This window comes from Myotis myotis, unplaced genomic scaffold (assembly GCF_014108235.1).
Source record: "Myotis myotis isolate mMyoMyo1 unplaced genomic scaffold, mMyoMyo1.p scaffold_m19_p_3, whole genome shotgun sequence".
NCBI lineage: Eukaryota > Metazoa > Chordata > Mammalia > Chiroptera > Vespertilionidae > Myotis > Myotis myotis.
In genome coordinates, this window is record NW_023416335.1 from 163,250,604 (window position 1) to 163,729,032 (window position 478,429).

Genomic DNA, 478,429 nt, shown 5'->3' on the forward strand with positions numbered 1-478,429 from the left:
TTCTTTTTTTTCTTTGTTTTAGGTAGGCCTGTAGTGCTATGACCTTCCCTCTCAGGACTGCTTCTGCTGTGTCCCAGAGATTTTTGGTTGTTGTATGTTCATTTTCATTTGTTTCTAGGAAGTCATTTATTTCTTTCTTGACCTCATTGGTAACCCATTCATTGTTTAATAACATGCTATGCAGCCTCCACTTATTTGAATGTTTTTGAGTGTTTTTACTGTCGTTTATTTGTAATTTCATTCCATTGTGATCTGAGAAGATGCTTGATATTATTTCAATCTTCTTGAACATATAGAGACTTGTTTTGTGTCCTAACATATGGTCTGTTTTTGAGAATGACCCATGTGCACTTGAGAAGAATGTATATTCTGCAGCTTTGTGTAGGACTGTTCTATAAAATGTCAATTAAATCCATCTGATCCAGTGTGTCATTTAGTTACTGGTTAATTTTTTTATCTGGAAGATCTATCCAGTGAATTCAGTGGGATGTTAAAGTCCTGTACTATGACTGTATTACTGTTGATCTCTCCCTTAAAGTCCTCTAGATGTTTTTTTGTTAAAATTTATTTAGGCGATCCTATATTAGGTGCATATATGCTTACCAGGGTTATATCCTCTTTTTGATTGGTCCCTTTAGTATTATGTAGTGATCTTTGTTGTCTCTTGTGATGTCTTTCATTTTGAAATTTATTTTGTCAGGAGTATTGCTACCCAAGCTTTTTTGTTTGTTTGTTTCCATTGACGTAGAAAATATTTTTCCATCCCTTCATTCTCGTCCTGTGTGAGTCTTTTTATTCTGAGGTGGGTCTCGTGTAGACAGCATATAATTGGATCATATTTTTGTATCCATTTAGCTATCCTATGTCTTTTTGATTGAAGCATTTAATCCATTACATTTATTATTATTGATAGGTACTCATTTTTTTAATTTTTCTTTTGGTACTTATTTATTGCCATTTTAATTCTGTATGCCTATGTTTCTCTCTATATTTCTTCTCATTACAGCAGTCCTTTTAGCATTTCTTGCAGTGCTGATTTGGTGATGACAAACTCTATTAGCCTTCTTTTTTTGTCTGCAAAGCTCGCTATTGTATCATCTATTTTTTAAAATATATTTTTATTGATTTCAGAGAGGAAGGGAGAGGGAGAGATGGAAACATCAATGATGAGAGAGAATCATTGGCTGCCTCCCACATGCCCCCTACTGGGAACCGTGCCTGCAAACCAGACATGTGCCCTTGACTGGAATCAAACCCAGGACTTTTCAGTCCACAAGCCGAAGCTCTATCCACTGAGCCAAACCAGCTAGGGCTGTATCATCTATTTTGAATGATAGCCTTGCTGGATATAGTAATCTTGGTTTCAGATCCTTGCTTTTCATTACCTTGAATATTTCATGCCATTTCCTTCTGGCCTGTAAAGTTTCTGATGAGAAATCAGCTGACAGCCTTATGGGAGCTCCTTTGTATATAACAAATTGCTTTTTTCTTGCTGCCTTTAAGATTCTCTCTTTGTCTTTCTGACATTTTAATTATGATGTATCTGATCGTGGGCCTGCTTGAATCTCTGGGCCTCCTGAACTTGTGTGACTTTTTCCTTCACCAGGTTAGGGAAGTTTTCTGCCAGTATTACTTAAAACATGTTCTCTATCCCTTGCTCACTTTCATCTCCTTCTCAGACTCCTATTGTGCAAATACTGTTACACTTTATGTTGTCCCACAGCTCCATTAAGCTGTCTTCCTGTTTTTTTAATTGTTTTTTCTTCTTGGTTCTCTGAGTGATTTTTTTCTACCCTGTCTTCTAATTCACTGATCTGATTCTTGGCTTACCCTAATCTGCTGTGTATTCTTTCCAATGTGTTTTTTATTAGTGCTGTGCCATTCTTTATTTCTGACTGGTCTTTTTTTCATAATTACTATATTTTTTTCTCATGCTTTGAGCATCTTTGCCGTGATTATTCTGAACTCTATATCAGATAAATTTATCTCCATTTTGTTTAGCTCTTCTTCTGGTTCTTCTTTGGATTGTTCATTTGGGGTTTGTTTTTTTGTCTCCCCATTTTGGCTGCCTCTTTGGGTTTGTGTTTATGTATTAGGTAGTTCTGCTATGACTCCCAATGTCTAGTGCAGGACAATGTCAGTTGCTGTTTCTGATTGGCCCTGAGTACCCTGCTTGGAGCTATCAGCAATCCACAGCTTGTGGCTCCCTGTGCTGGGGCTGGGTGTCTTTGGAAAGGACCAAGATGTATACCAGGGTCTTCTTTTCCTAACCCCGGGCCCAGAAGGAGATCAGGTAAAGATTCAAAGCCTCCAAAGATCTACCTCTGCCTGCAGTCTGATTGTATTCAGGCTTGATTAGCCTCAGGGTATCGACCACAGGGTGGGGCCAAAGGTCTTCCAATAGGGTGGGGCAACTGCCTTCCCCTCAGGCTAAAACTGCTTGGATAGCAAAGGTCTGTGGAGAAAGATGTCGTCCGTAGATGAGGAAATGATTCAGCACAGGTAAATGGGTGGCTGCCCTCTAAGCTCCAACCCAACTCTCCTCACACAGCTCCAGTCTACTCTGCCCTCCCTTTGCCAGAGCCCAAGATGAGTGGCTGCACACAAAATCTTGTGCATTGGTCCTTTAAGAGAGTGCCTGCATTTCCAGCCATCTCTGGCTAGCACACAGCAACTCTGCTGCTTTTCACAGCCAGATGTTATGTGGGTACCTTTCTCAGTTCTGGTTCTCTGGAATGGGGAGCCCAACTTGGGGTTTAGACCCCAGAGTTCTCAGTGGGAATCCCCCATAGTTAAGATATCCCTCTGGACCTTGAGCTGCTATCTATGGGAGCCTGGCCAGCCCTTTTAGATTTCTGCATGTCCTACCAGTTTCGATGTGGTCTCCACTTTCCGTCCTCGGTTATCAGTGTTCTCTCCAGTCTACAGTCGGTTTTTCTGTATTTTAGTTGTATTTCCAGTTTGGTACTGGGAGAGTATCAGTGTAGCTTCTACTTACTCTGCTGCCATTATTTCCTCCCTGCCTTTAGATTTTTGATTGGGCACATTACCCAGCCTCTCTAAGCTTGTCTCCTCCTTATCAAAGTTGGGGAAAAAAATGCTCAGCCCATGTCCCAGCGTTATTTAAAGAAAATATCATATATCATAGGGAAGCAAAGTACCCTATAAAGGTAAGGCGTGGGGAAGAGGTTCTCAGACATCAACCTTTCCAGATTAACAAAATCCATTGGAGCCTGGCTGGTGTGGCTCAGAGGTTGAGCATTGGGAGGTCACTGGTTCCATTCCCAGTCAGGGCACATGCCCAGGTTGCGGGCTCCATCCCCAGTAGGGGTGTGCAGGAGGGCAGCCGATCAATGATGTTCCTTTCTTATCAATGTTTCTCTCTATGCTCCCTTACTCTTCTCTAAAACAAAAACGTCCACTCTAGCTCATTTGGCTCAGTGGATAGAGCGTGGGTCCGCAGACTGAAGGGTCCCACGTTCAATTCTGGTCAAGGGCACGTACCTTGGTTACAGGTTCGATCCCCGGTCCTGGTTGGGGCAAGTGCAGGAGGCAACCAATTGATGTCTCTCTCTCTTTCTCCCACTTTCTCTAAAAATCAATGGAAAAATAACCTTGGGTGAGGATTAACAACAACAACAAAGTCCAGTGGAATCCAGAACATTAGTGGCTGGAAGGCTGGTTCTGTTTACTGCTCTTTTGTGTGTGTTTGTTTCTTCCTTGGAACACAGAATACTTAACAAATGTTAATCAGGAAAAGAATGGGGAATTGAAAAGTGTTACCATCAAAATAAACTAAGTTTTACTGAAACCTTCAATCTGCATGGGAAAGAAACAAAAAACAAAAACAAAATGTGTGGCCCTCCGACAACTCAGAGTCCAGGAGCCATGGACGCACAAGCCAGCGGTTCAGGTAGAGCCACCTGGGTCGTGGCGGGTTCCCCACCAGGCAGGTGCCTTCCAGCTTTGTGCCTCACTTTCCTCACCTGTAAAGTGGGGATGCAGGAGCCCCTGCTCACCAGGGTCTGGTGATGGTAGGCTGTGCTGGCTGATACACAGCGTCCCATCATGGTAACAACTGTGACTGAATTTGCTGGGCGCGCAGAGGAGGACGAGCCATCCACTGGGGTTGGGAGGGATTCAGGAGGGCTTCCTGGAGGAGGAGGTGCGCAGCTGAAAAGCTGATGAGCAGATCTGGGCAGGTGGTTGGAGTTGCTGAGGCCCAATGGGTGGGCACTGGGCGGGTTCAAACCCTAGGAGACTGGGAGAGGGGTCCCTGCCACCTCAGGAGGGTCCTCAGGAGGCAGCGTCGGGATTTTTCCTCGACTCTGATGAAGCCGCTGTGTAAACCAAGTCCTGGAAGCACTGTGTTGGGGTGTCACTGTGGCGGCCACCAGCCTCTGATTCTGGGGGGAAGAGGGGGGCTGTGGCAGAGGCGGATTCTCGTTTCTAAAGAACAAAGACCGCAGATGCACGAGTGAATGCAGCCCTTCAAAGGCGGCCCCTGGGGAGGCTCTGCCTGCGTTCCTGGGACGCAGCTGCTGCTTCAGTCCTGCCTGGACACCTGCGGGCCTTGCCCAAACCCCAGCTCTGCCTCTCCCAGGATGCGTGACCTCAGAGAAGTCACAATCCTCTGAGCCTCAGTTTCCCTCTCTATACACCATTAGCGACCCCTTTGTTGCCCTGCAGGGATGCAGGCGGCACACAGTAGGTCTAACCAACATCTCCTCCCTCCCCTTCAGAACCAGCTGCCAAGCGGAGTCCGCCCTGCCTTGTTTTTGTCTGAAAATGGCCCCCCTGGGTTTGGCTCCCTGTCACGCTTCCCAGGCTTGGCAGCCAGCGCCTGGCGCACACCACTCCGCTGCCACTTACCAAGCGCGAGGCACCGCCAAGCCTCCGCGGGCATCACCCCAGCGACCTTCAAGGTCTGAAATACCCCAACTGCTCTGGGCAGAGGCAGATCGGTCAAGGGCAGGTGGGGGTGTTGTCACGGCCATGGTCAGGCTCCCAGACTTCCCGGAGCATGTGCAGGTGCATCTGGGGGACACAGGGGCCCCTGATGTCACAGCAGGTTCCCTGGGCCACAGCCTCCGGGACAAGGAGGACTGGCCGCAGCCCTGGGGGCTCAGGCTGGGGCCCGGCAGCACCGCTGGGGCGGCCAGGAGCAGCTCATCTCTCCCCGAGCTGATCCCACTGAAAAAAAAAAACAAAACAAAACAAAAAAAAAATGTGCATTGGTTGCTCCCTCTGTAGCTCCTCTTCCATCTGTAAAATGTCTGAATCCTATTTTATATGGTACAACACTGCCACTCACAGATATTCCTACAGTCCTTGTTTCTTTCTCATGGAAGTGTCACAAGCTGTACCTACCACTCTTCTGAAACTCGAAGATCAACTGTAAATGGGGAAAAAAAGTCGATTGTGATGCACACTGTTCTATCTGAACAGTGACAGTTTTATAAACCAGATAGACAGGTTTTTAACTTCAGAAGTGAGGAAATAAAGAGAAGCAAATCCAACTTTCAAGAGCCAAAGGCAATTGTTTTCAAACGAACTGGTCAAGCCAGTGGTGGCACCTCTCTGACTTTCTATTAAGGAGAGAGAAACGTTATTAATGAAATTATATATATACCTATCCCAGAGTTCTGTGGATTGAATGAGTTTAACACATGTAAGTTAGAACCATGCCTGGTAGACTAAGCACTAAATAAATGTGTATCTTTGTGAACTGAGAGTGGAGATTCAGAGAAGTGAATGAGGTCATTAGCTGGGCCTCTACCAACTACCTACTATTAGCATCTTGCCTCTACATAGTTTTATTTGACAAAACGTGCTTCCTTTCTTCAAAGACTAATCCTTCCACCTGTTCTCTGGATCCTTACCCCTTCTGCTTCCCCAGTGACCTTGCTTTGTCAATTACCACTTATTGCTATATTTGGAAACTCTACTGGCTTTTTCCCCAACACAGGAATATTTTTTAAAAATATATTTTTATTGATTTCAGAGAGGGAGGGAGAGGGAGAGGCAGAAACATCAATGATGAGAATCATTCATCAGCTGCCTCCTGCACACCCCCTACTGGGGATTGAGCCCGCAACCTGAGCAGGCATGTGCCCTTGACCAGAATCAAACCCGGGACCCTTCAGTCCGAAGGCTGACACTCTTATCCACTGAGCCAAACCAGGTAGGGCAGGAGTATTTTATTTCTTCCATTTTTTAATAACCTCTCTCAATTTTACAACCCACTTTTAACTATGATGCCGTTTGTTTCCTTCCTATGTGCAGATAAAGCTTCCGGAAAAAGTAGCCTCCATTTAGTCACACCTCCCATCACTCCTCGCCCAAACCAGTTTTCTGTCTTCTCCCTTAACTGCAACTGAAATCACTCTGACCAAGGTAACCAGTGTCTAGATGCCAGATGCTTGTCTAGTCCCCATTTTACTCAGCTTCATTGTAGCCTTTGGCATCATTGATCCCTCGCCTCCTCTTTAAAACACCTCCTATAATTTCTATGCCCGTGCTTATTTTTTTGCTCCTCTCTCTCCAGTTATTCCTTCTTCCTTTTGTGGACTCTTTCCCTACCAACCTTTAAATACTGGTGGTGTTCCCCATGACTCCCATTAGTGATCCTTTTTTCACTTTACATGATTTTCCTTGGTACTATCTTTCACTTTCATGGCTTCAACTACCACTTTTACAGGGAAGTCTCCCTAATATCTAGTTGTTGACTCGAGTTCTCCTAAGGCAGAAATCTAAATATTTAGCTAACTGTTGGACCTCTTTTCACTTGTATGTTTCATAGCACCTCAAATAAACATGACCAAAATGGAACACAGCATCTTCTTTCCCAAATCTATTCCTCTTTTGTTCCTCTTGGTAAACGGTCCTACATCTACCTAATTCCCCAAATCAAAGCCTAGGAGTTATTTTGAATTCCTCCTTCCTTACCATGAATACTCAGTAGTTGAAATCTTACAGTCCCTTAAATTTGCAAGCATTGTCTCTCGTCTCCATCCTGTCACTACCTTGGTTGAAGTGCAGTGCTTTACCAATGCAGTTATTGCAAAGGCCTTCGATTTTAACTTCTTTTCCCTACCCACACTATTTATTATATGACTGTCAGGATAATCTGAGCGTCTATTCCCTTGCTATAAATTCCTCATTGGCTCTTTTTGGCCTACTGCATAACGGTCCAAAATCCTTAGTGTGATATATAATACCGTTAGTGATCTATTTTTAGCTTAAGCCTCTGACTATCATTTACTTTTCTCCCTTCAAACCCTATAACCCAATAACAAACTGCAGTCACCAGAACATGCAACTTCCCCTTCCCCCTTGTTGTCTTGATCTTATCTGGCAGTTTCATGCTTCAAAACTCAGTTCAGATGTTACCTTCTCCAGCATATATTCCTCACTGTTCTCCCTCATCGTTGGATCAGGTGCCTATCCTACCTGTTTGGACAGTCCACCACACAGTACTATAGTTTGAATTTGACATTGTAGCCCTTAATTATATTATACTAGAGGCCCGGTGCACAAAAATTTGTGAACCTGGGGGGGGTGGTCCCTCAGCCCGGCTTGTGACCTCTTGCAGTCTGGGACCCATCGGGAGATAACGACCTGCTGGCTTAGGCCTGCTCCCGGGTGGCAGAGGGCAAGCCCAATCCCTAGGTGCAGCCCCTGGTTGGGCTCAGAGCAGGGCCGATTGGGGAGTTGGGGCACCGCCCTGTCATGCACAGAGCAGGGCAGATTGGGAGGTTGTGATGCCACCCTCAGTCATGCTCAGGGTAGGGCCGATTGGGGGGTTGGGGCACCACCCCCTGTCACACTCAAGGCAGGGTCCATGGGGAGGTTGCGGCGCCACCCCGTCACGCACAGAGCAGGGCCAATCAGGGGGTTGGGGCGCTGCCCCTGTCACACACAGAGCAGGGCCCATCAGGGGGTTGGGGCACCGCCCTCTATCACCCACAGAGCAGGGCCGATCAAGGGGTTGGGGCGCCGCCACTCTCACAGTTAGGGCAGGGCCGATGGGGAGGTTATGGCTCTACCCTGTCACAGAGCAGGGCCCGTGGGGGGGGTGGGGTGGGGAGCTCCCCCCTATCAGGCACAGAGCAGGGCTGCTCAAGGGGTTGGGGCCCCACCCCCTGTCACACACAGAGCTGCAGGGCGATCAGGGGGTTTGGGCGCTGCCCCCTGTCACGCTGATCCCAGTGCTGGGAGGCCTCGTGGCTCCGCTGATCCCGGTGCCGGGAGGCCTCGTGGCTCCGCTGATCCTGGTGCTGGGAGGCATATTACCCTTTTACTATATAGGGTAGAGGCCTGGTGCATGGGTGGGGCCGGCTGGTTTGCCCTGAAGGGTGTCCTGGATCAGGGTGGGAGTCCCCACTGGGGTGCCTGGCCAGTCTGGGTGAGGGGCTGAGGGCTGTTTTCAGGCTGGGAGTGACTGAAGTTCCCAACCGCTCTTTTTTTTTTTTTTTTTTTTTTTATTCTGGGCCAGCTTTACCTTGAGGCTTGGCTCCAGCTCTTAGGCCTCCCCGGCTCAAAGTAGGTTTCTGGCCTTTGCTTACAATGTTGCGAATCTGCTGGCTGAAGTCCGGCGGTATTTGTTACGTTTCTTAAACTGCCCGCTCAGAGGCCTGCAGCCGCAGGCGGGGAACGTTGGAGTCCTCCATCACTGAGGCAAGCAAGCCTCATGTTAGTTTCAAGCTGCCTGGCTGCCGACCGCCATCTTGGCTGACAGTTAATTTGCATATCTCGCTGATTAGCCAATGAAAAGGGTAGCAGTCGTACGCCAATTACCATGTTTCTCTTTTATTAGTGTAGACTAGAGCAGTGGTTCTCAACCTTGGCTGCACATTAGAATCACCTGGGAAACTTTTAAATCCTGATTTCTGGGCCTCATCCTCTGGAAATTTTGTTTCTTTGTTACTAATGTTGTGGCCCCACCCCATAACAAAGAAAGAATTTCTGGAGGATGAGGCCCAGAAATCAGGATTTTAAAAGGATTCCCAGGTGATTCTAATGTGCAGCCAAGGTTGAGAACCACTGTACTAGAGGCCTGGTGCACAAAATTCGTGCAGTGTGGGTGTGTGTGTGTGGGGGGCAGTCCCTAAGCCCAGCCTGCCCCTTCTCAACAGTCCGGAAGCCCTCAGGGGATGTTCTACTGATGGCTTAGGCCCGCTTCCCTGAGGGCTTCTGGACTGTGAGAAGGGGCAGGCTGGGTGGAGCCCCAGGCCAGCCCTGGGCAAGCAGCAGTGGCCATCGGGAGTGCTCACAGCCACCACCATCATGTGGGGAGTATAGGCCACCCTCCATCAGGCCCCGCCTCCCCCGCCCGTCACTGCTGCCACCATCGTGTCCCCAACACTGCCAAGTCCCTGCCCACCTGCTGCACACACAGCCTGCTGATCGGTCATTACTGTGACGGCGTCCTGACCAATTTGCATATTACCCTATTATTAGATAGTTTTCCTGTATTTCCTTGAGGGCAGTGACTTGATATTTTTCTTTCTAGCTTCAGCTCTTATTACAGTGCCTTGTGCCTAGTGAATAGGCACTCTAATAAACATGTGTTAAATGAAAAAATGTTCTCAGCTGCCTAAATAACTTGGACCATAATTCAAAGACCGGTTTTAGTGTCTGAGAACATGCAAAATTTGATGGGCTCCCATCAAGTTTCTTGAAACCAAGAAATGGAAGAACAAATTAAGTATTACTTTAAGGAAAGATGAAGTCCAGCCCAATTACACATTAGAAAAATATTAAAACTGAAAATCATAAGTTTAAAACTATCAAATGCCACATGAGTAGGAGGAAAACTAAGCTATAATTGTTACTAACAAAGGGCTTTTTAGTTTTCAAAATGACTCTACTGTTTCTTTATCTGGCCTCCTTTTATAGCACTAATGTGTTATGATCTCTGTGTTCACTTTCTTAGATCACTCTATCTTTGGGTATTACCACCTGATGTTAGATTTAAAATTTATAAATTATAATTTATCAATTCTCCCAATGTGTGAAGCATTAAACACAATCAGGCATCAATATTTATTAACACAAGACAAAGAAAACACATTCAATGAGTTAATAGAACACTGTCCAGCCAGATGTTAAATTTAAAAATGTATATCTAGTCTAATTTCAAATAAATAAAAAAACTTTATACATAATTACACAGTACTATAGTTTGAATTTGACACTGGTAAATATTTTGACAGAAAGTAAACAAAATGGCATTTAGGACTAAAAAAAGTATTCTTATATCTTTACACTCCCTTCCTCTGGACAAATAGCATGGCCATCTACATATACCTAAACCAGAAATGTATGAATGATAATGAAAAAGCCTATTGTGTATTTGGAGTACTGCAGCCTCGTGTTCCAAATACTCTTGCTTTTACATCAAAGCAGACAACAAAAACAACACTAAGGCATAGATCATGTTGGAGTTTGAGGGTGAGGTGGTAACTCCTCATTAGCTTTAGTCTAAAAGATTCCTGGATATTTAAGAAAGTAATTTATTTGGCCAAGATATTGAGCACCATGCCTGGGGCAGAGACCTTAATAAAAAACCTAAGGCCTCAGGCCCTTTGTTGATTCAACAAAAGCATTAAGCAAGCATTGCCCAGGGACTAAAGGAAACACACTCACAGGACCTATAAGTAGGCAATGGTCCCTACACAGCCTGAGGCAGCACAGCTTCCTAAGGAAAGGACTTGGTACTGGGGTAGGTGGGGCCCTTTATGAGGAGAGAGTGCAGACTGGATTCACTGGTGCCCATGAGCATGCTGGTCTTCCCCAGGGCCTCACTGATGCAGGAGATGGCACATGTATAGCTCTAAGAAGCCGGAGGGCCTAGGATTTTTCCTGAGGCAGCCCCTTTCCTGCTCTACCTCAGTTACTTCTGCTGAGAGGCAGAAACGGGGTCCAAAAACTTTCACATGAGTAGATTTCTCTTAGATGAAAGGGGGGCTTGCTATTAATTTAGTTTTCTTTTTCACAGCATAAAAACCTAGACAATGTATTCCAGAGTTTTGGCAAGACTCTTTCTATCAATAATGGCCTTCTGGGTCTGTCTTAAGAGTCAGTTTTACCACAAAGGTGCTGCTTACTGTGGAAAGAGCAAGAGCACCGTGTCAGCAAGAGAAAGTTTTCTTACCCAAGTCTGCACAGACTGAGCACAAGCCTCTCTAAGCTAACGACTGGACTCTCTTCCCCTTCCAGAGGTACTTTACCAGAGCTACTGATGAAGCTCCCAAAGACACGTCTCAGCTTTCTTTCCTCATCAGGCATATTCTGGCTTTTGAGGGATATGCAAAAGATCAATACAGCAGCCACAAGGCAGAAAGCAAAAACTAAAGATGAATCAGAAGCCTTAGGAACTATAAAACTAGCTAATTGGCCCCTAAATAACTGGGAATCGGCCACATTTTGAGATTAATAGATTATCTTTTCTGAAGGAATGAGTATAGATCTGCACTGTCCAACATCATAGCCATTCCCCACGTGGCTACTGAAAACTTGAAATATGGTTAGTCTGAACAGAGATGTGCTTAACAATATTGAATTTGAAAGAGTTAATAGGAGAAAAAAGTAAAACATCTCAGTACTTTTTTGATTTCACATTGCATGGTAATATTTTTTTTATATATTGGGTTAAATAAAACATATTAAGACAATTTCACATGTTTCTTTTTTAGTTCTTAAAATGTGATTACTAGAAAATTTAAAATGACAGATGTGGCTCACATGATACTTCTAGCAGACACCCTAACTTGTGCAGTAAAGAATAATCCAACCCACAGAATAGACTCTGTCTATATTTTTTTCTTAGAACTTACTATTTACTTCTCAGGGTCCCTTGTTTTTGTTTAGTGAATCAGTAAGAACTGTTTTCAGAAAATTACTTTCCAAAAGAGCAGGCTGTTTTCTCTGCCAAACAAACTGTTGCTAGTCGCTGGGATTTCTTGCCCAATGTAAGTGCTTTGTTTCTGTACATCCTAGAACCTCTCTCATCATGTATAAATTAATTTCATCCAAAATGTTGGAAAAGAGATCTGGAACTGGTAAATGTCTTGAGGTCTGCCCTCGTGGAGAATGGGTTGGGAGAAAAGGAGGATTATGTAAAAGGGATTCATAAAGTGGCTTTGAGTCACAGACTGTAAGGGCAGCCTCTAAGAATGCTGCCACAGCGAAGGGTCTGGCCTTTGCATTACAAACCTTATTTTCAGGGTAATTACAAGTCTTAAAAATTGTTTAAAAACGTATTTAGTTTACATGATGTTACAGTGGGGTAAATAACATGTATTATTAAAATAGTCTAAATAAATATTTACACAATAGACCAGAGTGGGTCAAAGAGAACCATTCTGATTTAACATGTTAACTCTGTTCACTTTGATTTTTTTTTAATTTTTAAAAATATTTCTGTAAGAAAAAAATAAATTCAACTATATTCAAATACATGAATTATCAGACCAAAGAAAGAAACTGAGCCGGAGGCCACACTCAGTCCCAAGCTCAGTCTGCTTGGCCTGGGCACCACAGTTATTTCAAAAGAGTTCCTTGCATACATCAAACTTCCCCTATCTCAGCATAAGCCTGGCTATTTTGGCAAGTCAAACTGGTCAGTTTTGAGATGTATAGTTATGTGGCCTTACGGTTTCATGTGACTTTGGTCCCACTGTCTTCCCAGCCTATCATGCTTGTTCTCAAAATCCTGGCCCTCATGAACTGGAAGAACAGAGGACACTTCAGCTTTCAGAAAAGAGAAGCTATATGTATAAACTGTAGACACAGTTTACACTGAACCTGGAAAAGAGGAAATTCTAAATTCTTATGTAGTCACTCTTAATTTGAAACACAGTTTCAACTACTGGGGGCCAAAGTGAGTTATTGTGGTTCCTTAAAATAGGGTGGGATCGAATGAATCTGAGCTTTTTCATAACATTTTGATTTTTAAACTGAGCTTTTTCAGCTTGTAGAAACAGGTTGAATTCTTAAAAGCTTAAAGCTGATTCTGGGAATGCAAATTTTAAAAACAAACATAGGCAGCTTTAGTTTATAAAATACACCAGCCAATAGAGACATAGTACAATGTGCAGCGAAATCTGCAAACAATCTGCATTTTTTAGTTACTATTCAGCTACACTGCATTAAGAGCATGTCTGAAATTCTCTCAAAGTAGAAATGTTTCTACTCTGGTGGCTGTAACTATACAAGCCGGTCTTCACTTTTTAAAGCTAAATTATGTGTATTCTTACTTACATGTTCAAAACAATGGTCAAAATGTTTTACAGTCAAGGATTATATATATAATTTTCATATTCAGTGAGTTATCCAATTTGCTTATGAGGCGACTGAAGTAAGATGAGTAGTTCCATGTTAACAAAACCCCCAGAATGTCTAGCTATGGCAAAAGGCAAAATACAGTACAGAGCGGGGAACTGGGTACCTCAGACTACCCCCTTATGTGAATTCATTAAACTCCCTTACAAAATTCTAAAATGGCATTAGATAAAAATACAAGTATATACAACAGATGAAAAATATGCAACATGCATGTAACTGCTTTAGTAACGTGCTGCTCACGCTATGTCAAAGCTCATGACTGTTAACATTTTTTTCATTTGCCATCACAGAATTCCCCTTTTCTGTGTGTTGTGTGATTGCAGAATCCCACAGGATGAGATGAAGGATACAATGTAGCCATCTCAGCTTATTTTACATCATTTGAAAGCTTGCTCCTGTCACCGGGCTTTGGTCCTTGTGGTTTCCCTGGAGGCCCCGGTAATCTCCGCAAGGCCGGTTACATGTTATAAGCCACGTAGATGGGGTCCAACTGGTCAGCGAGGAAGCTGTCGCGGAGGTGCATCCTTTGCTTCTCTCCTCTGGAGTTGATGGGGATGACACCTGGGTCCACCACAACCACGACGCCAACGATGAGGTAATGCTCCTCCAGAACCACATTTGTCACTAAAGGAACCAGATCTAGAGCTTCCTGTTCAGAGCCACACAGTTCCACAACCACCACAAGCAGGTTGGTCCACGTGAAGACAGCACTGAAATTTCAATGACATTCATTTTAGATGTCAGTACATTTATTTACCAGTCATCTTGTACAGGCACCTACCCAAGACTTAGCCCCGTTTCCCTGAGAACTGCCTTCTCTCTTAGCAGCCACGTCTGTAATATATAGCCGTCCTCTATGATTACAGCTGATTAGCTGAGCCATCCAAAATCTCTTGGGAGTTTGGAACTGGGATTGAAAGTTGTAAGCTTGTCACCTGAACTGGGGACACGTGGACTTGAAAGTTCTGGGGTAGCCACACGTGCAGAGAATCACAGAAAATGGCTCTTCAGGGAGAAGAGAGAGAATGAAGTGGATGTCCACATGGCTCTAGCAAGTAAGAGGACAGTGGTTCCCAATGGCCTTGTCTCTACCTTTCCTGAGAACCAGAGTTAGTTAGAAATGTTTAGGAACCTCTGAGATAGGCAGCTATTCTTTCCATTAACTTTCTCTCTTGCTTAAGTTTTTGTTTTAATTTTTGAAAAGTTCCTGTTATTTGCAGTGTAAGAACTCTGACTAAGATAATATTCTTATACCCAACAGGAAGGGAGTTGACTTGGCTTCCTCTGAGCTTAGTGCCCCACACAAGTGTGTCTCCTCTGAGGCCATAAAAGTGCCATGAGGTAGAAAGTTGCTTTTCATTGAGTGGGATTGCTGGGTTAGAGGTTATGACCTGACTTGTGATATGCAATGTTAAACTGCTTTAATACACAGAGTCCAATCATTAAAGAAAAATGTTCACAATATCTGACTGCATTAAAAGTAGAATGTCAACCAGGCTGGGTAGCTCAAGTGGTTAGAGCATATGCCAAGGTTTTGGGTTTTATCCCCCATCATAGCACATACAAGAAGCAACCAATGGTCCAGCTGACGTGTCTCAGTGGTTGAGCACTGACCTATGAAGCCGGAGGTCACGGTTCGATTTCCGGTTGGGAAATATGACCAGGTTGTGGGCTTGATCCCCAGCAGGGAACATACAGGAGGCAGCTGATCAGTGATTCTCTTTCATCATTGATGTTTCTATCTCTTTTCCCCTCTCCCCTCCTCTCTGAAGTCAATAAAAATATATTTTAAAAAAAGAAGCAACCAATGAATACATAAATAAGTGGAACAACAAATCGATGTTTCTCTTTCACTCTCCCCACTCTTTCCTCTCTCTCAAATCAATTAAATTTTTTTTATAGTCAATTGTCTAAAATTAGAGGGTTAACATGGCACCCAGCTTCTCTGCATTTTCTTACACCTCATGGACATTATTCAGGTCTGGGGAGAGACTCTGACCAAAGTGAGAACATTTTGTGACACAGAAGCATCTGGAAAGCATGAGCAGCTTTTAAAAGCATTGTGGCCTTTTAGCAAGGGGAAAAAAGAAAAAAAACAAAAAACAAGTGAGGACACATTGATAAATATGTAGAGAAAAGAAATTGGGTGGATTCTGTATTGTTAATCCAGAATAAAAGCCAATATGAAAAAAACTACAAGGTTTTTTTTTTTTTTTTATATTTTATTGATTTTTTACAGAGAGGAAGGGAGAGAGATAGAGAGTTAGAAACATCGATGAGAGAGAAACATCGATCAGCTGCCTCCTGCACACTCCCCACTGGGGATGTGCCCGCAACCCAGGTACATGCCCTTGACCGGAATCGAACCCGGGACCCTTGAGTCCGCAGGCCGACGCTCTATCCACTGAGCCAAACCGGTTTCGGCTACAAGGTTTTAATTTTAAGAAATTGTAAGTCAATGTGAGGTTGGATGATCCCTTATCTGGGATAATGTAGAGGGATTTCCTACACTGAGAGGGAAATTAGACCATATAAAAGTAATGATCCTTTCATCTGCTTACCATTTAACAATTTAAAAGCACATTCTCATTGGATCCTCCCAATAATCAGGAAGTGACAGAGAAAGTATCTTACAGATGGGGGAAGCAGCCTAAGTGGGAGAGCAAGGCCTTTAAGCTCTTGGTCCTGTCCACCATTCTACTCTGACTCTAGAGCAGCGGTTCTCAACCTGTGGGTCGCGACCCCTTTGGGGGTCGAATGACCCTTTCACAGGGGTCACCTAAGACCATTGGAAAACACATATATAATTACATGTTGTTTTTGTGATTAATCACTATGCTTTATGTTCAATTTGTAACAATGAAATTGGGGGTCACCACCACATGAGGAACTGTATTAAAGGGTCGCGGCATGAGGAAGGTTGAGAACCACTGCTCTAGAGGCAGGAAGTCTGTCATCAAAGAGGACTCGACTTTGATGGTCCTTAGAGCCGGTCTCAGGTCCCCATGGCCTCATCTGCCAGAGCAGATGGCACACAAGACAGAATCGGCCTGCTCATTCTCGTAGGCCCCCTGAGTGCTATGTCTGTAGGTGGTATGTGGTGCACTCAGCTGACTACTTAGTTTTCCTCCATACGACAGCGGAGGTGGGAAGCCTGTTCGGGGGCGGGGCTTACCACTCGGCAATGCTCCTGTGGATCCGAGACACTGAGGTCTCAATATCGATGGGGTGGTATCGTAGTCCTCTCAGCTCCAGCGTTTCATCCAGAGCTCCTACCACATATAACGCATCATGACGCTCTGACAAAGAAAGAGAGAAATTTGGTTTATCAGACACATTTTGAATACAACACAATATTAGAGTTAAGAGCAGAGTTGAGACTGCCTGCCCTGTCAGGTGGCTACATCACTCGCTGTGTAACTTTGGGCAAATTAGTCAAGCCTCGGGGACCTGCTTCACCCTCTGTGAGACAAGATAAAAACATGGCTGTGAAAAAAAAAACAACAAAAAAAACATGGCTGTGGAGACCAACCAAAGGACTTGTATGCATGCATATAAGCCTAATCAGTGGACACAGACACCAGGGGGCTGAGGGCATGAGTGGGGGGGAGGGGGGAGGGCAATGGGGGGGGGTAAGGACACATATGTAATACCTTAATCAATAAAGAAAATAAATTAAAAAAACAAAACATGTCTGTGCCCTGGCCGGTGTAGCTCTTTTGGTTTGAGTGTCAACCCGTGCACCTAAGGGTCGTGGATTCGATCTCTGGTCAGGGCACATACGGGAGGCAACTGATTAATGCTTCTCTCTCATTGATGTTTCTCTCTCTCTACTGCCCTTCCTCTCTCTCTAAAAAATCATTAAAAACATATAAAAATAAAATCAATGAAAACAAATCCTTGGGCGAGGATTATCAAAACAAAACATGGCTGTTATTAGGATTAAATGAGATAATCCATGCAAGGTAGTTTATATGATGCCTGGTACATTGTAAGTGCTAAAAAATTAGCTATTATTACTACTACTACTACCACCTGTACCAGGAATTGTACCAAATGCTGGGGAGACAAAGATGACAAAACAATCCCTGCTTTGGATACTATCTACTGGAGAAATAGACACACAAACGGGCGTTCCATTGTAACGCAGTGAGCCCAGTGACAGGAGTGTGCACAAGGCATAGGGAACAGAGGATACACCTAAGCTCTGCTCATAGGTTCAAGGAAAACCTAGAAGAGCCGAAGCCGGGCTGAGCTGTTAAGGATAAGTAGGAATTGACGGATGATGGCTGAGGGAGGGGAGAATGGAGGGAAGTGAGGATTGGAGATGAAGAAGAAATGAACATGTGTCATTGTGTCTAGACATCTTCAAGGAGTCCAAGTGTAAGGAGTAGGATTAGAGAATGTGGAGAGACTAGTTCTGGTTATTGATAGGGTTGTAATCTGTATATTACTAGTGAGTGCATTCTGCGTGCCAGGCACTGCTCTGGGCACCTAAATGCATCAATCCCCTGACTGGGGATTGAACCACGACCTCCTGGTTCATGGGTTGACTCTCAACCACTGAGCCTTGCCAGCCGGGCTAGAGTTGGGTTATTTTAAAATGCCTATTCATGCCACCAGGAACATAGGTTGAAGGCAGCAGTGAAGCCATGACAATGGACTGGGCAGAGGATGGCTGGGGGACTGCTTACACCAGAGTCTTGCCAAGCATTCTTCAGTCCAACATGCGACACTAAAGGGACAGAGGAGCACTGCTGCAGATGGCTCCTCTGCACTGATTCCCTGTCAGGGATTAGGGCTGGTACACGAGAACAGAAGACCTAAAAGGTGAAATACCTGCCCCAAGGGCTTAGGGTCTGTGTTCTGCCTTTCATTGCTCATCAGGCACACCTCCAGGACTGAGGCTGTGCTGACCCACAGTTCAGAGGTGCTGAGGTGGTACCCTGGGTGCTTACCTCCCAGGTGCTTTTCAGGGGCAAAGTCTTTCTTTATATGCAGATGGATTCACACATGGATTAAAGAGTTGTAGGAGGGAATAGTTAAATACACACACACAATGCAGAGGCTGGCTGAGGAAGGCCAGCCAGTGCTCCTGGCTGAAATGCAAAGCAGGACGAAGGGGAAGAGTTGGCGTGGGAGATGCATACCTCCAGTGGCCGCTGTGAGCTCAGTTCGGCGGACAAAACCAAGGTATCCTGTCCGAGCCCACAGTGTCTGAGCAGCATCCCCAAAGCTGAGGCGAGTGTTGAAATGATCAGCTTGAAGAGTCTCACTATCGTAGATGGTGTAATAGCCACTGGCCGTATGGGGACTGTTTACCCAAATCTACAAGAAAAGGGCACTGGTCACATTTCCCAAGAACACATATTGTGACTAGTTTTTTAATCTCATTTTTATATTAATAGCAACAACACAACTGCAATAAAGACAGCTGACATTTCAAGTATTCAGTGAGGTAAGTACTTTATATGCTTTATCTCATTCATTCCTGCCACATGACATGACAATTTAGTTCACACTATTGTTATTCCCATTTTACAAATGAAAAAGCAAGGGGTTAAGTAACTTGCCTAAAATGTGGAAACTAGGAGACTCACACCCAAGTCTGAGTGGCAGAGGCCATGCTCTTAACCACGACACTACACTGCCTCCCTGGCTCATTTCTCAGCCTCTTCCAGAGTCTCACAAAGGTGTCATTCCTGCGCTTCTGAAATAAGGTATAAAGCCCTCAAGGAAACAATCCAGGGTCTCTGAATTTACCACATGAACAACCAATAACTAAAAATGGTTGGTAACACTAAACAGGCGCCATTCTATGTGCATTACAGATACAGGTATTAATGCATGTAACTGTCCCACAATTCTACTACATAGGTGCAAATATTATCGATGGGTGAGGAGACTGAGGCCCAGAGAGATTAAGTAACTTGCCCAATATTGAGAAGCTGCTAAGTGGTAGAGCCCAGGTCACCTGGCTCCTGTACCTACAACACTCCTCCCAGTATGCTATGGGATGAAACGGTGTCCCTCAAAGATTTGGGGGAAGAAAAATTAAGACTTTAAAAACATTTTAATACTAATACAAAAATTAACACATTTTGGGATAGAATATAAAATTTGCATGAATTTTTGAAATTTCATCTTTATGGCTCCTTCAATAGGTGGAGGAAGTAGGATTTGCCCATTTTCCTTTTCAACTGAGGGATTATCAGTGGACAAATCTGGAACGAGTTCTAGTTTGAGTGCCTAAATCTTCTCTCCATCCTGGTCTCAATCTTCCTCTTCTGTCCATTTCAGTCTTGTGTTTTACTGAGGAAGATTAAGACTCTTTTAAAAGATGAAAATTCCCAATGGGGGAAAAGCACATCCACACTTTCTCTGACTTTGAAATATGAACCCTAAAGTTGTTCTCTGCTGACTTTCAGAGTAAAGGTGAAAGGTACACCTACCTCTCCAAGGTGAGAGTCTCCAACAGGCCCTTTGGTCTCGGGATTAACAATAACCACTTTCACTCCAGGTAAAATCTAAGAATCAAAGGGAATACACAAAGACTCAGTTAAAATCTAATGACCTGCTCTCCCTTCCTCTAGTGAGGTGAGGAGTGCACAAAGGCAGGAGCTAACTGAGATGGTGCTCACAGAATCGTCCTCAGTGGAGACCAGAGGTACAATAAGGTTCATCCTCAAAAAGAAACCAAAGAACCAACCAGTCTACTTCCTTCAAAGGGATGAGGAACTGCAGATCAGAATGATGTTAGGAATTTATAGACGGCCCTGGCCTGTGTTGCTCAGTGGTTAGAGTGTCCTCCTGCGAGCACGAAGGGTTGAGAGGTCATTCCCCATCAAGGCACAAACCTGGGCTGCAGGTTCAATCCCCACCCTAGTCAGGGGGCGTGCGGGAAGGAGCCAATCGATATGTCTCTCTCACATCAATGTTTCTATCTCCCTTGCTCCTACCCTCCTCTAGAAGTCAATGGGAAAAATATCCTCAAGTGAGGATTAGCAACAACAATAAAACGAAACAAAACAAAAAGAATTTGTAGACTAAACCTGTAACTGTCCTTTCCCACATCTATCTTGTTCACTGGATGGTGGCACTAAACCCCTTAAAGCAGGAAGGGCAGCAGTGAGGGGCTGCCTGTGAGACCGCACTCCGGTCCACAGTGAGTGCTAGAGTTGAGGGGCCCGGAGAGAGACAGAGGAAGGGAGCAGTTTCGCAGGAGACTAGAAAGACACTCGAGTGCCCAGGACCTCCCTCAACAGGGAGGAGGAAGCAGCAGGTGCTGGCCGAGAGGATGGCTCAGGGCCTCTCTGGTCACCTGCATTCTGTCTCTTAAGCCTCCGTTTTCATCTTGGGTTTCTGGATAATGCAGTTACCTGAGAAGCCCTACAATGATTATCTGGGCTCGTACATCTAAAACCTCCAGGAAGGAAGAGACAGGGCCAGGCACCGTGATACAGCTCCTGAGGCACCCACTGCTAGCTGAGGCAGATGAAGATTTGACAAGGTGATAGGACCAACCTCAGCCCACTTTGAAGAGTTTAAACAGAAGAGGGAAACTGGAGGTAGTTCTCCGTGGGGTTGCTCTACCACTGGATAGGCTGGACAGGTTCCCTCTTTCCCCCAATTTTCTCCTCTGCCTTCCAGAATTCTTAGAAGGGGTTCTGGGGCATCATCACATCTCTTCAAAGGGAGAAGAAACTTGAAAGCTTATGCTGATGTTTCATCACCCTCAGTGAGTTGTTTAAAACCGATATAGACTGCTTGGGTGGTAAACACACAATACAATACACAGATGATGTATTGTAAAACTGTATATCTGAAACCTATATAATTTTATTAACCAATGTCACCCTAATAAATTCAATTAAAAAAATAAAACTATAGCCCTCGTCAGTTTGGTTCAGTGGATAGAGTGTCGGCCCGTGCACCGAACTGTCCCGGGTTTGATTCTGGTCAAGGGCACGGACCTCGGTTGCAGGCTCCTCCTGGGCTCGGGCCCTGGTCAGGGCTCATGCAGGAGGCAACAAATCGATGAGTTTCTCTCACATCAATATTCTCCCTGTCTTTCCCTCTCTCGTCAACCTCACTAAAATCAATGGAAAAATATCCTTGGGTGAGGATTAAAAAAAAAAACCACTATAAAAAAACCTGCTATAGATTGAATGTTCCCAGTGAGGACTGGAAATCCTAATCCCCACTGTGATGGTATTAGGAGGTGACTTTGAGCGATGACTAAGTCAGGAGGGCAGAACCCTCATGGAGGGGATTAGTGAACTTATAAAAGAGACCCAGAGATTTCCCTCGCCTCTTCTGCCAGGTGAGGACGCAGTGACAAGACGGCCATCTATGAGCCAGAAATCCCTTGCCAGAATCTGCTGGTGCCTTGATCTTGGATTTCACAGCCTCTACAACCATGAGAAGTAAGTTTCTGTTGTTGATAAGCCACCCAGTCTCTGGTATTGTTACAGCAGCCTAAATGAACCAAGATAATAATGAAATCTCTCCTTGAACATTTTAAAGCCTCATTCTAATCTAAATCTTATCCCCATAGATAATCACTCCAATATTTTTAATCTCTTCCCCATTTTGGTGTCTCTTTGAACTACAAAAATAAATACATATATCTCCCCTAATCTTAAGCCACACCCCTCCCCTATCTGCCATCTAGTCCTCTCCTTGTAACACTTACAAAGCGAGCACTGGCTCTTGTTCATCTCTCTACCTTGAATAAGTGAACATTAGATTTTGCTGGTTTGTCAAATAAGAACTAACATGTCAGATTTTTAAAAATCTATGGAAATTAAGAAAATTGAAACGGAGTACTCTTCTTATGTATCCATATGAATTTAAAAGTATTGGCTCAATTGAAATTGTTGAGTTATCTCCAGACTTCAGTTAAGTTTTGCCCTGGGTATTAATATGTTAAATGGCTTCAGGTTTCTTTAAAAATGAACCACTTCTCCAGAGACCACCTTCCCAATGGTTAACAAAACAAATTACCTTTCCAGACTCTGAGAGGAGCAAACTCTGGGGGGCACCCCGTTCCACAAGACGAACCCTGTAGAAGAACGATATTTACTATACATAAGCCTTTTCACAAGTGATTGCACCATGTCAACTATAGCTATATAGTGCCTTCCCAAGACTAATTTGTCTCTCCTTCTTATGCTAGAGCAGGTTCTCAAACTTAGCATTATTGACATTTTGGGTCCGATAATGTTTTGTTACAATTTTTTGTGAGGGGCTATCCTGTGCTTTGTAGAATGGTTAGCAACATCCCAGTCCTCTACCCACTAGATGTCAGCAGCAGCCCACTTGTTGTGACAACCAAAAATATCTCGACACTGTTAAAAGTCCTCTGGAGGGCGAATCCCCCAGGCTGAGAAACACGGAACTCGTGAAATGTGCTACCTGTGCAGGCGGGGCCAGTGCCACGGGCACCCCGGTGAACACAGCTGATGTCAGTGGGACTTGGGAAAGGGTCACAGAGCCCGGGGCCAGGCTCACCTTGGGATACAGTTAAAATTCCTTTCTAAGTTGATGAGGGGAAAAGCTTTTACTCCTGGGGCTCAGATAAAGTATTGTTTCAAAAACCCTACTCCGCCTCATTTATCTTGTCTGTCCCATCTTTTATTTTTAAACTTTCAGAGGGAAGTGTCTACCCATTTTGGTTTAATTTATATCAAAATACTTTTACACAGGCAGGAACTAAGTATTACATCTTAATATTAAAGAATAGTGCAGAAACTGTGAGAATTAAACTTTTCTTCTTATAAATGTAAAAATTTTTCAGGTATTAATAATGAAAATTATTTCCCTCTTTCCATGCCCCCTGGAAGATACAAACAAAGGATGAGGAAGGGGCTGGCTTTCTTGAGGCTCAGAACTTTTTATGTTTAGGAACTCTAATAAGAAATGATCAAAATAAATCTACTGTACCTGTCATGTCTTAATGATTTCAGATCTACATACACAGTAGTTGGATCGGGCCCTGAGGTTCCCTAAAGAAAAATAAATCAATGCATGGTTTATTTAAAATTTAAATTACTATGTTTCCACATTTCATATATTTAAATAAAGAAAGAAGTAAGTTAGACATATACATAAAAATGCAAACTCTATTTTGAAAGCTCACCCTCTTCAACCAGATGCGGCAGGGTGCAGTCAGTGCCTAGAAGAGGCGCCTGGCCTGGCTTTGTCCTCATGTTTCTCTTCTCCTCCCTCGGGAGAGTGGGCCAGGGGCCTTCTCACAGAGGCAAGAGAAGCACTAAAAAGTTACCAGGCGAAGGCCGGTCCTCGTCCCTGGACTTTAAAGCAGGGACGACTGCCTGGCCTGTGTGGCTCAGTGGTTGAGCATCGACCTATGAACCAGGAGGTCACAGTTTGATTCCTGATCAGGGCACATGCCTGGGTTGCAGTCTTGATCCCCAGTAGAGGGCCTGCAGGAGGCAGCCAATCAATGATTCTCTCTCATCACTGATGTTTCCATCTCTCTCCCTCTCCCTTCCTCTCTGAAATCAATAAAAATATATTTAAAAAAAATAAAGCAGGGACGACACAGGTCAGCACCCATGGGGATTTTCAAAATTAACACTGGCCCAGCCTGAAAACAAAGGGCCCACAATTGGGCTCCACAGTTAAAGCTACGATGCTATTTAAAAGTCACCTGACCATGGTCATAGAAGACCTGAAAGTATCTACCCACGTATGCCACCTTCGTTTACTCTCACTCTGGTCCACGCCTATGTTTTCCTTATTAGTCTCCAAGCTACATACAATCAGACTCAGTTCTTTTCTGTTATGTACCCAGGAATAACATGGCAAAGTTGCCATCTGGTTGGAGAAAAGAATACAGGCTTATTTGTACTTCCTTTGCAAAAAAGTTATAAAATATGGAGGAGACAGGAAAACAGAAGGGAAGACATAAACAAAATTCTAATAGGACTCAGAGTCTTCTTTAGTCATTGCTGTGGACCATAAAACTACCACTAAGAGTAAACAGTTAGCACATGGGTGCTCAAAGGCCAGAAAAAGCTCCACGTGTGTAGCATCTAGCACAGCCGTGGGCAAACTACAGCCCGTGGGCCGGACCCGGCCCGTTTGAAATGAATAAAACTAAAAAAAAAAAAAAAAAAAAGACCGTACCCTTTTATGTAATGATGTTTACTTTGAATTTATATTAGTTCACACAAACACTCCATCCATGCTTTTGTTCCGGCCCTCCGGTCCAGTTTAAGAACCCATTGTGGCCCTCGAGTCAAAAAGTTTGCCCACCCCTGCTCTAGCAACTTAAGAGATTCTACAGGACGACTCTGTGAAGACAATACTCTCCTCTTCACCTTACAGATGAGCAAAATGAGGCACAGTGAAGTCAAAATGAAAAGGCCACGGCCCCAGAGCAGGTAAGAGGAACGGGGGCTCACGCCAGGCAGGCTGTTGGAGGCCTCTGCTCCAGAGCACCACACAGCCCCCTTGCTTTTTTCCAAGCACGATTTCATGAAAGTCACCTGTAAACATATTGCTACATTGACTCTTGATCCGAAAGTGGTGCTGACAGCTCGAGGGGACAGGCCGATGTCTTTAAAGAGCTTGGAGAAGGACTGCTGGAGGGCAATACGGGGTCGCTCCTCGGCCACTACCACACACGTCCGGATGCAGGAGAGGTTGATCCCTCTGGTCTGTAAGACACCAGGCACACGCTGAGGTTAGCAAGACCATCAGAGAGCTGAATACCTAGGACCGGTGCTATCTCTTTGGTCAGGAAAAGCCAAGGAACTGTGTATTCTCACCTCAGATAACCAGAGAAAAGACAGAAGTTTCCAGAAATGCCAAGGCTTCCATTGAAGTCAGTACCTCCTGGTAAATGTGCTCATTCTCTATTTCTTTTCTCTTTCCTCTAAAAATCTTGGGTTCCTCAGCAATCCATTTTCATCCCACCCCGTTTCTGTGCCTTGCATTTCTCCCTACTGCCAATTGGAGGAATGGGACTATGAGGAAGGGAACCTAGAACCCTGGAGATCAAATCTCTTGTCTTTTTTTCCTTCTTAAGGTCACATTTCTCTATTTAAAAAAATCTGGTGTCTTCTGACTCTCCCACATGCAGTCAGACATATGATCACTGGCTACACACATGAATGAGCTACCCCTTTGTCTCTGGGGCCCTCCCCAGTCTCTGATGTTCTGAGGTTGCAAATTCTATTGGGAAAAATCCTACTGGAGGTTAACAGTTCTTTTCATCTTTCTATAAAGTCATTTCCACTCAGCCTCCCAACCAGTTTCACCTTCTTCGCCACAAATTACGACTCACATTAAACTCTGAAAGAGTGCATTAAAGTAGAAAGTGGAAGAGATAAACTTCCGGAGGTTTACAAAAACACCTGTTTGACTGCCTAGAGAAAACCAAGCAGGCATGTCTGCCAACCCCTCCTCAGCGTCCCACCTGTCCCATTTCTTTAAAACCCCCAGGACTGCTGTTTGTTGCAGCTGCTTCTTACCTTCAGCACCTCCACTTGGTTTCCAAGCCCCTTGGTGCAGAGCTCCATTACTGAATAGGAGCAGAATGTATCCCTTATTTTGTACTGGTTGACAGTGGCAAGCCAGAGGAAAAGGTTGTTTTCTAACTCCATAGGAGGAATTAAGATGGACTGGTGACCTGAATAGACACTGCAATACAGGAAGGCAAGAGCTGACATTAGCAAATCATCCTAGATATCTTGATGTTTTAAAACATCATCAATTCAACTGAGCAGGAAGGACAGTGTAGGGCCATATTAGATATAAAGGTCTAAGAATCAGCCTTGTTCATATGCAACTCACAACACAGTGTAACTATAAAATAGAGCAGACTGTGATACATGTAGTAACTGAGATGTGAAGAAAGGACATCAACAAGATCACAGAATAAAGGGCAAGTCATCCAAACTGGGAAAGCTGGGGCTGGCGGGGGGGGCGGGGGGGGGCGCGGGCGGCAGGAGTTCAATGTGCAGGTGACAGTTGTGCTGGTGCTTGAAAAACGAGCAGGAATTTGACAGTGGCTGGAGGAAGTGAGGATGGTGATGAGAGTATTCCAGGCAGAGGAACAGCATATGCAAATGCAGAGGTATAAAATTACATGGTGTTTAAGGTTGACAGAAATAGTACCCCAGTGTGAAATACTAGAGCACAGGATGCATGGGGGAGTGATGAGACATAAGGCCAGAAGGGCTGGGATCAAGCTGTGAAAGGGCTTAATTATCATATGAGGGATTTAGACTTTACCCAGTAGGCAGTCACTGCAGCTTTAAGTTGGGGCAAAACTAGCAACATGGAGGAGGGATTGGAGATACGAGACACTGAAGGCTGAGAGACAGATAGCAGAGACTGCAATAGTCCAGCTGAGAGATGATGAGGGCTTGAACCCCGACAGTGCAGCGGGATAAAAAGGAAGGAATAGTAGAGTCACATATCATATGTATAATCTGCAGTCATGAATCCTCAACTTCCTAAACCTGGGTATAGATCAGAATTACCAGGAGCCCAAGATTCCTGCATTTGAAAAGTACTGGAATTGGGGTCTCCACCGTCAGAGATCTAAGGATGTATGGGGAAGGCCTATTAATTTTTTTTAGACCCCTAGGTGATTCCTATGTACAGACAGGTTTAGGAACAACTGAGCCAAAGGACATGACATTTAAATGGATGTGAGACATAAAGACAGAGAAGTTTGAGATAATGCCCAAGTTCCTAGTTTGGGCCCCAAGGTGAAGGACCCATCCTAACAAAGATGGAGACACGGAAGGGGCTGTTGAGTTGCACGCAGCTGGGAAGGACCCATGGAGATGCCCACTAGGAGGTGACAATGCAGGTATGAGGCGAGGGTCCCTGGGCGGGTAGTGGGAGGAGGGGCAATGCTGTTCCATAAGGAACAGTCTGGCCGGGACGAACGCGCTACTTTCCAGCCACATGCTATTATCCCACTTCATTATATTCCTTCCTGCCAAGCCAGGGGGTGCATCCTGGCTATCACAGCTGACATATGTCACCCAAGTATCATCCTTCTACTTGGCTCTACTTCTAAAGAGAGGATTACAGGACAGAGCAGAGAGCAGGTAATAAGATCACTAACCTTTTGCATGAGGCATAAAACTACAGAAAAGGAAAAGGGAATATAAACAAAACTAAATCAACATCAGAGATATATTAGAAGTAGAAATTCTGGAAAGATTGGCATCTTATTGAAACTCTCCCAGATTAAGGGGGCAAAGGGAGGCTGAGATGGTGTGGCCTCCAGACACGCCCACACGTTCTGTGTCTTTGCTTCTCCATTCCTACCTGCAGAGACACCAGAGTGCAAAGCCAAGTCCACAGTAAGGGTCAAGGCAGATGGCGATCTGCCGAGAAGAATACAATTCACACTGGAGCTTGATGGCTCTGCAGAGAGCATTGACGGCCGAGTGGGACATCTGGAAAGCAAGGAACATGGCACAGGATGGGACAGGCATCCCACAGGCAGCCTCGAGTCCCCCAAACTCCTCAAATGATGTATATGTTTCATTGGTTCTAAAAGCTTAAACTCTCCCTTCAGGTAACAAATTTCTGTTCATTACTCAACTCTGAGTTTTATGAAATATGAGTCTGTAATTTCACACTGTCTTTAACTGTAACTCTTATTATCTGTTAGCGTCTATGCTAGGTTCAGAACATGGCATAACACAAATTCCTTGGGATAACTTATTCCGGAAGAGCCGATGCTCTTATTTAAATATAGCAGGGACCCTTGATCCTCCGCCTACCCTCTCTGGTACAACCAGCTGGCCTCTACAGCTGGAGTCCCTGGAGCAGTGGTCATCTCTATTTTCTCCAGGCCTGGCATTTGACCAGCATCCAGTGAGTGAGTGAATATACACAGACTACTCTACCTTCACTCCTGTAAGCATGCCTGTTGTAGAGACACTAAAATCAAGATACGCCAACATCTCAGGAGTGGGTGGTTTATACAACTGGGGCAACTTCTTCCTGGGTAAATCATCTGCAAGGAAAAGAAAAAATCTGATGTCAATCACAGATGTTGGAACATGAAAACCGTTGCCCTTTTACTGGTTTTCTGCGGCCTTGCGATGGCCACATTTAGCTTCTGGGATTTGGGAAGCTTAGGCTTCTCGTATTTAACCAAGCAGCTTATGTGTGCCACTCCGAGACGTGGGCTGGAGTTAAGGGCACCGATAGGCAGTATAAACAAGCAAATCTGTATCAGGCAAATGTATTTACTAGAAGGTAAGTGAGGGGCATAATAACATAGTACTGTAGTTGAAAACTAAGAAAGCGTACTGCTGGCATTCAAATTCCAGCTCTGTAATTTTTCAGTGATTTGACCTTGAAGTTATTTAACATCTTTGTGTCTGTTACCTCATCTCTAAAATGTATTAATACCTACCCTTGCCCTAACCGGTTTGGCTCAGTGGATAGGGCATCGGCCTGCGGACTCAAGGGTCCCGGGTTCGATTCCGGTCAAGGGCATGTACCTTGGTTGCGGGCACATCCCCAGTTGGGAGTGTGCAGGAGGCAGCTGATCGATGTTTCTCTCTCATCGATGTTTCTAACTCTCTGTCCCTCTCCTGTCCTCTCTGTAAAAAAATCAATTAAAAAAAAAAAAACCTACCCTCATAGAATTGTTGGGAAGTTAATTCACACAAAGCAATTTGAAAATAACTGACTAAAATGTTCAAATAACTTCTTATTATCATGCTGGTTTCAAGTTAAAGTTCATTACTTACAGTTTAAGTACATGTTATATTAGTCATGGACTGCTTTAAAAGTTATTCTTCTGCAAATTAACTTGGCAGGTTTTTAAAAATTATAATCTAGAATTAGGAATTGAGTTCCTTTCTCATTTATTTATATACTCATCCCTTTCCCCCCAAATTTGCTTTATAAATATGTCAAAACCAAGGCTACCAAGTATATCTCTGGCCCAACGATGTCTCTTCAATGGCTCCTTTGGTGTTCTGGATCAAGAAACAATTCTGACTCTGACTTAAAAAAAAAAAAAAATATATATATATATATTTTTTTTTTTTTTAAATTTTTTTTATTGATTTTCAGAAAGAAGGAGGAAGAGAGAGAGAGACATCAATGAGGGAGAATCATCAATCGGCTGCCTCTTGCACTACCCCTACTGGGGATCGAGCCTGCCACTCAGACATGTGCCCTAACCAGGAATCAAACAGTGAACTCCTAGTTCATGGATTGATACTCACACACCAGCTGGGCTTGACTCTGACTTTTAAATCTCTTTATTACTGGGTGCTCATCTCTGGTCAAACCAAAGACCTTCTCTATCACCTTCAACCCACCTTTGTGTATGAGAGGGGCATTTATGTGCCTAAAGAAACTTTCCTAGAAAAAGAAAGAAAGAACCCTTTGTGACCCAGCCAGTGTTGCTCAGTGGTTGAGTGTTGACTCATGAACCAATAGGTCACAGGTTCGATTCCTGGTCAGGTCACATGTCCAGGCTGCAGGCTCGATCCCTAGTAGGGGGCGTATAGGAGCAGCCAATGAATGATTCTCTCTCATCATTGATATTTCTATCTCCTTCTCTCTCTCGGAAATCAATAAAAAATATATCTATTCTCACGGCTGAATCACAGTCCATATTTCAGGTCTTCCTGAAATGTGAATGAGTCCAATAACCATAGTACATCTATCTGCATCATTAACACCAACACATTTATTACATACTTGAGGTCCAGTGCACAGATTCATGCACCAGTGGGGTCCCTTGGCCTGGCCTGCGGGGATCGGCTGAAACTGGCTCTCTGACATGGCCCGAGGGGTCCTGGATTGTGAGAGGGCACAGGCCAGGCCGAGGGACCCCATCGGTGCACGATCAGGGCCAGGGAGGGACTGCGAGAGGGCTCCAGGGCATGTCTGGCCCATCTCGCCCAGTCCCAATTGGCCGGACCCCAGCAGCAAGCTAACCTACCAATTGGACACTTAGCATATTAGGCTATTATACTGGATGACTGTGCTTATGTCCTTAAGTTACAAATGCAAAAAAAATCTAGTTTAGCATCTGGCACACAATAACCACAAACACATGTCATCCCCGCATTTAAACCCATATAAATGTTCCTGAAGTGGATACCATGTGGTACTTCCTGAAAGCCGGGTAGGGAGGAAATTAATGGTTAAGAGGCTGGAAATGGAGCCAAACTGACTGGGTATGTCAGTGCTACCACGTAACCTCCCTGTGCCTCAGGTTTCATATTTGTAAGATGAGGATACAAACTGCATCACTTTACTAGGGTTGGTACAAGGATAAAATTAGGTTTTACATGTTAGATGTCTGACACATAGTTAGGGCTCAACTAAAGATGTTATGATTATGTGTGAAGTGCTTTACATTATGTCAGTTTAATCTTTAAAACACCACAAAGTAGTTATTAGAACCCCCATCGTATAGACAGTTTTGCCCAAGTTACTGGTGATACGCAGAGAGGAACAGAGTATTAGGATTTAAACCCTGTCTGCCAGGCTCCATAACTCACACTCTCCCCTATCCCACCATTCTCCAGGTGGCCATGCGTCTTATTCCCTTCTTTAGTAGAAATGCCGATTAACATTCATGCAAACTTTATGGTTTTCAAAGAACTTTCATATCATATTGCATTCGATATTCTCACTAAGTATGTGAATCAGGCAAGGGCAGGTAGTATTTTAGAAAAGGGTAATCTCAGACAAGATTATATAGAGAACTAGAAGCCCAGTACACGAAATTTGTGCACTTGGCGGGGGGGGGTGTCCCTCAGCCTGGCCTGCACCCTCTCGCAGTCCAGGAGCCCTTGGGAGATATCCGACTGACAGCTTAGGCCCGCTCCCATCAGTTGGACATCATTAGCGCTCCCGCCACTGCCACTGTGCTTGCCAGCCATGAGCCCAGCTTCTGGCTGAGTGGTGCTCCCCCTGTGGGAGCGCACTGACCTCAGGGGACAGCTCCTGCATTGTGTGTCATAGCGACAGGTTATTCCACTGTTCGGTCGATTTGTGTATTAGCCTTTTATTATATAGGATAATACTAAAGCTTCAACTACAACCAGGTCTTCTGACTCCTAGTCCAGTGCTATATCACATCTAGATCAAGACTGTATCAGATCTGTGTTTTACATGGCCCTACATGTACATGGTTATATCCAGCATAAAAACCTAACCAACATTTGATGATGCCTAGAGTAACAGCAACATACTGTCTTGGGGGGCCTTAGCATGTTGTGATGTGCTTCTCTGGGTCTGGCTGTTGCAGAATCCAGCCTTTTGGTAAGGCAAGCTGACTGGGTATTAAGTTCTGTCTCTGTCTTATCAGAGGGAATGTGTTGTGATGTAAGAGCTACGTAAACATCTTTGGCTAAGAATCTAGGAACTTCCAGGGAGTAAATGCTCTTGTTCCTTCAACTCTGGAGGAATCTCCCCTTCACCTGTGTCAATGATGGTTGGCCAGGTTTTCACATCCACAGTTGCAGCTGCCTCTCGCGACTTCAGTAACCTCATTAGCATCTGCGTGGTGAGAATGCAGGCGGCTTTGCTGACCTAGAAAACAAATAAACAGAAATAAGCACCAGGAGGCTGAGCTCACATGTAGCACCAGAGACGCTGGCTGCTGCTACGAGCAACTCGCACACCACACTGGACAGGGCACATCAGTGTTTTAAACACACACACACAGGACAGTGGAGGTCAGTGCTTCCCCTTACATCTGTCCTCTGGTGATGTGTAACTCAGAGTGATGGACTTGTTCACGCACAAGTTTTTGTTGTTTGTTTGTTTGTTTGTTTAAGTACCCACTACCACAAATCATGCAGTCGCGTTTCCCACATCTGGGGAAACCGCACATCTGGGTGCAAGGGATAAGCCTTGCCCTGGGAAAACCACCTTCGTGATCATGGCATCTCCCCTGCAGGTAAGTATACAGTGTTGTTTACAGTAGTGATTCTCAGGGGGTGTTCCATAGTTACAATCTCAGTATGGATCCTGCACTCTTTGAGTTTCATGAAGACCAAAATAAAATAAAAACATGGAATTGTAGTGCTCAGGGAAGGAGTTGGTGTTTGTGACAGTTTGGTGAATGGTTGGTAAAACTAACTAGACCTAGAACATATGCTGAATTTGAGGGACTCTGTGCTCTCACAGAAACACAAAACAACTGGCCTCCCCATAAACCGTGTCAATGGGGGGAAACTTCCCTCCCTGCTGCTCTGGCCTGCCTTGCAGAATATGACAAGGGCATTTTGTTGAACTGAACTTTGTAATAAAATCATCTGTGGTGAACACAGGTTTTATGCTGCAAGCTCCAACTGCTGACAGAGCAGCAGTTCTTAAACAAATGTTACATAAATTGGAATTTTGTAACTCTTTGCTTTAAAGGACATTAGGACATGATGCAATAAAGATTTATCTTATTTTCTTCAATTCTCATATTCTGCAGAAGCTTCTGTCACTTCCAGAGCGAGCTCTGGACACTTTTTTAAAACTATGCTGGATACATACTGAATTTATAAAATTAACCAAAATAAAAGTGATCTAACACTGGGGAGAATTCAGTTTGGCAAATAAAATTACCTTGGTTATTGTACAGAAAAAAAACCAGAAAATTTTTTTAAAAGAAGGGATCAACCAATGAATGCATAAATAAGTAGAACAACAAATTGATGTTTCTCTCTCTCCCTCAAATCAATCAATCAATAAAAATAAAAAAGGGGAAAAACATGTTTTATAGAGAGTTACCATGATAGCTTTGTCTCTTTAATGTTCATGATAATGCACATAATTCTGTACCTCACCAATAACCACTTTCCCATACTCTTCCACTAAATAACACTGGTCAATTTGGTCCGATTAAGAAAAAATAAGCTGTTTTTAGGAGAAAGATTTGACTTTCTGACTCAGGAGAACTGGAGAATTAGTAAGAATCCTTAGTTGTCTAAATTGGGATTTTATGAGATGAGGACAAGGTATACTTGGTACTCACATCAACAATCATGCGGACGGTGGGCAATGTGGCGGTAAGGTTCTGAGCATGAGGAGGCCGGACAGTCACAGGAACGCACCCCGCATACAGGCAGCCATAGAATGCAGCGATTAACTCGATGCCTGCAAGACAGTCAGTTGCGTAGCTGCCTAGCATCACTGTGAAACTAAAGGCACACCTTTATTAAATCATGTGTCAAATGGGTTATTCAGACTATAACATAACAGAGACACTAGCAGAAGGAATTTTTAAAACTGAGAAGGAATAGAAGGGGAAGGAGAAAGCACATAAAACAACTTAAAAAAAAGAGAGAGAGAAGACAAGAATCAATAAGAAGAAAGGAAGTCAGAAGTAAAGAAAACTCTTGAAAGATACCCCAAGAAGGTGTTTTGGTTTCATTACTTGATGTCACTTAAGAGAATTAACTGCAGAAATTAGGGATGTTGAACTTGGTAAATAAAAGAAAGGGAAAAGGAGAGATGAGGAACACACGAGTTTTCTCTAAATCTGTAGAAGGCCACCCCAGGTGAAGAGCAATTTAATTTCTAACACGTGGCTCCATCAGTGGGTACAAGTTTTAGGGAGGTCATATGAGGAAGACTCTACAATATCAGGACTTAGCAGGTGGCCTCCTCAGAAAGTGTTCTGCTCCATCACCATGTCATAATAAACTGGTCGATGGAAGACAGTAAGACAGGAACACCATAGGAAGGATTCCTTTACCACCTGACCTTTTAAGAAATCTTACTATCAATGTAAATAAAATGGCATAGTAATCACAAAGCAAAATGAAATAAAAGACCAAAGAAGGCTGGATATATGAGTGGGTTAGGTGGAAGAAGAATAAAGAAAGAGACAACTCAAATATTTCACCTAAAATTTTGAATATTTACATCTGTCATCAAATAATTCAGAGTCCCTCTGTGAGGAGAAGGTTGTTGAATTAGAGTATGGAAGATGAAAACAGCAATAAAAGAGGAATACTACACATCAATTATGATATGAACAACTTAAAGTCAAAAGGGTTCATGGACAACTTTCTTTTAGAAACTGGGTAAAATGGTCCCATTTCTCAACATTCCTACAAACAAAGCATCTCAAAAGTCAGAAAGTCTTCATTCATTCAATAGTTACCACAGTGCCAGGCACTATGCTAGAGAATGAAAATAGAGAGTAAATACAAAAGACCCAGTCCCAGAAGAGCCATTATGCTGCCTCACTACATTAACTCGCATCTTAGCCCGTGTGCAAGGGTCTTCGGAAGTCGGGAGGTGCACAGCCTACATGGTCATGCAGGTGGCCCTGAGTTCCTGTCCTCTTAGCCTATAGCCTAATAATGGATCTTAGGTGCAGTCTCCCAACTCAACACTTACCAGGTGGATAGAGCAACACCACATTGTCGCCTGCATTTAGATGTCCCTTATCACCGAGAACTGACGCAATCCTCTCTGCTCGCTTGTGAAGCTGGAGGCAGCTGGCTGTGCACACGGTTGTGCCCTTTAAACAGGAGGAAATATAGATCATTAAGAAAATAAAACAGTAACAAGTATAGCCAATTTGATTTTATACCTAAAAGACTGTGCCATGGAAGATTGTTTTTAGCTATTTATCAATTCTAGTGAAAATCCCTCTGGTGCCAAAGGACATTCTTTTTCAATGTCTAAAGGTACTTAGGGAATATCAATATTAACTTAAATCAAACATATGTACTTACAGTCTTTCTTGCTTAAAATAGCTTTAGAAATACACAGGAATATTTTCATTTAAACGAGGAAATAAGAGTAAAGGGAAAATAAAGGGACTGCTAGTAGGATGAGGGCAGGACAATCAATGCTGACCATGTGTCATGTGCATTTGCTGGGCATTAAGCACATATCTGATTGAGTTTCTAACAGCAAAGATGTAAACAAAACAGAAACAATCAGTGTTACTAGCTATAATGACGATTAGCAGATCAGAAGATGGCCAACTATTACTGATCCTGAGAATAATTTCCCCTGTGGGTCTTCATAAATATCCTTATTATCAACTAGAGGCCTGGTGCACAAAACTTGTGCATGGGGGGTGGTGGGGTGGGGAACAGAGGGCTGTCCCTCAGCCCTGCCTGCACCCTTTCACAATCCAGGACCCCTCGGGTAGGGTCCCTAGGCCTGGCCTGCAATCAGGGCCTATTGGGGCTTTCCTTCCCCCGGCTGCTGGAAGCTGGCCCCACCCCCGCCACTGCCACTGCTTGCCATCTGTGCTCTGCTGCTTCCCCCTCCCCAGCCACCAGTCACCTCCCTCTGCAGGCGACAGGAGTGGGGTGCGATCGCTTGACAGGTGTGGGGTGCGATTGCTTGGCTGGCCTGGGTATACCTCTGCGGGGCAATCGCTGGCCGGCCCCACACACCTGCTACAGTGTCGCTGGCTGGTGGCCTGGGCCTCCCTCAGTGGGGCGGGGCGATGGATCGCAGGGCCCCCAGATCGATCATCCTGCAGAGGGAGGTCCTGCCCACCTGCTGCAGCGCTGCCGGCTGGATAGCCTGGGCCTCCCTCCTTGAGGCGATCAACTGTGGGGCTCTGCTATCGATCCTCCAGCAGAAGGAGGGCCCGCCCCCCCCGCCCCTGATCGATTGTCCCATCGGCTGGTAGCCTGGGCCTCCCTCTGCAGGGTGATTGTGGGGCGATGGCGGGCCCCCCCACCGACCAATCGCATCACAACCCCCTTGGCTGGCCTGGTGCCAGTGCGTGTCACAGTGTGGTCATCCAGAAGGTCATTCAGCTGTTCAGTTATTTGGTCAATTTGCATATTACGCTTTTATTATTATACATTCAAGTTTCACTAGCCTGGGCTTTTTAAACTCCTTTCCCTTGTAAAAATTTCCCACAAATGGGAAAGTGCATAAAATATAAAGCAGCCCGGCTACTGTGGCTAAGTGGTTGAGCATCGACCTATGAACCAGGATGAGAGAGTCATTGATCGGCTGCCTCCCACTGGGGATCAAGCCCGAAACCCGGCATGTGCCCTTTACCAGATTTGAACCCGGGACCCTTCAGTCCGCAGGCTGACACTCCATCCACTGAACCAAACCAGTTAGGGCTTAACAGTTTCTTTTAAAAATAACATTTTTAAAAAAATTTCAGTAATATAAAATAGGGACATGTTCCATATAGAAAATTTGGAAAATATAGAGAAATACAAGATGTAACCACTATTATATAAATTCACAAGAAACATTTTAAAAAAGGTATCATATCTGCCCTGGCTGGGGTGGCCCGGATGGTTAGAGTGTCGTCCTGTGCACAGAAGGGTTGTGGGTTCAATCCCAGTCAGGGCACATGCCCAGTTGCAGGCTAATCCCCAGTTGGGATGCGTATGGGAGGCAACCTACTGATGTTTCTCTCTCTCTCCCCCTCCCCCTCTCTCTCTCTAAAACAAATGAAAACATATCCTCGGTGAAACTTGACTCAGTTATTGAAACACTTTTAAGTATGTTTGGAATAACTTGGGCATTAATCTACTTTTTCAACTACCAATTGTAGGATATGTAAATATAGACCAAATATTTCTGGTGCAAATTTAGCATTTGAATGAAAAAGTACTCTAACTTTAAAAATACACATAGACTTAGATTTCACATATACATGTTAAATATATAATTAATAATTTTTATATTGACATGTTGAGTTGATAATATTTGGGAGATATTTGGTTAAATAAACATTAATTTTAACTGCTTAAAAAACACATCTTCGGGTGAGGACTAACAAATACATACATAAATAACTGTTTTACAAAGGCATCGTATCATACTATCTCGCAGAGGCTGTCTAAGTGAAGAATGAGGGCTCTGTCCAGCTGGTGTGGCTCAGTGGGCTAAGCATAGTCCTATGCACAAAGAGGTCACCAGTTTGATTCCTAGTCAGGGCATAAGCCCGGGTTTCAGGCTTGATCCCCAGTAGGGGGCGTGCAGGAGGCAATCAATCAATGTTTCTCTCTCACTGATGTTTCTATCTCTCTTCCCCTCTCCCGTCCTCTGAAACAATATTCTGGTGAACCATCATTAGAAAGCAGTAGTTAAATGCATTCAAATAATTTTCAATTTGCTTTTTATCTGTCAGCAATAAATTACTTAAGTATGTACCAAAAATAACTGTTTTAAAAATGCTGATCTAAAGTCACTTTCTTCCTGGCAGAAATCAAAGAATTAAAAGTCAAACTGGGTAAAAAAATTACGTGACATAATGCATTCCATATATCTGTAGATATATGTAATTGCATTGTTGGCCCCACCATTCCTCACAGAACTGAAAAAAGATGACTTGATTGTAACACAAGAAAAGACACTATTAAATAACACTGCAGGAGGTCCCATTTCAACCTTGAATGATTGCACAACTTATCCTCATATGTCAAAAAAGGAGAAAGCAGTAACTCTTTCCTCAGAGTTGGCAACAGACATTTTCTGATGAAAGAGATCAAAAGTGCCTAAGATACTCCTACAACATTCACCTGATTTGATATAAAAATGAAGTTTTCATACCTTTGCATTTAACAGCATGAAGAGTACATGGTCAGGAGTTGCCTGGGCTCGCCACTGTAATATCTCTGCCAGAAATTGGTGCTAAAGTCACAAAGCAGAAAAAAGAATCAGATTCAGCAACCTTTGAAAAGTTGGATAACACACCTCCCATCTGCTACCTTGAAGTTCAAGTTTGGTCCCTGCCCTGTTTGCAAAAATCAGCACTTTTGGAAACTTACCTTCCTCACTAAATCATTCTCTTCAATTTGCCCGAGATCCCTTCCTGCAGCTTGTGCTATGCGTTTTCCAGCAACCAGATTCCCAACCATCACAGAAGCAGGGCCTACACCTGTAAGTAAAGGCAAAATTCAGCCAAGGAGATGGTAATTCAAGTTACATGTCCCAATATACTTTACCAGGGGTGGGCAAACTTTTTGACTCGAGGGCCACAATGGGTTCTTAAACTGGACCGGAGGGCGGGAACAAAAGCATGGATGGAGTGTTTGTGTGAACTAATATAAATTCAAAGTAAACATCATTACATAAAAGGGTACGGTCTTTTTTTTTTTTTTTTTTTTTTAGTTTTATTCATTTCAAACTGGCCGGATCCGGCCTGAGGGCAGTAGTTTGCCCACGGCTGCTTTAGACCGACCAAAACTGGTTCAAATAATGGAGCATTCTCCTAGGCACTGGGAACACAGGGCAAACAAGACGAAGAGCTTGAATTCTAGTGGGGAAAGGCAACTACTAAGCACATACACAAATAAGTACAGAACAAAATAGGCCCATGGGAATTGGGGAATTGGGGGGACGGAGGAGAGCAGGTGGGTATAGGGAAGATTTTACTCTGAGGAGGTGACAGTTGGTTGCAAATGCTCCAAACACAACACAACCCTAAAAGTGAGTTTATCAGTAATGAATATCTGATCTGGAAAGAAATCTGCTTTCTACAAGAACTGAGAGTGCGTTAGTTCATCAGGAATATCAGAAGTGCTTTACTGAGAGTGAATAACAGCTAGGTTATGGGATATTCTATAGGACAGCTAGCCTGGACTCCTCAAAAACATCCATGTCTTGAAGACAAAATATGGCTGGGAACTTCCAAATTAAAGAACATGTCACCCAAAGGCAATTCGTGACCTTCGCGGGATACTGGATCTTAAAAAAATCAGCTATAACAAGCAAGTGAAGAAATCTGAATATGGACTGTGTACTATTAGATGAAAGCATTATATTAAGGTTAAATTTCTTAATAGGATAATGGTTGATTAGGAAAATTTTGGGAGAATGTTTTTGTTCTTTGGCGATACACTGCTGAAATACTTAGGGGTGAAGGGCCATGATGTCTGCGATCCACTTTCAAAGAGTTCACTAAAAAAATGGTAACAATTGGTTAATCTAGAAGATGGTAATCGGGTGACCATTATACTATTCTTTCAACTTTTCCACAGGTTTGACACTTCAAAGTAAAAAGGGAGCCCGGCAGGTGTGGCTCAGTGGTTAAGTGTCAACCCATGAACCAAGAGGTCATCAGCTCCATTTCCAGTCAGGGCACATGCCCGGGTTGCAAGCTTGATGCCCATAGGGGGCATGTAGAAGGCAGCCATCGATTATGTTCCTCTCTCATCAATGTTTCTATCTATCACTCTCCCTCTCTCTCTAAAAATTAATTTAAAATTCTTAAAAAATTATTAAAAAGGGAGAACTCCCCCCCCCCCCCCCCATTTTAAGAAAAAGGTGCTAGTGTTCTTTATGCCTTTCTTGGTGGGTTGGTCACTTAAAGATTAAGACTCCACTGAGTCAAACTAAGAAAATGGCTAAAAGATAACAAAATGTATCGTCAGTTGAGTTTTGATTAATGGTGATGCTATGCTTAGATTAATATTAAATATCTTTTATTGCCAAAATCTGTTGCACTTGAATATATTGAAGCAGCTGGAAAAAAATCACTTAAATCATAGAATCACTTTAAAATATTTGGAAAAGCTGGGTAAAGGATACAGGGAATTCTTTGCATTATTTGGCAATTTTTGTGTGAAATTATTTCCAATAAAACATTTAAAAATTTAAATTGAATAAAAAATTCAAAAAGTGTAAAGTACCCCAACACTCTGAGTGCTGAACACTTTCTCTTTTAAATCTTTATTGTTGAAAGTATTACATAGGCCCGTTTCCCCCATTGACCCCCTCCAGCCCCCCTGCCCCTGCCCCTGCCCCTGCCCCTCCCGCAGGCCCTCACCACCCCACTGTCTGCGTCTATGGAGTGCTGAACACTTTGTTTACAAAAGTGCCTTACTGCAATTTTAAGTATAATGTGCAAAATTCCTTCCTAAGAAACTGCATAATAAGTTACAGATATCATGCTGGAGAGGTTTTTATATAGGCAGGGCTCTGCAAATTTGACTGTGTTAGTTGCCCAATCCTGTATTCACATGTAATATAATAAAAGTGTGACATTTTTAAAAAGTAAAATTTTCAGAGTTAACTTAAAACAAAAATAATTCAGCAGCAATTTCTTCAGATCCTACTATGTACATTTCTTGAGCCCATGGGTCACAGAAAGTAAAAAGTAACTGAAAGCAGGAGCATCTAGGAGGCTAATTGCTGACATTTGCTGTAGCTGTAAATATGCCTTATTTTGCCCACAAAACTCTGTACATTTCCTGTGGCAAAGACCACTAGTCATCAACCCCAATGTCTACTCTCCTCCTTTGCCTTAAAAACAGAACCGCCAGTTTGTCGCCTGGAATAAAGACTATATGCTATAGTACTGGATAATAATATATCAGAGGAAATGATATATGCAATTTCTACAAAATATGCTTGACGGGGGCGGGTATTCCCTCCTTTGCCTTTTTCTCCCACCTGCTGGCTAGAACGCAGGAAGGACGGCTGGAGGTCAGGAAGCCTAGGGATGGTGTGGCAGGCTGGTACTTTCTTGCAGCCCTTCCTGTCCGTGCTGTGACTCATGGGAGGAGTCTACCGCTCTGTTCCACTGACTCTGGGTTGGTCTGACTTGTTTGGGACAATGAAATGTTAGAAGACAGGACATAAACACAAGTTTTAAAGATGCTTGTGTGATGTGACTTGCCTTCTTGCTTTTGCCATTTGCTTTGACAAAAATATGGCCCAGGTAGTTGCTGGTCCCATGATGAGGAGACACATGGAATGACTCTAACCCAACTTACAGCCTGAAGCCAAGGCCAGCCAGCTGATCCCAGCCCACAGCTCCACATCCCATGAGTGAAAAACAAGTGCTTCTTATTTAAGCTGCTGAGCGTTAGGGTTATGCAGCACAGCTATAGTAATAGTTGACTGATGTAATACAAGAGCAGAGAGGTGGAAAATTGGAATCCTAACGACTGAGGAGCTGCCATCCGAGTCCTGGACTGCCTAGCTCTGCCTTTCCTTTACCTTAGAAAGAGATAAACCTGTCTCCTGTTTAAGTTGCTGTTACGTTTTTCTGAAACTTGCAGCCCAAATCAGCCCTAACACATTCCCATTCTTTAGACAATAGCTCCAGCAGATAGGTATCTCAATGAGATTCCCGCCCCCGCCCCCGACTGCCTTAACACTTTTTCCATCTTCCTTTCCTCTCTTTTTACCCATCTCAACTCTGTATTCTTCTTAAACCCCAACCTGTCATGCGATCCCCACATCATCTCCAACCCATCTATCCCATGATTTCCAAACTGCTTTGATCTGACCCATTATATCCCACTTAGATCTTAGCAGGTAATCACAACAGACAGCAAAAAACAGAGCCAAACCTAATGCTTTCTTCCAGAAGACAGGTGGATGTTACGCCCATGTGGGCTTAGGAATAAATTTCTGAAATAGGTTTTATCATTTAATAAAATTAGGTGAAATCTGGCTAGCAAAAGCAATGTTTTTAGGCAGCTCCTATGTCCCTAAGTAGCACATTTTAAGCATCTATTATGACACAAATGTTTTGTTAAAGGAATTCTAGATTAAATGCAATTTAAATAGAATTTTATTCACATGAAAAATGACTGTAGGACTTCAGTGTAACAGGATTTGAGATGGAGAATGATTGTGTATTTTATACATCTGTCAGATACTTAGGCAGGTAATAAATGTATACTTTTTATACATTTCTTAATTACTAACATACAAACTTCTTGGTTTTAATTGTCCCTTTAGAATATTAGCCTCCTTAAACTCTTATTTCTACTAGCAGAAACTAATAAATGTCATATATACTTTAGCTCTACACACACTGTTACTAAGATAAGGTTAGTTGGTGAGCTGACAATAACATCTAGATAAACAACTGTGATAGATGATCTTAGCCACAAGAACCCCGATGTAATAACTACTGCAGAGCATATTAACATTTTAATATCGTGATAAAAATACCTAGAGTCAGAGGCGTACTTGTATTTTGTTACTGAGCATTCATGTTTACTTTTCAGTAAAAGCGGTCTTACAGACATATAATTAAATGCTACGCTTCCCTTTCCTTTCCTATCTTCCCACTGCTACCTTCTCTCCCCAGCACAGATGGAGACTGATGTGCTGGTGTACATCGTGCGTGTGGCGGCAGCAGGATCCGTAAAGGCTAGTTTTGGGCTCTCATGTTTTAAGGCCTACAGGAAACCAGGAGCCTCTCACTGACTTCTCAATGAAATGAAAAAGCATCAATAAAACTTAATGATTTCATGTTGGATTGAACCGACAGTTTAACATGACTGACCATCAATCAATTACTCCTGCCTTTAGCCTCCTAACTCAGCGCTATAACCTACGTCTGCTCAGAAATTAGGCAAAAGGGGGAAATTGACTGTTTTGTTTTTCTTTTCCATATGGCAATTCATATACTCTTATTTGCGTCTTGAAGTCATAGGAATATGGCAAATGCCAAACATGCTATTTACCTGTGCTTACAATTCAGAAAATTTCAGAATTAAACACTTTTCCCCTCAGAGCTGTTACAGGCCCAGACACCGAAAGCTAAAAGGAATGAGGGGTGACTCTAGGTAAGAGAGTCCCAACCGAAAGGCAGTGTGATTTAGCAATTCAGAGCATGGATTTTAGAGTCAATTAGTGTGACGCTCACCTCTGCCACTATCTATCTGACTTTGGGCACAATTCTTAACTTTCCTGAACTTTACTTTCCATAGCTGAGCATAGAGCTTTAGGATCACATTTGTAAAACATAAAAATTAGCTAATATTTGGTTTTTAGTAGGCACTCAATAAATACTAGCTATCTTATTAAAACCTTCCTGTAGGACTTGCTTTATTCTGCTTCCCAAGTGGGATTCTGAGTGTCTTGACTCCGTGCCTCACATCCCGGGGAAAGGAGGAACACTACTAAGAATTACTTAGGAGAGGGAGCCAACAGGGAGCAAGAGAAGCCGTCCTGCAGGGTCTCAGTCCTCCCTGCTTTCAGTCTGATGATAACTATTCTCGTTGCTAACTTTTGTAAAGTCTGATTTTAGAGAAAGAATCACGGGGGGGAAACTCAGCTTCTTGAATTTACAATCTCACCATTACATCTTCAAAGCCAGCACATTACCTGGTTGCTTTTGCCGGGGTTTTGGCAAATTGGTCACGCATGTATGTGGGCACATGAGGATATTGCATGGATGTAGAGATCCTTCTAGAAAGAGCTGTTTCGTTTGAGATATGTGGATTCCTCCTAGTGGAGTTTTTGGCAATGTATTGGCAGGCACCAGAGCAAGACAATAAACCCCCACTTGATGAATGCTATCGATTGCCTGGAAAAAGAGAAATATTCTGTGAGATTAATTTTACACAATTCATTATTCTATTCTAGAATTTTCTTTCTCTATACATTCTATTCTAGCTCTGGAATCTGGAAGATTATTAAGATCCCATATATCTAAAGTTACCTAATCCGTTCAATGATGGTAGAAGTCAACAGAAGGGTAAGATACTATCTAAAAGGGCAGAGGTAAACACTGACTTGCAAGCCTCAATATGTTGAGTGATAATGTGAAAAACCTAGTAATGTGTTTTGGTTGTTTTAAACAACTTAAAAGGGCAAAAGAATAAACGTAAAAATCAATACTCCTCCAACTACCCTCCTTATCAACAGCAACAAGTGGAAAGTCTGGCAGAGTTCCTAAGTCTCCGGTATCTCAGAGTTACAGAAAGTTAACAAATGTATTACTGCATGTAGCCTTGATTTCCTACTGAATACACCTTTTGGTAAGGTGTCTACTGACCACCTTTCTTAGTTAGGTATTTACTTTATTACACATAGACCTGGAATTAACCACCACTGGGCTCTACCTACCAGGACGTATGGTACCCTTACTGTTCTACTATGAATCCAAGTGCTCCAAGCTGCGAAGCTACAGAGACTGCAAAAATAATGCCCTTTTATTTCATGCGCAAATCAGACCCCAAATGACTTTTACAAGAATTTGAATTAGCATAGCATTTAATTCCTATAGTTGCTTTCCAAAAGAGTAACAAATATCTTGGGGAATTTCAGTTTCCTGTGACAGGAAAAAACATAATTCACTACAAGATTCAACCATTATGCCCCAAAGTTCATTGTGAAGAAAATAAGCAGTTCATGTGTTTGAAAATAGGAACAGTATAAGAAATACTCTCTTTGCAAGTCTGGTTCTTATCCACCTTTCAGAGATCAGCCCAGGCCCACCTTCTTCAGAGTCTTTTCTGTCTAGTGTATCTTCAGTAGATATCCTTTCTTTCCCTGATTTCCACTACAAATAGCCTATGTTATGCCAGCTGATAATTCAGAATCACAGACCCCGAGGATAGGAAGAAATCTTAAAAGTCACCTAGCCCTATCATTCATACCAGGATTGCATCATTTCTACAACATTACAACTACACTGGCAATTAATAAATCCAAACGGCCCAAGCTGACCAGTTATGGATGTTGGGAACACTCCCAATGACATATAAGTCGCTATGGCCAGGACAGGTCATGTTTTCTTTAGACCTTTCATTACCCAACCAACACTTACTAAGCCTACTATGATGATGTGCTGGCATAGCTAACAGGTTCTGGGGACTGAGCAGGGAACAGAAGAGATAAAGTCTTGGCCTTCATGGGGCTTATAATATAGTGGATGTAGAAAACAATAAATATAAACATACTTATCCTATCCTAGATGCGAGACGGGCCAGAGCCCCGGAGCCCTCCCTGGCCCTGATCATGCACCAGTGGGGTCCCTCGGCCTGGCCTGTGCCCTATCATAATCCGGGACCCTCGGGGGATGCCAGAGAGCCGGTTTTGGTCTGATCCCGCAGGCCGGGCCGAGGGACCCCACTGGTGCACGAATTCGTGCATTGGGCCTCTAGTATGGTGATGAATACTAAGTAGAAAAATGAAGACAAGTGAGGGGACAGAGAGTAACAGGAAATGTTATTTAGTCATCATTTACTAAATGCTTCAATTAATTATCTAATTACTATCAATTAATCCTCCTAATAGCTCTGTAATATAAATAATTTTATGCCCACTCTATAGATTAGGAAATAGGCTCCCTGAGGTTAAGTAACTTGCCTAAAGGCATATATGTGGTGGGGAGTGGAGCTGGCATTCAAATGAAGACAAGTAAGCACCTTTCATCACTCTAGCCTGCCCCCTCTAGAAAGATATCCCTTATACTGAAACCAAATCTTTCCCTTTCCCTAGTGGTTTATGTCACCCAGATCTCTAACTTCACAATAAAGCCCTTTCAAAGTAAGAACAACACCCTATATTTATTTGGATCCCTTGCACTCTACGCACCACTTTTAACATGTAGTAAGACTGTAGCTGTTGACAAGTGGATTGATTACTGCCGAAGATGTGTTCCACATATGGACAGTTAAAATTTTTATGGGTTGTAAACACTTCGGAACAAAAAAGTGAAAGAATTTGCTGAGGCAAGTTAATTCAATTCTTTTTGGCAACCTGAGCAGAAAAATACTATGTGGTCCACAAGGAGAAAAGGTATTAACTATCTAGTTTTGTTAATAGCACCCAGCATATTTAAGTAGTGATTGGCAAGAAAAAAATACGGTAGTATAACTAGTCCACCGAAGAAAATGGCAAGCGCTGGTTGCTGCCACCTTTGACAACGAAGCTCACCTGCAGCACCCGGCTCATCCACTGGAAACTGTCTTCCTCGGAAGCATCAGGTCTTTGTTCCGCAACCACCACAATGCGCTCATCATAAAATACAGACACAGAAAACACAGCAATTCTAAGAGAGACAGATCAAACACATCAGGACTCCCTTCAAAACCAGCCCTGTTTACTTTGCTCAGTTGGAATACAGAGAAGGGACATCCCCACCACACTAGCCAAGAATGAGTAGTTTAGCAAGAAAAAGTACAATCATTACTATCAAAACGAGGACTCAAAAAACATGTATTAAGCACCACTGTTGTGAATGTTGGGACACAGTGATAAATAAGACAAAGGCCCTGTCTTCATGGAGTTTGCATATCAGAGAGACAGAACAAACAAATATAATGTCATGTTGTAATATACACTAGGAGAAAACTGAGGCAGGGTGAGGGGGTGGAGTGGTGTGCTATGAAGGCAGGTGGTTGGGGTGTGCTTTCCTGAGGAGTGGACACTGGAGCAGAGACCTGAATGAAGTGAGGACGCGAGCCACGCGGAGATCTGGAGGAAGAGGTTTCCTGGCAGAAGGAACGGAAAGCGAAAAGGTTCTGAGGTAGGAACGAGCTTGGCAGGTTTGAAGAACAGCAAGAAGGCCAGTGTGCCTGAAGCAGAGTGGTGAAGCAGAGAGCAGTGGGGAGAGGTCAGAGCCAGGCCAGGTGGTCACAGAGGACCTGGTAGGCCAAGGGGAGGGGTGTTTTAAGAGGGGTCTCCGCTCAAACGTCCCTTACTAATAAGGCATTCCCAGACCACCTAATAGGAACTGGCAATCACACCCCCACCCTATGTTTTTTTCTGCATTTGTCATCATCTCATACGTTATCTATTTCCCTATGTGGTTACTGTCCGTTTCCCCCAATGAGAATGTGGCTTCACAAGGCCTGTTTTGTTCAACACCACACCGTGAACATCAAGAACAGTGGCATACAGTGGGCACCCAATAAACAGTTGTAGAATGAATGCATGAAATAATGGGAAGTCATTGGAGAACTGAATATACCCACACACCTGACCGTTTCCCTTCCTTCCTTTCATCCACACATATTTATTGAACACCTACTGTGTGCCAGGTGCTCTGCTGAGTGTTATGGGTATAGCTGTGACCAAAGTCAGGTCTAGTGCCCCACAGAGTTTACATCTCATAGGAAGCTATACCATGACAAAAACTACACATTTCAAGAATTGGTTCTGTATTGGTTTAATTCCTTTTTCCTCTTCAAATACTAAAGGGACACCAAGATTGCTTTAAAACATATATCCATGATTGTAAACTATCGAACAGGACATGCATTATTCAAATATGTATCAAAAATCTTTTCTTCAAATAATAAGCAAAGGAAAAAAGGTATCTAATTGACTTCACCCATGGAATTTGAAATTGGTACTTAAGTGCTATGCCAATCTCTGTGTTAAAATGATATAATAAATTAGAGATGAGTAAGAGAAACAATTCTTAGATGTAAAACTCCCAGCATTTTTCTCAATTAGACTGAATGGGACTACTTCTGTATTGAAGGAATGTAGGAAGTTCAACATTTTAGAATCCTCCTCAGTCCTCAACAAATAGTGACAATTAAAAACTGAAACACAGGGATATCATTATGTCTTATTTCTCTCAATTACAGCCAAAGAACCAGACATTTTAAGACAAATATTCAAAGCTTGGTTTCTGCTAGGCGTAACCCAAAATAACCCAATCACTTGAAAGAGAATCTACAGAATATCATCAAATCACCTGATATATTTAGATTCTACTAAAAATGTTAACATTTGAACTTTGCACTACTCACCTTCCTCTATAAACAGTCTTTATTGATTCCACAGCCAATCCGGTAGCAACAATGTCATCAGCATTATGTCTTCGACCACTAACCATGAGTAACCCGTCCATTTTTCCAACCACAAACACCAAGCTGCCCTGAAAGATAACAGTGATTTACCTTGATTTCCATAATTTAAATAGTAAAACAAACATTTTACTTCTGCCTTGAAATAAATCTCATGAAAAATGTAAGAAACAATACCAAACTTTACTGATTCTGAGAAAATATTTCACATCACAGCATCTTGGAAATCAGTGGGAAAAAACCTGTGGTATCTTACAATTAATGGGGTCTTAAGGGAATCTACTCATATTTATTCTTATAAGAAAGCAACTAGGATGGCATATAAGCATAGTTTATTTTCCCAGTCATGATTATGTATTAATTTATTTTCTGTAACTATTCATGGGATGGATGCAGAGGAGAAAAATGTTGTCAATTAATACTGGAATTAGGAAGAAATAAAAATAGTTTTGATGTTAGAATGACTGTTTCAAGTTTATAAGGGTGATGCTTTTTCCATCTGGCAAGATCACAAACAGGCTAATAAAGAAAGGTCAAAGGAAGACTGCAGGAGTTTGTCCTCTGCAGTAAGATGACAGAGCTGCAGGAAAGGATGCTGTTAATGCCCTAAAAGCACCACTGCTTAATAATTTTATTTGTTATTTAATATTATCAATAATTCCCCAGACCCACTTGCAATAAATTAACTTTTTCCATTCACTACAGATTTCCTAAATTTCTTGTAAAACTGACATATATTCACTATCTAGTTGTCATCTCCATGTGAACATCACTCACTGGCTGACTGGGCATAATGCAGTGCCATACACTGACCGGATATGTAAGTATGACATAACCTCCAGTCTCAAGAAGTCACTGGTCTGTCTCAGAAAACAGAAGAGAACCATGCATTTCCAATATAGTGTGAAAATGCTGAGGTGGAAATAAAGAAAATGAGAGAGGCACTGGTCTCCTACATCCGTTTCTTCATTCTTTCACACTATCAGAATTTTTATCTGGGCAGGGCTGATCAAAGTAAGGATGGCACTTCACCCTCCCTGGCAGCTAGGTGGGCCACTTGGCTAGGTCAGAACAACGGGATATAAGTGGAAGTGTTGTCAGCAGCTTCAGGGAATCTTCCTTACAGGAGAACAGGACTGCACCCTTTCCTCTGTCCTGCTTCCTGGAATGCAGATGTGATGGCTGCAGTGGTAAGCTACAAGGAGCTAGGTCCTTGAGAACTTCTTGGTGCTGCCCTGGCTGGTTTGGCTCAGTGGGTGGAGCGTCGGCCTACAGACTGAAGGGTCCCAGGTTTGATTCCTGCCAAGGGCATATGCCTGGGTTGTGGGATCGATCCCCAGTAGGGGATGTGCAGGAGGCAGCCAATCAATGATTCTCTCTCATCATTGATGTTTCTAACTCTTTTCCTCTCCCTTCCTCTCTGAAATCAATAAAGATATATTAAAAAAAAAAAAAAAAAAAGAACTTCTTGGTGCTGAGTGAGGAAGTCAAGACAATAGGTGTAGACTTCTCTTTCTAGAAGAATGATTCTCTTAGAGGTATTCCCTTCCCTCCACCATTCCCCATGAATATTGGGAAAGAACTATAATAAAATTGTATCTTTGCCCTGACCGGTTTGGCTCAGTGGATAGAGCGTCGGCCTGCGAACTGAGAGGTCCCAGGTTCGATTCTGGTCAAGGGCATGTACCTTGGTTGCAGGCACATCCCCAGTGGGAGATGTGCAGGAGGCAGCTGATCAATGTTTCTCTCCCATCGATGTTTCTAACTCTCCATCCCTCTCCCTTCCTCTCTGTAAAAAATCAATAAAATATATTTTTAAAAAATTATATCTTTTCTTATAGAACTTAAACCATAAAGAAGAGAAGCGAGAGTAAGGAGGTAATTAGAGACAGAAGGAGGTATATGGGCCTAACTATGATAAGGAATAACTATTACTTATAAAGTAAAATCCATACTTCCCATTATGTCATGCAAAGCCTTCCTTGCTGGCTCATGAAACTAGCTATAAGCTCTTTGAAAACAAGTTTCGGGTCCTAATTGTCTCTACAAACCCAGTGACTCTAAATACCATGTGCTGGAAAACAAATTGCTTTCATTCAAAGAATTTACTATTATACAAGTGGTATTGCTGATAATCTGTATGAAAATGCTTTGTACACTATTTATTATGGTTTCCCTTTGCTATTAAATAAAACAGCACTTATAACTTATTGACGCATATTAACACATTAAGCCCCATGCCAGTCACCGGTGACTGACACTATACTTTCCGTCTGGAAGACAAACCAGGCTGGGCGTTTACCCTTCTTTAATGAAAGAAGGATAGCAAGAGTAAGTAAAAAGAGTTTTGAAAATAAAAAAATAAAGTCTCAATTTGGAGGAGTCAATGAACTTGGGTAACAGAAACAATAAACTTTTAACGCATTTATTACATTCTTATAGAAAATGCTTTAAATATAAGTAAGTGGCCCTATAACACTCTTGGATTAATCAGAATTTGTTCTGTTCTGTGGATCAAAGTCCAAATATCTGAATAAGATGCATCAAAACAAACATGAAAACATCACTTACGGGCCCTACAAACCCCAGCAATCCTGATCGGATGAATGGCACATCCCCAACAGGAGAGCCTGCAGAATTCACTGGAATTACCTAAAACACAGAAAAAAAAAATAAAGTGACAATCTGAGATTTTAATTTAAAAATGTATTTAAGAACCTCTCATGCATGTGGGATCTCTGCCTTTCATGTATGCAGGGTTCCCATACTTGTGCATATATTAAGTTTGGTATTTTCTCTTGCAAAAAATATGTATTTGTTTTAATTGGTTTGTGAGAGAAAGAGGGGAAGAGAAAGAAGGAGGGAGGGAAGGAGGAAAACAGAGAATAGGAGGGGAAAGGAGGGGAGAAGAGACACATATGCATTCATTGGTTGCTTCTTGTATGTGAAGATACACTAACTAACAGAACTACTTGAGTTACCTGGCTAGGCTGTTTTGGTTTTTCAAGTCTTTAAGTGTTGTTTTTGTTTGTTTGTTTTTTGTTTTTTTCTTTTTCTTTTTTTTTTTAGTTACATACAACAAGTAATACATACTAATATTATGTAAATAGTGAATACAGGAATACTACCCCCCTTAAGAGATAACAATCATTTACAATTTATTGTTCATCTCTCTGTATTTTTTTATTAAGAAATTTTTTTTAAAGGGATCATATGACATATACTGCTTTGCAACTTGCCTTTTCACATAACATATCTTGGATACCTTTAGAAGTTGGTAATAGTCTATATGGCTCCCTTTGTACAATAGTTCTGTAATATACCATTGCACAGAGGACAGCGGGCATAGCCGTTGGAGTCAAATGTAAGTCAATACCTGGCTCTGCCACTTACTAATGTGGATCTTGGGCAAGTTCCTGGACGTTCCTAAACCTCTGTTTCTTTTGCCATAAAATGAAATTCCCAATGCCTCTCACGCACAAGCTTACAGTAAAGATTAAGGGAATGTAAACAGATTTGCAGACATCAGCACAGTGGCTGGTCCAGAGTGAGTACTCAGGAAACTATTAGAATTAGCAGTTATCAGAAAGTAACCAGTCTGCATAGCTGTGTACATCAACTAATTTTTCACTATTCCAAGCAGTGCTATACTGAATACTCCTATATACATTTTTGTGCATTGGAATAAGAAGCACAAATCTTTTCAATTTTAACAGACTATCTTTACAAAACTGTTATATCAGTTACATTCCCCCAATAATATATGAGAATGTCTGTTTTTCCTGTACTCTAACTCATACTATACCTTATCAATTTTTCCAAACTTTGCCAATCTGGTAGGCAAAAACAAACAAACAAACAAACAAAGACAAAGATATCCCACTGATATTTAAACTGTATTTCTTTATTAGTAATATGGATGGATTTTCTTTCCTTAGTTCATTGATCATTTGTATTTTACAAATAGCTTGTTCCTGTCTCCTGTTTATTTGCTCTTTTTGACTGGTGTTTTTCTCTTTAATTTTTAAGATTTTTTTTTAATATATAGAGAACAATTATAACAATAGCTAACATTTATTATGCTTATTATTGTGCCAGCCACAGGACGAGCTGTTTTATAGTTAATCCTCAAGGCAATCTTATGAAACGGGATTATTATTTCCATTTTACAGATGGGAATATAAGACACAGAAAGTTTCATTTGCCTCAAATCAAACAGCTAATAAGTGGGGACAATGGAAAATTAGCTCTTTGCTTATCATAGGTGCTAAAAAGTTTTCAGGAGCTTATTTTTGAAATACAGTTTTATTTTCTGACGAGTCATTATTACTAGGTCTTTCGTCCTAGTAAAATGTTACCCACGTTGAAAAATTCTTCAGGGTTTATATATAAGGTTCCAGTGAGAAAAATATTAGAAATGTTAACTTGCAAATCCAGGCAACAGTTGTCTCCTTTTTTATTTAGGATTTTTATTCTACTTCACTATCATTAAATTTATACTGCAGATTTCAAAATTTCTTCATTACTACGGACCTAGCAGTTTGGTATTAAGTCTAAGAATTTTGATCAGGCAGTTGTCCTTGTAGGAAAGGCAATATAACCAAATATCATCAGTATCTTCTAACACTGCTTGAGAATCTTGTTTATATAAGGCAAATGCAACAGAAAAATTCAGGTATTCAAAATATATGTAGCCCTGGCCAGTGTTTCTCAGCGGTTGGAGCATTGGCCCATGCACCAAAGGGTCACGGGTTCGATTCCCCACCAAGAACACATACCTGGGTTGCAAGTCCAATCCCCAGCCATGTTCCCAGGTATGTTCGGGGGGCAACCAATTGATGTGTCTCTCTCACATCAATGTCTCTCTCTTTTCCCCTCCCTCCCTCTATCCTTCCTTCCACTCTCTCTAAATATCAATGGAAAAAAATATCCTCGGGTGAGGATTAACAACAAAAAAAGAGAAATATATGTAGTACAAACACTTTTAAAATAAAAGAAATAAGGTAAGATTTGAATTAGTGACATGTATATACACTCAGCAGAGGTAATCAGTCACCTGAAGAGTTTATGAGAGTCTACTCCTGTTAAGGTGCCTTGGTCTTAACGTTTGACGGTAGGGCAAGAATATAGCAGTGACAATGATGACGACGATAATAACTGACAGACATTTAATAATTTATGTTATACCATTTTAGGCCGTGTAAATATAAATGATAGTGAGCCCAGGAATTCTAAATTTTTTTCAAATACCACACCATTTACATAGATAACACTCTCCCATCAGCTACATCTAACACTACTTAATTATATGCACTGATTTTCAAATGGGATGGTAGATAGATGGGCCCTGCCATATTGAGAACCAGTAGTCTAAATTATAAAAAAAAGGAAACTTGAAGAACTGAAACTGGTTGTGGTCATATAAGCCCTGTCTAGTATGAAAGGGACATGGCTGTTCTCTGTTCCCTAAAAGGTACCCTAAGGTAGGTTAATACCAATTATAAAATATAGACAATTAATTATGCCTGTTATGATTTCCAGGCTCACCAGGCAAATTTTCATTACAATTTTGATTTCACATGCAGAACTGCCTGCAGGAAAGTAATATGGTTGTTACACTGGAATATGAGCTGTCTGAGGAGCTCTGTTTGTTTATTCTCTTGATGTACTCCAAACCTCTAGAATGGTGCCAGACACATAGAAGGTGCTCAATAAATACTTGTCTCACTGAAAGTTTGAATGATAGGAGCAATCTGCCCGTGACAGAACAGTTCTTCATTTTTTCTTAGAGACCTGACATTCTGGTTTACATCCGTCTTTGTGAGCTCAGTTCACTTGAGTCTACACTTAAGAGATGGATTCTCACTATATTCTGTTAAAATTAAATATTTGGGCTTATAAAGTTCAAACCATGGCATAATCACCAAAGGAATTTTTGTAAGGCCTCTTATTTATTAACTTATTAATTTAACAGTAGCACTTCCTGTGTGCCAGGTGCTGCTCTAAGCACTTTATAAACATTAACTCACTTAGTTCTCAAAACAATCCTATGATGTAGTTACTATGGTTACTCATTTTAAATATAAAGAAATTGGGGCACAAAGAGGTTAAGCAACTCACCTAAAATCAGCGAGTGAGTGGCAGAGTTAGGATTTGAACTAGGGCAGCCCAGCTCTGGAGCATATACCTTCAACCCACTATATTATGCTATTTCCCATGAACCAAGTCATCTGCCCTAGTGACACCCTCACCAAACATTTTCCTGGCAACATTTTAATTTCATGTACCTCAAAGGTATTTTTGGTCACACCAGCAAGCCCAAAGTACATCATGCCCCCTGTTCTGGAGCTGACACAGATCTCTCCAATTTCGTCAGTTCTGCAGAGCTGGGGAGGTCCATCAGGTCTCACGATGCACATCATCCCTAGTGCACAGAAAACACAGTCAAGAAGCAGAGACCCTGGAAAACCTATGCTTCATCCTTGTGAAGCCAGGAAAGTTTTGTATTTAGTGAGTGGCACTGAGTAAGAATAACCAAAGAAAAATGTTAAAAATAGACCTGGAACTACATAGGTTTATTTGAAATTTCCATCTTTAAATACCATCTACTCTGATGATAGACAAATACTTTTTTTTTTTTAAATTCAGCAAAACAACAACAGCAACAAAACATATAACAGATGCAGACTGAAGCTTTTAAAGACAGTGACATTAAAAATGACTGCAAAGTCCAAAGAAAGGTGAATTAATTTCCCCAAGGCAGATCAAACTCAAAACACTCATGGAAGCAGTGTGTTCTTCCTGCCAGTCCCAATGGCGTGGCAATTACGGCAAAAACCAACTGGAATATCACTCAGACTTCGCTTTCCATGGGAAAGCGAACAGCTGTAATTAGCATCCACAATTAAATCACATGACACTGCTGGAAGGTAAGTATAATCAGATTTACTTAACTGTTAGAAAGGCTTTGAGAAACTAAGTGACTAAATTTTGAGTTCCTGGTTTTGGATCCCGTATTTTATCAGTCTCTACTATCTCTAATGAAAAATCTTTGTGGAAAAGCAAATGATATTCCTGAGAACTCACCACCAGGCATGACATGTCCCACATCCTGGACTGTTAGTGCTGAATTTTTATCTTCAGTATTGACCCGTATTACCCCATAGCTCAATCCATTCATTGAGAGAATAGCCCTTCCCGGCAAAGGGGCCCCTGGAACTCCAGGCCTGAAAACAAATACACTCATCAAATTTGGCAAATGAAATAATGGAGAAAAATATGAGTATGTAGGAAAGCAAATTTCCTCCAGCTAACACACACACACACACACACACACTTTTTCAAAGCATGGTCAATTTTCATTCAGGTGGAAAAAGTACATTTAATCAGATGTTAAGAATATACTGATCTTGGGTATACTACAAATGTACTTTGCAAACGCAAGCCACAATCAAGAATAGCCTATTTCTAGTCTAAGATACTGAGGATTCTGAAGAGCAAAACAACACAGAAAAAGAACTAATTCAAAAAAATGAGATGAGAATAATTAAATTTTCAGTTTACCAGTTATACTTAGTGCAGGAGTGGGAAGAATAAATGAGATGCTTCAGACTGCTTTACAAAGTCATTTTCACTTTTAGACTTACGAAGCAGAAAATTAGTTAATGCCCCTTGTCACTGCCTGGTAAATTTTGCACATTTGATTGAAGTTGTACATTAAGAGCACTGGTGTCCTGAATGATACCTGCGGATCGCGACAGTCATGGCTTCAGCAGAAGTAGCGCACGGACAGATGGCCTCAGGTTTCAGTCCGTGGCTCTGGAACAGACTCAGGAAGGCATCGCAGGATGACACAGACCCTATAAGGAGATGGAACAGGTCAACTTGAAAGCTGCTGACATCGTGGTTTTCATTACTGTAGGAAACGTAAAGAGTGGAGCCAATACATTTTTTTCTCAGAAGAACTCTTACTGTATACCACTAATTCCATCCAAACACTTTACTGTGCCGGTGAAATGACTGATACATATCAAGGACACTACTTAAAACTACAACTTGTAATAAAGCTGCTCCTAACGAGCTTCCCAATCAAAACAGAAATGCAGAGATGCACTGTGGCCAGCCTGGAACGGAGCAACGCATCCTGAGTAACTATGTTAGCCAGCGCAGTACGAACACTGGCTTAGTGCCACCCTCTTCTACGTGATCCTCTCTGACTTGTTTCTTATTAAGGTCAATCCCATGTCTGTGTTTTATTATACAGGATGATTAATGTGACTACTGACAAAAATCCAGTATGACAAAGAACATAGTACCTAACATTTTACCTGGTTCTACTGTGTGGAAGCTCAGGATGTTTGTGTTTGTGGGGGAAAGCAGGTGCCATGGGGGATCTCTAAAGGCTTTTGCAAACTTGATTTGCTGCTAGGGGGAATTTACATAAAGTGCAGGCACTTGGTTACATCAAGTCACTTTCTTATCATTCCTTTTAGTTACATGATAGAAAAAGGATATAAATGAGTGAGCAAGGAGTGGATTTAAAAGCATATGGATCCGCCTAGTCAAGTGGCTCAGTGGTTGAGCATCAACCCATGAACCAGGGGGTCACAGTTTAATTCCCAGTCAGGGTACATGCCTGGGGTTGCCAGCTCGATCCTTAGTAGGGAGTGTGCAGGAGGTAGCTGATCAATGATTCTCTTTCATCATTAATGTTTCTCTCTCTCCCTCTCTGAAATTAATAAAAAACATATTTAAAAAAATATTTTTACCCATCCATCAAATGATGAACAGGTAAAATGTGGTATATCTATACAATGGAATTATTATATGGCAATAAAAAGAAATGGAGTCTGAACACATACAATGTGGATGAACCTTGAAAACATGGTAAGTGAAAGAAACCTGTCACACAAGAGCAATATAGTATAATTGCCTTTATATAAAATGTCAGAATAGGGAACTCTACAGAGACAGAAAGTAGAAGTTGCTGAGTAGTAGGGGACAGTGGAGGAGAAATGAGGAGTGACTACTAATGGGTATGAAGTATCTTTTGGGGGTGATGACGGTCTAAACTTAGATCATGGTGATGGCTGCATATTTTGTGAACACACTGAAACTATTAAACTGCACACTTTAAATGGGTGAGTTTTATGGCATATGAATTATATCAAATTACAAACATTAAGGAAAGAATAGTCCCCGATCTACACTCTAGAAGTACTCACAGGGATTTGCTCCATCAGTCACAATTAACATCCGGAGGGAACTCAAGCTCACATCTCTTTGGTCTCGATGTGCCATCATAGCCCAGTGCAAGTCTCGACATTTTACTAAAGCTACCTTGGCTACAAATTCAAAAGGGATAAAGTTAACACACACATACATGCTAAATTAGGTAGATATTTAAGATACTATAATAAAAACTTTTAGTCATTTTAGGGGTCATGATTTTCACTTAGAGAAAATAAAGAAGGTTTCAAAGAACGTGCGCCTGGTGCTCTGAGGCAGCAGGGATTAGCCGGACACACACTGTTTGCTCACTGTGACCTGTAGGCAGGCCACACATCTTTGCCAAGGAAGCTCTGAACACCAAAGTACTCAATAAATCTGATTCAGGGCTCAAATTCAGGCAAATTCATCTCAATTCTTAAGAAAGGACGTCAGAGATGAAAATGACAACACACCTAAGTTTAGTAACTGAATTCTAACATTTGTCAAGCCACCAAAGCATAGGACTATGTCTCTAGAAGGGTGACTTGATAATCCATGAAATCTTAGTTCAAACAGTCACATAGTTAAAGCTCAGATGTTGTGTGTAGCTACCTTTGTGGGCATGTACTCTCTGGACCCAAGAGAGAGGGCAAGTCTTCATAACAGAGTAGGGTACACTAACTGTATGCATCTTATTCATTACATTCTGAAAAGCAAAGAAAGACAAAAAGTAATCAATACTAAATACACATATAGCATTTTAAAACAACTGATATCTTGTTAACAATTTTAATCACATGTAATATATACTCAAATACACGCTCTTTGAAAAAAATATGAAATATTAACTTTAAGGTTGAAGCCTGATTTGCTCTCTACCCTTAACCCTGGTTCCCTCTCCTCCTCAGAGATAATCACTATTATGAATCTGGCACGTATCCTCCCAGTTCTTTTTCTATGTATTTACATACATAGATGTCCCCATGGAAACAGAAAGTATTGTTAACATAAAAGGCATCATGCTATACATATATCTGCAATGTACTTTTTTCCACTTTTTCATTGTTTCAGAGCTAAATTTATGCACATCAGTATGAGATCTACACAATTCTTTTCGAACTGTTGCATAGTATTCCATAGTATGACTACACCACAATTTATTTAGGCATTTCCCTATTATTAGTAATTGTTTTGCTGTTACAAACAAGGTTTCAAGGAACATATTTATACTTCCCTGAGTATATGTACACGTGTTTCTCTAGGGTAGGTACAGAAAAGCGGTGCTGCTGGGCCACAGGGTATCTGCTTTTAAAATTTAACAGATGCTGCCAAGCCGCCCTCCACCCCACTGAGTGCTTTCGTCATGCTGGCGCTTGCCACGTACCACAAAGGGTTGGGTTACAAAACAATATCAAAGTTTCCCTGTTACTTAGAGGAGGTCCTGCCCACACCTGTTGGGTATTTGAGTAGATAAAGCTGAGTGAGCTGAGAGGGTCATGCAATTTGGTGTCTTCTGTCACCCAAACGAATGAATACACCCAGGACCACCTGTCCCAAAAGACCCAGCCCAGCAGAATTACTAAGTCTTGGTATCTAGGCTGGCCATTTTTCTCACCACCTAAGTGGCCCAAAGAAACCAAGATACCATTGTTAACTTCTTTTTCCTCCCTCCCCAAAGTTTCTAGGTATGGTGACAAACTTTTGGATTTCAGAGAAAGAATGGTGTTTATAGCTAATTCTTCATACTTTGTCCCTCTAACTCAGCGGTTCTCAACCTGTGGGTCGCGACCCCTTTGTGGGTCGAACGACCCTTTCACAGGAGTCGCCTAAAACCATTGGAAAATACATATATAATTACATACTGTTTTTGTGATTAATCACTATGCTTTAATTATGTTCAATTTGTAACAATGAAAATACATCCTGCATATCAGATATTTACATTACGATTCATAACAGTAGCAAAATTACAGTTATAAAGTAGCAACAAAAATAATTTTATGGTTGGGGGTCACCACAACATGAGGAACTGTATCAAAGGGCCGCGGCATTAGGAAGGTTGAGAACCACTGCTCTAACTCCTCACAAGGGTTTCTTAACCTCTGATAAAAAACAAAATAGCACCCCGGCCGGGTAGCTCAGTTAGTTAGAGCATCGTCCCAATACACCAAGTTTGTGGGTCTGATCTCTCGTCAGGGCACAAAGAAGCAGCGAACAGTGAATGCATAAATAAGTGGAACAACAAATTGGTGTTTCTCTCTCTCTCTCTCAAATCAATAAATTAAAAACAATGGGAAGGGCTTTGGGAGCTAGGAAGTATGTACACTCAAGGAATAGGCTCTTACTAATTTGAGGGGTCCTGAGTGAAAAGGGACCCGCTCCTCTTCCCGATGCTTCATTTTCTACTCTTTCTCAGACTCCTGCAGTATGTAAGGAAGTTGAACAAGATACTCGCAGAGTTCCTTTTCAACTCTAAGATCTTGTACCTCTTCTCTCTCCCTTCCTAAGCACCACGCTACATGTGGTAGCTTTTTCCACTTGAAATGTCCCCTCTCTCTACCTCCACCACAAAAATATCTCTATGCGGCTAAATCTTAGCCATTTTTCAAGCCCGACTCAACTGCTACCTCTTCCATAAATATGGCCTTTGTGCCAGAGCTGAGAGGAATTCACCTTTCTCCCACTCCCACAGCACATTACCTGTCCTCTCTTATGGAAAGCAGCCCACTCTATTCTTTAATTGTAGCATGCAGTCATTCAGTACATTTTGTCCAACGGGAAAGTTAGTTATTACCAACAGTTGCCAAGTTCTAAATATACTTATGTAATCTCAAACATACTTTTAAAATCATAAAATACATAGTCATTTTTAGAATCTTTTAGGCTTTGAGCCATCATAGCAGATGTCTTAAAAATTATAGATCCCAAATTCTCCCATTAACTATTATGTGAGGAGTATGCCCAACCACACAATGAAGAAAAAACAGACAAGAATTATATTCTCCTTTTTAAAACAATTGCCTTTTGTACTGTAAAATAAAATCCCTCTGGAAAGTATTATTGATCTTTTGGGGGCTAAAATTTCAAACAAGCACTGAAAGATGCTCTGGTTACACAGCATGCATACTGATCTGAATCATAAGATTTACACTAAAGGCATTAATTCTGAGTAGCTTACCGCAAACATGCCATGCCACAGCCCAGCATCCTTCTTAAAGTCTAAAACATTTACTACTGTTTCTCCTGAAATAGAAAAAAAGGTGGGCGGGGGGAGGGGGGGGGGGAGAAGCAAGGAAGTCATCTTTAGTGTTAAGTAGCAAAATCATGTTACTTGCCTCTATTGAACCCCTGGTTTGGTATTTCTATAGAGATCACTAAAAGCTCTGAGTCTTTTGGTTACTGGAGGATCTCCTCAAATTGGCTGGGGGACTGATCCTAGAGTGACATGGCCATGGAAGAGACAATGAGTTCCAAACTCCTTATGACTTAGATACTATCTTCTGAGAGGGAATCCTTTTTTCCTAATCATATAAGGAACTTTGAAAGTTTCACACACATATAAAAATTAGAATTCCTAGAGAGAAAATTTGATACATATATATCTATATATTATATCTATACACACACACATATACTTCTAAGCATCCTACAGAATACACTTTTGTGTTCTGATTTGTGCTTTTTGGTAACTGACTTTCTTTGACTCCAAATGTACTGCTGATAGCAACTTTATACACTTGGGAAGATGGAGATACCTGACATTCTGCAGCTAATAATAAACAGGTGGTTTTAATTAGTTTTCTATTTCTGTGCTCTAGAAATCATAGTTCACATACTTGGTTTGCCCAGAATTTTAGTTCCTTTAAATTGCAGCATATTTGTGAAAAAGAAGAAAGCCAAAGCAAGCCAAGAATGTGTCTTAAAACATTTCACTCTGAACTTGGTCATTAACTGGAATCCAATCACTGAGCACCCTGCTCCTAGTCACATCACATGTATCTGAAGCTCACAATGAGGGCAGTCATGGGATGAAGTCTGACCTTCAGAATAATTGCAGGCCTGGGACAGAGCTTGGCAGTGAGACAACATTGCAAGGCGGGACACCGTAACTCCCATTACACTCCCTTCTTTGCTTGTTTTATACTAGAAAACAAAAACACAAAGAAACAAAAATATAAGAAACACAATAAAATGGGTCATTTCAAATGACAGAACTGGAATCCTAAAACAAAAGGATAAAGCCAGGATAATGGGCTGAATTTAACATGCTTCATATGAACATTTGAGGCTGTGCCCTTGGGCCTCAAATTCTAATCACACAAAGATAGGATTGGAAATGGCAAAGCTCAAGAAAAGTATGTGTGAACAATCCTTCAAAGTTTAATTAGTCACAAGTGTGAAGTGGCTGTTAAAGAAGCTAAAACAAACAAGCGACTTGAGCTGCATTGAAGGAGCACAGTATCAAGCCCAGGGCAAGCACAGCACTGCAGAGCTAAAGTGCACAAGAAGCTCTGCTTGGGAGGGAGACCTACAAATGGCCTGTTCACTCCTACAAATCAATTAACTATAATTTTGCTTTTACCTCAATGCTCCAGCTATGTCCCCTCCTCATTTCTCCAGTCTCTTGCACCTGAGCCCCACTCCCTCCCAGCAACACAAAAATACCTCTGCGTTTCTTTGTCAGGAAATCATTTCTTAAAACTCTGTACTTCTCCAAGTCTTTTGTAACTTTCTTACATGGCAGGGATCAATTTCTTTGCTGTGTATTTACATTAAATGTGTATTTACGTTAAAAATAATTAGAATAGAAAGCCACTATAAGACATTTTACAAGCCAAAAGATGGAAATCTAACAAAGTAGGAGGATCTCCTAATATTAAAACTGCAAAAAAGTTAGTTTAAGTTTGTAAGATAGCATCTGAAGCCAAAGAAAAAGCCAGAATGTATGTTCCAATCTCAGGACTTACCTCGATGTACGCTGGCTCACTGCCAGCAGGTGAGATGTGGGGCTGCCAGTCTTTAGGAGGCTTTGAAAGGTACTTGGAATCTGTTACAACCCATTTGAGCCGGGGCCAACCTAAATCAAACCCCAAATAAAAATTGAATTGCCTAAGCCATACGGGAAGGAATTCACATTGAACTGGTCGTTTTAAACATCAAGAGACCAAATCAAGGTCATTTTATAATCAGTACAATATGTTAGTTTTTAGTGACACATCAGTAGACATTTATACCTTCTTTCAAAAGTACAATTGTTCCACATGCTCATTCCAGGCCTTGACATTACCTCAACAACTGGGAGGTCCATTTGGCAGTGGAAGTCCACTGAGGTTAGTGGTCTATCCTCTGTCTCTACATGTAGCATTTAACTTTAATGAACAGAGTGGTAGCTTTTTCCAACCATCAGCATAAAGGTTAAGGGTGTGGGCTGTGGAATCAGATTTGGGTTCAAATCGCTGCTCTGCCATTTATTAGCTGTGACTTTGGGCAAGTTACTTAACCTCTCTGTGTCTCAGTTTCCTCACCTGTAAAATGGGGATAATAATGGTACCTACTTCATAAGATTGTGAGAATAAGAAAATATATTTTAAGTACTTAGCTATTATTAAATTAAAACACTAATTAAAGCACTCAGCTTTAACTTTTAACAGATAATTCAGATACAAATATTACTAACCTTTAAACTGTACAATCTCTCCATTCTGTGTTTTTGGCAGCCCCTTTAGACAAACTTCACTGGTGAGAGCTAAGGCAATACCACAGCTTCCTAGCAAGAAGCCAATCTGCTGCCCTCCAGCATCCTGTGGAGAAGAGATTGTGAGCACACTCATACCCAAAGCCTAACACTTAGCAATGCTCTGGCACTTGTGTGATAACATTCATGGAACCCCACTGATATCTGGCAACTCAAAAATCTAGTGACAATATGTTCTTCCAAATAGTTTGAAACATACAATGATTTCCTGAAGGCAAATAAAATATCTTGTGAATCTGACATTGCTAATGAATTCTACCAGCCAAATGTGACCATTTTATTCAAAGGTCAACAATGCTCCTCTTTTAGATTAAAGTCAAGCAATTAAATAAATGCTAACACGGTTAAGTTGTCTTGACCTAGCCACACCCCAAATCCAAAAGCAAAGCAAGTCAGGTTAGAACAAAATAAATAATGTATATGAACATCAAACGTCCAAATTTACAATGAAAGTGAATGAATAGCTATACCCAAATACATATACTTATTATATTTTAAAAGAGGTAGATATAGTCTAAAAATTTTCATTAAAATGTTATCTTAAAAGTATCATTATGAAATCACACAAACACTGTCAACTTAGTATAAGAACAACCCTATGACTTCCTGAACAATCTAAATATACTATATCCATCAACCAGAGTTTTAGAGATGTTACCAATTTGTTTTTTTATTCCTTTAAGAAAATAATCTTTTTCTTGTAAATTCACACTCTCCACCATATTTGTCTTTATCATCAACTCTCAATAATAAACATGAGAAAATTAAGGTTCAACAGCTCGTGGAAAAATCATTTTGTTAACCTTGGAAATTTGCCACATATGCTTCATTTTAGTTGGGTTGATTTGTTATTAATGTAAAATCCTATGCCATAGAGTAGCAACATGCCATCACTGCACCACCCTTCAACTTCATGGAAATCCTAGGTCATATGATACAATTAAACCAAATCCTTTTACAAAAGGTCTTACCTATTGTAACTGGATAAATGTAGATTATAGTCTCTGAAGCAAGGGTGGTAATTGTTGAAAAGTCAAGTATGTCCCCTTGATTTTTAAGTGATATACAATACTATATAATACTATAAATACTCTATCTTGGTTAAAGACATGTTATTTGCATGAAAGTTACAAATATTAATAATTTTTATATAACTTTCATGTTTTTAAAAAGTGAAATTTAGTACTTAAGAAAGCAGATGTTTCTAATGTCATGACCAAGTCAATGGATCCAAGAACCCAATGACCACCATGTCACACAGACTACTAGTTCATTCTTTTTTTAAATTTAGCAATGTTACCTTTCTGGTAAGAGGTACCTCTATAGGCACTGGAATTACTTCCGCCAGGAGACATCCATAAAAAGCCACCATAAACATGACTGGATCATTGTTGGGGTAAACCAGGGCTACCTAAAATGCATAATGACATTCAATAACAGAGGAATAAAAACAGACTAAGGCTTTCAATGTCACTCTGTAAGATATACATTTAAATATAAAACATCTATCATGCACACAACAAAACTAATTAATAGCCTAAGGAAATTAAGTTATTGAGAAGGATGCACAAATCTAAAAAGACCTCTGTCATTCCTATGATTATACTAGACACATTTTGGGAACTATATTGCAATTCATCATCATCCTAAGATTTTTCACTTAATTCTATTGGTGATTTAGCAGTAAACACTCACCTTAAGTAGTAAGTTAATTACTTATGAAACCTAAGCCAATTTACTTAAGTGCAAAGCTAAAGCAATAAAATAAATGTAACAATTTAGAGACCAGCATATTAAAGCATAAGCCTTACATCTCTCACAGAGAGCTATAAGCATCGAGGCTCTTACTCTTTGACAAATTCATTGCATTAATTCTTACTCACTGAGCCAACAATGCAAGTATTCTAGCATGAAAGGCATTTGGTAATAGGTATAAGCAACACTGGCAGAAACTATTATGGATATAAAGTTCATTCATTTACAAAAGATAAACAGTAAAACTTCTATAATGTGTTCCAACCTGTGATCTCACCTGTAATATGTCACAGGGATAACCAACTCTTCCTAATACTCAAGAAATGAAAAAACACAGACGTCACTACCATTTTGGAGTTTTGTTACTTGGCTCAGATATTTATAAATTAACATCTGAAGCTTAATTATGTCACTGGACTCTTGTTTTTCCTTCTTTTGCTTTCAAATTATCTAAACTCACTCTCAAGGTAAGTTCAATTCTTTCTTTCCTTTTTTTAATTAAAAAAAATTTTAATAAATTTCAATTCAAACCTTCAAGAGTTCTAAAAAAATACAAACTCCACAAGACATGTAAGTAACGCATTTTCTTCCTGCACACAAATGCTTAGGCCAGTGGTCGGCAAACCGTGGCTCGCGAGCCACATGCGGCTCTTTGGCCCCTTGAGTGTGGCTCTTCCACAAAATACCACGTGCGGGGTGCACGTACAGTGCGATTGAAACTTCGTGGCCCAGGCGCAGAAGTCGGTTTTCGGTCTGAGTGAGTCTATTTTGAAGAAATGGCGTTAGGAGAAGTGGGGGGTGTCGGTAGGGCATCTCTAGGGCGACAGGCGGGCTGGGGGATAGGAGCGCGGGGGAGGCGCGCCCGATTCATGCACGAGCTGAGGACGGGAGAGTCGGAAGGGGTCGACCTCAGCGAACGTACCTCAATCAGATTGAGGGCGTTTTTAGCAAAGGCCAGCTTAGGAGTACCCTAATTAAGTTAATAACAATGTACCTACCTATATAGTTTAAGTTTAAAAAATTTGGCTCTCAAAAGAAATTTCAATCGTTGTACTGTTGATATTTGGCTCTGTTGACTAATGAGTTTGCCGACCACTGGCCTAGGCTGTCAGGAGAGACAGAAGTACCTTCTTAGGGCTCAGTGAGGACTAGGAAACACTCATATGCCATATTTGTAAGTAGAAGCCATCCTTTAGGTGTTCTTTGCCACAATGCAAAAATATTTTCAAAGGCTAGTTTAGGAGATTCTATAATCATGAGTCTCCTAAAAGCAAGTCTGTTGAATAGCTAGTGTTTCATTCTACAAATTCTAACTGAAAAGTAATGTTTGGTTTTAAAAAGTAATCATATTTACAAATTTATTAATAGGAAAAAACCTTCAAAAATTAAAAAAGATTAATGTCACCTCTAATTAAAGAAGAAATTAAATGATGCCAATTTGCTTCTTCTTAGAAGTAGCAATGAGTCTCCCTTCCTTTCTACATAAAACCACAGAAAATTGCTTTAAAAATTTTATGGGACTTTTTTTTATAATCCTCACCCAAGGATATGTTTGTTTGTTTTTTATTGATTTTTAGAGAAATAGAAACATCAATGAGAAACATCGATTGGTTGCCTCCCATATGTGCCCCAACTCAGGACTGAACTGTAACCTAGATATGTACCCTGACTGGGAACAGAACCCACAACCTTTTTTTTTTTTTTTGTGGATGGGTTGATGCTCCAACCAACTGACCCACCCGGTCAGGGCGATGGGACATTTTTGAAAGAAAAAAAAAAAATCAAAGTAAACTTTATTGCTATCTTTGTTATCTGAACATTGAAATATTTACTTCCAGAAAGACTCAGGTGTCCCAACCTTTATTAGCTCCTGAAGAGTTTGCTGATTATGCAGCTACAGAAAGGGACATGTGAATTTCCTTCAATTGATGAAGGTAAGAAATATTGCCTGGCATTGGACCAACCTGGGTTGGCAACAAGCCATTTTCATTTCCTAAGAATAAAAGTTACATAAATTATGCTGTTGTATATTAAAAATCCAGAATGTGTATGTTCAAAAGCAATAAAACACCACCTCCCTAAAACCAAAAAACAAACTGAAATTACCCTGTCTGCAGGTTTTAATACAGGTTCATTTTTGGTCCCCAGTTTATTAAGCAGTGTATAGGCCAACTTTAAACTTCTGCTCCACAACTTTCCTGGAAAAAGAAAAGAAAACAGTCATAGAGAAAACCACAGGCACACCCCCTGCCACCACCCCTACCCCTAGCACACCCACACCTTTCTTCCCTCTCAGAGAAACATCCCCTAAACTCTCAGGGTCTCCACGAGACTTGCAACCAGGGGAGCAATAGGTGGTGGCAGCTCATCCCGGGCTAACCGCCCGAACCTCTCTCCAAGGCCCCCTTTTCTCCGACTTTCCAGTGAGCCGACAGTAGCCCCACCCTTCGTTCTCTTCTGTCAAGCTCTCTTCTGTCAATGTGACTCTTACTTGTCAGTGAGTCCACACAGCCCCGCAGGGCTCACTTTCCTATAACAGTTCTAGAAAGCCAAAGCAGCCCCATTTGCTCTCTCCAGGTGCTTCTTCTACCCTAAGCACTTCCTTGTTTCACTGTCCCCAGCTTTAAAAAAATTCTCTCTCTCTCTCTCTCTCTTTCAAAAAAAAAAAAAAAGAAAGAAAAAAAAAAGAGAGACAAAGAGAGAGAAAAAACCACAGGCCTACCTCATCAAGAGGGCATTCAGTTCCTAAGCACATATAATAAGACAATGGCCCCTTCCAAATGACACATCAGACAAGCATGGCCTCCAACAGAGAGCTCCTCCCCCCCAACAAATGTTTTGTTATTCACACTCGTTTATGAAAAGCAAGTCCTGCCTCCAAACAGCAACAACAAAATACAGCACTGGAAGCTCATTCAGGTTTAGATCATTTTTGAAATTATTATTTTTTTAATATGTTTGTATTGATTTCAGAGAGAGGAAGGGAGAAGGAGAGAGAAATAGAAACATCATTGATGAGAGAGAATGATTGATCAGCTGCCTCCTCACAACCCCTACTGGGGATCTAGCCCGAAACTTGGGCACGGTCTCTGACTAGAAATCAAACTGTGACCTCCTGGTTCATGGGTCGATACTCAATTTTCTGAAGTAATCTGACTATCTTTAAAAACAGTCTGATGAGAGCTGATCACACTTCAAGGCAAGGAAATAATTGCTTATCACAAGACTGAAAATCAGAAGACTATACCATTCTAAGCTTTTTCTGAAGAACCATTTACAAACATGGCATTAGATACTTGAAGTAATTGCAAAGCAAAAATGTGACTCATAATTTAGCACTTCATATTACTGTATTTCAGTGAAAACAGATAGTAAAATGAAAAAAACTATGTGAAACATCGATATACTCAAAGATATGAAATAAACATGAAGAGATTTAGCCAGCTAACTGCTTTCTTTAAGGGTTATATGGATGAAATTAATATACAGCTTCTGAAATGAATGCTAAAATCTGTTTGGGAGTGGAAAACCTATTCTCCCTTCTTCATGCTTCCTTCCTTCAACCATCCTTAGAAATTCTTACTTATATTATGGAACAAGTAAAAGACAAATCGTATTATTTCAACAGATATGTTAGTTTTATTTTACATCCAACACATTCAGAGGGGCATCTAAGGTTGAAACTCATATCAATTTCCACAATTCTTTAAATAAAAACAAATTTAGGTCTATGGACAAATGTGCTCTGATTGTGAAGGGAAAAAGGAATCTGTCTGAATAAACTAGTGCAAAATCTCACAGTCCAGGTTAAACCTACTCTTCTTGTTATTTTTTCCCCCCACTCTTCTTGTTATTAAAAAAAGTTCTTTTTAAAGAATTTATAAAAGAAAAATAACTTACTTTAAAAAGGTATTTACAAAAGAAATAGAAAACTTTAGCTAGGATGCAAAACTAAATGGAAAAGTACTGCTTCTTTGTTTCTTATAGAATTCTGTGCCTAATATAAGCAAGAGGCAGGATGAAGTAAATGACAAAGATCTAAAGAGTAATCAATTTCAACTTCTGGCTAAAACTATATGGTTTTTACCATACACCATTAATCCTGCCCAAATGTCTTCCTAAAATCCTCTCAATGTCAGAAAACATCAGTGGATGCACAAAGTCTCTTCTTTTTTGCTCTACTATTTATTTATTATTTTTTTAAACAGTGCTACCCTTCTTTTTTTAATATATTTTTATTTATTTCAGAGAGGAAGGGAAATGAAGAGAGAGAGAGAAACATCAATGATGACAGAGAATCATTGATTGGCTGCCTCCTGCATTGAGGGATTGAGCCCGCAACCCAGGCTTGTGCCCTTGACTGGAATCGAACCCGGGACCCTTCAGTCCTCAGGCTGACACTCTATTCACTGAGCAAAAACCAGCTAGGGCTCTTTTAAAAATAAGCTGCCTTGAAAATGTCAGGTTAGCAAATTAAAATATTTGGTAATAGCTGTACTTAGAACTTAGGATCCTATGAAAATAAAAGATCTACTGAAACACAACGACCAGCAACTGCGAAATACCAAGATAAAAACCCCAGCCATGATCATCTGGAGAATTACTAGGAGAAAAGGAAGGAGCTGGAACCTTGAAAACTCACCGTACGTGAGAGTGTAAACTGGCTTCCCTGTCACATCCAGTGCGGTCAGACAGGGGCACTTTGCTTGCGTGGTGCCCCAGCGCTGCAGGGCAGATTCCAGAGCAGGAGGCCAGTTACAGATGACTCCTAGGGGCTCCCCCTTCACAGGGGTCATCTGCCGTCCCTCCGGCTTGGGCTGGTTAGGGTCTGGCTGAGGTACTGAAACAACAGAAATGAGATCTGCTGTAAGTACACATACCAACCAACACAACTTAGGTCACTAATCCCAAATACATTTCCCCTTTCCTTTCATCTTTATCTAGTTTGAACTCACTCTGAGAAAAGAAAGGACACTGTTAGAAGTGGTAATCCATAAACTGGGCCTTAATTCGCTTTCCCACATAATTGTAAAATCATATTTAATTTAATTTAATTTTATGCAACAAGCAAATTCTGAGCCTGACAAAGCAAATCACTGAACACACAGAAAAGCATAAAGAATAAATTTCCTTTTAGTAATTTCATAATTTTTAGTGAACTTGTTTTTAAATCTTTCATTTGTGTCCAGTGTCAGAGAGCCAAGTTCCATTTTACCAGGTAACATTCAATGAAAAGGGACTAATGGTGAGTCAGGAAAACCAAGTTGACACTCACTTTTTACTAGTGTGACCTTAGGCAAACTGAGTTACCTGAGTCTTGTTTTTCCTCATCTGTAAAATGGGGACAGTAACAATTATACCACAGGGTCAGTATCAGACTCAAACCAATAATGGGCATGCATGCTTCTTCCATGGCCAATCCCTTTGCCTCATGGTGAACTTGTACTCATCCCTCTTAAGATGCAGCTAAACTAGTGCATTTCCTGGGAAACCATCTCCCGCCATTTCTTCCTCAGTGCTCCCACACCATGTGGTAGTCCACCCTTACTAAAGCACTGAGGCTCCTCAAGGGCTTCTGATACTGAACACGTTTTTTCTTACTTCTCATAGTGCCTACTATAAAATGCTCAATCAATTTTAATTAACTTGAACTGAATCAGCGGTTCTCAACCTGTGGGTCGCGACCCCTTTGGCGGTCGAACGACCCTTTCACAGGGGTCGCCTAAGACCATCTTGTATATCAGATATTTACATTACGATTCATAACAGTAGCAACGAAAATAATTTTATGGTTGGGTCACAACATGAGAAACTGTATTTAAAGGGCCAGAAGGTTGAGAATCACTGCTCTAGATTATTAACATAAACATTCCAGAAACTGGCAGTGAAATATATTTCATATTCTTTCATATAAATAAAACGAAAGTCTTCAATTTTTCTGCAATAAACAAGTATTATTCAAATAATAAAAAGCAAAAAAAATCCTATATATTCACAACAGGAAAGATAATTTATACATGGAATAAAAAATTAAGTATTTACTGAGTACCAATTATATAAACAGGATGTGATAAACAGTGAGAAAGTAAATACTGCATCTGTTATTCTTTGACAAACATTTATTTTTCCTAATGCTATGTGTAAGGAATACAGAGTCTATGCCCTCCAGGAGTATCTAGAACACAATGCGGACACACACACACACACAGAGCTAAGTCAACATGAGCAGTGTATGACAGGTATGTATAGAGATGGCAGGCGGGAGAGGGCCACATTGCCCAGCTTAGGGGGTGGGATCCCTCACCTGTAGGAGGTAATGCCTGGGCTGAGTCTTAAAGGAAGGTTAGGAGTTAGCTAGGTGAATGGGAGGTAAGAGAAGCAGCACACAAGGGACAATGAACAGAATGGGCAACAGGTATTAGATGGGCAATTGGAATATGAAATAAATTATATTTTATAGCTCAACTTAATGACAGATTTGAGAAGCTCACTAAATCACTGTCCTTCTACTCTGTATATTTCCAGACCCTAAACTGTCAGATTAAGTAAAAAGAAGAATGTGGATGAAGCTAAGTAAATGGTTTTGGTTTTGCAAACCGACTACATTTGGCAGGCAGTCGTCTGGTGATAAAAGTCTGTACACTGTTGCCGTCCACTAGGCCTCAATGCAGACCTCAGGGCACACTCTTTCAGACTGCCAAAAACATAGGGGTATCTCTTTTCCAAAGGTATTCCCTTTTTTTTTTTTTTTTTTTACAGAGGAAGGAAGAGGGATAGAGAATTAGAAACATCGATCACCTGCCTCCTGCACCCCCCCCCCCCCCCCCACCGGGGATGTGCCCGCAACCAAGGTACATGCCCTTGACCGGAATCGAACCTGGGACCCTTCAGTCTGCAGGCTGACGCTCTATCAACTGAGCCAAACTGGTCAGGGCTCCAAAGGTATTCTTATTCAAATAAACAACTGTTGCCTATTTATAACTAGTGACAAGCTGTTGGTTCTATTCTGACAATGAAAATTGTTTCAGTATGATTTCTATTAAACCTTGACCTTCATTTGCCTGGTCAATACACAAAGCTAAAATGACTGGTGAGGTTATTATTGGCATGAGCACCTTGGACATCAGTGCACTGAGAAAGATCCCCTTAGCTCAATGAGTTCACTGACCCTTACAGAAACAAAAGTTCATCTTAACCTCATGTGCCAGGTTGCTTGTTGCTTCCTGCTGCATAAAATGGGTGCAGACCAGATCTAGGCTACTCATGCGCCGATTTCCAGTAACAGGTCTGATGTGGTCAAAGCCTACTATTAGTCTCAGGATGTAGAAATGGAGTACAAAGCTACCAGGGCTTAGTTCTTTTGACAAAAGCTTTTGTTAGGTAGATCTATTTGTCACCTACTTCAGTAATTATCAAATGGTCACTCCTGGTTCATCTATGCCCCCAAGGTGTTCCCCTCCCAATCCTTCCTACACATCATATGATTTCATCCACAATTTTTTTAAATTACTGAATGAATAAATCACTGACTATCACCACTTCCTCTATGAAGCTTCCCCTAACCATATGGATGCAACTGATTTCTTTCCTTCTCAAACTACCTGTATTAGTTGATACATATTTAATGGCTAAACTCAGTTCTCACATGTATGTATTTCCAACAGGTCTAAATTGTAAACAACATAATGAAAGAAGGAAGTTGACTGTATTTGGATTACCTTTTTCACCATCTACCACATTATCTTTTTTTTTGTATAATATATTTTTTATTGATTTTAAAGAAAGGAAGGGAGAGGGAGAGAGAGAATCATTGGTCGGCTGCCTCCTGCACGCCCTCTACTGAGAATCAAGTCTGCAACCTGTCATGTGCCCTAACCAGGAATTGAACCATCACCTCTTGGTTCACGGGTTGATGCTCAACCACTGAGCCACACCAGCTGGCTTAACACGTTCTTTTTTTATTTTTACTCTTTTATATTTTTCTCCTTTATTGATTAAGGTATTACATATGTGTCCTTATCCCTCCTCCCCACCTCCTACCCATGCCCTCACCACCCTGGTGTCTGTGTCCATTGGTTAGGCTTATATGCATGCCCACGTTATCTTAAAGAAAGCAGACATATATATGTGTTGACTGGCTGATTTAACAAAAAGGTCTGTTGTATCAAAAAGACTGGGCAAACTTTTGAGTCTGACATTAGTATTCTAGGATAATGCCAAATATAAATAATTTTTCAAATAATGTATTTGGGAAAGTTCCAAATTTCAAAGAGCATATTTTCAAGGATAGTTCAATGCTCCATAGTTATCTCTTTGCTTTTCTCTCCCTGCCCTCCCTTCCTATTTTTCATCTGAGATCTAAAATATAAATTATCCTTAGGGGAAAAGAGCAGAAAACTATAAACTCGTTCAACCCAAAATGATGCCTTGCTTATCCTTAAATCCTATAGTACCTGACATGTAGTAATTGCTTAAGAAATGTTTGTTTATGGTACTAGTACTACTACCTTCCACAATTTCTTCAGAGTCATCCACAAAAAATTCTTTTAAGGGAGGCCTTTTGGGTCGTTTCAGAGTGTTGAGAAGCTGTTGGATTTTTGTGGATACTCTGCTACTGACCGGAACACCTATAAGGGAAAAAGCAGTAAGTTAAAATTAATTGATTTCAGGGATATTTTAGTTCATCAATTCTCTCAGGAGTTTTTATTTCTAATGATTTTTGGCCTTTTCCCACAGTCTCATCCTATTTCAACTGGGACAAATAAATAGAAATATGTCCATGACAAGTTTTGACAAATTGAAGAATAAATATGGTGCTATTATTAATATATTGCTTAAAGATTTCACCTACTCTCCCTTTTCTCTTATGGCATTCTTTTCTTTTTACATATTAAATTTTTTGTCCAAAGTATCTTTTGAGAGTACAGACTAAGTCTGAACAAGTGTCAGTGTGGCCACAGTGCAGGCTGCTGAACAGAGTGTGCTCAGGATGACTTGTGTTACTGCAGTTCTACTCCATAAAAACTCCCTACCATCAGCTGTATCCATAAGGCTGGACCTGTTGGATCCTTTGTGCATGCCTTTAACTATCCCGGAGGGGGGCAGATCAATATTTGCTGGGCGTATTGAGGAGGATGATGATGAAGAGGTAGTTGTAGTGACGTCAGGGGGAGCAGAAAAATTCTCTAAGAGGGGAGAAAACAAAATTTAGAATTATATTACATTCGCAGTAAAATAAAGAATTTTTAAATCTTTTTGTTTGTTTTGTTTTGCTTTGTTTTTAGCAAGGAAGAAAACTATGGGAATGAGCTCTTGCAAAACAACCTGTGAAATCAAATTCTACCAGCAAGATATAATGAGAGCGCAACAGGTTAAACCAGGGCTTATGAGCTTTCCCAAATTATTAAAAAAAAACTCGAGAAGTCTTAGTAAGATCAAATCCTCTAACAAATATTACTCAAAAACATGCTTTTCTATGTAGAAAGACTAGTAGGGAACCAATATTACATAAAAATAATCCTAAATAAGATAAAAATTATAAATGACTTCAAAATGAAACCAAGTGAGTATGATTATAGAGCTACTAATATTCTAGTCTGTTGAGCATTTCTTCATATTTATGTTGGTTTATCTGTAATATTTCTTCTTCCATTGAAGACAGAAATAGTATCTTGAGAATGGGTCAGATCACTCGAGTTTCCAGATGAAGAAAAACAGATAGGTCTACTTTTAATTTTTATTAATCGACCCATAGGTAACTTGAATCTATTAGTTACAGACCAGGTTCTTCCCTTGCTGTAAGCATGGTTAGTGTTACTGTACTCTGCTTCATGTATGGTTTCTAAATATAAAGGAACTGAATGACATAAATTGGAAGAGAGTCATTCAACAGGGATGTGTTACAAAAAAGTAGAAGAAGAAAACATCTGGAGAAGTAAAAAAATGAAATTAGAAAAAGTAAAATATACAATTCACAAGAATAGTAAAAAGCCACTCAAAACTATAAACAGGGAAAAAATAATAATACAAATAATTTCTAAAATCAATTCGAAAGTAAGGTCTCTATGTCCCAAACGTCTATAATTACTAGTTTAATAGTTTTCAAAGTTTTAAATATAGTACTAACTATAAATAAATAAATAATAAATATAGTACTAGCACAAGTATATTGCAGTAAATCTCTTCTGTAGGATAGTGTGGTAACACGTGTTAAAAACCTGCATTTTTATTATAGAAATACATCCTAAAGACATAATCAGACAACTGCACAAAGTTCTGTGTTCATGAATGTTCACCCCAACACTTTTTATATTAGCAAAAAAATGTATAATACTTAAATGTCCAAGATTGGGGAACGGCTAAATAAACCAGGACATAGCCATACAGTGGCATATTTTGAAACCATAAAAAATAATAGTATAATTCTATATTAATGATATAATAGATGTTTGTGATAAGAAAAGCTGATTATGAATGTTGTTTAGTGCAATTTCATTTTAGTAAAAATAAAACCTACATATTTGTATGCAAATAAAGTCTAGAAGGATATATGATAAAGTAATAACACTAAAGTGTTATCCATGGAAAAGTAGGTTTCTAAATTATTTTATTTTTCTTTTATCAGTATTTTCACATTTTTCTATCGAAACGTTAATTATTTCTTTTAAAGCAAACATGCAAAAGGTAATAATGTTAGATAAAATTGTTCTCTTTTAGACCAATGTGAAAATAAAACCTGACCCATCAGGACTGTTGCTGCCTCTTCCAAATAGAAGAGGCGGTGAGACGCTCACCTGTAGCTGCTTTGGGAGGTCCCGTGAGTTACAGGGCAGGGTTAAGAGTGCAGGACAAATCAGTGCTATTGGCACTTGGCTTTTAAATGTAGTCAATCATACCCTCAAGTAGCTATTGTCGTTAAAAATTATTGGTTCGAATTAAAATTTTTCCAAGTTTTTCTTTTTATTTAATAAAATAATACAGGTGTAATCTCCCTCCTGGGAGAATACCCACACCTTCCCGCTCCCCTTTACTTTTCTCTCTCTTAAGCTCCAAGGACCCTTTTCTTTTGCCCTGTAACTTTCTAAATAAGTTTCCTCTTATACATTGAAAAAATAAAATAACAATATATATATAAGGTGATAAAAAGGTCACTGGTAAGAAAATTAAGACACTGATTGTCTAGAAAAAAGAGAAAAGTATAACACATAATATGATGTTCATATACTTCACTTAGTGTGTGTACCAACCAATTAAGCAAAAGCAGAGAACTGAGCTGTATCTTTGTTTGCAGATGTCACAAACTCTTTAGAAACACACACAAAAGAACATAAAGCAGAGCCAAGCAAAAGCTACATACACACCATACAGGTGCATAGGCAACACGTAGCAGCTCACAGAGTCCCATCCTCGGGCTGCACACTTCAGTTGTAGCAATAACACAGCAGCAAGGACCATAAATCCAGTCTTCACGCTAAAGACAAAGGGCCTGACTGAAACTCAGGTTCAGTGGTTTTTGTCTGAGAGAATGTAGATAATAATCCTGGGAAAAATCTAAGATGTTAATATTTTAACACCTTCGATCAAATGGAATATTCTTCAATAGGGATAAACCCTTGCTAAGACTGGTGTTATATCTTGCAGCTTGAGTATTGCTTATGGAAATAGCTATGGCTTCAGGTGGGCAATACTATGCACAAAAATGCAGACAAATGTATTGCTGGTGTTCCCTTCTTTGCTTCATTAACTGCCATGTTCTTTCTGATTCTACTTTTTAGGCCACTCTGAAAAACCTAATACAGATCATGAACTCTTTTCTGAATACTGGGAGCCAAATGGTATATGATTTGGGCTTCTTGGGTAGACCCAGCTCCTACCTATTCGAGTATTGGCAAATACATCAGCTAGAGACCCACTGGTTCCTTTGACCTCTCCATGGGACAGCGTAGAAGATGCGGATGAAGAAGTGGACGATCCCTGAATTGAGCGGTTGATCCAGGACTCCGCATTCTGTAAGCTCTGTTGTAAGGCAGCAGAGAGCGCAGCTTGGCGTCTCAGAGAGCCCTCATCCTCAGAGGCCGAAGACGTGTCTGTGTGGAATTAGAAAAAAAGTTGTTCTCGATCCTGCCTAGAACAGAGACCTTTCACTTTTTGCTCATTGATCATACATTCAATTTTGACACCAGCAAAACATTCGCATTCTTAAGGTAAACTAATATGGCAAGCTTCTCCAGAATCACAAGGAAAGGTCTATGGACCAAAGCCTGTAAAAATAAAAGTCTAAATCTATAGGTAACTTTAAGTTATTTTCTAAAAACCCATTTAGAACATTTAAACTTCACTATTTTTCTGATCTGCGTTTAATCAATATCTATGTTCTTTGGCTTATCTTACTTATGTTCAAATAATTCTGAAGTGCTCAATCTCTTAATGATAGAGCCCTATGATCAGATGCTACACTGATTTCAACAAGTACTTTTTTTTTAAATGAATGTTTACTGAGTTATGTTCATCTCAGTGGGTTATATGTTTTATTTATTTATTTTTAAATATTTATTTTATTGACTTTTTACAGAGAGGAAAGGTGAGGGACAGAGAGTTAGAAACATCGACCAGCTGCCTCCTGCACACCTCCTACTGGGGATGTGCCCGCAACCAAGGTACATGCCCTTGACCAGAATCGAACCTGGTAGCTTTCAGTCCACAGGCCGATGCTCTATCCACTGAGCCAAACCGGTTAGGGCTCAACAAGTACTTATTAATTAATGTTTACTTAAAAGGAAATAATCTTGATAGGGAGATATAAAAACTTATTTTAATTAACAACAACTTAAGTGTCAGTGAGAGGCTGGGGAACTGATGTGGAATAAGAAACAATGCTTAGCCTCAAGGCATTCGTGGTTTCAGCAGAAAAAGACAGCTGGTCACTTGGCACAGGTAAGCGTTCCAAACATGACAGGAGGGGCATTGATCTGTGTTTCTCTCCTTAATTCTCAGAGGAGAACTGTGAGAAATTCACTGATATCTGTATTTAGCCTGGCCCTGACTTGAGAAAAATAAGGCCTAAATTAGAAAAGCATGTTGAAAAGAAAAAAAAAAAATCAACCAAATATAGGATAGCCAAGGGCAGCAGAAGTCAGGGATTTGTTCCAGGGCTCCAAGCTGATGAGGCACACAAATTGAGGGGCATTTGGTCTGATGTGAGACAAACCCTTTAAATGATTTTAGAGGTTATAATTTATGGCCTGTGGATTGAATTTCATTCATTTTTTAAAAAATTAAATGTTATGTGATTAGTCCTGTTGAGTTCTTTCCTATAATTCAGGTGAAACTGTAGGTCCATGTTCTACTTTGGCTCAAAGAAGTAAAGAGATAACATTGCAAGTACCGACAATGGAAATATGAACCACAAAAGACTAATTTAATCTAGAAGTCAAATTCTGCAAGTCCAGAGCAAGAGAGAAAGTTTATCCTTGCTTTCTGCTCTGGACTACCTCCAAATTATTACCTCATATTGAAGGAGATATGAGGCCCAAGACTGTTTTGTTTTGTGGTGTGTGTTTTTTACAATGTACTACATAGTCACTATACATGCCAGGAACTATATCAGGTTCGGGGGACCTTGAGATGTACGAGTTCTTATGAGACAGGAAGGGCCCTGAAAAGGCTTACAGTCTAGCACATGAGAGACACACAGCCCCAGACTGTTCCACAGGAATACAACAGATGCTAAGAAATGGGGTAAGCAAAGGGTTTCACTCCAGGGGCACCAATCCAGTTGGGATTTCAAGGACTTCTATGTAAATGAAGCAAAGACTTTGAGGAGATAAGGGGCAACAGGTGAGGCTGGAGAGGTAGACAGTGACCAGACCTCAAAGTGATAAACAACGAGGTTCTTTAAAGGGCAAAGAGATCTATAATGCAAAAGGAGGATTAAAGGAAAATATAAAGAAACGTAATAGCATCTGTCATGTTTTAAGGAAAGCATTTTGCATAACTTCCAGAAATTATTCTAACATTTCAGCTGTACCTTGGGAGACAGATTTCTATCTTTGCAAATATGCTAAAGAAAAGGGGGGAGGGGGGCTGGGACAGGTGAACCTGACCCTTAGAATAAAGTATTTTTAGGGTACAGATAATAGATCTCTAGATCCCATAAACTCCACTAGATACTGAGGCTATCTTCATTGAATCATTTATTTTAATCTGTATAAGTCTAAAATCAGAATAACCCAATTTTCAAAAGATAGTAAAGGCAGTATTTTCATGATTAAGTTTATGGAAAACTGGCTTATGTTTCTATATTGAATTAATTATGTAATTAGGTATATTGTTTCAATTCAATTTCCTCATTGGCCTGCAGTCCTCCTCAGAGTGTTTAGTGACCACAACTGTAGGCGGCTTGGCATAGTTTAGTGGGGAAAACATGGCTCTGGTGTCGGTCTTCCATGTGATCTCTGGGGTCCACCCTTACTAGCTTTGTGACATGTGGGTAAAATTACCCATCCGAGAAGCCTGGCTGTTCAGCCATCCAATAAATACTACTAAGCACTTCACTAGTTTGATCGATATAAAAAGATGAGCAATTAGTTATGAGAAGCAAAAAGTTGGGGAGAAAGAAGCGCCGGGTAGAGGGAAAGCTGGGAAGGGACAGAAACAATCTTTGAAGATCTGAAAGAAATTAGACCTGCTGCAGCACAGGATGCAAAATCGGTAGTGAAGAAAGATGAGGGTGGACAGTGAACAGCACTCGGTTGCTAAGGGCAGTGTAAGACGTGCTAAGATAACTGGCTTTTACGCGAACTGCAGTGGTAGGCCAATGAAATGAGTCCATATCCAGAAAGCAGCCCCAGCAGTGACAGCACAATAGCAGGTGGAAAATACACATTAGGTCTCCTTTTCCTCCCAGAATAACCCACCCTATGTTACCTCACACGAAATGTAAGCACTTCTCTGAGACTGTATCTTTTTAAAAATAAAAACGAGCTCCCTTAAATATTTATGTTTCCCTGGCTGGTGTTGCTCAGTTGGTTGAGCATCGTCCTTGCACCAAAAGCTTGTTGGTTTGATTCCTGGTCAAGGTACATGCTCAAGGTTTGGGGCTTAATCCCCAGTAGGGGGCATGCAGGAGGCAGCTGATTGATGTTCTCTCTCCCTCTCCCTCACCCTCCCACTCTCTCTAAAAGTCAATTAAAATATATTTATACTAGAGGCCTGGTGCATGAAATTCATGCACTCGGGAGCGGGGGGGGGGAGAGGCCCTCAGCCCGGCCTGCACCCTCTTGCAGCCCAAGAGCCCTTGGGGAATGTCTGACTGATGGCTTAGGGGAGCAGGCCTAAGCTGGCAGTCAGACATCCTTAGCACTGCCGCGGAGGCGGGAGAGGCTGCGCTCGCCAGCTATGAACCGGGTTTCTAGCTGAGCAGCACTCCCCCTGTGGGAGCACACTGACCACCAGGGGGCAGCTCCTACGTTGAGCATCTGCCCCTTGGTGGTCAGTGTGTGTCATAGTGACCGGTCATTCCACTGTTCGGTTGATCAACAATCCTGTCACCCAGAAAATTGCAATGAATTAATAGAAATTCAGGGAAGATTAAATGAATATTAATAGAAATAAAGCTATCATTTCCCCATTGATTCTGCTCTGGTTGAACATGAACTCACAAATGTTTATCTGTTATAACTAAAGTCCCTTATCTAAGCTCTTGTATATGATGAGTACATCTACACAACACAAGACAATTTTGAAAACATAGTTTGCCCTTCAGTTTATAACTGATATGATTTTAACACAGCATCATTTTTTAAAAAATATATATTTTATTGATTTTTTTTAAAGAGAGGAAGGGAGAGGGATAGAGAGTTAGAAACATCGATGAGAGAAACATCGATCAGCTGCCTCCTGCACACCCCCTACCGGGGATGAGCCCGCAACCCAGGTACATGCACTTGACTGGAATTGAACCCAGGACCCTTCAGTCCGCAGACCGATGCTCTATCCACTGAGCCAAACTGGTTAGGGCTTAACACAGCATCATTTAATACTGATCACCAGAAGTCTAACCTCCATTTATAACCAATTAGGAAACGAACATTCTAAGGAAAGAAAAGCCCTGAGTTTACTAACTGTTCTTAACTACTGTAGCACTTTCAGTCTTTAGCCATGTGTGGAAATGACTTCCCTCTTCTTGGTGGAAAATATATTTATTATATCTAAAAGTGTTTATTAATTAATAAATTGAATTTATAAATTGAATTTAAACACCCACCATATCCACTCCACTCCTGAGAGATGAAAGCAAACCTATACAAGGACTTGTACATAGATGTTCATAGGAATTTTATTTGTAACTAGAGGCCCGGTGCACAAAAATTTGTGCACTCGGGGGGGGGGGGGTCCCTCGGCCCGGCCTATGCCCTCTTGCAGTCTGGGACCCCTAGGAGGATGTCCACCTGCTGGCTTAGGCCCGCTCCCTGGGGGATCGGGCCCAAGCTGGCAGTCAGACATCCCTCTGGCAGCCTGGCAGCCCTCAGGGGATGTCCACTTACCAGTAGGGAGCAGACCTAAGCTGCAGTTGGACATCCTTAGTGTTGCTAAGGAGGCAGGAGAGGCTCCCGCCACCACCACTGTGCTGGCAGCCATCAGCCTGGCTTATGGCCGAGCAGAGCTCCCCCTGTGGGAGCACACTGATCACCAGGGGGCAGCTCCTGCATTGAGCATCTGCCCCCTGGTGGTCAGTGTGTGTCATAGTGACCAGTCATTCCCAGTCATTCTGCTATTAGGGTCAATTTGCATATTACCCTTTTATTATATAGGATAGAGGCCTGGTGCACGGGTGGAGGCCAGCTGGTTTGCCCTAAAGGGTGTCCCGGATAGGGTGGGGGTCCCCACTGGGGTGCCTGGCCAGCCTGGGTGAGGGGCTGAGGGCTGTTTGCAGGCTGGTCAAGCCCCTTTTAGGGTGGGGGGTCCCCACTGGGGTCCCTGGCCAGTCTGGGTGAGGGGCTGAGGGCTGTTTTCAGGCTGGCCAAGCCCCCCCCCCCCCCCAGGGCATCAGAAGCTCCCAGCCTCTCCTTTTTTTCTTTTCTTTTTTTATTCTGGGATTTATTTACCTTTTATAATTGAAACTTTGTAGCCTTGAGAGGAGCTCAGAGCCGGCCAGGGCGGGCAGGAGGGAAGCTTGGCTTCCTCTATTGCCAGGGGCAACCCAAGCCTCCTGTTTGCTCCAGCTCCATGGCCACGGCCTGCTGAAAGCAGGTATCTGGGGTTTATTTACCTTCTATAATTGAAACTTTGTTGCTCTGAGTGGAGCTCAGAGCTGGGCTGTGGCAGGCGGGAAGCTTGGCTTCCTCCATCATTGGGGCAACCAAGCCTCCTGCTTGCTCCAGCTCCGTGGCTGCCAGCCGCCATCTTGGTTGGGTTAATTTGCATATAGTCGCTCTGATTGGCTGGTGGGCATGGCTTAAGGTGCAGTGAAGGTACGGTCAATTTGCATGTTTGTCTTTTATTAGTGTAGATAACTAAAAATAGGAAACAGTCCAGCTGGCATGGCTCAGTGGTTGAGCATTGACCTGTGAACCAGGAGGTCACAGTTCGATTCTTAGTCAGGAAATGTCCCCAGGTTGTGCATTCAATGCCCCGTGTGGGGCATGCAGGCAGCAGCCAATCAATGATTTTTCTCTCATCATTGATGTTTCTCTCTCTCTCGCTCTCTCTCTCTCCCTATCCCTTCTTCTCTGAAATCAATAAAAAAAATTTTAAAAAATGGAAACAACCCAAATATCCATCAACAACTGAATGAGTAAATTGTGGTGTATGTATATGATGGGATACTAATCAACAGCAAAAAGGAATAAACTACAGTACTGATACACACAAAGTGAATGAATCTCAAAATAATTACACTGAGTAAAAGAAGCCAAACCTTCCCCCCAAATCCCCATAAAGAAGTACAACTGTATGATTCTATTTATATAAAATTCTAGAAAATACAGACTAATGTAGTGATAGAACACAGATCAGCGGTTACCTCACAAGGATGGGTAGAGGGGGTTACAAAGGGATCATGAAGAAACTTGGGGGGCTTGTTTATCTTAATCGTGGTGATGACTTCATGTGTTTCTGGGCCAGAAATATTCTTTAACTATGTGCTGTTTACATCTATTATAATTTAGTAAAGCTATAAAAACTAATTTTTTTTTTTAATATATTTTATTGATTTTTTACAGAGAGGAAGAGAGAGAGATAGAGAGTTAGAAACATCGATGGGAGAGAAACATCGATCAGCTGCCTCCTGCACATCCCCTACTGGGGATGTGCCCGCAACCCAGGTACATGCCCTTGACCGGAATCGAACCTGGGACCCTCCAGTCCGCAGGCCGACGCTCTATCCACTGAGCCAAACCGGTTTTGGCCTATAAAAACTAATTTTAAAAATTGTGAAACTGACACCTTGGTGAGAGAATGGCAATCTGGAAGTCAGTCTACACAACCTGAGGCAAAGAAAGTTTCTCTGTAGGCAAGGAAAAAGTTTAAAGTTTAGGGAAAAATTTTTAGAAACCCAAGAGGAGACAGCCTAGGAGTAAAAATATATATGGAAGAGAAAATGAAAAGGTTAATTCTGGAAGCAGGCCAATCTGAAACTACCATGGGCAACAATCCTGAGCAACTTAATTGAGCGCCAAACCCAAAGTGGGTGCATGCTGATTCACCAGACAAGTGTTAGGGAGACTTTCAGAACTACCGAAGGGATTTTCACATCCCACAATAATCTGTCTCTGCACAGAGAGCTGGCTGGGACTGAAAATCACTACCAAGAGCCTAATTAATTAGCAAGAGGTCCATGAGGTGCCTGACCATTAAAATCCAAACTGGGATACTTCTGAGAAAAGGTGCACTTGCTATAAATAATTACTCCAGGGTCATTTTTCTAGATATTTCTCCATATCTATGAAAAAAAGTTTATAAAACTAATCAATATTACAAATAATAGTAGGTGACAGATCCCCCCCCCACTTACTGCCTATTTGAAAGTTAGACCAAAACATGCAATTGTTAGAGCTCCAAAATTACCAGAAAATATTTACTGACAATATGGTAGAATGAGAGGCAATATACCAAGTGGTTTAGAAAATGGGCTTTAAAAGTCTGACTGATCTGGACTTCAATCTCAGCTCTGCCACTAAGAGCTGTTCTTAGGGGTCTTTTTTTTTTTTTGTCCCAGACCTGCTGGAGTAGAAGGAGCCTCACATCTGGGCTCAGGGGAAGTGGAGGAGGAGGCCATGGGCTTTTAGAACTCAACAATACCAGTAATTAGCATAATCTAATCACTTTGCGCTTTGTGTCTCTTAAAGTTGTCTTTGCTGTGTATACAAATTACCCCCCAACTCAGAGGCTTAAAAACCGTTTTCAGTCATTTATTGCTCAGTTTTGCTCTGGTGGGTATGGTTAATCTGTTTCCTGTGCTAAATTGCTAGGGTGCTGAGTGGCTGCTGGAGTACACAGGACAGCCTCCCCTATCTGGGGCCTTGGTGCTGGCTGCAGGCTGGGGTGCTTTGGTTCACCTCCATATGGCCTCTCCCTGAGGCAGGAGAGAAGAAACCAGGAAAATTCCTTGGCAAGTGGAATGGGGATCCTGAGACAGATAGCTGAACAAACTGACCTAGCAATTTACAGCCAGATACAGAAGATCACCAGGGCAGAAAGCCCCAGGTGCTTAGCAACGGGCAAAACTGGCACAGCCCCGGCCTGCAGGGTGGCCTTTCCTCCCCTAATCATGCGGTGGAGACCCTCTGACCTTTCCTCCTTAGAGATAATATCTAGGCCTTAATTTTATTTCAGCTCCAGGCCCAGAAAAGCAGCAAAACCTGATGGATGGGGATGCCAGGACCGGCAATGACTAACTGTTACAACTGGCCCTGAGGAGGGCCAGCCACACTGTGTAGGTTCTTGACTTCGTGCAGGAAAAAGTTCACAACATGAGTCCAGGTAAATTTTAAAGGACGTTCATTATAGCTGAGGACAGTGAAACAAGGAAGAGCTGGAACAATGAGCCTAGGCTGGGCTGCTTTGGCTCACTAAGGAGTCAGAGAAAAGGGGCCCTTGGGGACAGGTTCAGGGGTTTGCCCGGATGAACTGCTACCATTCATTGCTGACCTGATTACAAACCTTATGAGGTCCCTTAGAGTTTAGGGGATGCATGCCTGTGGGGGAAGAAGGGGGTGGGGGAGGCGTGGGTGTGCTCTGTTCTTAGGGGTCTTAATTCTTCTGTTTGTTGTTCTTCTATGAATTCTCTCTCACGGTGAGTGTTTCTATTTTTGGATGGTTTGCTCACATTCAGTGGGTCTATAGCTGTGGGAATCCCAAGCTCCTAAGCCGAGGTTGCGTGTGTGCCAGAGGGTTATGACCAGCCTTTATGTTAGTTCTCAGCAGATCAGATACAACGGTGAAACTTAAATCCTGTACCCACTGACCACAAGTACTTAGGGAAGGTGCCTGCCTCTATCATCCCAAGGCCAGGTACAAGTCAAGCTTTCATGACAACATCTTCTTTTGCTGGCAGTTTAACTTTTTCAAACTCATTCTTCTGGTGGAGATATAAGCTTCCAACCTTATATAGGTCCAAGGTTTTATCTTTTCTACCCCTTATGGTAACTAAAACTTAGATCCCTACTTTACTGCCTCCCTTCTCCCGGGGGAGCCAAGTGTTCCCCATCTCACCCTTCTGATTTTCGGTATCTTTCTCTCTCTTGCTCCTGTATGTTATTTAAAATGAAGCTGGTTTTATTTTATCTAGCACTTCTAAAGGTATGTTTTCTTCCCCCAATTTCTAGGAGTTTTCAGGTTATCTAATTGATTACACAGCTAGAAACAGAAGTTAGGCAATTTATAGAACCTCTGAACCTGTTTTCTCATCTGTAAAATGGGATAGAGGATCATCGAGAGAACTGAAAATGGAAAAAAAAAAAGTTAAGTACTTTAGCCCTTTCACTAGTATACAAAGGGTACATAATAAATGGTAACTATGAAATTACTTTTATTGGCAAAACTTAAATTTTACAATTAGCTATTGAAATCAATGAATTCAATCTGTTCGAGTGGGTTTTTATTGTGCTTTGGGTTAAAGAATATTGAGTTTTACTAGCTTCCCAAGTAATTGTGAACTGTTGCTGGTAACCCTTACTAATAATGAAAGTATGCTATTAAAATGATCCAAATTTATTAGAGCATATTTACAGAGGTCTGATTTGCCTGCTCTGTTTATCATGTGGTTTTGAACAAATTAAAATATTTAGAAAAAAGCTCCCCAAGTTGGTAATTCTGACCGGTTATCTCTTTTAAGTTCAAATTAATTGACTGATGTGTATTTTGGGCTATCTGTTCTCATAAGGCAATAGTTATTCAATTTGTTTAGAATAATCCCCATCCCAGTACCATGCACACATTAATATCTATTAAGTAAAGAAAGATTTCCCAAGCATGAGGCATTAGTAGAGTGAAAAACAAAGTCAAGAACTAGGTTCACACTGGAGTACATTCAAAACAAAGTCTGAGGCTTAATTGCTATTTGACCTGAGGTAAGTGACTGAACCTGCTTCTTTCCTTGTCTCTAAAGAAATCTGCCCTTCCTGCCTCATAGATGCTCATGAGGAGCGAAGGGCAGGACAGCCACAGGTACATGGAAGTCTTTTATGCACCATAACATACTGTAATTCCATAAAGCACTGTCAAAGCATGTTAAAAGTATAACAATATTCCAGTCTGTCCACCCGTCAGAGAAGCATAGCGGTAAAATTCTCCTTGTCTGAATCACTGCTATAGTCACTTTCAAGCAGGGCCCTATGTGAGACTAGACCTCTAAATTGAAGCTTAGTTTCTACCCAAGCCAGTCGAAATAGCTTACTGTGTTTTGGGGTCATGTTGTGATTTATTTGACCATCCTGGTACCCTCAATGCAGTGTAGGGTAAGTCCACCTGGGTGCAGAAAAAGCTTAGAGGGGAAAAACATATGCTGCGGTTTTTATATTGTGTTTATTCGTATGAATGAGTAATAGTTTTACACAAAGAACCTCCACAAAGAAAGAGCTGAGGTAATTGTCTCATGACATTGGTAAATGATTTCAGCACATAAAGGGAACTGGATGGCAGTGATTCAAGCAGTTTAAAAGGACACAGACACTAAAAGTACCATGGGGTGCTACCAACTTGGAGAATTTAAATGTTTCAGTCCACAAGATAGAATTCAGTGTACGTATCAATCAGTAAATTTTAGGTTGACTGACACTTTACTATTTGAGAATGATTTATAAATGAAAGGCAAATTATTTTCCATTCCAACTATTTACCATATTTTCTCCTTAAATCCTTTTTATTAAATCCCTCTCCCAACTAGCTCTAAATTGTCATCAAGTCGGTAATTCTAATTTTATGTGCTGAGAGGCCCCTCAAACAAGCTGACTGGCTAATGCACTCAAGCAGGTATCCCACAACTAGGTTCACACTGGACAGCACATCAGAGTGAGGGCCCTGACCGCTCAAACATTCTTGACCTGAGTGATGTGTAGTGTGACCTCTCAATGCAAAAAGAAAAATGCGACTAAAATACGATGAAATTTGAGATTAATTTTCCCCTTCAGGAGTGGCACAATTTTTCTAGAAACAAAGTCAAAGCAAGTTCATTTTTTATAGCTGCCCAGAACCTGTGTTTTTTTAATATAGCCTTTAACCAGCAATATTTAATGTCAATTCTCTTCTTCCTCCCCGTCCTTGTGTGAAGACTCGATATTCTTCTAACTACCATTGTTTCAAGGGATACCAGAGTAGATATGCAAGATAAAATCTATCTGCCATCCCTGGGTTAGTCTGGAAGACAGTGATAGAGCTTTAAACTGCAACAGGAATAGGAGACAGCTAAGTCTCTAACTGGCTCTCAGAAGCTTGGAGAGAATGGATTCTGAACCCTAACTTGGGAACAGCAAATTCCATCCTCTAAACTGAAAGGTGCTAACAGACGCCTTATGACACAGGTCTTCCCACGTTCCCTCACAGTATTTGTGCTAGGCATGTGTGTAATTGTAAACTGAGAGCATCAAGATCTAGCTCCATGTGGGAACTGTGAGAAATCACTATGGAGGGGAGAATTCATCTTCTATTTGAAAACATTGATGTTGAAACCAAGGGTCCTTATGATTTTGATTAAATTTAGTTTTAAATTCTAGCTCTGGAAATTCATTCATATTCCCTCCCCTCCCCTCCCCTTTCTTTTCTCCTCCTCTTCCTCCTCCTCTTCTTTTTTTTCTCTTTCTCTCTCATAGACCTAGCCTTTCCCTCTAATCAGCAACCTCACCACCACCACCACTCAAGGTATCAGGAGACAGTAGCTGGACCATGGTCACATGGTCTGGACCTCTGCTAGGCTAAAGATAACATCTCAACCCAAGTTATGTTTTAGTTCCTGAGCCTTAATATAGAAAGACCCCTGGTTACTTTCCCATGACACCGAAACCTCGGAACTCTCCTCAAGACCTGAAGAAATGATTCATTACCCTTGCCTCACCTCTGACCAATCAGCTCCCCAACCCCTAAATCCATGGTGTTTTGTGATTTTGCCCTATATAATCTGTAAACTACACGCCATCAGATCTTTAGCATTAGCTCTCCATATCTGGACTGGTCAATTAAATATTAAACTATTTTTATTTCGCCTGCCCAGCTTGGCTCAGTGGTTGAGTGTCAACCTATGAACCAGGAGGTCATGGTTTGATTCCAGGTCAGGGCACATGCCTGGGTTTCAGGCTCGATCCCCAGCGTGGGGCGTGCAGGAGGCAGCCGATCAATGATTCTCTCTCATCATTGATGTTTCTCTCTCTCTCTCTCTCTCTTTCTATTTTTCGTTCTGTACTGAAAGCTTCTGCTCATGCATTTTTTTGGGCCAATGCTTGCAGGCAGGTGGACTCAAGGAGAAACATTGGGGTTCCCGTAACAATGCCCCTAAGAGCACATAAAGAGTTTGCATATGCTATTTTCAGCCATCCCCAGAAGAGGAAATAAATGAATAGGAAACCATTTAAAGGTCTTAGGAGAGAGGACTGAATCTTTACAATCATGCAATTATTAAAACATGTAAGGTGAATTGACAGTTTCCTGAAATATGTTTTTGTTCCAATTAGGACTGATTCATTAGGCAGGAATAAACTCCATGTAATTTTTTCATGGAAAAATGTATAGGGTACTATCCTTTTTAATGTTAAAAAGCATGAAGTAACATTTTATGAATGTTTAGTGCAGCATATGATACTGTGTTGTAATGATTACCTGCTAGAGATTACTTGAGTACATAGGATCAACTAAATTCCAGGTGCAGGAACTTTAAATACAAAAACAAAAACATGTAAGGTGATCAAGAACATAAAGCACATCTTTAAGGCTGTAGACAGAGTGGAACATTCGGGTTTAGAAATACATGAATTCCAAAGGACTATGGTCTCATTCAGCCACAAACAGCCGAGATTTGTTTCTAGGGTTGGTAAATTCCCCTCAGGCAGTGACTTTTGTAAAAGGGGATAAAAAAGGTTTCCATTTCTTCTGAGCATTCGCAAGATCCTCTGCTGCACTCTCACATTTAACCCAAGGCCATGAGAGCAGACTATTTACTCTGAAACTGCATTTCTTTAATACAGTTCTGGGGAGAGGATTGTTTCTAAGAACTAAGAGTCACATTGCTCTCTACCCTTTGCCATTTACTACTACTGAACCCTCAGCTGCGCTGTAGCACAATCTGCCAACAAGGAACAGTCACAACTGAGAGCCCCCTTTGTCCCTGAGAACCCAACTGCCGTATGAATGCGGGAGGGAAACCATCCAAGATTTCGAAGGAGTGGGTTGGAAGTATGCACCACTATAGACACAAAACGTCTTATTGTGATGCTCGGCTAGAGGTATCCTGAATTTCGTTTTGAGAAACACTTGAAGCCACAAAGCTATTTCTCTTTCAAACATATTGACACCACAGATGTAAAGAAAAAAAAAAGCACACACAATTAATGAGCCCACAGCATACCCAAATGCTCTGAGAAGTTAGCCAAAACCTAGGAGAAAACTTATTAATATGAACATGGACCAGAGATTAGGATCAAGTGTGAACAGCTCAACTTGACAGCTGTGAATCAAAATCAACCACAACAAAGCAACCTTCCTGGGAATCTCCCCAAGAGACACAGTAAGTAGTTTAGATTAAAACAAAACTGGGAAATCTTTTACCTAAAGATTTCAGGGACACAGACACTAACTACATTGAGGTTCTAAAATAGATTTACTGGCTGGCCAGTGTGGCTCAGTGGTTGAGTGCTGACCTATGAACCAGGAGATCACAGTTTGATTCCTCGTCAGGGCACATGCCCAGGTTGCCACCTTGATGCAGGAGGCAGCCAGTCAATGATTCTCTCTCATCACTTATGTTTCTATATCTCCCTCCCTCTCCGAAATTAATTAAAAAATAAAATAATAATAATAAAGAAAAGGATAAAAATAAAATAGATTTACTATCTGTAGCCTCAGAGGCCTATACAGAGATTTTGGTGGGGACATCTAAAAAAAGTTTTTTAAGTTTTTATTTATTTATTTATTTTAATATATTTTATTGATTTTTTACAGAGAGGAAGGGAGAGGGATAGAGAGTCAGAAACATCGATGAGAGAGAAACATCGACCAGCTGCCTCCTGCACACCCCCTACTGGGGATGTACCAGCAACCAAGATACATGCCCTTGACTGGAATTGAACCTGGGACCCTTCAGTCCACAGGCCGACGCTCTATCCACTGAGCCAAACTGGTTAGGGCGTTTCTTAAGTTTTTAAAAACTTAAAGATTCTGAATAGACAAGACAACTTCAAGTTGTTCCAGCTGCGCCTCCAATATGAAAGTGTAATTCTTACATTTACTTTAGGGGGAGTAAGAGTTGTCTGGGAAATAGGAAAGGGATGAAGACACTTGGTTCCCACTGATCTCATGACCCTATTATAGAAAGTGATTCTTAAAAATATGTAAATGTATACACAATATATTCACACACACACACTCACACTCACACACATGTTTTCAGACCTATTACAACTTTACCTGACTGCTCTCCTATCATCTTTAATGACACACATGTTGCCCCAAGTCTACTTATTCCTATGACTGTAACAGAGACGAAGTACCTGAATCAGGAGTATAAATTTGTTAAAGAAATACAGGACTATTGGTCATATTTTGAATGTCCATGAAAATAGCTATTTAAGCACAGAAGAGCTGTGTTAGCCTGTATATATTTATGACATGATTTTGGGGGTATAGCAATAATATGCCAGAAATTCCGAAGGAGAAAAAAATTTTTTTTAATAGCTTTACTCTTAAGGCCTCTTATTGTGTGCTGTTTACAATGCAACAACCAAAACAAGCCCCCATCAGTGTGTACTCTCATATACCTCTGATCTCCAGTGTGTACCCTCATACACCTCTGATGAGGAGGGGAGAGTTCTGGCTCCTACCTCAGAAAGAAAGACTAGAACTTATTTCAGGAACATCAAAGTAGCAACTGTCAGAGGGAAAGATTCTGACAAACTTACCAGGAGGCGTGCAGGCATCCGCAGGAGACTGGACAAATGTGGACCGCCTTTTGGTTGGCATGGGCAAAGCCATTTTTTGTTCTTTATGCTTTGCCAGTGCGGCCTGAACGGCTTCTGTGTGAATATCTGAAAGAGTAAACATTTGCATTTATCAGCTCCTGGCTCTTAAAGTATTTTACTTCTGTGGGCTGACCTATCACTGCCTCAACGGTAGGAAAGGGGATGTTTAGGTGATTTTTATTTATCATTTGTGTTAAAATATAAAGGCTGATGTTACTTGTTCGTCACTTTGGCCACAAAAGAATTCAGCTCTCCACCTGAATGTCTAATTGGAATCTTAAAATTAACATAACTAGACAGAACTTTTGATTCTCTACTCCTACTCCGAAACTCACTTTACATTTCTACAAAATCAGACCATACTGTACACAGTATTTTGGATTCTGCTTTGACTTTTTTTTCTCTTACACAATCCCACTGAGGTAGGTAACAAATGAAGTGACTCCCTAGTTCTCCTCGAGCAATGGGCCCAATCCCCATGCAAACCATCCTTAAAGGCCTGTCTGTAATATATAAATGCACCCCTTATAAGGCTGGAACAAGCAGATCCTTTGGGGCATGGGGTAAACTCTGCATCAAAAAACTGCAGGTCCTAGAGTTGAGTCACTTACTGACACTGCCTTCGAAAGGAGAAAACTCCTTGAAGTTCAGGGTTGAGCTCCCTAGAGCTCTCTCTCCCTTTCTACAGATTTCTCATTTGTTCCTTTGTTTCTATGATCTACCCTAGATATTTAAGGCAGCCTGAGTTGTCCTGTTTCATTCAACAACAACAACAAAAAGTCTCACTAATTTAACTAGAAACATCTTTCTGGGTAAATATAGACCTACAATAATTTTAAGGGCTGCATGGTATTTCACTGTATGATGTTCCATAATTTAAGCAACCTTATTTCCAATTTTTGCTACTATTCATAGCAACTATTCACTGCAAGAATAAGTTAGTATTTTCACTTTATCACCCATGTTCAATCCTATTTCCTTAAGATTAATTCCAACAATTGCTGAGGTATACAGGATTTTTCTCTTACATAGATACAGTACATTGATTAAAATCCAGAAATTAAAAATTTATACAAACTATTATCTAAACCACAACCTATATTCCAAGTTAGCCAATTGTCCCAATAATGTCCTCTATAGTTTTTTTGCCTTTTTCCCTGATCTGGGACCCAATACAGTATCACACATTTAGTTGTCATGTCTCTTTATAACCGGGAATAGTTTCTCAGCCTTTATTTCTCATTACCTTGACATTTTTGTACAGATTGGTTATATTGCAGAATGTTCCTTAATTTTGTTTCTGTTAATACTTCTTCGTAATTATTCAGACTGTGTACTTTGGCAGGAAGACCACAGAAGTAAGGTGTCTTCTTGAAACATGATGTTAGGATGCATCTGCCTTACTACTGGTGATAGTAACTTTGGTCACTTGATTAAGATGGTGTCTGCTAAGTTAATTCACTATAAAGCCACTATTTTTCCCTTTAACTAATTTGTGGCTGAATACTTTTGAGACTATATAAGTGTTATATACTTCATTAAACTTTCACCCACTAGTTTTAGTATCCACTGATGATTCTTGGATGAATCAATTATTTCTATAATAATTATAAAATGGTGGTTTTAGAACTCCATCATCCCTTCTGTATTTATTAGTTGGTATTCTAAGAAATATTATAATGGAGATGAAAAATTCCTGTTGCCTAGCATTGTAGCGCAGCACATTACTCACGTTTGTGGTGATGCTGGTGTAAACAAACCTACTGCCCTACCAACTGAATAAAAGTATAGCACATACAATCATGTATAATACATAATATCGGATAATGGAAATAACTATGTTACTATTAATATGTATTTAGTATATTGTTATTTTAGATTGTACTCTTTCTTATAAAAAAAGTTTGTTGTAAATAATATGCTGTGCTACCCAGGCACAGCCTCATACATTTTGTGTTCACTGTGTGTCTTGATTGTATTGTTTTCTCTTGTGCTTTGATTTAATCTCATGTTGTTCTGTACAGTAGCATGCTGTTCAGGCTTGTAGCCTAGGAGCGAGAGGATATAACATACAGCCTAGGTGTGCAGGAGGCTATACCATCTAGGTTTGTGTAACTGTACTCTGATGTTTGTACGATGATAAAATTGCCTAACAATGTTTCTCAGAACATATCCCTGCCGTTAAGCAGTGCATGACTGTATATCAATATGGACCTATTGATCCTCATTTTATTCCATGGCTATTCTGTTACTATTGCTACTTATTTTGATGTTGTGCTCATATTATCCCAGATTTGCCCAACAGGAGCCCCTTCAAACCAACTCTTATGTCCTTTTGACATATCCCTACCATTTTGAACAATTCTTTATTTTCTGGTACAAGATGCTTCAGGCTCATGGTCCGTTCCCTGCTCCAGCACTAAAATTACACATTTCTCCAAGGAGCCTTGGCTCTTCTTAGTGGAGAATGGTACTTAGAACCAAGATCTTACTATTGGAAGTGCTCTGTGCTATTGGGGTATCTTTCTTCTAAGCCAGGGGTGGGCAAACTTTTTGACTCGAGGGCCACAATGGGTTCTTAAACTGGACCGGAGGGCCGGAACAAAAGCATGGATGGAGTGTTTGTGTGAACTAATATAAATTCAAAGTAAACATCATTACATAAAAGGGTACGGTCTTCTTTTTTTTTTTTTTTAGTTTTATTCATTTCAAACGGGCCGGATCCGGCCCGTGGGCTGTAGTTTGCACACGGCTGTTCTAAGCCCTTCCAAAAATAAAGTAACATAAATATAAACATAAATATTCACACATATATCTACATCTACTTCATCTATATTAAAAACCATGAGTTCATATTAATACCTCCAATTCCAATTTAACACCACAGAATTCATTCTAATCTTCCTCCATCCCATTTGTAACTCCATTCTCTAACACAGTGGTTCTCAACCTTCTGGCCCTTTAAATATGGTTGGGTCATGTTGTGACCTAACCATAAAATTATTTTCGTTGCTACTTCATAACTGTTGCTACTGTTATGAATCGTAATGTAAATATCTGATATGCAGGATGGTCTTAGGTGACCCCTGTGAAAGGGTCGTTCGACCGCCAAAGGGGTCATGACCCACAGGTTGAGAACCACTGCTCTAACAGTAAGAAACCTGGTTCACAATATCCTCTATATATTTCACTTGTTCACTCAGTCCTACAATATACAAAAAGTAGCTTTGAAACTGCTATCCTATCTATCTATATAAAAGGCTAATATGCTAAGTGTCTTTCCCTTCGTCAGGGGAATGACATCAAGTAGCAACGCCCGGCTTCCTCTCCCTAGTGATGACTAGCCTCCTTGCAGTTTCGTCAGCCCAGGAACATGACTTGCTTTATAGTCAGGTGCAAACACTTTACACTGTAACCAAATGTCTGTGAAGCGTTTTCCCGTGCCTCGTCTCATTTGATCCTCACAGAAGTCCTGGAGTAGGTAGATAGGAGACTCAGTGGAATCCTATTTTCTTTTCATTAGCCAGAAAACGAAGATGTAGAAAGCTTAGAAACTTGACCTGACTGAAAGGAAGTAAGAAATGGTGGACCTTGAAAATGACTTCAGGTTTTCTTACTGCACAGAATATAGTCAAACACTGCTGCAGTTAAATATTTTACCCTTTGCTCTCCCTGTGTGACCCACAACAATAATCTGCTTTGTGTTGATATTTACTGCTGTGTTGCTGACAATTACCTGAAAAAGAAGTTGCGGTGCTTCACTGGGTTGGAAAAAGTTTAGCTAAATCAGAAAGCAGGTCTAGTTAAGCAAGTTTATTCTATATCTATAAAAGGCTAAGTTGACTCGCACATGCGAGATACATATAAAGCTCTCGCTGGCACTAATCGTACGTGTGTGTTTTGATATCATTGTTGATCGTGAATTTGGTTGACACTTCTATTATAGAGAAAGGGCGAATAGCGTTAAAATATTTCTTCTAGTTAATTTCCTTCCAATGTGCACGAATTTGTGCACTAGGCCACTAGTATTACCATAAAAATAATTTTTTTAACTAGAATTCAGTATTTGCAGTTCTTTTTGTCTTTAGTCTGAGTTAAAATACTGTGTTCAAAGTCTATTTGAGTTATTTCTTACCCTTTCCCTCATTGGTGTGGTTATATTATTCTACTGAATAATACAGTTAGGATCATTTGCTTTTATACATATTCCATAGGTACTTCCCAATGTTGTAGTTAAACAATATAAGAACTATACATCCCTCTCCTCTGAAAAAGAAAAACACGTCTGGTCTCTTCTCTAGTTCCTGACACTAAGCTCCTAAAACCCTTGTAATTTTGTGAGTGATAGGAGTGTCTTCAGGATGGGGGCAGTTCACCAGAAAGATCAAGCCATAATTAGAAGGTGGGGCCAACCAGTGTGGTTCAGTGGTTGAGCATCAACCCAGGAACCAAGAGGTCACGGTTCAAAGCCTGATCAGGGCACATGCCCAGGTTGTGGCCTTGATCCCCAGTAGGAGGCAGCTGATTGATGATGTTTCTTTCTCATCAGTATTTCTTTTTTTTTTTTAAATTAAATCTTTATTGTTCAGATTATTACATTTGTTCCTCTTTTTTCCCCCATAACTCCCCTCCTCCCAGTTCCCGCCCCACCCTCTGCCCTCACTCCCCACCCACTGTCCTCATCCATAGGTGCATGATTTTTGTCCAGTCTCTTCCCGCATCTCCCACACCCCTTTCCCCCCAAGAATAGTCAGTCCATTCCCTTTCTATGTCCCTGATTCTATTATGATCACCAGATTATTTGATCACTTGATTCTTAGATTCACTTGTTGATAGATGCATGCTTGTTGTTCATAATTTGTATCTTTACCTTTTTCTTCTTCTTCCTCTTCTTAAAGGATACCTTTCAGCATTTCATATAATACTGGTTTGGTGGTGATGAACTCCTTTAGCTTTTCCTTATCTGTGAAGCTCTTTATCTGACCTTCAGTTCTGAGTGATAGCTTTGCTGGATAAAGTAATCTTGGTTGTAGGTTCTTGGTATTCATCACTTTGAATATTTCTTGCCACTCCCTTCTGGCCTGCAAAGTTTCTGTTGAGAAATCAGCTGACAGTCGTATGGGTATTCCCTTGTAGGTAACTGAGTTTCTTTCTCTTGCTGCTTTTAGGATTTTCTCTTTGTCTTTTGCTCTTGGCATTTTAATTATGATGTGTCTTGGTGTGGTCCTCTTTGGATTCCTTTTGTTTGGGGTTCTCTGCGCTTCCTGGACCTGTAAGTCTATTTATTTCACCAGGTGGGGGAAGTTTTCTGTCATTATTTCTTCAAATAGGTTTTCAATATCTTGCTCTCTCTCATCTTCTGGCACCCCTATAATTCTGATGTTGGTACGCTTGAAGCTGTCCCAGAGGCTCCTTACACTGTCTTTGTATTTTCGGATTCTTTTTTCATTTTGCTTTGCTGGTTGGGTGTTTTTGCTTCTTCGAATTTCAAATCTTTGACTTGATTCTTGCGCTCCTCTGGTCTGCTGTTGGGTGTCTGTACAATATTCTTTATTTCAGTCAGTGTATGCTTAATTTCTAGTTGGTTCTTTATCACAATATCGAGGGTCTCATTAGATTTCTTGAGGATCTCACTACACTTATCAGCGGTCTCACCAGTCTTTTCGAGGGCCTTACTAAGTTTATCGGCAGCTTCTAGACAGTTCTTGAGAGACCTTAAAAGTGTGGTTTTGAGCTCTATATCTTCCATTTCTGACATTTGCGTCCTGTTTCTTTGTCTCCGCATTTTTTTATCTTTTCTTGGTGCACCCCCTAGTGGTCTTTGTGCGCAGTCTTGTTGTAGTTAAGCCTTGATTGTTGTCGGCAATACCAGGGGTGATTTGACCTCCAGGCTAACTGGCTATGAGAGTCAGCTGTGTCTGCAGTGGGAGAGCTTCTGTGCTGGATCTCTAGGGCAGTGCTAATCTAGCATTTGCCTGAGGCTATCCGGCAAATGGCTCTGCGCAGGGCTTGGGCGGGGCGGGTCCCCAGGGATCTACAGGGGGGGCCGGAGCGAGCAGTTATGGCTGCTCTCAGTTCCGTCCCTAGGGGCTCTGCCTCACAGAGTCCCAGCAACCGCTGCAAACCTCGGAGAGAAAGCTGCCTTCGAGTTCCAACCGAAGCCAGACAGTCCCGCTTCTCCCGTTTGAGTCTGGGTCCCTAGAGACTTGCCTGGATCTGGAGCTCAGAGTCTGAAACTCCCTCCCAATTGAAAACAACAACTGCGCCCTCCACCGCCAGCCCGCTCCACGCGCACTCTGAACTTGAGTATTTCACTTCAGCACTGCGCCTCCTCTGAGTCTGGGCATGATATTCTCTTTCCTCCTAGTTGTAGAATTTCCACTCAGCCAGCCTTCCTGTGGTTCTGGATGATGTCCGTTCCGTCTTTTAGGTGTACCCTTGAATTGGTTGTTCGAGGCAGCAATCTCCGGCGTTAACCTATGCCACCATCTTGGTTTCCTCCCCGAATTAGTAATCTGCAGTCCTCATCAGTATTTCTATCTCTCTATCCTACTCCCTTCCTCTTTCTCTAAAAATCAATAACAACATATTTTTTTAAAAAGAAGCTGGGAACCTTCAACCTTATCCTCCATCCTCCCGGGATGGGATAAGGGCTAGGGATTAAATGATTAATCATTTAATAAGTATGCCCATGTAATGGAACATCCACAAAAACCCTAAACAAGAGGGTCTGGAGAGCTTCCTGGTTAGTGAACACATCCACAGGACAACAGGATGGTGCATCCCAAACACCAAAGGGACATAAACTCCCTGGTTTGGGACCCTTTGGACCTCACCCTAGTTACCTTTTCTATATGGCTGATCATTTGTAGCCTTCATAATGAACAGATCACAGTATTTCCCTGGGTTCTTTCTGTAAGCCGAAATAGCAAATTATAAAACCTGAGGAGGGGCTCATGAAAACCCCAATTCATAGCCAGAGATGTGAATACATGGAAACCCACTACTTGTGACTGATATCAGGGGGAGCGGGTCTAAGCTGTCAATCGGACACCCCCTGAGGGCTCCTGGACTGCGAGAGGGTTGTAGGCTGGGCTGAGGGACCCTCGCTCTCCCCCCGTCCCCCCCGAGTGCACAAATTTCATGCATTGGGCCTCTAGTTATAAATAATGATGCAACAAAGAGCCTCATGCAATTATATTTTTATACTGATGAGAGTATATCTTCGTGGTAAATTCCTACAAGTGAGACTCCTAAATCAAAAAGTGAATATATTTTTAATTTTGTTACATCTTGCCAAATTCCCCTCCAGAAGAGTTTTATCATAGTGCCTTACTACCAGTAATGTATAGGAGTGTCTGTTTATCCATAGCCTCACTTTCAGAATGTGTTGTCTAGCTTTTCTGTTGTTGCCAATTTGGTAGTTGAGAAATGGTATCTCAGTATACTTTCAATTTGTACTTCTTTTATCATTAGTGACATTAAATATCTTTACAGAGTACTTAAGGGCTATTTAATGTTTGTTTTTATTTGTCTGTAAGTGAAATGAATGCTCATGTCATATGACCATTTTTCCACTGGGTTTCTAAGTTTATTTTTCCTTAATTTTTAAGAGTTCTTAATATGTAAGGTACAGTACCTCTTTATCTCTGATGTATGTTAGAAATATTTTCTTTTAGTTTGTCATTTGACTTCTGACATTGTTTTTATAGTGCTTTGTTTTTTATTTTAAGATCTCAAGTCAACAATCTAACTTTATACCTGAACTAAAAAAAAAAGAACAAACTCAAACCAAAGTAAGCCAAATGAGGAAATAACAAGGATTAGAGCAGAAATAAACAAAATAGAGAATTTTAAAAGTAGGGGGGAAAAATCAATGAAAATAAAAGTTGTGGGGTTTTTTGTTGTTGTTTGTTTTTTTAAAGAGCAACAAAACTGACAAACCTTAAACTAGATTTATAGGGGGGAAAAAGAGAAAATACTCAAATAACTAAAACCAGAAATGAAAGAGAAAAAATAAACAACCAAAGGGAAAAAAAGAGAAAGAAAAACAAACAAACAAAAACAACCAATGCCACAGAAATAAAAGAGATTACCATGAATAATTATATGCCTGATTGGATAACCTAAAAGAAATTGATAGCCAGCTGGTGTGACTCAGTGGATCCAAGAGGTCCAGGGTGTGCCAGAGGCAGCCAATCAATGTGTCTCTCTCATAGATGTTTCTATTTCTCTCTCCCTCTCCCTTCCTATCAAAAATCAATAAAAACATTAAAAAAAGAGAAAGTGATAAATTCCTACAAACATACCACCTATAAAAATTGAATCATGAAAAAATAGAAAATCTGAACAGACCATTATAACTAGTAAGGAAATTGAATGTTACTATCCTTAAGTTAAAAAAAAAGGCTCTTGCAAATAAATTAGAAAAAATAAACCCCAATTTAAAAAAAAAAAACAGGCTTAGGGAATGAACAGGTAGTTTATAGAAGAAGCACAAATGGATAACAAACATATCCCCACACGCCTAATGTCATTATTGATAAATAACACTCTACCAACAGGGTAGGAGGGTGTCCATTTTCTCACATCTATAGATAGCGGCAGACCATTTCTTCATCTTTCTTAAAAAGGTAAGTGGAAAATGTTATTTTACAGTTTTATAGTAGCTGCTTCTATTATTGGCTTGTTTTTATGACGTGTTTAAGACATGGTACATAAGTGGCACAGCTGGGCTGTAAGGGCCAAGGGCAGAACAGACACCAAGAACTCTTACCTGTTAGGATATTATTTGACTCATTTTTTTCCACTTTTTTCTTTTTTTTAATATATTTTATTGATTTTTTACAGAGAGGAAGGGAGAGAGATAGAGAGGTAGAAACATCGATGAGAGAGAAACATCGATCAGCCGCCTCCTGCACATCTCCCACTGGGGATGTGCCTGCAACCCAGGTACATGCCCTTGATGGGAATTGAATCTGGGACCCTTCAGTCTGCAGGCCAACGCTCTATCCACTGAGCCAAATCGGTTTCGGCTTCCACTTTTTTCTTTTTCTTTATTTTTTCTAGGACATTATTTTAGATAGACAAACAGATATATATATATAGACTAGAGGCCCGGTGCACAAAAATTTGTGCACTCGGGGGGGGGGGGGGGTCCCTCAGCCCGGCCTGTGCCCTCTCGCAGTCTGGGACCCCTCGGGAGATAACGACCTGCTGGCTTAGGCCTGCTCCCGGGTGGCAGAGGGCAGGCCCAATCCCTAGGTGCAGCCCCTGGTCGGGCTCAGAGCAGGGCCGATTGGGGAGTTGGGGCGCCGCCCCGTCATGCACAGAACAGGGTGGATCGGGAGGTTGCAATGCCACCCTCAGTCATGCTCAGGGTAGGGCCGATTGGGGGGTTGGGGCACCGCCCCCTGTCACACTCAAGGCAGGGTCCATGGGGAGGTTGCGGCGCCACCCCCAGTCACGCATAGAGCAGGGCCCATCAGGGGGTTGGGGAGCTCCCCCCTGTCACACACAGAGCAGGACGGATCAGGGGGTTGGGGCGCCGCCCTCTATCACCCACAGAGCAGGGCCGATCAGGTGGTTGGGGCACCACCACTGTCACAATCAGGGCAGGGACGATGGGGAGGTTATGGCTATACCCTGTCACACACAGAGCAGGGCCCGTGGGGGGGGGGGGCGCCGCATCCTGTCACACACAGAGCAGGGCCAATCAGGGGGTTGGGGCGCTGCACCCTGTCACACACAGAGCAGCAGGGCGATCAGGGGGTTTGGGAGCTCCCCCCTATCAGGCACAGAGCAGGGCTGATCAGGGGGTTGGGGCGCCTTCCCCTGTCACGAACAGAGCAGGGCGGATAGGGAGGTTGTGGCCCCGCCCCCTGTCACACACAGAGCCGCAGGGCGATCAGGGGGTTTGGGTGCTGCCCCCTGTCACACTGATCCCGGTGCCGGGAGGCCTCTCAGCTCTGCTGATCCCGGTGCTGTGAGGCATATTACCTTTTTACTATATAGAATAGAGACCTGGTGCATGGGTGGGGGCCAGCTGGTTTGCCCTGCAGGGTGTCCTGGATCAGGGTGGGGGTCCCCACTGGGGTGCCTGGCCAGTCTGGGTGAGGGGCTGAGGGCTGTTTTCAGGCTGGGACTGAAGCTCCCAACTGCTCCTTTTTTTCTTTTTTTTTTCTTTTTTTTTAATTCTGGGCCAGCTTTAGCTCTGAGGCTTGGCTCCAGCTCTGAGGCCTCAGCTGCTGAAAACAGGTATCTGGTTTATTTCGGTTCTATAATTGAAACTCTGTATCAACTCCAGCTCTGAGATCCCAGCTCTCTGAAAGCTGGTTTCCGGGGTTTTTTTAGCTTCTATATCTGTTACAATGTTTTTTAAACTGCAAGCTCAGAGGCCGGCAAGGCAGGCGGGGAACGTTGCAGTCCTCCGTCACTGAAGCAAGCAAGCCTCATGTTCAGTTTAAGCTGCCTGGCTGCCGGCCGCCATCTTGGCTGGCAGTTAATTTGCATATCGCCCTGATTAGCCAATGGGAAGGGTAGCGGTCGTACGCCAATTACCATGTTTCTCTTTTATTAGATAGGATATATAGATATAGATATAGATATATAGATACACACACACACACACACACACACACACACACACACACACATACATACACTAAAAGGTAGATGTGTGGGTAGGTTAGGTCAGTAAGTAGAAAAGTTCACTTCAACAAAGTCCTGCCATTTTTACCAAGTTCTGAGGTACCAACCACTTTAACATTAAGACGGAGGACCACTATTAAGCTCTGTAACATTAGGATACCACGTTAATTTTGGCACAACTCAGTGTTGATAGGGGAGCGTAGTGAAATGTTAATTTTGCATTTCACATTCCCCCATTTTTATAAATTGTGGTTTTGTTTTTTTTAGCCTGTGATATCTATATAGCAAATGGCTATTCATCCTTCAAAATGGCTTAGACTTCACCCTTGACGTACCCAGTGCCCAGGTTCCTTCCCTGGTCATACCCTCTTTCATGCTGCCTCTGTAGCTTATAAAAGGATTGCTGTGTTTTCATCTGTGTTTCTCTAGCATCTAAACCAGGGGTGGGCAAACTTTTTGACTCGAGGGCCACAATGGGTTCTTAAACTGGACCGGAGGGCCGGAACAAAAGCATGGATAAAGTGTTTGTGTGAACTAATATAAATTCAAAGTAAACATCATTACATAAAAGGGTACGGTCTTTTTTTTTTTTTAGTTTTATTCATTTCAAACGGGCCGTAGTTTGCCCATGGCTGATCTAAACTGTGCTCAACTCATAGGAAGTCTATAATAAATACTTGCTGAACTGAATACAATTACCTTCCTTAGTATGAGAAAGTATGTTAAAATAGAAATAAAATGGTCTCGGTGTACCAGTGGCAGCCACCATAGTAAATGTCACCAGGTCAGAGACCAGATTTGGACAGAGATAAGCAAAAGTTCTCAATTAGGATGACAGAGGGAGTTACTATTGCATTTAACTCCCAGCAATAAATCATAAGACTCTACACTTAGAGTAAGAATCAATAAGAACAATAATTGATTTAAGGTTTTAAATCATTTATCCATGGCTATCACTTTAAAAATATCTTTTGCCATTTTTTGTTTAAAATTAATATATATACATTTTATGTTACATGTATTTTGTATTTTACCACAATAAGAAAACTGGAAAAATATACATATTGAAAAAAGATCTAAATACATATAATGCTGAAGTGAAAAATTTCCCTAGAACCACCACTTCCTAGAAATAAGAGCACCTCGCCCTAACCGGTTTGGCTCAGTGGATAGAGCGTCGGCCTGCGGACTGAAGGGTCCCAGGTTCGATTCCAGTCAAGGACATGTACCTTGGTTGTGGGTGCATCCCCGGTAGGGGGTGTGCAGGAGGCAGGTGATCGATGTTTCTCTCTCATCGATGTTTCTCTCTCATCGATGTTTCTAACTCTCTATCCCTCTCCCTTCCTCTCTGTAAAAAATCAATAAAATATATTTTAAAAAAAGAAATAATAGCACCTCAATAGTTTGGGGTACATATTTTTCCAAGTTTCTGTGTCTTTGTACATACTAATATATGAAAGTATTATTATTACTATTCACAAAATTGCGTCATATTATACATAATATCTTGCATTTGTTACTTTAAAATATATTTTGTACATCTCTCCATATCTACCTCATTTTTTGGTGAGCCTTCACAGAATTTTAAAATCAGCTTTCATAGAATTCCATTGTATATGAGTACTATAATTTATTTAATCATTATATTACTACAAGCAAAACTACAACACACATACATACATAAATACACATTTTTATCTTTGTGCACATATGTGTATGTTTAAAATAAATTCCTAGAAGTGCAATTTCTGGGTCAAAGTGTATGAAGATTGAAAGTGTAAAAGATATTTCCAAACTGTTGCACTATCACTTTAAGACTACAATATTAACTAATTCTTAGCTCTGAAGTGAAATATTTTCTACTGTATTTATATTTATTATACTGTTTCAGTGTCCCTGAGGTTTACTTAGTTGAACCAAGATTGCCATATTTAATTGAATCTATGATGTCATTTTATATAAAACACAACCTGATTTTAGTTATGTTGAAATATATAAAGCATCCTTTTTATATTAGATGAAATATGTTTCTCTTAGCTGTCTTGGAAAATAAATGATTAACTGCTTATACTCAGAAAAAGCACTTTTCAATAAGAGAACAACAGCAAATCAAATATTCACACTAAACAATTAAATAAACTTTTCCAAAAGTTTATTTTTGCATAAGATATGAAACATGTGCTAGCAAACTTGCTAAAACTAGGGAATTATTCACATTAAACAAGCTTTTAAAGGCCCACTTGAATAATCTTTCTCTGCCACAAGGATTCATAGCTTCAGACCACAGAACAAATAAAAACACCCAACTATTTTCTAACATGATAAACCCAGGCTCATAAATGCATGTGAAAAGGAGATGTTCACAGTTACTGTATCAGCAAAGCCTCTTTTTGATAAGAACAGACTGCTCCCTGTTAACTGGATTTGACTCATTCACCAGCACACAATTCATCTTGATCTTTGATAAAGAAATCACTTCCGAAGTTCAGTCCCCAGACACAGTTACCTTTTGGACGTCTCCGCCAGAAGCACATTAGAGCTAGGTATCATTTTCCAGTGCTAATGTTTGAGCTGAATAAGGTGATACTAATACTCCTTTAAAGTCCTTTTGGCTTTTGTTTTGTTTGAGGTGGCTAACTGCCCAAAAGATTAACATTAAAGGACTTAACATAATGGCAATTAGGCCCTGGCTGGATAGCTCAGTTGGTTAGAGTGTCCTCTGGATACCCCAAGGTTGTGGGTTTGATCTCCAGTAAGGGCACATATAAGAAGTAACCAAACTATCTATCTCTCTATATAAAAGTCCAATATGCAAATTGTTCCTGCGGAAGTTCGACCAGGAGATCGATCCCTCGCTATGACGTGCACTGGCCACCAGGGGGCGGCACAGAACAAAGGAAGGCCCCAGCAGGCAGCCGGAAGGCCCTGATCGGCCCTGATCACAGGCCAGGCCTAGGGAACCTACCCATGCATGAATTTCATGCACTGGGCCTCTAGTGAATATAAACAAGTGGAACAACAAACAGATGTTTCTTTCTTTCTCTCTCCCCCCTCTCTCCCTTTCTCTCTAAAAATCAATTAAATAAAAAAAAAAAAGAAAAGAATGACAATCAGCCGAAACCGGTTTGGCTCAGTGGATAGAGCGTCGGCCTGCGGACTGAAGGGTCCCAGGTTCGATTCCGGTCAAGGGCATGTACCTGGGTTGCGGGCACATCCCCAGTGGGGGATGTGCAGGAGGCGGCTGATCGATGTTTCTCTCTCATCGATGTTTCTGACTCTCTATCTCTCTCCCTTCCTCTCTGTAAAAAATCAATAAAAAATATTAAAAAAAAAAAAAAAGAATGACAATCAGATCACTTTCCATTAATTGTGTATTTTTCTACACTTGTAACCGAAACGTGTGTAGAAAGGTGCATCATGCCCTGATTTGCAGGAAAAAGAGGTACTGAATAAGTATATTTGAAATGTCACACAGACGTTGGCTAAGCACAGAAAGAAGAATCAGATTAGATGATCTAAACTCTGCATAAATATAAGCTCTTTACACCAAGTCTGAAACATGAAACACTGTCTATTTCATGATTGGTTGAAATGTCATAATAAAACCACCACCAAACAAGAGAGAATTTTTCAGTCCCTCTTTCGTCCCTCAGGTATGTATCCTTCTTTTGCTATAACCTGTTTCCTGAGCCCATTTCTTCTATGGCTCTCTTCTACAACCTCTGTGACTTTCTAAATAAACTTTCTCTTATAATGAAAGAAAGAGAGAGAGAGAGAGAGAGAGAGAGAGAGAGAGAGAGAGAGAGAGAGAGAGTGTTTTCCTGTTGAACTTACTGACATCAATATTAAATCCTTTTTGTGTACCCATCACTTTACTCTGTATTCTTGTGATTATCACTACACATATTTTATGTTCTTAAGCTATTTTTGCATGTGACTTGTAAATGTAACCCTTCACATGAAAAGGGTGGCAAAGAGTTGAAGCTGAAGTCCCATCAAATTCTGTAACTTAATTTGCTCTACTTGTGCTATTACTGTTGGTTTCTTATTATTCATGGAAGCCACAATTCTCAGAATGTACTGAGCTTTCCTTTGCTACTTAGTTGAACAATTTCTAATATACTGAAAAAATATGTGATTTTCACCAAAATCCATGCTTGCATACTTCCTCTTTTCTGTTCCCTTCATGACAGCATTGCAACTGCAGTTCTCTCACAGCTTTCAATATCTTCAGGGTTTTTAAATAACCCTTTCTTCCCTACTTTACCTCCTCTTGGTCTACATTTCACATCTACCCTAAAAAAGAAGTCCAGTGAGATAATTATTCAAAACCTATTAAATCCTCTTCAATATCCCTGTACCTAACCAAGACACTGAACAGTCTGCTAACTAGCATCTGATTCGCAAACTACACTTTTTGATATTTGGGGTAAGTGTGGAAAAAAAAAGGTATAAAAGAATGGGGGTTGGGGGAGGAGGTAAATGGTGATAGAAAAAATAAAATAAAAAGAATAAATTAAAAATAAAGAACAGGGGCTAGAGATCACAGTTGGGTTTTGCTGGGTGAAGGTCAAATGTTTACACTACGGAATGAGTTCACTAAAGCCTTTACCATATGTCCTCAGCTTGGACATTGGATGTAGAGAATCATCTTCTGGTTCTTTACTAACCCTTTTATTATATCCTGTAAAAACAAACAATAAAACAAAGACAAAACACTCCTAGAGAAGGCCAGGGTGAGAGTTGCAAAGGCTAAAACCCTCTTGACACGGCTACTGAACCTGGTCCCAGCCTCAAAAGGCAACACTGGGTTCCTGGGAAATCAAACTTATGTCTTGGCTACAAATAGGAACTTCTGATATACTTCTCTTTTTTTTTTAATCCTCACCCAAGGATGTACTTTCTATTGATTTTTGGAGAGTGGAAGGAAGGGGGGTAGGGGGAGACAGACAGACAGACATCTATGTGAGAATGACACATCAATTGATTGCCTCCTGCAGGCACCCCATCTGGGGCCCCAGGGATAGAACCTGCAATCCTTTGGTGTGCAGGCCGACACTTAATCACTGAAGATACCAGTTAGGATATAATACTCTTCTACATCTAGCATTACCTCCCACAAATCCATTCTTAACTAATAACTACCTTCATTCCTTCCTTTCTCTAAGTTACCCTTTTAACTCATATATGTTAGGCACTGTGCCAGGCACTGGGACACAGTAGTGGCAGAGCATACTGTCTACAGCTGGAACGAGCTACTAGAACAAATACAACTCTGATTATGTACTGCCCTGCTGAAAATCCTTCAACGCTGTTCAAGATTCCTTCAGGTTTGGTCCCTGGTAATCTTTCTAGCCTCATCTCCCACCTCCTTCTGGGGCCTTGCATTCTAAGTTGCAGCCATAAAGAATTGTTTTCAGGTACTTTCTCATGCTCTTTCCCTTTTACCTGGGCAACTCTTGTCTTTCTGCCATGACTCAGTTAGATGCCTTGTGCTCTGAGAAAGCCTCCCCTGTCCGCTTTCGGCAGGTTAGGTACAAAGGAAAATTCTGGTGTGGCATGCAGCCTCTGTTTTTTTTAATTGAATACGTCTCCACCCTTCCTTCCAGCGTGTGAAAATATATTTCTAATAAAATCAGCTCACAAAATGGCTGACGCAGCTCTGCATCCACATCCTTTACCTCATTTTCTCTGAAGCAGTTTCTGAGAGGAGGCAACGAACACCCTGTTTTTCAATTTAAAAAAAGGTTAAGGTAACTTTGGCTGGCACAAGTGAGTCAAAAATCTAGGGAAAGTAAATTTGTATTCCAGCTCGTCTCCTGGCACAATAAATGTGCTGCAGAGACTATAATGGGCAGCAAGCAGAAGGGGATGGGACGGGCTCGCTGCACCCACATCCCCATGAGGACCTCTGATGTGTTTCTCTGCTCATCAGTCCCGGACATGGGATGGCAGAAGCATGTCCCCTTTTCCCTTCCAGTGGGTACTTTTTAGGTCAGAAGAAATAAAATTTAAGAGTTTACTAATTTGAAATTGCATTGTGAGTTTTTGTTCCAGGTCCATCAGTTAATTAACAGCTTTGGCAAATGCAGAAGGACCTGCCTCTTCCAAAAGAGTCCACTGAGCTCTCCCTCCATACCGCCCTGTGTGACTCTGGCGCTCTTCTTTCTTAGTTATTTATCCGCATTGCCTTTGTACTTGTCTGGCTCCCCGTCTGCCTGGAGCACAGAAACATGTTATTTGCTGCTGTATCCCCAGTAAATATTGAGTATCTACAATACCTGGCACATAATAGGCACTCAATAAATGACTGATAAATGAATCAATATAGACCTGTTGGTACTTCAAGGAAAGAGAACAAACGTTAGAAGCTCTCAGGATACACAGTTCCTACTAAGTCAGTAAAAACTATGTCACTGATAACTTCCAGTTCCTTCTCACCTGATCGATATCGTTCATCCCTGGCTCCCCCAGATCGAGATCGGTGGTACTTGGAAGGAGCGGAAGTTTGAGCTGCAGATGGAGCAGGTGTCTGGTTTCTATGTTCTTTCTGTGCTGCTGAATCAGTTTCTAAAAAAGGAAGTTTGGAAGATGGTTATCCGATAAAATAATAGCTGACATTTTCTTAGCACTTCACATTCTTCCTACAACACTCTGAGGTAGGTATTATTACCCCATCTACAGTAAAGGGTGAGAGAGCTATAATACTCATACCGAAAAATGATAGACATCCAGGTGAAAAAATAATCATCTTAGAGCCATAATTGTGAACAGGTGATAGGAAAGAAATAGCAAAATCTATACAAAATGAGTAAGACATCCCAGAGACTGCAAGAACTGGTGGAGCAGGTATAAGATCCCTAATCCTACATATAGTACAAAGAACAGCTTGCAGAGCCTTAACCTCCCCAAACGTAAGTTACTCCAAATAAACAGATCATTTAAGCAAAAGCAGGGTGCTTATTATGCAAACATAGATTCAAGTCATACTTAGTAGGCCCTCTTCCACTGGAGTCACCCCTGAAGTGGTCCTTTCCAGTCCCTGGTCTGTTCCCTTATTCTGCCCTCTCAACACAACATTTACTGTCTCATCAAGAATATGGGGAAGAGCTCTAGCAGTTTGGCTCTGAAGGTTTGCTGGTTTGATTCCAGTCAAGGGCACAAACCTTGGTTGCAGGCTCGATCCCTGGTCCCGGTTGGGGTGCATGGGGGAGGCAATCAACCAATGTTTCTCTCTCTAAAAATCAATGGAGCCCTAGCTGGTTTGGCTCAGTGGATAGAGTGTTGGCCTGTAGACTGAAGGGTCCCGAGTTCAATTCCAGTCAAGGGCACATGCCTGGGTTGTGGGCTAGATCCCCAGTAGGGGGAGTGCAGGAGGCAGCCAATCAATGATTCTCTCTCATCATTGATGTTTCTAGCTCTCTCTCCCTCTCCCTTCCTCTCTGAAATCAATAAATATATATTAAAAAAATAAAAATCAATGGAAAAAATATCCTCAAGTGAGGATTAACAAAAACAAAAAACAAGTGAATATGGGGAAGGGAGAAAAAAGCAGGTAAAATAAGCAGAAGAAAAACACCTTAAGTTCTCTTTTTAGTGCCTTTTTAAAAAATGGTATAACTCCAAAGTCATAATCTACCCCACGATAGCCCCGCAGAGGGAGGCCCAGACCACCTGGCCAGCGTCCACAGGTGGAGGCCTAGGCTACCCGGCTGGTGATGCTGCGGCAGTGGGCGGGCCTCCCTCTACAGGGCGATCAATATGGGAGCCCCGTGATCATCACCCACAGAGGGAGGCCCAGGCCACTGGCCAGCGATGCTGTGCGGGTGTGCAGGGTCAGCCAGTGATCACCCTGCAGAAGGAGGTCCAGGCCAGCCAAGCGATCGCACCCCACACCTGTCGCCTGCAGAAGGAAGCGACCAGTGGCCAAGTGGGGGGTGGGGGGGGTAGCGCCGCACAGATGGCAAGCAGTAGTGGGGCCTGCTGCTGGCAGCCGGGGAAAGGAAAGACCTGATAGGCACTGATCGCTGGCCAGACTTAGGGACCCTACCTGAGGGGTCCCGGATTGGGAGAGGGTGAAGGCCGGGCTGAAAGACCCACCCCTCATGCACGAATTTCATGCACCAGGCCTCTAGTTTTTTAAATAAAGTAAGAACATTTAACATGAAATCTCCCCTTTTAATAGTTTTTCTTTTGTTGTTAATCCTCACCCTGAGGATAATTTTTCGATTGCTTTTTAGAGACTGGAAGGGAGGGAAGATGTGTGTGTGTTGGGGGGGGAGACAGACAGACAGACAGGCATCTATGTGAGAATGACACATCAATTGGTTGCCTCCTGCAGGCACCCCAACCAGGGCCCCCAAGGATCGAACCTGCAACCAAGGTATGGGCCCTTGACCAGGAATCAAACCCAAGACCCTTCTGTGTGTGGGCCAATGCTCTAACCACTGAGTACATGGTCAGAGCTACCTTTTTAATAATTTTTAAGTGCACAATACATTATTGTTAACTATATGCACAATGTTGCATAGCAGTTCTCTAGAACATTCATCTTATATAACTAAAACTTTTGACCATTACAGTAATAACTCACCGTTTCTCCCTCTTCCCCAGCCCCTGGCAATCAACATTCTACTCTCTGCTTCTATCAGTATGACTACTGTAGATTCCTCATATAAGTGGAATCATACAGTATTTGTCCTTCTGTGACTGGCTTTTCTACTCAGCACCATATCCTCCAGGTTCAGCCATCTGGTCACACACTGCAGGTTTTCCTTCTTTTATATGGCATATTTTAAGTTTCTTTAATAGCACTTAGTTGTGCCCAGCAAGGCAGCTTACACATAGCAAATTAGGTGTCCACTACAATAAGATGTCACCAATCCAGAAATTGCATTGCTCCAGACTACAGCTGAGAACCTGCTTGCACAGTGGTCCAGGGCGTACAACAGCCTCACAGACCTTAGTGAAGGCTGAGGGTACTATGGTACTAGGGGAACTGGGACTCATAATGTCATACCACTATCGGCTGCCTCCTGCCCGCCACCTCCTGGGGATAGAGTCCGCAACCCGGGCATGTGCCCTGACAGGGAACTGAACCATGACCTCCTGGTTCATAGGCTGACGCTCAACCACTGAGCCATGCCGGCTAGGCATGTCATATCATTAAAAAAAAAAATTATTAGCACGCTTGAGAGGCCGTGTGTAAGGTCTAGCTGACAGTTTCAGCTGAGCCCAGCCTTCCAACTGCCCCCGCCAAGGCACCAGATGTGAGTGAAGCCATCTTGGACCTTCCAGACCAACCTGTGCACACCAGGTGAAAGCACTTCGTGACCCAAACTGGCACCATGTGGAGCACAAAAATCACCAACTGAGGCCTGACCAAAATCAGAAGATATAATGCAAAGGTCATTTTTTTTTTTTAAGTTTGATTATTTTTTTATACATGGTTTTTAAGAAGGCAAAAGAGTATATTTTAGGAAGTTCTCCACAAAAGTGCTGTTATGAATCTAGAAATGTTTTATTTTTTATGGTTCCTGGTAGCTGAGATTTTTATTATAAAATACGTTAACCAAGCAGAACATGTTTTAACACTGAGATTTTGAAAGGCACTGTCTGAGGTTGCAAACTGAAGTTTTAAATCAGTCTAAATTCTCTTGAAAATCTACTTCACAGGAGAGTTATACTGAATTCTTAATACTTTCATGTCTTATTTCATTTGTTAGTTTTATTCCTCTAGAATAGAAGTCAGCAAACTATAGCCCATGTCTATTTTTATAAATAGTTTTATCAGAACACAGCTACGCTCATCTGTTTACACACTGCCTATGGATGCTTTGACACTGTAAAGGCAGAGTTGGTTAGCTGTGGCAGAGACCACATGGCCCTCAAAACCTAAAATATTTACTATCTGCCTCATTACAGAAAAAGCTTGCCACTCCCAGGTTATAACAATAAAAGCTAACATTTAAGTGTTTGCTTTGTGCTAGGCACTGTGCATATAGAAGCACATATAAAAAGTTTTCACATTTTGTCTTCTTCCTCACAACAATCCTACAAAGTCAGCACTATCAACTTACTATAGAAAAAGAAGCAGAGACATGTATCATTTTATCCAAAGTCATAGAGCCAGAGAATGACAGAGCCAAGATTTAAAACCAGGTCTGTCTCACTCCACTGGTCTCCATCAGAAAAGGTTACAAAAAGGTTGTGATGCTAGCCGGTCTGGCTCAGTGGATAGAGTGTCGGCCTGAGTTTGATTCCGGGCAAGGGCACATGCTGGGGTTGTGGGCTTGATCTCCAGTGGGGAGCGTGCAGGAGGCAACCAATCAATGATTCTCTCTCATCATTGATGTTTCTATCTCTCCCTCTCCCTTCCTCTCTGAAATCAATAAAAAAATATTTTTAAAAAAGGTTGTGAAAATTCTCCCAAGGCTTTAGAGGAAAGCAATGAGAATTAATAATTTAGTCTGCAAGTATCTAAATGCTTCAGGATTTACAGTCAGCAGCTAGACAAGAATTTGTGTTTTTTAATCACCTGCCTTCATGTGAAAGATTCTGCAAAAAGCCCCTCTAAAAACTTTCGGCCATTCATTAGAGAAATTATTTAAAACATATTCCAATTGGAGTTGAGGAACTTAGAAGAGGATATGGGGGGGATGAATGGTAATAGGAGACTTGACTTGGGGTAGTGAACACACAATGCAATATGCAGGTATCGTATTATAGAATTGTACACCTGAAGCCTATATAATTTTATTAACAAACTAGAGGCCCGGTGCACAAAAATTTGTGCACTGGGGGGGGGGGGGGGGGCAGCAGCCCAGCCTGTGCCCTCTCGCAGTCTGGGACCCCTCGGGAGATAACGACCTGCTGGCTTAGGCCTGCTCCCGGGTGGCAGAGGGCAGGCCCAATCCCTAGGTGCAGCCCCTGGTTGGGCTCAGAGCAGGGCCGACTGGGGAGTGGGGGCGCCGCCCCGTCATGCACAGAGCAGGGCGGATTGGGAGGTTGCGATGCCACCCTCAGTCACGCTCAGGGTAGGGCCGATTGGGGGGTTGGGGCACCGCCCCCTGTCACACACAGAGCAGGGCCGATCAGGGGGTTGGGGCGCCGCACCCTGTCACACACAGAGCCGCAGTGCGATCAGGGGGTTGGGGAGCTCCCCCCGTATCAGGCACAGAGCAGGGCTGATCAGGAGGTTGGGGCCCCTTCCCCTGTCATGAACAGAGCAGGGCGGGGATAGGGAGGTTGTGGCCCCACCCCCTGTCACACACAGAGCCACAGGACGATCAGGGGGTTTGGGCGCTGCCCCCTGTCACTCTCGGCTCCGCTGATCCCGGTGCTAGGAGGCATATTACCCTTTTACTATATAGGATAGAGGCCTGGTGCATGGGTGGGGCTGGCTGGTTTGCCCTGAAGGGTGTCCTGGATCAGGGTGGGGGTCCCCACTGGGGTGCCTGGCCAGCCTGGATGAGGGGATGATGGCTGTTTGCAGCTGGTCACACACCCTTCAGGTTGGGGGTCCCCACTGGGGTGCCTGGCCAGTCTGGGTGAGGGACTGAGGGCTGTTTTCAGGCTGGCGGGTGACTGAAGCTCCCAACTGCTCCTTTTTTTCTTTTTTCTTTTTTTTATTCTGGGCCAGCTTTAGCTCTGGCTCCAGCTCTGAGGCCTCTGCTGCTGAAAACAGGTATCTGGTTTGTTTGGTTTCTATAATCGAAACAATGTATAACTCCAGCTCTGAGATCCTGGCTGCCTGAAAGCAAGTTTCTGGGGTTTTGTTTAGCTTCTATATTTGTTACAATGTTTCAAACTGCAAGCTCAGAGGCCGGCAAGGCAGGCGGGGAACGTTGGAGTCCTCCGTCACTGAAGCAAGCAAGCCTCATGTTAGCTTCCAGCTGCCTGGCTGCTGGCCGCCATCTTGGCTGGCAGTTAATTTGCATATCGCCCTGATTAGCCAATCGGAAGGGTAGTGGTCGTACGCTAATTATCATGTTTCTCTTTTATTAGATAGGATGGCATCCCAATAAATTTAATAATAAAGTTAAAAAACATATTCCAATTAACTTTAAATAGAGGACAAGGAATAGGGAGGGGCTATTTTTATCTACATGGTCAGATGACACAGGAAGGAAATCACATTAGCACACATGAGATACCTTGCTTACAAATATGCACAGAGAAAATGGTTTGACTTAAACAGAGCATCAGGTTTAAAAGACTAGCTTTGTATTACTTTTTGGGGGCCATACTGAATATATAGCTAAAGTACTTATCGCTGATAATTTTTTAAATTAAATAAGCAGATTTGCTAGGATTGATCAAACCACCCTGCTAAGAAATATGGTACTTCCAAATCAGGCATTAGTAATCCAGAGTATGACAGGGATAAATATGGATTTGCATTTCACAGAAGATGGACAAAAACGGTTCATGTATTTTTACCATAGCACTCTCACGTAGGCTTTTACTTAGTATTTTGCAATGCAATCAATTAGGATAAAGAAGATAATGTCAGCTAAAGAATAAAAATTGAAACAAAGAAATGATGGGGGGGGGGGTAACAGGGGAACTGGGAGTTAATACTTTTGTTTGAGGAAGAATTAGAGAGAATGAACATCTCCACTCAGATTATCTAGAGATTGTCATAGACCAAACCACAAGGAAATATAACACAAACACAGACATCTAATGAGAACTGAGAATCACAGTCAGATGATACTTAGCTAAGAGATCTACTGAACTGGCACCAAAAAAAAAAAAAAAAAAAAAAGCCTCACAACACAACAAGCTCTTCACCAAGCAACATCAGAACGATGCTCTGCAATGCTCATCTCGGCTCCCTCAGGGATTTCGTCATCCAAGCAGACCAGGTTTCTTTTTGGTCTAAAATCATGACAAACATTTCCTGTAGCTTGCCAGAAATAAAACAAAAAAGTTGATTTGCAGTTTCAATAAGTGGCTGACAAATTTGTTCAGTGACCATTCCTCAGGTGCCCAAATCATATTTTCAAAAAAACATGGATTCCTGACACAATAATCTTGATTAAAATGTGTGATACATCTACTTCAAAAGAGCCTATCTAAAAGAGAAGTGAAAGGAGAAAAGGGTAAAATGAATTCCTAGTAATTGAGTTACTTTAAGTATAACAGAGACGCTTAATAATAAAACTCTGTTAATCTTTTTTGAATGTTAATAATTACTCTCCAATTAATATATGAATTCTATAAACTTTTATTCCCATGTATTTGAGTTTACTTTTTAGAATATGAGTTATAAATATATTTTATTATGCAATGAAAAAACTGGAAGCAAATATAGGAAAATGTTAATAGCAATGATTTTGGATGGTATATATTTTTCCATAGGCTTTATTGAATTTCTACAACTTAGAAAAGTTCTCTATTTGGATTATAAAAATAACACACGCTCTCTTTAGAACATCAAAATAATAGTTAAGGCCGAAACCGGTTTGGCTCAGTGGATAGAGCGTCGGCCTGCGGACTGAAAGGTCCCGGGTTCGATTCCGGTCAAGGGCATGTACCAGGGTTGCAGGCACATCCCCAGTAGGAGATGCGCAGGAGGCGGCTGATCGATGTTTCTCTCTCATCGATGTTTCTAACTCTCTATCTCTCTCCCTTCCTCTCTGTAAAAAATCAATAAAATATATTTTAAAAAAAAAATTAAAAAAAAAATAATAATAGTTAAGAATAAAGAAGAAAATAAAAAATGATATTGGTTTTTCTTAATTTGAAGGTCACACCACATTTACCATAAATTAAAGTAATATTCGGTCTTCAGCTTCCTAAATAAATTATGACACTATGAGCAGGATATCCTTTTCCTATCATCTAAAATCAATTGTCTCCTTTTTCTTTCCCCAAAAGCATTGGCAAATCAATGCATATTCGGAGTCGGAGGGGGGAAATTACGTTGTGGCTGGATTAAAATAATTTTGGAAGGCTTATTCCCACCTTAGCTTACTTGCCAGGACAACAGTTTGTTATGGAAGGGGGCAGAGAACAATGCAGCTGGGGTCTCACCAAAGAGAGGAGTGAGGGGTCTGGAAACACAGGAGCACAGCAGGGTGTTATTTAACAGCATGTCCAGCGTCAGCTGGGCAGGCAAGATGCTGCTTAAAGATGAATCATTCCCTGTCCAGGGTTTCACACTCCAACCAGACCTCAGGAATTACCTGGGCCCCAGAAATAGGGATTTCTCTAGTTAGAATAAGGTATGTACAGTTTCACTACCACAGTAAGATGACAAAAGCAAAGATAGAGTTAACAATATATCAACATAACGAGACAGTATATACCATTAAAAATATGTTGACTATGAAGAGTCATGAAAAGGTCTAAATGAAACATCCTATATAAGAAAACCCTAATATGAATTGTCCCCTCGGGTGGTTGTTTGACTGGGAGTCCAGGAGTTCGACCGCTCGCTATGACGTGCACTGACCACCAGGGAGCAGCGCGGAACATGGCGGGCATCTTTGACATGCTGCGGACCTCTCGCAGGCTACCTGGGGGCAGGGGTGATGGGGACGGAGGTGCGGTGAGAATGTGGGGTGTCCCCCCAAGCTTGCTCTCACTCCCCCTGCCACCCTCCCCCTGGGACGCCAGGGCTCGTGTGCCAGGGAAGCCCATGAGAAGCCCACCCTGCACCCGTGCGGCCTCTTTCAGGTGAGCTGGGCCGCAGCTGCCGGGACCGCAGCGGCTGGTTGGGCTCCCAGTGGTTCGCGCAGGAACCAGTCTGTGAGGTCGGTGGGGAGAGAGCGTGGTGCCCGCCTGGCTTCTGTACAGCACCACTGCATCTCCCTGTGGGGACTCGGGTGCTGTGACTCAAGCAGAGTGGGGCATGATGGGTCTGGGGGCCCGGGTGCTGTCCAGGGCCCAGAGGTCAGCTGGGACCTGCCCTTCCACGACAGATGCTCGCGCTTTGATGGCCAGCCAGGCCTGGGGACTGCACCTGTGCATAAATTTCATACACCCAGCCTCTAGTCAAGCCATAAAAGAATACAAAATATGTACATAATATGATTACAACTGTGTATGTTAAAACTCCAGGTGGGTGGGGGGGCAAAAGTAGGTTTATTTGTCTGGAAAATAACATAATTAATAAATAATTAAACAAGAATAAACTTTTGTGTACTCATAACTGTAAACCTACTTTTGCCAACCCCTGTATTCATATACAATTGTAACGATCAGATAGGACAAAAAGTTCCTAAGTAGGAATTAGGTTATGGTGAGCACTCACATTTTTTTTAGTGTTTTATTGTTTTGTTTAAAGTTACATATAAAAGTCAAAGTAATTTTAAAAGGCGCCAAGTACAGTTAAATGCTAGAATGACAGCTGCAAACTTAAATCAAGCATTCTTCAAAACTGTTAAATTCTAGTGTGAAACATACTTGAGATCCAAAGAAAAAGATTACTTACTAATTTTCATACAGTGACAGCTTTAGTTTGGGGGTTCCTGATCTTTCAGTCCGTTATGCAGAATATCCACTAGGGGTCACCATTTTGTTTAAATAGTGATGCCGTTACGAGGTTTAACAGTAAGTTTAAGAAAACCCGCAAATTTTAACTTCTTTTACAACACAAAGCCTTCTTTCTCCATGATCAACATGTACATAATTTATGTGGAAAGAGACATCAGACTCTTCTGTGATTCTATTGTTTGAATACAGTAACAATGATAACCTAAAAAAAGAAGCTGCTATTTAGTAGTATAAAACTATGCAAAACTTTCCATTCAGGAAGATGGAAGAAAGCAAGCCTCAGCTTTTCATCTTTCACCTCTGCTGATGATTTTTCACAGATATTCTCACCTGTGAGAGTAATACAGTCAAGCAGGATGTGCTTTGAGAATCAAGGGAAAAAAACATTCAACTTTTTAGGAGTGAACAGAGCAGACACACTCACTGGTCTTGGTGCTAGTGTCCAGAGAAGAAACATATTAATAACTGATCACCAATTCACACACATCTTTTATATGTGATATATGCAGAAAAGGAAAAAGAACAAGGCTTTCTGGGGCCACGTAATGGGGAATTTAATTTGTATTACAGCTTCAGAGAAGATCTATTAAAAAGAGACACTGATGTAGGCTTTAGCTAGGCAGAGACAGGTAAAAGCCACCTCATACAAAAGCATGGTATCTAGCATTTGTAAAAGTCCAGTGAGGAAGAAAAATCTTGACAAGTCTAAGAAAGACTGCCCTGAAAGATGTAAAATGATACAGAATGAGGCTGGAGAAGAAAAGGGAGGTCAGGTCACTGGTCCTAAGCCAAAGGCGCGGCCTTTGAAGGGACTTAAACAGGAAATGACAGACTAACAAAGATAATACATTTCTATGGCTCTTTTAACTTTCATGACACCATCTCCTTTTATCTTCACAATAACACCATCTAATAGATACCAGTAAGGAAGCAGGACACCCACCACAGATTAATCTGTTTTTCTCTAGTGAGAATGTGTTAATAATCACCCTGAATCATTAGAACGAGAGTCTCCAGTCCACTCCATCCCAAAAAGGGTGGATGAGGATACCTTGAATCACTCAGGGAATCTCCCCTGGGAGCTAAAGCACCTCTGAGTCACTGAGAGCATTCCTCAGAAGGAAGGGAGATTAACCTCACTCATTGCCTGCAGGAGAGAATGACTGTGTTTGCATTTTGAATCTGGAAAAAGGGCCATCAGCCTGATTCCTAGGGGTGGATTCTGGGGGAGAGGGATGCTGGGAGTTCTGGGTCTGTGAAATGGCCAGCATCTGAACAGATCCTGATCCACAGCTTCCTGTGCCATTTAGTAACAGGAAAAAGCTGTGCCTGGGGCTAAAGGAGCACCATACCAAGAGCTCTGCCCTGAGAATACAAGATGGTACCTTGGCCCAGCCGAGCACAGAGGGCTCCTCCACCAGAATGGCTAACGCAGGAAGCAGGCTTAGCAGCAGGTCAGCATTACTATTCACAAGTCAGGAGCAGTTTTCACTGCACCCCATGAGGCACCGGCACGCAGCAGCAGACTATGAGGCTCTTCCCTTCTGGGTGTGGCAACTGCCCACCATTCCTTTTGTACTACCTATATCCCAAGCCGTTCTTGGACAACTCAGGAGGAAAGAGAAGCCCCAAGAGGAAGATTGCAGACTTCCTTCTGAAGGCATATGGGGACAGATCTGATTACAATGTATGTTCCACTTCACAGTGACTATGACACTATCGAAACCTAGCAAATGAAGAGCAGAGCTGGAATAAAGAATTCCATATTCTTTCCATTATGATCCTCACTTGGGAAGGAACTTTTAAATCAAAATGAGATAAAAGACAATACATCCCACCCTCCACTCCTCCACACACAAAGAGGCCTACTAAATATTTATGTAGTTGGAAATGTTCTATAGCATTCCAAAATGCTGTTCCAGATTTCAGTAGCTGGTTTTAGGTTCATGTTCCTTTGAATTTCCACTGTACTTTGTTTAGAACTGTCTTAAGTACTTATTTGACTTTATCTTTTATAGTCTCGATTTGTATACCTTGTGCTATCTCTCCTACTATAGTATAAATAACTTGAGGTCAGAGGCTGGTCTTAACTCATCTTGTATCTCTGGCAGTAATTGGCTCTGGCTAGGTCTTATGCATTGCCTGCACCCAGTATTTTGGTTAAAAAAAGTAATTAAGATCTTGTCTGTCTCCTCATTTCCACCAATGATAGTGGGTAACTAGAAAAAAACAAAGACAAAAATGAAGAGATAACGATTTAAAGGGTATGGTGAATGTAAAGCTGAAAGGCTGCTTAGTTGGGTATCTCTGCCATACAAGCTTTATGCAAAAAATGTGCCTCTCAAAGATTTCATACAATTAGATGAAGTCATCAAGAGGCCTCTATCCTTGAGATGAGTTACCAGAGACTTTAGAGAGAGAGGATAAAACATGGGGTTTTCTTTTGTTTCATTTTAAGTTGGTCATATACCACTTGCACAATCTCAAAGGTAGGACTGAACATAGAAGAATATGATGAAAGGGGTGTGGAACAACTAACAAAAGCAGCATACGTGCATATATACGAGAATACTGGTGAGCAAGTCCCCTCCAGCAAAATAAGCAGCAATCACAATAGTAATCCCAGTGTGGGAAAAACCTTTGGGTCACCAAAACTTCTTACCAGGACAAGCTAGAGAATGTTAATACATAACCACATTCTGAATGTGGTATGTCTTATCCCTAAAAGGGCAATAGGTAAAGGTCTGGGGTTAAAATAATGTGGAAACCTGGGCCAAGGAGCCAGTAACAGGTGTGATCCTATTTTGAAGCAGGAGACACATACAACTAAATGAAGTGAAAGACAGCAGAACAAAGTCAAAGGAAGAAAATCAAACACACAAAGGTCACAATCTCAAATACACAACAACAGAATGGAATGTTTAGAACAATGTCATCAAAACCAGAAGCTGCAGTACTGTCCTAAAGCAAAAGGTGTGGAGTCCTTCAGGAGATGCCACTGCTGAACCTCAAGAGCAATTTAAACAGCAGGGGAGTTGCAAAACAGAGCTGAGGCAGAGCTCTGCTCAGACCCATCCAGAGGAGGGAGGCCTCCCAGTTTTAACACCTTCATCAGCTGTTGTGGAGACAATATGATCAGCTTCTGGTGAACAGCCAAATGAGCTACTAAGATCTTTGAGATTTTTTTTCTTTATAATTAATTTTTATTATGTTTACATTTATATTTGAAATATGAATATATGTCAAGATAGTTAATGTATAGATATAACTATAGATATTCCTTATAACAAGTACAACTTGTAAGAAAATAAATGTAAATTAACCAATGTAGGACTTTAATTTCTATTTCTCCATTATAAAATTGGAAAAACGTATATTCAATTTTATCTTCATATTTGAAAAAATGTTCATGTGGCTGATCTATGCTAATTATTCTTAATTACTCAGTTGTGAGAAATTACAATGATTTCATTCATACTAATCATGTAAATGAGTAGAACTATGCTTAAAAATATTAAAGGATTTGAATTTTGTTCTCTATTTGAACCAAACAAAAGAATGAAAATGTATAAATTTTAATCTGCTGTGATACAATTCATAAGAAAATTGCATAAAATCTGAAAATTTAAAAATATCTTTATTGATTTTTAGAGAGAAAGAGAGAAAGAAACATCAATGAGAGAGCAACCTCCTGCATGCCCCCTACTGGGAACTGAACCTGTAACCTGGGTATGTGCCTTGAGTGGGAATCAAACCAGCAACCTTTGGGTGCATGGGAGGATGCCCAACCAACTGAGCCACACTGGCCAGGGCAGATCTGAATTTTTAACAATTACAATGCCTGTTGTCCAAAATCAGTTTCTGAAACCCCTTCCATAAAGAAAACTTCAGGGAGCATATTTATGTATGTACACTACAGTGATCTTTTAGACTGATAGAAATTATCTTTGCACCGATTCTTTAAATAGAAATCTATATACATAAAAGGCTAATATGCTAAGTGTCCAACTGTCTGATTGATCACTATGACACACACTGACCACCAGGGGGCAGATGTCCAACACAGGAGCTGCCATGACATGAATTGGCCATTTACAGAAAGAAGCCCCCAAAGAACACTCGGTTTCCCCCAAGTGGGACACAGACCCTGCCACCACCCCGAGTGACAGCCCACCAAATTGCAGCCGACACCCCATGGCACAAAATGCAGCCCATAGCCCAGCCCAGCCAGGAAATGGTGGCTGTGGGTGCCGAGTAATAACGTCATGTAGCAATGCCTGGCTTCTGCTCCTTAGCTACAGGCCATCTATCTATATAAAAGGCTAATATGCCAAGTGTCCGTCTGGGTAATGATGTCAGGTAGTCACTAGTCTTCCTAGTGACTAGTCTCCTTGCAGTTTCTTCAGCCCAGGAACACAGCTTGCTTTATAGCCAGGTGCAAACATTTTACACTTTAACCAAATGTCTATGAAGTGTTTTCCCCTGCCTCATCTCATTTGATCCTCAAAGAAGTCCTGGAGTAAGTAGATAGGACACTCAGTAGAATTCTATTTTCTTTTCATTAGTCGGAAAATGCAGATTTAGAAAGCTTAGAAACTTGACCCAACTAAAAAGAAGTAAGAAATGGTGGACCTTGAAAATGACTTCAGGTTTTCTCACTGCGTAGAATATAGTGAAAACACTGCTGCAGCCCTAGCCGGTTTGGCTCAGTGGATAGAACCTTGGCCTGTGGACTGAAGGGTCCCGGGTTCACTTCTGGCCAAGGGCACATGCCTGGGATGCAGGCTCGATCCCCTGTAGGGGGTGTGCAGGAGGCAGCTGATCAATGATTCTCATCATTGATGTTTCTATCTCTCTCTCCTTCTCCCTTCCTCTCTGAAATCAATAAAAATATATTTAAAAAAACAAAACACTGCTGCAGTTAAATATTTTACCCTTTATTCTCCCTGTGTGATCCACAGCAATAATCTGCTTTGTGTTGATATTTACTGCTGTGTTGCTGACAGTTACCTGAAAGAGAAGTTGTGGTGCTTCACTGGGCTGGAAAAAGTTTAGCTAAATCAGAAAGCAGGTCTAATTAAGCAAGTTTATGCTACATCTATAAAAGGCTAAGTTGACTCACACATACACCATACATATAAATCTCTCACTGGCACCAATCGCATGTGTGTGTTTCAATTTGTCATTGTCGATCGTGAATTTGGTTGACACTTCTATTATAGAGAAAGGGCGAAGAGCGATATTAAAATATTTCTTTTAATTAATTTCCTTTCAATGTGCATGAATTTGTGCACCAGGGTACTAGAGTTAGGATAAAGAGTTCTGATTAAAAATGAGCACTTCTATCTGTCCTCACTCCTTCCCAAAATGCCACTAGAATGATAATGAAGGCCTGCAGCAAGACAAGAAAACAATCAGTTCAGATAAATACAGGGAGAGACAGCACCAAGCATTGTCTCTACAAAAATAATAATGAAACTGATAGATTAATTGTGCAAGAAAGGAAATGTAATCCTAGTAAACCAAGTGACTTAGCTGTGAACAATCTTTACATAATCATAATATCCTATCTAATAAAAGAGAAACATGGTAATTGGCATACGACCACTACCCTTCCCATTGCTAATCAGGGTGATATGCAAATTAGCTGCCAGCCAAGATGGCGGTCGGCAGCCAGGCAGCTGGAAGTGAACATGAGGCTTGCTTGCTTCAGTGACGTAGGACTCCAACGTTCCCCGCCTGCGCTGCCGGCCTCTGAGCCTGCAGTTTAAGAAACACTGTAACAAATATAAAAGCTAAACAAAACCCCAGAAACCTGCTTTCAGCGAGCTGGGATCTCAGAGCTGGAGTTATACATTGTTTCGACTATAGAACCGAAACAAACCAAATACCTGCTTTCAGCAGTGGAGGCCTCAGAGCTGGAGCCTCAGAGCTAAAGCTGGCCAAGAATAAAAAAGAAAAAAAGGAGCGGTTGGGAGCTTCCGTCACCCGCCAGCCTGAAAAGAGCCCTCAGCCCCTCACCCAGACTGGCCAGGCACCCCAGTGGGGACCCCCACCCTGAAGGGTGTGTGACCAGCTGCAAACAGCCATCATCCCCTCATCCAGGCTGGCTAGTCACTCCAGTGGGGACCCCCCACCCTGATCCTGGACACCCTTCAGGGCAAACCAGCCAGCCCCACCCATGCACGAGGCCTCTATCCTATATAGTAAAAGGGTAACATGCCTCCCAGTACCAGGATCAGCGGAGCCGCGAGGCCTCCCAGCACCAGGATCAGCGTGACAGGGGGCAGTGCCCAAACCCCCTGATCGCCCTGCGGCTCTGTGTGTGACAGGGGAAGGCGCCCCAACCCCCTGATCCGCCCTGTTCTGTGTGTGACGGGGGCGGTGCCCCAACTCCCCTATGGGCCCTACTCTGTGAGTGACAGGGGGGAGCTCCTCAACCCCCTGATGGGCCCTGCTCTGTGCGTGACAGGGGGGAGCTCCCCAACCCCCTGATGGGCCCTGCTCTGTGCGTGACAGGGTACGGAGCCCCAACCCCCTGATCGACCCTGCTCTGTGCGTGACAGGGTAAGGAGCCCCAACCACCCTGATGGGCCCTGCTCTGTGCGTGACGGGGGCAACGCCCCAACCCCCTGATCAGCCCTGCTCTGTGCGTGACAGGGGGTGGCGCCGCAACCTCCCCATGGACCCTGCCTTGAGTGTGACAGGGGGCGGTGCCCCAACCCCCCAATCGGCCCTACCCTGAGCGTGACTGAGGGTGGCATCGCAACCTCCCAATCCGCCCTGCTCTGTGCATGACAGGGGGTGGCGCCCCAACTCCCCAATCGGCCCTGCTCTGAGCCCGACCAGGGGCTGCACCTAGGGATTAGGCCTGCCCTCTGCCACCCGGGAGCAGGCCTAAGCCAGCAGGGCGTTATCTCCCGAGGGGTCCCAGACTGCGAGAGGGCACAGGCCGGGCTGAGGGACTGCCCCTTTCCCCCCCCCCGAGTGCACAAATTTTTGTGTACCGGGCCTCTAGTATTATAATAATCATAATAATAAACACTGAATGTTGATTTAGCAACAAAAAAGCAATATATTGAACATACAGCCCAGAACGAGTACAATAAGATGTGAAGGACAGGGGAAAAGGAAAAAGGGAGTGTGTGGTGTCTGTGTGGCTGAGGAAGGAATATGTAAGATTGAAAAATTCTAATTTTTTTAAAATAAGAAATTAATAAATCCTGCCTCAAATTGAAAAAAGTCAAGAGAGATGGTAAAATGTTACTTAGAAACACAGAGTAAATGCCAGAAGAAACAGAAGACCTGAAAGAAGGAATCTCTGGGGAAAAAGAGGACACTGCTTATTTTTGTTGTTACAAACCTCCTATTACCATTTGATTATTTAAAATAAATGCATTAATTTGATTTAAAAATAAAAATTAAATAAAGAGAAATGTTAAATCTCAGATGAGAATCAACATACTGTGCACAGTCTTGAAGTTTAGTAGATCTAAATTGAAAGGTTAATTGAGTATGGAAACAAGCTGCCAATCTGTAATCTGCTTCTTTCATTACCTGACACTTTCATCTTCTAAAAGAGATGTTTATTAAAGGAGATACTGGAAATTCTAAATGTTCTTCCTGTTCAGTTCCACAAACATTTATAGAACATTTACTATATGCCAGGTATCAATTCTAGAAACTGGGAACATGAAGAATAAAAATAATGATAATAAAAATAATCTTTAAAAATATTCCTGACTTTAAAGATCTTAAGATTCTATTAAAGCTAGTTAGTTACTTGTATTCAAAGTAGTATCTTAAAGATTAGACCACAGAATCAGCCCAAGAGAGTTGCTCCCTATCACAAAACTTTCCATTTTCTTGAAAGTCCAAGAGTGACTAATTTACAGAGGATTTAAGTATTTGTGGTTTGAAAATGCAATTCTTTAAGGCATGCCAAAAGAGAGTTAATTTCTGGCTTCTTTCCCTACGAGTATGCTAATTCGGACATGGGGGAAGCTTTATATCGAGGCCCTAGAGCTTCCAACTACTGAAAGATGTTCTATGGGCTCTTCTTTTCAAAGAACACATGGCTCAGAATGAAGAGATGTGAACCTACCATACTTTCATTTCTCCCAGGGCTCTCACAGTGACAGCATCTTGAGGCCCTGATAATGATTTTAACCTTTATCAAGATATGAATTTTTCATATCCCTTACAGATAAAGTTTGGGTTTTGTTTAAAGAAACAACAATCAGTTCCAAAGTTGGGAGATTTAAGTGATTTTCAAGGATAATTTTGACATCATATTTTTGTCATACAGTGACTTTAGAATCTAATCCCTGTGACACTAGTGAATTAATTACATTATGCTCATTATTAACCAAAATTGTCCTCACTTGACTTCCACTAATTTCTAAGTATTTTCTTCAAATCTTGTGTTCTCTTCCATATTTTCCCATTCTCCCTGTTACATTCTTAATTATTTTCTGAAGTCTTAAAGATTTATGTAACATTTGAGAAATCTAAAATATATGTAAATATGCAACCCAAGATAACTCAACTCCAAATCAATTTCATAAAGAAAATTATTCACTAAATTTTTAGATAAGCATGTACATAATTGTTCTAATAATACAGAGCAGCAGGCAGTATTAATTTTTTGTTTCAAAAGAGATTAGTGGAGAATGTTACTTTTATACAATACACTCAAGTAGCCACGCTCACAATGAAGCATCTTGCAACTGGAGTGGATGAAATCTAGCAAGGTAATGGAAAGAGTTTTTGAGGGTCTGAATCCCTCTATAAGTAAGGAGTAGAAAACTCCTACCAATAGCAGTAAAATGAGTTTCATTTAATTCTATCTCAGATATTAATATAATTCAGTAAGTTTAAATTTTTCATTCCAATGCCATTAAAAAAAAAATCAAGCTAAATACTTTCTTCAAAGTCTACAAAGATATACGGGATAAATAAGCCAAGGAGTAATCTATTTTTTTACTAGGAAACCTATGGAATATAGATTATCCACCAGCCCACAACCAACCCTTTGGGGAAAGACATGAATAGGTTCAAGAAGAAAAGTGGGCAAAGAAAATAATAAGCATGAATTGAGAGAATTTACCACTAAGAAAGAGTCATTTAGGAAAAAGGAAATTGAACTGAGAGGAAGAAGTGATATACAAATGAACAATGAATAAAGAAACAATATTAACTACCGTTAACAACATAAAACAACAATAATAACTGATAACTGAGGAAGCATATAAACAATGTGGCACTAAAATGAAAGATGGGCAGTGATGGTAGTCAACATAAAAGCATTTTAAAGCCCTTATGTTCCTTGGGAGAAGAATTAAGATGTCTAATAACTCTAGACAGTTTAGATTTTTTTTAAAAAAAAGCCTTAAAACAGAAACATTACAGGGACAAAGACAGCTACTCATGATCAAAGTAATAATACACAAAAAAGACATAATTCTTAATTTGTGTGTACCTAGTAACATAGTTTTAAAACCTATAAAGCAAAACGTCACAGAGCTATAGGGAAAACTAACAAACCCAGTCATGGTGCAGATTTTCAACACGCTTCTATTAGAACTGATAGAGCAAACAATCAAAAAGTTAGTAAGAATAGAAAAGATCAGAACCACATGATTAAATAGTTTGAATTAATGGACCAAAACCATCCACTCAACAAATAAAACACAAATAGATGAGTTATAGAAATTTACCAAATACTAGGCCTGTCTTAACAAATAACGAAGACTTGATCTCTTACCACAGTGAAATTAAGAAACAGTTATCTGCCCTGCACAGTTTTCTAAGTGATTAGAGCATCAGCCCTTGGACCAAAAGGTCTTAGGTTCGATTCCCAGTAAAGGGCACATACCTCGATTGCAGGTTCCCCAGCCCTGGCAGGGGCGTGTGCCGGAGGCAACCAAACGATGTGTCTCTCTCATGTCGATGTTTCTCTCTCTTTCTTTCTCTCTCTCTCCCTCGCCCCCCCCCCCCAACTCCTCCCTCTCTTCCACTCTCTTTAGAAATTAATGTAAAAAATACCCTCGGGTGAGGATTATAAAAAACAAACAAACAACAACAACCAAAAAAACCCCACAGATATCTTAGGAAAAAAGACAGCAAATCTAAGCATCCAATTCAAGAAATTTTTAAAAAAATGTATTTTATTGACTTTTTACAGAGAGAGAGGGAAAGGGATAGAGAGTCAGAAACATCGATGAGAGAGACACATCGATCAGCTGCCTCCTGCACACCCCCCACTGGGGATGTGCCCGCAACCAAGGCACATGCCCTTGACCGGAATTGAACCTGGAACCCTTCAGTCCGCAGGCCGACGCTATACCCACTGAGCCAAACCAGTCAGGGCTCAGGAAATTTTTAAAAAGTTCATAACAATGTTAGAATATAAGAAAGGAAATATATATATGAGCAGAAAATTATAAATAAAAAAAATAAAGACATGTTAAAAAAATCAACAAAAATGAAAAGCTTGTTCTTTGAGCTTCTGGGAAAACTGATCAACAGAAAAGACATACAAGTTAACAATATAAACAAAGCAACAGTTTTAAAAATAAAGAGAATAATGTGGATAACAGAAACAATAAACTTTAAATTTAGCAAAACTGGCTCATGAAGAAACAGAAAACTGATAGAGCTTAGTGACAGATAAGAGACGGGCCTGGAGGAGATGCTGAGGATGACTCTGAAGTCTCTAACTGGCCAGGTTTATGGATGTGAACTCCATTTATTAAGAAGGAGGAAACTAGGAGAGAAGCAGTGAAGCAAGTTGGATGTCTTTTGTTAGTTTTGTATCATGTTCTGTATACACGTAGGAGGAGCTGGTGCTAGTGGTAGGTGTGGTGTGTATAAGTTATAAATTTAATGGCTATGTTTGGATATGTTGAAATAGAGGTTCCTTTAAGATATATAAATGGAGATGTTAAGTATGCAAGTGGATCTAGGATCAGGAGCTCAGGAGAGATCTGGGTTGAAGATACCTATGGGAGTTACCTGTATTGAAATGATAATTAAAGCACAAGTATGGCTGAAATACCCTAGGCACAAAGAGCACTGGTTCTCAAATGTGGTCCCTGGACCAGGAACCTAGGGCACCACCTGGGAACTTGGCAGAAATGCCAATTTTTGGGCCCATCCTGGACCTAGTGAATCAGAAACCCTGAGAATGGGGTCCCACAATGTTATTAACAGTCCTCTGGTGATCCTGATGCAGGCTAAGATTTGAGAACCACTGATATAGAGTGAGATAGCAATAGGGCTTGGGACCTTGCCTTGAGAGTTCCAACATTTAACAGAGCAGAATGAGCCCCCCAAAATGACTAGGAACAGCAGGAAAAGTGTTTCAAAACAAGTGTTTCAAGAGGTAGAGTGGCAAAGACTACTGAGATACCACTTACCATCGCTCCTGAAAGGATTGGAATGAGCTGAGAAGTAAGCAAGAGTTGAGAAAAGAGAGATGTAAGTAGAGACAGTTCTGAGCAGTTTGATCATCAACAGGAGAGGGAGGGTGGAGCTGGAAGATGTTGACAAGGGAGGATTTTTTTTTTAGGAATTTTTTTTAATAGAACAGGAATAAGCATGATGAACTGCTAAGTGGAAGAATCTGACTGAGAGACAGAGTGACTGTACAAGAGAGATGGGGAGGGACAGCGATAGCATACTTTAGAGCAGCGGTTCTCAACCTGTGGGTCACGACCCCTTTGGGGGTCGAACAACCCTTTCACAGGGGTCGCCTAAGACCATCAGAAAACACATACATAATTACATATTGTTTTTGTGATTAATCACTATGCTTTAATTATGTTCAATTTGTAACAATGAAATTGGGGGTCACCACAACATGAGGAACTGTCTTAAAGGGTCGCGGCATTAGGAAGGTTGAGAACCACTGCTTTAGAGCAAGCGGTCACCAACTGTTGGTCCATGAGGTCCGAAAGGTTGGTGACCGCTGGTGTAGGGACAGGGGCTGTGCAGCTGTCTGCTCAGCAGAAGGAGCACTTTATTGCCAACAGTGTTTAAGAACTGCTCTGCATGGTGACAATAAAAAGCTGGCCAATTTTTTGTTGGTTTTATTACCGCTTTTTAAATTCCTACAGATCCTGTACCCCTTATTGCCAACACCAGGGGTGGCCCATTCCCACTGCCCTCTGCTTGTTGTCACTGAATGATAGTATAAGGTTTCTGAAAGGGGGTTAGGGGATGAGACTTACTGCACAGGTGGAAGAACTGTCCTTGGATAAGAGGGACACATTACCTTTTTAAGCCAGAAGGAAGAAGGTAAACAAGATGAACACAGATGTGGCAAGTGGGACGGTTGATAACAGAAAACTGAAGGAATACCATCAGTGGGTTCTATGTCCCCCATGAGGTGATCTGTAAGACCATTCCTACTGTGAGACGGCTAGTCACATTCTCCCGGCCTACAGCAATTAAACATTTGATTTGTCACATCCACACTCACTAAGCAACCTCCTATTTGTGATCTGGCTTTGCATGGGGCAAAAATTCTTCCCTCTGAATTCATTCCTTTTTTTTTAAAAAAAAAAAATATTTTTATTGATTTCAGAGAGGAAGGCAGAGGGAAAGAGAGATAGAAACATCAATGATGAGAGAGAATCACTGATCGGCTGCTCCTGCATGCCCCCTACTGGGGATCCAGCCTGCAACCCAAGCATGTGCCCTTGACCGGAATCGAAACCAGGACCTTTCAGTCCACAGGCTGATGTTTTTATCCACTGAGCCAAACTGGCTAGGGCTGAGTTCATTTCTATATACATCTGTTCATTAAGATATTTTAAACTGGCTGTCACTGCATTGACCAGTGGTTTTTGTAGAGAGGAATTTCCAAGAATAATGCAAGAAATAAAACAAGGACCAATACAATATATTGGTATATCACCATTATTCATTTACTTATTCCATTATTCATTCAACAAATATTAACAGACTATATATATCCTGCACAAGGCTCGGTATTAGAACTGTGGGGTATACAAAGCTCTGAAGGTATTTGTAATCCAGAAATTAAAAGCAATTAGCTCCACAAAGAACAGGCTTGCAAGAGGGGAATTAGAAAAAAAATCCTTAAAGTAAATATAATTAAAGCAGCAATAAGCTATCGAAGGAAATCCTGAAATCTGAGTAACTTTTAAAAATATGACAACTCAGAGAGAGATAGCCTTGCCTGGAAGCAATCCCTCTGGAATTAAGCACAAAAGTGACTCAGAACTTTTCTGATATATAAAGAATGTGCCAGGCACTGGCCGGGTGGCTCAGTTAGTTGGAGCATCAACCCATATCCTAAAAAGGTTTTGGGTTCAATTCCCAGTCAGGGCACATACCTAGGTTGCAGGTTCGATCCCTGATTGGGGTGCATACGGAAGGCAACCAATTGATGTTCTTTTCTTTCTTTCTCTCTCTCTCTGTCTCCCCCCCCCCCCGCCCCCACTTCCTCTCTCTCTCAAAATAAACACAACAAAACAAAAAACATACTCAGGCGAGGATTTTAAAAAATAATAGTAAAGAACATGGCAGTCTCTTTGCAGAAGAATAAGTCAGGCTTTAAATTAATTTAAAAGTTAATTTAGGGTTCTTACCCCTAAATCCTCAGGTACTCCAGTACGTGAGTTGCCTTGAAATACTGAATCTGTCATTCCTTCTTACTTTTGCTCCCCTTGCTCTCCATCACAGTCTGTGTCCAGGCATAAATAAGATGCAGTTTTTCCATGACCTGGAATTTTCTGCCTTTGAATCATATCAGCTATGCACAGATACACTATCACCCAAGCTTTGTGTAAATGATTTGATGACCTTGGGTATTTTAAAAGTGCCTAGCACACAGCAGATGCCCAGTTAGGATTCATTTCCTCCTTTCTTTCCTTCCGTTTTTTTCTCTCCTCTGGTGAGGAAGGGAGGGAAAAACAGGAACCAACAAAAGACAGATCTCCTGTAAAACAGCATTTTTTTGGTGTAAAAATACTGAAAAGGTTTAAACCACTTCTCATTGCCTACCTTGTGTCTGTGGGATGTAAGGAGACAGGAGTTTTGACCTTTTTTTTTCGTATCCCTTCTGTGTGATGTCCCCTAAAATAGCAAGAAACAGAAATACGTTATGCATTATTCTTACACTGTGCTTGTTCACTGTAAAAATAAAATTAATTACAGAGAACTACAGAATTACCACACAGAGAGTAGGGAAAAATGTATAGTTCTTTGCCAGGGAAAAATTTTGCTATGTGTGATTTCCCACAGGCTTCGAGTTGACCTCTTGTGGAAAATTGTAGGGCTTGTCCTTACACTAATGTAGCATAGCAATATGCTGCGTACCATGTCAGATGTTCCCTGAGTTCCTAGGTACCCTTCGTTTCCTTGGTATTTAATATATACCAAAATGGAATGCTGCAATGTTTAGTTTGACCAAATGAATGCAATTGATTTGGGAGGTATTCAATTATATTGCTATACAGATCCACATAAAATCAAAAGTCTGGTTAAGGGGAGAAGTTGTGGTTCAGGCATTGGGATGGGATATTTGAAAGGCCCTTCTACACCCGAGCACTTGTGTGAGAACCTGGGGCTGGAACTCCCACGTCCTCTCCCTTCGGTTCACTGGTCTGTCTGTATTACTGATATAAATGTATGTCTTTTTCACAAGGTTAAATTTTTTAAAGTATAGGTGAAGCACACAAAAAGTACATATACAATAAATCAATAATAAAATGATTAGGAGAAAATGTGTGGCTGAAGTATCAAGAAATATGCTGAGTACTAAACCAAAGGTAGCAACGGGATGGGTAGAAAGCAGGGTGAAAAGGAATAAGAAATGCAGCACAAGAGGACATTCAAGGAAGGATAAGTCACTCAAAGCTGGGGGAATGAATATATGTGGTGAGGTGACATAATGCTGCATTGTTTTCCAAAAAAATAATTTTTTTTAGTCAGAGAAAACCTTACCTGAAAGAAAAAAAATGTTTTTAATATATTTTTATTGATTTGAGAGGAAGGGAGAAGGAGAGAGTGATAGAAACATCAATGATGAGAGAGAATCATTGATTGTCTGCCTCCTGCACACCCTCCACACTGGGGATCGAGCCTGTGACCCAGGCATATGCCCTTGACCGGAATTGAACCTGGGACCCTTCAGTCCACAGGCCAAAACTCTAGCCACTGAGCCAAACTGGCTAGGGCAAAAGTCAAAATTTAGTATAAAAAGTAATTTATATATTCAAATTTACAACATGTACCCATTTTTAAATTGATTTTAAAGAGATGGGGGAGAGAGAAACATCAAGTTGTTGTTCCACTTATTTATGCATTCATTGGTTGGCTCTTGATTGTGCCCTGATGTGGGACAAACCCACAACTTTGGCATGCGAGGATGACACTCTTACCAACTGAGCTACCCGTTCAGGGCAGCACTGACCCATTAGTCAATTTCTGTGTGGGGTGTATGTGTGTGCATATTTTGATGGACACAGATTTGAAATCAAGAGTGATGAATGTCAGCTGCTGTTGGCCTCCGTACCTGAATGGTGGAGTAGATGGTGGACAGGTGGCAGGACTCACTGATGGGCTACTCAGGGGAGTAACACTCAAAGATTGCAAGTGCTGCAAGCTCACTCTTTCTGAAGAGAATGGGACCAAGAGTAGAAGCCAGAGAGAGTCGTTGCCCCAAAGCTACTACAGCGATCTGGACAACTTGGTAGTTTAAATTAAACACAGTGGTAGAGGGATGAAAAGTGAATGGATTACAAGAGACATCAGGGAGAAAGACTGAATAGGATTTGATGACTGGTTGGATATAGGTGGAGAAGACAATTTCTGGCTTGAGCAACCAGGCAGATGGTGATATTCTTTGAAAAAGAAATAACAGCAAGAAGTGCCACGTTTGCTGGATCAAAGTAAATGAGAGCCGAGGTTAGAAAAAGCCTATGAGACACACAGAGGAGATGTCCAATTAACAGTTGGATAGATGTATCTAGAACTCAGGAAAGAGATATAGCCTTGGGATCATCAGAATCTAATTGAAAAATAAACTGATAAAATCACTTAGGCGCAATTTGGCAATTTCTATCAAAATTTTGACTCAGCAACTACCCTTTTAGGAATTTACACAATGATAACATCCCCATAGGTACACAAAAATCAATCTAAGAATATTTCCTGAGCCACACTGGTCAGGACCACAATGCATTTAGAAACAAAACAAAACAAAAACGAAAAACACCAAACCCTGTCAAATTAGCAAGCTACATCCATGTGTTCATTAAGATATTTTAAATTGGCTGTTACTGCTTTGACCTACTAATTTTGTAGGGAGGAATTTCCAAGAATAACGCAGGAAATAAAACAAGCACCTCACTGAAATATGTTGGTACAGCACCATTATTCATTTATTTATTCCATTAGTCATCCAACAAATATTTACAGACTATATACCTTGTCCAAGGCTTGATATTAGAACCACGATGGATAAAATCCTCCAATAATATACATAACTAACAAGAGGTGTGGGAGCCTACCAAAGAAACATTCTTAAAAACAGGAAATCATGTCATTTATTGCAAAAGAAACAAAGAAGCATTCTTTTGTCCCATTCCCCACTCATAAGCTTCCCTCCCTTCCCCCTTCTCCCTCCCTCCCTCCCTCTCTCACAATTTCCCTCCCTCCTTGGAGGAAACAAAGACCACTTCTGCTGGCTCAGAACACATCTGATAAAGTGAAATGCTTTTAAAGGCTTTCTTCAGTGCTTCTCTAGAGTCTCAATCATTCACTGTCCATAAATGATGTGGGACAAACGGTTGGACATTAATCAACCATCTCAGGTTTTGAAAAAGTGAATCAAGAGTCTAATTTAGCCCTACTAATTAGCGCCGTTAAATCCATAAATGAGCAAAGACATTAAGGAGACCTGGAAGAAGATAAACTGCAATGAGAATGTGAGGACTATGATGATGAGCAATACACTAACTTAAAAATGCCCTCTCCTTTTCTTTGACCATAAGGCTCTGCTCAAAAGTCACTTCTCAGTGATGCCTGCCACCTCTTGATAGTCACTTCTTCCTGGTGACCCCACAACTCTGCACACTTCTAATATACACTTCGCACAGCACTGGTATTTTTGTGTATTTTAGTTGTAATACCAGTTTGTTCCTGGGAGAATGTCTGTGCGGCATCCACTTACTCTGCCGCCATTTTTAACCTCCTCCTAGCACTGGTATTTTAATCATTTATTTACACATCTGTGTCCCTACCAGACTGTGCACTCGAGGGCAGGGATGTTTCTTGTTCGTCTCTGTAGCCTGCCCACAGCCTGGCACAATAGATACTTGTTGAATGAGGAACTGAATGAATTAATAAAATGGAGGCAGTGAGAGAACAAGAAATCAAAGAGACGTGTACTTGGGTGGAAAACTGGAAATGGAAGAAAGGAGCTGAAAGGCTCAGGAAGACAAATTCAGTGAACCAAAAGTATACTAAAACTTGACAGCTAGACATCAAAAGTGGCCAGAAAAGCAACACTTGGCCTGCCTGAAGAGAGAAATAGAACACAAATCACTGGGCACTAAAAGCTGAAGGAACTCCACCTGATATCGATGTTCCTTCAGCCAGAGAACAAGACCAGACAGAAGAGGAACTCCATTATTCAACATAACTGATTTGTTATTCCACATTTCAGGCACTGCCCAGCTATAGTCAGTGCTTTTATATATAAACTAGAGGCCCGGTGCACAAAAATTTTTGCACGGGGGGGGGGGGCGGGAAGAGATCCCCTCAGCCCAGCCTGTGCCCTCTTGCAGTCTGGGACCCCTCAGGGGATAACCACCTGCTGGCTTATCCACGGGAGGCCCGGATGGCGGCGGGGTGGGCGACGTTTCACGCTGTCCCACCACGCCGCCCTGGGTCACACATGGGAGGCCTGGATGGTGGCTCACACTGCCCCGCCCCACCTGCAGTATGCAAATTTAATGGCCATCTTTGTTGGGTTAATTTGCATACTCTTCTGATCGGCTGATGGGCGTAGCGAAGGTACAGTCAATTAGCATCTTTGTCTTTTATTAGTGTAGATTTAAATATATATACATATACATACACACACACACATATATATATTTACTAGTGGCCTAGTGCATGGATTCGTGCACATTGAAAGGTAATTAATTATAAAAAAATATTTTAATATCACTATTCACATCTTGCTAATGAGAAGAAAACAGGATTCTACTGAGTCTCCTATCTACCTACTCCAGGACTTCTGTGAGGATCAAATGAGATGAGGCATGGGAAAACACTTCACAGATATTTGGTTAAACTGTAAAATGTTTCCACCTAGCAAGTTGGGTTCCTGGGCTGAAGAAACTGCAAGGAGGCTAGCTGTTAGGGAGAGGAAGCTGGTGTTGCTATGTGACGTCATTACCCGGTGCCCACAGCCACCGTTTCTGGGCTGGCCTGGGCTGTGGGCTGCATTTTGCACCATGGGGTCTTGGCAGCTTTGGCTGTGATTTGGTGGGGTGTTGCTGCGGGGTGGTGGCGGAGCCTGTGTCCCACTTGGGGAAAGCCGAGTGCTGGTTTGTCAGCGCCAGGTACGTGGTGCTGTTTATTTTTAAATGGTCAGTGCGCATCATGGCAGCTCCTGTGTTGAGCGTCTGCCCTCTGGTGGTCAGTGCACATCATAGCTACCAGTTGGATGGACACTTAACCATATATATATATATATATATGATAAATATAAATATATATGTATAAAATCTTACCTAATAAAAGACAAACATGGTAACTGACCATACCTTCGCTATGCCTCCCATTGGCTAATCAGTGAGATATGCAAATTAACTGCCAACAAAGATGGCGGCCGGCAGCCATGGAGCTGGAACGAGCAGGAGGCTTGCTTGCTCCAGTGATGGAGGAAGCCAAGGTTCCCCACCTGCCACGGCTGGCTCTAAGCTACACTTAAAGCAACAAAGTTTCAATTATAGAAGGTAAATAAACCCTAGATACCTGCTTTCAGGGATGCTGTTTCAGTGATGCAGCCTCAAGGGAGAGCACGGAACCTCAGGAGCTCACAGACACTAAGTCAATCACACACATTCTTACTCAGAACAAATTTTTTTTTTTTTTTGCCATCTGGTATATAAAACAAAAAGGAGTAGCATAACTATACTAGTATAAAATCTGCACTAACATAGCATCGATTGGAGTTAAACCTGTTGTTCAAGTTTTTCAAGAGCTAAACAAATACAGGAAGGATTAGCCTTCCCCTCTCACTAGGGTAACACATTTCTCCACCCATACGTACCCTTACAAGAGTAGCCACTTCCAGGGGTTTGCAGTGCCTGGCAGGTGTGGAGGCACTGAGCCTGGTAAGTAGATACTGACCCAGACAACCGAGAGACGATTTAAGACTGTGTAGTTGCTTCTGCACTACCACAATCTCGAATAGACAGTACCAGACATATGGAAAGATACATGTGCGGGGCAGAGCAGAAAGGAAATATGTTCCCAACTTCTCACCTCACCACGGGGGGACGAGGAAAGCAGCCTGGCACAAGGAGCCCACACATCATCTTCAAGCAGACTGACGAAGGCGCTGAGAGGAGGTGTGAGCCCGCCAGCCCACCCAAGCCTCTTAAAGGTCGGCGGCGATAAAAGAAATAGTTTTACAAATCAGCCACTGAGTGTATATTTACTCCGTGAGGTGGCACGGTGCTGTGAAGAACCTCAGAGCCTGAGCTTAACAGAACCACCTCTGGAGCACAGCCTTACAACTTCGTGGCTGACGCCAGACAAGTGTCACTCGACCTCTTGATAAGTCTCCGTTTCCGCGTCTATAAAATGGGGAGCGATAATATTTACCTTGCAAAGTTGTTTTGTGTGTGTGATTAAAAGGACTTAGCAGGGAGTCTGGACACAGAAGCACCAATATCAACAAACTTTTACTGAAAGCCTATAGAAGCCTACCCTACTGGCCAGGTGGGGGTACGGGTCGGCAACTGTGTTGCAAAGAAAGGAGAGAAAGGCCAACAAGCATTACTAATACTAACACCACCGGAGAGATGCATACCAAAAGCGGGTGGAACCCAGAAACAAGCATCAGGAGTTCTGTCTGGAAAGGGAAAGAAAAGCTTTACTTACAGAGAGGGTGGCATTTTTGTTTGGGTCTCGCCTTTCACTCTAATATCAGAAACATGACACAAATTCCTAATGATGCAATCACTTAGTGGTTTACTGGTTTTCCTCTGTTGCCGACTGGCTCTGTACAGGTATGGCCATGTTAGGTAGTTTCTTTAGGATTCCTATCTGCCAGAGAGAAGTAGGGTGATGCTAAATAATTTTCATAGATGACCTTGTGCAGCACCCTGAACAATTAGGTGCTACATAAACACAGGGTTTGGGAAATTCTGGAGGGTCACCAGGTTCTATGTCTACACAAACTTGACAGGCAGAGAGAGCAAGGATTATAGCTCCAGCCATAAACTCTTTCTGCTCCAATTGAAATAAAAAGGTACGTGCCATTGCCACCCTGCCTCAAAGTCACACCTATCTAGTCAGAGGCAGCAACTGGTGGGGGGACTTTTGGGATCCCACAAAAAAATAGTTTTGAGTACTGAATGAATGGCATGCGGTGTTAAGCCAAGATGAATAAAACAGTATCGATGTCTCCAAGAAGCTCCCGTTCTAAACAAATAATTACAATGAAAGCTACAAGTGCTATACTGGAGATTAGTACGAAGTCATATAGGAGTACAAAAGAAATAATGGCAATAAAACATAATTACAATGCTCAATGAGAATAAGTGGACACTCATCCAGGATTTAACTATGTATCAGTCTCTGCTTCAAGGGCCTCAGAGGAGCTCTATAAGGTGATATTATCATCATTCCCATTTTATACAGGAGGCTACTGAAGCATAGGAAGTTTAAGCTACTTGCCACAGTCAGACCTATTAAGTGCTGTGATCAGGGTTTGAACCCAGACAGATTTGGCTCTTAAACAGTACCCTACTCAGAGAGGCACTCCAATCTGGCTTCAGAAAGATTGAGATGACTTCATAGAAGTTGCTCTTAGGTTGAGTCTTCATGGATGGATGAGTGAAATGAGAGGCAGACGCTGAGGGTGAAGACACAATTTCTGTGGGAGATAGTGAGTGGCATGCTTGGAGCGAGAAGGATAAATAAGCATGCTATAAATTCAATCTCTAATGAACAAGACATTGACCCTACTATGGCTCCAGCAGGCCCAGCCAAATGGGAGGACTCCACCTTTTGTGCCTCAATTTGGACTCTTCAGACATTTGAAATTTAGGGCTGATATTTATCTCCTATGTCATCAATTTACATCCCTTTTTCCTCTTCAATAAATGTCTCTATAGGACACCATCATTCTGACTTTTCAAAATATTCTGATATCCATTTGATTAACCTAAAAATCCTCGTCAATAAACAAAATTACCTTTACAGAAGAAACAGATGCGACAAGGTAAATGTCTTGCTTACGGATACCCTGCTAGACTAGAATCTGGGTCTCTGGCCTTCTCTTATTGTTCTTTGTCCATTGTTTACTTGGAGGTGGCCCCAAATCAGAAGCAATGAAAGTATAAAACTAACCTATTGTTCATAAAATGAACACAATGGGGTAAACAATGTTTATGACTCAGTGCAAAATAGAGATGACTTTATTTTTTTTCATGACTTTCCAGAAGGCATTAAAAATCCCACCCCCGCCCCAACAGGATCCTGAGTTTCTCTTTTAATCATCTTTTCAGTGAGACAGCCAATTGTGGCCACTGTGTCCAAGGGCAGTTTTAAAAGTCAGCAAGAAGTTATTATACATCATTACTAAATATTCAGCTAACAGAGAATGTGGCCTATCTTCTTTTTTAAGAAGAAATTATGAGGAAAAGAAATAAAACTAAGAATAAGAAGTTCTAGAGTCATCACCTTCAAATCTATACCTGTATCTAATAAACCTATCCTGTTCTCTATAAGTAAATCTTAGACGAGGAAGGTATATGTTTACTATGGCTAGAGATGGGGAATAAGATTAGGGTTATGGCTATTCATACATAAGTGATATAAGAGCCAAAAATATAGCTGTGAATGAGGTCAATCTTATCACAGCTGAAAAAGGCAGAGGATTTGGATCATATCCAGGAGATGCTGGCTAGAAGACAGAGAACATTTTTTTTATTAAATTTTATCATGTTCTCCTTATAACAATAATTCCATTCAATGAATAACATGTACCAGCCACCCATCCTCCAGAGGTGATATATAAAGGCTCACCAGCCCACAAAATAAAGGCTCACAGTCACACAAAACAATGACTTTACCCCTCAAACCAGTGACAGGGCATTTGGCATTTATCCTTTTCCTTATCATATTTTCTTTTATTTTTTTAAATATATTTTATAGATTTCTTACAGAGAGGAAGGGAGAGGGATAGAGAGTTAGAAACATCGATGAGAGAAAAACATCCATCAGCTGCCTCCTGCACACCCCCTACTGGGTATATGCCTGCAACCAAGGTACATGCCCTTGACCGGAATCGAACCTGGGACTCTTGAGTCCGCAGACCGACGCTCTATCCATTGAGTCAAACCGGTCAGGGCCTTACCATATTTTCTTTCCATATCTGTACTGAAAATGGCCAAGAGGACGCCAAAGAATTAAAAACCTGAATTGCTTTCGAAACTATAGTTTCTTTCTACACAGAAGTAGGACAAATCTTACGTTGAAAAGAGGATAAAAAGATATAATATTTTTACACTTTATCCAGAAACAAACCTCGATTAAAATACTCAATCTGCTGAAAGATGATGATGATTTTTATTTTATCTAATTTTTCTTTTGGAAAAAATTCAGTGATTCTAAAAGTCTTCAAATGGCAGCTTATAAAAATTATAGTTTCTCTTCTTTTAACTCAACCTTGCTAATAATCTTACAAAAGAGTTTCAAGGAAATTAACTTTAGGACATTCAAATCTCCATTCTCAGTAGATGTCCTCTCACTTCATTTAAAACAGCCACTAGACATTTTCCACGTCAAGAACTTGAGAATAAGCCCAGATTGCTTTCTCCCAAAACTCAAATCATAGAATAGTTTTGGCTGCACAGTTCTGTTTTCTAGGTCAAATATATATATGACTTCTTACAGATGGTATTTCACCTAAGGCATCAAGCAAGTTCAAACAGATAAAAAGCAACAGAGTAAAATAAAACACTTGAAACACACTGAGAAACTGAACTCTAAGTCTGACTACATCATCAGGCAGCTGGCTAAACTAATCCATCTAATGCAAAAGGTATGTTCACTTGTCCATTAGAAAAACTATGTCTGCAAATAAGAAATTTGTTATACAAATGACCAGAGTGTTTAAACAGAGCAGGAGGAGTCCCTGGGATCAGTTTAGTCAGTGGGAAAAGCACAGGGTCTGGCCTCAGGCAGACCTCGGTTTGGACCCTGAGTCTGCCATTTACTGGCTCCTTGACAAGTTATGAACAACTCTGCCTTAGTTTCATAATAGGTAAAACTGGAATAACTCATACCTTAAACGCTTCTATGAGTCTTGAATCAGGGAATAAATGCAAAAGTCCCTGGCACATAGCAACATTCAACTAGTTTTAATTGACACCACCCCAGCCCCACCCTAAGTCCTAACAATAACTTTACTCTTAAAAGAGTTATTTTCAAAATTCTGAGTTGGTAGGTTCTCACTTAAAAAAAAAGAAGAGGCCCTAGCCGGTTTTGCTCAGTGAATAGAACATCGACCTGTGGACTGAAGGGTCCCGGGTTTGATTCTGATCAAGGGCACATGCCCGAGTTGCAGGCTCTATCCCCCAGTGGGGGGTGTGCAGGAGGCAACCAATCAATGTTTCCCTCTCACCATTGATTTTCTATCTCTCTCCCCCTCTTCCTTTCTTTCTGAAGTCAATAAAAGTATATATACTAAAAGGGAAAATACATTAAGTGACTCTAAAGACACATTATGGTGCTAGACCCTCAGCAATAAGAGCCAACATGAGTCGTGTTAGTGCCTTTGGGTGCTAACAGTGTAAAAGAAGAAAAATTGACATCAAAGAGGAGGCACAACTTTCTACACTAGAAATGAGTTAAAATGGATATATGTAAATGTATGCATATAAAACAGTGCCATTATGCACAAAACAGGATTACATGCATCTAACTATGGATGTTGTTTGTGATTTTAATTTAGGGGCTAAAACTGAAAATGTCCAGGGGAAAATTCCCAGGGGGAAAAAAGTCAGAAAAAAAGGTAATTTTTTTTATGGGTCCTTCTTTTACCTGACTTTCATCTTTAATTTTCCTCAGAAAACCAACAAACTGTTTCTTGTAAGAGCAGTTAGGTATGTTTAATTAAATCTGCTTTTATTCTGACATCCATCAGAATAATTTTTTAAAATTAGGCAATAAGGGCCTCTCCCTTTCGGGAGCATGCCTGTGCCTTTCCCGATCCCCTCATCTCCGCCCCCCCCCCCCCCCCCGCACCAAGCCCCCACACACGTGTTACCTTTACCTTTCTCCCTTTCTCCTAAGCTCCAAGGGCCCTTCTTCTGCCTCTGTAACTTGTTTCCTGATTCCTCGCCCAGCGGGCTCACTTTTCCTACCTCTGTAACTTTCTACTGGTAAATAAACTTTCTCTTATACTTTGTAAAAAAAATTAGGCAGTGAATGTGTCAGGCTTCGTTATCAGTGGTGTAGATAAAATTAACAACTGGTCAAAAGTCTAAGTATGGGCCCGAGCCGGGTAGCTAAGTTGGTTCGAGCTTCGTCCAGATGTGCAGAGTTGCGGTTTTGATCCCTGGTCAGGGCACATCCAAGAATCAACCAGTGAATGCACGAATAGGTGGAGCAACAAATCGATGTTTTTCTTTCTCTTTCTCTCCCTCAAATCAATAAACATGAATAAATAATCTAAGTATGCCTCTTACAAGTGCAGAAGTAACGTGAAAACTTTTAAACAGGTGAAGATTTTTGTTGGTAGCTGATTCATACTGCTCTGGAAACCAAAGACACACAAGGCAAAACACAGGAGGGAGAACACTGTCACAGCTACAGTATGTGGATTACAAAATAAGCAGTTTGGTTAGGTGAGAGAGGAAAGGGCCTTTCCGATGAGACAGAAAACAGATTATCTTTATGTGTCTGGCACAGATTATAGCCTTGGATCCTAGGTGCTGGGAGATATGTTTTCCTCCCTGTTTTGCTCCCAATTGGCCCTCTGGTCTTAGGCAAACCATTATACTTTTCTGAGCCTCAGTTTCCTCATCTGTAGGAATGAGGATCAAGTCAGCTCTATGGCTGCTCTGGGTTCATGTTCAATGAATGCCACTTGCCTGGCACTGTTATGTGTGGCAAGTCAAAACCAAGGGAAGATATCTAGTAGGCAATCGAAAGATAAGCTTTAGGACAGATACACAGATTTTCACCATCAGTGTAGGAGGTGGGAGCTGAAGGCGTGGATGTGCATGGTATCATCAGAAGGAATACTGTCTGAGAAGAGAAGACCAGAAAAGGAATCCTCAAAAAACTGACATTTAAAGGTTGGGCAGAGGAAAAAGAGATAATACAGGGACACAGCAGGAGACCAGGAAGGAATAGGGTGAAATGAGAGAGGAGGGAAAGGGAAAGAGAAAAGGAGATTAACAATGTACACTGTCATTAAATGTAAAATAAAGATTGAAAAATGCCTGCTGAATTTACAGCTAGATCACCAGTGGCCCAATTAAGAATAAGTTTTTTGAATTTTTTATTTATTGATTTTTAGGGAGGGGAAGAAGGAGAGGGGGAGGAAGAAATTTTACATATATATATATATATATACACACATATATACATATATACAAATATACATGTGTATATATATATATATATATAGAGAGAGAGAGAGAGAGAGAGAGAGAGAAAGAGAGGGAGAGAGAGAGAGAGAGAGAGAGAGAGAGAGAGAGAGAGAGAGAGAGAGGCATGGATCTGTTGTTATACTTATTTATGCATTCATTGGTTGATTCTTGTTTGTGCCCTGACCAGGGATCAAATCTTGGTGGTGTATGGGGACAATGCTCTAACCAACTGAACTACTCAGGGCAGATTATTTTTTCTTTCAATATGTTTATTATAAACTGAACAAAACATGGGGCAATATTGATAGAAGGCTTATAGGGTCAAAAATATTAAGCCTTTTTTTTTTTTTCCTTTTTCTTAAAGATGGACAAATTTATGTTATGTAGAAATAGCTACTAAATAAAGGTTGAAACAATGACTCAACCAGCATATACTAAGAACTTTCTATCTACAAAGCACTACTTTAGAGTACAGGACAGAAGATCACATGGTCCCGAAATTTACAGTCATCATCATTAAGTATATAGGCTCTTCCAGCATAGAGACATCTAAAAATAATGATATAATTAATGACTTAATTACAAGTTTGATAAGGGCTAGCAGAAGTTGTCTAGGGGGCTGAGAGAGCTCTGACAGAGATTTCAGCAGGCACATTGCTCAGAGCAAGGCAGAGTTCAAAGCCAGGACATGACCTAGTCTGGGCAGCTGGGGAAGGCTCTGAGGAAGTGATATTTAAGCTGAGTCCCAAGAAAATTTAAAATGTAACAAAAGCTGGGGACAAGGGGCCTGCAGTGATATGCTAAGCAGACCCCCTTAGAAGACCTTGAGTGGGATGGGTCTGGGTGGGAGTGCAGCTGAAAGGCAGTGTGACAAGTGGTGTGGAGATGAGGCTGGGAGGTGGCGGGAGCCCAATCCTGTAGGGCCCTGGAGACCATCTGAAGGATTTGGGATTCTATTATAAATAAAGGGAAAGCCATTCAAGGGCTTTAAGTAGGACAGTAACATTAAAAATAGCAAAGGAACAAGGTAGCTGATATTAAAGACTGGAGTTCCTGAAAAGATTAGAGGGAATAAGATCCAGAGCTGGGGGCATAGGTTATCTCCTGGGGATGGTTCCAGGGCTTCCCAACCTTTGCTGGGAAGCCTTGTGTCCTTGCTCTGTGGGTTCTTTATGGGCGTGGAAAGGTTTATCCTCAGTCCTAGGGGCAGCCTGGCAGAGCTCAGAGGAGCTGGATACTCTGAGGCAGTTACAAGTACCAAACAGCCTTTTTATCCCATCGCACTGAACAAATACCTTTTTCAGTATCTGTCAAGATGTATAAAAGGTTGGAAGCACCGTAGGACTTTATTGATAGCTTTTTCTCTATGAAAGGAGACGTGGATGGATAAATGAGTACCGATGCTGAGGGAGTACTGGGGCAGGGCTCTGGTTTGACGACCTCTAAATTTCTTTCTGCGTAGGAGTCAGAGTAAAGGTGTTTTCTGTCTGTTTTTCCCCTTCAACACTCATTTAGTTCTTATCTCATGTCAGATACCATTCATCTAAAGCATTCACATGTGTTAACTCATTTAATCTTCAAAATAATCTTCAAAATATTTTCACTGGTCCCAGTTTCCAGGTGAGAAAGGGAAGCACAGGAAGACTAGGTGACCTGCACAAGGACACATTTGTGGGAGAGCCAGCTTCAAACCAGGCGGTCTGGCTCCGGTGCCCAGGCTCTTTACTTCTCAAAGCTGCCGCTCTGCAGCCCTTCGCTGAGGGACTGGAGAGCTGGAGGAAAGGGTTTTAGTAGAGATACCAAGTGCCACTAGGGGAATGGATACAGACTGCAGCTCCAGCACTGCCAGTTGTTTCTAAAAAAGTCAACCTCTCTAAGCCTCAATGTCCTCAACTGTGAAACAAAGATGACAGAGTCTACATTTGTTATAAAAATTAAAGAGATAATACATGCAAAGTTCTCAGTGCCTAGCACAGAGTACGCACTCAAAAATGACACCTGCTACTCTAATGGCAAAGGGAGTTAACTAGAAATGTAGAGAGTGTCTGTCAAGCAGGCACTGCAGAGGGTCCAAGGAGACAGGAAAACAATTTTAGTGGCACCAATTTCCGGTGTTGTGATTTTCTCCAGCAGTCCCTGAGAAAAGGCTGATGGTGTGCATAACTTAGAACTGGGGTTTAACAGAAAAGGAGGATGGAAGGATGGAATCCAGGCTAGCAAGTACTTACTGATCAATATTCCATCAAGCAAGCAATAATACATACTTGTTAAATAATGATTTGCACTCCTATTAACCTAATTTCTATAACTTTATAAAGTTTCTAAGGAAATACATTCAGGATTCATCTTTGGGTGGCAGAATACATCACTGTCAGGAAGAAAAGACAGGATTCCAAAAGGAGCGAGAGCTGAGAGGTATCGGGGAAGGGCGATCAGGAGGACATAAAAGGGTTCCTGCTAGGCTAATTCTCTGCTACTTTCCCTATCTGTTCTTCTTTTCTCATCTTGAGCCTATTAAAGACCAAGAAAAAAACCATTAAAACCAAATCCATGAGAAAGCGATAAAGAATAGAGAAGACTGAAGATGGATTTATGTTTTAGAGGAAACACTAGAAACTAAAATTTTCTTGGGCATTGTCTTCTAAAGGTCTGGGAGAGGGGCAGAGACTATAAGAGAAGAGATTATTGCTGGTGCAAGGAACAGCTTTGGGGGACCTGGTAGTGGAAGTTGAGGGGGGATCAGGTCTGTGAAAGAGTGGCTGAAGGTATGGATCACCAGGAGAGGCAGAGGGAGGGAGAGGATAAAACCATCAGCGGCAGTGGTGGGGAGGAAAGGGGAGTTCCTAAACATGAAAGGGCACACCCTAGGTCAGACATTCATAAAAGACATCAGCTGCTGGGGCTGGTTCCTCTTTTACTGGGGCAAATTTAAAGTAAATAACTGGTGGTCACTATTTTTAAAGATTAAATAAAAACAACCCACGCCCCTCAATGCAGTCTCAGCAAAAGAATAAATGTTAAATATTAATGATACTCTTAGGAAAAGAGGCTCCCTGAGCAAGGGTGGGGAAACAAAGAATAAAAATGAGATTTGTAATTAATAGAAAGGTGACCATGGTGTGTGGGTAGTGCAAGAGCCGATAAAAAAGGTGAGCCCTAGCCAGTGTTCTCAGTGGTTAGAGCGTCGGCCCACACACCGAGGGTCTTGGGTTTGATTCCCGATAAAGGGCACATACCTAGGTTGCAGGTTTGATTCCTGCCATGTGTGGGAGGCAACCAATAGATATATCTCTCTTACTTTAGTGTTTCTCTCTCTCGCCCTCCCCCCATCCCTTCTACTCTCTAAAAAACAATGGAAAAAAATATCCTCAGATAAGCATTAACAAAACAAAAAAAGGCGAGTAAAAGAAAGAAATATGATGAACTGCTTAAGGATTCTTATGAATGACTTCTAATTTTATAAATACTAGCCACCTCTGTTTAGGAGCTGTAACTTTTGGGTTGTCTGACATAGTATGGTTTAGCTCTGTCCGCAATGTGTGTGCCTATTGTTCCCATAGAGATATTTAAATCTCTAATATCATTACCAAAAGATCTACTTCTTTCCTGTAGTTTCACTTGGAGGAAAAAAAAAAACAACAGCAGCAAATTCCTTCTTAAAATAGCAAAAACAACAATGCAAGGAATAATACTTCAGAGTTTGAACAGATATTTCCTGTACTTCACTCAATGTACTAATCACAAAGTTAGGAATGAAAAGGGAAAAAACACTACTGCTACTTATCCTCAGTAATAATGAAAAACCAAGTATACCATTCTTTCCCCAAACTCATCCCCCAAACACCACCACCCCACCACATATCTAAAAATAATTACAGAAAAAATAACAAACTTTGGATGCTGTCACTATATATGGAAATGTGAATATTAATGATAGTAGCGGTAATAAGAAAAAGCTATTATTCCAGAAGAAAAGCTAGAAACAACCAAATGTTGGATATGTTCAATTATGTTTAGGTGTTACAGCTTTATACTTAGAATTGTAAGTTTATTATTATTATTATTATTCTTGGATTTAAATACTTTGTCAATTTAAAATATTATTTCCTACTCCCTTTTCCATTTGAAATAAGTGTTTTTGTAAATGCTGTTTTTTCAGAATAAAGCTTTTTAAAGAATGTAATTATAATGTTTTAATAGAACATGAAAGATGAGGAAACATCATTATAAAAGCCAAGCATAAGCAGTTTGTGTGCTAAGGGCTTTAAGGAGAAACAAGTGTCGCCCATCATCTCTTCTTTTGTCTTCCATAATAAAATTTTTAGCTGGACAAAACAGTCACTCGGGGTAAAGACCACATTTCCCAGTCCCCTCATAACTAGGCGTGGCCAATGTGGTCTGGACAAAAAGAATATGTGCAACTTCCAGGTCCTGCTCTTAAAGGGAAAGAGCATGCCCATTCCTCTTCTCCTTCCTGCTGGCTGACATGGGACGGTGGTGATCAGCCATCTCGGACCATGGGTGATGGCCAGATCCAAGGGCAGTGAGGGCCCAGGATAGAAAGAGCCTAAAGCCCACTGACCTCATGAGTGGAGTTGCCACACTAGTGCTGGCTACTAAACATGACATATTAATAACCTTCTGTCTTGTGTAAGTACTTGTTATTTGGGGTCTCTGTTACATACAGTCAAACAAACCCATAATCCAAAAAATACATAGTAAATGAGATGATTTCCAGTCAGCAGCAGCAATTGTTGCTACTTGATGTCTCCACCAGAACCACAAACCAGGGCACTAAAACTTTTAAAAGCAAATTTAACTGTAACCTAGGTGAGATACACCCTTATAAACTTTTTACTATTAGATCTTTTAATAAATATTTTTTTCACAGCCAGTCTTATATCCATGAGATTTTTATCTAGGCTGAATGCGTACAAAGTATTGGTTTACTTACTTGAAATCAGAGTATTGCAAATCAACTCTTAAACTTAAGTACACACATTATGAGCCTTGAACTGGATTCATCAATACATTGTGCTAGTGTTAATACTTCTGATACACGCTGTTTCCATGAAAGGTTTTAGCACAATCAAAATGACATTTCTATATTGTACTTGTGTTTATTTTTATTCTTGAAGTTAAACAGCAACCATTTGATATGTTAAGAGTCCCCCATCAAAATATTATATAAACAAACTATCAGTTAAAAATAGATATGTGAATACAAATTCCAATTACTAATTTGCCAGTTGTTTAAGGACTACCGTCTGGAAATAAGCAAGCTGTGTGAGAAATGCTTTTCCTCGTTTCCAGACTAAAAGCTGTACCAGAGCCATTAGTAATTCTAGGAAATTCTCTAAGCTTCAACTAGAGCAACTCTGCTTTTACCGATTATACTCAATCAGGCTTCATGTAAGACCCTCACTCAGCCAAAAGATTTTCTACTGAAAATACAAGCATAGAGCAACGGCCTCTTCAGTAGTAGAAAAGAAATACAATCAAGTAAAGGAAAGAAAGAGAAGTCAGTCATTGGAAAGACCTGATTTGGTAAAAGAAGTAAGACTATCCATTAAAAAAATTTTCTTATGTTTAAACTTTTCTGGCTCCTCCATTTCTGTGTGATGCTCCGGAAGTCAGATGCATCTATATTGTAAGCCTGGCTCATCACTTATTAACTATGACTCTTTGGACAAGTTATTTAAAGTTCTTGGGTCCTTGTGTGTCCATCTGTAAAATGAGGAAACCGGTACTTGTCACACAGGACTGTTAACAGAATTAAGTGAGATGATGTATGCAGAGTTCCCAACAAAGTGCTTGGTCCAGGGTGGACACTCAACAAGTATTAGTTCCCCTCTCAACCATTCTGCCCCTACCACCAACCATTTAAATCTCAGAACAAGCCTGGCGGGTGTTGGCTCAGTGGTTGAGGGTCAACCTATGAATCAGGAGATCATGGTTCGATTCTGGCTGGCGCACATGCCTGGGTTGCAGGCTCAGTCTCCATGTGGGTTGTGATCAACAATTCTCTCTCATCATTGATGTTTCTATCTTTCTCTCCCTCTCCCTTCCTCTCTGAAATCAATAAAAATATTTAAATATATATAAATCTCAGAACAAATTACAAATGAAACAGTTCTGATGTAAGTTGTATGCCTTTTTGTACTGGGTGATATCTATGTTGAAGAACACTTTCATGGATAAAAACATTCACTCACACAAAAATTTATACTTGCATGTTTATAGACACAATACTCATAACCAAAAACAACCCCAATGTCCATCTGGTGAATGGATAATGAAAATGTGGTATATCCAAACAATGAAGTATTATCCAGCAATAAAAGGAATGACATGCTACAACATGGATGAACCATGAAAACATTATGCTAAGTGAACGAAGCCAGAGACAAAGACCACATTTTGTATGATTGCATTTATATGAAATGTTCAGAATAAGCAAAACCATAGAGACATAAAATAGTTTAGTGTTTGTTTGTGGAAAGGGGAGAGTGGGGGAGGATGGGAAGTGACTGCTTAATGGGTTTCTTTTGGGGGTAATAAAAATGTTCTAAAATTAGGTGTAATGATGGTTGCACAACACTGTGAGTTTACTAAAAAACACTGACTTGCATACTTTAAATGAGTAAATTGTATGGTATGTGAGTTATACATCAATGAAGATTTTAAAAAAGCACCTTACTTCATCTAAAAATTAATAAATAAAATCACAGCTATTCAAAATATACTGCTATCTAGAAAACAGGCTGTATTGATGATGGGTATAAGTATGTGGATATAAATTTAGTCATTTATAAAAATCTTTAGCAGTTCATCATGCTTATTTCTTTTTTAAAATTTGATTTTGGAGAGGATGGGAGGGGAAAGAGACAGAAACCTCAATGATGTGAGAGAATCATTGACTGGCTGCCTTCTACTGGGGATTGAACCTGCAACCTGGGCATGTGCCCTGACTGGGAATCAAACCATGACCTCCCGGTTCATAGGTCAACGTTCAATCACTAAGCCACACCAGCTGGGCTATCATGTTTATTTCTTTCTACTCTTTACATACAATGGATGCCTTAGCTCCTGTGCATCTAAAGTAATACCAGCTATGTACCATACTTGGGAGAACTGAGAAGGGCCATTCAATTTTCTGTAGGACCTAAATCTCTTGTGGCACTCTAATTTTTATGTACACACACACACACACACACACACACACACACACACACACACACAAGAGGCCCAGTGCATGAAATTCGTGCACGGGGGTGGGGTGGGGGGGCTTCCCTCAGCCAGGCCTGCACCCTCTCCAATCCGGGAACCCTCGAGGGATGTCCGACTGCCTCTCACAATCGGGGACCACTGGCTCCTAACTGCTTGTCTGCTTGCCTGCTTGATTGCCCCTAACCACATCTGCCTTGCCCCACACCTGGGACCCAGGATTCCCTCCTCCAGCCAGTCATAGGCACCCAGGACCTGGGCTTCCCTCCCTCTGGCCGGCCACAGGCACCCAGGACCCAGGCTGGCTTTGCCCGGGCTGGCCGCAGCCACAGGGGACCGCAGGGCATCCCCATTCCTCTCTTGCAAGCTCATTTGTGCCTGGCTGGTCCTCATTCCTCTCTCTCCAGTGTTTAAGAGTCTGAGCCATTACTCCATGATGGCATGTGACCATTTGCATATTAGCTCTTTATTATATAGGATATACACACACACATGTGTACGTATATTAATTATATGATATATGAAAAAATATATGTGAACATTTATGAAAACTGACCACTACCAGACCATAAGAAATTTAAAAAAATTTAAAAGAACTGATATCATAAAGGTTACTTTATCTCTCAACAATACAATCCAGTTACCAATCAATAAAAGATAACATTTGTAAAGGCCAGCCATAATAAACTCTACTGCTACGCCATTTACTTGTATTATATACTGTGCATATAATACACATATATACCATTTGATAATGTTAGTTCATATGGAAATGGAGTGAGGTTGGGTGTATGTTTACACACTGCCAAGAGATTTCCTTGTTATATTTAATATATTTGTTTCTCAAACACTGTATATAATCAATCATACTTAGGAGCAGTAGGGGACTTTGCTGTTTAAAGGATTCATGGGGTAAATCTTTTTTTAAAAAATACTCCCCACTGGGGATGTGCCCGCAACCAAGGTACATGACCCTGACTGGAATCGAACCTGGGACCCTTCAGTCCACAGGCCGATGCTCTATCCACTAAGCAAAACCGGTCAGGGCGGGGTAAATCTTTTTGTACTAAAAATAATTTTTGCTTACCTTGTCTGCAGTTACTTCTTTCAAAAGCCTATTTAGTGTACTGTCACTATCTGGTAGAGCACAATCCAGCAAGAGCTTGCAAGAGATGCAAAACAATGCAAAGAAAAGAATTTGGTGCTCTGATCAGTGCCAAGGTCAACATTTCCCCAGTGTACTAATTCAGCAAGCCAAGGCCTGGAACCAGTCCACAGCTTTATTGTCATTGTGAACTTACCCTTGAGCAGTTCCTGAGAAAAGACCTCCACTGTGTCCTATCCAAAAAAAAAAGGCCCCCCCCCCACCAGGCTCAATCGCCTGAGGCAACCAAGTAGCTTAAAAGTCTGATAGTCAATAATCTTCCTCATCACTAAAATGCTACACCAAGTCATAGCTCTCCCTCTTCTTTCCAGGCTAAATGGCACTGAACAACTTGAGCCTTTTTTAAAAGACTTAATTCTCTGCCTGGCCAGTGTGGCTCAGTGGTTGAGTGTGGATCTATGAATCGGAAGGCCAGGGTTCGATTCTGGTCACGGCCCATACGTCAGTTGCAGGCTCAATTCCCACTAGGGGGCATGCAGGAGGGTGCCGATCAATGATTCTCATCATTGATGTTTTTCTCTCTCTCCCTCTCTGAAATCAATAAAAATATATTTAAAAGAAAAGAACCTATTCCCAACTACTTCACTTGATTTTTATTAGACTAGGCAATTGTCAAATGGAGACATAACAAAGTGCCCATTTCTTTTTTTCTTTTTTGAAATGTATTACTATTGATTTCAGAGAGGAAGGTAGAGGGAGAGAGAGATTGAAACATCAATGATGAGAGAACTATTAACTGGCTACCTCCTGCATGCCCCCCACTAGAGATCAAGCCCCCAACCTGGGCTTATGCCCTGACAGGAACAGAACCATGACCTCCTAGTTCATAGGTTGACACTCAACCACTGAGCCACACTGGTCAAGCATAAGCGCCCATTTCTTGCACTGTGATATCTCTCTTCCCAGTTCCCCTACCCTACGTAGTCCTCTTTTCGGAAATATATCACTTATAAAAATGTGATCTTACCTATTTTTCCTCTTTAAACTGACATCACTTGTTTAATTGCTTGAGAAATTAATTCTTGCAAATATTAAATTAAATGCCAATTTTTTTTTAAATATATTTTATTGATTTTTTACAGAGAGGAAGGGAGAGAGATAGAGAGCCAGAAACATCGATGGGAGAGAAACATCGATCAGCCGCCTCCTGCACATCTCCCAGTGGGGAAGTGCCCGCAACCCAGGCACATGCCCCCGACCGGAATCGAACCTGGGACCCCTCAGTCCGCAGGCCAACGCTCTATCCACTGAGCCAAACCGGTTTCGGCGCCAAATTTTAACTTAGATACCAGTTACATTACTGAGATACATGTATGAAATTATGTAAACTTTGATACTACCATACCATTTGTGAGTGTGCAAAGTCCTGCTATATTTCTGCCTTATTTCTTCCTACTAGTAGATTCCTAAGAGGAAATAGGTGAAAACTAGTTCAATAAATTAATATATGAAGTTTGAAATATATGAACCTGCTCAAGGCTGACAAGAGGTTTTCTAGAACTCCCAAGAGCTCCTTTGTGATCCAGCCCTGAATGGTTAATAACAAGGATGAGAGAATTTTGCTCTCTGATCACAGGATGAGAATGCTGATTTCTATAATAGCAGTGATAACGGTAGCAAATCAAGATAGGAACAGAGAAGAAGTACATGGGTAAAGATGGTCCTACCCCCAAATCATATGCAAATAGACATGGGTTCTTTAGAAACTAGGCATGAGACAGGGTAAGATTTAAGTACTAGAATAAAAATAACAGGTTAAATATGAAGCAAGGCCAACTGGCATGGCTCAGTGGTTGACCTATGAGTCAGGAGGTCATGGTTTGATTCTGGGTCAGGGCACATACCCAGGTTGTGGGCTCGAACCCCATTGTGGGGCGTGCAGAAGATAGCCAATCAATGACTCTCTCTCATCGTTGATATTTCTATCTCTCTCTTCCTTCCTCTCTGAAATCAATAAAAAAAATTTTTAAATGAAGCAAGATGTAGTAAGAGTGCATAGAAACATTACAAAGGCCAACAATAAAGCCTACTGTGAGGCAATGTGGTACAATGGTCATCTGGAACCAGATGCTTTGGTTCAATTGGGCTTACTAAAAATAGCCTACAAAAGCAAGAGAAGTGTTCAGTGAACTGGCTAACATGTATAAACACAAAATATATAAAATATTTTATATAAAATATAAAAAACAAATGTACTTTAAACTAAAAGGCTCTCTCTGATCAGCCTGTTCCACACATTCCTCCTTTAGCCAGTGTTGGCTGCTGATTGGAGTCACGTATTGGTCTCGGTATTTGAGATGTGCCAAAACAAAGATTACCTCGTGGAGCTTCTATCTGAGGGAAGAGACAGACAATCTATAATAATAAAAGTGTAATATGCTAATTAGACCAGACAGCTGAACGACCTTCTGGACAAAGCCAGGGCTGTGAGGGCCAAGCCCCCTGCACGAATTTCGTGTATCGGGCCTCTAGTAAACTATAAACATAATAGGTAGATAAATTATATAGAATGTTAGGAGGTGGAAAATACTACAGGAAAAAGAGCAGGGTATGAGAAATTCAGATGGGGAAGGGAGCCTGTAATCCTATATAATAAAACCCTAATATGCAAGTTGACCGAACGGTGGAACGACTGGTTGCTATGATGCACATTGACCACCAGGGGGCAGACGCTCAACGCAAGAGCTGCCCCCTGGTGGTCAGTGTGCTCCCACAGGGGGAGCACTACTCAGCCAGAAGCCGGGCTCACAGCTGGCGAGCACAGCGGCGGTGGCAGCAGCCTCTCCCACCTCTGCTGCAGGCAGGCAGTAAGGAGTGAGGGGTCCCAGACTGAGAGGCCCGCACTGCAAGAGGGATGTCTGACTGCTGGCTTAGGCCTGATCTCTGTGGGAAGCGGGCCTAAGCCAGCAGGCAGACATCCCCCCAGGAGTCCCGGACTGTGAGAGGGCGCAGGCTGGGCTGAAGGACTCCCCCCTTAGCAGTGTACAGTTTTCGTACACTGGGCCTCTAGTATTAAATAAGGCAATTAAGCAGAACACATTTGAGAATGAGCTGAGCAAAACCTGAAGGAGAAGTTAGCCATACCGGTATCTTGGGAATAGCCTTCTGGTAGGACTCTTCCAGGAAGAGGAATCAGCTATGCAAATCAATGAACTGAGAAATTTACACATGTTTTAAGCTTTAAAACTAGAAGCAAACATCAGGCTTCCCCCAAACGCTCATCTTTAGGAAATAATTTTTTGAGGGGGTTAAAAAAGATGAATAATACACTGCCTAGTGTGGCTCAATTGGTTGAGCGTGTCTCGTGCACCAAAGAATCGCCAGTTCAGTTCCCAGTCAGGGCCCAAAGATGTCTAAATTAGTTGTCCTGGCCATATGTACAATGAGGGGCAGAGGGTATTTAATTCAACATATGTGACTCTTGAATTTACTGGTCTCCTACCCTAAGTGAGTAAATGCTAATTATAACTATCATAAAATACCTCTTTCTGGTTCTATAAACTGATACCATCTCCCAGCCATTTGAGGAGACTTACTAATTAAAAACAATGGTTCCTAATATTTCAATTTTTTTTCTGTTCAGTTGAGCTGCAGGAAATGGAAGCAGTTGAATGTAAATGTAAATACGGATGTCCTTACAGAACTGCTGTCATAAATTACATGATCAGGAAAAGAGCAAAACAATACAAAAGATCATAATCTCAAAATCTCCTACTGCCATCACAAAAAACAGGTAATTTTTATAGAAATGGTGTTGATGATAACCGTTAAACTAATAAATAACAACCAGGGACTCCAATCTCCGTAGGCAAAGGCTATAATTACACCCTGTCAAGCTTTCTGTTATGTGAATAGCAGGTTAATATGAAGGAATAATGAAATCAGAACATCCCCTCAGGGGAAACAATTGTGCAGTGCTCAAGAATCTTTAAAATGTTTTTATGTTTTGACCCAAGACATCTTCCAGGAATCTACCCAAAAGGAAAACAAGAATGTGTCCACTCAATATTGTTTTTATAGTGACAAACTGAAAAATCTAAATGTTCAACAAGTAGGAACAGTTAAAAAATTATCTTGGAGCCTGGCTGGTGTGGTTCAGTGGTTGAGCATCAACCCATGGGGTCATGGTTAGATTCCCAGTCAGGACACATGCCTGGGTTGCAGGCTCAATCCCTGGTGGGGGCATACAGGAGGCAGCCAATGGAAAATTCTCTCTCATCAATGATATTTCTTTCCCCTTCTCCCTTCTCCTTCTTCTTTCTGAAATCAATAAAAACATATTTTTAAAAAATTATTTTGGAATAATATATATCTAACAGAAGGATATTTACTAATAATTCCTGTAGCAGAGGAATTGTTTAAGAAAAAATGTTTTATTTTTTTAAATATTTCTTTATTGATTTCAGAGAGGAAGGGAGAAGGAGAGAGGGATAGAAACATCAATGATGAGAGAGAATCATTGATCAGCTGCCTCCTGCACACCCCCTACTGGGGATCGAGCCCGCAACCCAGGCATGTGCCCTTGGCCGGAATTGAACCTGGGACCCTTCAGTCCACAGGCTGATGCTCTATCCACTGAGCCAAGCTGGCTAGGGCGAAAAAACGTTTTAAATAAACAAGGTAGACAGCATAGTACAGTGTAAAAAGCATTAGTCTGGGAATAAAATGATCTAGTTCAGTGATGGCGAACCTTTTGAGCTTGGCGTGTCAGCATTTTAAAAAACCCTAACTTAACTCTGGTGCCGTGTCACATATAGAAGTTTTTTGATATTTGCAACCATAGTAAAACAAAGACTTACATTTTTTATATTTATTTTATATATTTAAATGCCATTTAACAAAGAAAAATCAATAAAAAAAATGAGTTCGCATGTCACCTCTGACACGCGTGTCATAGGTTCGCCATCACTGATCTAGTTAGTGATATGGTTCCATTCCTAACTAAGCTATGTGACTTTAAGAAAATCATTTCTAGCTCTGTTAGTGTCCTCATCTGTAAAACAGAGATATGAATATACAACTTCACTTCTTCACAGTGGCATGTGTGTGTGCATGTGCGTGTGCGTGTGTGCGCGTGTGTGTGTGCGCGAGCGCGCGCGCGAGAGAGAGAGAGAGAGAGAGAGAGAGAGAGAGAGAGAGAGAATATGTACAAAGGAAAGTAATAAATCTGAAAACTTTTTGATGATGTGATCATCATCATCATCAAAGCTGAATCTTAAGTAAAGAATAAAAAAGGGAAAGGAGGTATTTTTTAAATGTTTTTATTGATTTTAGATAGATAGAAAGGAAGAGGGAGAAAGAGAAACATCCATGAGAGAGAAACATGGATTGGCTGCTTCCCCCAGGACCGCTACTGAGGATGGAGCCCACAACCTGGGCATGTGCCCTGGCCAGGAATTGAACCAGTGACCTCTCGGTGTTGAGACGATATTCAACCAACTGGGCCACACCCGCCAGGGTGAAAAGAGGTATTTTTATTCTCACCAGAAAAAGAAAAGCAGGTTACCTTGTAAAATTATCCATTTATAGATGGCCAGAGACATAAAGCAGTAGTATTTATGAAGAATCTAGAATTGTACAAGAATACATTTTAGAGCAATGTGAAAAGCAGCTGAAAAACCAGGTAAACTAATGCTAGTATGTTCCCAAAGTCTCTACAGAGGGGAGTACGCGGGAAGGACGTTGGAGGAGAAAGGCAGTGTATGTGAAAGGCAGGCTGCAGGCTGTGTTAAATTTCTCCTAAAGGGCGTGAGTCTAGGATTAAGACTACTTAACAAAATTATGTTAAAAACAGTACATCTTGTGATGCAGGTTACAGTCACTGTTCCCAAGACACCATTATCATTGCCTTAATTAAGTGGATTACCCAGTTTTTATAAATCATCAGGATTCCTAGTTTGTCTTTCCTTTAAAGAAAAAAGAAGAAGTCCTTCACTCATTAATGCAGAAATAGGTAGGTGTGCAAGACTTGATGACATTGGAGAAAACAAAATAAATGAAACTCATATTTAGAAATTACTGGAGTTATTTCTGAATCTTACATCAGCCAGTCACATGGCTGGATGCTTAGGACCCAACCTGACAGAACTCAGTGTAACCACATTTTGCATGTGTACTCACTTCATGACCACGGGAGGTAGAAAAACATACTTGCCAAATATGACTAAGGACACTCTGACGGGCTGAAACCAACTAAGCCAATGAGTAAAACCATCAAAAGAGATTTACTGTTCAGTTTGCAACCTTCTCCTTTAAATGTGAGCATTCACTGTAATATAACATATCCTTTATATGCACAAAGAAGATTGAAAAGGTAATTATAATAGAGAAGCTCTAAAAATTATTAAAGCACCCTATTGTTTCAGCTAAACAGAAGTCAGCATTCATTACACACACGCCACTCCGTGTCATCTGTGACAAAGTTCAGGGCTGGGCAGGAAAGGTCCAAGAGCCCCCTCGCTGCTCCCAGTGTGAGTTCTCATGACACCCCTTCTTCTTAAACTCCCTCAGCCTATCAGACATCACACATCCCAATACCACCTGGTGAGTTATTTTTTTTTAATATAGTTTTATTGATTTCAGAGAGGAAGGGAGAGGGAGAGAGAGATAGAAGCATCAATGATGATTGGCTGCCTTCTACATGTCCTCTTACTGGGGATCAAGCCTGTAACCCGGGCATGTGATCAGAATCGAACCCAGGATCTGCAGGCTGACGCTCTATCCACTGAGCCAAACCAGCTAGGGCCAGTGACTTATTTTTTAATAACACTCCATACACAAAAGGCCACTGCACTATCTACTACTGCTGTATTAAGATAACAATCTCACTTTTAATCTATTCCTCTATAGAAAAATCAGAATAGTGAATCAGCATTGTTTGCAAACTACGAACACAATGGATAAATTCAGAAAAATCATTTATATCAATACCATAATGCTGACAAAGAATCCAAGCATTTCAATATAACAAGATACCAGATTTTCACATTTTTGCTTATATTAAAATAATCTCTATATTGATTTAAGAATTTGTATTGTCAATTATATATGATGGATTTCCAACATGCACCATGTAGCCATTAAGAAAAATGAACTAACTTGCCCTGGCCGGTGTGTTTGGAGCGTCATCCCATACACCAAAAGGTTGCAGGTTCAATTCCAGTCAGGGCTCATACCTGGGTTGCAGGTTCAATCCCCCGTTTGGGCACATGTGGAAAGCAACCGGTCAATGTTTCTATCTCACATTGATGTTTCTCTCTCTCTGTCTGTCTCCCTTTCTCTCTCTCTAGAATCTATTTTTTACAAAAGAATGAAGTAAAATTACTAGATTTAATAAATGAATTTGGCAATGTAGCAGGATACAAAATTAACACCACGAAATCTATGGCATTTTTATATACCAACAGTGAACTTACAGAAAGAAAGATTTTTAAAAAATCCCATTTACCATTGCACCAAAAAAATTAAAATACCTAGGAATAAACTTAACTAAGGAGGTAAAAGACCTGTACTCGGAAAACTACAGGACACTGAAAAAAGAGATAGAGGAAGACATAAGCAGATGGAAGAATATACTGTGTTCATAGATTGGTAGAATCAACATCATTAAAATGTCCACACTACACAAAGCAATCTATGGATTCAATGCTATCCCCATTAAAATACCAATGGCATATTTCACAGACCTAGAATAAACTCTCCGAAAATTCATCTGGAATAAAAAAAGACCCCTGAATAGCTGTAGCAATCCTGAGAAAGAAAAACAAAGTAGGAGGGCTCTCAATACCAGAAATCAAGCTGTATTACAAAGCCACTGTTCTCAAAACTGCCTGGTACAGGCACAAGAACAGACATATAGACCAATGGAATAGAGAACCTAGAAATCGACCCAAACCACTATGCTCAATTAATATCTGACAAAGGAGGCAAGAACATACAATGGAGTCAAGACAGTCTCTTTAATAAATGGTGTTGGGAAAATTGGACAGATACATGCAAAAAAAATGAAACTAGACCACCAACTTACACCATACACAAAAATAAACTCAAAAAGGATAAAAGACTTAAACATATGATGGGAAACCATAAAAATCTAAGAGGAATCCACAGTCAGCAAAATCCCAGACATATGCCGAAGTAATATCTTCACCGATATAGCTCCTAGGGCAATGGAAACTAAAGAGAAAGTAAACAAGTGGGACTACATCAAAATAAAAAGCTTCTGCACAGCAGAAAAAAAAAAAAAAAATCAACAAAACAACAAGAAAGCCCACTGCATGGGAAAACATATTTGCCAATGTTATCACCAATAAGGGTTTAATCTTCAACATTTACAGGGAATTCATACAACTTAACAAAAGGAAGATAAACAACCCAATCAAAAAATGGGCAATGGACCTACATAGATACTTTTTGAAAGAGGACATAAGGAAGGCCAAAAGACATATGAAAACATGCTCAAAGTCACTAATCATCCGAGAAATGCAAATGAAAACCACAATGAGGTACCATCTCACACCTGTCAGAATGGCTATCATCAACAAATCAACAAGCGACAAGTGCTGGCGACAGATGCGGAGAAAAAGGAACCCTCATGCACTTCTGGTGGGAATGCAGACTGGTGTAGCCACTGTGGAGAACAGTATGGAGTGTCCTCAAAAAAGTAAAAATGGAACTCCCATTTGACCCTGTGATCCCATTTCTAGAAATATATCCCAAAAAACTAGAAACACCAATCAGAAAGCATATATGCACTGCTATGTTCATAGCAGCACAATTTACCATAGCTAAGATTTGGAAACAGCCTATGTGCCCATCAGCAGATGAGTGGATTAAAAAACTGTGGTATGTCTACCCAATGGAATACTACGCTGCAGTAAAAAAGGAATTCTTACCATTTGCAACAGCATGGATGGAACTGGAGAGCATTATGCTAAGCGAAATAAGTCAGTCAGAGAAAGATAAATATCACATGATCTCACTCATTTATGGAATATAATGAACAACATAAACTGATGAACAAAAACAGATCCAGAGACAGAGAAGCATCAATCAGACCATCAAACCTCAGAGGGAAGGTAGGAGAGGGTGGGGGTAAGGGGGAGAGATCAACCACAGGACTTGTATGCATGCATATAAGCATAACCAATGGACACAGACACCAGGGGGGTGAGGGCATGAGTGGAGGGCAATGAGGGGATAAGGACACATATGTAATACCTTAATCAATAAAGAAAAAACAAATAATGAAGCTATATATGCTGATAGGGAACATCCTCTAAGATACAGGAGTGAAAACAAAGCACCAAATAGTTTGTACAGTGGAGTCCCCTCTTATAAAGAGCTTATCTCTGCACAAACATGCTAGTTTTGCCTAAAGGATAAATTAGTAGAAGGATTCACAAAAGACTAGAGAAATGTGTGAGTTTTAAATACCCATATAACAAAAAAAATCACTTAGATAATTTTTAAGAATATTTTTACTGATCTGACATAAAAATCTGACTACATTAAAGCAAGTATTACCTATTCTATCATAAAATGTAAAAATAACCAAGTTTCAAAGAAATAAAATTGAGACAAGTGATAGCTATTTTAAAGAAACATGCAAATCAGATTTATCTAAATACCTTGGGTTACCAAACTCCTTAGTTACTGAATCCTCAGTCTCTTTCATTCCAAGTGAAAACTGTCTTTTTTAGGATCATCCAAACCAGGCCAACACTCTGAAAGCCTCCTGGTTTTGGACACATGTCAAAGCTCTAAGATTCAACAGTCCCAGACTGGATATGCATAGCAATGATCGTTCTCCAGCTACCCATATACACTGCTTTTGTTAACCTGTTTTACCACCATGCAAAACAGACACAATCCAACTACACAGTCAAAACTTTATCTCTAAGGCCCTCCCCCAGTTTTTTTCACAACTTCAATTCTGCTTATCATTCTTATTTTATATTTCTAAAACAATTCTATCCCTGCCAAAAGCCTCTTTTTATATACTAAGCCATATAAAGCACTGATAAATGAGATTGAATTCTTCTAATGTGAACCAAAGTCTTAAAGGCATGGCTGGAATACTCTGTGTAAGATGGTGGCACCTATTGGCAAAGTGCTATAAAATTATTCAGCTTTACTGAACATTGTAAATACCTAAAACACAGCAAGAAAGAAACTTATGTTCCAGGAGCTGAACTGGAATTCTGAGATCACAAAGGCACAAAGAAATCCTACTTTTTGAGGGTAAAAGAGGGAAGGCTGAGAGTAAAAGGGGAGAAGGTAGGAGGAGCCCTTCAATATATTCCCGAAAGGCCATGTGCCAGAGACCACGTATTTAATTCGTTGCCACACATTTTCACTTCCATGCACCTAGAGATTTTTCTTCTGTGAATAAGTGGCTTATTTTATAATTAAATACACAGCCTTTTGATTAATTCAATTATCACAAAGTAAAAACAAAACAAAAAATATTTGAGCAAGATGGATGTAGTATTAGCCTCAATGGCCACACTAGTTATAATTTTTGTGTACCTGAAGCTTTCTGCTAATAAAACACTCCAGTTCATTCTCCAGTTCTAAATATAATCACCAGTACACAAAACACAGGAGACATACCAGTTATGTGCACCACTAGCTTGCTAACTAACACTCATTACCAGAACTGGCAGTGTTTTACTTTCATTAGAGCCAAAGGCTGCCAAAGTGTTCCTCCTTTTAGACCCTGAACTTGAGCTCCATGATCATTTATATGGCCAATTTAACTAAATGGTATTATGAAAATAATTCTTTAACATATCATGTTATTCAAAATAGAGCTCTTCTCTCTCAATAAGAAGAAAATGTAAAAAAAAAAAAAAAAAAAAAAAAGGTCAAAAGAATTACAGCTAAAAGTTAAAAGGTGGATGGATCCTGGATTCCAAAAGACCAGCCCTTTAAGACCTGTCATTTAAGGCACACCAGGGATAACACTGTTAGGTTATTTTACAATTAAGTTATTGTCAAAATAAACTAGATAACCTTATCTAAAAAACAGTCAGGCAAGATAAAAACTGCAAAGCATCTAAATTAATATAAGACCAAGATAGACAAGCAAAACATTTTATCACATATCAAATTATAAAAACCTTTTAATATACATTACATTTGAATGGGGGCCAGTGATGGCGAACCTTTTGAGCTCAGCGTGTCAGCATTTTGAAAAACCCTAACTTAACTCTGGTGCCGTGTCACATAGAAATTTTTTTATATTTGCAACCATAGTAAAACAAAGACTTATATTTTTGATATTTATTTTATATATTTAAATGCCATTTAACAAAGAAAAATCAACCAAAAAAATGAGTTCGTGTGTCACCTCTGACACACGTGTCATAGGTTCGCCATCACTGAACAAGGCTAAACCCGTGGTCAGCAAACTGCGGCTCGCAAGCCACATGTGGCTCTTTGGCGCCTTGAGTGTGGCTCTTCCTAAGCCTTAGGAGTACCCTAATTAAGTTAATAACAATGTACCTACCTATATAGTTTAAGTTTAAAAAATTTGGCTCTCAAAAGAAATTTCAATCGTTGTACTGTTGATATTTGGCTCTGCTGACTAATGAGTTTGCCGACCACTGGGCTAAACTTTTCAAATACATTATTTTAATATTTCTGATGACCTTTTCCTATTTGACAATGTTGAGTTCTAAATTAATAATCATTTGATCATCAAGCAGATTCACACTTAGCATAAAGCGTTATACTGATTAAGTATATAAGTGTTAATCTGTATCACATGATGAGTAATACATATACCAACCTTCACATTAATATATACTGGACTTTACTTCATAAAATGAAAAAAAAAATTCTACTAAGTTCTAAATTTGGTCAAAACATCAGTCAAATGAAAAAGAAATAAGTAAAAAGGAATGTTTCTTTCTTTCTAGAGACCTTGTCAATTAAAAATTAAACCTAAATTAATTATCACAAAATTCCTTGAGGTAAACACTGTCTCCACAGATGTGGGGATTAGATCAAAGCAGCAAAAGATGTCATGGTCAGATTCAAACTCAGGATGGCATTTGGTTCTGTGCTGTAATTACAGAGGCAGCAGGAAAGGGGTGGTTGGGGTCCAACACCTCATACTTAAATGAAACAAAGGATGTGTCCCCAACGGGAACTGCTGATTTCCCAATAATGCCCACATATAACCTCCACTGTGGCTTTAGACGATTCACTAAGTTCTGATGGACTATTTCTCTTCTGCAAAATAGGTGGAATCACTTGTAAGGTTGGGACATATTTTTAATGAGCTGTTGCTTCAACGTGTTCTTTTATTTCCCGAAGACTAAACTCAGCTATTGTCTTATACCAGGACATTAAGTCTAGAGCTATACATAAGTTCCTCTTCATATACGGATTTTAATTCCAGCAAGTATAGAAGTAGAGAGAAAAAGTTGTAGAAGTATAAAACTTAAGTTTAATTCAGGCTGAAATTTAGTTGTTTAATAAAAAAAAAGAATTAAAATAACATACTGGATGGATAAACAAAAATATGAAACTCAATAAAAACTAAGAATAACATCAGGTTCAGCAATCGGGCACCGGACATAGCCCTCCACTTCTTAGCCTTCAAAGCACATTGAGACGTAAGACAAATTATTTAATTCCTACTCTCTGAAAAGATGGTATACCTAACTTGTAAATGGAGTTTCCTGTATGTGTTCTGGTCCATGAATAGGCTAAAATTTTATAACATCAAAACTTGATCTCCCTGGCTAGTGTGGTTCAATGGTTGGAGCGCTGTCCAGTGCACCTAAGGGTCAAAGGGTTGCAGGTTTAATTCCCAGTCAGGGCCCATACCCAGGTTGTGGGTTCAAAAGATAAATATCACATGATCTCACTCATTTGTGAAATATAATGAACAACATAAACTGATGTTACTAGTCAGGCCATGTGCAAGAGGCAATCCATCGATGCTTCTCTCTCACATCAATGTTTCTCTTCCTCTCCCTTCCTCTCTAAAATCAATTTTTAAGTTCTTTCTAAGTTTTGGATATTAACCCCTTATAAGATATATCGGCAGTATGTTCTCCCATCAACCACATGACTTTAAAGGTTTATATTTCACTTCACCAGACCCCATCCCTACCCTTCAAACTTGTAATGATCTATATAAATAGGCACAAAAATCCAGTTGGACAGCAGGGGCTATAAACATAGAATCCAGCCTCTGGGTTAAGATGGAACTCCAGATAGCATGGTCTTGTTACGGGTGCCTATTCCCTACCCAGTGGAGGTATGCAACCCCGTAGATAGATATCTCATTCAGATAGCATACCCTAAAAAAGGTCCTCCTGATCTTCAGTGAAGTTACTATTAAGGAAATAACTACTATATACCCATTTTTAAAAAGCAGAGGGAAGCTCTGAATCTTGTCTAAGTACAGTACAGTAGAAGTATTAACAAAACAATTTCTAAAATTGTTTCACCGATGTATTATTTCAAGGTTGCTTTTCTTTGGGGGGAGTAGTATAACTGAACATTTAAGTCTACCTTTGCTTTTATGCTTTGGTATTCCATAGCAACAAATTAAATCCTAAACCAATAAGTTACATTTTTATAAAAGCAAAATATCTTCAGGAGACAATTTTCTTTAAAATTTCTTTTTCATACCTAGTTTTCAAACACAACTATGACAAAGTTTGAAGTATAACACAATATAAATGTAGGCAGAACACCTGTAATATCCAACAAGTAAAAGGAAAACTTAAAAGAACCAGTGGGAAGAGCAGAAGAGAGCACACAGGTGGCATGCAAAGTATATGTGGACCTTCGGCTTTTGAAAATGAAATACAAAAGGTTGTTTTTAGGGTTGTTGCTTCCAAGTACGATCTAAAAGCACAAGAGACACTAAGAAGAGGGGAAAATTTTGAAAACAGACTAGGATTGAATGAGTAAAACAGTACTGGCAAATTCCTAGGCAATCACAATCTGACAAGTCATTTCTATGCACCTCTATTAATTAAAAGAATATATTAATTTTATTTTGGAAAGAAGCTAACAAAGTGCCTCATGAAAAACATCTCCTCCCTGTCAAAGACACCTCTAAAATCTCTAATAGGGCAGGTATCCAAAAAAAAAATTACAAGAAGCTAACTCTGCATTAATTATTCATTAAGTATTTTAATAAGGTCCATACAGCAAATGAAGGGTGAAACAAGAGGGTGGTCTATAGCTGGGCAGAGTCAATAACAGAGCATCCACAGAACCTAAGAGGACAAGGGAATACATGTATTAAACCGTCATGTTGTACACCTTGAAAAAAAAATGAACAAGTCTATAAGGAAAAGGGAAAGAAAAGAGACAAGGAGCCCCTGACTTTGTGTCAATCTCCAGTTTTATCTAGAAACCAACTGGCCTCATATATGCTTCCAAAGTAAACAAAGACACCTGCCTATGGTGCACAGGGTAAAACTGGAGTGGCTGCATCTGGACGAGAGAGGAAACATAAGAGCAGACCAGCTTAAGGTTAGATTCATGTATATTATTTATTTTTATAACACATTCACCCATAGTTCAAAATCCAAAGATTCAAAACAGGAAAAATATCATTCACTCTTCTGTTTTCCAGTCAAGTTATTTCTTTGTCCAAAGACACACAAACAACATTTTTAAAAAACCTGTCATTGTTTTAACTAAATGCATTGACATCACACATATGCATACATTACAACTTTCCGAAAGCAGCTGACTTCAAGACATTTAAAAAGTATCAAGAGAATTAGTAGAGTAAAAGTGCTGGATTATAAGGTCTGGGTTCTAGCCTCAACTCTGAAAGACCCGACACTTCTTTGGCATTCTCCCTTATCTCTGTGGTCACCAAGGGAGTCCAGGCCACTGTAAGCTCCTGCCTAGACTTGCCCAGGCTCCTCCACATCCTCCAAATATGTAATTCACCCTCTTGCCTCCTCCAAGCCATTCTACTGAGGACTGTAGCCAAAATAGTTTTTTAAATGCAAATCTTTTTTTTTTCATGCAAATGCTCAACTCTTTTGCAATTTTCTTTTTACCATTTCAGTGAAACCAGGAACAGGGACATAATCACTTATGGTGAGGCTGGCAGAGTCTTTAAGAGACCACTTTTCACGTTGGGTCCCCCCTTTTCCCCCGCACGGAAAAGACTGAAGCCCACAGAGACAAACAAAGTAAGCGGGCCACATCTAGAATGTACAGGATCACAGAATGCCATGATTATGTGGGTACCTAAAGGTTATTCATTCATTCATTCATTCATAAATATTTACTGAAGGCTGGGCACTGTGCTAGGTATCAGGAACTGCAGTGAACAGACAGATAAGATCCCTGACTTCACAAAGCTTATATTTCTAGAGACATTTCCAGAAAATAAGTAAATACTCAAGATAATTACAAAGGCACCTTCTCTCAGGTCCGGATTTTTATAGTCAACTCCTGGGCAGTCCCTCTGGGTCTTCTCTTGGCCTCTGAGCTGTATTCCATACAGCGGAGTGATGCTTTTTAAATGTAAGTCAGATCATGCCTATACCTTGTTCCCTATCTCCCACACTCAGAATAAAAACCAAACCTTTACCGTGGTCTGTGAGGCCTCGAATGGTCTGGTTCTTCTCCCTCTGCCTTTCCTCACTTACTCCACTCTGGCCCATGCCTGCTGACTAGTCTTCCAATCACCAGCCTGTTCCTCTAGAACTCACTTGCTATTCCCTCTGCCTACAACACCCGCCCCCAAGTCTTCTTATGATGCGCTCTCACTTCACTGTCCTTGTCAAGAGGTCCTCTGACACTGTCTAGAACAGCATTCTGCCTTTAGCTTCATTTGTCTATACAGCATAGATCAGTCAAAAGATGGTATTTTTTTTTAAATAATGAGAGGGTTGTGTGGACTGGTGCCAGCATAGATGAAACTAGTTTGGTCATGTGTTTGTCGGTAACTGTTGATATTTGCTGATGGGTCCATGGAGATTCCCTATACTATTCTCTCTACTCTGGTATATGTTTGAAATTTTTCCATTTAAAAAGGTAAAAAAAAAATAATAAAAGATATGCAGAATATTAAAATGGAACCAATATTTATTGTATGCTTCCAATATAAATATTTCAATGTTTCATAAAATTCTAGTTTGCATCCTTAACAACTAATCAGGAAAGAAGCTATGTACTGTCCTATCAAATAAAATGTGCTTCATTTCAAATGTTACTACCCTTCTCTCTTGTTTTTGCGGGATCAAGCCTGCCCCACTGTGCCGTGTGTCATACTGTGGGAAACCTGCACAGGTCCAGTGTAGCCTGAGATGAGGGGGTATCATGGCCTGACTGGGGGTTTGGCTGCAGGCTCACCTGGCTTTTATACCATACTCTGCCTCCATCACTATTAAAGGTGGCATTGTGGCCTCAAAAGAGGGGGAAAAAAAGTTAAAAAAAAAAGTTATTTTTTTCTTCCTTGACAAATTTCTAATCTCCACAGCTTATAGAACATTCCTCTGCTACAAGCTTGCCTTTTAGCCAACGAGAAGTAACGGAAGGACTAGAACCAGAGAAATCTTGCCAGCAGTAATGGCGTGGACAGAGCCCTCTCTGCTTCCCGGTGTCCCCACTACCTCGGTAAGGTTAATTACACCAGACAGCTGTTAAGGATACTTAGTTCTGTGGTGAATGTGGGTAGCAACTGGATGCTATGCAAGAGATATCAGCACTAAGTAATCCCCCTCCTGGGAAATAAGGTGAACAGTATTTCTTTGACTCTACTAGCAATTTTCCTCCATACCTTTCCCACAACTCCTTTCACATCTCTCTCTTCTAAAAGCTAAACCTGTGGCAAATAAGATAAACTGGACACCCCATGACTGGGAAGAACCAAAATCCTATTGGACACCACTGCTCTAGTTCTGCCTTGCCAACCTGGAGGCTAACTGACTGGTTTTACTGACAAAACTGGTTGCCCAGGAGGGTGTACATTATCTCTGAGAGCCACAGAGAACATTTAATCTTTGCAGTAGCAGTCTTTTTTTTAAAAAAAAAATCTTTATATTGACAGTATTATGTATGTCCCCTTTCCCCCCCCATTAACCTCTTCAAGCCTGCCTCCATCTCCCACCCTAGGGGCAGTAGCAGTCCTGAAAGCCATCAGTTTTTTTTAGCTTATAAACACATATCTGTCAGCGATTCCCAAATCTGGCTAATTTTAGGTATTTCTAGAGGAGTTTTTTAAAAGACTCCATTGGGGCCCCAAAATCTGTACTTTTAAAAGTTATCAGGTAGTTGTGCTCACTCAGGTTTAGAAACTAATGATGTAGTACAACCTACGGTACAAACTAAGTCACAATTCAAGAGTGACCTGCCTCCAAAATTTTTAGTTATTCTGATCATAATAAAAATATTTTCCCCATCATGGCCAGTGTGGTTGAAGCATTGTCCCGTACACCAAAGGGTAGCAGGTTTGATTTCTGGTCAGAACACATACTTGGGTTACAGGTTCGGTCCCTGGTTGGGGCACGTATGGAGGCAACCGATTAATGTTTCTCGCTCCCTTTCCCACACTAAAAAAAAGTTCTCGAAATAAACCTCAAATTCTTGATAATATACAAAGTAAAACTGAATTGTCAATTCAGCAAAAACAAAACATTAGTAAAGAGCTAACAAATTACAAGACAGGGCTAAAGCAGGGTTTTTAAGGACTGGCACTATCTACATTTGGGGTGGATAATTCTTTATCAATAGAAGCTGTCTTGTAATTGTAGAATACTCCTATCATTTCAACATAAATTCTGTGAAAACCTTATTAAAACAAATTTAATGAGAGACTTGCTGAAATGAAGGCAAGGTCTCTTACATCCACTAGATGCAGACAGCAATCCCCTCAAAGTTGTAACAGACAAAAACATCTATAGACATTGCCAAATCTATTCTGGGGGCAAAATCAACCCTGTTTAGAAACATGAACTAAAGAAACTGGGTTAAAAAAAAAGAAGAAAGAAAGGCTAAACAGACTGGGAGTGAAGATAGAGAAAATAAAATTGTCTTCAAAATATAAAGCAATAGCATGTGGAGAAGTGTTGTTAGCTCTTCATATTTACTAAAAACAAACAAAAAGAACCAGACTTAACTTACAAAAGGGAGCATCTAGAGTACTCACAAGGAAAAACCTCTCAATTCCTACTGTTTATTAATTAGAATGAAAAGACTGTTGTGACTCAAAGGTTTGAGACTAGAGTACGTGGGTCTGAGAGACCTATGGAGGGCCCGGTTTAGCCTCCATCTTTCCCACCCCGAGCCTGAACGACTCCCTTCAGAAGGAAAGCACTTGACTCAGAGTTAATGTCCTCTGTAGACTCATGTCCTTGTGATGTGACAGTTTCTGAAGGCACACATAGCAAGCCAACAAGGTTAGCAGGTTTGTGATCTTTCCCTGCTGCTTTTGTCCCTCAAGGCCAAGGTGAGGCTGTGAACATGTATTCTCCTTTGTGCCCGGGGTAGGGGCCACAGGCAGTTGGCCAGCTTCCCCTACCCCCCATTGGGGTGTTGGGGGCCAATCGGGAGCCAGGGTGGCCAGGGGTGGTGGTGGGGGGAGGCAATCGGGGCCCAGATTTAGGCCAGTTGGCTGCCACAGTGCACAGCATAGGCACCGGTCGTGCCACTGTTCCGGCTGCTGGGCTTTTATATATATTTATAGAGGCCCAGTGCACAAAAATTTGTGCACGGGGGGGCAGGGGGGGGGGCGGGGGAAGGTCCCTCAGCCCGACCTGTGCCATCTCACAGTCTGGGACCCCTCGGGGGATGACCAACTGCTGGCTTAGGCCCGCTCCCCAGGGGATTGGGCCTAAGCTGGCAATCAGACATCCCTCTGGCAGCCCGGGAGCCCTCAGGGATATCCACTTGCCAGTGGGGAGCAGGTGTAAGCTGCAGTCGGACATCCTTAGTGCTGCTGAGGAGGCGGGAGAGGCTCCCACCACCACCGCTGTACTGGCAGCCATCAACCTGGCTTGTGGCTGAGCAGAGCTCCCCCTGTGGGAGTGCACTGACCACCAGAGAGCAGCTCCTGCATTGAGCATCTGCCCTCTGGTGGTCAGTGTGTGTCATAGTGACCAGTCATTCTCAGTCGTTCTGCTGTTGGGGTCAGTTTGCATATTACCCTTTTATTATATAGGATAGAGGCCTGGTGCACGGGTGGGGGCCGGCTGGTTTGCCCTGAAGGGTGTCCTGGATCAGGGTGGGGGTCCCGCTGGGGTGCCTGGCTAGCCTGTGTGAGGGGCTGAGGCCGTTTTCAGGCTGGCAAAGCCCCCCAGCAATGGAAGCTCCCAGCCTCTCCTTTTTTTCTTTTTTATTCTGAGATTTATTTATCTTCTATAATTGAAACTTTGTAGCCTTGAGTGAAGCTCAGAGCTGGCCAGGGCAGGAGGGAAGCTTGGCTTCCTCAATCGCCAGGGGCAACCCAAGCCTCCTGCTCACTCCAGCTCCATGGCCACGGCCGGCTGAAAGCAGGTATCTGGGGTTTATTTACCTTCTATAATTGAAAATTTGTTGCCTTCAGTGGAGCTCAGAGCCGGGCAGCGGCAGGTGGGAAGCTTGGCTTCCTCCATCACTGGAGCAACCAAGCCTCCTGCTCACTCCACTCCGTGGCTGCTGGCCGCCATCTTGATTGGGTTAATTTGCATATAGTTGCTCTGATTGGCTGGTGGGCGTGGCTTAAGGCATAGCGAAGGTATGGTCAATTTGCATGTTTGTCTTTTATTAGATTAGACTAGAGGCCCAATGCACAAAAATTTGTGCACTTGGGGGCGAGGGGGAGGTCCCTCAGCCCGACCTGTGCCCTCTCCAACCTGGGACCCCTCGGGGGATGTCCGACTGCTGGTTTAGGCCTGATCCCACAAACCAGCAGTCGCACATCCCCCTTGAAATCCGGGACCGCTGGCTCCTAACCACTCGCCTGCCTGCCTGATCGCCCCCAACTGCCCTCCCTGCCAGCCTGCTCGCCCCCAACTGCCCACTCCACTGGCCTGTTCACCCCAACTGCCCTCTCCACCAGCCTGATCACCCCCAACTGCCCACCTGCTCATCCCCAACTGCCCCCTCCGCCGGCCTGCTTGCCCCTAACTGCCTCCCCAACGCCGGCCTGATCATCCCCAATTGCCACCCCCACTGGCCTGCTCACCCCCAACTGCTACCCCTGCCGGCCTGATCACCCCCTACTGCCCTCCTCTCCTGGCCTGATCGCTCCTAACCATCTCTGCCTCAGCCCCGCAATCCATGGCTTTGTCCGGAAGGATGTCCGGAAGGTCTCCTGGTCTAATTAGCACATTACCCTTTTATTAGTATAGATATAGATAATTATGATAACACATAATAATTTATTATTGTAATTTTAAATAAAATATTTTTAAAATGCTTCAGTTTTAATTTCTAATAAGGTAAGTAATGATAAATATAATTCACATAAACAAAAGCTATTTGAGTCTCAATAATTTGAGAGTATAGGTCCTAGTCAGTTAGCTCAATTGGTTAGAGCATTGTCCATATACCTCAAGGTTGTGGGCTTGATCCCTGGTCAGGGCACATATAAGAATCAATCAATGAATGCATAAATAAGTGGAACAACAAATCAATGTTTCTCTCTAATAACCAATCTAAAAATTTTTTTAAAATTAGGAGTAAAAAGTTTTAAAAACCACTAAATGTGTAAAGCCTTTAAAGAAACTGCAGTAATATATTAAAGGACTGATTCATATTTTATTGTAAAAAATCAGCAACAGAAAGTACTGATGCACAGAACAATCTGAATGAATCTCTAGAGAATTATGTTGAATGAGAAAAATCCAATCCCAGAAGTTTACATACTCTGATTCCAACCACATACATTGTTTTTAAAATTTCATTTTTCACTTACATTTTATATTCAATATTATTTTGTATTAGTTTCAGGGGTATAGCACAGTGGTTAGACATTCATATACTTTACAAAGTGATCCTCCCAATATTTCAATACACACCTGGCACCATACATATAATTAAAATATTATTGACTGTATATTACTGTACTTTCCTCCCCCGTGACTATTTTGTAACCATCAATTTGTACTTCTTAATTCCTTCACCTTTTTCACCCAGTTCTCCAACTTCCTCCCCTCTGGCAACCATCAACCAGTCTGTTCTCTGCAACTATGTGCCTGTTTCTAGTTTGTTTGAAATGACAAAATTACAGAAATGGAGAACAGGCTAGTGTTGCTGTGGGAGGTGGAGAAAGCTAACATGGGAGGGAGAGTGGGTGTGGGTGGAAAAGGGCAACAGGAGGGATCTTGTGGTGATGGAAATGTTCTGTATCTTGACTGTACCAATGTCAAAATCATGGTTGTGATTTTATAGTACAGTTTTGCAATGTTACCACTGGGGAAACTGGGGAAAGGTAACTGGGATCTCTCTGTATTATTTCTTACAACTGCATGTTGAGTCTACAATTATCTCAACATTTAAAAATTAATATTTAAAAGTTATGAAAGAGAAATGAACAGAATATAACATGATTATATAAAAAATCTAGAAGCTATACATTCTGCCTAGTAAGCTGATTAATGATATCTTCAGACTACTGATATTTTTGATATCTTAAGAATAAAAACTATTCCATAAAGCACCCATTATAATTGTTAATTTATTATAGTCCTACAACATGTCAGATGCTAGGTAAAGAGGATATAAAATGAACAGGAACCTACCCTCAAGGTGTGCACAGGGTAGTAGGGCTGACTGAATGGCAAAATGCTCAGAATGCAATTTGGAATGTGCAACAAAAGAAATACAAGGTTGAATGGGAGCATAACTTCATAGGAGTCAGGTAAGCTGCATGGAAAGTTGACAACTGAGCAGAATCCCTAAAGGGTAAAGAAGTTGTTGCAGGCAGAAAATAGAGAAGAAAATGCAAAATACATTGCAGGATTTTAAACAAGAGATTATTATTTTTGTGTTTTATAAAGATATTTTATAATAGTTTGGAGGAGACAGCTGGAAGCTACTGTGTTAGTCCAAGGAAAAACAGGGCATGTGAGATCTAGGGGAACAGTAGGGACAGAGAGAAGGAAACAATTAAAAGTGATGTTTTGGAGGGAGAATAGGACTTGCTGACCTAGAAGAGGGGTAGCCAAACATTTTCTGTAAAGGATCAGAGAGTAAATACTTAGGCTCTGCAGGCCATATAGGGTCTCTGTCATAAATAAATATAAATTAAAAAATACACACACACACACAGTATATAAGCTTATTTTAAATAACCACTCAAAAATGTAAAACCCATTCTTGGCTCATCTCGACTCATCGGTCTCTGGTCAGATTTGACCCAGTAGCTACAGCTTGCTGACCCCTGACCTAGGGGATAAGCAAGAAAGAAGGAAGAGCCTGAGATGACATCCAAGTTTATGGCCTAACCTAGTGGATAGGCCGAGGTACCATTTACAAAGACTGAACACAGAACAAAAGGCAACGGTTCTGAGATGTTGTTGAGAGGATGGGTGAAAGAAGCAAGTCTAGTTTTAGATGGCCCTGGTGGAACTGTAAAATAGAGTGTTGGATATATAAAAATGGAGCTCAGAATAGAGCGCTGAGTAGGAGACAGATTTGGAAATCATCAGGATACAAAACAGTTAAAACTGTGTAAGTGGCTGACAGCCAAGGTGAGTGTCAAGTGAAAAAAAAGTTGGCTACAAACATGGGAAACACTAAGGTTGGAGGATGGGGGAGAGAGAAAGAAAGGAGTCTGTGAAGAAAACTAACAAAGAGGAAACAGAGAGGCAGGTATGTTTTAAAATGCTAACGGACAGCAGAAAACCAGGTTGTGGGCCTTCATTTATTGCCCAGGAAAAAAATGCGAAAGCACAGATGTTCCAAAAGACAGTGAGGACTGCCTAAGGACAGACAATCCCCATGATTCCAAGAGGCCAACTGTTATAAGGTCTCTTTCCCAAAACAAAGGTTTATTCCTCGGCCAAGTTACGCTACTGTTTCCTAACCTGACACAAGCCTACTCACCTAAACCATGCATGGGAGTAGGAGCCAAGTGCTAGAGGAGAACGTTTATTAACCTTGCTTCTGAAGTCTCCTTCCATGAATGGAGGTCTAGTTGTAACATCTCTGGCATTTCTTTGCCACTGAGATGATTCTATTTTGGGAAGAGAAGCAACTGATCTGGTGGGAAATTTTGGGGAAAATAAACAGTCCAGTCATGCTCGTTTTCCTTATATGAGTGAGCTTGCCAGTAGGAGGTGGGATGGGTGAAGGGTTTGTATACCACATATGCCTTCTCCAATCCAAGGCAATCCTACTATGACTAAGGCATAGGTCTGCCTAATTTTGGAATTCAGTAAGCAAGCCAATTTGGCTCTAATACTAAATTGCTTCCTTTACCTTAGCCTTTATCAATAATAAAGGCAATATCATGCCCCTATCTGCTAAACTTTTAGGTTTTTTTTCAATTTATTCAAAACCTGGATTGGGTAAAAAGGTACTATTACTCTCTTTCCCCTCCCCTCCCCTCTAGATGATAACATCAGGTGTAGATAAACAATCTAACTTTAGATTAATCTAATTACTCTTATGTGATCCTAGTAAATTCAAGATTTAAAAAGAGGTTACATAAGCTCCCCATCTTTCTTTTAGATGGAGTTTCTCAGGTATTTTAATAATGAGAACGTTGTACCTCACATTTGTTTATAACATGAAGCAGGCAAGATGCTACCACCACAAGAGATATAATTACAGCTGAAATTAATTTCAAACATTTCATCCACTTTTAGATTGCAAGATTTTTGGAAAAACTTCCAAGAACTCTTAATATCATCAAACACAGTCAAGGAAATCATAGCACCATTCTATTCTTAAGAAAAACACATCTCCAAATGTCCTCCAAGTACTTAAATATAATCATAAATACTTATCTCTGATATTTTTAAAATACTTGAGAAGACAAATTATTTGAATAGGTAGATTTAGTAATTTCATGCAAAAATACTGCCCACACTACTTATTCTACTACACTGTACCATTTTTAGTCTCAGGAAGGAAAAACACACACTCTGTAGAAAAAGGAAGCAATCAAAATTGGAAAATGTTTAAAGAATGCCTCCCATCTGGGTTCTGCCCGTTTGAACTATGACCACATGGGACTCTATTAGAAAAATAAAATTGGTCCGGCCAGTGTGGCTCAGTGGTTGAACACTGACCCATGCACCAGGAGGTTACCAGCTTGATTCCTGGTCAGGGCACATGCCTGGGTTTTGAGCTTGATCCCTGGTGGGGGGCATGCAGGAGGCAGTCAATTGATGTTGATTCTCTCCCACTGATGTTTCTATATCTCTCCCCCTCTCCCTTCCTCTCTCTCTAACAAAAAAATCAATAAAAGCATTTTTTTTTATTTTTTAGGAGTTTTTATATATACATTTTTAAAATATATTTTATTATTTTTTACAGAGAGGAAGGGAGAGGGATAGAAGAGTTAGAAACATCGATGCGAGAGAAACATTGATCAGGGGCCTCCTGCACGCCTACTACTGGAGATGTGCCCGCAACCAAGGTACATGCCCTTGACCAGAATCGAACCCAGGATCCTTCAGTCCGCAGGCTGACGCTCTATCCACTGAGCCAAACCGATTAGGGCGAGTTTTTATATTTTTTATTGATTTCAGAGAGGAAGGGAGAGGGAGAGAAAGATAGAAGCAACAATGATGAGCGAAAATCATTGATCACTGCTTCCTGCATATGCCCTGCCTGGGAATCGAACCCTGACCCGGATTCATAGTGCGACACTCAGCCACTGAGCCACGCCAGCCGGGCTAAAAACATTTTTTTTAAAGAAAAAAATAAAATAAAATTGCCCTGAAATAGTATGACAACTGATTAGTCTTACAATGGGCTTCTCCAGCAATCACGGTAGACACTGTCCAGAGCTAAGGACACATCTCTACTGCTTCTAACACCTACCCCACATTAAGGATAAGGTTCCAAGATTATGCTGTAACAACCATACTGAATGAATCTGGGTCCACACCAAATGTAGGTGGCTACAGACCAGGGTAGGCCAGGAAGAAAAGGACTTACCACGGGGTGGCAGGTGGACTGACCAGAGGAGGGTGCTCTACTAAATCTGTAAGCTAACTTGCAGGTACTCAATCTTACTTGTCTCATTACACTACAAAGCACCCAACACAAAGCTTTATATAGCAAATGTTCAAGTAGTTGTCTGTTTAGTGGATCTAAGTGCGTGGCAGATGAAGCTGCATTTGGAGATTTTGTGGAATTTCCTTCTTCTGGATTATGTGCTAAAAGTGTCGGATAATTTAGTAGGGGGAAGCCTAAAAGGATACATAAGCATTTTGTTCTGCCCAAATGAAAGCAAGGAATACCCTATGTGTCTTTATTTATTAGAGCTCACATGTAGAATGGTACATGTCTGAACACTTTTTGTATGCCACGAGAGTTCTTTGTTTCAACAGCACCCACTAGCCAAGACGCTGACACTGGGCATATTCTCAGACTCTCAACTGTCTCCTAGTGCTGCTCAGATCTGATTTAATCCTGTCCATGAAGAGTCACAGCATGAGAAGGGCTGGATCAAGATACCCTATGAAAAGCAGCCACTTACGTAAATGTTAATTCACAGAAGAAGGCTCTGGGACACCAAAATGTTTTCTATTATTTTAAATTCTGGCAACACAAAGAAGAACCAGCAACCAATATTTTAAGTAAACTAATTGTATAGACCAGCCGTGGGCAAACTACGGCCCACAGGCCGGATCCGGCCCGTTTGAAATGAATAAAACTAAAAAAAAAAAAAAAAAAAAAAAAAAAAAGACTGTACCCTTTTATGTAATGATGTTTACTTTGAATTTATATTAGTTCACACAAACACTCCATCCATGTTTTTGTTCCAGCCCTCCGGTCCAGTTTAAGAACCCATTGTGGCCCTCGAGTCAAAAAGTTTGCCCATGCCCTAACTAGTTTGGCTCAGTGGATAGAGCATCGGCCTGCGGACTGAAGGGTCCCGGGTTCGATTCTGGTCAAGGGCATGTACCTTGGTTGTGGGCACATCCCCAGTGGGGGGTGTGCAAGAGGCAGCTGATCGATGTTTCTCTCTCATCGATGTTTCTAACTCTCTATCCCTCTCCCTTCCTCTCTGTAAAAAGTCAATAAAATATATTAAAAAAAAAAAAAAGTTTGCCCACCCCTGGTATAGACTTTCCAGCCTACAGAATTTATAAATTACAACTCTGATTTTCCTTATCTGGGAAATGGCAAGGTTGGAGAATGGAAGAGAGGAGATTCAGAAACAATGCAATAAATTGGAAGGTCCTTAGAAACAGAGCCTGCATTTTGTTCACTTTCTTATCTGTCAGAGGATCTAGCAGTAGTGCTTTACCACAGCATGCAGTAAATGTCTGCTGAATCAAATTGCTGCAAAAGCATTCCCAGCACACCACCAATCCAGAATGCCACAATGTTAGGAATCCTCAACTCTCTCCTTAGCAAATGCTTTCAGTTCTGCTTACACATATAAAAACATATAAAATGTCTATAGGAAATATATATTAATTTCATAATATATGTTGAGAAATAAGAATCTCCATTATAAAGGTGTATTTTTAAAAAGAGCCATATGCTCAGCAAAGTTTGTGGTAACTGTGGTCTTAGTCAAGAGGTAATATTTGTATATCCGCATGTGACAAACATCTTAGCTTCGAAGAAAAACAAAAGACGCATGAGGATTATGAAATAAAATAGATCCAACTTTGTAATTTTAAAATGTTTTTGCTTTGTTTCTATAGACTGAATGAGGACAAATGAGAACTATCTTGTGTTGAAAAGGAAAGGGCAAACTAAGCAGACCAGTGTAACCAGGACTGTGTTAATTTCTAAAGAGCAAACATCTATAATGCTGTCATATGGCTGCATCCATAAATGTCTTTTCCTAAAGCACTAAACTAAAGGTTAAAATGGAAAGACAGATGAATCTTTTAAATAAACTTCCAGTTCTAGATGTATGTTAAATTTTATGAATTAAAAGACCTAGGTTCCAAGGGTCACAGAGAATTTGACTCTCATCTACTTACAGCCATGTATTTTATATGTATACTAGAGACCCTGTGCACGAATTTGTGCATGGGTGGGGTCCAGCCTGCCCGCCCTGATGGAAGCCCATTGGGCCAGGCCGGTGGGGGGCAGGGGTCACGGGCCAGCTGGCCCTGCTCCCAGTTGGGGTGGGGAGGCCGATCAGGGGCTGGGCCAGCCAGGGGGAGGGGCCACCCCCCGATAGGCCAGTTGGCTGGCTGCAGTGCGTGTCATAGTGACCGGTCGTTCCGGCGTTCCGGTCGCTTGTCTTTTATATATGTAGACTAGAGGCCTGGTGCATGGATTCGTGCACACTGAAAGGAAATTAATTAGGTGGCTGGCAGGGCAGGACTGGGCAATATGGGCCAGACACGCCCTGAAACCAACCTCCCGCAGTCCCTCCCTGGCTGGCCACACTTAGGGTGGCTCCAGGGCTCCAAGGGCATCTATGGAGTGAGCGGGATCCCTCCAGCAGGTGGGGTCCCTCGGCCTGGCCTGCAGGGATTGGGCCAAAACCCCAACATCCCCCAAGAGGTCCTGGAGTACAAGAGGGCACTCTGCAAAGTTGCTGTCACTTGGCAGCTCCTGCATTGAGCGTCTACCCCCGTTCCAGTGTTGGTCAGTGCGCGTCATACCTACTGGCAGGTTGCTTAGCCTTTTACGTATATACACTAGAGGCCTGATGAACGAAATTCATGCAAGGGACTCGGCCCTCGCAGCCATGGCGACTTGCCTCGGCCCTCAAAGCCCGGCTTCGTCTGGACGTTCCAGGTCATTCGGCTGTCGGTCTAATTAGCATATTACACTTCTATTATTATAGATTCTCTGTGAGGCTTTTCCTGGGAACCCCATTTTTCCCCCAGTGATGCCATGGCATTCCTTCCATCTCTATTATCACTTAAATCAGCATATAATCAAATTTTAATTTCCTTTTTATTATAACTCAGTTCCTGATTAGACTGTGAGCTCTTTGTGGACAGATATTGGGTCATAGTCATTTTCCTATCCTCAGTATCTACTAAATAGTGAGCAGTCACTAAAAGTTTTATTGAGAGAATGAAGCCAAACTTCTGAGAATCTTTTTTTCTTTTTAAATATATTTTATTGATTTTTTTACAGAGAGGAAGAGAGAGGGATAGAGAGTTAGAAACATCAATGAGAGAGAAACATCGATCAGCTGCCTCCTGCACACCCCCTACTGGGGATGTGCCCACAACCAAGGTACATGCCCTTGACAGGAATTGAACCCGGGACCCTTGAGTTCGCAGGCCGATGCTCTATCCACTGAGCCAAACCGGTTAGGGCCTGAGAATCTTGTTTTACAAATTTAAGGCTGCTGTCTGGCCGGTGTGGCACAGTGGTTGAGTATCAACCCAGGTACCAAGAGGTCATTGGTTCGATTCCCAGTCAAGGGTACATGCCTGGGTTACAGGCTCTATCCCTGGTAGAGGGCGTGAAAGAGGCAGCCAATTGATGTTTCTCTCTCTCCCTTCCTCTCCCTCTAAAAATCAATAAGAACATATTTTAAAAAAACAAATTTAAGGCTGTTCACTCAAAGTAAGTCTTCAAGTAACCCAAGGTATTGAAAAAAAATTGTATTTTTGTGTCAAATATCCACATATTGTTTGTCTATAGCTTTATACTTTAGAACAGGGGTCCTTAAACTACGGCCCGCGGGCCACATGCAAATACAAATATTGTATTTGTTCCCGTTTTGTTTTTTTACTTCAAAATAAGATATGTGCAGTGTGCATAGGAATTTGTTCATAGTTTTTTTTAAACTGTAGTCTGGCCCTCCAACGGTCTGAGGGACAGTGAACTAGCCCCCTGTTTAAAAAGTTTGAGGACCCCTGCTTTAGAATGTCAGCAACTATCTCGTGCAGAATGATGTTTTGTATTTAATAAGTACAAATATATACTGATCCAGTTAATACAAATGTGTGTGTGAATGCTTAAAGAGTGAGAATTTACATATACAGTGGGGCCTTGACTTACGAGTTTAATTCATTCCGAGACCGAGCTCGTTAACTCAAATTACTCTTTCAACTCAATGCAAAAAATCGGCCGAGAGACAGCTGGTATCTCAAAAAACTCGTTAGTCGGGACACTCGTAAGTCAAGGCCCCACTGTATATATTATGCAGCACTATATAATATATATGTAAGTATATATTATACAGCACTACAAAACATAAAAGACAAATTCTATAAAGCTGTTTTTAAGTTATGAAGGTTTTTTAAATAACATATACAGGAAAATCAGAGAACTTTCTCATTTTTACTCAGGACTTGGAAAATCATCTAGAGTTGATTTTCAGAAGTAATCAAAGAATCATGACACAGCAAAACCCCATCAAACTACTGAATTTTTCATAAAAAAAAAAAAAATCAGAGAACTTCATTCATAGAGGTGACACATTTCTATAACCAACTACAAAAAATCTGACTTTAACAACTAGTAGCAGGTGTCAACACAGAAGCTCAGTTGTTAGTCTTTCTTGGAAATTAGATGATCCTTAAACTTATTAGCTTCACAATAAATAAAAAACATGTAAAAAAATTTAAATACCAGTATTTACCTGATATTTATATAACTCTTAAAATAGTAATCATGATGCCCTAACCAGTTTGGCTCAGTGGATAGAGCGTCGGCCTGCGGACTCAAGGGTCCCAGGTTCGATTACAGTCAAGGGCATGTACCTTGGTTGCGGGCATATCCCCAGTGGGGAGTGTGCAGGAGGCAGCTGATCGGTGTTTCTCTCTCATCGATGTTTCTGACTCTCTATCCCTCTCCCTTCCTCTCTGTAAAAAATCAATAAAATGTATTTTAAAAAAAATAGTAATCATGAAAACAAGTGTAAAGGTAGTATCTTTAAAAAGACCAATATTTATCTAATATCCATATAATAAATTTTGAAATAACATTTATAGTTCATTTAAAGGTGGAGTATAATTTTGTAAAGGAGACCTGAATTTCTAACCACAATTTCGTAAAAGGTAATAGCGAGAAGACAAAAAAAGAATCTAAGCAATCTCTTGTAAAGTAATCTCTTATAAAAACTCTTACAACCTGGAAAGGGGTTAAGAGTCTTATCCTCCCCTTACAGTCTCACCCCCAATTCACCCTCAAATAACTGTGACAAAGAGTAGGCCAAGAGAAGGAGTCCAACAGTTCAGATGATGGAATTCACATGCAAATTCTCTTCCACCTTCAAATGTCTGGCTGGTAAGAGTATTACCAACCACATAACATGGCCTTAGTTTTCAGAAACAAAATGTCATTTAACATGTCATAATACACAGTAGAGATTTACTTTTACATTCAAGAGGGTGGCCATGATCTAGAATTTCCTTATAGGTGACATGTTTAATAACTCTCTTCACTATTTCAGTAATTAACATACTCCTTGGATAAGATACAAGAGCTCAACATTTAGCATACTCTGGGAGAGAGAAAAACAATAACCACATTCACTACAAACTAAACTATCTTCATCACTATACTTTTTTTCTTGACTAATAAATAAGGAAAAAATACCTTTGAGACATATGCTCAGCAAAGTTTGAGGTAAGTTTGGTCTTATTCTAGGGTAATATTTGTATATCAGCATGGCAATCTTCATTAATATATATAATTCAAGATTTATTACAGATCCATTAAAAGTATAATTATAACATAGACCAAACATCCCTTTCTTCTTTTTTTCTAATAGTCTGACTACTTTTAGTGAAAACATATTCATTTATAACATACTAGAGGCCCTGGTGCACTGGGGGGAGGGTCCCTCAGCCTGTCCTGCGCCCTCTAGCAGTCCAAGAGCCCTCGGGGGATGTCCGACTACAGGCTTAGGCTCACAGGGAGCGGGCCTAAGCCTGCAGTCAGACATCATTAGCACTGCTGTGGAGATGGGAGAGTCTCCCGCCACCTCCCCTGTGCTCACCAGCCATGAGCCAGGCTTCTGGCTGAGCAGCGCTCCCCCGTGGGATAGGGCCGAAACCAGCTCTCCGACATCCCCCGAGGGGTCCCGGATTGCAAGAGGGCGCAGACCAGGCTGAGGGACCCCACCGGAGCATGATCGGGCCTGGGAGGAACACGGGAGGTTGGCCAGGCAGGGAGGGACTGCGGGAGGGCTCCAGGGCGTGTTCAGCCTGTCTCAGTCCGGATCGGCCAGACCCCAGCAGCAAACTAACCTACCAGTTGGAGCATTTGCCCCCTGGTGGTCAGTGCATGTCACAGTGACTGGTTGACCGGTCAACTGTCTGCCCCCTGGTGGTCAGTGCATGTCATAGCTAGCTACTTTAGCATATCATTAGTATATTACACTTTGATTTGTTGAACAGCCAACTGGACACTTAGCATATTAGGCTTTTATTATATAGGATGGTATGTGTTATGGACAGAACTGTGCCCCCACCAACTCATATACTGAAGTCCTAACCTCCAGTACTTCAGGATATGACTGCATGTATTCTTAAAGAATAAATTAAAATGAGGTCATTAGGGTGGGCCCTAATCCAATGAATTGGTGTTCTTAGAAGAGGAATTGTGGACACAGAGACACCAGGGAAATGACCATGTGAGGACATAATGAGAAGGCGCTGTTTGGAAACCAATGAGGGAGACCTCAGAAGAAACCAAACCTCCTGACGCCCTGACCTTGGACAACTAGCCTCCAGACTGTGAGAAAATAATTTCTGTTGTTTAAGCCACCCAGTCTATCGTATTTGTTATGGCAGCTCTACCAAACTAATACACACAGTAAAAATATGTTTTCCAAGTGATAGAGAACTGGTGTGGCAGAGAGAGCTGCCCAACAGAGATTTGCTTCCCTTCACAACTGGTGCTGGAAAGCAGCTGACAAACACAGACTACATTTCCCATCCCCGCCCTTGCATCTAGGTTGGTTCTCACCAAACAAACTTGTCCACTTTGGCTGAGATTAAGAAGTGGGTATGTTTTTGTCGCCCTCTCTCTTTTTGTCACCATCTTCCTTTTTCAGTCTTCTGGCTGTTTATCAACCACTAGGACACCTGGAAGCCAAGTATGTACGAACAACTTAGGAGCCTTCACCATCCTGGCTCTCTGAATGACTTCACTGAGCAACAACAGGCATGTCCATTTTGGACTTTGCTATACATCTGAGATTTTGGATTTGTCTGTCTAAAGCAGCAATCATTACGTTAACTTAATATAGATGATATTTAAATTTGAGGTTTCATTTTCTTTCTTCAAATTTCAGAACTGAGAGTTAAATATAGTTTTAAGTCATATGAAATTGCTAGTATCTGACTGTCTTTGACTTACAAAAATAGCAATTTCACATGATTCAACCTAATGTGTTTGGTCTACAGAAAGGTGTATCAGCCACTACTGCAATTCCAGCTTACTTCTCAGATCTCCCCACAGGGTTTTAACACACTGATGGGTACTAACAGCTCAACACTTTCCCAGACCGAGAGGCAGTTCCACAAAAACTTACATTGAGTACCAGCCAGTTCTCTGCTTCCACAAAGCCATGCCATTAACTAGTTCTGTTATCTGATATTTTCTGCCCTTAACTTAACAAACTATACCAAAAAAATTTCACCATTCAACAAACCCAGAGGTTATTTCAGATTACTTATAAGGGGAGGGAAGCAGACTATGTAGGAATGCCACTTTTCCCCCTGTAGCAAATAAAAGGAGAGAGAAATTCCTATGCAGAAAAAAAAAAGACAAATAAAATACTTTAAAGCAAGGCTTATCTGTGCTTTATTTTAATTTGGAAGAATCAGGTATGTTCTTTGAAATCATCTATACAAAGCTTGATTTCCTACTTTTGTGGAATTGTTTTTTATCAAAATTTTAGTTTTAAAAAATGATACAGACTTTTGGTGTTAGTCATGATGGAATAAGCACACAGCCTATTTCTCTGATTAAAACTAAAAACTCTGAACTGAATACAAAAAGAAACTACCTGAGGACTTAGAAAAGTAAAGAAATAGCAGGCAAATTGGTGAGAAAAGTCAAAAATTAAAGAATTTAAGTACTGGTGATACGCTTACTTTTTCTTTTAACTCCTTCACCTCTCAGCTTTGACCCAAAAATGTCTTGGTCCAGGTGGCCCAAGTCACAAATAGAACAGTGGAGACTCACATTAAAAAATGCTGAAAGAAACGTCCTCATTCTGGCCAGAGAACTGGCAAAAAAAGAGCCAAAGCAAGCCAAAGGGTAAAAGGTAAATTCCCCTTTTTCTTTTTTCCCCTTTATTTTCATTCTCCTGGCCCTGCATGAAGTCAGGTCCAGTCACAGAACTACGTGGGAAAGGGGGCCTCTGGGAACCGAGGAATATGCCAGATACATCAAACAGAAGAAAGCTAGGAAGGGGGCTCCCAATTCTGTATCTAAACAAAAGCAAGTTTCAGGCTGACCCCCAAGCTCGCATGTGCAGAACAAATCCAAAGGAAGACAGACAGCATTAGTACATGGGCAGAGGGGTTCCAAACAACATAACAAATGCTGAGAACTGAAATAACACCAGAACCACCACCCACAGAAGGCGAAACCAAACTTGAGATCTGAAGTTGACTCTCTGCTAACACACACACACACACACACACACACACACACACAAATCTCAGCATTCTACAGAGGATTTTAAGGGGAACCAAAGTCTCACAACATAATATTCAATATGCCCAGGATACAACCCAAAATTATTCAACATACAAAGAACCATGAAAAATATAATCAATTCATGAGGGGGAAAAACAACCAAATAGATGCCCAAACCAAAATTAAACAGATATTAGAATTATCAAAGAAGTTAAGAAAGATATCCTTCAGCCCTGACCAGTTTGGCTCAGTGGCTAGAGCGTCGGCCTGTGGACTGAAGAGTTCCAGGTTCGATTCTGGTCAAGGGCATGAACCTTGGTTAGGGGCACATCCCCAGTAGGAGGTGTGCAAGGAGGCAGCTGAGGGATGTTTCTCTCTCATGGATGTTTCTAACTCTCTATCCCTCTCCCTTCCTCTCTGTAAAAAAATCAATAAAATATATTTTTAAAAACACACACACAAAAAGAAAGATATCCTTCAGGTATAAGGTTAAACAAAAATTAAGACTAAAAGAATTTGTCAAAAGCAGTGGGAACTTTCTGTATTACCTTTACTTTTTTTTCTGTAAATCTAAACTTCTAAAATAAAAATTATATTCTTTTTTTTTTTTAATATATTTTATTGATTCCTCACAGAGAGGAAGGGAGAGAGATAGAGAGTTAGAAACATCGATGAGAGAGAAACATCAATCAGCTGCCTCCTGCACATCTCCCACTGGGGATATGCCCGCAACCCAGGTACATGCCCCTGACCGGAATCGAACCTGGGACCTTTCAGTCCGCAGGCCGACGCTCTATCCACTGAGCCAAACCGGTTTCGGCAAAAATTTTATTCTTAATGATAAATTGAATTTAATTCGGACTACACTGACTTTATAGGTTAATTTGAGAAATGACATTTTTAAAATTTATATATCCTATGAATTTTTAAGGCAGCACAAAGCAGAGTTAATAAAACGTTGGTAACAATGTGAGAAAAACAAATTTATCTAATAAAACAAACTAAAGCTCTTAGAAAGAGAGCCATGGAAATATAGAAATATGATATATAAAACATAACAACACTGGTACCACAAATTAGCTCATGGGGTTCCAAAAAGAGTCTCACTACACAGGGAAAAATAAAATTGGATTATTATTCTAAGCCATATATAATGATGGACTCAGATGGATTAAAGACCTAATGTGAAAGGCTTAATTATAAAATATATAATTAAAAATGTAGAATATCTTTATTATATTTAACAAGACCCAGAAAGCCATTCGGTAAAAAAATTACAGACTTGGGATTACATCAAAGTTAGCTTTTGTTCAACAAAAGGCACCACTGACAAAATTATGACAGACTGGGAAAGGCAAATACCAGCCTAATATTCTAAACTAGACAAGAGACATCTGTAAATCAACCAGGAAAAACAGGACCCTAATTAAATAAATGGACAAAGGATATGAATAGGTAATTCAGTGAAGGGACATTTAAATGGCCATAACAGTATACAAAGAGATGCTGCAGCCCTAGCCGGTATGGTTCAGTGGATAGAGCATCGGCCTGAGAACTGAAGGGTCCCAGGTTCGATTCCGGTCAAGGGTAAGTACCTTAATTGCAGCTCCTCCCCAGACCAGGGCTGCCCAGGCCCTGGTCAGCCTTATGCAGGAGGCAACAAATTGATATGTTTCTCTCACATCGATATTTCTCTCTGTCTTTCTCTCTATATAAAAAAAAAATTTAAAAAATAGAAAAATATCCTTGGATGAGGATTAAAAAAGAGAAAGAGAGAGATGCTGCAACTCATTAGGAAATGGAGAAAGCAAATTAAAACAACATTAAGATACCACTTTACTCTATCAGATAGGCAAAAATTAGGAAAGTGGCTAAAGCCAAGTGCTGGCAGGAAGATGGAGAAATAGGATATCCTTTGCGCACACTGACAAAGACCCAAATCTGGCAGTGCTTAATCAAATTAAGCACAGCAATCTACTCTTGTGAATATGTCCAGAGAAATTCTTCAGATGTTCAGGATCATTACAGAACAAGTATAAGACTGTTTGTTTGCCCTGCCAGTGTTGGCTCATGGTTGAGTGTGGACCCATGCACCAGGAGGTCGCTGGTTCAATTCCAATCAGGGCACATCCCTGGACGGAGGGCTCAATCGCCATCAGGGGGCATGTAGGAGGCAGCCAATTGATGTTGATGTCTCTCTCATTGATGTTTCTATCTCTCTCTCCCTCTCCTTTCCTCTCTCTCTAAAGTCAATAAAAACGGGAGATTAAAAATGACGGCAGAGTAGGATGCTGCACGGACATGTTCCCAGGAACAAGCTGGAATTACAACTGAAATACGGAAAGGCTTCCGGAATAATCAACGGAAAACTCACAGGAGAGAACCCTGATACCCAAGGACCGAAGGTGGAGACAACACAGCGACTGGTAGGAGGGGTGGAGGCGCGAAAGGGCTGGCTGGGCACCCACAGATGGCAACTAAGTTCCTGAGAGATAACTCAGCTGTTGGGGGGAAGCCACTGAGAATTCTGGGATCTAATCCCAAAGCTGGACTCCCCAGCAGAGAGCACCAAACTGAGGAGAGTACCCACATAATATCTAGCTGTGCAAAGCAGTGGGGTGCTGTCTGCCAGGGAGTGAGTGGCACTGAAAGTTCGGGCACCCTCTTTAAGGGCCAATGCACAAAAATTCCCTGTGGAGCCTCCCACCTTGTGCTCTGGAAGAGAGAGTGTGAAGTAGACTGGAGCTGTGAGAGCAGAACCCAGGATTGGGGACTTGGGGTATAGAGCTCAGAAGGCAGACACCCCAAGTTTCCTGGGCTGAGCCATTCCCTCACACAATGGAGGACATCTTTCCCACATAGACATCTGCCTTGCCTGGAGAGTAGACAGTCAACACACCCTATTGGAAAACACTTTGCCCTGAGGCCACTTAAGAGATTAAAAATAACAATTAGCCTCCAGGCAGAAGCAACTGCCCCACCCTGTTGAAAAACTCTCCCCACACTTAAGGATGATTACCTGGGGCAATTCAAGTTGGAATCCTATTAGTCTGTAGAAAGAGGCAGTCTCTGGAGGCTTTGAGTCTCTGCCTGATCCAATTAGTCAGAAACTGCCTTTAACACTGTCTTGCTCTAGAGATTAAGAGGTGTAGAGGATCTACCTAAAACATAGTCACAAACCCAAACAGACAACCAAAATGCAGAAACAAAGAAACAACCCCCAAATGGAAGAACTAAAAAATTCTCCATAAGAAGAGATAAATGAAGCAGAGATAAGAAACTTATCTGAAATAGTTCAAAGTAATGATGTTAAAAATGCTCAACAGTATGAAAAAAGATATAGTAACTATGAAAAAAGAACAGTCTGAGATTAAAGAATGACATAACACAAATAAAGAACACATTGGAAGGAACACGCGGCAGATTAGGGGAAAGTGAGGATCAAATCAGTGCATTAGAAGACAGAATTGAAAATATCACTCAATTAGAGAACCAAAAAGAAAAAAGCAATTAAAAAACAGGAGGATAGCTTCAGGGAGCTATGGGGCAATGTGAAACGTAACAATATCAGAATAGTAGGTATGCCAGAAGAGGCAGAAAGGGAGAAAGGAATAGAGAAGGTGTTTGAATAAATAATGGTAGAAAACTTCCCTAACCTGGTAAAGGAAAAAGTCACACCAGTTCAGGAGGCACAGAGAACCTCCAACAAGAAGAACCCAAATAGGCCCACCATAATTAAAATGCCAAAAAGTAAAGAGAAAGAGGGAATCTTAAAGGCAACAAGAGAAAAGAAAATTGTTACCTACAAAGGAGTTCCCATAAGGCTGACATCTGATTTCTCATCAGAAACTTTACAGGCCAGAAGGGAATGGCATGAAGTACTCAGGTAATGGGAAGCAAGGATCTGAGACCAAGGTTACTATATCCAGCAAGGCTATCATTCAAAATAGATGGTCAAATAAAGAGCTTCCCAGAAAAAAAAAAAAAGGCTAAAGGAGTTCATCACCACCAAGGCAGCATTATAAGAAATGCCAAAGGGATTGCTGTAAAGGATTGCTGAGAAGAAAAAAACAGAGAGAGAAACCTAGCCATACAGAATTAAAATGGCTATAAATAAGTACCTCTCAATAACAACCCTAAATATAAATGGATTAAATGCTCCAATCAAAAGGTGTAGGATACCTGAATGGATACAAAAACATGACCCAACTATATGCTGTCTACAAGAGACACACCTCAAAACAGAAGACACACACAGGATGAAAGTGAAGGGATAGAAAAAAATGTTTCCATGCAAATGGAAAAAAAAAAGCTGGAGTAGCAATACTCATATCCAACAAAAGACTTTAAAAGCATCATGCTAAGTGAAATAAGCCAGTCAGAGAAAGATAAATATCATATGATCTCATTCATTTGTGGAATATAATGAACAACATAAACCGATGAACAAAAACAGAGCCAGAGGGGAGAAAAATATTCTATAACAGAAGTAATCCTGTTATTTGCAGATTTTTAATATTTCCTACAACTTTTGTGATAGCATACTATATTAGTACAGTTTGAATAATATTATTATACTTAAAATCTTTTTATTCTTAAAATATTAATGCTTATTGCATGTAATATTATTATATGTAAGATTCTTCTTGAATAATTGGTGTTTATTGCATGTAACATTATCATATTTAAAATCGTTTTTCTTGAGCTATTGTTTATTGCATGTAACATTATTATATTTAAGATCATTTTTCTTGAAATATTAAGGTTTATTGCATATAACATTATTATATTTAAAATTGTTTTTCTTGAAATAAAAAAACTGAAAAAAAAATAAAGTCAATAAAAACATATTTTTTAAAAAAGGAAAGAAAATACAATTTTTAGAAAAGACAGTTCATCACACTATTGGTGGTAACGGTCAGCTGGAATCTAAGTGTCCACCACTGGGAACACAAATAATTTACAAAAGAGTAGATGGTGGTTAGAAACAAAGAATAAGAAGAATAAGACATATACACTGTAACAAAAATAGTCCTTAAATTGTCCTTAATCAGTACAGGGGTTGGGAAGGAAAACAAAAACTATAGAACAGAGAGAAACCAAGATGGCAGCAGAGGTAAACACTGGAAATTGCTGCCTCGCACAACCACTTCAAAAATACAACTAAAAGACAAAATGGACGTCATTCAGAACCACAGGAAGGCTGGCTGAGTGGAAATTCTACAACTAGAACGAAAGAGAAAAGCACACTGAGACTCAGAGGAGGTGCGGAAGTGAAGTGCAGAGGTACGGAGGCGCACGTGGAAAGGGCTGGCAACTGAGGACACGGTTGTCTTTTTCAATTGGGAGGGAGTCAAAAGCTCCCGACTGCTCTGAACTCCAGTTCCGGGTGAGTCTCTGGGGTCCCAGGCTCATATGGGGAGAAACTGGACTGTCTGGCATCGGTCGGAACTCGAGGGCGGCTTTCTCTCAGAGGTGCTTGCAGGGATTACCGGGACACTGAGATGTGGGGCCTCTTGGGGTAGGACTGAGGATCAGCCATAGCTGTTTGCTCTGCCCTGTTGATTTCCTGAGACCCCGCCCCACCCAATCTGTGCACAGAGCCTTTTGCATATGAAAGGCCTGGCCCTTTGCAATCTGAAAATTACCTAAAAAACTGTAGCTGGGTCAGAGAGACCCAGAACTTCCAAAAGAATGCCGAAGGCCCCATAGCAGCTTGCATTGCTTCACAGCTGGGCCTCATCTGGGCACCTTCAAATCCCAAACAAAGAAGAGGAATCTGAAGATCTCTCCGTAGCTCCTGCTGGGTAGCCTCAGGCAGAGGATAATTAGCACCTCCTTAAATCCAAGAGCCAGTGTACCCAGTGGTCAGAGTGGGACCATCCAGATTACAACTCCTCAAATCCATAAGGGACACACTCAGGGGGCAGACTCAGTGAGCACCAAAGCCCCACTGAAGCAAGTCTTGCCCCAGAAGGGTATCTCTAGCATAGAAGTTCTCCCACTGTAAACACAGCTGATTCTCACAGCCAATTCGCCTGGAGGTCAATTCCTCCCAGTGATTCCTACAACAATCAAGGCTTAACTACAACAAGACTGTGCACAAAGCCCACAAATGGGTGCACCAAGAGTGTCCACCTCAGGTAATTGGGGAAGCTGAGATACTGGGCCCTATAGGACACCTAGCACAGAAAGCCACTCTATCAACACAGGGAAGCATAAAAAATGCAGAGACAAAGAAACAGGACACAAATGACAGACATAGAGGAAAGCAAACGACTGGATATAGAGTTCAAAACCACACTTTAAGGTTTTTCAAGAATTTTCTAGAAACCGCCGATAAATTTAGTGAGACCCTCAAGAAATCTAGTGAGACACTCAAGGATATGAAAAAGGACCAACTAGAAATTAAACATACACTGACTGAAATAAAGAATGTTATACAGAGTTCCAACAGCAGACTAGAGGATCGCAAGAATCAAGTCAAAGATTTGAAATACGAAGAAGCAAAAATCACCCAACCGGAAAAACAAAAACAAAAAAGAATCCAAAAATAGGAAGATAGTGTAAGGAGCCTCTGGAACAATTTCAAGCGTACCAACATCCGAATTATAGGGGTGCCAGAAGATGAGAGAGAGCAAGATATTGAAAACCTATTTGAAGAAATAATGACAGAAAACTTCCCCCACCTGGTGAAAAAAATACAAGTCCAGGAAGCACAGAGAACCCCAAACAAAAGGAATCAAAAGAGGACCACACCAAGACACATCATAATTAAAATGCCAAGAGCAAAAGACAAAAAGAGGATCTTAAAAGCAGCAAGAGAAAGACAATCAGTTACCTACAAGGGAGTACCCATACGACTGTCAGCTGATTTCTCAACAGAAACTATGCAGGCCAGAAGGGAGTGGCAAGAAATATTCAAAGTGATGAATAGCAAGAACCTACAACGAAGATTACTTTACCCAGCAAAGCTATCATTCAGAATTGAAGGTCGGATAAAGAGCTTCACAGATAAGAAAAAGCTAAAGGAGTTCATCACCACCAAACCAGTATTATATGAAATGCTGAAAGGTATCCTTTAAGAAGAGGAAGAAGAAAAAGGTAAAGATACAAATTATGAACAACAAATACACATCTATCAACAAGTGAATCTAAAAATCAAGTGAATAAATAATCTGATGAACAGAATAAACTGGTTAATATAAAAGAATCAGGAGCACAGAAAGGGAGTGGACTGACTATTCTTGGGGGGAAAGGGGTGTGGGGGAAGATTTAATTTGGAAAAAAAAAAACAACTATAGCACAGTAACATTTAGGTAAGTTTAACAATTTAACCACACACACACACACACACACACACACAAAACCACCACAACCCAGACGGCATGGCTCATTGGTTGCGTATCAACCTATGAATCAGGAGGTCATGGTTCTATTCCCGGTTGGAGCACAGGTCTGGGTTGTGGGCTCAATCCCCTGTGGGGGATGTGCAGGAGATAGCCAATCAATGATTACCTCTCATCACTGATGTTTCTATCCCTCTCTCCCTCTCTCTTCCTTTCTGAAATCAATAAAAAAAATATTTTAAAAAAACCAATACCACGTATTTACAAAAATATATGTATATATTTATTTAAGTAACAAGTTAATCTGATTGTTAAAGACTTTATTAATGATAGAAGACTAGGAACAGAAGTAGGAAGTTGGAGGTGAAAAGGAAATTAATTTTTAAAGTTAAGAGAGCCCTGAGGGGTTTGGCTTAGTCGTTAGAGCATTGGCCCTTGGACTGAAGGGCCTCAGGTTTGACTCATTTCAAGAGCCCATACCTAGGTTTCAGGCTGGCCCCGCCCCTGGTTGGCATGTGTGGGAGGCAAACAATTAATGTGTCTCTCTCATGTCAATGTTTCTCTGTTTCGCTCTCTCTCTTCCTCTCTCCCCCTGTCTCCTCCCCCCCCCTCTTCTCCCTTTCCCTCGCTCTAAAAATCAATGGGAAAATATCCTCAGGTGAGGATTAACAAAAAAAAAGTAAAAATGAAATGTTATCTGAAAACCTAAATGATTCATTCAGTGAAAGAATAGTTACTAAGGAATCTGTCCCTTGTGGGAGTGATGGTAGAGGGTCACTTGATCACCCTTGTGCCAAGTATAAACTAATTAACCTGGACATATGACACTGGGTATGGACAGAATTATGCATGAGTTTGAAGCACCTTGACAGGGCACTCTCCTTGCCTTCAACTGTGCCTGGTGCCCTCCATTGCGGAGACCCTCTCTTCTACCCTCTTTAGAAAATAATTCTGTAATCTCCTGTCAGGGGGAGGAAAGAGCATTCTCTTGGCTGCACGAAGAAGGAAGAGGATGTGAGAGTCTAGCCTTTCTTAAAGCTTTCAATGTATCTTCCTGTTTGTAACCTACTTTTAGCCTCATTTCTAGAGGGACCCATCCAGCCCATTCCTGAGCCTTTTAGATTTTCATAGTGTAAATCTCCTTGCTCCCCCGTTGCCACTTAGGATTCAGCTTTCTCAGGTCTGCTTAGCCACCTGCTCTCTAAATTTCAGAATTTTGTTGCTGCTATCTCTTCTGCAACTCTGTTTTGTCCTTGTGAATTAATGCTTAATTTTTTTTCTTTTACTGTCATTTAGTGAGGTATGAGAAACAATGAAGGTTATTAGGCATATTCATTCTGCTATCTCTGACTGGAAGCTTCCTGAACTGTTATCTCCACTCTTGGTGAGTTGAGATGCTCCTTGTTGATAGAAAACAAGCTCAGAAACACCTTGCTGCCAACTGTGCAACCTCAAGCAAACTACTTCACCTCTCAGGACTTCAATTTCCACATCTATTAAAAATATAAAAGAGAATTGCTAAGGTTCCTTTCAATTCTAGGAGTGTATTGGCAGGAGCACAGAAACTTTTAAATCACCTTGATGTCTTCAGCCAGTACTGCTTTAACAAAGGCTATTAGGCATATTCATTCTAGAACTTTAAACTTGTTCTATTATTTGTGTTAGCCCTAAGAGTAAAGGAGACTGAGCAAAACAATGCAATATGTAAAAAGTTTTTTTAACTAGGTTGATTAATTTATATAATAAGACTCCATAGATCTTCAAATTTGTGACTATGCTTGATTGTGTTGAAGCTCACTTTTTACAATCTATAGCACTACCATTTAGATACTTAGTTTTCTATTTACCATTTAGGTACATAGTTCTTGAATAAATGGTTAGCTGAACAAATCAGTAGTACTAGTTATATGGTAGAGAGGCAAGTTCAACCTTAAGAGAAACAACAATAATGCCAGAATCCACTTACTAAGAATCACAAAGCTTATAAAACCCAAATTCTTCCTTCTACTACTTAGCAGTCTGTGCATATACATGTGGTCACAAAAATGGTAATAAATATTTTTCTGGCTTTTGCCCACTATGGGCTCCAGCAGATCCCTCAGGGAATATCTCCCAGAGCAACCTTTAGCCACAGTTCAGCAACTGGCAGCCACCATCGTGCATTCCTTGCAAATGTCCTTTGCCTAGGAATGCTCTACTACTGCTGGGAGAACACCTGTAGCTCTACCAAGAACTGTACATCTGATCCTTCAGATCTAGGCTAAGCGGGCAGAGCAAGGTTGGCCTCCACCAAAAAGTAGAGAGATCTCCCCCAGGGATCTACTCGGTCCGGCTGGTGCCCATGCACCACACACAAGAATGTCTCTCTCACAACTCAGCCAGGACCATATGCAGAAGGCAAGATGGGCAGGTTTCACAAATTACATATCCTTTCATAGTTTCCCAAAACTTTCGTTCAATCTATGTCATTTGCTCCTCAAAATGCTAAAAGTAGTAAGAGATTATTTTCCCCATTTGATGAACAAAGGAACAAGGCTTAGCAATTCAGAAAGTTCATAATACATGTCATTTAAGACAATAAACTCAGCCCTCCTAATATAATATGTATTATTTATAGTTTATTCTACTTAAAAAGTAAATACCTTTCTTCCTAGTGGCAAACCCTGCAAGGAAGAAGACATATCAGTGTATGAGTGGTTAGTATAAAGATGAGAAGTCAAAGAGACATGGCACAGGATAAAGGATAGCAAGAATGAGAGAGAAGCAAAGTCAGGACATGTGCTTAATCAACAAAGATTTAATTTCTAAAGATTTGTGTGTGGTTTTTGCTATTGTTCGGAATAGTTTCTTGAGCAGCGAACAACATGTAGAACTTATCCTTTGATCGGTGTGTGGTTAGCAGGGAAACTGACAAGTAAAGGGAGAGAGGGTTAGTCCACTTTGTGGAGGCCCCTAGAAATAAAAAGAACAGGAGGCGCAAAGAATGGGGCTAAAAGGAAACAAAGAGAGGGAAAGGCCCAACAAGCTGGAAAAAATAAGTAAAGATCTCTGGGGCTGGAACAAGATGATAGTAGAAGTAGGAAGTCAGAAGCAACAGTAGATAAAAGGTGACTAGAGCCAAAACCGGTTTGGCTCAGTGGATAGAGTGTCGGCCTGCGGACTCAAGGGTCCCAGGTTCGATTCCGGTCAAGGGCATGTACCTGGGTTGCGGGCACATCCCAGTAGGAGATGTGCAGGAGGCAGCTGATCGATGCTTCTCTCTCATCGATGTTTCTAACTCTCTATCTCTCTCCCTTCCTCTCTGTAAAAAATCAATAAAATATATTAAAAAAAAAAAAAAAAAAGGTGACTAGAAGACCATCACAGGAGAGGAAGAGCAGCGATAAAGAACAGTTCAGGGAACTTCCAGTCAGAAATGGCAGAATATGTGCACAGCCTCTGTTCTTTCTCATACCTCACTAAATGACAGTGAGGATGCAACATGTGAAGCAAAGGAATCCCTAACTAGAGAAGGTAGATCCATTCTATTAATGTACACACACACCCTGAGATCAACTCATCTAAACCAGAGCAGTCAGAAGACTCCAGGATGAACTTGCTCAAGAAGGCAAAACTGACAGGACACTTAATGTGAATGATTATTTAGATGGGAGACTTCATGCAACTGAAAGAGAGCTTGGAGACATTTCAATGATAAATACATAGAAAATAAGCATATAAAAAACCCACCAACTCCAGAGAAAACATGATTTAGCTGTCAACAGTATTTATATAGTCATAATAATGTAAATACTGAATATCAATCTAATGTAAAATATGGTGACTATAGTTGATAACACTGTATTATATAATTAACATTAGTTAAGAAAGTGGCACTTAAATGTTCTCACCAAAGACAGATATGTAAGATGATGGTTGTGATACATGTGGTAATTTTTCATCTTATTTTTGCTTATCCGTAATTTGTAACTTTTTCTACAATAAGCCAGCATTGCTCAATGTGGAAAAAGTAAGAAAAAATTTTAATCAAATTCAAATCTAAAGTAAATGAACTGATCTCAGACAGAAGTATCAGAAACTATTAAAGCACAGCAATCAGAGGCCATTCAGTATAGAGTGAATAGTCTTATACACCTCAAATGCCCAAGGACACCATAGTAATGTAGAAAAGGGCAATAAACTCTCAAAACAATGAACCCCAGGTTATTAATAAAGGGTTAAATTCTGCTGTGTTTAAGAAATCAGAGAAATGTGTTATGCAATTTAGGTTGACTGCTATCAACCATGGCTCAAATTTATGTAGCTTTTGCTCTTAAAATGCACTTATGTGAAGTATCAGTCATCTGGGAAATCTTCAAAATATCCTATTACTTAACAATAATAAAAGAATTATTTCCACATTATTATTGTTCCATTCTTCCAAATCAATTACCCTGACTGATACTTTAAATGGATAAGTGAAAGGAGTCACAAAAGACCACATATTATTGTATGATTTCATTGATGTGAAAAATCCAGAGTAAGCAAATCCATAGAGGCAGAAAGTAGTTTAGTGGTTGCCTAGGTGCAGGGGGAGAGAGAAATAAAGAGTGATTGTTAATGGGTTTGGGATTTCTTTATGGGCTGATGAAAATATTCTAAAATTAGACTGTAGTGATGTTTCCTCAACTCTGTAAATGCAATAAATACCACTAAATTAAACTTTAAAAGTGTGGATTTTATGACATATAAATTATATCTCAATAATACTGTTACTAAAAAAAGGAATATTTGATAAAGGTCCAAGTGCTTAATCCTAATGTGTAAATGAAAATAACAATACCTACCTTGCAGGGTTTTTGCAGAAATAATATATGTAAAGCACTTAGTACAGTGCCTGGCACAGAGCAGGTACTCAATAAATACAGTCTATTATTAATATACTAGAGGCTTGGTGCACGAAATTTATGCACCAAGGTGGTCCTTCAGCCTGGCCTGCACCCACAATCTGGGACTGCTGGCTCCTAACCGCTGGCCTGCCTGCCTTCCTGATCGCCCCTAACCACTCACCTGCCTGCCTGATCTCCCCTAACCGCTCGCCTGACTGCCTGATCGCCCCTAACCGCCTCTGCATCGGCCCCTGCCACCACAGCTTCATCCAGAAGGACAACTGGAAGGTCATTCGGCTGTCCGGTCTAATTAGCATATTATACTTTTATTATTATAGATACATGACATAAATTGCTTTTGACTACAGACTTAAATAAATGACACAATCTAGTCCTCAAAATACTTCATTTTGAAAACACTACTGATAAACCTTAAATTTGTAGCTAAATGGAATCTCTAGAAAAATAATAATTTGTCACTTGTTTTGAGATGTGCACAGGCAGCACCTGTCGCCAGCCTACAGCAGTGTTTACTAGCTGCAAAGAAGCTGGCCTGTGTGCTTGCTGCCTGCTGATTAACAGTCACCACAAGCACTGATTGACTAATCACTCCCTTCCCACTGAAGCAGCACTATAGAATCGGGTTTGACCAGGCCTATTCATTGCCTTCTATTTAAGACAAGTTTTCAATAAGGTAAGACAAGTCACTGAGAGATGGAAAAGCCTATTAGGTTAGCCAGAGCATTCTTCTCAAGAACTCTGGAATATGGGAAACTTCTTTAGAGCTATTAATATATTAATGGTTATGAACGAATATGTTGGAGTGTAAATGTTTTTTTAGACTGGGTGTCTCTGATTAAACATTCATAGTTGGATTCTGAGTAGTTCAATTTCTCAATTCACTTGTGAATGTCATGGTCTCATGAAATGGGTGAATAGAAAAAAGTTAGTGAAGAAACTGTCCAAATCTGCAGGAAACTTCAAGTCTCAACAAGCAAGCTGGCCCCCTGAGTACACTGTTATTAAATCTAAATTTAAAACCCAAGAGATCCCATGGAAATTTTAAAAACTTAATGTTACCCATTACACACAAAATAAGGCCTAAAAAACAAAATTCATAGTTTCTAGACATCTCAATTTCCTTCACTAGGCAAAGAACTAACACAGAGCAAATGGTTGCTATTCAGCAGGGAGCGGGGGTGAAGGAGGAAAATGGAAGCCTAGATAACTTGCAAACTGAGCAGTCCCTAGAAAATCTAAATTGCCAATGATACTGAAGGGAAGTTTAAAAAAATTTTCAAGTCTGATACACGTTATCTTGAATATTAAATTTGGAGTAGGACTTTTCTTTGTTACGTAAGAAACTTAAATTTCTACATCTGAAAAAAAGTCATAAAATCCAAATCTTTAAAAATTATTCATAATGAACTTAAAAGCAATTCATAATGAAATGAACTTAAGAGCACACAGACATAAACTAAATACATGGAAAAGAGATTATTATTAAATGAAATTAAACAAGCCGCCAATGTTCTATTAAACATAAAATTCAGAAACCACAGTCTTCCCCCTGCCTCTCACCCATCCCCAAAATCACACTGTTTTTTAATGGCCACCGCTCTCCTCCCTGACTGGATCAGTGGGAGGGAATCCCAATTTAGAGTCCAAACCCGGAGCCACTGTCCTAAGGGTTTCTCTGCTCTGGAATACTGCGTTGCTGTTTCAAAGGTCATGCAGTTGCTTAATTACCATAAAATGTAAACTTTAACTCAGAGACATGAACAAGCTGCAACCTGCATTAAAGAAACCTGAACACATATTACTGCAATACTAAAGAACTGTCTGTACATTTCCAGAACAAATCTTGTCACTTCTTTTCCTTTTTGATCATTCTTTTAATAACTTTGCAGGCCCACTTAAGAATTTCATTTATGAAGACACCCACAGATAATAACGAATAAATAAACTTGGATTCCCTGTAACACCACCCATGCACAGAGCTGGACCATAAGGTAGATTTTTGTTAAATAGCAGCTACCATATTTGGTCATATGCTTCAAACTGTTACAAACACAGAACATTTGCTCAATTCTAACTTCAGCTATTTACTAACTGAATTCATTTCCTATATGAGGTAGTTTCCTTTTCTTCTGAAGACTCAGTGTAGTACTTAGTCATAAATAAAATGGGTATTGTGTCAATAATGCTTAAACATTTGAGTAGCCAACTAGCAAACCGTAAGTTAGGGAACTCCATGCATGCTTACTTAGGTTTTAAATCTTAAATACCATCAACTATATAAAAGTACACTAGTGCAGTGGTCGGCAAACTGCGGCTCGCGAGCCACATGCGGCTCTTTGGCCCCTTGAGTGTGGCTCTTCCACAAAATACCACAAAAGGCTCGCGAGCCGCAGTTTGCCGACCACTGCACTAGGTGCTAGTAGCCTCGTAACCGCCAAATTCTAAAGCTTTTTCCCAAGTAGTTTTACTAAGAACAGGTAAAAGCCCATTTTTTCCCTCTTATCTTTTGAATCCTGTCACTTTGTAAAGAACTTAAGAACTATTATTATTATAACTGTACACTGTGATGTGTGAAAAAACACTCCTTTTGTGTCTTGCACTTTAAAATGCACATCAGCCCTGGCTGGTGTGGTTCAGTTAGTTAGAGCATCGTCCCATACTCCAAGGGGTGGTGGGTTCAATTCCTGGTCAGGGCATGTGCAGGAGGCAGCCAATTGATTATTCTATCTCATCAATGATGTTTCTATATCCTCTCTGAAATCAATAAAAATATATTTAAAAAACCAAAAACCTGTATCAAGTATCCGCATGTGTCAGGAACCATAAAAGCAGTTCATAATGTTAATTAGGCATGCCTGGTTCCTGGCTCTCATGCTCTGCCCAGTTGGGTATTTCACTTTGAGGATTCACCCCTAACCCAGCAAGTAACAGCAAACTATGTTCTAAGGCAATGGTTCTAAACCTTCTGGCCCTTTAAATACAGTTCCTCATGTTGTGACCCCCAACTATAAAATTATTTTCATTGCTACTTCATAACTAATTTTGCTACTGTTATGAATAGTAATGTAAATAAATATCTGATATGCAGATGGTCTTAGGCGACCCCTGTGAAAGGGTCGTTCGACCGCCAAAGGGGTCGCGACCCACAGGTTGAGAACCGCTATAAGGGGACTTGCTGCTAGGAATTCCATGTTTGTGAGATCTGACTCTAGTTTATGGCATGCCTGTACCTTATCCCTGTCCAGCCTCCTATCTACTCCAGTCCTTCCAGTTTGATGTCTAGCTAATTAAGCAGTTTTTCCTGCTTTGACTCTCCCAATTTATTTTCTGGTCTAACTCTCGGTCTCCCTAATCCCTTCATGGAAACTGTTTTTAAGTCTTTTTTTTTTTTTTTAAAAAAAAATGATTTTAGAGAGAGAGGAAGGGAGAGGGGGAAAGGAAACTTTTTAAATAGCCTTCTTGATAACTGACCTCCAACGTTGTTCTACCTACCCTTCTTGAATTATACTATCTCAGGAGGCAAAGACAGTTGTGCTGGGTTTCATATCATTCTCTCCCCAGCAAACACATCAACCCTTTAGGAGGTATGATGTAATGCAAAGAGCACTAGCCTAAAAACCAGAGAGGCGCGGACAACTATGGCCTTGAGAAAACTTTTTAAACCTCTTGAACTTCAGTATCCTCAAAAATAAAATGGGAATTCTGTCGTCTAATTAGGGTTATTATAAGGATTACAGAAAATTCATGTAAAGAGCCAAGGGCAATGACTAACAGAAGATTTTTAGTAATCAAGACTTATTTTAATACAAAATGGGTAAGTGTTATAATAGAACTGAAATCTATCATAAATGATAACAATATTAATTTAAAACTCTATAATTTCACAACTATCCAATTGTGCTAAAATTTTAAACTATAAACAAAGAAGTACCTGTCCTCAGGGGATTATTCAGATAAGGGTAAAAAAGCAAGTAAAAAGAAAATCACAATACAATGAGGCAAAAATCACAATACAATAGGGGTCAGAACAAGGTTAAAAACAAAAAAGCATAGCCTTGTATGCTGTGGCTCAGTTGGTTAGGTGTAGTTCTGTCCAACAGGGTGTTGCTGGTTCAATTCCCAGTCAAGGGCAATGTTTCTCTCTCCCTCTAAAAAAATCAATAAACTATTATTAAAAATTAAAATAAAATCAGGTGCAAATTGAACATACCCAGAGAAGTGGGGGAGAGAGAAGGCACAATAGGGAGGATGGGAGAGAGGAGGTAAGAGAGTGGCAACAGCAAGTGCAGAGGACTCCTTTGAAATTTAAAGAATGGCAGCTGTCCACTGGCTGATTTGCACTAACTTTTCTCCTGTTCAAATAACCAGAGCCACAAACTGACCTACTAACTCATGTTCCAGTATACTCACATAAGGTTCTTACATGTAAGATGTAAATGAAATAAATTTCATCATAAGCTGATAATTATTAACCTGGGTACTGGGTACATAGTTAATACTACTCTCTCTACTCTTGTGAATGTTTTAGATAGTCCATAATAAAAATGGTATTTTTTTAGTCTTTAGTTCATTTAGAAATCCATGGCAAAATAAATTATTAAACACTTAACTAGTCCCTAGTTCCCTTTGTTTTTCATAAAACATTAAAGATATAGCTTGTTTTCTGTTTTGGAACCTCAAATCACAGAAAGGACAGAATGAATTCTTAATCAGGAAACAATGCCTGTGTTACTTCTCTACTCTTAAAGAAGACAATTAATTCTAGGATCACCACATTGTCCTCCAAAGAAATCAAAGGAGCCTGGCTTGTGTTGCTCAGCGGTTTGAGCATCGACCCATGAACAGGGAGGTCATGGGCACATGCCTGGGTAGTGGCCACGATCCCCAGTAGGGGGAGTGCAGGACAGAGCTAATCAATGATTCGTTGTTTTTTTTTTTTAAATATATTTTATTGATTTTTACAGAGAGGAAAGGAGAGAGATAGAGTTAGAAACATCGATGAGAGAGAAACATCGATCAGCTGCCTCCTGCACACCTCCTACTGGGGATGTGCCCGCAACCCAGGTACATGCCCTTGACCGGAATTGAACCTGGGACCTTTCAGTCCGCAGGCCGATGCTCTATCCACTGAGCCAAACTGGTTTCATGATTCTCTCACATCATTTATGTTTCTATCTCTCTCCCTCTCCTTTCCTCTCTCCGAAATTAAAAATTAAATAAATAAAAGAAATCAAAGGAGGGTTTAGCACAGGCTATATTCCTGGAGGCAGATTATTTTTTAGAAAAGGAAAACTTGAAAAAATAGTGCAAAGAGTAAGTATGTTTTAATCTCTCTTTTTTTAAGTGCACGTGGGCTGGAAAAGGAACTCTTGATGCCTATTGCCAAATGTTGACTGAAAAAGCTACCTGCAGAGTACAAAAGCTTAGACAACAGGAGAGGCAACTTCAAACCCAGATATGATTTTGAGCTCAAAAAGAAGAAAAGTGGGATAAACCGGTTTTTAAATATATAAAAATTTAACCCTTTGAATCACTAACATCTTTTTTATTCTAGCTTTCTTAAAATTTCTGTTTTCTCGGTCAGTGAGGCTCAGTTGGTTGAGCCTCATCCCATGCACCAGGAAGTCACCGGTTCAATTCCCCATCAGGGCACATGTCCCAGTTGTGGGCTCGATCCCCAGCTGGGATCCTAGAGGAGGCGGCCAGTCCATGTTTCTCTCTCATCAATGTGTCTCTCTCTCTCCCCCTCTCTCTCCCTCTCTCTGAAATCAATAAAAACATATTAAAAAAATTTTTTTAATTGTTTTCTCAAAAGCATATGTAAATTCAGTTTTCCTTACAAATATCTTTAATCTTTTGTTTTATCTTTTACTTCTTAGTAATAGTAAATATTTACTGAGCTCTATGAGTCAGACATTTACCATCAATTATCTTTTTTAAAAATTGATTTTAGAGAGACAGAGGAAAGGAGAGAAACATCGATTTGCTGTTACATTTATTTACACATTCATTGGTTGCTCTAGTACAGGGGTGGGCAAACTTTCTGACTCGAGGGCCACAATGGGTTCTTAAACTGGACCGGAGGGCCGGAACAAAAGCATGGATGGAGTGTTTGTGTGAACTAATATAAATTCAAAGTAAACATCATTACATAAAAGGGTACGGTCTTTTTTTTTTTTTAGTTTTATTCATTCCAAACGGGCCGGATCCAGCCCGCGGGCCATAGTTTGCCCACGGCTGCTCTAGTATGTGCTCCGAGAGGGGACTGAATCCACAACCTTGGCATATGAGATGACTCTGTAACCAACTGAGCTACATGGCCTGGGCCTATCATCAATTATCGCATTTAATCCTCACAAAATCCTTATGAAGTGGGTTCACTATTATACACATTTCAATGAGAAGGAAACTAAAGCTTAAGAAGACTGAATAACATAACTAAACTGTCAAATTGCCGAACAGAAAAGCTAGAATCCCAACTTACTGCAGAACCTGAGTTCATAACCACTAAATGATACTTTGTCTTTTTGCCCTTAGTACCTATCTCTTTAACCTTTGGCTTGCAGCTCTTATTTTATTCTAACTCTGGAGAAAAATAAAGTCAACTTTTAGTTGTTTAAATAATCACTACTTTTTGTAAAAGATATAGTTTTATTGATTTCAGAGAGGAAGGGAGAGGGAGAGAGAAATAGAAACATCAATGATGAGAAAGAATACCATAACTGATTAGCTGCCTCTTGCACACCCTACACTGGGAATCGAGCCTGCAACCCAGGCATGTGCCCTAACCAGGAATTGAACCATGATCTGATTCGTAGGTTGACACTCAACCACTGAGACACACCAGCTGGGCATAATCACTACATTTTAAATGGAAAGATTAAAACATATCAAGATCCTAAGCCACTCTTATACAATTTAAACATTAACTTCCTATCTAATAATAGACAAACATGGTAATTGACCGTACCTTCACTACACCTCCCATTGGCTAATCAGCACGATATGCAAATTAAACGCCAACAAAGATGGCGGCTAATTTGCATATTGCAGGCAGGGCGGGTCAGAGCCATCCCGCCTGCCCCGCTGCCATCCGGGCCTGCTATTTGCCACCCGGGGTGGTGGGGCGGGACAGCGCCATCCCACCTGCCCTGCCACCATCTGGGCCTGCTATCTGTGACCCGAGGCAACGGGCATCCCGTGTGCAACCCGACCTGGGGTGGCTGGGCGGGGCAGCAGCAATCCGCCGGCCCGCCCGGGCGTCCCGTGTGCGACCCAACCCAGGGTGGCATGGCGGAGCAGCAGCGATCCGCCGGCCAACCCAGGCGTCCCATGTGCGACCCAATCCGGGGCAGTGGGGCAGAACAGCGTGGCTCCTCTGTCACCCCAGCTTCCTCATCACAGCTCCCTTGGGGGCCTAAGCCTTTAGGTGGACATCCCCCAAGGGCTCCCTGGCTGCCAGAAGGATGTCTGACTGCAAGCTTAGGCCTGATCCCCGGGGAGTGGGCCTAAGTCGACAGGTGGACATCCCCCAAGGGGTCCTGAACTGCAAATGGGCACAGACCGGGCTGAGGACCCCACCCCCCCAAGTGCACAAATTTTTGTGCACCGGGTCTCTAGTGTATGTATAATACTTTGTATAAAACATGACTCTTCTAACCCAATATCACCAGGGATTGAACTTTTAGTAGTCTCCCAGGTTTAGGGATAAATTTCACTGATCCATCCACATGCTCAGCTGTTTTTCCCTTTGCAACCAAAGGCCCATATTACTTGTAAGTCAGCCAGTACCACTGGGAAGGCAAATGATGGCCATGACGCTGGTCAAAGCTAACAACAACAGAACTTCTAATTTTAGTATCCTCTTATACACTGTCCTCCAAGTAAGTGGCCTCTAGCTAGGTATGATGTGTATACACTTTACCAAAATAACTTTGTCACTTTTTAACAGTTTACTGTGTGATCAAGAGACACCATTAAGAGAGTAAAAGTCAAGCCAGAGAGAGAAGTATCTACCGTGCATACAACTAAAGGACTTATATCCAGGATATATAAAGAATGCCTACAAATAAATTTTTAAGAGACATATACAATTTAAACACACTTGAACAAGTACTTCACAAGAGGATACCCAAAAGGCCAATAAACATATAAAAAGGTGCTCAATATCATTAGACATCAAGGAAGTTCAAGTTAATAGCACCAGGAAACACTACTACTACTTATTTACTAAAATGGTTAAAAGTAAGAAAACTAACAATACTAAGTGTTGATAAGTATAGGAGCAAATGGAATTCTCATTCATTGTTGATGGGAGTGAAATTGGTATATACACTTCAAAAAATTATTTGGTAATCTCTATTAAAGCCAGGCATACACATACCTATGGACAAGCAATTCCACTAATGGATACATATCCAACACATGAGCATCAAAAGACATATATAAGAACATTCATAAAAGCCAAAAAAGAAATCAAATGTCCATGAACAACAGAATGAATAATAAATTGTGGTATAGTCATATAATTAAACTAGAGGCCCAGTGCATGAAATTCTTGCACTGGTAGGGTCCCTAGTGGCTGCCAGCTGCCGGCTGGGGCCTCCCTCCCTATCCCCAGCCGGCCCCACCCCCTAGTTGAACTCCCAGTCGAGGGGACAATTTGCATACTACACTTTTATTATATAGGATACCGTACAGAACAAAAAAGAATTAGCTACTGCTATAAGTAACAACATGGATGGAACTCAAAGGTATAATGCTGAACAGAAGCCAGACAGACACAAAAGAGAACATACATGACTCCATTTATATATAATTCAAAAACAGGAAACCAATCAATGATGACAGAAGTTAGAGTAGTGGTTAACTTCAGGGCAGTAATAACTGGAAAGGGGCACAACTTGTAGATGCTGTTAATTAATATTCTCTTTGTTCATCTGGAAGTTTCATGAGTGTTTCCCTTTGCAGAAGTTCACTACAGATTCATTAAGCTACATGTTTATTATTATGGACTCTTTTGTAAGTTATAGTTCAATTAAAAGTTTACTTTAACAGAGTTCACTGTAGAAAAGTTGGAAGCTACCTACAATTCCAACAGTAGGAGATTATTCAAGTATAGTATATCTAAAGGAATATTATTCAGTCACGTTTTTAAAGAATAACAAAGTAGGAAGTGTTCTAAATAGTTTTTTAAGTTGATATAACTAAATTTATGGTATTACCTCAATTTTTCTAAAAAGATAGAAAAGTGACTGAAAGGAAATTTACTTAAATAGAATTTGTGTTTATATTTGGGTGTGGGGCTTCAGGAAATGAATTCATTTTCTTTTCTTTTTCAGTTTCCTTTTCCCCCCCATTAAGCATGTGTAGTTTTTATAATGAGGTGAAAGCTATTTTAAAACAACAATTTGCCACAGACATTCAGATTATCTTAACCTTAATGAGTTTACCCATGAAATCTATCTTGGTAGAGAATCTGTAGCACTGAAACTACTGAATGAGAACCAACAATACAAGAAACAACCAGAAAGTAGTTTAGGTTATGTTTCATTTTCTTTGTATGGCCAAGGTGAGAAACAATGTAATCATGAGTCTGATTAAAGCTTTGTAATTGTTCTAGCACCTGTTCAACTTTGCTGATGAACAACACACATATGACATACTAAAATTCAGACAGGATTTAACAAGTGAGGTATATCAAACACAGGCCCTGTTATTGTCAAGGTTTCTAGGTGTGGTTGCAGTTCAATTATAATAAGATCATTTACATCTCTCTGAGTCAGTCACCCACTCTCCTGTCTGTGTCTCTCCTTCCACATCAGACGTGGGCAGGAACATAACACACTATACATAGCACAGATCTGAGCAAAACTGAGTACATTTTAGGGAAGTGATAACTCAGGAATATCACATCTTTTCCTTTTATGATGGAAAATGAAGAGAGGAAAAACTAGTACCAAAATACACATCTACAAAGGTTAAAAAACTTAGATTTTGAACATGTTTATGGATTCCAAGATAACTACAGCCTTTACTATTCTATTTATAAGATTTCCTAGCTTCGATCCCTAGAAAGGGGCATGCAGGAGGCGGCTGACCAATGATTCTCTCTCATCATTGATGTTTCTCTCTCTCTCCCCCTCTCCCTTCCTCTCTGAAATCAATAAAAATACATTTAAAAAAAATGTACCAAAACATATATCACCAATCAACTATTTCCACCATAACTTGGATATTCCGTCTGGTTAGGTCCCTGTCAACTTAGCATTCTTTCTTTAAATGTACCATTAGGAATACAAATAAGTAGAGATATGTGCACTGCCCTGGAATCAAACCGTGACCTTTTGGTGCATGGGAAAATGCTCAACCAACTGAGCCACACCGACCAGAATTAAATGGTACTGTTTCTAAAATATTCCTTTTTAGAAATATTTCTAAAGTTATCCATAGATTCTGTTTTCTTTGACTTCAAGGCCATACATAGAACAGGTTACAGAAATATAATAAAAAGTGTTATGTGGGCTAAATGCTAAGGTTTATCTAGTCTTGAACTCTACAGGTCTATATTATGTCTGCTTCCCAGTAAATTTGCTGCAATGTTATTTTAAAAAAAAAAAATTTCCTAGCTTGCCCACATTGTGTGAGCATATGTGTATCTGTGTTCAAGTTACTTTCCCACACTACAGGTTAGAGAATATAAGGAATTAGATTCCAGAAAGTCCCAAACCTAAAAAGGTCAAGCAGCCTGCAATTACACACCCCCCCTCAAGTTTACAGAATTCTGGCAGAAATCTAGTCCAAAATTTAAGGGAACATGAAATGCTACAGTAACTCACAAAGGAAGATTAACGTTTTCTTTTCTTATTTCTCTGTCTGCCTGTCTTGGTTCTCCAAACAGAAGTCGCTTATGACCATGGATTAAAAAAAATTCCTCTCCAACTGTAAGTATAGCAGTTTAGTTCTCATACTACAGTGACCCAAGTTTCAAACTGGATTATAGCTATTGCTAACACTCCAAGCACTTTTAGGGGTTTTGATTCTGACTGAAACCAAGGATATGGTTTACTTTCACATACTATCTTGTCTTTTTGGGGTTTTTGTCCTTTTTTATACTTTTTTTCTTAAAGATAGTAACCAAAATGTTGAATACAATATTTTGCGTCATTTTGTCCCCATTTTTCCTCCAGAATCTATAAAAATTATGAATATTTTGTTTGGTGAACTATGAAAAGGAAATGATATAGGAAATTAAGTGCTCACATTTTAGGAGTTAATATGGACATTAAATGGGTTGTTGCATCAAACCCAATTTTTACTTCCTAATCTCTTGAGCCATACATAAGTCTAGGCTATTATCAAGAAACCTTCTACATCCACCCCAACTCTGAAACTTGACTTTCCTGAAATAAGACTGGCATCACAGCCAAGTTTTTCTCAAGTCTGTACAGTACATGTTGCTGCAAAGAGATGGTGCAAGTGAGGAGGATCTCTGGGATCTCTCCAAAACCTGGGGTTTAGGTTCTTTCATAAACCCAGTGAGGAAAACTGCTTACTGTTCCTCATGTTCAAACAAGTTCCATTATCCAAACTTAATTACCATGGTGATCATCAGAAAATGTCTAACCAACTCCCATAATATCTATCCTATATAATAAAGAGGTAATATGCAAATTGACCATCACATCCTCACACAAGATGGCCACCCCCATGCAGGCACAAGATGCCCGGCAGGGGAGGGCAGTTGTGGGTGATCAGGCCGGCAGGGAAGGGCAGTTGAGGGGGACCAGGCCAGTAGGAGAGGGCAGTTGGGGCGACTGGGCCAGCAGGGGAGCAGTTAGGCATCGATCAGGCTGGCAGGGGAGTGGTTAGGGGGCAATCAGGCTGGCAGGCAGAAGCAGTTAGGGACAATCAGGCAGGCAGACAGGTGAGCGGTTGGGAGCCAGCAGTCCCAGATTGTGAGAGGGATGTCCCCCAAGGAGTCCCAGATTGGAGAGGGTGCAGGCTGGGCTGAGGGACACCCCCCCCCCCGCCCCGAATGCACGAATTTTGTACACCAGGCCTCTAGTGTGTGTGTGTGTGTGTGTGTGTGTGTGTGTGTGTGTGTGTGTGTGTTTATATATATATATATATATATATATATATATATATATATATATATATATAAAGGCAGCTACCATAACGGCCATAATGACCTAACAACCAGTTACTATGAGGCCCACTGTGGCCAGCAAATCAGCTCAATCAGGGGGTGGGGCCAGCGGCCAACCTTGCAGCCCCTCCCCCCTGCCGGCCTGCCCCTGATTGGACTCTCCCACCCCAATCAAGAGTGGGGCCTACCGGCCAAACACCCCCTCCAGCCAGCCGCACCCCCAATCAGCCCGCCCCACCACAATAGGCCCGCAGCCCCTCCCCTTGGCGCTGGCCCCTGACCGCACTCCCCCACTCCAATAGGGGGCGGGGCTGGGCGACCAACCTCCTGCAGCCCCTCCCCGTGGTCACCCCACCCCTGATCACACCCCCCACCCCAATAGGGGGCAAGGCTGGCCAGCCAAACTCCTGCAGCCCCTACCCCTGGCCGGCCACGTCCCCGATGGGCCCCCACCACCTTGATTGGCCCACAGACCCTCCCCATGGCCAGCCCCACCCCTGAGCGCCACCCCACCTCAATAGGGGGCAGGGCTGGCCGGCCAACCTCCTGAAGCCCCTCCCCCCATCTGGCCACGCCCCTGATAGGCCCCCACCATCCTGAGTGGCCCGCAGCCCCTCCCCCCAGCCGGCCCCAACCCTGATCACTCCCCCACCCCGATCAGGGGCAGGGCCGGACAGCCAACCATCCATGGCCCCTCCCCCAGGTTGCTGGCCCCCAATCAGCACACCCATGCACCCCATTTGGGGGTGGGGCCTACCGGCCCACCACCCACAGCCCCTCCCCATGGCCGGCCCACTCCAAATTGGCTCCCCAACCCCAATTGGGGGCGGGGCCCACCAGCCAATCGCCCACAGCCCCTTCCCCTGGCCCGCCTGCCATCTCCTCCTCCCAATAGGCCCAGTCTCAATCCACCCCGATTGGGGCCAGGCCGGCCAGACCCCACCCATGCACGAATTCGTGCACTGGGCCTCTAGTGTTTAAATAAATATATCACCACATTTTATACCTCAGAAAACACCTGATGATGCCTGCCTTAGAAAAAGAACTCCAGAGGTCTATGAGTGATGTTCATAGAAAAGGGTGCATCTTAAAATGAAGGTCAAAGAAAACTGTTTCACAAAATGTAGAGGTATTTAAAATACACTTCTCCTTATGTCTGCGGCCAAGTTTGTTTTTGTTTTTTGTTTTTTAATATATTTCTTTATTGATTTCAGAGAGGAAGGGAGAGGGAGAGAGAAATAGAAACATCAGTGATGAGAGAGAATCACTGATCAGCTGCCTCTTGCACACCCCCTACTGGGGATCGAGCACACAACCTGGGCATGTGCCCTTGGCTGGAATCGAACCTGGAACCCTTCAGTCCACAGGCCGACGTTCTATCCACTGAGCCAAACCAGCTAGGGTTGCAGCCAAGTTTATCAACTCATATTATCAATCAATCAATCAAAGTTGAGCACAAATTTCCTGGCTCTGTGATCAGTTGCTTTGAATTCCTCTATTTGCTCAATCACTTTCAGTTCTGAGTCAGTGAGAAATAAAAGAACTGTTGCCCTGGTGAGGTAGCTCAGTTGATTAGTGTCATCCCAATATGCCAAGGCTGTGGGTTTGATACCCCCTGTCAGGGGACATACAAGAACCAACCAATGAATGCATAAATGGATGGAATAACAAATCAATATCTCTCTCTTTCTCTTCTTCCTACCCTTCTTTCCTCTCTGTCTCTCAAATCAATTTTTAAAAAATCATTATCAAAAGCATAGCATACCTGAGTCTGAAGAAAACCTTAGCACTAAAAAACAAAACAAAATCCTAAAACTTTGCAATTCAAAAGCCAATCCTATATAATAAAAGTGTAATATGCAAATCGACCAAACAGTCAAACAGCAGAACGACCATCCAACCATCCGGGACCAGGCTATGACACTCACTGGTGCCAGGCCAGCCAAGGCAGGTGCAATGTGATTGGTTGGGGGCCCAGCCATCGCCCCATGATCACCCCACAGAGGGAGGCCCAGGCCACCGACCAGTGGGCTACAGCGAGTGGGTGGGGCCTCCCTCTGCGAGGGAAGCCCAGATCCCAGGTGCCGGCGGCCGGAGGGAAGCCCAGGTCCTGGAGGGAAGCTGGTGCCAGCAGCCGGGGGAAGGAAGGCCTACTCTTGTATGAATTTCGTGCAAAGGGTCCCTAGTTAACCTATAAATCTCATATCTTTTCAATGCTTTAAAAATATCCTTTCTCCTTAGAAAGTAAAAGTTTTGCCTGGCTCAGTTGGTTGCAGCATCATCCCATACACCAAAAGATTGCAGGTTTGATTCCCAGTCAGGGCACATACCTTGGTTGTACGTCCAATCTCCAATCAGGGTGAGCATGGGGGGGCGTGTGAGTGAAGTTTCTCTCTCCCATTGATGTTTTTCTCTCCCTCTTCCTCTTTCTCTAAAATCAGTGAGCATATCCTCCAGTGAGGATTTTTCAAAAAAGAAAATAAAGTAGAAGTATTTGATGGGTTTCCTTTATTCTACATAATGCTGACAAAGGAAATTTGATGACTAAAGAGCAGGTGAAAAGGAAAATAACAAAAAAGAATTTTTAAAAGTTACACACTTGACAGAAACATCATAACTCAAGCCTGGGAGTACTTACAAATAGACTTACTAGTATTTAATATAGGTGGCATTATGCTTTCAAAACCCGTAATTAACACATGAAAGTTGCACTACCTTTTCCATATTTATTAATGCAAATTTCTCTTTTAACCCTTACCATTTTCCATATTCCCTGAAGGAAAATGTGTATATGTTAATTTTTTAAAATTCCAGAACATAAAACCAAGGGCATTTAAGGAACTATGAAAAATACAAAATCCTATATAATAAAAGCCTAATATGCAAATTGTCCCCTCAGGCAGTTGTTCAAACGAGAGTTCGACCGCTCACTATGACATGCACTGACCACCAGGGGGCGGCGCGAAACATGGCAGGTGTTGGCGATGCGGTGCTGGCAGCGGGTGTTCAGGTGCCAGGTGCCTGCGAGGAGCCTGCCCTGCACCCACGTGGCCTCTTCCAGGTGAGCTAGGCCACAGCTACCGGGACTGCAGGGGCTGGTCGGGCTCCCCGTGGGTTCACGCAAGAGTCAGTCTGCGAGGCCAGCCAGGAGAGAGTGTGCTGCCCACCCAGCTTCCGTGCGATGCCGGCAGGTGGCCCAGAGGCCCATGCTGCACCGCAGACCACAGCGTCCGGCTGCGCTCACCGCATCTCCACATGGGGACTCGGGTGCCGTGACTCAGGCAGAGTGGGGCACGTGGGGGCTCAGGGGCCCAGGTGCTGCCCAGGGCCCAGAGGTCAGCTGGGACCTGCCCTTCTATGCCAGACACTCACACTTCTGTCGCCAGCCAGGCCTAGGGACCACACCCATGCATGAATTTCATGCACCGGACCTCTAGTCAGTCTATAAAAAATTTTAATCATTCACAACTTCCTATCCAGTGATTTTGCTCTTTTCATTCTAGACTTTTATATACTCATTTGAAAATCCATGATGAAAAGTATTCATATATATTTAAAAACAGAAGACATATATACGAATGTTCAGGTGTGCTGGGAAGCTCGCCTGAGCGATTCCTGGTCTCCTCTTCTTCCTCCCAGGCACATATTACCTTTGCCTTTCCCTCTCCAAAGGCGATTCTTCTGCCTCTGTAACTTGTTCCCTGAGCCTACATAGCCCAGCTGGCTCATTTCTACTATCTCTGTAACTTTCTAAATAAACTTTCTCTTATAATTTGAAAAACAAAAAAACAAGCCTCACCCCCCAAAAGAATGTTCATAACAGTGATATTTACAATAGCAAAAAACTGGAAACAACTAAAATACCTGTCAACTGTTGAATGGACTAATAAACTGAGGTGAATTCATGCAATGGAATGCTAGAGCAGCAGAGGAAAATAAACTACAGTACAACAACTTGCATCAGTGAGAATGAATCTCATAAACAATGCTGAGGAAAGAAAAAGCAAGTCAGGAAAAAATGTGAAAATTAATAAATAGACACCGCATTTTAAATGGGATGGGAAAGCTAGAAGAGAGAACTCCCATAGATGTGTCGACGCACACTACTGAGCCTAACAGGAAGACACACATCTTGCATTTCTGACAGGAAGTAAAACTGCATGGCTACCTCAGCAGAAGAAAGAAGATTCCTCCTAGCCCAATAATAGTTCAGCCAATGAAGTCACTATACTCTGAACCTTCAATTTCCTCCAATGGATTCTTCATTTATAGCAGCTCCTCTTAAGTACATAAAAGAGTGTTCCTCTGGACTTGCACATGAATGGGCATTAGGCCACATGTTCCAAACTGCAATTCTTTGTTGTTCCTAAATAAATCCATTTTGCTAGAGAAATAGGCTGATTATCTGTTCAAGGTCAACAAATACACATAGTAGGATTCTACTCTTAAAGTTCAGAAACTTGCAAAGCTAAATATTTTGTTAGGGATATATACAAACTGTATAAAGCAAAATTAGGGAGTGACAAAAGTTACATTTGAGGGTGAGTTGAAAGTAATGAGTCCATAGGACCTGCAGAGGTATTTATGATTTTAGTCCTTAAACTAGATATTGGACAATCTATTACCCTTTCTTAAACTGTACATACATGTAATACAGTTGACCCTTGAACAACACAGGTGTTAGGGACAACAACCTCTGCACAGTTAAAAATACCCATATAAATCTGACTTTCCCAAAACTTAAATTGTCCTTTGGTATCAGTGGGTGATTGGTTTCAGGACACCCACAAATACCAAAATCCAAGGATGCTCAAGTCCCCTCTATAAGATAGAGTAGATAAGTGTATACAGTAGTCCCTCAGCATCCACAGACTCCCAATGGCAAATCAAAAACAAAGGGCATTAATAGGAAAAAAATCCATGTATAGCCTAGCTGGTGTGGCTCAGTTGGTTGAGTGTTATCCCATGCACCAAGAGGTCACCGGTTCAATTCCCAGTCAGGGCACATGCCAGGCTTGTGAGCTTGATCCCCAGTAGGGGGTATGCAAGAGGCAGCCAATCAATGTTTCTCTCTCAGTGATGTTCCTATCTCTCTCTCCTTCCATTCCCTCTCTAAAATCAATAAAAACATTTTTTTTTAAGTAGAGCTGTATCTTAGTTTAAAAAATAAAATAAAAATCCATGTATAAGTGGACCTGCACAATTCAAACCCATGTTGTTTAAGGACCAATTATATATAACTCTTTTGTATGTAATACTCCATAATAAAAATTTAAATACCTAGTAAGTCCAATGCAACTTCAAAAGAAAACCATGCCAATTATCTCTACTAATCAACACAGTTACATAAACCATGAACAACCATGAACTACATGACATTTGAGGAAACCCAACAGATCAGAAAGAAATAGACAAGATGGACCACTGGAAGAAATAGCCCCAAAAGAAATACATTAATCCTCATTTACCATCATGGATGGTTTCTTGGAAACTGTGACTTTAAGCAAAATGACACATAACGAAACCAATTTTACCATAGGCTACTTGATATAAACAAGAGTTCAATTTCTATGGCATCTTCTGATCACAACAACATCACCAAAATTCTAAATAAAGACTCAAAAGCCTTCTAATATTAAAGTGAAATAAAGATGAGCTATCTATACATTTAGAAAGATATAAGAGAGCAATTTTCCAACCCACTTATTCCAGTTCAGGATCGCATATGGTCAGAGTCTATTCTGGTGGCTCAGGGCACAAAGTGGGACCCAACCCTGGACAGGAGGCCCTCCAATCACAGGGTACATCACACACCCCACCCCCACACTCATTCAAACTTGGATATTTAAACAATTCACCTAACTGTGCACATCTTTGGGATGTGGGAGGAAACTGAAGTACCTGGAGAGAACCCATGCAGACATAGGAAGAACATGCAAACTCCTCATACAGTGGCCCCAGCTGGAAATCAACTTTTATTCTCAATGTTATAACAAAACAACATTGAACAAAATGATATTATTCAAGATCCTGCTATATAAGATATTTCAAGAATTAGAAGATAACTTTTAAAAATTCTAGTTAGCATGCTCAGAGATTCAAGGTTATCATGTCCATAAAAATCAGAATGAATTGCTGTTCAAGTAAATTTTAAAGAGAGAGAGAGAGAGAGCGAGCGAGCAAACACAAAAGAGATGAAAACCATGCCATGTGGAAGGGAAGAAATAATAAAACAAAATCCCCCTGAGTTGTAGAAAGACAGTGAAAGACTACCAAGTGCCAAACAGGATGAAAAGGAGACACACACCTAGACACATCCCATGAAATTTCAGAAGTCCAAGGACAATAGGCAAAGCCTAAATGCTTCCAGAGTACAGTCATGCACCACACAATGACCTTCTCCAGTCAACAACGATGACAACAGTGGTGCCATAAGAGTATAATGGACCTGAAAAATTCCTATAGCCTACTGATGTCATAGCTGTCGTAATGTCATAGCCCAATGCATTATTCATGTGTTCGTGGTGATGCTGGTGTAAACAAACCTACTGTGCTTCCATTTATACAAAAGTATAGTACATGCCATTATGTACAGTACAAAATACTTGATAATGATAATAAGTGACTGTGTTTCTGGATTATGTATTCACTATACTACATTTTTATTATTTTAGAGTGTACTCTTTCTACATATAGTTTGCTGAAAAGAAATAAAAAATTCTTGTTGTTTGTGCCATTTTCTTCATTCTCTCTGGCAGGGGTTTGGTAAAAAAGCATCATAATTCCTTCTCCATATGTCCAAAACAATTCTAGATTCGAAAGTAATATTTATTTAATAACAGTATTGTAAAGGCAGTATTTGTGGAATATAAACATTTCGACTTAATTTGTACACATAGCATGAAGACTACTTATTATTTATTATACAAAACAATATTATAAAAATTATTTACTGTGATAACATAAGAACAATAATATGACTACAAACACTCAGAAGGAAAAGAGTACTAGGAAGGGGTAACAGCAGAGAATCAAAAGATGCTTTCTAAAGTTGACTTAACATTATTGAAAGTTATACTATTGACTATCAGAATACAAAACTGATAAAAAGTGATTATATTTTGGAAAGTGAGACTGGGGATGGGGAGAGGAGACTATTTTTCCACTTCATAGTTTTTCAACAATGTTCCCATACCGTTATTTTAATTAACAGGAAAAAATACATAGTGTTCTTACAAATATTCTCATACCTTGTTCCCACCTCAATAACCCTTAAGTAAGACCATCTTTTCCCCCACCCAATTCTCCTAACCTCTATACAGCTTCAACATGGTTGAGTATTTATCTCCATAAAAGCAGCACATGCTGCACCCCAGTCCCCCTGCATTATCACTCCTGGCATTCTGGAGGACTCTTCTTTCTTCTCCAGCTTCTAAATACAGACATTCCAGTTACCTTCATTTTTCACTTTCCATTTCATAGATCTGATTCATCCTCATGAAGCTCATGATGTCCAAATCCTTCAACTGCTCCAGGATATAATTCAGTATTTCTAAGTGCCCACTGGACAGTCTACCTGAGCGTCCTATCAATGCCACAGATTCCATCATGTCCAAAATTATATCCGTCATCTTCTCCGCAAATCAGCACCTCAGGCAGTTCTATATACAATACCATTATTCCCCTAGTTACCCAAACTCAAAATCTGGGCCATCTTTGATTCTGCTGCTATTTCATCACATCTCACCATCTTTGTTCTCCTCAAAGTTTTACACCAGGAAAAATAAAGATGAGTAAGACATGGTTTACAGCCTCTGGGAAGGATGAAGAGAAATGTAAGCCACCAACTATAAAGTAATGTGATAAGCAGTACAAAAGATAAATGCACTGGAGTTGAGGTTGGGCTGAGGAAGGAACAAAGAGGAGAGGGGGGATTCAACAAGCTGTAAACTGTAACTCCTGTCCCTTCATCCTCTCTAGGCCAAAACAGCAGCGGCAAACATCCTGGATACTTCAATGTATACCTTGCTTTAAGAAAATCCAACATATAAGTTTTCACTGATGGACTATAAATTAAGCATCAATGATTCTCACTATCCATGTATTTTCCTTCAATAACTGTCCTAATGAACTTAAAATAGGATTTTCTTTTCATATATTTTCATAAACATACTCACAGGTCATCTTGAGCATTAAAGAATTGAGAGAACTAGATTCTCTCATCTAGCCACTCATCTCCCAGAGGCTAGGAAAAAGGTAAGTAACTTGCCCAGAGTCTCAAAGCTTGTAAACAGAAATGAAACCAGAACCCAATGATCTTTTCCATGTTACTTCACTCACTGCCTCTCATCTCAGCATACTTTCCTAATTGATACATGTAAAAGCCAACAGAAATGAGAATCTAGTAAAAGGGTTCAAACACCAGGTCACTTAGGCATGCACATATCCTATATAATAAAAGCCTAATACACAAATCGACTGAACAGTGGAATGACAGGTCGCTATGACATGCACTGACCACCAGGGGGCAGACGCTCAACGCAGGAGCTGCCCCCAGCCCACAGGCCCCAGGCCAGCCAAGGCGGGAGCTACCAGGGTTCCCCCCCAATCACCCCACAGAGGGAGGAAACCAGCAGTGGCAGCAGGAGGCAGGGCCGCGAAGCAGCCGGCGCCAGGCCATCCAAGGCAGGTGCCGGCGAGGGTTCCCCCCCGCCCCCCGATCACCCCGCCAATCGCCCCACAGATCAGCCCTGATCGCTGGCCAGGCCTAGGGGCCCTACTCGTGCATAAATTTCGTGCACCAGGCCTCTAGTATAATATAAATTCCAGAAACATAGGAATCTGGCTATAACTTAATTATCTCTACAAATGAGAAATAAGTCCTCAGCTTGATGGAGTCTCTTGTTCCATAGGTTCTCTCCAAAATGCTGATGAAGTCATTTTTCTTCTCCAAAATAAAGGCCTAACTGGAGTTCTAACTATTCAACTAAAAAACTTAGAATTTGGGGGAGTGAGGTGAAGGTACACACAGTTTCTCTCCCAGCCCCCATCAAAATGGGATGGCTTAGAAAAAATAAATTCTAGGTATTGAACCAATTGTGATGATACCCAGTTCCAATTAGTATATCTTAGTGAACCTCCGATTTCACCTTCTGTCAGAAAGAAAAAAAAAGTTACTTCTCTCTGTCTCCAAAAAGCAACAGGTCCTTTTCACATTATAAACCTGTCTTCCGTGCTAGAGCAGTTAAGTGATTAGAATTTGCAATCTTCGTTAAGCAAAATCCTAGACTCTGATCCCTTTCTGAAGATCCTCTCCTCACTTTATAGGGAACACTAGAGGCCCTGTGCACAAAAATTTGTACACTGGCAGGTGGGGGTGTCCCTCAGCCTGACCTGTGCCCTCTCACTGGCTGGGACCCCTCGGGAGATAACCACCTGCTGGCTTAGGTCCGCTCCCCCAGTGGCAGATGGCAGGCCCGATCCCGAAGTGCCTGCCCCGCCTCCCCGGGTCGCACACTGCAGGCCCGATCCTGGGGTTGGGGTGGGCGGCGGATGGTGCTGCCCCGCCCCACTGCCCTGGGTCACGCACACGGCAGGCCCAATCCTGGGGTTGGGGCGCCGCCCCGGGTCGCGCACATGGCAGGGCCGATCCCAGGATTGGGGCGGGTGGCGGATGGCGCTGCCCTGCCCCGCCTGCAGTATACAAATTTAATGGCCATCTTGTTGGGTTAATTTGCATACTTTTCTGATTGGCTGATGGGTATAGCAAAGGTATGGTCAATTAGCATCTTTGTCTTTTATTATGTAGATGTTTTAACATGTGAGAAATGCAAAATCAAAAGGAGCCAGGAACTGAAGTCCAACTCTGCCCTGCCTTGTATAGCTTAACTGTTAAGAGGTCCATTTGCAATAACAGATGGCAAAGTTAATAACAAAAGAAAAAAATTGGTTTGATCGGTTATTTAAATTCAACTAAAGTCTAGAAGACTATAAAACCCATCCTTACTACTCTATTTTTCCTTTCAAAAGTTCCTGAGAAATCTTGCAGTTGATGAAACTGAAAACAAAGAATTCTCAACAAGTGAGAACTTATTCATAAACCACTGCTAATGAAAACACAATGACATTTTAATATTCTTTAAATTAATTCTAGGTAAAACCTGATGGTGTAAACAAATATGGCCATGTCTAGCTCTTTTTTTTTTTTAATATATTTTAATGATTTTTTACAGAGAGGAAGGGAGAGGGATAGAGAGTTAGAAACATTGATGAGAGAGAAACATCAGCTGCCTCCTGCACACCCCCCACTGGGAATGTGCCCGCAACCAAGGTACATGCCCTTGACCAGAATCGAACCTGGGACCCTTCAGTCTGCAGGCCGACGCTCTATCCACTGAGCCAAACCAGCTAGGGCCATGACTAGTTCTTGATGACTCACCATGACACTGTCATATCCTCTTTCTCACTACTACCTCAGCTTCTAAATGGACAAATCATTGTAGATAACAGGTTGTCAAATGTTGGGAAAGCAGTTTCCTGTCAAATGAGTCAGAAATAAATCAGCCTGGTTAAAACCAGAAGGGCTAACAGTTATTCTACTTCACTCAAGTTTCTGTTCATTTTATCTCAGAGGAAAAAGTGAGCCTCCTGCTGCCTTTCCTTCTCCCAACTTCCCTAGGAGTCCAAGGACAGTCCCTTGCTGTTTCTGAGGAAGAAAGAAATGGCATTCACAGTGCTGTGTGCACTCCCTCCTCCCAACTCACAGCCACTCCCGACATTTACATCTGAGACTAGAGATCTCTTGTCTCACCTACCCTTACTCATCCTCTCTGGCACACCCTTACCTCATCCACCCTTTATGTTACTGACCACAGTCTTGTGTGTGTCTACAATTATATGTCTATGACTTTCCACGTAAGCACAGCTGCTTAAATAGGGAGGCTTTTTTCTTTGTCTTTACAAAGAGGTTTTCAAGGATACATACATGATACTTATTCTTACTTTCTTTTTAACTCAGAGAATACTCGTAACACCATCAGGAGAGAACTCCCTCAACTTCCTCCTCTGCCTATAAATGTCTGCCTCTGCTCCCATCCTACCTCCTTTCCTTCTGTTTCAGCAGAAAAGGAATCACTCCTGGTATCCGGGATAATCAGAGCTGCTTGGACTCTCAAACCTTCCAGAGATCGTGTTCCATCACATCCTTTCTACTCTCGACCTTCAACCCCTCTTCTCCTTCTACCCCACAGATGAATACACTCAAGTCTCTCCCTTCTTAACATAATTAATTCAAGCATCACAGACTTACAGAGCAACTACTATGTGCCAGGAGTTCTTTTCTGCCCTGGAGGTAAAGTGGAGAATAAAAGGGAGTTCCTGCCTTCATGCAGCTGACTGTCTAGTGGGAAGAGAAAGCAGAGATAAATTTATAAACATCCTGGTTTCTATTCTGTCTCTCCTTTCACTTTACACAGCCAGCACCGGAAGAGCAATGTACACCTCCTGTCTCTACTTCCACTTCCTCTTCCGCCTTGAATTCCTCCCCCTACTCCCAGCACATCTGCTGTCCTCCACCACGCTAAAACAGCTCAGGCCAAGGTCACCGCCAAGGGAGCTCCTCTACCTGTACATCTCAATGGCACTGCTCAGTCCACTCTCAGTTAAACCCTGCAGCAACAGGCATTTCTTGAAATTCCCTATTGCTTTGCTCTTCTTCTCCCTCTCTGGCCAACATACCTCTCTAACTACTTTTTCTCAGGTTCCTTTTCTTCAGCTTCCCCCTTAAAACGGCAGCGCTTCTGGAGCTCTACCCTTAGCCTCTCTCACTCAATGTGCTCCCCTTGAACCACTACAAGTCATGCCCATGGCATCCATTGTCAGTGATGCCTACTCAGGAATACTCAAAGTGTAGCTTCAGGACAGGCCTTTCTAAAGAGCTCCACACACATATTGTCATATCAATATAATCTTTTAAATCACATCTCTTGTCCTAGCAGGTTTGGCTCAGTGGATACAGCATCGGCCTGAGGACTGAAAGGTCCTAGGTTCAATTCTGGTCAAGGGCACATGCCCAGGTTGCAGGCTTAATTCCCAGTAGAGGGTATGCAGGAGGCAGCTGATCAATGATTCTCTCTCATAATTGATGTTTCTGTTTCTATCTCTCTCCCTCTCCCTTCCTCTCTGAAATCAGTTGTTGTTTTTTAAATTCAATAAATAAATAAATCACATCTCTTTTCATCATTACTGAAACAGAATCCTTTTTTAAAATAGAATAATCTTAATTATTGTTTTACAAGTTCTACTTCTCAGCCATAAAGATAAACATTAAGTTCATGCTAGAGTAATAAATAAATATTTGAGATTTTAATGTATTTATCCTATGTTCAAAATTACGAAAAAATTTAGTGTTTGAACAATATCTTGGACATAAGTCCTGAAATAGGCACCTGAGAGAAAACTAATCCATTTTGTGTGTACAGTTGGGCATATTATGGGTGGCCTATGAACGTTCTCAAAAGTCTAGTTGGCCACACTGCAAATACTAGGATAAATCGGCCAAAGGTCTGATTTAATTAAACAAACCCAGTATTTACCATGTGGCTGAATATTTCACTTCCCTGGTCTTCCAACATTTTGCAAAAGATGTAATGTGCCCAAGAAAATATATTGGAAAACCAAGCATGGGAAATATTTAGTTTCTCCCAACCAATGAAACCAAAATGAATGTTGCTGGCAATATCTGGTCTATAGAAAGACACATCCAAGTAGCTTATTCTTCAGGTCCTATGGGTAATGCATTTGAGTAAGGCAGAGGAAAGGGGAATCAGCGCATGGGCACAGTGCAAAAGAACACAAGAGGCATTCGTCCTCAGTAGCCAGTATGGCTCTGGCTCTCATACATGCACTGTACCAGGCCTGGCAATGTGTCTTCTGTAAGTATCCTATATAATAAAAGCCTAATATGCTAAGTGGCCAGTCATCTGGTTGTCCGTTCAACCAATCAAAGCATAATATGCTAATGATATGCTAAGGCCACTCAACCACTCACTAAGATGTGCACTGACCACCAGGGGACAGACAGTCGACCGGTCAACCAGTCGCTATGACGTGCACTGACCAAAAGGGGGCAATCAAACCAGGAGGTTAGCTTCCTGCTGGGGTCCAGCCGATTGGGACTGAGCGAGACAGGCCGGACATGCCCTGGAGCCCTCCTGCAGTCCCTCCCCGGCTGGCCAACCTCCTGCGTCCCTCCCTTGCCCCGATCGTGCACGGGTAGGGTCCCTCAGACTGGCCTGCACCTTCTCGCAATCCAGGATGTCTCGGGGGATGTCAGAGAGCCGGTTTCGGCCTGATCCCGCAGGCCAGGCCAAGGGACCCCCTGGTGCATGAATGCACCAGGTCTGTAGTTCACATAATAAATATCAGCTGAATTGAATGAGCAAAGTAGCCAGGTAGGCTGATGAAATGGAAAGTTGTCACATTATCCAGCTGTAAAAATCACATGGAAAATCAGAGGGCAGAGATAAATAGGTGAGGGAAACAGGAAAAACAAACAAACTTTAGAAACTAACCAAATGCCGGGAAACATCATGAGCCGCTGGGTTCCAGCCCAGGCCAGCTTTCACAGGGGTCCCTTTTCCTTCCTGGACAGGCCCTGGGGACAGAGTCTATACTTCTTGACTCTGTAAAGCAGCCACCATGTAAGGAATTCTGTTGAAACCTTCTCCCTGCAAAGTCCATCTGTTCACTGAACAAGTGTCTACTGAGAGTCTTCTATGCTGGGCCCTGGGCATCCACTAGGAAACAAGAAAGCAGGGTCTCTGCTCTTGCAAATTAACATCTTACTAGTGTAGAATCAGATAACTAACAAATAAATACATGGATAAGATCTTTCAAATGGTGGTATTAAGTATAAATTTTTTTTTAAGTAAAAGAGTAGTGAGATGGAGAAAGATGGGAGAAGTTGTGCATTTAAACAAATACTTGGGGAAAGGGGCAAAGCTATCAGCCAAGCACAGACCTTGCACCAGAGCATTCCAGGCAGAAGAAAAGCAAGGAACAAGGCCTGGACGCAAGAACAAGCATGATGAACCTAAAGGAGAGAGAAAAACTCTCACCACACTCAGGTGTTTGTTCAAGTGTCATTTTATGAAGGGTTTCCCATAACTACCCTATTTTATTATTCTTTTAAAATATATTTTTACTGATTTCAGCGAGGAAGGGAGTGGGAGAGAAACATCAATGATGAGAGAGAATCATTGATCAGCTGCCTCCTGCACACCCCCTACTCGGGATCAAGCCCACAACCCGGGCATGTGTCCTTGACCAGAATTGAACCAGAACCCTTCAGTCCGCAGACCAACGCTCTATCCACTGAGCCAAACCAGCTAGGGCTAGCTACCCTATTTTAAATTATATCTACTGACCCGGCCCCAGTATTCTCTATTCCTCTTCACAATTTTTCTCCATTGAAATTTTTACCATATGACAGGCAATACATAGTAATTTTTAGTCCTACAGAATGTAATTCCCTTAAGGGCAGGGATTTTTGTTACTTTAACCACTGCTGTAATGCCTGTACTTATGTGGCACATGGTAGGTATTCAATAAATAGCAGCAAAATAAATAAAAGAGAAAGAAAAAGGTAAGAGAGGGAAGAAAGCAGGGAGAAAAGAAGAAAGGAGAGAGGAAGGAAAAGAAGGAGATAAAGAAGAGTCTGGCAGCCCTGGCTGGTGTGGCTCAGTGGTAGAGTGTCAGGCCACACAGAGAAGGATCGCAGGTTTGATTCCCGGTGGGCACGTGTGAGTTCGAACCCCGGCCCCGGTCTGGAATGCAATTGATGTGTCTCTCTCACATCGATGGTTGTTTTTTTCTCTCTCTCCATCCTTCCCTTCCACTCTCTCTAAAAAATCCATGGACAAAATATCCTCAGTTGAGGATTAACAACAACAAAAAAAGTCAGTTTGGCTGAAGCACAGTAGCTGAAGCACAGGGGTAGTTTAAAACCTCATTATAGCCCTAGCTGGTTTGGCTCGGTGGATAGAACGCTGGTCTGGGGACTGAAAGGTCCTAGGTTCAATTCCGGTCAAGGGCACATGCCCAGCGAAGGGCTCAATTCGCAGTAGGGGGCGTGCAGGAGGCAGCCGATCAATGATTCTCTCTCTCTCTCCCTCTCCCTTCCTCTCTGAAATAAATAAAAATATGTTTGTTTGTTTGTTTGTTTGTTTGTTTATAAAAGGAGGAAGGGGCTTTTCTTTCTGGTTCCTGTGTGTTCTTCTTGGCAGGATAAATATCAAGAACTTCCGTATTTCTGATGTCCTATGGAGTACTAGCCAACTTATTTTAAGATCTTTTCTAATTTGAGACAATTGGGAAGACAACTAGTCTAAGCTCATGAAACTTTTGTGTTTTAATAGTATTTTTCCTACATATACCAGGCTTTGGGCACTTTATTCCAATTGCTCATCCTTATTTGAATGCTAATACCATCTGCTTTGAGTATAAGTAATTTTAAAATTTGTTTTAATATATGATAAATCAAGCATAGCCTCATTATTCTGTTTTTAGTGTTCTTGACTGTTCTAAAACATTTTTCTTTCATATAAACATTGAGATCATTTTATCTCATTCCCTGCCTCCAAAAGAAATCTTCATTGGAATCGTAATTGACTTGCCTTAAATTTCTACATATTTAGTCTTCCCATCCCGGAACATGACATGTATTTCCATTTTTTTCAAATCTTACTTTTACATCCTTGAGGCTTTACAATTTTCTTCATACAGATCCTATACCTTTCTTGTGATGTTTATCTTTAAGTACTTTATCACTTTAACACTATTATTATAAATGAAGTATTTTTCTCCTCACCAAGACAGTTCATTTACATATTTTCCCTTTTCAACATCCCAATGATACCAAAGAATGTTTTCATCTCTCACCACCCCCACACTAACATTCCACAAACTCTGTGTTTTGCTGAAATTATTAAGAATATTTTGTTCAAACAAATAGATTCTCTCCCACAATGTCTCTTCTATTTAAAAGACCCTTACTTACCATTTATATTATCTATTCTTTGTCACTCTCAATGTATATAATTATTTACTATCCTATATAATAAAAGGCTAATATGCAAATCGACTGAACGGCAGAACAACCAGTCGCTATGACACGCACTGACCACCAGGGGGCAGACGCTCAATGCAGGAGCTGCCCCCTGATGGTCAGTGCACTCCCACAGGGGGAGCATCGGGCAGCCAGAAGCCGGGCTCACAGCTTGGATGCCCGACTGCCAAGGGCTCCTGGACTGTGAGAGGGGGCAGGCTGGGCTGAGGGACACCCCCTGAAGTACACAATTTTCGGGCACCGGGCCTCTAGTATATAATATATATGTATATTTCAAAGTCCACTGTCCATGACTGTTTCCTCTCCTATTTTGAGGTTTCTTTATTACCTGTTTGAATAGAGAATATTGCTTAGATTGGAGTCTATGGGTGATGTAATCTCTGAACACTTGCAAACTCACATAGAGCGTTCTTTAGGCTGAAAAATGAATAACATCTAGGCTCTCGGGTTCTTGGAATGTAGACCTTTTCTCCAAATAGCCTGCTGATGTTTCTTACACTATCACCAAAGTTATAGTATTGCAAATATTCTATTGTTTTGTTGTTGTTGCAATTTTAATTTTATGGTCCTGTCTACGAGCTTATAGAGGGTTTTTTCTTATCCCTGAATTTGGTAATTTTATCAGAATATGCCTAGGTTTGTGCCTTTTCTCATCTGTCTTGCCTCGAGCACAGTGAACTCATTCAATCCGCAATCTTTTTCAATACTCAATCTTTTTTCAGTTGAGGAAAATTTTCTTTTATTACTTATTTCTCCTTCTAAAGTTCTTATTATTTGCATTTAGGTTTCCTAGATCGATCCTGCAAGTTCTTTAATTTTACTTTCATGAGTTCCCATTCTAACTCTTGGTATTTTTGTTCTAAAGTTTGAAATTGTTATTTTACTTGAACTGAGTTCAAAAAAGAGGACAGCAGAGATGTGCTCAAGCTGCCATCTTCCCAGACTTATTTCGAATGGGACTAAATGCTATCTTATTGCGCAAGTAGAAAACTGCTTCCGAGTGCTGAAAAAACAATCACCTAAAATAAGATTTTTTAATTCAAACAGCTATTTGTTGAAGAGTTACTAGATTGAAAAGCTCCTTGAAAACAAGGAACCTGCATTTTATATCTCCCTCACCTGTCAACAGGCTATGTAAATAAATGTGCTCAATACATCTTTTTTTTTATATGTTTTTATTGATTTCAGAGAAGGAGAGGGAGACAGAAACATCAATGATGAGAGAGAATCATTGATTGGCTGCCTCCTGCACCACCCCCTACTAGGGATTGAGCCTGCAACCCGGGCATGTGCCCTTGACTGGAATCAAACCCGAGACCCTTCAGTCCGCAGGCCAACGCTCTATCCACTGAACCAAACTGGCTAGGACTCAATACATCTTTCTTGATCTATTGATATCTTCAGCACCTTAGAAGTTCAAAAAGGTAGAAGGCCTAGTCATCACACTCAAGAAACCTCTCAGAGTCTTACTGAGGAGGCAAAGAATAAAAATCATAATATACATACACACAAATAGTGGTCAGGTAAGTGTTACACTGTGCTACTGCAAACAAGAGTCTAAAATTAGAAGAGATTAATATGGACTAACTCGGTCAGCTGGTTTTAGGATGAAGGGGGCATCAGCTAAGCCATGAAACAGGTACATTTTAATAGAACAGGCAGTCCTAACAAAGAATCAGTCTCTGGAAGGGTCCAGCGACGGGAATGAGCCTGTCAGGAAGGAGTGAGGAAGCAAGCCTGACTGTAACAGAAGAGCCGGCCAGACACTGGCAAGGAAATCAGGACAGACAGGGAGACCGATGGCAGTTGCAGCGGTTCTCAGCCTGTGGGTCACGAACAATGAAAATACATCCTGCATATCAGATATTTACATGACGATTCATAACAGTAGCAAAATTACAGTTATGAAGTAGCAACGAAAATAATTTTATGGTTGGGGGTCACCACAACATGAGGAACTGTATTAAAGGGTCGCGGCATTAGGGAGGTTGAGAACCACTGAGACTCATTCACTGGTTGAATCAGGACTCAAAAGCACTATGATAAAGGGTGCTGTGTGCTGTCCTCAAGGAGCTTACAAAGAGAGATAAGAATATCTATGCAAATGAAAATTTCATAACTTTTAAGATAATTTGAGAAATAGCTGTAATATAGAAGTAACACTGGAGAGCAGAGCTCAGAGAAACAACTAGTGAGGAAGTTGTGTGTTTTCTTAAACAGGAAATTCATCTTCTAGCATTTCCCTTGGTCTCCCTGAAGAAAAAACAAAAGCAAAGAGCTGTGGGGAGGAAAATGCATACGTATGATTTTTCTACATGTTCAATTTAAAAATGAAAGTTTCTCCAAACCAGAAAGGAAGTGCAATAAGGTAATAATGACAACGATTTAAAATTTTAAGACACAGGGGAAAAAATTGTAACTATGTATGGTGATAGATCAATGTTAACTAGACTTACTGTGGTAATCATTTTGCAATATATACAAATACTGAATCATTATGTTGTACACCTGCAACTAATACTACTGGATGTCAATTATACCTCAATTAAAAAGCCTGTTTGCCTCAGTCACAGATTTACTAAGCAAGACACTATCAGAAGCTTCTACCTAATGATTTTACCCAGAAAAGCAATAGTCCTCTGAAAATAAAGAGCTATTAAAACACTACTCCTTCACAAAATAAGAAATAACTCCAAGAAAATTAATTAAGTACATGTCATTTATAGTATACATTAATTTTAAAATTAAACATTAAATATCCTAAGGGGCCCTAACTGGTTTGGCTCTGTGGATAGAGCGTCGGCCTGCAGACTCAAGGGTCCCAGGTTCAATTCCAGTCAAGGGCATGTACCTTGGTTGTGGGCACATCCCCAGTGGGGAGTGTGCAGGAGGCAGCTGATCGATGTTTCTCTCTCATCGATGTTTCTAACTCTCTATCCCTCTCCCTTCCTCTATGTAAAAAATCAATAAAATATATTTTAAAAAATAAATAAATAAATAAATATCCTAAGGGAACCCGGCTGGTGTGGCTCAGTGGTTGAGCATTGACCTATGAACCAGGAGTCCAGGTTCGATTCCCAGTTGAGGCACATGCCCAGGTTGCGGGCTCGATCCCCAGTAGGGGGTGTGCGGGAGGTAACCAATTAATGATTCTCTTTCATCATTGATATTTCTATCTCTCCCTCTCCCTTTCTCTCTGAAATCAATAAAAATATTTTTAAATACACACACACACACACACACACACACACACACACACACACACATACACACATATATCCTAAGGGAAATAAAAAAAACCAATGACAACACTAAAACCTCCTCTGAACCAGAATGTAATCACAATCCTGTATCTGTAATTCAGAAACTCAAGTCCAGTGCACACCAAGGATTTTAAAGACACCAGACCTGTGGAGTTTCATTTAGGGCTGTCCTGTGAACGTCCAAAATATTTTCCTCCGTTTTCATCCCCATTTCAATTCAAGGAAGAAGAATGAATTTTGTATCAAAACATAAGTATATAAAATTATCTTTCACTTTATAGTCTTATAGGACTTTACCCAATTTTTTTTGTTCTTTTAAGAAATAAAGATGTTACATCTTGCCTGAAGCTAGGCTGGCACAAAAGAAACTCTCCTAATACGTTTTAGAGTGTTAATCCCCCTGGTTCTGGCAACACAAGGTCAGAAATAACCAACCTCACTCCTATTTCCATATATTTCTCTGAGACTAGGATAAAACATTCCATTCTTTTCCCGCCAGGGAACCCTACCTCCAAAACTCCAAAGACAGAGCTGTATCTTAAGAAAAGTGGGACCTAACAGTTAAAGTGAAAGAGGCTTTCTCCAAAACTATTTGAAACACAATCCAGGGAGCTGGGGGAGAAGGGCAATGCGGAAACACCGTGGGGGCTGGAGCCACGCTGACTTGGGCTCCAATCTCAGCACATTAGGCTTGCAGGCGTCATGTTCCTTAGCAAGTGGGAACCACAGACCTATGTTTAGGAGTTGTTAGGATTAGAGGCACATTTCAAAGACTTGCCCAAAGCAACAGAAGCAGACCTGACCCCAGTTCTAAATGACTCAAGTCCAGTGTCCTTTCCCCTTTGCCATTCCTTTCAGAACGTTACTGTTACTGGTAGGGAGAGAGGTAAAGATCAGGGAGTGTGTAACAACAGGGCAGGGCTTGGCACACACTGCATTCCTCAACGTGCAGGTGCTTTTCGCCAGCTCAGTACCCTCGTCATCATTATAGGAGCTATTTATTAAGCACCTACTTACAGGTTGGGCAAGGTATATAAAACACTAAGCACAGGGCCTGTTACACAATAAGCACTCAATAACTGATGCCTACTTAATACAGAGATCTTAATGTCTTAAGAGAAAGTTAAGGAAAGGCTGGCTCTTTACAGGAAATCGAGTGAAACACAGTTACCCAGGCAGAAAAAAAGGAAGAATATGTCAGATTGGACATTTCTCAGAGAAAGGCAATGTGTACAAAGGCAGGGACATGAAAAAGCACAGTGCATTAGGGGAAGTACAAGTCATTTAGCATGGCTAAAAAGGAGAGAAATACACAGAAGGAGCAGGAGATGAGGCTAAAAGGGCAGGCAGGTCTTGGTACACAAAGGATGCTTGGATTTCATCCCGCAGAGAGGAGAAGCCAACGTAAACTTTGAAACAGGGAAAAGATCTGTGTTTCAGAAGGATCATTACATCATGGAATAAGGCTGGAGTGGAGGAAGCAGAGACTTAAGGCAGGCAGACAAGTTAGTGACTACTGCGATCATTCCAGCAAGAGATGTTACGAGCCTCAACAAAGACGGTGTGAATCCATCCACACCCACGCAGATAGTTCCATGGTAGAGCATTTGATTGCAGACAGTGCAAATGGGGGAAGTAGAATCAACAGAAGTCAGTGATCCATTGGCAGTTAAGGATGGAACACGGATAACAATTGCTCTGCGGTGGTCGGGGGGGCGATGGTCTGTGTGACACGTACACCAAAGTCATGCTTAAGTCATTCTCTGGACAAAGGGACAGGTCTTCTTCAGGAGTGTCTTACAGCACCAGACACAGCTCAGCCTGGTGGCTACTGCTGCATAACCTGACCCTGGTTCTGAAACAAGTCAGCCAAGACTCTGCCTTCACCCTCAAATCAAACTCAATTGTGCTGACCTACACCAAGAAATAAAGCAGCGTGTAGTGGATATGATCAAGTTACCACATGACTGCAAACATGAGGTGGTAAATGACAAGTAAGCAATGTAGAAAATTCTTACATAAAACAAAAGTCAGTGGTTTATATTGAGCGCTTATCCCAGCCAGGAAATCTTGTTAATAAACATAGGAGCAGAAAAAAAGAAAGTTAAGGATGACCCCCAAGTTTTTGACCTGGATAAGTGAACGTTCTGCAGTAGGGAGTATTCGTGGAGCAGACTGAAACAAGGGGTACAGTTTGGGACTTGCTAAGTTACAGCTGTCCCGGGGAACCAAGGGGCGGTGAGGAGCAGAGGAGTCAGGGCTAGACATACATACAGACTATGGGCTAGAGATTGCAGCCATGACAGCTGGAGCCCTGGCCATGGGTGAGATGACTCAGCAGGTGTATGTGAAGTGAGAGGAAGACTAATGGCAGATATCAGGAACACCCACACCAGGAAAGAGAGAGAGAGAGAAGCCCGAGAGAGAGCACAAGAAGGGACAGTTAAGGAGATGGGAAAAGGATGCTACAAAAGGTAAGGAAGGAGAGAGTTTCATCAAGATAATGGTCCACAGTAACCAATGCTGCGGAGGAAAATGCTGCATCCAGGGGGCGCTTTTCAGTCTGAAAGTGGAAGTCATTGGTGGCCTTGCAGACAGTTGTTTCCGAGGCCTGATGAGGCAGGGCAATGGACTGAGCAGTGAGCAAAGGTGAGATAAAGGAACTGTGGGCTAGACCTTCTAGAACTGATGGGAGGGAGAGGGGAGGGATAGGGTGCCAGCACACGAGAACAAGCAGATTCCAATACAAGATTGTGGGAAGCTGGCGCTTTTAAGATGAGAGAAACTTCAGCATATTCATTACAGGCTGAAGGGAAGGAGCCAAGAGCCAAGTGTTAAGTGAGAGGCTACAGATGAGAAAAGAGACAAAGACAAGCCTACGTATGAACAGATCAATCATGAAGGAAGCTCCCAAGATCCCAGCAGAGAAGATGGGACTGAGAACACAATCAGAGGGATAGACTGTGCAAGAGGAGGGGCTATTCTTCCTCTGAGAAAGAAGGAAAGGGGATAAGGCTGGGAACTGATACAGGTACGCCTGTGAGTGCTGCGGAGGAAGCTGAGGGAGTCTGGCTTTCTTTACAAGCTAGTGAACATGAAAGGTGATAGACTTGGCTCTTAACTTTGCTTCACAGTCCTCTTAAGAAACTGATGAAAGCTCTAGAATCTGTCCCCCAAAAAGGCACCTGAGCACTCACACTCAGATCGTGTATCCAAAGATTCTGTCAGTTGTGAGGCTACGGAATGCCAAAGAATTGGCCTTTCACAGGCAATCTTGTTCATAGAAGGGCACCCACATGGGAAAGCAACTTACTCATCAGAAGCATAAACATATTTAAAAACTCTCACTTAGCTCTAGCCGGTTTGCTCAGTGGGTAGAGCGTCTGCCTTCAGACTGACGGGTCCTGGTTCCGATTCTGGCCAAGGGCACGTACCTAGGTTGCAGGCTCAATTCACTGCTGGTCGGGGCGTGGGCAGGAGACAACCAATTAATGAGTCTCTCTCACATCGATGTTTCTCTCTCTCTGTTTCTCCCCTTCCCTTTCATTCTCTCTAAAAATCAATGGAGCCGAAACCGGTTTGGCTCAGTGGATAGAGCAGCGTCGGCCTGCGGACTGAAAGGTCCCAGGTTCGATTCCGGTCAAGGGCATGTACCTGGGTTGCGGGCACATCCCCAGTGGGGGATGTGCAGGAGGCGGCTGGTCGATGTTTCTCTCTCATCGATGTTTCTGACTCTCTATCTCTCTCCCTTCCTCTCTGTAAAAAAATCAATAAAATATATTTTAAAAAAAATAAAAATAAAAATAAAAATCAATGGAAAAATATCCTCAGGTGAGGATTAACAAAAAAATAAATACAGTGGGGCCTTGACTTATGAGTTTAATTCGTTCCGTGACGGAGCTCGTAACTCAAATTACTCGTATGTCAAATCTTAAAGTGAACGAGTGAGACACGTGATGCTGGGCTGATGTTGTGGCGTTCACTGTGACGTTCGCTGCGCCAACTAGCGGTGGGGTATCTGAAGCTGGCTCGTAACCCGAATTTTAGCTCGCAACTCAAAGCAAAAAATCGGCCAAGAGACGGCTAGTATCTCGAAAAACTCGTTAGTCGGGACACTCGTTAAGTCAAGGCCCCACTGTAAATAAAAATAAAATCTAAAAAACAAAACCTCTCACTTAAACCTCTATGGCAGGGGTCCTTAAACTACGACCCGCGGGCCACATGCAAATACAAATATTGTATTTATTCCTGTTTTGTTTTTTTACTTCAAAATAAGATATATGCAGTGTACATAGGAATTTGTTCATAGATTTTTTTTAAACTATAGTCCGGCCCTCCAACGGTCTGAGGGACAGTGAACTGGCCCCCTGTTTAAAAAGTTTGAGGACCCCTGCTCTATGGTATATTCAATCACCAAAAAGAAATGGGCTGCTTGTATGCAAAAGCACTAACTTAGACTCTCTAAGAATATAGATACAGGAGACCATCTTGCCTTGAGAAAACAGAAGATAAAGACAATGAGTGACAGAGCCCTGGCTTTAGCAATAGATTTACATAAAAATAGTATTTTTTAAAAGATGAAACATAAATCTAGAGGTGAAGGGAGACAAAAATCAGACCCTTAAATCTAAAGATAGAGGACTGAAAAATTCGACTCAAAGGAAAAGAGGATGCAAGAAAACTTTCTGAGGAGGAACCAAAAGGATTTGTTCACCAAGCACAAAAGGAGGATTAAGACAGCAGTTGTCAACCCTTGCACTGGTGTGCTGCAAGATTTTTAAAACGTGCAATACCTGACTATTTAGTCAGGGGCACTGACATCTTTTCCCTTAGATTGTCAAATTAAAAAATGACAAAAGCCAACACAACAATAGCCATCTGGTGTGAGGGAATCAAAATCATACCTATTTTTTTCTGTCAGATTGGCAAAACATATATTTTTAGTGTGTCACAGACTTTTAGTCCTTATTTTATGTGTGCCATACGCTGAAAATGGTTGAAAATCGCTGAAACTATTTGAAGGTTCGGAGCATCCACATGTGTCTTTTCATAACTTGTAGGTGCCTGAGTCTCAGAAATCATGCTTCAACTTCAGAGCCATCTGCCAGAACCTAGGGGCTTGGAAATATACACATGCCAGATGTCTGTACAAAACAAGCCAGCTACTCCTCTCTGCTCCAGTCAACTGCTTGCGGTGACCCAACATGTGCTGAACCAAGGGTAGAGGGTGCTGACGGGAGCAGCTGATGATGGAGTGAAGTCTTACTTTTAAAAAATATATGCACAAATTGATTCCATTCATCGCTTCATATGTAACCACACCCTGCTAAGTAACACAAGATATTATGCTATCAGAAACAATAAAAGATTACATGTACCAAGCACTCAGTGCATACCACACACTACACTTGGCTTTTCTCCTATTATCTCATTTTAAACCTCCTTATAACTCTAATGAGGTTGTCATTCCTTTTTTAAGTACTGGAGACACTAAAACCAGGGAGGCTAGGCAGTCCAAGGTCACAGAGCTAGTAAGTGATAGGTCAGGACTTGGACCCACACTCACCAGATGCTAAAACCTGTACCTATCAAATGATTACACAACCCTGCCTTATGCCAAAATCAAGTTCCCAAGCACAGACATTACATTTCAATTCAAGTCAAATTAAGTGAGCAAAAATTTACTGCACTCCCAAAACAATGCAAGGAAGAAACAGTTGGGAGTTATTTAAAGTAGTTTAAAGCAGCGGTCGCCAACCTTTCGGACCTCGCGGACCACCAGTTGGCGACCACTGGTTTAAAGTATAAATGACCTCATCTCTGTAGGAGCTTACATTGAGGTGAAATGAAAAACACTCTAAGTTATATAAAACATATGACTGGAAAAAATTATATAAACTGTAAATGCTGTAAGGTTTGAAGCAAGAGAGCTCACAGTAGTCAGGGTCAGGTTTATTAAAAAGGTAGTACTTTGACCTGGCTGGTTTGCTCAGTGGTTAGAGTGCCTCCCTCCCCCCGACCAAAGGGTCTTAGGTTCGATTCCTGGTCAAGGGAATGTACCTTGGTTGCAGGCTCGATCCATGACCCCAGTGGGGTGTGAATGGGGAAGCAACCAATTGATGTGTCTCTCTCAAATTGATGTTTCTCTCTGTCTCTCTCCCTTTCACTCTCTAAAAATCAATGGAAAAATATCCTCAGGTGAGGATTAACCAAAAAAAAAAAAAGGGGGGGGGGAATACCCTTGAATGAGGATTGGAAAATAAATAAAAGTAAAAAAGGTAGTACTTCCGCTGAACTCTTAAAAAATTGTGAGAAATTTGTAACCGAGCGTTTCAGAGAGCATTCCAGAATTAATCATGAGAGCAGACCATGGAAAACTGTAGTAATTATAATACAAATATACTGTGAAGGCCCTTTTTACCAATCATCTAACTATCAACCCTGAGGTGCTAATCCTTACACAGGCCAGGAAAGAAAGTAGCCACCAGTGACTGGCTAAGAGTGAAGGGTTTCTCTTATTCAAAAATCCAGCTCAATGCTATAGGCCTGTCACCCAACAAGATTCATTTTCCAAAACGCAGCTGGAACCAGGGCATCCAAATAAGCCCTCCTTTACAGGGAGGTGGGTCACCCTCCAACAGACAGAACTCTGCCATTTCTCCTCTGGACTGCCCTCAAAACCAGTCACCTTCTAAGTTTTTGACAATCATGATGAAAATCAGTTTATAATCACTGATTTAGAATCACTCTGATTTTTTCCATCACAAGTAGTTTGGACTCCAAAAGAGTATCAACCAACTTTTCTCTACTTGACTCCAAGTAACCATAGAACGAATCTAGAGGTGAAGGATTAAAATGAATCGAGAAGTGAAGAATTAAAATTTGCCACCATGAGGATTTTCAAAAGAATGTACCATAGGCTCTGACAGCAATTCCTAAAGACAAATTCCAACAAAAGATGAGTACAGCCCACCAAAAAGAAAGACATGCAAGTTTTTAGGCGGTAGAGCACTAGTTAATGCCCAGTTTGGGTTCTTTAAAAATCCACACACCTGCTTTCCTTCATACTCCTAGGATCAGGCAGGACAACTGCTTAGATGTAATTTTCTGATAGAGGTATATCCTATGAATTCATGACTATGTTACAGATATCGGAGGGAAGTGGCCCACCTTCCCGGTCCCTCCCCCCCAGAAAGCAGGAGGAATTTGCCAGTTTTCTGGTGCTCCATTCTAGTTACCTGGTACTCAGTTTCTGAGATTGTGAGGTACAATCTCTTTTCTTTCTTTAAATATATTTGTATTGATTTCAGAGAGGAATGGAGAGGAAGACAGAAACATCAATGATGAGAGTCATTGATCGGTCACACCAGGGAATGCAACCCGGGAATGGGCCCTGACCAGAAATAGAACGGTGACCTCCTGGTTCACAGGTCGAAGTTCAACTACTAAGCCACTCCAGCTGGGCTGAAATACAATCCCTATCCAGTATCTTACCCTTTCAAATTTTTTAAAAATATATACTTTATTGATTTTTTACAGAGAGGAAGGGAGAGTGATAGAGTTAGAAACATGGATGAGAGAGAAACATCGACCAGCTGCCTCCTGCACACCCCCTACTGGGGATGTGCCCGCAACCAAGGTACATGCCCTTGACCGGAATCGAACCTGGGACCCCTCAGTCCGCAGGCCGACGCTCTATCCACTGCGCCAAACCGGTCAGGGCCAGTATCTTACCCTTTTCCTTTTCAATTCCCCCACCTCTTCCCCACTCCTAAAGAGGATTCCCTTCAACTCCCAGAACTTGGCCCTCTCTAATCCCTCCACCTTCCAGGTGGACACAGTACAGTGCATTAAGGACTGCGGAGCTCTGTGATGAAACAGATAAGAGAAAGGGAGGATGTGGCTGTGTTTGTTGTATTTGTGCTCAGAGAAGTGTTCAAACAAGAAAAGGGAGGATCCCTTCCTGCAAGTGTTATTTTATCTTAAATATCTTTCCAGTTGTCATCTCTGGACTGTTCTCAGATACTGAAAGACTTGCATTCCTTCCGACAGGCCACAGACATTATGAGATTTATTCATTTATTTATTTTCAAAATTTTTAAAGAGATGTATCTAATTTCTTTCTTTTTTAAAAAATTGATTTCAGAGAGGAAGGGATAGGGAGAGAGAGATATAGAAACATCAATGATGAGAGAGAATCATTGATCAGCTGCCTCCTGCACCCCCCCCATTGGGGATGGAGCCCACAACCTGGGCATGTGCCCCTGACCAAATTGAACCCAGGACCCTTCAGGCTGCAGGCCAATGCTCTATCCACTGAGCCAAACCGGCCAGGGTGACGTATGGGATTTCAATCCTTCATTCCTTCACACACAGGACTGAACTGCACAAGGTAAATCACAGCCTTCTCTACTAGCCAGCCAATCCTGTCTCGTATTTATAGTACATGCTGCCTTTCTACAACGACAAGCAGACAGCTTCCTCTTTTCTTAGCGGGCAGCCTCTGTACATAAATCCATCATGGTCTCATGTGCACACTGTTTTGATGGTGTTTTTAAGTGATTTCCCTACCAGGGTCAAAACTCCTTAAAAGCTAATATAGTCCCCTGCTCACCACTGTACCCCTATCACATGGTAGGAACAAAATAAATGTCTGCATCAAATACATGAAAGATAGATTTGAAAAAGAGTTCAGAAAGAGAATTAACCAGACTTTGGAATTGTAGCATACAACTGTTTTGTAGCCTTCCCTCAGAGTAAAACTTAGAGTTAATAGGTTGTGCAATCAATAACAGTAAAGATACTGAATCATTTGATGGTAATAAATGCCATAATTACATGGCAGCTTAGGATAATGGCACTTACTACATGAGCAAATTTAGACAAAACACTTAACCTTTCTGTGTCCTTTTTCCCCTCTGTTAAATAAAGAAGATGGGGGCGAGGGGGGCGGGCAGGGGAGAGGTGATAATATCTATTCTATCTATCACAAAATCGTAGTGAAGCTCAAATGACATGCTGTATAAGATCATTACACAATAATTGCATTATCAGACAGATTTAAACAAATAATTTTCATCATTTGTGCAACTTTATGTGCATACACTTGACTAAAACATATGAATAAAGTTCAGACAAAAGAGCCTATTTTCAACATATAATAAATACAATATATGTGACCATCAAAATTTTTTCAGCCATAGGCATACTTTATGGAAACCTCCCACCCTATTCAATGTATCTGTTAGAAAAGCTCATGTTATGTGTAAACTCAATTTAAAATGATTCTCCAGACAGTTTCAGGCTCTTCTTTCTGATGCAGAAGCAGGAGGCTTCACCCACCAAGTGCACGCTGACCTGCCAGAAGCACCAGCCTCAGCCCTGGGTTCTGCGGCAAACAGCCCCAGGAGGCACAACTGCATCTCAGCACAGAGCTGGCAGATCCCTGACCCAAGCCTCCAGCTGGAAATACAGGCGAGCACGAGGAGAGTCTTTAACAGCACGCAGCTCAGACTATCACTGCAGTTAGGGCCAAGGATGGCCTGAACCTAAGAAGAAATCATCATAAAATCAAGGAGTGAGTGCACCAAGGTCACCAACACATGACAAACACACAGTTAAAAGCACCTTCTCTTTTTAGAAGAAAAATGTACTTTAGCCAGAGCAGACCCTGGAGAGAAAACGTAAAACAAAGGAGGTTCCAAATATGCTACAGACATCACAAATAACACCATGTTATAGATAAGGGGGGCTGTTGGGTTGTTTCAACTTCGCTTGAATTCCTAAAAATATCCACCTACTTCTCCAGCAACCATTCTCTGTACTTGGAGCAAGAGCGAAACAGATGGCCAAGATGCTGACACTGCAGGCCCAAGGTTTTTCAACTGTGTTTTTCCCAGTTAGCCATTGCTAAACGTGATGAAATACAGGATAATGTGGCATGAATCTATAAGAAACCCATTGAAACGGAGTCACCCAAAACAACCCTGCACTGGAAAGCCAAGCCATGTACTTGTCCCTAAAAATGTCTCAGCCTCGGAATTCACAGTCTGTAGGAGTCTCACACCTTTCCGGAGGGAGAGGTGAGCTAATTAATCACTGTGAGTCCTAGAAACGGGTCCTCAGGATCGTCTTTAGAAACGCCCGGGGAAGTAAACGAGAATCAGATGCGAGCAGAAACACCAAGAATAAGGAGCTTCCAGGATTTCCCTCTACGTGTAAAAGCAATCAACTCCTATTTTTAATCTTGTTCTGATGCAAACATCCAGCCAACCCTCTCTCCTCCTGGCTAATCGAAGAAGGCTGATTTGTTACTGTGTAAAGTAAGTGTTCCAAAAGTCAGAACTGAGTGGCAGTCATCACAGATGTAAAGACAATGCTTCGGTGGAGGAGGGGCAGAACGAATGGCGATGCCCCCCCCACAGAAACGAACTCCTGTCTTTGGATGTTGTCCTGTTCATCCCCGCCCCCCCCCCCCACACACACACACACTGATTTTGGGGGCTGGCCAAAGAAGAACTAACTTACCAACCGAGTCACTGAAAATTATGCTGGTAATTAAGTGCAAATGAAAACAGCACCTCCCTACACATTGGGAAAACCTAACAGGGTTATTGGCAATAATAATTTCCTCCCATGTCAAACCGGATTTATAACACTCAAGTCTACTTTGGGCTTTTCACGTAAAGGAAGGGGGACGGCAAGGGGGCGGTGAAGGAGATAATGTCTCCATCAGTAAACAAAGTCCGAGCTCTCCTGGAAAACTTCTCACATTCTTTCCCAATCAACAGTTTTTAACCCACTTGAAAAATGCTCGTGAAGAGGGCCTTTGGCAAGGAACCCAATAAGAATGTGCAACTCTGGGGACCCCACCACAGCACTGACATCAAGCTTGGACAAAATGCTGCTTTTGTCTGGGAGGCAGCCTGCGATAAAAACAGGAACTTTATGAGAACTGATCACAACTGCACAAGAAGCCTGGTCACATGCCCACAGCCCAGCAACGCTTCTCTCATTGTTGTCCAAGGGACTCGTCTAGGAACAGCGGCTTGATTTATTCCATCCTTTTAATTCTCAAAATAAACGCAGCTCTCCTCGTACCGATCCATTGTCAAAAGAAAGGGGGTGCCGGCCAGGATATTTGCATGGAACCTCTCCCTCCCCCTTCAGACTCCCAAAGGTGATCGGATGTGGAAAATTCAACGCGAATACAGGCACCGGGTTGGGAGGTGGGGGGGGGGGGGGGCCCTTCCGACAAAGGTGAGGTCTCGGGGCAGTGCCGCGCGTCTGCCTCCGGTTACAGCCACCGCTTCAACCGCCCTGGGACCCTCCGCGGCCCACCCTGCTTCTCACGCCTGTCACCGGGGAGGCACCTCGCATTGTTAGAGGAGGAAGGAGCGCGGCTGCGGATCTCCATGTGTCTTTTTTTTTTTTTTTTTTGAAGGGGGACTCACAGGCGTGGGGCCTTCCCCTCGAGAAGGGTAGAGGGCAGGGGCAAGCTGTCAGCCGCCCTGTCGCAGCTCACCCCCACCCCCCGCGCCCGGACGCCCGGCCGAAGCGGAGGGGCAGCTTTGTCTCGGGTTTGGGGGGGCAGAGAAGACCTCTTCGCCAAGCCCCTGCGCAACACCCCCCCGCCACCCCCCCCCCCCCCGGGCACACAATGAGCGCACGGCCCACCCGCTTCAACGAGTGGGAGAGAAGGGAGGGCGACCCTTCAGAGCCCGGCCAGGTTTCCGGCATCCTCCTCCCCGCTCGCCCGCGCGGCCAGCAGGGCGCGCGGCGGGGACCCGGTCTCCCCCTCGCGGCGTTCGCACCCCGCCCGGCTCACCCTCCGAGAGCTCCAGCTCCAGCTCCGCCAGCTGCGCCCGCACTTCGGGCGGCAGCGCCGCCACCGCGGCCGGCGCGGGCTCCAAGCCTCGCTCCGCCATCCCGGCTCCGCCAGCCACACTCCGGAAGACAAGAGAGGGCGCCGAAGGAGGGACGGCCTGACGCGGGCCCACACCCCGGCTACAGGATCCGGCTCCGGCCGCCGAGCGCTGCCAGCACCGCCGCCGCCGCCGCCGCCATGAGCGAGGGTCACGTGCGCGCGCCGGCCCCGCCTCCGGGCTGAGAAGGCTCCGCCCCCACGGCCAAGTCGAGCTCGGGACTCGCGGGCTTACTGCGCCCCCTCCTGGCGAAGGTCTGAAAAGACGAGCCCAAGCCCGCCACCCCAATTCTCCAGCACAAAATGGGCTTAAGGTGTGGATGGCGTGGACACGCAGTTTCACCTTTTGAGAACTCACATGCAAGGACTTTCTAGGGGCTCCTGGCCATACTTTTCCAGCTCTCTTCACTTAGGCAGGGGCGTCTTTGTCTTGTCCCTTCCTCTATTTTACCTTGATTGACACCTACCCATTTATAGGTATCTGAACACCAGCCACTTCTTGTATTGGGGTTTACCGGCCCCATTTGCCAGGAGCTCTTTTGTTTCTGTTTCATTTCTGGCATTTATCACAGTGAAGGGACAATCCAGTTACTTCTGCCTGGCTTTCTAACTACTTGAAAGACGGGAACTTAGTCTTTATCTTTTTATCCTTCTTGGCGTATGGCTTAATAGGTTTTCCCCACAATTAATATTTTAACTCAGTATAAGGAATATCCAAACATTTGTGGGCTTTTGCCAGGAACTACTGGGGAAATGCTTATATTGTCATTTATATTCTTTCTTTAGTACTATTAACTTTTTTTTTTTTTAATGCCAATGCTCCCCCTCACAATTTGGGAGATTCCGTGTTTTCACTTCCCTTCCATGCTGATCCGAAGGTTATTTAAAACAGGCCCCAACATTTGCCAACTATGAGTTTCTAGTCAGTATATCATTCATGGGCTGGAAGAAAAAAAACATTTTTCTTAAGTTGAGCAAAGAATTTCAGGCCGGTTGGTGTGACTCAGTGATTAAGAGTCAACCTATGAACCAGGAAGTCATGGTTTCCTGCTGTATGTTGCTGCTCAATCCCCAGTAGGGGGCCTGAAGGAGGCAGTTGATCAATGATTCTCTCTCATCATTGATGTTTCTATATATCTCTCCCTCTCCCTTCCTCTCGGAAATCAATAAAAATAGAAAGTGAGGTCCATGCCCCCTTCCCAGAATCTGAATGGGTTTCTGATTATTTTGACCAATAGAACATAGCCCAAGTGATACTATGTGACTTCTGAGGTTAGGTTCTAGAAGGCCATGCAGCTTCCCTGGTTCTCTTTAAAGGCCCCCACTGAAGAGAACCCTCTCAGGACCCTCCTTCCCTGAACACTGAGAACCTAGCAACCTTCCTGCAGGGCACTGCCTGCCACACTTGGCAGGCCACGTGAGGTGCTCTGCCCAATGTCGCTGGCTAAGCCCAGCCTTGTAGTCATCGTAGCCTAGGGTGAAGAGGCCACTAGATGATTTCAGCCACTGGACATTTCGGTCTTCCCTAGCTGAGGTCCAAAACAATATGGAACAAAGACAACCGATGCCTGTTGTGCTCTGTCCAAAACCTTTGAATATAAAACGGTCATCCTTTTATGCCACTAAATTTGAGGTGTTTGTTACACAGAAAGAGATCACCACAGGGCCTTGGCAGGTGTCTGTTTATTCTAACAGCCCTTCAGCCCCTTTTCCTTGTCAGCAGACACCAACCCTGACTGAAGGTGAATATGCCAACTGCTCACTGTCCCACCCTCCTTGGCAGGTGTGTGATCCACTCAGGGAGGAGCGTCTTGGGGAGGATTTTCCTCCCTAATGAGAAACATTATTAAGGCTATCAATTTATTAGTCCATTAAAAATACTCTTCCTAATATGATAAACTTATTCATACCCCTCTCTTGGCCAAATGTATTTACCAACACATTGACATAAGGCTCTAAAGCTGTATGTAATCCTGTAAACATGTTATTAATGGGACCATTTTGCTCACTGATATTAACTATCTCCATTAAGATAAACTGTTCATTAGTAAACTAAAGGTTTTAGCTATTTAAAGGGGCAATGCTACTGAGCTAATTAAAGTGAACGTACACATTAGTTACCTCATGCATAACTTCGTAGATAGTAAAAATATCTTATTGCACTGTACTCACCATTTCACTTAAAGGAAGCACTTTATGGCTTGTCTTTGGCATATGCAAATTGCCAGCATGACTACTTTCGTCCTGTGGGGCCATTAAGGGCTACTTGACTTGAAGAAAAAAAAAAAAAAAAAAAGCACTGCATTAGAGCAGTGGTCTGATAACCAAGAGCAATGGCTGTATGGTGTATAGTCTGGATATGCTGGACAAAAGGATGATCCACATCTCAGATATGCTACTCAGAATGGCATGCAATTTAAAATTATGAATTGTTTATTTATGGAATTTGACATTTAATATTTTGACTGTGGCTGCCTTGGGTAACTAAACCATGGAAAGTGAAAGTGCAGGTAAGGGTGGACTGATGAACTATATTCAATAAAAGTTGAAATGTCACATTAATTTACAGATACCATCTGTTAAAAAGCTAGAGATTCACTCAGTTTTTCCATTTTTGCATTATCATGGTATTAAAAAGCTTAAAGACCTATTTAAATTTCCCAGTAAACTTTCCCTTTAAAAATCTATCAAACCTTCAGCTTTAAAAAATAAAACAAAAAAAACTTTAGCTTTAGGATTTGATACAATCAAAACAAAGATATGGTTGAAAAGGTAAAGGAAACCTAATGGTTTTCTCTTGAAAATAAGTTTTAAAAGCCCAGAATTTACATACTCAAGTCAGACCATACTATCAGCCCAATGAAAGCATATCCTTAAACCGCACACTGCCCTGTAATTTTTTACCCTTCAGTAACTGTTTCTCACACAAAAGTAACTTAAGAAAACCCCAGGATCATAAAGCTAAATCTTATAGCTCTCTGCCCTCACTTTACAGATGCAGTATCACATATCTTACCTCTGCCCCTTCCCCAAAACAAATCAAAACCTGCTGAGACCGGGATTGTAAGGGAACTAGAGAATGGGCAACATATAAAATTATTGAAAAGTAAATACAAGTAGTCATTAGAAATAAACCACCTGGAGAAAAGAAAACCAGTCTTGCTTTTAAACAATTTTATTTGTCCTAATTTTTGTTACTTTAATTTCCCATAGCACCTTGGCAATGTTGAAAACAAAAATACAAATACAGATGTACTCATTTTAACATAAATGCATGAGCATGTGTCACATCATTTTTTTAGGGGGTGGGAGGGACAGTTTTGACAACAGGAACAAACTTAAGCAATGGACAAAATAGAAGGCAGATAACTGGCTCTGACCCCCCCAACACAAACCGAACATTAGGAGATGTCACTCAAGGGACACCAGAATCAGAAAGAAAAAAAAAAGCAATGTGGCTGTTTCTTTATACTATATGCTAATCAGTGTTTTGTGCTAGAAAACTGAAAGTAAAACCATTTTCTTTTGTTGGTACCTGAGTTGCACTTTTAGGAACCAATCTACTCAGCAACTCATAAGAAGTTCTCAATTTAAAAAAAACACAAAACTTTAAATTTAATAATCAGGTGAATTTTGAAAGAGAATTTACTCTCAACCTGAAAACAAATTTTCTTTTCAACTTCTTAAAATATCTTCATTTAGCTAATGAAAACTGAAATGTCTATGTAACTTCCTGGAAGCTTAGACAAGCTAAATTAGCATATACTTAAAAGCCTAAAGTTAAAATTCTATAGCCACCAAATTGTAAGGAAATATATAAAATTAGGGGGGAAAAAACCACCATCATATAGTTAAGAATTTTTTAAAAATCCTTCAAAAGGAATATACTGTCCACTCTTAGATTTTATCTTTTCTGTAAAATACAAAGTGGATTCTTTTAAAATATGGTTAACATATATGGCCAACACAAATATCAGAGACTTAACCCCGGTGTGTTCAACTGGATCAAAGTAAAACCAGTGCACATTTACCCCCCAAAAATTCAGTATTAAGGCCATAACTAAGAAAGCTAGAGAATTATTTAGTAACTTTTAAATACTATTTTCTGTTCCAGCAGATGCTAATACTCCATCATTAAGCCTTTTGCAAAGCAAATATTATTTAAAAAGAGAAAGGAATGTGAAACAATATTCAAGCTTCCTTAATTTTAGGAACCAAAAATAAATTTAAAACCTGCGTGTTATTTGATCACATGCAGACTGAGCACAAAAGATGACAACAATAAACTACAGCACTGAAAGATTTTATCTTCTTCCAAAATTCAGTTGAAAAAAATTTAGACGGATCAATCTCTTGAATGCCAATGTCTATACTTGCAAAAATGAAGTTACTCAGGTTAGAGACAGGACCTGGATATCATGAAAACCTTAATTATCAGGATAGTAAATAGAGATAGGTTTTTGCAATATCTCTATATACCTTCTCTATGAAGTGCAAGGTGGTAAACTTGTGTGACTTTTTTCTCTTCATGCAGTAAGAACTGTGGCAGAAGATCACTGTACCATACACTCAATATCATTTTGTATCTACTTTTAGCTTCCAACAGCCCAAGGAAGTGTTAAGCCATAAGGATGAAGAAAAAAAAATCAGTATTTAAATTCCTTTCTAAAAAACCAAACAGCCCTGGCCAGTGTGTCTCTGTTGGTTGGAGTATCTTCCCATAAACTGAAAGGTGGCGGGTTCGATACTCAGTCAGGACATATACAAGAGGCAACTGATCGATGTTTTTCTCACATCAATGTTTCTCTCTCAGCTTCCTCTCTCTAAAATCAATGAAAAACATATCCTCAAGTGAGGATTACAACTAAAAGAGAACCAAATAAATAGTTGAACTATAATGAATGCTCAACCCTCATCAGTTACAGAGTAATGCTGGGGGGAAGGGGGGGCCAAGTTTCACACAATTCATAGGCATCATTAGATACAAACCTTAAATCTGCTGTAATAAAATAAATGCTAAATACATACTGTGAATATATATATTATATATACACGCACACACATTTATTCTTCCCTATACATCCCATCAAAATGGGGATTAGTTGTAATGAGGAAAATTAAATTAAAACAATATATTTTACAAGAGAATTTAAAAGGTCATGTCTTTAAATTAAATTTCTACTCTTAGTAACATTTTGGGGAAAAGCAAGAACACACTTTCTTCAAAAAGAAGACTCTTTTGTGTTTCAATTAAAATACTTAGTTTTTAAAAGTTGGAATAAGTCACATAAGTGTACAAATAATACAAGCCCACTTCTGTGACACACTGTAAAAAAAGCAATGTTTTGTTTCAAGTGCAATAATTAAGTTTATAATCCTTGCCAAGTGATTTTTATAAAATGTTTATTCTCTTAAATCCAATGCATTCACAGAGTGTTAACACTTTAAATGTTTATCATTTTCACCAACTGCAGCATTACCTAAGTAAACCAAAATAAGCACTTTATCATAGATATAGTCAATGATTATTAATACTTTTTAAAAAAAGAACCTAAACTTCCCCAAATTTCAGCACAGGTAGTTTAACTGTAGATTTCAGTTCTAGATGATTTAAAAAAATAGTGTGTAGAAATGATTCTTCTTAGTTAAATGTATTATATCATGTTATCAACCAACCAAATCAAAAGCAATTGCCAAGCTGAATAAGTTACAAAGAAATGATAACTCTGGCTTGTACAGAAATGTGCAGTGTTTTCAAAGCTCTGAACAGTTACCTACTAATACAAATCTCCACAGCTTAACTTAGAGTTGGAAGATGAGTTTTCACAGTAATGTAATTTTAACCTCCATTTACATTCATTTTAATATATTACTAAGATGTTTACTCTATGTCACAATGGTGCTTTCCAGTGTTCACAATTTACAGTTTCAATTTATACAAGTCATTCACTAACATAAGGGACAGTTATTGCTGCTACAAACTATCCCTAAAAAAACAAAACCCCACCTTACATAGAACTCTGAAAATGGTATGACTTAAAACAGATTAATCCAACATGATTTTTAGTATTTTAGCCATTTTCCATACACCAGCATGTAAACTTGCCTATTTAATATGAGAACTACAACTTGATTCACTGAGATATTATGTAATAATTTTCTTCAACTACCTTTTTCACCTTAACTCAAAAATCTCCTGACTTGCTTGATGGCTCTGCTTCTGTGAATTTCAAACTGTATTTTTAATTTTATTTTAATTTTTTGGAGAAAGGGAAGAAAGGCAGGTTATGATAAATACACTGTAAACAGAAAAAGTTGCCCCCAAATTAAGCCTTTAAAAATTTTTTTTTTACTTCTACACTATTTAACACTTTAAGAGTCAATTACAATGTTTCATCTTTAACACTAATACAAATAAATTATAGTCTGCTCTACCATTCTGGGATCTAAACTTCTAAATACATGAACAGAAGAGTAAAATACTCCATTGTTCAATTCAGAAATTTAGAACAGTTATATGATTTGACTAGACTGGTCAAGGTGGTTAGAAACATACAATTATGTAGGTGGTTAGTTAAATTTGCTTCTGGGGGTTGGTAGTCAAAGAACAGAGAGTAGCAAAAATGAAGTAACACACAAAAAATTATTTCCTATTTTAGGGGGAGGGGGGAATCACAGGCCAGTTTAAACCTCTGTAGGCCTTTTGATCTACCCCTACTCAGATCTAAGACAGATTTTTCAATTATCTGAATAACCCCCATTCTTTCCGTGAGTATCAAACTGATTGGTAGTCACATCTCCAAGTACAATCAAAAGCTTGTTGAATAAAATATTAGTAAGGTCAAAAGGAGACTACATATCAAACTGGAAAAATAATCTACTCAAGTACATTATTACATTCAGTTTTCAAATCATTTACTAACATGACAACAGATTTGGCTTCAGTCACTCTTGTACACACAACACACCCAAACAGGCACCCCAGTCACTGATCTGCTTTGCAACACAAGGCCATAAAGGCAGAGATGGCATTCTCTAAGCCAAACTTTAAATATATTTAAAAAAGTAATTTCTAATTTTACAGAAATGCTTCTTCAAAAAATATTTTCTCTCACTCCCTCATCTCCTATACTGAAGGATGTGTAATATGTTTTATCCCCAAGCTAAATCTGAACCCTCAAAATTGATTCCAGGCAGATCTCTGCAAATTAAAATCAAAAACAAAAATAGAAAAATTATATTTTTATATATGTATACATATATATATATATATTTATACTGATTGGAATCCTCCAGCATTTTAAAATCACTTTAGAGATGAATTTTGGGATTCTGCTCACAACTCCAAAATCTGTAATGATTTAAGGATATACTTTCTCTTGTTTCCTTCCTGGTCACCCTCTCCCCTCTATAACAGTTCAATATAGCCACAGCTCAAGTTTAATGGGAAGAGAGAGAAGTTTTTGAATAGTTTTTGTTTGTTGGTTGGTTTGTTTTACTTTGGTGATCTGGGTGGCACATATTGCTCTTTGCCATTACGTCGAGTAACTCCCTGAGGTATGGCCCTATGGCCAAACTGGCGTCTCTGTTCCCTGATTTTTCCAGCTGCTCCCCTGGGAATGGTATTGCCTCGGAAGCCAGAATAATCCTTACTAGCCCTTGCTTCTGGCTTCTCATGTGGTTTCTCAATGGACTTCTCAGGAGCTCCATTCTCTTCATTTTTGGTGGGAGACACTACATTGGAGCGAAGTTCTCGTAGCGGCTGCACAGGAATTGGAGATGGCTCTTTAGGGGGCTTCTGGCACACTTCAGCATAACTTAGCTTTCGGGGTTCCTTGGAAGGGAAGAAAAACAAAACATTTTTATGGTGTACATTCCCTAAGTAATAAAGTACAAAAAGGATAGTACTGACCACAAGAAAATCAGTAAGTTATTTCCTAAGAAAGGGTAATAGGTGCTCTAATATACAATGCTATTAACGTGTATTAGTACAATCTTTTAAAAAAAAATTTTGATTGATTGATTTTAGAAAGAGTGGGAGGGGGATAGAGAGAGAAACACTGATTTTCCACTTATTTATGCATTCACTGGTTGCTTCTTATATGTGCCCTGATCAGGGATTGAGCCCACAACCTTGGCATATAGGAACGACGCTCTAACTAACTGAGCTACCCAACCAGGGCCAGTACAATCTTGTTAAGAAAGTACTTTTGTGGCCCTGGCTGGGTGGTACCGTTGTTGGAGTATTGTCCCCTACACCAAAAAGGTTGCGGGTTCAATTCCCGGTTAAGACACATACCTAGGTCACAGGTTTAATCGCCAGTCAGGGTGTGTATGAGAGGCCACCAATCAATGTTTCTCTCTCACATCAATGTCACTCTCTTCCCTACTCCCCTACCCCCAAATCAATAAACATATCCTAGAGGGTAAAAAAAGAAAAAGTACGTTTGTTGAAAATAATAAAAACTGCTGCAAATTATGTATGAAACAATAAATTCACTTGAGGAATTTATCTGAATTCTCATATGTTAGCATGTTTATAGTAATGAGAAAAAAAACTGGAAACAACCTAAATGTCTAACAAGGACAGATTAAATTAACAGTCCATCCATATAATGAAATAAAATGGTTTCATTCTCTTTTCCCTTGATACAAAGAACACTAGGCGGGATTCTATAAGAATTTCTGCAGAGCAGTTGGAAACCAATCATATATTAATGAAAGACTAATTAAAAGTCTTAATTTATTTTATCTGAAAAAGTAGGCCAACAGGGGTGTTGTGAAAATAGGATAGTAGGTATTCAATACTTGCTAGCTGCTATTCTATTATTACTACTCTTATTACTTTAAATGTTTTTATTGACCTCAGAGACAGGAAGGGAAAAGGATACAAAAACATCAACTGGCTGCCTTCTGCACATCCCCTGGGGATCAAGCCAGCAAACCCGGCATGTGCCCTGACCAGGAATCAAACTTACAATCTCCTGGTGCATGGACCGAACTCAACCGAGTCATACAAGCTGGGCTTGTTGTTATTATTATTATTACTAGGGGTCCGGTGCACTGGGGGTGGAGGGAGGGGTCCCTCAGCCCGACATGCACCCTCTCCAATCTGGGAACCCTCAGGGGAGCCCTCTCCAATCTGGGAGTTTCTGTCTTTGCAATCATATGAGCAAATTGTCTGAAACCCCCAACCCAGTTTGGTTTGTTGCTCACAGAATAATAGAGGATTTTTTTTTTTTCTTTGCAACATTGGTAGATTTCCTGAAAGTTTTAGGATATCTTCCCTTTAATTTTTCCTAGAAACTCTGATTTTACTTATGTCTCTCACCTTTGCTTTCCCTCCATCCCGAACCGCAACAGTAACTTGCTCCAGGCTCACTTTGCTCTAGCGCAGTGGTTCTCAACCTGGGGGTCACCAACCTGTGGGTCGCAACCCCTTTGGGGGTCGAACGATCCTTTCACAGGGGTTGCCTAAGACCATCAGAAAACACATATATAATTACCTATTGTTTTTGTGATTAATCACTATGCTTTATGTTCAATTAGTAACAATGAAAATACATCCTGCATATCAGATATTTACATTATGATTCATAACAGTAGCAAAAGTACAGTTATGAAGTAGCAACGAAAATAGTTTTATGGTTGGGGGGTCACCACAACATGAGGAACTGTATTAAAGGGTCACGGCATTAGAAAGGTTGAGAACCACTGCTCTAGCGTCTAGGACAGTGGTTCTCAACCTTCTGGCCCTTTAAGTACAGTTCCTCATGTTGTGACCCAACCATAAAATTATTTTTGTTGCTACTTCATAACTGTAATATTGCTACTGTTATGAATCGTAATGTAAATATCTGATATGCAGGATGGTCTTAGGCGACCCCTGTGAATGGGTCGTTTAACCACCAAAGGGGTCGCGACCCATAGGTTGAGAACTGCTGGTCTAGGAGATCAGTCTGCCAACAGAATTACGATTCCCAGCATTCCTGGTGCTCCCCATGCTCTGGGGCTCTGGGTTTTCCCCAACTGACAAAGGGAGCTACATCCCTCCAAGCTGCCATCTCTCCCACTCTGCTGTGTATGCAAATTACCCATCATCCTTGTTGAGTTAATTTGCATACTCGCTTCTCATTGGCTGGTGGGCATGGCTTGTGAGCATAGCAGAGGGACAGCTAATTTGCATGTTTCACTTTTTATTATATAGGACTAGAGGCCCAGTGCACAAAAGTATGTGCACTTGGGGGAGGGGGGGGCGGTCCCTCAGCCCGGCCTGTGCCCTCTCGCAGTCTGGGACCCCTCGGGAGATAACGACCTGCTGGCTTAGGCCTGTTCCCGGGTGGCAGAGGGCAGGCCCAATCCCTAGGTGCAGCCCATGGTTGGGCTCAGAGCAGGGCCGATTGGGGAGTTGGGGCGCCGCCCCGTCATGCACAGATCAGGGCGGATTGGGAGGTAGCAATACCACCCTCAGTCACGCTCAGGGTAGGGCCGATCGGGGGCGTTGGGGCACCGCCCCCTGTCACACTCAAGGCAGGGTCGATCGGGAGGTTGCGGCGCCACCCCGTCACACACAGAGTAGGGCCAATCAGGAGGTTGGGGCGCTGCCCCCTGTCATGCACAGAGCAGGGTCGATCAGGGGGTTGGGGAGCTCCCCCCTGTCACAAACAGAGCAGGGCCGATCAGGGGGTTGGGGCGCTGCCACTGTCACACTCAGGTCAGGGACGATGGGGAGGTTATGGCTCCACCCCGTCACACACAGAGCAGGGCCCATGGGGGGGTTGGGGCTCCGCACCCGGTCACACACAGAGCAGGGCTGATCAGGGGGTTGGGGTGCCGCACCCTGTCACACACAGAGCCGCAGGGCAATCAGGGGGTTGGGGAGCTCCCCCCAATCAGGCACAGAGCACAGCTGAGCAGGGGGTTGGGCGCCTTCCCCTGTCACGAACAGAGCAGGGCTGATAGGGAGGTTGTGGCCCCACCCCCTATCACACACAGAGCCGCAGGGCGATCAGGGGATTTGGGCACTGCCCCGTCACGCTGATCCCGGTGCCGGGAGGCATATTACCCTTTTACTATATAGGATAGAGGCCTGGTGCACGGGTGGGGGCCAGCTGGTTTGCCCTGAAGGGTGTCCTGGATCAGGGAAGGGGTCCCCACTGGGGTGCCTGGCCAGCCTGGATGAGGGGCTGATGGTTGTTTGCAGCTGGTCACACCCCCTTCAGGGTGGGGGTCCCCAGTGGGGTGCCTGGCCAGTCTGGGTGAGGGGCTGAGGGCTGTTTTCAGGCTGGCAGGTGACTGAAGCTCCCAACCACTCCTTTTTTTCTTTTTTCTTTTTTTTATTCTGGGCCAGCTTTAGCTCTGAAGCTTGGCTCCAGCTCTTAGGCCTATGGCGCTGAAAGCAGATATCTGGTTTGTTTGGGTTCTATAATCAAAACACTGTTTCAACTCCAGCTCTGAGATCCCAGCTGGCTGAAAGCAGGTTTCTGGGGTTTTGTTTAGATTCTATATTTGTAACAATGTTTCAAACTGCAAGCTCAGAGGCTGGCAGCGGGAGGCAGGGAACGTTGGAGTCCTCCGTCACTGAAGCAAGCAAGCCTCATATTCGCTTCAAGCTGCCTGGCTGCCAACCGCCATCTTGGCTGGCAGTTATTTTGCATATCGCCCTGATTAGCCAATGCGAAAGGTAGCGGACGTACAGCTAATTATCATGTTTCTCTTATATTAGATAGGACTAGAGGCCCGGTGCACAAAAATTTGTGCACTCGGGGGGCGAGGGAGGGAACCCTCAGCCCGGCCTGTGCCCTCTCGCAGTCTGGGACCCACTCAGGGGATGACCACCTGCTGGCGTAGGCCCGCTCCCTGGGGGATTGGGCCTAAGATGGCAATCAGACATCCCTCTGGCAGCCCAGCAGCCCTCGGGAGATGTCCACTTGCCAGCGGGGAGCAGGCCTAAACTGCAGTCGGACATCCTTAGCGCTGCTGAGGAGGCAGGAGAGGCTCCAACCACCACCGCTGTACTGGCAGCCATCAGCCTGGCTTGTGGCTGAGCAGAGCTCCTCCCATGTGAGAGCGCCCTGACCACCAGAGGGCAGCTGCTGCATTGAGCGTCTGCCCCCTGGTGGTCCGTGTGTCATAGTGACCAGTCATGCCCAGTCTTTCTGCTGTTAGGGTCAGTTTGCATATTACCCTTTTACTATATAGGATAGAGGTCTGGTGCACGGGTGGGGGCCGGCTGGTTTGCCCTGAAGGGTGTCCCGGATCAGGGTGCGGGTCCCGCTTGGGTGCCTGGCCAGCCTGGATGACGGGCTGATGGCTGTGTGCAGCTGGTCACACCCCCTTCAGGGTGGGGGTCCCCTTGGGGTGCCTGGCCCGTCTGGGTGAGGGGCTGAGGGCCGTTTTCAGGTTGGTGGGTGACTGTAGCTCCCAACCTCTCCTTTTTTTCTTTTTTCTTTTTATTCTGGGATTTATTTACCTTCTATGACTGTCACTGGAACTGAGAGCTGGCTTTAGCTCTGAGGCTCGGCTCCAGCTGAGACCTTGGCTGCTGAAAGCAGGTATCTGGGTTTGTTTGGCTTCTATAATTGAAACACTGTTGCAGCTCCAGCTCCAAGGCCGGCTGGCTGAAAGCAGGTTTCTGGGGTTTGTTTAGCTTCTATAATTGTAACACTGTTTCTTAGAGTACAGCTCAGAGGCCGGCAGCAGCAGGCAGGGAACCTTGGCTTCCTCCATCACTGGAGCAAGCAATCCTCCTGTTCGCTTCAGCAGCCTGGCTGCCGGCTGCCATCTTGGTTGGCAGTTAATTTGCATATCGCCCTGATTAGCCAATGGGAAGCATGTCGGAGGTACGGTTAATTACCATGTTTGTCTATTATTAGATAGGATTATATTATTAAATCACAAGATAAAATATTCCTTAAAAAAATTTATTGATTTGAGAGAGAAACAGAGACACAAACTGACTTATTGTTCTACTTATTTATGCACTCATTGGTTGATTCATTTATATGCCCTGACTGGGGATTGAACCCACAACCTTGGCATTATCGGGACGATGCTCCAACCAACTAAGCTACCAGGCCAGGGATAAAATGTTCTAAACCTAGAAAAAAGAAATAGCTATACCAAAATACTACTAGCTATATCAATAAATAAAAGGCTTGGCTGGTGTGGCTCAGTTGGTTGAGCATCATCCCATGCACCAAGAGGATGCCTGTTCAATTCCTGATCAGGGCACATGCCTGGATTGGGAGCTCAATCCCCAGTGGGGGCATGCAGGAAGTAGCCAGTTGATGTTTCTATCTCTCTCCCTCTCCCTTCCTCTCTCTGTAAAATAAAAGATAATAATAACAATAATACATACATATATACACACATTAAATGAAAGGATTATAGGTAAATTTTGTGGTCCCCCCCCCCCACCCTTGCCTCTGCTTTTCTGTATTTCCCTAATTATAAAAATAATTCTGGAAATTGAATAAAAACTAGCATTCCCTCATGGGTTCCACAGACTTGTTAAGCATTACATACATACACACACACACACACACACACACACACACACACACACACACACACACACACACAGTCCAAGGGGCTCAAAGCCTCCTTACGCTAACCCAAAAATGATTCATACAACATAACATAGACAAGAAAGAAGTTTCACTTAACTATAATATGATCAGAAAAAAGCAATCAAAAGAAACAGAATGAATAGTAACTTCTTCACTCCCTCAACATGACTAAAATTCCCCATTTCTTCACAGTGACTTTAAAGTCCTTTAGCTTTTTGGCAGGATGTAGGCAACCCCAATTTGGGCTATTTCCAAATGACTCTGCTACAGCAAAGAGTTATGGGGCGTGGGGGTGGGGGTGGGGGTGAGAATGCTCATTATTAAACCGATGATATTTTTCTCACATAAACTAAATTCACCAAGTTACCTGTAGGGCCACAGTTACAGCTGCATTTATGTTATTATCACATGGTGAAGCAGTATTTGTCCCTGATGGCTTTGCAGGATTTGGGGAAGAAACTGATATAGTTGTCGAGTTGAGAACATCCTTCTGAACAGTGGAATCCTCCACTAGATCCTTTTCTATATGAGTTGTGCTAAGAAAAACAGAATTTTACATTAGATGTAATATAGTACACAGAAACAGGTGAGCAAATGATCAGAAGAAAAAGTAATCTTAATGCGGAAGATCTTTCCATATCAAAAACTGTACCTCAATGCAGGAGGCTCAGCTGTACACGAAGGACCGGTACTTGTATTGAGTTGCTGGGCAGCGGTGCAGTCGGTCTGTTCATCCTCTGCAGGCACTGGGCAACTATCCCCTTGTCTTAACTCTTCATTATCCTTAAAGTGAAAACATATTTCAAAATTACATTTATAGCAAAATACAGCATGGGAATGTAGTCAATAGGAAATTTAGTCAATAATTATGTAATGTGCCAGGTAGGTACTAGACCAGTGATGGCAAACCTATGATACGCGTGTCAGAGGTGACCCACGAACTCATTTTTTCGGTTAATTTTTCTTTGTTAAATGGCATTTAAATATATAAAATAAATATCAAAAATATAAGTCTTTGTTTTACTATGGTTGCAAATATCAAAAAATTTCTATGGGTGGCACAACACTAGAGTTAAATTAGGGTTTTTCAAAATGCTGACAGGCCGACCTCAAAAGGTTTGCCATCACTGGACTAGACTCATCAGGGGGATCACTTAGCACAGTGGTTTCCAACCTTGGCTGCACATTAGAATCACCTGGGAATCTTTCTAAAATCCTGATTTCTGGGCCTCATCCTCCGGAAATTCTGTTTCTTTGTTACTAATGTTGTGGCCCCACCCCATAACAAAGAAACAGAATTTCCGGAGGATGAGGCCCAGAAATCAGGATTTTAGAAAGATTCCCAGGTGATTCTAATGTGCAGCCAAGGTTGAGAACCACTGACTTAGCAAGTTATATAAATGTCTAACTGCTGAGATGACAGAAGATGGCGGCGGTATAGGCAGACGCGTCCCAGGTCGTGTCCCGGAGCAAATGGAGTGAGCAGCTGAAACTAGTAACATCCACCCCGAATTGGCGAAATTGCTCAGCTGGTGAGACGGTTTGCAGCCGGGAAGAGCAGAACTCCCCTGGAAAGCAGATCCAAGCAACAGCAACCTCCTGAGCACCACACCCTCTGCTGAGGAACAGCAGCTGTACGTGAAACCTTGCCCCACCAGCCAGAAGAGCCACCACAGCTGTGAACAGCACCCACCAGAGGAGCTGCTGCCAACTGAAGAGCAGCTGCTACCGCAACCGCCCGAAGAGCAACCACAGACCAAGGAGTCACTGCCACCAAGGGAGCAGCCACTGAACGACTCAACGTCTAGATATGTCAGTGAGATCAAACATGGGTAGACAAAGAAACCCCCAAAGGAAAGAGAAGGAGGACTCTCCAGAAAAGCAGCTAAGTAATACAGAGGCATGCAACATGACAGATAAAGAATTCAGAATAAGGGTCCTAGAGTGCATAAACCGGATGGAGGAAAAAATCGACAACCTCTGCAAGAAGCAAGACGAAACAGATGAAAAAATCGATAACATATGGAAGAAGCTAGAAGAAACAGATGAAAAAATCAACAACTTAAGTAAGACCCAAGAAGAAATGAAGAGTGATATAGCTGCAATGAAAAACTCCATTGAAAGTATCAACAGTAGACTGGGTGAAGCGGAGGACCGAATTAGTGAATTAGAAGACAAGGAAGCAAAACACACCCAAATTATACTGCAATTGGAGAAAAAAATGAAAAGACAGGAGGAGAGCCTAAGGGAGCTTTGGGACAACATGAAACGAAACAACATACGAATAATAGGGGTACCAGATCAACAGAAGGATGAACAAGGATTAGAAAACCTATTAGAAGAAATAATATCAGAAAACTTCCCTGAGGTGGGGAAGAAAAAAGTCACACAAGCCCAGAGAGTCCCAAACAAGGTGAACCCGAAAAGACCCACACCAAGACACATCATAATTACCATGGCAAATGTTCATGACAAAGAGAGAATCTTACAGGCTGCAAGAGAGAGATGGAAAGTTACATACAAGGGATCTCCCATTAGATTGTCAAATGATTTCTCAATAGAAACATAACAGGCCAGAAAAGAATGGACGGAAATTTACAAAGTGATGCAAAGCAAAGGACTGAATCCAAGAATACTCTATCCAGCAAGGCTATCATTCAAACTTGAAGGGGAAATAAGAAGTTTCACAGACAAAAAAAGGCTAAGGGAGTTTATCACCACCAAGCCAGCAATGCAAGGAATGCTAAAGGGACTGCTATAAAAATAAGAAATAAAAAGCTCAGAAAGAAAACAGCCACACAAAAACAGAAATGCCTACAAACAAGTACCTTTCAATAATAACTTTAAACGTAAACGGACTAAATGCTCCAAACAAAAGACATCGAGTGGCTGAATGGATAAAAAAACATGACCCATACATCTGCTGTCTACAAGAAACCCACCTCATTAGAAGGGACTCACACAGACTGAAAGTGAAAGGATGGAAAAATATCTTTCAGGCAAATGGAAAGGAAAAGAAAGCTGGGGTAGCAATACTTATATCGGACAAAATAGACCTCAAAGTGAAGGCCATAACAAGAGATAAGGAAGGCCACTTCATAATACTAAAGGGATCGATACAACAAGAAGATATAACCCTGGTAAACATATATGCACCCAATGCAGGAGCACCCAAATTCATAAAAAAACTCCTGGAAGATATCAAAGGAGAGATCGACAACAATACAATCATAGTAGGGGACTTTAATACACCACTAACAGCACTGGATAAGTCCTATAGACAAACAATCAGCAAAGATACAGCAATCCTAAATGACTCACTAGATCAGATGGACTTAATAGACATCTTCAGAACACTTCACCCCAAAGCCAGGGAATATACGTTCTTCTCAAGTGCTCATGGGACATATTCAAAAATAGACCATATATTGGGTCACAAGCAAAGTATCCCCAAATTCAAGAAAATTGAAATCATAAAAAGCGTCTTCGCAGACCACGATGGCATAATATTAGAAATAAACTACAATAAAAACAACCCAAAATACTCAAACACCTGGAAGCTGAATAGCATGCTATTAAATATTGATTGGGTTACCAATGAAATCAAAGAAGAAATTCGAAACATCCTGGAAACTAATGACAATGAAAACACAACAATCCAAAACCTATGGGACACAATGAAAGCAGTCCTGAGAGGGAAGTTTATAGCTCTACAGGCCTATCTCAAAAAACAAGAAAAAATGGTAGTAAATCATCTAACTCTACAACTCAAAGAATTAGAAAGAGAGCAACAAGAAAACCCCAGAGTGAGCAGAAGGAAGGAGATAATAAAGATTAGAGCAGAAATAAATGACATAGAGACCAAAAAAACAATACAGAAAATCAATGAAACCAAGAGCTGGTTCTTTGAAAGGATAAACAAGATTGACAAACCTCTAGCCAGACTCACCAAGAAGCAAAGAGAGAGGACCCAAATAAACAAAATCAGAAACGATAGAGGCGAAATAACAACAGACCCCACAGAAATACAAATGATTGTTAAAAAATACTATGGACAGCTCTACTCCAACAAACTAGACAACCTGGAGGAAATGGACAAATTCCTAGAAAAATACAACATTCCAAAACTCAATCAGGAAGAATCTAAAAATCTCAACAGGCCAATAACTATGGAAGAAATTGAAGCAGTCATCAAAAAGCTTCCAGCAAACAAAAGCCCAGGACCAGACGGCTTCACAGGGGAGTTTTACCAAACATTCAAGGAAGAACTAAAACCTATCCTCCTCAGACTACTACAAAAAATTCAAGAGGAAGGAACACTTCCAAGCTCATTCTATGAAGCCAGCATCACCCTAATACCAAAACCAGGTAAAGACAACACAATGAAAGAGAATTACAGGCCAATATCCCTCATGAACATAGATGCCAAAATCCTCAACAAAATCTTAGCAAATCGGATCCAGCAGTACATCAGAAAGATCATACACCATGACCAAGTAGGATTTATCCCAGGGATGCAAGGATGGTACAATATCCGCAAATCAATAAACGTGATACATCACATAAACAAATTGAAAGAAAAAAACCACATGGTCATATCAATTGATGCAGAAAAAGCATTTGACAAAATTCAACACCCATTTTTGATAAAAGCTCTCAGCAAGGTGGGAGTAGAAGGATCATACCTCAACATAATAAAAGCCATATATGACAGGCCCACAGCCAACATCATACTCAATGGACAAAAACTAACACCATTTCCCCTAAGAACAGGAACAAGACAGGGATGCCCCCTCTCACCACTCCTGTTCAACATAGTACTGGAAGTGTTAGCCATTGCAATTCGGCAAGAAGAAGAAATAAAAGGCATCCAAATTGGAAAAGAGGAAGTAAAACTGTCCTTATTTGCAGACGACATGATATTATACATACAAAACCCTAGAGACTCCATCAAAAAGCTACTGGACTTAATACATGAATTTGGCAATGTAGCAGGATACAAAATTAACCCCAAGAAATCCGAGGCATTTCTATACACCAATAGTGAACTTTCAGAAAGAGAGATTATAAAAACAATCCCGTTTACCATCGCACCAAAAAAATTAAGCTACCTAGGAATAAACTTAACTAAAGAGGTAAAAGACCTCTACTCAGAAAACTACAGGACGTTGAAAAAAGATATAGAGGAAGACATAAACAGATGGAAGAACATACCGTGTTCATGGATTGGTAGAATCAACATCATTAAAATGTCCATACTACCCAAAGCAATCTATAAATTCAACGCACTTCCCATTAAAATACCAACGGCATACTTCAGAGATCTAGAACGAACTCTCCAAAAATTCATCTGGAATAAAAAAAGACCCCGAATAGCTGCAGCAATCCTGAAAAAGACCAAAGTAGGTGGGATCTCAATACCAGATATCAAGTTGTATTACAAAACCACTGTTCTCAAAACTGCCTGGTACTGGCACAAGAATAGGCATATAGATCAATGGAATAGAATAGAGAGCCCAGAAATCGGCCCGAACCAATATGCTCAATTAATATTTGACAAAGGAGGCAAGAACATACAATGGTGCCAAGATAGTCTCTTCAATAAATGGTGTTGGGAAAATTGGACAGATATATGCAATAAAATGAAACTAGACCACCAACTTACACCATACACAAAAATGAACTCAAAATGGATAAAGGACTTAAACGTACGACAGGAAACCATAAAAATTTTAGAAGAATCCAAAGGCAACAAAATCTCAGACATATGCCGAAGCAATTTCTTCACTGATACAGCTCCTAGGGCACTTGAAACTAAAGAGAAAATGAACAAATGGGACTACATCAAAATAAAAAGCTTCTGCACAGCAAAAGAAACCATCAACAAAACAACGAGAAAACCCACTGTGTGGGAAAACATATTTGCCAATGTCATATCTGATAAGGGCCTAATCTCCAAAATTTATAGGGAACTCATACAACTTAACAAAAGGAAGATAAACAATCCAATAAAAAAATGGGCAAAGGACCTAAATAGACACCTTTCAAAAGAGGACATTCAGAAAGCCAAGAGACATATGAAAACATGCTCAAAGTCACTAATCATCCAAGAGATGCAAATCAAAACAACAATGAGGTACCATCTCACACCTGTCAGACTGGCTATCATCAACAAATCAACAAACGACAAGTGCTGGAGAGGATGTGGAGAAAAAGGAACACTTGTGCACTGCTGGTGGGAATGCAGACTGGTGCAGCCACTATGGAAGACAGTATGGAGTTTCCTTAAAAAACTGAAAATAGAACTCCCATTTGACCCTGTGATCCCACTTCTAGGAATATATCCCAAGAAACCAGAAACACCAATCAGAAAGGATATATGCACCCCCATGTTCATAGCAGCACAATTCACCATAGCTAAGATCTGGAAACAGCCTAAGTGCCCATCAGTAGATGAATGGATTAGAAAACTGTGGTACATCTACACGATGGAATACTATGCTGCTCTAAAAAGGAAGGAACTCTTACCATTTGCAACGTCATGGATGGAACTGGAGAGCATTATGCTAAGTGAAATAAGCCAGTCAATGAAGGAAAAATACCACATGATCTCACTCATTCATGGATAATAGAGACCATTATAAACTTTTGAACAATAATAGATACAGAGGCAGAGCTGCCTCAAACAGATTGTCAAACTGCAGCAGGAAGGCCGGGGAGGGTTGGGGGGCAGGAGGTAGGGGGGTAAGAGATCAACTAAAGGACTTGTATGCATGCATATAAGCATAACCAGTGGACATAAGACATTGGGGGATAGGGGAGGCTAGGGGACTTTCTAGGGCGGGGGGATAAAATGGACACATATATAATACCCTTTGTAATACTTTAAGCAATAAAAAGAAAAATAAATAAATAAAAAAATAAATGTCTAACTGCTATGTTGTACATTTGAAACTAATATAATATTGAATGTCAATTATAATTAAACAATAAAATTTTAAAATTAGACTTATAGAGTCATTTCTCCAAATAAGATATACAAATGGCCAAGAAGAATATATGAAACGATGTTCAACATCATTAGTCATTAGGGAAATGCAAATCAAAACCACAACAAGAAACCACTACATACTCACTAGGATGGCTATAATGAGTAAGAGAGGCAATAACAAAAGTTAGTTATATGGAGATATTGGAACCCTCATACATAGAAAGTGGCAATGTAAAATGGTGCAGCCACTTTGGAAAATAGTGAGGCAGTTCCTCAAAAAGTTAGAGTTACCATAATTCACTCTTGGGTACCCAAGAGAAATCATGTCTGCAAAAAATTGAAGCAAAAATGTTCATAGTAGCATTATTCATAATAGCCAAAAAAGTGAGAACAACACAAATGTTCATCAAATGGTGAACAGATAAACAAAATGTGGAACAGTAGTCCCTCCCTTATCAATAGGTAATATGTTCCCAGAACCCCAATATTTCCTATACAAACATATCTATATCTATGATAAAGTTTAATTTACAAATTAAGCTCAGTAATACATTAATCCTATATAATAAAAGTATAATATGCAAAGAGACCAAAAGGCGAATGTCTAGTTGCTATGACATGCACTGACAACCAAGGGGCAGACGCTCAATGGAGGAGCTGCCCCCTGGTGGTCTGTGTGCTCCCACAGGGGAGACGCTGCTCAGCCAGAAGCCAGGCTCACTGCTGGGGAGCGCAGCAGCGGTGGTGGGAACCTCTCCTGCCCCCGCTGCAGGCGGGTGGTAAGGAGTGAGAGGTCCCAGACTGTGAGAGCCCCATACTGCAAGAGGGATGTCTGACTGCCTCCTAGGGATGCGGCCTAAGCCAGCAGGTGGACATCCCCCAAGGGGTCCTGGACTGCGAGAGGACACAGGCTGGGCTAGGGGACCCTGCCCCCACCCCCCACCCCCCGTCAGTGCACGAATCTCATGCACTGGGCCTCTAGTAACCAAAAAAAACACAAAAAACAAAAACAGAAAATTACAACAATATCCTATCTAATAAAAGAGAAACATGGTAATTGGCGTATGACCGCTACCCTTCCCATTGGCCAATCAGCAAGATATGCAAATTAACTGCCAGCCAAGATGGCGGCCGGCAGCCAGGCAGCTGATGCGAACAGGGAGGCTTGCTTGCTTCAGTGACAGAGGACTCCAACGTTCCCCGCCTGACTTGCCGGCCTCTCAGCTGCAACTCTAAGCAACTATGTTGCAAATATAGAAGCTAAAAAAAACCCCAGAAACCTGCTTTACTCAGCCGGGCTTCAGCCAGCTGGACCGCAACATTGTATCAAATACAGACGGTAAACAAAGGCCAGAAACCTGTTTTCAGCAGCCAAGGCCTCAGAGCTAAAGCTGGCCCAGAATAAAAAAAGAAAAAAGAAAAAAAGGAGCGGTTGGGAGCTTCAGTCACCCGTCAGCCTGAAAACAGCCCTCAGCCCCTCAGCCAGGCACCCCAGTGGGGACCCCCACCCTGATCCAGGACACCCTGCAGGGCAAACCAGCCGGCACCCACCTGTGCACCAGGCTTCTATTCTATATAGTAAAAGGGTAATATGCCTCCCGGCACCGGGATCAGCAGGGCCGCGAGGCCTCCCAGCACCGGGATCAGTGTGACAGGGGGCAGCGCCCAAACCCCCTGATCGCCCTGCGGCTCTGTGTGTGACAGGGTGCAGCGCCCTAACCACCTGATCGGCCCTGCTCTGTGTGTGACAGGGTGAAGCGCCCCAACCCCCCTGATGGGCCCTGCTCTGTGAGTGACAGTGGGGAGCTCCTCAACCCCCTGATCAGCCCTGCTGTGTGTGTGACAGGGTACGGAGCCCCAACACCCTGATCCGCCCTGCTCTGTGCATGACACGGGGTGGTGCCGCAACTTCCCTATCGACCCTGCCTTGAGTGTGACAGGGGGCGGTGCCCCAACCTCCCAATCGGCCCTACCCTGAGCGTGACTAGGGGTGGCATCGCAACCTCCAGATCCGCCCTGCTCTGTGCATGACAGGGGGCGGCACCCCAACTCCCCAATCGGCCCTGCTCTGAGCCCGACCAGGGGCTGCACCTAGGGATTGGGCCTGCCCTCTGCCACCCGGGAGCAGGCCTAAGCCAGCAGGGCGTTATCTCCCGAGGGGTCCCAGACTGCGAGAGGGCACAGGCCGGGCTGAGGGACCTCCTCTCCCTCCCGAGTGCACAAATTTTTGTGCACCGGACCTCTAGTCCTATATAATAAAAGCCTAATATGCTAAGTGTCCGGTCCTCTGGTGACCGGTCAACTGTTCAACCAATCAAAGTATAATATGCTAATTACATGCTAAGGCCGCTCAATGGCTCTATGATGTGCACTGACCACCAGGGGGGAGATGCTCTGACTGGTAGGTTAGCTTGCTGCTGTGGTCCGGCAGATCAGGACTGAGTGAGATGGGTTGGACAAGCCCTGGAGCCCTCCTGCAGTCCCTCCCCAGACTGATTGTGCACTGGTGGGGTCCTTCTTCCTGGCCTGTGCCCTCTCGCAATCCGGGACCCCTTGAGGGATGTCAGAGAGCCGGTTTCAGCCTGATCCCGCAGGTCACTCCTCTCTGGAGGGCACCAGATGCAGGGCTCACAGCTGGCGAGCACTGCTGTGGCAGCTTGAGCCTCTCTTGATTGGGACTAATTGGGCGTGAGCCCTCAGCAGGTGCAGTGGGGCCCGGGATGAGCAGGAGCAGCAGGTAGGAGCTGCAGACAGCGTAGGACTACAGGTTTTGTTGGACTCCAGGTTTCAGGCCAATCCCTGCAGGGGACCCAGAGGGGCCCCACCTGGTACATGAATTCGTGCACCAGGCCTCTAGTACTGTAATAAAGGTTTTGTGAATGTGGTCTGTCGTCTTTCTCAAAATATCTTATTGTACAGCACTTACCATTTCACTTAAAGGAAGACTCTACATCTTCTCTTTGGCATATACAAATCACCAGCATCACTACTCTTATGCTCTGGGGCCATTATTATGTAAAGTAAGAGTTTCTTGCACACAAGCACTGTACTATAGTGACATGTGACCAGATAACTGAGAGACTAAAGGCTGGATAGTGTATATACTGTGGATACACCTGACAATGATTCACACACCAAGCGTGCTTCCCCGAAGGGTATGAAATTTGAAACTTAAGAATTGTTGCCTGGCTGGTGTGGCTCAGTTGGTTGGGTATCATCCTGTGAACCAAGGGGTAGTAGGTTCAAGTCCTGGTCAGGGCACATGCTTAGGTTGCAGGCTTGATCCCTGATAGCAGGTTTGCAGGAGGCAGTGGATTGATTTGTTGTTATCACATTGATGTTTCTATCTCTCCCCCCCTCCATCTCTCTCTAAAAATCCATTTAAAAATCTTCAATTAAAATTTATGCATTGTTAATTTTTGGAATTTTCCATTTAATAGTTTTAAATTGTGGTAACTGAAACCATGGAAAGCAAAATTACAGATGGGGGCGGGGGGGCGCTACTATATATTCATACAATGAAATGTTACTGTGCAATGAAAGGAATAAAGGACACATGCCACAACAATGGATGAATCTTGAGGACATCATGCCAAGTGAAATACGCTAGCCACAAAAAGACAAAATACTCTATGATTCTATTTATATGAGGCAACTAAAATAATCAGTTATAGAGACAAAGTAGGATGATGGTTGCCAGGAGCTGAGGGAAGGGAGAATGGGATTTATTGTTTACTGGTAGTATTTTAGCTTTGTAAGACTAAAAGAGTTCTGGAGATTGATTGCACAACAACATGAATGTATTTAGCACAACTGAGCTGCACACACTTAACAATGGTTAAGATAGTAAATTTATGTTATGTGTATTTTACCAGAATTAAAACAAGAAAAAGAAAAATAAGACAAGTACAAAACTCAAAATTAGGAAAGCCAAAACAAGCAAACCAAGGTCCAATATCAAATTAAGAGTTCCAGAAAAAGAGAAGAAAAGAGGTGAAGGATTTATCAGAGAGAAGTACAGGAAATTTATCCCACATGGAAGGTCATGAGTTTCCAGATTTAAAAATCCCATGAAGGTATCCAGTACAATGACTAAAACCAAACAAAACAAAGAGTGTCATAGCAAGATACATCATCATGAAATTTCACAGAATACCAGGAATAAATAAAATATCCCCCCCTCCGGTGGGGTGGGATGGGTGGAAAGATAAACGTCATTGGGAGAATGAGGGATCAAAACCATAGTTTCTAGCCCGGTTGCAGTGGCTCAGTGGTTGAGCGCTGACCTATGAACCAGGAGGTCACAATTCGATTCCCAGTCAGAGTACATGCTTGGGTTACTGGATCAATGAGGGAGTGCAGGAGGCAGCCAATCAGTGATTCTCTCTCATCACTGATGTATCAATCTCTCCCTCTCTCTTCCTCTCTAAAATCAATAAAAATATATTTAAAAAACAAATAAACCGCAGTTTCTGAAATGAACCTCTTGAAGCTAGATTATTTCCTAAGCCAAAAAGAAAAAGAAAAAGAAAACTACAAAGGAAATACTGCCAAATATAACCATATTAAAATTAAGAACCTGTTTTTTACCCACAAATACATAAGACTGAAAATAAACCATTAGTGATATACATAACTGACAAAGAATTAGTATCCAGAATACTGTTTAAATTCCATGAATCTGTAAGATAAGAGATAACCCAATTTAATGTGCCAAAATATTTAAAAAACTCTTTTTATAAAAGAGACTCAAATGGCCAATAAATATAAAAATGATAATTTAGCTGTGGCCAGTTGCTCAGTGGTTAGAGCATTGGCCCATGGGTCACAGGTTCAATTCCCGGTTAAGGGCACAGGCAAGGGCACCTCGTTTGCAGGTTCCCCAGCCCCAGTAGAAGTGAGTCTCTCTCTCTCTCCCCCAGTCCCCCTTTAGAAATCAATGGAAAAAATACCCTTGGGTGAGAATTAAAAAAATAATAATAAAAAAAAAAAGGTAATTTAACCTCAAGAGTCATTCAAATTTTAAAAAGCCGTATCACTGCCCTGGCCGGTTTGGCTCAGGGGACTGAAGGGTCCCAGGTTTTATCCCAGTCAAGGGCATGTACCTGGATTGCGGGCACATCCCCAGTAGGGGGTGTGCAGGAGGCAGCTGATCGATGCTTCTCTCTCATCCATGTTTTTAACTTTCTATCCCTCTCCCTTCCTCTCTGTAAAAAAATCAATAAAATATATATTAAAAAAAAAGTTACCGATTTAAAAAAAAAAAAAAGCCCTATCACTCAGCAATTATACCTTAGAAATGTTCTTGCTCACATGAACAGAAAGTTTGAAGATTCATAGCAGTATTGCTTATAATAATGAACCAACAAAAAACATTAGTCCATCAATGGTAGAATGAATAAATGTTATATTCTTACACAATAGCTCAAAATAAAATAGTCGCCTACATCAACAGCAATATATTTCATACAACACAGAAGGGAAGAAGTAACAAAAGAATACATATATGTATAACCCAAGGACACAGACAACAGGATGATGAAGACTTGGATGAGGGGTGAACTGGAGGGGGTCAATGGGGAAAAGGAGGGTCATATGTAATACGTTCAATAATAAAGATAAAAAAAAGACAGCCTGATTTTCAAAGGTGAAATATATGAATCTTAGAAGTGAAATACTGTACTTTTAGAAAAAGGCAATAAAGTATCTTCAAAATTTCAAAGAAAACACAGCTCAAATGTCCATCAATAGTAGAATGAATTCTACTAGATATGCTACTGATCAAGTGTGAGAACATCAAAACATTTTCGGAATGCAAGATCTCTACAAATTTATACTAAAAGCCCTTTATTCAGGAAGCTTGGGAAGATGTGACTCACCATAATATGGGAAAGTAAAACAAGAACAAGAAAAAGGGGGATCTAACCAAGTAGAGTAAGGAAAATTCCCAGGATTGATAGTGAAGAGACGTCCCAGGAACATAGCTGTGCAGGCCATGGAGAATATAAAAAAGGAGAAATAATAACAGTATACTATGGGGCTGTTAGGAAAAAGTTATGTAATACTGAGGTGTGCCTTACAATGATGGCATATTTTACTCTAACTAGCAATAATATTTTTTCTTAGTGATACTAAAATAATGGGGCATAGCCCGAGCTAGTTTGACTCAGTGGATAGAGCATCAGCCCACGGACTGAAGGATCTCAGGTTCAATTGTAGTCAAGGGCACACACCTCGGTGCAGGCTCAATCCCTGGACTTGGTTGGGGCCCGTGTGGCAGGCAACCAATCGATGTGTCTCTCTCATATTGATGTTTCTCTCTGTCTCTCTCCACTCCCTTCTGCTCTCTCTAAAAATCAGTGGGAAAATAGCGTTGGGTGAAGAGTAACAAAAAAATGAAATTAATTAAATTTTAAATAAAATAATGGGGCATCTTATAATTGATGGTATCCTAGATATTATAAAGTAAAATCTACTGGGAGGATGAGAAGAATATGTTGCTTTAAGAGAGCTAAATACTTAGCTTCTAGAATGTAAAGTTAATAGATGTCTATAACTGAAAGGTAAAAAAAAAAATAGCAGTATAACCATGTTAATTAGAAATACAGGAACAAATGTCAAGAGAAAAGCTAGAGTTGAAGGTGGTTGCAGGGTACTATTTCCATTACAAGCCTAGGTATACTGTGTACATGTGCTATTAAAATAACAATAGAATTAGAAAAAAGGGGGGGGGCAGAACATGAGAAAATTCTGTGGGGAATGGGAATTTATCATATTAAGAGGTCTAACTCGAAAATATTAGAGGATGAGGTATCCTAACATTTTGACATCCACTCTCCATTATTTAAAAACTGAGTTTACCAAACTAGCTTAAAATTCTCATTTATATCATTGGTTAATTATAGGCACTTAAGTGGAAATGACACTTTCCATTTGGCTTGCATTAATCAGTTCTATCAAGCTGAATGACCGACAAAGACATGTAAAAATGACAAAATATTTTATTTGTAGCTTTATCATAAATATTTTTCTTAGTTTTTTTAAAATCCTCACCTGAGGGTATTTTTTTTAACTGATTTTAGATAAAGAACGGAGAGAGATAGAGAAACACTGATCAGTTGCCTCCCCTACCGCAACCTAGGTATGTGCCTTAAGGAGGAATCGAACTTGCAGCCTTTTGATGTACTGGACGTAGGGGACGATGCTCCAACCAACCGAGCCACGTGGCCACAGGACTATCATAAATCTTTTTATAATACTCAATGGATACTGACAATCCCCTGAATTAAAACTATATTAGAAATACTTATTAAGAACAAAAACCTAAATAACTTAAAACATAGGCTAATACTATAGTCCCCAAAAGGTAGAAGATTGGATGTTTTAGTGTTTACCTTTTCTTTGCAGACACCTTTAACAACATCAGACATCCTACTCTCCAAAACAAGTTCACCTGGTGTTCTTGATGAACTTCCAGGTAAAGGAGGAAAATTTGAGGCTAATAAGTCAAACTTTGGTGTTGGAGCCTTTGCTTCAGCTGTTGAAGGTTGGGGTCTCTAAAAGACACAAATCATAAAACAGGTCATATGACTACCTTATTCTCTAACCCTGTACCACAGAAGCTGAAACTTCAAAAAACAAACTCTACCCTAATGTACAGAATTGTTTCCCTATAAATTTTTGGCTTCTCATCTTAATTGAACTCTTATTAGTCTTTTTTTTTTTTTTTTAATATGGAATGGTTCACAAATTTACAAGTCATCCTTCCACAGGGCTATGTAATTCTTCTCTACATTGCTCAAATTTTAGTATATGTGCTGCTGAAGAGAACATGAGCTTTCATAGTCTATCAGTCCTCCATACCTTTAGTTAGCTCCCTCTCTTGTTTATTTTGCAAACTTTGCCACACTCCTAAGCCTTCTAATCAATCTCCACTATTCTTTGCTTTCTAAATTAGCTATACCTCCTTTTCTAACAAAAAAAACCCCTACCTCACATAAATTTGCCATCATCATTCACCCTTCCATACAGTCTCAAGAGAGAACAATATCCTTCCTTGAAAATCTCATCTGTCCCTTTCATCCTAACCACTCTCTATATCCTCTGACAAACCTCTCATTTGTACCTCCTCCTCTACCTCTTCACCTCTGTACTCATCATACCACTGCTTTGACAAGTCACCAATGCCTTCCACAATGCAAAAGCTGGCAGACTTTTTTCCATGACCTCACTATAGCATTTGGCATGGTAAACATTCTTTCCGTTGGGAGCTCATTTCTCCCTTAGCTTCTGTGACACACCTTTCTATTGATGCACAGATCTGATAATCATGTGCTGTTCTCTGCCTGCCTACTTCTTTTGATGGTTTTTGATTTCTATACAGTCATTACTTCTCACTTTCCATATCCCATACTTTCCCTGTGTGATGATACCCTTTATTCATGACTTTAACTATTATCTACATGCAAACAATCCTTAAAACAATTTTTCACTTTTTGGTAACTTTTGGCTGCACAACTCTGAAAACATACCAAAAATTATTGAGTTGTACACTTTATTTTCAGCCCAGACCTTCACCTGAAACCCAGATATCCATTTGCCAGCCTATCAGCCATTGCCACTCAGACTTTACTTGGATACTTCAAACAACATGATGAACAATCTCATTTTTCAACCCAAAGCCACTATGTTCCCCAAGGTTCCATTTTTGACCCTTTTTAAAAAAAATCACTCACTATACAGAGAGTCCCCTGCCATGGCCTCATCTACTCATATGACTTCAATTACTATGAGCAAGTTTACAAATCCTAAATTTTATCTCTAGCTAACATCGCCCTCCTGCACAAGGGCACCTCACTCCTGCCCTTCCTACTGGAAAACATGCCTGTCTCCTTTTTCTTCATCTCAACCTTCAGTCCTCAATCCAGACATTTTTTAACATGTTAAACAGACCTCAAACCTAATTTCTCCTCTCAACTGTTCAGGGCCACTTGAGGATGTTACTGCTTCAATGGTATCTTTAAAAAGTTGTTGCCTAAAATCTCATGGCTGCCCATAGTATAGAAAGCTATAAATGGAAAAAACAACACTGTTTTAAAGGGTTCATAGTTTGCCCTAAGGACTACTCTTTGTTATAACGCAATACACTTTCTTCTTTGAAAATGTGTATGCTTTTAATACTTAATAAATGTGGTGTATGTGTAACTTATATGTATAACCAACAGTAAGCTATATGTATACTACTTAAATATGTATACAATTCACTACTTACACATGTAAAATAAGCATTATATTACACATTTATGATATATCTGTAAATTCTAGACAGAGTTTTCTTGAGACCTCTATATCTTCCTACATCATTTTCATTCCTCAACACTTTTTGGGCCCAGTTAAGAAATGGTAAGTAGTCACTATGAACAAACACACACAAAAAATCAAAATATGAATAATCTGAGGCATTAAGATTCAAATAAGAACGTTAGGCCTTAGCTATAAACATTTTTCTTTAAGCGATTTTATAAGATTAGTGGATATAAGAATTAACAGCAGGTAGAAAATTGACTCCAAACAATTAATAAACAGTATAACAGTTTCTAACACCATCCAACAGAGCTTTAAAAATTAATGATATGCTTTATCAGATTGGCAAAAAATCATATCCTGCCCTGACTGGTGTGGCTGTTGGTTGAGCGTCGTCCCATGCACCAAAAAGGTTAACAGTTTGATTCCTGGTCAGAGCACATGCCTGAGTTGTGGGCTCAATCCCTGGTGGGGGGCGTGCAGGAGGCAAGCTGATCAATGTTGTACTCTCACATCAATGTTTCTCTCTCCCTTCCTCTCTAGTGATTAATAAACTATAAAAAAATAAAATAAAATCATATCCTCTGTAAGATGATGGATAAACAGGAATGAAAATCAGCACAACCTCTATAGAAAACTACTTAGCAGCAACTTATTAAATTGTGACCCAGAAATCCCACTTCTAGAGATTCTCCTTCAGATACTGCATACATAGGAAACAATAATTTTATGAAGTTATCATTGCACTGTTTGTAATAGCACTTATATACAACCACAAGATTCAAACTGCTTAAATGTCTGTTAGTAAAGTAAGAGTTTTAATCTTTTCATAGAATATTTTCATATTTTTTATTTTTAAACCATGTGAAAATATTAGATACTCAAGTAATTTTTTAAGAAAGTGAGAAACACAGGTCAAATCCTTAACTATATGTGCATTTTAAGGGTGGAGGGAGCGTGATAATGGTGTATATTTCAGGGTCAAGCACAGGCTGCATACCTTAGGCTGAATACTATCATCAAGTAGCCCTAACCCAGTGGTCGGCAAACTGCGGCTCGCAAGCCACATGCGGCTCTTTGGCCCCTTGTGTGTGGCTCTTCCACAAAATACCACGTGCGGGCGCACATGTGCGTACAGTGCGATTGAAACTTCGTGGCCCATATGCAGAAGTCGGTATTTTGTGGAAGAGCCACACTCAAGGGGCCAAAGAGCTGCATGTGGCTCACAAGCCGCAGTTTGCCGACCACTGCCCTAGCTGGTTTGGCTCAGTAGATACAGCGTCAGCCTGCGAACTGAAGGGTCCCAGGTTTGATTCTGGTCAAAGGCACATGTCCGGATTATGGGCTCAATCCCCAAGGGGGGACGTGCAGGAGGCAGCCGATCAATGGTTCTCTCTCATCATTGATGTTTCTTTCTGTTTCTCTCTCCCTCTCCCTTCCTCTCTGAAATCAGTAATATATTTTTTTTTTAAAAATCAATCAAGTAGAAACCTAAAAGTCAAGGTAGATCACAAGTCAATGCCATAGTAAATCACAAAAGAAAAGAAAAATTAACAGCAGTAATTAAAAGTAAAAAAATACTTACTGGGATTCTGTCATCTTCTCGTCGTCTTCGACCTCTGAAAAGAGTTCTCCTTTTAACAAAACAAAGGGTGGTGGGAGGGAGAACTCATAAGTTTCTTCAAATTTATACATTTCATAGAAAATGAGTGTATTTCTATTTTAAGTATCTATACATCTAAATTTCCATTATTATTAAAAGACTAGAGGCCCGGTGCACGAAATTCATGCACTCAGCAGGGGTGGGGTGGGGGGGGGGTGTTGTGTCCCTCAGCCTGGATTGTGAGAGGGCACAGGCCAGGCCGAGGGACCCCACCGGTACATAATCAGGGCCAGGGAGGTTGGCCAGCTGGGGAGGGACCCCAGGAGGGCTCCTAAGCATGTCCAGCCAGTCTCACTCCATCCCGATCAGCCAGACCCCAGCAGCAAGCTAACCTACCAGTCAGAGAGTCTGCCCCCTGGTGGTCAGTGCACGTCATAGTGAGTGGTTAAGAAGCCTTAGCATATTATGCTTTGATTGGTTAAATGGCTGACCGGACGACTGGACACTTAGTGTATTAGGCTTTTATTATATAGGATAAATATGTATTCTTCTGAAGGGATCCTGAGCAAATCTACCAAAAACTTCAACTACGATCACCACCACCACCACCACCACGAAGTAAGCTATGCATATTTTTATTAGAAGCACTCTCTCCACACCAGGAGCAGATTAGGGTTCAGTTATGTTTTTTTTCAGGCAAGTTAGGTTATATATAACCACATTCCCTTAGTTTAGAAGTTGTAAGAAATTAGCTCTGGCTGGGTAGCTAAGTTGGTTTTACAGCACTGCTCTGATATGCCAAGGCTGGGAGGTTCAATCCCATGAGGGCACATACAGGAAGCAACCAATGAATGCATAAATAAGTGGATCAACAAATGTCTCGCTCCATTCCTCTCTAAAATCAATCAATCAATCAGATAGTTGTGGGAAATTAAAACTATAATGCAGATGGGATTTTATCTTCCTAAACCATTCTTTGTGAACTTCAGAATAACTTTCATAAATCTGACTCAGTTACATTCTATATAAACACTCTAAATTTCTTAATAATTATGAAGAACTATTATTAAGTAAAAATGTATTTACTTAACACTAGATCATGGTTTCCAAATACATTATGATAAAAGGAGTTTCATATACCTTATTTCCTTCCAGATTTATTACCATATTCACTTACCTGCCCCTACCATAATCCCCATTCTGTTCAATCGGCAAAGTTGGAGTCTCTTTTGGAAGGTAGCTTTGCTCCTGATGTCCTGTTACTATAGGGTTATGCCGTTCAGTTGGAAAGTTTCTTGAACCAGATCTGTTTACTGGTCCATCCCCCAATGACACAGATCCCTCTGTTGAGTGTTCTGAACCACTTGATGCCCTAAAATGAGGCTTCACGCTATGAGAAATAATGATCATATATATGAGAGGATAAATCAAGACAGACAGAACATCTTTCTTCTTAATGGTAGAAACTCTTAATAGGCCAAGTTAAAAACTGTTTTTTGCTGTTTCCTGTTTTCCATTAATTAAGTTAAACATAAAATTGTTTTATAAAAATGTAAACCCTTTTATGTCCTAGATACATTATTTTTAATAGGCAAAGAACTTTTACATTAAAAAGTTGTTAAAAGACATTTGGGGGAAAATCCAAAGTTCTTTGAGATACTCAGGCTAAAACTACGATTTTAGCTTCTTTCTTTAACATAAGCTGCAGTCTTGACACATGTAAGTCAGCCAGGCTTTAAGCTTATTAATGAATCTGTGTCAAGCCTCTACCTTATTAATTTCTTATTAATTTTATGTATAAAGTACAGACATACATACATAATCTCCAGTATTAAATTTTCATAGGGAGAGCCCTAACTGGTATGGCTCAGTTGTTTGAGCGTCGTCCCATGTACCAGGAAGCTGCTGGTTTGATTCCAAGTTGGGTGCATGCCTGGGTTGTAAGGTTTGATCCTTCCCCAGTAGAGGGTATGCAGAAGGCAGGCAATCAATGTTTCTCTCTCCTCTCCCTTCCTCTCTCTAAAATCAGTAATTTTTTAAAAGGTTGCTGGTTCGAGTCACGGTCAGTGCACTTGCTCAGGTTGTGGGCTCGATCCCCAGGAGGGGCATGCAAGAGGCGGCCAACTGATATGATGCTCTCATATTGTTATGTCTTTCTCCCTCTCTCACATCTTCTCTCTCTCTCTCTCTAAAAAAAAAAATCAATAAAGCTTAAAAAAAATTTTTTCATAAGGGAAAATCAGAAAAAAAGTATAAAAAGGCTCTTTAAGGGAATGACATTTAACAAAAATAAAATGAAGGAATATATTAAAATCCCACCTTCTTACTAAGTATCCCTTGCCAAATGAAATTTGTTGTTCAATGATCCATACGTGGGACATAAAATATAACTAGGAAGATATAATACAACTAATAGCCTGACATGACTTCATGAATTAAGGTATGAAATCTGGTAAAAACAAGACAAAACAAAGAAAGCTACTTCTAACAAAAGTAACTTTTATCTTGGATCATGTGCATAGGCACCCAACTCTTACAATTTATAAGCAGATGAAGCTATGGTAAAGGAGAGAAGATGTAGTTTAATCAATAGTTAAAACATCTAAAGTTAAGTCCAAGCAACTGAGGATCTTGGCTCTATAGATTTTTTAAAAATACGTTTTTATTGATTTCAGAGAAGAAAGGAGAGAGAGAGACAGATAGAAACACCAATGATGAGAGAATTATTGATGGGCAGTCTCCTGCACGGCCCCTACTGGGAATAGAGCCCACAACCTGGGCATGTGCCCTTTACTGGAATCGAACCTGGGACCTTTCAGTCCACAGGCCAACACTCTATCCACTGTTGGCTCTATAGATTAAACGAGAGAGTATAAGACTTATATTTAGCCCCTTGCTTGCAGTTTTTATGCTCCATTTTTTTCCAGTCTATTTTCATAATTACAAATTATGAATAATTACAAATTATATTAATAACACAATGTCAATTCCTGGCTCTCTGAATAGGGATTTAAAACCTCATACATTAATTACAACCGCATTTCCAGCTATCCTACTTTACTCTTTAAAGAACATAAAAAATTAGGTTAAAGATAAAACTCAGGCTACAGAGTTGGGCTGAGTTTAATATGAGATACTTTTCCAGATACTTTCTGTCACAAAGTAGGTTTTTAGTCGCAATTAAAATAATATAATGTCAACTAACACGTAATTTTCAATATATTTATATTATCCATCATATCTGAAAATGACCCCATTAAGTAGCTAAGCTATTTATATTACCTGTTCAAAAACTTTCACTTCAATTTTCTCATTGCATTCAAGAGACCTAATGGACAAGTTAGGTTTAAACAGCCCTCAGATCTCATAATCTTACCCTTCACTGAGAGGGACTAACAATCTCAATCTAGGCAAAAGAAAGAAATAAGCGATAAAAGATAAAAAGGAAGAAGTATAGTGACAGAAAGATAAAGTATGAAAGGTAGAAAAATGCCCCGACTTCTGAAAGTTAGTCCTATTTTCTCTAAGTAGGTCTAGTGATCATCACTGGGCTGTTATAAGGCCAATACAATATAATAAACTGCATGAGGGCCCTATACCGTTACTTTCTCCTTGACTGATATAAATAAATAAAGGTCTGGCAGTGGTCACTTCTTAGAAATAAAGAAACAAAGATTTGGTTGGGGGGGGGGGGTGTCAAAACACTTTACTGTAATATTTGCATTTATATAAGAAAGTATTCATGTGCTATTTCTGTAATTAAAAATTAACAGCAACCTGTGGGGGAACCACTTTGTGTTACCTCTTTAACACACTAAAGGCACTTACACACTGGACTTTGTGTTGCCTCTTTAACACTAAAAGCACTTACACACTGGACTTTGTGTTGCTGCCATAGAACATTTCCTGTTCCCTTTATTTAAAAAAAAAATCAGCATGTACCATCTCAGCCCCAAGTCCTTTTATCCCATTATCAACATGAGGTCAAAGCGTGTTTATAAATTCTAGATTAAATCACTCACATATTTTGTGCAAAACAAAAAAATTCCTTTCCACTGAATCTGCAAATAAGCATTGCAATGAACACAGTGACTCTGTAAGAACTACTGAGAACTGCTTACAATAAATTCCAGCCATGATTTTTATCTTACCGATTTTTTTGGAATGGTCGACCCATATTCACAGCAGCAGCAGCAGCAGCAGTTGTTTTATAAGATCCTGGTGAACTAAAGCCATTCACAAAACTACTATTTGGAAACGGAGCCTAAAAGAAAATTTTAATGTTTAAAAACAGTTAATGGTAAAGGCAGCATCTGATGTGAAGGTCATAAGAAATTTCTGACGACTTAACCTAGCATCAATTTCTTCTAGCTCAAAATAATTTTAAACATTTTACGTTTTCACTTTTGCAGTACATTACAGAACAAGAAATCACTGGTCCATTACTTCATAAAGAACACTTTTCTTTGAGTAAGTTTCACAAAACTAAAAGCAATTTAAATCAATGGATTTATCCAGTCTCTAACTTTAATTCACACAGCAAAATCTAAAGAATAAAATTATAGAAACATTTAGTCATATGCATACATTTGCGATGGGATATTATATAGCCTCATCATTACTTAAAAAACAGAAAATAAACAATCAACAAAACAAAACATGAACTCCCACTCTAGCTGATTTCTTCAAATTTCAGCTTGAGTGAAAAAATTTTATTATTCTGTAAAGATCTCACTTACCAGTGGTGTTTCAAAGTAAGGTGCAGGATTTGGAGACCAAGACTGAGGCACAATACTATAGATGGAGTACTGCTGGTGAGGACTATACACAGGCTGCATAAAGACTGGTGAGGCATACTGTGCTTGAGTTTGAATGGGCTGACTATACATACTAGAATCCATTAATCGAAAACCATTCTTAGCAAAAAACGTATTGATGGCTTTTATCCTTGCCTAGAAGAAAGAGGAACACATAATTACAAAGGATTAAGTGTATATTTTTACAAATATATTTAATTAAAATTTTTAACTTATTTTACACGACTACATTATTTCTGCCTATTGTAGAATTAGGCAAAGGAAAATGACAGGTTTAATTAATTGAAACTTATGTATGGCAAATACACAGAAGTCCAAACAGTGAAACTGTTAATATTCCAAATACATAAATTCTAAAAATAGATCTAAAAGCCAACAATCCTACCTAAAAATGAGTTAGAAAAATAAAGAGTTCACAGAAAAAAAAGGGCAAATGACTCTTAAACATATGAAAAAGATACTAAACCTTGCTAAGAGAAATGCAATTAAAGTTGAATTAAATTTCTCAATTATACAATCAGCAAAGTCTAAAACAGATAATCTGATACATTAAGATGGGCATGCAAAATAGCACAACTCTTATGAACATCAATCCCAATTCTAGAAATCTTTCCCAAATATACACGGACCAAAACAGTCTTTTATTTTATTTCTTTACTTACTGATTTTTAGAGAGAGAGAAAGGAATGGAGAAGGAGAGAGGGAGAAAGAGGGAGAGGGGGAGAGGGGAAGAGGGAGAGAGAGGGGGAGAGATACTTGTTGTTACACTTATTTAAGCATTCATTGGTTGATTCTTATATGTGCCCTGACTGGAATCGAACCCACATCCTTGTTTAGGATGATGCTCTAAACAACTAAACTACCCAGCCAGGGCCAAAGTAGTTTTGGTTTTTTTAAGGATGCACCCAGCTATTCACTGACACCATCTGTAATGCAGGGTCAGGGTGGAGGACAGACTCTCCCCACCACACACAAACCAACCCAACATTCCATCGATGGCTGAACGCATCAGGATACATACACACAACTGAGTAAGTAACCTGCAGATATAAAAAGAACTGAGTAATTGCTCTAAATACTATTATGAAGTGACTTCTAGAATATACAGATTAAAGAAAAAAAGGCAAGGCTGTATCACAAGCTCTTCTCTCGCTAAGTCAGATGGAAATATGAAGACATACTTACATACACATATACAGGGTGTCCCAAATGTATACACACACTATGTCTAGATTATATTACATTTTGAAAATAAAATGTATTTTCATAAACACTCTTTTAAAATGTTTTTTTATTGATTTCAGAGAGGAAGGGAGAGAGAGAAACATCAATGATGAGAAAGAATCATTAATCGGCTGCCTCCTGCATACCCTCTACTAGGGATCAAGCCCGCAACCGAGACATATGTCCTGACCAGGAATCGAACCATGACCTCCTGGTTTATAGGTAGACGCTCAACCATTGAGCCACACTAGCCAGGCAACACTGTCTTTATAATTATTCAAAGTGTGCATACATATTTTTGGGACACCTTGTATATGTGTGAATATTTATTGAAAATATTTTGCTTTTAAACAATGCACATACTGAAAATCAAATTTAAAAAAATCAATGTGTAAAAGTTAAAAGCAAATGGGCCAAAATGTGCATTTATTAATAATATAACAGAGAAATTTTAAGTGGCTTCGAACCAAAATAAAAATCAACTGTGCCCTGGCCAGTTTGGCTCAATTGGTTGAGAGCTTAATACCTGATAGGGGACATGCAGGAGGCAGCGGATTGATGTTTCACTCTCACATTGATGCTTCTCTCTCTGTCCCTCTCCCTTTCCCTCTCTAAAAATCAATTTTTTAAAAAATCAACTGTTATGAAAGTTCCTTACGAATAACCCAAAAGGCAAAGTATGGAATTTTTCTTAATATCTCAGAATTATATTGCTACTGGTATTGTATTCTGATACTTTGTATGTGACTATGGGATTCATCAAATCAATATTATATTGGAGTCACTGAGGTTTGATTTTCACATGGGAAAAAGGAGAAACAAATGTGAGACTGAAGATGTAAAAACTATGCCACCTGAATTCAAAGCGGAAGCATCAGTATAAAATCACGATGGAGTCCAGCTGGTGTGGCTCAGTGGTTGAGCGTTGCCTTATGAACCAGGTTACAGTTTGATTCCCGGTCAGGGTACATGCTTGGGTTGCACTTTTGATCCCCAGTAGGGGCTGTGTAGGAGGCAGCCAATGAAGGACTCGCTCTCACCATTGATATTTCTATTTCTCCCTCTCCCTTCCTTTCTGAAATCAATAAAAATATATTAAAAAAAAAAATAAAGACTATCTTTAAAAAAATCATGTATTTTGTCTTAAAAAACAAACAACAACAAAAACACAAGACAAAACATGTATTTAGTCACAATAACTCCTTATGCAAAGCCAGTGAATACAAAATATCATTTCCCCGTAAAAGTAACACAGGGACTCCAGAGAGTTGGCTGACCCCAAGTCTTGACACAAAAAATACAAAAGCTTCATCTACCTTGTTGCACTAGAGAGCAAACAAGCTAATGAAAATTATAAGGGTCATAACAAGAGAACTCATAAGTAAACTCAGAGGACAATAAGCACACCAAATATGTTTAAATCTTAAAAAAAAATCTGAATGGTCATTTTTGAAAGTTGCCAGAGAATCAATGCATTATTTTCAAAAACAGGTAATAAAAGCTAGAACCAAGCATTTATCATGCATTTTGTCAATGAGATGTACCTCAGGGCAATGAAGATGAGGGCAAGCTTCTCTTTATAGAAGTGTTTCAGCTAATAAATAGAAAACAGATTAACACAGAAATAGTACCTCTTCAACCCTTAATGAATAGAGTTCCCCAAAGAGCAGTAGCAGCTAGCCTAAGAGACATAACAAATATTTTATATGCTTATGCTCTCTCTCTCTCTCCACTGCTCCAAAATCAAATCCAATTCTATTGAAGCCTCTAGATCTAGCTACCAATTTGCAGGAAATACAGGGGACAGAGAATCATGTTAAACTACACTCAAGAATATACAGTAGCTAGCCAATTCAAAGATGGACAAAGGATTTGAATAGACATTTCTCCAAAGAGAATATGTGAATGGCCAATAAGCACAAGAACAGATCCTCAATTTCACTAGTCATTAGTGAAATGCAAATCAAAACTACAATGAGATTCCATGTAATGCATTCTTCATTTCAGTTCCTGCAGTCTTCATTTTTGACTGGTTCTTTTTTTCTTTTTTATCCTTGTTAAGTGGTGCATGACTGTATTTGCATGAATAAACAAAAAATTGAATAGCGGAAAAATGGCAGACTAGCTCCCAGTGAATCAATATTTGAGGAAGAAAGAGTGCTTGGACACTTATGACAACTAGTGGAGTGCTTAATAAAGGGAGAGGCGGCTGATCTTACCTAAGTGGGGGGAAAAAACAAAAACCAACAACAAACCATAGCTACTACTTCCATTCCTCAGGGGCCTGTGTTCTGGGAGTGGCTGCCTGGTGCTAAGGCAGGTTGTGTGAGGACTTTGTCTGTCAAATATGCTGGGTGTGTTGTGGTTAGTCTGGTGGATACCTGAGGGATCTGTGCTGATGTCTGCCTCAATTATGACCCTCTCTGAAGCAGCAGATTACCAGGTGACACCTAAAACTTTAATCGGCCTAAAATAAGGAAATCTCACACTTTGCAAGAGCATGGATGGACCTGGAGACCATTACACTAAATTAAATAAGGCCAGTCAGAGAAAGACAAATACTACTGTGATTTCATTTCATTTATATGTGGAATCTAATGAATAAACCAGACTCAGAGACAGAGAACAGACTGACAGCTGTCAGAAGAGAGGGGTTGAGGCTGGGTGTACTAGTAAAAGGTAAAGGGATTGAGCAATAAACACAGAAAACTGGTGATTTCCAGAGGGAAAGAGGAAGTGGGGGAGGTAGAAAAGGGTAAAGGAGGGATAAATGGAGATGTTAGGAAACTACAGAATTTTACTTCATGAAGTCTATATAATTTTATTAACCAATGTCACCCCAATAAATTCAAAAAACCCTAACTAAGAGACAGAACCCTTCACCACCACCATTACCCTATCTGGAGCCAGACATTTATGGAAATCTTTGTCAGATCTCAGGCTGAATGTAGATAGAGATAATGGAATAGAAATTTCAGTGACCACAACAAGGAATATACACTTTGCAAAAACAGTTTGGAAAAGTTACAGGCCTTTAACAAGCAAAACATCAGTAATATCTGAGGAGTAGAAGAATCAGATTTCCAGAGTTAACATCTTATAAATACTTAGAATATCCAGTTTTCAACAAAAAATTACAAAACATACAAAGAAAGAAAAAACTACAGTGATTCACGGGGGGGGGGGGGGGGGGGAGTTATAAAAATTATCCTGAGGAAGTCCAGACATTGGCATTACTGGATTACTGGTCAAAGATGTTAAATTTTAAATGCGCTCAATGATCTAATGAAAACTATGGACAAACCTAACAGTAATTAGGAAAAAGATATACAAATAAAATGCTAAAAAGGAATCAGTAAGCATACCTTACAAGAAATGCTAATGAGACTTATTCAGATGAAATGAAGCCAGACAGTAACTCAAAGCCATAAGAAGAAATAAGGAACATTACCAAGGATAATCACTTAGGTAAAGAAAAATAAAAGTTACTGTATTTCTGTTATGTAAGTCCTCTTTTTTTCCTCATATGATTTAAAATGGAAATAAGACAATATAAACTGATATCAATGGGCACAAATATATAAAGATGTAACCTGTGAAAGTAAAAAATATAAAGGGGAAGGGACAAAGAAGTATAGGAGCAGAGTATCTGTACACTATTCAATTGACATTGTTATAAATTTAAGATGTTAACTGTAACCCCCCACAGCGGTTCTCAACCTGTGGGTCGCGAACAATGAAAATACATCCTGCATATAAGATATTTACATTACGATTCATAACAGTAGCAAAATTACAGTTATGAAGTAGCAACGAAAATAATTTTATGGTTGGGGGTCACCACAACATGAGGAACTGTATTAAAGGGTCACGGCATTAGGAAGGTTGAGAACCACTGCCCCAAGAGAACCACTAAAAAAAATTTTTTTAAACTTAAAATTATACAGTACAGGTAAGGTGAAAAACAAAATTGGTACACTATAAAAGTTCAATTCAATGAAAAAAAAAAACAGGCAGTTAACTAAGGAACTGAGGTTGGAAACGCCTAGAAAACAAATACCTAGTTAGCAGAATTATCTTTCCTGATTAGTAATTACTTGATATGTAAACAGCTTAAACTCTACTAAAGGCAGAGACTGACAGGTTGAATTTTAAAAAAGAATCCATCTATGTGCTGTCTATCATAGATTCATTTTAGATTCAGAGACATTGAAAGCAACAAAATGCAAGCAAATAGTAACCAAAATACAGCTAAGATGGCTTTATTATTATCAGGCAAAATATACTAGGTCAAAAAAGGTTCCAAAAGACAAAGGACATTATATATTGATAAAAAGTTCAATTAAGCAAAAAGATAAAACAATTGTAAACATACATACATCTACCAACAGAGTCCTTACATACATAAAGCAAACAATGCCAGAACTAAAAGAATACAGTTCTACAATAGAGACTTCATTAACCCACTTTCAATAATGAATAATCAACAGAAGAGCAACAAATAGAGAACTTCAACACTATAAACCAATTGGACCTAAAAAATACTACTTCAAACTCTAGAATATACATTTTTCTCAAGTGTACATAGGACATTATCCTCTCTAAAATCAGTAAAAATATATTTTTCAAAAAGAAGGAAGATTAACTCACACAATGGGAGAAAATATTTGCAAATCATGTATCTGATAAGGGACTAATATCTAAAATATATAAAGAACTACTACAACTCAAAACAAACAACCCAATTTTCAAAAAAGATACACAAATGGCAAAAAAAACACATAAAGACTGAACATCATTAGTCATTAGGAAAATGAAACCCCAAACTATAATGACTTTTATTAAGAAAGCAGAAAATAACAAATGTTGATAAGATGTGGAAAAATTTGAATCATATTACATTGCTGGGAATGTAAACTGGTAGAGCTGCTGTGCAAAAACAGTTTCATGCTTCTCAAAATGTTAAACATGGTATTATATTTGCCAGTAATGTCTAGGTAAATACCTCAAATAACTGATAGTTGTATAGCATTATTCATACTAGCCAAAGAGAGTTAAGAACCCATAAAAAGTAATGAAGTTCTGATATATGCTACAACATGGATGAACCTTGAAAACATTATGCTAAGTGAAATAAGCCAGACACAAAAGGACAAATATTGCATGACTGCACTTATATGCAGTCATCTAAAACAAGAGGCCTAGTGCACAAATTCGTGCATGGGTGGAGTGCCTTGGCCTGGCCAGCAATCAGGGCCATCTCACCCAGTCCAGATGGGAGCAGATGGGGGCTGGGAGGAGGGACCATGGGAGGTTGGCTGGCCGCAGGAAGTTGGCTGTGGGAGCACACTGACCACCAGGGAGCAAGCTCCTGTGTTGAGTGTCATAAAGGTTGTTCAGTCATAAAGGTCACTTAAGCTTTTATATATATGTAGATAGGCAAATTCATAAAGACAGAGAATATAGATTAAAGGTTACTAGGGGCAGGGAAAATGGGACATTACTGCCTAACTCGTATAGATTTTCTCTTTTGGGTGATGCAAAATGTCTAGAAATAAATATTGGTGATGGTCGCACTACAAAGTGAATGTATTAAATGCTATTGAGTTACACACTTAAAAATGGTAAATTGCATGTATGTATATTTTACAATAAAACACTTCAAAATATTTTTCACTGCAATATTATCCTATTACAATAAAAGCCTAATATGCTAAGTGTCTGGTCGTCCGTTCAACCAATCAAAGCATAATATGTTACTGATATGCTAAGGCCACTCAACCACTCACTATGACTTGCACTGACCACCAGGGGACAGACACTCGGACCTGTAGGTAGCTTGCTGCTGGGGTCCGGCAGATAGGGACTGAGCGAGACAGGCCAGACACACCCTTCCACGATCCCTCCCTGGCTGGCCAACCTCCCGTGTCCCTCCCTTTCTCCAATCGTGCATTGGTGGGGTCCCTTGGCCTGGCCTGTGCCCTCTAGCAATCCGGGACCCCTCGGGGAATGTCGGAAAGCCAGTTTTAGCCTGATCCCACAGGACAGGCCAAGGGACCCCACTGGTGCATGAATTCGTGCACCGAGCCTCTAGTTATTTATAAACAAATAAACAACTTAATGTTTATACATGGAGAAAAATGGATAAATCATGATGTGCATGAACAAAGTTGTGTATATACTCGAAACAATAGTGAATAAAGAGATGCTGAAGCTCTATTATGTGTAAGAAGCAGATGAGTGTCTACAGACAGTCCTCGGGTTACGATGGACTCAACATACGTCGTTTCGTGGTTATGCTGCCATCTCCCATTTATTTATAAAAAGAAAAAAGTTCCGTCATTTTGATGTATATACATATGTGCTTTATGTTTTTTATTATTTATTTACCACAAGTAAAGGTCAGGAATTGTTATCTTTCTTTTAAATTTTTTTTTACTGTTTCACTTCATTACTGCTGTGTATGTGCTCCATGTGAGTGACATAGGTGGGTTCCGACTTACGGCGAAAATCGCGTTATGTCATGCCATAGGAACGGATCTCCTACGTAACCCAAGGACCTACTGTATTGTACATTCCCATTTCTTAAGCTTAAAATTGTGAAATAATAAAATATACAACAGAAATATTTTCTATTGACATAGATATCATCTATATGAAACCCAGATAAAATTTAATATTCCTAGTTACAAAGGCCAATTGAAATGAGATGAAGCACTGTCTCTTAATGAAATTATCAACATATGCAGATATGGATGGACAAACATTCACTTTGTCTCTTTGTACTCTAAGATCACTGCTTTTGAATCACAGGACTTCAGAAATAAAAAGCATGCACATTTCAAAGAAATAAACCAAAACCTCAGAAGTAACTTAACACTCCCAAGATCAAAGAGCTTAAAGCTGAAAACAGCATCAAGGGCTGTAATATAGGACTTCTGGCTCCTGCACCTGTCTTTCTGGGTGCTAGGTCGATTTTAATGAACGATATGAAAATTAATGTGAATATGTAAATCTCCTAGCAAGAACACTATGTGATGACTAATCAAAAGAACCATAAATGAAAACCAAATGGCAAAGAAGAAAAATTTTTTATAATGAAATATGTATACATTTTCTACTACACCTGAAATCTCAGGAAAAGTAATAAGCTATAAGAAATGAGAGTAAGGATCAAAATAGTCATTATTTATAGATGATATGATCTCTCAGACAGATAATACAAAGAGCCAACAAACCACTAGATATAATAAAGGAGTTAGGCAAGGTTTCTACATATAATAATGTGTTGTTGTTCTTTTAATCACTAAGACACAACGGGGGGGGGGGGGGGAGCAACAAAAATTATTTTAAGGAACTAATTAAAAAACACAATAGGCCTGAATTAACAGAGAAATATTCTCATTTAAAAGTTATAATGTTGAATAATGTAGAGCAGTGGTTCTCAACCTTCTGGCCCTTTAAATACAGTTCCTCATGTTGTGGCCCAACCATAAAATTATTTTCGTTGCTACTTCATAACTGTAATGTTGCTACTGTTATGAATCGTAATGTAAATATCTGATATGCAAGATGGTCTTAGGCGACCCTTGTGAAAGGGTCGTTCGACTGCCAAAGGGGTCGCGACCCACAGGTTGAGAACCACTGATGTAGAGTAAAACTGTCAATTGTCCCCCAGGTAACTGTTGACACTACTGACTTTCCATTTTTTGAGAGAAAAAAATGAAATTAGACCCATCTTATACTATATCAAATTAATTCCAGATGTTTCTAAGTCCTAAGTCCAATATATAAAACTTAAAAGCTATTAGAAGACCTAGGAGAATAGTTTTATAGCCTCAATCAGGAAAAGGAGATAATAGTGGCAACAGGCTTAGAGGCAGAGGAAATAAGATGACAACTGGCAGAGAGCTTCATCTGTAATAGGAAAAGTAATACCACCACCTACCACACAGCAATAATGAGATTTAAATACGTCAAGTTCTTAGAATAGTGTCTGACATATAATCTATTAATAAATTTAAGCTCCTCTCATCCTGGTTCTTCTACTTACTAGTTGTGTGACACTTGGCAGGTAACTCTCATGCCTCACTTTCCTTACCAGTAAAAGAGAGAAAACATGGCTGGTTGGAGCAATTGTTCCATACACCAGAAACATTGTTCTTTGACCCCTGGTTGGGGCACGTGCGTATGAGAGGCAATCAATGTTTCTCCAATTGATGTCTCTCTGTCTCTCTCTGTCTCTGTCTCTCTCTGTCTCTCTCTCTCTCAAGTCTATAAGCATATCTTCAGGTGAGGATTAAAAAAGAGAGAAAGAAAACAAGTACCTACCTTATTAGGTTCTCTTAAGAATTAAATGACTCTACATATAATGGTGATTAGAAAAGAAACTGATACACAGTAAGAGCTCAATAAGAATAATGTGTTGCACTTAGAAATAGTATACAGGGTGGGGCAAAGTAGGTTTACAGTTGTGAGTGTGTGAAACTGGTTATTTTTGTATAATAATAATACAATAATAAATAATATATTATTGTATTATGTTCCATAAGATCAAGTCTAAATCTACTCTTGCCTCACTCTGTATTACATAAGGAAAGAGGAGCATGTCAGTGAGTGAGTGTTCAGGATTCCAATTTAGATAGTAACTCTGGTAGTAATGTGGAGAATGAACTGTAAGGGGGAAATGCTGAAGGTCTCACAGTTAAAAGGCTACTCTAATTATTTGAGTCAACAATGGCAATAATGATTGAAAGAAGTTTTGAAGGCAGATTTCATGTAACCTGAGGATAGATCAGACATGTAAAGAAAGTGAGCAAGTGTCAATTCCCAGGTTTTCTAAATGGTTGAATGTTAATGTAATGATGTAGTGAATTGAGATGAGGATGAAAGCATTACAAATGTTTTCCACTTTGTTACTAAAAAATTATTTCTATTCATTTTGAGGTCTGGGATTACCTTACATGTTGTTAGTCAGCATCTAACTAAAACTTCATACTCTTTGAAGTTATGCTTTAGAAAGAAATTGCTGTATAGAAAGTATTTTGATGTCCCATCAACTAATTTTCTGAAGTAGCACGTTACATAAGTCAGAAATTTCTTGGAAATCATTATGAGTTTTAGAAAATATTATCCATTTGTGTTTTTAAAACTCTCAAATGGACAAACAACAAAAATCTTTCTTGTTAGATGCTAGTCTTACTTACAAATGTTTCTTACCATAATTGGCTTGCCCTGAAATGTTTTAACTTCTTCTCTCAAATATTTAAAAGCCTGTTAACAAAACAGAAAGGAACTTTCATTAGCATTCAAGCATTTCATTAAAGCCATCTTTATTCTATCCAGAGTTTGGTATTAGCAACTATTTCTAAACTAAACAATAAAAGAATTATGAAGGTGATTCCATTATGCAGGTGATATGGAATGAAAAAGAAAAAATTTAAGATCTCAGCTATAGTTCACCATTTACTGTAGATAAGCTACTATGGATTATTGGAGATAAAATGCACAAAATTCCAAACAGACCCAAAATGTCACTAATCTTTTTTCCCCCCAATATATTTTTATTGATTTCAGAGAGGAAGAGAGAAGGAGAGAGACAGAAACATCAATGATGAAGAGAGAATCATTGATCGGCTGCTTCCTGCACACCCCCAACTAGGGACCAAGCCCGCAATGTGCCTGGACTGGGAATCAAACCTTGACCTCCAGGTTCATAGGTCGACGCTCAACCATGCTGGCTGGGCTACATATTTTTTAAATGGTTCGATCAGACAGCATTCCAAGGTAAAAATTAAAAACAAACAAACAAACAAACAAACAAAACCAGCCCTGGCGGATTTGGCTCAGTGGACAGAGCATTGGCCTGTGGACTGAAGGGTCTTGGGTTTGATTCCAGTCAAGCGCCAGTACCTCAGTGGCAGGCTCTATCGCAGCCCCATCAGAGCATTTGCAGGAAGCAACTAATTGATGTGTCTCTCTCACATCGATGTTTCTCTCTCTGTCCCTCCCCTCCCTTCCACTCTGTCTAAAAAAAAAAAAATCAATAGAAAAATATCCTTGGGTGAGGATTAACAGAAAAAACAAACACACACACACAAAAAAAACCCTCAAACTGAAAACATCAACAAACAAAAACCAGTAAGTGGTTTTAAAATGCTATTAGACATGTTTCTGTTTCAAAGGAATATTACTTTTCTTTAAGTAGGACATAACATCAAGAGTAAAATCACAGTATCAAAATTTCAAGAATCAGAAAGTTATATATTTATTCTAGGCCTGCTATATAGTAGAAATACTAACTACTAATATATGATTTCCAAACTTCCATGTTAAATTTTTTTGATAGAAATAAATTTCTCAAATTAAAACTGAAAAGTCTTTAGGCAGCTGATAAAAAATAAAACCATTAATAAGCAAAATCAAAAAGGTTAAGAAGTTGCTCGACAGTGCTGTAAGCACACATTTTCTCAATTAAAGTATACCACTTCTTTTATCACTAGGACTGAAATTAGGAGAAAAGTTTTATTCTTACCTGTTGTGCATCCGTGTCTGACTGGAACGTGATATACCAATTGCTATTATGTGCAAACTCACAGCTTATCACCTTGGGGCAATTTTCATTCTTGAACAAAGCTTTCACTTCCTAAAAAAAAAACCCCAAAATTTTAGTTAATTCTAAAAAACATCAATAATAGGTTATTTCTTCTCCTCATGACTTTTGGTCCTTTCTATTTCTTTACTTATTAACTGTTTATGGCTTCTGCCATTTTTCTATTGAGAGCAGATTATATTCTGAAACAAAAACATGTATAGTTATAGCATAAATAGTGTATATAATTTAGGGATAGAGCCCTACTTTATAATCAAAACTGAAGTATTTCACTCCTAGGGGCAAGCTCAATTTTCCTTCCAGAAAAATCTCTCATTGTGTCAAAATCCTATCTAATAAAAGAGAAACATGGTAATTGGCGTACGACCACTACCCTTCCCATTGGCTAATCAGCGAGATATGCAAATTAACTGCCAGCCAAGATGGCAGCCGGCAGCCAGGCAGCTTGAAACTAACATGAGGCTTGCTTGCTTCAGTGACGGAGGACTCCAACGTTCCCTGCCTACCTTGCCGGCCTCTGAGCTTGCAGTTTAAGAAACATAGTAACAAATATAGAGGCTAAACAAAACCCCAGAAAACAGCTTTCAGCTGGCCGGGATCTCAGAGCTGGAGTTGATACAGGGTTTCGATTATAGAACCAAAACAAACCAGATACCTGTTTTCAGCAGCTGAGGCCTCAGAGCTGGAGCCTCAGAGCTAAAGCTGGCCCAGAATAAAAAAGAAAAGAAAAAAAGGAGCAGTTGGGAGCTTCCGTCACCCACCAGCCTGAAAACAGCCCTCAGGCCCTCACCCAGACTGGCGAGGCACCCCAGTGGGGACCCCCACCCTGAAGGGTGTGTGACCAGCAGCAAACAGCCATCATCCCCTCACCCAGGCTGGCCAGGCACCCCAGTGGGGACCCCCACCCTGATCCAGGACACCCTCCAGGGCAAACCAGCCAGCCCCCACCTATGCACCAGGCCTCTATTCTATATAGTAAAAGGGTAATATGCCTCCCAGCACCAGGATCAGCGGAGGCACGAGGCCTCCCGGCACCGGGATCAGTGTGACAGGGGGCAGCGCCCAAACCCCGTGATCGCCCCGTGACTCTGTGTGTGACAGGGGGCGGGGCCAAAACCTCCCTATCCGCCCTGCTCTGTTCGTGACGGGAAGGTGCCCCAACCTCCTGATTGGCCCTGCTCTGTGCCTGATAGGGGGGAGCTCCCCAACCCCCTGATCGCCCTGCGGCTCTGTGTGTGACAGGGTGCGGCACCCCAACCCCCTGATCAGCCCTGATCTGTGTGTGACATTGTGCGGCGCCCCAACCCCCCACCCCACGGGCCCTGCTCTGTGTATGACGGGGTAGAGCCATAACCTCCCCATCGGCCCTGCCCTGACTGTGACAGTGGCAGCGCCCCAACCCCCTGATCTGCCCTGCTCTGTGGGTGATAGAGGGCGATGCCCCAACCCCCTGATCCGCCCTGCTCTGTGTGTGACAGGGGGCGGTGCCCCAACTCCCGTATCAGCCCTGCTCTGTGCGTGACAGGGGGAGCTCCCCAACCCCCTGATCGGCCCTGCTCTGTGCGTGACAGGGTACGGAGCCCCAACCCCCCTGATGGGCCCTGCTCTGTGCGTGACAGGGTACGGAGCCCCAACCCCCGATGGGCCCTGCTCTGTGCGTGACAGGGGGCAGCGCCCCAACCCCGATTGGCCCTGCTCTGTGCGTGACAGGGGGTGGCGCCGCAACCTCCCCATCAACCCTGCCTTGAGTGTGACAGGGGGCGGTGCCCCAACTCCCCAATCAGCCCTGCTCTGAGCCCGACCAGGTGCTGCACCTAGGGATTGGGCCTGCCCTCTGCCACCCGGGAGCAGGCCTAAGCCAGCAGGTCGTTATCTCCCGAGGGGTCCCAGACTGCGAGAGGGCACAGGCTGGGCTGAGCCCCCCCCCCCCACCCCCCCCACCCCCAGTGCACAAATTTATGCACTGGGCCTCTAGTAAAAAATAAAAAAAGGAAAGAAAGGAAATGTATGTCCTCCCTTAACATTTTCTAGGTGCTAAGTACAGTGGAACCTCAGTTCTTTAATTCACTCAGGGAGGCTGTCTGAGAAGCAATTTGTTAAAAAACTGAAATCCTTTTTTCACATTAGAAATCATGTAAATTGAATTAATCTGTTCCAGTGATTGTGTTAAACTTCCTTATATATAGTGCGTCTAATATACTGTTTAATCTATAAACACTTAAATTTATCAAACTACCCTCTACTAGCCTTAAACTCATTTTTCATGTATCATTGCTATTCCTTTATCCAAATCAACAATTTTTCTACCTATTCAATTTGCCTGTGATTATTGTTTTGTGAGCATTTTCACACCTGTAGCAACATTAGCACTCTTGATAGCCTCTTAATGTTTTAAAGTTGTGCTATCTTCGATTTCCCTAAAAACAAAAGCATTCTCCCCTTTGTTTGTTGCCTGAGAGACATTCTTTGTCATGGTGAAATATCAGTATGAATGGATCCAGAACTTCCTGGTTCATAGGTTGGTGCTCAATCACTGAGCAACACTGGCAGGGCCCAAATCTCATTTTAATCTGAATTTTAGTTTTTAGGGCCTAGGTCAACATTCTCTGGCTATTTTAGTCATCTGTACTTGCTTTACTCATTTTTTTTAATGTATTTATATTGATTTCAGAGAATTAGGGAGAGGGAGAAAGAGGAAGGGAGAGAGAGAGAGAGAGAGAGAGAGAGAGAGAGAGAGAGAGAGAGAGAGAGATCAACGATGAGAGAAAATCATTGATCAGCTGCCTACTGCACGCCCCACACTTGGGATGGAGCCCACAACCCAGACATGTGCCCTGACCTCCTGGTTCATATGACGACGCTCAACCACTGAGTCACACCAGCTGGACATACTTTTTTTTTTTTAAATGAACAGTATGTTGCTGCCTCGTTCCTTTTATTTACTGTTTTCCATGTGTGTGAGCTCTAGTGATAATAATGGGCCTGGCTGGCATGGCTCAGGGGTTGAGCATGGTCCCTATGAACCAGAAAGTCACGGTTCAATTCCCAGTAGGGGTGTGCAGGAGGCAGGCAATCAATGATTCTCTCTCGTCATTAATGTTTCTCTTTCTCTCTCTCCCTTCCTCTCTGAAATCAATAAAAATATGTATTTTAAAAAATAATATTTAACCTTAAGCGTGATTTTATATGCTTCCTACTGGTCTTTATATAGTAACTTAATTCTCACAAAAATTTTATGAATTACTTGTTACTATTATCCCATTTAACAGATGAGAAAGTAGAGGCAAAAGAGGTCAAGTAACTTACCCAAGGTCATAGAACTGGCAAGTAAAAAGGCTAGAATTCAAATTGAGGCAGTTTGGCTCTAGAATTCAGGTCTGTGTATATACTGTTTCTTAATATTGCAAATATTCTTCCTATTCTGCAATCTTCCTTTCAATTTGTTACTTTTGACATAGTTCATAATTTTAAATCAAAGATCTCGTGAGAGTTTCTCTTCCAATTTCTCTCACTGCATTCTGGAGATATAATTCTCCTCTTCTCTAATTTACTATGCCTTAACATGACAACTCAGTGTGAAGCTCTATGGCTTAGTGGTTAAGAAACACAGGCTTCAAAATCAGAGAGATCAAGTTCAAATCCAGATTCTGTTATTTAAACAGCCCAAGTGTTCTCAGCTAACTTATTTAACCATCCTAAAGCTCAGTTAACTTTGTCTGTAAAAAAGATAATAAAACCTGAGGCTTTAAATAACTGAAGTATATTGCACAATATTTGGAAGAACCTAATTATCAAGTAAATGCTATTATACATACCTTATTGTATAAAAGAACCTATTTCTGGATTATACTGTTTCATTCAAGTATTATTTTATTTTTGTACCTGTACTATATTATCTTTATAACTGCAGCTTTGCTTTAATGTATAAATATTTTTTTATTTTTTTCTGAGAGGAAGGAAGAGAGACAGATAGAAACATCAACGATGAGAGAGACTTATCGATCAGCTGCCTCTTGCATGCTACACACTGGGGATCGAGCCTGCAACCCGGGTATATGCCCTGACTGGGAATCGAACCATCGTAGCTCATAGGTCAATGCTCAACCACTGAGCCACACCAGCTGGCTGCTGCAACTTTGCTCTATATTTTGCTAACCAGAAGGGTTAGTCCTGACCCATTAATCCTTATTCATATTTTTCTTCTTCATTTCTTTCAGATAAATCTCAAGTTCCCAAAAGCACATTTATATTTTAATTGCCATTCAGTCAAATCAACATATTGCAAGTTTCAGTCTCCCCTTCTAAGAACATACAATCATCTCTTCTTCCTCCCTCTGCACCATTCTTCGAAGTTTACAAAACAAGTTAGTGTTTATCCTATTCACAGAAACTGATGAGGACACGGACACATTCTGCTTATTTTAACTCCTCCAATTTAAAAGGTAAAGAGAACTCAGCGTTAACAATGCTTAATAATTTACCTCTACCGGTGTTGTCTCAGGAATCTCTCTAAGAATCACGATACAACGCTTATGACTTGGTCTCACTTTCTCACCCTTCTCATCAACTTGTACCATGGGAGAGGCTGAAATTTTAAAAAAGATTTCATTCAAAAGTGACAAGTAGAGATAGTAATGCCATTAAAAGTAAGCTATTCATTTCTACATCCAACTGAATAAATTAGCAGAGGTTATTATCCCAAAGAAATTAAGTTGTAGAATTAAAGATTAAAGTTACAATAAAATATTTTAAGATTATACAAAGAACACTGTCAAATATTATTCTTTGAACAAAAACATTCAGAGTACCTACTTTGCGATTTGCCACTGTGTTGTGGCTGGGGGGAAAAAAAGCCTTCAAGGAGCATGCAGCACATAACTAATAAGGCAATTTCTCCATACACACATACCACATTATTTATTCCCTACTTGGGGAAATGCAGTTAAGTTTTAATATGTGAAGAAACTCTTCTTAAAATTATAGTCTAAGAAGTGGCTTGCCCTAGCTGGTTTGGCTCAGTGGATAGAGCGTAGGCTTGAGGACTGAAGAGTCCCGGGTTTGATTCCAGATGGCGAACTTGATCCCCCAGTAGTTGGCGTGCAGGAGGCAGCCCATCAATCATTCTCTCTCATCATTAATGTTTCTCTCTCTCTCCTTCTCCTCTCCTCTCTGAAATATATATTTTAAAGCGCTTAAACCAAGAATTACGCACAAGATTGGATCATTTTAAGAAATGATGTCTGCATAAACCACTCAGATTTCACAAAATTATTTTTTAGCCTTCTGAGAATGAAAATCCTCTACTCCCAAGTAGTAAGTCTATTATTGAACTTGCTATATTTAATTTTTAAACATTTCCAGCAACATATTTTATATCAAAATTAAGATCTGCCTTTATTCAGTCAAGTAGTTAGCAAAAACCACATGAGAGGTTACCAAGAAATACTTATTAGATACAAACATCACTAAAAATTCTTAGAACCTCAAACAAAATATAAATTCCTTACCAAATTTTACAGCAGTGTTTGTCAAACTGTAGGTTACAACTCTTTAATAGGCTGTGAATCAGTTTAGACTAAAAGAAATGAGTTTGTTGTAAGCATTTAGAATTAATCTGTGTAGCATTTGTTATGTGTGAGTATATAGTATATGTACTGGACTGTGATGTAAAATGTACTACATGGGTTCAAAGGTTTGAAATAGATTGCTTTAAAGAGTGTGAAAATGCTAAGTAAAATAAGCCAGTCAGAGAAAGATAAGTATCACATGACCTCACTCATTTATGGAATATAATGAACAACATAAATTGATGAACAAAAACAAAAAACAGATACATAAAACTTTCTAATAGCCCAGAAAACTGAGATTTAATTTCTTATATGTGTAACTGGGTATCAAAATTAACAATGAAGGTATAAAATTGCTATAGAAGCTATATACCAGTCAGTAAAGATAAATGTTTGGAATAGAGTAGCAAGAAATAGGAACTTAAAACAATTCCCTGTCTAATCAGATATTAAAAGAACATTTAATTATTTGACTTAAAGAATAAGCTAAAAGGTATGCTTTACATACATCTCAATACTTCAAGAATTATTTCGGGGTCTGTGGTTAGCTTTTTTATTTCTTCCATGTTGGCAACTGTCCAAATTGGAATGAACTGATCACTGTCCATTTGAGATATCAGGTAAAGGTCCTTTGACAAATTTTCTCTGGGAAAAATAAACAGAATCAACAGTCCTATAAAACAAACAATTCCTTAAAAGCACCTACAGAGATGCCTTATTCACTTTTGTCACTAAGTCTAGGAAAACAAAATTATGCTATAGAAATAACACAATTATGAAAACACATAATATACAACAAATGCGCTTTAAAAACTTCCAGAAAGATTCTGAATCTCCAAATACACTGGGCCCAATAGTTTGTTTACTTTTTTATTGAATTTATCGAGGTGACATTGGTCAATAAAATTGTATAGGTTTCAGGTGTACAATTGTATAATACATATCTGTAAACTGTACTGTGAGTTCACCACTGCAAGTCAAGTCTCCTTCCATCACTATTTATGCCCCCTATACCTTTTTCTACCACCCTTCACCCACTTCTTTCCCTCTGGTAATCGCCATACTATTTATTGTGTGTCGCTGAGTTCGTTTGTCTGTTTTGTTTTTGGCTTAATCCCTTGAACTTTTGGGCCCAACAGTTTTGAACAAGGAATTTTATGGAATTATATTAATATGAAAAGAGGCTTTATATTAAATTTAAAAGTATGATACAAAATATTATATAAAGTGTAGTCCCATCTTATAAACTCTTTATCACTGATGTTAGAATATGCAGTTTAAGCCATGAGTTGGATCGTGAAGGATTTTAAGTTTCTGAATGTTAGCATTTACTTATAAATATGTTTGATCTTTACTTTACATTTAAATAATAAATTTAAAGTATTAAAAAGTTAAGACTATGCCCTAGTCAGTTTGGCTCAGTGGATAGAGGGTCGGCCTGCGGTCCTTGGTTCAATTACAGTCAAGGGCATGTACCTTAGTTGCAGACTCCTCCCCAGCCTGGGCCCTGTTCAGGGCTCATGCAGGAGGCAACCAATCGATGTGCTTCTCTCACATCAGTATTTCTCTCTATCGTTCCTTCTCTTCTACTCTCTCTAAAAGTCTATGGGAAAATATCCTCAGGTGAGGATTAAAAAAAAAAAGCTTTACAAAGTGTCATAGCCAATGAGGTTTATCCAAGGCACGATTACTAATTAAAAAAAAAAATTAAGACTAAAGATTCTTTAAGATACATTTAAAAAAAGAATATGTAAACACTTCTATCTTACACATAAAATATTATTTAACAAACTGAAGTAAAATAAAATCCATACCTTATTCACATCAAATCTTTAAAGCAGTCTGGTTATAAATATCTAGAAGTCTATGCTTAAAAGCCACTATCTTAATGACCTATTTAAAACTGAAATCACCCAAGCACTATTGATGTCCCTTCCCTTGCTTATACTGCTCTATTTAATATTTTTCCATAGTGATTATCACCAAACACTTCTAATTTGCCTATTTGTTACTTTTACTGTTTTGCCCACCAACCTCCCCAGAACCTCCCCAGCCAGAAAGGGTCTTTGTTGTTCAAACGTGTTTCAAAGCCCTAGTGCTTGGCAAAGAGTAGGATCAAATGCTTTTAAATTAAAATTATATTAAAACAGTGTAGTAATTACTTTTTAAAGGTTACAACTGTCAACAGGTGGTAGTTATTTGCTTTGGGAAGAAAACTGAGAATACAGGGGAAACCAGCAAAGGTTAAACTCAATTCAGCACCAAAGGAGTAACATACTAGTATCAGCATCACTCTAATAAAAAACTTTTAAAAAAATAAGAACTTTAAAAATGAGAGAGAGAGAGAGAGAGAGAGAGAGAGAGAGAGAGAGAGAGAGAACATCGATTTGTTGTTCCACTTATTTATGCATTCATTGGTTGATTCTTGTATGTGCCCTGATGGGGGATATCGAACCTGCAACCTTGGCACAGTGGGACCACACTCTAACCAAATGACCTACCCAGCCAGGGCTGAAAAATTCTTTAAGAACTTGAAAATAAAACAACAATAAACATAATATTTGCATAACTAAAAAGTTGTAGCCTGAATTTACTGATTTTCAGCAGGTCTATTCTTATAAAACATGGTGTCAAACCCTTAAAGAAACTGTACTTCACAGAAGTAAGTCAACTTAATGGATATAACATCTAAGATTTGAACAATTATGACTAATATATGACATGTACTGATGGCCATTTTACTGACCTACAAATGTCAATCAATCGCCCAGCTGGTTTGAACTGTAACACAGTGCTGAGCAAAATGTGGTAATTATCATAAGCAAGAGCTTCCACTGCAACAACTAAAAATGCTTGAAACAATTACGTGTTCAAAGATAAAAGAAGAGCTATGGAAGCTACAAGGACAAAATAAAATTCCAGACAGATGATCTTTCTTTCCTGAGGGCATTTGCAGATCCTGGAGCAGAGTAAAACCAGCAAAGCTTCCAGCAGTTGCACAGGACTGGCATTATGAATCCGAAACTAAAGAAGCCCTCCAACACAACTGTTTTACTTGAGTTCGAAGGACAGAGATGAGAGACTGGGAGTCAAGTGGAAAAGATAAAATCTCTGTGGTCTTGTGGAAGTTCCAGGGGGAAAAAAGAATGAACATTGCATCAAACACAAGACAGGTTTCCTCCACAAGACATTTTCCAGATTTTAGAGCTGTATCAGGTAAGAGGCTAAAGAGCTAATCTCAAGCCTCTGAAGAAGACAACTAAATCTCCCTTGATGTTTCAGGACTGAGGTAACAGAAAACTGCCAACTTCTAAATCAAAAGCCTGAGAAGTCCATGCCTAAGGAATATACATAAATCAGAGGTGAACAAAATCTAATTAAAATGGCTGCTCAGCCCTGACCTAGCTTGATTCCTGACTGGATTGAAGCAATCATTCTGCTTCTGCCTACCAGAAGAAAGCTCAAATATTTTCTAGAGGGAAAAATTTTATCATTTGCAGCTCCTAGCTTCTTTTGTAAGTAATGTCCAGCATATAATCAAAATTTATGACATGCAAAAAAGGCAGGAAAATTATGACAGAATCAAGAGAAAAAACTCAAAATATTAGCAGACACACAAATGATCCAGTTAACAGGCAAAGATTTTAAAATAACTATTATAAGTATGTTACAGAAAATGAACTGTATCTGATTGGAGAAAAAAAAGCCAGAAGGTTCTTGCTTTTTTATATAGTAGGGCCAATACTAGATTATGAAGACAAAGAAGGAAAGGGAGATATTTAGGATGAGGAATCAATTAAACCTAAGCTGAGAGTGTACTGTGTCGAAAGAAATTAAAAAAAACTTTTACAAAAGCAGCCTGAGGTGACCTCCGAAAATAGTTCATTCCTCACTTGATCCAGAAAACCCCACAAAATCATGCAAATCAAGAGGTTCAAATCTTCATGTTTGCTTTAAAAACACTCATGAGGCCCTGGCCAGGTAGCTCAGTTGGTTAGAGCGTTGTCCCAATACACCAAGATTATGGGTTCAATCCCTGGCCAGGACACATACAAGAAGCAACCAATGAATGTGTAAGTGGAACAACAAATCGATGTCTCTTTCTCTCAAATCAATTAAAACAAAATTGTTAGCCTGGCCAGTGTGGCTCAGTGGTTGAGTGTTGACCCATGAACCAGGAGGTCATGGTTCGATTCCCTCAGGGGACATGCCCAGGCTGTGGGCTCAATCCCCAATAGGGAGCGTGCAGGAGGCAGCCAATCAATGATTACCTGTTATCATTGGTGTTTCTCTCTCTCCCTCTCCCTTCCTCTCTGAAATCAATAAAAATATATATTTTTAAAAAGGTATCCAAGAGAAATTTCATTATCTTTCTACTGAAAATAGAATATCCTTTGCATTGAAACAAGCATGTCAAACTCACAGCCCACAACGAATACTTTTGCAGCCCAACCAATATAACGGTATGTAAGAAATGTTTTAATAAAAATTTTGTAATTTAATTTTTACAATATCCTGTTATACATAATTATTAATAACAAACTACTAGTACAACATTCACTAATGACTGATTACTATAATCGCGTTGCATTCATTTCCCTTATGCCTTATGTGCAGGCGCACCATTTCTCTCCACCAATACCAGCAGCGAATATTTTAGCAGCCAACTGCCACATCATTAGTCTTGTACTGACTTGTTTGGTATGCGCAACAGGAAATATTTCGCTTTCAGAGAATAAGAAAAACAGGTTTATTTGCGTTACACTTATTAATTTGTGCAGTTATTCAGTGTCTGGTAAGTTAATGTTCAAGAAAAAATATTAATTTTTATTAAAATGTTCTATTATTTTGTTAACGATTACTCATTTATTTCAGCCCTTTGTATTCAGCATGTCTCTATCGAAATAAACCTATGTCTCTATGAAAATTGAAGCTTTTGTTTTTTTGCAGCCCACATAAACTTAAACCTTGTTCATTTGGCCCGTGATAGCCTTTGAGTTTGACATGCTTAAAGATTATATCCTTAAATCTAGTTAAGAAATATAGAAGAATGATACCAGAATACATAACTGAAGGAAATTAAAACCACCATTCTTCCAGGTATTTTACATCTACCAACCAAGCAATTCAACAAACAAAAAAAAAAGAGGAGAAATATCTACACAAAAATGATCGTGTACCGTGAGAAACAGAATTCTAATTGTTTCTTCAGGCATTCTTTTAGGTCTTCTGTAGAAATTGCTGAATTGCTTTCTCCTGATGGTACAAAACAAGAGGGAAAAAGTTAATACAAATTATTATAAGTGGTTAACTTTACATATTGTTTATACTCAGAGTAAATCACAAAGTATACACAAATTAAACTCATAAAATTAAACTGTTATTTTTTACAATTCAGATCACTCAAGGTCCAACTAATTTCTTTCAACCAATCTATTCTTCATTCTTTAGAGAGATTTCACATCAGTTTAAAAATGTTTATCAAGTAATTAACAAAGCACCATTAATACTATACTTACTGCTAACATATTGTATAATACTACCCTAAATACTTTAAAATAATGAACAAGAGTTGATATTAATCTAAATTTGAGACAGTGACTAGCTAGACAAAATGGGATATATACACACACAGAGTCATCTGTAGTATTAGGAGTAAATCTGATATTAGTCACACTCGTTAGACTATCTCTTTTTTTTAATGTTTTATTGACTTTTTAGAGAGAGGGTTAGAGACGGAAACATTGATGGGAGAAAGCATCAATTGGCTGCCTCCTGCATACCTGCTACTAAAGATTAAGCCCACAACCTGGGCAAGTGCCCTGACCGGGAATGGAACCATGACCTTCTGGTTCATAGGTCAATGCTCACCACTGAACCACACCAGCTGGACTCAACTTCTATCTCTTAATATTTTTTTCATTCCTTAATTTTAGAACTCCATTATCTTCCTATGAATATTTAAAGCACTCAAATGTCCAAAGGACCCGATCAACGCTATAATAGTCTCCTATACTTTCTATTATTTAAACCCAGAACATGAGCCTTTTTTGGGAGGACTCAAACCTGGAAAACTAAGACTATCTTACACAAGACATTACAGACTCAAAGCATACAATTGGTCTTTTTTTTTAAAATCCTCACTTCAGGACATACTAGAAAGGAGGAAGGGAGGGAAGGAGGGAAAGAGAAACATCAATGTGAGAGAGAACATTGATCAGTTGCCTTCTGTATGCTTCCTGACTGGATAATCAAACCTGAAACTCAGGTATGTGCCCTGACCAGGAATTGAGCCAGCAACCTTTCATGCCCGGGATGGCACTCAACCAAGCCACTCTGCTGAGCTGTCCTCTTCAAAAGCATTAACGATTAATTTCCTTTAAATACACAGACAATACAAAGATAAATTCTGCCCTGGCTGGTTTGGCTCAGTGGATGGAGCGTGGGCCTGCGGACTGAAGGGTCCTGAGATTGATTCCGGTCAACAGCACGTGCCCGGGTTGTGGGCTCGAACCCCAGTGGGAGGCGTGCAGAAGGCAGCCGATCCATGATTCTCTCTCATCATTGATGTTTCTGTCTCTTTCTCCTTCTCCCTTCCTCTCCAAAATCAATAAAAAATAAAAAGATAAATTCTGTGCATGATTTTACCACCACCTTGTCTTACTATTCAAGATTCAAAGTAATATTAGATATTAAAATAACTTCATTAAAATAAATAAGAAGTATTCTATTTTTATGTAAATTTTTTTTTTTTATTGGTTTTTTACAGAGAGGAAGGGAGAGAGATAGAGAGTTAGAAACATCGATGAGAGAGAAACATCGATCAGCTGCCTCCTGCACATCTCCCACTGGGGATGTGCCTGCAACCCAGGTACGTGCCCTTGACCGGAATCGAACCCGGGACCCTTCAGTCCGCAGGCCGACGCTCTATCCACTGAGCCAAACCGGTTTCGGCTATGTAAATTTCTAATACAAAATTCATTTTTTCAATTACTACCTAAATGAGCAATAACTTCATTTAACCTTTCAATGTCATTATAGCAAATTTATTAAAATATCAACTGGTTGCTACATCATTTAAACCAACTCTATGTTCAAAGTAGCCAGCCAGTAATGCCCAGCCATCATGGCTCAGTGGTTGAGAATTCACCTATGAACCAGGAGGTCAGGGAACATGCCCGGGTTACGGGCTTGACATCCAGTGTGGGGTTTGCAGGAGGCAGCCAATCAATGATTCCCTCTCTTCATTGGTGTTTCTATCTCTCTCTCCCCCTCCATTCCTCTCTGAAATCAATAAAAATATATTAAAAACTAAAGCAAACAAACAAAAAAACAACAAAGTAACCACTAGTTAGGTATATTATGACCATAAGTAGAGAGCAGAGCCTACCACCTTAAATTATTATATGGAAATACCATCTCATTCCACTTCCAAAATCAACTTACAAGCCAACAGACTTTAGAAATCTAGTCCAAATATTTATAATAAATAAGGAAATTGAAGACAAAGATTTATATACCTTGACTGAAGGCAAAGACAGAAATGCCTACACCCTCCCATTACACTTATTTTCCAAAGAGACCCTTCAGAAATTAGAAAAATTAAGTTAGGTCATGAGGGTCTATGGTACAGTTTTAGTTTCCTTTAGATTTCATCCACTTTAAATCCAATCAACTACTAATCCATAACAATTAAGTGAATATGAAAAAAAAAAAAAACCCGTCTCAAGTTAAATTGTAGAACCATGTTTTTATTTTTAATACAGCCTTTTCCTTAAAATTAATCCCTGCAACTTCACATTTATAAATGCATTTCACACTGACAAAAGTGATGGGTCACGGGAACAATGAAGTCCCAGGGTCATATTTCACCCATAAATATTTAGAGGAGGGAAAAAGTGATAGGAAAATTGAATGACTTGCACTAATCCCAACAAAGTTGGACCCTATGAAAAATTGTAATTTAGGTTTCTTTCAACTATTTTGAATATTTTTCCCCTTTCATCTTGAATTTCACACTTTCTTTTAATAGGAAATTTAAAATTAATATTTTTTTAATTACAATTTTCACATTTGGCCATTTTAAAACAGTATTTATTGATATCACCTAACAGCATTTCATTAACATAAACTTTTTTCCCAATAAGAAAATAATGAATGCACAGTTTAATTAGAACAATGATAAAGAGACTTGAGGGTAGGATGGGGGGGAGGGGGTAAGAAGACTAGCATACTGAATTCTCCTTTGATCAATAAAAACCTAAAGCTTACCGGAAACGTCATATATTTGGTAACTCAGATCTTCTGGCCCTAAAATCATTCCATTAGTTGATTCTTCAATGCCTGTAGAATTTCTTGTGGTTTCACAAGATGAATACATTACTTCATATTCCTTACACATATCATCTGAAAGCTCAGTATTACCTGTATGAAAGAAAACATAGTAAAAATAGAAATTCTTCAAATCCTCTCTTTAGGAACTCTGGGCCCTATGTCTTCTATAACAAGATTTCAAGGAATCTACTGGTTGGTAAAATGTCCATATGATTTTAAGTAACAGTTCTCTTTCTAAGGGAGTTAAGTTTTGACAATTATGGATAAGCTAAAATGGTTAATAGATTAAACTTATATAGCACTATCTATGTATCAGACTACTTAATGCACTTTTACTCACTTAATTCTGCCAAAAGTAATTATTATTACTATTTTTATTATTGTTGTTTAATCTATAGATTAAGGACACAAGCATGGGAAAAATTAAGTCGTTTGTCCAAGGTCAAATAAGTGGTAGATCAACACTAATTTATAAATACCATTTTATAAATGGGCTTAAAGGCTAGACCCAAAGATTTCAAGCTTCTGTTTGAAATTGGTGACCATTCATACTAGATATGAGAATTGTATACAAACTACACGTTAAACATTTATAAACATATTTAATCAAATAATCAAAGGATGTACCCTAAAGTTCTCTAAATTGATTCAGGGATATGTTTAACCAAAATGTGTTTTATTCTGACAAAATATTTAGGACTCACCCTCAGGATGAGACCCTGATGTTGCTGCTGTTTCATGCCAAGAGCTTTCAGTTCCATGAGTTACTGGCGTGACATCAGTATTTCCATGAGGAATTTCTTGCCACACTTTGGCATTAGGATTTAAACCAGTTCCTTTAGATGTTACCTGCTAAATAATCAAAGGATCTATTTGTAAACTATAAAAGTCAGTGCATTAAAAATACAGATTTAGGTAAAAGACTTTTCCCATTACTTAAATGTGAAGAAAACCCCAATATTAAGTAATTTAATAATAAATAAATATTAAATAAGTAGTATTTTTTAAGTTTTTGGCTTAATTTGACAATATAAATCCTTTTGAGTGGATGAACTTGAAATGTATCTATATAAAATTTAGCTACCTGTACTATAAAAAATATCTCTATAAAATACTATTAATATAGTAATACTGCTTTACCCCAATCTGCTTGCAAATGTCATAAAGTTTATTCAAACTATTCACATAACTTTGACATTAGCATGTGTTTTGTATCTAGAGCAAATTTTTTAGTTATTTAGAGTGATTTTATAGAGTATACAATTTTTACTGCCATCCAAACTGATACAAACCTTTGAGTCTGATTCTACCGCTGGAAATTAATTTCTCCCAAGTGAAAAACAGCAATCTGCCTTACATTAGAATGTGCTTTTCCAAATTTGTCCTGAACGTATATATTCTTTTTTAAAAATTGTTTAGAGTATTACAGATGTCCCTTAATTTCTCTCCCCTCTGCCCCCCACTTTCTAGCTACTGCTTAAAGTCCACAACATAATTATGTGAAATTACCATCTAAAGTAATCTTTCGCATACCTCATGTAACCAGACACACACAGAGGTGAAAAGTAGAAATGGATCGCAGTATAGAGGGTGGGAAAGAAGAGTATTCAAAAGATGGAGAAGAAAGCAGGATGCACAAATACACTTCTCTCACCTCATTCCACCAAACTGGGCTTGTTCCTTCTCAAATATATTAATGATTTTCAAAAAGTACTCCCTCTCCAAAAGGTTACTTTTTAAAAATATTGTTTTTATTGATTTCAGAGTAAGGGAGAAATAGAAATATTGATGAGAGAGAAACTTCAATCATCTGCCTCCTACATGCCCCTCAACTGGGGATCGGGCCTGCAACCTAGGCATGTGCCCTGACCAGGAATGGTTCATAGGTCGATTCTCAACTGCTGAGCCGTGCAGGTCAGGCCAAAAGGTTACTTTTTTAACTGTCTTCTCAGTTATAGGCCCCTCCCCTGGATGGCAGGCACCAGAAAGTGGATTTAAAGGGCAAGGTGCTTTTAAGCTTATGACCTGCATATACTTGGGATTCAGCTTTCATGAAAAATAACTGATACACACTGAGCCAAGTATCAGGGAGTTGTTATAAATTCTGTCTACACTGAGGGAGTTCTTACACTAACTAACACTGCATCATGGGGCTAAAAAAAAATAAACCAGCCTTTAAGGTATCACCAACACTGAAAAATGGGCAACCAAAGCAGGACTCTGGGTAGGTGGAACGTCAGAGCCCCCCGAGTTGCTGAGAAGACTCAGCTTCTGGGAGGCCTAACTGTACTTCCTACAACTATGTCCCATGAAATTCCCCCAGTAATCTTTTAATTTAATAAGGTTGTTGTTGTTTGTTAATCCTCAGTGAAAGATATTTTTTCATTGATTTTTAGGAGAAAGGGAGGGGGAGAGACAGAAACACGGATGTCAGGGGGAGACACATCAATTGGTTGCCTCCCACACCCATCCCAACCAGAGCAGGGAAAGAGCCTGCAACCGAAGTAGGTGCCCTTGACTAGAATCAAACCCGAGCCCCTTCAGTCTGTGGGCCGACACTCTATCCACTGAGCTAAACCAGCTAAGACAATAAACTGATTTTGTTGTTGTTAATCCTCTCTGGAGGATATTTTCCCATTGAGTTTTAGAGAGAGTGGAAGGGAGGCGGGGAGAGACAGAGAGAGAGAGAGAAACAGATGAGAGAGAGACATTGATTGGTTACATCCCACACACACCCCAACCAGGGCCCCTGACCAGAGCCCCAGACCAGGAATGGGGATCAAGCCTGCAACCCAGGCATGTGCCCTTGACTGGAATCGAACCTGAGACCCTTCCGTCTGCAAGCCAACACTCTATCCACTGAGCCAAACCGGCTAGGGCAGTGGTTGGCAAACGGCAGCTCGTGAGCCACATGCGGCTCTTTGGCCCCTTGAGTGTGCCTCTTCTACAAAATACCACATGCAGGCGCGCACATACAGTGCGATTGAAACTTCGTGGCCCATGTGCAGAAGTCAGTTTTTGGCCTGGGTGAATCTATTTTGAAGAAGTGGCGTTAGAAGAAGTGGGGGTACGTTTGCTGAGGTCAACCCCTCAGATTGAGGACGTTTTTAGCAAAGGCCAGCTTAGGTGTACCCTAATTAAGTTAATAACAATGTATACCTACCTATACAGTTTAAAAAATTTGGCTCTCAAAAGAAATTTCAATCATTATACTGTTGATATTTGGCTCTGTTGACTAATGAGTTTGCCGACTACTGGGCTAGGGCAATAAACCGATTTTTTACTTAAGTTTCCATACTATGCAACTATTATGACTAACATGACTTATATGTAGGAACCAATGAAACATTGTTTAATTATACTGTATAGCTTGCCATATATTTTTTGATTGCTTATCAACTGAAACTCAATTTGGGAAAAAGAAGAACACTCAGACACAATGTTCTTAACCATGTCAAGGTTCATTCATATGTTGGGAGCAAGGGCTGGGCCTACATGGTGGTTGTAATGGCAGTATTTTATCACTGACACTATTTAGAATTGCCAGGTATAGGATAATTATAAGCATATGCCTTTTAGTCAATGTATTGCTTTAAAATTCTCTACAGACAACAACCCCTTTCTGCCTTCACCACAGCAGCACTCTCCCCATCACCTTACCTTTGGAACTGAGCTGACTGAATATGATATGGGAATTTAGGTACAGCTTAATTTCTGACTGATGCAGAAAACAACTATGAGGAATTTGTGAGAGCCTAGCTTCCCTGCCATGTAAAGAGCATTTAACTTGTTATCAAGCACTTTAATAGAAGAAAATATATGTACTGGCATACCCTCCTCCCTCACTTTCCTTAATTCTGAAAATACCAGTTATGTCCCTACCCAAGAAAATGTCAAACAAATACGACAGCTCTCAGCGAAACTTACGGAATTGTTACACAGTAGTATGTTGCTTTAGTAAAATAGAATAGGAATTGTTATTTCAAGGTAGTTAATAATCATTATGTAAACATATAATGGTTGAGACTCCAGAAGCACACTTAAATTCAAATTCAAAACACAACTCTAACTAAAAACAAAAAAACACAGCTCTAACATTAACAGTACTGTGATAATTAACCAACATTTTCAGTTGTTTTCCAGAATATCCAATTCATAATAATTCTTTAAAAAGTACCAATATTACCTTAATAAAGCTAGATTGAAGTGTAATTCCACTAATTGGGAATTTTTTCTGTAATGCCACAGTTGTTTAACTTTGTTTTGCCACCCAGGAATTATGAACTTATTGACCTCAGTTTCCTCACTTAAAAAAAACCATAATCTCTAGTCTACCAAAACTTACAATATAGTCCCAACACACCTTGGAGACTTAACTTCATTTGTTTTGCTCACTACTTCCTCTTTTCCTCTTGCTATTTGTATATAACCTCTATTTTGTTACCACTATAATAGTTTACTTAAACAGGTGTTCTTTGCAACCAGGCAGTGGGCTCAAGGAAGGCAGACACTAGGTCTTCCTTTTCTATTTTAGCTGTTAACACAAACCAAGTGAGAGTAGACCCCCAGCTGTCTACTGAGTAAAATAATAGAGGCATGTGTGCAAAAAAGGAATGTTAAGCATCTATAATTACCTTCCCAACATGTTAGACCAGAGTTGACGCCACTCTCTTTTTTTTTAAATGTGGCCTGAGTTTAAAATGGAAATCTTATGTCAAAATGGTTTATGGCTTTTGGTTTCAGGACTGCTAAAAGCTTTTACAGTAACATCAAGATCAATAATAAGGTGTCAAACCTTGCAGGGGAGGAAAAGCATTTTTGAAGAAGCACCATTTGAATAATCATAACAAAATCTTAGCTTAGAGATGTTCATTCACAATTACCTCATATCATAATTAGCTCAGGAAGGAAACCAACTAGTTTTCTTATTACAACCAGGGTGCCCTGCCAGGACAGGTACCAGGTATTTAAAAATCTCTATGGAGTAATTTTAGAGGCAAGGTAGCTTTATATTTGTCACTATATAGGCATGCAAACAATGTGCACTGTACCAAAAGCATCTTCTATCAAGGATTTTTTGTTTTGTTTTTTTTTGTTAATCCTCACCTGAGGATATTTTTTCCTTTGATTTTTTAGAGAGAATGGAAGGGAGGGGGAGAGACAGAGAAAGAAACATTGGTGTGAGAGATACACATGCACTGGTTGCCTCCCACACACGCCCCAACCAGGGCGGGGGATCAAGCCTGGAACGGAGGTACCAGATCCGTGCCCTTGACCAGAACTGAACCCACGACCCTTCAGTCTGCAGGCCAACGCTCTAAGCACTGAGCAAACGGGCTAGGGCTTATCAAGGATTTTTAGTTGTCAGTGTGCAGAATACATTCTGGCTAATTTAAAGAGAAAGGTAATTTATTAAATGGTAGAGTCACTATCGCTATGTCACTAGAAGGGCTGAAAAAAGCAGATGCAAAGATAATATCACCCAAAATAACCTTGCAGAAGCAGTTTAAAGGGGAAATTGCTATCCCTGCCATTACCAAGCACTAAATGCAAAGTCCAAATCCATTACAAACAATCTTTACTATGGCTAGCACCAACTTAATCTTGAAACTATTAACTACATTTTAAGCTGACTAGCTCCACTCCATTCCTGACTGCAAAATAAAAGTTGTGAATGGAACCTCCATTTCCTTATATTGTGTATTTTCAAATACAAGGCATCTGTGGGTGTGTCTGACCAGTGGCTCTGAGGTAACACGCTTGCATCCACCTATACACATGAGAATCTGGAAATTTTTGAGTTTTGAAAAGTATGTACATAATATGGGTATTTCTGCAAATTTAGAAAGCTTCTCAAAAATTGGGAGGCTGCAAATGTGACAAATGTACACTATAAGAGATTAAGACTAACATTTAACATACAAAATATACACTTAATTTATAAATACCCAAATACTGGGGGATTATGACCAAAAACTTACCTTTTATTGATGAGATTTTTTTAAGCATTTAATAATTAATCAAAATAATTAACTAGATGATTTTCAGCAGCATACTATCTACAAATCTGATGTGTCCCTTGATACTGGTGCCAAGAATAATTAAAGTATGTAGTGTATGGCACATAAACAAGCAGTACTCCTGGGCATATTTATTTTTTTCACCAGCCTAATTAGTAGTATACACTTTTCTAAAAGCCAATGTACACAAAGAAACGTATACAAGGATGTGTTATTGCAGTACTGATCCCATAAGTAGAAGACTAAAAACAACCCAAAGTCCATCTATAGGCAAACAGTTCGATAAAATTTAGTATATTTTATAACACATATTATAAAAATTAAAGAAAAAACATAGGCCTATATACTAGTACACTAATATGAAAAGTGCTCAAATGTATTAACAATAGAAACAAAGATAATTTACCAAACAGGGAAAATGTATAAAAAGACAAGAAGGGATAGTTAATTACAAAGTGTCATTTTTACTGTTAAACTACTTTGTCATTTTGACACACACACACACACACACACACACACACACACACACAGTTCACTACTGTAATCCACATAACTTTTCTAAAAGCTGGCAATGTTTACCGAAAGCCTTAAAAATAGCTCTGACTGGTGTGACTCAGTTGATTGGGCATCGTCCCTGCACTAAATAAAACATTGCTGGTTCAAATCCCTGGTTCGATTCCTGGGGCACAGGCCGGGTTGCAGGCTCAATTGCCAGTGAGGGTTGTGTAGGGGCAGGCGATTGACATTCCACTCCCACACCGATGTTTCTCTCTCCCTCTCCCTTCCTCTCTCTAAAAAAATCAATAAAAGTATTGGGGGGAGGGAGCCTTAAAAATATACATTTCTGATCTAGAATTCTACTTGTCAGAAATTCTGCTCAGAAGAGATGTGCAAAAGCCTATAATTACAAAAATACCCAACACATGAACTTTATAATACTGAAAAATTAGAACCATCCAACCGCTATCATCTGAATGTTTGCATACCTCCCCCCCAATTCATATGTTAAAATCCTAATGCCCAATGTGATGGTATTGAGACATGGGGCCTTTGGGAGGTGCTCTTCTAAAAGAAACCCACAGGGCTTCCCTGGCACAGAGAAAAGGCACTCACCAGCTATGAACCAGAAAGCCCTCGCCAAACACCTAATCTGCTGGCACTATGATCCCAGACTTCCCTGAAATAAATTTATTTTGTTTATAAACTACCTAGAGTGTGATTCTATTATAGTCTAAATTGACTAAGATACCAACTACAGAGGAGTTGTTCAATAACTGTAGCACAGCCATTTACAGAATATTCCAAAGCCTTAAAACCAGACTGTATATAAAACTGGTAAAACCTGAGTAAGTTCTGTAGACTGCACCAATGTCAATTTGCCAGTTTGTACATCATATTATAGTTATTCAAGGTGTTACTACTTGGAGAAAGCAGGCAAAATGTGCATAGGACACCTGTATATTTTTGGGGCAACGTCTTGAAAATTTATAGTTATTTCAAAATAGTTTTTATTATTGTAAAGACAATGAAATGTTCACAGAAACTTGGGGCGGGGGAATGTAAAGCAAACTGCTATTTTATAAAAATGATTTAATTTTGTGAAATAATGCACAAGCATAGAAAAGATTGAGAGTGACTAAAAATTAGTGTTTTCAATAGTTACCTCTGAGCAGCAGTGCTTTTATTTTCATTTTTGTGCTTTTCTGTTTTTTCCTAAAATTAACATCTCTTACTTTTACAATCAGAAAATATATAATGAAACATTTAAGGTACAAATAAAAGACACATCAACAGAATATCCCAGAGCCTTAAAACCAGAATGATGTAAAATCGTTCCTGGCAAGTGACATAAAGAACTATTGTCTTCAAAGAAGCTTAAAGAACTTACCATTGCTAAGCAAAATGACAATTCACAGCAGAACAGTACCCAAAAAACTAATACACCCAGATAAATGTTCAATGACACTGGTCATTGAAGAAACACAAAATGCCCTAGGTGGGTTGGCTTAGTAGATAGAGCTTCAGCATGTAGACTGAAGGGTCCGGGGTCTAATTCCAGTCAAGGCACATGGTGGGGTTGCTAGATCCCCAGTAGGGGGCATGCAAGAGGCAGCTGGTCAATGATTCCCTCTCATCATTGATGTTTCTCTCTTTCTCCCTCTCCCTTCCTCTATGAAATCAGTTAGAAAAATAAATTTTAAAAAGCAAATATTAAAAAAAAACAACACAAAGTAAATCAATTATTTCATTTTAACCTATACAGTGAATTTGTAAATATAAGAATGCCTGGTGTGGACAAAAATACAATAAATTGGGCAATAGTAAAAACAGTCATAACACTTTTGGAAAGCAATTTGCCAATACTGATATAAAAAACTTAAAAAATGTCCACTCTTTAATCTAATGCAGTGAATTTTAGCTTAAGGGCTTTATACACAAGAGTGTTCTTTATAGAATTACTCAACATAAGGAAAAACTGAAAACTAAAAATGTCCATCAAAAAAAGTTGGTATTTTTCTGCCCAGCTGGCATGGCTCAGTGGTTCAGCACTGACCTATGAACCAGGAGGTGACACATGATTAGATTCCCCTTCAGGGCACATGCCCGGGTTGCAGGCTCGATTCCCCACTGGGGGATGTGCAGAAGGCAGCCAATCAATGATTCTCTCTCATCACTGATGTTTCTATTTCTCTCTCCCTTCCTATCTGAAATAAAAAATATATTTTTTTAAAAAGTTGTTTTTCCATAACCAAGTCTTTAAAATAACATAATGAATCTGACAAGTCAGTTTAACTGGAAGGCTTATTTTCTCATTTAAACTCTAGATAACTAGGTTTGATTCATCTTTTGACTAAAGATGAATGAAAAACCACATCAAAATCCGTATCTCTTCTATAGACCTAGAAGTAAAATCCTTGAGGCTACAGTTATGTATAAAAAAAATCTAATAAAAGGATGTAAATTGTCCAAGTGCCTGTTGAAACTACCTGCCAACAAACACATAGCATATAAGCACAGATACTCTCAAATAACCACAAAAATATTCAAATTGTCAGTCCTTAAAATTAACAGATTCACACCACCTCTATTTCTAAGCAATATATGTCATCACCAACTAACCAACAGAAATGCTCACTATTGAACCATTTTATGCCAATTCCTAGCTGGGGAAGAGATATAAAGAAAGGAAAAAGGGGAAACATCAAATTCTTGGCAAAATAATACCTTCCAGCCTGGCCAGCGTGGCTCAGTGGTTGAATGTTGACCTATGAACCAGGAGATCAAAGTTCGATTCCCAGACAGGGCACATGCCTGGGTTGCAGGCTCGATCCCCAGCGGGGGAGCGTGCAGGAGGCATCCAATCAATGATTCTCATATTTGACGTTTCTATCTCTCTCTCCCTCTCCCTTCCTCTCTGAAATAAAAATATGTTAATAATACTTTCCAGACAGCAGTTTTAATGTAAAAGAACCAAGAATTAGGAAAAAGTCACCATAAATATGGAGAAGCCATCTCTTTGGTTTTACTTACCTATTTATTATCAGAAACAGATATCCCATGCCACTTAACACTACAAATGCTGAGAAATGGAAACAAAAGTATATAAATTGATTAAACTTATTTGCTCATGGCGGATCTATCTTCCAAGTTTATTTTTTACATCTCCAATATTGAGAGGAACACTAAATTGTATGTACCTAAACAAAATAAACACCTATTTTATCCAGCATAAAATTTCAAGATCCTAAAAGAAGATGCTTAGGGGCATTTTATGGCAAGTAAAAGTAAAAATTAAAGTGGGATTTTTTTTACCCATTCTGACAGAATAATAACTTACATTTATGGAACACTGAATCCATCTTCACAACAACTTCAGTTAAATACCATTATCATCCACATTTTGCAGGTAAGAAAAAGTTGCATAGCTATTAAGACAACCAGGATTTGAACCTTGGCAGTCTGGAGATTCTGCTGCTATGGCACTACAGTTGCCTCAGAGAAAACTTTAAGACAACTAGTTACAGACTAAGGCAGCGGTTCTCAACCTTCCTAATGTCGCGACCCTTTAATACAGTTCCTCATGTTGTGGTGACCCCCAACCATAAAACTATTTTCGTTGCTACTTCATAACTGTAATTTTGCTACTGTTATGAATTGTAATGTAAATATCTGATATGCTAGATGTATTTTCATTGTTACAAATTGAACATAATTAAAGCATAGTGATTAATCACAAAAATATGTAATTTTATGTATTTTCCGATGGTCTTAGGCATCCCCTGTGAAAGGGCCGTTCAACCCCCAAAGGGGCTGCGACCCACAGGTTGAGAACCACTGGACTAAGGAATATTATAAATCTTCTCACAAGCCAAATGGTCCCTGGCCCCAATTCTGCCTAGAGTGACTAATAATCCAGAAGACATGGGTATCTATAGAAAATAGCCACCAGAAAGAACTAGGGTCCCTAGGGTAGAACTCACTTCAGCTCTGCAATCATTTTTTAAAAATATGTTTTTATTGATTTTAGAGAGGGGGGAGGGAGAGGGATGGACAGAAACACTGATGTGAGAGAAACTTAGATTGGCTGTCTGGGGGTTGAGCCCACAACCTGGGCATATGCCCCACCCAGGAATCAACTCGGTGATCTCGTAGCTCATGGGTCCACGCTCAAACACTGAGCCACCCAAGCCGGGCCTCTGCAATAATTTTTTAATACATTTTAATTTATTTTTTAGAGAAAAAAGAAGAGGGAAGGAGGGAGGGGCAGAGGGAGGGGAAGGAGAGGGAATGAAGAGAGAGGGGTAGAGGGGGAAGGAGAAAAGGGGAGAGAGTAGAGAAGGGGGAAAAGGGGAAGGGAGAGGGAGAGAAACATCAATGTGAAAGCAACACATCTATTGGCTATCTCCTGCACACACACCCCCTACTACCGAGGATCTAGCCCACGACCCTGGCATGTGCCCTGACTGGGAATCAAACCAGCAACCTTTCGCCATACAGGATGACACCCAACCGAGCGACACTGGCCAGGGTGACTGCAATTATTTTTTAGCCAAGGTATAGCTAATTTTCAGTTACAAAAATACATATCCACGGTAGTTTATGCAATTTTTTTTACCCTCTATCACAATGCATTTATCCTAATCTGAATTATTTTATCTGCAAGTTCCACAATGGCAGTGACCTTGTTAATGATTTACTTGCTCTCTAGTACCTTGAACAGTGACTAGCACACAGGCCAATAATAAAATTTGTAGAATGAATCAATGGACAAATATATACTATGAGTGTTTCTCAAACTTGACTATGCAAAAGAATCATCTATGGATCTTGGTAAAATGCAGATTCAGAGTCAATACCAGGTTACAGGGTCAGAGAGTTTATATTCTAAAAAGCCCCTGGGTAAAGAAGTTTTCTGCTAATCTAGAGCTCACACTTGTAGTAACAAGGTAACTGGACCAGCCCAGGTCATTTTCCTCAAGCTCTCCAAGTTGTCAAGAGTCAAAATTCACTTACTTTCCACCATGGAAGAAAATCTTAAGTTTATTCATCAATAAAGATATTGGTGCTATTCCTCTAGTATCAGAGGAAAAGACATCACCAAAGTCCCACTACTTCAGTCAGATGGCATCTGACAATTGTTTAAAAAACAAAATAAAACTGAGGCCTCTCTAAATTAGTGGCTTAATTTAGGGGTCATGGATTGAAATGAAAATATAATCAAAACTAGAGACTTCTAGAAAGTTCTACATGAGATTTGTGAACTCCCTTACTAAAGATTAAAACTATTAATAGATATTTAGCATTTAAGTAATATAAACAGTCCTCAAAGAACTGAGCAATTTACTTCAAATTGTTATCTGATAAAGCCAAGGGCTAACTATACAAATGAACTTAAAAAAAAACAACAATCCTCAAATGTCAGTATTAAATATCAAAATAATCCTTTTCAGAAAAGGGTGCCTTTTAACTCCCAGTGTTTATAGTCAAGTCAACAAACCATTTGTTACTTTTAAATGAAAACAACCACAAAACTGAGATGAAAGTTATCTTTCATAAGTATATATGAAAGCAGCAGCTCACATATGGTTTTTATGTACCAGATTCTATTCTAAGGGCTTTATATTAACTGTCAATCCTCTTAACAACCCTATAAGATGGATTTTTAATATTATCCTCATATATTACTATTATTCTCAACTTATAGATAAGAAAACTGAGAAACAGAAGTTAAAAAAACTTGCTCAAGGTCATACAATTAGAAAGTGGCTCTGTCTGAGTAGGCAGCCTGGCCCCAGAGTCCACGTTCTTAACCACTCTTTTACGCAACCTTGTACATAAATGTACCTTATCATTATTACTCAACCATTGCTCTCCTATTTTTTTCCTTCCCCCAACTCAAAAGACTAGAATAATCCTATTTCTCTTACCTTGCTCAACTGCAAATTTTGTAAATTCTATAAATTTACATTCTCACAGCCAATTCAACAACAAATATTTTAGTACCAACTATGTTACTCTGTTGATAAGGGGAAAAGTGCCAATAAACACACATTCAGCGAATCTTTGATTTTCTCTGAAAAAATTATCATAAAAGCTAGGATATTTTTTAGCCCTAGCCGGTTTGGCTCAGTGGATGGAGTGTCGGCCTGTGGATCAAAGGGTCATGGGTTTGATTCTGGTCAAGGGGCCTGGTCTGGGCCCTGGTTGGGGCGTGTGCAGCAGGCAACCAATCAATGTGTTTCTCTCAAATCGATGTTTCTGTCTTTCCCTCTCTCTTCAAAAAACCAAACCAAACCAAACAAAAAAACTAGGATATTTTTTAGAATGAAACGGGGTGAGACATCTGTTCCAGAACACAGGTGTACTATGACTGTCCAGGATGAAACGGGAAGTATGGTTTCCTCTACCTATTTTGCAGTTTGTGGTATCTAATGGTATGGAATGCTAGCAAACTACATGCTACACAAATTCTGATTACTCTTGACTTTTCTGTCCTGACACAGAAAATACTTTTCTCAATAACATACAAACCAAACCAAATTTAACTCATCTCTGGAATTTGGCTTCATGCCTACAGTTCATACCCTACCCCTAGTAATATTCATCTAAAGTACTCCTCTTGTCTTTGGTTTAAAGCCAGTAATTTATAAATACAGAGATAGTTTTTGAACCAAAGATTGGTTCAAATGGTCTAACAAAGCAACAGACAGGAGAGGAAATATGAGTATGTGATATTCAAGTTTCTTTTTCTTGCATTTACTTAATGCTTATACATTAGAAAAAGTATTTTTTTCAATAGAGCAAATATGAAATGCCTATTTGCATTTTATCATTTGTATCCCTTTAAATCTTACATGTAAATGAATCTATTTTTTTAAAAAATGTATTTCTTTATTGCTTTCAGAGAGGAAGGGAGGAGAGATAGATAGAAACATCAAAGATGAGAGCGAATCATTGATTCGCTCTCATCTTTGATTGGTTGCCTCCTGCACGCCCCCCTACTGGGGATCAAGCCCACAACCCAGGCATGTGCCCTTGGCCGGAATCGAACCTGGGACCCTTCAATCCGCAGGCTGGCACGCTGTCCACTCAGCAAAGCCGGCCAGGGAGAATCTGTATTTTTAACATACTAAAATCTTCATTGTTTTATTTTTTAAAATTGATTTTTAGAGAGAGAGGGGGAGAGAAAAAGAAACACTGAGTTGTTGTTCCACCTATTTATGCATTCATTGATTGCTTCTTGTATGTGCCCTGACACGGGATCAAACCTGTAACTTTGTCGTATCAGGACAACACTCTAACCAACTGAGTTACTACATGGCCAGAGCTTCCCTCTTATTTTTAAAGTTTTATTTGTCCAATTAAAACTATACTCAAACTATAAAAAATTTTAATAAGGTAATTACCCTGTTTGGTTTACCCAAATCAGAACAAATTAGTAACAAGGCTGAAATTAGAACTCAAAAAGTTACACCTCTTAAATCAGTGCTATCTCACAGTAATTATTGTAATTACCAGAGCTGCTATCATGTAGTTTTGACAAATTTACCAGAAATATTTAAAGAACAAATTTCAGTGGTTTTGAAAGGCAATTACTAACATACTGGACAATTTACATCACAATAGTTACTGTAATGGTTAAATGGTATTGTCTGCCAAGCATTACCTAATTATACCGTATTACAAGGCTTACCTACTATATAAACACCATAGACACCAGAAACACAAACCAGCTCTGCCAGAAGAAATCATTTATCTCAAATTATAAGTGGGAACTTGAGGCTCAAAAGTCCTCACTTGCCTCAGGTCATGCAAGGATTCCAAAACCCTTACAGAAAATTACAATGCATTAGTACAAAAATTTACAATGTTTTCTAGAAGACTGAAAACCTCCCTCAAAAATTAAACTTTAAAGAAAACAAAACTTAAGCAAAACACAGGATATAGGAAAGATCAATTAAAATGCTATCAACACTCATTTTTCATTTTCATTTAAGGATATTCAAGGAGGTTAGAATCTTTTTTATGACTTCAAATTGACAGCTGGATTCATTTCTCAACTTCCTCTGCTTTCCATTCGTCGGCAAAACAAGATTCAGACGCCATTTCTAACTACAGGATCAACATCTTTATATATATATATATATATACATATATATATACACACACACACATATTTTTATTGATTTCAGAAAGGAAGGTAGAGGGAGAGAAAGATAGAAACATCCATGATAAGAATCATGGATGGGCTGCCTCCGGCACACTCCCTACTGAGTAATGTAGCCCTCAACACAGGCATGTGCCCTGACCTGGAATGGAACCATGACCTCCTGGTCCATAGGTCAATGCTCACCACTGAACCACACCAGCTGGGCTCAAAATCTTTATTTTTAAGTCAATTGTTTTATTTTTATTTTTTTGTTAATCCTCATCCAAAGGATATTTTTCCATTGATTTTTAGAGAGAGTGGAAGGGAGAGGGAGAGACAGAGAGAAACATTGATGTGTGAAAGACACATCTGATTGGTTGCCTCCTGCACACACCCCAACCAGGGCCAGGGAACCTGTAACCAAGGTAGCCGCCCCTGACCGAAATCGAACCCAAGACCCTTCAATCCATGGGGCTACGCTCTATCCACTGAGCCAAACCGGCCAGGGCTCAAATCTTTTTTTAAGCTCCTAGGTAGAAGACCAAAATCACAGATTTGAAATGTACATGTCTAGTATTAAGGATCATTTCTATTAACTGGGAATAATATGAAACTGGCATATCGTCGGAACAAATGAAAACTGATAAACAGTAGTTGAACACCAATATTTCTACTTTTTCACATACTGTATACTTTGAAGCACCACGAGATACTTTTATGTTCACCTGAGCCTTTTATTCCACTTTTCACACTTCAAAAATAATTTTTACTTTATTTTCAGTTCATTATGTCTAAAAATATTTTTATTCATTTTTAAATTCAGAATCAAGTTGCAATAAATATTCCAAAATCAAATTGTTCAAAAAATCACTCAGCTATTCACTTACTTATAATTCTTCTTGGCAATCACTTCGCAATTCATATAGTTATTTTCTTCTTTTCTAAGTCACTTTTAAAAATAAAAATAAAAAAACGATTTCTGCCCTAACTGGTTTGGCTCAGTGGATAGAGCGTCGGCCTGGGGACTCAAGGGTCCCAGGTTCGATTCCGGTCAAGGGCATGTACCTTGGTTGCGGGCACATACCCAGTAGGGAGTGTGCAGGAGGCGGCTGATCGATGCTTCTAACTCTCTATCCCTCTCCCTTCCTGTCTGTAAAAAAATCAATAAAATATATTTTTAAAAAATTTAAAATAAAAAATTAATAAATAAATAAACAATTCCTGGCCCTGGCTGGGTAGCTCCGTTGGTTAGAGCATTGTCCTGATATACCCAAGTTTGGGGGTTCCATCCCTGGTCTGGGCACATATAAGAATCAACCAATGGGATAGAGTGTTGGCCTGTAGATTGAAGGGTCCCAGGTTCAATTCTGGTCAAGGGCATGTACCTTGGTTGTGGGCACATCCCCAGTAGGGGGTGTGTAGGAGGCAGCTGATCAATGTTTCTCATCGATGTTTCTAACTCTACCCCTCTCCCTTCTCTCTGTAAAAAATCAATAAAATATATTTTAAAAAAAGAATCAACCAATGAATGCATAAATAAGTGGAATAACAAATCGCTGTTTCTCTCTCTCTCTCAAATAATTAAAAAATCATTTCTAGCCAGTGGTATCTAATAACTTTCTATAAATAATTATTTAAGCTAATGAAGAAAAACGGAGTACTGTGCACAGGCACACTACCTATGATTACTGTAATATAAAATTAATAAAAAATTATTCAGGCAAATATCCCACTATTTTCAGACACTAAGGCTAACCTAAAGTGCAAAATGTTATCACCTGAAAAAGCAGAAAACTTTGGAAGTCAGAGAAATTATTTTTAAAATTATGTAAGATCTGGGGGAAGGGGAGAATGGGAGTTGATTAATGTGTACAGAGTTTCAGTTTTGCAAGATGAAGTGTCCCGGAGATGGATGATGGTGACAGTTGCACAACAATGTAAATGTACTTAATACCACTGAACTATACACTAAAATAGTGAAGATGATATATTTTGTTACATGTATTTTACCATAATTAAAAACAATTTTTGAAAGTTATGTGAGAGTGATTAAAGCATCTTAGGGTACATAAAATTCATTGCTATCTAAAGTGGTTCTAAGTCTTCATTTTCAGAGAAAACCTCAAATAGAGACAGCAATCCTATTAAAACAAAACAAAACGAAACAAAATACTGCCAATTACAGCAGACATAACTAGCTGAAAATATTAACGGGGGGGGGGGGGGGGGCGGGGTAGGAGGGAGGAATGATGTGAAAAATGAATAAAATGTTAGCAAGCACAAAAAACATGAAAAATTTGCAAACTGTCTCCTTGGTGCTCAAAAGTTTAAATAACTCTCTAGTAGCCAAAAGAAGGGAGCTGTTTCAAACTTACAGAATTTGTTTTAAGAATTTATGTTGGGACATGTTAGACAATTTTGTGAATTATCCAAATATTTTTACCTCTTTCCAGAGAGCCACTCTGTGTCTCCTTTCAAAACAGAGGTGAGAAAAAAATAATAAACTACTGAAGTCTACATAGCCATTTGCCTGCAAGACCAAGTTAAAAAAAAGTGACATCTAAGTATTTTTAAAATAAGATTCCTTGTTTGCCTACTGAACCATAAAAATCTTTAATTAAGATTTTGAAGTAATTTAGAATCCTAATTGCAGCGTAAACATTCACTGGCTGTGCAATCATAGGCAAGTTTCTTAAATTCTCTGTGCCTTAGTTTATCTCTAAAATGGAGATAACGCCACTACGTCAAAAGTAGGCTTGAATAGTTGTGTATATATAAATATATGTGTATATATATGTACATATACATATACATATACACACATACATGCAAAAACACTTAACAGGCCTGACACACAGTAATTACAATACATGTGCACACCACTATTATTATACTATTATCATTATTTTTATTTTTTTATTTTTTTTTTAAATATACTTCATTGATTTTTTACAGAGAGGAAGGGAGAGAGATAGAGAGTCAGAAACATCGATGAGAGAGAAACATCGATCAGCTGCCTCCTGCACATCTCCTACTGGGGATGTGCCCGCAACCCAGGTACATGCCCTTGACCGGAATCGAACCCGGGACCCTTCAGTCCGCAGGCCGACGCTCTATCCACTGAGCCAAACCGGTTCCGGCTATCATTATTTTTATATATCCCACTGATTCCAGTTATAAATTAGTAAAGTGGAGTCTCTCCAGAAAAATGCACTAAGAGATTTTGAACACAACTGCAGAGGACTCATAGATCCCAGATTAGAGAAGTCCAAAGATGATCCACATGCAACTTGGTTTTATAGTAAAGTGGTTCTTAAACTCTCCTGTGCCATGGACCTCTTCTCAGAATTACGTTCTTAAGTATATAAAATACTAAGGATCACAAAATAAACCAATTATATTTATCAAAGTATTTTTAAATTTCAAATTTAGTAATAAATGTGCTTCACTGATACATTAAGTAACAAGATTATATATAATAAAGAGTAATGAGCATAAACAATGACAAGATTATGCTAAAACTAATACGATATGAAAATATTTCTCTTGTTGCATCCATTAAAATTACAAGAATTTTCATTTTTAGATTTCAATTAGAAGCTAGTGAAAATAAGCAATTTTTTTTTCCTTAACCAAGTTCATGGACTTCCTCAATTCTATCTAGGGACCCAGATTAAAAACTTTTGGCTCAGGGGAAAGTACAAAAATAAGTTCTGAAGCCAGAGCTTTATGTTGTAGAAGTCAGACTTCAGACTTTAGTCCCCACATTATTCACACCTGAATGACCTTAGACATCAAACTTCTGAGCTTGGGTTCACTTATTTAGAAAAATTCCTATAACATGAAGTTACAAGGATCAAATATTAGTTAACAAAATGCTAAATGACTAGTGTTGCTTTTTAGTTTTTTCACTGATTTTAACATCATATATTCAGCCCCAAATATGTAGTGACATTAATTTTCAATAAAACTCATAGGAGAAAAATTTTAAATCATATACTGATTCGCAAAGAAAAGGAATGATTAATGGAAACAATTTTATGTAAACAGTTTAGCGAGAGCCATGATTTGTCATTAGAATGACTTGTATCTAAATCTCAATCCCACTACTTTACTTTTACTAAATTACTTAACCTCTCCACCTCTCATCTGTAAAATACTGCATTGTTGTTTTAGAAACGAGAGGATCTAGCTTCAACACTCAATAAATGGAGCTATTATTATACTTCACATTTTAACAAAGCCAAAGAAATCAACTTGGAACTCAAAAGTTTATTTTGGAATTATGCTGATATAAATAAAACTTCACAGTCCTTCTTTTGCCTGGCAAAACACATACACACTGAAATCTGCACCATTTAAACGGCATAACATTCCTAACACAAACTGGCATTGTTTAAAATCATAATCTGACTTCTTTTTCTGCCCAATGAAAAAAGAGTATAAAAATCGGTCAACAGAATGGCTTCAATTAATTTTAAAACTTTTCATGATTCGCCTGGAATATCCTAATGAATGTTTATTATCAACGTTGGACATACTCTAAAGTAACTGTGCCAATTTAAAGCTCTCACATTGATCAGATACACTGAATAGATTAAAAAGTGAGCGCATGTCATTTTCTTTACCCGGAATATTTACAGAGTAAGATCCCTCCCTTCCCCCGGAAAGACTGGTCGACCAATTATACAACCTGTAAATTCCTTCCCTCATTGAAAAGATTCTTTTATGGGCATAGTTAACAAGTGCCAAGTTGCGAAGTTGCAGCTTTGCTGGTTTGACGTTTTCACAATGCAAGAACAGTATGATCAGGAATCTACTCAAAGCTTTAGCCAGGCAGTCAGCTGATGCTCACTGCACACAAGAGAAAGACAGAAAGAAGAGAAATTAAACCTCGAATATTTGTGTAAGGCAGCTATCTATTACCTAAAATTAAAACAGGCCAACAGCAGACGTTCCAATTACAAGTTTAAAAAAGCGTTTATATCGATAAGTAACGATACAAAAATTGGCTTTCCCCGGACTTAGGTTCCTCTCATGCTTGGAATTTTCTTTGCAAAGGGCTTGAAGCCGTTCAAAAAAAACCACGTCCTCGTCCCGGAGCCGCTGCTTGAGTAACTTTTACAAAAGGTCAAAGCGGTGCCTTTCAAACCTTCCGAACCCTGTTGGCTTCTCCTCGGTTCACAGCAACTCACTTTCCACCCACAGAACGTTCCAGAGACCAAGACACGGGGACGCAACAAAACTGGGTGGGGGTTGCAGAAAGGAGCTGGCAACTTTCTTCCCCAACACACATACCGAATTTCACCTTCCTCGCTCCGCCGCCCCACATGTTGCTCGCCTCTCCCAGCGGGCCCCGCGCACCTCGCTCCCACCCCCGGAACGCGCCCACCTGATCGCCCTTCCCCGCAGGCTCCGCCCCCCGCGCCTGGTGGCCTCCGCCAGGGGCTCCATATGGGACACCTTCCCCTTCCTCCGAGCCTCACGCCCCTCCAGACCGGGCTCGCGCCCCCCGCTTCCCTGTCCCCTCGCGCCGGCCCTCCCCGCCCGTCGCGTCCTCAGGGGCGAGCGCGCGCTAGTGGGGCCGCGGGCCTGCGCAGCCCGGGTGCTGTGTCAGCCTAGCTGCCGGCTCCGCGGCGTGGACGGCCTGGAAAGTCACATGGCGGTGGGACCGGCCCGCGCCTCCACGCTCCCGCTCCCTTTGGGGCAGGACAAGATAGCCCAGTCCACTCACCTCCACGAAGAGCAACATGCCTTCCCGGTTCGACCCAATCGTTCTCGCCGCTGCTACTCCAAAAGGCTTACAGGCCCGAGCCCCGAGCGCTGGGATAAGGACACTCGCCCGGCCCAACCACCCGGCAGCGGACCCGGCTCCTCCCCCGCCGTCAGCCGCTGAGTTCTGACCCGCCCAGTCCCACCTCCCGTGAAACATCTACTGTTTCCTGTGCTAAAGAACAATTGCTTCCGGGAGCAAAGACAATCCTCGGCGCACTCCACTTTGGCACCACCTTTTCCTTTCCAGCGGCAGCCTGGGATGTACTACCGTCGGTCCCGGGGGGAGGAGGGAAGCGGTGGGGAAGGCACCATTCTGTGCTACGGGGGTGTGTAAGGGTCTTACTGCATTTCAACCATTGCAAAGCGGCCACAGTTTCGCAGTTTTCATAGCTCAAAACCTAGATCTGATAAAAAGCGGAGCTTGTGCGAAATGTTTTCTTTCTTTCTTTCTTTCCTTTGTGTGTGTGTGTGTGTGCGAAGTGTTCTGAAAGAATGCCAACCCTGACGAAAAGGTGGTGGCTCACAGAAAAAAAGTAGAGAAGGAAAAAAACCCACAGTAATAGTAAACATATTAATAGCAGCAGCTGTATTAAACGCTTACTGTGTGCTTGGCACTATTCTAAGTATTCTACGGTAATCTTAAAACCATTACATGCAGTAAATGTTATTATCCGCATTTTACAGTTAATCCTCCTAGGAGGGCGGGTTTCATTTAGACACACCTTTAAGGAACTTTGCCCTTGTTAGTTTGTTTGTTTTTTTAATCAGATACCCACATCTCCGCTTAATATCATGCTACTTTCTCATACTTAATCTGGATAGCTTCTTCTTGATGTTCTGCCATCAATTCAAATGGAATATAAAAAAATTTTTTTATAGTGTAAAGTGAAATAAGTTTATTAGTGAAGCAGTGAGACAGACAGAAGGCTACTCCACAGGCAGAGCAGTCAAAACAACAAAAATTCTTACTTTTCTGTTAGATGGTCCAAATTCCTTATTATACCTCCCTCATCAGTCCCACTTCTATATCCTGGTTCAGGCACTCACTTTTGAAATAATCATGTCTTGATTTTTTCCATTCTATTATATAAACTGAAGGTTTCATTTTCACTAAACTGCTGTTGCTTGCTTTCAAGACCATTCTGAGCCCATGTAATCTCCCTTTACCTCAAATGAATTTCTTTACTTTTTCAATTAGATAGTAAATCAATTCCCCCATCAAATTGTTGATATTTGTGTCTCATACTCTTCCTAGTCTGATCATCAGTAAATGCAACATTATTTCATATCAATTAAACCAATCTCCTCACTTTCCCCCCTGAAATACAAGCTCAATACTCACCTCCAAAGCCATGGCTCAAAGTGTCTTCCCTATCTGGAAAGCCTTCATTTATCAATCAACCTTCTCTCTCCATAAGGTTTTCCCAAAGACTGTACTCCCCACAGATCTCTTCTTCATGTCCCTTGTTAGCACTTGAATATTATATTCTATCTTGTTATTTTCTTTTTTCTGTTTCTTTACAGGCACCCTATTATATTCTTCAAAGTCTAGGATAATGGTAGTCACATAGTAGTGTCTCAAAAAATGCTTCTCCAATTGAAAGGGAAGGAGAGAGTTTTAAATTTGCTTTAAAAAATCTTCCAGTTGCTGATGAATTCCATGCTGCATAAAAAATATGAGAGCACAATAATGCTAAATTAGTTTAGTTGATAAGCATGCTGGCTGCTTTGTGAATGCCTATTGGAGTAAGCAATGTAAAGAAATCAAGAGCAATAAAAACAATTTGAGGATCTCACAATGTAATGTTTTCAACAAAGTACTTAAATTAATTGATAATGACAAATGCTGGATAACGATGGATATTTTCACAAACCTCACATTTATAAAAATAAATAATTTTCTTTAATCATGGTCCTTTCAGAAAACATCATGAACTTCCTTGAATAAATATATTTAGTTGTGATTTACAGAAAAGGAGGGAGTAAATAACTTATGAGTAGGGGCAGGATGGGCAGTCTAACAATAAAAGAAACTATTCTGGCCTTAGCCGATTTGGCTCAGTGGATAGAGCGTCGGCCTGTTGACTGAAGGGCTCCAGGTTCGATGCTGGTCAAGTGCAAATGCCCAGGTTACAGGCTCGATTCCCAGTAGGGGGCTTGCAGGAGGCAGCCAATTAATGATTCTCTCTCACATCATTGATGCTTCTATCCTCCCTTCCTCTCTGAAATTAATAAAAAAAAAAATTTAATTAAAAAAAAAGAAAATGTTCTGGGGCTTACAAAAGTTTCTGTAAGGAGAGAAATCTGAAATTATAATAGAGATCCAAATTTAGACAGTATCTGTAGAGAAAATGAGAAAGAATACATCAAATGTTAGAAAAAGAAAACTAAGTGCAGCATCTGGTTTTGAGTTTGCACTAATGGTAGAGACAAGTAATAGCTACACTTTAATGAGATAAGTACGATAACAGAAAGTTTACAAAGTGACTTGAGAAAACAGGAATTAACTTAGACAACAGGATCTTAAAGAGAAGGAAAAATATCTAATTTGCTCTCTGTATATTGATATTTTTAAAAGACAACTGCTTTATGATCCTCTGCTTCCTTTTTTCTGAAAGCTTGCAACATATCAGTTGTTTAACTTCACAAGTTTACAACAAGGACTCAATGTAGGGCTAAATTTACAATAAGGTTACAGTAAGGACTCGATTGGAAGTTCTTATAGAGAAATTAAGTAATACATCCACAACTTGTATAAAATGTAAAACCTATAAAACAATATTATATAGTTTATTAATATATACACTGGTGGTAAACTACATAAACATAGACTAGAGTAGACATAAATATATCTAATTCATGACAGTCATTGCCTCTAAAAAGGGACAGAGGGGGAGGAAGGAGTCTGGGGAGAATATCAAAGGGACTTCAACTTATATCTAATGCTTTCTTTTAAAAAGATTTGAAGCAGCCCTAGCTGGTTTGGCTCAGTGGTTAGAGCGTTGGCCTGCGGGCTGAAGGGTCTCAGGTTTGATTGCGGTCAAGGACATGTGCCCAGGTTGCGGGCTCGATCCCCAGTAGGGGGCATGCAGGAGGCAGCCAATCAATGATTCTCTCTCATTGATGTTTCTATCTCTCTCACCCTCTCCATTCCTCTCTCAAATCAATAATAAAAAAGATCTGAAACAGATATGACAAAATGTTAATATTTGTTCATTCTAGGTGACAGACACATGATTATAATATTTACTTTCTGTACTTTTTCATATTTTTTGAATTAAAAAATAAGAAAGCTATACAGCCAACAAAACCACTGTCCTTTAATTTATCCAGCCTCTGACATCCTTTCACATCCTCTGCAGTCAAAGAAGCTACCCAAAGTACTCCTCTTTCAGTTGGAAAGTAACCTCTAGTACCCTTCCATTTCTGGAGCCAACTATGGAACTCCAAAGCCTCCTTCAGTCAGGTTCCTTGAAAAAGACAGGTAACTAGGCAGTGCAAAGAGTATAGTCATCATTCAAATAATATCTTCTAAGTTATTACATGTCTAGGAAAAGTTGAGGGGCAGCTGAGGAAGTTGTAACACAATTACTCCATTACAGGCTTAAATATTCCTAAGCAAAATTTCAAGAAGAGAGAAGAACCAGGAGTTACATTTCATACACTGGATCTTGAATTCTATCACCTAGATTTTAAGCTTATTTAAGCAGGGCTATATTTCTATTTCTTTTATCATTCCAGTTGTCTGTTCTTTCCACCCTCCGCCCTGCACCCTTCTACCATCACAGCACATAGAATGCCTGGTTCCCTGCATATAGTAAACACTCTTAGAATGTTTGAGTCAATGATAATGTCACAACAGGTCTATTATGACATCATGAGGACCAGAACACCATGGTTAGCAACAAATTAGTGGCAAGGTAAACCACAATCTCTGAGAGCAAGAAAGACTTCTTCTAGCTTCCTTGTGGACACGTTTATTACCATTTTCCTATATTCTGAGTAGGAAATAAAGAAGAAAAAGAAATAAAAGAAAATCACTCGACTTTATCAAAATGAAAAATGAGACACACACTGAATCTGATTCAGAAAAGAAAGCTGGGGATTACACCATCCAACCCAAAGCGGACCTTGAGGCCTCAAGACTTGAGACCCCTGCCTCAGTGCAGGAAGTCATGTCTAAGATTGAGCAAGCACAGCTCCTCCGAGCCAGAGAGGTAGGTATAGTTCATGAGAATTTTATAGGTTGCAACTTACTTTTTCTTTAACTTTTCATAACCAGCTATGTTTTTGTAGAACTCATTTTATTTGCATGAAATTTGACTGTTTAAGGTCATTTTGATTTCAAATGACAATTTCACCTGACTGTGGATAAACAAGCTCCAATTTTATATTTAGTCTGTTTCATTTTCATCTCAGAATTAATCAAGCTTTCTAAGAAATCACATGTGCTATTGAATGATTGAGAATCCGAGAAATTAAAATCTATAGTTAATTTTGATATCTAATTTTAGTCAATAGTTTTCATTTGTTCCTGACTGACTTATCAAATAGCTTATTAGCAGTGATTCATCCTCATAGATTTTCTTTGTACATTCTTTGGGATTTTCTACATATACTAGAGGCCTGGTGCATGAAATTCATGCACGGGGCAGGGGGGGTCTCTCAGCCCGGCCTGCACCCTCTCCAATCCACGACCCCTCGAGGGATGTCCCACTGCCTCTCGCAATCCAGGACTGCTGGCTCCTACTGCTCACCTGCCTGCCTGCCTGATTACCCCTAACCCCTCTGCCTGTGTGCCTGATCACCCCTAACTACTCCCCAGATGGCCTGATTGCCCCTAACTGCCTCTGCCTCATCCCGCACCGGGGCCCAGGATTCCCTTCTCTGGATGGTTTCAGGCACCCGGGACCCGGGCTTCCCACCCTCTGGATGGCTGCAGGCACCCAGGACCCAGGCTGGCTTCAGCAGGGCCGGCTGCAGATGCAGGGGACTGTGGGAGGGCGGCTTTGCCTGGGACACAGGCACTGGCGCTCAGGACCTCAGGGCGTGCAGCTTGTTTCTCTCCCGGGCCATAGCCTGGCTGGTCCCCATTCCTCTCTCCCCAGTGTTGAGTGTCTGAGCAGTTAGGGCGTGATGGTGTGAGGGCTTGATGACCTGAGGGTGTGATGACCATTTGCATATTAGCTCTTTAATATATAAGATAATCCTGTCATATGCTAATAGAGGCAGCTTTATTTTCTCCTTTAATATCTGTGTGCATTTAAACTTTGTTCTTGATAGTACTAGGTAGGCTAGAGCCTCTAATATAAAGTTGTGTAGAAGTAATGAGGCATTCTTACTTTGTTCTTGATGTTAGGGAAAAGCATTCAGTCTTCCACCATTAAGTATGATAGTAGCTATATATATTTTATTTTTTTTAAAATATATTTTATTGATTTTTTTACAGAGAGGAAGGGAGAGAGATAGAGAGTTAGAAACATTGATGAGAGAGAAACATCGATCAGCTGCCTCCTGCACATCTCCTACTGGGGATATGTCTGCAACCAAGGTACATGCCCTTGACCAGAATCGAACCTGGGACCTTTCAGTCCACAGACCGATGCTCTATCCACTGAGCCAAACCAGTTTTGGCGGTAGCTATATATATTTTAAAATGCTCTTTATAAAGTTGGGGAAATTCCCTTCTTTTCCTAGTTTACCTAGATTTTTAATCAATAATAGATATTGGGTTTATTTATTTATTTATTTTGTCTGTTTTTTTTTTTAATTAAATCTTTATTGTTCAGATTACTACAGTTGTTCCTCTTTTTTCCCCCCATAGCTCTTCTCCACCCAGTTCCCACCCTACCCTCTGCCCTTACCCCTCCCACTGTCCTCATCCATAGGTGTATGATTTTTGTCTAGTCTCTTCCTGCACCCCCACAGCCCTTTCCCCCAAGAATTGTCAGTCCACTCCCTTTCTATGCCCCTGATTCTATTATATTCACCAGTTTATTCTGTTCATCAGATTTTTTATTCACTTGATTTTTAGATTCTCTTGTTGATAGATGTGTATTTGCTGTTCATAATTTTTTTTTGCTGCTCCCCCCCTCCCCCCCCGCCCAACAGGGATCCCGACACCTCCCTCCGCCCGTCCCCCTGGCATGCTGTTTATATTTTTATCTTTACCTTTTTCTTCTTCCTCTTCTTAAAGGATACCTTTCAGCATTTCATATAATACTGGTTCAGTGGTGATGAACTCCTTTAGCTTTTTCTTATCTGTGAAGCTCTTTATCTGACCTTCAATTCTGAATGATAGTTTTCTGGATAAAGTAATCTTGGTTGTAGGTTCTTGGCATTCATCACTTTGACTATTTCTTGCCACTCCCTTCTGGCCTGCATAGTTTCTGTTGAGAAATCAGCTGACAGTCATATGGGTACTCCTTTGTAGGTGACAGACTGTTTTTCTCTTGCTGCTTTTAAGATTCTCTCTTTGTCTTTTGCTCTTGGAATTTTAATTATGATGTGTCTTGGTGTGGTCCTCTTTGGATTCCTTTTGTTTGGGGTTCTCTGCGCTTCCTGGACCTGTAAGTCTATTTCTTTCACCAGGTAGGGGAAGTTTTCTGTCATTATTTCTTCAAATAGGTTTTCAATATCTTGCTCTCCCTCTTCTTCTGTCACCCCTATAATTCGGATGTTGGTGTGCTTGAAGCTGTCCCAGAGGTTCCTTACACTATCTTCATATTTTTGGAATCTTTTTTCTTTTTGCTTTTCTGGTTGGGTATTTTTTGCTTCTTCGTATTTCAAATCTTTGACTTGATTCTTGCAATCCTCTTGTCTGCTCTTGGATCTCTGTATATTATTCTTTATTTCAGTCAGTGTATGCTTAATTTCTAGTTGGTCTTTTTTCATATCCTCCAGGGTCTCACTAAATTTATCAGTGGTTTCTAGAAAGTTCTTGAAAAACCTTAACAGTGTGGTTTTGAACTCTATATCCAGTAGTTTGCTTTCCTTTATTTCTGTCATTTGTGACCTGTTTCTTTGTCTCTGAATTTTTTATGCTTCCCTGTGTTGGTAGAGTGGCTTTGTGTGCTAGGTGTCCTATAGGGCCCAGTGGCTCAGCCTCCCCAATTACCTGAGGTAGACACTCCTGGTGCACCCCCTTGTGGGCTTTGTGCACAGTCTTGTTGTAGTTAAGCCTTGATTGTTGTAGGTATCACTGGGAGGAATTGACCTCCAGGCCAACTGGCTGTGAGAATCAGCTGTGTCTACGGTGGGAGAACTTCTTGCTGAAGACTCCCTTCTGGGGCAAGACTTGCTTCAGTGGGGCTTTGGTGCTCACTGAGTCTGCCCCCTGAGTGTGTCCCTTATGGATCTGAGGAGTTGTAATCTGGATGGTCCCTCTCTGACCACTGGGTACACTGGCTCTTGGATCTCTAAGGAGGTGCTAATTTAGCCTCTGCCTGAGGCTACCCAGCAGGAGCTACGAAGAGATCTGCAGATTCCCCTTCCTTGTTTGGGGTTTGGAGTTGCCAACATGAGGCCCAGCTGTGAAGCAATGCAAGCTGCTGTGGGGCCTTGGGCCTTCTCTTGGAAGTTCTGGGTCTGTCTGGACCAGCTGCAGTTTGTTAGTTAATTTTCAGATTGCAAAGGGCCAGGGCATTCATATGCAAAAGCCTCTTCCGAAGCTTGGGTGGGGCGGGGTCTCAGGGAATCAACAGGGCGGAGCAAGCACCTATGGCTGATCCTATGGGGTCCCGCGTCACAGTGTCCCTGTAATTGCTACAAGCACCTTTGAGAGAAAGCCGCCCTTGTGTTCCGAGTTCTGCCCACTGCCAGACAGTCCAGTTTCTCCCCGTATGAATCTGGGTCCCCAGAGACTTCCTGGAACTGGAGTTCAGAGCAGTCGGGAGCTTGTGTCTCCCTCCCGATTCAAAAAGACAGCTGCCTCCTCAGTTGCCAGCCCTTTCTGCATGCGCCTCCGTACCTGTGCACTTTACTTCTGCACCTCCTCTGAGTCTCAGTGTGCTTTTCTCTTTCCTTCTAGTTGTAGAATTTCCACTCAGCCAGCTTTTCTGTAGTGCTGGATGATGTCCGTTTTGTCTTTTAGTTGTATTTTTGAAGTTGTTGTGGGAGGCAGCAATTTCCGGTGTTTACCTATGCCTCCATCTTTGTTCTCTGGGTTTATTTTTTAATTCAATAAGTGTACATATTGTGAAATGACCACCACAGTACATCTAGTTAACACCCATAACCATACATAATTACACATTCCATTCTTGTAATGAGATCTTTTAGTATTTACTCTAATAGCAACATTCAAAATCCAATACAGTATTAACTATAGTCACCATGTTGTATATCATACCCAAGTGACTTATTAATATTAGGTTTTATCAAAAGCTTTTACTGAATTTAGTCAAATATTCACATGTTTTTCTCTCTGGAATCTGTTAATATAGTAAATTACATTGATTTATGAATGCTAAACCAACCTTGAATTTTTGGAATAAAAGCCATTTATTCATAATGTAGCATGCTTTTTATCATCTTCTATTCAGTTTTTGTTAAATTTTGTTAATAAATTTTTGTGTCCATGTTTATAAAATACATTAGTCTAGTTTTCTTATAATGGCATCGGAGTAATGCTAGCTTTATAGACTCACATAGAATATTCTCTACAATTTTCTGTAAGAGTTTGTTGAAGAATTGGCATTTTCTTTTATATATTTGGTAGAAACCACCAATGTTTCAGTGGGGTTGGGAGAAAAACCAATGGAACCATCTAGACTTGGGGTTTAACTATGGGAAGTTTTTAAACTACAAATTTAATTTTTAAAAACATCATAGGGCTACTCATGTTATGTTATCTTATTTCTTCTTCAGTAAGCTTTCACAATTTATATCTTTCAAGGAATTTGTCCGTTACATCAGAGTTTTTGAGTTTTCTGGTTTAAAGTTGTTCATGATAATCTTACTATCCTTTCATTATCTGTAGAACCTTTAATAATGTCATCTCTCATTTACGATACTAGTAATTTGTCTTTTTCTATCTCTATTTCTGGAGAGAATTTTTCAAATTAAATCTTTATTGTGGAAAGTATTATATATGTCCCTCCTTATCCCCCGTTGACCCCTTCTAGTCTGCCCCCACCACCCATCCCAGGCCTTCATTACCCTATTGTCTGTTTCCATGAGTTATGCATATATACATACAAGTTCTTCCGTTAATCTCTTCCCACCTACCCACCCTCTCCTGCCTTCCCTCTGAGATTGCACAGTCTGTTCTATGCTTCTGTCTCTGGATCTATTTTGTTAATCAGATTCCACATATGAGTGAGATCATGTGATACTTGTCTTTCTCTGACTGGCTTATTTCGGCTTAGCACTATACTCTGCAGGTCTCTCCATGCTGTCTCAAAGGGTAAGAGATTATTTTTTACTTCTGAATAGTGTTCAATGGTGTAAATGTACCACAGCTTTTTTACCTACTCATCTACTGATGGGCACTTGGGCTGTTTCCAGATCTTAGCTATTGTAAATTGTGCTGCTATGAACATAGGGGTGCATCAATTCTGATCAAGGCATGTGCCCTTGATGACAATTGCTTCAGAGAATAACAGTTTTGCAGTTTCTTCTATGCATTTGAACTAAGGAGGGAACATAAGAGTCCATGTAGGTGGGAGAAAGTAAGATGGGGATTGGATTACAATGTAGTTAACAAGTTTATGTGCTCTCTTCATGGTGGTAATGCTTATTGCAAAGGTGCGTAAACCTAGATGCACAAACAACAATGAACAGGGTTTGCTTAAAAAATAAACCATCTACTAAAAAAGTTATATGCCTGTGGTATGACTACCACCATGACCTGCCCAGTTAGGAAGTTATAATCACTCTGTGAGGTTACTTTACTTTTTTAAAAAATTGACTTGAGAGAAAGAGAGAGAAACATTGATTTGTTGTTCCACTTATTTATGCACTCATTGGTTGATTCTTGAAGTGCCCTGACCAGGAATCAAACCTGAAACCTTGGTGTATCAGACAATGCTCTAACCAACTGAGCTATCCTGCCAGGGCCAAGGTTACTGTTTAGAGCTCACTCCCTGTTTTAAAATTTATTTATTTATTTATTTTTAAATATATATATTTTATTGATTTTTTACAGAGAGGAAGAGAGAGAGACAGACAGTCGGAAACATCAATGAGAGAAACATCGATCAGCTGCCTCCCGCACACCCCCCACTGGGTATGTGCCCACAACCAAGGTACATGCCCTTGACTGGAATCGAACCTGGGACCTTCCAGTCAGCAGGCCGACGCTCTATCCACTGAGCCAAACTGGTTACGGCAAAAATTTATTTTTTTAAATATATTTTTTATTGATTTCAGAGAGAAAGAAAGAGGAAGAGAGAGGTAGAAACATCAATGATGAGAGATTCACTGACCAACCACCTCCTCATGCCCCTACTGAAGATTGAGCCTGCAACCTGGGCATGTGCCCTTGACCAGAATTGAACCCAGGACCCTTCAGTCCGCAGGCCAACACTCTATTCACTGAGTCAAACCAGCTAGGATTAGAAACCCCCTTTTAAAAAATACAATTTCTTTTTTATTTCAGAGAGGAAGGGAGAAGGAGAGAGAGGTAGAAACATCAATGTTGAGAGAGAATCATTGATTGGCTGTCTCCTGCATACCCCACGCTGGGGGTCGAGACCAAACCCGGGCATGTGCTCTGACCAGGAATCAAACAGAGACATCCTGGTTAATAGTCAATGTTCAACTACTGAGCCACACCAGCCAGCCTGTAGAGGGTTTTTTATAGAAAGCTTATAATTGGGTTTATTTTTTAATATATTTTTATTGATTTCAGAAATGAAGGGAGAGGGAAACAGAGATAAAAACATCAATGAGAGAGAATCATTGATCAGCTGCCTCCTGCATGCCCCCCACTGGGGATCAAGCCCACAACGTGGGTATGTGCCCTTGACTGGAATCAAACCCAGGACCCTTTAGTCCGCAGGTGGATGCTCTATCCTCTGAGCCAAACCAGCTAGGGCTAATTTGGTTTCTTTTTTTATCCACCCTGACAATCTCTATCTTTTAATTGGATTGTTTTAAATTAAATCTTTATTGTTCAGAATATTACAGTTGTTCCTCGTTTTTCCCACCATAGCTCCCCTCCACCCAGTTCCCCTCCCACCCTCCGCCCTCACTCCCCCACCCCACTGTCCTCATCCATAGGTGCACGATTTTTGTCCAGTCTCTTTCCGCATCCCCCACACCCCTTTCCCCGCCAAGAATAGTCCACTCCCGTTCTATGCCCCTGATTCTATTATAATCACCAGTTCATTCTGTTCATCATATTATTCACTTGATTTTTAGATTCACTTGTTGATAGATGTGTGTTTGTTGTTCATAATTTGTATATTTACCTTTTTCTTCTTCTTCCTCTTCTTAAAGGATACCTTTCGTCATTTCATATAATACTGGTTTAGTGGTGATGAACCCCTTTAGCTTTTCCTTATCTGTGAAGCTCTTTATCTGACCTTCAATTCAGAATGATAGCTTTGCTGAATAAAGTAATCTTGGTTGTAGGTTCTTGGCATTCATCACTTTGAATATTTCTTGTTTTTATGCTTCGCTGTGTCGATAGAGTGGCTTTCTGTACTAAGTGTCCTATAGGGCCCAGTGGCTCAGCCTCCCCAATTACCTGAGGTAGACACTCTTGGTGCACCCCCTTGTGGGCTTTGTGCACAGTCTTGTTGTAGTTAAGCCTTGATTGTTGTAGGTATCACTGGGAGGGATTGACCTCCAGGCCAATTGGCTGTGAGAATCAGCTGTTTCTGCAGTGGGAGAACTTCTGTGCTAGAGACACCCCTCCGGGACAAGACTTGCTTCAATGGGGCTTTGGTGCTCACTGAGTCTGCCCCCTGAGTGTGTCCTTTATGGATCCGAGGAGCTGCAATCTGGATGGTCCCTCTCTGACCACAGGGCTCACTGGCTCCTGGATCTCTAAGGAGGTGCTAATTTAGCCTCTGCCTGAGGCTACCCAGCAGAAGCCAGCTGTGAAGCAATGCAAGTTGCTGTGGGGCCTTGGGCCAGCTGCAGTTTGTTAAGTAATTTTCATATTGCAAAGGGCCGGGCCTTTCATATGTGCCAGAAGCCGGTCCATCCTTGATGCTTGACACAGTCGCTACAGGGAAGAAACATCTGCACAGCATATGTTTCAAGGGACCTGGCGTATATGGCATACTGTTCTTAATATGTTTGCTTACCTTCTTGGCGCTATTTGTTTTAACCAAGGTCACCTCTCTGAGAAAGGTTGTTTCCCCAGGTAGGGATTTTTCCCTTAAGTTAGGGAGGGAATAAAACCCCTTAATTAAATGCCAGGTGGGTAGTTAATCACTTTAATTATGAACAATCACTCTTAAGCTACATAATCTTTACTCCCTGGATTGGAGATAAGAAACACCCTAACCTTTGGAATAGAAATTGACAGGATTAAAATCAACTGGTATAAATACAGATGTAACAAGACAATAAAAGACAGAACCTGGAGAGGAAACCAAGATGGCGGCTTAGGTTAACGCCAGAGATTGCTGCCTCCAACAACCACTTCAAAAAACAACTAAAAGATGGAACGGACATCATCCAGAACCACAGGAAGGCTGGCTGAGTGGAAATTCTACAACTAGGAGGAAAGAGAATATCATACTCAGACTCAGAAGAGGCGCAGTGCTGAAGTGAAATACTAAGATGCGGAGTGCACGCGAGCGGGCTGGAGGCGGAGGGTGCGGTTGTTGTTTTCAATTGGGAGGGAGTCTCAGATTCTGAGCTCCAGATCCGGGCGAGTCTCTAGGGACCCAGACTCAAACGGGAGAAGCGGGACTGTCTGGCTTCAGTTGGAACTCGAAGGCAGCTTTCTCTCTGAGGTTTGCAGCAGTTGCTGGGACTCTGTGAGGCAGAGCCCCTAGGGACGGAACTGAGAGCAGCCATAACTGCTCGCTCCGGCCCGCCCTGTAGATCCCCGGGGACCCGCCCAGCCCAAGCCCTGCACAGAGCCATTTGCCAGATAGCCTCAGGCAAAGGCTAGATTAGCACCGCCCTAGAGATCCAGCACAGAAGCTCTCCCACTGCAGACACAGCGGACTCTCATAGCCAGTTAGCCTGGAGGTCAAATCACCCCCGGTATTGCCGACAACAATCAAGGCTTAACTACAACAAGACTGCGCACAAAGAGCACTAGGGTGTGCACCAAGAAAGCATAAAAAATGCGGAGACAAAGAAACAGGACAAAACTGTCAATGGAGGATATTGAGTTCAGAACCACACTTTTAAGGTCTCTTAAGAACTGTCTAGAAGCCGCCGATAAACGTAGTGAGATCCTCAATAAATCTAATGAGACCCTCGATGTTATGATACAGAACCAACTAGAAATTAAGCATACATGGACTGAAATAACGAATACTATACAGACTCCCAACAGCAGACCCGAGGAGCGCAAGAATCAAGGCAAAGATTTGAAATGTGAAGAAGCAAAAAACACCCAACCGGAGGGGCGGAATGAAAAAAGAATCCGAAAATACGAAGATAGTGTAAGGAGCCTCTGGGACAGCTTCAAGCGTACCAACATCAGAATTATAGGGGTGACAGAAGATGAGAGAGAGCAAGATATTGAAAACCTATTTGAAGAAATAATGACAGAAAACTTCCCCCACCTGGTGAAAGAAATAGACTTACAGGTCCAGGAAGCGCAGAGAACCCCAAACAAAAGGAATCCAAAGAGGACCACACCAAGACACATCATAATTAAAATTCCAAGAGCAAAAGACAAAGAGACAATCTTAAAAGCAGCAAGAGAAAGAAACTCAGTTACCTACAAGGGAATACCCATACGACTGTCAACTGATTTCTCAACAGAAACTTTGCAGGCCAGAAGGGAATGGCAAGAAATATTCAAAGTGATGAATACCAAGAACCTACAACCAAGATTACTTTATCCAGCAAAGCTATCATTCAGAATTGAAGGTCAGATAAAGAGCTTCACAGATAAGGAAAAACTAAAGGAGTTCATCACCACCAAACCAGGATTATATGAAATGCTGAAAGGTATCCTTTAAGAGGAAGAAGAAGAAAAAGGTAAAGATACAAATTATGAACAACAAACATGCATCTATCAACAAGTGAATCTAAGAATCAAGTGAATAAATAATCTGGTGATTGTAATAGAATCAGGGACATAGAAAGGGAATGGACTGACTATTCTTGGGGGGGAAAGGGGTGTGGTAGATTCGGGAAGAGACTGGACAAAAATCGGCACCTATGGATGAGGACAGTGGGTGGGGAGTGAGTGTGGAGAGTGGGGCGGGAACTGGGAGGAGGGGAGTTATGAGGGAAAAAAGAGGAACAAATGTAATAATCTGAACAATAAAGATTTAATTAAAAAAAAAAAAGACAGAACCTGGCTGGAGATCCTGGATAGAGATCCTGGCTAGGCTGCTGATCAACTGAACGCTGTCCCCATGTCATTTCTTCTTTGCCAACTCCATCCACACCTTTGAGGACCCCTGGACCTGCTGGGGCAGGACCCCAGCACATATGCAAAAGCCTCCCTGCACGGCTTGGGTAGGGTGTGGTCCCAGGGGATCAACAGGGTGGGTGAAGCATGCAGTTATGGCTACTCTCAGTCCTGCCCTCAGAGGCCCCGCTTCTCAGTGTCCAGGCAATCGCTGCAAGCACCTCCGAGAGAAAGCTGCCCTCGAGTTCCGACTGATTCCAGACAGTCCCGTTTCTCCCGTATGAGTCTGGGTCCCCAGAGACTCGCCCCGAACTGGAGCTCAGAGCTTGACACTCCCTCCCGATTGAGAAAGACAACAGTGTCCTCAGCTGCCAGCCCTCTCCGCATGCACCTCTGCACCTTTGTATTTTACTTCTGCACCACAGCTCCTCTGAGTCTCAGTATGCTTTTCTCTTTCCTTCTAGTTGTAGAATTTCCACTCAGCCAGCCTTCCTGTGGTTCTGGATGATGTCCGTTCCATCTTTTAGTTGTATTTTTGAAGTGGTTGTGCGAGGCAGCAATCTCCGGTGTTTACCTATGCCACCATCTTGGTTTCTCCTACTTGGATGTTTGTACCATTTATATTTAACGTGATTATTGATAAGGTTAGATTTAAATTTATCATCTTGCTATTTGTTTTGTATGTCTCCTGTGGGTTTTTTTTTCCTTTTTATTCTTCTGACTTCTTTTAGATTCAATATATTTTATGATTATTTTATTTCTTTTATTGGCTTATTAGCTATAATTATATTTCACCTTTTTAGTGGTTGCTGTAGGGTTTAGAGTATAGATATTTGAATTACAATAATCTATTTTCAAATGGTATTACACTACTTCTTTTTTTAATTATACTACTTCATGAACAGTGTATGAACCTTATAGCAATATTCTACCTCCCCGCCTCCTGGCATTAGTGATATATATGTAATTCCTCACATGAGGATATGTTTATTAATTTTAGAGAGAAGAAGAAGAAGAGAGAGAGAAAGAGAAACATTGATATGAAAGAGAAACATTGATCAGTTGCCTTCCATATGCGCCCTGACTGGGGATTGAACCCACAATCTTTTGGTGTACAGGATGACACTCCAATCAACTGAGCCACCTGGCCTGGGGCCATTTGTGATATTTTTAATATACTACTATGTACATTATAAACTCATTATTTATTACATTCCTCTTACTTTTACTTTAAACAGGCAATTACTTATTTTTTAATTTTTTATTGTGATAAAGTATAGATAAAATATTCAATCTTAACTATTTTAAATTATATAATTCAGTGGCATTTAAGTACATTTACAATGTTCTGTAACCCTCACCACTATCTATTTTCAGAACTTTCTCACCATCCCAAACAGAAACTCTGACCCATTAAACAATAATTACCTATTCCCCCCAACCCCAAACTCTGGCAAACACCAGTTTATTCTCTGTCTCAATGACTTTGTCTACTCTATATAACTTATGTAAGTGGAATTATTAAGTATTTGTCCTTTTGTGTGTGATTTATATCACTTACCATGTTTAAAAAATTCACCCATTGTTGTAGCATGTATCAGAATTGCCTTCTTTTTAAAGTTGTATAATATTCCATTATATGTATACTAGAGGCTCGGTGCATGAAATTCTTGCATGGGTAGGGTCCCTAGGCCTGGCCAGCGATCAGGGCTGATTGGGGCCTTATGGCTGCCGGCCGGGGCCTCCCTCCCCCCAGCTGTCAGCTGCCAGCCAGGACCTTTCTTCATTCCACACCACCCCCTGGTGGTCAGCACATGTCATAGCAGGCGGTCAAACTCCCAGTTGGTAGAACTTCCGAAGGGACAGCTTGCATATTAGCCTTTTATTATATAGAATATCACATTTTATTTATCCATTCATCTATCAATAGACATTTGGATAGCTTACACCTCTTTACTATTGTGAGTAATGCTACTATGAACACTGAAGTACAGATATCTATTCAAGTCCCTGCTTTTAATTTTTTATATACTCAGGAGCAGAATTGCTGGATAATATGGTAATTCTGTTTTTAATCGAACATTGTTTTCTGTAGTGGCTGCATCATTCATTTTATATTCCTTTCAGCAGTGCACAAAGGTTTCAATTTCTCCACATTTTCACTAACACTTGTTATGTTCTATGTTTCTCTTTTTGTGATAATAGCCATCCTAATGGGTGTGAAGTATCTCACTGTGGTTTCAATTTGCATTTCCCTCATGATTAGTGAGATCAAAAATCTTTTTTTATATATTATTTTTAAAAAATAGTTTTTATTGAATTCAGAGAGGAAGAGAAAGATAGAATTATCAATGATGAGAGAGAATCATTGATCAGCTAACTCCTGCACACCCCACACTGGGATTGAGCCCAAAACCTGGGCATATGCCCTGACTGGGAATCGAACACAAACCTCCTAGTTCATAGGTCGACCACTGAGCCACACCAGTTGGGCAGGATCGAACATCTTTCGATGTGCTTATTGGCCATGTGTATATATATCCTTTCATAAAATGTTTATTCAAGTCTCTTGCCCATTTTGGAACTAAGTTTGTTCTTGTTGATTTGTAGAAATTCTTTTTATATTTTTGATATGAACCATTGCAAATACTTTCTCCCATTTTTTTTTTACTCTATTCATAGTTGGGATGGTTAATTTTATGTGTCAAGTTCACTGGGCCACAGGGTGCCCAGATATTTAGTCAAACATTATTTTGGATATGTCTGTAAAGATATTTTTGGATGAGATTGACACTTGGATCAGTAGACTGAGTAAAGATCTCATCCAATCAACTAAAGGCCAGAATAGAACAAAAAGGCTGAGTAAAAGGGGACTCCACTCCATTTGCCTCACTGCCTTGAGCTGGGACATTAGTCTTTACCTGCCTTCAGACTTGAACTGGATACAGTGATGGCGAACCTATGACACGCGTGTCAGAGGTGACACGCGAACTCATTCTTTTGGTTGATTTTTCTTTGTTAAATGGCATTTAAATACATAAAATAAATATCAAAAATATGTCTTTGTTTTACTATGGTTGCAAATATCAAAAAATTTCTACGTGTGACACGGTACCAGAGTTAAGTTCGGGTTTTTCAAAATGCTGACACGCCGAGCTCAGAAAGTTCGCCATCACTGGACTAGAACATCAGCTCTTCTTGGGTCTTGAGCGTGCTGGCTTTCCGACTGGGGCTACATCATCAATTCAATACCAGGAGTGGTTTTGAAGAAACAGACTATGAAGGATGAGTTTTCTGAGTTGGGTTTCTGAAATTGGCTGTCTAATTTGATTAGGTTTAATGTGTGAATGACTCCTTTTCCAGTATTAAAGAGAGTAGTGATAGTCCTTGACATAATCTGGCAATTAAAATATGCAAAATATCACCATTAGCTACTCCTGATCACCCCCTTACAAAAAGCAAGAATCTTTGTAATTGTGTATATAATACTTTCAAACATTTTTGGCAAACGAACAAACATAATGCGATTGGTTATTTGCTCCTAATATCGCTGGACAAAATGGGAAAAGAAATGGATGAGCTCAGGGATTCAGACTGCCAGTTCAAGCGCCACATAAATGACCTGAAAGTTTCTTTGTGTACCCTGAAGGAGACCCCTATCTCCTGTAGCTACATGGCTGAAACTGCTGAAAATTAAACCCAGATTCTCACTGAGGGGATAATGTTAAAGTGAGGGCATTGATTGGGAAGGGATGGGATTATGAAATTTGAAATGGGGATGTATGGAAAGGTGCTGATAAAGCTTGGGACATTGAACCTCTCCATTCTGGTGAGTGTTCTTGCTAGGGGAGTGGCCTTCCACCACGTTAGGAGCTGCCTCTCCAACCCCAGTGGGAGTGGCCTCTCCACCCCTGACGGAGGGGATTAACTCTGCATTGCCTGGGGAAGCTAATAGTCTCTCCTGAGGCAGTTGCCCTGCAAGACAATGCTTTAGGAGCTGTCCCCATTCCAAGTCTTTGTTTCTAGACTCAAATCCCAGCAGACCACTAAAGGTGAGGTACAAAGTGTGACCCATGAGAAGGTGTACTACACTCCAAAAGGACTACAGTGGGGCCTTGACTTGCAAGTTTAATTCCTTCAGTGATGGAGCTCGTAACTCAAATTACTCATATGTCAAATCAAAAAGTGAACGAGTGAGACACGTGATGCTGGGTTGATGTTGTGGCGTTCACTGTGACGTTCGCTACGCCAACTAGCGGTGGGGTATCTGAAGCTGGCTCGTAACCCGAATTTTAGCTCGCAACTCAAAGCAAAAAATCAGCCAAGAGATGGCTCGTATCTCAAAAAACTCGTTAGTCGGGACACTCGTAAGTCAAGGCCCCACTGTATTTGAATTTTCTAACTTTTATAGTCTGAAACCCAGGGGATATATGTGGGAATGGATATATGGGGTATGGTTTAATGGTGGAAGAAACATAAAGTTGGAGCAGGCCAAATTTATTGATACGGGCTCCCTAAACAGAGGTTCTGCATTTAATGTTGCAGATTAGGGAGTTATAAGACCTACTCATCCATCCCACTCATGGTGAAAGTATGTCTTCTGGAAAGTAAGTCCAGAAGACATACTTTCACCATGCACCTGAGAAATCTATGAGGGGAGCCTCAGCACCCATGAAGAGCTCTGTGATTGCTCTTCTTTGTAGGTCAGACCTAACAGTCAGAACTGTAGTCACTGAATAGGGAAACCTAAATTCAATGGAAGTAAATTGGATCCTGTGGTGGCAGGAGCCAAGTGGTGTCACTCAACCACCAAAGGCCAGATGGTTATGGTTCCCTTAATGGACAGCAGTCAAAGCACCAATCAGAATTGTCTGACTGATGCAGAACTATGGCATTGGCTAGTTGATTGTGGTGTTCCTAGAAGTGAAATAGATAATTATGAATTGATTTGCACAAGCAAAAAGTTTCTAGGTCAAGTGAATGAAAGTCTAACCCGAATCATAAAAATAGATAGTCATAGTCATAGCCTGTGTGGTTCAGTGGATAGAGCATTGGCCCACGGACTGAAGGGTCCCAGGTTGGATTCAGGTTAAGGGCACATACTTTGGTTGTAGGCTTGTTCCCTGGCCCTGGTCAGGCATGCATGTGGGAGGCAACCAATTGATGTGTCTCTCTCACATCAATGTTTCTCTCTCTGTCTCTCCCCGTCCCTTCCATTCTCTCTAAAAATCAATGGAAAAATATCTTTGAGTGAAGATTAACAATAATAATAATACCTTCTCAAAAGACTGTCATGGCCCCTCAATCAATCCCCAATTTGCGTGGTGACTCAAATTGCAGCTGAAGTACAAGATGTGGTAATAGCTTGAGCAAATGAACACATCCTGTGGTACCTGGTATATAGCTACTGATCTGGCAAATGGTTTTTCTCCATGAGGACCACCAGAAGCAGTTTGCTTTCAGCTGGCAAGGTCAGCAGTACATTTTCACTGGCCTACCTAGGGTATATCAACTCTTTAGTTTGTTGCTACTCACAAGTGAAGCCGTCTCTTCTTTGTTGGGAAGATTATTATTATTGATTCAAAATTTGTGGATGCAGCAAAAGTAATGCTTAGAGGGAAATGTATATCATTAAATATTTATATTAGTAAAACAAAAAAGAAAGAGGGGGATAAGGACACATTTGTAATGCCTTAACCAATAAAGAAATTAAAAAAAAGAAAGATTCAAAATAAATAACTTAGCTTTCCACCTTAAGAAACTAGAAAGAAAGGAGCAAATTAAATTTAAAAAGGAACACATGTAATACTTTCAACAATAAAGATTTAATTTTTAAAAAATCAAAGTAGCCCTGACTGGTTTAGCTCAGTGGATAGAGCGTCAGCCTGCAGACTTAAGGGTCCCAGGTTCGATTCCGGTCAAGGGCATGTACCTTGGTTGCGGGCACATCCCCAGTAGGGGTTGTGCCAGAAGCAGCTGATCGATGTTTCTCTCTCATCGATGTTCCTAACTCTCTATCCCTCTCCCTTCCTCTCTGTAAAAAAATCAACAAATTTATTTTAAAAGAAAAAAAAATCAAAGTAAGCAGAAAAAAAGAAATTTAAAAAATTAGAAAAGAGGGAGAAACCAAGATGGCGGCATAGGTAAACACCAGAGATTGCTGCCTCGCACAACCACCTCAAAAATTCAACTAAAAGACGGAATGGACATCATCCGGAACCACAGGAAGGCTGGCTGAGTGGAAGTTCTACAGCTAGAAGGGAAGAGAAAAGCATACCGAGACTCAGAGGTGGTGCGGTGCAGAAGTAAAATACAAAGGTACAGAAGCCCATGTGGAGAGGGTTGGCGGCTGAGGACATGGTTGTTTTTTTCAATCAGGAGGGAGTCTCAAGCTCTAGGCTCCAGTTCCGGGCGAGTCTCTGGGGACCCAGACTCATACAGGAGAAACGGGACTGTCAGGCATCGGTCGGAACTCGAGAGCAGCTTTCTCTCGGGGGTGCTTGCAGCGTTTTCCGGGACACTGAGAAGAGGGGCCTCTGAGGTCAGAACTGAGAGCAGCCATAACTGCTAGCTCCGCCCTGTTGATCCCCTGGGACCCCACCCTGCCCAAGGCATGAGGCTTTTGTATATGAAAGGCCTGGCCCTTTGCAATCTGATAATTACCTAACAAATTGCAGCTGGCCCAAGGCCCCAGGGCAACTTGCATTGGGTCACAGCTGGCTGCTGCTGAATAGCCTTGGGCAGGGGCTGGACTGGCACCTCCTTAAAGATCCAGGAGCCAGTGTGCCCGGTGGTCAGAGTGGGACCATCAGATTGCAGCTCCTCGGATTCATAAAGGACACGCTCAGGGCAAACTCAGTGAGCATCAAAGCCCCACTGAAGCAAGTCTTGCCCGGGAGGGGTGTCTCCAGCACAGAAGTTCGCCCATTGAAGACACAGCTGATTCTCACAGCCAATTGGCCTGGAGGTCAATCCCTCCCAGTGTTACCTATAACAATCAAGGCTTAACTACAACAAGACTGTGCACAAAGCCCACAAGGGGGTGCACCAAGAATGTCTACCTCAGGCAATTGGGGAGGCTGAGCCACTGGGCCCTATAGGACACCTAGCACAGAAAGCCACTCTATCGACAGAGCGAAGCATAAAAACATGCGGAGACAAAGAAACAGGACACAAATGAAAGAAATGGAGGAAAGCAAATGACTGGATATAGAGTTCAAAACCACACTGTTAAGGTTTTTCAAGAACTTTCTAGAAACCACTGATAAATTTAGTGAGACCCTGGAGGATATGAAAAAAGACCAACTAGAAATTAAGCATACACTGACTGAAATAAAGAATAATATACAGAGATCCAAGAGCAGACAAGAGGATTGCAAGAATCAAGTCAAAGATTTGAAATATGAAGAAGCAAAAAACACCCAACTGGAAAAACAAAATGAAAAAAGAATCCGAAAATATGAAGATAGTGTAAGGAGCCTCTGGGACAGCTTCAAGCACACCAACATCCGAATTATAGGGGTGACAGAAGAAGAGGGAGAGCAAGATATTGAAAACCTATTTGAAGAAATAATGACAGAAAACTTCCCCTACCTGGTGAAAGAAATAGACTTACAAGTCCAGGAAACACAGAAAACCTCAAACATAAGGAATCCAAAGAGGACCACACCAAGACACATCATAATTAAAATGCCAAGAGCAAAAGACAAAGAGAGAATCTTAAAAGTAGCAAGAGAAAGAAACTCAGTTACCTACAATGGAGTACCCATCCGACTGTCAGCTGATTTCTCAACAGAAACTTTGCAGGCCAGAAGGGAGTGGCAAGAAATATTCAAAGTGATGAATGCCAAGAACCTACAACCAAGATTACTTTATCCAGCAAAGCTATCATTCAGAATTGAAGGTCAGATAAAGAGCTTCACAGATAAGAAAAAGCTAAAGGAGTTCATCACCACTAATCCAGTATTATATGAAATGCTGAAAGGTATCTTTTAAGAAGAGGAAGAAGAAGAAAAAGGTAAAGATACAAATTATGAACAACAAATACACATCTATCAACAAGTGAATCTAAGAATCAAGTGAATAAATAATCTGATGAACAGAAAAAACTGGTGATAATAATAGAATCAGGGGCATAGAAAGGGAGTGGACTGACTATTCTTGGGGGGGAAAGGGGTGTGGGGGATGCAGGAAGAGACTCAACAAAAATCGTGCACCTATGGATGAGGACAGTGGGGGGGAGGTGAGGGCGGAGGGTGGTGTGGGAAAAGGGTATAGGGGAGCTATGGGGGGAAAAAGAGGAACAACTGTAATAATCTGAACAATAAAGATTTAATTTAAAAAAAAATTAGAAAAGATAGTTAACTGGAAGGGATAGAGGATCATGAGGGTAGTTTTCCCAGAGCTAGGCGTATCCATCACATTCTAGATGTGCTGACCCTTGCAATTTCCCCAAATGCAGGAAACTCAACTGCATAATTGTGGTGGTGGCGGTGGTGGGGTATTAGAGCAGAAATCAATAAAATTGAAAACAGGAAATCAATAGAGAAAATAGACCTACTAATAAATGTTCATGTTGACCAGTGTCACCCCAATTTAATAAATAAATATTTTAAAAAAGGATTTAGCAGAAACAAGAGCCTAAGAAATCATATCCACAAACATTAGTTTAAAAATGATTAGATATAGAATTTAAGCTCATTTACCCTGCTTAAAGAAATAAAAATAATCAAAATATGACTAAAGGTTAAAGTCTCTTAATATGAGACAGAAGCTTTTTTTAAAAAAAAACTAAATAAAATTTCTAGGCATAAAATTAAAATGTTAAAATTATAAACTCAATACATTAAGTACCTAAATGCAGTAGATTAGACCAGCTAAAACAGTGATTCTCAACCTTCCTAATGCCACGACCCTTTAATACAGTTCCTCATGTTGTGGTGACCCCCAACTATAAAATAATTTTCATTGCTACTTCATAACTGTAATTTTGCTACTGTTATGAATCATAATGTAAATATCTGATATGCAGGATGTATTTTAATTGTTACAAATTGAACATAATTAAAGCGTAGTGATTAATCACAAAAACAATATGTAATTATATACGTGTTTTCCGATGGTCTTAGGCGACCCCTGTGAAAGTGTCGTTCGACCCCCAAAGGGGTCTCGACCCACAGGTTGAGAACCGCTGAGCTAAAAAAAGAGCTAATGAACTAAGAAAATTCTGAAGAAGAATGCAGCTCAGCGATAAAGAAATTGAAACCACAAATCAGAGGTTAACTAACATGAAGAGCCAACGTATTCTAATCAGACTTTCAGAAAAATAAAATAAAAAGGACTGGAGAGAGGTAATAAATAGATAATGCTGAGAATTTTACACAATTGAATAACAGATATCAATTCTCAGATTTAGAAACCTGAAAGAATCCCAAGCAAAATAACAAAAATTAAATTCATATTTAAAAAATAAATTCATACTTAAATACTTACATACTAGTGAAACTGCAAAAAACCAAAGACAAAGATTACATCTTAAAATCAGGTGAAGAATAAAGTCAGATCCCTATAAAGTAATGGCATTTTGTACTCCCAGCTATCTCAACATTAACTATGGATACCCAAGGTAATGGAATAACAGCTTCTAAGCTTTGACAGTAAACACCTCTCAACCTAGAAGTGCACATCTAGCAAAATTATCTTTCAAGTATGAGGTTGAAATAAAGGCATTTTTAGATGAGTAATTTAGAGGGTTTACTAATAGACCCTCACTAAGGAACGTCTAAAGGATGTTCCTGGCCCTGACTGGTTTGGCTCAGTGGATAGAGCGTTGGCCTGCGGACTGAAAGGTCCCGGGTTCAAATCCAGTCAGGGGCGTGTGCCTTGGTTGCGGGCACATCCCCAGTAGGAGAAGGCAGCTGATCGATGTTTCTCTCTCATCGATGTTTCTGACTATCTCTCTCCCTTCCTCTCTGTAAGAAATCAATAAAATATATTTAAAAAAAAAAATAAAAAAATAAAGGATGTTCCTGAGGAAAAGAGAAGGGAAATCAATGATGACTCTAATATGAAGAGGCATGATGAAAAAATAAAATTGTAAACATAGGCAAATATATAGATATAAGGTATATAAAACAATAACAACAAAACAATAATAATATATAATGTGTGGAGTTTTACAAAAATGAAATGAAATACTGGACAACAATAGCATATTAAGGCCTAGCTGGTGCTCAATGGTTAGAGCGTCAGCCCTCAGACTGAGGGGTCACAGGTTCAATTCTGGTCAAGGGCATATATCTTGGTTGCAGGCTTGATCCCTGGCCCTGGTCTGGTCTCCTGTGGAAGGCAACCAATCAGTGTCTCTCTTTCACATCAATCTTTCTCTCCCCCTCCCTTCCACTCTCTCCCAAAAAAAAAAAAAGGAAAAAAATTGTCCTCAGGTGAGGATTAACAACAACAAAAGAGCATATTAAAAGAAGAGTGATCAGGGTTAAAGCCTTAAGATACTTGTGCTGTTCATGATGGGCATTGATATTGATTTACTTTAGAATATGTTAATTTATAAACATATGTGTTGAAAATTTTAAGGAAACAATTACTGAAAGAAAAAGTCAATACTAAGGGCAAAAAAGTCAGAAAAATAAGTATTCTAATCAATGGTTAGTATTTTCTAACTATTCTAATTAGAAATAATATGAATGATTAGAAGGTAAGAATGAAGCAAATATATCAATCTGCTGGACCTGGGTCTGTTTACTTTTCCTTTAATCTTCTCTGAATTATGCAGAGTGAGAAGGCAGGAGTGAGGGCTAGAGGTTGCCTTACCCAAGTACCTATGTCTGCTGACTTCTACTAAGTTTGACAAAGAAAGGCAAAGGAAAACATGAAGGCGGGGTTGGGGGGGGGGTTGGGGGGGGGGAGGCAGGTAGAACTCCTTCCTGTTTGATTGGGAAAGTGTCTCTGAAAGCATCTCCTTCATGGCTCTATTTCCTGATAGACCTATTACACCAGCTTCCTTTGGGTGACACAAGCACTGGAGCTACAGTAACATTATCTCTTCTCTTTGTTTCTGCTGTTGCTAAGCTCTGGTTGTCTTGCTTTCATTCCCTGTTTGGCCTCTCAGCTCTTCTATGACATAACAAATTCTCTACTTTAAATTTTTTTCATGCTTTACATACCAATTCTTTATTTTCCTGGTTAGATCTTGACCTATATACTCAATATCCATGTAAAATTAGAATTCAAAAGAAAACGATTGTTAGACCATGTTTACAAATGAAACATCCAAACCTGTAGAGAATTTTTATGAGTTTATTTGAGCTAAAACTGATGACAAATGCTGGGAATCAAGAACTCAAATACACCCTGGCCAGGTAGGCCAGTTTGTTAGAGCATTGTCCTCTTACACCAAGGATGTGGGTTTGGTCCCCAGTCAGGGCACATACAAGAATCAACCAATGAATGCATCAATAAGTGGAACAAATCGATGTTTCTCTCTCTTGCTCTCTTTCCCTCTAAAAGTCAGTAAATAAAAATTTTAAAATTAATAAAATAAAGTGTTATATTCCTGGAGCTTGACTACCCACCATGACATGCCTAGTTAGAAATCTATGATCAGATCACCCTGTGAGGTTATTTTTATATTTATTTTTATTGTTGAGAGTATTATAGCTGTCCCCCATTTGCCCCCCTTTTCCTCTCGCCCCCCAGAACCTGTCCCACCTCAGGCCTTCACCACACTACTGTCTGTGTCCATGGGTTATGCATATATGTATATATAAGTTCTTTGGTTAATCTCTGTCCTCCTCCCCCTTCCTTCTAAGATCTGTCAGTCTATTCCAGTGATGGCGAACCTATTGATACGCGTGTCAGAGGTGACACGCGAACTCATTTTTTTGGTTGATTTTTCTTTGTTAAATGGCATTTAAATACATAAAATAAATATCAAAAATATAAGTCTTTGTTTTACTATGATTGCAAATATCAAAAAATTTCTATATGTGACACGGCACCAGAGTTAAGTTAAGGTTTTTCAAAATGCTGATACGCAGAGCTCAAAAGGTTCGCCATCACTAGTCTATTCTATGCTTCCAAGTCTCTAAACCTTCTTTGTTCATCAGTTTCTTTTGTTCAGTAGATCCCACATATAAGTGTGATGTTCACCTTTCTCTGACTGGCTTATTTTGCTTAGCATAATAAAATCCAGGTCCATCCATGCTATCTCAAAGGGTAAGAGATTCTTCTTTTAGGAGCGCAAGAATCAAGTCAATGATTTGAAATGCGAAGAAGCAAAAAACACCCAACCGGAGGGGCGGAATGAAAAAAGAATCCAACAATGCGAGGATAGTGTAAGGAGCCTCTGGGACAGCTTCAAGCGTACCAACATCAGAATTATAGGGGTGCCAGAAGATGAGAGAGAGCAAGATATTGAAAACCTATTTGAAGAAATAATGACAGAAAACTTCCCCCACCTGGTGAAAGAAATAGACTTACAGGTCCAAGAAGCGCGGAGAACCCCAAACAAAAGGAATCCAAAGAGGACCACACCAAGACACATCATAATTAAAATGCCAAGAGCAAAAGACAAAGAGAGAATCTTAAAAGCAGCAAGAGAAAGAAACTCAGTTACCTACAAGGGAATACCCATACGACTGTCAGCTGATTTCTCAACAGAAACTTTGCAGGCCAGAAGGGAGTGGCAAGAAATATTCAAAGTGATGAATGCCAAGAACCTACAACCAAGATTACTTTATCCAGCAAAGCTATCATTCAGAATTGAAGGTCAGATAAAGAGCTTCACAGATAAGGAAAAGCTAAAGGAGTTCATCACCACCAAACCAGTATTATATGAAATGCTGAAAGGTATCCTTTAAGAAGAGGAAGAGGAAGAAAAAGGTAAAGATACAAATTATGAACAACAAATATGCATCTATCAACAAGTGAATCTAAGAATCAAGTGAATAAATAATCTGATGAACAGAATGAACTGGTGATTATAATAGAATCAGGGACATAGAAAGGGAATGGACTGACTATTCTTGGGGGGGGAAAGGGGTGTGGGAGATGCGGGAAGAGACTGGACAAAAATCGTGCACCTATGGATGAGGACAGTGGGTGGGGAGTGAGTGTGGAGAGTGGGGCGGGAACTGGGAGGAGGGGAGTTATGGGGGGAAAAAAGAGGAACAAATGTAATAATCTGAACAATAAAGATTTAATTAAAAAAAAAAAGAGATTCTTCTTTTTTACAGCTGCATAGTATTCCATAGTGTAAAAGTACCACAGCTTAAAATATATATATATATTTTATTATTGATTTCGGAGAGGGGAAGGGAGCAGGAGAGAGGTAGAAACATCGATGAGAGAGAAACATTGATTGGCTGCCTTCTGCATGCCCGCTACTGAGAATCGAGCCCCAAATCCTGGTGTAAGTGATGATGGTCAACTAATTGAGCCACACTGGCTGGGCTGTACCACAGCTTTTTTAAATTTCAATTAGCTAGTTAAACAATTAATATTGGTTTCAGAGAGGAAGGAAGAGGGAAGAGAGAGAGAGAACACATCAATGATGAGAGGGAATCATTGATCAGCTGTCTCTTGCATGCCCCCCACTGGGGATGAGCCCACAACCTGGGCATGTGACCTGACCAGGAATCAGACCATAACCTCCTGGTTCATAGGTTGATGCTCAACCACTGAGCCACACCAGCCCGCTACCACAGCTTTTTTATCCACTCGTCTACTAATGGCCACTTAGGCTATTTCCAGATCTTAGCTATTGTAAAAAGCACTGCTATGAACACAAGCAGTGTTCAATATATTCCTTCTGATGGTTGTTTTAGGGTTCTTAGGCTATATTCTCAGAAGTGGGATGGCTGGGTCAAATGGCAGTTTCATATTTAATTTTTTGAGGAAACTTCACACTCTTTTCCACAGTGGCTACACCAGTCTGCATTTCAACCACCAGTGTTCCTTTTTCCCACATCCTCACCAGCACTTGTTTGTTGATTCATTGATGGTAGCCATTCTGCCAGGTGTGAGGTGATACCTCATTGTCATTTTAATTTGCATATCTCTAATGATTAGTGAAGTTGAGCATTATTTCATGTCTCTTGGCCATTTGTATGTCCTGTTTAGAGAAGGGTTTATTCAGGTCCTTTGCCCATTTTTTAATTGAGTTGTATTTTGTTGAGTTGTATGAGTTCTTTATATATTTTGGAAATTAACCCCTTATCACCTTATCAGATGTATCATTGGCGAATATATTCTCCCACTCAGTGGGCTCCCTTTTTATATTGATAACTAGAGGCCCGGTGCACAAAAATTTGTGCACTCGGTGGGGAGGGGGGGGCCCCTCAGCCTGGCCTGTGCCCTCTCGCAGTCTGGGACCCCTCGGGAGATAATGACCTGCTGGCTTAGGCCTGCTCCCGGGTGGCAGAGGGCAGGCCCAATCCCTAGGTGCAGCCCCTGGTTGGGCTCAGAGCAGGGCCGATTGGGGAGTTGGGGCGCTGCCCCCTGTCATACACAGAGCAGGGCGATCGGGAGGTTGTGATTCCACCCTCAGTCATGCTCAGGGTAGGGCCGATTGGGGGGTTGGGGCACCATCCCCTGTCACACTCAAGGCAGGGTTGATGGGGAGGTTGCGGCGCCACCCCCTGTCATGCAAAGAGCAGGGCCAATCAGGGGGTTGGGGCATTTCCCCCTGTCACTCACAGAGCAGGGCCCATCAGGGGGGTTGGGGCTCTGTACCCTGTCACGCACAGAGCAGGGCCAATCAGGGGGTTGGGGCGCAGCCCCCTGTCACGCACAGAGTAGGGCCCATTAGGGGGTTGGGGCACCACCCTCTATCACCCACAGAGCAGGGCCGATCAGGGAGTTGGGGTGCCGCCTCTCACACTCAGGGCAGGGCCGATGAGGAGGTTATGGCTCTACCCCGTCACACACAGAGCAGGGCCGATCAGGGGGTTGGGGCGCTGCCCCCTGTCATGCTGATCCCGGTGCTGGGAGGCCTCATGGCTCCACTGATCCCGGTGCTGGGAGGCATATTACCCTTTTACTATATAGGGTAGAGGCCTGGTGCATGGGTGGGTGCCGGCTGGTTTGCCCTGAAGGGTGTCCTGGATCAGGGTGGGGGTCTCCACTGGGGTGCCTGGCCAGCCTGGATGAGGGGATGATGGCTGTTTGCAGCTGTTCACACACCCTTCAGGGTGGGGGTCCCCACTGGGGTGCCTGGCCAGTCTGGGTGAGGAGCTGAGGGCTGTTTTCAGGCTGGGGGTGACTGAAGCTCCCAACCGCTCCTTTTTTTCTTTTTTATTCTGGGCCAGCTTTAGCTTTGAGGCTTGGCTCCAGCTCTTACGCCTCCGCTGCTGAAAGTAGATTTCTGGCCTTTGCTTACAATGTTGCGATCCTGCTGGCTGAAGCCCGGCAGGTTTCTGGGGTTTTGTTTAGCTTCTATGTTTGTTACATAGCTGTTTGCAGCTCAGAGGCCTGCAGGGGCAGGCAGGGGAATGTTGCAGTCTTCCATCACTGAAGCAAGCAAGCCTCATGTTAGTTTCAAGCTGCCTGGCTGCCGGCCGCCATCTTGGCTGACAGTTAATTTGCATATTGCCCTGATTAGCCAATGGGAAGGGTAGCGGTCATACGCCAATTACCATGTTTCTCTTTTATTAGATAGGATGCTTTTTGCAGTACAAAAGCTTTTTAGTTTGATGTAGTCCCATTTGTTAATTTCCTCCTTAGTTTCCTTTGCCCTAGGAGATGTATTGGCAAACATATTGCTATGAGAGATGTCTGAGACTTTACTGCCTATGGTTTCTTCCAAGATTTGTATGGTTTCATGACTTACATTTAAGTCTTTTATCCATTTTGAGTTTATTGGCGTGTGTGGTGTATGTTGATAGTCTAATTTCATTTTTTTTAATGTTCTGTCCAATTTTTTCCAACACCATTTATTGAAGAAACTGTCTTGACTCCATTGTATTCTCTTGCCTCCTTTTGTCAAATATAAGTTGAACATAAAGGTTTTATTTATTTATTGAACATAAATGGATTTATTTCTGGGCTCTCTGTTCAGTTCCATTGAACTATATGCCTGTTCTTGTGCCAGTACCATGGTGTTTTGATTACAATTGCTTTGTAGTGTAGTTTTATATCAGGTAGTATGTTCCCTTCCACTTAGTTCTTTCTCAAGCTGAGGCTATGCTAGGTCTTTTTGGGTTCCATATAAATTTGTGAAATATTTGTTCTACATTTGTTAAATATGCCATTGGTATTTTAATAGGAATTGTGTTGAATCTCTAGGTTGTTTTGGGTAGCATGGACATTCTGTTTTAAACAAACAAACAAACAAACAAATATTAGAGGCCCAATGCATAAAATTTGTGCAATAGGAGGCCTTCCTTCCCCTGGCACCTGAGACCTGGGCTTCCATCCAGCACCCGGGACCAGGCTGCCCTTGCAGCCCCGGCTTCGTCTGGAAGGTCATCCGGAAGGATGTCCAGTCTAATTATCATATTATGCTTTTATTATTATAGATATATAAATGATTTCATAGAGGAAGGGAGAGTGAGAGAGACATTGAAACATCAATGGTGAAAGAAAATCATTGAGCCAAACCAGCTAGGCAAATCTAATAGTTTTTTAGTAGAGTCTTTAGGGTTTTCTTTTCTTTTTCTTTTTAAAAAATCTTTATTATTGAAAGTATTACATATGTCCCCCTTTTCTCCCCATTGACCCCCCCCAGATTTGGGGTTTTCTATGTACGATATCATGTCATCTGCAAATGATGACTGTTTTACTTCCTCTTTTCCAATTTTTAATGAATTTTATTTCTTTTTCTTCTCTGATAGCTGTGGCTAGGAGTTGTAGTATTATCCTATATAATAAAAGGCTAATATGCAAATCGACTGAACGGAGGAAAGACCAGTCGCTATGACACACACTGACCACCAGGGGGAAGACGGTCAATGCAGGAGCTGCCCCCTGGTGGTGAGTGCGCTTCCACAGTGAGAGTGCTGCTCAGCCAGAAGCCAGACTCGTGGCTGGCGAGCACAGCAGCTGGGGTGGGAGCCTCTCCCACCTCCGCAGTAGTGCTAAGGATGTCTGACGGACATCCTAAGTCATCAGTTGGACATCCCTGGAGGGTTCCCAGACTGTGAGAGGGCACAGGCCAGGCTGAGAGACCCCTCTACCCTGAGTGCATGAAAATCATTCACTGGGTCTCTAGTGGTGAATAAAAGTGGTGAAAGTGGACATCTTGTCTTGTTCCCAATCTTAAGGGAAACGCTTTTAGTTTTTGCCCATTGATTGTGATGTTGGCTGAGAGTTTGTTTATATGGCCTTTATAATGTTGAGGTATGATCTCTCTAGTCCCACTTTTATGAGATTTTTTATCATAAATGAGAGGCCTGATGCATGAAATTCCTGCAAGGGGCTTGGTCACTGCCAATCCAGTGGCTGCCTCTGCCTCAGCCCCCGCCCCTGTGGTAGCTGCCTCCACCTCAAACCCTGCCACTGTGGTTTCGTCCTGAAGGTTGTCTGGAAGGATGTCTGGAAGGACATCCGGTCTAATTAGCATATTATGCTTTTATTATAGATGGGTGCTGGATTTTATCAAATGCTTTTCTGCATCTTTTATGATTGTGTGATTTTTATTTTTCATTTTATGTGATTTAACACATTTTTTTTAAAATTAAATCTTTATTGCTCAGATTATTACAGTTGTTCCTCTTTTTTCCCCCCATAGCTCCCCTCCACCCAGTTCCCACCCCACCCTCTGCCCTTATTCCCCCACCCACTGTCTTCATCCATAGGTGTACAATTTTTGTCCAGTCTCTTCCCGCACACTCCACACCCCTTCCCCCCTGAGAATAGTCAGTCCACTCCCTTTCTATGCCCCTGATTCTATTATTATCACCAGTTTTTTCTGTTCATCAGATTATTTATTCACTTGATTTTTAGATTCACTTGTTGATAGATGTGTATTTGTTGTTCATAATTTGTATCTTTACCTTTTTCTTCTTCCTCTTCTTAAAGGATACCTTTCAGCATTTCATATAATACTGGTTTGGTGGTGATGTACTCCTTTAGCTTTTCCTTATCTGTGAAGCTCTTTATCCGACCTTCAATTCTGAATGATAGCTTTGCTGGGTAAAGTAATCTTGGTTGTAGGTTCTTGGCATTCATCACTTTGAATATTTCCTGCCACTCCCATCTGGCCTGCATAGTTTCTGTTGAGAAATCAGCTGATAGTCGTATGGGTACTCCCTTGTAGGTAACTGACTTTTTTTCTCTTGCTGCTTTTAAGATTCTCTCTTTGTCTTTTGCTCTTGGCATTTTAATTATGATGTGTCTTGGTGTGGTCCTCTTTGGATTCCTTTTGTTTGGGGTTCTCTGCGCTTCCTGGACTTGTAAGTCTATTTCTTTCACCAGGTAGGGGAAGTTTTCTGTCATTATTTCTTCAAATAGGTTTTCAATATCTTGCTCTCTCTCATCTTCTGGCACCCCCATAATTTGGATGTTGGTACTCTTGAAATTGTCCCAGAGGCTCCTTACACTATCTTCATATTTTTGAATTCTTTTTTCTTCTTGTTTTTCCGGTTGGGTGGTTTTTGCTTCTTCGTATTTCAAATCTTTGACTTGATTCTTGCGATCCTCTACTCTGCTGTTAGAACTCTGCATAATATCCTTTATTTCAGTCAGTGTATGCTTAATTTCTAGTTGGTCTTTTTTCATATCCTCCAGGGTCTCACTAAATTTATTGGCGGTTTCTAGAAAATTCTTGAAAAACCTTAACAGTGTGGTTTTGAACTCTATATCCAGTAGTTTGCTTTCCTCCATTTCTGTCATTTGTGTCCTGTTTCTTCGTCTCCACATTTTTTATGCTTCCCTGTGTTGACAGAGTGGCTTTGTGTGCTAGGTGTCCTATAGGGCCCAGTATCTCAGCTTCCCCAATTACCTGAGGTGGACACTCTTGGTGCACCCCCTTGTGGGCTTTGTGCACAGTCTTGTTGTAGTTAAGCCTTGATTGTTGTAGGTATCACTAGGAGGAATTGACCTCCAGGCCAATTGGCTGTGAGAATCAGCTGTGTCTACAGTGGGAGAACTTCTGTGCTGAAGACACCCCTCCTGGGCAAGACTTGCTTCAGTGGGGCTTTGATGCTCACTGAGTCTGCCCCCTGAGTGTGTTCCTTATGGATCTGAGGAACTGTAATCTGGATGGTCCCACTCTGACCACTGGGTACACTGGCTCTTGGATCTCTAAGGAGGTGCTAATCTAGCCTCTGCCTGAGGCTACCCAGCAGCATCTATGGAGAGATCTGCCGATTTCTCTTCTTTGTTTGGGGTTTGGAGGTGCCCAGATGAGGCCCAGCTGTGAAGCAATGCAAGCTGCTGTGGGGCCTTGGGCCTTCTTTTGGAAGTTCTGAGTCTCTCTGACCCAGCTGCAGTTTGTTAGGTAATTTTCAGATTGCAAAGGGCCAGGCCTTTCATATGCAAAAGCCTCTGCGCACAGCTTGGGTGGGGCGGGGTCTCAGGGAATCAACAGGGCAGAGCAAACAGCTATGGCTGATCCTCAGTTCTGCCCCAAGAGGCCCCGGGTCTCAGTGTTCCTCGGTATTTACTGCAAGCACCTCTGAGAGAAAGCAGCCTTGGAGTTCTGCCCGCTGCCAGACAGTTCAGTTTCTCCGAGTATGAGTCTGGGTCCCCAGAGACTCGCCTGGAACTGGAGTTCAGAGTGGGAGTGTGCGTCTTCCTCCGATTGAAAAAGACAACCATGTCCTCAGTTGCCTGCCCTTTCCGTGTGCACCTCCACCTCCGTACCTCTGCACTTTACTTCCACACCTCCTCTGAGTCTCAGTGTGCTTTTCTCTTTCCTTCTAGTTGTAGAATTTCCACTCAGCCAGCCTTCCTGTAGTTCTGGATGATGTCTGTTTTGCCTTTTAGTTGTATTTTTAAATTTGTTGTGGGAGGCAGCAATTTCTGGTGTTTACTTATGCCGCTTTCTTGGGGGTTTTTTGTTCATAGTATTTTTTAACAATCCTTTGTATTTCTGTGGGGTCTGTTGTTATTTCTCCTATTTCATTTCTGATTTTGTTTATTTGGGTCCTCTCTTTTTGTTTCTTAGTGAGCCTGGCTAGAGGTTCATCAATCTTGTTTATCCTTTCAAAGAACCAGTTCTTGGTTTTGTTTATCTTTTGTATTGTTTTTTTGGTCTCTATGTCATTTATCTCTGTTCTGATCTTTATTATTTCCTTCCTTCTGCTTACACTGGGCTTTTCTTTTTGCTCTCTTTCTAACTCTTTGAGTTGTAGGGTTAAGTAATTTATGATCATTGTTTCTTGTTTTTTGCAGTAGGCATGTAGAATTATGAACTTCCCTCTCAAGACTGCTTTCGCTGTGTCCCGTAGGTTTTGGATTGTTGTGTCTTCATTGTCGTTTGTTGCCATGATGTTTTTTATTTCTTCTTTGATCTCAGGTAACCCAGTCATTGTTGAATAGCATGCTATTTAGTCTCCATGTGTCTGATTTTTTTGGATTGTTTTTATTGTAGTTGATTTCCAGTTTTATGCCATTGTGATCTGAGAAGATGCTTGATATGATTTCCATCTTCTTGAATTTGAAGAGACTTTGCCTGTGACCCAATATATGGTCTATCTTTGAAAATGACCCATGTGCACTTGAGAAGAATGTATATTGTGTGGCTTTGGGGTGAAATGTTCTGAAGATGTCAATTAATTCCATCTGATCTAGTGAGTCATTTAGGATTGATGTTTCTTTGCTGATTTTTTGTTTAGAGGATTTGTCCAATGGTGATAGTGGGGTGTTAAAGTCCCCTACTATGATTGTATTGCCTTCAATCTCTCCCTTGATCTCCTCCAGAAGTTTTCTTATGTATTTGATTGCTCCTATATTGGGTGCATATATGTTGACCAGAGTTATTTCTTCTTGTTGGCTTGCTCCCTTTAGTATTATGAAGTGGCCTTCCTTAACTCTTTTCATGTCCTTCACTTTGAGATCTAATTTGTCAGATATAAGTATTGCTACCCCAGCTTTTTTTTCATTTCCATTCGCCTGAAAAAACTTTTTCCATTCCTTCAGCATCAGTCTGTGTGTATCTTTTTTTCTGAGGTTGGTTTCCTGTAGACAGCAGATATATGGGTCATGTTTTCTTATCCACTCAGTTACCCTATGTCTTTTGATTGGGGCATTTAATCCATTTACATTTAAAGTTATTATTGATAGGTACTTGTTTGTTGCCATTTTTATTCTTTACACCTGTGTTCCTTCTTTGTTTCCTATTTTTTCTTTTTACAGTAGACCCTTTAGCATTTCTTTTTTTAAATATTTTATTGATTTTTTACAGAGAGGAAGGGAGAGGGATAGAGAGTTAGAAACATCAATGAGTGAGAAACATCGATCAGCTTCCCCCTTCATGCCCCCTACTGGGGATGTGCCCGCAGCCAAGGTACATGCCCTTGACCAGAATCGAACCTGGGACCCTTCAGTCTGCAGGCCGACCCTCTATCCACTGAGCTAAACTGGTTTCGGCCCTTTAGCATTTCTTGCATTGCTGGTTTGGTGGTAATAAACTCCGGTAGTCCTTTTTTGTCTGTGAAGCTCCTGATTTCACCCTCAATTTTGATTGATAGCCTTGCTGGGTACAGTATTCTTGGATTCAGACCCTTCCTTTGCATGACTTTGTATATTTCATTCCATTCCCTTCTTGCCTGATGTGTTTCTGTTGAAAAATCCGTCGCTAGTCTGATGGGGGGATCCTTTGTAAGTAACTTTCTGTGTCTCTCTGGCTGCTTTTAAGATTCTTGCTTTGTCGTTGTTGTTTGCCAATTCAATTATAATGTGCCTTGGCATCGGTCTTTTGGGGTTCATTTTGTTTGGGACTCTGAGCTTCTTGGATTTGTGTGAGTTTTTTCTTCCCTATATCAGGGAAGTTTTCTGTCATTATTTTTTCAAACAGGTTTTCTATTCCTTGCTCATTTTCCTCTCCTTCTGGCACCCCTATTATGTGGATGTTTTGGTTCATGTTGTCCAAAGTTCTCTTAGGCTCTCCTCATGCTTTTTAATTTTTTTTCTAGAAGCTGCTCTGCTTGGGTATTTTTTCCTTCCTTGTATTCTAGCTCACTGATGCGGTCCTCTGCTTCTTCTAGTCTACCGTTGATGCTTTCTATTGAGTTCTTTATAGCAGTGATGTCATTTTTCATTTCTTCTTGGTTCTTCTTCATTTCCTCTTGGTTCTTACACATATTGTTGAATTTGTCTTCCATTCTTTTCATCCGCCTTATGACCATTTCTCTGAATTCTGTCTCTCACAGGTTGCTTGCCTCCACTGCCTCCATTCGTTTACTTCCTTTTCTGGTGATGCCTGTTTTTCTTTCTTGTGTGGGATGTTTCTTTGTCTCTCCATGATCTCTCTTCTGGTATTTGGTTATGTAGTTCTCTCTCTGCTGCGTTGATTTAAAGGCACAAAATACAACACAACAAGGCACAATGCATAAGGCACTGAACACAAATGTATTCATGATACTAATAACCCCAAATAAAGGTGACCACCAGAGCAAAGAGAATTAGAGGATAAAGAAGAAAGAAGAGAAAAAGAAAAAAGATAAAAAGAAAGAAAAAAGGAGTGTAAAAATGAAATTGGGAAAAGGAAAAAAAGTAAGAGAGAAAAGAAAGAGAATGAAATAGAAGAGGGGAAGAAACTATTTATATGGGGAGAAAACTCCAATAGAACAGCCACTAATCCCAACAAATTCCAGCAACAGATCCCTGGATATGAATGCAAACTACAAACAACAACTAATATCAAGCGAGGCGAGGAAAAACAGAAGCAAAAAAATAACTGGGAAAAAAAACCAACAAAAAGAAAAAGCAAAAGCAAAACAATCTCACAAACAAGCATAAAAAACCCCAATATACTCAACAATCAAGCAAACAACAACAAAACAACAGAGAAAAAAAAAAAACTTTGGATAGTGAAGAAAGAGAAGAGAGGTATATATGGATTTAGAGCAGGAGATTGGAAATTAGATATATAAGTAGGGTGAAATTTTACCAGGGGGCAAAAATAACAAATAGGGAAAACCTAAAGCAGGAATAGGGTAAGAGAAACAGGACAACAAAAGGGGAAAAGTGAGGAAGAGAGATTTTGGCATAAAGGTAAAGTTGAGGTAGAGTAAAAGGATGCTAAAGGAAAGATGAAAATAGACTGTAGAACACTAATCCCAAAATATTCGCCTTAACAAGACATGACCCAAAGGGAACAAAGCATGAATGTATTCACGGCACTGATAACCCCAATATAAGCAGCCACCTGAGAAAAGATAATTAGAGGAGAGAAAAGAGAGCACAAATGATATCTAAGAGAGAGAAAAAAAGAAAGGAGAGAAAAGAAAAAGGAGAATATATATTTATGGAGAAAATACCACAGAGCCAATAGATAAACCAAACAAATACAAACACCAAACACTCAGTAAAGAGGGTGGGGGCAGAATCTGTAGAGGCTGAGCTGATATACAGGAAATAAGGATAAGAATTGGATAGCCAAAACCGGTTTGGCTCAGTGGATAGAGCATCGGCCTGCGGACTGAAAGGTCCCAGGTTCGATTCCAGTCAAGGGCATGTACCCGGGTTGCAGGCACATCCCCGGTGGGGGATGTGCAGGAGGCGGCTGATCGATGTTTCTCTCTCATCAATGTTTCTGACTTTCTATCTCTCTCCCTTCCTCTCTGTAAAAAATCAATAAAATATATTTTAAAAAAAAGAATTGGATAAATATGGGGAGGATCTCAATTCAGTATAGAGGAGTAGAAAAGGGATGAGTGGATAAGAAGAGAAAGAAGGGGATCAAAATAATATATTTACAAAAAATTGATTTTAAAAATGGTATAAAAATAGAAAATAGCAAGTAAAAATAAAATAAAATTGAATGATAAAAAATAATGTGAAAAATAGAAAATAAAGCAACAAACAAAAAAGGAAAACAAAGAAAAAAGCAAAAAAAAGCTAACAAAATAATAATATAAAAATAAAAATGGGAAATTGAAATGTCAATCCTTTGGCTGACTTAAGATCCCAGTTTTCTGGAATGTCTGTGATTTTTTTTTTCTGTTTCTGGGACTGAAGGCCAGACCCTGTTAACTCCCAGGGACTAATCAGACTTGTTTAATCCTTTGTACCATTCAGGGTGGAATCGGGGTGTGGCTGTATTCCTTGCCTGGGGGCTGGAGGGAGGGGTTATAACTTCAGGAGAAAATGGCTGCCCAGGTCCTGGGCTCAGGCGTGACTCAGCACTCAACTTGCTACCACCTCTCCTGGACCCCCTTCTCTCCCCAGCCACTCCCCAGATTCCACTTGTCCGCACCTTCTCCCGCTCCTCAGCACGGGTGAGTATCTGTCCGAAATGTCCTATGAACAAGGTTCAGTGAAAACAAACAAACGTTGGCCACAGAAACGGGGAAGACTGAGTCTCTGTGAGCTCCTCTCCTACCGGCACTGCATGGTCTGGTCAGCGCTTCAGGCTGCCCCCTCTGGACTCAGTCTTTTGTAATTATGGCATCCAGATCTCAAATCCCCCGGCGCCAACAGTCCCGAGGATCTCCTTTCCCCTGTCAGAGGCTGTGCCTGTTCCAAGGGATGAGGCTGGGTGCTGCACGGTTTCCCTCTGACCCTCTGGGCTCAGAGATCTGGCAAACTTTCCTGCCCAGAACCCTGGTTTTTACCTTTCCAGGGGAACTGTGTCCTTCCCGGCTGCAAACTGTCTCACCAGCTGAGTCTGCTTTGCCAATTCGGGGTGGATATTATTCGTTTCAGCTGCTCATTCTATTTGCTCTGGGACAAGCCTTGGGACGCGTCTGCCTATTCTGCTGCCATCTTGTCTCCCCTCTTAACATATTTAGGCTTGACCTTATGATGCTCCTTAGATCTTATCTGGGTGGCTAATAGGCTGAGGGAAATGTAGCAAGTGCTGCCAAAACAAGTGAAACTCACAAGAACGTTGTATCTATGGTGACCACTACCTTGTTTACCTCTGGCTATAAAATAAAGGCTCAGCTTGCTGTTTGCATCTCTCTCTGTGGCCTTAGCCAGGCACAGGAAGATCCACCTAGACCCAGCTTATTCTCTTTGTCTGTCATTTCTACATCCTTCACCACCCCCCTCAGACTCCCCAAACCCTTGGCTGAGCTGACTCAGCACATGTGGCACCCAACGTGGGGCCTGAGTTCAGGGGAACTGCAGTTGTAAGGTGAAAGGACGCTCCAGTGAAGCACAGACAGAAACTGTTAAGTCCAATCAAAGTTGCAATATACTTTCACCTCTCTTCTGATATCTTGAAGTCTAGCAAGTACTTCTTATCAAGAATCTCCTCTCATCTGTAAAGGCAAAGCACCCGCAAGAACCGCCGTGGGCTGTCTTTAATCTTTGATACTTTAATTATGTGTCTTGGTGTGGGCCTCTTTATATCTTTTTTTTTTTAATTTCTCACCTGAGAAGTTGTTTTTATTGGTTTTAGAGAGGGAGATGAAGAGAGAGGGGGGAGAGATAGATCAATGTGAGAGAGAAATATTGATTGGTTGCCTCCTGTGTGTGCCCTGACTGGGGATTGAACCTGCAACCTAGGTATGTGCCCTGACCAGGAATTAAATCCACAATCTTTTGGTGTAAGGAACAATGCTCCAACCATCTGAGGCACATGACCAGGCCTGGGTTCATCTTGGTTGGGACTTCCTGAATATGTGTAACTTTTTCCTTCACCAGGTTAGTTTTTAGTCATTATTTTTTCAAACAAGTTCTCTATCCCTTGTTCACCCTCTTCTCCTTCTGGTATCCCTATGATGTGGATGTTGTTATGCCTGATGTTGTACCAGAAGTCCCTTAAACTTTCCTAATTTTTAATTTTTTTTCTTTCCTGAGGGTTTTTTCCTCCTTTGCTTTTCAGAGAGAGTGGAAGGGAGAGAAGGAGGTGGAGAGAAAGAAATAGAGAAAGAAAGAGAGAGAAACATTGATGTGAGAGAGATACATCTACTGGTTGCCTCCCATACATGACCTGACCAGGGGCGGGAGTAAAGCTACAACCCAGGTATGTGCCCTTGACTAGGAATAGAACCTAAAACCCTTTGGTGCAGGGGCCGATGCTCTAACCACTCAGCAACACTGGCCATGGCAGACTTTCCTCATTTTAAAAAATTCTCGTTTCTTTTTGATGCTCTGCTTGGGTGCTTAGGATTATCTTGTCCTCTGAAGTGCTGATTCAATCCTCTGCTTCATCTAACCTGCTGTTGATTCCTTCTAGTGTATTTTTCATTTCAGATAGTGTATTTTTCATTCCTGATTGGTTCTTTTTTATGATTTCTTTTTCTTCTTCTTTTTCTTCTATGTCCTTTTTAATGCTTATTATCTCTTTGTTTAAGCTCTCACTGAGATCATTCATTCATCCTCTCAGGTTCTTCTTCTTTTTTTTTTTTTTTCATGGAGAACTAACGATTTACTTCATAGAAATACATCTACACAAGTTATGCATACAGCACAGAACTATAAACAAGGTGAAGCAAACATTATTTATTTTCAGGTAGCCTGATGGATTATTACAGATTTGAGAAATCAGCACATAGAACTACTGGACAAAGCATTGCTTACAGGTGTTTTTATCTGTGTGGAGTCAAAGGTTGAACTGTTTGTCCAGAGCTATCGCTGGGAGAGCCCTCAGGTTCTTGAACATCCTTATAACCATAGTTTTAAACTCTGCACCTGGTATTTTGATGGCTTCCACTTTGTTTTATTATTTTTCTGGGGATTTCTCTTATTTTTTATTTGGGGCATATTTTTTTGTCTCCCCATTTTGTCTCCTTTTTTTGTGCTTGTCTCTGTATTAGGTAGATCTTCTATGATTCCCAAGCTTGTTATGAGGGCTTTCTGATGTAGGTGCCTTATGGGTCTCAGGGGCAGAATCTTCTAGATTACCTGAACTAGGTGCTCAAGAAATAATTCTTGTGTGGGTTATGTGCTCTCTCCTATTGTAGTTGAGTCTTAAATGCTGTTGGCACATTCATGAGTAGAGCTAATTCTCAAGCTGGCTGATTATAAGGATAGACCTCATTCACTGTGTATGAGTTGCTATTCAGGAGCTGCCTCTGAAGCAGAGCTGTTTCTAGCAGGGTATGGTGTTTGCTGAAGTCCCCCTTTGGCAATGCCATTTGTGTGGGCCAAGCTATTGTGTGGTTTGAAGCCTACCAGTGGTTATGTTGGTTCGGGGCCTCCTTGGCCTGGGTTCTGGTGCGGGTCAATGTCAAATGTTGTGAATAATTGGCCTTGGGTTACCTGTCTGGAGCTACCATACTATTCACTGTTTCCTCTGTGTCTGCCAATAGTCTTTTCTGCCAGACTCAAGCTTGGTAGGGTGCTGTCACTAGTATTTGGAATGCCACGTTAGTGCCCTCCCCAACTGGTGCTGTAAGAACAGGAATGCCTGACCCTGAGAGATGGAGCAGTGTGGTATGTTGACTCAGGACCAGAACCTCAGTAGCCGACTTGCCAGAGCTCTCCCAGAGCCACACCACCCAGATCCTCTTTGTATACCTCTGCATGCCCTGAGTCACCTCCCCTCTAACAGAGCCAAAGGTAAGTCTCCAAGAGTGAGCTCCTGTGGGGTGGCCCCTTAGAAGAGCACCTAGGATGCTAGCGGACTCCCTCCTCTTTCCAGCTGACAGAGTCCCTGTTCATCTTTGCTGCCAAATGCTATGCAGACTCCTCTTCCTGGCCCTGCTGCTCTGGTTTGGGGTTCCTGGCATGGGGTTGAGACCCCACACTTCTTAGGAGGGACTTTTACAGCTGACATATCCCCTGGCTTCTTAGCCACTGTACCTGGGTGCTGGGGCCAGCCCTCTCCATGTATCTGCCCTTCTTACCAGTCTCTACGTAGCTTCTTTTATATATACTTGGATGTAATACTCCTATTCAATGGTCCTTCAGTTGGTCATTCCGGTTGATTGCTTTATAATTTAACTGTAAATCCGGTATGGTGCCAGGAGGAGGTGTGTGTAGCTGCCACTTACTTTGCATCTGTTTTGGATCGCCCCAGATAATGGTTTCAAACCCAGTATTCTTTTTTAATTATATCATAGCAATGCTAGCATGATGAAGGCAGAAAAAAAATTTAAGAAGGAAAATTTGAGATCCACAGTAAAGCTAGAATTAGTAGGACTTTGATTCAACAGCTTTATTTATTTATTTTATTTTTTTAAATTAAATCTCTATTGTTCAGATTATTACAGTTGTTCCTCTTTTTTCCCCCTATAGCTCCCCTCCACCCGGTTCCCCTCCCACCCTGCTCCCTTACCGCCCCCCCCCCCGTTCTCATTCATAGGTGCACGATTTTTATCCAGTCTCTTCCCGCATCTCCCACACTCCTTTTCCCCCCAAGAATAGTCAGTCCACTCCCTTTCTATGCCCCTGATTCTATTATAATCACCAGTTTATTCTGCTCATCAGATTATTTATTCACTTGATTTTTAGATTCACTTGTTGATAGATGTGTATTTGTTGTTCATAATTTGTATCTTTACCTTTTTCTTCTTCTTCCTCTTCTTAAAGGATACCTTTCAGCATTTCATATAATCCTGGTTTGGTGGTGATGAACTCCTTTAGCTTTTTCTTATCTGTGAAGCTCTTTATCTGACCTTCAATTCTGAATGATAGCTTTGCTGGATAAAGTAATCTTGGTTGTAGGTTCTTGGCATTCATCACTTTGAATATTTCTTGCCACTCCCTTCTGGCCTGCAAAGTTTCTGTTGAGAAATCAGCTGACAGTCGTATGGGTACTCCCTTGTAGGTAACTGACTGGCTTTCTCTTGCTGCTTTTAAGATTCTCTCGTTGTCTTTTGCTCTTGGCATTTTAATTATGATGTGTCTTGGTGTGGTCCTCTTTGGATTCCTTATGTTTGAGGTTCTCTGCGCTTCCTGGACTTGTAAGTCTATTTCTTACACCAGGTAGGGGAAGTTTTCTGTCATTATTTCTTCAAATAGGTTTTCAATATCTTGCTCTCTCTCTTCTTCTGGCACCCCTATAATTCGGATGTTGGTACGCTTGAAGCTGTCCCAGAGGCTCCTTACACTATCTTCGTATATTTTTTTTTTGAGTACTGATCGTGTATTGAAAGCAGTAAGAGGTTCCACGACACCAGATAAACCAGTTCTGAGGTTTTCCCCAAGATAAATTTTAACAGCTCTAATTTCTTCAGTGTTTATCAAAATACAAAAGAAAAAAGTAGAGGTTGTTGTTTTTTATGTCAATCTGACCCTTGCAGGCTGAGGGAGTGAAATCACATGTGGACGGGGGCTCTGAGGAGTTAGGCTCTAAGATGACCCGTCACCTGTCTGCATTCCTACTGGTGAGATCCAGACAACCTGGAGCAAGTGAGTGTGTGTAGGGACCATGGGGGTCTCCCGTTCTGGCCAGAGTGGTCCCACCAAAGCACCTAAGCTGACCCACACTGACTGAAGGGAAGGCTGGGGTCCCTCCAAGGGGCCTGAGTGGTGGCTGAAGCCCCCAGCTCACCCCCACAGGCAATGGTGTAAACACAGGTACAAGCACAAATGCTATGGGATGCATATGACCCAGCAAGACAAAGCCAATCAGGGACCGTAAGTGACCATGCAGAATGTATTGTGGCTAGTTCTGCCCACTGCACACTCCAGATGGGAGACAGACCACAGGCAGACTGGACTCAAGCCATTACTGCAGAACCTACACTAGGCACATTTCTCCCTTCTCTGTGTTCAAGTGTCTCCTTACCTTGTATTTATATTATAAAAAATGTACTGAGTTTGGGTTAAAAACCAACCACCAAAATGGATCTCAACACAGATTTAAAGCCCAGAGGAGGAGCGCTGAGGTGATCTCATAGCAACTCCTAGAGGTCCCCGCCCTGGGTGCCCAAAATCCCTTCTCAGTACTAAACAGTGGGTTGATTCTTTTTTTTTTTTTTTTTTTTTTACAATAAAAAAAGCTGAGTAATATTGCATAGGAGTACCAAAAACTGCCTCATTGGAAACAAGAACTATTTACATTAAATAAAAACCCGGTTGCAGGCTGCGTCTGCACATGTACAGCATGATGAAGCACACTGGGACCGACCATGGAGACAGCTTCTGGCACTCACACCACAGGGATACATCTGCCACATGAGAGGAAAGCAAGGGTGAAGGAGGGAGTGAGGGGGAAGAGAGGAGTTCGGTTCACTTCTGGTTCCGGAGCTGATTGGACAGCCAGTCCAGTCCCTCATAGAGCCCGTCCCCACTGGTGGCACAGGTAGCCTGAATGTACCAGCTCCTGTGGCATAGAGAGTGGAGGCCCAGCTTGTCCGTGATCTCAGCTGCGTTCATGGCATTGGGGAGGTCCTGCTTGTTTGTGAACATGAGCAGGACAGCATCCCTGAGCTCATCCTCCGCCAGCATCCGCATAAGCTCCTCTTGAGCCTCATTCACACGCTCTCGGTCATTGTTGTCAACCACAAAGATGAGACCTTGTGTATTCTGGAAGTAGTGGCACCACAGAGGCCAGATCTTGTCCTGGCCACCCACATCCCACACAGTGAAGCTGATGTTCTTATACTCCACAGTCTCCACGTTGAAACCTATCGTGGGGATGGTGGTCACGATCTCACCCAGCTTCAGTTTGTACAGGATGGTGGTCTTCCCCGCAGCATCCAGGCCCACCATGAGAATGCGCATTTCTTTTTTGCCAAAAAGGCCCTTGAAGAGGTTCGCAAAGATATTCCCCATGCTGTAGACTGGAGGGAGAGACACTGGCCAGAGAAACCCTCGGCAGCCGCGGTGCTGCTGCTACTCCCAGACAGGCGTTGGTTTCGCTCCCACCTATCTTCGTATTTTTAGATTCTTTTTTCACTTTGCTTTTCCAGTTGGGTGTTTTTTGCTTCTTCATATTTCAAATCTTTGACTTGATTCTTGCGATCCTCTGGTCTGTTGTTGGGAGTCTGTATAATATTCTTTATTTCAGTCAGTGTATGCTTAATTTCTAGTTGGTCCTTTATCACAACCTCGAGGGTCTCACTAGATTTCTTGAGGGTCTCATTAAGTTTATCGGCGGTTTCAAAAAAATTCTTGAAAATCCTTAAAAGTGTGGTTTTGAACTCTATATCCAGTAGTTTGCTTTCCTCCATTTCTGTCATTTGTGTCCTGTTTCTTTGTCTCGGCATTTTTTATGCTTCGCTGTGTCGATAGAGTGGCTTTCTGTACTAAGTGTCCTATAGGGCCCAGTGGCTCAGCCTCCCCAATTACCTGAGGTGGACACTCTTGGTATACCACCTTGTGGGCTTTGTGTACAGTCTTGTTGTAGTTAAGCCTTGATTGTTGTAGGTATCACTGGGGGGGGGGGGGATTGACCTCAAGGCCAATTGGCTGTGAGAATCAGCTGTTTCTGCAGTGGGAGAACTTCTGTGCTAGAGACACCCCTCCGGGACAAGACTTGCTTCAGTGGGGCTTTGATGCTCACTGAGTCTGCCCCCTGAGTGTGTCCTTTATGGATCCGAGGAGCTGCAATCTGGATGGTCCTACTCTGACCACCGGGCACATTGGCTCCTGTATCTCTAAGGAGGTGCTAATCTAGCCTCTGCCTGAGGCTACCCAGCGGAAGCCAGCTCTGAAGCAATGCAAGTTGCCTTGGGGCCTTAGGCCAGCTGCAGTTTGTTAAGTAATTTTCAGATTGCAAAGGGCCGGGCCTTTCATATGCAAAAGTCTCCGTGCATGGCTTGGGCGGGGCGTGGTCCCAGGGGATCAACAGGGCGGGCGGAGCGAGCAGTTATGGCTGCTCTCAGTCCTGCCCTCAGAGGCCCCGCTCCCGGCAATTGCAATTGCTGTGAGCACCTCCGAGAGAAAGCTGCCCTCGAGTTCCGACTGATGCCAGACCTGTTTCTCCCGTATGAGTCTGGGTCCCCAGAGACTCGTCTGGAACTGGAGCTCAGAGCTTGAGACTCCCTCCCGATTGAAAAAGACAACAGTGTCCTCAGCCGCCAGCCCTCTCCGCATGCACCTCTGCACCTTTGTATTTTACTTCCACACTGCGCCTCCTCTGAGTCTCAGTATGCTTTTCTCTTTGCTTCTAGTTGTAGAATTTCCACTCAGCCAGCCTTCCTGTGGTTCTGGGTGATGTCCATTCCATCTTTTAGTTGTATTTTTGAAGTGGTTGTGCGAGGCAGCAATCTCCGGTGTTTACCTATGCCGCCATCTTGGTTTCTGATTCAACAGCTTTATAATCACTGTCACTGAAATTCTGGGAAGAAAGGTGGCAAAAGTTTATTGTCAAACTGAAAATTTATTAATATATTCCCCTTTCTTATTCTTATAGGACATTAATATTCAGCTGAGTGACATAAAGAAAAGTGTGCAGGGGGTAATTCATCGCTACACTTTTGATGAGTTTGCGGAGACTGGAAAGACAATGTCTCTTTCAGAATATAAGAAACAGAGAACAAAGGTGCTGGAGAAAGTATCTTTTTGTGCTAATTCTGCAGACATTAAAGAAAAGATTCTTATCCACATCCTGGCCTGGTTGAAAGAATGGAGTAAGTTTTCAAAAGTGGCTTGAAGGAAAACCATAAAGTTGATGAATAAGCTAGAGAGCAGGATCTATAAGTAAATTCTGAAGTAGTAGTAGACTAAAGAAGAAAGTATTAAGGAGTTGTCCTCTATTTCAGTAAGAATCTATATATATAAAAGGCTAAGCAACCGTCCGACCTCCCAACCGTCCAACTGGTCAGAAGCTATGATGCACACTGACCACCAGGGGGCATATGCTCAATGCAGGAGCTGCTGAGCTGCGCTCACTTGGCAGTGGCAGTTCTCAAGTGATGCACCCCGGAACTAGAGAGGAGGGAGCCCGATTCCTCGTGACTCCTCTCCCACTCTGGGTCCCCTCAGGGGATGTCAGAGAGCCAGTTTCGACCCAATCCCCCATGCCAGGCCAAGGGACCCCACCTGCTGGAGGGACCCTGCTCATTCCGCAGATGCCCTTTGAGCTGCAGCACTGGGCCAGGCGTGGCTGGCCAGGGAGGAACCGTGGGAGGTTGGCCCCAGGACATGTCTGGCCTGTCTCACCCAGTCCTACCTCACTGGCCACCATTCAGAACTGCCTGCATTAGTCCCTGCACCAGAGGGACTAATTAATTTCCTTTCAATATGCACGAATCCATGCACTGGGGCACTAGTAAAGTAATAAAAATATGGCTTGCTCACTTAGTGCCAATAATTCTGGCCTCCTTGTTTTGCTTCAGGCATGCCAGTATGCTCCTGCCCAGTGTCTTTATGCTTCCTATTCCCTTGCCTAGACATTTTTTACTAGGTAGACACATGGCTCATTCTCTGCTTATATCTTACTTTAAAATGAGGTGTTCTCTTTCCTCTGAAGCAGGGGCCAATGGTTTGACATGCTGTAATTGCCTGGCAGAGAGTCATCATTTTGGTCCAATGATGGGAAGTCAGCTCAGTTGGCCTGGAGTGTGGTGGTGGGGGCACCCAAACTAAAGAGAATTATTTTCTAATACTATTTAATTTGGTTTGGCTCAGTGAAAGAGCATATGCCTGCAGACTAAATGTCCCAGGTTCGATTCTGGTCAAGGGCACATTCACGGGTTGTGGACTAGATCCCCAGTAGGGGGCCTGCAGGAGGCAGCAGATCAATAATTCTCTCTCATCTTTGATGTTTCGGTCTCTCCCTCTCCCTCCATCTCTGAAATCAATAAAAATATTTTTTAAAAATTAATTTTTGCTATCTCTTTCTTACAGTGACTTTTTTCTTATTCATAAAATAAATTATAATGAATTATACCTATAAAACCTTTATTTAAGTCCAGAGTCTACTCAGCAGCCTTGATCTGCATTCATATATACTAGAGGCCCGGCGCATGAAATTCATGTGCAGGTATGGTCCCTCAGCGTGGCCTGCGATTGGGGCCATCTTCCCCAGCTGCCCGCAGCCAGCCCCATCCCCCCACCCCTGGTTCCTCGTTTGCCATCGGGTGATTGGTGCCTGACAGCTGGGGGAAGGGCCTGAGAGGTCAGCTGTTCCCACCTGCTCACCAGCCCTACCCCCACTGTGGGTGGCCATCAGGTGATTGGAGCCTGCCAGCGGAGAAAGGGACCAAGAGGTGGTCAGTGTGCCTCATAGTGACTGGTCCAGCGGTTTTTTTGGTTGTTCTCCCGTTAGGGTCAATTTGCATATTACCCGTTTATTATATAGGTTAGAGGCCTGGTGCACAGGTGACAGCCAGCTGGCCTGCCCTGATGGGGGTCTCCGATCAGGGTGGGGTTCCCTGCTGGGGGGCCACCAGGGGTTTGCAGGCTGGCCACGCCCCCAATCGGGCTGGGTTCGCTGGCCGAGTGGGCGTCATAGCAACTGGTCGTTCCAGCATTATGGTCGCTGGCTTTTTATATGTATAGATACTGTGTTAAACATAGTTATTTTTGGGCATTTGAACTTTGCTTTACTTTAATAGAAAATAATGCTGTTATTAAACATCTTTGAAAATGGAAAATGAAATAAAATTAGGTGTTCTCTGACCATCCCCATTCTCTATCCCATGTCCATTTCTCTTTACTCTTCTTTGTTTTTGTCTATACCATTTCTTACCATCTGACATACTATATAATTAATGTTTTTACTTATTTTTTGTCTGTCTCCTTTCACTATAATATAAGTACTATAAGTCAGGGAATTGGTTTTATTCAATGCTTTATCCATAAAATCTAGAAGATAACTTGACAGAGGACACATTGATTGAATGAAAGAATGAATAAACTATAAATACAAAAAAGAGGATTTTAATTTGGTTGCAAGAAATCTCATGTAACAGGGCTTATAAAAGAGTAGATTCACTTGCCAAAGGATTTAATTGGGGCTTAGATCCCCAATATTAAAACACATGTCAACATTTTAGATACCTACTTCTCTGGAGTTTAAACCAAATAGATATCTTTTAACATGATTCTTATTTTTATGTTCAAGACTTACTGTTCAAGCCTCTATTCTTTTTTTAAAAAATATATTTTTTATTGATTTTTTTTACAGAGAGGAAGGGAGAGGGATAGTGAGTTAGAAACATGGATGAGAGAGAAACATCGATCAGCTGCCTCTTGCACACCTCCCACTGGGGAAGTGCCCCCAACCAAGGTACATGCCCTTGACTGGAATTGAACCTGGGACCCTTCAGTCTGAAGGCCGACGCTCCATCCACTGAGCCAAACCGGCTACGGCTCAAGCCTCTATTCTAAGTCTCTTCCTTTTTCATTTCCTCATAAGAAAAAGATCTCAGAATAGCAATAAGTATGAGATACCTTTATTCCAAAATACTACAACATTGAATAGTCAATATTATAAGCCCATATGGTTACAATTATTTATTTTTCTGAACAAAAGTAATTTTCTTACTCTCTTCAAGATGCCATTTTGTCTGATATGACTGAAGTTGATATTGATGAACACCACCACTGCATAGCACAAATGGAGGTTTTACCAAAAACGTTCAAAGCTATCGAGGGCAATGTCAAGAGGTTGAGTGTAATTAGTACCTCTTTGCTTGAAGACAAGAAGAAACAAGAGGAAAAAAAAGGTAAGGATGGTTTAATATATTGGAAATGGTTTTTACTTTTTCTAAAATTCAACTTTATTGAGGTATAATATAGATACCATAATATTCACCCATTTGCCCTGGCCAGGTGGCTAACTTGGAATGTCATCCCATACTTCAACAGGTTGCCAAATTGATTCCTGGTCAGGGTACATACCTAGGTTGTGGACTCAATCCCAGGGCACATATGGGAGGCAATAAATAAATGTTTCTCTCTCACATCAATGTTCCTCTCCCTTCCTCTCACTATAAAAGCAATAAAAACATATCCTTAGGTGAGGATCCTTTTTTTTTTTTTAATATATATTTTTTATTGATTAAGATATTACATATGTGTCCTTGTCCCCACGTTACCCTTTACCCCCCACCCCCCCACCCCCGCTCATGCCCTCACCCCCCCGTTGTCCATGTCCATTGGTTAGGCCTATATGCTTGCATATAAGTCCTTTGGTTGATCTTTCCTCCTTACCCCCACCCTCCCCTACCTTCCCTCCAAGTCCCGACAGTCCAATCAATGCCTCTCCGTCTCTGGATCAGTCCTTGTTCATCAGCTTATGTTGTTCATTATATTCCACAAATGAGTGAGATCCTGTGGTATTTATCCGCTCTCAAGTTCCATCCATGCTGTGGCAAATGGTAAGAGTTCCTTTTTCTTCTTCCTCTTCTTAAAGAATACCTTTCAGCATTTCATATAATGCTGGTTTGGTGGTGATGAACTCCTTTAGCTTTTTCTTATCCGTGAAGCTCTTTATCTGACCTTCAATTCTGAATGATAGCTTTGCTGGATAAAGTAATCTTGGTTGCAGGTTCTTGCTATTCATCACTTTGAATATTTCTTGCCAGTCTCTTCTGGCCTGCATGGTTTCTGTTGAGAAATCAGCTGACAGTCGTATGGGTACTCCCTTGTAGGTAACTGACTGTCTTTCTCTTGCTGCTTTTAAGATTCTCTCTTTATCTTTTGCTCTTGGCATTTTAATTATGATGTGTCTTGGTGTGGTCCTCTTTGGATTCCTTTTGTTTGGGGTTCTCCGTGCTTCCTGGACTTGTAAGTCTATTTCTTTCACCAGGTAGGGGAAGTTTTCTGTCATTATTTCTTCAAATAGGTTTTCAATATCTTGCTCTCATCTTCTGGCACCCCTATAATTCTGATGTTGGTACGTTTGAAGCTGTCCCAGAGGCTTCTTACACTATCTTCGTATTTTTGGATTCTTTTTTCATTTTGCTTTTCCAGTTGGGTGTTTTTAGCTTCTTCGCATTTCAAATCTTTGCCTTGTTTCTTGCAGTCCTCTGGTCTGCTGTTGGGAGTCTGTATAATATTCATTATTTCAGTCCGGGTATGTTTAATTTCTAGTTGGTTCTTTATCATAACATCGAGGGTCTCATTAGATTTGTTGAGGATCTCATTAAGTTTATCAGCGGCTTCTAGACAGTTCTTGAGAGACCTTAAAAGTGTGGTTCTGAACTGAATATCCTCTATTGACAGTTTTGTCCTGTTTCTTTGTCTCCGCATTTTTTTTATGCTTTCTTGGTGCACCCCCTAGTGGTCTTTGTGTGCAGTCCTCCTGTAGTTAAGCCTTGATTGTTGTAGTTAATACTAGGGGGATTTGACCTCCAGGCCAGCTGGCTGTGAGAATCAGCTGTGTCTGCAGTGGGAAAACTTCTGTCCTCTAGGGAGGTGCTAATCTAGCCTTTGCCTGAGGCTATCTGGCTAATGGCTGTGGGCAGGGCTTGGGCAGGGCGGGTGGGTCGCTCGGGCTCAGGATCAACAGGGTGGGCCGGAGAGAGCAGTTATGGCAGCTCTCAGTTCCGTCCCTAGGGGCTCTGCCTCAGAGAGTCCCAGCAACCGCTGCAAACCTCGGAGAGAAAGCTGCCTTCGAGTTCTGACTGAAGCGAGACAGTCCCGCTTCTCCCGTTTGAGTCTGGGTCCCTAGAGACTCGCCCGGATCTGGAGCTCAGAATCTGAGACTCCCTCCCGATTGAAAGCACCAACCGCACCCCCGCCAGCCCGCTCCGTGCGCACTCCGTACCTGAGTATTTCACTTCAGCACTGTGCCTCCTCTGAGTCTGGGTATGATATTCTCTTTCCTCCTAGTTGTAGAATTTCCACTCAGCCAGCCTTCCTGTGGTTCTGGATGATGTCCGTTCCATCTTTTAGGTGTGTTTTGATTTGGTTGTTCAAGGCAGCAATCTCCGGCGTTAACATATGCCGCCATCTTGGTTCTCCTCCTGGTTGGGTGTTTTTTGCTTCTTCGTATTTCAAATCTTTGACTTGATTCTTGGGATCCTCTAGTCTGCTGCTGGATTCCTGCATATTATTCTTTATTTCAGACAATCTATGCTGAATTTCTAATTGGTCCTTTTTTATATCCTTGAGGGTCACACTAAATTTCTCGGAGGTTTCTAGAGGATTCTTGAGTAACCTTATAACCGTAGTTTTGAACTCTATATCCAGTAGTTTGCTTTCCTCCATTTCTGTCATTTGTCACCTGTTTCTTTGTCTTCACATTTTGGCTGTTTCCCTGTGTTGATAGAGTGGCTTTGTGTGCTAGGTGTCCTATAGGGCCCAGTGGCTCAGCCTTCCTAGTCACCGGAGGTGGACACTCTTGGTGCACCCCTTTGTGGGCTGTGTGCATAGTCTTGTTGTAGTTAAGCCTTAATTGCTGTTGGTATCATTGGGAGGAATTGACCTCCAGACCAATTGGCTATGAGAACCAGTTGTGTCTACAATGGGAGAATTGCTGTGCTGGAAACACCTTTTGGGGGCAGGACTTATTTCAGTGGGGCTCTGGTGCTCACTGAGTCTGCCCCCTGAGTGTGTCTCTTATGGATCTGAAGAGTTATAATCTGGTGTGGTCTCACTCTGACCACTGGGCACACTGGGTCTTGGATCTCCAAGGAGGAGCAAAGTCAACCACTGCTTGAGGCCACCCAGCAGGAGGTACAGAGAGATCTTCAGATTCCTCCTCTTTGTTTGGGGTTTGGAGGTGCACAGATGAGGTACAGCTGTGAAGCAATGCAGGCTGCTGATGAGCCTTAGGCCTTCTTTTGGAAGCTCTGGGGTTCTTTGACCCAGGTGCAGTTTGTTCGGTTTCAGATTGCAAAAGGCCAGGCCATTCATATGCAAAAGCCTCTGAGTACAGCTTGGGTGGGGTTGTAAATTGGGTGGGGCGGGGTCTCAGGGAATCATGGGCGGTGCAAACAGCAATGGTTGCTCATTGGCCCTGCCCTGTTAGGTCCCTGGGTCTCTGTGTCCCGCAGCCCTGTGCAGGAACAATGATCACTGCAAGCACCTCTACGAGAAAGCCGCCCTAGCGTTCCAGCCCGATGCCAGACAGTCCAGTTTCTCCCTGTATGAGTCTGGGTCTCCAGAGTCTCACCCGGAACTGGAGTTTAGAGCAGTTGGGAGTTTGTATTTCCCTCCCAATTGAAAAAGACAACAGCGTAGCCAGTTGCCAGCCTATTTTGCGTGTCTCCATACCTCCACTCTTCCACACCTCTGCACCTCCTACCAGTCTAGATGCGCTTTTCTTTTTCCCTCTAGTCGTCGGACTTCCACTCAGCCAGCTTTCCTGTGGTTCTGGATGATATCCGTTTTGTCTTTTAGTTGTAGTTTTTGGTTGTTGTTTTTTTTTTTAATATATTTTATTGATTTTTTACAGAGAGGAAGGGAGAGAGATAGTTAGAAACATAGATGAGAGAGAAACATTGATCAGCTGCCTCCTGCACATCTCCCACTGGGGATGTGCCTGCAACCCAGGTACATGCCCTTGACCGGAATCGAACCTGGGACCTTTCAGTCTGCAAGCCGACGCTCTATCCACTGAGCCAAACCGGTTTTGGCTAGTTAAGGGGTTTTATTCCCTCTGTAACTTCAGGGGAAAATCCCTACCTGGGGAAACAACCTTTCTCAGAGAGGTGACCTTGGTTAAAACACATAGTGCCAAGAAGGTGAGCAAACATATTAAGAACAGTATGCCATATATGCCAGGTCCCTTGAAACCACAAGGATGGACCGGCTCCCAGCACTGGTCAATGATTCTCTCTCATCATTGATGTTTCTCTCTCTCCCTTCCTCTCTGAAATCAATAAACATATATATTAAAAAAATTAAAAAAGAGGCAGCTGAGTGTAGAGAATTTCTCTAGTTGTAGTTTTGATGTGGTTGTGTGAGGCAGCAAGTTCAGGTGTTTACCTATGCCACCATCTTGGTTCCTCCTTCTTTCAGTACTTTAAATATACCATCCTACTGCCTTCTGGCCTCCATTTTTTCTGATAAAAAGTGAGCTGTAGTTCTCCTGTATTTGACTAGTCTCTTTTGATTGTGATGAGTCATTTTTCTATATTTTGTGCCTTTATTTTGGCTTGTTTATTTTAATTTTTTTCCATCACCACCATTTTTACCCTTTTATCTATTTACTGGAGGCCCAGTGCATGAAATTTGTGTGTGGGGGACTCCCGCAGCCCAGCCTGCACCCTCTCACAATCCAGGACTGCTGGCTCCTAACTGCTCGCCTGCATATCTGCCTGATTGCCCCTAACCTCTCTGCCTGCCTGTCTGATTGCCCCTAACCACTTGCCTGCCTGCCTGATTGCCCCTAACTGCTTGCCTGCCTGCCTGATTGCCCCTAACCACCTTTGCCTTGGCTCCTGCACCCAGGACCTGGGCTTCCCTCCCTCCGGCTGGCCACAGGCACCCAGGACCTGGGCTTCCTTCCCTCTGGCCTGGCCACAGGCACCAGGGACCCCGGGTGGCTTCACCTGGGCCCCAGCTTTGCCAGGAAGGATGTCCGGAATGACGTCTGGAAGATGTCTGGTCTATCCGGTCTAATTAGCATATTACCCTTTTATTAGTATAGATTTTTTTTTTTACCACCTCTTTTTTCTTTAAAGATTCTCTCTTTGTATGGCTTTCAATGGATTGACTATGATGTGTCTAGGTATGGATTGTTTTGTGTTTGTCTACTTAAAATTTGCTGAGTTTTTTGAATGTGTAAATTAATGTTTTTCATAAAATTTTGGATAATTTGCCCAGCTGGTATGGCTCAGTGGTTGAGTGTCAATCCATGAATCAAGAGGTCACAGTTCAATTACCAGTCAGGGCAAATGCACGAATTGTGGGTTCGACCCCCAGTGAGGGGTGGGCAGGAGGCAGCCAAACAATGATTTTCTGTCATCATTGATGTTCTCAACCTCTCTCCCTCTCTCTTCCTCTCCCTGAAATCAATAGAAACATATTAAAAAGAGAAACTTTCCCTCTGAAACTAGATCTCTAATATCTCTAGATATATATTTGGATGATTTGGCCATTACTTCTTTAAATACCTTTTTAAAATTTATTTTTCTTTATTTATTAAGGTATTACATATGTGTCCTTATCCCCCCCACTCATGCCCTCACACCCCTGGTGTCTGTGTCCATTGGTTATGCTTATACAAATACTTTTCTAAAAATATGTTTTTATTGAGAAAGAGGAAGGGAGAGGGATAGAGAAAAACATTGATGAGAGAGAAACCTATCAGCTGCTTCCTGTATATCCCCTACTCAGTATTGAGCCCAAAACCTGGGCATGTGCCCTGACCAGGAATCCAACCGGTAACCTCTCAGTGCATGGGACAATACCCAATGATCAATCAACTGAGCCACACTGGCCAGGACACTTCTTCAAATACTTTTAATGTACCTCCCCCCTCTTGTTCTGGGCCTTCTATTATTTGTACATCAGTATGCTTAATGGTGTGTCACATGTCTCTGAGGCTTTGTTCATTTTTCTTTCTTCTTTCTTCTCCATGTTCTCAGATTAGACAACTTTTACTAATCTAGCATCAAGCTTTCTGGGTTTTCTTCTGTTAGTTCAAATCTACTTTGAGCCCTCTTGGTTAACTTTTCATTTTAGTTATTATACTATTCAGCTCTATTTTTTTCCACTTGGTTGTTCTAATTTCCATATCTTTATTGATATGCTGTATTTGATGAGCAATTATCATCATAGTTGTCTTCTTCAGCTATCTATTAATTTATTCTAACTTCCTTGGGTTTAAGCATAGATAGGACACAACACAAAAGAAGAAATACAATCTCATCATTTGTGTTTTATGGTTTTTCTTCTTCTAGCATCTAGAAAAGCTCTATGGAAATCTTGGAAAGAAAGAGTTATAAAGCGACCTGCAACAGTCCATGCTTTAACACCAAATCAGATGATTGGTGATGAATTTGCAACAAATACAAAGGTTTCAGAAATTCAAGCCATGCTACAGGAACTCATAGATACTACAATGTTCAATAAATTGGAAAATAATGCTATTAACTATATAGCATCGACAATAGAAAACCTTTCTAAAGCGTTGAGTTCACTAAATAATGAAGCAAAAATTATTAACCTCCATCCTGGGATATATATAAGTGAGGAAAGTGAAAAAGAGCTCTCCCTACAGATAATACAAGAGCTCAGTGAAGAAAATGAAAGGCTTCAGCGGAAACTTCAAGAAGCAGAAGAAAAATGTGAGCAGTTTATTAAATTCAAAGCATCGCCCACATCAACCTTGAAGGTGTTATATGAGTTTTCTCCAGAATCATCCATGGGCTTTAGCATGACTGATGAAGCAGCGAGTATGGACAATACTTTGACGAAAGAATTTGAAAATAGAATGGATGGGGCCCAAAGAAAGGAGACCCAAGGCTCAGTGTTAAAGTGGGACTCAGCAAGTTCACATACAGTCCAAGTTGAAATGACTCCAGATTTAATTGAACAGCAATTCCCTTTACTTGAAAAACCCCCCAAAATACCTTCCAAAGATATCACTGAAGATAAGATATCACTGAAGAAAGGTGACATCTATCAGAAAGGTTGGACTGATGAGTATCAATCACAGAAAAGGAAGATCACAAAAGCCCCATATGAGTTTGAGACCTCTAGATCAAATCTGAGTAATCAGACAAGTAAACAAATAGTCCCGAAGACCAAAGTGGACTATGACTTAGATCTACAAGCACAGCAAAAGATGAGTCAAGAAATACAGCCCCTTTCTATAGCCAAATCAAAGTCATTCATTGAATCAAAAAGTCAACATGTTCTTTCTAATTTCCCTTCTACTGACACAAAGAGCCAAGGTGGCAAAAGTGGAACAAGTAGTAAGTGGGAACGACTTAGGAAGTACAAAATTGCATATATACTTGAGAAATGCCAAATTATTTCAGACCACAAAAAGAAATCCACCACTGAGTTAATGGCCAAAGAGAGTAAAAGTGTTATGAGTTTCCAAGCAGTGCCATTTGCGTCAATCCAACCTGATAAATCCTCTGAGAAAGTAAAAATAAAAGGAAAGGAACATCAAATCTCTTCAGAAATTACCACAAGCAAAGAAGGAAAAACTAAAGAGGAGGACACGTCAGTCTTTTCCAAGAAGGGCAAGTCTCAAGAACTTGTTGAATCACAATCTAAGACAACTAAAGAGACTTCAGAATCTACTACAGTTCTAGGAAGTCCAGAGGGCAAAAGTGAACAGGCTAATCTAGATGAATTTCACAACGCCATAATGTCTTTCTTAAAAGAGAAAATTGATAACACAGAAAATCCTTTGGATAAAAAGACTATGCTGGAAGAAGAGTTATTATTAAAAAAAGCAGAAGTTGAAAAATTAGGAATCATAAAGGCAAAAATGGAAGAATATTTCCAAAATGTGGCTAGAGCTGTGGCAAAAATCTTGAGAAAATACAAAGACATTAAAAAAGCAGGACAAATTAGAGAGAAACAAATGAAACAAACAAGAGTCTCATTTATGCCAGGACTACATTTACAGGAGCCAGTTAGTCCAACGTCTGAAATTAGCTCCTTACTCTCATCTGAGAGCATGGACCCAGTAGTACAAAATTTAACACAAGAGATCTTGAATGAAATAGATGCTCCAGTCGTCTCACTAGCAGATCATAAGGAGGAGGAAAAACAGAGGCAGGAGGAATATTTGCTAGAGGTTCAAGGAGAAAGTTTTAATATGAATCTTAAACACCAGTTGCAAGAAAAAAGGAATCTCTGTAAGATGAGCTATCAGAGGATACATAAGGATTTGCAAAAGCTCCAGATGAAGGAGGGAGAGCAAGAGCAACAGAAGCAGGATCAGTGGCAGGAAGAAGTGTGGGAGCAACATCAAAAACAAAGGATGCAAACGCAAACTGAGCAAGATGAGAAGCAAAAGGGAATGGAAGAGGAAGAAGAGCAGAAGCAAAAGCAGCAGCACCTGGAAGCATGGAGGCAAAAAATGAAAGAGCAAGGAGTGTCCTTGGAGAAGGAGAAGGGACAGCAGATGGAGCAGCTTCAGAAGGAAGTGAAACATATGGAACTGGAAAGTAGCTGGAAGGAAGAGGAAGAGAAGCAGAAGCCAAAGAGAAAGGGAAGGGACGATGAAAGTCAGTGGCATAAGAAAGCAAAGGAGCAGTTGAAGATTAAGGAGGAAATACCTGAAGAACTAGAAACTGTGTTAAGTTACAGTTCAATAAGATTGACTCCCAGGTGGAAGAACACATGGAAACGTGCATTACTCTTACACACAAAAACAGACTTCCATGTGAATCTTGCTGATGAAAAGCACTCCGAACTAGTCATTCCTCCCACCTCAACACAGCTTTCCTCACCTGGGCCCTTTTCTATTCCTGGACAGTTTCCTACAAAGTCCATTACTGTCATTCATGAGGAGGACCAGAACCAGGGCATCACTCTCTCTCCTGAGCAGGCGCAGGCACTGGGCATCACTCTCACCCCTCAGCAGGCCCAGGAGCAGGGAATCACTCTCACCCCTAGTCAAGCCCTGGCACAGGGAATCACACTCACCCCTAGTCAAGCCCTGGCACCGGACACCACTCTCACCCCTCAGCAGGCCCTGGAGCAGGGCATCACTCTCACCCCTAGTCAAGCCCTGGCACAGGGAATCACACTCACCCCTAGTCAAGCCCTGGCACCGGACACCACTCTCACCTCTCAGCAGGCCCTGGCGCAGGGCATCACTCTCACCCCTAGTCAAGCCCTGGCACAGGGCATCACTCTCACCCCTCAGCAGGCCCTGGAGCAGGGCATCACTCTCACCCCTAGTCAAGCCCTGGCACAGGGCATCACTCTCACCCCTCAGCAGGCCCTGGAGCAGGGCATCACTCTCTCCCCTCAGCAGGTCCTGGCACAGGGCATCACTCTCACCCCTCAGCAGGTCCAGGCACAGGGCATCACTCTCACCCCTAGTCAAGCCCTGGCACAGGGAATCACACTCACCTCTCAGCAGGCCCTGGTACAGGGCATCACTCTCACCCCTCAGCAGGCCCTGGCACAGGCCATCACTCTCACCCCTCAGCAGGCCCTGGCACAGGGCATTACTCTCACCCCTCAGCAGGTCCAGGCACAGGACATCACACTCACCCCTCAGCAGGCCCTGGCACAGGACATCACGCTCACCCCTCAGCAGGTCCAGGCACGAGACATCACACTCACCCCTCACCAGGCCCTGGCACAGGACATCACTCTCACCCCTCAGCAGGTCCAGGCACTGGGCATCACTCTCACCCCTCACCAGGCCCAGGCACTGGGCATCACTCTCACCCCTCAGCAGGTCCAGGCACAGGGCATTACACTCACCCCTAGTCAAGCCCTGGCACAGGGAATCACTCTCACCCCTAGTCAAGCCCTGGCACCGGACATCACTCTCACCCCTCAGCAGGCCCTGGCACAGGCCATCACTCTCACCCCTCAGCAGGTCCTGGAGCAGGACATCACTCTCACCCCTAGTCAAGCCCTGGCACAGGGCATCACTCTCACCCCTCAGCAGGCCCTGCCACAGGACATCACTCTCACCCCTCAGCAGGCCCTGGTACAGGGCATCACTCTCACCCCTCACCAGGCCCAGGCACTGGGCATCACTCTCACCCCTCAGCAGGTCCAGGCACAGGGCATCACTCTCTCCCCTAATCAAGTCCTGGCACCGGACACCACACTCACCCCTCAGCAGGCCCTGCCACAGGACATCACTCTCACCCCTCAGCAGGCCCTGGTACAGGGCATCACTCTCACCCCTCACCAGGCCCAGGCACTGGGCATCACTCTCACCCCTCAGCAGGTCCAGGCACAGGGCATCACTCTCTCCCCTAATCAAGTCCTGGCACCGGACACCACTCTCACCCCTCAGCAGGTCCAGGCACAGGGTATCACTCTCACCCCTGAACAGGCCCAAGCACAGGGCATCACTCTCACCCCTCAGCAGGTCCTGGCACAGGGCATCACTCTCACCCCTCAGCAGGTCCTGGCACAGGGCATCACTCTCACCCCTCAGCAGGTCCAGGCACAGGGCATCACTCTCTCTCCTAGTCAAGTCCTGGCACCGGACATCACTCTCACCCCTCAGCAGGCCCTGGAGCAGGGCATCACTCTCACCCCTCAGCAGGCCCAGGCACTGGGCATCACTCTCACCCCTCAGCAGGCCCAGGCACAGGGCATCACTCTCACCCCTGAACAGGCCCAAGCACAAGGCATCACTCTCACCCCTCAGCAGGTCCTGGCACAGGGCATCACTCTCACCCCTCAGCAGGTCCTGGCACCGGTCATCACTCTCACCCCTCAGCAGGCCCTGGCACAGGGCATCACTCTCACCCCTCAGCAGGCCCAGGCACTGGGCATCACTCTCACCCCTCAGCAGGTCCAGGCACAGGGCATCACTCTCACCCCTGAACAGGCCCAAGCACACGGCATCACTCTCACCCCTCAGCAGGTCCTGGCACAGGGCATCACTCTCACCCCTCAGCAGGTCCTGGCACCGGTCATCACTCTCACCCCTCAGCAGGCCCTGGAGCAGGGCATCACTCTCACCCCTCAGCAGGCCCAGGCACTGGGCATCACTCTCACCCCTCAGCAGGTCCAGGCACAGGGCATCACTCTCACCCCTGAACAGGCCCAAGCACAGGGCATCACTCTCACCCCTCAGCAGGCCCAGGCACAGGGCATCACTCTCACACCTCAGCACGTCCTGGCACAGGGCATCACTCTCACCCCTCAGCAGGTCCTGGCACAGGGCATCACTCTCACCCCTCAGCAGGTCCAGGCACAGGGCATCACTCTCACCCCTCAGCAGGTCCTGGCACAGGGCATCACTCTCACCCCTCAGCAGGTCCAGGCACAGGGCATCACTCTCACCCCTCAGCAGGTCCAGGCACAGGGCATCACTCTCACCCCTCAGCAGGTCCTGGCACAGGGCATCACTCTCACCCCTCAGCAGGCCCTGGAGCAGGGCATCACTCTCACCCCTCAGCAGGCCCAGGCACTGGGTATCACTCTCACCCCTCAGCAGGTCCAGGCACAGGGCATCACTCTTACCCATGAGCAGTTCAAGGCACTGATGGTTACCCTCACTCTTGAAAAATCCCAGGGTTTGGGAGTCACACTCACACATGAGCAAGTCCAAGCATTGAGAGCTCCTGTCATTTTCCAGCAAGAAGGGACATTGAGGGACTATATTACTCCTATCCAGGGCCAGACTCCAAAGGCACCTGCCCAGGCACATGACATGACTCTTACCCCTGAGCAGAGCCAGGGAATGCAGATCCCTGTGACTACTCAACAGGCCCAGATACTTGGTGTCCCTATCACTCAAGGCCAGGATGAAGCATTGGGAGTCACTATCACACCACAGCAGGCAGAGGCACAGGCACAGGCACGGGCACTGATGTTCACTCTTACTCCAGAGAACGCGCGGATTTGGGGTATCACACATACCAATGAACAAGCCCCGGCAGTGGGTATTACCCTCACCCCTGAGCAGAAACAAGTATTGGGGGTCCCACTTACCCTTGACCAGGCTCAGGCATTAGAGACCCCTCTCACTGCAGAACAGGCCTGGAAATTGGGGGTCGCTATCACTCCAGAAATGGCTCAGGAAGTATCACACACTCTTTTTCTTAAGCAGGGCAAAGCATTGGGGATTGAACAGGCTCAGTCATTTGGCACTCCTTTAACTCTGAATCAGGCCCAGGCATTGCGAATCCCAAATGCCTGGTTATCAATTATCACTCGTAGGCATGAACGGTCTTTGGGGGCCCCTCTCACTTCAGATAAAGCCCATGTCTTAGGACCTCCCCTTACCCATGAGCAAGTTCAACCTTCGGGAGCTCCCTTCACCCCAGGACAGGCCCAGCCCATGGGTATTACTCACATGTCTAAGCAGAGCCTAGAACCAAGAGCTCCTCCCATTAATGAGCAGTTTTCACAAATCTGGGCTGGTCCTTCTTCAGGACATACCCAGGAAGTTGGGATCTTTTCCATTTCTGATAAATCCATCAAACCAAGTGCTCCTCACATGCCTAGGCTGTCCACCAGATTGGCCCCTTCCACTCTGAAACCATTTCAAGAATCAAAGACTTCTCTCCTTTCTGGGCAATCCACTACATCAAGAACTAGATGGCCCCTGGTACCATCTGCTCTTATTGATGAGAAGACCCCTGGATTTAAGGTCTCTTCTACTTCTTTGCAGACATCAGGGTTTCCTTTCACCCAAGCCCCATTTGTCTCTGGGAAATCCGGAGGAAAGGGGAGCTTCCCTAGGGAGCTTCCTTCCTCTAAACAGACACTGGTTTCTAAGGGTCAATTCACCCCTGTGAAGTTCCTAGCACCAGAGGTCCCTCCCACCCCTGGGAAGCTTTCAGTATCTGGGACCCCTCCCACTCTAGGGCAGCCCCTTACACTGGATTCCCCTCTTAGCCCTAGGCAGATCCTCATACCTAGGGACTCTCTGACTCCCCAGTCACCCCTGATATCAAAGCTTCCTCTTGCCTCTAGGCAACCTCTTATATCTGGAATTCCACCTGCCTCTTCACCGATTCCCAGTCTCTGGGCTCCTCTCTTTCCTGGGAAGCCTTTGATTCCTGGGGCCCCTTCTGTCCCTGGGGAGCTCATTGAATCTGGACTCTCCACCTTCTCTGAGCAGCCCCAGGCATTTCAGCTCCCTACCACCTGTGAGCAATCTCCCTATCTACAAGCCCCTTCTACCCTTGGGGAGCTTCCGGCACCACAGACCTTTCCTGGGCAAGCTTTCCCACTACGGATCTCTCCCACCCCTGGGCATCCTCCACCACCATGGGCCCCCTCAACCCCTGCAAAGCCCCCAAAAGATCTGTCTCTGAAATCTAAATCAGCATTGGTCCATCCCGGTGCTCCAAGTTTCAAGGTACCACAAGCCCCTTTCACCGCTAAGAAGTTCCAAATATCAGAGGTCTCTGACACTTCTGAAGAAATCCAGGAACTCCGAGATTCTTTTACTATGGAACAACTTAGGACATTTCAGCCCTATCTCACCAAGTATAGGACACCAGTATCACAAACTCCTTACATTGATGAGGGGGACCTGTCCACTCTCATGAAGCCTATAACATCACTGCCTCCTCTTACTACTCAACTACCCAAAAGATCACAGATTTCACCTTCCGAATGGGACTGGAAATCCCGATTTCCCCCTATAAGTAAGCCCTGCGTACTGACTTCAGTTTCAGGTACCAAGAAACTCAAGATGATGATACCCCCTTCCTCTTTCCAAGAGCTCAAAGAGCAGAGGTATTTTGTTGATGTGAAGGCTCAAAGGAAGAACCTGATACTCTTAAATCAGACCACAGAAACTTCTGGACACCCTTCAGAGCTACATACAACAGCTAGAAATCTCATAATTGAGACACTTCATACAGACACAGTTCGACTGGGATACCTATTCCGCAAGTACATTGCCTATAGGCTGATCCAGCGTGCAAGGTAGATGTAACTATTACATGTTGATTTCTGGTTTAGTTCTGATTTCAAATATCCTCCCACGTTGCCCTATAAGTATATTCATATTTATCAGGTCAGTTGTTCTAAAAGATTCTCTTATGGTAGGTCTATGGGATGGAAGCCTATTTAAGATAGCAAAAGGAGATATTTTTTTAAAAATATATTTTATTGATTTTTTACAGAGTGGAAGGGAGAAGGATAGAGAGTTAGAAACATCGATGAGAGAGGAACATCGATCAGCTGCCTCCTGCACACCTCCTACTGGGGATGTGCCCACAACCAAGGTACATGCCCTTGACCGGAATCGAACCTGGGACCCCTCAGTCCACAGGCCAACACTCTATCCACTGAGCCAAACTGGTCAGGGCAAAAGGAGATATTTTTTAGAAAATAAATATATAATATGATCTATTTCATATGCCAAGGTAAATTTTGTGGATAATGACTGATCCCCATAATATCTACTTCAAAAGTTTAGAGATGTTTCCAGTTATTCTGAATTTTTTACATCATCTTGGGCTCACCAGAAGATGTATGATTCCTAAAATGGGAGATGGCAGATTATGTACAAGGTGTTGCCATGGCAACTTGACTGCTGGAGTGACCTGAAAGAAACAGATCCTCATCCTGATTTTTAAAAATTGCAAATAGCTCTAACCGGTTTGGCTCGGTGGATAGAACGTCGGCCTGCAGACTGAAAGGTCCCAGGTTCGATTCCGGTCAAGGGCATGTATCTTGGTTGTGGGCACAATCCCAGTAGGAGGTATGCACGAGGCAGCTGATAGATGTTTCTCTCTCATCGATGTTTCTAACTCTCTATACCTCTCCCTTCCTCTCTGTAAAAAAGAAAAAAAAATTAATAAAATTTATTTTTTAAAAAAATTGCAACTATCAGAAATAGGTCAGGGAAATGTATCTGGTTCCTCCCCCACCCCCCGCAACCCACACACACACACACATGGCTACCCAGTTCCCCCTACTATTTAAACGTATCTTAATTATAAATTCTTGTATCAATTAGGTACGTATCTGGACTTTTTATTATTTTTTACTGATTACATATAGATGAGTTACTTCTATTCCATGTTATTTATTGCAGTTTTATTCTCATGATGTTGAGTCTTTGTCAACTGACCTGCCATCCTTAGCATTTGTGTTTTGAGGTTACGAACCTATTATTTTGGGGAAACTTTTTAACCTTAAATTACAAGAAGCTAAACTAAAACCTATAATAGAAGAGGTTATCATTAAATATAGGAAGAACTATGTTATTTATTCACCACATGTTTACTGAATGCCTCCAATGTGCCAAGCATTGTTTTAGTTGCTAGGGATATAGCAGTGAATAAAACGAAGTACCCTGTTCTCAACAAATTTACATTTTTGAGGACAGAATTCATTTGATAACTAAGGATTGAAATAACAAGGCGCAAAAGAAAGACTTATTCAAGATATAATTAGAACTTTTAATTTCAAAGCTTAAATTGAGATTTGTTGGAAAATGGTTTACTTTATATTTGTCTTTAGTTTGTTCTTTCCAAACTGAATATTCCTAGTTTTTTAAAATCTATTCGAGAATTTTAAATAACATGTTCCTGGTCAATCTCCAGTTCTCTTACGTCTTTTTTCCTTAGTTTTATTTAAATTTTAAAAAATAAGTGGCATTCACCTGGTACAATATTTTAAAAATTCAAATGAGATAAAGAGAAGTCTCCCTAATAATTCTATCCTAGCCTTTAGATCTCTTCCCCAGGGCTACTAATGCATATGCATAACATTTTCTGCATATGTAGAAAAGTACTATGCTCTTTTATCCCCCTTTTTGCATATTTTAAAGTTACCATGTTTGATTTTTTTTCATAATTGAACTTAGGTATTAAGTGTTGGATAACTTGGGAATTTGTATATGAAGAGCCTACTCATTCATTTTATAGTTCCATAGTATTCAAAGTTTGGATTTACCAGAATTTACCTAACCTCTGATGGATATTTATGCTGTTTTCAACATTTTGCTTTGTAAAAATATACTTTTATGAACAATCTTGTATACACATATATATGTATGTATATTCCTAGTAGAATTTCTGGATCAAAGGGTAAGTGTTTTATAATTGTGATTTTTGTCAAATTGTTTTCCAAAGAGGTTGTAACAATTTACATGTTGGTTAGTGTTATAAATTGGTATTTCCCTACATCAGGACTAACACAAACTATTATCAAATTTTTTGTTCATTGCCAATATAATGATGAAATATGGCATTTTACTGCTTTAATTGTCACTACTTTTATTATTGGTGAGGTTAAGCGTCTTTTTCTAGACTTAAGAGCCATCTGTATTTCATTTTCGGTGAAGACACCATTAAAATACTTTGCCCATTTCTCATTAGGGTTGTCAACTTGCTTTTTAAAATTCATTTGGGGGACCTGATAAAATATTTGGAAAATTGGCCCCTTGTCTGTGATGCAAATTGTAAATTTCCCCCCACTTGTCTTTACTCTGCTTTTGGTATTTTTTGCTTTGTAGAAAATTAAGATTTTTAGCCCTAGCCGAGTGTTGGCCTGCAGACTGAAGGGGTCCCTGGTTTGATTCCAGTCAAGGCACATACCAGGTTGTGGGCTCGATCCCCAGTAGGGGGTGTGCAGGAGGCAGCCAACCAATGATTCTCTCTCATCATTGATGTTTCTATCTATCTCTCTCCCTCTCCCGTCCTCTCTGAAATCAATAAAAATATACATTTTAAAAATTATGATCTTTAAAAGTCCTTTCTAGGTCTCTTAGTATTTTTATGGTTGGTTATTCATTTTTTTGTTTGTTTTATACTTAAGTCTTTGATTCACAACATTCTGTTGTGAGAAATGGATCTGCCCCCCCCCACCCACCCACCCACACACACATACATGGCTACCCAGTTCCCCCTACTTATTTAAACGTATCTTAATGATAAATCCTTGTATCAATTAGGTACATATCTGGACTTTTTATTATTTTTTACTGATTACATATATATGAGTCACTTCTATTCCATGTTATTTATTGCAGTTTTATTCTCATGATGTTGAGTCTTTGTCATAGTCATTACAGTGTTTGCCAGTCCTTGTTAATGAGATGTGAGGAGAATTGGTATGTGTCACTTCTGTGCTGAGCATTGTCAGTCTGACACCCTCCAGAGTCTCGTTTTCCTCTGCCACGATAACCTACGATGTTTAAGATGATAGCTGTTTTTATAGCCTGTGTTCTTAAGAGTATACAACGAAGCTCTCCCTGCTGAGCCCTGGTGGATTTGTAGTATGAACAACAAGTAAAATTTTCTTTTTAGCCACTAAGATTTGGGGTTGTTAAAACAGCAAATCTAGCTTATCTTTACTAACACTGTCTTCCTATCCAAGAATATGGTATACCTCCCTTTTTGTTCAGGTATGTGTGTGTCCTTCTGGAAAAGGTTTTTGTATAACTCTTCCATAAGTGTATATCCTGGTAGTTGTGTTTTTTAGAAAATATTTTTATTGATTTCAGAGAGGAAGGGAGAGGGGAGATAGAAACATCAATGATGAGAATCACTGATTGGCTGCCTTCTGCACACCTCCCACTGGGGATCAAGCCCACAACCAGGGCATATGCCCTGATCAGGAATAGAACCATGACCTCTGGTTCATAGGTCGATGCTCATCCATGCCAGCTGGGCAGTTTTTATTTTTGTGGTTACTATTGTAAATGGACTCTCTCTTTCTGTGATATCTTCTAACTCATTATTTGTATAAATGAAGGCTAGATTTCTCTATATCAATTTTGTATGCAGCCATTTATGGTATTCAAGCATGTGAAAGTTTTTTAATGGATATTTTTGAGTTCTCCAGGTATATAATCAAAGCACCTACTAATAATAATATTTTACATTTAGATTTGCCAATTTTTAAACATCTAATTTCTGTCTCTTGATTATCTGAATTGGTTAGTATCTCCAGGACTCTGTTAAAAAATATTGGTGATATGGCTACCAGGTCATCTTTATTCATTTGACTGCCCTGAGTAACAGCTATGAGTGCCTTCCTGTAGCCCCATGTTATTTTTCTAAAAAAATTCATATTCAAGTGTGTTTAAAGGATCACTTACATTGATATTCTCTTTTCTGAAAAAGTTGTAAAATATTCTTAACCTAAGTCAATTTCTTCTTTGTTCTTATTTTCTCCATTCTATGTATCTCAGATGGCCAAAATATAAGCCCTTTCATAGCTATTTATTAAAAAAATAACTATAAGCCCTAACTGGTTTGGCTCAGCGGATAGAGCATCGGCCTGCGGACTCAAGGGTCCCAGGTTCGATTCCAGTCAAGGGCATGTACCTTGGTTGCAGGCACATTCCCAGTGGGGAGTGTGCAGGAGGCAGCTGATCGGTGTTTCTCTCTCAGCGATGTTTCTAACTCTCTATCCCTCTCCCTTCCTCTCTGTGAAAAGTCAATAAAATATATTTTTTTTAAAAATAAATAAATAACTATAAATTGGTTAAAAAGATAGTGGCAATGATGAATATTCTATATAATAAAAGGGTAATATGTAAATTGACCCCAACAGTGGAATGGCCAGTTGCTATGACATGCACTGACCACCAGGGGGCAGACGCTTAATGCAGGAGCTGCCCCCTGGTGGTTGGTGTGTTTCCACAGGGGGAGTTCTGCTCAGCTACAAGCTGGGCTGAGGGCTGTGAGTGCAGCAGCAGTGGTGGGAACCTCTCCTGCTTCTGTGGCAGCGCTAGGATGTCCAACTGCGGCTTAGGCCCATTCCCATCAGTCGGACATCCCCCGAGGGCTCCTGGGCTGCCAGAGGGATGTCTGACTGCCAGCTTAGGCTCGATCCCCTGGGGAATAAGCCTAAGCCAGCAGGTTGGACATCCCCTATGGGGTCCTGGACTGTGAGAGGGTGCTGGCCAGGCTGAGGGACCCCCCCCCCCAAATGCACAAATTTTCGTGCACTGGGTCTCTAGTCTTTCTTATATTTATCAGTAAAAAAATACTGACTATTAGGTTTAAGTACATTTTTATCATATTAAAGTATCCATTTGCTCCTGTTCCATTATGTTTTTTTTAAAAGCAAGAGTGGATGTTGAATTTTGTTAAATTTGTTAAAACACATTTTTTATTAAATGTGATTTTGACATGTCATTTTCATGTGCATTAAAGAAAATATTACTTTCTACTCAGATTTATTAATATAATTAATTTTATTAAACCATCACTGCATTCCTGGAATAAATCCTATTTGTCCTTGGTGTATCCTTCTTTGAATGTTATAAGTTTGTTTGCTAATGTTTCATTTAGGTGTTGTTTTACATTAATTAGTAAGTTTGATTGGTGCTATCTTTGTCAATTTGTTTGTGCTATTTTTGTCAATTTTTAATATAATTTTAAGCTTCTACCATTAAAAAATGTGAAAACTTCTTTTTTATGCTTGAGAGTTTAACAGTAAAATTAGTTGTTCTTTTAAGGTTTGGCAGATCTCATCTATGATATTATATAGGCTTGGTACTTTTGAAGGGAAGTTCTTAGACAGCTTTCTTAATTTTTATATGGCAATTAGTTTGTTCAGATTTATTGGAGATTTTTAAATTTTTTGCATATATTTTTTATTGTTGATAGTATTACAGATATCTCCCATTTTCCCCTTTCCTCTTCCCCCTGACTGGAGATTTTGAAGTCTAAGTGACATGATCTGACCTGCTTCAGTAAAATCATTTAAAAATTGAAATATATAGATCAACATTTTGTAAAAATATTTAACTTATACAAGTATAACTTTAATCCCATCAAAAGTGAATTCATTTTTCCCAGAAAGTTCTTATTTAATATTTAATGTTATTATAATCAGATCACCAACAGGTATAATAAGGAATAAAATATTGATAGATTAAAGATTCCATAACAAAGATAGCTAGGTCAAGAAGATTCTTGACATTATATGGGCGAGAAGATATGAAGTATAATAATATTAACTACTTTTGAATAGTATAAAAGATGGTGATAAGAATGTTACCCACTTGCTTCATTGAGAACAGTGTTATTTATGGGACTGGGTGTGATAGGCATTCTATAATTGATATGGAGAAGTTATCAAAAACACATGTAATAAAGACGGTTTAAGAGTGAAAAAAATGAAAATCACCTATAGGACATGGAAAAAAAATCCAAGGCTATTGGAAAATTAATTTAATTAAATATACTAAGTTAACTCAGAAAATTGACCTGTTTAAGTATTAAATGATCCATATATTTAGTAGGTTCTAAGTTATTAATTATAACCCACAAAAGGGACCTAAGAGTTGTTTCCTCTCTCTGTGTGTGTTTATAATATGTATTAAAACGCATATGTTCAGAAACATATCTTCAATTATTCCCCTTGGCAACTCCTGCCCCCAAAATCCAAACTCTTTAACATGCCTTTTAAGGCCTTTCATAATCCAGCCATTCCAGTCTCCTTCCCACCATATCCTTTCATATATCCATGGTCTAAAAGTCTCAGACTATTCACCATTCCCAAAATATAACTTCCATTCTCTTACATTTGTACTAAGTATTACTTCAACCTGGAATTCCTCATCCCCTTCTTCCCAAACTTAAGATTTACCCGAGATTCTGTTTAAAATACAGATCTCGAAGCCTACACACCAAGATTTTGATTAAAAAGGTCTGAGGAACCTTGGAATCTGTATTTTTTTTTTTTTTTTGAAATATCTTCCACTAATATTTACAGAATAATCTAATGATTTGCTGTTAAAATACCAGATCTGAAAATAAGTACAGTCACCATAAATGTTTAATGACTTTGACTTGGAATACATTGTTGTGCCCAGATTTCATGATTCCCAAGAACCCACAGGGAGCCAGCGAGTCCGATGCAAAAGCAAAGAGTCATTCATTTCAAACCTAGGTTTGGCTCCCCTGCCACACTCACCGATGCAACGGTAAGCTCCAGTGGCCGAGAGAGAGAGAACTCTGTGTGGAGAGAGCTTTTATAGGGGGTTGGGGTAAGGGGAGGAGAAAAGACTGTGGGCCCTGCCGATTGGCCAGGCGCGAGTCGGTGTCTCATTACACAGGATGTGGTCATAGTGATGGCGTGCACTTCCCTTGACTATCTTCCGGGAAGAAGCTTGCTGAACACATGGCCAAGTTAAGATGGAGGGCATAGCCCTTACCCTGGGGCAAGGTGGAGGGCGTAGCCCTTATCCTGGGGCAAGGTGGAGGGCATAGTCCTCGCCCTTTCATTCCCCCCTTGTCTTGGAACTTCCGGCTCAATCATGAGACGGACTGCATTTCTATTCCACCGTTGCTAGAGGCCCATACTGGGCACACAGAACTATCAACTGAACTATCCCTATAAGCTTAACAAATGGCCCGGTGGAAGGGAAAGAACAACTTCTATTGAAACAGGATTTTTCTTCTTAAAATTCCTCCATGACTATCAAAAAGCCAAATCAAGATTCCTGATGTTTGCATAAACACAACAAGAATGGTAACTGACTACCTTTGCTGGAATTTCATGGTTGAACCTTAATGTGCCCCGTAGGGCCAGGAAGCCAAGCCATCCAGCTGCCATCAGGCCTGCCTGCAGTATCTGCTGAGTTAGGTGAATCCCTCACCTGTAGCAACTCCACCTGAGCCCACGCTCCAGGCTTTAAGGCCCATCTCAGTAGCCCTCCTACTTGTTGCGGCCCAGAGTGTGTGGGGGTTCCGCAGGGATGCAGAGGCATCTTTACTGCTCCCCTTCTACTCTTACCAACCGCCAGTGATGGTAGGGCATGGGCCTGACGCTCCAGCGCGAGCCATCTTCAGGGCTCCCAAGCAGGATACCAGGCTTTCTTCGTGGCATTCTTAGTGGCTTCAAGTCTTTAGAGTTCAGACAGGGCTCTTTAAAACATGATACTCCAGTCAAAGTTTTCCGTTAATAAAACCACTATTAGGAATCAGTCTTATTGTATCTATGCAAAGCCTGATATTTGCCATGACTTATTTAGCATTGCCAGATTTCGGAGGAATTACATAAGGAGAAAAACATACTGATCTGCTCTAAGATTTTCTGACTTTCCTTGCTAATTCCTTTTCATGGATTTAAAACAAAACAGTAACTGTTGGTATAAAACCTTCTTTCTATGCATAACTATGCCTCAGACCTTCTATTCTAAACAGGCTTTTTCCAGCTTTACTAACCCTGACATGGGCATGGTGACTCAGGTCTGCAAGACAGTATTACAGGCTGCCAACTGTTAGCTGTCTCTCAACAGAGACCAAAACCTGATGGGCACCCTTCCCTGCCCAGCTGGGCACCTGCCCTCTTGGCAGCTAGGCACCCTTTACTTTTGGGGGTCACCCCACACAGCTCCCTTCCAGGACAGCCAACATACATTCAAACCTGCAAAAGAATCAAAGGTTAATATAACATATCAATACAATGAAACATAATATTGGCATCATGGCCGCTTCAGGCAGCCAAATCTTCTGCTACTAAACATGTGATCCTATAAATTGTCCTTGTCTCTTTGGATCCATGTCCATGAAGATGCAGGCATTATTACACAGTATTGTGGGGGCTCCTGGTGACAGGAGTGATCCCAAGTCATGTTACTGGCATCAGGCAGGTCGAGCACGCCGTAGCTTGAGCTTGAGCGGGTTGCGTTGATCTCGATCGATGCTCCATTTGGTGATGAAGTCTTTCCGGATGGACCCAGGTCGCGACGCCGTCTACCTTGAGAGCGGTGGGGGTCATCAGCACCACAGTGTAGGGACCCTTCCAACGTGGCTCTAGGGTCTCCTGGTGGTGCCTTCTGACGTGGACCCAATCTCCTGGTCTGTGCTGATGAGGAGTTGGGGTTGGGCTGGTCTCGTAGATGGCGCGGAGGCACGGCCAAATGTCCTCGTGCACCCTCTGGAGCCCTCTCAAGGAAAGAGATTGTTAAAGAAAAGCCACCCAGTCCTCGCCAGTCTCCGATTCAGATTCCTCCTCTCTTGGAGAACTTCAAAGTCCTGATGGCTTTCTAGGTAACCCTGTTTATCAGCTACAGTGCTCTGCTTTTTTTTTTTTTGGCCTTTCTATCAGTTCCCTTTGTGGCAGAGCAGCAACCAGGCCTCTTTCAAGGGAGTGCGTTAGAAGTGGGTATCAGCCTCTCCTTTGCTAGCAGCAACAGGTACCAAACCCTTGCAGTACATTTGACCAGCTTCATTCCTGCCCACCTTTACAGGGAATCTGTATTTTTAACAGGCATTTCCTCCTTCCCCGACAAATGATTCAGTCCACACTTTGAGAAATATTGGTATTCTGAAAAGAGAGAAGATCTAGGTTTGCTTCCCAAATATGCTATTTATTTATGTGACTTCAGAAAATCATTTAGCCTGGTCAGTATGGGTCAGTGGTTGAGCATCAACCCATGGATCAAGAGGTTGCTGGTTTGATTCCTGGTGAGGGCATATAACCCAGCTGCAGACTTGATCCCCAGTTGGGGGCGTGCAGGAGGCAGCTAATTGCCTCTCTCTCCCCCCTCACCCTTCTCTCTGTAAAAATCACTTCAAAAATCTTTAATTTTTAAAAAAAAAATTTTTTTTTGCCCAGATTTCTTTCCTCTCCTGTAGTATGGGGATGGTGAAACACTATCTGTTTAGGAGACCCAAACATGGTGGTATGCTATGAGAATACATTTTTTTTAATATATATCTTTATTGATTTTTTACAGAGAGTAAGGGAGAGGGACAGAGAGTTAGAAACATCAATGAGGGACCCGCCCCGTCCAAGCCCGGCGCAGAACCATTTGCCGGATAGCCTCAGGCAAAGGCTAGATTAGCACCGCCCTAGAGATCCAGCACAGAAGCTCTCCCACTGCAGACACAGCTGACTCTCATAGCCAGTTAGCCTGAAGGTCAAATCACCCCTGGTATTACCGACAACAATCTAGGCTTAACTACAAGACTGCACACAAAGACCACTAGGGGGTGCACCAAGAAAAGATAAAAAAATGCGGAGACAAAGAAACAGAACACAAATGTCAGAAATGGAAGATATAGAGCTCAAAACCACACTTTTAAGGTCTCTCAAGAACTGTCTAGAAGCTGCCAATAAACTTAGTAAGGCCCTCGAAAAGACTGGTGAGACCGCCGATAAATGTAGTGAGATCCTCAAGAAATCTAATGAGACCCTCGATGTTGTGATAAAGAACCAACTAGAAATTAAGCATACACTGGCTGAAATAAAGAATATTATACAGACACCCAACAGCAGACCAGAGGAGCGCAAGAATCAAGTCAAAGATTCAAAACGCGAAGAAGCAAAAAACACCCAACTGGAAAAGCAAAATGAAAAAAGAATCCGAAAATACGAAGATAGTGTAAGGAGCCTCTGGGACAGCTTCAAGCGTACCAACATCCGAATTATAGGGATGCCAGAAGATGAGAGAGAGCAAGATATTGAAAACCTATTTGAAGAAATAATGACAGAAAACTTCCCCCACCTGGTGAAAGAAATAGACTTACAGGTCCAGGAAGCACAGAGAACCCCAAACAAAAGGAATCCAAAGAGGACCACACCAAGACACATCATAATTAAAATGCCAAGAGCAAAAGACAAAGAGAGAATCTTAAAAGCAGCAACAGAAAGAAACTCAGTTACCTACAAGGGAATACCCATACGACTGTCAGCTGATTTCTCAACAGAAACTTTGCAGGCCAGAAGGGAATGGCAAGAAATAGTCAAAGTGATGAATACCAAGAACCTACAACCAAGATTACTTTATCCAGCAAAGCTATCATTCAGAACTGAAGGTCAGATAAAGAGCTTCACAGATTAAGGAAAAGCTAAAGGAGTTCATCACCACCAAACCAGGATTATATGAAATGCTGAAAGGTATCCTTTAAGAAGAGGAAGAAGAAGAAAAAGGTAAAGATACAAATTATGAACAACAAACATGCATCTATCAACAAGTGAATCTAAGAATCAAGTGAATAAATAATCTGGTGATCATAATAGAATCAGGGACATAGAAAGGGAATGGACTGACTATTCTTGGGGGGGGAAGGGGTGTGGGAGATGCGGGAAGAGACTGGACAAAAATCGTGCACCTATGGAAGAGGACAGTGGGTGGGGAGTGAGGGCGTAGGGTGGGGCGGGAACTGGGAGGAGGGGAGTTATGGGGGGAAAAAAGAGGAACAAATGTAATAATCTGAACAATAAAGATTTAATTAAAAAAAAAAAAGAAACATCAATTAGAGAGAAACATCGATCGGCTGCCTCCTGTACACTCCCTACTGGGGATGTGCTCGCAATCACAGTACATGCCCTTGACTGGAATTGAACCTGGGACCCTTCAGTCCGCAGGGCGATGCTCTATCCACTGAGCCAAACCAGTTAGGATGAGAATACATTTTTATGACTATTCCTCAAGATCCTATTCAACATCTTCTTATAAAGCCTTCTTTATTTCTCTTACTATAACTAATTATGCATTTGTTTTTATTCAAATAGCATGTTTACATTTTTATTTAGCATTTGTTTCATTCTCTCTTTGACATAGTTAATTTATTAGTCTCCTATTCTGGCTTTGAAATGCTCTGAAGGCAAAGACACTGTCTTTTTTATAATTGTACTAGAGGCCCGGTGCATGAATTTGTGCACCACTGGGGGGTCTCTCGGCCTGGCCTGCGGGATCAGGCCAAAATCAGCTCTCCAACATCCCCTGAGGGGTCCCTGATGGGAGAGGGCACAGGCCAGGCTGAGGGACCCCTACCAGTGCACGATCGGGGCCAGGGGTGAGGGGATGCGGGACGTTGGCCAGCTGGGGAGGGACTGCGGAGGGCTCCAGGTTTGTCTGGCCCGGCTCCCTCAGTCCTGAATGGCCGGACCCCAGCAGCAAGCTAACCTACTGGTAGGAGCATCTGCCCCCTGGTGGTCAGTGCACATCATAGCAACTGGTTGACTACTCAACTGTCTGCCTCTGGTGGTCAGTGCATGTCATAGCAAGCGGTTGAGCAGCCTTAGCATATCATTAGCATATTACGCTTTTTTTTTTTTAAATATATTTTATTGATTTTTTACAGAGAGGAAGGGAGAGAGATAGAGAGTTAGAAACATCGATGAGAGAGAAACATCGATCAGCTGATCTGCTGATCAGCTGATCAGCTGATCCTGCACATCTCCTACTGGGGATATGCCCGCAACCCAGGTACATGCCCTTGACCGGAATCGAACCTGGGACCTTTCAGTCCGCAGGCCGACGCTCTATCCACTGAGCCAAACCAGTTTCGGCAGCATATTACGCTTTGATTGGTTGAACAGACTACCGGACACCAAACATTTAGCATATTAGGCTTTTATTATATAGAACTAGAGGCCCGGAGCACAAAAATTTGTGCACTCGGGGGGGTCCCTCAGCCCAGCCTATGCCCTCTTGCAGTCTGGGACCCCTCAGAGGATGTCCACCTGTTGGCTCAGGCCCGCTCCCTGGGGGACTGGGCCCAAGCTGGCAGTCAGACATCCCTCTGGCAGCCTGGTAGCCCTCGGGGGATGTCCACTTGCCAGCAGGGAGCAGGCCTAAGCTGCAGTCAGACATCCTTAGTGCTGCTGAGGAGGCGGGAGAGGCTCCCACCACCACTGCTGTACTGGCAGCCGTCAGCCTGGCTTGTGGCTGAGCAGAGCTCCCCTTGTGGGAGCACACTGACCACCAGGGGGCAGCTCCTGCACTGAGCGTCTAACCCATGGTGGTCAGTGTGTGTCATAGTGACCAGTCATTCCCAGTCGTTCTGCTGTTAGCGTCAGTTTGCATATTACCCTTTTATTATATAGGATTATGTCTTGTACATATCAATACTAGAATTTTAATGTATTTAAATAATAATAAAAACACTATTATAATACTAAACTGTGAAGGGTTAATAAAAATTTGACAGTCATAGATTTTTGAAAGTTTAGTCATATATGGAACTAGATTAAGATTTGATTAAGTAAGCCTCCCATCTCTATCCCATCCCTCTCTACTTATTAAGGATGAGATGAGAATTGAAGTAACTAAGGCCAGGTTTGTTGAGTTAAGGTCAGTAATTATATCAATCTAATTCTTGTTAATTTTTTTTCCCAGAAACAACATAATCAAAAGATTACTAGCCATCCAAAACAGTGGGAAAGGTTATGAGACCCAGAATCTTTACATAATGCTGAACAGAATTGATGGCTACCAGAAAAAGATGATGGGGGTCTGGACCGAGAAGCAAAAGTCTCTAGAGCAGAAACGGACTCAGTGCCTGAGGAAAATGATGTTCTTATTTAGCCAGGTAATCTGTTTTCTATTCCCTCGCCCCGGTACGCTACAAGAAAAGTGAGAGTGGTAAGCTTTGAAAATAACATTTACCTGGAGATACCTTGTATATTGGTTTCCTAGGGCTACTTTAACAAACTTCGTGGCTTAAAACAACAGAAATGTATTCTCTTAGAGTTCTGAAGGCCAGTTTATGAAATCAAGATGGAGAAAGAATCGAGATAGTTCTTTCTGGAGGCTCTGAGAAATGTATTTCATGTCTCTCTCCAAGAGTCTGGTAGCTATAGACAATCTTTGGCATTCATTGACTTGTAGCTGCATAACCGCTATCCTCTGCATTCATTTTTCCCTTAGCCCCTTTCCCAGCTTGTCTGTCTTCACTTCTGAATCTTACAAAGTCATGTGTCATGGATTTAGGACCCACCTGGTTAATCCAGGATGATCTCATCTTGAGATCCTTAACTTAATTACACCTGTAAAGACCCTTTTTCTAAATAAGGTCGCATTCACAGGTTCTGGGTGAACATATCTTCTGGGGCTTCACCATTCAATCAATTACACTGTGACTTCAGTGAAACTCCTAAATTGACAACAGGAATACTGGCTGGACTTTCTAGATGAGAAAAGATTAGAATAGGAGAGACTTCTAGAAGTGTTCAACTCATTCCTAGTCAACCCACATCTACCAGCCTCTCTTGAAGTCACTTCTCTCCAACTGATTCATGACAGTTACTCCTTTCCTCACAACTATCAGAAAGCAAGCTTTAATTTGGTGAGTTTACAGGAAAGGAGATAAGGATTTATTTAACTTGCTTACATAGCACCATGCAGAGAAAACCCTGTTTAACTCTAACAATCCACTCATTATGTCCCAGAGCCCCCTCTGAGATGACCTTCCAAAAAGTTATAAAGGTGAGATTAGAGCACTTTGCTCTGGATTACATGCTCCCATTACATGTTCTAGCACAAAATTCTGGAACATCCTGGGAATTCTAGAAACATTTTATATCTATATATCCTTTTCTTTCACTAAATTAAGTAATTTAGTTACTTAATAAGATCAGTTTACTTGCTACTTTAGAAGGTACAGAAACTTCTCATCATAGCCTGATTCAAATCAGACATATTCTGAATTTTCCAGAAGGGCTACATTTTAAGTATTAAAGATCTTTGTAAAAAAAAAAAAAAAAAAAAAGAAGGATATTTTTGACAGTTTATTGCTTGGAAAATATGGCCAATGTAAGTGGAAAGCAAGATCAGTTGGCAGTGTCATGAACTGTCTAACAGGAATCACAATATCTAGGGCATGTCAGAGGATGAATAGGGTCTGGGGTCCAGGCAGCCTTAATCTATTTTATTGATTTTTTTTTTTTTTTTTACAGAGAGGAAGGGAGAGGGATAGAGAATTAGAAACATCGATGAGAGAGAAACATGGATCAGCTGCCTCCTGCACACCTCCTACTGGGAATGTGCCCGCAACCAAGGTACATGCCCTTGACCGGAATCGAACCTGGGACCCTTGAGTCCTCAGGCTGACGCTCTATCCACTGAGCCAAACCGGTTAGAGCAAGGCAGCCTTAATCTAGAATTGAGGGGTGGGCAAACTTTTTGACCCACAATGGGTTCTTAAACTGGACCGGTGGGCTGGAACAAAAGCATGGATGGATTGCTTGTGTGAACTAATATAAATTCAAAGTAAACATCATTACATAAAAGGGTACGGTCTTTTTTTTTTTTTTAGTTTTATTCATTTCTAACGGGTTTGCCCACGGCTGATTCTAGATGATAAGGTGGGTATCAAGGCATAAAGAAGAGGGAGGAAAAAGCAAAAGAGAGAAGAGGATAGAAATGAAATAAATACCTTTCACTGAGTCAGGGTGGTGGTCAAGAAGTTAGTTCTGCTACCAGACTACATGGGTTCAAATCAGCTCCACTACATACAAACTAGGAGACCATGAACAAGCCACTTAAATTTTCTGAATTCCAAATCCCCATGTATAAGACAAGGACAATAACAGCACCTTTCTCATAAGGTTGTTGTAAATATCAAATGAATTATTATGTAGAAAGCATCTAACATTCAGCAAGGATTCAGTAAATGTTTGCTATCATTGCATTTGCATAGTTCTTACAATTTATGAAGTGCTCCCATATATATTATGTTCTACAATTCTTACAACAACCCTGTGTTATTACCCTCATAGAATAAGGAGAAAGAGGTATCGATAAAGTTAGCAACTAACTCAAAGTCACACAGCTAGGAGATGAAAGGGCTAGGATCAGAGCTTATGCAGGAGCTAGGTTTATATATATCATAGCGGCCACCACTGAAATTGTGTTGGAGGTGGGGTGGAGGTTGAGGAGTAGTAGTTGGAGAAGGGGAGGAGACTGGAGAAATAGGATTTGCAAATCCATGATAAATGAAGCGTCATGCTTGTAGTTAAGCGAGGGCCAGCTCAGAAGACCTTCCTGAAGATTCTGGCCCTTTCTTTTAATTGTTTCCTCTTTTATTTATTTATTTTTAGCTCCAAGATATGTATCAATTGAATCTTAGTCAACCTGTACCTTTGCTCATCGACAAAAAGCAGAAACCTGCCCCTACCAAATTTATTCAACAGCCATTCCTAGAGCTACTAGTGAAAGAGGACAGAAAATTTGACATATTCAAGAAATTTAGGTATGTGGTAGGAAAGACTGCCATTAAACTTTTTTTGGATGGTATGCTTTTTTTTCTGCCCAAGATCTTCCCCTCCCTGACAATTATAATATGGTATAGTGGAGAGTCTAAGGATTATTAATTTTCTTAGCTAATTTAACAAGAGGCTTATTTATATATATTCCTACTTAACATCTAATATCCAATGTTGAGTTCCCTTTTTAAAAAGAAGCTGATTCTTTCTTACTAAGCAGCAAATTAATACACAATGAAGAAACTTAGAAGTATAACTTTAAAAAAAAAAAGTAGGAGCTTTGGGAAGGAAGAGGAAAAAGATTGTTGCTGGGAAAAAAGAAAAAAGTTTTCTGGATATGGTCCATATACAGTAATCCAGGCAGCTAAGAAGGCAGTTTTAAAATGGATTACTAGGTAAAATCATGGAAATGCAGCTTTTTTAGGGGGAGGTGGGACGATTTCAGCAAATTCTGCCGTTTTAATTCATTTCTCAGTCAAAGTGGGCATGGCTAATGTTCCTCAGTGTGAGGGAGGGCATTATAGGACAGGGTGGTGGTGGTGAAGAAAAAAGGGGAGAATAAGAATCATATCTTTTGATTGCCTATGGAGTGCAGCAGAGTTTGGTGATTTCAATTAGTGCTCTCTGACTCTCTAGACAAGAAGACCAGATGGCAACCATCTGGAATGCTGATCAGTCCATTTCAAGCTACCCAATAGCTGAGAAGACATCACTACATTCACTGTGGGCCCAGCTGGGTGGGTACCCACCTATTCCCATGCTGCTCCAGTTAGATGTTCAGTCTTCCTTCAGAAAATCTCTTGCATCCATTCAATCACAGTAAGTTAAGCACTCGAAACACTCTGATAATTGGGCTTTTGGTCAAATGGCTCCCCACCTCCTCCCCACCCAACTTAACTTTCTCTTACAGCACCAAGGAGTTACCAAAACTATTAGTTGTTTTAGTGTTTCTCTCCGGAGGCCTGCAGATGTCACTATGGAATAATATGAACAAAGCAACCAGTTATAATACCACGAAACCTAATCTAACACTAGATTAGTCCACTTTGAATTCCATCCGTTATTATTGGGATTTTATTATTGAAAGTACCAGAAAACCCATAGTAGTATGCTTTTGTCTACCTCATGGTTCAGTAACATACCTTAAATGCAGCTGCCATATCTAGGCCCAACTTGAGATAAATTAAGTGCTTATATCCCAGGATATACTGAAGGATAGGGAAGGTGGGTGACATGGATCCATCTTTCCAAATTCTGTTAAACCAGGTTCTCACTTGGTGATTTCATACACTCAGAGTGAGTTAGAGATTAAGAGTCAATTACTTTGTAAATCCTAGTTTAGCACTTCTCTTTGGAATTTGGTATCTATTATTAGGGTTGCCAGATTTAGCAAATAAAAATATAGGACACCCAATTAAATTTGAATTTCAGATAAGCAACTAATGATTTAGTACTATAAGTATAGTCCATGCAATTGTATTCTTATATTAAACATTATTCATTTTTTATCTGAAATTCAAGTTTAACTAGGCATCCTGTATTTAATATACAGGCACCTCTTCTGTTATGCCAAAACCTCCATTTTACATGCTATTGCAAAATATGTATGTATTAGTTTTAATGTAGAGTTAGATGCCTGAAAACTTTCAGAGTAAGAGATGCTGAAAACAGTGAAAAAAAATTTAAGACATTATAAGAAAATTAAAGTCTTGGATTTTTAAAAATATATTTATTGACTATTTACAGAGAGGAAGGGAGAGGGATAGAGAGTTAGAAACATTGATGAGAGAGCAACATCGATCAGCTGCCTCCTGCACACTCCTCACTGGGGATGTGCCCGCAACCAAGGTACATGCCCTTGACCGGAATCAAACCTGGGACCCTTGAGTCCTCAGGCTGACGCTCTATCCACTGAGCCAAACCGGTTAGGGCAAAGTCTTGGATTTTTGCTATTTTTCACTAAAATTAAATAAGTACAGGAAATACAAATTTTTAGAAATCTTAAATTAATAATGGATGCTATATAATCAGTTACTATTTATACTTCCTTTTTTTCTCACTAGAATCTCTTCAAGGTCCTTCCTTCCCCAAAGAGGATTATATTTACTTTATGTTGTGTCAATTAAAGTACAAACCGAAGATTTTCTTTCCTTCTGGGTTTAGTTATTTCTACTGTCCTTTAGGACTCAGCTTAAACAATCACACTTTAAAAGCTATCTTCTCTGACTCCCATGTGCTCTCAATGTATCTTATAATTAACAACATCCTAGCACTTACCATTTTGTGTTGTTGTTTTTTAAAAAATATTTTATTGAGCCCAGCCAGTGTGGCTCAGTGGTTGAGCGTCAACCTATGAACCAGGAGGTCATGGTTCGATTCCTGGTCAGGGCACATGCCCGGGTTGGAGGCTTGATCCCCAGTGTGAGGTTGCAGGAGGCAGCCAATCAGTGATTCTCTCATCATTGATGTTTCTTCTCTTTCTCTCCCTTTCCCTTCCTCTATGAAATCAGTAAAAAATATATTTTTAAAAATATAATTTATTGAATTTTAGAGAGAGAGGAAGGGAGAGGGAGAGAAACATCGATGTGAGAGTGGAATATTGACTAGCTGCCTCCTGCACGCCCCCAACTGGGGATCCAGCTCGCAACCTGGGAACATACCCTGATGGAGAATCAAACCAACAACCTTTAGGTGCACGGAATGATGCCTGCCCAACCAACTGAGCACACTGGCCAGGGCTTACCATTCTTCTTGTTCTTGTTGTTAATCCTCACCTGAGGATATTTTATCCATTGCTTTTCAGAGAGAATGAAAGGGAGGAGGGTGGGAGGAGAAGAGAGAGAAATGTCAATGTGAGAGAGACACATTGACTGGTCCACAACCCAAGTATGTGCCCTTGACTGGGAATCCAACCTGAAACCCTTCAGTGCCCAGTCCAATGCTCTGAGTCTAACCACTGACTGCACTGGCCAGGGCTTACCATTCTGTATTATAATGGCCTTGTTACTCCCCTGATTTGAGACTACATTTTTGGGAGATCACTTGCTTGTTGTGTTCAACTGTCTCTACTTTTGTTCTGCCTGCTTTCAAGAACATTTGCTGACTACTTACTATGCGCCAGGTACTATAACTAGGTACTGAGATACAGTAAGTGGGAAGGTCTCCAGAGACCATGGTTGCCAGTCAGAAGGAACAATATGTACAAAGATCCAGGGCCAATAGTGTATGGCTGCTTCTGCTTTATCTCCTACAAAATAAAAACTATATGAAATGAAAACCTTCCTACTCCCCAGTTCCCTTCCTTCCTGTTTCCAACCGGGGGGACTAGAACTAAAATTTCTCTTTCTGCCTTGATGTGTTATATGGTGCTTGGAGTTACTGCCATCTTTGGCAACAAAGAGTTGATATCCACAGGACAGAAAGATAATACACCAAGGATCACAGAGAAGAGAGATAAGTAGAAACCTGTCTTTGATGACATCCAGTTATTAGATACACCTATTTGTTTCTGGGCTTTTTAAGTGAGTAATAAATAGTCTTAGAGCTTCAACCATCCTTAGCCAGGAGGTCTGTTCCTTGCAGCCATAAGTACCACTGACTTATTCAGTTTATAGTTTTCCCCTTAGGAAAGCCTTTCCTAACTCTGCCTATTGCCCTTGGGTGTCAGCTCTCCACACTCCCGTAATATCCTAAGCCTATTACTCTATCATTATATTTACCCACATATTCTAATTATCTGTTTATGCATCTGTCTCGTTGTATCCTCAGAGGTCTGACACTTTGCCTGACCCATTAGAAATATTCAAAAAAGTTTAATGATGAATGAATAAGTCTATGTTTTTGTCCCCAAAAAGGTAATAATCAAAGCAGGGGGTGAGGAAATACTGAGGAGTTACAAAAGATAACAACTATCAAAAAACAGTTTTCAACAGGACTCTCTTAGAGAAAAGGAAGCTTTGGAAGTTGTAGAATATGTGCTGGAATTCTTATTGAGGGAAGTACTACTCCCTGTTAAATAATAGTAATAACAGTAACACTTCACAACTGTGTGGTGCTTTTCACCCTGATTCTAATATCAAATTTAACTTCACAACCATCCTGATGAGGTAAATAGAGCAAGCATTTTAGAGAATAGGAAGCTGAGGCAGAACCAGACTTCCAAACAAGTTATATTCACCATACTGTAGACATGAAACTTATCTTAAGCTAAATTGCTTAAATATTTTCTTCCGCTGAGGTAAAGACTATCTTGTGTGAAAAATATTACCAAACAGTAGACAAATGTTAGGGTCAGAATGATGGAATCTGCCATTTCTCTGAAATTTACCCTATGTCTCTGTGACACTGTTACTTTGTGTCACACATAAGCATATACATACACATACTGTCTTTCACTATTCAGATCTTGTTTAAATTATAGGTAGAGAAAGATGACACATAGTGTGATGTGTCATAATCCTTTATTTCCCTAAGGCAGTGATTCTCAACCTTCCTAATGCTGCAACCCTTTAATACAGTTCCTCATGTTGTGGTGACCCCCAATTTCATTGTTACAAATTGAACATAATTAAAGCATAGTGATTAATCACAAAAACAATATGTAATTATATATGTGTTTTCCAATGGTCTTAGGCGACCCTTGTGAAAGGGATCACCACCCACAGGTTGAGAACTGCTGCCCTAAGGGATGGTCCTACAGGTGGCAGGGGAGGGGGGACTGCATGCTTGAAAATAACTAAATGGTTCAGATGCTTGCCTTGACTTGTTAAAGCATTTTCCCTAAGAAGGGGAAAAAAGACTTAGGACACAAGCCATAAATTGGAAAGTTGCCCGGTAAATACAGAATCAAGGCAGAGGAAGCTACTTATGTGCTATCAATGATTGTGACATAAGATTGTAATTTGGATTTGTCTCCACTGTCAGGATGTACCAACAACCTGGATAGTTATGCTGGCTACACAGGATGCTGCTCTCCCACTTTTCTTTCTTTCTTTTTTTGTTCTTTTAGAACAATAAACACCTTTATTACATGAGCTAAGATAAGAGGGAGGAGGAGTTATTTGCCTTTCTGAGCCTTGATTTTCCTCAGATAGAACTCCAGCTCCTTACCTTCTAGTGCATAGACATTTGCTCTGACACACTGGTCTGATCTTAAAGGGGTGCATACAAGAAACTTGCCTGGAGAGTAAACCAAGATGGTGGCATAGGTAAACACCAGAAATTGCTGCCTCCCACAACCACTTCAAAGATACAACTAAAAGACAAAACGGACATCATCCAGAACCACAGGAAGGCTAGCTGAGTGGAAATTCTATAACTAGAAGGAAAGAGAAAAGCACACTGAGACTCAGAGGAGGCGCAGAAGTAAAGTGCAGAGGTACGGAGGCGCACGTGGAAAGGGCTGGCAGCTGAGGACACCGTTGTCTTTTTCAATCAGGAGGGAGTCTCAAGCTCCCGACTGCTCTGAACTCCAGTTCTGGGTGAGTCTCTGGGGACCCAGACTCATACGGGGAGAAACTGGACTGTCTGGCAGCAGGAGGAACTCGAGGGCGGTTTTCTCTCAGAGGTGCTTGCAGCGATTACCGGGACACTGAGGCTCGGGGCCTCTTAGGGTAGCCATAGCTGTTTGCTCCGCCCTGTTGATCCCCTGAAACCCTGCCCCACCCAAGCTGTGCACAGAGGCTCTTGCATATGAATGGCCTGGCCCTGTGCAATCTGAAAATTACCTAACAAACTGCAGCTGGGTCAGAACTTCCAAAAGAAGGCCCAAGGCCCCACAGCAGCTTGCATTGCTTCACAGCTGGGCCTCATCTGGGCACCTCCAAACCCCAAACAAAGAAGAGGAATCTGCAGATCTCTCCATAGCTCCTGCTGGGTAGCCTCAGGCAGAGGCTAAATTAGCACCTCCTTAGAGATCCAAGAGCCAGTGTACCCAGTGGTCAGAGTGGGACCATCCAGATTACAACTCCTCAGATCCATAAGGGACACACTCAGAGGGCAGACTCAGTGAGCACCAAAGCCCCACTGAAGCAAGTCTTGCCCCAGAAGGGTGTCTCCAGCACAGAAGTTCTCCCACTGCAGACACGGCTGATTCTCACAGCCAATTGGCCTGGAGGTCAATTCCTCCCAGTGATACCTACAACAATCAAGGCTTAACTACAACAAGATTGTGCACACAGCCCACAAAGGGGTGCACGAAGAGTGTCCACCTCAGGTAATTGGGGAGGCTGAGCCACTGGGCCTTATAGGACACCTAGCACAGAAAGCCACTCTATCAACACAGCGAAGCATAAAAAATGCGGAGACAAAGAAACAGATCACAAATTACAGAAATGGAGGAAAGCAAACTACTGGATATAGAGTTCAAAACCACACTTTAAGGTTTTTCAAGAATTTTCTAGAAACCGCCAATAAATTTAGTGAGACCCTCAAGGTTATGAAAAAGGACCAACTAGAAATTAAGCATACACTGACTGAAATAAAGAATATTATACAGAGTTCCAACAGCAGACCAGAGGATCTCAAGAATCAAGTCAAAGATTTGAAATACGAAGAAGCAAATAACACCCAACCAGAAAAGCAAAATGAAAAAAGAATCCAAAAATAGGAAGATAGTGTAAGGAGCCTCTGGGACAGCTTCAAGCGTACCAACATCCAAATTATAGGGGTTCCAGAAGAAGAGAGAGAGCAAGATATTGAAAATCTATTTGAAGAAATAATGACAGAAAACTTCCCCTAACTGGTGAAAGAAATAGACTTACAAGTCCAGAAAGTGCAGAGAACCCCAAACAAAAGGAATCCAAAGAGGACCACACCAAGACACATCATAATTAAAATGCCAAGAGCAAAAGACAAAGAGAGAATCTTAAAAGCAGCAAGAGAAAGACAGTCAGTTACCTACAAGGGAGTACCCATACGACTGTCAGCTGATTTCTCAACAGAAACTTTGCAGGCCAGAAGGGAGTGGCAAGAAATATTCAAAGTGATGAATAGCAAGAACCTACAACCAAGATTACTTTACCCAGCAAAGCTATCATTCAGAATTGAAGGTCAGATAAAGAGCTTCACAGATAAGAAAAAGGTAAAGGAGTTCATCACCACTAAACCAGTATTATATGAAATGCTGAAAGGTATCCTTTAAGAAGAGGAAGAAGAAGAAAAAGGTAAAGATACAAATTATGAACAACAAATACACATCTATCAACAAGTGAATCTAAAAATCAAGTGAATAAATAATCTGATGAACAGAATAAACTGGTGAATATAACAGAATCAGGGGCATAGAAAGGGAGTGAACTGACTATTCTTGGGGGAGGGGAAGGGATGTGGGGGGTGCAGGAAGAGACTGGACAAAAATCATACACCTATGGATGAGGACAGTGGAGGGGGGGTAAGGGCAGAGGGTGGGGTGGGAACCGGATGTAGGGGAGCTATGGGGGGAAAAAAGAGGAACAACTGTAATAATCTGAACAATAAAGATTTAATTAAAAAAAAAAAGACGCTTGCCTGGTGGAACTGTTCCTCTGCAACAGTGGTTCTCAACCTGTGGGTCGGAACACCTTTGGCGGTCGAACGACCCTTTCATAGGGGTCGCCTAAGACCATCCTGCATATCATATATTTACATTACGATTCATAACAGTAGCAACATTACAGTTATGAAGTAGCAACGAAAATAATTTTATGGTTGGGTCACAACATGACGAACTGTATTTAAAGGGCCAGAAGGTTGAGAACCACTGCTCTACAAGCCTGCTAACTTTGCCATCATTTTTCCTTTCATCATATTTCTAATGAATTTTCCTTGATCATTTTTGTTCAAAATCTCTTCCTCCTCAGGAGTCAGCTCGGCCCCCTTCTTGCGGCCCAGGGGCAGTGGATAATGGGTATGGGGTGCTGTCAGTGAGCACGATGCAGTTCTTTACTAGGATATTGGTGTGGACCAGTTCGTAGTTGGATGCATGGTAGATAGCATCCATAATCCTTGTTTTGCGTGAACAACACTCTGAGCCGCAGGAGAAGTTGTCCACATCCAGCCTCAAGGCTCAGTACTTCTTGTTGCCTCGCCGCGTGTGGACTGAGTGTGTGCTGTGCAGGCCAATTTTAGTGCTGGCAGCAGGTCATAGTTTCACTTCCTGTGGTAGGGATTTCTCTTGCCCCAGTTCTTGCTGTTGTTCGTGCCAGTTGTCCCAAGAGATGACCATGGCTTGGTGTCAGCTGGAGTGATCCCACATTTCTTATTTCCAGGCTAACCATCTGCTATTCTACTTAAAATCTCTTTCCTAGCCCTAGCTGGTTTGGCTCAGTGGATAGAGCAATGGCCTACAGACTGAAGAGTCCCAGGTTCAATTCCAGTCAAGGGCATATACCTGGGTTGTGGGCTCAATTCCCTGTAGGGAGCATGCAGGAGGCAGTTGATCGATGATTCTCTCTTATCATTGATGTTCCTCTCTCTCTCTCTCTCTCTTTCCCCCCTCTCCCTTCCTCTCTGAAATCAAGAAAAATATATATTAAAAAAATCCCTTTCCTAAATAATTTAAATGTATTTTTTAAAAAAGGAAATTGCCGCCGAAACCGGTTTGGCTCAGTGGATAGAGCGTCGGCTTGCAGACTGAAAGGTCCCAGGTTCGATTCCGGTCAAGGGCATGTACCTGGGTTGCGGGCACATCCCCAGTAGGAGATGTGCAGGAGGCAGCTGATCAATGTTTCTCTCTCATCGATGTTTCTAACTCTCTATCTCTCTCCCTTCCTCTCTGTAAAAAATCAATAAAATATATTTAAAAAAAAAAAAAGGAAATTGCCTTTTTTAGTATGACAAAAGGTATTAAGAAATCATTTCTGACCCCTACAATTCAGGCATAATGCCACTGCTAACATTTTTAGCATATAATATATTTTTGAAAAGGAAAGTTGTATCATTTTATTAAGGTATAATGTATTGGTTTTTACATATGGGATTAGGAGCTGTTTGTAAATCACTATCTTTAGTTAGCAGCACATGGACTCTAAGGAAAATGAAGCCAAAGAGCAGACTAAAAAGAAAATATAGGTAACAATGACATTTTTATTAGATTCCATAAATACAATTGGCAATACATACTTACCATATAATAGAATAACACCTACTATAGTCATCAAATTTGAATTTGCCCCCACTGGATAAAGGCTTTTAATAACTTTTTAAAAAATTTTTTAATTTTTTTTATTTCTTAAAGTATTACAAAGGGTATTACACATGTCTCCTTTTTCCCCCCTCTTGACATTCCCCTGGCCTCCCCCACCCCCCAGTGTCTTGTGTCCATTGGTTATTCTCATATGCATGCATACAAGTCCTTTGGTTGATGTCCTACACCTCCCCCCAACCCTCCCCAGGGTTCCCACTGTAGTTTGACAGTCTGCTCAATGCTGCTCTGCCTCTGTATCCATTTTTGTTCATCAGTCTATAATGGTCCTTATTATCCATAAATGAGTGAGTTCATGTGGTATTTTTCTCAGCCTCACAGGGGCCGTCTCAGCCTCACTGGGGCCATCTCAGCCTCATGGGGGCCGTGCCAGCCTCTCTGGGGCCAGCCCAGCCTCACGGGGGCTGTCTCAGCCTCATGGGGGCCGCCTCAGCCCTACGGGGGCCGCCTCAGCCTCACGGGGGCTGTCTCGGCCTCATGGGGGCTCTCTCGGCCTCACGGGCATTGTCTTGGCTTCACAGGGGCTGTCTCAGCAACATGAAGTTTAGCATTCTGTCATTTGTTGGGTAGCTCCTTGCTGGACAAAATCTTCAGGTATTCCTGGTGGCTGAATATCTGGTATGCTTGCTTGGATTTAGTTTTCTACCAAGTGCACAGACTGCCTGTCTGCCGTCTCCCAGCGTCCCATGTGAGACTGGATCTGGTGGACCTGCCTGTGCGTTTGCTGGTACAGCGGTTCCATGTCGCCGGCCCAGCTGGGTCTGGCTCCAGCTTCCTCCAAACCTGATTCTTCTTCTTGAGTGTGTCCCTTATGTATGCAAGGAGTTGAAATCTGCATTCTGCTGGGCTGGGCTGCAAAAGTGCCCGGTGGTTCCCTTTGTGCCACTGGCACAGCTTGGGTGGGGATGTAAATTGAGTAGGGCAGGTCCCTGGGAATCACCAGAGCAGAGCAAGGGGCAATGGCATCTCTGCGACTCCTCGCCTCTCTGCGACTTCACGTCTCACGTCCCTGAGTGCCGGCGAGCAGCTCTGCAAGACAGCCACTCTCGCTCTCCGACCCATTGCAAGGCCGTCCCGCCTCTCCCCGTAGGGGTCTGGGACCTCAGAATCCTGCCCCAAACAAGCTCAGTGGACTGGAGAGTCCGCAGCCCCTTTCGATTGAAAAAAACTGCGCATCCAGTTGCAGCCTGCCTGGCGTGCGACTCCGTACCTCCGTTCTTGGAGCCTCTGCACAACCTACTCAGTCTCAATGCTCTTCTTTCTTTCCTTCCAGTTGTAGAGCTTCCACTGGGCCAGCTTTCCCATGGTTCTGAATGATAGCTGTTTGTCTTATAGTTGGTAGTCTTGATGATGTTGTGGGAGGCAGCACGCACAGGTCTGTACCTTACGCCGCCATCTTGGTTCTCTCCTTAATAGCATTTTCTTTTCTCCAGCTTGTTTTCACACAGACTGTGACGTCCAAGATATAAGGGCTCCAGGTGGAGGACAAGCTTCTTGGACTTCTCCCTTCGCATCTGGGTCTAATAACTTTTTATGTAAAGCTTAACATTAAAATTATGCTCACTCCCCCTACCCACCCCAATTCAACATGTATATATCATTTATTTTCATGTATGCTGATTCTAGAGCATTACAATCTCTTTATGGTATTATAAGAGAGTATCCTTGTCCTGTAAGCTTAAATTTCACAAATTGTATACTATCATGGTATAATACCATCATTCAAATAGTTTCCCAAGGTGAATATATTCACATAATAGTAACATTAAAATTTGTGTTTTTTAAACATTATTTTAATAAGCCAAACCACGGAAAAAACAAACAGGTTATAGTTTTAAATGTGTTTATGAAGACTGCCGCTGTGCTCAAAGCATGCAGATATGCATGACCACCTAGATGAACCTGGATATTGAACTCCTTCAGTAGATCCAATGATGCCCTGTTTCACTCATCCCAGGTGCCTCCATATTTGTTTACTTTCACTTTGTTGGGGGGACATTCTTTCCTGCATAGGCCTGACTTCATATGACTCTCTGTCCTTACTCCTTAGTTTTTCTTTTCTTTTTAAAATATATTTCTTTATTGATTTCAGAGAGGAAGGGAGAAGAAGAAATAGAAACATCAATGATGAGAGAGAATCATTGATCGGCTGCCTCCTGCACACCCCCCACTGGGGATGGAGCCCGCAACCCTGGCATGTGCCCTTGGCCATAATTGAACCTGGACCCTTCAGTCCGCAGGCCAACGCTCCATCTACTGAGCCAAACTGGCTAGGACTCTTAGTTTTTCATGTGTAATCTTCTTTCTTTTAGGACTTTCTTTAAAGTTGGGATCAGGTCCTTGGGCAATATGATCAGTAATACCAGTGGGAGTAGATTCATTCATAGAAGTACTAAATGGGCCCTAACCGGTTTGGCTCAGTGGATGGAGCGTCGGCCTGCGGACTGAAGGGTTCCCGGGTTCGATTCCGGTCAAGGGCATGTACCTTGGTTGCGGGCACATTCCCAGTGGGAGATGTGCAGGAGGCAGCTGATCGATGTTTCTCTCGCATCGATGTTTCTAACTCTCTATCCCTCTCCCTTTCTCTCTGTAAAAAATCAATAAAATATATTTTTTTTTAAAAAAAGAAGTACTAAATGGAATTGGTTCATAAAGAGAAAACATCTAGTTTATTATTTTTATTTTCTACTCCTCACCCCAAGGATGTTTTTTTAATTAATTTTTTTTTATTTTAGAGAGAGAAATATCAATCGGTTTCCTCTTGTACATGCCCAGGCTGGGGATTGAACCCACAACCTAGGTATGTGCCCTGACTGAGAATCAAACCTGCAATCTTTTGGTGTACAGGACAGCACCCCAACCAACTAAGCCACTTGGCCAGGGTGAGGAATCATCTCTTTTGCCATGTTGTCTTCTGCTGAGGATGTCACAAAAGATGAATGATCACTCACATTTGAGTCATATTTTGACTTTTGAGAATAGTGCCCAGGTGGTAAAGATCATCATACCTGTCTTGATCATAAAACTTCTCCAAGAGGGGAAGTCTCAAGAGTCTTGAACTTCTCTTGGCAAGTTTTCACATTAAAAAGCTTTCTAGCCCTAACCGGTTTGCTCAGCGGATAAAGCGTTAGCCTACGGACTCAAGGGTCCCAGGTTTGATTCCGGTCAAGGGCATGTACCTTGGTTGCGGGCACATCCCCAGTAGGGAGTGTGCAGGAGGCAGCTGATCGGTGTTTCTCTCTCATCGATGTTTCTAACTCTCTATCCCTCTCCCTTCCTCTCTGTAAAAAAATCAATAAAATATATATTTTTTAAAAAAAGCTTTTCAGCAAAGTATCCCATAATACAAACAAATATGAGTTTAGGGATGGAACCATATTTGGGATGACTTGAAAGGATTCCTTTACTAATTAATAATTGAGTAATCAACATACTTGTTGCAGCCAAAGGCACAGATCTGAACCAGAAGCTTTCATCATTGCATTCTGCAAAGCCTCTTCTTTCTTCCTCTGTTGGGATGTAATCAGCCCCTATGTGGGGAATTGGTCTTGTAACTTTAGCATTTGGCTCTTGAAAATCAGCCCTGCGATTCATCTTTCATGATGAGGCTAGCAATTGGGACCCTTCCATAATATATATATTCAATAGACCATCACTGAGGGTCTATGACATATAAATACCTCTGAGGTAGGAAATGGCCAAATTTGAATCTTTCAAATTAAAAAGCAATTTATGGCCCTGGCCAGGTAGCTCAGTTGGTTAGAGCATAGTCCCAATATGCCAACATTGTGGGTTTGATCCTCAGTTAGGGCACATACAAGAATTGATTAATGAATGCATATATAAGTAGAAGAACAAACTGATGTTTCTCTCTCTCTCTCTCTCTCTCTCTCTCTCTCTCTCTCTCTCTTTCTAAAATCAATCAAGCAATAAAATTTTACAAAAGCAATTTTAAGAACTTTACCACATATGCCTAAAAACAGTTTATGTAATCTGAGGAACACAAACTATGAGCTAATTCTAGACAATAAAAGCAAGACCTAGCTTAGGTGACAGACCACATTGAACCCAACTTTGAATAAGAAGAGAACTTTATTCCAGGTAATGATTTCTAACCTTCATACTATGGGGTGGCAATTTTATAATTCTATCTAAATACTGATTCTAAAACAGGGTTCACATTAAAAAATGAAATTATATCATGCCTCAAGAATGTTAAATAAACCATGCCTCAAGAATATTAAATAAGTCATTATTAATTTGTTAATAGCTAATTATCAAATTAATTCCTACTGTAAATATTTATTAAGGGCCTTCTAGTGCCAGGCACTAGGCAGAGGACAGATGTTATGGTAAGTGAGTCATGGTCTCTATAATTTTGGAGTTTATAGTCTAATGGCAGATACAGAGAAGTAAGTCAGCAATTCCAGTATGGTGTGAATAAGTGGTCAGGGATGATGAAATACTGAATGTTCTGGAAGTATAAAGAAATACCCAACCCAAACACAGAGATAAAGTTCCAGAGAAGCTTTCCTAAAGATATTGACAATTAAGTGGAGATGTAATAACAAAAAGAAGGTTGGGGGGTAACAGGAGAAGGTGGGGGACTGAGTGTTCTGTAGAGAGGGAGTGGCAGAGGCTTGGAGGTCTGTGGGAAAATTGGTCAGCATGGCCAGACTGTTGTGTACACACTGGAAGTGGCAAGATTAGAGAGGTAAGCTAGGTCAGAGATTCCATGAAGGTGTTTGTAATCCATGTTAGGTTCTCTGGACTTCATCTAGAGGACTACTAAAGATTTTAAAAATATTTATTACAAATATTCCAGGCAACAGAAAGCATAGTAATATAAAAAACAGTTACATAGCCCTGGCCAGTATAGCTCATTGGTTGGAGTGCTGGCCCATGCACTAAAGGGTGTTAGGTTCAATTCTCAGTCAAGGGTATATACCTGGATTGCAGGTTTGATCCCCAGTGTCAGTCGGGATGTTTGCGGGAGGCAGCCAATTGGTGTATCTCTCTCACATCAATGTTTCTCTCTCTCTCCCTTCTTCCCTCTCTTTCACTCTCTCTAAAAATCAATGAAAAAGCCCAGCTGGTGTTACTCAGTGGTTAAGCATCAACCCATGAACTAGGAGGTCACAGTTTGATTCCCAGTCAGGGCACAGGCCCAGGTTGCAGGCTCCATCTCCAATAGGGCATGTGTAGGAGGCAGCTGATCAATGATTCTCTCTCATCATTGATGTTTTTATCCCTCTCTCCCTCTCCTTTCCTCTCTCTGAAATCAATAAAAATATATATTTTAAAAAGCACTTAAAAATTTTTAAAACAAATAAAAATTGATGAAAAAAATATCCTCGAGTGAGGACTAACAACAAAATGAAACGTGCATATGGAATACCAAGCATAAGAAATTAAACACACTTTTTTAAAATAAAGAAAAGAGAATCAACATGATGGTGTAAGTAAATGCCGGTACTCGCTGTCTCCCCAAAACCACATCAAAATTACAACTAAAATACAGTACAACCATCATTCAGAACCACCTGAAAACTGGCTGAATGGAAATCCTACAATTAGAGAAGAAAGTACATTGAGACTGGTAGGAGATGTGGAGGTGCTGAAGGACTGGTCTGACACCCATGTGTGGCGTGTTTTTTTCAATAGGGAGGGATATCTCCACTGCAGAGGAATCCAGTGAGAAGCAAGGGGTCTCAGCCCCACACCGGACTCTCAGCCCAGGGTTCTAGAGCTGGGAAGAAAAGTCCCCAAAACTTTGGGCAGTAAAAAACAGTGGGGATTGTGGTTGAGTGGCACAGAAGCTGCTGGAGACCCAGGCAGTTCCTCTTAAAGGACTGGTGCACCAACTTACACGTTGAGCTCCAGTGCCGGGCAGTGGCTTTAGAGAATCTAGGTACATACAGCAAGGAACTGGATTGTTTGGCATTGGGGCAGACACTCATGGGCAGCTTTCTCCCAGACAAGGGTGCTCACAGGGGTCATTATTCCTGCCTCCCCCATTGCAGAGCTGACTGGCAGCTATATGTCAGTTTCCATCAGTGTGGCCCACACTGTTTGCTCCACCCTGGTGGTTCCCTGAGACCCCAACCCATCCAATTTACAAGCTGTTTGCAGTGTCTTTTCCATTTGAATGGCCTGCTCTGTCTCAGACTTCACACTTTGCTAAAATCTTTCAAACAAGCAGCAGCTATAGTCAGCATGCCCAAAACCTATCAATAAGAGGCCCCAAACCTAGCACTAACACCAGCCTGCCTTGCTTCACAGCTATGCCTCTCCTGGGTACTTTCCTTTTTTTTCACCTGGGGACTTTCAAGCCCAATACAAGTAGCAGCCATATGCAGATCTCTCTGTGGTTCCTGCCGGGTGGCCCTAGGCAGTGGATGACTTTGCATTTCCCAGGAGGCCTCAGAGCCAAATGTGGACCCAGTGGACAGCTTCACACCATAACAGATTACAACTCTACACATCCACAAGCATCACACTGAAGGGGCAGACTCAGTGAGCACCAAAGCCCCACTGAAGCTAGTCCTACTTCATAGGGGTGTCTCCTAGACCAGGAGCTCTTCCACTATAGTTGCAGATGACCCTCATAGCCAATTGGCCTGTAGGTCAATTGTTCCCAGTGATAGCAACAGCAATCAAAGCTCAACTACAACAAGACAGTGCACATGGCCCACAGAGAAGTGCACGTAGAGGGCCTAGCTCAGTTGACTGGGAAGGCTGAGCCACTGGGCCCTATAGGACACTTACTACATAAAGTCACTCTACCAATGCCAGGAGACATAGCAGTTCTACCTAATACATAGACACAAACACAGGGAAGCAGCCAAAATGTGGAGACAAAGAAATATATCACAAATAAGAAATGGAAGCAAGAAAACTTTTGGATACAGAGTTCAAATACATGGTTATAAGGTTACTCAAGGATCTTAATGAGAGCTTCAAGGGACTTAGCTTCAAAGACTTGAAAAAGGACCAATCAGAAATTAAGCATACACTAACTGAAATAAATAATAACTTACAGGAATTCAACAGTAGAGGATTCTAAGAATCAAATCAATGATTTGGAATATGAGCAAGCAAAAAACACCCAATCAAAAGAGCAAAAAGAAAAAAAGAATCCAAAAATATGAAAATAGTATAAGGAGACTCTGGGACAACTCCAAGCATACCATCATTCACATTATGGGGGTGCCAGAAGGAGACGAGAGAGAGCAAGATATTGAAAACCTATTTGAATAAATTATGATAGAAAACTTCTCTTACTTGGTGAAAAAAAATAGATTTACAAGTCCAGGAAGCACAGAGAGTCCCAAACAAGAGGAACTCAAAGAGGTCCATACCAATATACATCATAATTAAAATGCCAAGGGTTAAATAAAAAGAGAGAGTTTTAAAAGCAGCAAGAGAAAAGCAGTTAGTTACCTACAAAGGAGTGCCCGTATGACTGTCAGCTTATTTCTTAACAGAAACTTTGCAGGCTAGAGGGAGTGGCAAGAAATATTCAAAGTGATGAATAGCAAGGACCTACAACCAAGATTACTCTAGCCAGCAAAACTATCATTTAGTATTGAAAGTCAAATAAAGAGCTTCACAGACAAGAAAAAGCTAAAAGAGTTCCTCATCACCAAAACAGTATTACATGAAATGTTGAAGGATATTGTTTAAGAGGAAGAGGAAGAGGAGGAGGAGGAGGAAGAGAAGGAGAAGAAGAGAAGAAGAAAAAATATGAACAATAACATGGCAATCCTATATAATAAAACCCTAATATGCAAATCAACCAAATGGTGGAATGACTGGTCGCTATGACACGCACTGACCACCAGAGGGTAGACACTCAACACAGGAGCTACCCCCTGGTGGTCAGTGCGCTCCCATAGGCGGAGTGCCACTCAGCCAGAAGCCGGACTCATGGCTGGCAAGTGCAGCAGCGATGGTGCGAGCCTCTCCCGCCTCCAGGGCAGCACTAAGGACCCCTCAGCAGACATCCCCCAAGAGGTCCTGGACTGCAAGAGGGTGCAGGCTGGGCTGAGGGACCCCTCCCCACACTCCCCATCCCCCGTGCACAAATGTCGTGCACTGGGCCTTTAGTAAATACATACCTATCAACAATTGAATCTAAAAACAAAATAAATAAACAAGAAATCTAATGAACAAAATAAACTAATCAGTAAAATAGAATCAGTGGCATGGAAACAGGGATCAGACTGATGAATCTCAGAGGGAAAGTGGGCGGGGGGCAAGAAGAGATTTAACCAAATATCTTTTTTTTTTTTTTTTTTTTAACCAAAGATCTTATATACATACTGGAGGCCCGGTGCACAAAAATTTTTGCACTCGGGGGGCAAGGGGGGGTCCCTCAGCCTGGCCTATGCCCTCTTGCAGTCTGGGACCCCTCAGGAGATAACGCCCTGCTGGCTTAGGCCTGCTCCCGGGTGGCAGAGGGCAGGCCTAATCCCTAGGTGCAGCCCCTGGTCAGGCTCAGAGCAGGGCCAATCGGGGAGTTGGGGCGCCGCCCCCTGTCATGCACAGAGCAGGGCGGATTGGGAGGTTGCGATGCCACCCTCAGTCACACTCAGGGTAGGGCCGATTGGGGGGTTGGGGCACCGCCCCCTGTCACACTCAAGGCAGGGTTGATGGGGAGGTTGCGGTGCCACCCCGTCATGCACAGAGCAGGGGCCATCAGGGGGTTGGGGAGCTCCCCCCGTCACGCACAGAGCAGGGCCCATCAGGGGGGTTGGGGCTCCTTACCCTGTCACACACAGAGCAGGGCCGATCAGGGGGTTGGGGCGCCGTAGCCTGTCACACACAGAGCTGCAGGGCGATCAGGGGGTTTGGGCACTGCCCCCTGTCATGATGATCCCGGTGCTGGGAGGCATATTACCCTTTTACTATATAGGGTAGAGGCCTGGTGCACGGGTGGGTGCCGGCTGGTTTGCCCTGAAGGGTGTCCTGGATCAGGGTGGGGGTCCCCACTGGGGTGCCTGGCCAGCCTGGGTGAGGGGATGATGGCTGTTTGCAGCTGGTCATACATCCTTCAGGGTGGGGGTCCCCACTGGGGTGCCTGGCCAGCCTGGGTGAGGGGATGATGGCTGTTTGCAGCTGGTCACACATCCTTCAGGGTGGGGGTCCCCACTGGGGTGCCTGGCCAGTCTGGGTGAGGAGCTGAGGGCTGTTTTCAGGCTGGGGGTGACTGAAGCTCCCAACAGCTCCTTTTTTTCTTTTTTTATTCTGGGCCAGCTTTAGCTTTGAGGCTTGGCTCCAGCTCTTAGGCCTCCACTGCTGAAAGTAGGTTTCTGGCCTTTGCTTACAATGTTGCGATCCTGCTGGCTGAAGCCCGGCGGATTTGTTACATAGTTGCTTAGAGTTGCAGCTCAGAGGCCTGCAGTGGCAGGCGGGGAATGTTGCAGTCCTCCGTCACTGAAGCAAGCAAGCCTCATGTTAGTTTCAAGCTGCTTGGCTGCCGGCTGCCATCTTGGCTGGCAGTTAATTTGCATATCTTGCTGATTAGCCAATGGGAAGGGTAGCGGTCATACGCCAATTACCATGTTTCTCTTTTATTAGATAGGATATGCATTACCTATGCACACAGAAAATAGGATGGTGAAGGCCTGGGGAGGGTGGGAACCAGGTGGAAGGGATAGGGGGACAAAAGGGGACATTTGTAATACTCTCAACAATAAAGTTTAAAAGAAAAGAAAAACCCAAAAAGCAAAATTAAAAACATATAATACAAACACACATAAGAGTGAATTTCCCTCTGTACCCCTAACCAATGGCATTTTTCTTGTTCTTGCTCCATAGAAACCATTATCTAGAGTGAAAAAGCATCTTACCTATAGAGGAGCAAAAATAAGAATTATATCAGGTGTGAGGGTGGGACTGGGGGTGGAGGGATTGAGCAAAAAGGAAATCAATTGAAAGAACTCATGGACAACAGTGTGGTGATTTCAGGGTGGGAGGGGGTAGATGGAGATGGAAGAGGGTTTAGGGTGGATAAATGTTGATGGGGAAAAATAAAGAGAACATAAAGAATTGCATCCAGCCGAAACCGGTTTGGCTCAGTGGATAGAACGTCGGCCTGCGGACTGAAAGGTCCCGGCTTCGATTCCGGTCAAGGGCATGTACCTGGGTTGCGGGCACATCCCCAGTGGGAGAGGTGCAGGAGGCAGCTGATCGATGTTTCTCTCTCATCAATGTTTCCAACTCTCTATCTCTCTCCCTTCCTCTCTGTAAAAAATCAATAAAGTATATTTAAAAAAAAAAAAAAAGAATTGCATCCAACTTCTCCTTGGAAATCATGCAAGCAAGAGAGTAGAGTATAATATTTTAACTGTTGAGAGAAAAACTACCAACTTAGAATTCTGTACCATGCATGTCAAATTCAAAGGCTAACATGGGCCAAATACACGAGGCATGTGGCCCGTGGGTCACAAATTTGACATGCTTGCTGTACCCTGTAAAATTATCTTTAAAAAGTGAAGGAGAAATAAAGATTTTCTCAGAAAAATAGAAATTGAGAAGATTTGTAACCTGTGGATCTGTCTTGCAAGAAATGTCAAAAAGTTCTTTGGAGAGAAGAAAATGATATAGATCAGAAATTCAGATCTATATAAAGATAGGAAGGGCATTGGAGAAGGAATAAATAAGGTATAATAAAAAGTTTTATTTTTCTTATTCTTAATTGGTCTAACAGATAACAGTTTGTTCTATATATAACTTTAGGTATAAAATACTATCTAATAAGGAAAAAGGTATTGCCAAGCCCTGATCTTCCTGATTTGGTCCTGAGAGACATTTTGCTTTATTAAGGTGACTTATAAGGATGGATAACATGTCAACTTTACTAGTTTAACTTTGTGACTTTGGGGGAATTCTTATTTTCCCTATGAGTCATCTATATTCTCACAAATGTATTTAAGAGAAATTTGTAATAAGATTAATTATCTTGTTTTGTTTCCAGGTTTAACAAGAATCCCAAGCGGCTGTAAAATTAAACAAGCTTGTTGAAAGTAAAATTCAATATTTTAGTAAAATGATTATTTTGCTTTCTTTCACGTATATACATTACTTTGTCTATCCTTTGCTTTTACATTCTGCCTATCAGTTCTTCAGGTTAAACATCTTCATTTCCAGAATACTACCATGATCACTCAAGAAAAAATATCTTTAGCTCTATATTATTAGAAACACAAAGCTTCAACAAAAGCTGCCATAAAAAGACATCATATAGCCCCTGACATGATCGCAAAGTGTCACAAAAAGATGCCTCAGAAATAAAAATAAAAATAAAAAAATGAATGGTTTTAAAAGAAAAGAAAACCAACAGAAACCCCTGAAGGGTCAGAGGTGGTTATGATTTGGTAAAGAAGGGGAATAGTAGCCTGGACAGAGGAGGGCCAGACACTTAGAGAGTAGACTTGGCGAGAAATTTTGAGCTGGGCTCTTTTCTATACACCACATTGCCCACCATAGATCACTGCCTTCCCCATCAGCCCTACAACGCTGGAACCAAGTTTGTAGGGGAACACTATTAAACTGTAGGATTAAAAAAAAAAAAAAGTAAGTGCTGGTTCAACCAACAAACATCTAAGGGTTTCCTCCTACCTTCTCCTATAGGCCTTTTTTCACCCAGTGAGCTAGACAAACACAATTTTATAAGAGAACAAAGCCCAAGGTAAGGTATACAGAGGTTCACTAAGGGGCAAAGCCTTCTGATGAGAGTGACACACATGATGACATTAAGGGTTAGACCCTCCACTCATCAGGAGAGGCACAGCTAAGTTTTGATCTCCTCTTCTTTTCTCCACTATCCAGCAAGATAATGAATGGATAACCCTGAGGGAAAATATCTCACAGGAAAAAAATAACTGGACAGTTACAAAGGCAATAAACCGAAAAACCTATTATAGATGACAAGAATTAATAGAATACAAGCCAAATAAATGTCACCAAATAGGACATTGCTAATGAAGTGGAAACAATCATAAAGAACCATGTAGGATTACTGAATATTAAAAAAAACAGTTGATATAAACTCACTAGATGATATAAAGAGCAAAATGGACATAGCTTAAGATCAGGTCAGGAAACTTTTCCAGAAGACATTGAGAAGAAATAATAGGTGGAAAATATAAGAATGGCTCGACCTGCGTGGCTCAGTGGTTGAATGTCAACCTATGAAACAGGAGGTCACAGGTTCAATTCCTGGTCAGGGCACATGCCCTGGCTGTGGGCTCAATCCCCAGTGTGGGGCATGTAGGAGACAGCTGGTCAATTACTCTCTCTCATTGTTGATGTTTCTATCTCTCTCTCCCTCTCCATTATTCTTTGAAATCAATTATATATATATATATATATATATATATATATATATATATATATATATATATATATATATATATACTAGAGGCCCGGTGCACAAAAATTTGTGCACTGGGGGGGGGGGGGTCCCTCAGCCCGGCCTGTGCCCTCTCGCAGTCTGGGACCCCTCAGGAGATAACGCCCTGCTGGCTTAGGCCTGCTCCCGGGTGGCAGAGGGCAGGCCTAATCCCTAGGTGCAGCCCCTGGTCCAGCTCAGAGCAGGGCCGATTGGGGAGTTGGGGCGCCGCCCCCTGTCACCCACAGAGCAAGGTGGATCAGGGGGTTGGGGCGCCGCCCTCTATCGCCCACAGAGCAGGGCCGATCAGGGGGTTGGGGTGCCGCCACTGTCACACTCAGGGCAGGGCCGATGGGGAGGTTATGGCTGTACCCCATCACACACAGAGGAGGGTCCATGGGGGGGGGGTGTTGGGGTGCCGCCCTCTATCACCCACAGAGCAGGGCAGATAGGGAGGTTGTGGCCCCACCCCCTGTCACACACAGAGCCGCAGGGCAATCAGGGGGTTTGGGCTCTGCCCCCTGTCACGCTGATCCCAGTGCCGGGAGGCCTCGTGGCTCCGCTGATCCCAGTGCTGGGAGGCATATTACCTTTTTACTATATAGGATAGAGGCCTGGTGCACGGGTGGGGGCCGGCTGGTGGCTGGCTGGTTTGCCCTGAAGGGTGTCCTGGATCAGGGTGGGGGTCCCCACTGGGGTGCCTGGCCAGCCTGGATGAGGGGATGATGGCTGTTTGCAGCTGGTCACACACCCTTCAGGGTGGGGGTCCCCACTGGGGTGCCTGGCCAGTCTGGGTGAGGGGCTGAGGGCTGTTTTCAGGCTGGGACTGAAGCTCCCAACTGCTCCTTTTTTTCTTTTTCTTTTTTTTTATTCTGGGCCAGCTTTAGCTCTGAGGCTCCAGCTCTTAGGCCTCCGCTCCTGAAAGCAGGTATCTGGTTTGTTTCCGTTCTCGAAACTCTGTATCAACTCCAGCTCTGAGATCCCAGCCGGCTGAAAGCTGGTTTCTGGAGTTTTGTTTAGCGTCTGTATTTGTTACAATGTTTGAAACTGCAGGCTCAGAGGCCTGCAGCGGCCGGCGGGGAATGTTGGAGTCCTCCGTCACTGAAGCAAGCAAGCCTCATGTTAGTTTCAAGCTGCCTGGCTGCTGGCCGCCATCTTGGCTGACAGTTAATTTGCATATTGCCCTGATTAGCCAATGGGAAGGGTAGCGGTCGTATGCCAATTACCATGTTTCTCTTTTATTAGTGTAGAGATATATATATATATATATATATATATATATATATATATATATATATGAATGAAGAAATATGTATGATAGACATAGAAATAATACCATTTATATAATAGGAGTTCTAATAGGAAAAAAAAGTAAAAAATAGAGAAAAAAGTAAATAGAGGGAAGATGATATAACAAAGTAGGGGATAAAGTGCAACATCCAGAGGTAGGTAAAAGTGTTTGTGTGTTAAAGTATTTGTCCTAGTAAGGAGGATACAGATAGGTGTTAATAAGTTCTATAAATTGGGAAAAATAAATAAAAGAGTCTTAACAAGTTATGGATAACCAATGGAAGAACAAATATAAAATGAAAGCCTTTCAAACCCATAGAAAAAAAATTGACTTATTCAAAGAAATGAGTGAGCAAAAAGAAAAATGAAGAAAAGTTAAACTAAGATGAAATTAGCCCTAGCCGGTTTCCTCAGTGGTTAGAGTGTCAGCTTGCGGACCAAAGGGTCATGGGTTCAATTCAGTTGCAGGCTCAATCCCTGGCCAGGGTCAGGGCATGTGCAGGAGGCGAACAACCAATGTTTCTCTCTCACATAGCTGCTTCTCTCTCTCTCCCCCCGCCCCACCTCCCTATCTTCCATTCTTTCTAAAAATCTATGGAAAAACATCCTCAGGTGAGGATTAAATATATATCAACTAAGATAGAATTAACAGTCCTAACAAACATAAAAGGAATTTAATATATTAGTCAAATTCACCAAAGAAAAGACAGAATTCTCCGGTTGTATTAAAAAACAAGGTCTTACCACGCCCGGCTAGCTCAGTCGAAACAAACAAGGTCTAGCAATATAATATCTACAAGAGACCCATTAAAAGAAAGGATAGGATTAAGTTAAAGAAATGGAAAAAGGCAACTATAAACCAAAAGAAAGCCAAGCAGACATCTAATATCAGAAAAATATAATTCAAGGCCAAAAGCATTATTATGGTCAAAGGGAAACAGTAAGTCAAGAATATATGAGCCCTAGCTGGTCTGGCTCAGTGGACAGAGCATTGGCCATGGACTGAAGAATCCCGGGTTTGATTCCAATCAAGAGCACATGCTGGGTTGTGGGCTTGATCCCCAGTAGTGGGTGTGCAGGAGGCAGCCAGTCAATGATTCTCTCTCATTATTGATGTTTCTATCTCTCTTTCTCCCTCTCTCTTCCTCTCTGAAATAAAAATCCTATATAATAAAAGCTTAATATACAAAGTGTCCAGTCGACTGGTTGGCTGTTCAATCAATCAAAGCGTAATATGCTATGATATGCTAAGGCCACTCAACTGTTCATTATGATGTGCACTGACCACCAGGGGGAAGACACTCTGACCAGTAGGTTAGCTGCTGTTGGGATCCAGCTGATCTGGACTGGGCAAGACGGGCTGGACACGCCCTGGAGCCCTCCTGTGGTCCCTCCCCAGATGGCCAACCTCCCGCGTCCCTCCCCAGCCCTAATCATGCACCAGTGGGGTCCCTCAGCCTGGCCTGCACCCTCTGGCAATCCAGGACCCCTAGGGAGATGTTGGAGAGCTGGTTTTGGCCCAATCCCGTAGGCCAGGCTGAGGGACGCCACTGGTGCATGAATTCGTGCCCCGGGCCTCTAGTATATGTGTGTTTTCATATATATATGAAAAAAAGAATATATGATATATAGTCCTGGCCATGTGGCTCAGTGGTAGTGCTTTGGCCTACCCACCAAAAGGTCGCAGGTTTGATTCCCAGTCAAGGGCATGTCACTGGCTTGCAAGTTTGTTTTCAGCCTCAGGTTCCTCAGCCCAGGTTAGGGTGCTTGCAGGAGGCAACCAATAGATGTGTCTCTCTCATATCGATGTTTCTCTCCCTCCCGCTTTCTTCCACTCTCTCTAAAATAAATGACCCCTGGCTCTCTCCTGATAATACTGCCTCATCTGCAGACCTTTCACATAATGTCTATTTTAACTTCCCCATCCCCTCTATCACTTGGCCTGAAAATGAGGTGGGGGTGGGGGGAGTCTTTCTCACTCCTCACAGCTATTTCCAGATCATTCTCCCCTACTCTCTTTATATAGTACTATATAAAATATTATACATCGTTATATATAATAATACTCAAAATATCCTGTCTTTAGACTATATATTCCTATTGCCTTCTCTGTTGTAGTTATTTACCAACTCCTTGCTCACTGTCACTCTATCCAATACTTCTGTCATAATCCCTAACAATTGCAATAGTCACATAGAGCTTTCCAACACCTGGCATCGCAATGTTTTGATCTGTTCTCCTTCAGTGATTTCATCCTTTAGCCACGAGTCATATCCTTGACCTTGTCATTACAAAAAAAAGACACCACAAAACAACAAACCCTTGTAGCCCTTCTATAATCTTAATTTCAAACAACTCATTCTTCAAATATCATATCTTTATACCTCATTTCCACTAGTAACCCAACCCCAACAATCCTTTGGTCTCCACAGGAAACTGTACTTCATTGGCTCTACCACCTTTTTACTCTCCCCCACCTCTTCATGTCCTCACTTCTTTTGTAACCCAGTATAAATTCCATGGTCAATAATTATAATCCATCCCTAGCATATGTTCTCAACTCTAATTCACTTGCTCCTCTCTTGCTCTGAAGTACTCAGGCTGACCATAGCCCAGCTTAAATCCAAGTTTCTCAGCCTATTCTATAGCTGTATCCTGGCTTCTAAATGTAGCTTTGGGAAAACATTCAAACTTGTTGACTGGTCTTTTTAATTATTAACCTCAAGTGGCCTCATAAGGCTGCCTGGCAAACATTCTAAATCTCCTTAATCCATTCACTCTGACTTTCCTGAACAACAATTTTATATTTTCTCCTGTCTCTTCAAATCTCTGAGACCTTCTCTTTCATCTTTCTTGGCTGATGATCTAGCTTCTTCTTGCACTAAGAAAATGGAAGCACTCATTAACTCCACATACTTCTACCACCATATCTCCCTAACTAACTGCATTTATACCCATATATTCTACTTTCTCTCTTGTTATCTGTGGATGAACTATCTGACTACTATCTAATGCTGGCCCTTCCACTTATAGTCTAGGTCCCATTTCCTCTCTTCTATTCAAGAACAATGCTTCAATAATTCTCCCAATCTCTCTCTCTGTATCATCATTTCCCCCCCTATCTACCTTGATGTTATTTTTGTTAACTTTAAAAAGAAAAGCAAACAACTCTCTTACACTCATTTCCTCTGCCAGTTACTGCTCTATTTCTCTCCTTCCTTTCCCAGCAAAACTCCTTTCCAAAATTGTGTAAACTCACCATCTCCAATTTCTCTCCTCTCCTAAACCCACTCTAATCAGGTCTTTCCCCCTACTCCATCATCAAACTTGCTTCTAGCAAGGTCATCAACAAACTCCATATTGTTAAATCCAACCATCTACATCTTCACCCTCTTCTTACTAGATAAATCAGCAACATTTGAACTGCTGAGCACTCTCTTTGAAAGAATTTTTTCAGATGGGTCCCAAGATATCATGTTCTCCTGATTTGCCTCCTACCTTTCTGGACACTTTTATATCTTTTTACTTGTTTCTCTTAATCTCCCTGACCTCAAAATGTTAGAGTGGCTCAGAGTTCACTCCTTAGATCGTGTTTCCTGTCTACCCTCCTTTTATGGTCTCACTCAGTGTTATGGCTTCAAATACCATATATGTGCTGATGACCACAAATTTATATCTAGCTTTGACTCTGCCTCTGAACTTTGCCCCTAAACTCTAGTTTTATATATCTAACTATCCACTTTATATCTCCATTTTGCTGAGCTCCTGTTAGTCTATACCACCAAGCCTACTCCTTATGCTTTGTCCTCGATAATAGTTTTGCCTTGAATTTGTAGCTTGAATTTACCTTATATAAAATAGTTACCTATTTGGTTTCTGGAGTGGAGGAGAGGGTGTTTTGTTTTTTAGTTTCTGTTCATATTAGCCTCGAATAATAGCTCTTTATTTTCAACTTGTCCATATTTTTTTCATTTTAAGTGTGTCTCTTAAATAGGTAATATATATCTAGACCTTAATGAAATCAAGGGAACTCATTACAGATACAACAGAGATAGAAAAGAACATTATGGCCAATTATAGGCTAATACACTTAAATTAATAAATTAGATGAAGTAGATGATTTTTGGAAAATTATAAAATGCCAAAATTGGTAGAAGAAATTAAAAATATGAACAGGCCTGACCGGTTTGGCTCAGTGAATAGAGTGTCGGCCTGCGGACTCAAGGGTCCCAGGTTCGATTCTGGTCAAGGGTATGTACCTTGGTTTGCGGGCACATCCCCAGTGGGGAGTGTGCGGGAGGCAGCTGATCGATGTTTCTCTCTCATCGATGTTTCTAACTCTCTATCGCTCTCTGTAAAAAATCAATAAAATATATATTTAAAAAAATAAAAATATGAACAGACCAAATACCTATCAATAAATTGAATGGTAATCGAAGATTTTACCTCCAGATAAAAAGCCTTAGGGTTATAAGATTATACAGTTTTACCAAGCCTTCAAGGTACAGATAATCACTTTATCAATTAAATTGTTTCAGAAAATAGAAAAAAGAAGAAAAGCTGCCTAATTGGTTATTCCAAAGTCAAGAAGAATCATAACCCATATTACTGATAAAAATAGATTTAAAAAATAGATGCAAATAAAATTATTCAACTGAATGCAACAGTCAAGGTTTTCTTTTAGGAACACACGATATTGATCATATCTATGGATTAAAGGAGAAAAATCACATGATCATTCCAAGAGTTGCAGACTAAAACACTTGATAAAGTTAAACTTTATGTTTAAAATTTCTTCAGAAAAACAAATGTTTCTCTATACTAGCAATAATGAACTAGAAATGGCAAGCTACCATTCATAATAGCACCAGAAATTATAAAATATTTAACAATCCACAATACTTTTACCCTATAAACTTTTAAACTCTATTAAAGGACACATAAAGGAAGATCTTAAGTTATATTCTTAGATAAGACATCTTAGGAAATATGTCAGTTCTTCTCAAGTTAATCTATAAGTTCAAATATTATTTTAAAATGTTAGCTGGAACTTTTAAAAGAAACTTGACAAACTCATTCTAAAATGTATTTGGAATATTAGCCCATGAAAAGATGAGTCAATATTGAAAAAGAAAATTTACAGAGGATAATAATACCAACTAATAAGATCAAGCACACAGATATTTTTTAAAAACAATAGCAGCAGCACAAAAATAAACAAATAGAAAGGATAGAAAGCTCAGAAATAAACCCTGGATACATAGAACTCAACATATGAAAAATGCAGCACCTCAAAGGTGGCAAAGCCATTTTAATGAGGAAAAGGCAGATTGCTTAGAAATTATGTTGATACAACTGGTTCACAATATTAAGAAAAATTAAAATATTCAAAGTGATGAATAGCAACGACATACTGAACTGCGTCCAGCACGGCCAGGGGTGAACCTGAGGAGGGGCAGTGAAGGATTAAAGAAAACAGACAAAAGAATACAGTTGGGGCCAGGTAGGATCACTGTGCCTGGATGAGGAAACAGTGATACAGCCTGTAAGCCGAAGCTTTATTTTATAGTCAGATCACACAAAGCAAAACAAGGGCAAGATGTTTACAATGTTTTTGCGAATTTCAAATCTGCTTCGTTCCTGTTGTTGCCATTCTCTGAACTCTATCAAGCCTTGTTTAGGCAGCACTTGCTGCACCTCCTGCAGCCCACATCCCTTAGCTACCTAGACTGCAAGGTCGAACTATAAGCTCAAGCTTACAACCATAGCCTTTTGGCTATAATTGTGCTGGGAGGGCTTTGCCCTCAAAGCTGGGACTTGTATGTGACTTTGTCACAAGTCAGTCTAAGGCTTGATCCTGTCCGAACCCTGTAGGCAGGTGCTCTCCACAGGCCTACAACCAAGATTACACTACAGAACAAGCTATCATTTAGAATTGAAGGTCAGATAAAGAGCTTCACAGAAAAGGAAAAGCTAAAGGAGTTCATTATCATCAAACCAATATTACCTGAAATGTTGAAGAATCCTATATAATAAAAAGCTAATATGCAAATTGTCCCCTTGGGAGTTCAACCAACTGGGAGTTTGACCACTTGTTATGATGTGCACTGACCACCAGGGGGCGATGTGGAATGAAAGAAGGCCCCCGCCAGCAGCCAACAGCTGGGGGAAGGAAGGCCCCGATTGGTCCTGATCGCTGGCCAGGCCTAGGGGCCCTATCCATGCATGAATTTCATGCACCGGTGCCCCGACCCGTGGGACAACAACGGGGGAACGAAGAGACACCCTAGGAGAATGAGACAAACAAGGGGCACGAAAGAATGGAGGCAAGACAAGTTCTGATCAAGCCTCAAATTTTATTCTCACAGCGGCAGGATATATACTGTTTTAGGGACGGGGGGTGGGTAAAGGGGTCTATGGGCAGTAACCTATTACTAGAGATTAGGCTCCTGATGGCTGTGCTTATCAGCGGAGATGTGTGATTTAGCAGGCTCCGGATGGCTGTGTGTTTATCAGTGGAGATGTGTGATTTAGCAGCTGTGTGAGGGTAGTTTATCTTTAACTGCTGGCCAATTTGCAAGACACAGGTGGTTTCTGGTAATTAGGAGTTTCTGGAGGAACCAGAAACTTATAGTTCTTAAGATGGCTTTGTCTACGCCAATATCTCTAATGGCTCCCAACACACCGGGCCTCTAGTAAAAAATATGAACAATAAAATGGCAATAAATACATATCTATCAACAATTGAATATAAAAATCAAAATAAATGAACAAGGAATCTAATGAACAAAATAAACTGATAAATAAAATAGAATCAGAGGCATGGCAACATAGAACAGACTGACGAAACTCAGAGGGAATGGGGAGGGTAGGGTGGGAAGAGATTAACCAAAGAATTTATATACATATATGCATTACTTATGGACACAGACAATAGGGTGGTGAATGCCTGGGATGGGGCAGGAACTGGTGGAAATGGGCAATGGGGGAAAAAGGGAGGACATCTGTAACACTCTCAACAATAAAGGTTTAAATAAAAAAAAGAAAAATTAAGTTAGATCCCTACTTTACACTAAATACAAAGGTAAACTTCAGATGGCTTAAAAGATATAAATGGAAAGGTAAAACTATGAAGCTTCTGAAAGAAAATGTAGGAAAATACCTTTGCGAGTTGGGTTGGGGAACAGTACATGATGCAAAAATATGAAACAAAATCACTACAATGTACATTTTAAATATCTTACAATTTTATTTGAAAATTATACCTCAATAAAACTAAACATTTAAAAACATAAAATCAAAATAGAATTTAAGCCCAAAATTTAATAGATTTACCAGCATGACAAATTTAAGAGGTGGCTAGTACCAAGTCTTGGCAAAATGTGTGGGGACACTGACCTCTCATGCATAGGATGTGGAAGTGTGAACTGTTTTGGTAAGCAACCTACAAATATTAGTGAAGATAAGAAACTGTACACTTGAAACTGTGTGTCTTATAATCCAAAGATCTCATTTCTTGGGTATATGACAGTGGTTCTCAACCTTCCTAATGCCATGACCCTTTAATACAGTTCCTCATGTTGTGGTGACCCCCAGCCATAAAATTATTTTCATTGCTACTTCATAACTGTAATTTTGCTACTGTTATGAATTGTAATGTAAATATCTGATATGCAGGATGTATTTTCATTGTTACAAATTGAACATAATTAAAGCATAGTGATTAATCACAAAAACAATATGTAATTATATATGTGTTTTCCGATGGTCTTAGGCGACCCCTGTGAAAGGGTCTTTCAACCCCCAAAGGGGTCGCGACCCACAGGTTGAGAACCGCTGGTATATGACCTAGAAAAAATGTCATGTGGATTATTACCATGAACATATATACTAGTAGAAGTGTTCATCCAGCTCTTTACATGAGAGCAGGGAGTTGGAAGCAACCCAGGTATTTTAACTAGGAAAATAGGTACATAATAGGGTAGATGTAGACTGGAAGAAATGCAGCAACTAAAAGCAACAAACCAGGTATACATGTAGTGCACAGATAGATTTTTAAAAAATATATTTTTGTTGATTTCAGGGAGGAAGGGAGAGGGAGAGAGAGACAGAAAATCAATCAGCTGCCTCCTACATGCCCCCCTCTGGGGATTAAGCCCACATCCCGGGCATGTGCCCTTGACCTGAATCAAACCTTGGACCCTTCAGTCCATAGGCAGACACTATATCCACTGAGGCAAGCTGGCCAGGACCACAGATAGATTTTAAACACAATGTTAACTGAAAAAAGAAAAAGAAAAAGAAAAATGGAAGGATATTTAAAACACAATATTATTTATGCATATTAAAAACAAGTAGACATTATGGGTTCGGGTGACTCTTCCCACACCTCTTCTCAAAAGCTCTATAGAGCATAAAGGAAAGCAAATAAAAATTCCTATAACTGATTTAGGCATTAAATTTTTACCTGAATGAGCTCACAAAGTCTAAAAGAGAAGGAAAGTGCTGGCATTTCCTGCCTCGTGGGGCAGCTTATGGGGTGCAGAAACCCATCCTCCAAGCTGCAGGATGGAACTCTCACCTGGGAGGGAGAAGAGGGGTGAGGCCCCGGAGAGAATACAGGCTGGATACAGAGTGTTCAGTGGCCAACTAGTTCTCACTAATTCTGGGGGGTGGGAGGACGGGGCTAGGACTATCTCTCCCACCCAACAGCCCTCAAGCAGTCCTGTCTGTGCCATGAGAGACTACTGCAGAGGTAAGAAAAAAGAGACAGAGAATTCAGTCCCTGGTTATAGCATCCTTCCCCTCCCCTGACCATGCTCACTCACATTTTGTTCCTAAACCTGTCCTATCGCAGACTTTGTTTAAGGGGGTCAGGGGGTTGGGTAAAAAAAAAAAACCCAAAACTAAAGGGATTAAGCAAAATATATATATGACACATAGACACGGAGAACAGCATGGTGATAGCCAAAGGGAAAGGGGGGTGGCGGGAGGTAGAAGTGAGCAAATGGGAAAATAGGGACGGAAAGTGACTTGACTTTGGGTGGTGAGTGCATGATGCAGTATGCAGATGAAGTTTTATTGAGTTGTACACTTGAAACTGTATGGTCTTATTAACCAATGTCACCCCAATAAATGAAACAAACCAATAAATAAATCACTACCAATCTCTGGGCATCAGTTTTCTTGTCTGTATGATGAGGGGCTGGGCAAGATGATGTTTTGAGATTTTTTTTTAAGCTTTGTCATTCTCTAATGAGGAGTTTCCCCAATTCTTATTCCAAGGGCTTCTTTTCAAATATTGAGGCAGCCACCCTCAGGCAGGGCATCACCTTTTTGATGTGTCCCGCTATGTAGGTGGGTGGGATTAGCAGCAGCTTCTCACTTTAGACTTTAGTGCTAAAACAAAAGATCCAGAGGTTTACTGAAATTTCCATTTAAAAAGACTCAAGGGCCGGACTTTTTAAAAATAGGCTTCTTGAATGATAACTGACATACCATGAACTACACATATTTAAAGTGTAAAAAAAAAAAATCACATCAGCACAATCAAGATAGTAAACATAACCATCATCCCCTAGTTTTCTCATGCCCCTATATCTTCTTTATTTAAATCAACCTTTCCCCCATCTCCAGATTACCAGTGATTTACTTTCTGTCACTATGCTTTAGTGTACATTTTCTAGAATTGGAATCATACAGTTAAGACTTGTTTTTACCTAGTTCTTTTCACTTAGCATAATTTTTTGAGAATCATGTCATTGAATGTATCCATAGTTCGTTCAGTATACTGAGTAGTATAGCATGGAAAGTTAACACAATTTATTTATCATTCACCTGTTAATGGACATTTGGGTTGTTCACAGTTTTTGGCTATTAAAAATAAAGCTGCTATTACTATTTGTGGGCAAAAAATTCCTACAACTGATACTAAATAGAGAAAAAAATAGAAATCTCCAATTTACATGTAAATTGGGAAAAATATAGTAGGGACCACTCAGAGCCCCCATAGGTATGTAGAAGTCACAGAATCTGCTCGAAAAAGCAGAGAATTTGGAGCATCTTAGTGTTGGTAGAGCCTGATAACATCAATAAGGGCTCACCCCACCCCCACAAGGAAATCATCCAATCCCCATTGAGAACAACTGAGAGCTAGTCTGGAACCTGGCAGATCGGCACAGGCAACAGGAGTCAAAACAGGGCTTGGAAAATTCATAGGGAAAATGGGAGGCTTCTGTAATACTATCAACAATAGATAAAATAAAATTTACAGGAACAAAGGTGGCAGTTGGGGGAAAGTGCCACTTTAAAGAGAAAGAGGCTTGCATATAAGCATAACCAATGGACACGAGACACTGGGGGGTAGGGGAGGCCGGGGGAATGTCAAGGTGGGGGGGGGGGCGGTGGAAAGGAGACATGTGTAATACTCTTTGTAATACTTTAAGCAATAAAAAATAAATAAAAAATAAAGAGAAAAAGGCTCTTTGGAATGTAAAGTCATTGTTCCTCGGATACAGCAGTCAGTGGTAAAGAGAAAAAAAAAGAAGTAACTGGTAATAAGAGCCCCAATGAAAAAAACAATAAGAAATCTGACTTAAAGAAAGCACATTAAGAAAATTGCTCTTGCCAAAACCGGTTTGGCTCAGTGGATAGAGCGTTGGCCTGAGAACTGAAAGGTCCCAGGTTCGATTCCGGTCAAGGGCATGTACCTGGGTTGCGGGCACATCCCCAGTAGATGTGCAGGAGGCAGCTGATTGATGTTTCTCTCTCATCGACATTTCTAACTCTCTATCTCTCTCCCTTCCTCTCTGTAAAAAATCAGTAAAATACATAAAAAAAAAAAAGAAAGAAAGAAAACTGCTCTTCACTATAGCAACAGAAGAGGGAGCACTTGAGCTGAAAAAAAAACCAGGCAGGGACCTTAAAAACTTTCTCCTGGTCCTAGCCCATTTGGCTCAGTGGATAGAGCGTCAGCCTGTGGACCAAAGGGTCCTAGTTCAATTCTGGTCAAGGGCACATACCTTGGTTGTAGGCTCCTCCGTGGCCTGGGCCCTGGTCAGGGCAGTCGATGTGTTTCTCTCACATGGATGTTTCTCTGTCTTTCCCTTGCTCTTTCACTCTCCCTAAAAAAGCAATGGAAAAAGATGCTTGGGTGAGAAGTAACAGCAAAAAAACAACAACAACAAACAAAACACACAAACTCTCTGCAATCTCTCCAAAAGATCCACATGTAAAGGGTCACCCAGAGCCCTGGCTAGGTTTAGCTAAGTGGTTAGAGCGTCAGCCCACTAACCAAAGGGTGGAGGGTTTGATTTCCAGTCAAGGGGCCCATAGGACAAGTACCTCACTAGAGGCACTGTTTAATCGGTGTGTCTCTCTCACATGGATGTTTCTCTCTCTCTCTCTCTCTCTCTCTCTCTCTCTCCCCCCCCCCCCCTCTCTTCCTGTCTCTCTAGAAATCAATGGGGGGAAAAATATCCTTGGGTGAGGATTTAAAAAAAAAAAAAGGTGACCAAAAAAAATCTAACATATTAAAACATGAAAACAATAAAAATTCAATAGCCACATGAAGTTACTATAAGGAAAAAAACACACAAAAATAATCACAAGTTTTGACAGATAAAAATAGACCAGGAAAAATGCTGTCCTAAAGCAGAAACCAAGACTAAACTTATCAGATGTGATGTGCCCCCCAGATATCTGCTTCAGGAATGAAGGAAGTTGCTGAGTCCTCCTTTGGGGATTTCCTTTAGCGGAAGAAAACTCCCTCTCCCAAGGTCAAACCCTCCCCCCAAGGTTCACCTGCATTCAGTGACCGGTCCATGTCAAAATATAGGTCCCTGCCTTAAGGTGGGACAACTCTAAAGCGCCAGTCCAGCTTCAAAACTCCTTATGGAATGGACTGAGGTCTTTGTTGTGATTGATCATGGTCAGTGGTGTGCTGGAGCTGGTTCCTACTGACCTGTGAGAGCTAACTGTTAAAATTTTTAGGAATGTTACAAACAGGTTGTTATATCATAGCCAATACTAAAACTTAAGTTATGTAAATTCAAAATTAAATAAATTATACTCAAAACCAAGGTAATAAATACTTCCTACTCATTACTTCCTAATTATGTTACTACATTTACCAGTATCTATGCTCTTGAGGGTATATCTTTTTCTGTATGGATGCTACTATGCATATCTCCTTAGATCCACGTTCAGAGGCGTCATGTTGGTAGCTTAGAATTGGCCATGATGGCCCTGGCTTGGTGGCTTAGTTGGTTGAAGCATCCTCCGTACACCAAAAGGTTGAGGGTTTGATTATCTGTCAGGGCACATACCTGGTTGTGTGTTAGATTCCCCTGCGCATGTGGGAGGCAACTGATTGATGTTTCTCTCTCTCCTTTCCTCTCTAAATAAATATATATATATATATATATATATATATATATATATATATATATATATATATATATATATATATATATATATATATATACATGTTCCTGGGTGAGAATAAAAAAAAAAATTTGCTCATGATGGATGTATTTACATGCTGGAAAATGTTACAAATCAGGACTTTCATTTCCCTGCTAAGAACTGGTTGTTAAATATTTACCAGCACACTACTAGTTACAGTTCAATATCTCCTTCTAATCCCTCTTTCTTCACATTTTCATAATTGCTCATCCCATGGACACTCCAATAAACTTTGTGCATACTAATCTCTGTCTCAGAGTCTGCATCATAGGAAATGCAACTTAAAACAAAACAAAACAAAAAAATAGCTAGGACCAATGTGCCATATAGAACATAGAGGATGGAAATAAGAAAAGCCAAGAGAAAAGAAAGAAATCAGATATTAAAAGGATCAAAGAAAGATAACGTAATACAGAAATCAGACAAACAGCATACATATTTCCAGATGCCTTTAAGAAGAAAGTCAAAATAATAGAATTAATATATACAACTATAATTCAATCACACTTTTCTTGGGGATTGGTTGGTTGGGAGGGGAAGAAGACCTGAATCTTTTTTTTTTAATCTTTAATTTCTTTATTGGTTAAGGTATTACAAGTGTGCCCTCATCCCCCCCCAACTAACCCCAAACTCCCCCCTCCCTCATGCTTTCATCCCCCGGTTGTCCATGTCCATTGGTTTGGCTTATATGCATGCATACAAGTCCTTTGGTTGATCTCTTTCCCTTACCCCCACCCTCCGCTACTTTCCCTCTGGAGATTGATAGTCTGATCGCTGTTTCTCTGTCTTTGGATCTGTCCCTGTTCATCAGTCTATGTTGTTCTCTATATTCCACAGATGAGTGAGGTCATGTGGTATTTATCTTTCTCTGACTGACTTATTTCACTTAGCATAATGCTCTCCAGTTCCATCTATGCTGTTGCAAATGGCAAGAGTTCCTTCTTTTTTACCACAGCGTAGTATTCCATTGTGTAGATGTACCACAGTTTTTTAATCCATTCATCTGCTGATGGGCACTTAGGCTGTTTCCAAATCTTAGCTATGGTGAATTGTGCTGCTATGAACATAGGGGTGCATATATCCTTTCTGATTGGTGTTTCTGGCTTCTTGGGATATATTCCTGGAAGTGGGATCATTGGGTCAAATGGGAGTTCCATTTTTAGTTTTTTGAGGAAGCTCCATACTGTTCTCCACAGTGGCTGCACCAGTCTGCATTCCCATCAGCAGTGCAGAAGGGTTCCTTTTTCTCCACATCCTCTCCAACACTTGTTGTTTGTTGATTTGTTGATGATAGCCATTCTGACAGGTGTGAGATGATACCAAATTGTTGTTTTGATTTGCATCTCTCGTATAATTAGTGACTTTGAGCATGTTTTCATATGTCTTTCAGCCTTCCGTATGTCCTCTTTCGAAAAGTGTCTATCTAGGTCCATTGCCCATTTTTTGATTGGATTGTTTATCTTCCTATTGTTAAGTTGCATGAGTTCCCTGTAAATGTTGGAGATTAAACCCTTATCGGTGATATCATTGGCAAATATGTTCTCCCATGTAGTGGGCCTTCTTGTTGTTTTGTTGATGGTTTCCTTTGCTGTGCAAAAGCTTTTTATTTTGATGTAGTCCCATTTGTTTATTTTCTCTTTAGTTTCCATTGCCCTAGGAGCAGTATCAGAGAAGAAATTCCTTCGGCATATGTTTGCGATTTCGCTGTCTGTGGATTCCTCTAGTATTTTTATGGTTTCCAGTCTTAATGTTTAAGTCTTTTATCCATTTTGAGTTTATTTTTGTGTATGGTGTGAGGTGGTGGTCTAGTTTCATCTTTTTGCGTGTATCTGTCCAATTTCCCCAACATCATTTATTGAAGAGACTTTCTTGACTCCATTGTATGCTCTTGCCTCCTTTGTCGAATATTAATTGGGCATAGTGGTTTGGGTCGATTTCTGGGATCTCTATTCTATTCCATTGATCTATATGTCTGTTCTTGTGCCAATACCAAGCTGTTTTAAGAACAGTGGCTTTGTAATGCAGCTTGATATCTGGTATTGAGATCCCTCCTACTTTGTTCTTCTTTCTCAGGATTGCTGCAGCTATTCGAGGTCTTTTTTTTATTCCAGATGAATTTTTGGAACATTCGTTCTAGATCTGTGAAATATGCTGTTGGTAATTTGATGGGGATTGCATTGAATCTATAGATTGCTTTGGGTAGTATGGACATTTTGATGATGTTGATTCTACCAATCCATGAACACGGTATGCTCTTCCATCTGTTTATGTCTTCCTCTATCTCTTTTTTCAGTGTCCTGTAATTTTTCACATATAAGACTTTTACCTCCTTAGTTAAGTTTATTCTTAGGTATCTTAATTTTTTTGGTGCAATGGTAAATGGGATTGCTTTTTTAGTATCCCTTTCTGTAGGTTCACTATTGGTGTAAAGAAATGCCATAGATTTCTTGATATTAATTTTGTATCCTGCTACATTGCCGAATTCATTTATTAAGTCTAATAATTTTTTGATGGCGTCTTTAGGGTTCTCTATGTACAGTATCATGTCATCTGCAAATAAGGACAGTTTTACTTCTTCTTTTCCAATTTGGATGCCTTTTATTTCTTCTTCTTGTCTGATCGCAACGGCTAGTACTTCCAATACTATGTTGAACAGGAGCGGTGAGAGGGGGCATCCCTGTCTTGTTCCTGTTCTTAGGGGAAATGGTTTTAGTTTTTGCCCATTGATGATGATGTTGGCTGTGGGTTTGTCATATATAGCTTTTATTATGTTGAGATATGATCCTTCTATTCCTATCTTGCTGAGAGTTTTTATCAAGAAAGGGTGTTGGATTATGTCAAATGCTTTTTCTGCATCAATTGATATGACTATGTGGTTTTTATCTTTCAATTTGTTTATGTGATGTATTACATTTATTGATTTGCGGATATTGTACCATCCTTGCATCCCTGGGATAAACCCTATTTGGTCATAGTGTATGATCTTTCTGATGTACTGCTGGATCCGATTTGCTAGGATTTTGTTGAGGATTTTGGCATCTATGTTCATGAGGGATATTGGCCTGTAATTCTCTTTCATTGTGTTGTCTTTATCTGGTTTTGGTATTAGGGTGATGCTGGCTTCATAGAATGAGTTTGGAAGTGTTCCTTCCTCTTAAATTATTTGGAATAGTCTGAGGAGGATAGGTTTTAGTTCTTCCTTAAATGTTTGGTAAAACTCCCCTGTGAAGCCATCTGGCCCCGGGCTTTTGTTTGCTGGAAGCTTTTTGATTACTGCTTCAATTTCTTCCATAGTTATTGGCCTACTGAGATTTTTAGATTCTTCCTGATTAAGTTTTGCAAGGTTGTATTTTTCTAGGAATATGTCAATTTCCTCCAAGACCTGAATCTATACACATTGAAAGGTTACATCATATACCAAGTTAAATACACCTGGATTGGTCATCACTTAGATTTATCCTATAAACTATTTTGCTTCAATACAGAGAAAAAAATTATCCGTGGTTGGCAGAAAGATCAAGTCACTTTCTAAGGGTAGCAAACCAGCCTGGCATCAGAGTTCAGCACAGCATTCAAAGCCAGAAAACAGTAAAGCAACATCTACAATATAATCAAGGAAAAGAATGTGCACCAAGGAATTTAAATGCAGACAAACTGCTCTATAAGTGGCAAGGCTATATAAAAGTTTTCAGTATGATAAACACCCAGGACTATTGTACTCATCAGTCCTTCCTGAGAACTGCACCCAACTAAGAGAGGACTAAGAAAACGTCAACAATGGGACTGGTGGTACACACTGGATATATTTAGCTATATATCTAAGACTAAAACAAATGTGGTATTAAGAATAGTATGAGGAAGTACTCAGAGATCATGGCTGAAAAAGCAGCAAATGCAGCAGGAAAGAAATTCCGAAAGAAGAGGAAATTTCACAATTAAGATTCACCAAGCAGGCCACAGAATTATACCTCTCCCCTTTACTTATTTACTAAAGATGTCTTCTGAAACTAACACCCTCACAAAAAAATTAACATAGACTGGCCCTATTTACTTATGGGATTTCTGTTTGAAAAATGTTGATTTAAGAGAGAATCAACCATGTGTCCCTTGGAGTAAAAGTAGGTGTATCTACAAAAGATCCACCAATACTTATATACACTGAGGGAAAAAAGGAAAAGAACCTTAACAAATTTAATTGATGTTTTGTAAAGTTTTCAATATTTAATTATTTAAAGAAAATTGAGCTTAAATGATTTAGAAAGTAAAAAAAGAGCCAAGACCGGTTTGGCTCAGTGGATAGAGCGTCGGCCTGCGGACTGAAGGGTCCCAGGTTCGATTCCGGTCAGGGGCATGTGCCTGGGTTGCGGGCACATCCCCAGTGGAGGATGTGCAGGGGGCGGCTGATCGATGTTTCTCTCTCATCGATGTTTCTGACTCTCTGTCTCTCTCCCTTCCTCTCTGTAAAAAATTAATAAAATATATTTAAAAAAAAAAAAAGAAAAAAGAAAAAGAAAAGAAAAAGTATGCCCTAGGCCTAGCCGGTTTGATGCAGTGGATAGAGCATCAGTCTGCAGACTGAAGGGTCCTGGGTTTGATTCCAGTCAAGGGCACTAATCTAGGTTGCAGGCCAGATCCCTGGCCCTGGTGAAGGTGAATGCGGGAGGCAACAAATCGATGTGTCTCTCTCACATCGATGTTTCTCTGTCTCTCTCTCTCCCTTCCACTCTCTCTAAAAATCAATGGAGCCCAGCCGGTGTAGCTCAGTGGTTAAGCGTGGACCTATGAACCAGGAGGTTGTGGTTCGATTTCCAGTCAGGGCGCATGCCTTGATTGTGGCTGGATCCCCAGTGTGGGGTATGCAGGAAGCAGTGGATCAGTGGTTCTGTCTCATCATTGATGTTTCTCTCTCCCTCTCCCTTTCTCTCTGAAATAAAAATAAATAAATAAATAAATAAATAAATAAATAAATAAATATCAATGGAAAGATATCCTCAGGTGAGAATTAACAACAACAAAAAAAGGAATAGTATGAAATTTTGCCCAGCTGGTGTGGCTCAGTGGTTGAGTGTCAACAGCACAAAGAGGTTGCTGTTTTGATCCCTGATAAAGGGCATGCAGGAGACAATCAATGTTCTCTCTCATTGATATTTCTATCTCTCCCTCCCTTTCTTTTCCTCTCTTTCTAAAAAAAAATAATTAAAAATATGTTTTAAAATTTCTTTAAAGAGAATAGTATGAAATTGTATATGCTCTAACAATGTAGCAATAACAAAAACATGAGAGAAGTGGGGGAAGAAAAAGTAGAATAGTTCACTGATGTCTAACAGGTAAAATGTGCTATTTCAAGGATGTGACTTAAAGCCAGAAAGCTGAATATATAAACCAAAACATATTCAGAAGGACAAGAATCAATAATTAAGGAGACAATACTATTAACTAAGATTGGATAGAGGCGGGCACAGCAAAGAGAGGAGGTGGTCTCAAGTTCTTTTGTTATTTCTCCAAATAGGAAACTAATAGTCCATGCATTGAGAAAAGGAGGACCAAGGTATTATATGAGTATTGGTATAAAGGAAAATCATTAGAACAAAGATATAAATTTCCCTAATATCAAGAGAAATACACACACACACAACTGCTATGTCTGATCTCAATGATGTCATATTTATATGTACAAAACAATGTGTGGTCTTCCAGTAAATTGTATCTTCCATTTCCTTTGTTCTTTGTGGTATGTATATTTAAACACACACACACACACACACACACACACACACACACATGACTGATCACTTATTACAAGGAAAAGATTTTCAGATTGACTCCTAAAATAAAACTCCACTTTGTGCTGTATATAAAAGATACTAAAATAAAAGAATGAACAAAGATGTACTGGGCAAATGCAAATTTTAAAAAGCAAGGGTTGTAATCTTAATATCAGATAAGGTAAAAATATTAAATGAGACAAAGAAGGGTACTTTATAGTGTTCAAAGCTAATATTCATTCATTATCCTATGTAATAAAAGGCTAATATTCAAATGGCCCAAATGGTGGAACTACCAGTCACCATGACACACACTGACCACGAGGGGGCAGACGCTCAACACAGGAGCTGCCCCCTGGTGGTCAGTGTGCTCCCATAAGGGGAGCACTGCTCAGCCAGAAGCCCATCTGATGGCTGGTGAGCGCAGCAGCGGTGACGGGAGCCTCTCCTACCTCTGTGGCAACACTAAGGATGTCCGACTGCTGGCTTAGGCATGGGGAGCAGGCCTAAACCATCAGTCGGACATCCCCCGAGGGAACCCCCACTCCCCGAGTGCCTGAATTTCATGCACCGGGCCTCTAGTGAAGATATAATAATCATATATATGCAACAAATAATAGAGCAACATCTTTTGTAAAGTAGTAGATACAGAAGATTGGAGAAATAGAAAAATGTTAATAATTACTTTTATGACTATCTCTCAATCCAAGATAGTTAAAAGGAATAACAACAACAAAAAAGTATGCATTTATGAGAACTAAACAATGTCAACTATAAGACAGCTAGTCTTACAAGACGATAAGAAGTTTATCAATATTACTAAATGTTACACGATGATATATCAGTTATCTATAGCTACATAACAAATTACTTACAAAACTTAGTGGCTTAAAACAAGACATACATTATCACAATTTCTGTGGGTCAGGAGTTCAGTAGCAGCTTAGCTGACTGGCTCTGGCTCAAGGTCTCTTCTGAGGTTACAGTCAAGACGTTGGTTGGGGCTGGTCATCTGAAGGTTTGACTAGGACTGGAGAATCTGCTTCCAAATTGGTTCACTCATTGGCTGGAGGCCATATGGACCTCTCCATAAAGCTTCCTGAGTATCCCATGATATGGTATGTGGCTTCTACCAGAACAAATGACCCAAGAGTGAAAGAAAGAATGAATGCCTTTTTATGCCCTATTCTCAGAAATGCCACACTGTCATTTCTGTCACATCTATTCGTTCAAGGAAGGGGCTCCACCTTTTGAAATGAGTTATACCAAAGAATTTGTGAATTATGTTTTAAAACCACTACAGATAGTATACAGTCAAGGGCACATGCTAGGGTTGCAGGCTCCATCCCCAGTAGGCAGCGTGCAGGAGGCAGCCAATCAACAATTCTCTCTCATCATTGATGTTTCTATCTCTCTCTCCCTCTTCCTTCCTCTCTGAAATCAATAAAAATATTTTTTAAACTTTTTTGGATTGTTTCTCTATTAAAATAAAAAATTGATCTATAGTCTGCTGTCAACACCCAGATAACCAAAGTTTTTTGAATCACAAAAATACTCGACACAAGATCCTGTTAACTTCTGAGTCTTGCATTCATGGTAGTCATTTAATAGGCAAAGGGAAGGAAGAAAGGGAAGATTAAAAAGTTACAGCAAAAAATACACAGAAACGTTGTTTGGTCCGTGTGACTCACTAATGGGAATGTCCCAACATTATCTGACTTGTTTGGAAGACAAAGACCTTTTAAGGACAGAGCAATTTAAGGATTTGGACCTGGTCCTGCTTGAGTTTAAAGAGCTTTTTCTTGATCAAGAGCCTCAAGCAGAGGACAGAATAAGAGGATAAAAATAAAGTATCAAGTCTTATATGTGTGGTGATTATCTCCAACTAGGATAAAAGCTTCTTATGAAAGACTATCCTTTTTCCCCCATCTAGTTTAGCTGTTCAAAAAATGAACTACCTAACGGAAATCAGAATAAAGAAATATGGTCAACCTTCAAGTGCTAATTTATAATTACAAGAGTGCTGAAACTAAAGCCCTGGCTTCCAATTCTGTTAAGTAAATGAGCTAATTAGAGTTCATAGTGCTAATTCTATTCACCCTCTACTAAAAAACTCAGGTTTATCAGATGCTGACATTGCTAATACTTAAAAAATAAAATCAGCCCCAGCCAGTTTGGCTCAGTGGATAGAGCGTCGGCCTGAAGACTGAAAGGTCCCAGGTTTGATTCCATTCAAGGGCACATGCCCAGGTTGCAGGCTTGATCCCCAGTGAGGGGCATGCAGGAGGCAGCTGATTGATGATTCTCTCTCATCATTGATGTTTCTATCTCACTCTCCCTCTTCTTTCCTCTCTGAAATCAATAAAAATATATTAAAAAATAAAAATTTTAAAAAAATAAAAAATAAATAAAATCAATCAAGCAATCCTGAAACACAATTCTATATGTCTCTAATGAAAATATCTCCTAGTGGAAAAAATAATAATTAAAAAAAATTTCCCAGTGAAAGGAGATAAACTGAGCACATCTGGGACTCCTATCAGGATAAAGAATCTGTGGAACACTATTTAGAACCAACTGCCAGAGTTCACTTATGGCAAACTTCCATCACATTTAAATAATCGGTCATAGCTTCCCCCACCTCTAATCTGTTAATAGAATAATTTACATTGGTACTTTGTATTGTTTTGTTAAATCACCCTTGCTTCCTGGAAGAAACTGAACTAGATCATACATATTATCTATTTATTACACTGCTGGATTCAGTTTACCAATCATTTATTTAGAATTTTTGTGTCTATGATAATGAGATAGACCTTTACTTTTCTTTCTCTCCCAATCTGGTTTTGGTATCAAGGCTTTCATGGTCTTATGAAATGAGTTGGGGAATGTCTCCACTTTTTCTATGTTCTGGAAGAGTTAAGATTTAAATGAGCTAATCTTTGAAAATCTGGAAGAATACTTCAATAAAGCCATCTACAGGCCAAATTTATTTAAATGTGTTTTCAGCAGCAAACACAGGCATACCGTGGAGATACTGTAGGTTACGTTCCAAACCACCTAAATAAAGCAAGTATTGAAATAGTGTAAGTACTGCAATAAAGCGAGTATTTCAATAAACTGAGTGATAATCTTTTTGCTGGTGGAAGGTCTTGCATTCAATTTGTAAAAAACGCAACATCTGTGAACCACAAATAAAGCAAAACCAATAAAATGAGGTACGCCTCTACCAGAATATCCATGTAACAATGGCTTAAACAACAAAGACATTATCTCTTCTAACCAGAACTCGCTCCAGAATAAAGCATTAATAACTGAGTGTTTTTCTTAGTCTTGATGGTGCTGCATCTGAGTGATACTTGAACAAAAAATGTAAAAGAGCATATATACGTCTGAGAAGGCTCAAATTTATGCATGAACAAAAAAAGCAGAACAGCCCAGCCAGTGTGGCTCAGTGGTTGAGCGTCGACCCAAGAGGTCACGGTTTGATTCCTGGTCAGGGCACATGCTCGATCCCCAGTGTGGAGCAGCAGGAGGCAGCCAATTAATGATTCTCTCTCATCATGGCTGTTTCTATGTCTCTATACCTCTTCCCTCTTCTCTGAAATCAATAAAAAAAAATTTTTAAATAATAAGCTTCTGGAAATCAATCAATCACTGAAATATTATTTATAGGTGTTAATAGTTTAAGTTAAATATATATACATATAAATATATTTTTATATAGAATCAGAGAAAGTTCTGTGTATTTTTTAATATGTTTTTAAATTGATTTCGAGAGGAAGGGAAAAGGAGAGAGAGATACATCAATGATGAGAGAGAATCACTGATCGGCTGCCTCCTGCATGCCCCACAAAAAGGTTGGGGATCAAGCCCGAAACCCAGGCATGTGCCCTGACCAGGAATCAAACTGTGACCTCTTGGTTCATAGGTTGACGCTCAACCACTGAGTTATGCCAGCTGAGCTATTTTTTTTTTTTTTTTTATGCCTGAGATAGATCTAATGCAATAGCATTTTTTTTTGTAAATGAACAAAACAAAACAAAACAGAATTAGGGACTTTGATTTCTAATCCTAGCTTTCCTTCCTTTTGATTTAAGCATAAGGTGCAAATATTGTTCCTTTTATATTCTTGGGGCCTATGCTGTGCTTAAAGAGTATAGAGGAACTTCTAATCTTTATTTTATTTTTCAGCAAAATGGGAATAGTGATGCTGGCATAACAATACTAATAAATTAGTATGATCAGTCTAACTGATTGAGACTATTTTGTGTTTTGGCAGATATTCTCAAAATAAGACTTGATAATTTTTCTGCAATATCCCAAAAGCACATTAAGACATTTGCACATATAACTGAGAATTTGTTTTTTGCTAATAGCCATGTGGAAGTCTTCCCAATAAATAGCCAGAGCATTTTGAAAGTTTTTCCTGCCTTTAGGAATACAATTAATTGTGAAAGGGCAGGTATTTGGGGGAGCAGGAAGGAGGAACCAGAAGCAACTTAAATTAGACAGAACCACTGTCTTTTTCACAGTATAAAGGTGGGAGGAGGTGAGGAGGGCCTGAATCTGGTAATTTAAGGTGACAGACACTAATAATAAGTGTCTTTGAATTTAAAAGCTGCAGCTAGAGAGGACATAATTAAATTACACGAGGACAAAGAAGGCTAGAGAAAGACTAAAAGGTGCTGTCAGGTCAGCCTTCCACTACAGCTAGGTACTGTTCTCACAGAGTTCCCTAGAGAGTCTTCTACCATCAAGTGACATTTGAGGTATTAAACATGTGAGATGGGATTGGACACCTTGAGCATATGATCCTTAAAGGGCTGACCGTGCACACTTCCTGTTGAACTAGTTTCTTATCCTAAAGTCTGATCCCCAAGCTCAGATGTTCTCCTGTTCTCCAGCACTTTCAAACTTGTATCATTCGGTTACTAAAAGGATGAGGAAGAACCAACAGGTCAGCTTCTGCTGTGGGGAATGCAATATACCCCCAGAGAACTTCTTCGCCTATCTGAAGAATCGCTGGAAGAAGTGGGAAAGGGCTCTAATGTTTACTGAATGTGTACTGTATGCTGAGCACAGTAGTGAGCGTCATTCAATTTAATCCTCGTGACAATACTGTCACCCAAGTATAATTGCCAAGAAAAACACTGACGTAGAGAAGAAACTTGCCCCTGTCCCCTGACTCATGTTAAAAAGTTAAAGATGAAATGCAAATGCATTCTGACTCCTAAGCTTATGCGTATTCCACCAGAGTAAGGGATCCCTCCCAGTCAAGTGTTAATGCCTGGGTGTTTCTCTCTCTGCCTCTTGTTAATGCATCCTCTCCCGGGCTCTGTAACATTTCCACAAAAGAGTGACCTTTTACTGAAACAATTTAACATTTTGCAAACCAAGAACCTGACAAAATCCCAAAGGTTTAAGTTCAAGGATACTAGTGTACACGTGTTTAAGATCCTAAGAGTGAAAGGAACTACACTAATCTTGCCAACAATAATTTTTTTTTCTAAGAAGGAAAAACCACTTCCTCCTTCATTTATTGGAATTGCTTGGAAGCAGAAGTCAGGAAATTCCCTTTGTTATTTGTGGTATTTATGTGGCTGTTATCTGCAAAGAACAGAATTTATTCTGCTTTATTCTTTTACATTTTCAACATTCCTTTTCATTCTTCCTTAATAGAACATAGTTTGGGTTAGTTTAAAGATTTCCACATGACAATAGTTTATTTTATTTGCTTTTCTATGTTCTTAGAAAATGAAGCTATAAGTAAACAAAGTATGCCTAATCACTTCTTATACATGAGAAATGTATATTCCTGCCCTGACCAGTTGCTCAATGTAGAGCGTCAGGCTGTGGACCGAAGGGTCTCGGGTTAAATTCTTGGTCAAAGGCGTGTACCTGCGTTGCAGGTTTTGATCCCCAGCCCCAGAGCTCATGTGCAAGGCAGCCAATTGATGTGTTCCTCTCACATAGATGTTTCTCTCTCTCTTTCTCATCTCTCTCCCTCCCCCTTTCTCTCCCTCTCACTTTCCCACTTTTCTCCCTCCATTTAACTCTCTCTAAAAACCAATGGAAATCCTTGGGTGAAGATTAAAAAAACAATATTCCCTACAATGATAACTCACTATCCTAGTAATTACTTAAGGCAAAATACCTAGACTACACATATATATTTCCAGTTGAATGAATGAATTAACTATACATGTTAAAAACACATTTAAGTGTATGTTTGGGAAGAATACAAATCGTTCAAATTATAAAACTCATAATATCCTAGAATAACTACAAAATATGTTTCATATAAGTAAAATAAATTATTGTAATTATTAAAAGATTATCACAAACATGTTTTTAAATGGAATATAAAAGAATGTCCAAAAATAGACAAATACAAATATATTCATTTAATTTTCAACAAAGGGAACAAAGTTATTCAAAAGCAGGAAGGATAGTCTTTTCAACAAATGGTGCTGGGACAACTGGACATCCATATGGAAAAACCTTTTACTCTTACCTCACACCATATGCCAAAAAATTAACTTTAAATGTATCATAGACCTATAGGAAAGACATAAAACTTCTGAAACTATAAAACATAGTAAAAATCTTTGTGAGACTTGGGTTACACAACAATTTCTTAGGCAGTATGCTGTACAAGATGAAAGAAAAAATTGATAAATTATACTTCATCGAAACTTAAAAGTTCTGCTTTTTGACAGATACTATTAAGAAAATTTAAGCCCTAGCCAGTTTGGATCAGTGGATAGAGCATCGACTTACAGACTGAAGGGTCCCGGGTTGGATTTTGGTCGTGCCCATCTGCAGATGAGTGGATAAAAAAGCTGTGGTACATTTACACAATAGAATACTATGCAGCCAGAAAAAAGGAAGACCTCTTACCATTTGCAACAGCATGAATGGACTTGGAGAGTATTATGCTAAGCTAAATAAGCCAGTCCGAGAAAGATAAATACCACATGATCTCACTCATGTGATGTGAGGAATCTAATGAACAAAATAAACGGATGAACAAAATAGATCCAGAGATATAGAAGCACAGAACAGACTGTTGAACCTGAGAGGGAAGGCAGGGGAGGGTGGGTGGGAAGAGTTCAACCAAAGAACTTGTATGCATATATGCATAACCTGTGGACGCAGATAATAGGGTGGTGAAGGCCTGGGGCATGGGGCAAGCTGGAAGAGGTCAATGGGGGAGACAGGGGGATATATGTAATACTTTCAACAATAAAGATTTAAAAAAATCAATGGAATATATCCTTGGGTGAGGATTAGCAACAAAAACAATTTTAAGAAACAAGCCACAGATTGGGAGATAATACTTTCAAAGCATATATCTGATAAAAGGCTTCTATTCAGAGCATATAAATAACTTTTACTCAGTAAGACAAATAATCCAATTAATAAATGGAAAAATATTAGAACAGATACTCCACCAAAAATGACATATAAAAGACAAATATGCACATGAAATGATGCACAGATTCATTAGTTATTAGGAAAATGCAAATTATTACAATGAGAAAACACGGCACCCACTAGAATGGCTAAAAGTAAAACGACCAACAATACCAAGTACAGTGAAGGATGGGGAGCAACTAGAACTCTCATATATTGCTGGCAGGAATGCAAAATAGTATACCCACTTTGGAAAAGTCTGGCAGTTTCTTTTATAAGTTAAATACATGTTACATTGTAACCCACTCCAAAGGAACCCCACTTCTAAGTAATTTACCCAAGAGAAATGAAAACAGATGTCTATGTGAAGGCTAGTATGTACATATTTAGAGCAGCTTTATTTATAACTAGTGGCCTAGTGCACAAAATTCATGCACAATAAAAGGGAATTAATTAGAGGAAATATTTTAATATTGCTATTTGCCCTTTCTCTATAATAGAAGTGTCAGAGATGAAAGAAAATTAGTAAAATGTATATGAAAATAATATATAAATTTGTTAATAAATAAACAATCACAGCATGATATAGCAACAAAGACATGATATAAAAACAACAAAAACAGATGTAAAAACAACACTGATACAAACAATGACTGATACATTGATTAAACTTATTCTAATATCTCTCTGTACCACATTAGGAGTGAAAACACTTTCAGAGTGCTTGACTAATTTCCCTTATGATGAAGTATTTACAACTTTAACATCACACGCTCTTTGAACTCGAGAGAAAGCAACATATAACTGACCATGTGCGAAAACGGGTTCAGGTAGGAATATTCCTACTCTGTCTAGGGTTTGTCCTTGTGATTTATTAATAGCCATCGCAAATGCTGGCGCCACGAGAAACTGTCTTTGCATTAATTTAAATGGGAGGCCAGTGTCAGATGGGGACAAATCAATTCTTGGAATCAGAACAACCTCTCCTTCTGTGGATCCTGTTAATACTTCAGCTTTGATAATGTTAGGTCGCAATTTTTTGATAATAAATCTAGTACCATTACAAAGACCCCATTTACTATTAAGATTTCTCAGTAGCATGATGATTGCACCCACTTTCAATTTTAATTTATGACACGGCATTCCTGAAGGAATAATACTATTAAGAAATTCCATGGGAAAATGTTCCTTTTCAGCATCATCTGTTGAATCAAGGGAATCATCACTCAAATATGTGTGAATATCTCCACCAAGTATATTCAAAATTTCTTCATTTAATTTTTGAATGTGCTCATTTTTTGGACAAAGAATCACATGTTTAGATATATTTTTAATATTCTCCATAGATATAGTATTTCCAAAGGTAGCTTCAATAATAGATCTGTTACAAATCATTTCACAGGGGATTTCAATATCCATTCCTAAATGAAAACTGCTATCAAGTTTGCCATCTCCAAGTTTTACTAACCATTCACTATAAGACATATTCCCTCCTCCCGGCTGTCAGGGTTCTGGGTGCAGGTGAATGGGATTCCTGGCTGGCAGGCCACTGACAGCAAGCTGACCAGCGGCTGATTCCGTGAGGAATGGGGCTCCCTCCTCTCTCCTGTCAGGGTCCAGTTTGAAGGCTGGCCACACCCCCGATTGCGTGAGAACCAGAGTTCTGACACGCCTGGCCCCCGGCCGGGGCTCAGAGCTCCCTCCTGCTGCTGCCGTGCCCAGGCTGGGGCCAGGAGGGAGCTCCCTCATGCAGGCAGCCTGCTGTTTGGTCATCCATCTGGTCGTTTAGGTCGTGATGGCTTTTTATATATTAGGATGGCCCAAAGCTAAAGCAACACAAATGTCTATCAACTAGTGAACTGATAAACTGTGATATGTCCAAAATGGAATCTAATACTTAGCATAAAAAGGAACTACTGCCTGACTGATGTGGCATTGACCCATGAACCAGTAGTTGAGCATTTACCCATGAACCAGGAGGTCACAGTTTGATTCCTGGTCAGGGCACGGTTGTAGGCTTAATCCCTTGTAGGGGGCATGCAGGAGGCAGCCAATAAATGATTCTCTCTCATCTTTGATGTTTCAATCGCTCTCTCCCTCTCCCTTCCCCTCTCTGAAGTCAATAAAAAACCTATTTAAAAATATAAATGAAAAGGAACTACTCATACATGAAACAAAATGGATAATCTCAAATGCATTATGCTAAGTGAAAGAAGCCAGAGCCAGACACAAAAGACTATAAACATTTATATAAAATTCTAGTAAAGTCAAAGCTGTAATGACAGAAAACAGATCAGTGGTTGCCTGGGGCAGGGATGAGGGATTAGGAGAGGAACTTAATGGCAAGGGGGAAAAGGGAATGTTTGGGGGTGACAGAAATATTATATTTAGATTTTCACAGTGGTTACACTGCTTTACACATTGTCAAAAACACAATGAAATGTTTAATTAAAACTGATAAATCTTTTTTTAAAAAAATATATTTTATTGATTTTTTACAGAGAGAAAGGGGGGGGGGATAGAGAGAAACATCGATGAGGGAGAAACATCGATCATCTGCCTCCTGCACACCCCCTATTGGGGATGTGCCCACAACCAAGGTACATGCCCTTGACCAGAATCGAACCTGGGACCCTTGAGTCTGCAGGCCGATGCTCTATCCACTGAGCCAAACCGGTTAGGGCAAAACTGATAAATCTTAATGTATGTAGAAAATACCTCAATAAAGCTGATTTTTTTTTTTTTTTTTGTTACAAAATATATATTTATTGATTTCAGAGAGGAAGGGAGAGGGAGAGAGAGAGAGAAGCATCAATGATGAGAGTCACTGTTCGGCTGCCTCCTGCACGCCCCACACTGGGGATGGAGCCCACAACCCGGGAATCAAACCGCAACCTCCTGGTGCGTAGGTGGCTGCTCAGCCCCTGAGCACTCGGTATCATATGCGACCCCGTCCTTGGGTGAAATGTGGTTTCTCAGCAGCCGGATGGGGGGCCCATGAGGGAACTGCTGTGTGCAGTCCAGACAAGACCGGGAAGCAGGCCCTGTTGTGCCCAGATTTCATGATTCCCAAGAACCCACAGGGAGCCAGCGAGTCCGATGCAAAAGCAAAGAGTCATTCATTTCAAACCTAGGTTTGGCTCCCCTGCCACACTCACCGATGCAACGGTAAGCTCCAGTGGCCGAGAGAGAGAGAACTCTGTGTGGAGAGAGGTTTTATAGGGGTTTGGGGTAAGGGGAGGAGAAAGGACTGTGGGCCCTGCTGATTGGCCAGGCGCGAGTACACAGGATGTGGTCATAGTGATGGCGTGCACTTCCCTTGACTATCTTCCGGGAAGAAGCTTGCTGAGCACATGGCCAAGTTAAGATGAAGGGCATAGCCCTTACCTTGGGGCAAGGTGGAGGGCGTAGCTCTTACCCTGGGGTAAGGTGGAGGGCGTACTCCTTGCCCTTTCATTCCCCCCTTGTCTTGGAACTTCCGGCTCAATCATGAGACGGACTGCATTTCTATTCCACCATTGCTAGAGGCCCATACTGGGCACACAGAACTATCAACTGAACTATCCCTATAAGCTTAACAAATGGCCCGGTGGAAGGGAAAGAAACCATTTTAGATTTAACAACTTCTATTGAAACAGGATTTTTCTTCTTAAAATTCCTCCATGGCTATCAAAAAGCCAAATCAAGATTAATTTATCTACTGTCCTGATGTTTGCATACACACAACAAGAATGGTAACTGACTACCTTTGCTGGAATTTCATGGTTGAATCTTAATGTGCCCCGTAGGGCCAGGAAGCCAAGCCATCCAGCTGCCATCAAGCCTGCCTGCAGTATCTGCTGAGTTAGGTGAATCCCTCACCTGTAGCAACTCCACCTGAGCCCACGCTCCAGGCTTTAAGGCCCATCTCAGTAGCCCTCCTACTTGTTGCGGCCCAGAGTGTGTGGGGTTCTGCAGGGATGCAGAGGCATCTTTACTGCTCCCCTTCTACTCTTACCAACCGCCAGTGATGGTAGGGCATCAGCCTGACGCTCCAGCGCCAGCCATCTTCAGGGCTCCCAAGCAGGATACCAGGCTTTCTTCGAGGCATTTTTACTGGCTTCAAGTCTTTAGAGCTCAGATAGGGCTCTTCGAAACATGATACTCCAGTCAAAGTTTTCCGTTAATAAAACCACTATTAGGAACCAGTCTTACTGAATCTATGCAAAGAAACGTACTTATTTAGCATTGCCAGATTTCGGAGGAATTACATAAGGAGAAAAACATACTGATCTACTCTAAGATTTTCTGACTTTCCTTGCTAATTCCTTTTCATGGATTTAAAACAAAACAGTAACTGTTGGCATAAAACCTTCTTTCTATGCATAACCATGCCTCAGACCTTCTATTCTAAACAGGCTTTTTCCAGCTTTACTACCCCTGACATGGCATGGTGACTCAGGCCTGCAAGACAGTATTACAGGCTGCCAACTGTTAGCTGTCTCTCAAAAGAGACCAAAACCTGATGGGCACCCTTCCCTGCCCAGTTGGGCCCCTGCCCTCTTGGCACCTAGGCACCCTTTACTTTTGGGGGTCACCCCACACAGCTCCCTTCCAGGACAGCCAACATACATTCAAACCTGCAAAAGAATCAAAGGTTAATATAACATATCAATACAATGAAACATAATATTGGCATCATGGCCGCTTCAGGCAGCCAAATCTTCTGCTACTAAACATGTGATCCTATAAATTGTCCTTGTCTCTTTGGATCCATGTCCATGAAGATGCAGGCATTATTACACAGTATTGTGGGGGCTCCTGGTGACAGGAGTGATCCCAAGTCATGTTACCGGCATCAGGCAGGTCGAGCACGCCATAGCTTGAGCTTGAGCGGATTGCGTTGATCTCGATCGATGCTCCATTTGGTGATGAAGTCTTTCCGGATGGACCCAGGTCGCGACGCCGTCTACCTTGAGAGCGGTGGAGGTCGTCAGCACCACAATGTAGGGATCCTTCCAACGTGGCCCTAGGGTCTCCCGGCGGTGCCTTCTGACGTAGACCCAATCTCCTGGTCTGTGCTGATGAGGAGTTGGGGTTGGGCTGGTCTCATAGATGGTGCGGAGGCGCGGCCAAATGTCCTCGTGCGCCCTCTGGAGCCCTCTCAAGGAAAGAGATTGTTAAAGAAAAGCCACCCAGTCCTCGCCAGTCTCCGAGTCAGACAGATTCCTCCTCTCTTGGAGAACTTCTAAGTCCTGATGGCTTCTAGGTAACCCTGTTTATCAGTTACAGCAGCAACAGGTACCAAACCCTTTCAGTACATTGGACCAGCTTCATTCCCGCTCACCTTTACAGATTCTAAGGCCCATTGTCTTCCTTTAACCAGCAAGCCAAATGACACTGGCCTGTATTATTTAATTCAGCACAGGCAGGGGGAAGGGCCCATGAAATCTCTGCCCTGAGGAACTGTGAGCCCCACCCTTAAATGTCCCAATCAGACTAGAAAAGCCACAAATACCTTTTAAATCTACCCCAGAATTCCAAAATCCCAACCCAGCACTGAATATCACATAGCAAATCAAAGTTCCCAGCAAACAAACAGACAGAGATGTTTACTAGTTAGGCGGGCAGATTCCACCTCTGACAGAGAGCAAGCGCTCTTGGGGCAAGCGTGTGCCTTTTTTTTCCCACAGACTTCCACACTTACATGAACAAATAATTATACCCAAGTAGACATACAAACATCAAATAAATATTTACACTTACACCCTTTCAGTGAACAAGTACCTTTACAGTCTTGGGATCTTGAGCAGATAACAGGAACACCACCCAAGTCCCCTGATGGGGGCCTGACAGGAACAGATGTGGAGGCCTCCCTTTCCCACATCCCAGGACAGGATTCTTGACCTATGTCTCATCCAGATAGAAACGGTACTCATATTGAACAAGGAAGTCAAGACTAAATAGGCACGATAACTAGATACATTCCCCATTAAGAACTTCGAGGTACATGCCACATTTATACCACAAAATACCAACAAATCAGTTTCAGTTGTGTCGAGATACAGAACAAGTCCCTAAACAGAGGCAGTAGAAAACTGCTTAGGAATGCTTCTTTTCTACCTTTTTAAAAGATAGGCCAGATTCGAACCCTTAGCCAGTCCGAGCTTTGACTTCCCTCCGGAAGTCCCAGAGACGGTGAATACCATCTAGAAGCCATTCCTCCAGATACAGGACAAGTACCTTAGAGATTCTTGATAATCTACATCAGTAATCCATTCACACAATCCCCCAAAAGTTAAAGAGGAAGGAAAGAACCATTCAATGTCCTTCAAGAGGATTTCGGCGAAACAACAAAATCGACAGATTTAACACATTGGAAAACCAAGGCCAGAAGTACCCTCAGACGTTTCAGGGGTACCAAGGAAGGAGAAGTTAGGCCACGTCCAGCCCTTTTCATAATCCACCATCAGTGACCAGTCCCAGCTCACTGGTCTACCATCCATTTAACATTTCTTTTTCCTCCCATCATACCAAGGCCATGCTTTCCAGGTAGCTAGAACTTTTAAACCACAGTTTCTACCTGAAATAATTGTACTTTACTTTAGAAATTGGGTTACTGCTATCCTGGCATAGCTGCTAAATTTCAAAATGGTCACAATTTTCCTGCTGGGGAATTCAAGAAGCAAACCCATAACTATTAAGGCCAAAACAGTCTTGGGTTTTTATTCTGTACACAGCAAAAGGTCAAGTTCAGCTCAAAACTATGCGCACTCGTTTTTAAACTGGCCTTTTCCTTTACATGTGCACAGAAATCCTGGATGCATTTATGAATTTGTAAAAGCATTTCAATTCTCTATCTACAAGCCCTTTAAGAAATACAAGCTCTATTGTCGGCCCTTATAAAGCCAACTGCTCAAAACATTGGTCTATCATACCACTAAAATTATATTAAGACCGTGATTGCTAATTTAGTATTAAATAAATCTGGGAGGCAGGCACACGTTCTGCCCCATCTACATTTCCTTAGTAAAACTCTGCCTTAAAACTCCACCCCTGAAATCCCATCCTGCCTCAGTGAGCAGACATTCCTTTTGTGATTGACTAAGTCAGAGGGAGGGGCCTGCTGTTCCAAGATGGCGGCCCCCAGGGGCACGGCATGCCATGCGGCCAACATGGCAGCTGCCAAGTCAGGCAGCTCAACATTGTGGCGGTCTAAACTGTTCTCTGACAGAAAATATGATTTCCTCATTCTCACAATAAACAAGGGAAGAGCAAATCAAAACCCCTAAAAGAGAGATGGCCAACATTATATTGCAGAACTTTTTAAAATCTTAGGTAGCAAATTAAATATGCTAGCCCAAAACCCTATCCGAAAATGGACGGTGCGCACATTAGTTTTAAGCCAGCTTTTCTCCTAACACGTGCACAGAAATCCCAGACGCATTTACTTGGGGAGGGGGTGACCTATTTCCACAGACCCTCACTCAGGCGGCCGCCCGACCGCCACACAAAGGAGGGGGGAGGGCAATCCCCCTCCCTCCACACTCCCACACTTTCACCAGACATTCATTCAGACTTTAAACAATCCATTCAATTCCTAACAACTTCCCAACTCCTGAGGGAGCTCTAAAGCCTCCCCCAATCTCCTTGAAATGATCAATCACAATACCCAAAGGAGCAGTCTGAGTCCATCCCATAACATCCGTCCAGTATAAACACAGAACACTAAACAGGGCCCGAAAATACAGGCTTCCAACTCCATGGAAGCAACTAGACGTTGGCCTTACGCCAAACCGGCAGGAGCGACCTGCCTCGTCTCAAATCCGCGAGGGGCATATCCATCCCTCGTGAGGGACATATCCATCCCTCCTGGGGTGAGGGGCATATCCATCCCTCCTGGGGAGCGGAACGTCTTCCAACTCTCCCCTGCCTGTGGTCGTTCACGGCGCGTCCGCCTAGACCCCTCAGGCAATTACAGGTTCCAGAAACGAGCTCACACTGAACAGAACATACAACGACACACACATACCGCGGTCAGTCAGACTCTTCGGATCGGGGGTCCCTCGATGGTCTTGGGAATCCCGGACGAGCCCCCAAATGTTGTGCCCAGATTTCATGATTCCCAAGAACCCACAGGGAGCCAGCGAGTCCGATGCAAAAGCAAAGAGTCATTCATTTCAAACCTAGGTTTGGCTCCCCTGCCACACTCACCGATGCAACGGTAAGCTCCAGTGGCCGAGAGAGTATAAAGCTGATTTTTTAAAAAATGTTCCTCTTCCTTCATGAGAATCAGAGATTTAGATTAGATATGAAATTTCTGATCACATGACATTATTAAAGATTTCCTTGACAATTTTTAAAAATGGAGAAGTCCACTGATTAAAACAGAATAGATGGTTTTTTAGGCAAAGAATAACTAGTACATTTATCTCATATACATATTATATATGCCTATATTATGTAATTATGTTATGAAATACATAAGGGTGGGGTAAAACTAGGTTTATAGTTATGAGCACAGTTTATTCTTGTATTACTATTTATTTTTAATTTGTTTTAGAGAAAGGAAGGGAGAGAGAGAAACATCAATGTGAGAGAAATATCAATCAGGTGCCTCGTATATGTGCCCTGGCTGAGGTTTGAACCTGAAACCTGTGCATGTGCCCTGTCCAGGAACTGGACACTGAACATTGGACACTGGACATTGAAACTGCCACCTTACGGTGTACCAGACAACGCTCCAACTGAGCTCACCCTGAGCCAGAGTGAATTATTATTTTTTAATTTCATTATTTTCTTTTTTTTTCTTCTTTTTAAAAAATTCTTTATTGTTGAGATTAGTACAGATGTCCCGTTTACCTCCCCCCACCCCCCATTGCCCCCTCCACCCAGTTTTCACCCCACTCCAGGCCTTTGCCATCCTATTGTCTGTGTCCATAGGTAATGCCTATATGCATATAAGATCTTTGTTTAATCTCTTCCCGCCTCCCCCCCACAACCCTTCCCTCTGAGAAACAAATCTGTTCCATTTCTATGCCTTTGATTCCATTTTATTCACCAGTTTATTCTGCTCATTAGATTTCTTATACATTTATTTTGATTTTTAGATTAAATTGTTGATACGTATTTGTTACCATTTTGTTAATATTTTTTATCTTTTTCTTCTTCTTCCTCTTCTTAAAGAATACCCTTCAACATTTCACATAATACTGGTTTGGTGGTGATGAACTCCTTAGCTTATTCTTGTCTGTGAAATTCTTTATCTAACCTTTGATTCTAAATGACAGCTTTCCTGGGTAGAGTAATCCTGGTTGTAGGTTCTTGGTATTCATCACTTTGAGTATTTCTTGCCACTCCCTTCTGGCCTGCAAAGTTTCTGTTGAGAAATCAGCTGGCAGTCGTATGGGTACTCCCTTGTAGGTAACTGACTGGCTTTCTCTTGCTGCTTTTAAGATTCTCTCTTTGTCTTTTGCTCTTGGCATTTTAATTATGATGTGTCTTGGTGTGGTCCTCTTTGGATTCCTTTTGTTTGGGGTTCTCTGCGCTTCCTGGACCTGTAAGTCTATTTCTTTCACCAGGTAGGGGAAGTTTTCTGTCATTATTTCTTCAAATAGGTTTTCAATATCTTGCTCTCTCTCATCTTCTGGCACCCCTATAATTCTGATGTTGATACGCTTGAAGCTGTCCCAGAGACTCCTTACACTATCTTCCTATTTTTGGACTCTTTTTTCATTTTGCTTCTTCGTATTTCAAATCTTTGACTTGATTCTTGTGATCCTCTAGTCTGCTGTTGGAACTCTGCATAGTATCCTTTATTTCAGTCAGTGTATGCTTAATTTCTAGTTGGTCCTTTATCACAACCTCAAGGTTCTCACTAGATTTCTTGAGGATCTCATTAAGTTTATCGGCGGTTTCTAGAAAGTTCTTGAAAAACCTTAAAAGTGTGGTTTTGAACTCTATATCCAGTAGTTTGCTTTCTTCCATTTCTGTCATTTGTGTCCTGTTTCTTTGTCTCCACATTTTTTTATGCTTCGCTGTGTCGATAGAGTGGCTTTCCGTGCTAGGTGTCCTATAGGGCCCAGTGGCTCAGCCTCCCCGATTACCTGAGGCAGACACTCTTGGTACAACCCCTTGTGGGCTTTGTGAACAGTCTTGTTGTAGTTAAGCCTTGATTGTTGTAGGTAACACTGGGAGGGATTGACCTCCGGGCCAATTGGCTGTGAGAATCAGCTGTGTCTGCAGTGGGAGAACTTCTGTGCTGGAGACACCCCTCTGGGGCAAGACTTGCTTCAGTGGGGCTTTGGTGCTCACTGAGTCTGCCCCCTGAGTGTGTCCTTTATGGATCCGAGGAGCTGCAATCTGGATGGTCCCACTCTGACCACCGGGCACACTGGCTTCTGGATCTCTAAGGAGGTGCTAATCTAGCCTCTGCCTGAGGCTATGCAATAGGAGCCAGCTGTGAAGCAATGCAAGTTGCCCTGGGGCCTTGTGCCAGCTGCAGTTTGTTAGGTAATTATCAGATTGCAAAGGGCCAGGCCTTTCATATGCAAAAGCCTGTGCAGCTTGGGCAGGGCAGGGTCCCAGGGGATCAACAAGGCGGAACAAGCAGCTATGGCTGCCCTCAGAGGCCCCGCTTCTCAGTATCCCGGCAATCACTGCAAGCACCTCCGAGAGAAAGCTGCCCTTGAGTTCCGACCGATGCCAGACAGTCCAGTTTCTCCCGTATGAGTCTGGGTCCCCAGAGACTCGCCCAGAACTGGAGCTCAGTGCTTGAGACTCCCTCCCGATTGAAAAAGCCGACCATGTCCTCAGCCGCCAGCCCTCTCCACATGCGCCTCCGCACCTTTGTATTTTATTCCCGCACCGCACCTCCTCTGAGTCTTGGTATGCTTTTCTCTTTCCTTCTAGTTGTAGAATTTCCACTCAGCCAGCCTTCCTGTGGTTCTGGATGATGTCTGTTCCGTCTTTTAGTTGTATTTTTGAAGTGGTTGTGCGAGGCAGCAATCTCCGGTGTTTACCTATGCCGCCATCTTGTTTTTTTTCCTAATTTCATTATTTTCCATACAAACAATTGTAAACCTACTTTGCCCCACCCTGTAGTAAATAATTATGTGATGCTAAAAGTATTTATATAAAAACTACAAAGCTTCTCACTTTAAATTTTCATTCCTCTTTTGAGAATTGGAAAAAATACAGCTTAACTTTTTCATACACGGTTATCAAAATTACTCATTATTAGTGTACCCAAATGTTGATTATAGTTTAATATAAACATATAAAGCTTTTAAGTTCAACTGACCCATAGAGTATTTATTGTATGGCCACAAACTCTTAACTTATGTTTTTTTAAACATATATATTTTTATTGATTTGGGAGAGGGAGAGATAGGAACATCAATGATGAGAAAGAATCGCTGATTGGCTGCCTCCTGTACACCCCACAATGGGAATAGAGCCAGCAACCCTAGGCATGCACCCTGACCAGGAATTGAACTGTGACTTCCTGGTTCATAGGTTGATGCTCAACCACTGAACCACGTTGTCTGGGCTTAACTTATTTTTATGATGTTTTTTTCCTGATTTTTCTTACACCTAATTTAAAATAATAGCCACGCCTAGAAAATTATGTGTAAAATAATAAGACCTCTGTTGTTTTTTACTTTATACAGTAATTCCCCCTTATCTGGGGGAGATGTGTTCCAAGACCCCCAGTGGATGCTAAAGCTGCAGATAGTACTGAACATAGTATAGTATACTCTGTTTTCTTCCTATAAATGTATACCTATGATAAAGTTTATAAAAATCAGGCAAGTTCATAGTTACAAGATTCATTCTTACTATTCTTATCTAAGCAACCTCAGCATATTTTCTTTCTTTCCTTATTAAGAACTTTCACCTTTTCACTTAAGGAAGCACTTTATGACTTCTCTTCGGCATATTCAAATTGCCAGCATCATTACTCTTGAACTTTGGGGCTATTAATAGGTAAAACAGGGTTACTTGAACACAAGCACTGCCATAGCACAATAGTTGATCTGATAACCAAGATGGCTACTAAGTGACTAACGGGTAGATAGTGTATACAGCATGGATATACTAGGCAAAGGGATAAAGTAGGACAGTATGAGATTTCATCACATTACTCAGAATGGCATGCACTTTAAAACTTATGAACTGTTTATTTCTGTAATATTTTATTTAATACTAGGGGCCCAGTGCACGAATTCATGCACCTTGAAAGGAACTGTGGGCTGAGAGGCTGCGGTGGGCACAGGGGTGGGTCTCAGACACTCCTGCCATGGCACCCAGTCCCCTGTCTTCTGGCAGCCCTGCTCCTGCCACTGCTGCTCCCACACGCTGATGGTGCTGGCCCCACTCGCACCTGCTGACAGTGTGCAGCAATTGGGGCAGGTGCCGTCACCAGGTACGAGTGGCAGCTGCTGCCCAGATCGCCCCTCAGCAGCAAGGGGAAGTGGAGAAGCCCTCAGGGGCAATTGGGGCAGGCAGCTGCTGCTCACACCACCCGCTGATGGACTGGCATCAGGTACTGGCAGCAGGTGTGAGCGGCGGCTCTGGGGTTGGCTGTGGGTGTGAGTGGGGCTGGCACCGGCAATGGGTTTAAGTGGTGACTCCAGTGGTTGCAGTGGTGTGAATGAGGCTGGCACTGGCAGCAGGTGCGAGCGCTGGGTAGGACTGTGGTGCACGGAAGCAAAGAATTTTCAGTAACCATCAGAGGCTCACCCTGATGACAGTGACCAGCACCCTATCTTGGTCTGGCGCCCCCACTCACCTGCTCCACCATCCCATCGCAGCTGACACCCACCATGTTCGGCACTCTGCTGCCTGCTGCCGATGCCAGCCATGTTCCACTCACGCCCCCTGGTGATCAGTGCACGTCATAACGACAGGTTGTTCGGTTATTCGGCCATTCAGTCTATTTGCATAGTATCCTTTTATTATATGGGATTTTCAGATCACAGTTGAGTGTGGGTAACTGAAACCACAGAAAATGAAAGCACGAATACAGGGAAACTATGTCAGTTCTCCTAAGGCAATCTCCTTTCCAGGTTCCTTCATTACCCTCTGTATACTAATGATTTTGACCTATAGCTCAGAGCCAGATTCAAGGTTTTCTGAGGCCTGAAGCTTACACAATTAGAAAACCCTCTTAAGAAAATTAATACAGCTGATTAAATATAGAATTGTTAGGGCTTGTCTCAGGTCCTTGAAAGGGGCCTTTGCAAGAGACCTGAAGATTAACTTCATCAGCTTCACAACAAATCTGCCTCTGTGCTATAGATATACCTTAAACACATATTTTTCTTAGTGAATACAGAACTATTCTCAAGTTGCCTACTAGATGGATATTTCTTTTTTAAAGTCCCCCTTAAAATTAACAGGCCCACAGTTGAAATTGGTGTCTCTCCTTCCCACTTCTCCACCACTATCAGCAGGAACTTGCTAGTTTTCCTATATTCTCCAGATCAGGAAATAGCACCCGCATTCATCCAGTTGCAGAAGTCACCCCCCTATCCAAGCAAACCATTAAATCTTGGTAAGTCATCTTCTAAACAATTTGACAATCACATTTCTCTAGTTCATTTACTTTTCTCCAACTCTAATCCTACTCTAGTTCAGACCATCAACATATTTTTTTAAAAAATTTGTTGACAGTATTACAGATGTCTCTTTATCCCCACACTCCTTTGCCCTCTTCCACCTTGCCCCAGCCCCTCTCCAGGCCTTCCCCAAACTATTGTCTGTGTCCATGGGCTATGCATACATGCATATATGTTCTTTGGTTAATATCTTTCTTTCCCCTCCATCCCCCTACCCTGAGATCTGTCATTCTGTTCCATGCATCCATGGCTCTGGACCTATTTTGTTGATCAGTTTATTTTTTTTAATTAAATCTTTATTGTTGAAGGTATAACGTATGTCCCCTTTTTTTGCCCATTGACCCCTTCTAGCCCGCCCCTGTCCCCGGGCCCAGGCCTTCACCACCCTATTGTCTGTGTCCATGAGTTATGCATATATGCATACAAGTTCTTTGGTTGATCTCTTCCCACTCACTCACTCCTGCCTTCCCTCTGAGATTCCATAGTCTGTTCCATGGTTCAGTATCTCTGGGTCTACATTGTTCATCAGTTTATTTTGTTCATTAGGTTCCACATCATGTGATACTTATCTTTCTCTGACTGGTTTATTTCACTTACACAATACTCCGCAGGTCCCTCCATGCTGTCTCAAAGGGTAAGAGATCCTTCTTTTTTTACTGCTGCATAGTATTCTATGGCATAAATGCACCACAACTTTTTTATCCACTCATCTACTGATGTGCACTAGGGCTGTTTCCAGATCTTAGCTATTGTAAATTGTGCTGCTATGAACGTAGAGGTATGTACATTCTTTCTGGTTGGTGTTTTGGGTTTCTTTTCTTTTTAATCTATCTTTATTGATTTCAGAGAGGAAGAAGGAAAGAGAGATAGAAAGATCAATGATGAGAGAGAATCACTGATTGGCTGCCTCCTGCACATCCCCTACTGGGAATTAAGCCCACAACCCAGGCATGTGCCCTTGACTGGAATCAAACCTGGAACCCTTTAGTCCACAGGCTGACACTCTATACACTGAGCCAAACTGGCTAGGGCTGTTTCGAGTTTCTTAGGATATATTCCTAGAAGTGGAATCACTTGGTCAAATGGCAGTTCCATATTTAATTTTTTGAGGAAACACCATACTGTTTTTCATAATGGCTGCACCAGTCTGCATTCCCACCAGCAGTGTACTAGGGTTCCTTTTCCTTCACATCCTCACCAGCACTTGTCATTTGTTGATGATAGCCATTCAGACAGGTGTGAAGTAACACCTCCTTGTTATTTTAATTTGCATCTCTTGGATGATCGGTGACTTCGAGCATTTTTCATATGTCTATTGGCCATCTGTATGTCCCCTTTACTGCAGTTTATTTCTAATTTAATTCCATTGTGATCTGAGAAGATGCTTGATATGATTTCAATCTTGAACATGTAGAGACTTGTTTTGTGTCCTAACATGTGGTCTATCTTTGAGAATGCCCCATGTGCACTTGACAAGAATGTATATTCTGCTGTGTTGGGGTGATATGTTCTATAAAGGTCAATTAAATCCATCTGATCCAGTGTGTCATTTAGAGTCTCTGTTTCCTTGTTAATTTTTTATCAGTAGATCTGTCCAATGAAGTCAGCAGGGTGTTAAAGTCCCCTATTATGACTTTATTACTGTTGATCTCTCCCTTAACATCCTCCAGAAGAGTGTGTATGTACGTATGTATGTATGTGCATGTGTATATATATATATATATATATATATATATATATATGCTCCTATATTTGGTGCATAAATGTTTATCAGGGTTATATCCTCTTGTTGGATAGATCCCTTTAGTATTATAGTGACTTTTATTGTCTCTTGTGATGGCTTTCATTTTGAAGTCTTTTTTTTCATTTTCGTTTTTTTTTGTTTGTTTTTCTTTCTTTTTTTTTCTTAATTAAATCTTTATTGTTCAGATTATTACATTTGTTCCTCTTTTTTCCCCCCATAACTCCCCTCCTCCAAGTTCCCGCCCCACCATCCGCCCTCACTCCCCACCCACTGTCCTCATCCATAGGTGCACGATTTTTGTCCAGTCTCTTCCCGCATCTCCCACACCCCTTTCCGCCCCAAGAATAGTCAGTCCATTCCCTTTCTATGTCCCTGATTCTATTATGATCACCAGATTATTTATTCACTTGATTCTTAGATTCACTTGTTGATAGATGCATGTTTGTTGTTCATAATTTGTATCTTTACCTTTTTCTTCTTCTTCCTCTTCTTAAAGGATACCTTTCAGCATTTCATATAATACTGGTTTGGTGGTGATGAACTCCTTTAGCTTTTCCTTATCTGTGAAGCTCTTTATCTGACCTTCAGTTCTGAATGATAGCTTTGCTGGATAAAGTAATCTTGGTTGTAGGTTCTTGGTATTCATCACTTTGAATATTTCTTGCCATTCCCTTCTGGCCTGCAAAGTTTCTGTTGAGAAATCAGCTGACAGTCGTATAGGTACTCCCTTATAGGTAACTGAGTTTCTTTCTCTTGCTGCTCTTAAGAGTCTCTCTTTGTCTTTTGCTCTTGGCATTTTAATTATGATGTGTCTTGGTGTGGTCCTCTTTGGGTTCCTTTTGTTTGGGGTTCTCTGCGCTTCCTGGACCTGTAAGTCTATTTCTTTCACCAGGTAGGGGAAGTTTTCTGTCATTATTTCTTCAAATAGGTTTTCAATATCTTGCTCTCTCTCATCTTCTGGCACCCCTATAATTCTGATGTTGGTACGTTTGAAGCTGTCCCAGAGGCTCCTTACACTATCTTCGTATTTTCAGATTCTTTTTTCATTTTGCTTTTCCGGTTGGGTGTTTTTAGCTTCTTTGCATTTCAAATCTTTGACTTGATTCTTGCGGTCCTCTGGTCTGCTGTTGGGAGTCTGTATAATATTCGTTATTTCAGTCCGTGTATGTTTAATTTCTAGTTGGTTCTTTATCATAACATCGAGGGTCTCATTAGATTTGTTGAGGATCTCATTAAGTTTATCAGCGGCTTCTAGACAGTTCTTGAGAGACCTTAAAAGTGTGGTTCTGAACTGAATATCCTCCATTGACAGTTTTGTCCTGTTTGTCTCTGCATTTTTTTATGCTTTCTTGGTGCACCCCCTAGTGGTCTTTGTGTGCAGTCCTCCTGTAGTTAAGCCTTGATTGTTGTAGTTAATACTAGGGGGATTTGACCTCCAGGCCAGCTGGCTGTCTTCATTTTCATTTGCATAGAAAATTTTTCTCCATCCCTTCACTCTCATCCTGTGTGAGTCTTTTATTCTGAGGTGGGTCTCTTGTAGACAGTATGTAATCGGTACATATTTTTGTATCCATTCAGCTACCCTATGTCTTTTGATTGGAGCATTTACATTTAAAGTTATTATTGATAGGTACTTATTTATTACCATTTTAATTCTTTATGTGTATGTTTCTCTCTCTATTTCTTCTTATTATTATAGCAGTCCCTTTAGCATTTATTGCAGTGCTGGTTTAGTGGTGATAAACTCCTTTTGCCTTTTTTTTTTTTTTTTTTCTTAAATCTGGGAAACTCTTTATTTCACTATCTATTTTGAATGACAGCTTTGCTGGATATAGTAATCTTGGTTTCAGATCCTTGCTTTACATTATCTTGAATACGTCATGCCATTCCCTTCTGGTCTGTAGAGTTTCTGATGAGAAATTAGGTGTCAGCCTTATGGGACCTCCTTTGTAGGTAACAAATTGCTTTCTTCTTGCTGCCTTTAAGATTCTCTCTTTGTCTTTAATTTTTGGCATTTTAATTATGATGTGTCTGGGTGTGGGCCTGTTTGGGTTCTTCTGGCTTGGGACTCTGTGCCTCCTGAACTTGTGTAACTTTTTTTTTCATTAGGTTAGGAAAGTTTTCTGCCGTTATTTCTTCAAACACATTCTCTGTCCTTTGCTCACTTTCTTCCCCTTCTGGAATGCCTATTTTTAAAAAATATATATTTTTATTGATTCCAAGAGGGAGAGGGAGAGAAAATTCAATGATGAGAGACAATCATTGATTAGCTGCCTTCTGTACACTCCACACTGGGAATTGAAACTACAACCCGGGCATGTGCCCTGACCGGGAATTGAACCATAACCTCCTCATTCATAGGTCAATACTCAACCACTGAGCCATGCCAGCTGGGCCTGGCACACCTATTATGTGAATATTGTTTGTTTCATGTTGTCCCACAGCTCCCTTAAGCTGTCCTCTTGTTTATTGTTTGGTTTTTTTTTTGGTTCTCTGATTGTTTTTTTCTACCCTATCTTTTAATTCAGTGACCTGAGCCTCAGCTTCCACTAATCTGGTGTGTGTTCCTTCCACTGTGTTATTAATGCTATGTCATTCTTCACAGTTACAATATCTTTTCTCATGCTATTGAGAATCTTTACCATCATTATTCTGAACTCTATGTCTGATAAATTTCTTATCTCCATTTCATTTTGCTCTTCTTCGGTAGAATTCTCTTATTCTTTCATGTGGGGCTTGTTTACCTCCACCCCCCACCCCCTACCCCATTTTGGTTGCCTGTTTGGGTTTGTGTCTGTGTATTAGGTAGATCTGTTATGACTCCCAATCTCTAGTGCAGGACAATATCAGATGCTGTTTGTGACTGGCCCTGCATACCCTGTTTGGAGCTATCAGCAATTCACAGCTATGGCTTCCTCTGCTAGGGCTGAGTGCCTTTAGAAAGGACCAAGATATGCACAAGGATCTGCTTTTCCTAGCCCAGGGCCTGGAATTACATCAGGCAAAGTTTCCAGAGCTCTCTGCCTGCAGTCCCATTGATACTCAGACTTGATTAGCCTCAGGTTACTGACTAAAAGGTGGAGTAAAATGTCTTCCCACAGGGTGGGACAACTGCCTTCCCCTTCAGGCAAAAGCCACCTCAATAGCAAACATCTGCTAGAGAAAGATTTCCTCCACAGAATGAGGGAATGACTCAGAAACCAGGGTGGCTAGCCTCCAAGCTCCAACCCCAGAGCGTGCAATCCTGGCTTCTGCTCACACAGCTCCAGTCTACTCTGCCCTCCCTCTGCTGGAGCCCAAGTGAAATTTTGTGCATTGCCCCTTAAAGGGTGCCTGCTTTTCCAGCCATCTCTCCCTAGCAGACAGCTACCCTGCTGCTTTTCACAGCCAGATATGCAGGCACCTTTCTAAGTTCTGGTTCTTTGGGCTGTGGGGCCCAGCTTGGGGTTTAAGATCCCAGAGTTCTCAGTGGGAACCCCCCACAGCTGAGCTATCCCTCCAGAACTCCGGCTGCTGTCTGTGGGAACCTGGTCAGCCCTTTTGTGCCTCCGTACTTCCTACCAGTCTCTATGCAGTGATCAGGGTTCTCTCCAGCTAGTCTTCATTGATTTTTCAGGGTGGTTTTTCTGTGTTTTAGTTGTATTTACAGTTTGGTCCTGGGAGAGTGGCAGTGTAGCTTCCTCTTACTCCACTGACATTTTGGAATCTCTGTTTATAAGTTTCTGTATTCTACAGAGGTAACTTTGGTTGGAATGTAAAGTAACGTTTGAAAGGTGGTAAAACTGGAGGCTAGGAGACCCATTAGGTGGCTGTTGGAATAATCTAGGTAAAAGATATTGATGGTCTTCCTAGGACAAGAAAAACAAAGGATAAATAAATAGGACTACATCAAACTAAAAAGCTTCTGAACAGCAAAAGAACCACCAACAAAATGAAAAGGAAACCCACAGTATGAGAGAACATATTTGCCAATGATATATCTGATAAGTGGTTAATTCCAAAATACACAAAGAACTCATAAAACTCAACACCAGGAAGACAATCCAATTAAAAAGTCCAAATAAAACCTATAAGTGAGATCATGTGATATCTGTCTTTCTCTAACTGGCTTATTTTGCTTAGCATGATACTCTCCAGGTCCCTCCATGTTGTCTCAAGGGTAAGAGCTCCTTCTTTTTTACAGCCCCATAGTATTCCATGGAGTAAATGTACCACAGCTTTTTAATCCACTCATCTACTGATGGGCACTTGGGCTGCTTCCAGATCTTAGCTATTGTAAATAATGCTGCTATGAACATAGGGCTGCATACATTCTGATTGGTGTTTTGGAATTCTTAGTATATATTCCCAGAAATGGGATGGCTGGGTCAAACACCAGTTCCATATTTAATTTTTTGAGGAAACTCCACACTGTTTTCTACAGTGGCTGCACCAGTCTGCATTCCCACCAGCAGTGTACTAGGGTTCCCTTTTCTCCACATCCTCACCAGCACTTGTTTGTTGATTTATTGATAGCCATTCTGGCAATATGAGGTGATATCTCAATTGTAGTTTTAATTTGCAGCTCTCTGATGATTACTGATGTTGAGCATTTTTCGTGTCTATTGACCATCTGTGTGTCCTCTTTGGAGAAAGGTTTTATTTGGACTTTTTAATTGGATTGTCTTCCTGGTGTTGAGTTTTATGAGTTCTTTGTGTATTTTGGAATTAACCGCTTATCAGATGTATCATTGGCAAATATGTTCTCTCATACTGTGGGTTTCCTTTTCATTTTGTTGGTGGTTCTTTTGCTGTTCAGAAGCTTTTTAGTTTGATGTAGTCCTATTTATTTATCCTTTGTTTTTCTTGTCCTAGGAAGACCATCATTATCTGTTACCTAGATTATTCCAACAGCCACCTAATGGGTCTCCTAGCCTCCAGTTTTACCACCTTTCAAACGTTACTTTACATTCCAACCAAAGTTACCTCTCTAGAATATATATCTGATAGTGTCATTCCCTGGCCTTGAATACTTTACTATACTGTACAAACTTCAATATGCATAACAAATGACTTGGCAGTGTTGTGAAGAAAAAAATACATACCAAAAAACAGATCTGGGAACTTTAACCTAGTGATTTTGACTCAGTAGATCTGGGGTAAAATATAGGAATGGGTATTTTTAACAAGACTCCTAGGTGATTCTGAGGTAGGTAGTCATACTTTAAGGCACAATGTTTAATGGCTCCCCAGTTCTCCTACAAAAGAGTTCAATCTCTTTAACATGTCTTCCAATGCTTTGTACAATCTGGACACTGCATACATTTCCAGCTTCATTAATGACTTTCTGTACTCTAGGCTTAAGTTATACTGAAATTTCCCCCATTTTTAAAGAAAGTATACCCCTACTATGATCTGTTCTCCCTTGTTGACCCTACCCCATCTATCCATTCCTTCCAATAAACCAACCAAACACACAAAACTTCCTGCCTTGCCAATTCCTATTTTCCATTCAATTTAGACATTAATTCCTCTAGGAAGAATACTGATTTCCAAGTCTGAGTTAAGTACCCCTTCTAAAGGCTAGCATAGCATCCTGTATTTTCCCCTACACAGTACTTAGCTAAAGTAGTCTACTGACTTATCTGTCCTACTGCATAACTGTCTTGTTCTCCAATGAATCTCCAGGTGCTTAGCACTGTACCTGGAATATAGTAGGAACTCAATAAAAATTTATTCAATGAAAAATAAATGAATGAATTTTACTTAGAAGAAGTAAAGAGAATGAAGTTAAGAGAAACAAGCTAAATTTTTTATTTATGTAATGGAAAATATGTATACCAATGAACAAATGTGAGGAGGGACAACAGAAAAATAACTATGGTAAATGAGCTAGTAGTAAGAAAATGAACAAAGGATTTAAATAAGCAGTTCACAACAAAAAAATAATCCAAATGGCCAATAAGAATAAAAAAAGATATTTTTTCTCATTATCAACTAGACAAATGCAAATTAACCAATGATCTTATTATTCCATTAGGGCCCCAGTGCATGGATTCGTGCACATTGAAAACAAATTAATTAGAAGGTGGCCGGCGGGGTAGGACTGAGCAAGACAGGCCAGACATGCCCTGGATCCAATCTCCCACGGTCCCTCCCTGGCCGGCCGCACCTGGGCTGTGTCGCGGCTCGAAGGGCATCTGTGGAGTGAGTGGGGTCCCTCCAGCAGGTGGGATCCCTCAGCCTGGCCTGCGGGCATCGGGCCAAAAGCAGCTGCAAGAGGGTGGTTCTTGGGTGACGCACCCCGGAATCAGGCTCCCTTCTCTCTGGTTCTGGGGTGTGTCACCCAAGAACCACCACTGCCAAGTCACCACAGCTCAGCAGCTCCTGCATTGAGCGTCTACTCCCTGGTGGTCATTGCGTGTCATAGCTACCGGTCAGTCACTTAGCCTTTTATATATATAGATACCCATCAAATTGGCAAAGATTTAAGTCTGATAATACCAATTTTTGGCAAGGATGTAGAGAAATGAGATCTTACACTGTGGGTGGCAGGGTATATTCCTAGAAACTCTAGAATATAAGTATAAGAATATCCTTTTAACATTGTTTATAACAGAAAAAAATGGGAATAATCTGAATGTCCACCAGTAGTGGCATATGTATCTATGGAATACTTTAGAGCATTTAAAAGTAAATTAGTTATGCATACAAATAGTGAAGAATAAAGAATTAATGTCAGCAGTGCCAATGTTTAGAAAAAAGAAGTAAAAAAATAAAGGATCCAACACAAAAAAAGCAGAGGGTAACAGTATAACTATCATTTGATTACCTTAATCTGCTATTTTTCCAACAAATTTCTTGTCATTATGTTTGAAACATGATCTACTATTAAACTACAATTTCTCACCTCCTACAAATTCATTAAAATAAAACTTTAAAAAAAATTTTTATTGATTTTAGAGAGGGAGACATAGAGAGATAGAAACATCAATGATGAGAGAGAATCATTGATCAGCTGCCTCCTGCATATCCCCCACTGGAGACTGAGCTCACAACCCGGACATATGCCCTGACTGGGAAATGAACTGTGACCTCCTGGTTCATAGGTCAATGCTCAACCACTGAGCCCTGCTGGCTGAGCAAAATAAAACTTCTTTGAGTTTTAGCAGTACTGACTGCAAAGTGCTATCTTTTTAGCTTTTTGTATAGTTTTTGGAATTGTAACATTGTTTGATCCTACATTAATATCTACAAAATCCTAATATCATTTAAATTAATTTCATTTTTTTAAGATTTCAATTAAATGATGCAATTTCTCCCCACCATCTATCCATAGTGAAATTATTTCTTCATAAGGCCACGGAGATGGTTCTAATAAATCAAAATAATTTAAAATGCTTTGTTTCTAATAAAAGATATAAATTCATTACTTTTTTAAAATACATTTTTATTGATTTCAGACAGAAAGGAAGAGGGAGAGAGAAGGCAACATCAATGATGAGCCCTAGCTGGTTTGGCTCAGTGTATAGAGTGTCGACCTATGAACTCAAGGGTCCCAGTTTCGATTCCGGTCAAGGGCACATGCCCGGGTTGTGGGCTCGGTCCCCAGTAGGGGCCGTGCAGGAGGCAGCCAATCAATGACTCCCTCTCATCATTGATGTTTCTATCTCTCTCTTCCCCTCCCATCTTCTCTGAAACCAATAAAAATATATTTGTTTTAAAAAAGGAAAAAAAAGAAACATCAATGATGGGAAATTATTGACTGGCTGCCTCCTGCATGCCCCCTAGTGGGGATGGAGCCTGCAACCTGGGCATGTGCCCTTGACCAGAATCAAACCTGGACCCTTCAGTCCCCAGGCCAACACTCTATCCACTGAGCCAAACCAGCTAGGGCTAAATTCATTACTTTTTATTAATATACTAGAGGCCCAGTGCACGAAATTCATAAAGTGGGGGTTCCTCAGCCTGGACTGCACCCTCTCGCAATCTGGGACCCCTCGGGGGATGTTTGACTACTGGTTTAGGCATCCCTCTCACAATTCGGGACTGCTGGCTCCTAACCACTCGTCTGCCTGCCTTCCTGCCTGATTGCTCCTAACCCCTCTGCCTGCCTGCCTGATTGCCCCTAACTGCTTGCCTGCCTGCCTGATCACCCCTAACCACCTCTGCCTCAGCCCCCGCTTCCGCAGCTTCATCCAGAAAGTCATCTGGAAGGATGTCCGGAATGACGTCGGGAAGGTCATCCAGCTGTCCAGTCTAATTAGCAGATTATGCTTTTATTATTATAGACTAGAGGCCCAGTGCATGAAATTCGTGCATGGGGGGGTGGGTCCCCTCAGCCCAGCCTGCACCCTCTCCAATCCGGGACCCCTCAGGCGTTATCCGACTGCCTAAACTGGGATCATGCCTAAACTGGATTGGGCCTAAACTGAATTGGGCCTAAACTGGCAGTCAGACATCCCTCTCACAATCCAGGACCATTGGCTCCTAACTGCTCACCTGCCTGCCCGCCTGATTGCCCTTAACTGGCTCTCCTGCCAGCCTGATCAACCCTAACTGCCTCTGCCTGCTGACCTCACTGCCCCACCTGCCGGCCTGGTCGCTCCCCAACTGACACCCCCCACTCCCCCGCCAACCTGGTCGCCCCCAACTTCCCCCCCTGCTGGCCTGGTTGTCCCTCACTGCCCCCCCTGCTGGTCTGGTCACCCCACTCAGCTTGCTGTTCAGTCATTTGGTCGTCCATCACTAACCCCCCTGCCAGCCTGATCGCCCCATGCAGCCTGCTGCTCAGTTGTTTGGTCGTCCCTCACTAACCCCCCTGCCGGCCTTGTTGCCCCACTCAGCCTGTTCGGTCATCTGTTCGGTTGTTTCGGATGTGACGGCCCCTGGCTCTTTATATATATAGATTCCTGTGCAGAGCTCCACATCTATTTTTATTAAATGGAATGTCTTTTAACGTACCTGACTTAAATCTTTATTATGAAATTCATGCTTTCTACTACCAATTAAAAACTTTCCAAAGCTTTTTTTTTTAAAAAAAAATATATTTTATTGATTTTTTACAGAGAGGAAGGGAGAGGGAGAGTTAGAAACATCGATGAGAAAGAAACATCGATAAGGTGCCTCCTGCACACTCCCTACTGGGGATGTGCCCGCAACCAAGGTACATGCCCTTGACCGGAATTGAACCTGGGACCCTTGAGTCAAACCGGTTAGGGCCTTTCCAAAGTTTTCATGGTGCATTATATTTTTTACTCTATGTTAGTTCATCTTAACTGCAATACAATTGAAATTATCTCAACATTAAAGAATTTTATTAAAAAATGAAATTTTTCAAGGTTTTGCAAGAAATCAATATTAACTAATCCCTTTGTCAAACCAGAATTTAACAAAAGAGAAAAATGCATATTTTATGAAGGACACAACTGACATAGAGCAGTGGCAGTTCATAAATGACATGTTGCCCATCTCAAGCATTGTACCTGACCAGTTTTAATAATTTCAATTTCAAATAGTTCTGCTACAGTTTCTAGTTTAATTTTATTTTTGTTGGGTTGGTGATAAATAAAATAAATTTTATCCAGAATATTTTTAAACAATTGACTTATTTTATTTTAGGTACTGAATTGCATTAAATGATTTAAACAGCGCCAAGTGATGGCTTTAGAAAAATTTTCTAACAAATTTGTAACTACTCCAGACTTCCTTCCCACTACTATAGGAACACTATTACAACAAAAATGCAATTAATTTCACTTTCAAATATTCATTATCAAAGGCCCAATCATTTAAAGCAGACAATACTGAATTAGAAATATACTCTGCTGTAGCTGATAACAATTCTTTTGAAGTAACAAATATCATTACCAGTAGAGAAACTGACTCAATTGCATATTGAAGATTCATTACTAAGTGCTTTTCTTTAATTGTAGATGCCTAATCAATGATAGCACATAACTGTCATTCTCTTCTATGATATCCTTAAATATCTTCATATAATTTATTTTGCAATATATTTTGCTGTTCTTCCTTAATGCACTGTATCATGTATGTAAACAACTGCCCTTATCCACTTCATTTTTCTCTTCTAACTCTATGCCCCCGCACTATCAAAGACTACTGTGTTTTACTAAACTATAAAGAATATTAAGAACTTTTATGATAGTATCAATGTCTTTATTTAATTTATACAACAAATTGGCAATTGAGTCATTAGGTGCTTGCTTCAGCAGCACATATACTAAAACTGGAACTATATAGAGAAGATTATTAGCATGGCCCTTGCGCAAGGATGACATGCAAATTCGTGAAGCTTTCCATATTTAAAAAAGAAAATGAGTCATTAGTTGATGCATCTAACAAATCTTGAATTATGGTACAGTCTTTTTAAAAAATCATGTTCCCTAATTTATTTATTTATTGGCAGAAATTTGCCTATGAGTTTTATTAGTACCATCTCAGGTTACTAAATATGACTTCCATTCCATGGACCAATGGACATGCTTTTCTGCTGTCACTCCTAAATGCTGAACTATGAAACAATTTTATATCCATTCTTTCATTTAAGCCTTTTGTACTGTTCTGAAAACACTCCTTTTATAGCCAATTTCATGCTACAAATGTGACAGCTCTGAACACAGAGTTGGGAAGAGATACATATATTATACAGTATTTCCTTCATACAGACAGATAACCTTGAGAGCAGAGTTATTAGTAAAATGAAATTAAAAAATATAAATGATGAGTTTTGAATGTTTACCTGTTCTTCACATATTTAACTGTAAATTTATAAAATTTGATTTTTAATAGTGGTTATGCTTAATACCTGGCTCATAAAATCCATGAAAATTTAGCAATCAGCCTTGCAAACTGGTAAAAGCCAACTGTGTGTACAATAAGGGAGGCTTTGGGAGAGCAAGTAATTTGCCTGAGTTGGTAAGTGGCTAAGTCAAGATTCAAATCTAAGTCCAAAACTCTGACACAGGTTAGGTTTCTTGGTGAATAAGGGCCATAATTGGCGTGTGTGTGTGTGTGTGTGTGTGTTTGTGTGTTGTAACTTGCAGGGGGTGGGGCATATACTGAGGTAACTCCACATGCAAGGGAATGCATTTTCTGGACTACCATCTTATATTGATACTAGGGGCCCAGTGCATGAATTCATGCACACTGAAAGAAACT

General features: G+C 41.2%; 5 protein-coding genes, 2 non-coding genes and 2 pseudogenes across 22 annotated transcripts; 2 read left to right on the top strand and 7 right to left on the bottom strand.

Moving 5' to 3' along the window:
* Positions 1 to 10,028: 10,028 nt before the first annotated feature.
* On the bottom strand, positions 10,029 to 241,193 carry DIP2B (disco interacting protein 2 homolog B). 9 transcript variants are annotated; one of them, XM_036297858.1, is made up of 38 exons: positions 240,945 to 241,044; positions 131,409 to 131,480; positions 108,312 to 108,440; positions 91,161 to 91,286; positions 76,434 to 76,646; positions 73,593 to 73,745; positions 73,065 to 73,187; positions 69,203 to 69,400; positions 66,667 to 66,758; positions 64,106 to 64,216; positions 62,728 to 62,851; positions 62,018 to 62,127; positions 61,091 to 61,193; positions 60,229 to 60,293; positions 57,663 to 57,756; positions 57,065 to 57,184; positions 55,585 to 55,699; positions 54,927 to 55,066; positions 54,128 to 54,264; positions 50,412 to 50,492; positions 47,784 to 47,911; positions 45,958 to 46,072; positions 43,399 to 43,600; positions 38,097 to 38,206; positions 37,879 to 37,959; positions 34,729 to 34,852; positions 33,356 to 33,477; positions 31,806 to 31,917; positions 28,254 to 28,363; positions 27,667 to 27,797; positions 25,851 to 26,019; positions 24,864 to 25,034; positions 23,296 to 23,357; positions 22,357 to 22,414; positions 19,803 to 19,877; positions 18,501 to 18,678; positions 16,526 to 16,649; positions 10,029 to 14,060 (listed from the first exon to the last, which is right to left on the bottom strand). In XM_036297858.1, exons 1-38 carry the CDS (start codon positions 241,042 to 241,044, stop codon positions 13,808 to 13,810), a joined length of 4,731 nt encoding a protein of 1,576 aa, XP_036153751.1. In that variant the 3' UTR covers positions 10,029 to 13,807. The 9 variants fall into 9 exon arrangements, 8 of the variants coding, with proteins under 8 accessions (XP_036153751.1, XP_036153752.1, XP_036153753.1 ...); XM_036297859.1 differs by having other exon boundaries at positions 13,808 to 14,060; positions 73,068 to 73,187; positions 240,945 to 241,192; XM_036297860.1 differs by lacking the exon at positions 131,409 to 131,480 and having other exon boundaries at positions 13,808 to 14,060; positions 240,945 to 241,192.
* On the bottom strand, positions 32,162 to 32,295 carry LOC118652404 (annotated as a pseudogene).
* Positions 241,194 to 244,199: 3,006 nt separating the features above from the next.
* On the bottom strand, positions 244,200 to 323,621 carry LARP4 (La ribonucleoprotein 4). 8 transcript variants are annotated; one of them, XM_036301977.1, is made up of 18 exons: positions 323,467 to 323,602; positions 322,426 to 322,586; positions 312,614 to 312,662; positions 303,767 to 303,914; positions 303,000 to 303,152; positions 299,909 to 299,984; positions 295,237 to 295,373; positions 293,643 to 293,746; positions 289,084 to 289,194; positions 287,769 to 287,822; positions 277,248 to 277,460; positions 276,660 to 276,772; positions 273,686 to 273,898; positions 272,491 to 272,539; positions 268,997 to 269,158; positions 255,264 to 255,394; positions 254,979 to 255,147; positions 244,200 to 248,874 (listed from the first exon to the last, which is right to left on the bottom strand). In XM_036301977.1, exons 5-18 carry the CDS (start codon positions 303,127 to 303,129, stop codon positions 248,536 to 248,538), a joined length of 2,001 nt encoding a protein of 666 aa, XP_036157870.1. In that variant the 5' UTR covers positions 303,130 to 303,152; positions 303,767 to 303,914; positions 312,614 to 312,662; positions 322,426 to 322,586; positions 323,467 to 323,602; the 3' UTR covers positions 244,200 to 248,535. The 8 variants fall into 8 exon arrangements, with proteins under 8 accessions (XP_036157870.1, XP_036157874.1, XP_036157872.1 ...); XM_036301981.1 differs by lacking the exon at positions 323,467 to 323,602 and adding an exon at positions 323,031 to 323,047; XM_036301979.1 differs by lacking the exon at positions 312,614 to 312,662.
* On the bottom strand, positions 269,330 to 269,433 carry LOC118652285. The gene has a single exon (XR_004966542.1). It is a non-coding gene; the product is annotated as a U6 spliceosomal RNA (small nuclear RNA).
* Positions 323,622 to 327,562: 3,941 nt separating the features above from the next.
* Positions 327,563 to 404,230, top strand: FAM186A (family with sequence similarity 186 member A). Its single transcript, XM_036299005.1, has 14 exons — positions 327,563 to 327,724; positions 370,382 to 370,598; positions 373,470 to 373,640; positions 379,770 to 383,569; positions 383,714 to 383,749; positions 383,822 to 383,893; positions 384,038 to 384,433; positions 384,470 to 385,788; positions 386,017 to 386,349; positions 386,458 to 387,420; positions 400,541 to 400,733; positions 403,243 to 403,394; positions 403,780 to 403,782; positions 404,044 to 404,230. Exons 1-14 carry the CDS (start codon positions 327,563 to 327,565, stop codon positions 404,228 to 404,230), a joined length of 8,004 nt encoding a protein of 2,667 aa, XP_036154898.1.
* On the bottom strand, positions 367,983 to 368,891 carry LOC118651531 (ADP-ribosylation factor 1-like). Its single transcript, XM_036300783.1, has one exon. It carries the CDS (start codon positions 368,797 to 368,799, stop codon positions 368,254 to 368,256), a length of 546 nt encoding a protein of 181 aa, XP_036156676.1. The 5' UTR covers positions 368,800 to 368,891; the 3' UTR covers positions 367,983 to 368,253.
* A 741-nt stretch (positions 404,231 to 404,971) lies between the features above and the next one.
* Positions 404,972 to 411,610, bottom strand: LOC118650677 (annotated as a pseudogene).
* Positions 411,611 to 414,532: 2,922 nt separating this feature from the next.
* LOC118652066 (OCIA domain-containing protein 1-like) lies at positions 414,533 to 416,182 on the bottom strand. Its single transcript, XM_036301911.1, is given in 4 exon segments — positions 414,533 to 414,573; positions 414,931 to 414,991; positions 415,462 to 415,670; positions 415,903 to 416,182. Coding segments are annotated over 4 exon segments (591 nt in total).
* A 61,285-nt stretch (positions 416,183 to 477,467) lies between these two features.
* On the top strand, positions 477,468 to 477,577 carry LOC118652233. Its single transcript, XR_004966500.1, has one exon. It is a non-coding gene; the product is annotated as a U6 spliceosomal RNA (small nuclear RNA).
* Positions 477,578 to 478,429: the final 852 nt, after the last annotated feature.

What these genes read in the sequence shown, in the direction of transcription:
- DIP2B (XM_036297858.1), bottom strand. Translation starts at nt 241,044, where the DNA reads ATGGCGGAGCGAGGCTTGGAGCCCGCGCCGGCCGCGGTGGCGGCGCTG. An exon ending in TCATGCTGTTAAATGCAAAG is followed by an intron (nt 34,853 to 37,878) that starts GTATGAAAACTT and finishes TCCTGTTTAAAG; the next exon opens with GGCACAACCGTGTGCACAGC. An exon ending in ATGTAGCAATATGTTTACAG is followed by an intron (nt 23,358 to 24,863) that starts GTGACTTTCATG and finishes ATTTTTCTTTAG; the next exon opens with GGAACCTCAGGGCCCGATCC.
- LARP4 (XM_036301974.1), bottom strand. An exon ending in TTCAGGGCAAGCCAATTATG is followed by an intron (nt 277,461 to 287,768) that starts GTAAGAAACATT and finishes TCTTTCTTCTAG; the next exon opens with GCAAGGATAAAAGCCATCAA. An exon ending in GGGGATTATGGTAGGGGCAG is followed by an intron (nt 272,540 to 273,685) that starts GTAAGTGAATAT and finishes TTTTGTTAAAAG; the next exon opens with GAGAACTCTTTTCAGAGGTC.
- FAM186A (XM_036299005.1), top strand. Translation starts at nt 327,563, where the DNA reads ATGAAAAATGAGACACACACTGAATCTGATTCAGAAAAGAAAGCTGGG. An exon ending in TCACTCTCACCCCTCAGCAG is followed by an intron (nt 383,894 to 384,037) that starts GTCCTGGCACAG and finishes ACCCCTCAGCAG; the next exon opens with GCCCTGGAGCAGGGCATCAC. An exon ending in GGGACCCCTCCCACTCTAGG is followed by an intron (nt 386,350 to 386,457) that starts GCAGCCCCTTAC and finishes TCTTGCCTCTAG; the next exon opens with GCAACCTCTTATATCTGGAA.
- LOC118651531 (XM_036300783.1), bottom strand. Translation starts at nt 368,799, where the DNA reads ATGGGGAATATCTTTGCGAACCTCTTCAAGGGCCTTTTTGGCAAAAAA.